The sequence below is a fragment of the Ambystoma mexicanum genome, chromosome 12, assembly GCF_040938575.1.
Source record: "Ambystoma mexicanum isolate Mex_15411 chromosome 12, UKY_AmexF1_1, whole genome shotgun sequence".
Lineage (NCBI taxonomy): Eukaryota > Metazoa > Chordata > Amphibia > Caudata > Ambystomatidae > Ambystoma > Ambystoma mexicanum.
Genome location: NC_090936.1, coordinates 582,835,348 through 583,352,637, shown reverse-complemented (window position 1 = coordinate 583,352,637; position 517,290 = coordinate 582,835,348). Strand labels below are relative to the sequence as shown.

The window sequence follows — 517,290 nt, the reverse complement described above, 5'->3', positions numbered from 1 at the left end:
GCATTTAGTGGCTCAAGTGGAGATGGAGGCGGGAGAAAGAGAAGTGAGAAAGAGCCCCAGAAGGGGGAGGGACCGATAAAACCCCAGAGGGGGAGGAAGAAGGTCAACTGTCCAAAGTGAGGAAATATGGAGTACACCCCAGAGGAGGGGTAATAGTAAGGGTACGAGAAAGAGAAGAGCCCCAGAGTGGTGAGAGACTGGAAAAACCTCAGATTGGGGAAGGCAAAGGAACAGAAACACAGAATGGGGGAATAATTGAGAAAGCCCCAGTGTGGGGAGTGATGAGGAGAAGAGCCCCAGAGTAGGGGGGGGGCTGAGAAAACACCAGAGTGGAGAGGTAGAAGGGAAAGAAACCCAGAGTGGTATGAGATGGCGAAAGTCCCAGGGTGGGAAGTGTGAGTGGAGAAAAGAGCCTAGAGTGGTGAAAGGCAAAGAGCACCCCAGAGGGTCGTGGTGTAAGAAGGAGAACCCCAGACAGTTGAGTGAGAAGCACCTGAGGAGCAGAGGAGTGGAAGATGGAAAGAATCCCAGAGTGGGAAGAGACAGAGGGAGGCCTGAACTAAAGCCCCCGGCTAGTCTTCCAGCATATCAAGAACTTTCTGTGTTGAACTTTAACTATGGAAAGGGACAGGGTTGGGGGTCAGCGGCCAACGGCCATTCCTTCCCATTATTAGAGCCACAAAACTCGGCGGATAGGGCAAGTGATTAGGTTAAAGTAGGATTTCGGACCGAGAACTTTATTACTTTCAGACATCCTGACAGGCACACTTATGACTTTGTTATGGAATAGGGACTGGGCTTCTAGAATTAGGAGAAGTATTTTGGATTTGACAAAAATAAAACCCCTGCCTAGTCATTCGAGTCCTGATTCTGACTTTCCCCAGTTCTCACAGTTGGGGTATTCGCAACCCTGCTCTGGAGTGGAGTCTTGGTCAGAAGACAGCATTGGTTGAACATCTTGTAAGAGTTTTGAGGTGCACTTGGTGGATGAAGAGCTAATAAATAGAGATGCACCTTTGAATGAAAAGTCTTACAGCCAGGTCGTACAAGGTATGCTGGGAAGAAAGGTTTAAAGCTTCTAGTGTACATAGCTTATCCAAGATTTCCAATTGTATTTACTGATTTGTTCTGCGGGTGGGCAAGCCAAATAAATGGCTGGTCCTCCATATTGGATTTTACTTTTCACATAGCTGTTCATGTCTGATAGTGTTCTTGTGTTTATGATATGGAGTGCTTCTGAGTAAGGTTAAGAGAAGTAGTTTTGAATCTGATGCGCTTGCAGAGCGAGTGCCACTGTAGAAGCTAATCTATGTTGGGTGTCTGTGTGCACTCTCTCGGCAAGCCGTGCAGTAGATTACAGAATCCCTCTGTTGTCTCTGTGGTCATGCTCAGCGACTCAGAGTAAAGCTCAAAATGGACCTGATGTCTGAGTTGGCTGTTATTATAATGGGAGAAAATGATATGCTGCCTGATCTGATTAATGTTCGAACTTTGCACACTTTGTCACATGTTATGCATACTCCTGTGTTGAACTCTTTATAAACCAAGGCAAGACATTAATCCTGAGTCTATATACTTTATTTGCGTTGAACACATTTTTAGTTGCAGCGCACACACAAATATAAGAATTCTTTTGCTTTTGGGTTTCATGCACATTCATTTTACAATGCACTTAATAAGACTACCAGTGCTGCTTTTTGCTTTGAAAAGCCGTGGTCATATTTCATAAGAAAATCTTGCCTGTCCAGCACCTTTGAACAAGCCAAATACCATCTACAGCTCTGCCCCCAAACACTCAGTGTGTCTTTATTTACTTTGTTTTAAAAATGCTGAATCAAAGTTAAGCCTGTTCAAATGTGCAGCAACAGGATATACAGGACATGCCTTTAACATACAGGAAAATGTGATGCATTTTGTGCGGTGCTATCACGGAGGACTTCAGGAACATACCAACTGTGGAAGACCATTCAAGCGTTGTATTGAAACAATTGAGAAGGGGCTCACGGAGAGCCATCCCTCTCTCATCTCTCCTTGGTGGTTCCCTCCCTAGCTCAGGCATCCCTAAACCGCAGGATGGTCACTAGAGATCAGTAATCCCTACTGTCTAATAAGTCATTGGCTGGCCGTGATCTGGTAACAATCGCAGTGACCTCTAACCAAGGCCCCACACTAATAGTACAAGACAAGTTTTCTTACAAACTTTTCAGGGTCACTTGGTCCTTTTCAGGCATGCTCTTTCTAATCCTCACCTTGTTCTATCCTTTTTCTATCTTCCCCCTCTCTCGTTCGACTCTCCCTCTCTCGTTAGCCTGCTGTCTTCTTTGACTCTCGCCACTACTACTTTGCTGCACTCCACCCACACCTTCTCCTGCAGTCACCCTCCTTTCACTCTGTGCCCTTCCCATTCACTCTTTCACCTCCTACTCTCCCTCGGATAGTCTCATTCAGTCACCTGGCACACACACACACACACACACACACACACACACTCATACCCAAGTACCCCTTTCTCCAACCAACCAAGCCCTCACCCTGTACACACTTTCAGAAATCCTCCTCTACACAGTTCTTCCTCCATTTGGTCTTTTGCTCCTCCTTCTCCCATCACCACTTCTGAAAAACTCTCCTTAACCCATACCTTTGTTTCCCGTGCCCCTATTTATCCTCCTCCCCCAACCCTTTTACGTGGTTCACTTCCCTCGGCTGATTCCATGGGCCAAACACTGGATTCATTCTCCACAGGGGCCTAGTTATAGGTATACAAGCACATATAACAGGCTTTAAACCACACACCCTTTTCCTGTGCGGATCTGCTGCCATTTGGAAATGATGCCCTCCTTATTGTATAGTCCATTTTAAGGTTCATGTCCGGCTTAGACTGATCGTCCAGATTGTACTTTCAGCCGGACCGCAGAACGGTCTTCGTCTCTGACCAACAATCAGCTTTGTAGCTCATGTCATGTACAGTGTTTGAATTGCCGGTTGGGTGTGCGGATCACTCTGCGGTCCTGCAGCTCCTTGCCAGCTCTCAAGGTTGGGGTGCTCACTCTCCTCCAGTGTAGTCCTATGGGACAAACAGAAAGAAATGGCCAGTATAGTGCACAACTGGCATGGTGTAAGAATAGGTGGTTCTTGATTCACGTAGCCAGGCACATGTAGACAGTACAATGACTGGGGCCCTCCTAACTCCCACACCCTGCCCTTTTGGCAGGACTGGCTCTGGTAAAGACCTTGGGCAGCCTCTCGCCCCCGGTTAAGAGGTGTCCCCATCCCCACTTGAGAGAGTCAGGATGAAAGAGAATAATCCAAACAGGTGGATTTTAAAATGTTTTAACTGTATTTTTTAATCCATGGCTTTAGGTTGTTTTTGGGTAACCCCCTTGAAAACCATGGGCTTTTGGCAGTTTTTTTAGCCCTTTCCATTTAGTGGGTTTCCACGGATTGGTGTAACCTCACCTGTCTACTGGCTCACCTATCCTTGTAGCACTACTGCAAGTATCATTTTCAGCTTTACTGTGCCACATTTTGAATGGCTATATGATTGTTGATTGGTTGTAGGTTGCTTTATATTTATAGGAGTGGATACGAGAAGAGTAGGATGCTAAGACTATATTGAACTATATTCCTGCTAATATTGGGGGCTGCATAGTGTTTAACCATACTATTTTTAATGCTCTTTTAGTCTCCATACATGGAAATATATATATATATATATATATATATTAAACTAAAAGCAATAGTGTTCTTTGGTGTGTTTGTATTTGAGTATAGATAGGCACTAGATTGCAAGTCTAAATGCTTGTTGTTTTAGTGAAAAAAACTGTGTTGGGAAGATTATTGATAACCTCTCATGTTAAACATTTACACAAGTCTAATAAGAATTGGTTTCTAGATGTACTTTGGGTAGATCTTCAACAATATTGCTGTCCAGTACTTTGCATTTTTTTTTATATGTATTTATTTGAGGAACATGGATGACACATTTACAGATGACGAAAGCATTCACACAAAGGATGCCTTTACAATAGCATAAAGATGACAACAAGTAGTCATCCAGTTTAGGGTGTAAAAATGAGGACATTTACCAGTGACAAAACAAACAAAATGCATATAAGAAAACGGGTGAATTACAAAGGTAACATTGACCTCAAGGGGTAAGTGCTTCCAACTAAAAACAAGTACTGGTTAAATATACAAACCAACATTATTAGACGTGACTGGGGACAGTGGTGGCTGGCTTTGACTGTTCTGGGCAGTGGGCTTCAGTGGAGCAGGGAAAATCTGGAGGCACATGGATGGTATGGGACAGTGAGGTTGAGTTGAGTGCAGATGAGGATTGGAGAGCACAAGATGGTGAGTAAAGTGAGCTACAATCAGACTGGTACTGAGGAGCAAGACAATTGATAGCTGTGTAGACTAGGAGAAGGAACTTGAAAAGTGAGTGGTTGCACATGGGGAACTAACCAGCATGTCAGTAGGTAGAGATGGGTGAGGATCTTGGTAGGATGTATAATGCGGGTAGCAAAGTTGAGGACTTTGTCTAGTGGGAGGAAGAAAGAGAATGGAAGGGCAAGGTGTAGGCTTAAACAGTCGTCCAGCTTGCTGAGCACAAGAGTGGATATTGGAGTTTGTGTAGAGTGGTAAGAAAAGGACATATTTTCTGAATGTTAAGTCATGTTAAGGAGGTTAATATGAGAAGCGGAGGCAGTGGTAGTGATGCAGTTGTAGGTCACTAAAAGAGGACCTAAAAATTGTGAACCTTGAGTGAGGAAGTGAGAAGTTCATGCAGGAGAGGGGAGGGATGGCATTGGAAGCTGTTGTTTTGGAAGAGTTCTGCATGAGGCAGTGTAGAGCCATCCAGTGACAATCTGCAGTGAGACCATTCATAATCTGTTCTGATATGGCTGGAATGAAGGAGGCAATAGAGAAATATATTTGAATGGCATCAGCAAAAAGGTGATAGTCAAAGGATGAGAAGTCTTCCTAGGGCAGAGGTATAGCTATAGGTATAGATGGTGAAGAACAGCGGGCCAAGGACTGATCGTTGGAACACTAACAGGGAGGGTGTAGGGTCAGAGTTTTGAGTTCAAAGAGATTTGAAAGGATGGACCTTCCATGAAGAGGGCAATCGAGGCAAGAGCTAATTTGCAAAACCCAAAGTCCCGGAGAATGAGAAGGAGAGAGGTGTAATTGACAGTGTAAAAAGCGGAATTGCCTTGTTTTACTGACAGGTGTTTTTTCAAAGTAATTTTCATCGAAAAAATTACTTCAAAAAAATGAATTGAAACCTATAGGAGATAAGGGGCTAAAAGGGGAGGGGTTGGGGTAATAGTATAGGGAAGAGAGGGAACCCCCAAATTAAATAATCATGAGTTTTTTCTAAGTAATTTCTTCGAAAAATATTTGAAAAAACTTGTCGCCAAAGGAACATGGAAAAGGTCCAAAAGGAGGAATATTTGAGAGAATTTGGAGTGGTGAGCATTAGAAAGAAAGTTGGAGACGTGCATGACTGCAGTCTTGGTGGAGTCTTTACTACGGAAGCCAGATTGAAGTGCATTTCCAAGGCTGTTATCCACAAGATACTTAGTAGTCCAGTTGAAGACCACATGCTGAAGGGCTTTTGAATAATGGTGAAGGAGAGAAACTGATAGATACTTTGTGGGACATTTGGGTCAGCAAAGGTTTTCTTCAATAGTGGTAAAACAGTTGCAGATTTGAAGGAGGCAGGGGAGAGCCCAGCGGGGAAGAGAGGTTAAAGAGCTCAGAGAGATAAGAGAAAGTGATTAATTCTAAGTCTTTGACCATTTAGGAAACTAACAGGTTTATATGAGCACACAATGGGTTGGCACTGCGAAGGATGGGTGCTGTGAGAGGTTGGAGGAAGTGGTGTACAATAGAAGAGGAAGGGGAGAGTTGTTGGACAGAAGGAGGGTTGGGGAGGGAGGGCTGGGAGGCCTATTAGTGTCCCATTGTAGAGAAGAATTAGTGAGCAGACGAATGGAGGTGAGGGATATTGGCTTGCTAGGTGTGGGCAAAGATTGGAGGGTAGATGAACGTTTTTGTGGGTATTGTGAATGGAGGAGATTAGGTTTGTGAAGTAGGAGGATTTGGCAGAATCCAGTACAGAAGTTAGGGCAACTAGGGAATATTTGTAGGCTAGGACTAGGGAAGGTGTCTGGAATGTGCACCAGCATTCAAGGTGACAGCACATTTTGTTTTGAGGTTCTGAATTTCAGAGGTGATCCAATACTGAGGACAGGGATGAGCAGGTGTAAATGTATGAAAAGGATAGTGTTGGTCAAATGGAGTCATAAGTGCATATTGAATGCCAGAGCAAACCCAGCCAATGGAAGAGGTATGAATAGGGGAAAGAAACCAGAGACAGGTTATCATATCATCAAGGTAAGGGAAAAGAGAGTCCTACCTGAATTACCTTTGTCATTGAAGAGGGAATAAGGTCAACAGAGTTCCCACCAGATTAGGTAGGCTAGTCGAGGAGGGAGTGGTCTCATATTTGGATTTAAGTTCCAGGCACGTGGCTACAAAGGACTTGCGCCCTAGCATGGCAATGGGGATGCTGGTAGAAAGTGACTCAAGGAGAAGGGTCAGATCAGCTAAGGGGGTTGATAGAGAGCCATAACAGTGAGTATGTTGGGGTCCTTATTGATAGGGATCCTGACACTGCGGCTCTTCCCAGTAGGCCTGGGAGAGTGGGAATGGGTAGCCAAGTCTGTGTGGAGAACTGCTAGTGTAGCAGAGTTGAGCGTTGGAGCCCTTTGGGTACCACGCATGCAATGGATGGATTGCAGAACAACTCTTAGACCAAATAATGAAACCAACTCAGGAAGAGGGCAAAATGTTTTCTGTTTTAATATCAGTTGCCTAAAACGGGGAGTTACAACTAATGTCTCACAAGCTCTCTCAAACCATTTCATAAAAAATCTCACTTGTGTAGTAGGGATTTGTCATATGTGACGTCACACTACGTGGCAAATAAGAAAAACCTAAGCGGGATTGTGATAAGCTCAAGGGGAACAGCTAAGTGTACTTTCTATAAGGGTTTGGGTTGTGATTGGATATGTACTGTCAGATGGACAACTTATGCCCACCTCTAGTGCAAGTCATCTTTATCATTATTAAGTACACAGTATATAATTGGCTCTCAAACTATAAGGCCCTTCGTTATATGACCTTCTACAATTGATTGGTAAGCTCATGCCAGTCTTGAAAATTCGGCTCACGTAAGCTTATACCACAGGTGCCAGGAGGTGGACTTGACTGTACCTCCCCACCCAATTAGCCCAACATCTCTCATCACCCATTTCTTCTGCTATGAAGATAGTCTTTGAACTTGGCCTTGCAAAGTATCCTTGTCTCTGGGAACATAAGGGAGTGCGAGCACCCACTATCATGGTTCTGGGACTGCATGCCCAAATCTATTTTCATCCTTGGCTCACATGACGGGACACCACACTTTGGATCTTTTCGCAGCATTTAATTGTCTCAAATGAATACAAATTGGCACTAATGGTGTTCTTTCTTTGCACCTTAATAAGGGATGATTCAGCATCTCACGTTCACTGCCTTCAAGAATAAATAACCAGTCTTGGCTTCTTCAGCCTTGACACCAGGCCAGACAGCCTTTCCAGCCTCTTCCATGATCTTGGCTAATTCTTTGCTGCAACACATCTTTCGGCTCTTCTCTCCGTGGGTTTGAACTTACTAAAATTGTGACACTGATGTCCAGCTTCTATATAATGGCGGCTCTGTCTGCAGTCTATTCACTACGTATAGCCAGCTTCTATAATCACTTAATCTACTTGCATTTCTGCATCTGTACAGTTATTGAACAGCTTTCATTCTCTGTAGTGCTCTTCACACGTGCTATCTTTTTTCGTATATTATCATTCACTCTATTCTTTATTTCATCATCAGTTTCTATAAAGTCCATGCATCTTCTTAAGCCTATCTTCTCAGTGTGACACGCTCATTTCCTGGGATGTCACCAGCTCCTCTTCTTGCTCTTTGGGGATTTCCTCCATGAGATTGTCATCTCTTCAGGGATACATCAGGTATGGTTTTCTTAGTGGATACCTTTTCTCGAATATTTGCTGGGGAATGGTCACAACTGCTGGTGTCAAACCTGGCACAATTTCAGCTTTCCAGCATACAGTTAGCAGGGGGGCAGGACTTCCTGCAGGAGCATGTGACTGCTCCTCTACAGAGTCAGGAGGGGGGATCCAGGTTTCTGTGATCGTAAGAGTGAAAAGTGAGGTTGATAAGAGCCAAAGTGGTCAGTGATGTAGGTAGGCTTGTTGCAGAGGGATTGTGCATTCCAGAGGCCAAGTGAAAGAGTGATGGGAGGTGGGGGAGAGGGAGGAGCAGGTGTTGTGTGGTAGGCAAGGGGGGAGCGATGAGGTTGGAGATCATGGGAGCATCTTATTTGAGGGATGTGGGTTCACTGGGGAGGAGGGAAGGTGAGGTGGCTGGAGACTGATACAGATGTTTCACAAAGGTGAGGTTGAAGGCTTTGAGAGAAGGGGAGGAGAAGAGTGAGTAGAAGGAGGAATGGAGCAAAATCAAGTTGCATTATGGAGTGTAAATTAACAAGTGAAGACAATGAAGAAAGTGTGCAGCTCCAGAGAGAGAGAGAGGGGGCGGGGTAGGTGCGTGAATGTAAAGGGAAGGGGTGGATTGCTGCCTAAGAAGAAGCAGGTGTAAGTTCTGAGTTGGGTTGGAATGAGGCTATATGTAAACTAATGACAGTTATATTACCCAAATTAGCAATGTACCTTGGTCCTGTGAGGTAACAGAAGCTCCACAGTAAATGGATAGTTAATGGGTGGAAAGATCCCTATGCGTGGAAGCAGTAGTTAGGAAAAGGGTGAGGTTGGTCAAGTCCTGGCTTGAGTAAGGGCTCTGGCCCTAGGACCTTACTGGCCCCAACAGGGAGCTTCCCTATGCTGCATTTGGCTGCAGACACCCAGGTTAGATGGCCAAGGGAGCTGGTGTGTCCTCTGGGAGCTGGTAACTATGTCCCAGCTGGATTCCACACTTGCAGGCAGATTCCTGGGTGTAATAGACCCATGGAGCTTCTTTTTGTAGGCAGGACCCTCAAATGATGCAGAGGGTCCTTTGGCAAAGCACAATGTGGCCAAGAGTTTAAAAAAAAAAAAAAACATGTTATTGAAAAATGAACCTCCGACTGGCCACCATGGGGCGCAGAGACAAACATGCTCTCTGTGTGAGCTCCGTCGTTGCTGCCCCGAAAAGTGGACTGAGTGCCCACTTGCGTACCCCCCCGCGAATGGAAATCGAGACGCTGCTAAATGGAGATTCCTTCCCCCCCACGTCCCCCCCCCCCCTCTGTGGGAAAGATTCCAGTGAAAATCGGACCAGGAACCCACCCGAAAAACAGCATCTGAAACTGCAGTCTTCCAAGCCCCGAAAAAAAGAAACTGAAACCATGCGTGTACGCGTGCTTTGAATGAGAGCGCCGGCCCCTCAAGAACTAGCACATAGGGGCGGCTGCTGGCTGTGAGACGATAGAAGAAAAAGCCCAGCGACACAGCTGACCCGAGAAGAGGGTGTCTCTCGCCGCGGAACATCTGGCCCTCTTCTCTCGCCGCCTGCACTGCGCACGGAGGGCCTATTCTGAGGCTGATCTTGGCTGTTCGCAGCCCCGTTGAGCCCCGCTCCATGGAGTGCGAGGTGGGACTGCACAGCGGAGGTGGCCGGAGGCCCCCATCCAGAGAAGACGGAGGGAAGCAACTTGCAAAGAGGCCCCTGAGCACATGTGCACCCTCCCATTCCCGCTGCAGCCTCCAAAGAAGGGAGTACAACTGCTGGAAAAAACGTGTGGCATCCAGACCAGCTGCAACTCGGGTCTACACAAGGCGGTGATTTCAACAGCCCCTCGGAACTTGTTCAATACTCACCTCAAACACTCACTGATCAATACCCGACGTATAACACGAACGGACAAAACCTCTCACCGCACTTCGGCTGCACAAGGAACTTTAATTACATATTCCAGTCTGAAAGTGCAAGGGACAGGGAGAGGGGAGAGTGAAAGGACAGTGGCCAAATAGATTCGGATGAGGGTCGGACCCCTCAAGAAACACGTAAACCAAGACCAAACCAAGAGATGCTTCACCACCGCCACCCCCAACCCAATTGCAAGATGGGAGAGGAAACAGTGGCACCCAGTGGACGCCCTGCACTGGTGCCCAGGCGAGATGCAGCCAGACCTAACACTAGGTGAATAGCCTGCTGAACACCCTCTCAGTACGAGGGAAGTGAGGATACCACACATCGACCTCCATTCAATGCAACCCACCGAGCAGACAGAGTGGGCCCTCCCAAAGCTGTACTGCCCCCTGTCCTTCCCAGAAATGACAGAGAACTGCTGGCGTTCGTACCTGGCTAGGAAAACAAACGCTGCACGGCCATACAAGACCCCGGTTCTGCCGTAGCCGAACAAGTTAGTATAAATCTCACCTACCTACGTGGCACTGCCTGGGTGGACACAGAGTGGAGCAGGGGCGAGTAAGTAACATACGAACTGAGTTCCTAGAGTGAGGACCGGCTCCACGGGGAACACATAGAGGCTACGATATTGTAGCACATAACAGCTACTCCCACCCCAACGGCACAAGAAGGGGGTACACCAGTGGGGAAAAGACCAGCAGGCCCGGAGAACGCAATATCTTGAGCCCCCAAGAGACAAAGAACAAACCAAGGACATCTAAACCTAAGTAGATACCCAATAGGAGTGGCTCCGGCAGACGCCCAACATAACAAGCTGCCCCCGGAATCATTCTGAAGACATGCTCCTGCACGCTCGAAGCAATGTGACAGTGCAAATCGTCTCTTCTTTGAATAAGAGGTAAAGGAACCAACCCAATGCACCAAACGTAAGGACAAAGGGGGAATGGGCAGTGTGGGACAGCTGGACACTAAACCACACGCTACAGAGACACTAGAGAACCAACCCTGGTGCTGAACATCTGCATATAAAACGGAACGCCCATCAAAACAACACCAACGTGTCTCGGAAAGGGAAGAAGCTAAGTGCAAAATCCACCACTGCACGAGGGGGCACAGTGCCATCAAACCAAAAACCCCCATCAAATGTATAGTACCACTGGCCTTTACAGTGACCACTACGCACCCCCAACGCAACCCCCAAAGGATATATGAGCGTGAGGCACAAACTAGCACCATTTGCCTACGCCTCCACCCTGACTCGGGCCGGCGACCCGAACATGGCAACCACTGATACTGCTGAAAACGAATCGGCGGCCACGAAAGGGGACATCGCAGACTCTGCTAGTAGAAATGAAGAACATGGGGACCAACATAGGAGGCAAAACACGACGACTAGATAACATGGAAGAAAGGCTTGACGGAGTGGAGAGCAACCAAGCATCCATAGACACTCTTGAAGCGCAGCTCGACCAAAGGATAACAGAACTGGAACAACGAGAAGAGGACTTTAAGCTCAAGATGGACGACTTGGAAAACCGCGAGAGATGGAATAATATACGCATTTTTGGGATTCCGGAACGAGAAGGAGAAACCGAAAGCGATCTCAGGAAAACACTGCACGACATCATAAAGCTTCTGGTCGCGGACGACCCAATAGACGAACCCAAAACAGAATGAATTCACAGAGCTGGGGGGCCCCCGGGCGGACCAAGATCGGTTCTTGCCCGATTTCACCACTTTCAAGACAAGACCAGAGTCCTCGAAAAAGCGAGAAGCAGTCAGGCAATCATGCTAGGAGGTGCCCAAATAACTATATACTAAGACCTTTCCTCCATGACACTGGCCCTCAGGCGGATGTGCGGTCCTCTCACAAAACGGCTGAAGGAAAAGAACATCAGGCATAGGTGGGGCCCTCTCCTTTGAATATGAGGGAACAAAGAAAAGATTGAGATCCAAGAAATAAATCAAGACATGCACCTCTGAGCTAATCGGACCGCAGGAAGAAGAAGGCAATCGAGAAGAACCGAGAAGGGAAGACAGAGAATGGCGCATTCAAGGCCCCAGGAGAAAGCGGGTGAAAGGCTTGAGAAAGTACAGGAGAGGTAATGTCTCCCTGGCGGGGGACAACTGAACAATTGGAACTCGGTAAGACGGATCCGAACCCATTGTATAGAATGTGACCTGACTAGGCAACTACATTTCGAAATTACAGTAAGGTCACGACATGATCATTGAGGGGGGGACACAAGAGGTGCTCAACTAAGATTGAGGTGTCGCATTAGGTCAAGGGGCGTGAAGTAACGACCCCAACAGGTGGTTCGATGCAGGACCGGTGCTACCAACCGGGCTCAATCGAATGTCATCAACTGGGAAAGAATAGGGAGGGGGCAGAGGGGTGGGGCAGACAAAGGGAAGAGGTCAAAGCAACATCTATACTGGTTCAAAGTGCGCAATACAGGGCAAAACTCAATGGGCAAACAAATAACACTGAGAGCAAGCTATCTCCCCATAGAAACATTCAATGGAACAACTGCTGAAGTAAGGGGGAGGGAATCCCTAAGGGTGGGGACACTCAATGTAAAAGGACTCAAATCACCAACCAAGAGATCACTGTTAGATAGAGAATTCCATAGGGCCAAAAAGGTTATCCTACTATTACAAGAGACAAAATTTGCTAAAGGGGAAGAGCGGCAAATCCTTGGGAAATGGGTGGGGATGGAATTCTGGGGTGCTGGACCATTACGGAAAGGAGGTGTAGGAATCCTTATTAGATGTGGTATAGAATTCGTGATGACCAAAACATGGTTTGATGTAGAAGGGCACGCCCTAATGGTAATGGAAACATTGGAAAAGTGAATGTCACGATTGCCACAATCTACTCCCCCCCCCCCCCCAACACAGGACAGGCTGAATTCCTTGCCAAAACGATCCCCAAAATAATGTTAGAGGCCTCCGGTCACATCATCCATGGGGGGGGAGCTTCAATCAGTGGGCAGACCCAACCAAAGATTGGAAACCTGGTAACCCCGGTACGAGAGATCAGACTAGGGGTGAATGTACAGAATTGCCAGAGATGATCGACACATATAGAATGAGAGACGTGTGGAGAGACATGCATCCAAATGAGAGAGGTTACACTTTCTACTCTAACCCACACAACACGTTTACCCAAATTGACTACATATATCTGTCCGAAGATCTCGCCAACACCACAACACATTCAGAGATAGTCCCAATCATTTGGTCAGATCATGACTCGGTGTTGGCGGATATCCGGTGGGAGGATTTACCAGTTGTGGGAAATGGAGATGTAACGAGAGCGCAGTCTTCAAGACCGAAATGGAGACTGAGATTAACGAATACCTCAAAATGAACAATACTGGCGAGGTATCTAAGCAGGCAGTTTGGCAAGCAGGGAAAGCCACTTGGAGAGGTATTCTTATACAGGAGGCGTCCCGCAAGAAGAGAGAGCGAACGATTATTGAAAATAGACTCGGGACTGAAATCTGCCGGTTAGAGTGTGATATTAGGAAAGCTGTAGAGAGTGATCCTGACAAAATTAACGAAGCAAAAAGGAAAAGGGTAGAACTAAAACTGTTAGAACATGAACAGATGTTGCGCAAGCTTCAGCTCTTAAAACAGAAATATTATGAAAAGGGGGACAAAGCTGACGCACTTCTGGCCGCAAGACTCAGAGAACAGAGAGCTGAACGAAAAGTATTGGGAATAACAGAGAACAACCCCGATCCAACCGAAACGCCCCCCACCATCCCGGAACACTTTGCTACCTTCTACGAGACCCTATATACCTCAGAAACGAAGCCAGACCAAACAGATACAGAAACTTACCTATCCTCCATTACTATGTCCAGGATGTCAGGCCTAGACTCAGAGCTACTAGAATCCCCCATATCCAAACAAGAAGTCCTAGATGCGATAAAGAGGTTGACATTGGGCAAATCCCTGGGGGAAGACGGCTACTCGGCTGGTTTTCATAAATCCTTCAGTGCACAACTAATACCATTCCTTGCAGAAGTTTTTAATGCAATACTTGAGACAGGCATAGCCCCAGACTCCTCCTCCTCGTGCATTGATCACGGCAATCCCCAAAGATGGAAGAGACCCTAAAGAATGTAGTTCATACCGCCCCATCTCCCTACTTAACTTGGATGTGAAAATGTACACGAGAGTCCTGGCCGCCAGATTGGAGAAATTAATGCCCTAACTTATATACACCGACCAGGTCGGATTCATACTAGGGAGACAGGGGGCGGACACAATGTGCAAAACCCTCCACCTTATTCATACATCCCAGTATACACCCAACGAACCGGCCCTCCTCTCAATTGACGCAGAGAAAGCCTTCGACAGGGTAGAGTGGGGATTTCTGAGTGCAGTGCTACAAAAGGTGGGGATAGGCCCAAGGTTCAGACACGGAATACGGGCAGTGTATACGTCCCCCAAAGACTCTATATTTGTGAACGGAGAGTACTCCAGATGGTTTGAATTAGAACGCGGAACCCGACAGGGATGTCCACTCTCTGCAATTCTTTTTGCACTCTCCCTAGAGCCCCTGGCACAAACAATGAGGGCCGACCCAGGGGTGGAAGGTATTCGCTTAGGAGAAACAGAATACAAGGTGGCTCTCTACGCCGATGACATACTCCTACATATAACCAACCCATGACATCCATTCCCCGAGCCCTCCAATTACTAGAAGACTATGGTCAACTCTCCGGGTTCAAGGTGAACAAAACTAAATCTACTCTTATTTTCTCTACAGGGGTAGATAGAGGGAAATGAAATTAGGTTTTCCTCATTGGGCCTCAAGATCGAACATCACAATCTGAAATACTTGGGGATACAGATCACCAAATTCCTGGCTGGCCTATATAAAGCGAACTTCCCCCCTCCTTCAACGGTTCCGTGCTGACCTAAATAGATGGAACAAGCTGACGATCTCCTGGTTAGGACGACTCAATGCTATTAAAATGGTTTGCCTCCCCCGATTCCTGTACCCTTTCCAAATGCTGCCTATCGAGATACCGAAAAGTTTCTTTTTTGAGGCCAAGAAAGCCATTGTGAATTTCCTATAGCAAGGGAAGAAGGCGAGAATTTCATATGACACTCTAACACTCCCTAAAGACAAAGGAGGAGTAGGGCTACTTAATTTAAGAAAATACTATGAAGCGGCCCAACTCCGCATCTTAATCTCTCACCTACGCAACCAAAAAGACCCCCAATGGATCCTCATGGACAACCACTATCTCTCACCAGCCACGGTTTCCGAATGGCTATGGGCCCCTAAGAAAAAACTCCAAAATAGATTAAAAGGCCACCCTATACTGAACACCATATGGGAAATATGGAGAAAGAGCAAAGAAATGCATAAGATCACCACATGGCTGTCTCTACTGAGCCTCCTCTGGTCCCCGGGAATCAACGACCACATCCCCAACGTAGAAAGATTCCAAACTTGGTAGGAGGCCGGTTTAGAAAGAGTGGGACAACTACTGAAAAAGGACCACTTTGTCCCGCTCCCGGAACTGACCGAAGCCCTGGGAATAGGCCCACTGTCCACCTTCCACTATATACAGATAAACGGGGTTTTAACAAAACCAGCATGGAAGTCCAAATTGATAAGACCTTTCCCTCTTTGAAAAAGTATTAGACTCTAGGACAGAAATGAAGGGCCTAATATCAATAATGTATAAAAAAAGGATAGAAGCAGGAGGCGCAACTACGGAATTGTTGAGAAGTAGATGGGAGAGAGATTTGGGCGAACAGATGAGCCCTGAAATGTGGAGAAGAATGTGTAAAGCGGCATCACAGACATCCATATCAAGTCAATATAAATTACACGCTATTAAACTGTTACACAGATGGCAGTATGACCCCCTTAGACTCTCTAAAATGTTCCAAACAACCAATCCGACATGCTGGCGGGAATGTGAAGAGGTCGCCCATTACTGGCATATGTGGTGGGGTTGCTCCCGAATAAAAGTATTTTGGGACGAGGTCCTGGGATGGATTAACGACATAGACGGTATCCATAGGGAAGCCGACCCCCACCTTGTACTATTTGGACTTGAGAAGGATGAAGATGAATGGAGCAAGATTGGAGGCCAGGCCCCCCAATTGTTGCTAGCTGCTCGTGCCACACTTGTGATAAAATGGAAATCCAGAGTAGTTCCGAGTAAGGATGAATGGATCAATGTAGCTTCCAATATATGTACAATGGAAATAACAGCATCACTACACGGAAGATCCGCACAATGTGAGGCTCTATGGATGGACTATACAAATAAGCATCTTTCATGAGAAACAGAGAACCAATCTGACTGCTAATCAGGGTCGGAATGTAACTGGCACGACCTGAGGAGTTGCGTGTCAAGACATTTAAAACTCACCCAAGGGGAAACCCCCTCATCAATATACGTGTGACTAATCTTTGATACACACTGAAATAACCCTTACAATGTTTTGCTCGATGGGGGGGAGGAGGGGGAGGGAAAGTCGTGTTTAACTGTTACAGCCCAAGGTCGAACAGATGGATAAGATGTATGAAAAGGTGAACGTGTACGAAGTTCTGACCTTGTTATGTAACCTTGAGGTCGTATTTTCTTTGAATGTAATGTGACTTGCAGAGAACGAAATTCAATAAAACCAAATTTAAAAAAAAAAGAAAAAAAAAGAAAAACGAACCTCCAGACAGTTGCATGTCCCTTTGGGAGTCAGTCGGAGTGTTCCATGTGGCTTCTACACTTGCAGAGTCCTGGGTGTTGTAGGCCCATTAGTAGCCCAGTGCTGTAGAAAACCCGTCAGGTGCTCAGGAGTAGTGGTTTCTCTTGCACTAAGTGCATAGATACAAATCTCTCCAGAGCTTTGTTTTAACTATTGCACTATTCTCTGATGCAAAACTGGTCACAGCATCCAGGTGGACATTCTACTGCCTATGGGGTGGAGGTTAAGCTCTGGCAAGCAAGGTATGATCGAACTTAAGACACCTTAATGAGACAATGTTACCCATCTTGTTAGGTTCCTGAATAGCGAGAGGGTTGCACTTGGGGGACCGGGACACCTGACATAAATGCACTTTTAACAACCCTCTTACAGCGTTGGTGTTTCTTAAAGTGACAGTTTGTTACTGTATGGCTTTCCTGCATACCTGTCATGAATACCTGAATGGCTACTGTTTGTGGGTGACCACTGCTACTTAAAGTAACATGCACCTGTGCAGGAGCTAAGCATGCTAAAGGGACATTGATATCCTGCCTCTCCATTTCACATACCCCTGCCCTGTGCTGGGGACTAAATGGGGGCGATTAGGGCATAGTCCCTGTACCACACACAGGCCCATCACCTGCTAGTATGGAGAGGCACCTGACCCCCCAAGATCCCCCCTGGATATTTCCAGACCTAGGCAGGACACTTCGCCACTGCCTCAATATGTAAATAAGTGCTCAGGTAATATTTAAATACAGTTCTACATAGCCTGAAGCTTCCATTTGTGAGCCAATGCACGCGTGTTCTCTAAAGCACCTTATGTTCAAGGTCACTTTGTTACTGATCATACATTCCATAAGAAGGGTAAACTAACTACATTCCCCTTCAGTGGAGGAACTCTTCCTAGCAATAGACACGGATAAAATGCTCTTTAGGACACATCCAAGATTCTCTCCACAATGTATCTAAAATGTCATGTCAATTGAACAATTCAATTTCCAGTGTACTTTGAGAACCACTATCTAATGTGAGAAGGAGTTGTAAGGAAGTCTCCGGTCTTATTCTGGGGACTTCTAGTGGGTTGGTCAAGGGGACTTGGGAACTCCCAAAGCTAGTGGCGAATGAAACCACTGGTGATCTCCTGATCACCCCCACTGAGACAGTGCGCAGGGTACAGTCGTATGTCATGCAAAACAGTTACTGGTCCTTGCCGGGAGACCCACAATCCCACGCAGGGCCATGCACCCTCACCCCAAACCGAAATCCCCACAATCTTTGTATTTGTATTTCTTTATTTGTATAGCGCGCATGGCCCAGAGGCATCTGGGTGCTCAGTTTATGGATACAATAGCACATATTACAAATTACAGTAAAGGCAATACTGGTCCTGCCCTCACCTGCAATCATGCTGACAGCACCTGCCACATGTACTGCTGCAGATGCAGCTCGCATGCGGTCCACAGACATGCCAAATACTTGACCTTGTCTGTGGAGGAAAGACTATTCCAGAGCAACAAATCACACCACAGCACTCATAAGGATGCACATGTGTAAGCTCCAACACCAAACTGGCCTCAGGATGCAGTATGTGAAAAACAGGTGGTGGCAGCTGGAGGAAGAGCTCAGGAGGTAGTAGGATGGACATGTCATGAGGAGGTTGGATTGAGGCACAAAAGGATAGCAAGAGCAAAAGGGCACGTTTGGCACAAGATGGTGTCTGAAGGACATGCAGGAAGGATCAGATGTGGTTGTATCGGGATTGGGGTTGGAAGCCTGTGGCTGAAATGTTTTCTGAAAATAACTTTCGGTCTTCTCTCCCCTGAACATTTCAGCCTTTGCCCTTGCCCTTGCCCCACCCCTATTTACCTTGCGATGGCACACTTCGCTGTGTGCCGCCGACTTGCTGTGTTCCTGCGACGACTGTTCGCTTTCACTTCTGTGATCGGGAACTGGCGCTGCAGGATCCTCTATTTTATTTTAATGTTCTTACTTTTTACAGGACCGGTTGCGGGGGACACCCCGGCAACCCACAGTCACAGTATACTGAACAAGAGTGTGGGGGAAACCAAGCAGCCCTTGTCCCTGAATGGGGGATTTAGTTGAACTTTTCGGCCGTTCAGAATTTTCGAACGGCCGAAATTCGGCCAAATCTCCCATTCGGGATTTTAAACAGTCCTTTAGGACGTTTTCGTTGTAGCTGCCATATAACTGAGACAAGCCAGTCGGCTTTCAGAGATTGAACGAAAGAGACTGTGCGACTGGGAGGTACCCCAGAATCTTGTGCACTTTGGAAGGAGAGCCTTCAACTGGTGGAACCATTGACCACGATTATCCCGGCATTTTATGGCTGACTTTTTGACTCCAAAGTAGAATGTTATGTGTTAAATAAAACATGTTTTTTTAACCCAAGGTAATGTTCAGACTCTTTGTGGACCGTACTGCGATATATGCCAGTCTACACATATTGGACATATGCAGAGCTGTCATGGTTTACATGGAGAGAACAAAGCATTGTAGCAAGAGAAGACCATTTTTTTTTGCACTTTTTTGGAATTGTACAAAAGCAATATCTTATCAGTGAGTCGGGAATGGCAAGTTGAATTGTACAGTGTTTCTAAGAATGCTACACACTCGTAAACAAGCCAATGCTGGACGCAGCAGTGTGTCCATCCACCACGGCAATGGGAGCTACGCCTGCTTTCCCAGCAAAGTTACCACTCGATACCAAATGCAAGGCTCCATTATGGAGTTAATTGCATTCTTTTAAGAAGCACTGCTGCACTGACCGATTTGGCACGTGGAACAAGCGGTATGTGTAGAAATGTGTTTGAATAACAGCAAAGGGAGGATGATGACGAAGAGTGAATAATGTCATTCACTCCATTATATGACTGTTTTATTCTGAAGAGAAAACATTGAATTTATTACAATGGCGCCAAAGGTCTTTGCTTGACCCAGCAGCCGGATACTGCTTGTAAATATGGTACTAATCGAGCAGAAGTCCCACTCGTTGATATGCAGGTACTGTGATGCCCCGTGCCCTCCTTGTCAAGCCCGCCTGCTGCAACTCCACAAACTGGCCTTCAGGGAAGTGTGGAGATTCCCCGGTGGACCTCTATGCCATGGGCCTCTTGTGAAGGCACTCTGGTGTTTTTACATTGCTGCATGCAGCACACACAATTTAGGTGCTATATGCACTTTCAGGGTGCGATATAATGATAATGATGTGTTATTTATATAGCGCCTTAATCCAAAGCGCTTTACAGAGCACATATTTACATACAATATCACCCAACCGAAATTGGTACTCATTTATCGACCTCAGAAGGATGAAAGGCTGAGTTGGCCTTGCCCGGATTCGAACCTTCGGCCTGCAGATCATGCTCAGATCGCAGCAGCGAGCGCTCAACGCGCTGAGCTATCTTGCTGGTCCACATTTAAACATTTTTTTTTTTTTAAATCGGGGCCCCTTTTGGTTCCCAGCCCCTATGTGCACCTGCAGTCTCCGGGTGACACACTCTCTGTCTCACTGCAATGCTCTCTCTGTCCCACAATGGGAGATGCCATCTTGTTCACAATGAGCAAGGGACCAGCTTATTCTGATGCTGTGGGAAGGTGTCCTCAAATTATTATCAAAAGTAAGGTGAAATAAACATTTCTTAGCAGCCTGCATGAGCTGCATTAAACCTTACTGCCACATTTCTGATACGTCCCTGGGGGCAAGACCATTCCTTTCATTTAATGCTGCAATTGAATATAGAAGACCATTTTCAGAACACAGAAAGCAGGTGTTCCATTTACTTCAAGGGCACACTAGTGACACTATATATAGTTCAACATGTCTGACAATGGCATCAGCTCATCCACTACCGGAAATATGCCTGCCTTCTCAAAACCCAAGGAAGCCATGTCTGGTGCCCTGCACCTCCAGGTGCCTCCTCGTTTCGACTCCAGTAATTTAGACCCCAGATGGCTTGCTGGGTAAAAGGCTTCAATGTCTTCATGGATGCAATGAGTCAGCGAATCGTCAGGCATGGTAGAGGAATCCTTTATACAGTCTGTGGGATCAGGGGTGCTGGGCATTATATAGAAAATCCCTGAAGATGCCACAGGCACCTGCGGCAGCCTGAACACGTACCTCGCTCCACATGAGAACATTGTGTACAAGAGACATCTTCTACATCACAGTACAAGGGGAGACTGTGGACATGTTTGTCATGCGTGTGAGAACAAGGTTAAAATATTGATAAATATTCGATTGAAGAAGTGTTCTGCTCACAAGTGATTGCAGAGTGTGAATGCACAGCATTCAGGAAGAAGCCATTGTAAAAAATACATATCCAAGCAGATGCCATGGACACAATGAGCATTACTCCATCTACGGCTGCACCCATATACTAAGTGAGCCCGACCAAACGAGCAGCCCCACCGTTTAAACATACATGCTGCAGATCGGATTTTCCACATGAGGGTCACTGCTTGGCCATGGGTAATGCATGCGACGCTTAGTTGTGAGAACCACTTCAAATCTGCGTATAGATCATTTCAGACGGCAACTCCGTTTCATAGCAGTTGTTGTGCCCTGGGGAAGCCCTGTGGTGGTGCGCGGGCCTCCCAGGGTCGGGACACCAGCGCGCGTAGGCAGCGCGCAAGAACACACGCCGGAGACGTCTGCTCGTTCCGGTGCTCCGGCGCGAACTGCCCGGGCACCGCCTTTATTAACTAGCGCGCATGCGCAGGCCCGCTGGGCCGCGCATCCGCGCTATGGGGAACACAACAGCAGTGATCAACGACCATCCAAACCCAACACATCTCCTCAAAGAAAAGCACAGTGACGCTCTCCTGAACGTCAATCCATCTCCTGGACAAAACCAACACGTTTCTGGACGCAAGAGTTCCTTGCTGAGTCGGTCTCTCAGATAGCCCGAGTGGATTTGTAAAACCATAGTCGCACCATGAGTCTGAGTGTTCTTTGAGTGATGAAAGGAAACGGGGATATGTCTTTGCCTTAGAAAATCCCACAGCTATGAATCACATTCCAGTATTAACACAATTAAATGGAAAGCCCTGATACTTTCTCATTGACGCAGTAGCTACAGTGTGGGTTATTTGTGAAACTGAATATACATAATTGTCACATGTTCCAAAACGCTCACCAGATACACAGACATATATCCCTATTTTTCTACCTCAGCACTTGCATGCAAAGGTGTCTTCTCAGCAGCCTGCTTCTACAAAGATAAAATGACACAATTGGACATCAGTGCCATCCCAAGTGCAGTTCCAGGTGATTGCATTGGTAGCTTCAAATTAGCTATACAAATGGGACTTATTCATTCTTTTATTGTCTCATGTCTGCATAAATGTCCAGTGCGAAAGACATGTGGTCGTAAAAATATTTCCGCCCTGTGTCTAAGAAAACTTAACGATCAAACTGCATATTGAGAACGTGGTGAACCTAGGAGCCCAACACTCCAGGGATATTCCTTTAAATCTACAAATGCAAGTGGAGAACAACAACAAAAACGCTATTAGACCAGGACATCATCAAGCCAGTCAAAGAACCCACCCCTTGGGTACCTACAGTAGAACTTGTAGCAAAGATAGATGCAGGAGAACATATTTATTTATGCGTAGACATACGAACGTTTAACTGAGCTATGCAGAAGGAGAGGCATCTAACACCAAGGATAACTGACATGATGCATCGCCTACACTGTGCAGCTATATTCTCTAAATTAGATCTGAATAAGGGATATCCCCAGTTGGAACGCCATCTGTCATCCAGATAGATCACCACATTTGTCGCATACTTTGGGCTATTCAGATATAAACACTTCAGTTCTGGAGTCTCATCGGACGCTGAAATCTTCCAAGACAAAATACATGAGTGTATCCAACTTCATCGCCTCTACTAAATACTCCAACCTATCCTCTATCCTAATTCCCTATGATCTGTCTTCCGTCTTTGAAACCGTTGATCACTCTGATCTCCTTAATGCTCTTGTTTCTTGGGATTCACGATTGAGCCATTGCCTAGATTGAATCCTACCATGCACCTTGCTAGTTTTCTGTTTCCTGGAGCAACAACATCTCTCCACTCACTCCTTTAACATTTGGCATTCCACAAGACTCTGTCTTGGGTCTATTCCTCTTTACACTCTACACCTCTGTTTTTGGGGCACTAATATCCTCATTTGGGCTCTTGTACCAACTCTTTGTGGATGGCCCCAAATATTCTTCTCTTTTCCTGAACTTTCCTCTGATCTCTCTTATCAAAGTTTCCAACTGTCTCTGCCGTTAAATATTGGATGGCTTTGCACTCTCTGATGTTAAACTCTACCCAAACAGAGCTGCTTTTCTTCCTCTGCCTACTCAGTTCCCATCTGACACTCTCCCCTACTCTTCTTCAGCTAGAAATCTTGGTGTCATCTATTACCCTTCTCACACCTTCTCTACTTTCAAATCCACCTCCTTCTTTTCAACACCGCCAAGCATCTCTTAACCACCAGATTGAAATGTCTTCTTCTGGTTCACAAAACTATCCATGGTAAGGCACCACTGTATCTATCCTTCTCTATTCAACTCTACAAGCCTTCTCGTAATCTCCACTCTGCCTACCCGACTACCCTTGTGGCCCCTCACCCTCTCTGTGTGTCTTCTTGCTTCTGCTCCTTCCTCTTCTGCTCCTTCTCTCTTCTTGCTCCACTTGCATGTGTAGAGTGGGAGCCAAGTACCCCCACCTAAAGCTCTGCCCCCATGCTGCCTAATGTTGGGAGCCAGAGTGTGAGACATGTGCAGTACCAGTGAAAATGCCTACTCCGCAAAGAATCATGGAAGTAAGGTACCCATTGAGGAAACCATATATGCACTCATTATATATGATGGCCATTTGAACAAAATCCCAGACGAAGTGTGAAAATGAGCAAAAAAGAAGACCGGTGATGACATACAAAGCAGAGTTGACGATACCAGAAAAGAGGCAAGAGGCTGAAGAATACAGACACTCTATAGGATCTAAGAAGAAGGTGTTAAAGATGAGCAACATTTCAGGCTCGAGATGAAGATGCTCATGTTACAGACACGATGAAGAAAAAGCAAATCATTTTACAATTGTACAGACAGAGTAACTCAAGCAGACGAAGTATTCTTGAGGCTGGCTACGTAGTGAATAGATTTCGGCAATGCGCCAATGTATATACATAGAAATGTATGGAATATGGATGTTCCACAACGCACTTTAGCAGAGCTGGACCCCGTGAACAGAAAGGCTTTTTCAATGTGGCGCAGTTGGAAAACAGCTAATGACGGAGGGAGAATCCAGGAAAGGCTTGGCTAGCCCAGCACCAAGAAGTCCAGGCCGCCGTGATCCTGGATGTTCATACAGTAGCTACAAAACACGTGAAAAGAACAAGCCTCTGTCTGAGGTGAGGTGGAAGAACACTGAAGACGTCAGAGGTTGATCATTTAATAGTATTTAATACAGCAAAATGCTCTGAAATGTGGTCTCCAATCACATGGTCGGATGAAAATGGATACTGGGTCGAGCTACACTGAAACCAAGAGACAGAGTATGCCTATACTCCCTTTTATTCTCAGGCATGAAGAACATTTACAAGGCCATGTTCAAAGGCTAATTGACTGGCAGACGGCAAGAGTGATGATGGATGAAAGGCTAATTGGATGGGAAGCTATGGTCAATGCCAGCCCACCAGCACCTGGGTTGCCAGCCTGCGTGCTGCTAGCGTGTTGAATATTAAGAGGGGTACGAGGGTGCCAACCAGTTATAGAGGGCCACATACCAAAGAGCCCTATAGATTGAGAGCCAATTGATCATCTGTAATTTGTAACAATATAGATGACCTGCACTACTGGAGGGCTTAGTTGCCTACCTGATGTTATGGACCCAATCACTATCTCTGTCAAGTATGGAACGTATACTTAGATGTTCCATGTAAGCCTATCACTTTTCCAAGTATTTTTTTGTAAATTGCCACGTAAATTGACATCGATGATGATGAGTTTTTACAATATAAGCTGTGTTTTTTATAAAACTCGCTGATAGTTATGCTGTGAGACGTCCGTCGATGTCCATTGTACTTCCTGTTTTAGGCAATTGCAAATAAAAAACAATTACCTTTGCCACCTTCCTGAGCTGGTCTGATTATTGATGTTTGAGTAAATTCTGCATCCTCATCCATCTCAAAGTATTGCTACCTAGTCTTAAAGGGCCTGTGTTTTGTACACAGGTTCACATGGAATTTTCTTCCCCTCGACTTCTGAGAAACAGTCCATACAGATTTGTTCAAAACCAAACTAAAAGCCAACCCCCTCACCGCTGAGGTACCCTCTTAATCTAATTCTCCTCTGATCGCTAGCTAAAAATGTTCCCGCTCCTCTAACCTGCCTCTGTCCCCCACTTGCTCGGCCTCCACTCTAGCACTTCACCCATCAAGGTCACATCCCAAGCACAGCTGACCATGCCACCCGCCTGCACTTAAAAATGCCTAATGTTAGTCTAATCTAGGTATGTCCACTTATGTATAGTCCCCGGTGACTGTTTCATTTACTCCCCTTCACAACCTGGTCAGAATGTACCTCAAACTCACCCTATTGTCCCGTGAAATCCGATTTCTTATCTACTGTATGTTCTTTTGTGATCAAAAGAGCATTGTTCCTCCTGTATATAAATAAATAAACATATAGTAATTAGACACATTCCTCAATGTCTCAATTATAGTGACAATGTCCTAGTATTTGGAATTAATGAAGAAGCACATGATACCACATTACGCAGGGTATGTATGGCTTTAGAAGACGCACAACTAACATTAAATGCTGATAAATGTAAAAGCAACAAGTCCACTCTTGAATATTCTGGTCAAACATTCTCCAGTTAGGCCCTTCACCCTTTTCCTCATATGGTAAATGCAGGCACTCGTATCCATGCTCAATCCTGCAAATGTGTCTGCAGTATGAGAATTCTTGTGAACGACAAGTTATTGCACTTCATATTTAGCAAGTACTGTCTCAATAAGCACTCCCCTCCGACTTCTCACAATGACAGGCTCTGAGTTCCAATTGGTTGCCAATGTGCATTGGAGCATGTCAAGGAACGCATTTCATCTGCCACGTGTATGCCATACTATGAGTCAGAATTATCCATGAAACTCACTGTACTTGCTAGCCCAGTAGGACTGGGTGCATTCACACTCAACACAGGTCAGGATCATCTCCTTGATGCATCATATCATATCATATGCCACTAATAGTTTGAGCTCAATGGAGAAAGTGTACTCCCAGGCTGAAACCAAGGGCCTAGGAACTGTACCATCTGTTCCTTTATGGAACACACGTTTACAGTAATCACAGATCATCGAGCAGTAGCAACCATATTATGAAACACGCCAAAATGCCTCCAAGAATATCAATTTCACATTGACCACAAGCAAGAAAAAGAAGGCATGCCAGCTGACTTTCTTTCTCATACCCTCTACCTAAAACACCGAATGCATTGATCTTGAAAGCTGAACAATATATTGGTTATGTAATTCGTCATGCGAGTCGGCAGGCACGCTCATTAGGCACCATCATCCAAGACACAGCTCTAGACGCCTCCTCATCATTGGTGATGGAATGCATTTGATCGAGCAGATGGCATGGCATGCCTTTTTTGCTATGAAAATATTAGGCGTGGATCAACCGTGATAAGAAATATTTGCTCTCATCAATACTGTGATCCCTACATCACTTTAAACGAACAATTGATCTCACTTGTGAGGGTCACTGGGGAATTGCATCCCCCAAACACCAATTACACCAGAAGGTATGGTTTCACAAAATGGACAGGTTGGTGGAAGCGGCACTCCAAAATTAGCTAAATTAGTATGAGCATAGCTCCAGACATGTTCCACAAGCATCTACAAATGATAACACTACTGTCGATTGTGTGGTAAGAAGTGGCAATTGGTCTGTTTCTTCAATTGTAAAAAAAAAAAACACTTACATGCTGGTGGCAATGGATGAAATGGCATGATAACCTGCCATACACATAATTGCATCCACAGCCACATCCATTGACAATCAGGACAATGGGCCTGCTTGTAGTGGTGAAGAATGTTCTCTATTCGCTGAATACCAGAATTTCCACCACCAGATTAAGGACACCTCTATGGACCAAAACCAATAGCATGGTAGAAATGTTCATGGCAAATCTGGGCATTTCTTATTGAAGGTATTACGTTAGGTTTTGCCCTTTCTACCTACACATTTGCATCCTGTTGTTGCATCCTCTCTTGTGATTAGTCGGCTTGACGATTGCAATACGCTCTATCTGGCTCAGCCTGAGGGCCTTATTTATCGCCTTCAGCTGTTACAGAACTTATCAGCTCTGGTGGCCATGCCGTCCCCTTAAGGCTACCACATTAGCTCAGTCCTTGGAGCCCTCCCAGTTGAAAAGGGATTATTTTTAAATTGCTTTGCTTGTTCAATGGGCCTATTATAAGATTGAGGCTGCCTTTCTCCAGGACATGGTTGTGTTTTATGTTCCAGGTAGGTCTCTTTGGTCTCTCAACCATAGCCTGGTTGTGGTCCCCGGGTTTCACCTGAGTAGAGTGGGCGGGCGGGCCTTTTCTGTGGCTTCTAGCAAACTGTGGAATGCCCTCCCAGTTAGCTTACCACACACACTGGCAATCACTTGCTATTTTGCCGTCTTCATAAAACCTTTCTGGTCTAGTTCTGGGTGGCTGATGACTTGCTACTTGTATTCCCCACGCCAAGTTGCCCTGTGGTGAAGGTGCACGTAAAAATGCTGCTAACATAGCATAACACTATGCTAGTTGCCGAATTACCGCAATGCTCCCTGTAGCACTATCGCCAAGTGTCCATCTGAACTGATGTTCAACAGAAACATTCGGGCACGAGTGCCCAATGTGCCACGAGAAAGAGTTGATGACAACACACTCCTGGACAAGCTAGCAAGAGATGCCTGTGGCGAAGAAAAAATGAAAGTGTATGCAGACAAATGACAAGGTTCTAAATCACCTTCATTCAAAGATGGAGATTGTGTACCAGTACAGCAATCTCAAACACATAAGCCCATCCCCGCATTTGATTCCACCCCACTGCCTAACCTGGGAATTCAGGGATCCATGATCTCAGTGGAGCAAGAGGGACACCAAATTATGAGGAATTCATTGTTCTTCAAGAAAGCTCCTCTTAAAAATGACCACTTCAGCGATGACTCGTTATCAGAACATACCAAATATGAGGAGTCTGAAGACAGGCCGCCGTGACGAGGTACAGTACCGTACCTTTCCATCGAGCACCAGGCCTCGCAGATACGAAGCCAAGACGCTGAATCGAAGATCTGGGTTGATGATGGTACTTTGTTTAAGTGGGAGGCATGTCGAAGAAGGGAAGAACACAAGGAAATGATGACGCAGGGAAGGAAGTAGGGGCCCGAAGTGTGAGTAAAGCGGTTCACTCCATCTACTGGCTCTGTGTTTTATTCTGAAATCAATACATTCAGAGGATTACAGTTACCATCACGCACCCATTTGACTCCAATATGGCACCAACCAGCTCCATGCCCTCTCCACTATCCAAGTGTGCAGCTGCAGTCACAGTCTTGGCCAGCTGGGAGGCCAAGCACCACGCATCGTATCTGGCGGTATGTGCCCTAGAGCTGCACTCACTGTAGAAACAAACATGGCAGCGAGACTAGGAGAGGCCATAGACCCGGAAGTGCAGGATTGCTGCAAGTCTGTGTGACACAGCGGGGCCTAGATAGGGAAGTGACGGAAGCGGCACACTTCAGCAGTGCAGGCTGTAGTCCTTCGTCAAGAGCAGGGACGATGGAGGAGGAGAGGTTATTCTGCGACAACAGGAAAGCCAGGTGAGTTAGGACCAGGGAATCTCTTTAAAAAACCGTTTAATCCCCAAGACGCCCCGGAACTTGTAGGAGGAGCAGCCATTGCCTTCGCGAGCTAGTCTATACCCCTGCCGGAAGCTTTTTGTTTATGTAGGAGTAGGGCGGACAGAAGATTAAAAAGATAGGCCTTCAAATCATGTGTTTATTTTGTGGGTCTGTGTGTATAAGTTATTGTGATGGAGATGGTGGTTGAAAGCTAGACGTTTTTGAAGAATAATGTAAATGTATTGACTGTGGAGGTTGTTAAAGGTGTATTTAGAGAGCACATGGCTACTTTCCCCCGTTTTCCTGATTTTTGGTTCGCTTGTCTATAATATTTTTTTAACCGGGAAGCAGGAGAAGAGCAGTGAGGAGGATATCATGGTTGCTGATAGATTGTTGATCCAGGTGCGGAGTATGCACAGAAAATGTGAAGCTCAGAGTTTGGTGTGATAAAATGTGAAAAAATAAATGTCCAGCAGTAAAACGTAGGTTAGTCCTTTATTTCTACGCCCTGACAGCCACCACCCTCTCTTCCTCCTTCCCTCCCTCTGTCAGACTGGCAGCTTCTCGGCTAAATTCATGGGATCCTGCAGAAGAAGTGGCTGGGAAGGTAAAAACCAAAAATTAAAAAAATTAAGGAAGTGGAAGTCAGTGAAGAGAAATCAAACAGCAGCCTGGGATCAGTCATGCAACAGAGTGAAGGATGGTTTTACAGGGAACCAGAGGGGATGCAGAGAGCTACTTCTAGAGGACATTAGCACCGCCAAATCTTGTTGGGACCAGGGGTGGAGTGAAGTCATTTTAATTTGCAAAGTGAATGAAACTAAAAAAGAATAAAATTAAACCAGACAGAAGTTGGGACTTCTGTGTTAACATTGGTGTCAAGGATTAAACCCAAAGATGTAACCAAAGACACCAATGTGCGTGTGATGCCCAGGGTGGATTAATGGAATAGTCAGACCCAGCCAGAGGTTTTGCATAGAGAAGGGGACACCAAAATAACTTTTGTTTCTGTAGGGCTAAGTTTAAATGAGTGATGGGACATCCATTTGTCAACAGGCCAGAGAGGATCCCTCCTATCGCAGCCATCTGCCAGCAATGCCACCCTGAGATAAAGTTGGTTCTTATTAGCATGTCAACTGGGGAGTGAAGCTAGCCCAAACTGATGATCAGAGCAACTTGATGTACATATTTACAAACATGGGACTGGATCGAAACCTCTGACCCCTAATTTGACATAGGGCTGGCACACTCTCTGGTGGGTCCCCATCTGGAAAAACTGCGTGGGTTCACTGATAAAAGTTGAGAACCACTTAAGTAAAGATCCTATCCCTGCCATTTGGTCAGATAGCATGCCAGTCAGTAATCCATGATTAACCATGTCAACAGGTTTGCTAAAGAAAGGGCAAATTGTGTACATGGTGAAGTTTTGACGGTCTAACAGATTTAAGATAACTTTTTTTTAAGAAGGACCGAATCTGTTCCTTTTTTGAAGAGCTTTGAACAATAACAATATTCAGGGGTGGACTGGCCCATAGGGAATTCTGGCCATTTCCCAATGGGCCTCTGCACCCTGTTTTTTTTTGCGTGGTATATTAAAATGTTCCAATAGGAAAAGGGTTTGGCTTGCTGAAAATGTGTAACATGGGGCCACTTTGAGAATTATTTCCAGGGCCTCTTTTGTTTCCCAGTCCACCCGTGACAATATTGAAGAGTTATGTGAGTGTGGGTAGCGTAGGGGTGGGTACTGTGGGTTTGTGATGGGTCTGTTTTCTGTAATTGAGGTTTGGTTGTGCATTAGTTGGTGGAAGAGTAAAGCTTCAGTGTAATCTTAGTGCTTGTGCCATGATCCGAATGCTCCTGTTTCACCCTTTTCCTCTACAAGTCTTTCCCAAAGCCACCCTTCTGACTCAGGACAACAGACTGAGAAAGATAGAATGTCAAATGGACGCGTCGCCGAATGAGGAAACCCCAATGGCATAAAAAAGGGGCAGACTTTGAGTCCATCAAGAGTATGAAAAAGAGGGATCTGGAATGCACTGAAATCACACACAGAGAAGTGACTCGCTTTCAGCCCGTCACTGACCGTTGTCCTCATAAAATGCAGGCTAAGAGCCTCTACAAAGATTAGCCCTACTAGACCAGTTAAGCTCAAGAAGCATTCAGAATATCTGTAATCATGCTGCAGGAGCATCTGAAAAGTTGGCTGACATCTTGACCCGCGAGGAGCTCAAGTTCTCCTTCAACTTCCTAACCTTATGCATGACCACAAATGCCACGCGCAACTGTCTCTCATAAATGGGGCTGTGCCACCCATGCCGTGATGCGGGTGCCAATGAATCTGCGCCAGCTGCTGAGACTCACCCTTATCCCAATGCCCTGCCATGAAACCTTCAACGATATTCCCCCCTCCCTCAATCGTCCCACTCTTCCAAATGAGCAGGCATGTCAAATTTCCCCACAACCTCCTGGAGTCCAGGCATATCAGGAAACTAATGACAAAAATGACAAATCACTTGACGAGACGCAAAATAAAAAAGGCAAGCTTCCAGATCCATCACCAATTGGCTAAACTTTGAAAATGTATTGAATACTATATACGACCCCCAACAATTCAGGGCATGGGCAATTTGAGGGTTTAGCGTTCTTTCATCGATGGGTGAAATTTCTGAGTGCATTTTACCGATAAAACTCATCGAAATATATAGGGGGTTTAGAAAAGTATATATAAGCAGTGGGGGTGGTCAGGAATAGGTAAAAAACAATAGGCATGGGGCACTTTGGAGTGGGGAACCCCCGAAAATAGAATAAAAATACATTTTGATTTTTTTTCTGTAAAAAATACTGTGAAAAAACACCATCGAAATTCCACCCATCGATGAAATGACATAGAACATCTTCAAATTCTTCAAGAACACACAGCTTAACACATGGGGAGCAGGAGCAGAATCATGATTAAAAGTTCCTAATTCAAAGAGCTTAGAGCCCATGGGATATTGAATTGGACCTTCCAGGTGAACGACAATGAAAGCCAAAGAGTAACAGGATCGACAATGTGCTCAAGCTCCTAGGGCCTATAGAACCAGGGACCAACTAAAGCAGCAATACATTCCCAAAAGAAAATTGGGAGAGGAAATAAACCTTTGCACCCAAAGAATATATTGACACTGGATTTCTCGGCATTCCCACCTTTTACATTATTTCCTGGCTGCTTGCTCACGCTCAGCAAAGAGGAGTGTGTTGTAATACTCATATAAAAGAATCAGAAGCAGGAACCTTGTGCTAGAACCACATACAGAACACACCGAGGATATGCACCATAAAAATGGAGAGAGAGAAATGCGTGACAGAGAGCAGTGTTGTCTGGCCAAGATCTACAATCTGTGCAAAGAACAACTTTCCAATTGGTCTTAGGGACATTGACAAAACAGTGCACATATTGTTCTAATATCTGATTTACCCTCTTTGCCCATTAGTTTGAGGAGGGCAACCAGAGAAGATGCCCTATTCCATACCCCAGCACCCAAAACTTTGAAATGTACTAGGAGCCTCTGTCTAAATTCTTATCCTAGGAAAATTATGGAGACTGAACTCCTCATCCAAAACCAGGCAGCTCAATGGCAGATGCAAACTGCTACAAAAGAGTCAAATGTGTGATTTTGACAGCGTTTACACACTAATCTTTAAGTCTGAAAATCCCCTGACCCGTATAGACCTGTAATTTCACAGTAAAATCTGTACCAATCTCATGCCAGGGTTTTTTAGCTATCTTTGAAGGTCTTTTCAAACCCCATTGGTAGTTGATGATACTTGGCACAAGAGTTAACATTTTTGCAGGCATCCGAGGTCCGAAACTGCTACCAAAATGATTTGATTTTCTAACCAGCGTAAAACTCGATTTTATTCCCCGTAGGCTGCAGGAGCAGTATCGGGAAAGAGGCCCAAATCCTCTGCCCAGAGCTCACTGCTGGCCAAAAATGGAACACCACCCAAATGCAAAATCCATCTACTTAATTATACAGTGGGATTTACAGGTGAAAGAAGTCCTTCTTCTGCAGAGCCCCACGCCTCCCCGACCATGAGAGCTTTGAAACCCAATTGCATCTTCCTCTGCAGGCAGACTGTAGCTGGAATGCCTTCACCACTCAACTCCTGGTGCCTCCTAGGTAAGGCATCTGTCTTTGCCTAATTGGAAGCTGGATCATGGGCATAGCAAAATCATACTGGGCAATTAAATGTGCCCAACATTCTTCCCAAATTCCGTATGCCGCAATACGTGTAAACTCTGATTGACTTGAAAAAGATATTGGGCATATAGAGGGAAGTGTTTCATGAAACACAGTCCATTACTCTTGTAATTGTTTTTTTGATATCCTTTGAATGTGCTGTTGGTTGTTTCTTCTCTAATAACATCATTTGTGTGATTAAACCATTAACCAATCAGCGGAAACATGTTTCACACTTGGGGTTTTCAAGCGATCATCAAATCTCTCAAGAAAAGAAATAGTGATTGTAAAGTGAAATTCCAAAGGTGCAAAAGTGCATCTGTAAGAACGTAATGATACATACAGAATACAAAACAAAAATATGGACAAATATGCCCCACTTATACTAAAGGTCTCATTGAGAGTTTCGTGGAAGTACCACCAAATGGAATTGCTGTTTCTGCATGTGAAAATAGTAATATTCGGCCTAATTTAGAGTTGAAGTTATTCCCGATTTTGTAGCCCCATAGAACCCCATGGCGAAATGCCATATTACTGCGTGCAACAGGTCTCAAAGGAGTTGCAGATTTGAAACTCTGAATTTGGAGATGCGTGAGAGTGTTGCCACTTTTATATCGCCCCGCCAAGCTCAGCATTCATAACAGGCCTCTTTATTTGACCATCATTTCACACAAAAACACAATTGTTTTTCTTGCGAAAGGTAATAGTGTGGGATCAAATAAAAAATAGGATGATCTGTCCAATCATCATTCTGTATTTGGATTAAAACAACTCCAATGACTCTTTCAAAAATATCAGACTCTAACATAGTGCTGGGATGATGTGTCGCGGACAGTGCAAGTGGGAAGCACAAAGAGACTGATAGCAGGATGTGGTTCTCAAGAAAACAGGTTATTTACAGAACACAAATTGGAGTTGAACTCAACTGAAAATTTGGAGCAGAGAAAAGAAAAGCTCATAAATTCCTTGGTTTTGGCTTTTCCTGGTCCCACTCCAGTATCCACTTACTGAATTACCCAAGCATATGTCCTCTAGTTGCAGGTTTTTGGGGTTCCTGAGTGCAGCTGTGGACACGGGTGGATCTTTCCTAGCACAGGTTCACTCTTCCTGGGACTTGGGGGTGGGTTTTGGTGGGCGCACTATGCCTTCTGTCCACCTCCCTGTCCTCGAGTTTTTGATTTGGGGTTTACTCCTCTTGAATACCCCTGACATGGTTTCCCTGTCCCTTGGTGAGATTGCACCAATGTGTTCCTCTTCCAGCCTCTGAATTCTGCCTTGGGATGACACTGTCTACCTGAATCTTTCTGACCTGGCTGGATAGTAGGAGGGGCAGTTGTTCTCCCTCCTCTTCAGGTCTTGCACCTTGATCTCCCCCCTAAAGCTTTTCTCTGTCCTCCTCCATTAGTTGGTAATTTTCTCCCTCCAACCTCCAATGCAATTCAGATTTTCAAAACTCTTCCTAGCTCTTCCTCTCAGTAGACTTGTCACTCACAGTCTCCTCCAAATCAATTCCTCCAGTTCCTTCTCAAATACCCTACACTGATAGACTAAACTGGCTGCTTTTTATAGTGACAGCGCTCCTCTCCATAGCTGGTGCTCATGGACAAGGATTGCCGCTGCATATTGTGGGGGTAGTTGCTCAGTGATTAGGCCATGTGCAATGGATGAGGTGAGACAAAAGGTTGTTGGCCTCAGCTACATTAATTTCTGTCACCATCTTGGATTCCAGAACTGCTCTGGACACGTGAGGTCTCCTTCCCTCCCACTTGAACCTCTGCTGCCGTTGTCTGCTTGAGTACCTCTGCTTTCCCAACGTGTCAGTCTAAGGTCTGAAAATCCTCTGGTAAGCCTATGAAGCTGTTTGGCACAGCTGCAATTCCTTCGTTGCTGGAAATGTGCAACTTTGAACCCCCAGGGCTGCTAATCAGAGCCGAAGAATAGTATTTGTTTTCATCCTCTCGTATGCAATGAAAGTTAGTTTTGGACTGTTTGTGTACAACTTTTTATCTACAAGGCTTCGGTGGTCTACAGTATCCCTCATTTTCAGAAATGTTTAGCGTCAGTGTCGAAAATAGAAATGGGCTTCCTGTTCACTGGTGACTTCAAAACCTTAAAGGAGAAGGCTTTAATTACTATGCTGGGCAGTCGTAAGGCCCTTAACCTGCCACACTGAGTCCCCAAGCGAACTCCGCCACACATACCACAGGGCAAACATTTAAGACATTAAGTGCTTTGAGGGAATTTTCAGTTGGCTCATCCCAGTAAACCCCTGTAGCCAAGATAATCTTCCTAAACAGATGAGCCTCTTTATAAACATTTGAAAACCTTAAAACAAGATATATTGGTCACAAATAGTGAGAATTAAGACATTTCACCCCATTGTATTTCCTGAATGTTATGCTGTGGACTTCTTCACAGAATCCATTCCATTATCTAGCTCATCAAAGATTGTGTTCTGAAATAGCAGAAACAGTTAACTTCCTTTTAATAGAAGAATAAGAGACATGGAATTTTTGAAGTGGGTCTGAAATTTCATGAATTGACCAGTGGTTGGGGACTTTCAGATTGGTGTCATATTATTTGCTGACCAAGTGTGAGCGAAGTGGTTACAGCTGCTGCATTCTGGAGTCTTTTTACACTGATTACTGGTGGAGGCTTGCTGGCTGACACAGAGTTGAATGAGGAGAGCCACACAAAGCCTCATCTAAGTATTTACAGTCCATAAAGCCTAGCCGGCAGGGAGGTGGTATCACATTTCAAAAGTATGTTTCTTTTACAGACTTATACAGACTGTTCTTAAGCACCGTGGGGTGTTGTCTTTTCTTCATTTTTCTGCATTTGGCAACTCACTTGACATTCCCTCTGTGGATTTTTGTAAAAGTCAGCAGAGTTCTAACATGGACTTGGTAAACTCTGACCTTTTGAAATAGGGTGGGTAGGGGTGGTGCCATCCAAACACCTGATATCTCTGTGGCTTTGTTAAGCAACTCTATTTTAGAAGTTGCCGACACTGCATGCAAAGTCACAAGATCTGTAAATTCCAAAATGGATGTGGATGGGCAAGTCACTAAAATAACAATTTATTTTCATAACATAATTGCTTGTTTGTCAATCTTTCCAGTGCAATGTTCCCCCACACATGCTCTGCTGTCACTGAGGGTAGGGTGCTGATCTGCTTGCAGACGTCTTTCTCCCGGATGGGTGTGCAGATGGCTCATCCACAGATCTGGTGTGATTGGCCCAGGCTGCAATTCAATCCTGAATCCTTGTGCCTCTGCCTAGTACCATGGTGCCAACCAGTTCTAGAAGTTCCAGATGTTCCACTCTACTCACTTTAGTCTTTACCAAACCAGCAGAAAGAAGAAACGGGCCATCAGGAATTGTGAGTCTCACTGTTGCTCTTCAGGGTGGTTCTTATGTAGTTGCAGGTGAACCAGCCTCTCATGATGGCAGAGATGTACAGCACTCCTTTCCATCCTTTGTCATGCTCCTTGTACACGACAGCCCTCTTCACTCTGTCCATCTTCAAATTCAAAATGAAGTAGAAGAACATCTAGGTGATGGTCTCCACCATACTCTTATGTGTGGGCCAGACCTGAGCCAGATACTGCAGCACTGGTAGTGCATCTTTCCTCGGGTCAGTACCTTCCCCCGATGTTCAGCTTCCGGAGACTCCAGAGTCTCAGTTTCACCTGGGCCTTCACAATTCATTCATCCAACGTCCTCTCGGCTGCTCTATCATGTCTGAACCAGGCTCTCAGGATCTTTATGAGGTCAGGCCTTGAGGCAGCGGCTTCTTTGAGGTGGTCCAGTCACTCAAGAGTTTTTTCATTTGTGCAGTTGATTTTGGCTACTGATGTTTAGCCTAAGTCCTCCCAGGTCTTCAGCAGGGCCCCCACAGAGTTCCTATCTTAACCCGAAAGTCTGGGATGTCATCCATGTAGAGGGAGTACTTCACTTTGCATTTGCCGTCACTTCCTGACCCCTTAATACCTCTGATCTTATCGTTCTGTCTGAATTGTTCCACTCCATGACACAAACAAACAGAAGAGATGAAAGTGGACAGCCTTGTCTGACCCCTGACCACACTAGGACGGAGGTGGTCTTCTAACCGTTAACCATTGCAGAACTACAGTTGTCTCCATACATTATGTTCACCATGTCACAGAAAGTCACCCATACCCAGTGTCAACACACCCCGGTCCATGAATTTGTGAGAAATTCAGTCAAATGCCTTCTCTTAATCCAGGCTGACCAGATCTGCATGGACCCTCTGGTCTTTTATGTACTCTATCATGTCCCTGATCAAGGCCAGGCTGTCTGTGAAATGGTAACCGGGTATCTCGCAGGACTGTTATGGGTGGCCTATCTTTCTGATCACCCTTTACAGATAGTTAGCCATTACTTTTGCAAGGATCTTGTAGTCTACGTTCAGGAGGGAGATGAGGAACCAATTCTTGGGCCCTCCACTCTCACTTTTCTTGTCTTCTCTCAAGAACAGTGGCATGACCTGTATCTGCTATCTCCTCATATAGTGCAAGCAAGTCCAGACAAACCAGGCCCCAGAGTTCGACATACAGTTTGACCGTGAGACTATCACAGCCCAAGGTCTTGTCGCTCTTGGAGGACATGATTGTCTTGTGCAGCTTCACCAGCGTGAAAGGGGGTGAGGGGGTTCAGGTCCGTCCCTCTCGTCCAATTCCAATGTCTTTGAGATCCCAAATAGGAACATGTCTGGCTGTTCTCTCTCGGACACCTTCGGCGAGTAGAGTTGGTATTAGGTAGAAAGAAGTTTTTTTTAAAAGAAAAAAAAAGATTGCTTTAAAAAGACCGCTCTGTGTCCTCACAGAGAGGTCTTTATAAATCAAACTGTCACGCTCCTGCTGCACACGAGTGCGCACAGGGGCTGACCGGCACGGGAGTGTTAGGTAAGTGAATGTGGGGCTGTGTGTGTGTGTCTGTGTGTGTGTGTGAATGTGCGTGTGTGCAGTCAGCGTGTTGTGCTGGGAAGGGGGTAGTGAAAAGGAGGGTTTTGGGGGGTTAAAGCCCCCCCAATTTAGAAAAATAACTAGTGGGACAGGGCGGCGGTATGGAAGGTGGAGGGGGAATATGTCATATTTTGGCATTTTAAAGCAGTCACAAAAACAGCATAAAACATCTGTCTTTTTTGTGTTCAGTCTTTAAAATGTGGAAATATGACATAGAACCATAGAGTGTGCCATACAAGTGACTGCCTTCATGACCTCCTCCTATCACACATTCGAGGTTACCCTCTGGATCCTGGAGTTCCAACAGGGGCATGGTTGCCCTTCTCAAGTAGCTCAACCCTGGAATGGGACTTAACTTGGTTGGATTCTACCTGGACGTGGTCATCTAATCCCTTGCTGGTTTCCTCCAGGTCGTCTTTCATGCCTCAGCTGGAGAGCTAAAGTTTGATCAGACTCTGTAGTTTACCAGCAGCTCTGATTGCATCCTGGGAGAGGTTCTGGACCTGGGTCTTCCCAAGCACTCCCCCTGATTGGAAGCAGTCCCTCATACCCCTACAACCTGTGTATGCCTCTCTGAGGTTTACCTTTTATCCCTTCACCATTCTATAGTGTGTAATTCAGCTTCCAGGGACCTCAGTCCCCTGGAAATATTCCAGAAAGTTCCCTCTTGTAGCTGATTGCCCTGTGGTTAGTGAAGTGGACGGTAACCATGGAGCTCTGAACAGGTTTTACCATCTGGGAGGTGAAGATGAAGTCAATCCTAGAGCGCAATGAGCCATTAGGGTGACTCCAGGAGCAGTTTCTGGCAATCGCTCCCATTCCTTCGATGACATCTCTCAGGGAAGCCTCCTTGACAATCTCCCTGAGCTGCCTGGACATCACATCCATCCCTGCAGAGCTGGGCCCATGGGTCCATACTCCTCAATGAGGCAGTTGAAGTCAATCCCCATCAGGATGGTCCTGGAGGTTGCAAGCAGTAGCCTGAAAACATCCAGTCTCTCGTCCCTGCCCAGGGGGCATACACCTTGATCAGTTTGCCTGTCCATGAGCCATCTACAGTCAGCACTCTGCCGTTCACTTTCCCTATTATTGATTTAACCATGAGCTGTCTACCCCTGACAAGGATGGTGATACTGGAGGACTTGCAGTTGTTCAACTTGCACAGTTCTCTGATGCCAAAATACTCAATGCGCTAGCCTGCCTGTTCCTATCCATGCCTCTGACGTTCAAGCTGAACAATGATGTGACCATCTTAATAATGTTTAAACTGTGGTGGGTCCCTTGGGGTGAATACTACACTGGGGAGGGCGGGGTGGGATCTTTCCCTCTAGTTGCTCCACCTCTTCTACAATCTTGATCCTGGCAAGGTCTTCCATTGTCTGGAGGAATTTGTCCATGAAACACTCAGTGATAGGTCCTCCTGCCTGGTCTGTACTTTGTATTATTGGTTCTTGGCCAAAGGTGTCCATCTCAGTAGTCTTGTCAGTTCCCCTTGGATTTCTGTGGGGTCTTCGTTGTCTGTGCTGTGAATCATCAACACCAGGTCTTTCGCATGTGGCCTTTTTACTGCTGTAGTAGTTTTTCTTGGAGTTTGGGGGTCTTTTCTCTGTCAAACATGTGGTGGTTCTCAGTTGATCAGTTATGTTTTCTTCCTTGGCAAGTGTGGCTTGGGTTTGGGGGGAGGTCTTTTTGTGTCCTGCCTCTACTTGTTTTCCTCCACTCCTCCTTTTTCTTCTTCTTAGTTCCCTTCTTTGTCTTGGACTTATTCTTTTTCTTTCCTTTTCCTCGGTTTTCTGTATCCATGTCCTCATTGGTCTAGTAGTCTTGGCTGGTTGGGGGACGGTGCTCTTCTGCTCTTCATTTGTCTTGGTTCCCAGCAGGTCCTTACTTCTCTCTGTGATGGGAGCATTGAGGTCCTCTGTGGGCTTCATCTTTGCAGAGACCACTGGCTTTCTGGTTTCTTTTTCTACTGGGCATTGGTGTGCCTGATTCAACATTTGCCTCTTGCTCCTGTCTGCAAAACTTCCACTCTCCTCATGAGGATCTGCATCTTCCTGTGGGCTTCTGTGCTGAGGGCTACTGCTCCAACATAGGATCTCACCGAGTCTAGGTAGTCTTGGTAGTAGGTGTAACCTTCTGCCCTACAGAAATTGCGTATCTTCTTGCTGCTGCATTCGTGGGACTCATGTCCTGATCCCCTGCTACCCCTGTAGAACCTCTGGGGGCAGGCCTTACCACTGTGTCCTTCGCTGTTGCACTTCCTGCAGGTGAACGGCTGTCCGGGTGTACTTGATCCTTCTATCAACTGCCCCCAAGTATGTGTACGGCAGGTGTCGTCCGGCCGTCCCTTGTGTGCTTGGATCCAACAACAGAGTCACTCTTCGGGATGTGTTCCACACTCCTTTCCTATCTAGCCTTCATCAGTCCTGCTGTTATTGTGCCATACTTTCTCAGGAGGGTTCCAATGTCTGTGTCAAATATGTGCGGGTTGGTCATCTCCACTGTGATCCTCTTTTCCCTCCTCTTCATCATGGTCTCCATCTCGAAGGTGCTGTATGTGGCCTCTTCCTTCTTGGCATGAAAGACGCTGCAGTACTTTTTTCAGATTGCTTGTGTGATGGAGGTTACTGGGAAGACGCCAAAGGACAGGTTGTCTAGAGGCTGAGAATCTCACTGGGATGGGTCCTGGCCGCTGTGTCCACCTTATTACAGAGCATATCCCTGTTCACAATGGCATGCTTCCCTTCCACTTCCTTCACCTGCATCCAATTGGGCAGGCAAATTTGGTGGTTCATATGGCAGAGTTTTGTAGAGGTGGAGTCAAGTACCCCCACCAAAGGCTCCGCCCCAATGTTGCCTATATGTTGGGTGCTGGAAATTATAACACGTGCAGTACCAGTGAGGATGGCTATACCGCAGAATATCATGGAAACAAGGTATCCATCGAGAAAGCCATATATGCTTTCACGAAGAAGTAATGGCCTTTTGGACAAAGTTCTGGAAGACGTGTGAAAATGAGTGAAAAAGAAGACTGGTGAGGTCATGTGGAGCAGAGTTGACGCACCTAGAAAAGATGCATGAGGCAAAAGAACATGGACGTTCTATACGTTCTGAAGAGGAGGTGGTAAAGAGGAGCAACATTTCGGGCTCGAGATAAAGATGCTCATGCTGCAGAAACGCTGAAGAAAATACAAATCAGTTTACACTTATACAGACGCAGTAACGCAAGTAGACAAAGTGATCTTAAGGCTCGATACGTAGTGAAAAGTTGCGGCGATGCGCCAATGTATAATACATAGGAATGTATATAACCTGGATATTCCACAATTCACTTTAAGCAAGGCTTGAAACCCTGTGATTGGAAAGGGTTTTTCAGTGTGGCGCAGTTAGAAAATAACTGATGGCGATAAAGAAAAACAAGAAAGGCTTGGCTGGCCCAGCACCAAGAAGACGAGGCCACCGTGAGCCTGGGTGTCCATCTGGTAGTTACATGAACATGAGAAAGAAACAAACTTCTGTTTGAAGTGGAATGGAAAAACACTGAAGGCATCAAGAGTTCATCATTTAATAGAATTAAATACAGAGAAGAGCTCAGTAACGCAGTCTCCAGTCACATGGTCAGATCAAAATAGACATTGGTTCGAGCTACACCGAAACCAAGAAGATACTCCCTTTATTTATCAGGCACAGAGAGCCTCTCCAAGGCCAAGTTCAATGCCTTAATTGACTGACAGACTGCAAGAGGGATGATAGCTGTTGGGCTAATTGGTGGGAAGGCATGATCATGCCGACCCTTCCTGCACCTGGTATGGTAGGTAGCCTGCGTGCTGCTAGCGTGTGGAATATTCCCGAAGGGTACAAAGGTGGCAGACCAATGGTAAAGGGCCATGTATCAAAGAGCCCTATAGTTTATGTAACCAATAGAGTGTGGCGTATTAGTGTGACACGAAAAATGACATGCACTTGGGATGGGCTTAGTTGCCCACCTGACACTAGAAACACAATCACAACCCCCGTTAGTATGGAACGTATACTTAGATGTTCCCTCTAATCCTATCACATCCCCAAGTAGGTTTTTGTAGTTTGCCACGTAGTGTGATGTCACTTATGATGAGTTTTAACTATAAAAGTTGTGTTTTTTATGATATGCGCTGAGATAAATCGAGCAAACGTTTGTTGATGCCCATTGTAACTCCCTGTTTTAGACAATTGAAAATAAAGCAGATCAAGTTTTGCCAAGTTCCTGAGTTGGTTTGATTATTGATGTTTGAGTAAATTCTGCATGCCCATCTATCTCCAAGTATTGCTACCTCGTCTTAAAGGGCCTTAGGTCTATGGGTTCATGTGGTAGCAGAGAGATGATGGTTCGAGATCCGTTGACCCATTAGGCTTTTAAGGGTCTCGGAAATATTGGATGTCCTCTACCATTTAGCTGGAGGACCGCGAGGCTCTCTGTGGATAGCAGCCAGTAGTAAAAACGTGCAAGTCACTAAAAGATAGGTGGGACGGGTCCCTCTTTCACAGAATTCCCCGGTTTCTACAGGCAGCTGAGTGGACCGAAGGCTAAGGTGGCTGTTAGAGGAGGAGACGATCCCGAGGGTCAGGAGCTGAAAAGCGAATGGTGAGTAGATTGAGAGAGCTGGCAAAAATAATGTGTACTAAATGGGGATAGTGATAATGGGGAGTAAGTAACGGGGGGCTGGAGGGGTATTTGAGGTAATGATGAAGAGCGTCAAGTAAAAGTATTTCGTTGTGGATGAGGAGCGATCCATATAGATAAGCCCAGAATCCTACATCAATGACGTCTAGAAGGAGTTGCTTTAAAATCCAAACAGATACATAGGAGACAAACAGATCTGTTAAAGCGAACAACTCACACTCCGATTGGAGTCATTATTAGGGGCAAGAGTAGCCACGAGGAGCGTTGGCAGGAGTTAATGTGGGCCGGCCAGTTTGTTTGTTTGTATATTGTATGTGTTGTATGTGTTAAGGATATGATGAAAATGTCGAAGAGTGACAACTAATAGATTGTGGTGAAAGGCTAAAGAATAGATTATTTATTTGGTTGTTAAAGGTATTGATTGAATAGGTAGACTGAAGTAAAGTGAGACATATAGAGGATTGTAGCCGCGACGATTGGTGCACACTCATATTGTGTTATTTTTCTGAAAAGTATTTTTCTGTGTAAAATGACAGTAAGTATTTACAGTTGATTGTGACTTGTCACGATGGAAGATGTTACTCTGCTCGTGCACCTGTGCAAACGGTTGCCAAAACATGCACCCAAGCTTAAACAATATAGTGCAGAATGGGTTAATGGCACGGCAGATAAGATGTTCATGCTATGGCCACCGGGGGGATCACTGGCAAGAGCAGTTTTGCAACACATGACCAAATACCTGCACGCAGCATGTACGGTAAAGAAGTTAGAAAACAGGTTAGCTAGCTTAGAGCTTTGGAAGATGTACCAGAAGTAACGGACAGACCCACCCCCTGAAGACTGGATGCTTAACTAGTGTAAATAGGGGGTGTGGAGCCTTCTGATCCCACCACCACGCCTGATGAAAATGACGATAGTACGAAAGATGGAGTATATCCATTAAGGGAGCTTAACGCAGCGGCAGGATACAGTAATCCGACGCATGAGCCACCTGCGTATAGTAGTGACGAGAGTGCAGCAAAAACTCCAGAAAGGGATGTGATCACTAAAATCCCATGGGACAAAGAGAGAAGTGAACGATCAAATATGACTCTAGATATAGAACAAGAAATTAAGAGATGGAAAAGAGAAAAAGATAAAGCTGATGAGATAGCGCTCATACAGAACGAATGGATGGGCGGTTAGATATTGCTCAAACTTGATGGAAAGAGCATTGAGGAAGTACGGCCAGGAGAAGATCAAGACGAGCAAGATGAAAAAGACAGGGAACGAGAGAAACAATTGAAAGATGAGGCTAAAAAGAAGAGTAGACTAAGACGAGAGCAACTGTATCAAGAAGAACAGTTAAGAAAAGGGGAAAGAGCAGAAGAACAAAGAAAATGTGATAACAGGAAGAGAGCAATCGAAGAACGAGACAGGCTAGAAAAGAAAAAAGAGTAAGAACAGATATTGATGTCATAGGTTTCCCCCCTTCTCACCTGTATGTGTTGTTTATTGGAGTTCTTTGAAGGAGTGTTCTTGCGCACAGTTCGGGTCTTGTATAAGCCTGTGCAAACGTCCTCTATTTCCAGCGTGCGTTCAGCGTTCCGACTCCTGGAACGTTCAGAATGTCCGGGAAGTCCTGGAAACGATGAAGAGTGTACTCAGAGACGGGTACACGGAGATCCGGGATGAAAGAGGTAATAAAGAGGGAGGGAATGAATTTGGAGGGAAAAATAGGGGCCAGGAACCAGGAATCAAAAGAAGGTAACGAGAGCGAACTACGGCAGCACACATCTAGCCACTGCAAGCGGTAGCGTTGAGACGCGTGGGGCCGCAGGGGCGTGTATTCTTTATAGAACGTGCTACGTCCGATGCAGAAGCTGGTAAACAACGTTCCGTGTTTGACAGCCATGTTGGGAGTACTGCTGAGTGTAAGCCCCTACGTGTCAGGGACCAGGAAGTCCAAAAGGGACGCGTCCAATGGTTCATGACAGCATGCCTCCTCCGAAGGCCTGTCCCTCCGGGTTTACCCGGGTGTATAAAATGATACCTTCTGAGTAATCTGGGGGCATTTAGGTTTGAGATTGGTTCCCAGGTGCGTTCACTAGGAGGGTACCCTTTCCACTCAATCAGGTACTGTAGCTGACCACGTCTGTACCTGGACTCGCATATTCTGGACACTTTGTATTCCAGCTGTCATCGACAATTACAGGGGTAGACCTTGGGGCAGTCCGGAAGGACTGCACGTATGGTTTCATTAGAGACGTGTGAAACACTGGATGGATCCCCTTCCAGGAGTCTGGTAGTTTGAGTCGGAAGGTCACTGGGTTTATGATTTCCTTTATGGAAAAGGGGCCATAGTACCAGGGAGCCAACTTATTCGGTCGTAAATGTCGAGGCAGTAGTTTCAAGGATAGCCAGACCTTATCACCCACTGCATAGGAAGGTCCTGGTCTTCTTTTGGAGTCTGCATAATGCTTGGTGTTAGTTCGGGCCCTTTCTAAGTGTTCTTTGGCTTCCTTGTGTACGTTGATGAGAGTTTCAATCCAGGAGTCGACTGTAGGTACTGGTGTAGGATGTGGGAGAATGGAAGGTATAACCGAAGGGTGGAATCCTTGTCTGCAAAAAAAGGGCTGGTCTTGGCAGCCAAGTGATCCGAATTGTTGTAGGCGAATTCCGCCACAGGTATTAAGAGTGACCAATCGTCCTGTACCTTGGTGGTGAAACAACGAAGATATTGCTCTAGGGTTTGGTGCACACGTTCTGTAGCTCCGTTAGTCTGTGGATGATAACCTGAGGAGAGGGCGCGTTGGATTCCTAGTATACGGCGTAAGTGTTTCCAAAATTGAGAGATGTATTGAGATCCTCTGTCTGATATGATCTTGGAAGGAAGTCCATGAAGTCCAAATATGTGTTCCTGGAAGAAACCAGCGAGTTGTGAGGAAGATGGTAGTTTATACAATGGTGTAAAATGAGCCATATGAGTGAATAAATCAATGGTGACCATGATAGTCGTGTATCCCCTGGAAGGTGGCAATTCCACAATAAAGTCTGTAGCGATTAATTCTCAGGGCCTTGTTGGTAGCGTAGGTTGAAGTAGGAGCCCGCCCTTCTCTTGTTATCATGTTTGTTTTGATTGCAGACTGCACAGGCTTGGATGTACATTTGAATGTCAATTTTCATTTTTGGCCACCAAAATTTTTTGTATTAGACGGAGGGTGTTGGAGATGCCACAATGTCCTAAGTGAAGGGTATCGTGACAGAGGTTTATAATCCTTTGTTGTAGTCTCTGTGTGGGAATGACCAGGCCATTATCCTTCAACAGATACCCATCCTTTGTTCTAAGATTCAATTGATTCTTCCCTGTAAATTCCTTCCAGATCTCAGAGGACTGGGTTTGCATCCGAATGTCTTCCAGGAGGCTGATTGCTTGGGCTACAAAAATTGTGTGGGGAAACATCTTTTGGAAGGACCGATCTTCAAGAGTTTCATAGTTGGGACGTCGGGATAAGGCGTCAGCAATTATGTTCTGTGTTCCAGGGACATGATGGACCTGGAACTGGTACAGGGCAAAGAAGAAGGCCCAACGGGCTTGATGACTATTCCTACATTCCAGAGATTGCAAAACTTGAAGATTCCGATGGTCCGTACGGACCTGAACAGGATGTTTTGCTCCCAGAAGTAGATGACGCCACTCTGTGAAGGCTTGACAGATGGCTAACAGTTCCTTTTCCAATATGGAATAATGAGTCTCGCTGGGAGTTAGAGTTTGTGAAAGATAAGCAATGGGATGTTCTAAGTTATCCTCGAATTCCTGCTTTAGAACTGCTCCTATGGCATAGTTAGAGGCATCCGTCTCCACTAGGAAAGGTCGATTGATGTCAGGTTGAGCCAGGATAGGGGCTTGTGTAAACTCTGCCTTTAATCGTTGGAATGCTTCATCTTGGGCTGCTGTCCAGAGAAAGGGAGTATCTTTTCTCAACAATTAAATGATCGGTTGAACTATCTCAGAAAAGGATGGTATGAATTTCCGGTAAAAGTTGGCAAGTCTCAGGAAGGATTGAATCTGTTTCACGGTAGTTGGAACAGGCCAGGATAGTATGGCTTTTACTTTTGAGTGGTCCATTCTAATTCCTTCTGGACTAAGGACAAATCCTAGATAGTGAACAGTAGAGACATGGAAAAGGCATTTCTCAGGTTTAGCCAGGAGCTTGTGTTCACGTAGCCACTTTAAGACTGCCTTAACATGCTCTTCATGCTTAAGATGGTCCTTGGAGTATATCAGAATATCGTCCAGGTAAACTATGACGAAGAGTAACAGCATATCGGAAAACACCCGGTCCATGAAACGTTGGAAGACCGCTGGGGCATTGGCGAGTACGAAGGGCATGACCAGGTATTCAAAGTGACCAAAGGGTGTTCTAAAGGCTGTTTTCCATTCATCACCCTCCCTAATACAGATCAAATGGTAGGCACCTCTGAGATCCAATTCCGTGAAGACTACAGCTCCTCTCACCGCTTCCAGGATATCTGAGATTAAGGGCAATGGGTAGTGGTCGTTGAGGGTGCATTGATTTAAACCACGATAATCAAGACAAGGCCTAAGCTCTTTAGTATCTTTCTTGGGAACAAAATACAATGAAGCTCCCGCTGGAGATTTGGAAGGTCGTATGGTGCCATTTTCAAGGTTGGTATCCAAGTATTCTCGGAGGGCCCTTTTCTCTGGTTCAGATAAAATGAACATCCTTCCAAAAGGAATCACTGCTGAGGGTTCAGTATCAATAGTGCAGTCTTCAGGTTTGTGAGGGGGTAGGGCCTGAACTATGGCAGTTGAAAACACATCAGTGTAATCTTGATAGGCCCTAGGAACCTGGATGATATTTGAGACCATGAATGGGCCTTGCTGGTCTGTCAGCGTACCTTCAGAAGATGTCGACGAGGATTCCAGCGATAGACAGTGAGACATACAATGCTCGGAACCAAGAAACAGGGATCCTGCTGCCCAGTTGATGTATGGGTTGTGCTTCTGTAACCAGGGCATACCATGTACCATTGGGTAATGAGCAGACTTTATGATGTCAAATTTGATCACCTCTCGATGATGGTTTATCGAGAGCTAGATCTCTTTGGTTTGTAGGGTTATAGGTCCTGAAGAGAGAGGTCTTCCATCAATGGCCTCTACAGGTTGCATGATTTCTCGAGTTTCATATGGAATGTGGTGGGTAGTGACCCAATTTTGATCTATAAATATCCCCATGGCTCCACAATCCACCAATGCCAAAATGGGGTAGGTTTCGTTCTTGGATGGCGATAGAAAGGCCTGCAAGATCACAAGATTGTTTTGTCCAGGAGAGTTCAAGGATGGAATAGATGTGGAGCAAACATCTCTCTCCCGAAGCTGTGCTCCATCTAGGATCGGGAGCTGGCATTTCCCGAATGCCGTGGAAGAGCTAAGGGACATTCTTTCACAAGATGTTTGTCTGAGGCACAATACATACACAGCCCAGTGTGAATCCGTCGCATTCTTTCTCGCGGGGATATGGGTCCACGGAAGGCCCCCAGTTGCATGGGCTCTGGATCTGGAGTGGGGGCAGGAGTGGGCTCAGCTTTAGAGGAAGGTTCTATAGAGGTATTTTGATAAGGCATTCTAGTCTTCTTCTTTTTTGCCTTCCTTTCCTGTATACGGAAGTCTATCTGTAAAGGGAGGTCCACAAGAGCCTGGAAGGAACCTGGACGAGCCACTCTGGCTAGCTCATCTTTTATTTCTTCATTCAGTCCTCTTCGAAAAAGGGTAAAGCAGGCTTCTGAAGACCAATCTGCTTCTTTGGCCAGTTGCTTAAAGCGTGTCACATATGTAAGCATATCCTGGGAACCTTGTTGGAAATCCAGTAGGCGTTCCTGGGCACTGTAGACCTGTTCTGGGCGGTCAAACATGGTCTTTCGAGCCTGTACGAATCCCTCATAGTCATCCAGGAGGGCATCTCCAGAATTAACTAAAGGCGTAGCCCAAGTTAATGTATTCTCTGAAAGATGCAAAATCATAAAGCCCACCTTTGCCCTGGGGGTAGAGAAGTAGTAGGGCTTAAAGGTAATGTGGACTAAACACGAATCAAGGAATCCCGAAGGTTTTTTGAAGAACTGTCGTGGTTATCTACTACTCCGCCCAGCAATACGCTTTCCTTGGTCGGGACAGGACAAATTGTTTTAATGCAGCATTCTCGGCTTTAAGATTCTGCACTTCTGTTGTTAACTCCTGCATGCTGCGCATGAAGTCTTGAACTGCCACCTCCATGTCTGTATCACTTTCAGTTTGTTGGTGTCTCAATCTGTCACAGGTTTCCCCCCTTCTCACCTGTCTGTGTTGTTTATTGGAGTTCTTTGAAGGAGTCTTCTTGCACACAGTTCGGGTCTTGTATAACCCTGTGCAAACGTTCTCGGTTTCCATCGTGCGTTCAGCGTTCCGACTCCTGAAACTTTCAGAATGTCCGGGAAGTCCTGGAAACGATGAAGAGTGTACTCGGAGACGGGTACACGGAGATCCAGGATGCAAGAAGTAATAAAGAGGAAGGGAATGAATGAGGAGGGAAAAATAGGGGCCAGGAACCAGGAATCAAAAAAAGGTAACGAGAGCGAACTACAGCAGCACACGTCTAGCCACTACAAGCGGTAGCGTTGAGACGCGCGGGGGCGTTTCTTCTTTATAGAACGTGCTATGTCCGACACGGAAGCTGGTAAACAACGTTCCGTGTTTGACGGCCATGTTGGGAGTACTGCTGAGTGCAAGCCCCTACGTGTCAGGGACCAGGAAGTCCAAAAGGGATGCGTCCGATGGTTCATGACAATTGAGAGAAAAGAATGCAACGACGTAAAGACGAAGAGGTGCATAGGGCAAATGAGAGGAGAGAAACGAAGAGACAGGAGGAAGAGAGAGTTAGAGATGAAGCAAAGAAGCAAAAGGCATTTGATGATGAGATGGAAAGAAAGAGAAGACAGAGAGCATGCAACATTGATCACATTGGAAAAGAGTTAATGGAGCCAAATCCAGTAGTAGCATGGGAGAACATAGAGGAGTTCTTCCCATCACAAGAACTGGTGCCAGGGCCATCGAGGGTAAACCTAGAGAAGGACTTTGAGATAGGAGATATAGGAGATAAAATTGACAAAGTTTATCGAGAGATGAGGACAAAAAGTGAATTGAAAAACGAAGGGAAAGATGATCGATTGAGATTTTCCAGTCAAGAGGTAAGGAGGGTAGCTCGTTTAGTTTCCAGCACAGAGCTTTGTCTTTGGATGGGCTGACTCTAAACAGAGACGAGAAGGAGGATAGCCATACGAGTTGGGGACAAGACATGTCAGACGAAGACAGGGAAACCATCCATGGGGAGGAGGGAGCTGGTGCATGCAGTTCCGAGGGATGTTTTCAGGCAGACAAAGAGGTTAGATATTCGGATCTGGACCGACCAAAATAAATAACGCCAGAGCCTATGGCATGCACAAAATGATCAAAAGGGCGATCCCATAGTGTAAGAGGGGATTCACCACCATATGTGAGCAGATTAAGGTCATTGCCAGGAAGACGGCAATCGGGAACCGTTGTCCCTACTATGGATACGCAGACGATGGAAGCCGATTGCGATTTTGGGATTTAACAGTTTCCCTTGTTAGAAAAAGGAGGGGCCAGACCGCAGTATATCCCATGACCCCAGATGGACAAGGATAATTTAAGGTGTAAACTCCCGAGCTTGACCTTGGGTGCCGGAAAAAGGATTTCTGAATTAGAAAAAATGACAGAAGGAAACACATTAGCTATAGGCGACATTAAGGGTCTTCTTGCTAGGCCCTGAAGACCCTCGCGTATGGAAACAAGGGACAATCACCATACACAAACTGATACGACAGACACGAGGTTCAATTCCCAATAACTAGGGTTTATTGCAAAGCAAATATTCTCAGTCGGCCGACCGAGTCTCACGTCTTGCAACGTGTGTCACCCAGACCTCGTGAGATGCAAGAGAGAAAGCATTCTACAGCAGTATCATATATACAAAAAGACAATCGTACAATCTGTTTGTGACACATCGAAACCGCCCATAATGTATCTTCTTGAGCTAGGGTTCCGTGATTGACAATTATGACAAATTTGACACAGTATTTCTTAATCTATATTACTTGGTTTAGCAACAGTTGCAATTTGCAGTGAGCAGACATGTTTCTTTGTTATGGAGAACATAAAGCACTTGTTTAGTGAGCAAACTGTGTTCGTAGGAGAGACACATTCCAAAGCATGCTATTGTCTAGTTTCTATTCGTGAAATAGGGGTCAGCTTGATCTAAGAAGGCCCCAAAAGGGGGGCCACTAGGAAAGTATACTTCATGCCTTTAACGGCCTGTTTCTGCATTTTCAGCGAGACCAGCTGGCACCTGGCTTGGTGATTAAATGCCTCTCTGCTCGCCTTCAAGACTTGTGAGGGAGGAAAACAATGTATTTCTGTACTGTCAATCACCCGATTGAGTACATGGAAATTTACAGACTGGTATCCAAAGGCCCAGCGAAGCTCCAATACAAGAAACACACATTTGATGAACAAATTGCTGAAAGAAAAAGAGATCCAAGGAAAAACTGCCATAAAATTAGAAATCGAAATAAGGCAGACCAGTTGCTAGAAATAAGAGCACTGAAGAACAAATATAGGAATTGGGTGAAAATCCATAGAGCAACGTTGGAGCAAAAAGATGCTGAAACGATGTTGAAGATCCTTGTGCCAAGAAACTCCAGAGGTTTCTGGTCGCTGATGAATGAAGCGGATAACCCACAAAAAGCGGTGATTAAAAATATGGTAACAGAAAGCCAGTGGGAAATCCACTACAGCTGCCTGTTTGAAAAAAAAATGTCGACTGAATCTCCGGAGTTCCCTAAAATACAACCCTGGGACCTAAAATTCGAACATGATGACTTAAAGGAGTGCATCCAAAAATGTAGTGCCTCACGAGCAGCTGGCCCAGACGGCCTATCAAATCAGATGTTAAAAGAACACATCGAAGAATGGACAGAGTTCTGCGACACGCTATTCAAAAATATCACACAAGAAGCTCGAATACCACTCTCTCTTGGAAAGAGGGCATAATTGTACCAATCTTTAAAAAAGGATGTAGAATGGAGCCAAAGAACTATTGGCCGATATCCCTGCTAGATGTGGTGGGGAGCATCTTTGCTACTCTACTATTACAGAAGCTGTCTGTTTGGCTGAAAGCAAGTAAAGTGACGGATATTAGACAAACAGGATTTGTAAAGGGAGTGGGGTGCAGCTTGAATCTCCTTTTGCTCAATCTATTAAAAATGGAGGCGATCCGCTCAGGCCAGGAAGTATATTTAGCACTAATTGATCTGGCACATGCTTTTGATGGAGTGGACCGCGAAATCCTCTGGCTGAACTTGAAAAAACGAGGATGTCCCACTAGTTTCATATTGCAATAAGAGAGTTGTACTCACAAACAATGGTGAAGATCCGGCTAGACAATCAAGGCCATTACTCCAAAGCAATACCTACTGCCCGAGGAATAAAACAAGGGTGCCCCTTGGGTGCAACACTGTTTAATTTTTACATTTCTGAAGTGGGAAAAGCGTTTGACGAAGTAAGAAGTACACCACCCACATTGAACGGGACTCAAATCAGTTGGCTCCTGTATGTAGACGATATTATGTTATTAGATCTTACACCGATAGGGCTGCAACGGAAACTTACAGCACTGAAAACCTACACTGAGAAGATGGGCCTAGAAGTGAATACAGCTAAATCGGAGATCCTGATCCTTGAAAATCTAAAAGGAGCATCCCTGAGAAAACAAATATTTTGCTGGACGCTGGGAAGGGAACAACTCAAAAAAGTGAAGAGCTGCAGATACTTAGGTGTTTATATCAATTCAAGTCTATGCGACGAACCAATGGTATTCAAAACACTAAGCAAATGTAAGCAACTAACAGTACAAGCGCTGATGGTACATAGTAAATACGGGAAATTTTCATACAGGCCCGTGATTAACTTTTACCAAAGCAAAGTAGTCCCAGCACTAATATTCGGAGCAGAAAGCATGTTTGGTTGCTCTCATGAAATATGGTCGCGTTGTGAGGGCATGTTCTGGAAAAACATTCTGTGAATACCAGTAAGCTATCCAACGGCCTGCTCCCTCTACGAAGTAGGTGTGGTGACCTTAAATGCCAGAATCACATGGAACATGCTATCACTATATGGCAAGACAATTGAAACGGCAGTACCCCATTTCGAGTTACTGGCAGAGCAAGAGTCATTAGCGAGCCAGCCGATACTTGAACAATGTAGAACAAATTGCAGAGAGATCCTGCAAGCATTAGGGGCAGATGTCAAGAAGCTGACAACCAATCCAAACGCGATAAAAAAGAAACTCTTGGAACAAGATTGGATCAGGACAGTAGAGAAAAGAAGCTCCCATAAAAGCATGATAGACAGCCCAGTAGAATCAAGGGGTGTTAATCAGACATTCCAATACATGGAAATGTTTCCATGCAAAATTCTAAGAAGATATTACCTGAGATTCAGATTGAATTTGTACAAAACGAGAGAGGTTAATAGCCATAGAAGGGTACTGATGGATCAAGAAGTGAAATGTTGTTTTTGTCAAGATGACAAAGAAACACTGAAGCACCTGGTATTGTTTTGTACAGGGCTCAAAGACCTACGATCTAAATATTTGTTCCAAGAACGAAACCTGTTGTCAACATACAGTGTAGAAGACTAGTGGGTACGCTTGCACTGCAGCTCACACAAAAAGCTGTCACCGGCACTTGCCCTGTTTTTGCAACAGCTAGAAAGTCTGATGATCAAAAAAGATCAAGAAACTCAGGAGCAGTCGGCAGGAGACACAAGAGAATGATATGACTCTATCGAAATCATAATGAATGACTTGCTCCCTAAGCGGGAGTAAACTTTGGAGACATGAAAGACAACCAAGGATCTGTGAGAAGTTTTGAAGCTAATGATTAGAGGACCAGGGATCTGGGAGAAGTTGTAGTAGCTAATGATTATGTATGCAGTAAAGTATAATGTTTTAAAAATATTTTTCAAAAGTTTGTAAAAACTAAATGAAAATAATAAAAAAAAATAATAATAATTCTGTACTGTATGGCATCTCTGTCTGGGCTGGTCTCTCAACATGTAACTTGTGGCCATGCTTCGTGTTAGAGCAGAACAAAATAAAATACATTTTGCAAAGCGTTTGAACAGAAAGGCAAAGAAAGCAAATGGCGGATCTAGAGACAAAATGGACGTTCTATGGTTATGCTGACGATTCTGTATTGGCGATGTAGGGCATATGATGCAATTGGTTTACGGCAACATAATATACCATTTATGCTTTGGTAGGGTAATTTCTAGACTCACAAACCCTCCTTTTGGCCGTAAACCACGAGCATCAACCATACATCGCATCTTCCTCTGACCATGGGTCTAGCTCTCAGCTATCCCTACTACTGTAATCATCATCATCAATATTAATCGACATGAACTCATAGTTTCTGTTTTGTGGTTTGCATTCGTATTCACTGTGGGAGTTCTTTTCTCTATTATCATGTGTACGCATTCTTCAGTTATTTCAGAGCAAATAATTGGCAGGCAGTGTATGCAACAACATGTCATGAAAATTCTGAGTATTGTTACTAAAATTGCAATTAGTCTCCATCCCCAGGAGCGCAGTAACTCCCAAAACCAGGAACTTATATTCAGTTCCCAACCATCTGTTGGGGCACGAAGGTCAGAACTCAGAATGTGTAATTTCTTTATTGCCTCAAAATCGTAGGGGAGGAGTTACTTACAAATACGCAGCACGCTGGCCCCACAATTTTGTAAACACCTCCACGGTCGGCCAAAATTATGTCAAAAGCCATTCTATTTTGAAGTGTCATTAATCTAACTGCCTTCTCTTCTAGGGTCATATTATACAATATGTCGGTCCTTCCATTTATCGTTTTCTCTAAAATTCTAGACAATCTCTGTATATTCCAGGAGTTTATTGCTTGGTCCCAAAATTGTATAAATGATTTTGCTATCTCTTCTGCAATTAATCCAGTTTCATCCCGCCGGGGCCTAGATCTAGATAATCTCAATACGTCTGACGTTCTGGAAAGGAATATTCCTGGGAAAAGATCCCTAAGTAACACGTCCCTCCCCAATTTCTAGGCAACAGGGATAAGCTTTTTCTCCACATATAAAATAAACGGGATAACCTACATATATTGGTTCTTCTTCTCTTTCAAGTACTGCAATATTCATGCATCTATTGAATGTCCCTACTGAATACAAGCCTTTCTTTTGAAGGCAAAATGGGACAGTGTGAGGATTGTAATTTATTGTATACGAGGGGGGCACTATGTCCTTGTTCTCTACTGGGTTCATGTGAAACGTGATTACAGATGACTTATAAGGCACATACAGTCTGTCTACTGGCCTTACCACCACTAGTTCTATCACTCTTGCTCTGTTAAATATGGAACAACCTACAGGTTCCATTACCACTTTCTCAAATTCATCTATGTTTGTTCTGTCTAATTGATCCGTGTCACTCTTATCCCACTTTCCATAAAATAGTGCACTTAGTGATGCATAGCAAGCTGAATTAAGGGGTAATGGCTGTACATACCAACCCATTCCTTTCCAGCCATGCTGGGGTAAACGGGAGCAGACCCAGCAGTTTGTTCTGTTCAGGATATAGTGAGTCATATTCATTATCATAATCAACGTGTTATTACCATAAGCTTCCCTGTGTCTTTCTTCTAATGGAGGGAGAGTATAAGAGAATACATAGACTGGAAAGTCTGTGACAGGTGCTTTGGTGGCAGGCAAAAGAGAATTCAATGGATGCACGCTTTCCAAATACCATAACACTGGATCAGTGTACTCAGAATGCAAAGTAGTATTATAGTCATTAGCATGAATTTTCTACAGCAAATTCTTCTAGATATTTTTATAGTCTCTATATCTACTACGTCATCAGCATTGGTGCAGGAGGGAACAGAAGTGAGTATGGGCATCGTGTGCAATTCTTCTTATCCAACAATGTTCGTCGTGAATAATTCTTCCAGCAGCACCCGTAAAAACAGTAAAAGTGTTCAAAGAGGTCAGCAAAGCGTCTAGGCCAGTTCTCGGCAGCCTGAATTGCTAAACATATGGCAAGATTATTGTGCTTCTGTACAGTGCTCCAAAAACTCCAGAGCAGGCATCAATTGTGTTTGTATCATATGTGCCCCACTCGTCCCCATGGGGTGATCAACATATGTCTTTCACTTTTTTCAAAGATAGCATCGGGAAGCCATGTTCGAGAGCTCCCAAATTGCTGCAGATTGGTACAGCCCCCACGCTCCACTTCCCTAGGCCTCTGATTCCCAATTGATCCGTGATGGGAATAGAGGCGACAACAAAACACGTAGATCAGATCACTTCCGATCTTGAGAACATAGGTTGTACCTTATCGCTCCAGGTATTTTGTGATCGATAAACAGTGCAGATGCACTTCCAGATGCAGGCTCAGTGTCAGCCTGTGATGCAAAAAGTGATGAAGCAGGCTTTATGTCAGCCTGTGATGATGCAGGCTCAGCTCGGCAAAGTTGGGGCACAGTTAGCCCTTTCACCTTCGTAGCAATCTTTTCAGGCTTTTTCGCAGGCTCAGGCAGTATTTGTGGCAGAGAACTGGCATCTTTTGAGTCAAGGGCAGCTGTTTCTTTCTTGTCGTCTGAATTAGGCAGCTCTTTCAACAAAAATGGAATTCTTTTCGTGTGGGTGGCATGGATCCATGCCTTACGACCATCCACACGGACTGCAGTCTGTGTTGCCAGGAGAACTTGATACGGGCCCCTCCACCTGGGTGCGAGCGAATACTTCCTCTTAAAGTTTTTGATTAACACCCAGTCTCCTGGCTGCAGACAATGCCCTGGGCCTGTGTAACTGACAGGAAGAGCCTCCTGCACCTGCTGATGAATCAAACAGAGTTTTTGCATTAACACGTCACAATAAGTGCTGAGCAAAGGGTATTCAACTTCACTCAGGCGCCTAGGCTGTGGTGCGCACCAAACATTCTCAGGTCTCCTCATTGCAATCTCATATTGGGAGAGTCCAGTCCTTGCTTGCACAGACGTACGCATGCACAACAAAACTAAGGGCATCGCATCAGGCCACCTCAATTGGCTTCCTGAACACATTTTACTTATTTTATTTTTTAAGATGCCGTTCTGGCGCTCAACAAGACCGGCACTCATCGGGTGTCTGGCAGAATGGAATCTTTTATCAATCTGAAGGCCTGCATAAATCTGTAATATCACGGCGGCAACAAAATGCGGGCCGTTGTCTGACCATATGACCTGTGGCAGGCCAAATCTAGAGAAATATTCCTTTAGCATCACTTTTTCTGTGCTCATTGCTGTGCAGTCTTTAAGCGGGTATGTTTCCACCCATTTACTGAATGCACAGACTACCACCAGGATGTATTTTAGGTTCTGCATCTTTCCATTTCTATGAAATCAAAATGGATGACTTCAAAGGGCATGGGGGGGGCAAAACTACCTGTTGGAGTAGTTGTTCCTTTTCCAATATTATGTTGCAAACAAGTCATACAATTCATGACTAGCCTTTCAGCTGTTTTTCTAATGTGTGGATTCTGTCATACTGTGGCCAGATGCTGAATCATTTTTTTTAGCACATGTGTGTGTGGCTGTGTGCCATGATGATCATTGCAGTTACATAGGAGTTGGGTAGCATCCACTTTCTACTCTCTTTATCTATCCAGCAACCCTCTACATCTAATTCTGCTGAACCCTCAGCCCACCTTTTTATTTTGTCTTAAGTGGCTTCCGCCTGCATCTCTTTGACTGTGGCAATCCCACTTTCTATCATGCAGCGCACTTCTGATTGTGCTACAAACATTTTTGTATGTGGATCAGTGGCAGTTTGTTTTGCAATTTTGTCTGCAAATGCGTTTCCTTTTCCAACGTTACATGTTACTTTCTTATGCGCTTCTCATTTCATTATTGCTAGTCGCTTTGGACACGTCATTGCAGAGAACAATCTTGCTATTAAAGTGCCATGTTGAATCTTGGTTCCATGTGATGTTAGGAAACCCCTCTCAGCCCAGAGTCGACCAAAATTGTGTACCACCCCAAATGCGTACTGACTGTCAGTATATATGTTTACATTGAAATTTTCAGAAATTTCACATGCTCTTGTCAATACTATTTTCTCCGGAGCCTGTGCTGAATTGTATGGAGTTCTTTTGCTCTCTACAATACTCTTCAGTGTCGTGATGGCATATGCAGCAGTTGAGGTGCAATTGGGCAATTTAAAACAGGAACCATCACAGAACAGTTCTCCATCTGGCTCGTTCTGTGGGGTGTCTGTTAGGTCAATTCTCCCGTTTGTTTCTTGTTCAGTAACCATTATACAATCATGGGCTGGTGATTTCTTCTCATGCGTTTCTTCATTGGGAGGGGGCATTATTTCTGCAGGATTCAAAGCGCAACATCTCTGAATTTGAATATGTGGTGCGAAGAGGACAATTTCGTATCTAGTCAGTCTAGCTGATGTAAGATGTTACATGTGCGTTCTATTTAAAAGAACGTCTACTGTGTGGGGCACCGTCAAAGTTAAGGCGTGACCCAAAACCATTCCCTCGGTTTGTTTTATTGACGTGGCAGCCGCAGCAACAGCTCACAAGCAGTGCAGCAAAGTGCATGCAACAGGATCCAGCACAGAAGAAAAATAACCACGTGGTCTATTTCTTCCTCCTGGTTCCTGAGTCAAAACAGCCAGCGCACAGCCATCATTTTCATGCACAAATAACTTAAAATCCTTTTCATAATTTAGTGTGCCCAAAACTGGAGTTGAGCACAATGCAACTTTGAGCAGATCAAATGCATTCTGACATTCCTCATTCCATGGTAAAGGCAAAGCAACATCCTTCTTTGTCAATGCCACCATTGGTTTCACAAGCATAGCAACATTGGCAATCCACTGCCTGCAATATGAACCCATGCCTATTATGGCTCTGACTTCCTTCTGTGTCTTTGGAATAGGCATACCAGAGATGCTTACTATCCTTTCTGTTGTCAGTCTCCTTTCCTCTTTCGAAAGGAGGTAGCCCAAATAGGCTACTTCCTTTTGACAATACTGGAATTTTTTTAATGATGCTTTATGTCCATGTGCTGCCAAATGTGTCAACAATTTAACAGTACTATCTTTGCAAATGTCTTCTGTGTCGGCAGCAATCAATAAGTCATCGATGTACTGCAATAATACACAACCCGTGGGTAACTCTAGCATGTCTAGTTGTTCTTTTAGTGCCCTGCTATAAATACTCGGGCTCTCAGTGTAACCTTGTGGAATTTGTGTGAATGTGAAAGAACATCCTCCTAATGTGAAAGCAAATAAATATCTGCTATCTGGATGCACCAGGATGCTAATAAATGCATTCCTAAGGTCTGCAACACTAAAATGTGAAGCAGAGGCTGGAATCATTGTCGAAATGGTAGTAACATCTGGGACTAATGGAAATTGGAGATCAACTACTTTATTAAATGTGCGCAAATCAATTATAAAACAATATAGTATCTCATTTGCTCCTTTTTTTATAAACGGGGAGAATCAGACTATTGCAAGTGCTACCAGTAATTTCTTCAATCACGTTTTGTTTAACCAAATCAGAAACAATGCATTTTAATGCTTTCTCACCTTCCACCAAGATTTTATACTGTGGGATACGTGGCAATGTGACTCTTACTGGCTCTATTTTCAAACAACGAACATCGTTGTCATTCATCTCCCATATGCAAGTCAGTAAATTACTTAATTCAGTTGGTAATGGTTTAGACATAAATTGTGATACTGGCATCTTTTTTTTTTATTTTTTTTTTTTTATTTATTTTTATTTTTTTTTTGAAACGTCAGCCATGGTATCACAACTAAGAGAAAAGTTGGACAACCATACTGGCATCTTTTGTGGTGAAATGTCAAAAACACTCCATCAGGAGAACAATGAATAACCGCACTTAATTTTTTCAACAAACTTAAACCCAATAAATTCTCGCCGCAATTTTGTGTAAGAAGGAACGGGCAACACTCAGTGAATGGACCTAGTGTTATGGGTACTGACTGTGACACTTGACTAATTACTGGGGTGCCTGCGAACCCTACTGAAACTTTCTTTTGCCCTGACAGTTGTATCTCTGGAACCAAGTGATGGTCTATCGAGCACCTCTGTGCACCTGTGTCCACTAGAAAAGTGTGCTCCTTATTCCCGACTTTAATGTCTACGTAGGGTCCATTCTGATCAATGGGAATAGACACTGGTTCCAACCCCTGTCTTGGGCTGTCCTAGTTGAAATATACCTCATCCTATGTAAAGTCACCAGAATAGTATGTATTGGACTGAGTATCAAAAACATTTCCTTCCCCTGCACCATTCTGCTGATGTTGGTTTTGGTACTGATTCGGGTTGCTATTTCCTTGGTTATTCTGATTTTGTGGCATTCTAGTGTTTCTTTTTTGCCCTTGTGTTCCCAGGCGACCTCTATTCTGTCTTCTCGGGGCATTTCCATTTCTATTCTGTAAATGTGGGCACTGTGCTTGCCAATGGCCTTCTTCCCTACAATATGCACATTGATTCAGTCCAATTGGACCTCCGTGCATGTTTGAGAAATTCCCTCTCGTTTGTGCATTTCCTCCGCCCCTATTATTATTCGCCACCTGTTGCAGTAACACTCTCATTTTTAGATTCACACTATCCTTCACCTCTTTCTCTTTTTCTGTATTTACTCTATTCTCATAGTATTGTGCTATGTGTAATACTTCACTTTGTGATTTTACTTGCCATGCACTTTCTGACGTCATTATCAAATTTTGAATTTTCAGTAGCAACCCTCTCACATATTTGTCAACAAATAATCTCTTCCCCGGTTCAGTGCTTAAATCTTGGCCACTAAAGTCTGCAAATACTTCTTCAAATCTGTTAAAATAATCAGTAGCTAATTCCTCTTTCCCTTGCACGCATGCCGTTAATTTGTCCCAAATAATTCTTCGCTCAGGTACCAAAATCTTGAATTTCTGTACTATTCGTGCTGGCGATGCACAGGGATGGCGATGGCTTTTCGCCAGCTTTTCTGTCTGTATCCTCTTTTATCAAATGTTCCCACGTATCACCCAAAATTTCAGTGTCATCTACATTCCTAATTTTCTTCCATACATCTACTGGGAGAATCACTGGAAATAATAGGTCAATATCAATCATTGTGAAAATCGACGATTTCAAATAGGACTCAATCTCTTTATAGAATCCTGCCGGATTCTTTCTCAAATCTGGGATTGTTTGTTTTATATTATTTACCTCTTGTCTAGAAAAAGGGACATGCACATACTGTGCTGTATAATGCGCTTCTGTTACCTGCGCTGGGGCCCCATTAACACCAGGAATTTCTACTTTTGGCACAAAAGTGGGAGGGACTTCTCTCATGGGAAATATCGAACTGCCAGTTTCCTCTTTTGTTCTCTTATTAAGCACTATAGCTAGATGGAGGGATAGGGCAGTCTTTCCATTATCAGGTGAAAACGCTCTCTTGTATATTGTCATTAATTCAGAGGGACAACAATCATTTCTCTCAACACATTTATCTTGCAAATACTCAACCATCACCTGCAATACCTTCCTTTGCATTTCCATTGTATACTGTTCAAAAGTATCATACACCTCCATTGTGGAAATGAAAAAAAAAAAAAAAAGAAATGCTAGCATCGTAATGCATCTAAGCGCCTCTTGTGTACATATTTTTATTTCTCCACTAACAGGTTTTGACGGCGGAAAACATCACTGCATCACTGCACGACATATGGTGCCACCTCTTGTCTCCCTCTTTTTATCTCTTGCTGCCGAAACCCAGGAACAGAAAACATCTCTCCATGCAATTCATCAAGTAAATCTTTAAACTCAAATAGCCTGTCTATGTGCTCTTTTATTTCTGCCTCACTTTTCCTCATACGTGAAAAAGCATTAAAATCCTGCAACTTCTGCGGCACTACCATACTAAGTAATTACCTCCATCTATCCGTAAAATACTCTCCCATGCATTCTAACAGTACCTGTTTTTCACCAAGCTTCTTATGGTCATACATTGCACTCAGCGTGGATCCCTCCTCATTCCCTTCGATATACGTTTCTGCCCATTCTTTAAGCTCCTCTCTCTCCTCTTCCTGCTAACCGTACTACGGGTTACTCTGGTGCTTCCTCTCTGTGCAGGCCCCGCATCTGCAGAGCTGCCTTCTCCGATAGCTGCTAATTCATGCTCTGTCGGTGGAGGGGGAAATGGGATCATGTGCGCAGGGGGAGATGGTGCAGTTAGAACAACAGGAATGGGGAGTGGCAACTGAAGTGGAGCAATGGGTACCAGTGCAGTTATGACAATCTTGCTTTGAGGGCGTTCTTGTCTTTTTTCATTCAAAATCTTATTTATTAGTTCATCTGATGCATGCAACTCTTGTTGTGGATATATTTTTTGTATGCCTAATTGGATGCTCCTATCCTCTCTTCTAATATCCTCATCCCATTTTTGCTCTTCTAGTTCCATTGCTTTCTCTATGTTTGATTTGTGCCTTCGCGCATGTTTCTCTCTACTTTTTAAACGCAGGTTAGCTTCCTTCCTCCAGTCTATAATGACGTCAAATGTCGCGGGGTGTGCTTTCTTGCGCAGCAGAACTGTTTCCAAATGCTCTATTCGGGGTATCTCAAAAGTACCATCTTTCGGCCATTGCAAATCTTCTACATGTCTGGTCTGCTTATGCCAAATTTCATTAAACATTATTGTTCCTATTCCATATTTCACATACATCTCAAACGCTGGTGACCCTACGGGTGGCGCAGCCTGGCCAGTTTCCAAAGATTGTCTACCGCAGTGGAAAAATCCCACTAGACATGAAGACAATTTCCCAGGCATGTTTGATCTTATTCGTACCTTACCCTGGGTGTTTGATCTTGCAAGAGCAACTCTCAACCAATATCAGGGCTGTTAAGAATTGCGGCATGACTCACCTGATCAATCAGCTCATCTCTCACGACGCAATTCGTCCGTATCTGGCTCAATCTGCTTAGTTTCGGGACCCTCTGCTTCTTGCTCGCTGGCCGCTGCGCGTCGATCAGGGACCTGCTGTGTACAGATCTGCAAAGGAGTCTCTCATTACTTTCACAGGGGCGCCCCAAACACCTTCTGATCGCGGCTCGACGGCCTCGTCCTCTATTAGTTTTAGAAACATACACGATGGAGCAAATGGGGGAGGGTCGCAATTCGGGTGCCATTTTTTGCTAGGCCCTGAAGACCCTCAAGCATGGAAACAAGGCATAATCACCATACACGAACTGATACGACAGGCACAAGGTTCAATTCCCAATAACTAGGGTTTATTGCAAAGTAAATATTCTCATTCGGCCGACCGGGTCTCACGTCTCGCAACGTGTGTCACCCAGACCTTGTGAGACGCAAGAGAGAGAGCATTCTACAACAGTATCATATATACAAAAAGACAATCGTACAATCTGTTAGTGACACATCGAAACCACCCATAATGTATCTTCTTGAGCTAGGGTTCGGTGATTGACAATTATGACACAGTATTTCTTAATCTATATTACTTGGTTTAGCAACAGTTGCAATTTGCAGTGAGCAGACATGTTACTTTGTTATGGAGAACATAAAGCACTTGTTTAGCGAGCAAACTGTGTTCGTAGGAGAGACCCATTCCAAAGCATGCTATTGTCTAGTTTCTATTCGTGAACTAGGGGTCAGCTTGATCTAAGAAGGCCCCAAAAGGGGGGCCGCTAGGAAAGTATAATTCAAGCCTTTAACGGCCTGTTTCTGCAGTTTCAGTGAGACCGACTGGCACCTGGCTTAGTGATTAAATGCCTCTCTGCTCTCCTTCAAGGACTTGTGAGGGAGGAAAACAATGTATTTCTGTACTGTTTGGCATCTCTGTCTGGGCCGATCTCTCAACATGTAACTTGTGGTCTTGCTTTGTGTTAGAGCACAACGAAATAAAATACATTTTGCAAAACGTTTGAACAGAAAGGCAAGTTAAGCAAATGGCGGATCTAGAGACAAAATGGACGTTCTATGGTTATGCTGACGATTCTGTATTGGCGATGTAGAGCATATGATGCGATTGGTTTACGGCCAACATAATATACCATTTATGCTTTGGTAGGGTAATTTCTAGACTCACATACTAGCAGCTTTCCTTGGGGAGAGGGCTGATGACATTGGGACGAGAGCAGGGTACGCATGTGTCACAGCACAGAACACAGCGCACAATGGCGCGTTGTTTAATAATTGTAGAGCGGCAGTCTGGAAAGCGCTTAGAGTACAATATCCTGATACGTCGGATATGGGAGCTATAATGGCACGTAAGATGCAGGAAGGACAAGATCTGCTTGCTTACATTCAAAATCTTCGGGAGCAGTGGTCTTTGGAAACTCGAGAGCCGTGGGGAAAATCCATACCTCTATTCTATCATATTCTATGCTACGGGTTGCCAGATCAGGTACAGAGACAGCTAAAGAATCTGGTTGGCATGGAGGCAAAACCATGGGCAGAAATACAGCTGACCATCACGCCCAATTTCCGATTGTTACAGGAGAAAAATCAAAAGAGAGAGGATGCTAGGAAGCTCGAAGAAGCTAAGTTAGTGCAGAAAAAAACTGTCAAAGTATGCTATAGAAGGGGCGATGCTGACTAGTGGGGAAGTAACAGGTACGCCACAGGTGAATAACCAACAACAGTCGGATCAAGGAGGGAATGGATTTAGGCTTCCGCAGGAGTGGAGACTTTCAGACTAACCAGGGAACTTTTCAGAATAGCCAAGGCAGGTTTCAGAATATGCAAGGTGGTAATCAAAGCATGCAGGATGGGCAAGTTAGAAGATTCCCTCCTGTATGTTGGACTTGTGGAATGACAGGGGCACATCGCGCTAACATGTGGGAGCCAAGGGTATGTGCAGAATGAGCAATTCTCAAGAGGGGGGTGACCGCTTATCCTCCAGCATAAAGCCCTCAAAGCAGGGACGGGTTTGCACAAGATCTGACAGTGTATCAAACACAGGTACCGCCAGCACAGCAGGCTTTGCAACTACAGCAAGCACCATTGAATTGGCTGCAAGGGGAGTCACAGCACGCACCCATGCAGATACAGCAGAGCACGACCACAGGACAGGTATTGACTTGTAGGGTAGGCGGTGTCACTGTCGTGGGAGGGAATCCTTTCACAGGTACGAGAATAAGTATATACCCACAATAGGACAGCTCACAGGGTGACTTGATGTGTTCATTACTATCGATGACGCCCAATCCTCAAGAGGAACTGAGGGTTGACATTACCATAGGAGGCAAATCCTCACTGCCTCTCATTTTATCACAGGAACAGGTCCAGCCTTCCGGACCCACGGAAAGACAGCAGTTGGGGGAGATAAGTGACCCGAGGGAGCCAATTCCAGGGAGGGCTCCAACCGTGCCCCAACACCCCCGCAGAGACCAGGTGAGCGTAACAGATACGGTAAAGGGGCCGACTTCTTTGTGGACTATGGGTCCCTATGACATAGGCCTGTTGAAAGGGGTGGGAGAAGTCAAGATTAAGATGAAGCCAGGAACAATTTTACCTCGAGCAAGACAGTACCCTAAGTCTCGAGAGGCAGATGAGGGCATTTTTAAGACTATATCAGCCATGATGGATCTAGGCATCTTAGTGACTTCGGAGTCACCATGCAATACCGCAGTGTACCCTATCCAAAAAATCAAAAGGGGGGTTGTGGCGTTTATTCAGGACATGAGGCCGATTACCCAGATTGTAGAGGCAGAATTTCCTCTAGTTCCAAATTCGGCGATGATCCTATGTAGTATTCCGGTTGAGGCGTGATAGTTCACAGTGATTGACTTGAAAAATGTGTTTTTCTCAATCCCGTTCTATAAAAACTCCCAAGATCTTACGCCAGTTATGTTTCATCAGACTAAGCTGAAAAGTACACGTTTGCCCCAGGGGTATTGTGAGTCTCCATCGATTATCAATAGGGTCCTGCAAATGGACCTAAGCAATATTGATTTGCCAAGTGTTGTGCTGCAACACGTAGATGATATTTTAGTATGCAGCACATCAGAAGAGGATTGCAGGCGAGATTCGATTCAGTTAATGATTATTCTAGCAGAGAAAGGATATAAAGTGTATTGCCAAGAAGAGGTGTTGTACATAGGTCAGTTAATCCCACATGAAGGAAAGAAATGTATGCCTGAAAGAGCTGAGGCAATTTTGAAAACAGCAAAACTGCACACGATTAAGCAAATGCAACCGTTTTTAGAACTGGGTAATTATGTCAGAGCATGGGTATTTGATTATAGTTCATATACAAGGACCTTGTTGCAGGCCCTGAAAAAGGCACAGGTAAATCAGGAAAAAATTGAATGGACTGAGGAAATGGAAGAGGGGTTTGATGAATTGAAAAAGGCAATATGCACAGCTCCAGTTTTAGGAATTTCCAATTATTCTCGCACACAAATGGAGCAGTCATGACAGGGGTACTCACACAGAGAACGACATTGGGGGTACAAACCCCTAGCATATAACAGTGGGATTTTGGACTCAGTAATGAGGGGTCACTTCCCTTGCGAACAGCCGCCGCATTCGCTATTGAGACGTCTGCAATCATAATAATTGGGTGTTCCATGACGTTATTTGTCGAGCATGCTTTGTTCGCTGTTTTGGAAAAACCTAAGGGTACACTGATGTCTCAAAGAGCTTCTGCTTATGAGGTGGTCATATCAAACCCAGCGATCAAAAAAGTCAGGTGTAAAATGGTGAACCCTGCCATGTTTGTAGCTGAACCACTAGTAGAGGATGAACAAGTGCATGATTGCTCAAATTATGAGGCGTTCTATGACAAGATCCCAAGAGTGAAGGAAAATGCTCTGGTAGCTGGGAAGGTTCTCTTTATTGACGATTCTTCAAGGATCGATCAAACTGATGGAGAAAGGCACTCGGGTGCCACTGTAGTGAAGCACAAGGCTAATGGGGAAATTGAAGTAATAATGAGTACAAGACTACTGTCTCATTTTTCAGCACAGGCTGTAGAATTAGTGGCACTGCTTGTAGTGCTCGAGAAACACGCAGACCAGGAAGTAACAGTGTACAGTGACTCCACTTACATGATGCCGACCATGCACGCAGGGCTAGCATGTTGAAAAAGGAGGGGCTACCTCTGAGCAGACGGCACTCCTGGACAGGCTTATTAAGGCACTACAACTCCCGGGAGCCATTGCAATAGAGAACAGACTTTATCTCACGCGGAAAGCAAGCCGTAGACGAAGAAGCAAAAAGGGTTGCATATTCACCTGACATAATGAGTTTTGATACGCCTGATGTGAAAGACAAAATTGTTGTGATGATGATTGTGAATGAGAGCTTTAACCACTTATCGAAAACACAATTGATGGAAGTTCAGGGTGAAGCCCCACAGGAAGAGAAAGACGTGTCGACATGGAGGGGGTGTTCTTTATCCCCTTCCGAGGCACTGTGGCAACAGGACAGCAATGGTAAACCGGTGATGCCTGTAACCTTATTAAGGGTGGTGTTAGAACAGCTACACTTCCCTGCGCACGTCACTAGGTAGAGCCTCGCAGCAACCATTGTGGAGGACTGGTTCATAGTGAACCTGCTAGAACACGTTGCTTTTTATGTAGTAAATTGCATCATGTGTCAAATGTTTACTGCTGGGTACACGCTACAAACAGTCAGAGGAGTAATTTATCGACCAAATAGTCCTTTTCAGCATTTACATATTGACTATGTTGATATACTGCAGGTCTGTATAGATACAGGTATATGATAGTGGTGGTGGGCACCTTCTCTAGGTTAATTGAGGCCAGTCCATGCACACACCCTGACGCCACTTGCACTGCAAAGTTTTTAGTCTGGGAAGTATTTCCTAGATGGGGAATATGTGAGATGTTGAGATCAGATCATGGTCCCCATTTTGTGAATGAGGTGTTGGAGCAAATTAGCTTATTGCTTGGTATAAAACACAAGTTTTCTTCTGCTTATCACCTGCAAGTGAATGGGATATGTGAGAGACTCAATGGTCTGCTCAAAGAGAGAATAGCCAAGTTGAAATTGACACTGAAAAAGGGGCGGCTGCACTCACTGCCCCTTGCATTATATGCATTGAGAAATCAGCCTGGTTCTGACCACCACCTCACACCCCACAAGTTAGTTACAGGGAGGCGAATGAGAACGCCTCTAATGCCTCCATCGAAAACTAGAAGGGATGCCCAGACAACTGCAGAATTGTTAGGTGATGAATTACGTGCGTACTTAACATGTATGACGGCTAGTATCTCTGTCATTTCAGATCATGTCAAACGGACGGGGTGTCGGTCTCAGAACAGAGATGAAGACCATACAGCAACCAAAATTCAAGAATTATGTGCACCTAAAATCTTTACTGGGGATCAAGTATTGATCAGAATCTTTACACGAAAGTTGCACGAGCCCCGTTTCAGCAGCCCTTTCATAGTGGAGGACATTACTCAGCAGTTAAAGTCTTAGGAAGACGAGCCTGGATTCACCAAGGTGATGTGAAAGTCTATGCTGGAGAGGCCGCACCACCCCCAACCCATTTGGAAGCAAGTCAAGAAGAAGAAGTTCTGCACGTGCAGACTCGATCGATGACAAGGAAGAAGGACGCAGAGACTGTCCAGTAGAAGGATAAACAGATACATTTGGACTTTGGCTCCACTGAGACACTCTTTGTAGCTGCTAAGCAAGGAGTGAAAAAGCTATAATATGATATGATATGGCATTTATAACGCGCCTATACACACGTGTTTCAAGGCGCGACGAGGCAGGGGGGGACAAGGGGAGACAGACAACGATCCTACTAGGCCAGGTGTCATTCAGATCACGCAAGTGCAAGGGTAGAGGGGAGGGAAAAAGTGCAAGGGGGAAAGGGAGAGGGGAAGTGCAGTATATGGTTAGTAGAATCGCAAAAAATAAATAATAAGGGCCAGCTGGTGGCAAGTGCAAGGTAAGTGCAGACAAATGCTGGGAAGGGGGGCTGTAGGGATATAGAGACAGTCCCACAGTGCAGGGGTTGCCAGGGAGGCAGTGCAGGTGAGAGTGGCTGGGCCAAGGACCGAGTTCGGTGGGTGGCCCAGTAGCAGATTCAGTGCAGTTTCAGTCATTTTAGCAGGGGAGAGAAAGCAGAGGCAAAGAGGAAGGTTTTGAGGTGCTTCCGGAACCGGAGATGGTTCTCCTCAAGTTTCGGGGAGGCAGGAAGGCTGTTCCAGAGGGAGGCCCCTGCTGCGGAGAGAGATCTACCCCCAACTCGTTGCTTGGAGAAGCGGCTGACCCTGAGGGAGTTGGAGGCAGATGAGCGGAGAGCTCGAGAAGGAAGATACTTTTTAAGAGAGAGTTGAAGGTATTTTGGCCCAAGACCCCAGAAGGCCTTGTGGACAATGCAGAGGGTTTTGAACTTAATCCTTGCAGCCACTGGGAGCCAGTGTAGCGATTTCAGTCCTGGAGAGATACGGTCCCTGGGCTTGAGGCCAAGGACAAGTCTCGCAGTCCTGTTCTGGATGAGTTGTAAAGGGCGGAGAGTAGAGGCAGGCAGATTTAGATAGAGGCTGTTACAGTAGTCCAGCTTCTAGAGAAAGAACCAGGGCTCTAGAGACAGTGAGCTTCTGGGGGAAGGAGAGGAAAGGAAGGATACCTCTGAGGAGGTGTACCTGGTAGTGTGACTTCTTAGAGACATCAGATATGTGAGGAGAGAAGGAGAGTGTGGAGTCGAAGATGACCCCGAGGTTTTTTGCCTTACAGGTAGGAGCAGGAAGAGGGCCAAGAGAGGCCAGCCAGAGAGCTGCAGGGAAGGAGTGAGTGGGTGTGCCGATGAGTAGAATCTCAGTCTTACTAGCATTAAGGCAGAGGTCATTGGCGGTACACCATTCCTGGATAGCAGAAAAACAGTCAGAGATGAGGGAAGGAGAAGAGGAGGCCGAGGGTAGCCTGAAAATGAGCTGGGTGTCATCCGCATAGCACTGAAAATTGGGGCAGAGAGCGGCGATGCGGTGGGCAAGAAGTGCCAGGTACTGGTTAAACAGCCAGGGAGAGATGTTAGATCCCTGGGGGACACCACAAGTAGAGAAAAAGATGTCGGAGAGGAAGGACCCCAGTTGGACCTGGGAGGGTCTATTGGAGAGGAAAGAGGTCAGCCACGCCAGAGCCTGACCAGTGATACCCTCGTTATCACGGAGACGGTTAAGCAGGATGGTATGATTGGCAGTATCAAAGGCAGAAGAGAGATCAAGTAAAATGAGAACACATGGAGTATTAGAGTTAAGGTTCGAGAGCAGGTCCTCACGGATGTTCAGGAGAGCAGTTTCTGTGCTTCTGGCAGCTCTGAAGCAAGACTGATGGTCGTGAAGACTACCACCAGATTCAGCATGGAGATTAAGCTGGGAGATGGCCAGCTTCTCCAGGAGCTTGCCCAGGAAGGGAGTGATAGAGATTGGGCGATAGTTAGCCAGGCAAGAGGGGTTGGAAGAGAGTTTCTTAAGAAGGGGGTGCACAAGGGAGTGCTTGAGCGGGGTTGGGAAGACTCCAGAGGTGAAGGAGTGATTGCAGAAGTCAGCCAGGGCAGGAGCCAAGGAGTCAATGTGGTCCTTGATAGTTTTGGAGGAGCATGGGTGGACCTGTTTTGACGAGACTTTCATAGATCGGACTTGTCTCGAAACCTCGTCAGCAGAAAAAAGGGGAAAGGCAGAGAAGGGGGGAGGAGGGGTGGCTGCAGAAGGGCCAGAGGAAGAACAGGGAATAGAGGGGGGAGGTGATAGGAGGAGAGTGAGGACAGGATGTCCTGAGTTTTTTAAATGAAGTGAGAGGACAGTGCCATGCAGAGGGCCTGGGAGGGGACAGGAGCGGTAGAGACTGCAGCAGGGTTGGCCAGCTCCTTGCAGATTTTAAAGAGTTCGGTTGAATTGTTAGATGGCGCAGAGATGCGGGTTTGGATAAGGGCTCTCTTCTTGGTGAGAACGGAGAGCCGGTATTGCCTTCGGAGCAGGCCAGTTTATCAGAGGATGCACATGAGGCACGCCATTTCCTGTCTGCCACCCTGCACTTGCATTTAAGGGTGACGAGATCCGAGTCATACCAGGAGTTACATTTGGCTTTGGGCTTCAGACGGATTCTCATGACAGGGGCAAGGATATCAAGAGTATCAGATATAGCAGAGTGAAGAGTGGAGAGGGCTGTGTCAGGGTGGGAGTCAGCCAAACGGAGGGGGGGGCGAGAAGGTGGCAGCGAATGCCTCAACTGACACGCGCTTCATGGGTCGGATGACCGAGAAGGAGGGTGGCAGTGATGAGGATGGCATTGCCTGTGGGGTAGGGAAGGTGAGGTGGGAGGATAATAGAAAGTGATCGCTCCAGGAGAGAGGAGTGGAGAGAGGGACAGAGAGGGGAAGGTCAGAAGAGATCAGAGCATCAAGAGTGTGCCCTGCAGAATGAGTCGGCCCAGACGGGAGAATAGAGAGTGAGAGAGAGTCGCAGAGGTCGCGAAACAGTCCAGAGGGGGGACAGGAGGCATCCAGGTGGATGTTGAAATCTCCAAGAAAGAGGAGTTGAGTGGTTGAGGACAGGAGTGAGGAGGAGAGGTCCGCCCACTCGGAGAGGAAGGAGGAATTTGACCAGGTGGCAGATAGATAGTAGCCACGGTAAGGGAATGGCTAGGAGAGAGAGAGAGTCGGCCGACAAGGCATTCAAAAGAGGAGTAAGTCTGCGTAGGAGTGACAGTGGCAGGAATCCACTCAGGGAAGATAAGAGCCACACCCCCCCCAGCACAGTTGGGCCTGGGCACGGAGAGAGGATCTTGTAGCCGTCAGGTAGGAGTGTGTCAAAGCTGGTGACAGAGCTGTCCGTGAACCATGTCTCAGTGAGACCGAGGACGTCAAGGTCCAGTTCCTCCAGAAGGCGACAGATGTCGGAGGAATGTTTGACGGCAGAGCGAGAGTTAAGAGTGGCAATGTGGAGAAGTTTGCCAACCTTGAAGGACTTCCAGGGAGGGGTACAGATCAGAGGTATGCCCTGCGGAGGTGAAGGAGCACAAGAGGGGGCAGGGAGGGAGGATGGAGGCAAGGTAGCCGAGGACAGAGGAGGGGGGACAGCAGGAGAGGAAAGGAAGTTGATGAGGCGCAGGAAGCGTCTATCAAAGAGGTGAAGGTTGGCCTGAGGGCCTTGGACCAAAACGGTCCCATTTGCATAGACATTAATAATGGCCTTAGAGGAGTGGAAGGAGGCCAAGAGGACATCCCAACGGGTGCCACCATTAATGGGAGAAGATGAGAAAGGAGAGAGCACAGAGACCATATGAAGGGTCCATAGGTCAGGAGAAGGCACGAAGAAGAGGATGTCAGTGAGAGTTTCCATGGAGGAGGCACTGGTGTAGGTGTCAGCGATAGGGAGGCCTGGGTTAGAGACCAGGATGTCCTTTTTAAACTTTTTCCTACGAGATTTAGTGAGGAGAGCAGGATAGTCAATGGAGAAGCAGTTAGAGAAGATAGGCGAGATAGAGAGCACCATAGAATAGGAGGGGGGGCAAAACAGACGAGTGCAAGCGGACAGGGAGTGAGCGGCAAGCCCTAGTTTACCACATTTCAGAACAACAGTAAACACAGTAATGAGTATCAGGTAACCAGTGGAGAGGCCACCTAAGTTTGAGAATCTTGTGAGGGGAGAAAAAGCCCTAGTTTACCACAAGTTGCAGAACACAGTAAACACAGTAATGAGTATTAGGTAACCAGTGGAGAGGCCACCTAAGTTTGAGAATCCTGCGAGGGGAGAAAAAAGCCCTAGTTTACCACAAGTTGCAGAACACGATATGCGGGTGGAACCGATTACAATTAATTTAGTGCTGCCTAAATTTGAGAATCCTAGAGAGGGAGAAAAAGGCCTAGGTTTCACAGGGCGGTAATAAGGCAGGCGGAATTTGCAGGTAGAACAGCAGAGGATTACAGCTAGTGAGCGGAGGGAAGAAAGAGGGAGAAAAGGCCTAGGTTTCACAATGCAATTTTTAGAAGTGCAGATATAAGCAATTTAAAACAGTGCAATGCAATTTTAAGTGGTGCAGCTTCAAACAAATTAAAAACAGTGGAAAAAAACACCTAAGTTTGAGATTCCTAAAGAGGGAGAAGAGGCCTAGGTTTCACAATGCGGAACTAGAGGCAGGCAGTTTATGCAAGTAGAACTGCAAGGGTGTAGTCGCTAGTGAGTGGCGGGATGGGTGCGCAGGAGGTCAGAAGGGAGGTGTCTGGCGTACCCAGTGGACACCTGCAGACACCAACAGTAGGAGCCAAACAGTAGGAGCCAAACAGTGGGAGCCAAACAATGGGAGCCAAACAATGGGAGTCAAACAGTGGGAGCCGCCCTTGGCCTGTGGCCCTTAGCCGTGGGGCTGCCGGGCAGAGGCTGCCCAAGGGAGGGACAGTGAAGAAGGAGGGGAGGCCAATCAGGGGGGTGGGCGGGTTGGGAGGCGGGCGGGAAGCAGGAAACTGGAGCGGGAGGAGGGAGGCAGGGAAAGGGGGACACACGGAGGCATATCAACAATTTTAAAACAAACAAAAATTGTTCTTGAGCCAAAGGAGCTTTGCTGGCATTGGACTGTGGAGTGCAAAAGTAAAATAGAACATGCAGATATGGACTTTATGTTTGACGATTAGAAGAGGGAGCAGTTCCCGGATTGATTTCTCACTGAATTTCTTTTTGGAGGTGCCTATGGTTCTGTCCGATGCTGATGTACACAGACTACTTCTTGCTGTCTTCATAGTTATACTCAGAGCTTACCCTGCTTTTGTTGGGAGGTGCACTAACATATGTACTTTTCCCCAGGATCCTAAGGATGGCCCGGTTATTAGACGCCCATTGGCAGTAATAATGGAGCTGATCAGACTATTACCTGAGCGTCTTACTGGAGGTACAGATGGTCATGTTAATGACGATGCCCACAAGTTACTTGCTATGATCTTTTATTATTTGCTTCAAGTTCATCCCTACCTTGTTTGGTGGGACACCAACACTTTTGTGTTCATGCAAGCTCCTATAAACCGTCCAGCAATCAGCCAGTTACTTGTGGAAATCATTGAGCAGATTCAACAATTACCATAGCATTTGATGCGTTTGCCTGAATAAAACGAGTTGTTCCTTCCTTAAAAAATAATCACAGGCAAACCTGTTTTCCATAAAACATATTGCATGTCCATAAAGTGAGCAAGGTCAATGATGAATGGAGAGGTGTCGATGGTGGAGCCTCATGTATTGGTGTATAATATATGCCTGTTCTACGTTTATCATTGTTTTTCGGATTCTAATTCATACTGTGTATTTCATTGGTCGCAAGAAAGCAATGTTCCCTTTGATTCTTCCTACTCCAGTTACCTTGGCAGAATTAGATATTGTGAGGCAGCCAAGGCCTCATCTGATAGTCCCCACTCCAGTAGTTTATTTTGAGACACCTGGTCGTGTAACAATAGTCCCTAGAAATCCTTATGCAGGAAGGACTCTAATAGATATTCTTACTGAACGACCAGATACAGATTCTGAGAGAGACACAAAGGAAGAGGCGTAAGAGGAGTACAAGGGAGGCTGATTGTGAATTTAACAATTATTTGGACAGTACAGCACATTTGGGGAAAAACATGTGGTACCAGCGCATGAAAGAGGTGGGAAAGAGAACCTCTAAGGAGGATTGCTCTGTATGTGCACTCCTGCCTTATGCTATGGGAAATTCTAAGATATTCAGAGCCATTGAAATAGATGTTCAAACAGCTCATTGCCTTACTCACCTTGCACTCTGCCTCACAAAAGGTCAATTTCAGAGTCGAACAGTGTCTTTGGTATGGGTGCAGAATGGTCAGTGCCAGACGAAGATGATTATATTCAAGATTTGAAGATAAGAGTGAGACCACACACCAAGAATCATGTGATAAGATACGAACAGCCTGGTTTGAAGGGAGGAGGAATCATATGGAAGATCAACAGAAGACTAAATTGTAAAGGGAAAAATGGATGAAGACATTCGAAGCTGCAAGGAAAGAGGCCAGGTGCATCTGGGGAACAGTGCTTTCTCCAGACGGATGGGAAGAAGGTGTAGTCATATGCAGAGCTATAGCAGTAACTGGTCATCACAAACCAGTTATCGAACAAGTGGAAAATGGATACAAACCTATCTGGCCGAGGCTTGCAAAATTGCTGACATGGCTCGAAGACAAAGGAGGTCCATTGCAGATAGTACCTTTGACTAGCGGAGAACTATGCTTCAGAAACAATGGCACGAGAAAGGTTGGAGCGAATGCGGACAAATCTTTGATGTGCCAGGAATGAAGGACAGAACAGCAGTGATAACGGATCACTACTGGTCCTGTGGATCCAGAGCTTATATGAAACTGCCCAGAGATTGGGGAGGACTATATTCTGTAGTGTTTATCAATGTTCCAGCATTGGTAATTCCAAAGAGCGACCTGAACATTGGTGAATTTCCAAAAGCAGATGCTCACTTGAGGAAGAAGAGATCGAGACTGAACTCCTGAATCGAATGAAGAGGGAAAATTATTTCTCAGCCAAGTCAATAGAAGCTTTTGATTCTATCCCATATGAACACAGATTGTTCAGTCAGACTTCATCAATATTCACGACAATCTTTATACCTAGAATCCAGACGGCAGCAAATACTAAATGGTTACAGATAACCAGATGGGAGCTTTTTTGCAGACAATCAACACCACCATGAAGGGATTCAATGCTATCAAGGAGGAGCTGAGAGCCATAAGACTAATGACTTTTCAGAATAGATATGGGTGCGTGTCCCTTAAAGGGGACATCGCCACACTCCTCCTTTTCCATGAGGACAAACAACAATACTTTATTAATCTATGCAACTACCAACACATGTGAAACACGACTGTTTCATTTAACGAACACATCAAACCCCCACACACCCCTTTATTAACAGCCCCCCTGGATCCCCATAACTAAGCATGTGAGCCTGCCGATCCAGCACTTAATCGCTGAGGTAAGTGGGTTTCCCTTGGCCAGACCTTTGGGGGAACCTCCCGTCTACCTCCGGCACGGGTAGTCCATCTAGTGGCCCTCCGCTAGCAGAGGACGCTGGCATGGGTGGTTGGCCTCCCCTGTCGTCAGGTGCTTCCAACCGGTCCAGTTCAAGGGGGGGGCTCAGTTCTGGGATCCCCAAATTCTTAAAGAAGCTTACATTCCGGGTGACAGCCGACCACCCATCCGAGGCCTTCACCATGGACCCCTTGACGGCCACCACATCAAGTGGCTCAGGTGTGTAGGTAAGAGAGAGATTTCCATGGGGGTGACGGTTCCTGATGAGCACCTCATCTCCCGGCTCCAGTCGCTGTGGGCGAAGTCCTCTCCTGGGTTTCTCCTGTTCGGTCCTCAGCCGGCGATCCATTTCCACCTGCTGATCATCAATGACCCTGGGTTCCTTCACCCCCACCTCTGGCAACAAACCTGAGGGGCACCGTTTGAATAGGGCTTCCACCGGTGCCACTGCTGTGGACACATGGGGGTGCTGCGATACACACGCAGGAATTGGTAGAAGGCTCGCTGCAAACACTGCCCCTGGCCCTGGGCTATTCTGAATGTCTTGTTTAGTGTCCTCATCAGTCGATCTGCCTCGTCATTTGCCCGCGGCCACAGGGGGGTGATTTTCCTGTGGTGAACTCCATACCCCGGCACACAAAGAGACGGTTCTTTGGGAAATTATTGGTCTGCTTGCAAGTGAAGGCAAGGAGAAGAATAATTATGCTGGTCATGGGGTAGTCCTAGGTATGGGACACAAGATGGTGAGCTGGGCTGACCCTCTGGGGAGGTACCCAAAACCGTCCGGGAAGGGGGGCCAATCCTGTAGACAGCAAAAGATGTCATGCCTGTCTGGGAGGGAGGGGGGAAGGGAGCAAGAGCGGAGACTGGCTACTAGGTCACTGCATGCGGCTTGGCTGTGTTCCACGTACAGTTCTATCCCAAACACTCTGAAAACGTGTGGGTGGGGCAACCAACAATATTGTGGGTGAGTGCGAGATGGAAATTAGATCTCATAGTCATGAACCAAAAACAGTTTGATTAACATGTGTAGGCTAGAGGCATCGGGAATTTCTGGGTTTATTCACCCTGATGGCTCAATGCTCCTTCCAATGAGCTCAGAGAGTGTCCACGGCCCGAAAACTAAGATGGCCGCCTGCCACGTGGTAAATGCACGGCCTACGGTGTGAAATGAACATCATCTGCGATCCTCGTTTCATGGTGAAAAAGAGAAAACTCAATCACCGCCGGGTCCGGGCATTCCGCCGACCTTCGTCGCAACTATTCGGAGTGAGTCAGAACCCCAGGTGATGCCGGTAAGCCCCCAAGTACGACAGACTCACTCGGACACGTCTGATCATCTCGGGCTTCCCGGTCGCACTGCCATGCCCGGGAACGCCCCCTTTATTTAAAATGCACGCGGTGGCGTGCAACGTCACACCGCTGCGTGCGCATCCCTTAAAGGGGACATCGTCACAGGGGCGATCCCCATGCACTCTGTGAACGTAGCTTGGCAAAAGGTAGGGGAAAGAAGCCGAGTGGCTGCCAGCATTCATCCACCACACTTGGGCCCCATGCGCAGTGAATTCAAGGTGCTCCGTGATCGGAGCGAGAAAGGAAAGAGAGGGAGGCACTGCAACAGCGAGCCCCTGTTGGAGCCGCCCGGGACATGAAGGCGGTTCATTTTTAAATGGAATAGGGGGAGTCGCGCGACCTTGTGCACAGCGTCGTCGCGCCCACTCTGCCTGGAGAATTCCCCGGTTGCCAGCGGTTTAAGCAATAAAGTGCTCAAGTCGGCGTGAAAGGAAAATGCAGCAGCCCTCAGAGTGCTCCTGGGCCACCCGGCAGTGAATGCTAATGTGATCCGCATCGGAGCAAAATGAAAAGCAAAGGGGCCCATCCCGGGCCGCTGGCAGTGAAATGAAGAAGCGCTCCATGACGGTGCTGTGAATGTACAATGAATAGGTCCCCTGCAGAGCCCGGGCCGCTTCAGTGAACAGTGTGCTCCGGGTCGCCGCAGAGAAAGGGAGATCCCGGCCCGATTGGTGGTGAATTTTGACATGCTCTACACCGGAACATGAGGAAAGATGCAGCATGCCACGTCGAAGCAAAATGGATAAAGTGATCGAGAGCTCTGCAATGCGGGTAAAATATTAATAGCCCTCTGAAGATCCCGGTCCCACTGGTGGTGATGTTTTTTTCATACTCCAAGGTCGGAGCTGTCCAAGTTTAAAATTAAAGGGTTGCTAGCTGCGCGCTCCAGGCCAGACGAATGTAAAGCACATGAAAGAAAATGCGTAACCGCCTGCGCTCACCATTTGGGAGCGGGCCCACACCAGTGACTATGCATGCCTCAACCTACCACTATAGTGAAACCCCTGCTCCCGGGCCGTGTGCGCTGTGTGTGTTTATTCTGCTGCACCAGAATACAAAAGTAAAAGAAAAGAGGAAGAATGTTCACTCCGTGGAGCGTTTGAAATAGGAAAAGTGTGAGCTCTGCCACCAGTGCCCTGCTGCAAGAGCGTTTGGGAAAAGGGACAAAAAGAACTGGTCCGGCACATGGGGGTTGCAGCTTAATGTGAGTGCTCGTGCACCCTCTGCTTCTGGCAGTGTCCTGCCAACAACCCCTGCCTGGGATTGGGGAATGAGTGGTTGGTGCCACTCCAGGAAGATGAAAGGCCTCCTGCATGGAGGAGGGAAGTTAGTGGCGCAGCTAAGACGCTCTGCCACCAGTGTCCTGCTACCTGCCCCTGGCGGCCCCAGGTGCAGTGTTGTCATCCCTTGAACTGTGAGTTTGACTGTCCGGAACTGGTGCTTGTGCAACTATCAACTGCTCTCCTGCAGCTCTGATAATGCTTAAAGTGGACTCAGTAACATGCATTTTGATGCTATGCGCCTGCTTGTCATGTATGTGCTCAAAGGGGGCCTTGTTAAAATGTTTATGTGAAGCTGTGTTCCTGCATTTGGTTGGCCTGCTCTATATAGTGCCAGTAGCTGACAATGGTGTCTTTCAGTGACTGAAGTTCCACTCATCCCAGATTAATAACGGGTCTCTTAATAGGTGGTAGAGTTACAAACGTGTGTAATAACAAACAGGGTATGTTGTTGGGATAAACAACCAAGGGAGAGCACGGACAAGCCGTTGGATTTCTTTTAACCGTTAAATATAGATCAAGGATGGTAGCACAAAAACAACGGTTTTGTAGGAAATAATATTATTTTTAATACTTGAAAAAAATCTTGAGGCAAAAGAATGGAGGTGGGTCACCTCTAGTTCACAAGTGCAAGGTAGTTCAGGAGGGTAGCAAATCCAAAAGGGGGTAAGTGCTTCACTGTTCAGAACTGGGGATTAGATTCTGGAACTGTGAGATGATAGTCCGATCTAGATCAGGTTAGCTGTTCATTTTCTGTGTTCTGTGTCAATTTCTTTAATGGTTCCCGTGGGTAACAAAGGTTCAGAGGTATTGACTGTTTGAAGATGCACAAAAGTTAAAACACAGGGGAAACTTCTTTGGCCAAGGGGCCAAGAAATGGGAGAGAGCTCTTCTAAAATTGCACACTCATAGCATCTGGGGGTGTGCTGGAGAGGTTGTTCACGCAATATCTTATTCCTTCCAATTGAGATATTTGCTGTAGGTCATGAGAGCCCTCATGACCTGTAGGGTCGACCGGTTTCAATGGCTAATGATAATGGAGCCATCTTCTTCAGGACCGTTGTTCAAAACAAGGAGTCAATCCCAAGGTTTCAGAAGTCTGAAACAAGGACAATTGCTTTATGCAGACTAGGCTGGTGCTGTCTGATCAGTCACTCTGGCACTGCTGCAGCTCGGAATGAGCTCATTCCGAGCTGCAGCAGTGCCACGAGCAGACGCCTACACGCAGACGTATACCAGAGTGACTGATCAGACAGCACCAGCCTAGTCTGCATAAAGCAATTGTCCTTGTTTCAGACTTCTGAAACCTTGGGATTGACTCCTTGTTTTGAACAACGGTCCTGAAGAAGATGGCTCCATTATCATTAGCCATTGAAACCGGTCGACCCTACAGGTCATGAGGGCTCTCATGACCTACAGCAAATATCTCAATTGGAAGGAATAAGATATTGCGTGAACAACCTCTCCAGCACACCCCCAGATGCTATGAGTGTGCAATTTTAGAAGAGCTCTCTCCCATTTCTTGGCCCCTTGGCCAAAGAAGTTTCCCCTGTGTTTTAACTTTTGTGCATCTCCAAACAGTCAATACCTCTGAACCTTTGTTACCCACGGGAACCATTAAAGAAATTGACACAGAACACAGAAAATGAACAGCTAACCCGATCTAGATCGGACTATCATCTCACAGTTCCAGAATCTAATCCCCAGTTCTGAACAGTGAAGCACTTACCCCCCTTTTGGATTTGCTACCCTCCTGAACTACCTTGCACTTGTGAACTAGAGGTGACCCACCTCCATTCTTTTGCCTCAAGATTTTTTTCAAGTATTAAAAATAATATTATTTCCTACAAAACCAGAGTTACAAACGTGCCACCAGCTGTCCACCAACCCCTACTGTCACACTCCACATGTACAGAGTGCTCAGTGTATGTTTCATGGTTGTAACTGCCTCAGTCTAAGTGTCTGATTCTTTGTTCCAACCAATGACTCCAAAATGGAGCCAGCATTACTGTTCGTGACTTTTGGTTTATTGTGGTGTCCGTTGTTGTTGGTTTTGTTTTGTTATGAAAAAGGAGTGTGGTGTGGCCCCCACCTTTTGGGATAATGGTCCTTCCCAGGGCTTGTGTTAATGTCACATGCTGTGAGCATGTGACTGACTCAATAAAAGGGATGAGCAGTTTCCGGCTCATGGGTCGATGCCAACTGACTCCTGCCTGCTATGCCTTTCTTCCTGCAACGCGATGCTGGCGCTGCAAAGCAGGCAGAGGAGCCTACTCCTGTTGGGCCCTCTAACAGGAGAGTGCCCCTGCTGGGCAACGCTGCCCCCCATTGTATTTAGCAGAGCCCCTGCTGGGTAACTCTGTGTCTGTGCCCCAGAGCCCCTGCTGGGCAACTCTGGTTGTGTGCGCAATGGCATGGGTGCTCCGGGCCAGGATGCGACCGTGTGCACCTGGTCCCGCAGGTTGATCCCTGCATCCATGTGTGTCGCCTGGGTGCCCCCAGCAAAGAAGTGCCTGGGTCGACAACACCAAGCACTCCTCGCCTAGAGGGGTCATGTTCTAAGTCACTGGAGCGTAAAGGCAAGGCATAAGAAGTGCACCCCTTGCTTTGATGGTCTGGCTGCTTTTCCCTCTACTTGAAGGTGGTGTGGGAGCACAGAATGACCTGTGCATCACTGCAGTCCATTCCCTCTCTGCCTTTAAATACTGCTTGGTGTTTTATTGCAGCATGCATTTCCGGGATCTCGTAAAACGAATGGATTCCTGCGGAATCTGCCTCTATTTTATAAAATACGATTTTCAAATTAATATAATTGCATGGAGGGGACTCAGCAGCGTGTGCTATCTGGAGTTATTCTACACGCATGTGTAGAATGAGCCGTTTGACGGTTTTTGCCTGCGCTGTGGTCTACTCTGACTCACCCCAACCCTTGTGGTCTTTCAAAAGTCTCAGCCTGTTTGGGCTTGTTATGTGACTGCCTTCGTTTTCCAGCCTTTCAAATGCACCTCCCTGTCGGGAAGTCTCCCAATATCACTTACAGGCTCTTCTGCACTGAACTTCATCCCCCAGAACGCTTTTCTGTATGGGAACAGAGGAGTTATGTCTCCCGATTTTGAATTCTAGGTTTCGCTTCTTCATTTTGATGATCCCCACTTCCTCGCTGGGCCCTCAGCCAACGATTTGCGAGCGAGCCTTCGCCTAAGGACGGATGGGAGGGCGAATCCACGCCAGCGAGGTATGTGTTCGTTCTTCTTTACTCCTCTTTTGAGCAATTTGCTCGTTGTCCTTGCTTGTGCTCTGTTATTGTGATTGTTGTACACAGTCTTGCCCACTGGCTGCTCCTCGTGTTTTCCCTCTCGGAATCATGCCGTTTGCCACAATATGCTGCTTTCTAAATGTATTTAACCGCTGTGATAAATATACTGATTGTATGGTACAAGAGCACTACTTGGTTGGAGTGGAAAGGGGCTTGGTGGGGAGAGGGGGAGAGCGCACGCGAGAGCTCTCTGTATGTTTGAACGAGTGCTGTGCTGCATTTCTACAAATTGAACATGACGCCCTAATGTTCTCCTCAAAGCGGCTATCTTCTGTCTATAAAGACACTAAAAGATGTATTTTTCCAAGGCCCCCCTCGTGTGCATATGAGGTCTCTAGCTTTCCCGTGACTGCCCGCCTGCCACTTCACGTAACCACCCTGATGCGAAACCCCAATCACTTCGCATGATTAGCGACGCAATGATTCCGTTTTTTCACGTGCCTGCTGAGATCCTTGCGTTTCTGCAATTCTAGGACTCTGGCAGTCCGGGGGTGGTTCCTGTACAAACAACAGCAAGTTGGTTCGCCCTGACATTGGCACAGTGGCAGCTTAGATCGAGCCAGCAACATAGTGTGTGCCAGAAAACTGCCCTGGCTTATGGGAGTGGGTCAGAACTGGTCAATGGAGGCGGTTGGGCAGCCCCCTAGCCTGCCCTGGCCAAAGCCCCCCTGCACCTTTGGCGACAGGTGAATTGTTGCTCAATGGTCGACCATAAATATTTACTTTATAATTGGTTTTGAACCGAGATTTTTTTTTTTTAATAATGGGTTGAAATTAAACATTTTATTGAACAATTGGAAAAACTGGGTAAAAAAAAAAGTCTAATTCGGCCCTGAGAGAACACTTGACAAACTGTAAAATGTCAGGTCACCAAGGGAGCGTTTTGCAACACATTTGATTGCTGTTATGTCCAAACACCAAAACTGCCACACCGTGTGCTCTGGACCTGCCAGTGCTCGCCAGGCCCGGTGGCCCGCCTCCTTTCACCAAACGGTCTGGGAGAAGAACCTGGGGATTTCCCTCAGACCCAGACACGCACCGAGCATCTCCAATGCACGGGCTTCGAACTCCACCAAAACCCTACAGGTTATTTCCGACGGGCACAAGGGCTAATCTAATCGCATGGCATCACACCGAGCAACGCCGCCTCTGGAATACCCCTCGACCAGCGGCTCGTTCCTTGAACCCCCTCCCCCCGCTCCACCACACCTTTCAATAAAGATTGTTCAGGCCCACTGGAATCTAGTTCTCAATTCCCTCTCTAGATGCTGCCGAGCAGCTCGGGGCAGGGGCGGACTGGGAACAAAAAGAGGCCCTGGAAATAATTTTTAAAGCGGCCCCATATTGCACATTTTCAGCAAGCCCAACCTTTTTCCTATGAGAACATTTGGAAATAAACTAGGTTACCACACAAAGAGTCCAAGGGTACAAAGGCCTACTGGGAAATTTCCAGAGTTCCCTATGGGCCAGTCTGCCCCCGGCTGGGGGAAGTGGCCACTGTATCTAAGGACTACAAACAGTAACCAGCAACGCAATGAAGTGGTATTGAGGGGTGTGCTGTTGGTCGGCCCCTCTGGAGTTAACCTCACAATTTTGGATGATTTTTTTTAAAATCTTTTTTTTAAAATTAAGTTTTCAATGATACAATACAACCGTCAACTTTTCCCCAAATCCCCCCCGCCTCCTTTCATGCGGTATACAGGAATGAGAGCCTAAGCAGAAGGACAAGTAATTTGTCTTTACCCATTTCTTTGCATTATTCTGCGCCTCCCCCCGCTTTTCCTCCTTTCATCCTTCAGACGCTTTTGTTCCTTTTATGCCTAAGTGTCGCTCCTATCCTTGGCGAAGCCTTAAAGCCTTCTGGCCACCCAAACATAAAACACCGCCCAGACCCAAAGCCGTCAGCCTAGTAGGACGTGTATCGTCTCCATTACTTATCCTCAAGTCTTCCAAAAAATGGCCGCCAGCTTGTATAATAGGCGGCCATCTTATCGTTGAATGAGTATGTTATTTTCTCATTCATTAAGATGGAGCACAACTCTTGGTACCACTCCAAGAGTTTAGGAATATCCAGACTTCCCCAGCCTTGTGCAATGAGAAGTCTGGCTGCGAGTAACCCCTTTGTAATGAAATTGCTGGATGTGCGCTGCAAAGGGTATGCCCGGCTCACCGCCTTGGGCAATAATCAAATTTCTGGGTCTCTCGTAATGTGAACTTAACTGATTTCCTCCATCTCAGATGGAAGAGTTTTTCAACACAGGTTCAATTTTGGGCATTTTCAGCATATATATTAATGAAGGAGCCTGCCCCACCCCATCCTCTCCAACACAACCTAGATTCTCCTGTGTGTAGGGTCTTATTTGGTCTGGAGTCCTATGTCATCTGTATATCTTTTTACATAGCTGCTCTATATGTTACATACAATCAAAGGCTATACTCGCTTGTCATTCAATCTGACCCCATTCCTTATCCGACCAGTCTCTCCCCAAATCTACATGCCATTCCTTCACATGTGTTCCCTCCACTCTCTCTCCTGGATCCCCCAAGATGCTATATGTTCTGGAGATTAAATTCCCCATAGACTATGGACAACCAACCATTCCAAACTCTGTGAAAGGTCTTGTTATCTTTGATTTCTCTTCTCTATGTAGCAGCCAATGTCTTCGGGAAAATATCGCTGTCCCTCCTTCTCCAAACTCTTCCGTGACCTTAGTAAAGGATTTCATAGTCCTGTCCCAAAGCAGATGTGCTGCGAATTCACTGTCTCCTTTGAGGCACCCATCAAAGTCAGAACTTTAATATGCCGGCCGCAATTGTGAGTTCTCCTGCATTGTAGTGGCTGGGGAGCCAGTTGAGGCTGAGGCTATGTTTGAACCTATAAGCTGCGCCCTCTGTTAAAGTAAACGGGATTTGCTCTGAGGGGCGTGGCCCATGTACACCCCTGGCCCACCATGCTGCTGTTTGCTTGAACATGACGTGCCCTTGGAATGTAGTTGGTCTGGCGGTGGTGTTATGTGGTTAATGTTTGCATGCTGTTCTCGGCATTCAGCTCTATTCTCTTTAGCATCCACCCTGGCGCCATGAATAAATGTTGGGCACATTTTTCTTTTGGCGGCTTCCCCCATTGACTTTAATGGAATCCACAGTATATTTGCTCTTGATTAGGATCCGGAAGGACTTTTTGGTATGCACGAGGTCTTCTTTTATCCTCACTCACCTACTCAACTCACTTCGTTTGTGGTGGACCTGGGAAGCCTCTATGGCAGCCAGTGCAGGGAGAGCGTCTCCCGCCTTTCTCTGCGCATGGCAACACAAGTAACCTTCAGCAGACCATCCAGGATAAGTGGCATTGAGTTACACATTTTGCGACTAGAAAAAGGAAATATTGTGGCACAAATGTGGACATTTTGTGACGTTTATGCTTTATCAAAATAGTTGTAGGTACTCTCTATAGGTACATGCATCTATTCCTAATGACCTCACTGTGCCTCCGGGATGAAAACAATCTCTCACAAATTAAGTTATTTCATATGAATAATGTTTGGGGCTTGTGGTTACTGGTGCTGTGGCCATTAATTATTATTTTTCATATGGATTTTTTAATCAGACTTTTGATAAGAGGCCGATTTGTAGAAAAAAACAACTATATTTTGCGCCTTTTTAGTGGAACATCAGACATTTTATGGCAATTATAAAAATACATTTTGTGCTTTTTTGTTAAACGCGCAAAATTGATGTACGCTGGATGGACTGCTTTGTTAGATATTTTGAATCTACACAAGCAAACCAAAGGTAAAAACAATGAATATTGTTCTCCTCTGTTACCCAAATGGTCAACCTTTCACCACAAACCAGTTAGAAATAATTGCTTAAAATACTGATATACTAAGATCACTCGTGGTCACCCTTTATTTGTATATGCAGGAAGAAAAGTACATATTGGGCAAATCTGGCTTCCAATTCTGAAAATATTGCTAAAATATAACCACCGATAGCAACACAATGCAACATCATTGTAAGTAACCTAGTTAAAACCTTTGTATATAATTTTAAGCAACTCTGCAATAAGCAAGTAAAATAATATACACCTGGTTTTGTCTCAGTCTCTGGGTTAATACCTAACTCTTCAAGAATCTTAAATTTGAACCTCCTGATGAACCTCCAGACGGAATGGCGGGGAAACACGTGTTGGGGGGCAAACAAATAGAATGAATGCACTTAAGGAGTATTTATTAAAATGTGTGATTTGAAGACAAAAACAAGAGAATCTATCAGGTCAAGGAGAACTGATATACAGCAATGCTGAATGAAGTTAATTCAATAAATGTGTGACTTGATGAAAAACGAGAGAATCTGTTAGGCCAAGGAGAACTGATAAAAACAAAAAAAGGTTAATTCAATAGTCAAGTAGACAGGAAAAACAAACCTTGTAATCATATGAATTGAATGAAGAAAATTCAATCGTTACAAGTTATTTACGACTGTGCAACTTAAATTAAATTTAGAGGAACAAATGTTAATTGTCATCATTTTGCACAATCTAACATAACGAGAGGCATAAGTGATATCGCAACATAATTGGATTCTCAAGCAACTTTTGACACTCTGCATGCTCTCCTGAATAGTTCCAGAGCCTGACTACACCCCATAAAATCCAACCAATAAATTTGCGACCCGCAAAAGTGCCCGGGAACAAAATCTCCATGTTGGATATGGGCCAAGGTATTATGAAATGGGAAGGTCTTGAGTCCCCTTACAAACCATAATGCATTATCTGTCACCAGCAAGGCAATTGTTCTAAAGCCTACAGCTAACATAGAATTAGCCATGGCTTACCACCAACCACTGATGGTTAAAGTGAGGTATACATTTATGTCTTAAGATACTAGATCAGAGTTTCTGGGTTTGCAGGCATCCCAATAACGTATTCCTTCTGTATTTTTAACCTTTCTTCCATCAGTTGGCCTGCTTGATTCTGCATAACTTGTAATTCATCAATTAGCTTAACAGGAAACCTTTCCCCTGCCAGCACATGATTCCCAAAGCATGATCTAAATTGGACAGGGTGGTGGGACGAAGTAATTGCAATCCGTGGTCTAGAAATGAAAATGAAAATGTCTTGCACTAACTACAAATCTGTTGCGCCCCCCTGTCCCTGGAATTGCAACATGTCTTCCAGCTTTCTTCCTCATCTCTCCCACTCCTCGTGATTCTCCACTTCACCTCTCCACTTTGATAACCCCTCTCTTTAAACATCTCCTCACTATGCACCACCTTCTCTTTTGTCACCTTCTCCTTGGGCACCTTTGCAGGATTGGCCTCTTTGCCTCTTCCTCAATGGTTCCTCTCAGCACCCCAGCCTTATTTTGTCTCCTCTCCTTAACTTCTCCCCCCACCTCCTTCTTAAACACATCTGTAACCAGAGCTAACTTCCCAATCTCACCTTCCTGGGCCCTTCTCTCTCAAGACTCGCAGGTTTCCCGATCTCCAGGCTACTATGTGTCCGTCTCCCAAGCTTCATGGGTCTTTCTCTCTCTCTCTCTCTCTCTCTCTCTCTCTCTCTCTCTCTCTCTCTCTCTCTCTCTCTCTTTCTCTCTCTCTCTCTCTCTCTCTCTCTCCAACTTCCTAGGTTTCTCTCCCTCCTGCCACCTGGACCTCTCCCCCCAACCTTATAGTTCTCTCTCCCCAACCTCCTGGTTTGCTTTCCCCTGCATCCTGTTTTTTTCACTCCCCAACGTCATGGTTCTTTCTCTTCCCACAACCTCCTGGTTCTCCCTTTCTCCCCAGCCTCCAGGGTCTTTTCCTCTCCAGCCTCCAGGGTCTTTTCCTCCCCAGACACAGGGCCTTTTTCCTCCTTAGCCTCCAGGGTCTTTTTCCTCCCCAGCCGCCAGGGTCTTTTTCCTCCCCAGCCCCCAGGGTGTTATTACTAACCAGCTGCCAGGGTCTTTGCCTCCCTGGCCTCCTCTGTCTTTTTCATCTCAGCCTCCTGGGTCTTTTTCTTCCCCAGTCTCCAGGGTCTTTATCCTCTCCAGTCTCCAGGGTCTTTTTACTCTCCAGACATCAGGGCCTTTTTCCTCCCCAGCCGCCAGGGTCTTTTTCCTCCCCAGCCGCCAGGGTCTTTTTCCTCCCCAGCCCCCAGGGTGTTATTACTAACCAGCTGCCAGGGTCTTTGCCTCCCTGGCCTCCTCTGTCTTTTTCATCTCAGCCTCCTGGGTCTTTTTCTTCCCCAGTCTCCAGGGTCTTTATCCTCTCCAGTCTCCAGGGTCTTTTCCTCCCTGGCCTCCTCTGTCTTTTTCATCTCAGCCTCCTGGGTCTTTTTCCTCCCCAGCCTCCTCTGTCTTTTTCATCTCAGCCTCCTGGGTCTTTTTCCTCCCCAGCCTCCAGGGTCTTTTTCCTCTCCCGCCTCCAGATTCTTTTTCCTCCCCAGCTTCCAGGGTCTTTTTCATCTCAGCCTCCTGGGTCTTTTTCCTCCCCAGCCTCCAGGGTCTTTTTCCTCTCCCGCCTCCAGGGGCTTTTTCCTCTCTAGCCTCCAGGGGCTTTTCCTCTCCAGCCTCCAGGTTCTTTTTCCTCCCAAGCCTCCAGGGTCTTTTTTCTCCCCAGCCTCCAGGGGCTTTTTCCTCTCTAGCCTCCAGGGGCTTTTCCTCTCCAGCCTCCAGGTTCTTTTTCCTCCCAAGCCTCCAGGGTCTTTTTTCTCCCCAGCCTCCTGGGTCTTTTTCCTCCCCAGCCTCCAGGGTCTTTTTCCTCTCCCGCCTCCAGATTCTTTTTCCTCCCCAGCCTCCAGGGTCTTTTTCCTCCCCAGCATCCAGGGTCTTTTCCTCCCTGGCCTCCTCTGTCTTTTTCATCTCGGCCTCCTGGGTCTTTCCCTGTCCACCTGGGCCTTTGCCCCATAGCCCCACCATCTCCCTCTAATCTGCACATGGCAGTATGATTGCCCAATTGGTGTCGGTTTTTGAAGTGTAGCATCTAACTCTGTGGGAGATTGCCTGGTTGTTTGTTTCTCTTGCTCTGGATGTCACTTTGCCGATGGAACACAGAGTAGAATCACGAAGAGCCGGTCAATCTGTGACTAACATGCCTCCTGTACTGTGACATGAACTGGTTTCTCTGGTTTATGATTATGTCTTCAGGAAGAACTTGGCGACCGCATATATGCCGAAATGCAGACTAAAAGTAGCAGCCAGTGAAGTTGCGATTGGGCGGGCACAAAGTGAGAAGTTTTCGTATCGGAATCTACCACTATCCATATCAGGGCATTACCCTTAGAGGGTGGCAAATCTGTGATGAAGTCATGGGATGGGCAAAGGCTGGAGGAGAGGCATTTCAAATGCCATGGTGGTCTTGGAGCGAATGTAGGCCTCACAACTTCCTGTGCATTCTGGGGTGCCCTCTTGAATCACATATACGTCTGGTGCCCAGTGTATCCTGCATGTCCAGAGGAATGTATGTCGACTGTTCTGTGTAGGCAGCAGGACATTGGTAACATGTAGCAATAGTCTGTGTTTCTCCTGGTTTGAGGGGTTGTAATTGAGACACGTTTTATATACACAACCGATTCTCTTCAATTCTTCCTTACAGGCCCACAGGGGTGAAGTGGTTAACATGATGAATGGATCCTTGGACAGGGTTCTCAAATGCTGCTTATGTGGTGGCATCACATAGTAACTAAGGGCGTCAGCGGTAACATCAAATGGGAATACTCTGTGATCAAGTGTCTGTGAAAGAAAGCCTGGGGACCTTTGGAACTCCTCCAGGGTCTTGTGAGAGGGCCATACTAGAACCGCTTGGATCTTTCTTGGGTCCGTTTTAGCAACTATAGGGGCGAACACATGAACAAAAAAGCAGCGCATGACTAACGAAAGGCACATTTAGTGGTCATAGAGTACACTTTATGGATTCATATGCAGTGACGCACTTCTCTTCCTTAAGTGATGTCATGGAAAACTCCAAGATGTCATGGAGATAGTTCACTATATCGATGTCACCTTGAAGATGCCATTGAGGAAGTGCTGGCACTGTAGTCTGAGGGCATTGTGCACTTGGCCTGTTGAGACTGCAAAGCAAAGGAGGTGACGTACTTGTTGAGGGAGACGGAATGTCTAAGGATTGCCTAAGCAGCAGTGGTCATTTTGGATTGGGCTGCTGGGGCACAGTGTAGGAAGATAATATGGTTTCCAATGGAGTGCCAACCTGCTTGGAATGTGATGGTCCTTTTTGACATGCACTGACCGCTATAGGCTGAGTCTACAGTTCATTAATTAAGTAACACTTGTGTTCGCGCCTTGAAACACTTGTGTATAGGCGCGTTATAAATGCCATATCATATAATAACATATCTAAGTAACAATGTGTTGGTGCAGAAAGAACTATGCATTGACTGCACCATATCAATATTGCAGGATTAAGGGTTTGCCTGCAAATAGAAACATTAAAGAAATCAGATCATGTTTCCACCATGTTGGTGCTAATTTATGCTAGTGGACGGAAGTGGTATGCATGTCAAAGCGAGTTTGCCAAAATGTTCACTCATTTGTTACTTGAGTCACTCCAGCATTATATTGGCCCTCATTACGACCCTGGTGGGAAGTGAAAAACGATGCCGGTAAAGGATTACCGGCATCGCTTACCGCTCCGGCCGATTATGACCTGATAAAGCGCTATCAGCGGCACCATAATTAACAGTGCCGCTAAAAGCGCCAAGAGCGCAGACACGCGACCATCCATGCCGCAAATACCGGCATGGTGCAAAGTGGGGAACATTACGAGTCTCTTGGACATGCAATTAATGCCCTAGTGAAGGCCGTAATGTACCTTACCGCCATGGTGCAAATACCGCCATTGCGGACCACCCGTAAACGGCCATGTGCAGTGTTCCCAACTGCCACAGGTGCACACAATCAGCACAGGTGGAGGCAATACAGACTGGGCAAGCATAAAAGGAGCACACCCCACCCCTTCCCACACACAGTCACACTCCACAATGATTCCAATACTACTAGCAATGCTGGGGCTGGAGGACCTGATTGCAGTGGAAGTGCTACAACAACAACAAAAACAACAGGCAGCACAGAGGAGACGCAGGAGAAGGAGGGCAAGGCAGGGCCAACATGCCCCACCAGCACAGCCAGTGGCACCACGCAGGCAGCCCCCAATCCCACGCATCAGAGCCAGTCCATTCAACCTAACCGCTGAGCAGATCCACACCCTGTACCGTCTGGACCGGGACACCATCACCACCATTGTGGACATGATACATGACGACATTGTAAGCCTCATTGAAACAAGCACCGCCATCCCACCCCTACTGAAGGTAGTGTCTGTGCTCCACTTCCTGGCCACAAGCACCTACCAGCACAGAGTGGGGCAGTTGCATGGCATTTCACAACCATTATTCTCACGTACGCTGAACCAAGTGCTTGATGCCCTCCTCAAGCACACAGGCGACCACATTTCCTTACCACGGTCTGCCCAGGAGATCTCAAACACCAAAGTAGGTTTCCATTCACTGGCTGGCATACCTGGTTGCATTGGAGTAATCGACTGCACCCATGTGGAATTGGTGGTCCCACATGCCATGGAGGCAGCGTACCGCAACCGTAAACTATACCACTCAATCAACGTGAAAATGGTATGTGACTCCAATAGGATCATCACACATTATTGTGCCCGATTCCCCGGCTCAACCCATGATTCAATGGTCCTGCGGAACTCCACGATACCATGCTACATGGAGCGACATGCAGGGCAGAGATCCTGGCTTCTCGGTGAGTCGCATGTTACGCCCATGGAAATGTGATGTGGGTAGGTGATTGAGGTATAGATGCATACTTCACCTGGCTGAGATGGGGGGGGGGAGAGATGCATACGTCACCAGGCTTAGATGGGGGGGGATGCATACTTCACCTGGCTGAGATGGGGGGGAGGGAGAGATGCATACTTCACCAGGCTGAGATGGGGGGGGAGATGTATACTTCACCTGGCTGAGATGGGGGGGGGAGATGTATACTTCACCTGGCTGAGATGGGGGGGGGAGATGTATACTTCACCTGGCTGAGATGGGGGGGGGAGATGTATACTTCACCTGGCTGAGATGGGGGGGAGATGCATACTTCACCTGGCTGAGATGGGGGGAGGGAGAGATGCATACTTCACCAGGCTGAGATGGCGGGGGGGAGAGATGTATACTTCACCAGGCTGAGATGGCGGGGGGGGAGAGATGTATACTTCACCTGGCTGAGATGGGGGGGGGGATGCATACTTCACCTGGCTGAGATGGGGGGAGGGAGAGATGCATACTTCACCAGGCTGCGAGTGCCAAAGGGAATGGAGCATGCTCATACCTCAAAGCAGCCCAGACTGGAGCTGACACCTGACCACACAATGCAAGATGTAAGCAGCCCTACTATGTAAATGAAGCAGTGTCACAACCATTCCACAGCCATCTGCATGTGCACTGTACCAAATCAGACCGCATCCCCCTCAACAAAATGCAACTACAAGCAATGACTATAGCCAATACACAGCACCAAACACCATCAACTGAAAGGACAGTCCCCATTACTGCGTACAAAGGAGTCACATGAGGGTCAAATACATCAATACACCACTACACCACTACACTGACGCAGAGGCCCAACCGAATTGCATAACACCATTTGTTGTGTGTAGTGAGATCATCATGAGGCTGACATCAACGGTGCCAGGATGAAAGCATACAAATTACTGGACATCTGCCAGATCACAGAAACAACCGCCGTGGACTAACACAGTGCATGAGCACTCACAAGAAACTGGACCCCCCTGTGCCTACTAGTTGATGGCATTCAAACCAGTCCAAAAGAGGAATACACACATAGCAGCCACATCGTGTGGCTCCATTCATGCTTGGAAATGGGGTTGAATTTAAAAAATAAATGCATGCCATGGTGTCACTTAATGAGGTCAAATATGATGTGATAACTTACACATACATTGTTGCCCACATGCAGGTGATGCATGCTATCCCTTGAAGAGGTGGCTCCTTACCCCAGTCCGGAACCCACAGAACAGGCATGAGGAGGACTATAATCGTGCCCATACACAAACCCGTGTGGTGATTGAGCAAACATTTGGCCTCTTGAAGGCACGGTTTCGCTGCCTCAGCATGTCTGGTGGAGCACTCCTCTACCGCCATGAGAAGGTAGCAAAGATCGTCATGGCATGTGTCATGCTACACAATATGTGCATCAGACGGAATGTGCCTCTGCCCCCTGACGCTGAACTGCAACCACCTGACGAAGAGGATGAGAAGGGTGGGGATGGGGCAGCACCTCAGGGAGGCAGCGATGCACAGGACGGACGTGACATGCGTCAGACTCTGATCAACCAATGTTTCTAGCACACATGGACGGGGGGGTGTTAAATGGAGATGGCACTCGGGGCACTGGGTGTGTCAGGGACATGGACACTGTAGACTGTTAACCAATAAAGCACACGTACGCAATAAGCAATGTCCACACATGTGAATTATGAGTAACCAAAATGTGTATTGAAGCAGCATAACTAAGTGAACAAGCCCTCCACCTCACACACCCACTCCCACCTCCCCCCTCAACTCCCCAACACACCCTCTCTCCTCCTTACCCCTCAACTCCCCAACACACCCTCTCCCCCCTGCCCCCTCAACTCCCCCACACACCCACACCCCCCTCAACTCCCCAACACACCCTCTCCCCCTCCCCCCTCAACTCCCCCACACACCCACTCCCCCCTCAACTCCCCAACACACCCACTCCCCCTCTCCCCTCAACTCCCCAACACATGGTGTGCAGTACAGTCCACCAGTGGACCACATGGCACCAGTATGCCAGGCTGTGCCTACTGGCATCCCCCTCTTCCAGCACCAGGTGCCCCCCTGTCTGACTGGCGCAGGTTCCTGCCAGACCTGCGCACGGGGCTGGTCCTGGTGGAACTAGCAGCTGAAGATGTACTAGGTTGCACGGATGACTGTGGTGGACACATGTCCCGCATTGCTGCCACCATCTGAGACAGTACGTGCCGCACTATGGCCAGTTCTGCACATATGTCCTTTGAGGATGGTTCTATTGCTGACTTCAGGGAAGCAGCACATTCACGGATGTCGTCCCGTACACTACCACATTCAGTAATGTGCTGTGTCAAGAGGCCAGTGAGCTGTTGCTGGCACCTTACAATGTCCTGGATCCCCTCTTGGGTGTTTGGGGCTGGGGTGGATGTTTGAGGGGTTCCCGAAATACTGTGTTCCTTGGGCACAGTTGGGGTGGGGCTGGGAGTTGCTGGCCATGAGTTAGCCGAAGACAGCCCGTGCATGCTGGTGTCGGGCAGGCTGCATGGGAACGGGAGTGGGGAATGCAGGGGCCCAGTAGGGGGAGTTGCAAAATGCAGCACATCCCCTTCCTCGTCATCAGAGATTGCTGCTGTGGCAGCTGTTTTGCCAACTGTGCTGCTTGCTGCTGATGCAGTCCGTTCTGCCGCCGACACTTGGGTGATGGTGGCTGTTGTGGGCGCCATAGTGGGGGACGTAGAGCACATTGGTGCTGAGGCCTGTGGAGTGGTTTTGGCCTTCTGATGTCGTGCCGGTTGGCCTATGCCCCTTGAAGTGGAGGGGCGGTGTTGTCCCTCCTCTGCCCTGGACTTCTTCCGTGGTGTGGCACCGGTGTCCTCATCAGTGCTGTCAGATTGTGTGCCTGTGGGGAACCAAAGGAGGGAGAGGGTTAGTGATGGGTCTACGGGCATTGAGCATGCATTGGGGTGGTTGCATTGATATGGATTGGTAGATGAGTCACATTGGGGGGAGTGACATACAGGTTGCCTCACTCTTGGGTGGGTGATGCATGGAGGCATTTGGGTTGCAACACAAATGGGGTGCATCATGCATGTGGACAAGGTGATGCTCTGCACTGCCTGTAGGCAGTCTTGTGCTTATGTGTGTGGTGGACCCTGATATACATCATTGCAATGTCAGTTCATGTGGACATCATCGTGGTGGTATTGGCATTGTTTGATTAGAGACACCTACCTGCATCGGCTGATGACGGGGCTCTTCTCTCCATGTCCCCGACTCGCTCTATTGACTCGCTGCCTATGGTGGAAGCACATATCTCCTCCCATGATTGGAGTTTTATGGGTGACTCTGCGCCTCCACCTGTCGCCATCCCAAGGTTTCGGTTGGCCGACAGTATGCTTCGCACACGTAGACGTAGCTCATCCCATCGCTTGCGGTATTGTTTTGGTGTGCGGGGTGTGGTGGCGACAGCACTGACCCTCTGGGCGACCAATGCCCAAATCTGCTTTTTACGCAGCAGTGCTGGTCGGGACATGTCAGTTGCAAACACCACGTCTGCATGCTCCTGAAGTGTCCCAGCCAACATGGTGAGCTCCTGTCTGGAGAAGCGCTCCTGGCGCAGTGATCTCCAGTTTTTTTGACAGCTTTTGGCATCCTAAATTCAGACAGGTGGTGGTTGAGGTGTGTGGGAGTTCTGGGGGTCAGATGGCTCCTGGTTGTGGTGGGTGGCAATGGATTGTGTTTTTAAAGATGGTCGCCGTGCTCTTTCCCGTTCCTGTGCGATGACGCTACTTCCGGTTCCGCTTATTTACGGTCACCACTAATAGCGGTTTCCGCTATTTGAGGTGACTGCTATTAGTGGTGACCACTAATGCTGATCGCGACGATGCCGGAAAGAGGGATTTTTCAGGCTTTTGCAGCTTGGTGGTGAGTTCATTACCGGCATGGCGCAAAGCTCGTGCCCGCGAACTCGTAATGGGCCGCTTTTAGTGGTCTATTGCCAGCACGGACACGGTAATTGCGCCATGCCAGTAATGACCGGTACTTACCGCCAGGGTCGTAATGAGGGCCATTGTCTTACTTGATGTGTTGCCACAATCACAAATAGGTTTTCGCAAGTATATGGGATGTCCGCTAAATGCTACCATTGTGGCCCATGTGTATGCACAAATCAAATCTTCACGTACTGGTGCTACTTATTTGGCTGCACTGGATCTTACTTCTGCTTTCGACACGGTCATACGCTCAGTCCTGTGGGAGAAGATGTTAGCTTTGGGCTTCCTGAGCTACTTAGTAGCCGTCATTGCTCTTCTCCATAAAAACACAAACTATAGGATCAGGTTGACAAAGGAGGGGGCTATGACCGACTCGATACCAACTGAAGTAAGCCTTAAGCAGGGATGTAACCTGGCCGCTGTTCTTTTTCTATCTTTATTTAGCGGACATAGAATCAGTCTGGTGCGATGCAGTCATATTCCCAGTTAAGATGGGCCGGTTAGCAATAAACTGGTTGGGTTTTGCAGACGATTTACTTTTTATGGATTGCACACCTTTTGGCCTACAGGCGAAATTAACATAATTCCAGCACTATGCCCTTAAAATCAATCTACAGGTCAATCCAGTGAAGTCCTTCATTATCGTATTTGCGGATAGTAAGAAGGCTACAGCCAAATTCACGTGTTCACTCAATGGGGACATCATACCCAAGGTGCCTTCAGTAAGATACCTAGGATACCAGCTTGCATCCAATTATTCGGTAGCCATGTGGAAAGAGGTTATTAATTCAAAAGTGAAGCAATTGACCTCACAAAAGAAGATCATTTATCATCGTTACAGCAAATTCTCTCCGTTGCCATGTATACAGTTCTACCTATTAAAGGTGGAACCGATTATCTTGTATGCCTTAGACATCTGCACATACGACTTGGAGGAATTCCTGGATTGTGTACAGGGAATATTGTGGAAAAAGGTTCTTGGAGTAGCGATGTCCATCCCAAATATCGTGATCTGCAATGAATTAGGCATCTTGCCTTTGTCGGTTAAATGGTCCATGCGTTTCATGAATGGCTACTTTAAAATGTTGATGCCACCTAATTGCCCTCAATCATGAGATTTAAACATAAAATGGAAAAAATCTTGGATGATGCCATGATTGCTAAAGATGAACTTGTGCTTGGTACACCTGCCTGTAAAAGGAAATTCCAAACCTTCTACTGGTGTCTCTTGCTGGATAAAATAGGCAAGAGTAAGGCATTCTACGAATATGCAAAGTTTCCATGAAAACTGGGTGAACGTGCACAGTACTTAGAGATCTTTCCGTGCAGTGTTGCTAGAAAGGTCTATTTACGATTTAAACTGAATCAACTAATGACCAACGAAAGACTCCAATATTGGGATTACAACAAAGTTGATTCCTTATCTGGTAGATGCCGTTTCTGTACCCAATCCTGTGAGCTGGAAACTTTTAAACATCTGACTATGTTCTGCCCTTTTTTTACTTCCCAGCGGGCAGTCATATTTGGCTCATTTTTGCACACAGACTCCTTTGCATGGAAACAGTCCTTGTGGGAGAGATGTATGTGGGGGACTAGTCAACGGCTTCTGTTAAGGTTACTCAACTTTTGGTCATTATCGATAAAGCCTTGCTAATTAAAACAAAAGGAGCCGCAGACAAAAATAAATCGCCCTAATAATGGGGAGTGGATTTGCTACCTCGGGGCTGGTTTGTGGAAGTATGGCTTAATAATGCAGAAGTGAAACCTGATGTGGATGCATCTTTTTATTCGATACATTGTATTTAATTCTTTGAATATATTCGAATTTAAATCCTGTTAAGGAGTAACTTGAATTGAATATAGAAGTTTATGTTTTAAAGTTCTGATGAAGGAACATGGCTGGTTCTAACGGTAATCCCTTGTGCCTAGTGTATGAATTCTAGCGGCGTATGAGTCTATATATGTAGATGAATAGTAATGTACCTTCTTTTCAATTGATGAATTGTTTTATATTGTGATTTTTAATATGATATGAATCAAAATTGAACGAATTAAGTCATGTTTTGTATGATTGTTTTATAAAAGAAATCATTTTTGTAAAGGTTTTGTAAAACCATAAACAATAAAAATAAAAAAGGGAGTTTCTGCAGAGACAAAGATAAAATAAACATGTCCATCAATGAGAATGGATTGTTGCTCATTGTCTGCATTTTGTCACTTGCTCCCATTTGATTTGATATTTGCTAGATTCATACGTTTCAGGGCCCAATTGGGAGCACTGGATTAGTTAAGTTGAGGACTTTTTTGAGTCCCACCAGGAGTATCATACTGATAAACATGCGAGATGTTTAATTAGTTGGCTATGAAGTGGAAGATCGTATTCCTGTAGTTCCCCGACATTAAACAAAATTGTACAACGCCCTCAAAGAATGCCTGGGAGACTGCTTCGGCCCTGAATCACATCGACCACGAAGAAGACACTTCATCCAACTTGTGAAAAGCCAGGTGAATTGGCGGGCATGTTTGCGAAGAGGATACAATTTCAAAAACCATGAAGACCTACCTCGCCGCATCTTTGGCGGACATCCTTCATCATCTCAGAGAAAACAGTGGTTTAAGGAATTCGGTCACGTTAACATCTTCATTGTAGCAAGGACAAAAGCAGGGCAGCGACGTGGCCAAGATGGAGCCAGGAAGGACGAAGAGGCCAGAACAAGTTTTCCATGTTGTGAGCAAATCACGATCCAGGGATAAAAGAAAAATCCAGGATGCCAAAGCAGGGGTAGTAACATGTGCCACAGATGTGGACAACATTTTCGGCTTGAATTTGTTTGTCTGGCACTGGGATAGAAAAGCAGCACTTGTGTGAACGACAACCTGTTAGGGCACAATTCAATTTTTGAGGATTCTGCATGGGACGCCTTCTCTTTTTTGCTTTTACTACCTGTGGTGTTTAGGTTCTCTAGTTTATTCTTCTGCTGAAGTCCTCTTTCTACTACTCTCCTTTTTTGTTATATAGTCCTATGGTAACAGTGGTCGAAGTGTACGAAAAGAAGCAGTGGAACTACGTCCCTTGCTGACCAGTACCCCATCACCACGCCCCCTCCCATGCGCAATCCAAACCCCCAAACATGCCTGCTGTTTAAGGGAATGTTCAGTGCAGCGCACTGAAGTGCAAGCTTCAACTTCTTACTACACTTTTATTTTAAAACTAAACCAATGGTTTCTTGTTAAAATAAAAGTATAGGAACAGTAAAACATTTTTACAAAAAAGTAGAGGGGCTCCGCTCCTGCCCTTTTCGGCCAATGTATGTTAGCCCATATGCTCCCTGGACATGGGGTGCTTTTTAAGTCCCCTATTTTGGCCGTAGGGTGACTTTAACACTCTTTATTGGTTGGCATCTGTAATTTAGTTTTGGCTTCACCAGGGCTGTCTGGTATGTATCTTTTTGATGGCCATTGGGATGCTAATGTAGATTTCTGAGACCTGCTCCCAGCCATTTTGTTTTAGGGCTTTTTTGTTTAGGGAAACCATGAGACAGGCTTAATTTGGCTGCTTTGCACACACTGACACACTTTGAGCCCAGCCCTGCACCCTCTATAGTGGGTCGGACAGGTTTAGTCTAGCCCCATGTCCTTGGTTGCCAGTTACTTATCCTGTGAGTGTGCACCTGTGCCTTAGGCAGCTTTTGGGCCAAACTGATTTACTGGCCACCAAAACCTTTGTTTAGGCGGATGCCCTGGTGTTTGACTGAGTGCTTGTGTATTTCTAGGGGAACCCCTAACTCTGCCTCGATCATGCTGTTTTCTTACTGGGATGCAGCAGGTTTTCTTACCCATTCGAGGATTTTGGTACAAAGCTGCATTTTATGTCCATATCTGTCGATACGAACTGTGTGTCCTGTGACCTTCCCTGTGCTCCGGTTTTGATTTCTGGCTGCTGGGCGACCTTCCTAATCTGTCCTAATCCTCCCCTGGACCTTTGCGTGGGATGAGCTGGAAACTCCATGCTGGAACATACTCTGAGGTGTTTTACTGCTGCTTCTCCATTTTACTGTCTTGGTCGCGGTCCTTGGAGTAGGAAGCTGCTACCGTCCAGAAAGATTGTGAGACACCACTAGACAACACTACCCCAATTCTGTTGTTCATATGGGACGTCCTGTGTCCCCTCTACCCTGTATACATGGGACTGAATTCTGCTGGCTGGCTGCCCTGTCTTGTCCACAGAGACACTGTAATCTTCTTGGTCAGGTTCCTACGCTTTTCTCAAGCCATCTTCACAGCTGTTTTCACTATTAGATAGCGGGCCCCCCATGAGAATGCTGATAGTTCTTCTTTTGGATCTCTGGGCCTGTCACTGGTCCAGGGATCCAGTCCCTGCGAGACCATGTCCTATACCTCTGCCTGGAAAGGAAGACTTGTTACTCATGGGTTGCTGGGCTTCCTGGAACCATTTGTTTGGGAACTGTCACTGTGGGTACCTATCTCTGGGCCCTATGTTGGTGATTTATTTTCGATACTTACCCCTAGGCTTTCCATGGTCTGTAGTCATGGGGTTCTGCAGGCTCCTTTTAACCGCATTTGGCCATTGACAAACAAGGGTCCGAATCCTGATTCACTTACGTCCTTATGGGTCTGCCTAGAGACCATGCCCCTTGTTTCCTGTGGGGAACTTTCACCAAACCTAAGAGCAAATGCCATTCTAAGGTACCTATCTGAACAGGGACATTTTTCCTGGATCCCTCTAAAGTCCCTGAAGTTTTCCACCAGTGCTGAGATTTTTAGCAACGACCCCTGATATGTTATACATTCGTAATCTGTTATTTACACTCCAGCCTCTTCAATTACAGAGTGTCATTCCTTGCAATGCGCATTTTCCTTTCTTGGGGTGTAATATGATCTTAGTTATCTGGGAGGCCCTCCTGACTTTGTAGGGCATTATCTACCCGGTTTCCTCTCTTCCAGGAGCTATACATCTGTGCAGTGTACACGTGTTTTGTGCTAGCGTGTAGGAGGAAACGTGATTGATTTCTGTGTGGTATCTTGGGTCCAAGCTATGATGGCATGTTTCTATCTTCTGTATAGAGTTCCCTTCTCTTCCTATCTCCAAAAGCCTACACGTGTATAGTGCCTTCCACTGGGTATGGGGCTTGCATTTTAGGTTCACAAGTAGGTTTGGCCTTAACTGACCATTTACTGTTTTTATAACACGGTGTTTTATGCGTAACCTGGGTACTTGTTTCCATCTCATAGATATTGTATGTGTCAACTTGTAATAATAGTGTATATTTTACAGTATACCAGTGTGGTTTAGTCTTTGAGGGTGACTATTAGGAATAACTGTACTTCTCTGTCACCCTTCCTCCCTCTATTGATTACTCATCACTACTCTGTTACAACTAACAATGGAGAATCTGATCTTTCCTTTTGGGTGAAAAATTGTTCCACCTGTAGGTTAGATGGTTACCCTCACCGTAGGGTGGTGAAAACAAATCTCCCTAGTACTTTGCGTAAGTATGCAGTTCTGCCCTTAAGAAGCAAGTGGCAAAACTTCTGAAGGATCTCAAATGTTGCACCAAGGACATGCACATCAAGGGCCGAATATCCTCCATGTCAAGAACAGAAAGTAACTCGAAAGAGTCCATCTACATGAAGATCATTGTGCAGCAAGGTCAGAAGAAAATCATAGAGCTCTTAGTAGTTGGCCATGCGGCCAGATGTGTGATCGATACAGAGGCTATGTTCAATATCATGTGCATAACGGAACATAACGGAAAGTGGAAGAAACAAGTCCTTTCCTCTTCCGATCTTCATGTTCTTGGGAGAAAAAAAGGTCCATTACAAAATCATGGCAAGTTTCCTACAGTGCAGAAATATAAAGATTAATCAGCGACCGGCGAGGTGCATATTCTGCAAGGAGAAGAAGCAGCCAATAATCTGCTGGGTCAAATCACAGCCTGTGCAATGGACAGTTTTGCCATGAACATGTCAATATCACATGATCACTCCATCATTGGAAAGTGTCTTATGCTATTTGAAGAACGAGGTAAGCTGCAAGAGGCTCGGGTACAGATTGCTCTTAGAGAAATCCATTAGACCAGCGGATCAGCATTTTTGCCTAGTACCAGTACGCCTGCAGCCACAGGTGTGGAAGGAAATTACATTTCTCCTCGAAGATGACCCCTCTGAACCAGCAAAAGATCCTATGCCATGGATTTCCTAAGAGTGAAATTTGTATCTGTGTTGACCTGAGACAAAACAGTGGGGCGATAGAAGGCGAACGTCACTCTGCCATGCCTTTTAAGCATGATCAGCTACCTTACTAGAGTACACGTGTTTCTCCAAGCTGGACTTAGTTAAAGGCTATTTCCTGGTAGAGTTTGACCAACAAATATAAAACATTACTAAGTTTTCATTGTACCTGGGGTTATATCGATACAAGCGACTCAGCATTGGGGTTTCGTCTGCTGCAGAAATCTTCCAGGAAATAATAGGGAAAGTCATCTGACATGCAAACAATTGCTTCACTTTCAGTGATGGAACAACATGACTCAGCACATGAAAAGGTCTGCGAGGCACTTAGATGCAGGACGAACACGGAATAAAGACACGTGCGATTTCAATAAAACAGAGCTCAAATTCTTTGATCATAATTTGTTTCCATTCGAGTGGTACAATCAGACACAGATAAATTAGCAGCCATTGTGAGGCACATGCCCCTTTCATGTTTGTGTATTACGCTCTTTTTTAAGAAAGGCTAGTTAGTGCAGTCATTGTTTTTGTACACACCACAGTCTTCAGAATATCAGCGGAGAAGAAATATGGGGCCGGAGGCCCTTGGGGGAGGCGGAAGAGAAAACATCAGAACCTAGAGGGAATGCCACACCACCTGGAGATAGGGGCGGCAGGGAAGATGAAACCAAGACGCAGGCCCAATGGCACTCCAACTTAAGGTAATGACGTGGAATGTGAGGGGCATGGGCACGTATCTGAGAAGGAACCGGATCCACTCCTACTTGCGTAGGAAAAAGGTGTCAATAGCGATGCTTCAAGAAACCCACCCCACGGAAGAAACCACGGCTAAATTATCTGATAGATGGGGAGGTATGGGGAAAGGGGCCCCATACTCCAAATTCGCCAGAGGAGTGTTTACGTGGGTGAGTCCGACTGTGCCCTTCCACCTATTGGGCTACGAAGCTGATAAAGAGGGCAGATACCTAATATTATGGGGTACCATTGAATCCACGCCAATCTGCCTGGTGAACTCATACTTTCCGCAACATGGAATACCCTCACACCTTTCAATGCTCAGTGCCACAATGATTCCTCGGAGAGAGGGCGCTTTCATATGGGGTGGCGACTTCAATTCTATCAGAAGCGGCGCTGTGGACAGATCAGACCCCCCCGTCTCTCAAACAGCCCTGCATCCAACGCGCTAAACACTGCAATAGAACAGCTCGACCTGGTGGACATTTGGAGGGAACAACATCGCACCGAGAGGTGCTACTCCTATTACTCTGCCCTGCACAAAGTCCACACGAGGATAGACTATCTGTTCATAGATCGTGAGCTGGCTCAACAAGTGGACGACACACTCTACCTAGGCAGAACCATATCCGATCACTCACCGCTGATCATGCAATGGGCCCCGAGAGGTCCCAGACCGCCTATCCCCCTATGGAGAATGCCACCCGCAGCCTCACAGACCACGCATTTAGGGAGGAACTTGGCACCAAACTTGAGGAATACCTAGACATTAACACAGGCTCAGTGTCAAGCTGGAACACACTATGGGAGGCCATGAAGGTTGTAACAAGGGGTGAAGTAATATCAGGTGCCGGTGGTATCCGTAAGCTCCTGAGACTGGAACTGGAGGAACTGGAGAACAAGATCACCCACCTGGAATCCGGAATCAATATCACGCCGGACGCCGAAATAGAATTGAAGAGCACCCGGGAGGAGTGCCTTTTGGCCTGGAACAGACTGTCCAAATTTGACTACGCGACCTACACGGCCAGAGCTCACAAAGAAGCGGATAAGCCTGGTAGAATGTTGGCCTGGCTATGTAGGCGCGAGTTCCCAAGACATCTCCCAATGGAAATAACCGATGAAAGGGGGATAACTCACCGGACGCAGCTAGACATCAACTCAGCTTTTGCGGCCTTCTACTCCAGATTGTACGCCCACGACACCAAAATACCAGTGGACGACATAAAGGCCACACTGGCCGAGATTGAGCTCCCAAGACTGACGGAAGCCCAAAGAGAGTTACTGGATGCGGAAATCACTATAGAGGACGTGACAGACGCGATTAAATCGCTGACCACCTGCAAAACCCCAGGGAGCGATGGGCTCCCGCCTGAATTTTACAAAGCGTACGAAGCGACCCTTGCCCCGACCCTCCACAAGGTGTATATGGAGGCATACGAAAACGGAAACTTACCCAACACCATGAAAGAGACGATTATCATCCCTATACTCAAACCCAACAAACCCGCCAATAACTGTGAATCATACCGCCCGATTGCCATGCTAAACTACGACTGCAAGATCCTGACGACAATCCTGGCTAAGAGGCTGGCGAGGGTGATTGGAACCTTGATTCATGAGGACCAGAACGGCTTTGTGCCAGGACGCAACACCACCGCGAACCTGAGGAGGCTCCAACACATCATGGCAGAGACCTATGATAGGGACGAGGACCTAGCGGTGCTCTCCTTGGATGCCATAAAAGCCTTCGATTCAATCTACTGGGAGTGGCTGATCGAAGTGCTAAAAGAATTCGGCTTTGGCGAGAGCTTTGTAAAGTGGGTCGAGGTACTGTATAACACACCGACAGCGAGAGTGAAGACTGGCAAGATATTGTCCGAAGCCTGGCCGATACAGCGGGGCACGCGCCAAGGATGCCCGCTATCCCCAATGTTATACATACTGGGCCTGGAGCCAGTGGCTGCTTATTTCAGGACACAACACTTCGACGCGGGCATTGGACTGGGCAGTGATTACGCCATAATATCCATGTATGCGGATGACGTCCTCCTATATCTGAACAATCCCCAGCTCAATGCACAAGTCGCATTGGACATCCTCGACAACTATGCTCGATACTCTGGAATAACATTCAGCAAACTAAAGTCGTGTGCGTTTCCACTGGCCAGACTCAGGGGTCTAGATGCGCCCGACCTCCCAGATGTTGGGATACAATGGCAACCAGAGCAGTTCAAATACCTGGGAATCGAGGTGTGCCATACCCCAGCGCTCACGCACGATCACAACACCGAAAAAGCAGTAAGAGCCCTCTGTAAATCTATGAACTTCTGGTCGAAGTTACCACTGGCAGTTATGGGTAGAGCGGCAATAGTCAAGATGATAGTTCTCCCCCGTCTCTTATACCACTTCACGAACGTATGCTTCTACATCAGACCTCCTTTCTTCAAAAAACTAGACTCTTTGATCAAGGACTTTACATGGGGGTTGTCTAGACACAAGATTTCCCTACCCACACTCACGCTCCCGTACAAAGAAGGTGGGATACAACTACCCGATCTGCAAAGGTACTACCTAGCCGCGCAGCTCAGCCACACAACGAAATGGCTCTCTGACGACCTCTCAGCAGAAGTAGGGCTCCTGCGACATCCGACTCCCAAACTGTTCCCTAAAGAAATGCTTTGGAATCCGACGAAACAAACTTCTGGAGTCCCCATGGTTGTCAACCTGGGCAGGCAGGTATGGGCCAGAATTGGCTTCCTTCGACAACTGCAACACCCCTATAATCCCAATACTCCCATCCTGGTGGATGTGTGCAAAACCCAGGCGGACTTGGCGACAGCCAGGAGGTGGGCGAGAGCCGGAATCTATACATGGGGAGATCTGTTTGAAGACGGCACCTTCAGAGAGCTCGAATCGCTACAAGCCAACGAAGGCATCTCGAACACCCAGTTCCTGTGGTACCACCGCCTCAAGCGGACAGCAAAGGCACAGTGGCCTGATTGGCCAGAAGAACCCCCACCGGACCCCCTCCTCCAGGAGATGTACGATATAGCAGACGGTTGGAAACCGGTCTCCCGCTTGTACACCAAACTAAACGATAGACCCAACCCGAAAAGCGCGTCCCTGAGAAAGAAATGGGAATCCGAACTAGGGATCGCGCTAACCGACAGTGAATGGGAGCGAATACTACTATACCCCAAGGAGGTGTCGAGGAACATTAGATTCAAACAGGTTCAATTGAACGTGCTATACAGGACATACATGACCCCACTAAGAGTTGCTACCTTCAACAAACATGCACCGCCGAACTGCCCCTGGTGCGGAAATGACAAAGCGGACATGGTCCATATGTTTTGGACTTGCACCAAAACAGCAAATTTCTGGTCCATGGTGGAACGTACCTGCACCACAGCGGGACTCACAAGATATGAGTGGAACCCAAAGGAATGCCTATTGGGACCTCATCCCAGGCCTAGCAAAAACAAACACCTGGTCAAACTGATGGACCTAGCCTGCATCCTTGCAAAACGTTCCATTGCAATGGCATGGAAATCCCCAAGGGGCCCAAGGCACGGTCGTTGGCTTATGGACCTGGAAAAGTGGACGGAGGCAGAGACCAGGGCCTGGCAGGATGGAACCCGCTCAAACGATGATGACTCCAACGACACCCTAGACTCATGGAAGGCCCTGGTGCGTGACATCCAATTTGCCTCCGACCACAAACCCCCCTGAGTTTTCACCCTCACTAGAGATTTGCTTGTGACTTGCCCCAAGAATGGTCAACCTGATAACCAAGCCCCGGTGAACTTTGGTGTGCCGCACACCAGCCCCTCGCCCGCCTCCACAATTACGAACAATATATTGACCTATGAAGACTGTGGTAGTTAATTAGTTAATTTGTTTTAGTTTGTTTGTTGTGTTACCGTTTGATGGTTGTGTTGTATTTATATAAATGCCAATAAAATATTTTTTTTAAAAAAATTACATCAAGAGCCTCACAACAACCAACACTCCACCAATAGATATGACTTTACAAGGTGTACCATTTGTGTTGCCGAAAGAATGTACATTGGCACTCGTGCAAGTAAAAGGGGACTTGTGTCTTTATTTGTAGGTATTCCCACAGAGGCCAAGCGTGTAGCTGCACTAGCCGGGCCCCGTGGGGCCACAGGCTACATTAACTTACCTAAGTTGGATCAGTAATTTGGAAGAATTGATTATTACAATTAGGCTGTGCATCTGTATAGCTGGAGATGAGCAAGATGTCAATAAGTGAGGCCGGTGCTCACAGCGCTAGATTTCCTCTCCACTAACCTGTGCAATTTTAGCTTTCGGTTGCCAAAGAACAGAACCTTTGTCTTAGATGTTTTCACTTCAGGTGGTTTTGGTTCATCCACTGGCTGACGTCCTCTATGCAGTTCCTAAAGAGATTTCCAGTGACCCTCAGATCATCCCCTAAATAGGGAACGATCTGGGTGTCGCTACCATGAGATCAAGTGAGGGCGGCCAACATTTTCATATATATATTAAATAATAAGGGACTCAAAGATGAGCCATGTTATTTGTCACAGGTAACTGCACTCAGAGCTGATCTGAAATGGGAAAGACTACCATCTGCACAAGCCCTCTGAGAGAAGATTTATGACAAGGTAAGTCTCTGTCACTAATGCCAAGGTAGAGAAGATGGTCCAGGAGAGTTGGGCGTTCGACAGAGTCGTAGGCCATTGAAAGATAGAAAAGGGCCAGACACTGCCACTGATTAGAAGAAGCCATTGGTAGAATATTATAATGCAAAGCTTATACCCGAAACCATCTATGGTCTTTGAAGCATCCACCTCGCCCCAATCAAACTAGAGTACTGTTTCGAGGCTCTTTTGTGGAGAGATGTCCTACGAGTGCCTAAGTGCATGCCGAGAGGAGTGATTAGACTTGCGTGGGGCTTGATCATGATGAAAGCGAGATTAATATGAAGTGTCCTACTTCTTTATAGAAAAATGTTATCTCCCCCTAAGGACTCTCTGTTTGTAGATCTAAGCATACTCCACCAATGTAAAAAGGATGAGCTTTTTAATCGCTGGTGTATGAAGTGTAATGATACATTAAGAGCCCTAGAGTGCAACTATGATGTATTAGTTCAGTTTCCTAATAAAGCCAAATTAAAATTTTGGGCGGCTGATTGGATTTCCACGCTTGATAAAAGTGAGAAACATAGGCTGTAGCAGGAGTTATTATTAGACAATAGAAATTGTTGATCCATCCTTGCCCCTGTACTTAAAAAGATTCCCAACTATGAACTGTCGTCAGGAATTTAACCTGAACTTGTGAAATTCTAAATATAAGGTACAAAGAAGTTCATTCCATTGTGGAATGTAGATTCTGCTAACGGCCAGAATAAGTGGAAACTCTCCGACACATCCTATGCCGTTGGACTATGGTTGGGGCGGGGTGGCGACCGCTGTTTTCTTTTATTTTTAAAGAACCCTGCGAGAGCTGAGAGTGTATGATGAGGAAGTACATTGGTGTAGGATCTTTTGGGGCTTTTCAACTTCAATGATTTGGCCACACTGAGATTTTTTAGACATCTTATTTTGATATAATTGTAAGGTCAGGATGCATCAGTGTAGATATCCTGGGTCCCGGGAATTCGTCTATTTATGCAACAAGGTAGGATTATAGGCAAGGGGGAGTTGTAGGTATTGGAGGGAATCTTGCCTTATGAACGGACTACGTATTATGAAATTTTAATGGCAGTATTATATGAAATGTTCTACACAGTTCGTTAAATTATTCTTAGTTATTTTAATTATTGGTTGTAAATAATGTATGTAATGTCCTATGAAAGGATTAAGTACCATTGAAGTATGTATATACTGATCTTCTTATGGAATATTTTGTATGAGATGGCATTCAATTTTTGGTACTTGTATTTTAATTAATCAAGGGTTATTTTTGTAACCATATCACAATAATAACAAAAAAATAGAAGAAGCTATTCAGATGTGGAAGAGGAGAAAAGAGGCGAGGCATAGAGGAGCTGTTGTGAGGAGGAAGGCTGAGGGGTATCACTGGACCCCCTGGATGACTGATTGCAGGGAAGTAGGGTGTTGGGGTTGTGGATTTCTGTTTCTCTTTGCCAACCCAGGGCAGATGTGACAAAAGAGTGGAGTGTGTCCCAAAGCATGGCAAGAAGCACATCGACTCTGGCACCCACACTTTCCTTGGCAATCGTCAGTGGCTGGCACATGTCACTATGTGAGAGTAGGCGTAAGAGGACCAGCAGTTTTGGTGCATAACAGTAACAGGAACCAACAGAGCTTGGTGTGTGGCAGTAAGGTTTGTACATGACCACAGAAGGCGAAATGGATAGAGTGGAGAGCCAATTAGTAAAGGCTTACCTTATGGTCTCTCACTCCATCCATCTATTAATTCTTTCCTCAAGCCATTCCCTACTTCCAGGGACTCCAAGGGAGCAGAGCTGGTGCACTGCATAGCAAAGTTAGCCCTCCCAAAGCAGTGGGCCCCTTCCTGCAACTGCGTAGCACCTTTCTGCATACTCTAGGTGACGGGTCGGACTGGGCCATACAATTGTCTCGGGCACCAATGAAAAAGTGGCCCGGCCTTGCAAATGGCACCTCATTCCTTTTGTGACACTGTTTGAATCGTACCCAAGGGGGAGTTTTTTGATAAAATGTGATGCAAATTGTGCATTTTAAAGAATATTTATCCAGCAACACTGGTCAAAACTACTAGCCGCATGGTGAAGTATCTCATCAAACTGTCTCACACCAACATTTTGTGTTTTTGCTTCGGCCATGGGCCTGTTGCCCTATGGGCCAGTCCGAGCCTGTCTAGGTGTGATTTCCAGAAGACGTTGGCTTCTTCTTGTAAAATACGCCACTAGTTCTGCTCTCGGGACCCCATCCACTTAAAAGAAGCTGTTTCTGCTTTAGTGTTCCAAGAAGACGTCACCAAGCTGTGAGATGGCAGGCCTATATGCTCTGCATTTGTCTATACATCTGAGTTGGTAGACCTACCAAGAAGCACACTAGTATATGTTACTCTCCCCCTCTATGATTTGCTCCAATTTCCATATAGAAGGGAGCATTTCAATCACGGCATTTAGCTTTTTAGATAGAGGAGCAGTGGAATGAGCCCTCAGTCCTGTCTGGTGCATCCTGGCACCCATTTAGCAATGAAATCAGCACTTTGGATTTCTGTAGAGAGTTGCTGTGAGTAGTCAATCTGACAATGGCTTTCATTCAGGAAGCCTGACAGGGCCCCACTGTGCTCTCCAACTAGATCAAAAGAGTGCACAGGCCAGGTTACATATACCTGGTAGAGGCTAGAATAGCTATATGTATATATACCCGTATCTTTAACAGATCGAGAAATGCACAAAATCACTGCTGCGTGAAAAAAGAAAAATCTGGAAATATCCCATTCTACTTGCATCATTTGTAAACACCCAGTGTTAGGAGAATTCTCAGAAATATGCTAATTCCTCTCTACCTTTGAGAACCCCAGCTCTTTTTGCTGGACTCTAGGACTTTTTCATTTTTACCTGGGGAGAGTGAGACCCTTTTCCCCACTCTCTCATGTATTTTAATGTGATTTTAACTCTGTATTTCTTTTGGTTTTTGGAGTCTGACAAACTTCATAGGCATATTTTTACATTGTAGCACACAGCACCTTCAGTGTAGTGCTAAGGGGAAGTATTTCAGATTTCCCCAAAGGTTTAACTACCTTTCTCTTGGATAACTACTGTTTCAAAGAGCAGTGAAGTGAAATTGACTTTACTTACATTAATACATTTCTAGACCCAGCACACACTATCTTACAATAGGGTGCTGGAGGGGTTACATAGTATCCCCTTTGTCTAGCTTCTCATGTAACATTTTTATGTTACCCTTTCCTCGATGAATGGGTGGTGGCAGTGGTTTACTTTTTACTACCGTGGTGGGTCATTACCGCGGGCTGCGTTCGCAGCTACAGTAAAGCACCCTTGGGTGCCATTTCTGTCAAAATGGCCCTGTCTTCTTTTTTTGCCATTTCTTTGTGGAAAGGTCCTTCTTGAGATTTACTCTGCGCACCAAATCAGGTTTGGTCCCTTTGTTCATTTTGTCTTTGGCGGTATTCACGAGTGAGGGCAGGAAGTGAGGGAGGTGCCTGAAACTTACTGTGCTTAGTCTCCTAGGAGACAGGAATGCACTCCCACATGATTGGCCAGCTAACTGTCCGGCAATGACAGCCACCCTGCTGGTTGATTGACAGCCAGGCTGGAATGAATGGGAGAAACCTGCATAAAAGGCAAGGTTTTTTGGCTTGGAAGGCAGAGTCGACCACTGGACAAAGGAATCCAAAGTAGAACTTGAAGAGGACGCCTGCTGCAACTCCTGGACCGTTGGTTTGCCCGGTGAAATCCTGCTGCTGTGCTGAAACTCCAAATTCGTATCGACAGAGAAGCCCCTGCAAGGACAACTTCGCCCTTTTGAGTTGGTGGGACCAATCAACTCCAAAGTAAGCCACCTGGACAACCTTCTCGGAGCTGGTTGAATTTCCACAGAGTTGCTTCTGGAATGCGAAACACCACGGAGAGGAACACCAGATTGTGTGCCTTTAAGTTGGCCAAGAGCTTAAGGAAGTTCCTCCGGACTCCCAGGAGTCAGGACTGACCGATCATGAGCACCCTCAACAGAGTGCTGGACCCCAGATGCAAGGAAACCCCATCTCGACAGCCAAGAACCGTGGTGGTGCTGTTTGCAGTACACGCGAGGAGCTGAAACACTGAAGTGCCACTTGTTTGAAGATTGCTGGTTACTGTCGGTAACCGTCCCATTGCCGGAGTCCCCAGACGTCTTCCTCTTGTCCCCACGACTAAGGCCCAGGAACACCAGGATCTGCAGAGTTGTACAGGACCAGAAGTCATTTGCTGCATTTTCTTTTAACTAAAGGTACTGTAAAGTCTAAGAGAACTTACCTCTTGTTGTAGATTTGCTTCTACTCTTCACACCTAACAGCTTGTGGTCCTACATTGATTCTTCTTCTTCACTAAAGACTTCTAAAACATTGTGCACATTTTTTCCTACTTACCTGCAAGAAGTGCTTCAGCTACATAGACTTTTGCCTATTGACTTTGGCCTAGCCTGTTTCACTGAAAGACTCTTCTCTGCTCTGACTTTGGGGAGGGTTGAAAAGTATTTGCCTGCTTAAGAATATTTGTGATCTGTTATTTGTTCTAGTAACCTTTTCTTTGACACATCTCAGTGCTATTCTAAATGCTAACAGTAACATATCAATGTCCACAGGGTCCTAACTATCGATGTCACCTGAAGGTGTAGGAAGTGTCTGTGTGGCATCCCAAATGGGTGCTTGCTGATTTAGATACTAAGTGTGTGTATTTTTAAGGTATTTGTGTGCTGCTATTATATTGCTCCCTTATAAAGAAGGCTTATACAAATTAACGGTAAATAAATAAGTAATGGTTTTAGCAAGAAACCTTGAGTTTAAGTGTTTGTTTGAATACTTGTCACTGTGAATCCTTGTGTAACCACTCTACAGCTCACATTGACCCCTCTTGAGATAAGCCTGGCTGCTCTGCCACACTACCAACCTGTGTAGTTCAGACTTATACCAAAGTACTATTGCGATTATAGCCTGCAGCATGACTTTCTCGTTTCTTTCCATGTTCAGAGAGATGTGCAAGATGGAAGTATCCTATTGTTTGCTAACTTCAGCCCCCTGCAGTCTCGAGTGACCACATTCTTGGGACACAGTAGGCTGTGCTCACATCTTTGGCAACCTGAATAACTTCCACAACTTTTTCAACTTTCTGTGGTTGCTCACTTTCAGACCTACGTCACAACGTGGCTTTCCTAGTTCCCCTTGTTATCTGGCACGACATTGTTGGCCAACACCTGTTCAGGGTCACACAGGGGCTGAGTCCACCAATCATGACCCATATACCATTTAAACTTGGGTGGTGCTTGTCCAATGGGGCCAGCCTCTCAGTCTGAATCCAGGGCAAGCAGAAGCAAAGAAAGACCCAGGAAGGATCCCGAGGGCCGCCAAACACTGTGCCCTTGCCCCACCACAGACTTCACTGCTGCAGGGCTGGTGCTTTGAATCTAGTGGGGCGTGGCCAAAATCCAGGGCAAGCAGAAGCGAAGAAAGACCCAGGGAGGGTCCCAAGGGCCGCAAAACACTGCGCCCATGCCCCGCATAAAACATGTATACACTTTATTACCCATTCACTAACTATGTGTACCATTGTTTACACACTCAAAGACGCATACGTAGGCTGAGGAGAGAGACACTGCCAAATGAATGTATTGTAAACAGAACTCCACTGCATACAGAGGTCCCCTCCGCATCCTGCTGTCTTTATCAACATGGCGGTGAAACATCAGTGTTTTCTCAGGCTCACTTTTTTTTTATGGGAATACTAATAAAACCATCAGCTGCTCAGGGTCCTTGTGTGACCTGTTGCCGTGCAAGGGGACCACCAACGTTAGCACTAAGATGCTGTTGGGTTTCCCAAAGAACATTTTTCACATTTAACAGAGTGGAAAATGAAAGAGTAAAAATAGTCAATCGTTTTTCCTATGACATTTTTTTTTAACAAAACTGAGTAAAATAAAAATGCTGCCTGCATTTACAATGGATTCCTGTGGAATCTGCCTGCTTTCAGTAGGTGTTAAATGTGGTGGTATTACACAGGAATACATTAGTTTAACACCAGCAGGAAAATACGTTCTGGCATTCAGAAGGAAAACATAAACTGAAATGTTAATTCAGTTTTGTGTTCCTGTTCTGTCTCCAAATGTCTGTGGCATGCCCTGGAGCGTAAAAGCGAGATGTAAGTGGCCAACACCTTGCTTTTACACCTTACTTTTGCACACTCAGACTTAGAAAAGGAGCACCATAGTGCCTCCCTTTTATCTTGCATTGGATGTTAGCCAACACATACTGGATAACTGACCCTGGCAGTTGGTCAAGCTATACTCTGTATATTTCTTTGATATTTCAGACATGGGGCCTCATTCCGAGTATGGAGGTAGTCATGGCGCTATTTGCGCCATGACTACCTCCCATACCGGGTCCGGGTCTGACCTGGTTCAATGGGGACTTACCGGTCCATTCCGACCCTGGAGGGACCGGTGAGTCCCCATTGAAATATCCATTCCCCATTCCCATTTGAACCCCCATAGGGCTCAATGGGAATGGGGAAGTAGCTAATAAGGGTACCGCAATTTTGGCTTCTGGCTTCCGCTAGGGACCCGCTAAGGGACCGGAATAGGGCGCAAAGGGATTACCGGCACCGATGTCCTTAACGGTGGCCGGTATCCCTTTGCGCCCACCTCGGAATGAGGCCCATGATGTATTGTTGGCCAATGCAGAGCAGGATGTCTGTGTATGTTTTGCCTCCTCGACTTGTTAGCAGAAGGAAGCTCATCTGTAGGGAAATTGGTGGCCATTCTGGGGCATTTATTGGTAAATAATCCTCCCACTTTATTTACAGGCCACTCTGGAGTAGTGAATTGTGGCATTTTACGGCAGTGATTGGAGTCTTATGGAACCAGGTGAAGAGCGGTCTCACTTGTTTCTGCCTGATCAACAAATGGAATGTAGCTCAGGGCTTCCTCTGTACATCTTGAAAAGATATCCTCCGTAATAGTTAACTCTTCTCTTTTCAAACCTCCACATGATGTTATGTTATATTAATTTTAAGTAAATTGTAGTATTAAATATTTGATATATGATACGTTCTGATAGTCCCCCTCTGTATATCTTACCCCATTTTAGGGATTGAAAAAGAGAATTGAGACACCCCACAGTTCAACTAAGAAGCCCTCCCCTAACAAGAGAGATGGAGTGCGAGACAACAAATTAGAAGATTGTCTTTTTAACTATCTACTGTGACTACATCTGCCACAGCCCAAGTCCTGAAGAAAGCGGAGAACTGGATCCATTCCGCTGAAACCGGTTGACTAGTAGAGGGTCGGGCTGATTATCCGACTCTCTTGACTCAGTAAAATTGAAATTGCGCTTGGCTGAATCACATTCAGATTTTAATGAGTAACGAAAAGTGAACACCAATAGACATATGGGGCATTTTAACTAATCCATAAATTCTACCTTCTGTGTGTTTCATGTTTTTTTTAAATAATGTGATAAGTCACACATTTGGAAGCAATACGAATACAAATAGAAGGATTTGACTTCCAAAAGTGTGCCCCTAGTTTTAGTGGACAAGGAAAGTAGTGAGAGAGGTTAGGGCAAGTTTTTCTTTCATCCCTTAACCTTGATAGGCGATACATCAGCGCACTACCAGGGTTAGTTACACACACCTACGGACAGAAAGTGTTTTTTGTAGGGATATTTAGTAATCTATAGGGAACAAAGTTTGAGGAATAATATGGTAAACAAATTATTCTGTCTGTGATGTGTTAAAAATATGAATATGTTTGACACTGCGTCAGATCACCACTGTAGTCATTTCAGAGTGCCTAGGCTTGTCTGTGGAGTGGCCTATTTGGCCTTTGCCAGGGGTATTCAGACCTTAGGCTGCTGGAGGAAAGAAAATGAGCAAGGGTTAGTTGAGATGATGGGAAAACAGGAAATTGATGCCATAAACACTGCAAGGGGAGAATGTCTTGTGATAGTGTGGGTGAATCCATGTCTTTGCATCAATAGCCTTCTCGCGCCTTGAAACACTTGTGTATAGGCGCGTTATAAATGCCATATCATATCATATCAATAGTATTTACTGCCGCTTGCCGTCTGCAGAGCGCGGCGACGGAAGCCCGGAGCACAAAAGGTTATGCACAAAAGTGTGGCGTGTCCCGGGCTTCCGGCGCAGTGCTCTGTGTTTAAGGACACGAGCACTGTATTTGGCACAGTGATGGTCAGGGTTCTATGCCTTCCACAGTGCCATAGTGTCAGTGTGAACCTGGGCATGTTGAAACCACGCCAAGGAAAACAGGAGAGCAGCGCCCTTCTACTTACTGCTCTACACCAGGAATAGCCACAAATAGCCATGCGCTATAGAGAGGACTGCAGGAAGGAACCTTGGGCTCTTTTAATGGAGGGTCTCGAAGCAAAGCCATGGAACGGGCTTCTTGGAAGATGTATAGGCCTGCTAGGAACTTTATGGGAAGCGTTATAGTGGTGTGCGAGGCAACAATCCTCTGGCTGAGGGTGGGATCTTCTGGGGATTAATCTGTATAATCCAACCTTGTATATGCTTCTAGGCCTGGGCTGCAATGACCTTGTCCTGTTCTTAGTGGGCCTGCAAATCTTTGCTCAAGACAGGGGTATATAAAATGCATGCCAGATTACATGTGCAGGTCTTGTTCAGTGTTATATCCCTTTCTGTGAACAAAGTGCCGCTCCAGTGATTTATTTGTGTGTTTTGGGAGCACTATCTGACACCTTATGGCTACGTCAAAGCATTAGAACATTAGTCACGTTATTGCAAAATGACATAACAAAACATTCAGAGTATAACCTGACATAGCTTGACCTAACTAGCTAGAATAAAAGAAACTGCCATCATGTCCCAAAAAAAGGGGTGATCCGATACATGCCCACACATTCCAATACATCAAATGGCATCCTTCATACTACAGTCAGAATCCTGCTTTTTCCCAGGAGGAAATGGCTTACTTTATCAACAGATTACATTTAAAGTTCGATTAGGCCAACTGTCATTATTAAGCAATCTGCAAAGTAATTTGAGATGAGGCCAAAATGTCATGAATGCATCAGGCTGATTGATATTTGCACTGCAAAAATGTGAGTTGACCCCAAGGTTTAGCACGCTCTTAACTCACTCTCTCACCTTCTGTCTACCATCCAGGGTTCTGATTCTTCTGATACTTAAGAGGGTTTCATAGGCGACTGATGTAAGTTGGTTTGTCTCGCAGCGCCTCATCCTAAGGAAAAGAGCCATGGAAGATAAGGTACAAACATTGTTTCTCACCTCCTCATTTTGTGGGGTCAAAGGGTAATGCTGAGAAGAGAATGTGTGGTGTTATGATGAATATGGGGGCTATAGAGTCCCAACATGGCACCAGAATACATGCTAGGAACTCTGACCGAAAGGATTGGGTAAAAAGGATGGCCACTGAAGGCTGCAGCGATATGGCAGAGGGGTGATGGTGGCTACAGCAGCGATATGGCAGAGGGGTGATGCTGGCTACATGAGACATGCAATGGCCACTGAAGGCTGCAGCGATATGGCAGAGGGGGATGCTGGCTACATGAGTCATGCAATGGCCACTGAAGGCTGCAGCAATATGGCAGAGGGGGATGCTGGCTACATGAGACATGCAATGGCCACTGAGGGCTGCAGCGATATGGCAGAGGGGTGATGCTGGCTACACGAGACATGCAGGAGATGAGATTTGAGATGTTTGCTGGGTTAAAGGATAGATTGGCATGGTGTGGTTTTGCGAGAAGGCGAGAAGGAAGTGCTAGAAACGATTCTCTGCGGGTCGCCTTCCCACTATTGGTTTTCAGTCCTGGCTGAAGAGACCATTAGTTGTTTGATGGCAAGGGTCTGCAACCTTTGGTCCTTCAGATATGTTAGACTTTGACTCCCATGATCCCTCCCCAAGTCCAAAAACTCTGGCGAGCCAACTGTTGCAGACTTCTATTTCATAGCAATGACCTGTTTTAGTTTTGACAATGATGTGGTGCTTTCACCTACAAGCCAGAAATATTGTGTTGGAGTACCAATAGGAGAGAGATGACATGTGAGGAGGGATACACTGCTTGTGGGCGTTTTTTGCTTATTTACGCATCCACTGACCATGGCCCTTTCCACCCACTACCTTCCTCTTCTTCGCCCAAAACACAGTTTATTTTCATCCAGCGTGCTGTCTATCTTTCTCATGCAAAGAGTGCACTGTTACACATGTTTGAAAGATAAACTAGTAACTGGAGCACATGCAGCAGGTGCAGGGTTGGGCAGTCTGTGTGTAGAATGGCCCCTTTACAATAGGCATGAAACATTTGCGCAGAGCACTTTGTCTGGAAATTCTTAAAGAAAGTGGTTGCTTATATTGCAATGGAGAGATAGTGTGTTGAGCCAATCCTACATGCAGCATCATTAGAGCCACATTTAAAGGCAAAGTTCACTCAGGAATTTGATTGGCCCAATGGATAAGGCATGCGTTATTTTAGCTCCAACAGGTCACTGCACCATGGTTGCAGCCCCTGTCATGCCAGATGTATGAGTGGTGAAGACCTGCCTCCTCTGGGATACGGAACTACCTAATTTGCCTGCAACGACCTTAAATTCAATATCCAATTCTCATTTGGCGGTCAAAAGAAACTCCCGAATGAGAATCCGTGGTGCATGGTGCAGTGACCTGTTGGAGCTGAGCCTCTTTCTGTTTTTTGTGTCAGCATCTTTAGGGGTGCTGAGGCCATGAAGAAAGTGGTAGAGCTAGATAAACCACTGAAACCGGTAGGCTAACACAGTCCTCCTATGCAAACAGGACTTTCTTTTAAGGTACGGAGGTGATACAAGTGGAAATAAAGCCCACTTGTCCTTTTTATAAGTATCACCCCAGTATTACCGCATGTGGAATTCTGAGGATGGATTACAAATCTTGATAAGCATTCTGATGTTTTAAAATTTGTTTTAAATGCCAATCCAGGGAAAGAAAATAAAGTAATACATTGTCACCTGGAAGGCCCATAGTACTTTGCTTGTGTTTAGAGTTGCATAGGGACACTCTGAGTGGAGTCCTTTGTTGTTAAATAAATATTGACTGCCTGAAAGTAGTTAGATTTCTAGGTTTCTATCCCCTAACCCTAGATAAGGGGCTCACCAGCGCTGTCTAGGGCCAGGCACCACATGAGGGATCCAGAGAGTATGATTAGAGGGCAAGTAGTTTAGAATTGTTCTAAAGGAAAAGAAATCTTAAATCATTAACCTGTCATACTATGTGTGATAATAGTTGGGTATATCGCCAGGTAAGAAACCCGTTTTCTGTCCCCTTATGTGTTTTGTGATGCATGTTTATAGCCTAAATTGATTGATTACATTTCTTTTCAAGTACATCTTATCTTCGATTTTCTGGCATTTGGACATGAAAACCTGGCCAGAAACCGCTGTCTTGTGATAATTTTATCCGTTGATCAATCACACGAAGTTCAAGTGCTTTGGTGGCAGTAAATCATAACACGCACCCCTCATTCCCATGCCGTACTGATATGCTATGCCCCTTGTCATGCCGTTGATGCACAGCATCGCCAAACGTCCACTGTCAGCAACTACGTGTAAGGTATTTCTCCCTAATTAATGTTTCTGTAAGAAGGGGTGAGCAGCAACCTGTAGGAGTCCTGAGCATGGGATACTTACACCTTACTGCACACCCGTGCAAATGACAAGCCCAGGGGGGAGAATAATGGACCTTATGAGGGGGGGCCTATGGAAGGCCTCAGAGTGGGCAGTATGCTCTGTGGGAGGGTTGGCCCACTACTATTGACATGTCAGCCCTGGTGGCTATCAATGATTAGTGTGCATCATGGTTAAATAAACAGTCCCAGGCTTGTTTCATTTGACCAGCTTGGCAGCCTTCTTTATATGACACAAATTGTAACACTAGATCCTTGGCATTAAATAATTACATAACATCAGTTAATCACTTGTGAGCAAGTTAATTCAACTTTGGTAAATAAATAATTAAATATCACTTGGGACAGCTGGGAGCATGTCACTTCACATCTGGTAAATAAATAATTAATATGATCACATGGGTCACCTGGGAGCAAGTCTCTTCACATTTGTATCTGCCCCCCAAACTGAGCTTAGATAATAAGGACACCTTTGCACCCCTACCCACCAGAATGAGCAAAGCATCCTTCAGAGACTGTAGAGTTCCAGTAGCCATTAAAACCTAGCAATCTCCATGCAATAACAAATAATATTTTTCTGTTGAAAATTCTTGACAAGGCTGCAACCCTCCAGCTCCAAGCTTTTGTGTAGGCTAACAACCTTCTTCACAAACAGCAATCAGGTTTTAGAAGGTCACATAACATGGAAACTGCACTGTTCGACCTTCAAACTCACGTTAGACATCATGGATAAAGGCAAGACAGGCATGCTGGTCCTTTTGGACCTATCAACCGCCTTTGACTTGCTGGATCACCAACAACTCCAATGGGCCTTAGAACATTCAGGAGGTTGTTCTCAGCAAGCAACTGGCTGGGTGATGTCCTTCCTAGTAGAACAAACCCCTAAAATACACTGCGCCGATCAATCCTCCTGCCCCATATCCATCAATTGTGGTGTACCTCAGGGGGCTAGTCTGTCCCCCTGTTGTTTAACCTATACTTGCAGTGTCTCTGTACTCTTCTTAACAACATAGGAGTTTATTTTACCTACTATGCAGACGGCACCCAGTTGGTGGTTGAGCTGAGTGGCTGCCTTAACACGGACAACTGTAAGGTGGCTAAAAATGAAAACATGATTGAGGCCTGGATGACGGCAAACCGGTTATCTTTAAATGGGAGCAAGACCAAACTGATGATTTTTGGCTCTCATCAAGCAAGGTCGAAGCTAAGCTCTGAATACTCATTCTTTAAGATCAGAGACTCCCTTATCCCGATCTCAGCAAAAGTAAAAACCCTGGGCATATAACTGGAAGCATCCTTGGGGTCTGGAGCACATGTTGCTTACTTAAACAAAAACTGTCAATACTAATTGAGGTTGCTTAAATTCATCAGACCTTACTTAAGTGAAAAGAACTGCGCTGCCATTGCCAGGGCCACTGTCCTCTCCAGACTGGATTATGGCAACACCCTTCTTCGAAGATCTAGCAAGCGGTGTATAGTACGTTGCCAAATCATACAAAACAACGCAGTGAGAATCATCAGACAGTAAGCTAGAAGTGAGCACAACACGGCTGACAAAAAGTCCCTCCACTGGCTAGCCATAAAGGATCGAATCATTTTTAAATTCATCACCACAGTGCATCATTGCATCTTTGGACTAGCCCCAGCCTATTTGAAAGGCCAAATAGCCCTTTACACCCCAGGCCGTTCTCTGAGATCGGAGGCCACATTGTACGCACAAGAGTCAAAAGAGCAAACAGTCGGGGACGTTCTTTCCCTGCAAGAACGGCCCAGACATGGAACGGCTTACCGAGTTCATTATGTCCCAAGGCTATCCAATTCTGGAAACCAGTGCTGGATCACATCAAGAAAATCACAGATCTCTCCATCCCATGGGACCCGGGCATCGCTCTATTGGGATCAAGCGGGGAGGGCCAATTCCCCCTCTCCGGGCACAGAGCAGAGTTATGCTCCCACCTGTTGACGGCCGCAAAAATCTCCATAGCTAGGCTGTGGAAAAATCCAGAGGGCCCAGCAGTACAAATGTGGTGGACGAAATGCTGGGACATAATCGCAGCAGAAAAGATAACTGCCCTCCGGTTCGGAAACAGAGACAAATTCTCCCAAACATGGGCTCCCTTTTTGGACTACACCCAGAAATTCCCAGGGTTGGCACGACAACCCCCTCCCTACGATGGATGGACAAAACTGAATAAATACAGAGGGGACAACGCAGTAGCAGAGGTACAGATTGGCCCAAGATCCCACCGGCTATTAAACCCAGGAATAACGCATCAAGGCCCGGACAATCTGTCGCTCACCGCCACCCACGCATGACCCAGCGCCTATAGAACATACAAGGATCCCTTCTCGCCCACTTGTAACCTATCACCGCCCACTAGGGCTAAACTAACCGCTTGCCCTTCCCCTTGAACTGTCCCCTGACCTGTTATAACTGTTGTTTTGTTATGAAGGACATTGTCCTTGTTGTTTTCCTACTTGTATCTCGAAGCTCAACGCCGCTGCTCGCAGCGCTCTTTATGTTCTCGCTACCACTCGATGCAATGTATGTACAAAAACCAATAAATATATATTTTGAAAAAAAAAGATTGGAGGCAAACTACACAACCTTTAGAAAGAAACTAAAAAGAAGCTCATTCAAGTAAATAAATATAGCCTGCCTCACTAAACAACCTGGTTGTCCTATTTATTTTTTGTTGTCCTTGTCTTCATGTACCCGTCCGATGCCTGCGGGCTCCGGCGCAATATAAATAAATAAAAATAAATACATTTGGTAAATAAATAATTAAATGTTATCAATTGGATCACCTGGGAGCATGTCACTTCACATTTGGTAAATATATAAATAAATATGATCACATTGGCAGTTTGCTTATTCTGGTACCACATAAACTGTGATGTCAACACTGCTGCTTCAGAAACCTTGGGCTCCCCTCCTAATGGTAACTGCAGACTACCACAATTCTCTCCACACATTCGCAACCACAACGGCCTGAAAAATTGGGGTAACTTAATCCGATCACTAACCGACGCTCCTCCCCATGAAATGGGAAGAGTATGAGAGGAAGATTCCCCTTAATTGATACACCGACCCCGGGCTGGCTGGGCCTCAGAAAAGCAACATGGGTAGGGCCAACAGCATTGTACAGGGCTGCCTGTTCTATCTCTATACCCTCTGGTTCGTATCCCCTGGGGCCCTGCCTGAAGCAAGTACCGACCGGGGCCCCATATGATTGTCTGATGTACTCTTCCCCCAACGACCATTCACACGAATGGCACATGCAGAATCAGGCTGCTCCACTCTCCACTCCGATGGGGGAAAGAAGTGAGGGAGAGATGAACCCACCCCCTGAAGGAAACACAAACTCAGGTCTACCATGGATCTCTGGAGGAGCTTCCGACACGTGTCTGAGGGAGAAATCACTGCAGCGATACCTCAGTGACACTACCAGAAAGTAGGGGCTCTCAGTATCCCCGATGACAGGCACTGTATCATGTCATTCAGGCCTGTCGGCAAACAAAACCAATGCACACTTATAATTCAGCACCCAATGTATAATGGGCCCGCTTCCCCACACTTTCCCACTCCTACCTTACAGCTACACACGGCAACGGATAGAGCGGCGCTGCTCTGTCCCTCACAGAGCGGTGCCGGTACTTAGTCACAGCACTAGTCAACTTTATACTACGGCGCTCGGCACCAGCACACCCTCTCAATCCTAGATAGGGAGAGAGGAATGCTGGTCAGGACAGGGAACGGCCTCGGGGGACGTCCCGCCACAGCTGAGGGCCTGGATGCCCTCGCCAATGTTCTGGAGCTCCCTCTCCCTCTGGTCTCGCTCACTGCACTCTCCCCAGACTTCCCTCCAAGAGTCCCCTCTGGGCTTTATCCTCCCCAGGACCTTCCACCTCATTTAGCTGGCAGGGGAGTTCCTGTCGCAGCTGAGGTGAATTCACCTTGCAGGCTGGCCCAATCCCCCTGCTGTTGGATCATACCATTGTCGGCTGGAAACAAACTCTTTGCGCAAGGAGCGCGAGGCAGGGTGAAAGGAGAGAATGAGAAATTGAAAAATGTGCCTGCCACAATGGGACACCATGCCTGTACACACAGAGACCTACAAGAAATGCGGGATTACATTCACAATCACGTTACCTAATGCAAAATGCAGAAGATACACATACACACACAGTTAATGTCTACTTGCTTTTCACAAAAAGAAGATACATTACACTTTTCAATAATTACTCATAGTCATAAATTTACAAATTGTTTATATTTCTTATTGCAATGACAACAGTTGAATACATCCAAGGGAGCCATTACAACTTTTGTCGCAACTAATCAATGGAAGAACAGATTGTTTACTCCAAGCCATAGTAATCATGTTTAGGTTGACGGCCACATTCCATGCAATCTTTCAGATTTCATTCTTTGATGTTTTGATCCCAGTACTTGAATTGTACCAGTGAAAGTTCTGTGAAGTCAAATAAAAATCAATGCAGTTCGATCATCCATTTTCTCTCAAAGAACATGGCTTTCCGTTTGAGAGAAAAATGATTTGTTACACATCCACAGTAAAACGATGTTCTTCGCATGTGTTCATTCATTAAATATGTTCGTCCTGTTGACGGGCACCACAAATGGGCAAACAGAAGCAGCACAATTGTCCCAGAAGATCGAGATGATAGTTCTGCTCGTGCTGACGATCCAGTTTTGGTTGAAGACCCCATCCACGGGCAAATGGTGACCTTGACATACACACATTTCTAGGATGTATCTAGTTAGATGTAATTAAGAAAAAAAAAATCGGTATCCATTGTCAAAAGAAGTAACACTATTACCTACATTTAAATAAAACATAGCTTTTTATGTATTCCGCATATACGAATGATTTATGTAAGTGCATCAGATATTGATGCTATTTTCAGTAAATATTTACAGGCCGATTCATGGAATAAATGTGCGCTGAAAATTTCTGCGCAAGCGTGCGAATCGCAGCGCAAGTGCGAAAATCGCAGCGAAACCCGCGCACAGCGATTCATGGAAGTCCGTGCGCGTGTAAATCCATGGATGTGCGCTAAAATCTTCAAACAGCGTGCGCTACGCGCACAGCGAAAGCGCACCTAGCGCAGCGCACACAACAAAAGTAGGTGTAACACAGGGCGTAACATGCGAAATGGGGAACAACGCGTGAAAATGTGGGCGTCACGGGTGAAGTACAGGAGGCAAATGCGCAGAACGCCCACACGCGTGCCTACAACACGTATTCATGGAATCAAAAGGGGCTAACGCGTGTGACAAAAGAGACGTGCTAATCCGGAAACACGTACGCCAGCAGGAAGCAGGCGTACGTGGACCCGCACAGCATAAAAGTGCGCGCAAACAACAAACAAGCTCAGACACTAACATGAATATACCGTTCCTCGCAGCAGTGGTCGTGGGATACCGCAGGAGGAGGAGGAGGATAGTCAGGGCCAGAATTACACCCAGTACCAGCCTTTTTGGGATGCCTGATGACCAGGTGTATGGGAGGTACAGGTTTCCACCTCACATAATACTCGACCTGGTGAGTGGGAGGATGACCTCACATCACCCACCCTGTGCTCCCAAGCACTGAGCCCCTTGGAAAAGGTGCTCAATGTACTGCACTTCTTAGCCACTGGTTCATTTCAGCGGACAAGTGCTATAGTGGGGGGGGGTGTCACAGGCCACGCAGTCATGCTGCCTGCACCAGGTGTTGGCCATCATGACTGCATGCCCATCAGTCCGCAGGAACATATACCTGCCCAGAACACCTGCAGAAAGGCAGGCTGTCGTCCAGGATTTTTACGGAGTGGCACACTTCCCCAAAGTGCTAGGTGCCATTGACTGCACCCATGTGGCTCTACGTTCTCCCAGGGCAACTGAGCACATCTACAGAAACCACAAGCACTGGCATTCCATCAACGTGCAGGTAGTATGTGATGGCAAAGGAATCATCACCTCAGTATATGCCAACTACCCAGGGTCCACCCATGATAGTTTTATTTACAGAGTGTCAACCCTAAACCGGGACCTCGAAGCTGGGCGGCATGGCGATACATTGCTGCTTGGTGAGTATAAATGCCCCTGCACATGCATGCATGTCAGATACTGAGTAATGTCACAACACCACTAATGATACCCATCATCACCTCCCCAGGGGACAGTGCTTACCCTCTGAGCACCCACATGATGACGCCAATTCAGAACCCCACCACACCACCCGAGGTAAGATACAACACAGCCCATATTGCAACCCGGGGCATAGTGGAGCGCACATTCGGAGTGCTCAAGTCACGCTTTCGCTCCCTTGACCGCTCTGGTGGGCAGCTGCTATACGCGCCCCCAGTAGTGTGCAGGATCATAGTGGCAGCATGTGTCCTGCACAACGTTGCAACACGCCGGGGCCTTCCGGTGGACATGGTGGTGCCCCCACATCCCCAACCAGAAGCACGGCCGCTGCGCATGGGAGGGGAAAGGGCACGTGGTGAGGCAGCCCGTACGCAGCTGGTGGCTAATTACTTCACCTAAAATCACACCCCTTTGGAGTGCACACAGCCCTGGCACATACCAGCTGACAATCAATGATGATGACATAAGGGACAGTCAACTGTCACAACCATACCAGCCTGAGATTGGTCACCTGGAAGTGTTACATTGTGTGTATTCCTACCTACCGAAAGACAACCGATGCTGTGTCACAAAAAGACACACATTTATGCTGCATGAATGACTACCCCCTTGCAAAATACAACATGAAAATAGCGCCATGTCACACAACCCCTCCCCATCTCCGCCACCCAACACACCATGGCATGTCCTGCAATGTGAAAGCAAACAAAGGAATGCACAACACATGACACAAGTGTCACAAAGTGCACTGTCCCAAATGGAAACAGGCCACACACAATATGCTCCCAGTAATCAATAACAAACAGCACACATGACCATATACTTACCAGCAACACAATACAGCAAGACAGCATGAAAAATTGCCAAAATATGACAGTACAAACTCAAAGTAATGTAAGTCATACAACCTCAATAAGCCAGCACATCGACCCTTTCCAACTCCAGAGTGTTGCTGTCAGGCAAGTGTGTCAATGTACTGCATACAACATGAACTGCATCTGCAAAGGAGACGGTCTTGTGAAGACATGAAGAAGGTACCTGCTGATAAGGAGGAAGACATGGATGCACAAGCACATATCAATACACCATGCAGTGTTCAATTCAAAAACAAACCCCACTAGGGATGTCCACACAGTTATGACTACAGACTGCCCACACAGCTCATGGGAGCCCAATGTCACTGTGTAAGTCACTGTCACTTGGTCACATCCTTTGCAAGCCCATGGAAACGGGAAGCAGGAGGGGTGTGTGGGTCAGGAAACCAAGCATCTAACCCAAACACAGGACAAGCCTGCATGTACCCAGCCAGAATACACAGTGGATGCCCACGGGAGCCACACAAGGCAACACTCTGTAAAAAAAAATAAAAACAAAAAAATCAAAAAGGGCCATGTGGGGGTCAGGGGGGAGGGAGGCCACCCAGGAGGTCCGAGGACAGGGTGCACACCAACACCCACCTGTGTGGATGTTGCGAGAAAAAAAATACCTCCATGGGCTCATGGAATGCACGGCTACGCTACTGTGGGAGAAGTGCTGCTGTCGCTATCATCACCCTCTGCTGCTGCATCAGGAGGTGGTGGTGCTATGGGAGGCAGCCCACGCAAAGCCCTGGTATGGTCCTCCATGGCAGCAAGCATGCGGGTGTGGAAGGTCTCGTTCTGGAGGATGATAGTACAGAGATCCCCATGCAGCACCTGACGGGTTGCCTGCATTTCTGCACGCATGGCCTCCCGTGATGCCCGGATCTCCTCCCGAGTTGCCTGCAGCTCAGCTGAGAGTGAACGTGTGAGCCGCTCCAGCTGCTGTTCTGTCCTCAAATGTGTGGAAGCTTCAAGTTCAACAAGAGTCTCCCTGAGGTTATGGAGTGTGCCCTGTGACTCTATAGAAATGTCTTCCCGCAGAGTCTCCAGTGCCGCCCGTCGGTCCCTGTTGGACGCCAACATGTCTTCCCTGTGTGATCGGCAAATGGAGTCTGTTGCCTGCTGTTGTTGCTCCATCTGCCTTTCAGGGGGGATAATGGAAGTGGCCACCCTCTCCATTGCCTGAGCCATCATTTCAACTGATTCTGCCTGTTGGGTTGTCATACCGTACATGGAGTTTTCCCATACAGTATTGCCTGGTGGCGTATGGCCACCACGTCGGCGGGCACCACACCTGTTCGGGGCAAGACGATCTGCACCTTGCTGTGCTGGCACTGCCTGAGGCTGCAGGACTGCATTCCCCCTCTGATCTGGTGGCCCAGGAACAGGATCAGATGTTTTGGAGTGTGACCCTGTATCCGTAACCGCCAAATGCGGACTTACCAACACTGACATCCCCATAGAGGGTTCTACCCCTGGTGCAGGTGGGTTGGACAGAACAGAATCCCTGCTAGGAACACTCAGCTGCGACGCCACATAAGTCTCATCATCCGATTCAGCACCTGAATAGAGGACTGGGGAGGTGCACCCAGAGACACCCCTGGACAGTATGGTCTGCATTATGAAAGGGTTTTCACCCACCACCACACAACGTCCCCCACTGGTGCCCGGTCGTGCCTGAGATTCCTCCTGGGTCTGCACCATCTCCTCAACCTCAACAGCACCAAGTGCGTCATCACCTGCAAAAACATGAAATACCAAAAATGGGAACAGGCATTAGCACCGTAGCTCACACATAGGCCTGACAAGCCAGAGATCCAGTACATGATTTACACATGCCCCACATGACTATAACCCTGGCATGCATGCACTGTCAATGAGTTGGAAGGGGAGGCAAAAAGCAAACACTGATGACACCAATATGGAAAAGCAGCACATTTGCTGCATGCTGGGTAGCACTGGCATCACACATTAGCCTGTGAGTGGCATGTCCAATACACATATATGACACATGCCAAAACACAGATGGCATGTAGCATAGCCATGGTACATTTGACAAGTACAGCCATATGTCAGTGAATGAGTACTGTCAGCCATCCATGTGAGATGGACATGATGAGATGAACAATGCTACATAGTGTGACAAAATACGCACGTGCCACTCACTGCAACACATCCAGTGTACAAGAATAGAGTGATTGCAGGCAGATGTACACATTAATGGTTGGTCACTGAAACATCACAGGAAACAACTATCAAGTACCACATACAAACAGGCACCAAAAACCAATATGAGCAGGCCAATACTCAATCAGCCTGAATGGTCTAATCATTCACATAACAAGTTAACAAATGTGGGCCAATGTGGGGTGTAATCAATGACAGAAGCATGTCACATATGTGACAATGGGGCTGAAAAATGTGTTGCAAAAGTGGGAGAATCGAAACAATCAGCCTGAATGAACACTGAAAGAATCTGAACAATGTTGTTGCAAGATGACAGTTCAAGGGCAACTGCAGTAATGTGGCGCTAAATGGCTACTGTGGGCAGAAGGGATACTGTCATACCCAAATCCAAGGCCAGTGAATGTTTTGGAGGAAGCACATGGGTGACCCATACCACTCAGGTGCACACACCCTCACCTGGCACTCAATCAGAACCCGTCATCCACACAACATACACATGGATTACACACACATGCATTGGCACTCACCGGACAATGCGTTTCAGGTCATTACAGCGCTTCTAGCAATCATCAGCTGAGTGCCTCACAAATCCAAGGGCACTAATGATGTCCGCGATGGTCTGCCAGTGTGCCTTACGTTGATCAGGTGTGGTCTTGCATCCTGCAGTCACCACCATTTGGCGGCTATGTGCCGACACATAGGCCACTAGTGCATCAAGTTCGGCGTCATTAAAGCTAGGCTTCCTTTACGTTCCGGAGTGTGTAGCCGTGTCTGGGGTCTCAGCCTGTAGTGCCAGAGCACCCTTCTTCCTCTTTTTGAAAGGTGTTGCGGATCCTGAGTGGCTTACGCCGCTCTGGTCAGTAGGGGCAGAAGTGCCGGTGGACTGGGTACTAGGACTGTGCGAATGCACAATGACCATAGGTCTTGGTGCAGTCATTGGCTGCAGGGTGAAGTTGGCAGGGGCAACATCGGTTTGATGGACCGGGACCGACACTGTCCCGCATGGGAGACTCAGAGCTGGGGTGGATTGAGCTGCAGCTGCCTCTGCAGCCTCCCCACCCTGCCTACTTGGGGCAGAAGATTACATAGCTGCCCCAGATCCACGTGGCCTGGTGACACCAACTTGCACCACCACACGTGGCTTAGACTTGCTGACCTGGAAGTCAGCCTGGGAGTCATCCTGTGCCGGTTTAGGTGCCACAATGGGCTGGTCCAACAAGGGCTGAGCTGGGATGGTGTCAGCTATGTTTCCCACAACCATGGGGGGGGGTGGTCGTCCCTGATTGCTCCTCCACACATGGGGGTCTAGGGGCACCCTGCAAATCATGGCCACGCCCCCTACCGCGCCCACCACGCCCACCTTTTGGAGGTCGGCCACCTTTGCCTCCCTTACCGCTTGGTCTCCTCCCAACCATGGCACTAATGAAAAATAAACCTGCACTATGCTGTGGCACCCAGAAACACAAAAATAAGCGTATGCGTGTTAGACGCAGCCTACAATGACCTCTGAAGGGGTACGCGACACATGGGGCAAGCACAGTTGGTAAATACGTACGCGACTCACCGTCTGCCTGGAAAAAGAACGTGAAAAAGACGCAGGTGTGCGCTTTGGCAACACCCCCGCCAAAAGAAGAATTGTACGCTGTCTGAGGAGACAGGACAAAAGAAGACGTGAACGCTGTTTGAGGAAACAGGCCCAACAAAAAAAATGAACGCTGTCAGAGATAACAGGGAGTACGAACTTGAAACGCTGTGAAGTAATTGCGTGTGAACCGACAAGAAGTATGGAATTCACCCACTTGCTCTCCACGAAAAGCAGGTACAAGGAAATGGGGTCCTACACGTACCTTTTAAAGCAGCCCACACATACAACGTCACTTACGCGTGTACGCGCTAAGGCCCTTTCCTTCAATTACACAAGCTGACACTCGGACATGCAGTTTTTGGACGTGTACGATGAACATGCACCCGTGTTGAGGGAAACACCCTCGCACGTCGCGTCACATACACGTAGGCCCTTTCCTCGGATTACACACATTCACACGCAGACGTGCAGTTTTTTCACACGCCATGAGCTACTATGCCCACGTCACGAGGGAAACTCCCGTGCGCGTAACGTCACAGATGCGCTTACGCGCTAAGGGCCTTTCCTCGAATTACATTCAGACGTGCAAGATTTTCACGTGCCAAATCACTCCGGATCAAGCTGGCCACACAACACACGGAAGACCACGCTCCTGCCCAGAAGACCGAATTACTGCCCCCCAGATCCCCGAGCACGCTCCCACCTGCCATCTGCTGCTGTCTGTCTGCCTACTGCCCACATGCCCTGCTCTTTGCTGCCTGCACATCATCCATCTGCAGGGGTGCAGTTGTTGTGACCACCCCTGCTGGAACTGAAGACTCCCGACTGGGATACCATCGCTCCACAGCCCAGCCCCAGGACCCAGTTGCCCATCCACACCTGCCTCTGGGGTTGCCATGTCAGGCACACCACCATCTGGCACCGCTGGCAACCCCCAACCAGAGAGGCAGAGGGCCACCAGCTTCAGTGCCAGGGAAGTTGGTGTCCTGGTGGAGCAAGTCCTGGGGCAGTATGATGCCCTCTTTGGAAGTTCTCGCGCCGACTATAAAGGACTGACCAGGATCTGGATGGACATCGTGACTGCCATCAACGAGGAGGGGGTGGCAGTCCGCGACATCAAACATGTCAAGAAGCGCTGGGAGGACTTCAGGTCCAGGACCCTCGACAAGGCCCAGCGCCTCTTGAAGACAGCGGATGCCAAGGGGCGCCGGGGCCACCTGTCCGACCACCAAATGAGGGTCCTGGAACGCATATGCCCAGCGCTCCACGTCCAGGTTCTTGAGAGGCAGACCCGTCTGGAGCCGAGCGGTAAGTGTACATGCATACTGATTGGATGCTGTGCGTGTCGTGGTGTGCCAGTAGTGTGCAGGTTGCACATGTGTTTTGTAGGGCCATGTATGGATGTGTATGTACAGGGGCGTGAGGCTGACACATGCGAGTCCTCTCATGTGTGAGACACATGGATGGTGTATGTGTGGGTAAGCATGCAGGCCAAATGCAGATCTGGGAGCACACATGTTTGAATTACTGTGTATGTATGTTGCCATGGTTGTGGTGTCACACATGGATGTTGGTTCCAGCTGTATGTATCTGCACTGTGTACATGTGCCTGTGTGTGTATTTGACAAGTGTGCAACTGTGATGCAACATGGATGCATGTGGCACTGACATTTAGAAGGCTGAATGCCAGATGTGACATGGATGGTGATCTCATCACTCTGACAGTTGGTGGACATGCACACATGCATGTAAGTGTGTTGGTGTGTGTGCATGTGTTGTGTACTCCCGTGCTTAATGTGACATCAGGCTCACCTTCGGATGCTGATGCTGTTGTATGTGTATGGATGGTGCTGCCTGGTGCAATATTGCTGTGGAATTGCTCATGTCTGTGAGTAGAAATGACATGTGTGTTAGGGAGTGTGATGCCATGTCTGAAGTTTGACATTGCCACTCATGTGCAAATGTCATGTGTGTATCAGTCCATTGTACAGTGCCCTGATGCCTGTGTTCTATCTCTCCCTGTCTGCAGCGTCAACTGATGAAGAGGGCGGAGAGGGTGCTGTGGAGCAAAGCGGCAGGGATCGCACCACCAGCCGGAGACGCAAGGCCCGGCTCCCCTCCCAGATTGTCATCTCTTCGGGGAGTGAGGAGTCTGGTGCCACATCCCAGGCCGCAGCTGCCAAGGGTAGGTCCAAATGGCGGAGGTTGGAGATGGACTCTTCGGCAGCAGAAGGGGCAGCTGAGACCCCACAGGGTCCGATGGAGGAAGATGGCATGGAGTCATCCAGGTTGGTGGGGGGTTTGGAGGAGGAGGAGGCCGTGGAAGGGACACACACAGGGTCTGGAGGTGGGGATTCCACTGGTGCCAGTGGTGCAGTGCAGGGGCAGGGACAGAAGGCAGCACAGGCCGTCGCGGAGGTTCCTGTGTGTAATCCTGTCCCTGATCCTGTGACTGCATCATCCGGCACCAGCAGGGATGCCTACGTCCAGACCCGTTTTCAGGGAGGGAATGGGCGCACAACACCTGGCCTTCCTCTCCCTGCGGACGTGGCTATCCGGGACCGTGTTGAGCCTGTCCTGGCTGGGATAGCGTTGCGTCAACGGGGCATGCGAGTTGACCTGCAGTGTTTTCGTGAAGACACTGCACGTTATCTCGGATGCCTCTTTGAACGCGTTGACCTACTGGGACGGGTCACCAGTGCTGGATTCCTCCGTGTGCTGGACCTTCTTGCGACCCCCTCCTCACCTGAACCCCCTATGCGCCAGTCATCCTCCATGCCATCTTCCCACCCAGGTACCACCTGGGTACCCTGTGGAGCTGTCTTTGACCCAGCGGCCAGGCTGGTGGAGGACACAACCCTGCCACAGTCGGGAGTCGGACATCCGGCAGGGGTGGCCACCACGACAACTGCACCCCAGCCTGAGCAGGACGTGCATGCAGCAAGAGCCAGGGCGCAGGCGCAGCAGCAGCAGCAACATGGTGGGAGCAATGATGGCTCGGGGCCTTCAACATCGGAGGGGTAGGCGTCGGCCAGAGGGCAGGAGGACCCAGGATTGCAAGTGTCTTCCGTGTGGCAGCGGTTGGGCCACGCCATAGATGCGGAGCGGCAGCGGGCGGAAGAGGCACGGCTCACAATGGTCAGGGTGGAGAACTCCATGCGGAGGGCACTGAGGCGGGCCAAGTGCCTCGAGGCAATTCACAGGGAGTTGGAGGCCAACATGTCATCGTCCCTGCGAACCTTCGGGCCATGGAAGAGGACCGCCTCCAGGACATTGAGCGGGAGTTCGATGATGCCCTGGCCCGGGACATCCAAAAGTGAGCCGTCGGACTAGCCCGCTGCCATTGTAAATAGTTAGTTAGTTAGTTAGTGTTAGGTTTCATTTTGGTTTTCATTTTCTTTTTGGGGCGCTTGGACAATACCCCACATTTTTGTATATAGATCTTCATTAGTTAGTGTATTTTTGTAGGTCTCATTTGGACAATTGGGCTCATGGACCCAGGATTTCATCCTTGTAAATAGTTGGAGTGTGGATTTGTCGGCATTTTCTTTTTTGATTTTTTCCATGGAGCAATGGATTTTACTTTTTCATTTCTGTTTGGATTTGCTTTGTTGGAAGGAGACTTTGGAGACATTTTTGATTTCATATATTTTGGATTCTGATTTCCTTTTTTTATCATTATGTGACATTCTGCATTGTTTTCCTTATGTCCATTGTTTGGTATTTGATTTTCTTTCACCACATTTTTTGTTCAATACATTTGTTCCCGTACTTCAATGTGTGGTATTCTCTCATTGGTTTCATGCATGTCACGATGTGGGTTTTCACATTCACTGGCACCCATTGTGTGTGTGTGACGGACATGTGTTGATGTACATACATGCCATTTGGGTTTTTTCATGTAATGTGCATTTCAATGTGGGGTGTATGTTATGGTTGGTTGTTTATTTGGGCAGGGGTGGCGTGCCGTGGGATTTTGGTGGCCATGAGGGCCATGATTGTTGGTCATGTTGACATGTTGGGGGGACATGAGTGAGGGCCTGCTGGCAGGTGGCCATCACTGCTGGGGGTTGGGGGTGCAGGGGGACATGAGTGGGGGCCTGCTGGTAGGTGGCCCTCACTGCTGGGGGACATGAGTGGGGGCCTGCTGGCAAGTGGCCCTCACTGCTGGGGGTGGGGGTGCAGGGGGACATGAGTGGGGGCCTGCTGGCAGGTGGCCCTCACTGCTGGGGGTGGGGGTGCAGGGGGACATGAGTGGGGGCCTGCTGGTAGGTGGCCCTCACTGCTGGGGGACATGAGTGGGGGCCTGCTGGCAAGTGGCCCTCACTGCCGGGGGGTGGGGGTACAGGGGGACATGAGTGGGGGCCTGCTGGCAGGTGGCCCTCACTGCTGGGGGTGGGGGTGCAGGGGGACATGAGTGGGACATGAGTGGGGGCCTGCTGGCAGGTGGCCCTCTCTGCTGGGGGTGGGGGTGCAGGGGGACATGAGTGGGACATGAGTGGGGGCCTGCTGGCTGGTGCCTCTCACTGCTGGTGGTGGGGGTGCAGGGGGACATGAGTGGGGGCCTGCTGGCAGGTGCCCCTCACTGCTGGAGGGAGGGGGTGCAGGGGGACATGAGTGGGACATGAGTGGGGGCCTGCTGGCAGGTGCCCCTCACTGCTGGGGGGTGGGGCGCAGGGGGACATGAGTGGGGGGCCTGCTGGCAGGTGCCCCTCACTGCTGGGGGGTGGGGGTCCAGGGGGACATGAGTGGGACATGAGTAGGGGCCTGCTGGCATGTGCCCCTCACTGCTGGGGGGTGGGGGCTCAGGGGGACATGAGTGGGGGCCTGCTGGCAGGTTCCCCTCACTACTGGGGGGTGGGGGCGCAGGGGGACATGAGTGGGGGCCTGCTGGCAGGTGGCCCTCACTGCTGGGGGGTGGGGGTGCAGGGGGACATGAGTGGGACATGAGTGGGGGCCTGCTGGCAGGTGCCCCTCACTGCTGGGGGGTGGGGGCGCAGGGGGACATGAGTGGGGGCCTGCTGGCAGGTGCCCCTCACGGCTGGGGGATGGGGCACAGGGGGACATGAGTGGGGGCCTGCTGGCAGGTGCCCCTCACTGCTGGAGGGTGGGGGCGCAGGGGGACATGAGTGGGACATGAGTGGGGGCCTGCTGGCAGGTGCCCCTCACTGCTGGGGGGTGGGGCGCAGGGGGACATGAGTGGGGGACCTGCTGGCAGGTGCCCCTCACTGCTGGGGGGTGGGGGTCCAGGGGGACATGAGTGGGACATGAGTAGGGGCCTGCTGGCATGTGCCCCTCACTGCTGGGGGGTGGGGGCGCAGGGGGACATGAGTGGGGGCCTGCTGGCAGGTGCCCCTCACTGCTGGGGGGTGGGGGCGCAGGGGGACATGAGTGGGGGCCTACTGGCAGGTGGCCCTCACTGCTGGGGGGTGGGGGTGCAGGGGGACATGAGTGGGACATGAGTGGGGGCCTGCTGGCAGGTGCCCCTCACTGCTGGGGGGTGGGGGTGCAGGGGGACATGAGTAGGACATGAGTGGGGGACTGCTGACAGGTGGCCTCACTGCTGGGGGGTGGGGGCGCAGGGGGACATGAGTGGGACATGAGTGGGGGCCTGCTGGCAGGTGGCCCTCACTGCTGGGGGGTGGGGGCGTGGGGGACATGAGTTGAGGCCTACTGGCAGGTGCCCCTCCCTGCTGGGGGGTGGGGGCGCAGGGGGAAATGAGTGAGGGCCTGCTGGCAGGTGCCCCTCGCTGCTGGGGGGTGGAGGCGCAGGGGGACATGAGTGGGGGCCTGCTGGCAGGTGGCTCTCTCTGCTGGGAGGTGGGGGTGCAGGGAGACATGACTGGGACATGAGTGGGGGCCTGCTGGCAGGTGCCCCTCACTCCTGGGGGGTGGGGGTGCAGGGGGACATGAGTTGGTTATCAAATTGCAAGGTGACATGTGGCTTGGCTAGGGGGCATGCCCATGGTGGATGGGCTGCCTGCGGGACATGACCAGGGGTGCAGGGTAGTCCCCTGTGGTGTGGGCTGCCTGCAGGGGCCGTGGAGGGGGTAGAGGGGACACCTGGGAGGACCCACACTGCCAATTCACGTGTAGGACTCACCGCGCACCACACTGGATACACGTACCCCGCTCTGACAGCAAAATTGCGTGTGAACCTTCACGCGCACCCCCGAAATACACATACCCCACTCGCGCAGGGCCAATCGCGTGTGACACTTCCCGCGAACCCCAGTAATACATGTACCCCGACAGGGCCAATTGCGTGTGAAACTTCCCGCGAAACCAGTAATACACGTACCCCGCTCGCACAGGGCCAATCGGGTGTGACACTTCCCGCGAACCCCAGTAATACACGTACCCCACTCGCACAGGGCCAATCGCGTGTGACACTTCCCGTGAACCCCAGTAATACACATACCCCAGTCGCACAGGGCCAATCGCGTGTGACACTTCCCGCGAACCCCAGTAATGCACGTACCCCGCTCGTACAGGGCCAATCGCGTGTGAAACTTCCCGCGAACCCCAGTAATACACGTACCCCCCTCACACAGGTCCAATCGCGTGTGACACTTCCCGCGAACCCCAGTAATACACGTACCCCGCTCGCACAGGGTCAATCGTGTGTGAAACTTCCCGCAAACCCCAGTAATACACGTACCCCGCTCGCACAGGGCCAATCGCGTGTGACACTTCCCGCGAACCACAGTAATACATATACCCCACTCGCACAGGGCCAATCGTGTGTGACACTTCCCGCGAACCCCAGTAATACATGTACCCCGCTCGCACAGGGACAATCGCGTGTGAGACTTCCCGCGAACCCCAGTAATACACGTACCCTGCTTGCACAGGGACAATCGCGTGTGAGACTACCCGCGCAGCGGGGTACGTGTATTCAGAGGGGTGCGCGGGAGTTTTACAGGCGTTTTTGACGTTGTGAGCCTGTGCGCCATGTACGGGATTTGTGCGCTGTACATGGCGCACGGGCAGGGTTTGGGGGCGTAACTGGCGCTGCTGCAGGGTCGATGCGCCACTCTGCGCCACGGCTGGTTTTGGATGTTAAAATCCATGAATACGCTGTGCGCGGAAATGGATTTTGGCGCACGCAGCTGGCGCAGAAAGTCGCACGTGCACACTGTGCGCCAGTCGCGTGCGCCACTTGTGTACTGAATTCTATGAATTACCCTGATAAGGTTTAAAGGAAAGTATGACAAGCCATTATTTTCAGAATTTGTAACGTTTATTGCATATCTCAGAACTTTCCATGTTACATGGGGGGTGTTTTCGAGCAAGTCCTGTGTTGCAATGTGCAATTATAATTTGATAACTAAACTATAAGTTCCATCATTCAATTCGGAGTCAAAACCACGATGTGCAATTCGACAGTAACGTGTAAGTTCTAACATATTGAAGATATCATTTGCCCTTGCGTTGCAGTTTATTCCCTATTTAGAAATTCGTTCTACACGTTAGATTCTAATGAAAAATAAATTGCTGTCTTTGTGTCAAGTAGAAGGTAAACATCAGTTCACGTTAAGCGCACAGTTACGTAAATATTATAATAATTATGAAAAAACAAAACTTACATGAATTGTTGGCTTTCCATTCTTGCAATGTAAAATGCAGGTCACTTTCTTTCCAGAGCTGTTCAGAATAGAAACTTGTATTGCGTCCGATGTGTTGCTTTGAAATTCATGTTACCTATTTTCTTTCTGCTTAGTTACTAAATGTTATCCTTGGAATTTTAACTCTGTCCATTTCAGGGCCAACTTACAAATGAGCCTCTTTCAGCGTTCAAAATTCCAAGGTTCCCTTGGCTGTAGGGTTTGCCTTTACTGCAGAAATTAAAAATATTATGTTTCTATTTAGACTTCGAGATAAAAAATAAGACTGTATTTTTTCTCCTCACGATAATATAATATTTAGTTCAAACGTTACTATCAATATATATATTCTTAATCGAAACATGTTACATTTTTATTAAATAAACATATAAGACTACATGCACATGTGGTGGAGTCTTACTGTGTTATTTCTGTTTTGCCACTTTTACAGAGCAAAGAGATTAGTACTGTTATTCTCAGTCACATTTTTGGAGTAAAATGAATAATGAGTAGCTTGTTTTTAATCCAAGAAAAACAGTTTCCTTTAATAACAGTGATAATTGTATACAATTATCACTGGTATTAGAATAAAAAAGTAATGTTTCACAAAATAGAAGCATCTTGGTCCACAATTGCAAAAACCAAGACAATGAGGGGATAAGTGGAGTCAGCTGGGGAGTAGCGGAGGGGAGGCAGGAGGAATGGAAAGTTACTAAATGGGCAACAATATGTCTTCATAAGCCTGCCCTGATTGATACTGAGCACAAAGGCTAGAGTCATATATGAACGGTTGTGCTTTGAAGTCTGTCTGTACAACTGTTCTTTTGAGAAAACAGGGGGAGGAGGGTAAAGAGTCACAGAGATTGATACACTCAGACAAAACACTTCCGACAGACAAGGAGACAGACAGACATACAGACCGACGGTGGGGGCGGCAGGTCTATCGAGTAACTCTGATTAAAAAAAAAAAGTGCATAGATCCGTAGCGAGATGGATAGAGGAATAGTCATATGCATAAAGAGATATGATAAAGATGTAGACAGAGAGATATGCATAGATGGAGATCCACCCAGAGAGATTAATAAATGTAGATGATAGAGAGCGATGAATGGATAGATTGATTAGATTGATATATAGGAAAAGATATGCATACAGTTACATCTGCAGGGAGAGATCACTAGAGAACCATAGAGAAATGTATACTTTGAGATGTGTAAAGGTATATAGACAGACCGAGATGGATATTTAGATTGATATAGATAAAGAGATGCATATTGTAATTCGTATAAAGAGATCTGGATCAATAGAGATAAATAAACGCATAGATGGGGATGTATACAGATATACAGAGATGGATAGGTAGATATAGAGAGATTGATAGGTAGCTAGGAGAGATGCATAGAGGATACTGGACATAGACGGATAGAGACACGTATAAACAGAGAGATGGATAGATATATTGAGGAGCTAAAAGATGGATGTATATAAATATGCATGTGGACATACAGAGATGAATGTAGATATATTGATAGAGGAAGAGGTATGGCTTACATAGAGATGCAGAGCCAGAGATGGGTAGAGGTAGATGGAGAGATTCATATACATATGGACAGATTGCTAGAGATGGAGACAGAGTTCAGCATGGAGTGAGATAGAGACATGGATACAGTGAGATATAGAGATGCACAGATAGAGATGGATTCTATTGTATATAACTTTTGTAAAGCGCTAGCTCACCCGTAGGCCTCAGAGCGCTGACAAACAACATAGAATATACATGACAATCATCACAGTATATTAAGATGGGTCAGGATCAACAGATATAGATGGATATAGAGAGATAGATAGTGTGAGAAACCTGAAGGTTTTCTCTAATGTAATTCCCGGGGATCCTTAATCCAGGTGGCCAGGGAAGGGCTATCGCTGTTGGATCCAAACCCTGGGGGCGGACAAGCCAGGGAGGATCACATGGATAAAGGATTCTTGTGGATTGGTAGGGGGAAGACTTCAGGTGAGAACGTTATTTTCTAAAAGTGTAAGAAACAAATAATATAACAGAAGCCTTTATGGGATATTCTAAAGCCCCATTTTGGAAATCTGAAAAAACATCAAAACCCTATACTGAAACAAAAGGAGAACAATTACATTAAAATCTAAGGAAACTATTCCTTCTAACACTTATATCAATCCATCCTCATTTTCCTCCAACTTTGAGAGTTGTGGTGAAACCCAACCCTTTCATGCATTATCATTCTTGCCGAAAGAGAGTGAGACAAAGAATAAAAGATAAATGCTATTTTCCCATTACTTTAAAAGTTTTCATAAACATAAAAACATACCACAAAACTATCATCCCCCCTTTTCTAACAATCAAAGATCCGACACCTCTAATATCCTTAGAGGATACTACAACTCCCATCTTCCCTATGACGGTCCCAATACTGAGACGAGGAAGAAGGTTGAAGCTGTGAAGATTACCTATTGCAATGTTTCCATGGCTCTGTCCCTCTAACAAGGTCAGGAAGGGTCAGGCACTTAGCTATGATCACTAACACCTGAATCCAATTGAGAACTGAACTAAGTATAAAAGGTGGAACCCAAATTCACAAAGGAAGCACGGAAAGCCAGGTAGGCAAGGGCAAGTTCGAGAAGGAGAGCAGGCGAGACAGCGAGCAGCTGAGCAGAGGCTATTGAGAATCAGGCTTGAGAGAACTGGATGCTGAAATGCTACAAGGCTGAAGCAGGAAAAAGCATGGCGAGGGAGCCGTTTCACCACAAAGCTGATAGGGTTCGTCAAAGGAAGCTGGTTAATCCCTCCAAACTGTGTGTCAAGAGAGTGCTTGTTTCTCTGGGACAGCGAGGCTGCCCAGGAAGGTCTGAGGGGCAGGAGGGGAGAGACCCTGACCTTTAATAAAATAATGTTAAAGGATGCATTGTTGAAGTCCAACCAGTGAGTTGAAAGTGATCAGAGAGCCTGGTCTGTAAAGACATGAATGATTACTAACCTGCAATCAAGGTTACACGTAAGAAGCGAGACGCATTGAAAGAAAGCTTTGTTTTTATGTGAAGTGTGATGAAACTCGGTAACCGAGTGGTACTGTGGAATACTGCATTGTCGAAAGTCTGAGTGAAATGTGAAAGTTAAGCAAAGTATTGCTAAGGTGCAAAGCGAGCTGAATAAAGTTAATGGAAGTGAAAGCCAACGGGAAAGGCTACGGAAGAGAATATTGAGTAAAACGAGATCCCCAGGAGGATCGGATGATACAGAACTGAATGATTAAATGAATTGACAGGAAAGTAAAACTTGTTGGAGTGCTAGGAGCACGTTTGAGATGGAGACAAGAAAGTGGAACTTGGTGTGGTGCTAGAAGGCACGCATAAGGAAAGACTAACCATATAAAGAATATGATAACAAGAATGCAAAAGTGTCAGAAAGTCAGGCATAGGGTTGAGTACAGCTATGCCGTTTCGAAAGTCTTTGACATAAACCACATGATGAAAGGAAGATTGGGGTGGGAACCCCTGTGTATAAAGAGGATGAAATGTTGTAGTGTAAAATACTAAAGAGTTGAAAGTAACAAGTAAAGAGGGTCTAATCTGCAGCGAGGAAAGCTTGAAATATCCACCAAGGAACATTGTTAAAGCAGAACTGTGTTGTGTTACAAAGCATTGAATCAGGCGAGGGCAGCCTGAGAAAGAGAACATTGTTAAAGCAGAACTGTGTTATACTAGAGAGCATTGAATCAGGCAAGGGAAGCCTGAGAGAAATACACGAACTCTGCAGAATAAAAAAAACAATTGAACCTGAATGACTTAAGCTTGGGGAAGGGAGTTGAGAAGAAACACCTTGATCATCCTGATATTAATTTGAGACACTTATATTATTTATCCAATACCATACATATTGGTAAGTTAGAGAGTGAGGGCAAGCATAGGTTTGACACAGACAGATTCTTTAATTTTGACAGGCAGACTTTTGGCCTATTCTTTCTTCTTTATTTTAATGGTTGAGACTACTCCCATTTAGAAATAGGGCATTCTTCAAATCCCATTTCTATAAATAAAGATTTTCGAAACTTGTATCCTTGTGTCTGTGTCTACCTCTGAGACCCATGCCTTTGTCACATATGGTGTCAGGGTGGGATACAGTACAACTGATGCTAGTTGAGGTTCCATGTTATTAGTAGTATTAGCTGCACAAAGAGAGAAATTAATTGTAGAAGTTGAACCCAAGAGTAGGGTGTTTAATCTAAAACAGGCCTTCTTTGGCAAAACCCATATACCAACCCGAGAGCAAGAATTAAACCCAGCTTTTATTAGTTACCCTACCCCTTTCACATTATCAGTTGCAACAGTGGGACCATATCACTTTGAAATCCTGATCTCCCCAAACATTTATTAGACCTAGTGCATTGGGAGTTTCACTAATAGGCAAAGGTCTTACTGCCATTGACCTCCTTTCAACCTCGTTTAGAACCCCAATCCCGCCAGATATCCAACCCCTTTCCATATCCACAAAATTATTTTCTGACAGAGAAACTGAGTCTTTCTTCTCTCTAATAGGATCTGAAGAAGGGTCAGAGTTCACCTTAAACCCCGGCAGTGAAACGGCACACATAGAAGAGGCCCTCGCCACGCTGGCAAGCTATCAGATCCAGGCTGAAACCCAATTACTGACTGCGTTAGAACAGTTAATCTTCCGGGGACAGTCACCTTCACAGAAATTAAAGAAGGGCTTTTACAACAAGTAGAACAAACTAGCAATATTTACAGACAGAAACTTCGAGAGATCAAGTTGAACCCTGGGGAAACACCTAGGGAGTTAGGGGAGCGGATACAGAACTCCAAATACCTACGGGTAGCCAAAAAACCTTTACCTGAAGTAATCTAAATGTTAAACATCAACCAGTTTAATTCTTTACCACCATTCTTGCAAAACGCTGTGTTGGAAATCAATAAACCTACCCTAGCAATAGCAATTGAAACAGCTCAGAATTACTCTGATGCCCATCGGCATTTCCGTGCTTTACACCACCATGAAGAAAGGAAAGAACACAAAACCCCTTCTTGCCTAAACAACCTTACGACCGACAAAGGGGGGACCCGCAGTCAAACTAGAGAATGGATAAATAAGGAGAGGGAAAAACCAGAGAGAAGATCAGACTCTAATATTAAAGTGGAAGGAAGGAGAGAGGAAGTCAAAATAGTTGGACCCAAATCATTACGTGCTACTCTTGTAAAGAGCCGGGTCATCTTGCAAGAAATTGCCCACAGAATCAGAAAGGGGAACCTATGGACGTTGGTTATTTAATGGGCAATGAAGAGGGAGAATTGGAAGAAGAAATTGAAACTTTAAGCGTTTGTTTCTGCAACTCCCCTACAGAGTTTACGCATGAAATCTCCATAGTACACAGGAGATTGGTGAAGGCCTTGATAGATTTGCGGAGCAAACAAATGGCTATTCGAGCTGAACTTATTCCCCTTGAAGAGAGATTCCTGTATCTATTAACATGAAGGGCACTCGTACCATAATACGCTCTGCTATCAGACTAGGATTCTCTGAGGAAGTTATCATTGGTAGAGAGTTTTCTAATTTCTCTACTTTAATTCAAAATAGTTCACCTCAGCCTCATAATTGTTCCCCATTAAACACCTGGCAGAGGGAACCCTTCATTTCTAAATCACAAGTATGGGATTGGTCTAACTCCCTGAAGCCAGACATTTTAACAACAAATGACCCTTCAGCGGGTGGCCATTTTCATAGGGGAAGGGTATGCAAGAAATCTGAAGGTTTTCTCTCATGCACTCCCTGGGGATCCTTGATCGAGGTGGTCAGGGAAGGGCCATTGCTCTTGGATCCCAACCCTGGGTGCGGACAAGTGAGGGAGGATCACCTGGATGAAGGATTTGTGGGAGTGTTAAGAGTGAAGACCTCAAGTGAGATATGGTATTTTCCAAAAGTGGAAGACAAACATAATAAAACAGAAGCCTTTATGGGATATTCTAAAGCCCAATCTTGAAATCTGAGAAAATGTCAACATCCTACACTGAAAGGAAAGTACCAACAAAACCAGAAAAATGTCATTAAAATCTAAGGAAACTATTCTTTCTAACACTTATATCAATCCATCCTCCTTTTCCTGCTCCTTTCAGAGTTGTTGTGAAACCCAAACCTTTCATTCATTATCATTCTTGCTGAAAGAGAGCGAGACAAAGAATAAAAGATAAATGCCATTTTCCTGTTACCCGTTGCACCTGCTGAGTAATGAACTGTAGATCTGTGACCTAGACACTTGGTTGACCCCTGTGTGTGTGTGTAAAGGCAGGGTAGCTTGTGTCGACCTTTTTTGATTGCACTCTTTAGTCTCCCTCGACCCACAAGCCCCCCAGTAACAAAAAATGTGTGTCTTTTTGCTCATTGTATATTACAGCTGAAACACTCGTGTACGACCGCGATATAAATAAAATCTAATTTCATTTCATCCTTTCATTTCATTTCATATCATTTACATGATTAAATGAATGGACAAGAAAGTGGAACTTGTCTGAGTGCTAAGGAGCACATTTGAGACCGAGACAAGAAAGTGGAACCTGTCGTGGTGCTAGAAGGCACAAGTGAAGAAAGACTAACAGAGTATATGGAATACGATAACCAGAATGCAACAGTGTCTGAGTGGTCAGGCATAGGGATGAGTAATGCTATGCCATTTTGAAAGTCTTCCACATAAACCACATGATGAAAGCAGGAAGATTGGAGAAGGGAACCCCATGTACCAAGAGGATGAAATGTTGTAATGTAAAATAGTAAGGGCCTCACCACAAGTCCGGCAGTATCCCGGCAGAAATACCACTGCGATACCGCCAGCACAAATAGGGCACCGCTACTTGGTCTGGCGCTATTAGTGCCGGATCATGGTTATCGGTTGGGCAGTTATTGCCCAATTAGCACCGGGCTAATTCCGGCCAAAACAGGCAGAAAGCAGGATTATTACCTCCAGCAAAAAGCCAGAGGTGAAAGTCCACACTTTCTGTCCAAACCATAATAGGGTCAGCCCTTAAAGCATTACCACTGCATTTAAGGGCTACCGCCCAACTCATGATGAGGCCCTCAAGAGTTGAAAGTAACAGGAAAAGAGGGTCTTAGTCCTTGCCCGCATAGTCAATGGTGAGGGATCATGGGAATTGTTGTCCAAACCATCTGGAGAGCTGCAGGTTGCAGACCCCAGAACTATTGCCTGATCATTATGTCAAGACATGCAGAAAAATGCACAGGCAATGTTGGAACTGTGCACATGTAAAAAGGGGGTGCTTCCTACACGCAAATTAATTTAGCAGGCATCGGGAAAGTCGATTCAGACCTTAAAAAATAAAATGAACAATTCCAAGATTACACCATAGTGCCATAGTTCTAATATTGTTGTCAGAAGATGTACTTGTGGATCATAACTAAGGCTTCCGGTTTTATGGTATTTATTTTTCTGCCATTTCCGTTTGTATTTATCCTTGATCACGTGTGCTTCTGCCACCTCTTCCATCCTTGGCTACGCTCGCGCCTGTGCGTCCTCAGCCTGGGTGGTACCCAGCAACCCTTGATCGAGTGTGCTTCCACGCCTCTCCCACCCTTGGCTACACTCGCGCCTGCGCGTCCTCAGCCTGCGTGGTTCCTCTTAATTCTTGATCGCTTGTGCTCCATGGCCATCCACCCTTGGCTACACCCGTGCCTCTGCGTGGTCCCTCGCAATCCTGATTCGTGTGGCTACGCGGCCCTTCCAACCGTGGCTACGCCTGCACCTTCGCAGCCATCGCCCGCAAGGTTTCCTCGCAATCCTTGATAGCTTCATGCCCCTTCTATCCTCAGCTTGCTAGCACACCCGCACCCTCTGTGCATCTTTGCTCCCCTGCGGGCCCTCTCACTCCCCCCTGCCCTTTCTCCTCGCAGACCCTGTTGCTACGCTGTGTTGCTCTGTGTTTCTTCTTCTGGGCCCTTTTGGTTATTTCACTGTTCCTGTATTTGCTTTCTTTGACTACTGTTATTTGTACTGCCTACCTCCATTTGTTTTTTCATTCTTCTCTGTAGGTTCCCTTTGATCATTGCTCATTTATCTAGTCCTCGCTCTGCCTGGTTTTTCCATGTTGTTTCCTTTTCTTTCAGGTTCCCTCGTTCTTGTTGTATACTTGTACTGCCTACTTCTGTATGTTTTTTCATGCTTCTCCTTAGGTTCCCTTGATCTTTGTTATGTTCTAGTCCCTGCTCTGCCTGGTTCTTCCCTTGCCTTGTAATTTTTTCTTTCAGGTTCCTTCGTTCTTACTCAGTTAACTGGTTTTGTTTTCACTTCTACTTGACTGCTCTTCTTCTTTGTCCCTTCGAGTCCATCGTTTATTTTATTTTACTAACTTGTTCTTGTCTTGTTCTGTCTCATCTGCTTACACCTCTCCTCTTGTGCCTTCCCATAGTGCCTCCCCCCTTACCTTGTTCTCCCACTCCTCACCTCCCCCTCCATCTCTCTTCTCCCCACCTCTGCATCCTCTATGATGCTCTCTGTTTTTCCTATATTCTTTAACTGCTTCTAGTTCAAAAAGGATATCCTGGTCTCTGACCTAGCCTCTGTATTGCTGATACCTACACCAGCGCTTCCTCCAGACAGACCCTCACTGACATCCTCTTTGTTGTTCCTTCGCCAGACCTTTTTCTCCCTCTCCCATTAATGGTGGCACCCGGTGGGAGGCCCTCCTTCTCCCCTTCCAGTACTCTAAGGTCATCATTAATGTTTACCTAAATGGCACCGTCTTGGTCCAAAGCCCTCAGGCCTACGTACTCCTCTTTGTTAGATGCTTCCCGTGCCTTATCAACTTCCTTTACTCTCCTGCTGTCCCTTGTCTCACTTCTGAAGCTTTCTTGCCTCCTTCTCCTGTCACCTCTCTAGCGCCCTCATCCACCTCCTTGGCTACCTTGCCCTCTCCTCCTTCCTCTTCTGCCCTCCCTCTGGCTCCTTCTACACTTCTGAAGGGAGTACCTCTGACTTGTACCCCTCCCCAGAAATCTTTCAAGTCTGGCAATCTTCTCCACATTGCCACTCTCAACTCTCACTCAGCTGTCAAGCAATCCTTTGACATCTGCCATCTCCTGGAAGAACTCGACCTTGATGTTCTCAGTCTCACTGAGTCATGGTTCGTGACCAGTTCTGTCACAAGTTTTGACACGCTCCTCCCTGATGGTTACAAGATCCTCTCTGTGCCCAGATTCAACCGTTCTGGTCGGGGTGTAGCCTTTATCTTCCCAGAGGGGATTCCTGCCTCATCATTCCTAAGCAGGCCTACTATTCCTTTGAATGCCACGTCTGCAGGCTCCCTCTCCCTCCTGGCCACTCTCTCACTGCGGCTACTATCTACCGGCCACCTGGTTAGGTAACCTCCTTCCTCTCTGAGTGGGCGGACCTCTCTCTGCCCTCCTGGCCTCGACCACTCAACTCCTCCTCCTTGGAGACCTCAACATCCACCCGGATGCTTTCTGTCCCTCCTCTGGACTCTTTTGTGAGCTCTGCAAATCTCTTTCTCTCTATTCTTCCCTCTGGCCCCAATTCACTCCGCAGGGCACACTCTGGATGTTCTGATCCTCTCAGACCTCCCCCTCTCTAACCCTCTCACCACTCCTCTCTCTTGGAGTGACCACTTTCTCCTCTCATCTCTCTCTCTCTAACCCTCAGGCCGAGACAACCCCTACATTGCCACCCACCTTTTTGGTCACATGACCCATGAAGCGTGTCTCAGTTGAGGCTTTTGCTGCCACTTTCTCTCCCCCCTGCACCTCTTGCTGACACACATCCTGACACAGCCCTTTCCAACCTCCACTCTTTTATCTCTGACACTCTTGGTGTAGTTGCCCTTTTTTTGAGGATCTGCTTGAAGCCCAAAGCCAAGTGCAACCCTTGGTACAACTCAGACCTTGTCACCCTTAAACGCAAGTGAAGGGTGGCTGAGATGAAATGCTGGCATCTTGTGCATCTTCTGACAAACTGGCCTACCACCTGCTCCAAAGGCAATACGAACTCTCTGTCCTCACTAAGAAGAAAGCTCACATCCAAGCCCGTGTCTCTGCGGCATCTAACAACTCGACTGAACTCTTTAAAATCTGCAAGGAGCTGGCCAATCCTGCTGCAGTCTCTACCTCTCCTGTCCCCTCCCAGGCCCTCTGCACGGCCTTGGCTTCACATTTAATCTCTAAAACCTCAGACAACCTGGTAACCCTCTCGTCCTCTCCTCTTTCTCCCTATATTTTCTCCTCTACCTCTGGCCTCCCTGCGGCCACCTCTCCTCCTCCCTTCTCTGCATTTCCTCTGTTCACCCCGGTGAGGTTTCTAGGGAAGTCTGATCAATGAAAGTCTCATCAAAACAGGGTCTTCCCTGTTTATCCAAAACCATCAAGGACCACATTGACACCCTCGCTCCAACATTGGCTGACTTTTGCAATCACTCTTTCACCACTGGAACCTTTCCTTCCCCCCTGAAGCACTCTCTTGTGCACCATCTTCTTAAAAAACCCTCAGCAGACCCATCCTGTCTGGCTAAATATCGCCCGATCTCCATTACTCCTTTCCTGGGCAAACTCTTGGAAAAGCTGCCCATCTCCCAGATTAATCTTCACATTGAATCTGTTGGTTGTCTCCTTGACCATCAGTCTGGCTTCAGAGCAGCCAGAAGCACAGAAACTGCTCTCCTGAACATCTGTGAAGTCTTGCTCTCTAACCTTCATACTAATCACCCCTCTGTCCTCATCTTACTCAATCTCTCTTCTGCTTTTGACATGGTCAACCATGCCATCCTGCTCAACCGGCTCCGTGATAACCTGGGTTTCACTGATCAGGCCCTGGCCCAGTTGACCTCTTCCTCTCTGACTGACACTCCCAGGTCCAACTTGGGTCCTTCCTCTCCTGTCCTCTATCTCACTCTCTACCTGTGGTGTTCCCCAAGGGTCTACCCTTTCTCCCTGGCTGTTCAACCAATACCTGGCACCTCTCACCCACCCCATTGCTGCTCTCTACTCCAACTTTCAGTGCTATGTGGATGCTCGCTTTCAGGCTCCCCCCAGCCGTCTTTTCTCCCTCTCTCATCCCCGATTGTATGGCTGCAATCCAGGAGTGGTGTGCTGCCAATGAATGAAAGTAAGACAGAGATACTCCTTATCGGCACACCTACACCTTCTGTTCCTGTCACTCTCTGGCTGTCCACTCTGGGCCCTCTTCCTGCTCCCACCTGTGAGGCTAAGAACCTCTAGGCCATCTTTGACTCCACACTCTCCTTCTCTCCTCACATCTCTGACATCTCTAAGAAGTCAAACTACCTGCTGCACCTCCTCAGAGGTATTCTTGCTTTCCTCACCTTCCACCAGAAGCTTCCTGTCTCCAGATCTCTGGTTCTCTCTAGGCTGGACTACTGCAACAGCCTCTTTCTAAATCTGCATGCCTCTACTCTCCGTCCTCTACAACTCATCCAGAACAGGACTGCAAGACTTGTGCTTGGCCTCAAGCCGAGGGATCGTAACTCTACAGCCCTGAAATCTCTCCATTGGCTCCCAGTGGCAGCAAGGATCAAGTTCAAGACCCTCTACATTGTCCTCAAGGCCTTCTGGGGCCTGGGACCGCAATACCTCCAACTCTCTCTTTGAAAATATCTTCCTACCCGAGCTCTTTGCTCCTCCACCTCCAACTCCTTTAGGGTCAGTCGCTTCTCCAAGCAATTAGTTGGGGGCAGATCTCTTTCTTCAGCTGATTCCTCCCTCTGAAACAGCCTCCCTGCCTCTCTGAAACTTGAGCAGAACCATCTACGGTTCCGGAAGCACCTCAAGACCTTCCTCTTTGCTTAAGTCTTCTCTCTTCCTCTCCCCTGCTGATCGCCTGGCATCCCCTGCACTTGTGGTTGGATATGCAAACCTATAGTCCCCTTACATGCATTCATTAGACACCTGTTGTATGCACTTTTAAAACTCGCACTTGCCACCTGTTGGCTGCACTACTTGTTTTAATCCCATGGCCGGCTCTTGTCCATCCTCCACCACCCCTGGCACTTCTCCCCTCCCCCCTGCACTGGCGGGATCTCACTGTCACTAGGCTTAGTAAGATTGTTGTTTTGTCATCCCTGTTTCCCCTCCCTTGCCTCGTCGCGCCTTGAGACACTTGTGCATAGGTGCGTTCTAAATGCCATATAATATCATATTTATTTAGTGACCTTTTTTTCTGTTTTCATCCATATTTCTTTTTTGCCATATAAAAATATAATTCACAACCAGTATTTTTTGCATTTATTCTAATTAAAAATGCATTAATTGAAGCACACGTGTAGCCATAATGGATAGAAATGCTAGCTCTATTTTTTCCATAACAAACGGTTGCTCCTGTGACCACTGCTGCATTGAGATATATACTGTCAGCAATTTAAATAACTTGAATGCTATTTTTTACATCTGTTACACTCTCCATGCTGCCAATCTGTAATGTGTTTGGCTGCGATGAGTGACATCATCGAGATCCAGACGGAAACACTTGTTTTTCAGTTTTTTTCCATTTTTATAAATAAATACAGACAGAAAGTAGATTGATTTCCGTCTGTATTTATGTGTAAAAATCATAGAAACTTTAAAACTGGAAGCCTTAATCATAACCAAACATAATTCAAAGTTACGTTGTATTTTGCCATACAGTTCACTTCACTTTGTATAACACTGTATTTTTAATTAACTTGAAATGGGACATGTAAAAAGTATTGAATTTGTTCACACTTTTGTAAGATGGAACAGTGTGTATTTGATTTCTCTACTCAATGGTACATGTAGGTGGGTGTTGACTTGAGTTGACCTGCCATTCACTTCACTTATACAACCCCAGCCACATCACAAGATATGAGGCCACAGTTAGGCCCTGATAAATTATGCTCAAACTAGTTCCAAGCCCAGGCCTTTTAAAGCACTGCCGTATGCTGCTGGCTAACGGGTAAAGTACAAAGGAACCTGTTACATATAAATACAGGCCCCTCATAAAATCAATTTAGCTAAAGTCATGGGATCTCTGTGAAGAAGAAAAAGAAACTATCCAGAACATGAATTCCGTCATGAAGCAGAATGCGCATGGATTGATCAACATTAAAGTTACATGTGCTGTATTTAACTCTAAAATGTATTCATTATAAAAATGATATCTATATAGCGAAAGCTCCTATCAACTTGAAACAAATTGCAGGTCATAGCTAAAAATGATATTGTCCAACCTATATAAAATTAGCCTCTGGCATAATGAGAATAAAATGTAAAAAGTAGGACAAATTATTATCTTTGCAAGTACATATCGTACAGGGACATTGCACATTTTTAATTGTTCCTTCTGGTCTACAAATTAGAATGAGTTTTATCTAATGAAACTTGCATGCCCACATCCAGAGTTACATTAATATATGCAAAAAATATATTAATAAGTTTAAGAGTGAGGTTCCCCCCTCCCTTTTGTGTCACGAGATTGGTGGAAGACACACCTATGTCACAAGATGAGGGGAGCAGTTGAAGATTATAAAATAGCTTGCAAACAGAATTGTGGGATTAATATTGGTAAATTAATATTGAAGAATATTTCTGAATACAACTGGAAGGAGATGGCAGATCAGCACAGCTGAAACCATCAGGATGATTGGCTCCCAGACAGTCAAGAGAAATGAGCTTTTTGAGGAACTGAGGAGTAAGCCACGTTGGAAAATGGGTTCCAGACAGCTAGCTGAAGGGCTCTTGCTTAGGCAGTAACTCCCGATTCAGGGTCCAAGCTGATGCCTTAGAAATGAGAAGCCACATTTAAAATGTAAGTAGAGCCATGTGATGACTCCAAATTGTCCCTATGGAATATGCATGGTAAAATCCTGGGAATCAAATGGCTGGGAGCCAAGGGGGTTGGGGGGGTAGAGGGACTAATGTGACAAACAGGTACAGTGTTAAATATGATGTCCTGTATCTCCCATTTTAATTGAGTACTAAGTGAGATGTAATTTACTTCAAACACAATGCATTTTGGATTTAAAAGTAACAATTTAAAATGGACATCATTCTGCACAAATTTAATGCAGATTATTTTTGCAGAATTTTACCAAATTAAAATATAATCTTTGGCTCATGCCGGCATAGAATCATGCCGGCCATAGTGTCATCATAGAATATGATTACCTAACATGATAGCATGCAAATTTGCAGCCAGAGGGAAGCCTAGTCATAAATTAGTTATTTGTGCAACAGAAATGAACACAGAAAATCATGCAAAGTGTTAAGCCCCTGAAGTCCCTTATCTTAAAATGCACAGGTAGACTTACGTGTAATATGAAAGGGCAAGGGGTCTTTAACCAGTTACCTTTCCTGAAGAAGAGTACATCACAGTTAGGGCTATGATTGTTGTGCATGGAAATTTGCAAATAGAACCTTTTTGCATAACATGCAGAAATAACAGCATGCAACAAACCTGATCAGATGCAGAACTGTGGATAATGACAGTTCCCCTAAAAGCCCTGCACTTCCTCCTCCTAAAAGTGATTGAAGTGGGAGGGACAGTGGCCTCAGGGAAACCCTGTGTGGAAGAAGACCCTGGGATCTGGTACTGCAATGCTTCAAGGGCAGATCAACCTCTTGTAATGCCCCTGGACCTGGATCTGTGTTGAAAGGCTGTAGAAGGCGTCTTTCTGTCTGGCATTCTTACAAGATATGCAGCTTGTCTGTTCCGGTGCAGGAGAGTAGAGGTATCACGCTGGGAGAGAATAACAACATTAAAGGTGAGAGACAGAAGGTGCTGGGAAGCAGACAATGGTAACGAGTTTAGACAAGAAGCGTACCGTAGAGCCTGAAAGTGTAGTATCATGCGTGAGAGGGGCCGGCAGCTTCTGAATACTCTGATCGATTTCTGATGACGGACAGGGAAAGGAATAACAATGAATACAGGGTCAGACGGAGTGTTAGTATACACGCAGAGTCAAGGAATAAAGGGAGGACAAACCTACGGAGTGTCTTGGAAAAGAGTAGCGATGCACCGGGTAGCTGGAGGATGCTGCATGAGACTTGTTCTGATACTGGAAAGAGGAGAAACCAGGAAGGAAGTTGCAAAGGAAACTAGACCTGCATATGGCACAACAGACGCCATCTTGGGAGGGTATACAGTTCTTTTGCCGCAGGATTTTTCGTCGCGGGACTTTTCATCGCCGTTTTATTATCCAAAAAAAAATCATGTTTTCATTTTTTTTTTTGGGCGGGGTTTAAAAATTAATATTTGTGGATGAAAGGGAATAATTAAAAATAAAAAAAAAAAAGGCGGTATGGCGGAGTAACCCCCCCCCAAAAAAAACGATGAGTTTTTTTCGATAAAAAAACAGCGATGAAAAGTCCCGCGACGAAAAATCCCATGGCAAAATAACGTAGGTCCCTTGGGAGATGGAAGGCAAATGGCATGTGTCCTCTTCCATGTATACCAAATAGAGTGGTGCCGAAATCAGGATGTCATACACTAGCCTGAACTTGTAGAGCTGAAGGCATATGACTAGGAATAGATTAAAAACAACACACACACATATAGATTGAAAGCTGCACACACATCCATTGGAAGCTACACCCACATGTTCATTGAAAGCTACACACATCTATTCAGAGACAATTGCATACACATGTAAGAATCCCATGTGCCACATTTAATGTAGAGAAAGCATTTAGATTTCTAAATGGTCCGTGTCATTGGGGGAAATGAAGGATGTATTTTGATTCCATTAAATAGCAATATTATGCCTCATATTGCGATGTTTTTTTGAAGTTAAGGATGACGGGCAACAGAGGTTTTTAGAATATCTAGTAGCTTCTAGAGTATAATGTATACCTAGAACTGATTATAGAAATGTATGCTTCTGTGAATTGATATTAGTGAAATTCCTGTAGGCAGGTTACATCTTGTGTTAATCACCAATTATTTGAGTCTATAACATTGTAATGATTTCCTTGGTATAAAGCTGGAGACCATCTTTGTTTGAAGTGAACTTTAATTCTTTAAATACATTTCTAGTTTTGAGAAATCCCTGTCGCAATTAACCGTTCATGGCTAGTCATGCCTGAGCACTCGCTGAGTCCCTCGCTTTGATCGGGCCTTCAGAGGCTCGTGCTGGCAGGCCATTATCGGCCTTGTGCGTCCCCCGGCATGGGGATGATAGCTATTTTCAGCCTGGGGTTCGTCTGGGTGGGAATAGATATTATTATTTTATTTTTTTCACAGGGGATGGACTCTGCACGTTTTGTGCAAGCACAATCTTGTGTAAAATAATAACAAAAACAAGATGGCCACCAAAATAGAAAAGGGACACGTTCCTTTTCTATTTCTATTACAGCAGCCAGAAGGGAAGCTGCAATACTGGGAGACCCAGCTGGTCAGTGGGGTGGTAGTGGGTGGGTGGGGGATGACATGGGGGCCACAGAGAGGGACGGGCAGGGTCTGGGGCAGGGGTTACCACAAATATTGCAGCACCGGAGTAGAGACTCATGTGGCTGGAATTGCAGGCGTTACACCAGCAGTTCTTGTCCGTGTTTACAAGAACCCGATTGCCTTGGTGCTCTTCCCCTGGTGCAAATGTATGTTTTTCTTAAGCAAAATTATGGGCTCAAACTGTACATCATGGACATGAAATTAGTCATGTCACCCTAACGTGAACCTATAATTTGAACGTCAAATAAAATAGCTTTCATGGTAAGTTTGTAGTAGTAGGGATGTGTGTTTCTTAACTGATTAGTTATAGATCAGTATGAGAGAAGGTTTCAGGAGTGTATAGCTCATTTTAAAGCAAGGCTTTAATATGATGACATGCTTTTAAGACTAGTGCATCACACATCCAAGGTAAGTAAGAACTTTTGTAACTGTTCACGTTAGTTGCCAACCAACTATTTACAAGTAAGTAACTTTTAAATACTTATTTTCTTTTCTAGGCAAAATGCTCAATCCCTTCAAAAGTCTTCCCTGGTTCTTGGAGCATGAGTGTTCTCAGTGGCAGAAGGGAGGTCACTAGGGACTAGTAACCAACAGACAGTGTCAGAATAGGTTCTTTATTAGCAAAAGCCTGAGTCTCTTAGGACTGGGTGCACTGGATGAGAGGCCTCCCCGTAACATAAAACACCCCAAAGCTACACAGAAATCCCAACAGACTTAAGGTAAATCCATACCCAAGCCAACACAGTACCTCAGCATTGAAGAAGATTTTGAAGCAGGAGGAATTCGGAAGACTGTGCACCGCACAATGGCCTGAGGTCCCAGCGTATATGGGTATTGCAGCAACACAAGGCCGCAGCAATGCGTGGGATGGCTCAAAATGTAGGAGGTCTTGAGTTTAGCAGGTCTTACCAGGCTCTGGGTTAGGGTCATCGTTTCCGGAGTCCCCAGGTCGATTGGAAGGAAGGGCTGCAGCAGGCTCAGGTTACACAGCAGGCTCTGTGGTCGCTGGAAATTGTCGCCGCCGCTTTTCCTTCATCATCCTCTTCGGTTTTGGTTCCAGTGGTAGACTTCCCTTCAGCTTCCAGGTTCGCAGTATTTATGAGGAACTACAGCACAACCTCACCTCTGCCTTCTCTCCCTGCATTTTACAACAAGGGGCGGTCTGGTTGTCCAATCAGGACAGCCAGCCCCACCACTGGGATTTGTCCCTATTCAGGCAAGGAGGAAGACAAAGGGCTATGGAGTTTTGGACTCCTCCCTTGCTTCCTGCCCTCACAGACAGACTGGAGCCTGGGCGGGGAGTCCAGGGGACTCCCGCCGAAGATACAAATCACACAAAGGAATTTCCCACCCTAGATGTCAGGGAAGGAACAAGAAAGGACAAGAAACACTAAAACGGTGAAAAAAGAAGACGGGCCATTTTGGTAAAATGAGCACCCTTAGGTGCCTTTACTGCAGCTGTGAACACAGCCTTTGGTAAAGGTGCACCAAAGTAATACAAGGTAGCACTGCCACCAGCCATTGAATGTAAGCTTGTCCCTGTAACAGAATTGTTACAGTTTTAATGTGAAAGGGGATACATTGTATCTCCCCAGAACTCCACATAAGGTGGGGTGTGCTGGTTTCACTTAACAAAACATAAAAGGGATCCAAAGATCCTTTCTAGCCTTGGGGACTGTAGTTCTGTCAAAGTTAACAAAAGAAAGTTAAGAGGAGTCCCTAGGGCAACTCCGCAACAACAGGCACGTATTGCCAATAAGATGTTAAAGAGGATAACTTTAAAAAGACACTATGCAGTGTCAAATAAAATGACACCCATAAAAATAGTTAAAGATTCTGTGAGTGTGGAAGAAGGTTCCCACTCACTGAGGTATTAAGGAAAAATATCCCATTAGTGAAGCAAAACCGTTCTGGGGTTAACCCAGGTCAGGAAGATTTACCAGTTCTGTGAAAATCTTACCTAACACATTCCAGCCTAGCTGTCAATTACACAGCAGGGTGGCTGTCCTTGCCGGATAGCCAGCCTGCCAATGACCTTTGGGTGCATTCCTGTAACCAAGGGGATTAAGCACAGGGAGTTTCGGCCAACTCCCTCACTTCCTGCCCCTGCCAGACATACTGGAGCCAGAGGCGGGCATCACTTTTGAATCCCGCCAAAGACAAAATGAACAAAGGGACCAAACCTGGTTTGGCGCGCAGAGTAAATCTCAAGAAGGACCTTCCCAGCAATAAATGGCGAAAAAAGAAGACAGGGCAATTTTGACAAAATGGGCACCCATGGGTGCCTTACTGCAGCTGCGAACGCAGCTCGCTGTAAAAACACACAATGGTAGTTAAAAGTAAACCACTGCCACCAGCCATTAATTGTAGAAAGGGTAATATAAAAATGTTACATGAGAAACTAGACAAAGGGGATACTAAGTAACCCCTCCAGCACCCTATTGTAAGATAGTGGGCCTCATTATGAGTCAACCGGTCCGGAAACAATGGTGGCGATAAATCTGTCGCCACCGTTGTTTCCGGACCGGCTGATTCCGAGTTCTGCAGGCAGGAGGTGTCACTCCTGCAGACGGAAATGGATACACCGGCTACTTCATAGACGGAACCAGTGGTTTCCATTGTACCCATCCCCATGGAGTCCTATTGGACTCCATGGGAATGGGGAATTACAGAATTCCGCCTCCGGAATTACCGGGTCACTAGGGTTGTAATGCCCCGGTGATTCCAGCAATCACAGAGGCGGAATGGTATTTCGGGTCCGGCGGCAGCCTGCCGGTTTTTCCGGCGCGGCTACGGCCGGACCCGTAATGAGGCCCAGTGTGTGATGGTTCTAGAAAGTTACAATTGTAAGTAAAGTCAATTTCACTTCACTGCTCTTGGAAACAGTAGTTATCCAAGAGAAAGGTATTTAAACCTTTGGGAAATCTAATCGACTTCCCTGTACCACTGCACTGAAGGTGCTGGGTGCCACAATGTAAAAAGATGCCTATGGAGTTTGTCAGCCTCCAAAGTCAAAAGAAACAGAGTTCAAATTAGACAAAAATGCATGAGAAAAAGGTCTCGCTCTCTCCAGGTTAGAAATTAAAATGTCCTAAGGCTAGGGCGGGGGTAGAGCAATCACTCTACCCTGGAAGCCCTACCACTTTGCAAACTACCCAAGCACTGTAAATGTTAGCCTGGGTTATACCCTAAAGAACTGTTCAGACTGACTTATATCAAATTCCGCTCTCTTTGCATTGACTCATACTTAGAAAGCGCCTACTATGATAGTACTGTTTGTTATTTGCCTGTGCTGTTGACCTAGAAACCATTCTTGCAACACTGTTTCACTTCTGGAAAATACACAATGATATTACTGAGAGTTACTGTAAGTGATTTACCTGCTTAGGCTACTCACCTAGAATTAGTTCACGCTACATTGATTCTCATGTAGAAGTGCCCACTGTGATAGTATGAAAATCTGCCCCTGTCACACACTTGGACTTTGTCCTGTTTGATTGAATCACTCCTTGAAAGATACACTGATTCACATCTAAATAGTGCCCACTGAGAAAATTACTCTGAATTACTTGCTTGTGGCCCTCAATTAGAATCGCTCCTGTTAGCTTAACCCGCAACTAGAAAGTCCCCCCTGAGATATTTCTGTGTTTACTCTGTTTATCCACACACTTAGAAACTGTACCTATTGGCCTGATTCTAATCTAGAAGTGCCCGAAAAAATTACTGTTTTATTTGTACAACATCTGTAGAAATGTGCTCTTGCAGAATTGATTCGGAACTAGAAACTGCCCTCTATGACTTAGAAATTGTACCTGTGAGCTTGATTTGCATCTAGAAAGTACCCACAGAAATATTACTGTGTTCTATTCTCCCTGAATTATTACTGTGCTTTATTCAGCCTGTCCCACACTCCTTGAAATTGTTCCTGTTAACCTGAGTCGCATGTAGAAAGTGCCCCTTGAGTTTTAATGTGTCTCACTCTGCCTGAGTTGTTACTGTGTTTTATTCAGCCTGCCCCACACTCCTTGAAATTGTTCCTGCTAGCCTGATTCACATCCAGAAGTGCCCTCCGAGACATTACTGTGATTGATTTGTTCCACACACAAAATTGCTCTTGCTGCACTGTCTCATCCAGAATGCACCCTCTGTGACTTAGAACTGATCCTGTTAGCCTGATTCAAAACTAGAAAGTGCCCCCTGGGTTATTACAGTGTTTATTCTGCTTATCCCACACTCTTAGAAACTGTTCCTGTTACCGCAAGAACATTTTCCTGTTAACCTGATTCGCATCTAGAAAGTGCCCCTTGCGTTTTAGTGTGTCTCACTCTCCCCGTCCACACACCTAAAATCGTCCCTGTTAGCCTCACTGACATCTAAAAGTGCCCTATGAGGTATTACCGTGAATTATCTGTTCCACATACTTAGAAATTGCTCTTGCTGCACTGATCCTCACCTAGAAGTACCCTCTGTGATGTAGAAAGTTCTCCCTGGTAGCTTGATTCACATCTAGAGGGTGCACCCATAAATAATACTGTGATCTAGTTGCCTGCGCTGCCCTCTTAGAATTGCTCTTGTGATCTTAATCCGCACCTAGAAAGTACCCACTGTGATTGATGCACTTCTAGAAAGTGTGCTCTGTGATATTTCTGTGATTTAGCTGCCTCTGCCGCTCACTTGGAATGCCCTACCGCTACCCTCTCCGGCCCTCTCCCACTGCCCCGGTAACCAGAATCTTGACGCAGATTGTACATCTTGGGACTATACATCTACTGTTACTAGTCCATCAACCTCTAGGTCCTGCACTGACCTCCCCCAGGATGGAGACTCCAACTCTTGTTATATCCCCTCTCCAACCCTCGTGGCGCATGTCCCGCGCTCTAGCAGCAACTTCTCAATCCCCCCCTCTATTCCTCCCCTGATCACAAACCACATCCACTCCCCGCGTACATCCATACACCCAAACGCCACCTGCCCACTCTCCTACCATCATCCCGCGTCCAACTCTAAGATCAGAGGAGCATTCTGGCACGTCAAATATTCGCCCTTTCCCCATCCCACCCTAACACATCGAATTCCACTCTTCCTCTGGCATCTATTGATAACACCCTATTACCCCTGGCCCATACACCATGCCCTCTATCGAATTCCCAAGCGAGGGGTGCCCTCTGGCGCTCCAAACAGCACATACACACCTCCACTCCATCCCTGTGCCCCCTGAGGGACACTCTGCCCCCCCTCTCTTCCAACCTCCCACACCAATTAAACCCCCTCACCCTTAGCGCACAGGGGATCACACCACCCCCTCGACCAACCTCCCATTCACCACCCTGCCAACCCCCCCGACCCACCCCTCGTCTCTCACATTCCTACCTCTGCACGCCTACTCTTCCCACCCCCATCAGAGTAACCCTCTCAGCAGATTCTCTTGCACCACAAGCACCCAGCCCCTCCCGTACCCGTCCTCAACCTCTCTCAACTGCCCTGAATGTTCCAACCACACCCACAACCCCACTGGGCAGCCATGACCCGCAAGCTCCCTCTCCGATGAGCAGCACAAAATCCACATCCTCTCACAAAGTCACTTGCATCCTCTTTAACGCCCGCTCGGTAGCAAGAAACAGACACATCATTTTTGACCTCCTATCCTCTGACAAGCCTGACCTAATCATTTTTATGACCGAAACCTGGTTCTCCGACGACTTAGCCCCTGTAGCACATGCAGCCTTCCCCCAGGCTACTCGATCACTGTCCACAATAGACCCTCCAGAGGTGGCAGAGTGGCAGTCCTCTTCAATCGTCATTTCTCTGTCTCATTCGTCATATCCCAGACATGCTCTGCCTCCTGTGAATCCCTTCTAGTAAAACTCTTGCTACCACCAACCTTCACCCTCAGCTTCCTCCTCATCTACAGACCCCCTGGATACGACAGACATTTTGCCAACAACCTCTGTGATTCAATAGTTACCATTCAAGTAAATCACCCATCTCTTACACTCCTAGGCGACTTCAATATCTGTTTCGATATTCCCAACAACCCCATGATTCATCCGCTGGTTGACAGTCTTGATGTGCTCAACCTCTCCCATCATACGACTGGTCCAACCCACTCAGGTGGGCACACCCTTGATGCAATTTTCAGCTCCCATGACCTGGTTTATTTATCCCATCCCAAATCACTCATCTGGACCGACCACTATGCCATCTCTTTCTCTACCCACACCCATACCCCTCCTCCTACAGCTCCCCCGGCCTCCTCCCAGGATCTCAAATGCTGGAACAAAGTCAAGATCCTTCCTGACCTAGCCGAAGCCCTGCTTCTTCACCCCCTTGCTATGCTCCCCCTGACAGAGCCTTAACCATTGACTCCTTCGACTCCTGGCTGAATGACTTCCTAATTCCTCTCACCCCCTCACGCCCCACTTCCTCACACAATGGATCATCCCCCAAATGGTTCACGGCCCTCACGAGGAATGCCAAAGAAACAAAATAACTCTCTCGAACGCAAATGGCGAGCATCTAAAACCGATCCCAGCAGATCCATCCTCGCCCTGCACCACCGTAACTACAAAGCTGAAATCTGAAAGGCCAAAAAGCCTATTACAATAAACAAATTCTCAACTGTGGCAACCGCAGCAAAGAACTCCACATGATCATTTCAGAATTTGTCAAATACACTTGCTCCTCTATCCAATCCCGCCGCACACAATCACTCTGCGACCCCCTCTCCCTTCGCTTCCACAATACTGCTCTTGACAGGACGACATCCCTTAACACCAAACTGTCCTTCCTCCCCCCCATCACCAACCCCTCCTGTTCCCATTGCCCCAACCCCCAATTTCCCTACCTTCGACTTCTTCAAACCCATCTCCAGAGAGTAGTTCCTTGAACTACTATCAACCAGCAAATCCTCCAGGTCGTCCCTTGACTCTTGCCCAGCCTCTGGCATCTTCCCCGATGCCTTCAAAATAGCGCATGTCAAGCCACTTCTAAAAAAGGCATCCCTTGACCCGCTGGACCCCAAGAATTACAGACCTATCTCCAACACCAGATTTCTCAAGAAACTCATTGACCGAACTGCATAGTCCCAGCTGAACTTGTTCGTAGAATCCAACTGCCTCCTCAACCCTGCACAATCAGGGTTCAGACCACGACATGGAACTGAAACCACTCTGATATCGATCTGGGATGATCTCAAGTTCACTGCAGACTCTAAAGGCTGCGCAGCATTGATTCTCCTAGATCTATCCTCAGCCTTTGACACGGTTAACCACTCAATCGTCCTTGACTGCCTTCACCCCCTAGCAATCCGTGGCACTGCTCTCAAATGGATCACCTCCTTCCTCAGCAACAGGAAACAAATAACCCTCCTCTCCCCTTATGTCTCAACTGTGTGCTCTGCGAACACTGGAGTACCCCAAGGCACATGCCTGCTCCGCTCTCCTGTCCAAACCTCTATATGACCACTCTCCCAGGAATCATCCGCATGCACAACATATCCTGTTACAACTACGCTGACGATACCCAAATTATCCTAAGAATTCCCAAGTCAAGCACAAACCCCCTTCCCAACCTCGAAGCCTGTCTCTGCGATACTGATCGATGGATGACAATAAACCACCTCCTTTTGAACCCTGCTAAAACTGAAATCATGGTGTGCGGCAATACTGCCCTTCTACCACATCAGCACCTATGGCCCCCGTCCCTCTCCGCCCCTCCGATACAATGAGAAACCTAGGCTGCACAATGAACTCAGGCCTTTTCCTCTCCTGTCAGATCAACAACGTGTCAAAATGCTGTCACTACCACTTCAAACTTCTCAGATGCATTTTTCCCTATCTTTCCTACCCGAACAGACTTGCGGCAGTGTCTATTGTGATGTCGAGACTGGACTATGCCACTCCATATACCTAGGAGCCCCGGTTTACCAACTCAACAAACTCCAAAGAGCCCAAAACGCTGCTGCAAAACTGCTCCTTGCCCTAGGCCAAAGGGACCACATCTCACCAGGTCTCTGAACCCTTCACTGGCTCCCAGTCTGACGAAGGGACACCTTCTAGACCCTATGCATCACTCACCGAGCAGTGCACAAGACCGGCCCATTTAACCGACAAGAAAAGATAAAACCATACCTCCCATCCCACACCCTCAGATCAAGCACTGCCCTCCGTCTAGTGATTCCAACATCTAACTCTGTCAGGATTGGAGAATCCGCCTTCTCAACCTTGGCCCCAACTATGTGGAACTCGCTCCCCCCATATTCGACATACCCAAGACTATATGATGTTCCGCAAAACTCTAAAAACGTGGCTCTTTCCGTAATAACCATCCACGACCACCATCTGAAGTGATGGAACCCTAGTAACCCGATGACTAATGATCAATGAGATTCCGAACAATGTCATTGCTGAATATCCTTATTAATTCGCTATAAGCAACCGCATGCCTGAAATGCAGAATACTGATCTCCCTAGATCGCAACTCCACGCAAACACTCTCCGCCCATATCACTATGCCTACTCTGTTCTCTACACAACCACTCACATAGAGTGCAGCTATACCCCTCGATCAATTTGGCCTAGCTGCTCAGATAGGAATATTACCCCATGAACACCTCATCACTCTAATAAAACGCAGCTATACACCATGACAAACCGGCCTAGCTGCACTCATAAGCGTCCTACAGGCCTAACACAGCCAGAACCCAGTCTTGGTGTCCACCCACCAGACTGCACACATTCAACTGATACCAATACCACCATACCTAATGGTAGGATGCAGCTACCATCAGCCAATTAAATCAGCTGCACATTTAACTGGTGCACCCAAGCACCCTACAACACCCTACTCTCTCAACTGACCTGGACTGCGGTCCCCCAGGGCGTTCAATTTACCAGCGCTTTCAGGTCATACCAATGATATATAGAGCGCTATATAACTGCCAAATAACATAACATAACAATACCTAGACCTAATGATGCATGGTGCTAAATGTATATGGTGTGTGGTTTCACGATGCTCTTGAGATGAGCTCAAATGGGCCCTTGTAGTAAATCCAAAAATGATGCATACAATACATAGCATAGCTCAATATAACTATGGTTTAAGGGTAATTAGTTTGCTGATGATGGTAAATCCTAGTTCTAGGTGCTCTAATAGATTGGGCGTACCTTTGGGGAGCACCTTGGTGAGAACAATATTTTCTGTTGTTGTCATGCAAGAAAGTCTACTATGGCTCACAGTTCTGCACCATAAACTGCTGCACCAACTGTCAAATGGCAATTTCCAGGATAGGGTTGACCACATTGTTACCAAACATCTCAGTTCAAAACTGCTGAAAATATATATGGCAATGCTAGATTGAATTTCTCTATATGTTTTGCCTCATTTGCCATTGTTGGACAATCTGAAGCCCAGATAATCGAACGAGGTACCTTCATCTATCGCACTGCCTCTTATGTGGATAGTTGTATTAGTGTGTTTCTTCATCTTCTCTGTCAACTTCTCCAGTCCTGGCTGAGGACAGGTGCTCTGTGGCAGAGGACAGGTGCTCCGTGGCAGAGTAAATTGTGCAAGTTGTGCAGCGCTGCCTGCCTCTTGTATTTCACGGTCCTCCCCTGTTGTATGCATGTGATGCATATATCCTTAAATCCTTTATCTTGCTGTCCCCCCCACCCAGTCAGCCCTCTCCTGCGACCTCCCCCTGCATCAACAATCCCTCCCTGCCCTTTGTGGGAGTTTGTATTGACACCTTATGGTGACACCATCACTGCCTTGTTGCTGATGCTTTGATTTGACCTTTGGACTCATGTGAATCATGTTGGTTCACCCATCTCGAATCTCGTCGTTCTCATGCTGGACTTCCTTAAGCATCACGTAATCATGGTGATCATGAGTCATGTTGTGCCCATCTACGACTTGAATCCTGCCTTGCACTTGCTGATCTCTTGCAACGTTATGTGTTCAGTACTGACCTCTGCAACTTGATGTGCTCTCTCCACTTGCTTATGCGCTCTATAACACTGTATTTCGCCAGCTTTGCTTCTTCCTCTCTTTCACCACACTCACTGCTTCTCAATCTTCTATTCCTCTCCCTGTCTTTTCCCTCTCTCCCTCCTCCCCTCACTATATTCTATGCACTTATCCTATCAGAAATGTTAGACATAGTATGATAATCGCTTGTTTGTTCCTCTCTCCCCATCTACTTTTCTAAATCTCAAGCACTAGCAGAAATGTCATCAAGCCTGGTATGATAGTCACTCGTTATGTTCCTCTCCCCCCCCTCTCCTTCATCTTTCGTCATTCCCCTGCACTACCAGAAATGTCGTCAGGCCTAGTATGATAGTTGTTGTCTGTCTCATCTCCTACCTCCCTATCGATCCCCCTCTTTCCCCCTCCTTCCCCCTCCTTCCCCCTCCTTATCATTGTCAAAGCTCTTGCACTATCTGAAATGTCGTCAGGCCTAGTATGATAGTTAATTATCACATTCTTAATGTCTCAAGGCCTTGTAAGAATGTCATCGTATTTTCCCTTGCTCCCTCCCTTGCCTTGAAGCTCTTTGAAACATATGTGTGTGGTGGCGCTATACAAATAAACTATGAATAGCAATAGTTTAGAAATTATGAACATGTTTTGACTTTAGGGATCTCTCGTTCACCATTTTGTCTTCTTCATGGTCTCTAATAAGACGTGAGGGGCCTGGTATGTGTTCTTGTTATACCCAGCCAGGCCATGAAGTTGTAACGTTTGTGTGTCTTCAAAAAGCTCTTATGCTGTCTGCATTACTTTACATTTGCATCACACATTTGGTGAGCACCTCATCCTTTTCTTTTGGATGTCCTCCGTGTGAAATTATAGGTGTCCTGTGACTTGGTGTTAAGAGCATCTTCATCAATTCAATACAAGGTACTTCATTGGGATGCCAAGTTAGAAAAAGTGTGCGAAATAAATATTTATTTATCAATATGCATTACGAACAATGCTCTTTTGATCACAAAAAGCATAGATAGGAAATCCGATTTGATGGGAAGCAGTGAGCTTCTTACAATGGTGTGAGTTTGAGGGGCATTTTGACAGTTTGAGGGGCATTCTGACCAGGTTGCGAAGGGAAGTAAACGGAACAGTCACAGGGGACAATACATAGGTAGACATACATAGATTAAGGACAATGGGCCTCATTACACGGACGGCGGTAAGGGTTAACGGTCACCGTTAATGGCAACGGTGACCGTTAACCCTTACCGCCGTACTACGAGGTCCCTTTGCGGGTTGGAGGATTTAACGCCTGCTACTTGCAGGCGTTAAAATCCAACCCGCTAAGGGACCTCGGAGCTAATTACGGCACCGCAAAATTGCGGTGCCGTAATTAGCGCCTTCCCCATTTCCATAGAGCCCTATGGGGCAGAAATGGGAATGGGGAAGGGCAATGGCGGAAAGGGGATTTACCGCCCCTCCAACCTTGGAATGGGGCGGTAAATCCCCTTTCCGCCAAGGCGGTGCCGGTATTTTACCGGCATGAGCCATGGCGCTAATAGCGCCATGGCTCACCGCCTACCGTGTAATGAGGCCCAATGACATTGGACATTTGTAAGTGCAGGTAGCCGGTACGGCCAGTTGTACTCAGGAAGTGACCATGATGGGTGAAGTGCTAGAGTGGAGGCCGATGAAGTAAGGGACAGAGGCAGGTTAGAGGCGAGGGAAAAATGTTAGCTAGTAGGCAGATGAAAGATAGGTTAAGTGGGTAACTCTGATGCAAGGGGGTAGACTTATAGTTTGGTTTTGAACAAATCTGTGTGGACTGTTTCTCGGATGTCCAGGTGAAGAGAATTCCATGCACGTGGAGCAAGAAGAGAGAAGGAGCTTACACAAAGGCTTGTAGAGTTAGTATAGATACAGTGGTGCCTTACTGTGGATAGATTTGTGAACCAGGAGAAGACATTAAATCTGACCCTGTTTTGCATCGTCAGACATCCAGCCTGGTGACGGTAAGAAGAATCAGGTATGAGGTTAATGATCTTGTTGAGAGGGCAGAAAGCATAGTTGGGGAGGCCAAAGGGGATGCTGGCACAGTAGTCCAGTTTAGAGAAGACAAGAGTGGTTAAGCAATGATTGGCTGTGTTGAAACGAAGGAAGTGCCTGATTTTCCTAATATTTAGAACATTGCAGCAACCTGCTGTTCCAGTTTTGGGGATGAAACTAGAGGAGGAGGGTCATAGATGACACAGAGGTTTCTAGTTGAAGAAGAGTAGTGGAGAGTGTCAGGTGGAAACTGGATAGGCAGAGGAAGAGTTGGAGAGAGAGCTTTTGGCATGGTTTAACATCAGAGAGTGTGAAGCCATCTAATATTTAATGGCAGAGAGACAGTTTGAAATTTTGATAGAGGGATCAGAGGAGAGTTCAGGAAAAGACTAGAAGATTTGGGTGTTGTTCGTGAAGAGTTGGTACGAGAACCCATAGGGGGAGATTAGTGCCCCAAGAGCAGAGGTGTAGAGTATAAAGGGGAGCAATCCCAAAAAAGAGCCTTCTGGGACACCAAAAGCTAGAGGAGTGAGTTGAGAGGGGTTGTTGTGCCAGGAGACAGAGAATTGGCAAGGTGCAAAGTTGGATTCTATCCAGAAGGGGCTTGATCGTGATTCCCATGAGTTAAATAGAGTATTAAGGAGATCACGGTGATCAACAATGTCAAAGGATGCAGACGGGTTAGGGAGAATTAGGATAGAGGATAAGTTGGAGTGCTTAGCAGAGGCAATGAAGTTGGACACATTCATGAGAGCAGTTTCTGTGGAGTGACAGGAGTGGAAATCTACTTGTTGGGGGTCTCGAAGGCTGTGGATATCTAAGAAGATGGTTCAGCACAACCCTTTTAAGTGCTTAAGTGTAGAACGGATGGAGAGACAAAGGGTGAAATTTAGCCGGTACGTTCAGGTCAGTCCCTTGCTTTTTTAGGAGAGGGATGACCATGGCTGTTTTGAAAACAGAGGGAAAGCAAGCCTAGTCAAAGGACAGGTACAAGAGTTCAGCTAGGTGTGAGGCCCCTCAAGGGGCAATTTGCTTTACTAGCTGAGGAGCAAGGGGGTTTGATGGTGCACAAGAGGTCACCTGCAGACTGGGTCATCAGTTGAGATAGTACTTTGTCAGTATTAGTACGACGAAAGTGGGGGATAGTGGCAGAGGATGATAGTAGAGTAGGCAGAGTGTAAAATGTAGGAGCGAGTATGGGGAAGGTCAGGAGAGAGTCTCTAATTTTGGAAATGATTGCAGCAAAGTATTCAGCTAGGTCATTAGCTGTGAGAGTTCGGTTGATAGTCATAGTCTTAGGAGGAGTGGCGAGTGAGTCTAGGGTGTTCTGTAGCCAGCGAGGATGGTTGGAGTGAAAGTTAATGATGTTGGGTAGAATTCCCTTTTCTCTCTATCAAGAGTGGACATGAGAGAGTTCAGGGCACAGAGGTAGAATTGCAGGTCCACATGCGGGTGGGTACGCCTACATTTGTACAGCAACTGACGCATGTCTGTGTGGAGAGAGCGTATGAATGGGGTGACCCATGGCTGAGGATGCAGAGACTTAGGGGTGAAAGTAACCTGTGGGATGTGAGAGGAGAACGAGTCATATAGTAAGGATTGGAAGCTGGAAAAGGCAGTGTTGTGGGAAAGAGGCATTGGGTGTGAAGGAGGAGAGTGGGAACTGTAGGTTGGAGAGAAAGAGGGGAGTGGCAGAAGAATTACATTTCCTTTTAGTAATAGATGAAGCATGTGGTGAGGAAAGGTCAGAGGGTGGAAAGGAGATGGTGGTGGAAATAATTGAGTGATCAGATATGGATGGTGTGACAGTAGTATTAGTGGCTGAGAGAGAGGTGGAGATGAATAAGAGATCCAAAGAGATACCCCCTGTGTGGTAGGTAGGTTATGGATGTGGCGAACGTGGTCACTAAGAACAGACTGAAGGTCAGATTTCTGAGAAGTGGTTAAAGTCACCTAAGCGAATGAGCTAATGTTTAGTGGAAAGAGAATCAAGGAGTGGCCCAAGATCATCAGAGAATGGTCTGGTGAGACCAGGAGGGCCATAGATGCAGATGATATGATAAGGCATCTGTAATGCGCCTATACACAAGTGTTTCAAGGCACGATGAGGCAAGGAAGGGGGAACTGTGAACCGAGTGAGGCAGAGCAATAGTAGAGATGGTGAATTCAACAGAGGTCGGAGAGGACGTGGCATTGGAGATTTGTGAGGCATTGTGGTGGGAAGAGAGCAGGTGTCCAACGCCTCCAACTCTGCCAGTCGAGGAGAGTTACTGAAGGCTAGTTTGGAGTCATGTAGGGCCACCAGAGTGTCAGTGTCAGATGGAGAAATACAGGTTAAAGTGATAACAAGTCTAGGGGAGGAGAGTCGGAGTGAAAGTAGTCAGTGATGAATGGGGTTTTGTTGCATACAGACTGAGCATTCCAGAGTGCAATATTCAGTAGATGAGGTAAGGAAGAGTATAGAAGTTGAGTCTCGGAGGAAGAGAGGTGAGGTGGATAGGTGTTAGAGGAGGTATGGTTAACTTGCCGCTTTGGGCCTGATTCAGGGAAGTGTTTTATAATGGCGCAAACTCATAGGAAAACGGTCCATGAATCAGGTCCTTTGTTTGTTGGAAGGAGGTGGAAGAGTGATGGAGTAGTGGGAGTTGAGTTGTGAGTTTTATAATAGGGATAGGAAAGGAGTATGTTGCAGCGTGTTTGGAGAAAGCATAGGGAGAGGTGAGTAGGAGGGGTAGCAGGAGGATCAGGAGTGAATGCATTATGGGTGAGTAACAGTGTGGAGAGAAAGTACAGTAATTAGGAAAGTAGAGGTACTCACAGGTGCAAGTGTATGCAAATAGTTGTTTTAGTGAAGTACTGGAGTGAGATTTGAATGTGTGCTGTATGCAAGGCATTTTGTTGTTCTCGCTGCTAATTCTGCAGTTTTATCAGATAGTGAGGCAGAGCTGGTCTTTTCCTGTCTTACTTGAAAAGACTTCCTAATTAGTATTGCAAATGTCTGTGTATGAAGGACAGTGCAGGGAAAAGTGTCTCTCAGTCTAGATTTCTCCTAAATCACACTGTTCACAGTTGTTGTGCTCCCTGGGTGCATTCTTTGAGTTGTGTCTGCTGGTCTCTATTTCAGGCTTGTGGTCACTCAGTCTGTATTTGGTAAGTGCTTGCCTGTTCATCAGGGTTTTACCAAAGTTAAGTGCTCATGAAGGTCAACGTTTAACCCCAGTGATCTGTGGCATTCTAGCTTCTTGTGGTGTTCTAGTTCATCTTTCCAGTACATTCAGTATTGCTTTTTTCGAGCCTGTTCTAAGTCCGTAGCCAATTTCTCCTCCCGTATTTCCTTTCCTGAACTGGGAAACTGTGGGGCGCTGCCGCAGTAAGACTGCCATTCCACAATACATTGTTCAAGGGATTGGCTAGAGTTGTTTTACTGTTTGGCCTTGCAGTGCTTGGTAGTGGAAGGAGTTGAGGGTTATTGCTCTTGATAAGACACCAGAATGTAAACATGTGCTTTTGGATGTTGGTCAGCAGAGAGATAACCCTTAGCTGTGTTCTGCATCCAGGATTGTGGCACTTTATACACACACAAGGCATCTGTTTGCAGAACTGGAGGGGCACAATTTCAAGGTGAGATTTGTCGAATGCCACGATCTCTTTTAATTTTTTTTTTGTTTAAGTGTTAGTAGCAACAGCTCACTTCCATTCAACAGGGTAGATGAGATTGCACTGTAAAAATGTTACTAGTGGATTTAGGATTTGGTCTTTAAACTTTTATCAATCACAGCCAGAGACATTTTTTTTTAAGAGGAGCAAATACATCAGTATGCATACCATCATACAAGATCATTCAATTTTTGGGCAACACACCGGTCCAGAATGTTTTTATTGCAGCACAGGCCCACATCACATGATAAAAGGATGCCCTGTCCTCATGGCACCTAGGGCATGCCCCGGGTGCTGAAGGGTCATCCTTTATTCAGCTCCTCTGGGAATTGTATATTTGATGTAATACTTTAAATTGTAATGCCTTATGATTTGAATTCATCAAAACCTTGCAAGTGCAACTGCATATTTTCACCCAGTCCCCATCTTCAATCAAGTCCCCAGTGTCTCTTTGCCACCTCGCCTTAGTGTTTGGGCCTAATGCAGGAAAGTGTTCTTGAGTTAATCTATATAGTGTGTAGACTAAGTGCTTGCACCCAAGGGACACAATGATGTAGTGTAAGATGGGTGCGGGTGGGACTCGTGCAGGAAATTAGGGTCCCATCCAGGGGTGTTGCTAGGTCTGGAAAAGACCCGGGGCTACGCTAATGTCGGAACTGTCGAGACTGGTGGCTAGCTAGCCTTTTGGTTGTAGATCCTGAAATTCTATCCAGGGCTACAACCAAAAGACCAGCGGCTATAGCCCCCTTAGCCCCCCCAGCAATGCCTCTGGTCCCATCCTTGGAAAAGCATCCGGAGATATTGAAATAAGGATGCAAAGTCTGCTCCCATCTTGGCCACAAACTGCTCCTTTGAAACAAATTCGCCATTCGGGTACATATCACCTAGGAGATGAATCCCCAGTCATATCCAACCCTTTCTAATCCACACCTCACAGGTCGGCTGCAATTCCCTGTTATTCCCTAGAGCTACAGCAGGGGAGTAAGGTCTGTCCATACCTCGTCTGCAGTCTAGTCTCCTCCAGGCATCCACCATGCACCTGGCCGTATCCAACTTGCAGTCGTCCACCCGATGCGATAGGAGGAGAGATTGCATGGAGTAAGGATGGGCGGACATTAATTCAGTGCTACCATGTAGGTACGGGGTAGTTGCTTATTGATAGCACAGAATACAAAGAGGGATTTCTCTTGAAGTGCGTTTATTGAGAGTGAAACACCTCCCAGATGCACTTATGTTGAAATCTAGGTATGTATAGTTGCACGATTTCTGTGCCATTTAGGGAGAGTTATCAACTATTGCTGTTGTTCTTTGACTTATTCTGGAATTCCATTGGTTTTTTTTTTTAGGTTCACATCTAAAGCCAAGGTCTTGCAATAATGTTTTTGAGGATCTTAAGTTTGTGTTGAAGTCCTTCTTTGGTGGGTGCCAGCATGAGCAGATAATCTGCATATAGCAGGTATTTTATTTATGAGCCATTCAATCTCAGACCTAGGTGTGGTTTTTCTATAGCAACATAGGGAGGCCATTGAGGTAGAGATAGGACAGGGTTTGGCTGATATTGCTCACTTGTCTCACCCCTCGTTCCTTTTTTAAGGCCCCAGTTTGCATGTTGTTACTTTTCACCTTGCAGCTGATTGCGTTATACATAGATTCTATGGGCCTCATTACGACCCAGGCGGTAAGTTACCGCCTGGGCCGTGACTTTACCACCATGGCGTAAACTACGTTTACGCCATGGTGGTTGGCGGACTTACCGCCCCATTCCGACCTTGGCGGGGCGGTAAGTCCCCAATCCCCATTTACCCTTCCCCATTCCCATTTTTGCCCCATAGGGCATAATGGGAGTGGGGAAGGCGTTAATTACGCCACCGTAAATTACGGTGGCGTAATTAACTCCATGGTCCCTTAGCGCCATGGATTTTAACACCTGCTAAAAGCAGGTGTTAAAAGCACCATGGCGCTAGGGGACCTCGTAATCAGGCGGTAAGGGTCGGCGCTGTTAACGCTGCCGTAAACCCCTTACCGCCTGAGTTGTAATGAGGCCCTATGTCATTTTTTGTTCCCCTATATTCCAGCCTGCCTTAATTTAAGGTTGAATGCTGGGTGCCAGGTTGAATTCAATGTTTTTCACCGAGCTTGCACAGAAAGGCTTTGACGCCGTGCTAGTCCAGTTTTAAAATTAAACAAAATCCAAGTTTTGATAGCTTTTATTGGACTAACTGAACATACTATGCTGAGATGGTAGATGCATAAGCTTTTAAAGTCCCTAAAACTTCATCAGATGGTGGTTGTGGGACCGCCGTCTGATGAAGAAGTCTCTGGGAGTTTGAAAGCTTATGCATCTACCATCGCAGCACGATATATTCAGTTAGTCAAATAAGATGTATCAAAACCTGGATTTTCTTTGATCATCAAGCTTGCACAATTAAAGATGTGTACCCTTTTCAGTTACCTATTGGTATGGTATGCTATTGTTTATTGATATAGCGCCTATAGACAGGCAAGTGTTTCAAAGCGCTCAAGGATGGTGGGAACATGGGGGGAAAAACAAACAGTCACTCAGAGCCCTTGAAATTCTGAGCCGATAATAGTCTGCAGTTTGCACAGGTAGAGTAAGGAGTAAAAATACATTTAACAGTTTGGGAGACAGCAAATAGGGCTGGCGGTGATTCTGCAGTTTAACAGTGCAATTAAGGGATGAAGACAAGGGAGAACAGAAATACGATCTTCAGGCGTGGTGCGTAACGATCGAGCAAGTGCAATGAGGGTCACAGGGAGGGGGGGAGGATCAAGTGCACCCGGTTGGTTGAGACTGGAGTAAGTGCAGAGAGAGCCACTCTCTAGGGTTCATTTCACAAGTGCATTGAGTGTGGGTGGGGGGTAGGGCCCTGTGTCAAGTGCGAAAGAGGACTGGTGGGGGTGCCGGGGACCAGTGAGACTCTGAGGTACACTCGACGGCCAGTCAGCGTGCTGTAAGGAAGAGGAGGGATAGAGGGAAAAATAGAGAACTGTGTTAGCAGGGTAGAGAGAAGGAAGAGGCATAGAGGAAAGTCTTGAGGAGTTTCTGGAATTTAAGGAGATCCGGCTCAAGACGGAAGGAGGCAGGGAGGCTATTCCAGAGGGAGGCACCTGCTGAGCATAAGGATCTCCCACCAAATCTCTGCTTGGAGACCCGGCTCCCTCGCAGAAGGTTGGAGGTAGATGAGTGGAGGGCTCGTGAGGGACAGTATTTAGGTAGGCAGCGTTGCAGGCAGGTAGGTCCCAGGCCCCAGAAAGCCTTGTGAACAATGCAAAGGGTCTTGCATTTGATTCTTGCCACCACGGGGAGCCATTGGAGGGATTTCAGTGCCGAGAGATGCAGTCCCTGGACTTCCCACTTCTATACAAACTCATTTTCCATAGGGACACCAACAGTATAGAACATGTGCTAGAGCATCTGCAGGGCATGCATTGTCACAAATTCAACACAAATAAAAAATTAAATTAGCGCACTATCTATGGTTGACTGATTGATCGGTAGATTACTAGAGTGAACGTTCTAACCAGAGAGTAGAACACATGCAAAGAAGCTGCCTGAGATACCACAGAGGGGTTTCTGGATCATCAGTAAGTACTAACTTAGCAAGCATTTAGCCAGTAGTAGATATTATATGATCTTCCTTTTTGATTGGTGTTTATTTTGTGGCATTTCATTTGTCTAGCAGGCGTGAGGAAGGGGGTCTGTGTCACAAAATGTTGTGTCATGCAGGATTAACGAATCTAACAGGAAATTGTTATGTGTATACAAAGCATGACTTGCAAATTAGGCAAGGAATACGTACAATTGAATTGCAAGCATTTCTGTTGGAAAGATAATTGCTTTAATAAATAGAATCACTCTCATTCAAGTAGCTATATGTGTTCAAGTACACAGATTGTAACGTGGGGCAGGACCCTACAACAGGCATTATGAGTTCCCCTCACGGTCACCACCAGGAATCACTTAGGAACATAAGACCGCCTAGGAAATGGGTACTTCTGGCCTGACTTATCAACCCTAACCAGCCTCTCCTTCTCCTTCCACTAGCTTTACCCTCCCCCTTTTCTTCTAGAGCCATGCACCATGAATCCATTAAGAGTGCAGGAGCTTCACTAAATAAGACCGCTTTGCATAAAGTGTACAAATTAAAGTGGTGGAACTCAGTTGCCATTAGTTTCCGCTCACTTCAACCCTTGTATAAAACGTGCTAAAAAGTCCCATCTAAAGAAAAACATATATATACATATCTCTTTGGGGCACTGATATACGTCAGGAAAAATGAGTAGCACTCTCCACAGCCATTGGAATGAGAAAATGTCCGGATGCCAAATAGTTAATTAGTAAAAAAGTTTTACTGTCTTTATTGAAGCCTTACAACTGGGCAGAAAAGTTAAAAGCCATCAAAGTATGGCACTCCCAAAATGCAAATAAAGGTGCGCGTTGGGGACGTTAACACGTTTTGCGGCACAACTCGCCGCTTGTTCACAACCACGAGCCCCCTCCAACCAGTGAGTTTATAACATGGGTGTAGATCGCCAAAGAATAGCCAGTGAGTATTTGCACAGCAATGAAAAAAGGAGGACTAGTCTGGTTACCCCACTCTGCACGTAGCAAAAAGCATGGTGGCCATCTTTAAATGATTAGAGCTCAGGTGTTGTTGAGACTAAATGCTGCTGTCATGCATAAATTACATGAACAGTCCCCTTCTATAATCAGCATTGTGAATTCATTTGTTACCCAATGTTCACGTGGCTCGATGTGTTTACATAACACAGATTAGACGCTTTTGCTTCTGCTACTACCGAGTGGGTAACACCAAAGCCTTTCAATGCATAATGCATACTTAGCACATGATGTAAAGACGTTTTACAATTCACATTGCAGCGTTCCCTTTGCTTATAACAAATAGATGCCCAGGTTGCAGCATCAGTAGGTAATCCTGCGGTACATAGTACATAGTGTATACATGATGGTCTAACCTCCCCAGTTGTAATTTAGAATTCCATAAAGTGCTTAGTGCGACTATTTTGAAAATACAGTTGACTGTAGGGTACATAGGTGTTAGTCAGCAGCATGGTGCTCTGACTGCCATTTCATTTATATTGCTTTCCCCGGAATGGTAGATTGCATAAAGTGCATCGCATAAAGTGCATCGTGCATACCAACAATAATGGTCAGCATCATCTCTGATGTTCTAAATTGTAAAAATTGCATAGTGCATTGGTAGCAATAATGATCGGCATCATCATCATATGTGATAACTGAAACTCTTAAATAGCAGCATGGTTGTTTGATGCAATAGAATCGTAAGATATATAGGTCACTATAAAGTGCATAGTGCAATAGCAGCAATACTGAAACAGTCACCTGCCTGTTTCCTACAAGCATATATTATCAGATGCATAATGCATTTAGCCTGACCAACAGCATACTGTTTGGTACAAAATGCAATCAAGTCATAAAGTGCATAAGTCACAATAAAGTGCATAGTGCAATAGCAGTAGTTCCAACACAATCACATGCTTGTTACATACAAGCATATATTGTCAAATGCATAATGCGTTTATCCTGAACAGAACCCCGTTTATGCAGTTCTGTACCACAATACACCTTTACTTATTTCATGCGCTACATGGCTTTCGGATCCTTGCATTACAGTGGCTCCCAAAATTCTCTACACCACATGTTAAAAAAGTCAAATATCACACGTGTATATAAAACCAGAAAAACAATCACCTAATAGTTAAAAATCAGAAAAAAGAGGGAGATTAAAATAATGTCCGCCTCAAACTCGTCACAAGTAAGCGAACATATTCTAGTGTTTGCGAATTGGAAATATACAGGCAGGAAGTGGAACATTTTGTCTTGTTGCATGTAGTAACTCAAACCTACGGGGAAGAAAAGAAAAGAAGAGAGAGGAAAAGAAGAGAAAAGAATATGTGCAAATCATTGTCCTAAAAATGTATAGAGTTCTTCGTCGATATTGTGTGCATTTGGAAATTTGCTTTCAAAGTCCAAAATGCAACGAGTCTCTTTTTGTCGCAGAATTTTTTCTTTGTCTCCTCCTCTTTCTCAATTTAAAGAATCCCAAAGAACCCAAAACTCCCCATATTTTTCTCATGGCAGTCTGCAAAATGCTTGGCCATCGGGTAATTGACATCACTGTTGATTATGGCTTGTACGTGCTGCTGAATGCGCATCTTTAATTTGCAGTTGGTGCTCCCTATGTACCACTTGTCACAAGCACAAGTGAGCACATAGACAACATTTTCGGTTTCACAGGTGATTTTACCAGATATGAAAACTATTTGCCCAGTGATAGGATGTTTAAAAGAACTACGTGCAGATGCTACAACGGGTACATTTGAAAAAACCCTCCTTTTTGTTCGATAACCAGCTTGTCTTGTTGCTATCTTCCTCTTGGGTCATGTAGCTTTGGACCAAAATGCCCCTTATAGAGCGATTTCTTCTGAAGGTTATCTGAGGGCTAGTCTGCATCTAGGGCTAGATCTTCTTCCACCATGAGGATTTTCCAATGATTATTTAAAATGCGCCTAATTGATGGTGCCTGTGTAATCAAAAGTTAAAAATAGCCGAGTACTGTCATTTTCAGTTTTCTTGATGTCCTTATGCTTGGTTCCTGCTATGAGACTTAGTTGTTCTTTGGATCTGGCTTTGAGGAACGCTCTCTCAATGACTCTCTTTGGATATTTTTGTCTCGCAAAGCCATGAGCCATGATTCTGCTTTCTATATCGTAGGATTCCAGTGTACTGTTATTTCTCTTCAACCGTATAAATTCTCCATATGGAACGCTCCAGATTAAGTTTTCCAGATGTCCGCTATGTGCATGTAGTGGTGTATTAGACCCTGTGGCTTTCCTATGTAGCTCACAGGTTATCTTGTTGTTCACAATTCTCACGTTGACATCAAGAAAAGTAATCATTGTGCGGCTATGCGTTTCCGTAAATTGGAGATTATTTTCATTGAGATTCAATCAGTTGACAAACTCCACCCAACCCTACTCAGTTCCTTTCCAGATGATGAAGAGATCATCAATGTATTTTAGCCATAAGATAACGTTGTCTGTGTATTTGCTATTCGTATCTGTCCAAACATCCAGTTCTTCCCATGCGCCCATTGTTAGATTTGCATAGGACGGCAGAAAGTTCCCTGCAGCTGTTTAAAATATTCATTATTGAAGAGGAAAATGTTATTTGTAAGGCACAGGTCAATCATTGAGAGTACCATTTTTGTATGTTCCAGATAGTTAAGAGATCTGGTATGTAGGTAATGTTGACACGCCTGTTTGCCATACTCGTGGCCAATAGACGCGTAGAGCAAGACCACATGCATACTGGCCAAAAGATATTCTTTTTCCCATGGTATGTCTTCAGATCTTGATAGGAAATCCGTTGTGTCTCTCGGGTAAAATGGAAGTACCGAGACGAAGGGAAATAAACTTTGTTGATGTATTTGGACATGTTTTCCAACGCTGAACCTATCAAGCAGACAATGGGCCTTCCTGGTGGTTTTCTCATGTTCTTGTGTACCTTGGGGAGGAAATAGATGGTAGGAGTGATTGAATTAGTAGTCGATAAGAACTTGCAACTCTCTTCGGTCAATAGGCTCTTTCATTCCCATTCTGCAAGCAACATACTGATCTTTGTTTCCAGTTCTTTAATGGGATTGGTTGTAATCCTCATATAGCGTTTGCTGTCATTTAGCTGTTTATATGCTTCTCTTATATAGTCTGTTCTGTTCTGTATGACTATATTCCGCCCTTTGTCAGACGGTTTGATGATACCGTTTTTTAACTCATGCAGCTCTTGTAATGCGTGCCTGTCTTGGGCTGATAAATTGTCCTTAGAGATTCTCTTATGTTTTTTCCTTCTCAGTTTTTTCAGATCTTCGACTACTAAGCTCTGAAATGCCTCCATATTGTTCCCAAGGTTGGCCATGGGATTAAACCTTGATTTCGATTTCAGTTGGCTCTTAGCTGTGCAATCTGTTCTGATGTCTAATTCATTGAAATCTATGGGTTTGCCTTGATCTCCTGCGGCTGTTCCCTTTTCCAAATCAACCAAATCTATTAGTGTATTCAGCTCCTTGATTTTCACCTCAGTTTGGCCAGTTTCTTTTTCTTTCGGGCATTTTTTATATGCGTTTGTGGCAAAACATTTCTTTAGACGTATCTTGCGTATATATTGGTCAAAGTCTATTCTTGTTTGTACATAGTCGTTCTTGGTTTTGGGGCAGAAGTTTAAACCTAGACTGAGTACCTTTGTCTGGTTTGCAGTGAGGACATGTTCCGATAGGTTTATTATCCTGAGCTTGATGTCTTCTTCATCATGCTGCTCACCTACTTTCCAGAGCGCAGTGATCTGGCCGGGATACTGCTCGTTGCACTGCCTGCTCCTCTGCCCCATCCTTGTGGTTTTCGGCCACCTCTGCCTCCACCCCGACTTTGACTTCCACCACTTTGTGGCTTGTTTTTTCTGCCATCTTGGCGTAATAAACGCATTTCGTTTAAAAAATTCATTCGGATGTTAGGCTCGTTAGTTTCGCTGCTTGTTAGGTCTGATTCCGAAGCTGATGAATTTTCACTGATCTGTCCTTCATTATCTTCACTAGATTTGGCTGGCCTGGATAGACACGCTTGTCTCATCTGATCAAACCTTTTGACGAAAGTGTAGACTCTTCCTCTCTCATGGTCCTCTTTGTCTCTCAGAAATGTCCTCTGTTTCCTCTGTTTGATTTCCTCTTCGTACTCAACCAAGTTCTTTTCTATACTTCTCATTAGTCTCTTTCCCTCTTCAGTTTCAGGTGTCTTTTTTAATTGTTTTTCCACTTAATTTATTTTTTCCAGTGACTTAATTCGATAAGCACCAGCATATTTTACCAGCAGCTGTAAAAAGGTTTTAGAACATCCATTGGTTGCAACTCTCCATTCTTGTAACATTATTGGATCCAATTCTTCGAAGGAGGGAATGGTGAGGATCCTTAACCCTCGTGGGATTCTGCCCACCTCAATGTAGTTTTGGAGTGAATGTTCCTCCCACCATTTGCTCACTTCTTTACGTAGCAATTTTTCCAGTTCTTTTAATAAACCAATTTCACTGTCACTCTTGGGTGCCATTGCCGTGGGTATAATAGTGTTGCTGATTTGTAAAGTCTCATATATATATATATATATATATATATATATATATATATATATATATCATCAGGTCTGGTGGATTGCAAATGAAATAACTACTGTAGTAATGGGCGTAATGTTAGGGGGGTCAGGGGTGTTTGTCCCCCCAACTTTCATGGCAGACCATTTTATCCCCATTCATTTGGCTGGGGCAAATGTTCTTCAGATGTCATGTCCCCCCAACATTTTCAGAAAAGTTACTCCACTGACTGTAGTTGAGTTATGTGGATGTTCATGTATCGTAAAGTATAGATTCCACTGATTTATGATATACAGTGAAACATTCTCTATAATGACATGTTGCTGTTTAAATAACATTTACCTCGCAAATAAGCTATTAAAAAATAAAAGCTATGCATGCAGGTTTTCATGTTTACTGGCAGTTCTCTGCAATGCTGCTTGTACCACTGATTTTGTTGGTGGACTGCACTGCCCCACTGGGTGTATGCATTAGCAGTCAAAATAGAATCCAAACAAAGGTTCTATTTATCACCATTGAGATTGCGTCCACGGATCAAGCTGCAGTGCCTCGGTCCCCTAAAGAGCCTTAACACTGCAGAACAGCACGAAAAGGGCAAGGAAGCGTCGCAGCAGCAGTAACATCTGAGGCAGAGCAAAACAGAGCCAAACATCTTCAGAGACAACTAGTTGGGCTACAATGAAGCCCACTCTTGCAGATTTCAGAAGGAAGGAGCACTTTTAATTAACTTTGCTATGGTACGCGGAAATTTCAAAGTGCACCCTTCACCATTTCCATAGCTTCTTTGATCTGCAACGATGCTGCATTTTGGCATAGTTCACCACAATTGCTCACCCACATACTCACTCATGAATAGATGTGGTGAGTGGATGATTTATTGGGTAAGGTAGGTGTGTTGACTTAAGTGAATGAGTACTGACACACTCACTAGTGAGTGGATGAATGACGTAGATTATTGGGGCGAGTGTGTGTGATTGTAGGAGTGTGCATAGTGAATGTGCATGGATAGTGCTTTGCTCTTTCGCCTGGAAGGGGAGTGGGAAGTAGGGAAAGCACTTTCGCCCACTAGTGATGGGATTTCTGGCGTTTGGGGAGTGGGGTGGCAAATTCCCCTTCCTGGTTATGGGGCTTTTCAGAGGGGCGACCCAGAAGATTACCTTGTCGCCCTACCTTTAGCTCCTGTAACATGGCAGGAGACATGCCCACGATCAATCGTACAACGGTAGAGGCTCCTGCCCCTTTAAGGAAACAAGGCGTGGTGGTCCTGTGGAGGTCTTATTCCTTCATGCGGGTCTAGGAAGCCCATATGGATTTCTAGAGCGGGACCTAAGCTACGCCTAGAAATGTGAGAGTTGGTCAGCAAGTCCTCACACCAGGACCCTTCTTTTATACAGCTAAGCACAAATAGACTAAGGGAATCCATTACTGGTGGCAGGGTCAGTGTGTGTGACAACCATAGAGAGGACAGCACAAGGAGAGAGATGAGCCAGCCCCAAGAGCTGCATCAGGGAAGTAAGCCATCACCAGGGGCTGGCACTTCACCCAATCCTTATGCTAACAAACTGAGAAGAAATAAGGATCTTGAAGATGATGGACAGAGTTCCTAAAGCTGTGGCCCAGCAGATCCTAGAGACCGATTCAGGCCCAGAGAACTACGACTCCCAAGTTTGCCTTACCAAACCTGCACTCTTGAGTTCCTTTATACCAAAAAGGGGCGGGTATGTGAGCCAAAGAGCTATAAATGGCAGGGCCTGCCCCCAGAAGGCTGGTGGAGTTAAGGGGGAAGAGTTAATTTGGAGCTTTTGGAGCTAGCTGGAGAGGTGAACAGAAGACACTGGAGGAGGAGCTGAAAGTACATCAGAGGGGAGGCTGCAGAGGCTTAGCCGAGAAGGAACCAGAAGGCTGGGGTAAGGAGGACCGTGGGCCGGAGAAGGAACCCAGTGTACTGAGGGAGAGTATGCCCAGGAGCCTGGGGGTAAGTAGACCCAGGAGATTGGGGAAGGAAAGAGCCAGATGTTTGGAAGGAGAAACCGAGTGAAAGAGAGAAGCAGGAGATTTCGAGAAGGTAGAGGGGGAGAAAGAAGTGGTTGTGGAGGAGATTGATGACCCCAAGGAGATTCTTGTTGGAGAACATTAGCAGGAATATGTTGACAGTAAGGGTGTAGGAAACAGTGGAAGAATATTGGTGACCGCGTGGAAGAGAGTGAGAAAACAGCCGAAAACATTTGATAGTAATAGAGAGGAGTTCAATGGTATTTCAGAGGAGGTTAGAAGACACCTTGAGAAGATTGGGGATAGAGAGGTTGACGTAAGAGAAGAGGTAGCTGTTGATAATAAGCAGACAGTTGGTAGAAAAGATCACGAAGAGCGTGGTGGAAGGAACAGCAAGAGGGTTGTGGAAAAGAAGAACCTGATGCAGAGGATAGTAGTTCGGAGGAATTAGGTGAAGAGAGCAAGAAGGGTTTTGAAGGGCATCAAAAGAAGGTTGGCGGACAGAATCAGAAAGAGGTGGGTGTTAGAATGGATTTCTGAACCCTGCTCTGGTGAAGAGATGTTTAGGAGGCCACCCTTGTTTAGTGAAACACAGAACACTTCTGTGAAGTTAGCCAGGACAATTCAAGGTAGATTGGAAGGCAGTCAAGGATAAGTCTCAGGAGCAGTGGGGGTGATCTGAGGTCTTCGATGAGCACACACACTAGGACACAAGAAGTACCTTTAGACAATAATCTATTAAAAATATACAATTTATTAGGCCTTTAATAAACACAGGTGAATAATGATGAACACGGTAATACTAGTACTTAACACAAACTATATAAAACATATGTACAATCACTTTTTTCGGTCAATGCGGTAAAGTGGAGATTCCCACCAAACCATGTAATGAGGGAAGGCACGCAAACTTTAACACAATGACCATCTCCAGAAATGGGTATGTCTAACTTAAGTCCAGCCCTACGAAGGTTGGAGCCTGGTGCTCAATGTTATGTTTGTGCGTAAAAGCTCCCGTCGATGTGTACAGCTCACAAGGGACAAACCTCAATTGGAAGGAAAAGTTAGAAGAGGACACTGGAGTGTGGAAAATTTGGTTCCGAGAGTCAGAGGCGGGTCTGCTATGAAGAACAAAGCTGTCCCCAACTTTCGGAATAACTGTAGGGAGCAAGAGCCAGCCAAGTCAAGACAAGGACCACAAGGAATCCTTTATGTGTAAAAAGGTATTGGATGAACTAGGCCACCGGTAACTGGTATGACTACTCACCGCCCTTAGCTCACTCTGGGTTCAATCTTAGCAGGTTTAAAGAAGGTCACCTGGCCTACGAAATCCCCTCCTTTGTTGCGCTTCAAAGTGCTCAGACTCTGTGGGTGCAGATGGGGATCTGATTTACATCAGAAGCTGTACCTCTCGTCTTGAATGCAGGAAAAAGATAACACTGATGCAGCTGGTCTCAGGACACTTGAAGAAAGGCAGAAAAGTCACCAACAGCGACCTCCACTGTAGCACAGTGATCCAGCAGCACCGAAGTCTCACAGATTGATGCACCCTCTTGTGGCCCAAAGCAGTAGGGACGTTGAAATTTGGCAAGAAGGTGACTTACAGTGCGAACTGGGGTTCTCCCAAAGCTCGCGCCGAAGCTCGATGTAGCAACGCTCCATCACTGGCGCCAAGGGACAAGCTGGTCAGTCCACTGGAGGGCTCAGAAACACTTCAGAGATGGCTTATTTGCAGGACACCAAGGAGACGTTCAGAGTGATTGATCCCACCACTCAAAAGGGTTGAAGCACTTTTGTAGGTCTTCGGAGATCAAGAGCAAAGAGGGCTCTACCAGGCCAACAGCAGGCTCAGGGTGCCAAACCTTCTCTGCGTGGGTCCAAACAGTCCTTGGATCTGCTGCACTGCTCTGGATACTTGGCTCCTCGTAGAGGTCGTTTCGGACCTTGGGGTGATCTGCGGGTCAACATTCAGAGCCCCTCCTCATATCCTAAAGTCCAGTGAGTGCTTGCACCCTAGCTGGCCAATGAGATCAGCCCCACTCATGCACGCTAGCCATGGTCCAGTCAGGGACCACTGCAGCTCTCATGCTGTCAAGCACACCAGACATCCTGGCACCAGGAGTGTGGATTGGGACCAGACAGTCCCAGTCTACTTTCTGGGTACCTACACATGTGACATGCATTAGCCCGAGAAAAGCGCCGGCTTTCGTGGGAGAATGCAAACCCAAATAAGGACTCCCCGGGTAACAAAGAGCAAGGGGAAGGCCAAAGGAAAAAATGGCCAAAGGAGAAAGCAAAGGATCTCGTGGCACGGCCATGACGGACACTAGCCACAGTCATGAGCCAAACGCAGTAAGTGCAGTATGGCTTGGTAAAAGTTAATAAAAATACACAAAAAGCTACTCCTAGGCACATTGGGCCTCATTGCGACCCAGGTGGTAAGGGTTTAATGGTGCCGTAAAAGATGGCGGTGCCGTTAACCCCTTACCGCCTAATTACGAGGTCCCTTTGCGGGTTCCCACCTTAACGGCTGGTTTTACCAGCCGTTAAGGATTGGACCCGCAAAGGGACCTTGGAGGTAATTACGGTACCACAATTTGTGGTACCGTAACTACCGCCTTCCCTAATTCCATTGAGCCCTATGGGGGCAAAAATGGGAATGGGGAAGGGCCAATGGTGAATGGGGAATTACCGCCCCGCCAACCTTGGAATGGGGCGGTAATTCCACCATTCACCATGGTGGAATCGGTAAAATACCGGTGGCAACCATGGCGCTATTTGGCCATGGTTACCGCACGGGTCGTAATGAGGCCCCTTGTCCAGTTACCAGAAAATCCTTAAGGGATGTCTAGGGCCCGGTAACGCAAGAACCTCAGTGCACGGTACAGTAATGTGCTTTGCGTACTGAATTACAGTTGCCAAAAGTGGCAACAAATTCATAATACTAAGGGAAACACTGTTTCCCAGTACTGACTGTCAGAAGGACAAGTTCGTTTCCGCAGAAGGATGAGAGAAAGCCCAGTAGAACGCAGCTGCAGGCTGTGCTTCACTGGCAGAAAGTCAGGTCAGGAGGCTGAAACAAATGCAAAATGTTGGGGGGGTCTACAAATATAGAGGTAAAACAACAATAAGTGAAATTTTAGCTTGCAGTGGGACGATATCAGAAGGAAAGAGCAGGCAAATATCAGGAGGTAATAGGAAGCAGGCAGAACTGTTTGCAAACATTGGCAAAGAGAGTTTGGACAGGATTTTGGAGATGAGAAGGGGACAGAGATGATTGAAGAATTTAAGGAGGTCTTTGGAAACCATACAGGCGAGGTGACAGGAGATCTGAGACAATCAGGAGGGGGTTAGGAAGGAACATGGAGGATGAGAGAAGGAGGTGGCGGGTCTAAGAAAACAGACGAGAGTTAAAACAAGAGGCTTCCGGTGGGCTTGGTTAGCTGTTGGCAGATATTGGGGATGGGAGAAGGAATGAGCAGTGAACAGAGAGAATGCATGAGGCGAAGGGGGGTAGAGGGGTGGGGGAAGAAGGGAGTGCCAGGTCTAGGAAACAGAGTCTCTAGAAATCCAGGCAGTCCCCCCCTACTTAGCTCTCCCAAACACACATTAACCAGCTATAGGCTGAAAGCTGACATAACTAAAGTGTAGATAGAAAATCGCCTGCAGCAGAACATTGAACTATAACTCTGTCTCCTCAGGAAGGCGTAAGAAAGACCTAGGGGGTCACATTAAGAAGAAAGGTGAGGCCACACGAATCCTGGAACTATGACAGAGAACTCCTGGAAACCTGCAGCAAAGGACTTGGAGGAACTCAATGCCTGGAGTCTCAGGAGCCTTTTGGTTTGAACATGTCATTTTACCAGAGGGAGATTTTTCTTTTGGCCAGGTTTTCCCGAAGGAAACACTGCTTTTTTGGAGTTCCTGCGGCATTACTCAATCTCTGGAGAGAGTATAGAACCTGACTCTTTTGTTTGATGAAGACATGTTTTGCCATCGTTTTGTGCAGTTCCTTTAATAAATATAACGGAACTAACAACGTTTGGTCTGGCTAGTCTGTTGATCCAATCACCCCACATGACCCAAGTTACAAAGGATGGCATTTGATCAGCACAATCTGGCAGTACTAGTTACCTGCTGTAGGCTTCGGAGGTGACAGTTGCAGTACCTCACAATTGATGTAACTAGCTGGCAAATGTGAGTACCTACACAAAGCCTGCCAATAACTACCAAATTATTTGAGTAATCGGGCATGTGTTGCCAGTGACTGGCGATTGGCATGAATGCATCAATATATAACCCCAAAAGGGCCGGGCCGATTGGAACCTCTATGCTTCAGCTACACAAACAGGCCTGGGTCATTGCTCCGCCAAGACCCTTAACTTTCAATATCCCTTCAAAGTACTTCAGTGGCCGGCTCCTGCTCCTTTCTTTTTCATACATTCCACAGGGTCCCACTCTTTCAGATGTTGCCTGATAAGGTGTCAGATCTGCACTCCCATTCCTTCCAGACTCGGTGCAGTAACAGGACATAGCTACGACTTCCCTCGTGTCTTATCTTTTGGTTCCAGGGAGTACAGAAAGCTGCATCTTGACTTGAATTAAACCTTAAAAGAAATATCTGTATCGCTCCTGTATTATCTTACGCCCTACTGGCGACCAGTCACCAAATATGATCTATTCAAATCCTTTATTTATAGCATGCCCTTTCAAGTGAAGACCAAATGTATTCGTCTCAACATTTTAACCATGCTCGCCCACTGGGATCCTTCAGTCTTCATCTGGCAGCCTGTCTACCCTCTGCATCCACCAATCACACCCCCAGGGGCTTGCTTTCGTCATCCTTGCATCCAAACTCAGGAAGTGTCTGCAGCCAATGAGGCAAGGAATCCTCCCAAGAACAGCTAACGTCATAGCTCTTCCAACACTTTCATTAGCACGCCCTTCTAGTATAATATAATCATACTCTTATCCTAGACAACAGAACATGAGACCAACCTCTGCCAATGGAAGATCTGCCAAACTAGTGCACATACCACAGCAGCCAACAGAAAGTACAAGCTGCAAAGGAACCAAGATCACGCAACACAGGCTGGATTGACCTGTACTTTGCTCAATTGTGGTGTGTCCGATTTCATGCACAAAATGTGTAGTTTTCATGTTTGACATCAGCACAATGGGACAAGCTTTCAGCCAAAGAATAAACATGCAGTGTTGCCACAATTATCACAAACACAAAGATCCACATTGCCATTGTCCAGGACATAACAGTAAGAGGACATGAGCCTGACAGCCCTGAATGGGAGCTTCCAACCGCAGAAAGTTCAGAAAACATGTGCATTAACAAAAGAATGCATCCATGTGCCCACAAATGAACCTCTCTATCTCTCTCGCATCCCTCAATGAAGACTGATGCGGGCATGGCATAGCTCCTGCCTGTTACGTGGGGTGGGCAGGGCCTGGCTTGTGCCCAGTGCTGAGCTTTGGGACACCCACAGAGTGGCATGTGACTGTGCTCTCTACTTGCTTGATCTTCAGATCCTTCAATCATATGCCAAGCGACACACACCATTTACCAGGTGTTATGAGGCATCCCCTGTACAGGTGTCTACATTCTAGTGTTCTCTTCCTACAGCTAGGAAACAGGCTATCCTAAAGCACCTAGTGGCAACTGTGTTTGAGCAAATAAGGATCGCGATTAGGAAGGCATAGGGTAATTGTGAATACAGAGTAAGACAGTTTCACTATCAATGAAGAGACTATCCATGCAAATGCAAATGAGAAATATGCCTTTATGTGTTGTGAAAGGTGGGTGAGAATGCTGGTGCAGTGTACATGGCAGTGATTTGGGATAAGAAAGCCTCAATTATTAGAGAGTGATGTTCTTAGGTCTTTCGCCTGATGGTGCATAGGCTCAAACCCAGGGTTCAACCTCCAAGCAATACCTTAGGATAACAGTTTTTTTTCGTAGGGTTCCCCAGGGGTACCGTAGAACATGTATTCAAAGAACTTACAAAGAAGCACCCGTGTATGCCTCCCTCTCCCTACCACACAGAATCACCAGGTGAGCTTGCATCTGGAGGGACCATGGGAAGCACTCACCTCCGTGAAAGAGGCGTGAGAGGGGGTAGGTAATTCAGGGAGGTGGAGGGAGCTGTGAGGGTGTGGGTGTGTATGTGTGTGCAAACGTGTGCGCACGTGTGTGTATACACCCTGCGTCTGGCCATCTTCAACTGCGGTAGGGCCAGACTCCGAGGTCCAATCCTACCAGACTGGCTGAGTGGCATACTGGTCCTGCTGCTGCACTGCCCTCCAACCCCCCCTAATGTTAAGTATGTGCCCAATGTTCTAGATAGGACCGATATTAAAGATAGGTTCTTGCTTCGGGACCACTTGGCTCCTTTCCGAAGATCATCTGAGTGGTGGGACTCTCGTGCTCAGGCACCTTTTGCTATTTCCGACCCCTAGCAGCGCTGGGTCCGGTGAAGATAGAAGTGGCCAACGTTGGTGATTACTGTGTTGAAGTGGTCCATTGGCGGTTCCAATGAAGCACAATTCTTTGGCAAGCATGCCAGCTGATGTGCCTCTGAGCATGCCTGTTTGCAGAGGAATAACGGCTTACGCTGAGGTGCAAAGCAGCGCTCCAGTTTGTTTGAGGCACGGTTCTGCTAGCCGAAGGTGCAGACGCTGTCCAGCAATGGCATCACAGATTGGTGACATATTCCATATAGTACCTATGTCCCCTTTCAAGGTTGCCATTTAATGCTGTTGCCAGTGTTCGGTTCTTGTCCCTCTTCCTGTCGGGTCAAGGAAAGAGGGCACTAAGAACTTGTCTCTCTATGGTACTGCGAATTTCAGTCCATTCAGTGACATGGTAGAGTTTTGCTGTCAGGAGGGCCTTTGCAGGTTTAGACTGGATCTCCACATGATCACCTTTGGGTTGGCTGCTTCCTCTGTGCTTTGGTACTCAGTCGCAAGAACTACAATTAAAGGGAGCAGTCCCTACTTAAATGGTATAAGCAGGTTTGTCCAGCTCCGGCCCTCAAGGGCTTTCAGAAGGTCCCTCACTAATAATCATTCGGAAACAGTGTATACATTTGGAATCTTTGTATGAAAATTTACCTCATGAATATTAATGAGAGGTATCCTGGAAACCTGGCATGGATCCGTCCCTCGAAGCCTGCAGTTGGACAACCCTAGTATAGGCGCTATTGAGGCAACTCTCCCCACGATCACAGAGTTGGACCCAATAAAACATTCTAGCAGGAACCCATTTAGCGGGGGCCACCACAGTCACCTTTCACAGGCCCTTTCCCAGGTGTTAATTTAGGATTGAATCCAGGCACTATTCACAAACTGGTTATAACTACTCTAGAATCTGCGACCTTCAGTCTCTCTGGTAGGCAATAGCCATTACCATATATAGCCACACGCTTAAGTCATTCACTCACTGATAGGAGCAATGTTTGAGCAATGGACCTAGTACTGGGTTTAACTTACATGCTCCATGGAAGGACACGCCAATAGTCAACTGCGACCCATACTTCTCACAAAAAGGCTGCCACCGATCAGTGGAGCACACACAGCCAGTCGTGTAAAGAGACTTGCACAGGAAATAGGGTACTTGGTGTACCCGTGCCCAGAGGAGCTTAGAACTTCTAAATAAGTTTGGCATTAATTTCACAGTAAATCTCCAGAATGACCACCAACCTCGGTTACTGTTACTCCCACTCTGCCCTGTGAATGTACCACAGAGTTAGGAGTGGTGGTAAAGTGGTGTAAACCCCCTTTTTTGGAGTCCACAGGACACCATAGTGATTTTCAATGATTTGAAGCGGTAATTTTGCCACAGTAATTCACCCGATTGTTGGTATTAAAAGTTGAGGATTTACCTCCACAAAAATAGGGAGGTACAATTCCTATTTCAAGGCCAAAGCTAGAATTTGGTGGTGCCTTTCAAACGTGGAGGTAATTCCATTGCTGCCACTTTTTTACCACACTGCTAAACTTATAATTGGGTCCTTAGACTCTCAGGGACACATGTGCCTATGATGAGTCTGCAGCTGAGCGGGCATTAGAGAACGTTTGGGCCAACCTGGGAGGAGCCATTACCTTCATACCGCACCTAATGCCAGAGTGGTCGGATAGGACTTGTGATTGTGCAGCATGCATTGGCATCTAATGCCCGGGTACACACCCAAACATGCATACATTTCCAGATTTTGCTAACACATGCACTGATATTCACACCATATGCCATGTTTTGTGTTCATTTGCCCATATACTGGCATCATTTGCCTGCCCGTTATTAGCATCATATATACACACACACACACACCATTAGCCAGGTGCTGGCATAATTGACCACAATACGAACACCATTTGGCAGACATTAGCATCAATTGCCCGGGTTCCTACACCAGTTGGTAGGTAATATTTTTCTATGCCCATTTACTAACAGCCTTTGCAAGGCATATAGAACTTCTTCTTCTATAAGCGTGGACCCGGTGATCGAACCTGTGCTGCTCCGTGTTGTCTTGCTTCCAAGAGCTATCCTCCAGAGTGAAATGGAACAGGGTTTTACAGCGAGTTACTGTTTAGACAGGCAGCAAAGGGACAGGCGGCCTGGCACAGAGGTCCCCGGCAAGTACCCGGCTCCTTCATGCCCCACAAGTGTCTGTGGATAAGCCCCGCGAGATCCCCGTCTCCAGATCGTCAGAATGGGACAACAAAGGGGGAGATGAGGTGACAGTGAGGCGAGAAGACGCGTGGGAGGAGATATCGGAGGTACACCCCACACTGGGCATTGTGTTTTGGATTGGAAAGAAGGCAGAGGCAATATCTGGTTTCTGCTTTGCGTGCCATTGACTGAGACACAGGAGAGGGTGGTGAGGTGGGCAGCTCTGATCAGTACTGACAGTAAATGCGGCAGGGCACTGCTGGATGCAGGTTAAGGATCTGGCAATCACTTGTGTGAGGACTCTTGGACTTGGAGCCTCTTCTCTTAGCCTCACATCTGCACTGAGAAGAGGTTGACGGTTCTTAGCAGTCGGGAGACCACCCCTCGGGGAAGAAATCATTGCACCCTATCTTTTTTTGCATTTCTAGAGGTTATTTCAAGATAGGAAGGTCTTTCTGTGGATATGGATCACTACGATCCATTGGTTTTAGCCACGCCCTTGAAATGTCCCCCTCAAACCATTAGTCTATTGGTGCCAAGTAAACTTTCAAGGGGGTCGTAAATACTCCCCTGGAATTGGAGTGGACATGTAGGTACTTCCACCCCCTCTGCCCTAAAGAGGGGTTGGGTGGATGGGTGCTTCCCCCAACTGCATTTATAAAACAATGTGCTGAAAATGTGCACTTCACAGCATCATTGTCATAGGGATTAAAATGCAGGTCTAAAGGGCAACACAGGGGAAATTGCACATTTTCAGATGCCAGGTCTGCCACAGTACACAGGAGTATTTCAACTTAGCAAATAATGTATATGGCCTTCCGAAAAGTGTGCACCCACTAGACACACGGGCTGCACAGTACAGATGTGTGTCACATTACTGAAGCAGCGACTCATACAAGATGTTACTGAGGCAAAGCATTCAACTTAAAAGAAAAATGATATGTCACTAGTACTGTACATGTTACAGACATTTTGATAGTATAAATAATAACTTGTTTATTTAATAATGTGAAACAGTTTAAATATAAACTTTACACATATACATAATAATAAACGAATGATGAATTTAACAGATAATAGAAAGAAGATAGAAGATAAGAGAAATAAGATTAAAGTAGAAATAAAATATTATTATTAAAAAAACAGAAGAGAAAGAAAACAGAATCAAGGAAACTCAGGCAGAATTGGGAAGTCAAAGACCTCATTTAAAAAGAAAGACAACTAATAATTCTTATCACAAAATTTCATAGATGAAGAATCAATCTATATGACAATAACATAATAATGCTACTATAGCTAAAAAAAATAAAATAAGTACGGTTAATAGTTCTGTATAGTGCATCATAGGAAATATGCTTCATTACATTTACAGGGATCAGAGTCTTCCCTTCCCCCAGTCAGTGTAGCTGTAGATACTTTAGATTAGTTTCAAAAGGATCGGACATTGTGCAGCAATAATCCTCAATGATGATAACGATCTGTATAGGTTGTATGATAGAGGACATAACCTGCTGGTTCGGTAAAGTATGATGAAATTCAGTTGTTCAATAGACTAGATGGTAATTGCCAGAGATTTCTCAATATTCAGCCGTATGCTATACATGGCTATGTGAGTTTTTATAGAGGAAGAGTTTAGGTTGTGATACCAGAACCATGGATCTTCTATGTGCTCCAATTTATGGACCATTTTTCCATAGCATAGTTCATAGGTTTTAGACATGGTCGGGCAGGCTGTTAGTAGATGTATAGTTGTTTCATTAGTGGAGGTGTCCTTACACATTCGACAATGTCTTTCATGCGAGAGTAGATGGTTATCAATCCACTTATTGGCTAGTACTGGTAGACAATCAAGACGCAGCAAAGGAAGGAAACGTCTAAGTTTGCTGGAGGGACTCAAGTCAAAGTATAGCTGTGGTTTCAGATAAGTATATAGCCTATATATTGTACAAATTTATACTTTATAAGTTTGCTCAGATGATCCTAGTTCTCGAGCCCGTCCCATAGATCTATTTGTTTAGAAAGAGCCTTCTTTGATGCGTCACATGCATCCTTCAGAGCTGGAATCCAACCAATCTCCTTGTACAGTTTTCCATATGAGCTTTTAGATGGTAAAGAGTCGTCTCTCTAGAGATTTCTTGGTTCAATGATCTTAATAAAGAATTCAGTGGTTGGTTGGTCATCTTAGAGTAGATCTCAGCTCTTCTTTTAAGTACGGTAGCTTTAAGGGAGTTTAGCCCCAATTCCAATCTGAGTATCGCCATTGGGATACATTGGGGAAGGCCCAATATCTGCCTCCAAAATTTGCCCTCTATGACTTGGAGCCAGCTTAAATTGATGTGCAGTAAAGCCTCCAGTCCATAGGTGACCATGGGAACCAGTATCTGCAGATATAGTTGGCGCACGCCTCATATAGTATAGCCACAGTTTTTTATTGCAAAGCTATGTATAAATGCTGTTAATTGTGCAGCTCTGGTAATACGGGTTTGTATGCATGTAGTATATTCTCCTTTAACGTCAACCTCCACCCCCAGATATTTGTATGTTGGGGTATATTTTATCTCAGTCCCCTGCATGACTAACTTTGGTCTGGCAAATTTTTTGCCGAGAAAACCATTAATTGGGTTTTTTCGGTATTGATAACCAGGTCGTTTTTGAGGGCGTAATCCCAGAGCGCATTGGCCGATCTAGACAGGCCGCTGAATGTGTAGTCCATTATGATCAGGTCATCAGCATAAGCGAGAACTGAACAGTGCTCGGATCCGATCCGCAGAGGGCAATTGTGTACTGCCGATACTGCTATGGGAAGATTGTATGTGAATACATTATATAGGAAAGGAGCTGTGACACAACCTTGTTTTACTCCGCGATTCTGTAGAACTGCAGCGGTCATATGGCCTTGTGAGTCCAGCTTGAGTTTAGCAGTAGTGTTTCGATGTAAGGCTCTCAGGTAATAGAGAAATTCTTCAGGGCAACCCAATAGTTTCAACTTTGACCAGAGTTTATCACGGGGGACAGTGTCAAAGGCCGCTCGGAAATCTATAAAGAGGGCGTATAAGGGGGGTTTGCTACTGGTTTTAGCTCCAGTCCTGAGTAGATCGATAATCATCAGGTTCATGGTGGTGGTATAGCCTTTCCTGAATCCACTTTGGAATTGATTGAATATTCCGATTCTGTCTGCCCACGCCTCCAGTTTATCTAGAAGCATAGATGCAAATAGCTTCCCTGTGCAGTCCAACATCGACAGCAATCTGTAGTTTCCTGGTTCAAGTCTTTTTCCTCTTTTGAAGACAGGGATCAGTATGGAAGTTTGCCATGAAGTCGGGATGTTACCTGTTTCCAATATGTTGTCAAATTGGATTTTAATCAGGCTGGCCCAGAAATCAGGATTGCTTTTCAATACTGCATTGGCTAGGCCGTTGGGTCCTGGCGCTCCAGATGATTTTAGAGATTTGATTTTGGCGATGAGATGTTCGTTGGTCACAATAAAGGGTTTCTCAAGGGGGACCAATTCACAGCTGCCGTGCTTGTCTGATGTTATTGTAGCATTGCGTGTAGACGAGAATTCAGACCATTGCTGGGCACCTATTGGATTGACCGTGGTGTGTTGGATAGGCCCCCTCACTTCATTTAATACACCCTAGATGTTTCTTGTGTTTTTGGAGCATACAACTTGTACCATTTGTTGCCAGCGACTTAACTTATCTGTTCTTCTTTTCGACTTAATCCATGCGCGATATTTATTCTTAAGGGTTCTACGCTGAGCTACAAAGGATTCGAATGTGACTGTAGCGGTTCTTGCTTTTCGAATAGAGGCTCTTAGAACTCGTCTAGCGTCTCAGATGGTTTTATCAAAAGGTATAGTCTTCCTTCCATCTTGAATCATCATGTTAATAGATGTAGTAGCATGTGATGATGAAAAAGCCGCAATCGATAGTTCAATATCGTTAGCAGTAAATTTGGTGAAGGCTTGGATATCATAGAGCAGGACAGCATGAGCCGACCGAGCCGCATTTTCAATGTTTTTGGAGTGCCAACGAATAAAGGTGCCAGCTTGATTAGTCGTCAAGTTGCCCATAGGACAGGGACTCGGATGTAACCAATCAGCTGCAAAAGTCAAAGTAAGTAGGCTATGATCGCTCCAGTTGTTGGGGGTGATCTTCATGTCTTTGATTCTGCTAGCTATATTTGGACTAACAAATATGTAGTCCAGGGTACTATTTGCAGTGTTGTTACGCCAAGTATGTTTACCTGGATAATCGCTTTGCGTTCTCCCATTTATGAGCTCCAAGTCCCAGTCAGAAAAGAAATGTAGCCAATTTAAGACTTCCGACTCTTCAATGCTGTGAAGCATAGGCCCCTTAGGATGTAATAAAGGATTAAGAGTTGTACCTTTTGAACCCTTTACGTGGCAGTTGAAGTCACCTGTAAATATAACTGAATTATTGCCCAGTGTCGTAGTCCATTCACTAAATAGCTCTAAATAATAACACAAGTTGTGAAAACGGTCAGGTGTCAAAATGCATGTCTCCCTACATGCAAGTGTCCTGACACCACATGCAGAAAACACAATTACCATAGTCATTCCAGTTTCGGCATGGGCCCCCAGAAAACTATTGTGACAGTTTTACACTACTGTCAGAAAATCACCATACTAATTTCAACTACATGGGACCACAGAAAACTATTGTGGCTGTCACTACTATCAGAACATCACCATACAAATATCAACTACATAGGACCCAGAAATCCTTAAACTACTGTCAGAAAATCACCATGCAAATTTCAACTACATGGGACCCCAGAAAACTATTGTGGCTGTTTGACAGAACATTACTATTCCAGTTTCTCAATGCTCTGAGAAATTTAGCATTTCAAATTCACATTGCAAAATATTATTTATATGCCAGTTTATAGGCCATTTTCAAATTACCATGAGAAATTGTCTCCTGCCAGTTTCACATCGCTCCCAGAGGCCAGGTCTTCTTTCTCAGTACCTAAGAACTCAGCCTTGCCCGGGTGAAGTCCATGAGTACTGAGTGACTCTCTGCACCCTGGTCTTAAAATACTTGGGCCTTGCGCTGGGGGCTTGAACCCACGCCCTTGGCACAGTCAACTCCACCTTTGACTGGCAGGGATAGGGCACCTTTACCGGCTCATGAGCGATATTAGAAACCCAGGGGAGGGAAATGGGCAACAGACAAAACTGCCTGGCACCCTATGTTGTGTTGCACATGTGTAGAGGATGCAGCTTTGCCATAGCATGCCAATGCCCTGTTCACAAGTGTAGCCCTGCCCTGCAATGCACGTAGCTTCCTTTAGAATGCCAATGCTGGAAGCTCACTACAATTTAAGTTGCACGAGGAGTGAGTGTCAGACAGAGTGTCTGTGAGTTTATCTCCAGTGCATTTTAGATTGTGTTATGTTATGTTATTGGTTCTTGTAAAGCGCACGGTCGGCCGAAGGCATCATGGCACTGATTGTGGTGTGACAAGTGCTGGGATGGAGGTCTTCTGTCCATCCATGCATGAGCCACCACCGTGCTTCTGAGTTGGTGGATTGGGTTCAGAGCGTCACTGAAGAGACTACGATGCAGAGCCAGGGAAAGGCCAGTTGCTGAGACGTGAGATAAGGGAAGCCAAACTCTGAACCTGTGATTTCTATCATAGAGGGCATTCCTATCAGATAACGGACCGTTCTTGTGATGCTGCATGCCTGGACCAATGCCAAGAGGAGACGGCAATCAAGCCCCCAATTCTGCTGCTACTGACTGGCCATTGGTCCAACTTTCTGTTGACCAACAAGTAGTCACTGCAAAGAAGCACTCAGCCTCCTTGGGTATTTATCTGTAGGACAATCTTCCCATAAGCAGAGCCTGGGGTATATGGGGTGTGACCTGCAGTGAGATCCGTGTCCTTGATCTGATCTGGATCTATGTGATCACTGCGCTGCCGAAAGTCTCGACTTAAAAATCAGTTGCCTATTCCCTTATCCCCATACATGCTTACCCTTTTCTTCTCCATTTCCCTTTCGGCAGCACACTTCTATGTCTGCCGCCGACTGCCCTCTATCCCTGCGACGTCGGTTCTCTCGGAGCTGTCGACGCAGGATATATATTTTTTTTACTTTCTTGTCCCCCGCTTACCATGTAATGGGTGCAGGTGACAACCCTGCAACCCATGACTCCCATTACACCGAACAAGAGGAGCGGGGGGACACCCCGCAACCCCATACCCCTTATTCAGTGTAATGGGAGTCAGGATTTATTTTGCCGCTGAATGTGGCCTAATTGCGCATTCTCCATTTTCTACTCGGTATTTTGGGCCGATACTCTTCATCTCCTACCGAGAGTCCACCCGAGGACAAGAGGTTCGATTATTACTCTGGTGAAACTCTAGGCTCTTGCAAGTTGGGGGTCAGGCCCATGCAACGTACTTTGAAGGCCAATCACTGAAGTCATCTGTGCTCATGAAAACACGTAGGCAACCCCTTAATGCATTCAAAATGAACAGGCAAAACCCCATCAAGGTTTTGCCGATGTGGTATCGTTCCTTTTGTGGTGGGAACGACAAGGGAAGCACTTGGGCCTCCGCCTGTCCTGATGAGAGGGATGTGAAAGGAAGCCCTTTCGGATCAAGTCTGACAGTTGGTCAGCACCCTGGCCTTAGAACTCTGTTGGGTACATGAGGGATGATGCTCTTGGATAGGGTCCATGCCAAGGCCATGCAGGGCACCCAAATGGACTAGCATTCTTGTACATTGCTCACAAGCGGTCAAGGTTGTAACGAGGGTCCTCCTTAAATTAATTGTTAGCCCCAGTGGAATTTGCCATTCAAATGCATTTGACTGGATGAATATTTTGGAGGGTTACAGCAGGAAACTGAGCCTCATTTTTAAGTTGTCGGTGCCTTAGACTTTGCAACACAGACACTGCCACTCAGCAGATTTCATTATCAGTTATTTGAGAAGGCAGGAAGATCTTGCATGGACACAGCTGATGTCCAGCCTTCCTGTCGTATCCCCTGGGAACCAAAGATAAGCACTTTCCATGGCACCGTTCCCCTGAAACAGTACTTTTCAAACTTAGAATGAATGCTTGAACACTGATCTTTGGCTGATTGTGCCATAGCAGGGTCAGGGTCTGCAACCTTTGGCTTTCCAGATGTTTTGAACTGCAACTCCCATCAGCCATAGTCAGAACAGGCACAGGTGTAGTTTAATGGGAGTCATGGCTCAAAACACCTGGAGAGATGCAGGCGGCAGACCCCGGTGCGATCATTGGTTGCCTGCTGCCTCCTGGCAGATTGCATGATAGTGTTGAATCATTGGTTTCCCATTATAAGCTATCAAATTAAGGCTGTGTTTGAATGGGGTGAGGGGGTGTACATTAGTGATGGCCCAGTGGGGACTGCAGACATTTGCAAAGGAGTTACTACTTGCAGTGAATGACAGCAAGACCTTCCTAACTACTTCCTTCTCAGTGTGTGTTACCCAGGTAGGAAGTCCCTAGTCTAGGCCCCTAGTCTTGCCTCTAGCCTGGGAGTAGCTGAGGTCTGGATGACACATCCTGGCTAAGCTGAAGCCCCAGGTGCTGAGGCATAGCCAAGAGAGGATGATGGGAGCATTAGGTGCTCAAGCCCTCTGGTTCGGAGCCAGCGGGCTGATTCCTGTTCCTGCTCGCTGGACCAAGGCCTTGGGAGCAGGAGTTTGCCTTTCCCTTAAACAAATTACTTTTTCTTTCTCAGTAGAGAGGTTCACCATTGGTTAATGCTACCAGCCACACGCATAATCATGAACGTGGCTCACATTGGCCCAAGAAAGTAACACCCACACTGATCTGTCAAGCCGGACCACCTGGCATTGCCATATGTGACGATCCAACCCTGACTGGCACAGCGGGGAACAAAGAGCAGCTGCCTTGCAACAGCTGTCGTCAGTGAGGGGGCTCTTGTGTGAGCTGTATTCATACCGTGTGCCCCACGTTGATTTTCTATCAACCGAGCATACGAATACCCCTTTGGAAGGTACCGGAGTAATTAAACAACAGTTCCAATGCTACAAGTAAAAGCAAAGAGTACTATGCTCATCGGCCAGAACAGGGACGGCTCCTGGGACTCAATGGGGCTCCAGGTAAATATCCAAGCTCTGGATACAGAGCCATAAAGCTTCCAGTTTCTCTTGTTTACTTAACAACTGGTTTTATATAAGAAGACGACTGACGGTACTCACAGCACAATCCTGGTTGAATTTTGGCAGGAGTGGAGAGGCCTAGGGTGGCTTTCTGTGTAAATATCCATTCCCTACTCTCATTACTGTTATGAGAGCTCACTAAGCTGTGCGTCTGGTGAAGGGGTTTGGATGACACTTGGCAGTTGAAATTTTAAACTATTTGAAAGGGGATTCGGCCTATTGCTTAAGCGCCATGACACTGGTCTGCTGCGTGTGTCTGTGAGGTATTGCTCTTCCCGCTGTGTTTTGGGAGCACTCAGTGATGTTTGTGCGCTAACCCACACCATTATTCTGTTTCCAGGGGGGTGGTCAGACGAGGTGGTATCTTCAGGACACAGACGACGTAGAGGATGAAGATGGAGACCATTCTCTGGAGATGGGTAGGTACTGGACCGCTGGTATGTAGATCACTGTGCACATATCCTGCACGGAAGGCACTTATTTTTATTATTTTTAAACACATTTTTATTGGCATTTTGAGCAAAACATAACATAAATCAATCAAAACAAATGCAACACACTGGCTGACATATTACGGAGTGAAAAGGAATCGACTAAGGGCAAAACGGGGTAAAGTGCGTATGTAGCCCACACCCACCGTTTACATAGTGCAAATAATTTCTCACATCACACCGTCAATCTCCTCCCACTTACGCCATATTTGTCAGCAATGTGTTTGGGCTCCCTCGTGCATTGTATATTCTCCTTTCATAGGACATACACACATCCATATCAGATATCCAATTTCCACGTGTGGGCACCTCCCGGCCACCCCCCCCCCCAAACCATGGCTATAGTTCTTTTTGCCAAAATGGCTGTGTTTGATATAAGTAGCTTGTCTCAACGGTTGTAGGTGTGGGTACTCCAAATGCCCAGCAACAGCAGCTTGGGATCTGCGGGTATCGGCTCACCAATCGCCCGGCGAGTTTACACAGAAACGATGGAATTGGTGGGCATTCCCATATAATATGGAAAAAGGTACCATCTGCCCAGTCACATTTCGGGCCCCGCCTGTGAGTGGCCCGGCCCCATCTGAGAATCGGTGTACGAGGATAATAAACTCTGATCAGAATTTTAAATCGCACGAGGCGAAACTGAGAGAAAATTGCAAATCCCTTGGGGACATCAGGGCCTCAACCCAGTCCTCACGGTCTATGGCCCCCACTTCCGCCTCCCATTTGTGCCTTAGACCAACCAATCCCGATGTGGAGAAAGAAGTCAAACATTGATACATAACATAGGTAACTTTCTCAGGAATATGCTTTGTGACAGCATTGGCCTCCAACTGGGAGCAGGGCGGGATATCCTGTGTGTCTGTAAACTGGGCACGTAACGCATGGGTGGTAGCTTTCTGTCATTGGAAGCCCATAGGAACCACATCTCCATTGGTCAAAACCTGACCCAAAGTCAAAATGCTGCAAGAGGCCCATCTCTGAAGCACCCCAACCTTGTTAATCTCGGGCAGGAACAAGTTGCGCCACAGGGGTTGTGCCAGAGTCAGCCTCCCATCCTATCCGATACCGCTGAGCGCTGTCCCCCCAGACTCCTATCATGTGTCTGATTGTCGCTGGTAAGGACTGGCCCCCTTCCCCTCCATATAGAGCCTGGGCCAATGTGTAACCTCCCTGATCCATTCTCGTTCAGTCTTAATGTGAGGTGTGTCGTGGTCCCCATGCAACCAGTCGTTAATCACTGGCATGTGTGACACCCAGTAGTAACATAGAAGATTAGGCACCCCTATACCTCCCTTCTAAACTGAGCACTGCAATGTGGACATAACGAGCCTGGATTGCTTCCGGTTCCCTAGCAACTCTCTGAGAATTGAGTCTAATCTGTCGAACTCGGGCCATTGTATCGGGACGGGTGTGTTCTGAAGGACATAGAGAAACCTGGGTAACATAAGCATTTTGAACAATCAATGCCGCCCTTTCCGGAAGTGATACAGGAAGAGCACACCAGTGTCTCACATCCTGTCGAAATTGCTCCACAATCAGATAAAGGTTATGTGTTAAAAAAACAGGGGAGGTCCAAACCCACGTAAATTCCCAAATACCGAAAGCCCACCAACAAGACCTCTTCTTTCGTGATCTGTGAATGTAGGTTAATCGATTGGTCCCAAGAAAGTCAGGGGAGCATGTCCAGAGGGCTGGGGGCATTGCAGGGCTGCCGTTCTGGAGCACGGTATATTGTCTCATAGTATTGCGCGAGGCATTCAGCGATCTCAGAGTCTTCTGTGTGACCCACCCCATTTTCATCCACTATTTTCCTGACATGCCTATTATCTTCATCTCCGTGCTCCAACCACACAACCATCTTCCCAGCCTTATCCCCAGTATCATATATTCTGCTCAGTCTGTCCCCATGCGCCTGACTAGCATTATCCATCTGAACGTTACACAGCATCTCCCGGGCCGCCAGACGAAACCTGCATGTGGCAGGAGAGTCTGATAGGAAATCTTCTTCCAGCTCTTGAGCTGTGGCTTCAGCCTCCTTCACCCAGTGTAAGTGGTTCTTGCACTTGGCAGAGATCAGGGATACCAATTCCCCCCTCAGCACTGCCTTGTAGCCCTCCCATAGTGTCACCGGACTGTCAACCGATCCAGTGTTAAGTGCGAAGTATTCTTCAGTTTTGGTCCTGATCCCTTCCAGGATGCCAGAGAAACCAAGATAATAACTGCTAAGTCGCCACCCCGACTGGGGCCGTGGTCCGCCACTCTCTAGTGCATCAGGGAGTGGGGAATGGTCAGAGATGCCCCTTGGCAAAAACCTGGCTGATGAGACCCGGTGTGCTTGCGTTCACGGGATGAAAAAGTCATCCAATCTGGACATGGAGGCGTGTACCCCAGAGCAGAATGCAAAACCCCTATGCCACACTCCACACATCACATAGATCAACCGCTGACATGAAGGTATGCAGTTTCTTGGGTACTGTGGGATCTCTGCCCCTCAAGTGGGTACGGTCCACAGACGGATCCATCACACCATTAAAATCACCTCCTAAAATCCACAGGTCAGGTTGGTGAGATAACAAGAGGTTCTGAATGATGTCCAGAATGATGTCCAAAAGATCAAAGGACAGCAGGTGGGGGGGACATCGACAGCCAGTATACCAATAGTGGTTCTTCACAGTTCTCCCACAATCAGGACAAACCTGTGTCTCCCGGAAGTAAAGATCCACCCATCCCAGCTGCTGGTCACACTCCCATGTACCACCCCCTCAACGATATTAGCATAAGAAAACATTGCAAACTCAATATCCCATTAGCCTCTGCTCCCTGCCCCCTCCTGTCAGATAACTCAACACCCCACCCCCAAAGGAACTAAAGAGAGTAAGCCATTGCCAAGGGTCATCATTGGGCATGGTGATGAAGGGAAATAGATCTTTCTGATTCAGTGATCCAAGCCTCCCTCGGATCGAGCCCCGGTCTTCATATCATTTCACCAACATCTGTGTTGCATAACAAACATCAACAACCCCATGACCCCCACCAGCCCATACTTCACCCCAACAAGAAGTATCCATCGCCCAAACATGTGACTCGGTAGTCACCTCTACATCCAAACAACAACCTCCCTGGTTCAGTCCGGGAAGGAGAGAATAGGTAGAGAATAGGTGGAGAAACAGAAAAAAAACGAAGATAAGAGGAGTGAAAGATTAAGAGATTAAATGAGGGCCATCTTCTCCACCAAGGCATGCATGGCCAGAGTGTTGCACGCCAGCAAATCATGTTCCAGACTTATCGAATCGGCCAAACAACGGGTCACATGTGAGTCTGAGAGGTTCAAGCAGTATTCCGTGATGATTGTGAGGCATCTATAGTAGGTAGAGGGAATGTAGGCGATGGGGCCCAGGCGTCTCCAGATGGTTGTGAGCGAACGGGCTGCTCATCTGAAGTCCTGCCACGCCTGCGTCCCCCCATGTTCATGCCATCTGAGGATTCACAAATGTCTGGACCGTCCCTTTGTGTCGCACCTTAAGGAGGGCAGGAAAGAAAAGGGCAAATTTGCCCCACCACCCCACCGAGGCACTACTTGATTGCATCAAAGGACTCCTGGGCCCTCTGGACCTCTTTGGGTGTAGTCCGGAAGTAAGGAGATTTTAGCTCTGTTGTATGTCGTTGGTCCCTTTGCCCGGGTCATTTGCAGTAAAGCATCCCTATCCCGATAGTTAAGGAGCCTGGCAATCACTGTGCAGGGTGGAGCCCCAGGGATCGAAGGGCCTGTCGGCACCCGGTGTGCCCGCTCAATGGAGAAGGAGGGTGTGGGGGCACTAGTCTCGGAGCTATAAATGTGGCAGGCACAGAGTGCATGGGACTCAGGGTAGACAATAAGGGTGTGACCCGCCACCAGAAACAAGCACAACAGTGGTACAACCCACACCTTAAACCCAAGAGGGTGAGAAATGTTTATTGGCCAGCGTTCTGAGGTTGTCCTCACCGTTCTCCGCCCCCCCACCACCTCAAGGTCCACAAAGAGAGGGCCATTCAACTTTCAGAGATACTGGATCTGTTCAGCCTAGATAAACAGGCTGTAATTCAAATGCAAAAGACAGCGAGGTCAGGATCAGGCACAGAACAATTAGCAGTGCGGGACCAGGGGAACCAAAGGCGAGCCACGAGGGTGCATACCACCAACAGGACAGATGGTCCAGACAGTCCCTTCAGTGGCCCTTCCCCATGTTGATTGTCTCTGCCGGCCTCCAGACACCGACAAAGGGTCACTCCTCGGCAGTTCGATTTATAAGACTCTGTCAGGGGCACATCGAGTCAAGTGTCGTCTGGAGGGACTACTGTTGGGCAGACAGACAACACATCCCCTGGGGGTTCGCTATCCAACCGCTGGTGAAGGGTTTTGGGAGCCCGCACTGGAAAGTGGGGGGGGGGGCAGAACTCCAACGAGCCACAAGATCAGTCCTTGTTGCGGGTGTCAAGGACTTACCCGCTATCTGCCTCCAAGCTCCCCGCCATAGCACAAATTTGCGGTGTGGCCCACAGCTCCCAATCTCTGCGGGCCAATCCAACAATGCGGCCTCTATCCCCAGCGGGACATCCCACGTCACGCGGGGCCCTCCTCTAGCACACAGTTGTTGCCCCAAGTAATATCTGTCCCAACTGGGACGCCAACTGCCAACCCAGACCCCTCAGTGTGGGATGCCCCCGCCAGCACCGGGTCTGCTCTGGGTTCCACAATGGTCACCAGGGCACCACAGCCCCCGGTCTCCAGGGCCGCGGGAGCGAACAGCAAGAAGTCTGGAGATTCGTGGATAATTCAAAGCAAATGCACAGCAGCAGGCTCCAGGATCCTTCGCCAACACAATCCGCTGGACAGGATGGCAGGACTTAGTGGCCCAGATAACAAAATATTGCAGGATTTTTTAGGTCTTGGCAGAGCTCTTCGACACACGTCTACATCATGTGCTGGCTCAACAGCACCTGAGAGGCAGGCACTCTTTGAGGGCAGGTGAAACCACCTTGTCTGTCACTGAAGAGGATAATCAGTTTCTCTGAGATACCTAGGCTCTGCCTGTGAAAGCATTAAGTTGCAGCACGAAGGTTCTGGAATCAAGGTTTTCCTCTGCTAATGTGTGGTTCCAGTTTGCTGGCAGTGAAATGGACAATCTTAGTTCCCATTGTGTGGCAGTGAGGGGGTTCACTCTGTGGCTCATGTCTGTAGCTGGTAAGATAGCTCAGCGGGTTGAGCACTCACTGTTGCAATCTGTTTGTGATCTGCAGGTCACAGGTTTGAATCTCGGCAAGGACAATTCAGCCTTTCATCCTTCCGAGGTCGATAAATGGGTGCCAATTTTGTTTGGGGTGACGATATTGTATGTAAATAAGTTCTATATACAGCATTTAGGCATAAGCGCTATGAAAATAAATTATAAGTTCCTCACCGTAGTGACTAACATACTCTTAGTCCATAGGCCCCTTTCCTCCATGCTGTATGGGCGTCCCTTCCAAGGGACAGGAGACAGAACCTTTTTCACCAGAAAAAACGTTCTTCCCCTTTAAATGTAGAGGCGTGTGGGTGTGCGGCCCATGGAGCATGCGCTGCCCTGACTTCGCCCTCCGGCGTCACACCTCAGTCCCCATTGATGCGTCGACAATAGATTTAACATTGCCTAATGACACCAGTATTATTAGGGGGGAGGTTGGTGGGACGTATGGAGGAAAGGGGACTATGGACTAAGAGAACATTAGTCACTGCGGTGAGTAACTTATAATTACTCTTACATCCCGTCCCCTTTCCTCCATATTGTATGGGCAATTACAACTGATTGTAGCCCCATGGTGGAGAGGAGACCCTCCTTAAGCAAATAGGTTCCTGAGAACCGCCTGTCTGAAAGCCACATCAGATCTAGAGCCGGCATCCAAACAGTAATGCTTGCAGAAAACTGAGGGAGAGGCCCAAGTGGCCGCCCTGCTTACGACTTTCCAAGGGACATGGCGCTGGAATGCGATGGGCATGCATGTTGGCCTGAAGCGGCTTGTGCTGGCCCTCGTACGCTTCTTTGATGGCAGAGACCATCCAGCGGGATATGGAGGCCTTAGAGGCCTGATAGCCTGGCCTCGAGCCTCCGAAAGTGACAAACAGGGCGTACAACTTGCGGAAGCCCTTGGTCCTGTCCAAGTAGAATTTTAGGGCACGCCTGACATCCAGGCAGTGCAGCACTCTCTGTGCTTCGTCCTTGGGATCGGGAAAGAATGTAGGAATCACTATTTCCTCGTTCAAGTGAAATGCAGATGGAACATTGCGCAGAAATGCCGGGTGCGTCCACATGATGACCTTGTTCTTGTGAAAGGTGGTATATGGTTCAGAGGCGACCAGTGCCTGGATCTTGCTGACTCTGCGAGCCAATTTAAGACTGACTAGTAAGGCCGTCTTAACGGTGACCAGCCTGATGTCCACGTACGCCATTGGCTCGAATGGTTTCTGTGCCAGGGCTCCCAAGACTATGTTAAGGTCCCACACCGGGTGAGGTCTCTTGACGGGCCGGTAGAGCCTAGCGAGACCAGTCAGATGGTTCTTGACGATAGGGTTGGAGGAGGAAAAAATGCCTTCCTCTGAGTTCCTGTAAGTCCCAATGGCTGCAAGGTATGTGCGGCAGGTGTCCACCTTTATGCCCGAATGAGCGAGGTGTGCCGAAAAGTAGAGCATGTCGTCCAAATTGCAGGCGAAGGGGTCAATTCCCTTGGAGTGTCCCCAGTGGCAGAATCTGGTCCATTTGCTTTTGTACTGGGCCCTGGTGGCTTTGCTCCTGGCGCCCTGTATGATCTCCAGACTGACCTGTGAGAGGCTAAGGTGCCGAAGCGTTACCTGCTCAGGTACCACACTGTAAGGGCTATTTTCCTTGCACAGGGTGGATGAATCTACCCTCCTGCTGCACCAGAAGATGTGCTGGGCCCGTTGGAAGGTGTATACGGGGCACCTCTGAGAGTCTGAGGAGCTCCGAAAACCATGACCTGGCCGGCCATCATGGAGCTATCAGAATGATGAGGAGTCGGTGGGACTCCTTGAGTCTGCAAATTACCCTGTGGATCAGAGGAGTGGGCGGGAAGGCGTAGGCTTTCGTGCCGGTCCACTGGAGGTGAAATGCGTCGCCCAGAGAACCGGGGCCCTGACCCTGCCAGGATGCAAACTGGGGACACTTCTTGGTGGGCCAGGTGGCAAAGAGATCCAATTGGGGGTGACCCCACCTGTTGAAGATCTCCTGAATAACAAGGTTGTTTAGCTGCCACTCGTAATTGTCTGCTCCCAGCCTACTGAACCTGTCCGCCTCCAGGTTGGATTGCCCCAGGAGGTGGACTGCAGAAAGGTAAATCGTTTCCAGGGCCCATTCCCACATGCTGATCGCCAGTCTGCACAGAGGAGGGGATTTGGTTCCTGCCAGCTTGTTGACGTAGTACATGCTCTGTACGGACAGGGTAGCAGGGGGCTGCTGGAGCCACTGCATACCCTGTCCATGTGGATGCAAAAGAAATCTTCCCTGCGCAAATGAAGGGTAGACTGTAGGCCAAGTACCTGGTTGAGGCCAGTCCCACCTTGACACTCGTTCTTGACCGAATTCCTGGAATGGTGTCGGACGGGTGCCTCTTTCTGGCACGGTGGCCATTTTGTCGAGCTGCCTGCCATGTGCCTGCGATGTGGTGCTTGGCCTACTGGGCCCAGCCTCGTCCAAGACTCTTGTATGTGGATTACGAGGCCTACCCTGCTCCTCGGGCCTCGGCCCGGTAGGTGTGACATCCTCGACCCGAGGGTCTGTAGAGCTGCGTTTAGGCGCCCGCTCGGACGTATGTCTGTGTAGATGAGGACAACCTTGCCCTTGAGAAGTGGTAGGAATGCTCTGAGCGCTAGCCAGATGGCGTTCAGCTCCAACCAATTGATTTGGTATTCCTGCTCCTGTCGAGTCCAGGTGGCGTAGACCGATAGATCGTCCAGGATGGCACCTCAGCCCTCGAGCGAGGAGTCTGTGGTGATAATAATAATAATAATAATAATAATTTAGCATTTATATAGCGCTACGAACCCTCAGGCATCTGAGCGGTGCTTTTTATTACCCACGGTGTGTGGTGCTCATTTATCGACCTTGGTAGGATGAAATGAAAGGCTGAGTTTGGCCCCGCCGGGATTCGAACCTTCATCAGAAGGCTCTGCACAGATGTCAAAGCGATCCACAGGTTATGGTGGCCTGTGGAGAGGGCGGCCAAAAGGCCTTGCCCTTCCGTAGGTTGCAGTCCATGGACCACCAGGTTAGATCCGGTGGAGAGATGGAGGAACGTTGATGATCTCAGATTGCGAGCCCTGCTCCTGATTCCACGAGGCAGTGAAGTGCAGCTGAATCCTTCTCATCCTTAGTCTTGTGTGCGGCATGACTAACAGGACCGCCACCAGTAGACCCAGGAGATGTTGTTACCACCATGCCTAGGTCACTTCTCTGCTGAGAAAGTGGGTGGTGGCCCTCTTGATGGCTGAGATTTTGTCCTCCGACAGGAAGACCCTCTCAGAGCACGTGTCCCAAATGAGTCCCAGGAATGTCAGAGTCTGCGTAGGCTGCAGCTGTGACTTCTTGAGGTTGAGCGAGAAGCTCAGATCGTGCAGTGTGTTCATAAGGGCATAGGCAGAGTGACGTACTGCTTCCGGCGATGTAGCCCTGACGAGCCAGTCATCGAGGTATGAGTATATGTGTAGGCCCTGCACTCTGTGGAGGGCCGCCATTGCATTCATGAGTCTGGTAAAGAACCGGGGGCCCAGTTGAGGCCAAATAGAAGGGCTTTGTATTGGAAATGGTAGCCCATGACTCTGAACCGTAGGAAAGAACGATGGGGCTGCCAAATACGGACGTGTAGGTATGCGTCCTTCAGGTCCAGGGAGCACATCCAGTGTCCTTTGTCCAATATCTCCGCTATAAAAGCTGGCGTAACCATCTTGAATTTTTGCAGGTGTAAGGCGAGGTTGAGGGTGGAACGGTCCAGCACAACTCTCAGGCCTGCCTGGTTCTTCTTCTGAATGGCGAAAATCCTGGAGTAAAAGCCAAAACCTCGCTGAGAGGCTGGGACTTCCTCCACTGCTTGGCTCTCTAGAAGAGACCGGATTTCCGCCAAAAGAGTTGCTGTCCCAACCTGTGGGAGTGGAGGAGGGAGGAGAGGCTGGGATAGGAAGGCGTTACCCTGTGGATACTATGGAGAGGATCCAGGGGTCCGCAAAATTCTGGTGCCAGAAATGTGCATGGAGAGCAAGCCTGCCCCCCACTGGAGACACGTGGACCCGAAGGGGCGTGTCATGCCTTCTTTCCCTCGGAGGCTGACGCTGAGGAGGGGGACTGGAAAAAGCCCTTACTCCCCCCCACTTTTTTGTTGTTTGCACGGTTCTGAGACGGCGAGCAGTCCGGCTACCTGGATCTGCGTTCCTGGAAGTTTCGGAACCCTCCATATGTACGACCCTTTTCTGAGCGCTGCTGAGATTGGGCGTACAATGTGGGCGTGGGCTTTGTAAGAATGGACAGAGACTTTGCCCTTTGTGAGCTGTTCTTCTTTTTGTCCAGCTCTTCGTCCGTAGAGGAGTGGAAGAGGTCCACCCCCTCAAACGGTAGATCTAGGATGCGCTCCTGGACATCCGCCTTGAATTTCGTTGCCCAGAGCCAGGCTGTTCTCCTCATGTCCGTGGCAATGCAGATGGCACGGCTTGAGGTATCGATATGAGCCACTGTGGATTCCATGAGGTCATGCGCCACAAGCTTGGCTTCATCTAGCCCCACCTTAACGCGTGACTGGCACTGGGTGGGGAGTTCCGGGAGGAAGTTCGCAAATTCCCCGCCATAACCTCTGGTTGGCGGCAGCCAGCATGGCATCAGGGTTGGCCTGACAGAGGTGCAAGGACGCGTTGGAATAGATTTTCTTGCTGTATACCTCCAAGGTCTTCTCCTCCTTGTCTAGCAGCGCCGCAGAGGAGGAGGCTGAGGGCGAGAGAGGCTTGGAGTATAGTGATGCCCCAGCTATCACCTAGGAGTCTGGCTGAGGATGGGTCGAGAGCAAGAGTGCATCCCCCTCCATCTGTCTGTACTTGGCGTCCAGGCATCGATTGACCGGCTGGACTGAGTTAGGCTTGAGCCAACCCTTCTTGGCCATGGTAACATCGGTTTGCAGTGGAATCCCTGTGTTGGCAGAGGGGCATCGCATGATGACTTCTGACAGAACCCCCTCTACCGGCTGTTCGACCTCGGGTTGGGGAGGGCAGGTACTCTGCCAGGCCAGCAAGACGTTGGTGGAAGGCCCTGGCTGAGGATGGCATATCCGGGTCCTCCTCCTCGTCCGTATCCATCTGATCTGGAGGATCTTGTGGAGGAGGAGGAGTAGATGGCGCTAGAGGCTGGGGTACAGGGACCGCAGCCAGAGGCTGAGGAGGTGGCGGAGGTCGAGGAATTGGATGTGGAGCCCAAGGAGGCGGCTGCACCGTGGCCTAGGGGCCTGATGGAGGCGTCTGTGGTGCCGCAAGCATGGCAGGGAGGCCTTCCCTGATGGCGTCTTTGATGATAACCCTCATCTGAGGAGACCTCATGAGGCCGAGGAACTTCTTGAAGAGCACCTCCTCACTGGCCAAAGAGGGGGCAGGGGGTACCGACAGGGTAGCAGGGGGCTGCTGGAGCCGCTGCATACCCTGTCCATGTGGATGCAAAGGAAATCTTCCCTGCGCAAATGAAGGGTAGACTGTAGGCCATGTACCTGGTTGAGGCCAGTCCCACCTTGACACTCGTTCTTGGCCAAATTCCTGAAATGGTGTCGGACGTGTGCCGCTTTCTGGCACGGTGGCCATTTTGTCGAGCTGCCTGCGACGTGCCTGCGATGTGGTGCCTGGCCCGCTGGGCCCAGCCTCGTCCAAGACTCTTGCGTGTGGATCACAAGGCCTACCCTGCTCCTCGGGCCTCGGCCCGGTAAGTGTGACACCCTCGACCCGAGGGTCTGTAGAGCTGCGTTTAGGCGCCCCCTCGGACGTATTGCCTGTATTAGGGTGTAGCCCCGCTGACGTATTGCTGGTGTTAGGGCGTAGCCCTTCGGCCAAGGTGCGGGTAAAAGGGCAGAGCCCCTCGGGTGTAGGCTCGGTACAAGAACCTTCCGGTCCCTCGACACTGTGTCCGAGAGGATCCCTCGACCCGAAGGCCGGTAGCTGCAGCAGCCTCAGTGCACGTGCTGGTAGAAGGACCTGGCCGGTCCCTCCCACGCGGGAGTGTCCCTAGGAAGGAGTCTCCCGTGCGGGGTGCGCTGGAAAATATCGGCCCTACCTTGGGCCTGGTCTGATGCTTCACAAAGTTCTTGAGATCCTCTGGAGGCAACCTCTGGAAGATCTCCCTCCACCTGGCTAGTCTGCTCTTCAGCGCCTTTGATGACAGCGAGTCACACGCCGAACATGATTGCCAACAGTGGTCTGGGCCAAGGCAAAGTAGGCAGAGGGCATGGGGGTCTGAGGTTGGGAAGGGCCCGTTGCAGGATGGACACCTGCTGAACCCTGTAGAAGCCGACATGCGCCGGGGAGGAGCTTGATGCCTGAGGACTGAGTACCTGAATGATAGATAAGACAAAAAAGACAAAGAGAAGGAGTATCCGCACGTGGAATTACATGGCCGAAGCCAAACCCAGGAGCGCTGGTGAATTCGTCCCGTTCCCGTCGACGCGGAAAAGGGGACTCGGGTGTGGCGCCGGAGGGCGGAGTCAGGGCAGCGCATGCTCCCTGGGCTGCACTCCTGCGCGCCTCTAAATTTAAAGGGGAAGAAGGTTTTTTCTGGTGAAAAAAGTTCTGTCTCCCGTCCCCTGGAAGGGACTCCCATACAGTATGGAGGAAAGGGGACTGGATGTAAGAGTGCACATCATTATCAATGTGTCTGTAGCTCCTGTATCTGGCAGCAGTTACTATGTTCCTCTGTAGCCCCTAGTGTCTGCCAGCAAAGCAGTTTTAATTGTCTAACTACCTCTCACTGGCAGTGAAAGGTTCATATTTCTCTGGGGTTCCTGGTAGTCAAGATGCTAATTGAATTTTTGCTTTGGCTCTTACAACAGCCCTTTACTGCCACATAAAATGACTTTATCTGTATTTCCTAGGCTTCCCGTCTGTTGTAGTGAGGGGCTCGACTGTACCTTTGTACCACACCCTGCTTCCTGACACAAGGGGTTAATCTTTTTCTGATGCTTATAGGGTCCGCCAGGGGGATAGGATGAAAATATCGAACCTGAAAATGGAGGGTTTATTGTCAAATGTTTGCACAAATATAGATGGTAAATCAGGTAGGGGTATTAATTGGAAATGGGGTATCTGGGAGGACCCCCAAACCCTGCATTTATTTGTGCAAAAATCCAAGGGAAAAAGTTAGGATTTTCGGGATTCGGAGTAAAGGAATCAGTATTTTCATTTAGATCCTCAGCCAGTGAAGGGGGTAGCTTGTTTCACTCTGACTCCTATTATCTGGCAGCAAAGAGGTTAATACTTTTCTCCCTTTCCACCCTAGATATCATGGAAGCACTCCAGCAAACCGCCGTGGGCATGAAGAAGTTCCAGAAGCTCCTGGAAGACCGTACCCCCTCTTTCGAGGCTACCATCACCACACTACGTCGCATTGCTAAAGGCCTGGACCACTTCCACCATAGCGCCACCATTGCCAGCATCACCGGTGGTGCGGTCAGTGCCGCTGGTGGCATTACCACCGTTGTGGGCATGATCCTTGCACCCTTCACCTTTGGAGCCTCCTTGATTGTCACTGGGGTAGGTTTGGGTGTGGCAGCAGCAGGTGGCGTCACTAGTGCCTCGGCCACCATTTCCGACACAGTGAACGAACGACTGGAGCGAGCAAAGGTGGAGGATCTCATTCGCAAGTACCAGGCAGACATGAAGGTGGTTGAATTGTGCCTGACAAGTGTCCATTGCCAGCTGGAGAGACTCAGCCAACATCCAGATTTCTCTCTTATCAGCGCCCACCAGTTTGAGTCCATGGCCTTTATGGCAATACCCCGCGCAGGTCGAGGGATCGCCAACGTGGTGGAGATTGTGCGGCTAGCACAATTGGGCAAAGCAGCGGGTGGTTTGGCCAGAGGAATCCGGATTGCAGGAGTGGCTAGCGGTGTCCTGACAGGCCTCTTCCTCATCATGGATGCCATCTACATTGCCAAGGATGCCAAGGAGTTGCAGGATGGCACAAAGACTGAAGCCGCTGAGAAGATTCGTCAGACAGCCAACGAGCTCGAGAAAGGACTGCAGGAACTGCGCGAGCTTGGGAAGACATTTGAAAGAGCACAAATGTAAATATGATATATGCTAATAGAAGCTATTTTTTTTGTTTTGAACATGTTCTAATCCACACAGAATGGGGTAGAGCCCCTTTTCTAGCTATCCACAGCCCTGTGGATAGCCCTTGAGGTATATTTGTCTTTTGCTATTCACCTCCCGTCTCTCACCCTGACCATGTTTGCATCTCACCGCCATTTGTCATGAATCTTCTGGTATGGCCACAGATTTCTCAAGTCTGTGATTTCATTTATGACCAAAAGGACATTCTCTTCCACGCCAGTCCTAGCACTGTGTGATCCAATTTGTGCTGCCTGTCCTTCCTTATCCATACTTAAGCATTTTACATGACCCCCGCCACATGCATGCTCCACCTCAGGGACCGATTTTCTAGCTCACCCATCTGTGATCCCACATCGGCCACCAGATTGAGAACTACATGTGTCCTAGTGGCGTGCATGCTTTCAAGGGCTGCTTCTTGAATGCTATCCTGCCTCTCTATCCTTTTGCACGTGTGCGTCACCCTCCCACACGCTGTGTCTTACACAGACACCAAATATCTACCTCTCTTGTTTCGGACTCCATTACTTTGCAACACACCAGTCCTTGTGGTACCGGATCTCGTAAGACATTCTCATTGAACCGTACAATTTCTTAGTGTTTAATCCTGCCATACACGTATTACTCAGACGGTACACATTTCTATCACTGCACCCAGGCCGGTTATATATGGGCCTCCAGTAGGTCCTAACGAAATCACGTCCATCCCACTTAACATTTAACCTCACGCTACCACACACAGTCAATTTTGGATACTGATTTTCCAGCTGACCCGTTATTCCGCGGATACCACCACGGTGCTACTGCATTACATCAGTCCGTGGGGTTTGTGGACTTATACGACATGACTACTGAATTATGTGGCGAATAAAGCACACCAATGATTATTGCCATGCGCGGTCCAATTAGCCCTCCACCTCACTTGCCACATGCCCCTTTTTTAAGCGTTAGATACCCCAAACGTGAGTTTAGATTGTCAGTTCTGTTTTGCCAACTTTTGTCAACTCACTTTTGTGAGTAGCTTAAATAAGCGGGGCTAATTTCATGGAAGCTGGACATAGCCAATGAGGTGCAGGGTGGTACAGAGAAGGGTGAATAATAAAATAGCAACACCAAAAAGAAAAGAAGCATGGCCGAGCCATGTTCCACTGGTTTGCAATCAAATGTACCAAACACATTTTCATCGGACCAGTCAAGCCCCAGCCCAGAAAGCTTTGGAAGCCATGGCACTCCTCGCTGAACGAGCAGCAAACATAGTGGTATCCACCCTTACCTGCGGCATAAACCAGCACACCCATGTAGACAAAGTGGAAGAGGAAACGGGGAGACAATGGTGATGAAAGGAAAGGAAATTAAAAGCTGAGAAGAAGACCAACGCTTCAGTTCCTTGGTATGGGTTTCATACCACGTCCTGTATTCATCTCTTTAGCTCCTTCACCATCATGGATCCATTCCTCGCCCTCCTTTCTGTGTTTCGTATGGCCTTCTGAACCTCCATGTTGGGAATCTCATGGTATCCCTGTTATTTATTCTTCTCATCGCATGTAGTGCCAATTGCTCTCAGTATCCTCGAAATATACGTGCGCCCTGTATGGAGTGAAACTCTTTCGCTGCGTGGCCAGTGCTTCCAGTAACACCGGTTGAGCATGGCTTAATGTCCACATGCACGTCTTCCATAAAATCTTGTGGAACTTCACCCAGCGCCCTGAGCATGTTCTCAGAGCTTTGGTTCTGCATTGTTTGGAGTTCCCCCCTTAGTGATTTTGGGAACCCCACTGCGCTTTGCTGCTATAGGCAGTGACCCTTACGCGTCCTTTATACAGCATGTATAGACTTTGTCCGCCTCCAATTGGTGCAAGCCAAAGCTCTCATCAGATTTAGTCTGGCTTTGCATTCGTCTTCTATCGACTCTAATTGTTCCCTGGATTACATTTTAATCTTATTACTAGGTACTTGCACGATAGTACTTCTTTAGCTGTATCATTTGGATGTTCTTACTTCCATACTGTACAAGGCGATCATTTGCAAAGAATCCCATCTCCCAGGGGCTTTTTTCGATGTCATTTGCTAAACCGTTAATCATTTCACTAGACAACAGTGGACTTAAGCTATTGCCTTGTGGTGTTCTATTTTCTATGTGTATTCCAGCGACAGCATATTTTCCATTTTTTTGTTTTTAAGAAAATCCCTCATCCAGCTGAATATTTCCCTCCTCACTTTCATGCCGTGAAGCTTGAACAAGAGCCAGTCCCAGCAAACCATGTGATCTGCTTTTTCAATATGTATAAATAGTGGCCCTATTAGTTCTTTATTCCTTTGGCTTTCCCTGATATCTGTGGTGACCCTAATTATTTGATCCATAGATAGTTGACCTACATTGCCTGAATCCACGTTGCACTTTATTTACATCCCCGCCAGGCTCTACATGATGTGTCAGCCCATAGATCTCTGCCAGGCTCTACATGATGTCAGCCCATGGATCTCCAGCAGGCTCTACATGATGTGTCAGCCCATAGATCTCCACCAGGCTCTACATGATGTCCCAGTCCATAGATCTCCAGCAGGCTCTACATGATGTGTCAGCCCATAGATCTCTGCCAGGCTCTACATGATGTCAGCCCATGGATCTCCAGCAGGCTCTACATGATGTGTCAGCCCATAGATCTCCAGCAGGCTCTACATGATGTCAGCCCATGGATCTCCAGCAGGCTCTACATGATGTGTCAGCCCATGGATCTCCAGCAGGGTCTACATGATGTGTCAGTCCATAGATCTCCACCAGGCTCTACATGATGTGTCAGTCCATAGATCTCCACCAGGCTCTACATGATGTGTCAGTCCATAGATCTCCACCAGGCTCTACATGATGTGCCAGTCCATAGATCTCCACCAGGCTCTACATGATGTGTCAGCCCATAGATCTCTGCCAGGCTCTACATGATGTCAGCCCATGGATCTCCAGCAGGCTCTACATGATGTGTCAGCCCATAGATCTCCACCAGGCTCTACATGATGTCCCAGTCCATAGATCTCCAGCAGGCTCTACATGATGTGTCAGCCCATAGATCTCTGCCAGGCTCTACATGATGTCAGCCCATGGATCTCCAACAGGCTCTACATGATGTGTCAGTCCATAGATCTCCACCAGGCTCTACATGATGTGTCAGTCCATAGATCTCCACCAGGCTCTACATGATGTCAGCCCATGGATCTCCAGCAGGCTCTACATGATGTGTCAGTCCATAGATCTCCACCAGGCTCTACATGATGTGCCAGTCCATAGATCTCCAGCAGGCTCTACATGATGTCAGCCCATGGATCTCCAGCAGGCTCTACATGATGTGTCAGTCCATAGATCTCCACCAGGCTCTACATGATGTCAGCCCATGGATCTCCAACAGGCTCTACATGATGTGTCAGTCCATAGATCTCCACCAGGCTCTACATGATGTGTCAGCCCATGGATCTCCAGCAGGCTCGACATGATGTGTCAGTCCATAGATCTCCACCAGGCTCTACATGATGTCAGCCCATGGATCTCCAGCAGGCTCTACATGATGTGTCAGTCCATAGATCTCCACCAGGCTCTACATGATGTGTCAGCCCATAGATCTCTGCCAGGCTCTACATGATGTCAGCCCATGGATCTCCAGCAGGCTCTACATGATGTGTCAGCCCATAGATCTCTGCCAGGCTCTACATGATGTCAGCCCATGGATCTCCAGCAGGCTCTACATGATGTGTCAGTCCATAGATCTCCACCAGGCTCTACATGATGTGCCAGTCCATAGATCTCCACCAGGCTCTAAATGATGTGTCAATCCATAGATCTCCAGCAGGCTCTACATGATGTCAGCCCATGGATCTCCAGCAGGCTCTACATGATGTGTCAGCCCATGGATCTCCAGCAGGGTCTACATGATGTGTCAGTCCATAGATCTCCACCAGGCTCTACATGATGTGTCAGTCCATAGATCTCCACCAGGCTCTACATGATGTGTCAGTCCATAGATCTCCACCAGGCTCTACATGATGTGCCAGTCCATAGATCTCCACCAGGCTCTACATGATGTGTCAGCCCATAGATCTCTGCCAGGCTCTACATGATGTCAGCCCATGGATCTCCAGCAGGCTCTACATGATGTGTCAGTCCATAGATCTCCACCAGGCTCTACATGATGCGCCAGTCCATAGATCTCCACCAGGCTCTAAATGATGTGTCAATCCATAGATCTCCACCAGGCTCTAAATGATATGCCAGTCCATTGGACTATATGATGGGCACCCCCACCCCTCTTTTCCCTAGTTTAAATGTAGCGATTATTATTGCTGTTTTTCATTCCAGGGGAAAGGATCCCGCTTCCCAAGTCTGAATGTATAATTTAGTAAAACGTCTTTACTTGCTTCAGGTAACATGGCCCTAATCCATCTTCCCCAGGACTCGTATTTCTTTTGTTATAGAATCCTCCATCTCTTGCATTGTGAATAGTACATGAAGGAATCTTACTTCCATGCATTACATTGGTCCTCTAGGGTTTCTTCCTGTCTAACTGATAAGTCTGCCTTCTCTTTCATTTCCAAATGGTAAGCAAATGGCCTCTCCAGCATTCTCCTCCATGTCCCGCTAATCTGTCTGAACCGATCACACACTTCTTTTGTAAGGGTGTCTCCATTCATTTGTTCTCGATATTTCCTCCAATATAGTCGTTTGTTATGAACTCTTATTTCTATTTGCGCTTTTGCTCTTGCTTGTTAATGAAATCCTCTCCCTTCATTGTGTGTTTCGCCTTTTGCAGCTTCCCGTTCCTGTCCCGGACTGCCATTGTACACTCATTTTCGACCACGGTGCTAACATCTTAATTTTCTTGTTTTTTTCTTACCACTTCTTTTATGGCTAAACCTGCATTACTATGGCATGCATGTTCTCGTATTCTAGTGTTTCTGTCATGTTCTTTTGGCATTCGCTGTGAGATGCCTCCCAGAGTGTTCTGTACTTCTAGGCACTGGTTCTGCCACAGAGTCTTCGTTCAGCTTTATTACTATAGGGAAATGATCAGTGCCCATGTTGTGGTCCTCCAGCACCTTCCATGAGCCTTTACTCATCAGTGATACTAAAGTGAGGCTTGGATCTATCTCTGCACATCCCTGTTCCATCACTCATGATACTCATGTTATAGTCCTCTATCGCTGTTCTGCTTTTTGTCAAATGTTCTGCTTCTCCCCAGCAGATTATGATTATTAATGTCCCTACACAACACTATCTTACTGAAGTTTTTAATTCCATTGTTCAACACATTTTTCCTAATACTTTTGTATAGGGCATATTCATTATTTATGTTAAGGCATCCCTCTATTGTTTTGAGCAGAATCCCCATGCTTTCTAGGTCCATTTATACTTTTCGTTCTTGATATAGCACCTTATTTCCTTTGGCTACTGCACGCATCACCCCTCCCTTTCCTTCTTCTGTGTCTTTCCTTAAGGTACTGAAGCCAGGACGTGCTGATCTCAATTAGTTTGCTTATCCGCCCTTCCTGCAGACATAGGTAATACATGTCTTTTCTTCCTATTTCCACTGTGGGTAATTTCTGGATGCCCACTGTAGTACACTTCTGGACCCCGACTGTAGTGGACTTCTGGACACCCACTGTAGTAGACTTCTGGACGCCCACTGTAGAAGACTTCTGGGTGCCTACTGTAGTAGACTTCTGGACTCCCATTCTAGTAGACTTCTGGATGCCCACTGTAGTAGACTTCTGGATGCCCACTGTAGTAGACTTCTGAACACCCACTGTTGTAGACTTCTGAATGCCCAACGTAGTAGACTTCTGGACGCCCACTGTAGAAGACTTCTGGACGCGCACTGCAGTATTTTAACCAGATTTACTTTCCTCCTCCTCTTTGTCCGCGATTGATTTCATGGTCTATGGTGATCATCCTTCAGATTTTAAATACTTTTCTACTGCTTTCATTAGGCCTTTGGTCTCTTCTGCAGTTTGTTTGTACTCTACAATTTATGACTGATTATGCAGAAGAGAACATTTTTATTTTCCAATATAGGTCATTTTTTTTCAAAGTTTTCTACTTTTGTTTTTTTTAATTTCTCACTGCTGCCTTTCGGTCTATTCTTCCTTTAGTTTATTCATCCCCAGAGTCTTTCCTTAGTTTCTTTTGATATATTTGATAAGTGTCTCTGTGTATTATATTTTCTGCTCTGCCCTCCACTTCAATACTGGTCTTGCTTTTATTTGTTCACTGCACCCTTCAAAGGCTGTGCTGTATCAACCCCCAGAGTTGCATTATTTAGGTGTCACATTCGCTTTGTGATCTCCCCACAGTTTCTTTTCCCATGGCAATTTTCCACCACTTTGCCGAACCATTGACATTTGTAACATCAAATTGTTAATGGTATCTATGCATATGCCCTCAATTTCTGAAACCACATGGCAACCCTTTCAAATATCCACTGCTTTACAGATAAGTAGTGCCATGCTATGTGTTTATGTTTAAAATGTATATAGCGCGCCAGGTACTCAAGGCTTAAGGGCGCTGAACACAAACTCAAGACAGACAGACAAAAAACAGGAAGGTGAAACGAAGAGAAAGTGGTATCATAAAAGGGCCAAGTCCAGTAGATGAAATACAGAAATCTATGAGAAGAGAAGCTTTTCAGCCCTTTCTTAAAGACCTCGGTGGATGCAGTGACTCTGGGCACAGGGGAGAGAGAGTTCCAGTTCTGGGGCACTGCGGAAGCAAAGGCAGCATCCCTAGACTGGTCTTGAGACGAGGAACATTAAGCATGTTCGACTCATCAGATCTGAGGGTTCTGGTATTTTTCTTAAGAGATAATTTCTTTAAGATAGGCAGGCATAGTTCCATGGACACACTAATGTGTAATAAGGAGTAGCCTGAAGGAGACCCTGGCCTGCACAGGAAGCCAATGCAAGCTTCTGTGTGCTTCTGATACATAGTCTCTTCTTGCAAGACATTTGATGACTCTGACAGCTCCGTTTTGTAAAACCTGTAGTCGGTGAAAATCTGATAAGAGTAAGCCTACCAGGAGGCTACAGCAATAATCAATTTTGGATCCAATAATGGCCCTTGCTAGAGTTTAAGAGTTTTTTCAGATACGAAAGGTCTAAGACAGCGAAACAGCTTAATAAAGTAGGATGCCGAGGAGACTAGGCTGTTAACCGGAGACTTCATGTTCAGGGTTTTATCTAAGTAGATGCCCAAAGTTTTAACTTTACTCATGCCATTAATTTTACAATTATCTATAGTAAAAGTCTTATAATTGGGTCACAACTTCTCAAGTTTATTCTCTGACCCAATTAATAAAAGCTCAATTTTAGAGCTATTGATGGCTAAACCATTGGCCTCCATCCAATAGTGGATTTTTTAATATATTTTATTGATTCATTTTTCCTCCTCCACATGGGATCCTGAAATAGGGTTAAGGCACTGCGTGTCGTCTGCATAATTTGCAAATATGATCCCTTCCCTTTCCAGCATCTGGAAGAAAGGGATCATAAAGATGTTATAAAAGCAAGGCGACACACATGCTCCCTGCAGAACGCCATACATAAGTGTGGTGGGTTTTGCCTCAGCGCTGTCACTAGCAACTCTGACTTGCCTCCCCTCCAGAAAGGAGGTGATACAATCTACCGCAGCTTGAGAGAAATTAGCATTAGTCTTTAACCTGGTGGCCAAGATGGAATGGTCCACCAGGTCAAATGCTGCTGACAGATCTAGAATCACGAGGAGCGATATATGGCCCCATCCATTTTATGAAGAAGATGGGACTTAAGAGCCAGCAAAGCAGTCTTGGTTCCATGGTTCATCCGGAAACCTGACTGATAATCATGGTAGATATGATTCTGCTCCAAAAAGATGGAAATCTGATTATAAGCTACCCTATCTAAAATCTTCAGTAGAAAGGTTGTGTTTGTAATCAGTCTATAATTAGATGCATTCAGAGGACAGATATTGGGCTTTATGAGTAATGGAGTGATCCACGCATTTTTGGTGTTATCTGGAACCTTATTAAGTGCAAACGAAGAATTGACAAATTTCGTCCGTGCCGGGATAAGAATGTGAGAATATTCTTTTATGATAATAGACGAACAGGGATCACCTTGGCAACTAGTACTTTTTAGCTGAGAGATGACTTTAGCCAATTCTTGTTCTGAAATTGGCTGAAAGCTAAAGGAGGCTTGGTCGACATCCTTGTTGACAAAGGTATGTAAATTATCCTCAAAAACTTGTTTTGGCATATCAAGTTTTTTTTCCTCAATCACCTCTCAAATTTTTTAAGCTTATTAGACAAGGCAAATTGAATTTCAGTACACCATGACTCGTCTTTATTAATAGTGGCCTGCGTAGGACCAGGTGTGTGGGATTGCTCCTTTAAGATTTTAAAAAGTTCTCTGCTGTCAGACTTAGCATTTATTATTCTAGCATTGTAAGACTCCTTTTTGGCAGAATAGATGGCCAATTTGTATTCTGCTGAAGCTTTCTTGTAAGCTTCAGGGCTAACAGAATCTCTGCAATGGCGCCAGGCATAAAACCCTTTTTTTTTTTTTAAAGATTTAAATTCCTTCAAATCTTCATTAAACCAAGGATTACAAACTACCAAGGGTTGTATAGACATGCTAGACATGGTTCGCCCGGTGCCTGCCTTTCTTTGCCTCATCTTTACTTAGCATAGCCATTATTTCCTCTGTGATTGTTCCTTGGATAGCCCAAGCACCACTCCTTCCTTGGGGCCTGTTTTCTGGTCTATGACATTTCGACTATCTCCTAAAATGGTTACATTTGCCCCCTTCTTTTGCTTGCACATTCAGCATCTAACCTCCCCCACTTAAATCTTGGTTTACTTGCACCACATGTTGATGTCGCCATTCATCTACTCTGAGTGGAATGAGGCGTCCTGGTCTATGAAGGATTATCCCCACTTCTTCTTTCTTTTCTAGTTCTGCTCCTGGTGATCCTTTTGCCCCAGCTTTGACCTCTTCTCTTTTTGCAGTCCTCAGATAGGCCTATTTTGTCTTCTCAACCTCTTTCAGGGTTGCTACAATTGTAAATAGGAATTGACATAATATGTGTGCTCTAATCCTGGTCTCCACTTTTCTGTACTTTGTTTAGCCTTTTCGGTTAGGATGGGCATCTGCAACCTTTGGCTATCCAGATGTTTTGGACTGCAGCCTCAGTCAGGCCTAGCCATCATAGTCAATGGTGAGGGAGCATGAGGCCTAGTCCAAAAAATCTGGGGAGACAAAGACTGTTCCCTGGCAGCAGCCTTCTCTCTTTTCCATATCACACTGGGCCCGGCTACCACTCTCCACCCCACCGTGCATGACCTCTACCTACCAGCCCTGAGCTGGTAGTCTTCCCACACTGTTCTGTCCCAGCCAGGCTCGCATTACTGCTGCAAGACCTGGTACATAGTCAATCCCTGCACCCCCCTCAATGCTCCAGTTCTGTGTCCCCAGTCAAGCACACTGAGAGCAGCTGCCCAGTTTACAAGTCACCCGGCACCGCACTATTTCCCTTTGACTTAGAAACCCTGGGCAGTTTGTTTCCCACCCATAATTGCATTGCAGAGAATTCTGTCCCACTGGATCTTTGCAGTCAGCATGCTTCTTCTCGTTCTATGCAGGGAGTAATGTAGCCGCTTACTATTCAGTTTCGAGTACTTTGGTATCTGTGTGGAAGTCGCTGTTGACTTGTGATGGTGATTTCTCAAGAGTTGACCAGTCTTTATCAGGGAAGATGGAAGTGGAGCTAGCCAGTACATGTGATGAGTGCACCATAGTATTGTGGAGCGTGTCATTTTTTTTTTTGTTCTGTTGCTCATTTTTTTGCTGCTGTTATAAAATAAAAGATTAGAGATGGCATAACCAGAGATCTCCCTGCCTACCATAAAATCACGATCCCAGCAATTTGTGAAGGTCATGGCTGCTTTGGCCTGTAGTTCATCCAACATCATAATTGTTATTAAATTGCATGCACAATCACTCTATTCAGTGTACAACATAAAGTCAACAATGCAAACAACATGGAAGTTGGTAAACAGGCTGGTTAGCTTTCAGGCTCAAGTGAGCAGTTGAGGAGTAGATCAAAGACCACACAGAGCTGTAGACATTGGCAAGGCTTTCCATCAGCTTGTTGATAGTGAAATCGATTGCTTTTGCTTACCACCTTAATCCCAATTGAAGTCAGGGCTCCCAGCCCTGGAAGGTGAGACCTTCAACAAACAGTATCCCAAAAGGCAAAGGCCTGATTACTAGCCACGTGACATGGAGCCTCGCCTGGCACTGCTCCATGTAACTCCTGTGTTGTAGAGTGCACTCCTCTTTCTGTGATCTGTGGACTTTTATGCAGGCAATAGACTGTCAGTGGAAAACAGGCGTGTGTGGTAATTCCGCTTACAGTCATATGTGATTTTAACATTGACATTACATCTAAAAACATATACAATGAAACATTAACAACTTTATAAAAAAAATAATGGCATACCTTTTACATCGCCCATATTATCGGCATGCAGTCTGTTTTTAAAGTCTGTGACTGCCATCAAGTGGACCTCTTAATCATTAAAATGCTGCTTTTTAAATAACTTCACTTTACCATATTATTTTCTACCTACTCTTGCCTTGCTCAGACCCTTTACGGGGGGATGACTCCCGTGCCCACTTATACCTCTCTTTCTTATCCTCCCCTTTATACTATTTTTAACAGAAGTCTATTTGGACTTTTTCCCCACTTAAACCCAAACCTGCAATACTATACGATTGCCTATAGTTTATTATTGTTTCATCCTGGCACTGTTTTTTTACCCTCTTTATTTTTGTAATTCGTTATTTTTACTCCTTCATTTATCGTCTCTCTACTTTCCCCTGCAATTAAATGACTGGTTACCCCCGCTTACCACTATCAAGACGGGGTATAGATGGTGAGAGGAGAAAAAGGGGACGAGAATTGTTCAAAGAAAAGAAAAGCTTTTTTACCAGCACATTTCTACACAGACCCAATAGTAGTACTTTTGAGACAGCAGCATCTCCCTTCATGTCAAGGACTACCATCTAACTACTAAAACAGCCTTTTCTACTCAATATTGCAAATGGCCTCCCTCTCGTTTGTACACGGGCACCAATAGGAACGTTATTTGAGCTCTAATGCCTTTTCAATATCTGAAATATAATTCAATATAGGAAAGTGGGACCGGTTTACTTTTTGTGTTTTCTGTCCAAATAAAGCCTCCATTCTTCCTTGAGGGAGTGTGCAGTTACAGCATTGGCAATAATCCCACTCTGCCCAACTCCCTCGTTTAACTTTGAGTTCCCAGAATTACTTTATATGTACCGTCAAGATAATCCAGAATATTAATTTAATTACACTGAAACTTGCATTAAAAAAATCATCACACATGCAGTTTAAATGCTTATGCAATTCCAAATATGGAAAAAGGTTACAATTCTAGTTAAAAAACAGCATATTAGGCCCCGGCAACTTGTTAGGTAATGCTCATCTCCTCAGTGGAGGAACACGCCTCCAAGAGCTGACCTCCCTTAATTTAAGCATCAAAAATAGACTCCACTTATTGGGTGTGGGAGGCGGCACGCAGCCTGTTGCGTGATGTCTGGGCCTTAAAATGCTGGATTTAGGTCTTTACCAATCTAAACTCCTAGCTTGATCTGAAAAGAAGGATGAGGGGTCCACATTAGTGGTTTAGTCTTTTTTCCTAAAGTCAGACGTTTTGCTCTGGCTGTTTTCTCGATCAATCTAATAAAGTCATTGAAAAGTGACCATGGACCAAATACTGTTTTACAATTGGATTTCCAACCACTCTTGGAAAAATGTATGACACAAAAACCGGGTTTAAAACTGGGTCACAAACCTCCAAAACACAGTTACGGCACAGCTCTTGTGGAGGAGAAAAGAAGAGCTCTCTGACAGATCACAAGAATTGCATCAAAAAGGAACTCGTCACGTCTGAGAGAACAAGCGAGAGTTGCCAAACAAGCCTATAAAAACTGCATAAGATGTCATAGAAGGCTCTTGCTGCAAAACGACGCAGAACAGATGCTAAAGGCTTTAACAAATAAGAATTCAAGAGACTATTGGCAACTCATTTAACAGAGTGAGGACACTCAGCTCGACATCCAACAAAATCCAGTCTCAGAAGAAACATGGAAACAACATTTTCTGACTCTGTTCGGAGGCCTAGATAACACCACACCGTATGTTTCAATGACACCCGAAGCAACTTGGGATTTAGAACAATCCCTAGAAGACATCGAGCTCAAAATCAAAAGGCTAAACCCCTCGAGGGCCCCAGGGCCTGATGGGCTAACTAACACAATGCTAAAGGAACACCCCAGGAATGGGCTTACTTCATCAAAGAAGTTTTGGACACGATCCGCAAAACTCCACAACTTCCACAATCTTGGCAGACAGCAACCATTGTGCCAATTTACAAACGGGGCCAATGAGATGACCCTAAAAACTACCGACCTATTGCACTACTAGATGTCATCGGGAAAATCTTCTGTACTTTCCTACTGACAAAATTCAACAAATGGACAGCTACGCATGGTTGGTATGATCCGTTTCAAACAGGGTTCATCAAGAATATTGGCACATCGGCAAACATCGCATTGCTGAACATCCTCAAGGCCCAAAGTCATCAGTCAGGGACAAGGATCTACATTGCCTTTGTTGACCTTGTTCAGGCATTTGATAGAGTAGACCGCAACCGCCTGTGGAAAAAGTTAAGAGATCAAGACTGCCCGGATGGAATACTAGAACCACTGATTCAATTACATTCCAACACTCCAGTAACTGTTCGTCTAAACAGAGAGGGTTTACGGAGTCACCCAATCCCTATTTCGAGATGAGTTAAACAGGGCTGTCCTTTGGCCCCTGCAATCTACAATTTCTTTATTGCTGACATCAAGGATCACAAACCTCTACTGCGAACATTCCAACCAACAATCAGGATTTCAAAGATCAACAGATTACTTTACGCAGATGACCTGACCATGATTGACCAGACGCATATTGGCCTACAAAGGCAACTGGACAGTTTACAACGTTATCTACACCAAAATGCTCTAGAACTGAACAAAGACGAAACCAAAATCATTTGTCTACAGAGAGCCAAAAAGAAGTTGAACTGCCCAAATTGGTATGTGAATGGGGAATACAATGGAAGAAGTGGATTCCATCAAATACCTGGGTGTCCAGTTCAACAACAGCACAGTAGAATCCCATGCTCAAGAGATATTGACATCTAAAGCCAAGATCCTAGCAGCTCAAGGACGTCTGATGGATTCCAAGTTCGGTCGGTTCTCTAGGATTGTCATAGTGAACTTCTACAGAAACAAGGTCATCCCCATCCTAACCTACGGTGCAGAAGGCACGTTTCTCATGCTGACCAAACTATGGCCTACCCTAGAAGGATCATTTTGGAGAAAAATACTAAACCTTCCAAAGGCTGCAAGGATCAGAAATGAGCTTGGCTTATCGTACCTTGCCTCAATCGTGGAATGGAACGCCTTGAGTCTTTACAGGAAAACAATCCCACCATTCAGTGCACCAATTTTCAAGATCCTCTATGATTAAAGTCAAACCAGCAAAAATGAGGTATTGAATACCTGGGTGTCAAACAGAAAAGCAACTCTGACAGAAATCGGCAGCTCAGAGGAAGAACTAGTAGTAAACCCCTTGAGAGTAAAAAGAAAACTACTAGAGCTGGATTGGATCCGAAAATCAGAAGAGGCCTCCAAAAGTACCCTGGCAAAAGATCTACCTCCAATTGAAATAAAACTGAACCATCGTAGAGGGTACCTGAAGAGATTTCCGGACAGATCCTTTCGAGACACCTTCCTTCGAATGAGATTGAACTTGCTCAAAACAAATGAAGTAAATTGCATTCGAGGAACATCAAACTCAGGAGTCTGTCGATTCTGCCCACAGACTGAAGAAACTGAGTCTATTAAACACCTTCTACTAACGTGCCCAAAATGGAACACTGAAAGAACTAAATATTTGGCACCTTTAGCAATGAACTTTCCATCTATGAGCAGAGAATCCTTCTGGAAGACCCTTATCTGCAGAGAAAAGACAAAAACTGATCACAGTAGTTTCAATGATGAACTTAGTCATTCCAGCGCTGGAGCAGGAACCTGGATTGACCTAGACAGAAACTTGAAAATAAATCGATCAGAATGGAGGACTAATTCCATAATCTCATAACTTCCTAATACTATTATGATTTAGCATCATCAAAATGGAATGGCAAAAAGGAATCTCAAAGTCAATGATGCTTTCTTTTGGAAAAATTGATTCAATTAAATCAAATAAAAAAATAACAAAAATAAAGTCATTGTTTTTTTAAAGATTGGATTTCTCAGCACTTTAGCATATCAGGAACTGACGGGCAGGGAAGAGCAAGTAAGGGTGCTTTCACCGCCAGATTCACTTAAAAACTGCAAAACATCACTAAATCATTTCCAGAGTTCCTGTCACACTCTTTGGAAGTTTTTTGATGTGTGGTCAAACTAATATGATGCTTGAAATATCAGTGCTGGCCCAGACTGCTGCGGATTAAGGCGCCATGCACTGTGAGACTAGTTTAGCTTTCAACAGATTAGACTAATCCCGTGGAGAGTCTTGCTCTGCCACCTGGCTTCCATGATGTCCCTACTCGGAAACAAACGCTCCAAGAACATGGATTTTAATGTCATATTTGCCCCGACCGCTCCATTTATTTTAGAAAGTGCATCCGGTTTTTCTTAAAACATCGCATAGATTTGTTTTCCAAACTATGGGCCGTCCTCCTGCCAGCAAACCTCATTCCACACGGCTTAAAGGGTGTCCCGTGAGGCCTTTCTTCACAAGTACCTTTTTGAGGTCAAACAATAGCTCTCGTTTCTAAATGCATTGCTCTATACTTTTGCCATCAGCACTGTTGTACAAACTCTCCATGTGCCGTCGATATGGCAAGATCTGCTTTCTGTGCACCACTCTCTGTATGCACCAGTCACCCTTATCCATCAAGAATAAAATGATAATGGCAACACATATTTCTACTACCTAAAAACAATACAATCAATGGGCAGACTGCTCCTTGTTCTGTGGGCGACGGAACGTTTTCTTTAAGGCTCACAGCCATGCCCTTAATATGAAGTCCATACACTAGTGGCCACAAGTCGTACATGAAATCTCTTTTTAAACCATTCACATAACCTGGTTGAGTTCAAAGTGCCCGGCCACCGTACAGGCAACACGTTTTCTTTTGGGTTACCAGATATTAAACATGGCTATGAATTCCCTTTCCATTACCAATTCCACCCTCAAATATACACCTGCTTAGACGCTAAAGTCACAAACAAATTCTGAAAAACGTTTCGTTTTATGTGTGCACCTTGGGAAATACTTAAGGAAGATTTGCAAAAGCATAGCCGGCTGAAGTGTCAGAGGCAGATATAAAATTCTAAATGTTGTCTGGGTGCACTGTTGTTGTCTCAGGCAGTAGCTATTTTAGGGTCAGGCATAGCCTAGTTAGTATTGACCTGAACTTTTTAGGATCAGGCAGCATGTCACGATTGCAGGGCTTGAAATTAAGATTGGATAAGCAAGAGCTAAAAGCATCCCCTGGCTATCCAGCATGAACCTGTGACCAGGAGCCATCACTGGGGAACATAGCGTTCCATAAATCTTACTCCCACATAAGGTGAAAACATATCATTTAGTCCATTATTTATGACCCCTAATGCTTTAAATGCCATATACACGTGTCCTAATGTTTATCAATTGTCCCAAACGCACATTCACATAGGTGTGTTTGCCACCAGTTGGCCTAGGTTGTCAAACGTAGCTGTTGGTATCAAGCTAACCAGGCTCTTATAGGCTAAATGCATGAGCTAAATAGATCCCAGCTCCCCTCAATTTCGAACCATCATAGGCAGTGTCTTTCGGCAGTGGCAATTTTCCTGTACTTGTCCTCTTTCCCATTGCTTTCCGAACTTCTACTCCTTACCTACCTCCTATTGCAACACCCCTCCCCCCTCCACTCAGATGGCCCAACCTCAACCCACCCACCTAAAACCAACCCCTCACCTCAACCCAACATCCCAGCTACCCACATTACCCCTTCACTCCATTGAGCACATCAACCTAGCACCCCACCTACTAACTTCATCTAAGCACCTCACCACACAAACTCTCCATAACCTTCACCCACACATCATCTTCAACTCAGCACCTGACCCCAGCATCCATCCACCCTAAACTAGCACCTTGCTCCAAAATCCCAAGCACCTCACCCTAACTTTCACCATCCTTCACCATCTTACCCAAGCACCTCACCAGCATCATCACACCCACCCACTCCCAGCACCACGCTGCACCCCACCCAGCACCTGGCCGTATCACACAATCCATCCTCACCCCACCTAGCACCCCAGAGCCTCTCGCTACTCCACATTGTACCCACTAAACCTCATTGCAGAACAGCACCACACAATTCTGTCCAGCTCATCCCACCCCAGAAACCAACCCAATCTGACCCCAACACCCCACAAACTCATAACATACCCACTAACCCTCACAACACCCTACTCACCCAAACTCTTCCAATCACCATGCCCACCCAATCTCACCCTAGCAAACCCCCTACCTAACCTCAACCCAGCACCCTACCCCAGTGATTCACCATCCCAGCACCTTACTGCACCACAACACAGCACCCCACCCTCCTTAGCCAATCCCACCCCAGAATCACACCAACACAACCTTACTTCTGCTCCGAACTCACTTATCAACCCAGCATCCCACTCACCTTACTCCTAGACCTCACCCAAGCACTTCACCCAGGCAACTCTACCTACTCATCCTCAATACTGCACCCCATCCACCCCCCTTCAGCATCCACCCAGCACAACACCTAACCAACTGTTTTATGTGATTTTACAGAAGTAAAATTCAGAGTGCAAAGTTTTTTTTAAATTTGGAGGTGGGGGGGGGGGCAAACCCCCTATTTTCCTACCCTTTTAACCCCTTACCCCACTACTATATATATGACATGCATTACTTACTGTAATAGCATTTCTGATGATTTTATCTGCTTAGATTCACATGCTGTGCATATGGTCCGACATCCAGTGGTAACAGCAGTGTATTGCATCTTGTCTTTCAGGGACCAAAAGGGGACGTCGGCATAGGCGTGTCTGTAACACTATGCCTATCTTGATGTGTAGTGTACCCAAAATCCCTCACGTGCCGAGGTCGCTCCAATTGTATTTTTTTCTGCCACAAGGGAGCCCAAGGCTATTGTGAGTGAGCACATGAAGAGAGAAAGTAGTAAGACATCTATGTTCCTTCCACCCTGAGCGGGGAGGGAGGGCGCATGTGAATATAAGCAGATACTATAATAGCATTTCCGATGACTGTAAGTAATGCATGTCTTCTGATGCTTGTTAATCTGCTTAGAATCACATGCTGTGCATAGACTAGCGAGCAGTACCCGGAGTTGGAGGTGGGTTGTGAGAAGGAACAGTAGAGAAAATGTCTTAGTACTGGTTGTCCCACCTGAGAATCAGATCTAGAATGAGCGTCTAGGCAATTGTGTTTTGTAAAGGTGTGTACAGAACCCCAGGTTGCCGCTTTGCAAATGGAGTCTAGGGGAAAATTTGCAATAAATGCTATGTACGCCCCAGTGCCCTGTGTAGAATGTGCTCTAGGCTTGAAGGGCAGTTCTCTCTTAGCAAGAGTGTAACATAGTGTGATGCATTTGACAATCCACCTAGAGATAGCTGATTTAGAGACAGGATCCCCCTTCTCTACCAGCTGCCACTGAAACGAAAAATTGGTTTGTTTTCCTCAGTGGTTTCGTTCTTTCCAGGTAGAACATGACTGCCCTGCGCACATCTGGTGTGTGTAGGCTTCTTTCAGCCATGCTAGTGGGATTCTGAAAAAAGGTAGGTAGTTCAATCGATTGGTTCGCATGGAACTTCGAGATACATTTAGGCGGAATCTGGGATGAGTGCGCTGAACTACCTTATCCCTGTGGACTGTAACAAAGGGTTCTAGCACAGAAAGGGCCTGTAGTTCGGTAACCCTTCTGATATAAGACGGCCTTCCTAGTGGCTATCACTTCTAAGTCAGGTCTTTTAGACTTGCTTTATGCATTGGTTCAAAGGGAGATCCCACGAGCCTGGTTAAAACTACATTTAGATCCCATCCAGGGGCTGGGTGAGAAATGCGAGGATAAATCCTCTTAACCCCTTCCATAAAGGCCTTAATCACCGGCATCTGCCACCACGACACCTTTTGTTGTGATGTGATGTAGGCTGAAAGAGCAGCCAGATGAACCTTTATGGAATTGAAGACCAACCCACAGTGTCCAACAAATGGGTTAGGTACAGCACAATGTGTGTGTGCAATCGATGGGATTCACGCCCTTGGTATTACACCAGATGACAAACTGTTTCCATTTGCTGGCATAGCAATAACGGGTGTTAGGTTTGCTAGCTTCACTGAGTATGTCCATGCACCTCTGAGGGAGCTGTAGGTGTCCAAACTCTATGACCCCAGGAGCCAAGCTGCTAAATTCAGAGTTTGTGGGCATGGTTGTAGGGTCTCCCCCCCCCCCCCTGTCCTGAGACAACATGTTGTACGGGCAGGGTAGTTTTACTGGTGGGGAGAGGGACATTTCCATTAGATGAGCGAACTAGGGTTGGCGGGGCCACCAGTATCATGGTAATTGGTTCCTGGTGCATCTTGTGCACTATCTTGTTGAGGAGAGTCAGGGGGTGGTGGGGGGGGGGGAAGCGTAGACAAATTTCCCTGACCATGTTATCCAGAGACTGTTCCCCTTGGAGCAGTTCTGTGGGTACCTGGAGGCATAGTCTTGGCATTGGGCGTTCTCCTGAGTCGCAAACAGGTCAATCTCTGGGAAGCCCGATTCTGCGAAGACGTTGGACATGTCTTCGTGCAGACGCCATTCTTATTCTATGGGCAGAGGGAAATCTCTGCTGAGCACGTCTGCCAGAAGATTGAGTTCCCCTGGAACATGTTGGGACAACAGAAACATCTTGTGTTTGAGAGCCCACATCCAAATGTTTTGGGACAGCTTGGATAGCCCTGGAGAGTGAGTAACCCCCGTTTGTTCAGGTAATACATGGCTGTAGTGCTGCCTGTTAGAATCAGCACAGTCTTCCCTTGTAGTTGCATCTGAAAGGCCTTTAATGCCTTGAACACCGCTAATAGCTCCATTAAATTTATATGGTTGGATGCTACTTGTGGGGACCACACTCCATGCGTTGTCTGCTGAAGCAGGTGAGCCCTCCCACCCCGTGAGAGATGCGTTTGTCGTGAGAGTGGCTTCCGCTGCAGGGTAGGTGAAGGTGTTCCCCTTCTAGAGGTTTTCCCTTGACCACCACTGCAGATAGAGAATGAGGGCGGGCAAAACAACTATCAGATCTTCCCATTGTCCGCTGGCCCGACACCACTGGCTGTTGTGCCACTCTTGCATGGGACGCATGCACAGCCACGCGTGGCGAACCAAGTATATGCATGACGCCATCATTCCTAGCAAACGCATGGCTTTGCGCACCGCCACCTCCCGACTGGCTACATATTGAGGGATCTGAAAAAACATGTTCTGAACCATCTCGTTGGAGGGGAAGACGAGGCTGTCTTTCATTCGGATTAGAGCTCCCAGAAATTGTTTTATTTGACTGGGGACTAGACTGGATTTTTTCTCGTTGATAGAGAAACCCAGACTGAACACCCAGACTGAACACCCAGACTGAACAGAAGGTCTACTGTCTTTTGGGTGTTTAAAAAAACATGTGTCGTACGAGTCCCCTGTTATGAGCCAGTCGTCGAGGTAAGGGTAAACCGGGACGGATAGTCTGCACAGGTGTGCTGCTGCTACTGCCAGGACCTTGGTAAACACCCTTGGCGCCGAGGCGATGCTGAAGGGGAGCACCTTAAATAGGTAATGCCTGTCCTCTATCATGAACCTTAGATATTTCCTGTGCGCTGGCAACATTGAAATATGAAAGTATGATTCTTTCATGTCCATCTTACCATGCAGTCCCCCCTTTTCAACAGTGGGATCACTTCCTGTAGCGTCACCATGCAAAACCTTTGAGGTTTTATGAACTTGTTCGCTGGGCGCAGATCTAGAACAGGGCGCATGGTGAGGTCCTTTTTGGGTACAAGGAGGTCTACTTAATAAATACCCTAATTTACCTGACTAATAGGGATGGCTTCTATGGCGTCCTTTCCCAGCAGCGCTTCTACCTCTTGATTCAGGATCTCCAGATGGTCCGGTGAGAGGCACGGAGGTCTGAATTGTGGAGGTCGGGCAAATTCCACGCAGTACCCGTGGGCGACCGTCTTTATGACCCACTGGTCTGAAGTTATCCCATCCCATGCCACGAGGAAAGATGTTAAGCACCCCCGCCCGGGGTGACATGGGAGGGACCTTGATCTGATGGTCATTTCTGACCAGAGGCTGCTCTAGGATTGGGGCCTCTACCTCTGGCTTTGCCGCGTCGCTGACCCCTTGTTGGGTAGTATGCAGGGCTTTGTGATGGTTTTCCAGCATTAAAGTTTCCCGTGCTATAATTGTTCTGACTTGCACGGGAGTGCCCTCGAAAGGACCGACGAGAATTACCTCCCCTTTGGGGGGGAAGGTTTTTGAGTAATATGTTGCAGGGACTTAAGAGTCTCATGCTCTTTTTTGGCCGTTTCCAGGGCCTCATCGAATGCCTTTCCGAAGAGGTTAGTTTCTTCAATGTGTTTGTTGATAAGAGCGGTCTGTGTCTCAGGCTTGAAACCTGAGTTACGTAGCCAAGCGTGCCGCTTAAGTAAGGTGCCCTGGGCCAGAGATCTGCCTGGGCCTTTAGGGACCGTCAGAGCGTCAAAATTCCACGCTTCGACATGTAAACCTGATTTAGGGGTATCACCCTTGTTTGTTTTGGAATGCCCAGTCGCAAAACGCTGATGCGGATGCGGGGAAGGCTGCTGATCTTAACAATCAGAGGAATCCACCAAAAGTTTCGACGGCCCTGCTGGCGCTTTCACCTTTTTCGACATACCCGTCGAAATAGGTTGAGGGGTTGCGTGTTTAGTGTAATGCGTTCTTTGTACGCCCCTGTCACCGGCCGGGTGTTGTCCCTGAAGCAAGACTAGTGTTAGGCCTTGAAGGGTCGGGGACGGGCGTGGCGGACCTAGAAGTGTCCGCATCGAGGTCTATCACATCCGCAACGGATGTTTGGTCATCAGAGGTGCCCCCGTCACTTTCGGCGAGTGTGGCGGTGGGGGAAGAGGATTCCGCCCGCGACACACCGTACGCGGCCCATGGCTTTACACGGAGCTCCTTAAGGGTCTTAGGCCGAAGGAGATTACAAGCCGCACACCGCTTCTCGTCGCGATCTAAGGGGAGACAGGCGTTGCACGTCCTGTGCTCGTCCTCCCACAGGTATCTGACCCTACACTTAGGGCAGAACCTAAATGGAGTTCTTTCCATAGCGAAAGATGTAAACAAAGATGACCACACCTAGAGGGGGAAGAGGGGGGGAAAGAGGAAAGACCAACAAAGATATAGCCACCCTGACCCCACTCTCCCTACTGTGAAGGCCGGGCAGAGGGCCCAGGCACGTGGATGCTTCAGCCGCGGGATCTTAGGCGCTGAAATCCTCCACCGTAGGCAAATCCCCCGCAGTCTTCGTCAAAGTTGTTCCTGCCGTCAAAGTGACTTAAAGGGGGAATAACCGAAAAGTCGGTTTAAGATAAACAATGTCTCTCTTATGTAAGAGCTCCGCTATAGGGCGACCAGTTATCTGGGCGGAAAAAAACAATCCGAGGGACCTCGGCGCGTGAGGGATTTTGGGTACACTACACGTCACGATAGGGATAGTGTTATAGACACGCCTATGTCGACGTCCCCTTTCGGTTCCTGAAAGACAAGATGCTATACTCTGCGGTTATCACTGGATGTCGGACCATATGCACAGCATGTGATTCTAAACAGAACAACAAGCATCAGAAATATATTTATTTAAAATGTTCAGTATTTTTTTGAATATTTTTTACTTGGGTAAAACTTATCATTCTGATTTCTTTTCGGTAAAATGACTGGATACCTCATCCAAACACCCCACCCACCTCATACCTGGACCCCTCCTCTATCGCCCTCAACCCAGCACCTCACCCATACTCATCCCACTCCCCAACATGACCCCAGCACTTCACCGACCCATCACCACAGTATCCCCCACTTAACCTCATTTGACATACCTAACCTCACCCCAGTACCTCACTCACGCAAGCACCCCGAACCTCCATCCATTTCATCCCAGCACCCCACATTAACTCTCTGCAGAGCCCCAACTAAACCCAGCACCTAACCCTACCAAACGAATCTCAGCACCTCACCACCCCCAACTCATACAAGCTCATTGCTGCACCTCAGAACACCTTATCAGAAACCCACCTGGCTATCACTCAACCTTACCTCAAACCATTCAGCTTACCTCAGCACTCCAACCCAACATCTCACTGCAGCCCAACTCCAGCACCAAACTCACTCTTACACCACCCACTTTAACTCACTGCAGCACACCCCAACTCACTCCAGCATCTCATTTACCCAAGCGCCCTCACCACCCAATCTCACATCAGAACATCACCCACCAACATCACCCCAATACACCATCCACTTAACCTCTCTCCAGCACATTGTTCACCCAAGCACACAGCCAATCGCATCATTCCACCTCCCCACTCAAGCTCCACTTTGCACCCCACTTACCTCAGTTTCTTACCTCCCCACCACAACCACCCAACCCGACTCCTTCACCACATCCACCCCTAGCTTCTCACTCCCTGGAGTCACCCTCACCAGTTCACTTAATCATAGGGCTCCATCTCACCCCTTCCAGTTCACGTCAGCACCTGAACCAGCTAACCTCACCAAAAGCACTTTATTTACACACAAGCACCTATGTAACCTCAGTCAGTTCATCCCAGCCTCACACTCACTTCACAGCACCATACCAGCACCGCTTCCACCCTTGCCCAAGCAGCTTACCCTGCCCCACTAACTCCAGCCACCTCACTTGGCGCGCACACACCAACCTCACCTCATCCACCAGCCTAACTCCAGCAACTCACTACTCTTCACCAGCTCACTGTACCACTCCACCCATGCCCAGACTCACTCCATCACCACACTCTCATCTCAACCCTGCACTATCACCCCACCCCCACCTCACCCCAAAGCCACTAGGACATGTGAAGATGGTAGAGGCCTGTCTTTACTACCTGTGCTATTTGGGCTCCAGTGGCGAGCCCACTGGCATCACTCCTAAATTGTGACTATCGTCAGGCACGGAGGGCTGGAAGCCAAAACTATTTTATCTGTGTGTGTGACCAAATGACAACTGCTCTGTAGGAGTACAGGGGCGAGTAGTGAACGAAACTCAGCCGTGCAATACTGCTAAAACATCAGTGATCTCAATCAGCGGTGAAACAGGCAAAACATGATGATGCAACTCCTTCACCTCTTTAAAGGTAGCATGGGCTCAGTGCAGGCTATACTCCTCGATAGCGATGTGAGCCAACATGGAAACATCCAAAACATCCCTAGTACATTACTACCAAAATAAAAGCAATACCCAGTCAAGATTCTATAAAAAATACAAAACGTTAATCAAATAAAAATGCACACAAACTACTAAAACCACTAGTAACCCACACCTTTGAAGGAGTCACTCTGCAACGGAAGACAGGCAATAGTCTTTGTTGAAATGTTCAGTCCAAAATATAGGTATTTTAGAAAGGTAACGAGCAGGGGCTTCAGTGTCAATAGGGCCCTTAATACCAGGCCAAGAGGACAAATCCACTAAATACATTTTAGTCTTGTTCTTTGGGCTTGGGTCTGGGAGCTTTCTGAGGCAGCTGGTTGGTGAGTAGGTTGAGTCCAACATGCCATGTGATTCAACAAGGGACAATGAAACAAAGACTCTTGGGGCAAGCGTGCAATGTTCGGGTGGTCATGGCTCACAAGTGGTGCGAGTTGGGAAACAGCGACAGAACCGTTCCTCTGTCCCTGGGTTGCTGCAAGACCCAGTCCAGGTTCTTAGGATAAGGTGCGTCCTTCTACCTTTGCACGCCAGGAAGGTTGCCACAGTGCATTTATAGGGCTGCCTCTGCCAGTGGGCAGAGTCCTTTACCAGTGGTCTCTGCAGCAGGCCGACCTAGTACAACAATAGTCCCTTGGTGTGCTGCAAGACCCTGCTGATGGTCTCAGAGGATAAGTGGAGTCCTTCCTCTGTCCTTCTCAGACAAGAATGTTTGAAGAGAGCACTTGCAGGGCTGCCACTTCCAGTGGGCATATTCCAGTGTCTCAGCAGGCAGTCCTTGGTCCAAACAGCAGGTCACTCCAAATGGTTCCTTGGAGGGGATGGGTAGTGCTAGCCCCTTACCTTTGGCCAAATGGAAGGAGTCTTTGATGTGACTGATAACTAATAAAGTTCAAATGAAATACTTCTTCTGAAGTATAAAGATGATTTCACTAAGGGAGTTGACTCACTACCATAAATAGGCAGTCTGCCACATCTTGTTTCCCTTCTAGCCTTATGTAAGTGCCCTAATCATGGATGCTGTGTGCAGTTTTCTGCCCGATTATGTCATACGCCGAGTTCCTGGTCTGCAGGAAGCAAGGAGGCCTGAGGAATAATAAGATGATGGAACCCTTCCCTTGCTGGACATTTCCATCCGGAGCCACAGACCCCACCCACGCGTTGTCAGCTCTACTTCAAATAGACTCCAGTTATAAACACCCTGGTGGAAGCTGTCCATTGTACTGCAAGGGCTTGCCTTGGGAGCACTGCTCATCAGCTAACCCCCTGGGGAGATTTCCTGTCCTCTAGAGAGGTGCCAAGCCTCCACAGGAAGATAAAAAGGGGAGTTTCCTGGGCTGGGCCTAACGGTTTGTTTTGGGTAAACACCAGCCAAGATAGGCAAATCCACTAACTCAGACTTTTGAATCGCTCCAGCATGCAGGCTGCCCATAGAGCGAACATCAAATGGTTTTGTCCAGCATGACTGTAACTTTCCATAGGCCACCATATCTAAAACCCTATGACTCTATATTTATTTTATAGCAATTAAAAAACTGCCCAGCAAAGTTAGTTATGTAATTTTAAAATTCCTTGTTTACGTCCAAAGCAATTTAGTAGTTGATTTGATTACAACTACAATTATAATTTGTTTTAGTTGGATTTGGTTTGAGGAAATATTTAAACATCCAGTCATCTCAGACAAAAAAGGTGCAGTTACTGAAGGATTCCCTGACCTTCAGATTGAAGCAGAAGAGGGCATTTCCAGTGTAAGAGTATCATTTACGAAATTGAAGAATCCAAACCCATGATATTGGATCAGGTCCGAGAGAGGGAGTGAGTAAACACCAACTACTAATAGCGCTGCCGCAGAGTCCTGTGTGATGTTACAGTTCTGATGAGAGGGGGCATGGAATTCTTTGCTGTCAGTGAGAGAGACATGGTTCCATCCAAGTTATGGCCACTCTCCTGACACCCGTCTTCCTCACTCTGGAGTGCAGCATGGATGGTGCCCAATGTCAAAGGCTGTGAAGAAGCACAGGAATCCTCCCAACACATCATATATGTCGGACTAAAGTAAACCACAGTCAAAACAGAGTCTCCGACTCTACCTGAATGAAAGCCAGCTTACAAAGAGTCCAATATTGTGCTCTTTTATGTATGACTGCAGCTGCATCAGCACTACTCGCTCCAGGAGCTTCACAGCCAAGATCAGAACTCCAGCTGTAGCTTCTCGATCATTTGGGTCCAGAGAGGGCATTTCCAGAAGTGCGTTCGCACCCACATTGGCACAAAGATGCATGCAGTCTCCCTTTACACATCTAGATGCATTTCTCATGTTATTCACACATTCTAAGATAACACTGTGTGCATACAGTTGGCGTAAAGAGACTGCCAGGAAGCACTACAAAAGTAGCTTTATTGCAGTTCCAGATAACCAGAAATCATGTACTTCCATGCACCACCAAACGCTGGGTCGCCTCATAGCAACCTGTTATTGTGCCGCCCCTCTTGGGTATCCACTGCTCTGTCACCAACTGTCAGAGCACACCAAAGTGTCATGCATATACAGTTCCGCAGCATCACACCAACACTCACTCGGATTAAAAGGCAGTACAGTACAGAAAGTATGAGACATGCAGCTGCGAGGCTTGAGACAAAACTGGCACACAAAGAGAAAACCAAGAAATGGGGATTCTCTTACTATGCCCCCTAACTACTGGAACACGGTCCTAGATGCAATCGGGATCACTCCTGCAATTCAAAAAGGAATAGAAGACCCTGCACTTCTGGGAATACCTAGTGGTCACTTTGGACCCGCTACTCCTAGGTATACCCCAGCCCTGTAGTATGGGACAGCTAAGCTACTACAATGTGTCATCTTCCGTTCCACCGACATCTTAATCTCAAATAACCTGTACAGTGATCCGTTGCCTCATAGCTAGGTTCCTGGTACAGAAAACCCAAACTACAGTTTGGACTGGATTTCCCCCAGGCCTATTTTGCATATGGTTTTGTCACTTCTGTGATGTGCAACGGGTCAGAAATCAGAGCCGGACACAAGGATGTCATGTTTTCACAAAAAGATATTTATTAAAAGAAAAAGGGTTGTGAAAATGCCTCTCTATCCCCAAGCTAAAGAGGGGGTTTCCGTGCCCATAAACCAAAACTAAGGATCTGTCCGAATCAACAACTGAAAAACTGTCCTTGTGTGTCCAAAACGCCCTATCCCGACCCTCCCACTATAAACAAATGACAATGTGTGAGGGAAAATATCTTCAGCTGATAAGTGTTCACAACCAAAATAAGTATAATTCCAACAAAAATGTTCTCCAGGCCGAAGCCTTTGGTTCCAGAGGGCGAATCCCTTCCCATGGATTCTCAGTTATATGGAAAATAGTCACTTGTGTAAACAGTTCCTCGAGATCTTGTTTAGTTCATAAGATTCCAGTTCAGGCAACCATGTCTTTAACAGTCTTTCTTTAATGCAATTTCCTCTGTGGTCTGAATAGCAATATATTTAACATCATACTTTGCAGGATTCAACAAGCACACACCAATCTTTCCTTTACTGGAACGTTCTGTGTGGTCTGGGTAGCAATGTTTTTTTTTGTCATTTCTTGGTGCTTGCAGATTACCTGGTTTACTCCCCTGCCAGGTTTCCTCATGCAATGCCACGTGCCTGGTGTGCTCTTCTGCCTGGTCTCTCTCATGCAACTCCACTTGCCTTGTATACTCTGCCTGGTCTTTATATCTATATGAACTGCATGCTATATTTCTTGTCAGGATTTCTCATATACATTTAATTCGCCTGGTGTCAATATTGTAGCTATTGCCCTCGGGTTGATATATATATGGGATACATTACTCACCGTAATCGTATTTCTGATGCTTGTATCTGCTTAGGATTCACATGCTGTGCATAGGCCGACATCTAGTGGAAGCTGCGGAGTATTACAGTTTGTTTTTCGAAACTCGAAAATGGGCGTCGACACAGGGCGTGCCAGTAATACTATCCCTAGTGTGACGTCCACTGTACCCAAGATCCCTCACGCGTCTATGATCCTCAGATTGTATTTTTTCCGACATGAGGTAGCATGAGGAGTAGCGTGAGTACAGATAATCCAAGCAGATAGACAGAAACGTAAGACTACAAGCAATCATGCGCCTTCTCTCGGAGGGGAGGAAGGGTGGGTCGCATGTGAATCTAAGCAGATACAAGCATCAGAAATACGATTACGGTGAGTAATGTATCCCTTCTGAGGCTTGTGGAATCTGCTTAGATCACATGCTGTGCATAGATTAGCGAGCAGTACCAGAAGAAGGAGGTGGGATGTGAGAAGGGTCATGAGCAAATAAGTGTCTTAGAACCGCTTGTCCCACTTGTGTATCTGCCTTGGAATGGGTGTCAATGCAGTAATGCTGAGTAAAAGTGTGAATAGAGCTCCAAGTAGCTGCTTTGCAAATGGTGTCAAGGGGTACATTTGCAATGAAAGCCAGAGTGGCCCCAATGCCTCTAGTAGAGTGGGCCCTTGGCGTAAAAGGCAGAGTCTTTTCAGAGAGTGAGTAACACAGCTGGATACAGTTAGTTAATAATCCACTTCGAGATGGCACCTTTAGAGACGCGATCCCCCTCTCTGCCTGTAGCTACGGAGACAAACAGTTGATCTGTTTTCCTTAGCGGTCTTGTTTTATTTACATAGTAGAGGACCGCCCTACGCACATCTAGGGTGTGTAGTTTCACCTCAGCCGAACTTTGCGGGTTCTGGAAGAAAGCCGGAACCTCGATGGACTGGTTTACATGGAATTTTGATATAAATTTAGGTGAGAACCTAGAGTGTGTGCGTAAAACCAGTTTGTCTTTATGGATAGTAAAGAAGGGATCCTGCACTGACAGAGCCTGAATTTCACTGACCCTTCTTATAGAAGTAATAGCTACTAAGAAGGCCGTTTTATAAGTCAGGTGTTTGAGACAGCTTTTATGTATGGGTTCGAAAGGGGGGCCCATGAGCTTGGCTAGCACCACATTAAGGTCCCACCCTGGTGGTGGGTTTGAAATAGGAGGGTGAAGTCTCTTTACTCCTTCCATGAAGGCTTTAACTACTGGTACTTTCCACCACGACACCTTGCAATGGGAAGTGGTGTAAGCAGAGAGGGCTGCCAGGTGTACTTTCAGTGAGTTAAAAACCAATCCTGCATCTAGCAGGTGGAGCATGTATGTAACAATAGTGGAAGGAGTGCAATCAACTGGGTTGATTTGTCTACTCTGGCACCAGATAACGAACCTCTTCCACTTGTCAAAGTAACAGTGCCTTGTGTTTGGTTTCCTAGATTCCTTTAGGATGTCCATACACCTCTGTGGCAAATTGAGGTGTCCAAACTCTATGACCCCAGGAGCCATGCTGCCAGGTTCATTGGGTTGGGTTGCTGGTGCACTGTTTGACCTTGGTGCTGGGACAGTAGGTTGTACCAGGCTGGAAGTTTGATGGGCTCGCACACCGCCATCCTGCGTAGGTGTGGGAACCACGGTTGTCTTGCCCACATGGGAGCAACTAGGACGAGCGTCATCGATTCCCTGTTCATCTTGTTCACCACTTTCCTGATGAGAGGAGTTGGTGGAAAAGCGTACGCAAACATCCCTGACCAGTTCATCCACAGGGCGTTCCCCTGGGAGTCTGGTTGGGGGAACCTGGATGCAAATCCTGGGCATTGTCTGTTTTCGCTTGTGGCGAATAAGTCTATAGTGGGGAAACCCCACTGAGAGAAGAGATCTTCTACAACCTCTCTGTGAAGAACCCATTCGTGTTCCTCTGGGAGGGAGTCTCTGCTCAGAGCATCCGCTAGGGAATTGAGCTCCCCTGGAACATGTTGTGATGACAGGAAGATGTTCCGTCTGAGTGCCCATATCCAGATTTTCTGGGCAAGCTTGGACAGATTTGGCGAGCGAGTCCCTCCTTGCTTGTTCAGGTAGAACATGGCTGTAGTGCTGTCCGTCCGGATTTGCACTGACAGGTTTAGTAGATGGGGCTCGAATGCCTGAAGCGCTCTGAATACTGCCAGAAGCTCTAGCAGGTTGATGTGGTTCTTGGCCACTGAGTGAGACCAGAGACCCTGAGCTGTGTGGTGGAGATGGTGAGCTCCCCATCCCGTCAGACATGCATCTGTAGTGACTACTGCCTGTACTTCGGGATCGTAAAAGGGTTTCCCCTGTGCGAGATTCTTTCTTGTCCACCAGTGAAGGCTTTGTACCAGTGTTGGCGAAATGACCACTAGATCGTCCCACTGACCACTTGCCTGAGACCACTGTTTCGCCAACCATTCCTGCATGGGACGCATGCGCAGGCGCGCGTGGGGAACCAGGTAAATGCATGACGCCATCATGCCCAGTAAACGCATTGCTTTGCGTACCGTTATTTGTTGACCAGACTGATAATGCGGAATTTGCAGTAGTATATTCCGAATTCTTTCTTCTGAAGGAAAGGTCAACCCCTCCTGGGTATCCAGGATTGCTCCTAGGAATTGTTTTGAGGTGCTTGGCACCAGGCTTGACTTCTTCTCGTTGATTGAGAAGCCTAACTCGTGTAGGAGGTCGATAGTCCTTTGAATGTTTGTCCTGCAAATTCCTGGGGTTTCCCCCGTTATGAGCCAGTCGTCCAGATAAGGGTACACTGGGATTGCCTCCCTGCGTAGGTGTGCAGCCACCACCGCCAGTACCTTGGTGAATACCCTTGGTGCTGAAGCTATCCCGAAGGGCAGTACCTTGAATTGGTAGTGGCGACTGTCCACATTGAAGTGCAAGTACTTTCTGTGCGCTGGGAACATGAAAATATGAAAATAAGCATCTTTCATATCCAAGGTTGCCATGTAATCCCCCTTTTCTAGGAGGGGGATTACTTCTTGTAGCGTGGTCATACGAAATTTTTGGGGCTTGACATACTTGTTGGCAGGCCGTAAATCCAATGCTGGGCGCATTGTCAAGTCTTTCTTTGGCACAAGGAAGTAAGTTGAATAAATACCCTTGTTTACCTGGTGTCCCGGGACGAGTTCTATCGCGTCCTTTTGTAGAAGAATGGCGATCTCCTAGAGGAGAATCTTCTGATGTTCTAAGGAGTGTACTCTTTGTCGTGGAGGATGGTTCCGGGACGCTGCAGTAGCTCTATACAATATCCTGTGGATACTGTTGGCAGCACCCATCTGTCTGATGTGATCCCTTCCCAAGCCTGGGTGAAGTTTGAAATGCGTCCCCCTACTGGGGCTGCGTGAGAAGGGACCCTGAACTGAGCGTCACTGCTTTGGTGAAGGCGTGCCGCCTCCCTTGCTGGGGCTGCCTCTGCCTTTACCACAACCTCTCCTATTACCTCTGCCGTAACCCTGGGTAGACTGTTGGTTGTTGTTCCACTGTGTACCCTGCTCTGGGAATAGTTAGATCCTCTCTGGGAATTTTGGCCGCATGGGCGACGAAAATTACTATTCCCTCTCTGGTTAGGGGGTTTATTGGTTAACTGGCCAAGGGACTTGAGTGTCTCGTATTCGTCCCTTGCATTTTTCAGTGCGTCTTCGACCGCCTTTCCAAACAACAGATCGGCTTCCACCGGTTTGTCCAACAATGATGCCTGTGTTTCTGCCTTAAAACCAGACTGCCGTAACCACGCATGTCTCTTGATAACAGTACCTTCTGCTATCAATCTGCCTGCGTTGTCCGTGGCGTCGAAGGTTGCTTTCAAAATGCAACCAGACACGGCTCTACCCTCTGCGGAAATCCGAGCTAATTGTCCCTTTAACGGTTCAGGAGCAGAGGCTATGAGAGCCGCGACTTCTTCCCACTGATGGCAGTTGTAGCTGGCCAACAGGGTGGTGGAGTTAGCAATCCTTGCTTGATAGGCGGACGTTGAGGCTACCTTCCTGCCGAAACCGTATAGTTTTTTGCTCTCCTTGTCGGGAGGAGCTTCTGACGAAGACAAGGGTGTCCCAGCCCTCTTACGAGTGTTGGTGACAACTAGGGAGTCTGGCTTCAGATGTCCTCTTATATAGAGAGGGTCAGACTATGCCGCCCTGAAAAGTTTTTCAACCCTGGGATTGACTGCTCTGGTGAGGTTTGGGTTCACCAGGGACGGATCTATTCTCCGCTGAATGGATTTAAGGATAGGGATGGTCTGGGCAACAGGCCTCCTTTCTCCCACTAACTCTTCTGCGAAGTCCCTTTCCTCCTGTACACCGTGGGTGTCAATGTGGAAATGTTCTGCTGCGCGAGCGAGAACCTCATTTAGGAGGGGTTGGTTATCGACCGGGGAGTCGGTAACCGGGGCTTCGTTCTCTACCGGGGAATCTACTCTGTATGTTTCCGGGTCATCCTCTTCTTCTTCCTGGTCCTCATCATCCCCATAGTAGCCCGTAACGGTTTGCTCTTCTATCATACCAAATTCTTGGTCTCCACAAAAGGAAGCCTCTCCTTGATACCGTGAGTATGGTGTTGCGTAAGTTTGTACCTCGAAGGGTTCAGACCTCATCGGGGTTTCAAACCGGGCCTTCTTACTCGGGGGATAGGATCAGTAGAGCCTGAGGGTGTGGCCCCTTGTGGATCATACGAGAGGAAATGTTCTGGATTTTTATCATAAAAATCAGCCAAAGAAGACATTCTTGACATGACCCTATGTCTTCACTGGACCATTTTTTGGAACTGGGAATGACTATCTCAGCAAGTCTATGGGATTTATCTTGAGTTGCTTTGCTGGTTGTGGACCCATCAGCAGACCTGGGCTTGTCTGTCTGTTTAGGGGGGGTGGAGTGTTTCACAGGTGTGGAAGAAAGTACAGGTAGTTTCTTGTGCTGTTTTCCCCCCTCCCCGTGCGTAGAAAAATGTTTTCCCTGTCCCTTAGTGGCTCTGGAGTTTTTCGACGCCTGGCGTCGAGGATCAGGAGAGGTGTCCCTGTCCTTCGAGCGTGGGGCCTCGCTGGCTTTAATTGCGGGCTCCGACTCCTGGAGCGCGGCCTGGGGGTGGAAGTCGTCTTCGTCTTCCGACAATCGAACTTCTGTTAGCCTAGGGAGCGAGGCACTCTTGGCAAGAGTGGATGATTGCCTGGAGTCATGCGGCGATCTTGATCGAGAGCGCCCAGAGGACACCGAATCGGACCGTTCTATCTGTGCCTCTTTCCGAGAGCTCGACGTCGTCGAGTCTCGGTTGGACTTAGTGTGTTTAGTGTGTGTAGTATGTGAAGCGCTTGTGTCACCGGGGGTCTTCCCCATAGCCGCCCTGCCGGACGACCTTCCGAGGTCCGGGACCTGCGCTTGGCTGTCTTCCGACGCCGTAATGCCCTCGCCGTCCGAAAGTACGGCGTCGCTGCCATCGCTAAAGGCGCCCTCCGCTGCCATGGCCGCCTGCCTGGCGTGGTGGGCCCAACGCTTCGTCGAACGGTCCTTAAGTGTCTTAGGTTTAAACCTACTACACGCTCTGCAGTTGGCTTCGGGGTGGTCCCTCGGCAAGCAGAGATTGCACGTGGCGTGCCTGTCGACCCAAGGGTATTTGCGATTGCACTTGGGGCAGAATTGAAAAGGGGTACCCTCCATACGCACCTTGAGGCAGCGGGCTGTTAAGTGTAGGAAATGTATAAGGTGTACCTATATAGAGTGTAGAGTATGTACCACCCCCCACTCTCCCTACTTGCAGGGCCAGGGCCAGCGGCCTACCAGGCCCGGGCCGAGGCCAGCGGCCTTCCGAGGCCCAAATCCGTCGTGCAGCAGCCGACGGTCGATTTCTTCTCCAGCCGGCGTCGAGTGTCGAAGATCGACGTTGGGGTGGGGAAGGATGTCAATAGATTATTATTTTAAATTTTAGCAAAAGTATGGCTAAGGCCAAGGGACTCCGCAAAATGCTTCCGACCAGTATGGCGGAAAAAAACAATCTGAGGATCATAGACGCGTGAGGGATCTTGGGTACAGTGGACGTCACACTAGGGATAGTATTACTGGCACGCCCTGTGTCGACGCCCATTTTCGAGTTTCGAAAAACAAACTGTAATACTCCGCAGCTTCCACTAGATGTCGGCCTATGCACAGCATGTGATCTAAGCAGATTCCACAAGCCTCAGAAATATGACAATGCATTACTTACCGTAAAAGCATTTCTGATGATTGTATCTGCTTAGATTCACATGCTGTGCATAGGTCCGACATCCAGTGGTCACCGCGGAGTATTGCATTTTGTTTTTCGTAGTCGAAAAGGGACATCGACAAGGCGTGTCTGAAATACTATCCCTATAGTGACGTGTGTTGTACCCACAATCCCTCACGCGTCGAGGTCCCTCTGTTTGTATTTTTCTGCCCTGAGGGAGCCTTCTAGACGTGAGTGAGTACAGAAAAAAGAGAGATAGACTTCCTTTTATATGTTCCTTCCATCCGAGCGGGGAGGAAGGGTGGGCGCATGTGAATCTAAGCAGATACAATCATCAGAAATGCTTTTACGGTAAGTAATGCATTGTCTTCTGATGTTTGTTAATCTGCTTAGAATCACATGCTGTGCATAGACTAGCGAGAAGTACCAGGAGTTGGCGGTGGGTTATGAGAAGGAACAGTAGAGAAAAGATGTCTTAATACTGCCTGACCCACCTGGGAGTCAGATCTCGAGTGTGCATCTAGACAGTAGTGTTTTGTAAAGGTGTGCACAGAACTCCAGGTAGCCGCTTTGCAGATGGACTCAAGGGGAACATTTGCAATGAATGCTATGGATGCCCCCGTGCCTCGAGTAGAGTGTGCTCTTGGCTTAAAGGGCAGTTCTCTCTTAGCAAGAGTATAGCAGAGAGTGATGCATTGAACAATCCATCTAGAAATAGTGGACTTTGAAACTGCATCCCCTTCTCTTCCTGCTGCCACCGAGACGAAGAACTGATTAGTCTTCCTCAGTGGTCTGGTTCTTTCCATGTAGAACATGACCGCTCTGCGCACATCTAGTGTGTGCAGAGTTTTTTCTCCCAAGTTGTAAGGATTTTGAAAGAACGTTGGCAGTTCTGTAGATTGGTTTACGTGGAATTCCGATATGAACTTCGGAGCAAACCTTGGGTGTGTGCGTAGAACCACCTTATCTCTGTGAACTGTAACGAAGGGGTCTAGAACAGAAAGAGCCTGTAGTTCACTTACCCTCCTGATGGAGGTGATAGCTATTAAAAAAGCAGTCTTAAGAGTGAGGTCTTTAAGAGATGCTTTGTGCATGGGTTCGAAAGGTGAGCCCATGAGTCTGGTAAGTACCAGGTTAAGGTCCCATCCGGGAGCTGGGTCAGCTATCGGGGGGTGTATTCTCTTTATTCCCTCCATGAAGGCCTTTATAACAGGGATCTTCCACCACGACACTTTTAGTTGGGAAGTGGTGTATGCAGAAAGTGCCGCTAGATGGACTTTAATGGAATTGAACACTAGACCTGAATCCAATAAGTGGGTCAGGTATAGAACAATATGTGTGGGAGAGCAGTCAATTGGGTTGATGCCTTTCCCTCTGCACCAGATGACAAATCTCCTCCACTTGCTAGAGTAGCAGTGGCGAGTGTTAGGTTTTCTGGCTTCCCTGAGAATGTCCATACATCTCTGCGGGAGCAGTAGATGTCCGAGTTCTATGATCTCAGGAGCCAAGCTGCTAAGTTCATGTTCTGGGGGCATGGATGCAGAGTCCTGCCCTTGTCTTGTGACAGCATGTTGTACGGGCAGGGGAGTTTCACTGGGGGAGATAGAGACATCTCCATCAAGTGAGCGAACCATGGCTGTCAGGCCCACATTGGGGCCACCAGTATCATGGTTACTTGTTCCTGGTGCATCTTGTGCACCACCTTGTTGAGAAGGGGAGTCGGGGGGAAAAGCGTAAACAAATTTCCCTGACCATTGCATCGACAGACCGTTCCCCTTGGATTGGTTCTGAGGGTACCTGGAGGCGTAACGTAGGCATTGTGAGTTCTCCAGGGTTGCGAATAGGTCTATTTCTGGGAATCCCCATTGTGTGAAGACGATGTCTTCGTGCAGTCGCCATTCGTACTCTTCGGGCAGGGGGAAATCTCTGCTGAGTTTGTCTGCCAGCAGATTGAGTTCCTCTGGTACATGTTCTGACAGTAGGAACATGTTTTTTTTGAGAGCCCACTTCCATATATTCTGGGCCAGTTTGGACAGCCCTGGAGAGTGGGTGCCCCCCTGCTTGTTGATGTAGTACATGGCTGTGGTGCTGTCTGTAAGGACCAACACAGTTTTGCCTTGTAGGTGTTCCTGGAAGGCTTTTAGCGCCTTGAACACAGCTAGTAGCTCCAGTAGATTTATGTCTTTGGATGCTACGTTCGGAGTCCACACTCCGTGAGCAGTCTGATGGGATAGGTGAGCCCCCCATCCTGTTAGGAATGCGGGTGTGGCAAAGGGTTTCCCTTTTTCCAGGTTTTCCTTCGTCCACCATCGTAGCGAGAGAACCAAGGCCTGCGAGACCACCACTGGATCGTCCCATAATCCGCTGGCCTGACACCACTGGCTGTTGAGCCACTCTTGCATAGGGCGCATGCGCAGGCGCGCGAGAGGTACCAAATAAATAAACGACGCCATCATGCCTAGCAAGCGCATTGCTTTGCGTACCGCCACCTCTCGACCGGTCACATATTGAGGGATCTGAAACAGCATGTTTTGGACCCTCTCGTTGGAGGGGAAGACGAGGCCGTCCTTTGTTTGAATTAGAGCCCCTAGGAATTGTTTGACTTGGCTGGGGTCTAAGCTGGACTTCTTTTCGTTGATGGAGAAGCCCAACTGGAATAAAAGGTCTACCGTCTTTTGGGTATTGGAGAAGCATGTTTCGTAAGAATCCCCTGTTATGAGCCAGTCGTCGAGGTAAGGGTAAACCGGGATGGACAACCTGCGCAGGTGGGCCGCTGCCACTGCCCTTACTTTCGTGAATACCCTTGGTGCTGATGCTATGCCGAAGGGTAGCACTCTGAACTGGTAGTGTTTGCCCTCTATCATGAACCTGAGGTATCTTCTGTGCGCTGGCAACATTAAAATATGAAAGTATGCATCTTTCATGTCCAATGTTGTCATGTAATCTCCCTGATTTAGCAGTGGGATCACTTCCTGTAAGGTCACCATACGAAACTTCTGGGGTTTGATAAACTTGTTCGCTGGGCGCAGATCTAATACAGGGCGCATGGTTAGATCCTTTTTGGGTACAAGGAAGTACACTGAATAAATACCTTCCGTTACCTGAGATAGAGGCACGACCTCTATGGCTCCTTTTTCCAGCAGCTGTTGTACTTCTTGGAGAAGGATAGCAAGGTGTTCCGGTGTCATGCGTCGTCCCCTCGGGGGTCTGTATGTTGGGGAACTGTTGAATTCGATGCAGTATCCGTGAGCTATGGTGGAAAGTACCCAGCGGTCTGACGTTATTCCCTCCCATGCTGGAAGAAAGGATGTTATCCGGCCCCCGACCGGTGTTGCATGGGAGGGGACGCGAATCTTCGCGTCACTTGGTGTTGTTGGGGGCTTGGGAGCCTCTGGGGGTGGACCCCCCGACCTCTCCCTTTGCCCCTGCGCTGGCCACTTTGGCTGTACTGCCCACTATTGGCCTGGTAACTGGTGGCAGGGTACTGTTGCTGCTGACTCTGCTGTTGGCGTTGGCCACGAAAAAAGCGTTTGTTTTCATAGCCGCGTCTGGTAGTGGGCTTAGAGATCTGGTCAAGAGTTTTGATAGTATCAAACTCTTTTTTAGCCATTTCCAGAGCCTCATCCACCGCTTTCCCGAAGAGGTTTGAGTCTTCAACAGGTTTATTTATTAAAGACGCCTGTGTCTCCGGTTTGAACCCCGAGTTGCGCAGCCATACATGGCGTTTTAGGAGTATTCCCTGAACCAGGGAACGTCCCGCTGTCTCAGCAGCATCCAGAGAGTTCTTTACAATACTCTGGTTGACCTGGGTTCCTCCGCCAATAGTAGATAGCAGGCGTGTACGTAGTGGTTCCGGCGCTTCTTCGGCGTCCTTGCGCAGTTTGGCCCACTGCGCGTCCGCGTAGCTAGCTAGCAAAGAATTGTTGTTCGCAATTCTTGCCGAAAAGGCAGCCGAGGATGTGACTCTTTTAGCAAGGGCATATAACCTCTTGCCCTCCTTGTCAGGTGGTGCCTCACTGGTGGACAGCGGCACCCCTGCCCTCTTCCTTGTATTCGTTACTACAAGGGAATCCGGAATGGAATGTCCCCTGATGTACAGCGGGTCTGAGGGTGAAGGAGTGAAAAGTTTTTCAATCCTTGGATTAACTCCTCTGATTAGTGCGGGTGTGGATAGCGAAGGGATGATTCTTCTCTTCACTGAAGCGAGGAGGGGAATGGTCTGGCTGACTGGGGGTTTCTCCTTAATTACTCTTTCCACAAAGTCTATTTCCGGAGAGATCTCCCCAGTGTCCAGTTCGAAATGTGCTGCTGCTCTGCGCAACAGGGCATTGAATGTGGGCTGATCGTCAATGGGAGACGTGTTTCTAACAGGTGAATTGTCAGGAGGATTTAGGTTCAGGACATCAGTGTCCGAATATACTGATGGGGATTGCCAGGGATGAGAAGGTCCTTCTTCTGGATTTTCTCCGAAGCCTTCTCCTACCATGTCTGGGCTGTCTTCCAGACCTTCCTCTTGGTTCTGTCCCTCTTCATTGTCCACAAAATCATCCTCCTCTTCTAAGTATTCCTCACCCGTGAGGTCATACACATTATGGAAGTCTAAGGCTGTGTCCTGCCTCGGGTATTTGGCCCTGGGGTCCTCCTGAGGTCCTTCTCTTGTTCTCTTGGGAGTGGGAGGGTTCTGGGTGTTCATAAACCTCTCCATTCTCTCCATGCAGAGATGGAGCCTTTCCATGGTTTCATGGGGTACCCCTGAGCGGTCTAGCGGGGGAAAATTAGTGTCATCTAGCTGAAAACGGCTCGACCTCTCCCATAACGTCGAGGAAAGTGTCCCGTCGCCCTCCGAAAAACCTTCCGGAGTGCTGGGGGTCCCCCCGACTGAAGGGGGTAGTCCCTGTCTGTCTTTGGGCTTTTTCGTGTCTTTCGACCTCTGCGTAGCGCTCGACGTGTCCTTCGGCGTACGCTTCTGGGCGTCGGCTGCCACGATCCTCGACAAGCTCTCTGCGACCCGTTTGTCAGCGGAGGGCTGGGGTTTCGACGTTATGGGTGTCGATCGTTCTACGGCGGCGTGCGCTCTCTGCTGGTGCGCGCCGGCCGATGGTTTGGGGGCGGCGCCCTTATTTGCTGAAAGCCCAGTCGCTGGTCGCAGCTGCGGTTGCGAGAGGGGCTTCGAACCTGAACGGTCCGAGGAGGCCGCCGGTGTAACCTGCGTCTCCTTGGGCGCTGATGCTTTCTTCGTCTTCGACGAAGAAGAGCTATGGGTTGTGTGTTTATGCGTTGTCTCGTGTGCGTCAGTGTCGCCGGGGTGTTCATCCCCCATAAGCAGGGCGTGAGCCGAGCCCGTCGGGGCCGGGGACAGATGACGAAGGGTGTATGACTTCCGTAGCGGAGGTCGTGTTATCACGTTCCTCGTCACTGTCGGTGGTCGCAACGGCGGGTGAAGACCCGGCCTTCGACATAGCGTAGGCCGCCCACCTCTTGACCATACGGTCTTTTAGAGTCTTTGGCTTAAGAAGCCAACAAGCCGAGCAACCCTCCTCTTTGTGATCGAGGGGCAAGCAGCGGTTACACCGTGAATGCTTGTCCTTCCAAGTAAACTTGCCCTTACAAAGTGGGCAAAACCTAAAGGGTGTCCTCTCCATAGCCGAGGCAATAAACCGTGATAACTACCCCAAGGGAAAGGAAGGGGAAAAGGAAAGGCATTCTCAGAAAAAGAATCAGAGATGTCCCACGACCCCACTCTCCCTACTGTATTTGGCCTGCGAGGCCAGGCCACGTATTCGGCAACGCCGAAGGATCTCCTCTGCTCGTCCCCTCCGTCGAAGATCTTGCTCGGCGGAGACAGCTTCACAACTGCGTCGAGGGAGGGATCTATATATTAAATCTTTAAACAGGAAAAAACGACCAAAGGTCGAGGAGATGGAATCTGCAATGTCTCTCGAGGAGCTCCCGTAAAGGCGACCAGTAGCTGGGCGGAAAAAAACAATCTGAGGGACCTCGACGCGTGAGGGATTGTGGGTACAACACACGTCACTATAGGGATAGTATTTCAGACACGCCTTGTCGACGTCCCTTTTCGACTACGAAAAACAAAATGCAATACTCCGCAGTGACCACTGGATGTCGGACCTATGCACAGCATGTGATTCTAAGCAGATTAACAAGCATTAGAAATATATATATATATATATATATATATATATATATATAGATGTGGCAATGTTTCTTTCAGTTTGGCCCCACATTTACATTTCAGTTAATTGGGGTTCGTCTTTCTGCGTTCTGGTATTCAAATAAGACTTTCCCTGTATTCTCAAAGTTACAATGTTCAAATCGTTTTTGGCATGGTCCCCAGAATGCCCAGGGGTCCCCATTAGCTTCTGGTAGACTCACCAGCTTCTTACAGCGTCTCCAGTCAGCTTTGTGGTTCTGTGGCGTGCTACTTTCCTCTGCTTTCCTGGTAGACTCACCAGCTTCTTACAGCGTCTCCGGTCAGCTTCGCGCTTCTGTGGCATGCTACGTTCCCCTGCTTTCCTGGTAGACTCACCAGCTTCTTACAGCGTCTCCGGTCATCTTCGCGCTTCTGTGGCATGCAACGTTCCCCTGCTTTCGTGGTAGACTCACCAGCTTCTTACAGCGTCTCTGGTCAGCTTCGTGCTTCTGTGGCATGCTACTTTCCCCTGCTTTCCTGGTAGACTCACCAGCTTCTTACAGCGTCTGCGGTCAGCTTTGTGCTTCTGTGGCGTGCTACTTTCACCTGCTTTCCAATCTGGAGGCTGTAGGCATTCTTCCGGCTTGCCGGCGTCTGTCCCATGGCAAACTCCTCTGCTCTGCCACACCGATACGTACTGTTTGTGAGCCCTCAAACAGGAGCCAATCTCTTCTCCTTCCCTGCCTCCCTGAACAGTGCGCTTGTTTAGTTCAAATGCCCTCCGCACAGCTGTCTTAGCAAAACAAACTAGACTGCTCATTGTGGTTTAAGTTCTAGGTACATGGTTCCAACTTCTGCATCTTCCTTGTCCCAGTATTTGAAGAAGAGTTGAAGTTCATTGATATTGTTAAAACACATGGGATTGGAATAGTTCTGGTTACTGGTTTTACAATAAAGAACCATAGAAGAAAAATGTGTAATGTTGGAGCAGTGCGAGTTAGTGTCATGGTTGTGTGTTTGGCCATAAAAATAAGGAGAAGGTGGTTCACTTCTCACACCAGTGGGAACACGTATCAGACAGTATGCCATGAATGTTTGGGGCATTAGAGGGCCTTCCTCACAGAAATGGTTCCTGTGTATATGGGAAAGGGGGAGACCAGGGTCAGGATCAGGTGGCGGCTGCCTTCCCCAGGGCCACATGGGAGGAGGTCACCGCCAGGGAATCCGTGATGGCTCCACTGGATTCTTCGCAGATGGCACAGCAGGCTAACTAACGACTGATGGATGGACGTTTTAAATCAATCATAACCACTAACATTACTCTGGGCAAACATCCAAACAGTCTCAGTTTTTAGACAAGACATGTCTCCATCCAACACCAAAATAGACAGGACAACGCAAACGTTGCAACTAGTTCATTCATTTTCAAGACTCAATAGATCACATTCTCCAGTAAAATGCGTTAGCAAAGCATATAGTGACAACTCTCTGTGGCAGGCCCACACATACCTCTGTATGCACAAGTCCCTGCTGCACGTATACATGCTATACTGTAAACCCACAGTGAATGTGACCGATTGTCTCTCTTCTTCCTGGGTATCACAGAGTAATGGGTTCGTAGGCTTTTATCCACTGCTTTCACCAATTCCTTTCGGGGTCGCCCTAGACGCATTGTGATATGTGCAATCATTATGGCCCTAATTTCAATAGAACGTGGATGGAAGGAAGAAGGGTTCAGTAGGACGGGGGGTGGGGGAGATTCAGGTGTATACATTGGTCACTCAACCCATTGATCTATCTTGCCCACACAAACGTTAGGTATCCATTGGGTAACCTTCAATTCTAGTCAGCAAACGCCAAATATCAAAACATGTGAAAAGCTGTTTACCCCTAAATGTTTATCAATGTATGAACTATCCACCTACCTTTTAATGTCATTTCCAGAGAATCCATGCAGTGTATTGGTTTCCTGTTCATCTTTAGTTGCAAGACTCTCTGAAAATGCTCCACTGCAAGAGCTCGGCTTGCACACACTTTTTCTGGCACTATCTCCATACAGAGGCGTTGCTAGGAGGGGGGCGGGGGTGCTATGTTGGTTGGCCTTTTGGTTGCAGCCCCGGATAGAAGCTCAGGGACTTCAACCAAAAGGCTACAGCTAGCCCCGAATCCCGCCAGTCCCGACATTAGCTTAGCCCCTGATATTTTCCAGACTTAGCTACACCCCTGTCTCCATTTTATTTGGTTGACTGAATCTAGCATCAAGGGAAAGCACAAGGCTTGGTGGAAAGTTCATCACTGTTTGGTCAGATGTCCCTGCCACGAGTGTAAAACCAACCAGATGTGGTAAATGCAAATGATGAAATACGTCATGGGAACCTGTAAGACTGAGTGGTTGACTAAGTTTGGAAGTTCCAGAAGGAAGCGTGCACTGGGTTATGGGGAGGAGGAAGTTACATTTCAGAGAATGTAATGCTAATGCCCGGATTCTCTTCTTCCCTCTAGAAATCGTCAACGTAAAGGACGATCTGCTGGAAGAAGTGAGGCACCCCCAGAAGTTCCTGTCAGTTCACCACGTATACGAAGGCACCATCGTCGTTTGATTCTGCGGCGCCAGTGGCATGGCCTCCTTTCACCGCGACGTCAGTATCGCCAGAACCGGAGAGCTCCTCGGCACCAGCATTGCCTGGATGGTGTACCCATCCCTAGCTCTGTCTGAGCTTACACCACTCGAGTGTGGGCTCTAGAGGGGCCAGACCCCAGAAGAGGGTCGGCCTGTACCCCCATCCAGGTTGCTCATAACAGAAGAGTCGGGTAGACTAGTTAAGGGGACAATGAATGCTTAAGTTTAGTCAGAATTTGCATGAGATCAAATATCTAAACTAATACAATAAACATGTGTAGTACATAATAAAAGTGGGCAGGCCCTGTTAAGGCAGCCCTCGAAGAACTTTGGTGTTTAGAAGAGTTTTGGTATCACCTATCCCACCTTCCTGAGTATATCACCCTGGTACCACCCTGCTGCTCCTTTACCAATCCGGACAGCAGGGCTGACTCTACCGGCAAGTCGCCACTAGTACTGCATCCCTTCACAAACACACTTGCCTTGAAACGGATGCAGAGGGGAGCGCGGAAATTTCAGGAGCACGGAGGGCCCTCCTGTCATCTCTTCACACGCACATTTCCCGTGCACGCTTGTGGTACCTTAGCGTTCCATGAATACTTTGCACTCACAGCCTTCCGCAAAGAGCTGTGCACTCCTTTCAGAATACTTGGTCTTGTCAAGCGCAGGAAGCATTCTGCTCTGCATTGGTGGTAGTTCCAGCTGCTTAGGAAGCAGGTCCCAAGAAGACGGATATTCCCGCGTGCTCTACTCCCACTGGTCACTGTGTACTTCTAGTCTGTGCAGGTTGCAATGGAGTTCCAACCCCTCTGTGGTGCTCACCACTCATTTCTGTGCTGGGAAGAGTAGCGGTATCCTAAAATATAACCCACTCTTGGGAACACATGCCATGTACGAGCAGCATTCCATCCCGCTCCCACCAAGGCCGCTGCCCTCCCCAGCGCTGGCCCCTCATTCGGGCACCAATCCCACTCCACAGAACGGTCCCTATGATCAGCAACAATCCCTCACTGTAAAAAGGATTGCTCTCACAGATCCCGCCCCCCCTCCACCCGCCACCAATCCTTCTCCCTGGTACAAGTTCCAATGCCTTCAACTAGCAACACACCACTACACCGGCACGCCAGGTTCACCATCCCACACAGATTCCTCTCACAAGCATCCACCCACTTCCTGCCATTCTTGATCATCAGCATCAATACTTACCCCAGATCCCTTTGTTGCGAGCGTCCCATCAGTCCATCTCATGAGCTTTGATTGCCATTAGCATCATCATCACGGTCAATGAATTGATCTCTTAGCGCAACTCATCTCTGTCAGCGGCATGAAGCACCAATCCCCCTCGCTGGCACAGATCCCACCCACTACGCAGTTTCTGCTCACCAGCATTAGACCCTCTTGCTTTTACGTACCCTTTGGTGATGCCATTTCCAAAAAATTCCTGCTGGGCCACGATCCTACATATATTAGGCCCATAGCCTTGTCCCTAATGCGTGAAAACTGCTCAAGTTTGCTGCCATTTCTCAGCTGTGCAACTTTCTGGAATCCACTAGGTCCTGTATCCTTTTGGGACTGCACACATACCTACCGCTGTGAGGACCAAGTCTGTTCTAGGTTTAGTCCTGGATAACCTCCATGCGACAGCTGGCATGCTCCAATTCGTACTTGACAGTGTCAACCAGGACATCCCTTTGTCATCACAATTTCACGCTCTTTGTTGCGCATCCCCTCTTGGGTATCCACTGCTCTTTCTGCTCTTGGTATACATCTAACCACGTGCTCACCTTATCCGATTCCTTTGGAGACCGCTTTTCCACCTAGATCGAGGATATGCAGTCAATCCTAAACCAGGAGCAGACGGCTGCTATCCTCATCAGTTAAGGGGTGCACAGTGGCCAATGCAAGCCAGATGAGCAGCAACTGTCTCGAGCTGAACCCTGAACAGTGAAAGTTTAGTTGTGGGCGTCAGTGCAGACCTCTGAACCCCCTCCTAGGTGCCAAGCAAAGGCCCCTCACCATTGTCTTCTGCCACTGTAGACTCCTCCCGTGACCGCGCTCTTTGGGTCAATGTAAAGTCAAGTTCTTGTCATAATCTGTTGAAGACTGCAACCATTTCTTTGCTCCACCCTCAAGGCTTCTGATATTCCTGCTCTGGTATCCTTCACCCACAATTCAGTGGCGTATCCAGACTCTTGACTGGGGTGGCCAAAGTGGGGCACCGACTTCTGCAGGGGTGGCATGACGTATGAGCGCGCACACACACGGATCATAGTTTAGGATAATGGGGTGGCCAATCAGATTCCATGGGTAGCACGTACCACCCCCAGGCCACTCCCTGGACACGCCTCTGACTCGATTACCACAATGCCCTATAACAAGGTCTTTCATATTGCCTTGCGGTGCATTACAACCATGGCAGGTGAGGGGTCAAGAGGTACGAACATCAAGTCTGCTCCACTGGCTTCCAGCAAAGAAGAGATTGAGGTCCTACTTCTCAACCACAAAGCACACCTCCAGACTGTTGTTGCCATGACGATGTTCTAGCAGCTCCTGGAAGACTGCTTCCCCTCATTGCACGGGTAGTGTAGCTCAGTGGAAAAGCGCTCCCAAGACCACGCAAAGGAACACAGATTCGAATCCCGGGTCCGCGCTTAGAAACCTCTTTGGTATTAAGCGCGTTATAAATAACCAATAATTATTTGGCGGTTGGCATCACAACATTACTGAGGGCATGGACCGCTTCCACCATTTGAGGGAGTGCCGCAGGTGGCATCACCATGGTTGTGGGCATGCTTTAAAGAACAGCACCTACTTTTATTCAAGAATAGCTTTTGCTTTCTTCCCTTCCTCATTCCTTCTGCTCTTGCTATATGGCTCTTTGCAGAGTTTCTAGGTTTGGACTGTGTGCACGCTTGCCGAGTGCTCGTGTGACCTTTGCTAAAAAGGTAGTAGTACCGGGACGAGGCAAAATCTCAAAATGCTTGAATGTGTCCCTCAGTGAGCACCTGCTTAGCCTGCTACCAAAATACTGCAAGGAGGCCTAACCCATAGCCCTATGGGTAGTCCAAGCTTGCAGCCGCAGTGAGCTCTACAAGACTTCACCAGTACCACCCTCACACATATACCTATCATTCTCACAACCACAAATCACACAACTTCCCCCCGACCCCCATACCAATCCTTCCCCTCCTCCAATCACCAGTTCTTTGCTGTAGCTGCCGGTTACTCTCAACCTGGACAGCTCCTTCGACAGTTGGACTCGCCATGCTCTCGCCATAAGTCCAGATTGCGATCCAGCCAGACCGGTATGACCAGAGTAGAGAGAAGACAGGAGGCAGCAGGCAAAACAAAAGCATCTTTATTGAGAAATTCCCAGAGTAAAAAAAGAATGAATTTTTAAAAAAAGAACACAGTTGTTCATTTGGCAAAAGGGGATGGAATAGGATTCTCTGGCCAGCAAAGGGTTAGGGCATGCGGAGAGAAGTGGCAGCAGGGAATCCAGTATACTGGCCCATGGAGGTTCAAGGAACAGGTGTACTGGCTCGCACAGCATCAGGGCGCAGAGAGTGGGGGCAGCAGCGTATTCAAGCCCATTGAGGGGCAGAACTCGGGGAGCAGAGAATGGGGTGCATTGCCGGCGCAGTCGGGGCTGGGAGCCCCAGTAGAAGTAGAACAATAGGCACACTGGCCAGGGCATAGCCAGGCCACATAGAGCCCAGTGGAAGCAAAGAATGAAAAGTTCTGTCCAGTGCAGATGCAGAACCCATAGCGAGTCGAGGATTGAGTGCCTAGCCAGGCCACAGAAGCCAGTGGGAGCAGACCAAATGGGTGTACTGGCAAGTGCAGGTTCAAGGTTCAGAGACACAGGATTTTCAGCCAGTGTAGGGTCAATGCCCAGAAGGAGCAAATCATGAGGGGACTTGTGCGGTCACAAGGTCTGCACCTGCAGGTCCCAATGGGAGCAAAGAACAGGAGGTTTAAATTCTGGAAACCCCAATCTGCCTATGGTTCCCTGCCATCAAGAGAGTCACTTGGCACAATGCAGCTTGTGTCTATTTGGAAGTTAACACATCTTACGTCAACGGGGTGGTGGCCCAGTTGACATCTTCATCTGCTCCAAGATCATGGTTGGCCACAATCAGGTGGGGCGTGAGAAGCGAGCCAAGGAGGATGGTGTATTGGTGTGCTCAGGATGGCAGTGGGCAGGGGGAGATGAATTTGTCATGCTGGACAGAGAACTGTCTGCTTGGCATGAAACACTCCGTGGAGAACCTTAACTGGCGTATGTGATCTTTAGAACTCACCAATGTTAGCAGGCATGCACATGCATCCGCCAGAGGGACCCTCCAACTGGCGGCCATGTTAAGGGAAAGGTGAACCAGATGCGAGCAGTGGCAGGGCATTTCCACATTATACCATAAAATGGCTGGAAGTCACGAATAATTTGGCCCCAAACATCCCTTAGAATCCTTCCAAGGAGGAGAGTAATTGTACACCTGGAGGCCGTAGCAGCCCAGCAGAGCCTGCAGCGAGTCCAGACACAGATGAGAGGCGGGTATAGAAGGCACTGCGGTCCTGTGGGATTAAAGCACTAGAGGGAAGGGAGAGCTCAGTCCAACCCCTCCACTCAGAGCGGCGAGTCGTCAAAGGAGAAGGGGACAAACTTGTAGCCGGCTCCGGAATAGAATTTATTCTGGAACTCCACCCTGCAAGGAGAAGAAAACAAAATCATGTTCATTAGCAAAAGCACTGGGCCGAAAGGGAGTGGACAGTATTCAGCAAAATAGGAGGGGATTAGGAAGGAGGGACAAGAAGAAGGAAGCCAAAGTGAAGGGGTCCTAAGAGATGGAGTGGGAAGATGGAAAGGGAACGTAAAACAAAGTTAGCAGAAAGGATGACTGACAGTAGGCCAGCGTGCGCTGGGGGTTAGGCGCACGCTTGATGCTCTGATGAATGTTATGGCTCCTGTTGGATGAGGTCCTGGCAGTGTATGAGAGACCCTGCAAGAGCAAAGGGCCAGCAAGGGAAAGCAATGTCTCGGGTACAGGACTGGTGTTCGGGGGCGGATATCCTGTCGGAGGGTAAAGTCCGGAGCTGCAGCTCCGTTTTATTGCTCGTGCTTTTTTGGTACTACTTCTTAATTTTTTTTATTTAAAGTGTCTTTAGTCAAATATTGACTCTTTAGCACTACAAAATAAAATCAAACATCAAAATATCATAAAACATTTGCAAATTAAAATGATTACACAGTAAAAATCACAATCTAAGTTATAACTCACTTAACATTTATAACAGTACTGCCCTATCAATTCACTATTCCTCTCATTTTTAAATTGATTATTATATAGTTAATATGACACATACAGAGGGTAAGTTTTCAGGTACTCATTTCATTCAGGTAATTTCCCAGTGGTCAATAATCTACTGGCTGCGATTTTCCATAAATGCAAAGCTGCCACAGATACCATCAATGAATCTGCTGCAAACGTATTACTCCACGCTTCGTCTGATGCAGTCCGTGTAAACTTTGCAAAGGCCCTCGCATATACCGTATCTAATGTTTAACGTTGTGTTAGAATATGTTGGACTGTTTCAATATGTTTCCGGCTCAATCTACAGATCTTATCTTTGTATTCCTTTCCCACCCAGGCCCCCGTCGTCTCTATACCGGAAGGGTCTGTAACCTTACTGAGAGAATAAATCTAATCAGGGCTGGTGCCCTACATTTGACCAGATATGACTTGGCACCCCCAACGTGAACCATTGATGGGAGTATATCTCAAATTTCCAGAGGGACCCTAAATGTGTTAATGCCTGGTCCGTGTCATATGTTCGTGCTTTCTCTGGGATCATAGCCAGATTATAGTCACCCAGATACCCTATAACATTTAGCACTAGCTTCCCAAACCAGCTAATCTTTGAGAATCTATGCGCGTGTTGGACCGTATGGCCAAGTAATGGGTCCGTTGCTAAGGCTGCTAGGGAAGGCAACCCAAGCTCAAACCTTATCTCCTCCACTGGGGTGCCAGGCGGGAGGTTCAAAAGTGAACAGAGAATCTTCCCCTTTAACTTACTAAGAGGGGGTACCAGTCTCCACGGGAACACCCCTAACGCATCATGCGTTGGCAGAATTGATATCTTCTACGCCACTATTTTAGCTTCAATACACCGACCCCCCAACACCCTGGTTATCGCTCTTTTTCATGGCAAGCCACTTGTGCCAAACTTTAAGGGTAATGTCTTCCACCAGCTGGGTACTTGATATATGAGGCCCAATTAGAATACCAAGTTAGGAACAAGTTACTTACCTGTAACTGTTGTTCTCCAGCATGGGTCTGGCATGGATTCACATGCTCATGAATATTCCCCGTCGTCAGGCTAGGAATACTCGGTAAAGAAACAATCAGTTTCAGTTTAGTTTCTGAAATGTCTTTCTCCTAATAACCAATCACTGGTCTCTGGGTCATACTGCCCCCAGCCAATGACTGCCCACTGCCTAAGCCCCTCCTCTGGCAGCCAGCTTCAGATTTGGTAGCACGTAAAGTGGCAGTAGGACCAAGAGAAGAGTCACAGAGGGGGAGGAGGGAGGGTTTGCATGTGAATCCATGCCAGACCCATGCTGGAGAACAACAGTTACAGGTAAGTAACTTGTTCCTTCTCCAGCATGGGGTCTGGCATGGATTCACATGCTCATGAATACAAGAATACATATCAGTACACACATGCACAACCACGGGAGGTGGCAAGACTCAACATTAAGCATTTCATCAACTCAACATTAAGCATCTCTTACCTCCTCACCAGGCCCACCTTCAGGCGAACAGGTTGCGCAGCACTGCCTGGCCGACTCTTGACTCCTCCAAGGAATCCCGTTCGATGCAGTAGACTCTCGTGAAGGTATGCGTCGACCTCCACGTAGCAGCCCTGCAGATGTCCAGCAGGGGTACACCAGACAGGAATGCCGTGGTAGCAGCGATTGCTCTGGTCAAATGGGCTCTCGGACGGCCGGGCAAGGGTCGGTTTGCCAACGGGTGACAGTGCATAATGCAGCCGTAGAGCCATCTGGAAATGGAAGCCTCAAGAGGACCCTCCCTTGATTCACAGGTCCAAAGTTCACAAACAGCTGTGATGTCTTCCGCAGGCTCTTCGTGCGGTCCACATAAAACTTCAGCGCTCTAGCCACATCTAGCGAGTGCAAAGTCCTCTCGGCCGGCGACAAAGGCGACGGGAAGAAAACGGGTAACACCAAGGGCTCGTTGAGATGGAAGTCCGACGGCACCTTGGGCATGAAGGAGGGGTGCGTCCTGAGCACCACCCTCGTCCCGTGGAATGTCAGGTATGGGGGGTTTACAGGAACGGGCCTGGATCTCTCCCACTCGCCGTGCAGAGGTGATGGCTACAAGAAACTATGTCTTCCACGACTGGAACTTCAACGGTGCCGAATGCAGCGGCTCGAATGGCAGCCCCATGAGCCTGGTCAGCACCACGTTGAGCTCCCACGCCGGGGCCATGGCCTTCACCGGCAGGAACGACCAGAACAGTCCTTCACCAGGCAATGGTACCACAGAGATGATCGCCCCGGAGTTCTGGTGTAGCGGGAGATAGCCGCCAGATGGATCTTGATGGAGGCATGAGCCAGCCCCGCCTTGGCCAGCGATAGCAAGTACGGCAGCACTTGAGGGGCTGTGATCCACAGAGGGTTAATCTTCTGTGCGCGGCACCAGACAGAGAACCTCTTCCATTTGTGTCCATAGCACTTGAGAGTCGAGGACACCCTAGCCTTTGCAAGCACCTCCTTGCAGTCTGCCGGGATATCGTACCCTACAAACTCTAGTGCTGCAGGAGCCAGGCCTGCAGGTTCAGCGACCCAGGGTCGTGGTGGAGGATGGCAGCACCTTCCCTGGCCAGAAGATCCGCATCCATCGGCAGTTTGACTGGGGGGGGGGACGCTGACATGTCCAGAAGGTCTGGAAACCAAATCTGCCTCAGCCACGCCGGTGCGACAAGGATCATCCTGCACCGGGACCATCTGAGTTGACTGATGAGTCGCAGTAGCAACGGTGGGAACGCATACAGGAACAGGCCATCCCAGGGGAATGAAAAGTTGTTACCCATGCTCCCCGGCTGGGGAAACCTGCTGGCGAACCTCCGGCACTTGGTGTTCGTCGCCGTCGTGAATAGATCGATCTGGGGATTGCCCCATCGTCGGAACAGGAGATCCACTTGATCCTGTCAGAGCTCCCACTCGTGGCACGAGCGCAGCCCCCTGCCGAGTGAGTCGGCAATGGTGTTCTTTATTCCTGCCAGATGGAAGGGTACCAGAAAGATCCCTTGGGCGACGGCCCAGTGCCACAGATCCTGCGCTTCCTTGGATAGGGCTGGGCCATCTGGTGCCCCCCCCCCCCTGTTTGCGAATGTAGAACATCGTGGTGGTGTTGTCGGTGAAGACCCTTACCACCTTGCCTTTGAGCTTTGAGGGACGGGAGTAACGACCTGAGGGCCCAAAACACTGCTCGGAGCTCCAGGACATTGATGTGCAGAGACCTCTCCTCTGGGAGCCAAAGGCCTCTTGCGTGGAGATCTCCGGTGTGCGCTCCCCATGCCTCCAGGGAGGCATCCGTCGTCACCGTTTCCTGGTGTGCCGGGGTCTGAAAATCCATGCCCACCGCTAGATCCGGTGGTGGGGCACCTGTACGCATCGCCTGGCGGAAAGTCTCGTTGAGTGAGATCCTGTCTTCGAAACTGCCCGCCGCTTGCATCCAACGGGCGTCGAGGAACTCTGCAGTGGACACATCTGCATCCTGCAAAGGCACACGAGGTAGATGCACGAGGACATCATGCCGAGTAGGGACTTGATGGACCTCACCCTGGCTACGTCCATGGTCAACAGCCATTGTACCTTGCCCAGGATGGCCTTCATCCTTTCCTCTGACGGTGAAGCCAATCGTGCCACTGTGTCGAGTCTGGCTCCCAGGAACAGGGCGACTTGCGACGGTACCAAGAGGTATTTCGCGAAGTTGATCGAGAATCCCAGATCTGTGAGCAGTTGGATGGTCTACGCTGTGTGATCGACGGCGAGTTCTCTTGACTTTGCTCGGATGAGCCAATCGTCCAGGTAGGGGTAGACGTGGATCCCCTGCAGGCGCAGCCGTGCCACCACTGGTGCCAGGCACTTGGTGAATACCCTGGGCGCTGACTTCAATCCGAAGGAAAGGGCCTTGAACTGATAGTGCCGCCCCTGGACCACGAATCGCAGGAATTTGCAATGTCCCTTTAGGATGGGGATATGGAAGTAGGCATCCTCCAAGTCCAGCGACGATAGAAAGTCGCCTTCCTCCAGCTGTCCCAGCACGTGCTGGAGGGTGACCATCTGGAATTTCTGAGACTTGATGTACCTGTTTAGACGATGAAGGTCCAGGATGGGTCGCCAATTGCCGGTCTTCTTCCGGACGGGGAAGTACCGCGTGTACATTCCGGAGCCCCGGAGCTTTTTTGGGACGACTTCTATGGCTCCCTTTCTTAGCATCGCTTGTACCTCCAGAAGTAGTTGTGGGACGTGGTTTTCCTTCCTGGCCACGGGCGGTATGCGGGGCACCTTCTCTGAAAATCCAGAGTGTGCCCGTGGGCCAGGGCATATAGCACCCAACGGTCAGTGGAGATGGACTCCCACACGAGTGCCGAAAGGACGGCCGTCGTCGTTGAAGGACACCCAAGGCCCGAGCCATCTCGGTGTCCGCCTTGAGGGCTTGCAGCGACTCGTCCACTGTCTTGCCGAACAGGTTGTTCCCGTTGAAGGGCATGTCCTGAAGGGCATGTCCAGGACCCTGGTCTGCACGTCCTGGCGGAAGTCGGTGGCCCTGAGCCAACCGTGCCGGCGAAGGCAAACGCTGTTGCCCATCTGGCGAAAGCTGGTGTCAGCGATGTCCGTGGCCACCGTAATGGCGTGGTACAAAGCCATCTCGCCTTCCTGTAAGATTTCCAGGGCCTCAGCCCTCTTGTCATCCGGGAGGAAGTCCAGCAGGGGAGCGATATTGAACCACAGCTCCCTGTCGTAGCGTGCCACGATCGCAAGGGCGTTGGCCGCTTTAATTGTCGTCGCCGCCGACGAGATGACCCGTCGTCCCATGGCGTCCAGCTTCTTCCCCTCGCTGTCCGGCGGGGACGTTGAAGTGGAAGCCGTCACCCCCGCCGGTTTCTTCTTGGCCGCCGCAGAGACCACTGAATCCAGGGATGGCTGTGTCCTGAGGCACACGGGGGCAGTGTCCGGGACCCGGTACGTCTTCTTGTACCGGTCTCTCTTAGCAGGAGCCGTAGACTGGTTCTTCAGGAGCTCCAGCCCCTCGTCCCAGATGTCGTCCAGTAACGGGACTGAGAGGACAGTCTTCCTCTTGGCCTCCCGCCGTTGGTAGAGGAAACCCTACTGTTCCTCGGGCAGAGCTGGAAGAGCTCAGATGCCCTGGCGATCATGGCGTGGAAGGAGCCAATTTCGTCGGGGGGGGGGGTGGGGAGGCCCGAGCGGGTGGTGATGGGAGGTCCATTCCGTCGTCACCACCGTCGTCATCATCATCCGTCCCCATTGTCGCCGTCTCCCCTCTCGTTGGAGGGGAAGGAGGTGAAGGCTGTGAAGGGTGAAAGGGAGGAGGGGGATGGATTCACCTTCGCTTGCTCGGTGGGCTTCCCGACAGTCCAGGCTCCGCTGGATCGTCCACTGGGGGTAAGGGCAACCTTGTCCTTATCTCCGTACACAAAGTCTGGATAGCCATCAAGATCGCTCCCGAGTGCTCTTGTGGCACCGGCACCAGTTGCGGAGTAGGCTCCTCCGTCTCCTCTACGGTCTGCGGCTCCTCGTTGGCGCCACCGTTGCCATCTTCCGTAGGGCCGGACCTCCTCGAACCTCTTGTCCAGGATCTTTGCGACGCCAGCCAGCTCATCTTCAGAGGTGGCATCTGTGTCTGTAAGGGCTACCGTGCCCCCCCCTTTCTCTGCCCGGGGTTTCACGGGGGTCTTATTGATGGGCTGAAAAGAGGATTCCCTCCGTGGTGGAAGGGAAACTCTAGGCCCGGAGGTCGTCTCCACTGGGATAGCCTCCGCAGGCTTCGCCAGGGCTGCTGCGACTCCCTCAATCGAGGCCTTAGCCGAGTGAATCAGGGCCTTTGCGACTTTCGGCGCGCCTGAGGCCTTCACCTTGGGGGGGGGGGGGGGTTGCCGCCTCGCTCCCCCTCGGCTGCCGCCGTCGGGATCGACCGGGACTTCTCCCGAAGCTTACATGGGTTCTCCGACTTACTTTTCCCCGAGCCAGAGCGTTGGCTCGTGGTTGATGACGTCGGTGACATTGTGCCCTGCCTGGCAGCCAAAGAGCCTGAACCATCGGCGCTCCCGGTGCATTCTGTTGGGACCCTGTCGCCAGAGCGCCCTCAAAGGTCTTAGAAAACCGCTCTGACTTCTTCTCACCTGCTCTGGGCTCTTCCCCCTCCAGCCAGTTGGTGAGTCGAATAAGACGATCCTTCATTGTCCGTTCGGACATATTCTTGAAAAACGCACAGTCCTTCTCCATGTACGTTTTGTCGTCGTGAAGGCAGTAGAGGCACCGAGAGTGCTCATCCTCCTTAAAGACATTTTGTAATCCGCATCCAGGGCAGCTCCTGAAAAGCCTGGATCCGGACGTCATGTTTCCTCTGTCCTGGGCCATGGCCACGCGGTGTAGGCCTCAAAGATCTTCCGGAATCCTCCAAGAAGCGAAACTCGATGAAAGTTCCCCCTTGAGGGGCGTAGAAAATTCCAAAACGGGTCCCCGTTGATCGGAAGTAGAATCGGTGGAGCTTGAGGCTCGATTGACCGAAAAAATGAGAATAAACTCTTTGAAAAATCGCAAAAGTAAAAGCTTGAGAGCTATAGCACGGGGACTCCAAACACTTGAACGTGCAGTAAAAATCTGAAGATGGCTGCCAGAGGAGGGGCTTAGGTAGAGGGCAGTCATTGGCTGGGGGCAATATGACCCAGAGACCAGTGATTGGTTATTAGGAGAAAGACAGTTCAGAAACGAAACTGAAGCGTATTTTTTCTTTACCGAGGATTCCCATGCCAGACCCCATGCTGGAGAATCTATACGCTGTCACTCTTTCCAACATCACCCCCCCCCCCCAAACATCAGTTTTAGTGCCCTTTGAGTGCGACCCCTTTCTGCATACCATAATCTTAGTCTTGTTTGTGTTTGGACTGAGACTATGATTGATCGCAAAACTATGTAGCGCATGTAATGATCTCTGTAGGCCTATCTTGGTGCAGTCTAAAACGACATCATCCAAATAGGACATGCACGGCAGGTGCTCTTTCCCATATTGTGGGGGAAATTAAGCACCTCCTTCAGCCTGTGAACTAACTGTGAGATGTACACATTTAACAAGAAGGGGGGGGCAAGGAGGAGCACCAGCCCAGTTATCCTCAGTCACCCCTACCAATTCCAATGGTTTCTCAGGGTTTCTTTCTAGCCCACGCAGCCAATGCCAAAATCTCCTTGTGTCATTTATTCTGATTAACCTATTAACTTATCTCCAACCCATGTCATTTTCCGGGAACCTGTGTCAATTCTTATAAAGGTGCCCTCAGTTTGCCTAGCTCTTTCTCATCTTCCTCCAACCCTAGATGATTTCTTGGTTATTTTTCGGGGAGCAGAGTTTAGCTCTCACTTTTTTTTTTGCTTTGGTGCCATCATGTGGACACATCTTACTCCGAGGGCCATTCAATTCAACCACGCAGCTGTGCTCCAATGGGCCAAACAGAGAGTGCGTTACTTAGATCTTTATTACAGAGTGTAAGCATATCCACTTCAACCACAGCGAGTGGTTGATCTGCTCAATCCTGCCCGCTGACCATCGGAGTCCATTTCCCCCGGGGTTCACCTCTGGATTACCGCTCAATCTTTCTCTGGTATTCCAAAGTTTACACTTCATAAATTAGCATCACATGATCACTTGTCCCTGTGTCTCTCCTTACCAGTATTGGTTTATACTCTGCTAGATGGTGATTTGTGAATATAAAAATAAATCCTACTGCTATATAGCCCAGTTGTCCAAGTCATCTTGTTTTTCTCTTCCTCTTGGGCTAGTGGGTATAATTCAAATTCCGCCAGTGCCTCCAACCATTCCCTAGCCCTCCCCTTCCGCCCCCTTTTTCCTAAGGGGGCCACCAGCAAAGCCACATTCATACCCACAGCCCACTTTGTAATCTCCAGTTAGAATTATAATTCCATCTGGAAAGAGCAATACTCAGGGCCCTGAGCATCTGCACAGTGGTATCAATTATTTACACCGTACTTATACCGCCGCAGGGATGGGGGGCAGTGTCATACACTGTTGCCAGTAGGGCTGGTGTGCTACCCACTCCTATACTCCATATTTGGGCAGCTAGAAAGTTGGAATGGGGCAGGCCATGGCAGAGCTCGGAAAGGTTAGTGGCTGTTTTCCCACCAATACATAGACCCCCTCTGGGTCTTCCTTTCCCTGGTACCTCGGCCAGGCGGAACATTAATGAATAGTCATCTAGGTCGAACGTATCACATAGCCATGTCTCTTGTAAAGAGAAACATCCAACGCTCATTAGTATCTCCATGGTTAGTGTATTGGCTAAGAAAGAGCTGTTGCCCCTAGAGTTCCAGGAAAGAATTTGAATGGCACTGGTTGTTACCGCTACACCCCGTAATTGTAAGGCTTGTGGGATCTCAGCCCAATTCCTGGCAATCTTAGCTGCTTTGAGGCAGAGCTTCTCCCTCCGGGTCCACTCGGGGGTTCCCTCGATTGAGACTTGCCCCTGCCCGGGCCACCTGCAACACTTGGGAGAAACACCAACATTTCAAAGCCCACCTGGCTTAGAGCCTTCACATTTTTACAAATACGTCCACCACCAGGGATGACACAAAAGTTGCCACTACCCAATTATCAATACTGTCAAATTTGGGTAGTTACAATTTAATATTGTTTGACCAAATCAATCCTAAATCCAGGATCATATGGAGCAATTCAAGTAGCCACAATCTATTTAGGAATGGTCTCTCCGATGTAGTATTTTCTTCCATAAATATAATATATGTACTATGTCAGCACACCAGACAGGGTCAATTTCCTCCGGTCCCCGGGCCTCAACTCTGGGCCTTAGTTTTACCCTGTCATCCCTGGTTAGTTCTTTAGCTGGGATCGCCAGTTGGAAGCGTTGTTGGATGGGCTTGTCATTCGTTTCTCCGATAGGACCCGAGGCTAGATATGGCTGTAGCGGTTTTCCTGCGGGTTCATTCCGCCTTTTTGGTTGGGCCCTTTGACTTGCCGCCACTTTAGTACTCACCCCGGTAATGGCTGTCCCAGTTAGTCACTGGGAATGCGATTTGTTATTTTTTGGGCTTAGTCGGTTGCTATTCTCCAGAACCCTCCCTGAGTGAACGGGTGGTCCCTTGGTGCTTTTTCCCACCTTCCCAGCCATGTATCTATTGGGCCACAGAGCAGCGCCTGCCTTGACTCTCCGTCCTCCGTTTCTTTTTTTTTTTTTTTTTTTTTCACTCTGACCCTTCCTTTGCTTGGCCGTTTTTTCTTGATTTGGTTCGCCCCAGATTGGTTTGGCTCAGATTTCCCCACGGCGCAGTCCCCCCTCCTATTTATCTTCCTCTTTAGTCTTCTACCACACACACCTTTCCTGTAAGTTTGCCTCAGGTCTTTGGGAGGACGTGGCGCTTATGGACCTGGTAGCTATTTGGGGGCCAATTTTGCAATTTTTCCTTTACGGACTTTAGTGTTGTTCTTATGCCCACCAGTTCCTCTTTTAATAATCGTTGCTCCCCAGCCATCTTGGAGCACAATAGAAACAATGCATCAATTTTTGCCTACAGTGTTCCCAGGGTGTTCTTTACAAATGGGGTCTCAGACTTTTGAGGTTCTACGAGCTAAACACCAATCTCCATCAAACTCTCCTTGTCGTCACTTTCTCCTAGGCCCGTTTCAGAGGTAGTCATCAAATTGTCCAGGTTTGGTGTTCTGGGAAGGTCTTAGCACAGGATGTTGTCTTGTACAAAATCCGCTGGGGCCATCAAATTTCTCCTTAACACATGGCATAACTTCAATAGTGAGCCATTGTTGTCTACTGAGTTCATATGTAGAAAAAAAGAGGGAGGGTGAGGCGCGCACTCTAGTTCCCAGCTTTCAATACCTGCTGCATTTCAGTTGTTCTCCTCCAAGTGCTTTCATGTCTCTAACAATCTTCAGGGAGGCAGTCTTTTCAGGTGTTACAGATTAGTCTCAATTGGTCGCTAGGAATTCTGGTAGCTGTAGTCTATTATGGTAACCAGGAACCAACTCCCCCTCCAGTAGCACACATTTTTCCCATGGTGGGGTGTGGGGGGGGGGAAAAGACCCACGATGTGGCTCTCCTGGGTAGGGCATGGTGACCCCAGTGCTGCTGCCTCTGACCGCTGCCTCTAAAGCCCGGGACTTTTTGAACCAATATGTAGAAAAAAAGGAGGGAGGGTGAGGCGCGCACTCTAGTTCCCATCTTTGGATACCTGCTGCATTTCAGTTGCTCTTCTCCTCCAAGCGCTTTCATGTCTCTAACAATCTCCAGGGAGGCAGTCTTTCCAGGTGTTCCAGATTAGTCTCAATACCACATGGCATAACTTCAACAAGTGAACCATTGTTGTCTATTGAGTTCACAGAGTCCAGATCTGTCCCTTCCATAGACTTGTTATCTATTGCATTTGGGGTCACTGGAATCACTACCTTAGCAGGTGCAAAAAAGATTGTTTTTCTTTTGGGCTGGTTGGCGGGGGTGTTCATACAGCCTGACAGATCTTTATATTTCTTTTTGGATAGCTCCATTTTTCCTGCAGCTTTCTTTGCCCCAGGGCTACTTGCCCGCATACCCAGAGTCTTCATCTTTCTTTGGTTTACCCTGAGTCCACAGTAATCCTCCCACTCAGTCTTTACATGTGGCAGGTAATGCAAAGCTAAAAGCACCTTACTCTGGCCTAGATCAATCAGCAGCCAGGCAGAGGCCCTTCTTCCTCTGCCCCTCAGTCCCACGGGCCACAGACCACTTGCACCCACTTAAGTGTGCGCTCCGCACCAGAAAGTTGCTTTTGTAGTCTGGGTGCCTCCTTCCTCGACAAGTCAGAAGCCCAGTCTCATTTAGTTAAGGGCCAGTAACCTGGATATGCGGCCGTTGAAACTAGCAAGCACAAAGTCCAAAAAAGCTGTTTTTCCAATGGGCACAGACACTCACAGGTACCACTCGCACCCACTTTGGTACCACTGTAAATGCTGATTCAGCAGCATCGTTACCCTAGTGTACAATGTGCACTCCCATTCACTACGTGTTAGCCTCCACATAGGCCACTGGACATGTATTGCGTCTCATATCTATGGAGGCTAACCTTCGCAGATTATACATACCATTAAGTTAATTGGTAACTATTTAAATGTCAAATACTTTTGCAAGAATGCATGTGCGGTAAAAGGGCGGCGCACATGTCTCGTGCAACGTGCTTGAAAGTGAAAGTAAGAATCAACCGAGGGTCTGCAAGACGAGGAGTGCATTGGGAGGCATGGTGGACTGGCCGGGCCTGTAGGAAACTGAAGATTTTGCAATGGTCCCCTGCACCCTGGGCCTCTTTTGTGTGGTGACCTATTTTAGTTTCAAATTGCTCATAGGAAAAGGGTTGGGCTTGCTGCAAATGTGCAATATGGGGACGCTTTGAACATTATTTCCAGGGCTGCTTTTGGTTCCCAGTCCACCCCTGCATGGGAGGGATGCTGGACCCATTCAGAGGAGAGTCACCTTTAACGTTGCGAGGTTCCATCCACAGCACAGCTCTAAACTGTCCCCTAAATATAAAGCGTTCGCAGACAGTGGGCTTCATCCTGCATGCACTGCTCCCGGGGTCTCACAGGAAGCCCTCATTACAAGGAACATTGGGAAGATGGGCCCTGGCTCACCTTTTCACATCCTGCTCGGTCTTCCCCCATGTTGGAAGGCAATGTGGAGTTTGAATACAAGACAAATCTCCTTCTGAAACTTTGCATAAACGGAAGACATGCTCACCCAGCCTTAAAAAATATCCCTGCTTCAGGATCAGTACTCTAAATGCCAGAAGGGTACCAGCTGCCTCCCACAAGCTCATCAGAAGTGTTTTTTGTGTGAACTTCTTTACTTCGTGCTAATTTACTCCACCGAAATTACATTGTGGTGGTAACATTTTTAAGTATATGTTGATGGGGGAAGATGGGCCAGGGTGGGTAGGGAGGATACAGGGCCTGGAACCCTGCTTAGAGGCGTAGCCAGGATTGCTGAACAAATGGGGGCTGACGCTAATGTAGCTGGGCCCACCGCAGTGACATTAACACCTGCAAATGCCCACACAGCGCTGCTGAGTGGGCATTTACAGATTTTTGGTGGGCCTTTCCTGCTCAGGCCCTACCCTGTCTACACCCATGACCCTGCGGGACCAGCCCTCTGCTGGAGAGCATTAGGTAGAGTGCCCTCAAGCAGCTGAGCTCCGATACATTATTCTGAGTGACGCCCCAAGCATCTTGAGGCGACTGTTGTGGGGAGGCATTTGTGTTCCTCTTAAGCCCTATGAAAGGCTGGGCGCTGGGTCTGTAGATGTCCCTCAGCACCCTAGGCTTTCACGCTCCTCCTGCTATAGAGGGGCACCGGGCACTGCAGAAGAAAAGCAGGCGTCTCACTTTTACCTATTTGGGGTTCAGAATCCACAAAGAACCTAGAATAAGCACTAGCTCCAGAACGCCCCCTGTTGAGAGAAGGAACTTCCAGCTGACTTTGTAAGCAGATGAATAGAAGACCATTGAGCTGCCTTGTTTCCCCATCAGCTTGCTTGGTTCCTAAGCATGTGAGCTTTTGGGGTATTAGGTCTTCATAGTGATTTAGCCCCAGTTGTCAGCTGTTTGGCCAGGTTTTATAGTGTGGGTTATTTAGTCCCAGTTTTCAGCCTATTGCGCCACCCCCCGCCCCCCTCCATCCTTACTGTGCGGTATTGTTAAGGGTAATACATTTGTTTTTTTAAGTAAATAGACTGACTAATAGGGATGTCAATTTCACTCCTCAGAAATGACTTCTAATATACGTGCAGATGGCGGCGGACCTCCCCAGAAAGGTGCCTGTACAACAGCACAAAGGCAAGAACCAGTGGTGACCCCAGTGCTGGAAATGGAAAACATTTACCCACGGAACCGGGGTCGGAAAGGGAGAGCAGGTCCGAGGAGTGTGGGCCCCGGGCAGGGGCAACACAGAATCTCTTCATAGAGCCCAAGCCTGGTGATTTGCATACATGAAAAGAGTATTTTGGGAACATAAGAATGCCCATAATGTTATATATGAAACATGTGCGATAGTGATTCACCAAGAAACCCTTTTGAGCGAGTAAAGGAAGTTGGACTCTGCTCTTTTCATTGGTCACAATACACACACTAACAAAAAATGGCTGTAATTTGCAAGATATTTATCCCAATTTGAAATGGGGAAATGTGTAACTGAAGGATGTAATTGACAATGGTGGGTGCAACACATCACATTAATGATGGCAGTCTCCAAGGAAAATCCTATTTAAGAAGAAGAAAACAGCTTCTGAAGAGTATGCAAGGCTTTGGCTGTTTCTGCATGTCGAGTCTTCTTGTTTGTTTTTGTTTATTTATTTGTTAATGCGCGCCAAACCCATGGGTAGCCGGGCGCAACAGTTTACATGAAGACTTAAGTTTGTTACAGTATTTGGCATGAGTATATACAGCACAATGGCAAAAACGAGCAAATATATGTGAGACTATATACAAGCATATGCATATAAAACACAACGGCAAAAAGCAAATATATACAAACTTATACCCAGAAGCAGGACATGTCTTTGGGTGTCCAGGCAAATGGTAGGTCGTTGCTAGGTAGGAAGCTAGGTGTAAGTTATGTGTCATTGGTGCGCAGCCAATTGATTATCTTGTGCCTGAATTTCGGGTACGGTTGTTCCGTTCTGAGGTCAAGTGGTAATTTGTTCCAGCAGTGAGCAGCTTTGACAGGAAAGCTAGTCCCTCCCGCGGTGGAACGTTTGAACCTTGGAATCTCTAGTTTGGAGGTGTTAGCAGATCTTGTGGGTCGTATGGAGATTTTCCTGTTGATTTTCTCCATAAGATACGGGGGGCTAGGTTGTTTAGACATTTAGATGTGAGGGATGATGTTTTAAGTAGGATTCTGTCTGTTATTTTTAACCAGTTAACCTCTTTCCTGAAATTAGTGATGTGCTCTCTGTAGGGGATATTTAGTGCTGCTCTTAGGGCATTGTTCTGTAGCCTTTGAAGTTTAACAGTGGCATATTTATTGGTTCCAGGATACAGGGCATTGCAGTAATCTAACCTAGACATAAGGGCTTTAGCTAATGTAATGCAGCTGGCACTGGAGAGGTAAGGTCTAGCTGCACGGATGAGTTTGCAGGTGTAGGTGGTGGAGGAGGCGAGGGAGGTAGTGGAGGAGGCGAGGGAGTTGACCTGCTTCTTGAGAGTAAGGGAGGAGTCCAGATAGAATCCAAGGGTTTTAATCACAGACATCACCTTGATGGGGTTGTTATCAATGCTAAAGGATGTGTAGTTTGGGCATAGTTTTTGGATGTTGGCTTCAGAGCCTAAGATTAGTAGTTCTGTTTTATCGTCATTCAGGCAGAGGCCGTGTGCGGCCATGCATGCCTGAATGAGAGTGTATCTTGTTCACCAAGGCCGAGCCTGTCTCGTAGTCGCCTGAAAGGGGTATGAGGATCTGGGTGTCATCTGCGTAGTTCATGTAGATGTCACCCAATCTGTCCAACTTGTCAAACAAAGGCTTGGTGAAGATATTGTACATGGTGGGGGAGACACATGATCCTTGTGCGACACCGCAGGTTATTTTGATAGGGTCAGCTGAGTTGGTGGTGGAGAAGACTCGCATGGTGCGATTTGCTAAGAAGGATTGGACCCAGGCTATAGCATCTCCGGTGAAGTTGGCGGCAGATTCGAGGTGGTTGCATAAGACTGCATGGTCCACCAGGTCAAACGCAGCCGACAAGTCCAGTACGAGGAGCAAGGCTGTTTTCCCATTATCCTTAAGTTCCTCAATTTGTGTCTTGAGGTCTAGCAGAGCGGTTTCCATGCCATGGAGTGGGCGGAAGCCAGATTGCCGTGAGCCAAGTAGGTGGTTAGCCTTCAGGTAATCCTGGATTTGAATGTAGGCAGCTCTGTCTAGGATTTTTAGTAGAAAAGGCACTGTGGTGATTGGTCTGTAGTTGGTGGGGATAGTGGGATCCAGAGTTAGTTTTTTCAATAATGGGAGGACCCAAGATTCTTTGGAGGTTGGTGGGTACCGTGTTGGATTTAAAGGAAGAGTTTATGAGCTTGGAAATTAAGGGAGCTAGATCCCTAGCTGCGTCCTTTATCAATTGTGCTGGGACGGAGTCACCCTTACAGTTTGAGGGTTTGAGGGAGAGTATTATTTTTTCTGTGTCAATTATGGATATAGATTTGAATCTAAATGGATCAGTGGTCTTATTCTCCTGGGATTGGGGTATTTGTTGGTCCAGAGGTGGAAGTGTGGCCTTTTTTTGTCAATTTTACTTTGAAGTAAGGACATTTTGTTAGCAAGGGCGTTTTGTATATTTGTGCACCAAGCTTTATTTTTAGGGGCATTGTCTATTGGTTGAATAGGGGATTCCAGTTCGCGGAGGATGGTGAAGAGCTCTTTAGTATTAGAGTTGGCTTTTGCGATCCTGTCATTAAAGGTGTTCTTCTTGGTTTTGATAATTTCTTTTTTGTAGGATTTGGCAAATTCGGTTAGGTTGTTTTTGTTGTATTCAGTGGGAGAGTGGCGCCAGATGGAATGGAGCTTTCTTTTTTGTAGTCTTAGCGATTTGAGGTGGGGCGTAAACCAGGCATTTAAATGGGCTTCCTGTTTAGCTTTGCGTAGTTTGGCTGGGGCAACTGCGTCTAATGTTTTGGTCATAGCATCATTGAAAGTATTTACCAGGGTGTTCGGGTTGTTACTTTCCAATCCAGATATGGCTGGAAGGAGGAGAGGGATAATGTTTTCAACAGTCATGTCCTTCTTACTTCTGGTCAGGAGAGGGGGAACCATGTTTTTGATTTTGGGGCTAAGGAGATCCAGAGTGGCGGAGAAGGTTATTAGATAGTGATCCGTCCATGTTTGTGGAACAATATCGGTGATACTGATGTTACAGTTCAGTTCTGATACCCAATCGAGGGTCCTTCCTTTGATGTGGGTGGGGGAGAGGACTTTTTGATCAAAGCCGTGGTCCTTGAGCAGGGCTGCAACTGACTCTGCATGTTTATTGTCAGTTTCATTAAAGCCGAGGTTAAAGTCTCCCAGTAGTAGAGTTTGGGAGTGGTCTTTAGTGTTATTGGCTATAAGACTAGTTAAGTCATCTTCAAAGGTGCCTAAAGGCCCTGGGGGTCTATATATTAAATGGATTGAGAGTGTGTGGTTGTTAGAGAGGGGCATTTTGGCTGTAAGTACTTCACAGGATGAGTAGGAGACTGATGTGGCAAGTCTGATGGGATGGGTAGATTTGCAGATGATGGCTAGTCCACCGCCTCTGGCATTAGGCCTGTCGGCTCTGAGAATTTGGTATTTATCGGGCACTGCTGGCATTAGTGTTGGTCCTGCAGCCTCGTGAAGCCAGGTCTCAGTTATGGCCAACAGGTCCAAGTTGTCCTTGTTTAGGATGTCCACAATTTCTGTGGCATGGGCCACCACTGATCTCGCATTAATGAGAGATCCTAGTATTGTTAGAGAACTATTAGGTTTGCTGGTTTGACAGGTTTTAAGTGGTGGGGTGTCCAAAGTTGTGTAAGTTATAGTAGGAGTTTGGTCACCGGTGTGATTGGATTGTTTTGGTGAGCGGTGCAGGTTTTTTGGTTGGGTAGTAGTACGTCTGTTGGCGTTATTCTGGTGGTTTCCTACCGGTTAATATATGCTAGGTAGTCTGGACCTGAGTCTCACGTTTCTATCCTTGGGAGGGCTGGTTTTGAGAGTGAAGGCCATTATACTGGATAAAGCGGTGAATAGTATTAGGGTCAAGGTGACTTTTGTGAGGCAAGTGGGGAACATTTTCTTAACTATGCCAGAAGCATACTATGAACTGGTGTCTAGATATTAAGTTTGGCCATAGATACTTCAGTGATATGCCTGAGTCCTTAATGTCTGGGAGGTACAGTGGACTAACATTTAGTACCTTTTGCCTTGTAGAGATACAGTAAGGTTATTCAAGCAAACTGACATCTAGATTCAACTTTAGCACAAAAACCTAAAACACTAGTGACTGGAAAGCAGCAAATAGTACATTTTGGTGCATTTAAGTTGTGGAGATGCAATGAGGTTATGCATTGTGCGGGTAGCTCAGCTTGAGAACAGATTTGGGAGTTATCTGGGTTAGCCCCTGGGACTCTGGCTGGAGCAGAGCGTCCTACCCTGAGAGAGCCCGTTTATGAGGGTATGAACAAAATGAAACATAGACCATGGACAAAAAAAAAAAAAAGAAAGAAAACGGGTGACTTCCAAACATACTGGGATGACAAACTGTGGATGATGATGATGGGCGCTGGGGGGGGGGGGGCTTCACTGGCCCATGCATGTAGCGATTGCATAAAGAAATGGTTTCATGGTCAGATTTAGAAAAAGTCCTCTTTATACATTAAAACTTGTTGTTTATTATTGCTTATGCAACTCCATACGATAAAAAATGAAAGAACATAGTGATGTATAACATCAGTCATAACCCATTGGTAAGTGAAAACAGCTGACGCGCGTTTCAACCCAAGTCTTTTTCAGGGCAAGATCGGTAGTAGGATGAGCTCTGAGTAGGGCTAGAGGCTGGTCCTCCCGAGTCCGGGCGCCAGTTGGGCTGGGTAGCCTGATCTGAAGCCGTATCCAGCTAGGAAGTGCGTGTGTCCCGACGGCTGTTTTCACTTACCAATGGGTTATGACTGATGTTATACATCACTATGTTCTTTCATTTTTTATCGTAGGAATTGCATAAGCAATAATAAAACAACAAGTTTTAATGTACAAAGAAGACTTTTTCTAAATCTGACCATGAAACCATTTCTTTAGCAATCGCTACATGCATGGGCCAGTGAAGCCCCCCAGCGCCCATCATCATCCACAGTTTGTCATCCCAGTATCCTTTCCACCTATTGGGGATCTGGAGTTGGTCCCCAGACGAACAAGGAGTGAGGCTGCAGGTTGACCTAAATTGTGTTTCAAAGAAAGGCGCGCGGCAGGTAGGGAGTCCCGAACCAGAGAACTCCAACCAATTGCGACTTCCAAACATAACATTAACCTAGGAGGGCAAGTGCTGCAAACTGAAGAGTTCTATGTAAATATTTAAATCTACATTATTATAAAAGCACTGGGGGGAGTGGTGGGGTGCTCCATCTTTGGCTAGTAGATGAAGTTTAAGTCAAGCTTTGAAGAGATCCACAGTGGGCCTGGCTTTGATTGTGGGCAGTGTAATCCAATGTAGTGGGGCGAGAAGACTGAAAGAGTGGAAGCGAGAAGAGGCATGGGGGACATACAACAGTGATGTCGAGTTCAGAAGAGGCACACAAAGAACAATATGGTGAGTAAACCGTGAGGCCACGCGATCAACCAGAGCACCAGCCACCAAAGTCTGGAGATGTCTTCTGCGTTGGCTGTAAGTAGCCATCGATGAAGGGGACGAATAATAAAGACGGCCAAAGTTTGTGAAAAAGATAATATAATAGCCATTTTTCAAGCTCTGCATAAGGCAACCAGCTAGCTGGACAGAAAGAAAACAATCTGAGGGACCTCGACGCGTGAAGGAAGAATCTTGGGCGCACTACACGTCACGTTAGGGATTGTGTTACAAGCATGCCCATGTCGACGTCCCCTTTCAATCATCGAAAGACAAGATACAATACTCTGCAATTACCACTAGATGTCGGACTATATGCACAGCATGTGACTAAGCAGATTTATAAGCATAAGAATTACATTTTCTGAAAGCTGAGAAGGTTAATACGAGCAGCAGACGGGGTGGCAGTGATGAATTGTTCCAGTTGAAGGTCAATCGCAAAAAGAATCCCAATGTTGCAAGCCTTGGGTGAAGGAGCGAAAAGGTCAAACGGGAATGAAATGGTAGAGCAGGGATGACAGTGGATTGGAAGGTCAGTGAAAGAAGCCTTCCCATTTTTGGATTGCCAGCAATAGGCAGGAGAGTGTCATTCAGTGATAAATTGCAGTGAGACAGTTGGTAAGCTGTTCCAAGATTGTTGGGGTGAAGGGGGAAAACAAGAAAAAGATTTGAGTGTCATCAGCAAAGAAGTAATAGACTTTCCATCCTTCGGCTTTCATTATCTAGGTTAATTGTATAGAGGCCAAAGAGCAGAGGTTCAAGGATTATGCCTTGGAGGATGCTGACAGAGGGATAGGTCAGAGGTTTGCGAGGATATTTTAATGGACCGACCTTCCAGGTAGGAAACAATCCAGGCTAGAGCACATTTATTAAACCAATGTTCTCGGAGAGTGAGGAAGAGAGAGAAGTGGTCAATTGCATTGAATGCAAAAGAGTCCAAAAGGATGAGTAATGAAGAGAGTTTGAGTGGCGCGCACAGGAGAGAAAATTGGAGATATGCAGGAGTACAATCTCAGTGGAGTGTGCACTATGGAAATCAGATTGAAAGTGATCTGAAAGGCCATTTTCCCTCATGGGATGTAGTGATAAATTGAAGACCACCCATTTAAATTTAATGGGGTAGGAAAGATAATTTGCCAGATTGGTTGGATCAGCAGCGGATTTCTTCTAAAAGGGTAGGACAGATGTAGATATGAAGGAGGTAGGGAATAGAAAGGTTAAAGGTCTCGGAGAGAAGGGCAGGTGATTGTGATTAAGTGTTTGAACCTTTGCGGAGCAAACAGGTCAATTTGAGCACCAGGTGGGTTGGTGCAGGGAAGGATAGGTGCAGGGAAGGATAGATGCTAATGTGGTAGGAGAGGTAGGTGAGAATTCATCAAGAGTAGAATGGAGCAGACAGGAATGGGTGAGAGTAAGAAAGAGGAGGGCTGCGAGTGTCACACAGATTTTTGAGGAACAGTAGTGAGCAAAGCCATTAGCAGCGAGGAAGGAGGCAATGGATATTTGCTCGTTAGGTATGAGAAAAGCTTGCAGTGTAGATTAAGGTTTTTGGGGTGTTATTGCAATGGGGGGAGATTAGGTTTGTGAATTAGAAGGATTTGGCAGAGTCCAGTGCAGAAAGGTAATTTTTGTAGGCTAGGAGTAGGGTTGTGGTCTGAGATATTCGAAAGCACTATAGGTCATGCGCCTATGTTTTGTTTATGGGCCAGGATCTCAGATTTATTTAGGGCCGCGGATAGAGCTGGGAAGGTGTGAACATGCATGAAGGATTGTGTGGGTCACACATTTATTTCTGAATTTGTAAAGCGTGGCTATGACCAGAGGGTATCTTCATAGTGAAAGAAAGAAAAAGTATGGTCAATGGAAGAGGCATGAATATGGGAGAGAGCCTTGAGAGAGGACTTCGCATCATCAAGGAAAGCAACAAGAGTCCTGCTTGAATTTCCTTTTGGTCACAAAGTGGGGAGAGGAGGGGTTAAGGGAATGGTGCGGTCAAAAAATATTATTGGCCAAAAAGCTGGGCAATAATAAAACAAATACCTAAAATATATATTTCTTTAAGTCCCTATGCAAAGTTTCGAGCAAATGAAGCTCAAACTTTAAAATTGCAAGCATTTTGTGAACTGGATGCCGCCTGTACTTGCGTTTGCGGCACTAATGAAGCAAAAGCCAGCCAGCTGTAGTAAACAAAAGCTACAACTGGGTGGCTTTTGCTTCATTGGTGCCGGACTCGGAGGACGGGGACCAGAGACTACAGGCAGGAAAGCTGCAGCTGCATCTCAGTAAGTGCTATTTCTTTTTAAAATAAGCACTAGCTGCGTTTTATTCTCCAAGTTTTCCAGGCTGGAGGAGCCCGGAAAACTTAGAAATAAAACCTCAGATTTTATAATGTTGTATTTATGTTTGCAATAGCTTCAGCTTGGAGCCCTGTGAGCTCCAAGCTGAAGCTACCGCAAACATAAATACAACGTTGTTGTGTTTCAAAAACGCTGCAGTTTTTCTTTCCAAGTTTCTCGCGCTCCTCCAAGCCAGAGGAGCCTGAGAAACTTAGAAAGAAAAACCGCAGCGTTTTTGAAACACAACCGCGTTGTGTTTCTGCCTGCCTTGGCTTTCACTTTGGGCGGGAGCACCGTAGACCCAAAGTGAAAGCCAAGGCAGGCAAAAACACAACACGGTTGCGTTTCCATGCCGCAGTGTTTCTGCCTTCAGCAGCTTTCACTTTGGAGCTCTCGGACTCCGCATGGGGAGCCCGAGAGCTCCAAAGTGAAAGCTGCTGTAGGCAGAAACACAACACGGGTGTTTAGAAATGCTGCAGTGTTTCTGCCTACAACAGCTTTCACTTTGGGGCTCTCGGGCTACTTTCCGACAAACTCTCCAAGGGCATCAAGCTCCATCCGGCTCCAACAGCAGCCCTATAAAAGCCACGTAGGCAGATCAATGGGAGCGTTCGGCTCAGGTGCTCTTAAACCTAACCAGATAGCAGAATATAATATCTTCTGTTTCATAAAACTTTGGAAAACATAACTTGTTATTTTCAGCTCAGACTTATAAGCGACGTAATGATGAATGCTGATAAAGTCTTTTACTGAATAGATTTATTCTGGTGGTTGGCCCAATGCCCTCATGGAAGCTCTCTCATGTATTTCTATTTTCAGTAGGTAACTATGCAGCCTCATTAATATACAGATATACAGCAGTGAGTTTGTGTGCAATTCAGTGTGTCAAAATGGACGGTAACCCCTTAAATTAATCTCCTTTTTTAATGCTTTCCCAAAGACATTTCTTTCAGATATTTAAGTAACTTTAGAGATGTAAAAATGCTCAAATGCAAGGCTAAAATGAGATGAAGAATGTCCCAAAACAAAAGTGGGAAGTGGCACCAACACGTAGCAGTAGATAACTTATTTTATTCACTCTGGGTACTATACTGCACCCATTTAAAATAGAGGGAGATCCGTCCTCTCTTTCAGATTCGATAAAATGTATAGAGATGAATAAAACAAGCAGCTCATAGTTATGATTTCAGATCTCTCAGGATGAGACCAATATTCTGTTCACTGATAAACTTGAAAAGAGAAGCAGCCGCTACAACATCATCATATTTGTCCCTGGGCAACTATGTTCAATGGTATCAGCCGGCAAAGTTTAGGGTCGAGGTGCCTGCTAGTCGGTGTACGAAATAGCGAATTTTTGGTCTGCAATTATCGACAGATCCTCTTACAGAGAATGGAGACGGAGACACAAATATGTAAACATTATCTTCTCCAAATACAGCCATTGCTCTCAATAATTATTGATGCCTTCCGTTTAGAGAATCTGGCCTTCATGGTTAGGGATCGAAATCTAGGTCACACTGAGTTGCTCGTCCAACTAGTTAGATCACCTGACAAGTTTCTTGTCCATAGGAACCCAGGCATGTCTGGGGTTACAGTCCCTCCAAAAGAGTGTAAATGGATGGACCTTTTTTTAACAATACATGCATCAACTAAATGGTCCAAAGCTTTGTTTGTTTATGCACTTCATATTTTTCACAAAGCAATTTCTTTTATGGAACTTTGAGCAATGTATGCTGCTATGGCAAAAACAAGTCCGGGGCTAGCTGTGGCAATTTTTTTATTTGTCATTGTCGAAATTGATGTTTTGTAAAAATAAAGACTCCATATTAAGGATGACATTTATATCATATCTCAATGTCCAGAACTCCTTTAAGGCACAAAGACTTTCAGTACTAGCAAAAAGTCAGACATGATAACACTCAAATTGTTGAAAATCAATGATCCTGAAGGTTGCTGTTCCGAGTCGCTTAACACTTGATGTGCTTTGCACTCTGAAGTGAACTGCGCTGAGAATAGACGTGTGTGTAGCTGTCTCACGTACCTTGGAGGGGAGGCGAGTGTTAGCATGCTGTAGCATACTGGGACCTTCTGTGCACTCTCCCCAACTGTTGTGATGCAGTGTGGTCCACATATCTCGGAAACAGTACATCCTAGTGCCTAAACTGAGCTTGTCTGGTCCTTCTATGACCACACTGATGCCTCACCGATTCCAGGCAACTGTCTCATGTGTGAAGGTGCTGCAATCTGGTGAAAGGGGTGGGGTGTCCAAATGTCATGTAGCCAGTAGTCCAGTCTGGAGACACCACTGGACATAGAAGAACTATAAGTAAAGTCTGACAGGTGTAAAGTGAAGTCATGGAGAGAAGACACGAGGGCACTGAAACGATATATGAATACTCAAAGAGTGAAGATGTGACTGCAGTAACAAAGTAAATGAACATGTGGATACAAAGAAATCATATATACTGAGAAGATAAGTAAGAAGAGATACAGTAGATGTGTATACGCAGAAACGCAAGGTAGAGAAGAAATATAGCAGCTAGCTACAGTAGAAAATATAACCCGGGTAAAGCAGTCATGTTGAGAACTAGTAAGCTAAAAGCCCCAATGAGAGAGACCAAGGCTGCAGAGCTGACAGGCACTGAAATACAAATTTGTGCAAGAACAAAGAATATTTGTTTGCCTAAAGATCAAGGATGGCTAAAGATCAAGGATGCCACAGTGAGAAGCAGCTGCAAGGTACAACGGGAGTCGAAGAGGATAAGCCATTTATGTAGGACATACTGCTCTTAGATTAAGTAAAGAAGTGAACACTTCCGAGTGCCAAGTATTGTACAATTAAAAATGAAAAAAACATATGCAAGACAGAGCAACCAAGAAGTCTCCAGAGCTCAAGAAGAGTAATAGCACTTTGTATAATTGAATCAAATAGCCCTAAATAAGAGGACAGAATGGACAAATCATAGTATCCTCACACGTGGTGCAATGCCTATTCATAATGCTCCAGACGAAGATAGCATGTACCTTCACTCCCTTTAAGGTTCCGGAGAAGAGGATAGTCAACAAGGTCCACTACAAAGAAGAGGCCTTGGCTTGGGGCCCAACAGATGAGAGATGGTGGGCTAACTCGCCAAGTGGGCAGTTGTCTGACATTTGTCCCCACAACTGGGTTTCGTTTTGCTTACGGGCTGCTAACGAGCCGAATGTCCATGGTTGGAAGAGGGTGCCAACCAATCAGGATGGCCTATGTGATGGACTATACATGGTTGTATAAGCCAATCCGCTGCTGTTTTTCTACTGGTATCTGTATTATACGTAGTTAGAGGTTGTTCTAGGCATGCCTACTTGACAAAATCTCACTATTACAACAAAAAATAGAACAAAAATGAATCCCAAATCAAGCCTATTTTAACCCCCTCGAACACACATACCCCTTTCAGGATGTATGCTAACAATCTTCCTTCCCATCCAAACCTCGATGGCCCTTAATGAACAAGCTTATCATCATTGGAAACAAAAAGAAACTTAGCAATCTCTCCCATCTCTACAAATCTTTCATCATGGATGGCAAAACCATACCGGTGGCCAACAAAATAAAAACCATTGGTGTCTACATCGACTCCTCCCTCACAATAAACAGACAGGTCACTGCTGTTGTCTCATCAGCAGCCTACACGGCCAAGTTGATAGGAACCAGCCGCCCCTTCCTCTCCACAGAAAACACTATCACCTTGGCTAGGGCATTTATTATCGTCTAGAATTGACTATTGCAATTCCCTTTTTGCCGTATCTAGCATTAGAAACATCAAAAAATTGCAGACGGTACAAAATAATGCTATAAGAGCCACACTAAACAACCCAAAACACAACCATATCTCGACCACAAGAAGAAATATCCACTGGCTCTTGGTCCACAACAGGATCACATTCAAAATTCTGACAATTACACACAAATGCGTAGCAAAAAAAAGGCACCTAAATACCTTTAGTGACCTCATCTGTAAAGTCAACTCCAATAGATCCGTTCCGTTCTGCCTACACAAACATGCTCATCACCCCTAGGGTCAGAAGACAAAAAGCGGGGGGCTCAAGTTTCCCAGCATTAGCTCCCAAACTGTGGAATGCCCTTCCACTCCAATTGAGAAACAATACCTCTTTCTGGTCATTCAGAAAAAAAAAATCTAACCTTACTCTTCAGATCTGACCTACAGCACTAGATACCCTGCCTTCTAGACTAGTGTACGAACGACTGAGGAAACGCAACATGTAAATTTGTGTTTGGGTGTAAATTTGTTTTTTTAAAAATCAATGTTTGAACTTAAAATAATCTGATGTAATTACACTGTTTATGACGCAACATGTAACGTAATGCCTAGGACATCCAAGATCTACAAATCTGTAACCATATCCTTAAATTTGCTATAGCGCCTAGCTGCCTCTGGGCTTTGTGCGCTTTACAAATGAATAAATAAAGGACAGCCAATGATGTTACCAACACCTAAATAAGCTATAGTTATACATGTTCCCTTAACCAATCCCTCCACCCGATAGGTTTTTACTATTTGCCACGCAGGACGACGTCATAGCGGACTTATTTATTTTCTTATTGGACATTTGTATGGCGCCTATACACAGGTGTATCAGGTGCTGTATATTGAGGTATAAAGCCTTTGTGTAACTGAAATGTATTCGAGTGTGTGTGAGCTGCGATTTGTTTTGCCTGCCAAATTTCCCTAATTATTGAACTGATTCTTTGAGCCCCTCTGGTTATTTGGGCCTGAAATCAGTTATTGTGGTAATCCCGCCCAGCACTTGATACGCTCCAGGTGCTACTGCACACAAGGCATGTCTGTGCTGTGGAAACCTTCCATTTGCCCCTGTGGAACGCTCACATGGAGGGACTCTGACTGATAGAAAAGAAATCCCGTGACCAGGCTTGTGGGGAGGGGGCACACAGATGGGCTGGGCTGACAGTCTGCAGTGTTCGAGAGAGAAGGTGTTTGGGTAGGAACATCCCATTGAATAATACAGGAGTAAGGGTGCACCCACTCCTCAAACTGTCTCATACTCACCAGTGAAGACGCAGTGCATGCAGGAAGGCAGAGAGCCCCTCCATCACTAGCAGGATGGCGATGGTCAGGATGGCGAAGAAGCCGAAGATGGGCACCAGGATAACACCCCAGTAATACTCCAGGTGCCCAAAGCCAATGCGCATCACCATGTTCCACAGCACCTCGGAGAGCTCTGGGGAGAGAACAGAGGGATGAGACATGAGGAGTGGCATCGGAGGGGAGGGGGGGGGATGAGAGACCAGAGAATAGAGTACAGAAGAGGGCGAGAGGTTAAAACACCAGAGGAAGGAGGCGGGTCAGGAGAGTAAACAGTTGAGGGGGCAGTGAAGGTGTGAGACCAGGCAAAATGTGTGGGGGGGTTGAGACAAAAGCACAATGCACAGAACAGACATCTAAGCCAGGCACAGATGTGGTTAAACGGGGAGCCAAGAGAGGAGACAGACCCGACAGCAACCCACACAGGGTGACACCTGAGCTGAAACAGACAAGTGCGACATAAGAGCAGGGAGTGCAGGAGGACAGTCATTACACATCAGAGTATAGGTGAGAAGGGGTTAGTGCCACAGTTAAGGCAACATATGTATACATTGGGTGGTCCTGTCCTCCCAAAATTTAGTGCTGCTTTAAGTGATTTAGAGCAGTAAATGATTTAACCTTGCTGGGTGCCCCATGTAAAGGTACAAAGATCCATATCATGAGGTGAGAAAACAACCATTAACAATGTTTGGTTTTTATGGTAGCCCTTTTTATTTCTTATGTGGCTTTTTCTTATTGCTTTTGTTAAAAGAAGCATTCAATTAGAATCAAATGTTTAGGTGAAAAGAAAAACATAAGAGAACACAGTGCAGCACCATGATCTTTAACCATACATAATTGAGTCAAAAACTGGTCTAGAACTGTGTATATAAACACAAGAAGAGGTTAACAGTGTTCAGATTCAACTTTTCACATATCTGCATAAACAATGTGCAGAAACTCCTTTTGTTTGTAAAGGATGAACTAGAGGTGTGTGTACAATATTACTTCATACCAAACAAAACCTCTTAGTTACATTGCAGTAGAATATTTGTATTTGAAATCTGATTCTTTTCATACAGTCATGTGGACAAATGTTTGTCACTTCTGTGTTGAAGTCGTTGAAATAATAATGGCCAGCGGAGGCTGGTCCAAGACCGGGAGAGACTGGTTAAGGCAACAGACAGAGCAGAAGTTCATCAGAGCAGCAAATGCAGGGGAAGTCATCAGTGCAGGGGTCACATGGTTTCATCAACAGAGCCAGTCTCTGTAGAGTACGCGTGCAGGGAAGAGCCATTAGGGAAGTTGGGAGGGTGGAGCAAGGGATTGACATAAGTGCAAGAAGGGCCACTGAGCAGTGGCCACAGGTGTAGCAGGGGTTTATCATCAGTGAAGCAGCAGCCAAAGTTTGTCATTAGATCAGGGTCCTTCGGATCAGACAGAGCAGGGGTCATCAGGGCAGTGTCCAAACGGGCAGCCATCAGGGCAGGAGACAGCCACCACCACAATGCTGGAGGGTGCAGAGGCTGCAGGGATGTTGATCGGCGAAGGGTTGCAGGAGTAGTCATGACAGCAACGGTCCAGCATTGCAGCAGAATATACAGTAGTCAAGAGGTTTACAGCAGCACTTCTTTGCTTGGGATTAGACTGAGTAATGGTGCAGATGCAAGAGGTATATAAAGAGACCATTACATGGATTGCCAGTGCCATAAGACTACCAAGAACCTCTTACATTTTCATCAGTGTCCAGATGGATTTTCAGAACTAGCTCTGTGAGAGGCTACCAAGAGACCACCCTGGTTAGTTAACAGGGTCATTGACGGTTAGGTCTAGCCAACCTTTTATCAATGTAACGTAGGCTAAGCAGTAAGACAGTCTTCAGGTACTATGGGGGTTGGTGTACAATTAACCACACACAAAGCAGTCAAATTAAAAAGGTGCAACATGGGAATATACAAGTATACTAATTTATTTGGCCTTTAACCCTAACCAGGAAAAGTAGAAGTAAAAACGTTATCACCAAAACATGCCTATATGAACACAAGTGGTGATCTCAAAGTGAGATCTTTCACACTTTTCAATTAAAAACAGTCAAAGCAGTTCAACAAGAAAGACTCTTATGTAGTCAAGTGAGAAACAATGCATTTAAACTAGTAGCCATGTTTCCCTGTCTTATAATTCTAAGGCCCATGTAGCTTCAGCTGTCCTTCCAGGCCAGGTACGTAGGTCGAGGGTCTCAGAGGCAAAGTTCCAGGTAAGTGCCTGAGTAGGAAGTACTAAGTATTTGATGTGCCCCCAGAACAAGCTTTGGCACAGCCAAAAGGTTGGATACAATTGCGCAATAAAGTGCCTTTGTAGTTTAGATGGTATGTAAATGTGCTCTCCCAATCCAACCGCACTAGGGGCTACCCTGGTGGGGTGGGGTTCTTACCCAGAACTCTGTCGGTCATGACCAGGCAAGGGAAAATTAGGGAGTGGACTTGTTCCCATACAACCCCTTTGGCGGAAGGGGGTTAGGGTGTATGAAAACAGGTATGCAGGCTCACGCCTCTTGCGTGACTACCCCTAGGGTACTCCATCTCTAGAGCCACTTACTTCTGCCGTTGGTTCAGCTGATGGATGTCCACGGGTTGCAGAAGCAGTGGTTGATGTCGTATTTGATTAAGAATAGCTCTGCACTCCAGTAGGACGGTTCTGAAAATCTTCTAGCAGGACAGCACAGGCCCTTCAGGACAGTCGCCACTGCCGCTCCTATGAGAAGAGTAGACCTCAGGAAACGCCAGAGGGGAGCACCTCCAAAGTTCACCTTGAGCAGGTGAGAGTCGTGGTGGCAAGGAAGACTATGCTCCAGGAAGGCCCCCCCCTCTCTTTGCAGGTCGATTTGAGGCCCAAGCTCATCTCTTCTGCTGCTCTCGAGAGTAGAATCCTGTGCTCCAGCTCAGGGTGGTGACTTGGGCAACGGACAGGCCTTTGCACAGCCCACAGGAAGTTCCCGGGGCATATCCAACTGCAGGCTCCTTGTGCAGGGGATTGGGCTAGTTGGTCCCGCAAGCATACATGCCAACATTCCAATGCACTTGGGAGTGAGATTTAGTCAGAGAAATCGGGAAACGTAAATTGTCCCATAGGAATGCATTGGGGCTAAAATTATTTTCGGTGGGAGAGCATGAAAAGTAGCAGTACATCTGGAGGGTTGGCATATATGCATCAGTCCAAGGGTCGAAGTACCAATGAGGGTCTTCTAAGATTGCAGCAAGAGAGGCAGGGCTTCAGCGTGGGCTCCTCTCCTTCTGGTCTTGGCTCCAGCAGTTGATCCAATTAACAGCTCAGTATGCCTCTGCTTAAATGTGCGCTGGTGGCTGCCCCAGCCCTCCATTGTCAAGTGCCTGCACATTTGAAACAGGCAAGTGCTGTGCAATTAGGGACAGTTACAAATCCCACATCTGCCCAGCAACAGTTCCCTTTGTGGACTGCAGGTTGGGACTAGGCAGTCGCAACCCCCATTTCATGAGAGGTCCCACACACCACACCTTTCCCAGGAATCCTAGATGGATCCTGCTGGTGTCTCTGAACTTTGAGAGGGCAGGAAGAAGTCCAAAGAACAAGACGTCCAAAGGACACGGCTTGAGCCGCATGGTACGGCCATTTTGAGTAGAAGGTAATCGCAATGGCATTATATTGGGAAAAAAGAAATAACAGACCGAAAAAACAAGAAAAGAAAGAATAGATTTCTGTTCTCTGCCAGCAGCCTTTCCCAAGTACTTCTAAAGAGGCAACAAGAATGTTAATAGAGAAAAATGAAAAATTGATATATAGACCTCCTGCAGCACGTCACTGTAAGGAGATGTGTGCTGCACTAAAATATACAGGAAATGTATGACTGGGACAGAGCTCCCCTGAGCTGGTAACCTTAGGGGTTGACCAGTGCGCTGTGAAGAAGTGAGTCAAACAAGTGAAGTTAAGCAAAAAAGGTTTTGCTATATTTTCAACCCTGTCCTTATTTTTGGAGGCAAGTAAATAACTGGGGGCTCCATTGATGGCAATGGAAAGAAAGTTGTGAATAGAAAAATCTTTCATAACAACCGAAATCTTACAATGCTTTAACACTGGCAAGTTGGATGTATGCCTCATTATGGGGCATCCAACAGAGCAGTTCGAGTATTGCATGAAGTGTAATGACCCCGAGCAACCATGCTACTCTATGGGCTACAGAGGTCCACTGTGACCAGCCATAGTGCTCCATGAGCTGCAGTGGTCCACAGAGACCAGCCGTAGTGCTCCATGAGCTGCAGTGGTCCACAGCAACCAGCCGTAGTGCTCCATGAGCTGCAGTGCTCCACAGCGACCAGCCGTAGAGCTCCATGAGCTGCAGTGCTCCACAGCGACCAGATGTAGAGCTCCATGAGCTGCAGTGCTCCACAGCGACCAGATGTAGAGCTCCATGAGCTGCAGTGCCCCACAGCGACCAGATGTAGAGCTCCATGAGCTGCAGTGCCCCACAGCGACCAGATGTAGAGCTCCATGAGCTGCAGTGCTCCACTGTGACCACCCGTAGTGCTCCATGAGCTGCAGTGCTCCACTGTGACCAGATGTAGAGCTCCATGAGCTGCAGTGGTCCAGCAACCAGATGTAGAGCTCCATGAGCTGCAGTGGTCCAGCAACCAGATGTAGAGCTCCATGAGCTGCAGTGGTCCAGCAACCAGATGTAGAGCTTCATGAGCTGCAGTGGTCCACAGCAACCAGATGTAGAGCTCCATGAGCTGCAGTGGTCCACAGCAACCAGATGTAGAGCTCCATGAGCTGCAGTGGTCCACAGCAACCAGATGTAGAGCTCCATGAGCTGCAGTGGTCCACAGCAACCAGATGTAGAGCTCCATGAGCTGCAGTGGTCCACAGAGACCAGCCATAGTGCGACATGAGCTGCAGTGGCACAGCGGCCAGCCACAGTGTTCCATAGTGACCAGTCATCAAGCTCCATCAGCTGCAGTGGTCCACAGTGATCGGCCATAGAGCGACATGAGCTGCAGTGGTCCACAGTGACTAGCCATAGAGCTCCATAAGTTGCAGTAGTCCATTAAGTGAGAATCCAAAATAATGTGTGTGAAGCAGTGACCCTTGGTGGTCAGCAAAGGAATTTCAAGCGCCACAGTGGCCAGCTAGGACATACTTGTGCTGCAGTGATGACCAGTCAGCAGACAGTGAGGTGCACTGTCCCCGGGTGACCTAGCCAGACTATTGTGAGAAGTATCGACACTGCTAGCAAGAGCAAGGCCAACTCAGACATGACACCTGAAGGCCAGAGAATGGTTTCTAAACAGTGACATTTATTTATTGTTCACTTGTTAGGCGCTTACACAGGAATCAAATACTGTTTCAAAGCGCCCACAGGGCAACAGGGAGGGGACAGGGGATGATGAAAAATGTAATTATAACAATAATAAATAATTAAATTAATTAAACAAACCAGAGAAGATAAGGGGGGAGGGGAAGACGAACTTACTATGCCTGCGAGTGTTCAGAACGTGCAAGTACAGAGGGGATAGGGGTATGGGATAGGTGCTATGGTGCTCATGCTGAGCAGCAGGTGAAGTGCCATGAAGTAGGTAAGTGCAACCTCGAAGGGGAGGGTGAGCCGAAGCAAGTGCAGAGGATGGACCGCAGCAGAGATGATAAGAAGTGGGAGGTCAGAACCATGAGGATGCATAAGGGCCCTGCACTTCAGTCAAGCTACTGTGCGATTAGCAGGGGAGTGAAGAGGTAAAGAAGAAGGGCTTGAGGCTTTTCTGAAATTTAAGGAGGTCCTGCTCATGACTAAGAGGGAGGGGGAGGCTATTCCAAAGAAGGTAGCCCAGCTCACATGCAAGGAGTTGGTGCCAGAGGAACGCAAGTGTCTGTTGGTGGGAGTATTTGGTCTGAAAGAGTTGCAGATAGAGTGGCCCCCTGCCACAGACAGCCTTGTGGATGATGCAGAGGGATTTTAATTTAATCCACGCTGTGATCGGGAGACAGTGGAGACTTTGTAGGGCAGGAGAGAGGCGGTCCCTGGGCTTCAGGCCAAGGAGAAGTCTTGCTGCCCTGTTCTGGATTAGCTGGAGGGGTCGCAGAGTGGACAAAGGTAGATTAAGGAGGTGGCTGTTCTAATAGTTAAGCCTAGAGAGAACCAGAGCCCGGTGAGTCTCTGGGGAAGGTGAGGAAAAGTAGAATTCCTTTCAGAATAAGATCTGAAAGTGGGACTTCTTGACAATGTCCTGAGTATGAGGGAGGAAGGAGAGAGGAGTCGAAGATGACTCGGATTCCTGGCTTCCAAGGAGGGGGCAGGGGAAGATGACCAGTCCATGTATGGCTTGTTTAAAAAGGGAGGTGGGGTGGGAGTGGACAAAAAGAGAATTAGATGGAATGTTGTAGAAAGTAACAGACTGAAGAAAGTGAGGCATGGGGGGGAAGCAGCATATGGAGGCAAGATGGGCAGAAGCTAGAGGTGGGGAAAACAGGAGTAAAAAGGTAAGATGTCGAACAGAAGGGGAGAGTGGAAGCAAAAATTGGGGAAGACAAACGGGCATAGGGTGGTTAAAAGTTGCATTGAATATTTTATTGCATTCAGTATGGAAAGGTACACAATATACTACTCAAGGAATATCCTTGCCTTAAGGAATGCTGAATTACTAGCAAGTAACTCTCTAAAACTGATCGTTCCAATCTTTACCCTGCCAAGTAAGACTCACTGGGAAAGTTCAGTGTCAACCACGGCAGCTAGGCACCAAGTTAGTGACAAAAAAGTCCCAAAGTCAGGTTTCCAAAGGGAATAAACTTCTCCCATAGTGCTTGAGGAAAATCAACTACAAGCCAACAAAAGATTTGCAAAAAGTTTGAAAAGGCAAAGTGCACTGGCAGCAGAGAGTCTGCAGTATGATGAGAACTATAGTGCTCCAAAAGAGGGCTTCTAGGCAGGTACGTCAGCAGAGGTGAGGCCCGACTGATAGCAAATGCGACCATGATGTTTTGGTATGGTGCAGCCATCTGGTAGCCCATGACGTAGCACCAGTAGCCAGGCAGTGCAGACAGTGGCCTGGAGGAGCCGGCCAGCTAAGTCTGGGGGTTCTGTGAGTCTCAGGAGCTTAGATGAATGGTTCCTTGGTTGTAGGTAGTCTTATTTAAACAGTAGGCCGCTGGCCCTAACGGGTAACAGCCCTCTAACTCCAGGAGCACCAGTGTCTTTACGTATGGCCACACAGGACAAGCAGAAAGAATTGGGCAAGAGTGCAAAGAGGTGTGATGAAGCAAGGGTTGGGAAAAGGAGGTGACGGGAAGGAAATGAGAGCTGGGGAAAGGGTGGGAAGGCAGAGAGGATGACATGAGATAGAGAGGAGCAGCGAAAGCCGGAAATGGGAAAAGGTGGAGGGGAAGCAATAGATCGGAAGGACGAGTGAAGCATTGGCATAGGCAGAAGCGGCAGAGGGGGCTCAAAAGAGGCAATCACAGAGTCTGCTATAATATACTCACGAGCATGCGCCAAGCTTAGGGCCCAGAGTCGCAGGTACGACGCGGTGTTGGAGATGCAGCCCAGGCAGTATTCTATGGTGTGGATTGCTTGATGCATGAAGGCCTCGGAGAAATCAAACTGGGGGAAATACAATCAGAGAAACAAGAAATGAAAGCCAACCAGGACCAGATGGCAGATGCCACGCCAGTACAGCTCCAAAGAAAAAAGCGAAACCACAATAAAACAGCAAGTCAAGTCCAAAGGCCAATCAGAAGGAGCCCTGAGGAGGAGTCTGTGTCGCCAGACCACCAGCATGTATATCGGACAATTTTACTCTCGAAAGCAGGCAAATACTCTGAACAGGGAGTACAAATGCTCTCAACAAAATATGGGAAACCCTGTCCTACGAGGAACCCATCCCTTGCTCCACACACAAAGCTCCATGGATCTGTCCATCTCAGGACTACCAGCAGAGCAGCGTCACAGGAAGAAGCCCCAATACTGTCACTAGCTGATCTAAAGGAACAATGAATATTAATTTGCATTAATTAGCATGTGCAAAGAAATGTGAGCTACAAACTAAAAACAACTTTTAGAGAAAAAAAACGGAGAATATTACTTTCCTTCTGTTAGGGAGAATTCTCAGAAAGAAATGTGCTAATTCCCCTTCTACCTTAGAGACCCCCAGCTCTTTTTGCTGGACTCTAGGACTTTACATTTTTATCCTGGAGAGTGAGACACCTTTTTCAAACTCTCTCATGCATCTATGTTTATTAACTCCATAGGCATCATGTTCTTACATTGTGACACACAGCACCTTCAGTGCAGTGCCACATAGAATGCCCTTGGATTTCTGCTAAGGTTTAAATACCATCTCTTGGTGAAACTACCATTTTCAAAAGCACTGAAGTGAAATTGACTTTACTTACATTTTATAACTTTCTAGACCCAGCCCACACTGCCTTACAATAGGATGCTGGAGGAGTTACTTAGTATCCCCTTGGTCTACTTTCTCATGACACACTTTTATGTTACCTTTTATACAATTAATGTCTGGTGGCAGTGGTTTACTTTTTCCTACCATTGTGTATTTCTATCGCGGGCTGCAATTCCAGTTGCAGTAAAGCACCCATGGGTGCCCATTTTTGTCAAAACGGCCGGTCTTTTTTCACCATTTCTTGTTGGAAAGGTCCTTCCTGGGATTTACTCTGAGTGCCAAACCAGTTTGGTCCCTTTCTTCATTTTGTCTTAGGGGGGATTCACTGGTGAATTCCCCTCTCGCTCCAGCGTGTCTGGCAGAGCAGGAAGCGAGGGAGGTGCCGAAACTCCCTGTGCTTAGTCTCCTTGGTTACAGGTATGCACCCAAAGTTGATTGGCTGGCTGGCTGGCTGTCCTCGGAGGACAGCCACCCTGCTGTGTGATTGACAGCTATGCTGCAAATGAATGGGAGAGACCTGTATAACAGGCAAGGCTTTTTGCTTTGAAGGCAGAGTTGACCACTGGACGAGGGAATCCGAAGAAGAACTTGGAAGAGACGCCTGCTGCAACTCCTGGACCCTTGGTTTGCCCGGTGAAGCCCTGCTGCCGTGCTGAAGCTCTGAATTTGCCTCGACTAGAGAAGCCCTGCGAAGGATGACTTCTCCCCTTGGGTTGGTGGGACCAATCAACCTCAAGACAAACTCATCTGGAAATCCTCTTGCAGCTGGCTGTACTTCCATTGCTGCTGCAGGAGCAGATTGCCAGGTAGAGTGACACCAGAATAGTGTGTGCCGTCTTTAAGTCGGACCCTAGCTCCCTGAAGATCCTCCGGACGCCCTTGAAGCAGGACTGACCAAGCCTGAGCCACCTCAGAGTTCTGGGCCCCAGATGCGAGGAAAGTCCATAAGGTATCCGAGAACCACAGTGGTGCTATTCGCGAGAAGCTGAAACCGCGAAGTGCTGCTGATCTGAGGTTTGCCCATTGTTGCCACTGACCTTCAATTCGTAGTGCAGGAGTCCCCAGACGTCCTCCCTCTTGTCCCCACGCCCGAGGCCTAGGAACAACAGGATCTGCAGACCTACACAGGAACAGAAGCCATCTGGAACACATTTTTTCAGACCTAAGGTACTGTCAAACTAAGGGGTACTTACCTCTTCTTGTGTAGCCTCGGTAGCTCTCAGTTGAGACTTGTCTTCATTGCTTTTGCAGAGTTGCTTGCAGCTTTGCCCCTCACAAGCCTCCCAGCTTGCGGCCCTACAGCGATTTCATTTTCTACAAAGACTTCTAAAACATTGTGCAATACTTTTTACTTACCTTCACGAAGTGCTTCGGCTCCCCTAGACTTTGCTTAATTGACATTGGCTGTGCTGGCTCCCTGAAAGACTATCCTCTGACTCTGTGCTTCAACTATCCCTCAACAAAAGTCAGGAAGTGTCTGTGTGCCATCCCAAGTGTGTATTTTGAAGTATATTTTTGTGTTACCTATATTTGCTCCCTTCCAAAGAAGGCTTATTCAATTGACTGTTAAATTAATAGGTAATTTTTTAATCAAGAAACCTTGAGTGTAAGTGTTTATTTGGATACTTGTCAATGTGAATCTGTATGTTACAACCCAACAGCTCGCATTGACCCCTCTTGAGATAAACTTGGCTGCTCACCCACTCTACCAACTTGTGTAGTGCATGCTTATACCAAAGGTTGGGTTAACTATTGCCAAGCGGTCAAGGCTGGTGCAGTCTCCCACAGGGTACTGCATACAATCTTGCCTAACACCGTCAAATCCCAAATACAAAAAAAAAAAGGAAATAAGATACTCTTTCAAAATCTCATCTGCAGCTTAGACTCGAGCTCTCAAAAAAGGGGAATGTTCTTGGAGTAGGAATACCAAGAATGAGAGCTCTTGTAGTAGGAGTTATTTGCGAGCCAATGGAAAACTTATTTGCCTATGATTTTCCCAGTGGACCATTGGTTGCTCACCCTCAAGGTACCCAGTCTTTGGCTGCTTAAAGACATACATTGCATTTCTTCTCCCTGAAAAGTCAATCTTGTCTGGCGGTTTGCTCTCACATTGGATTGGGGGAGAGCCTATTACTTCCTTCCATTTTAATTTGACACATTGCAAAGTAACGCGGGGCTCTATAGTGTCCTGCAACCCCATTTAAAACAGAAAAACAGCCTCAAACATTATCTAGTGCCATGGTTTTCTCTTGGTAGTTATATGAAAAAAGGACATTGTACAATTATTGCTTTACTTAAGCAAGCTGCTTTAAGGTGAGCTTGGCGAGACCTTTTGCCAGACATTTCCCATAATACCAAATACCAGATCGACATACCCGAGATCTCTTCTTAAGGTTCCGATTGAACATCTTACCAACCCAAGACTATCTGAGTATCACCCAACAGACAGAAATCAAATCCTCAGACTGTCGCTTCTGCCAGAGCAACGCAACCAAAGAGACATTGTTCCATATCATCATGATTTGTCCTGCCCTACAAGAAAAAAGAAATCTATTCAAGGACTTCTTTAGAATATCAAAAAAACAGACGACTACAAAAGAACGCTGGAACCATCTGCTAAAAGGCAACGACAAACATCTAATTCTAACGGCCATTCAATTTTGGATTGAGACCGAAAAGATCACGAAAAAAAATAAGTAAATCGTTTTTTAGTAATTATCCTAACGATTCTTCGAAAGACAAATATAATGAAAAGTTTGGATTACCAAACATACCATTTAAAAAAAAATAAAAAATAAAATAATACCAAATCATTTAATGCGCCAAGGCTGGTTTGAAAACCATCCCATAAGCATGCTTTAAACTAGCATTGCCATTATGGGGCATTTATTTATAGGGATAGCCCCCATTGTAATGGCTTTTTGCTACTACTGGGCCTGAGTGGATAAGTGTTTGCAGTTAGAAAAACCAAACAGTTCCACATGGATTTGCAGCATTTCACAAAGGTTCCAGAGGTCCATAGGAGAGTAGGTCAGTTTGCCCCTTGACGCGAAGGTCGAGGTGGCAGGTAGTTTATCTCCGCATCTGTGGCAATGCAAAAATAAATTTATTTTTTTCTTTTTTTTAAAAAGGAGGACCACAGTTGCATTGGAGACGGGCAGGACCTAGCTTGACCTTAGGAGAATCTCCCAGTTCTGTATTCGGGTGCCAGCATTACCAGATTACCTCTAGGGAAACAGGCTATACCTAACCTAAGAAAAACATTTTACTTGCCTGTAACTGTATTTTCTTGCCTAGTAAAAAGTTGCTACTTACCTGCTACAGTGTTTGACCTACCGGTTAGTGCAGTCATGTTTCATCTCGTGCCTTTTCTATACAATGAAGATTTGTTTTATAGAAAAATATGGTGTATGAACACTCTTTCATTTCAGTGTTCAAGAAAAGTCTGCACTGTACCTGATAATCACCCCTCTCATCGGCTGAGAGTTAGGCCTGGGTTGCTCTGTCCCTAAACTGCAGCGAGGGAATCGCAGTGAGACCTACCTAAAGACACCTACCCGAAGGGCTTGAGGAAAATCTCTCAAACACCTACCAATTCCCCATGCTTGCACAGCCGGACCAGGCAAGCCTAATGATGACCCCCTCGCAAGGCGGGGAAACAGTGCACCTGCCCAATCCAGAACACAGAGGCAAGAAGGGGGTTCAGCAACCACCAAAAGCCATTGATCATCCAAGAAAGCGACACAGGCAATTCAAAGAATAAGGGCTGCGTCCAATTCTGAGGACCAGAGCACCACCATCATGAACTAAGTGCTGAGGACACTAAAGCGCCCCCAGACTGAGTGACTGGCTGCCTGTGTCCTGAGGGAGTTCCTGCAGAAACCCAGTCTTCTAGAATAGGCTTGTTGGACTCAGGATGCCAGGTCCTTCTAGAGTAGGGAATACATTGTTTTTGCTTCATCGATCTGGACATCTTTTTGCTGTTAACTGTACAGAAACCACCCCACGCCAGTGAGGGAAATTTGAAGTTGAGTCTCAAGGTTTTCAGTTATGTCGTCTTTGTGCCATGTGCCAGGACATTCTTTGGATGAAGCAAGGCGAGATTTGGATTGGTTCCTCCCTTCCTGGTTGACGCCTGTGCTGGTCTTAAGTTTTCATTCTTTTTTTCAGACATTCCTCTTCTCCTAGCATAGAGAGACTCTTGTGACAGTCACTTTCCTGCCTGCAGACCATTGTGTTATGCTGCACTCCTCTTGCCACGCACCCGCCTGGTTCTGTGGTGTGGTGTGCTCCTTGGTGCATCACAAAGACAGCAGCAAGGTTATCTGTGATGGGTGAACCGAGGTACGATGATCCGGTACACCCTACTTTAGCTTTCTAACCCACCCTGATTGATATCCTTAGTTAGTTTCTTTATGAATGCTACGCCTCATCCCCTAATACAATAGGATTGTCCCAAAATCTTTCAAGTCCCATCAGAAGCCTACAGAATCTTTGCAATAGTTACAGTTTGCATTCATCTTTTCAAAGTGCATAATCAGTTGGTCTTTTATAAGCCAATTGCTGGGACGATTTGTCCACTCCATAGTTCAACAAGTGGTATCAAGGGCCTACTGGCCAAGGGATAGATTAAATACAGTAGAACACATACACCTTCCAATAAGGCAATGTCCACACCAAGAGGTTATAATAGCACTTTATCTTCGGTAATAGAAAATTGTTTTACAGGATACAGGGGTGTAGAGATTATGACCTACAAGTTAAGGTTACTGGCAATGTCAAATAACTCAAGACCGGTGTCCCCTCAACATTTTGGATAGGCTGAGTGGGATACTGGTCTGGAAGCTGCGGTTCTCCCAATCTTAAAAGAAGGCCTAATGTTAAAGAAAGGACTCCATCCAATCGCATACTTCACAGTCAGCCCTAAATCTCTTGCAGCACCCAAATGCTAGCTGCCAAAACTTTGAAAGCGGAAAAACAAGTAAAGATTTACTAGTGGTGGGGCTACACACAGGTTCTTCAGCAAGAAGCTGCAGGCAAAGCAGCATGACGGAAAACCCACTGAAGAAGGTACTGGGATGGAATTTGAGATAAACTGATGTTTGCAGACAGTGCAGCTGTAAAGTTGCAGTCAGTGCCCTGCACTAGTACAGGTAAAATGTGGACTCCTCGGAGTGCAAACAATACTTAATTCCTGTGACACTTTGGTTCTGTAACGGTAGGCCACAGACTCGGACAGTTAGCTGTTCTCAGAGTTTTGGGTGCTCTCGCCTCCCAAAATGTTAGCTGTGCATTGTACACCTGTTGGGAAGGGGAGTGGATCCTTGAGGCAATCCAGTTGTGCAAAGTTCTGTTTGGTGGTTTCTCTCTTCCAGGACAGACTGGCAGAGTGTACTAATTTCGGTAGTTTTCCCCCTACCCACAACTGCTCACATACCCCATGCCTTCTCCTTATACACTGGAGGAGGTACTGGGCCAATCACTGCCTTTCTCCACTTTGGAGTTTGTACTGGGTCCACAACCATAAACCACTCCTGGATTGGTAATGGGGCCCTACCCCAAAGCCCTTTGTTCCACTCCTTGGCTGGCAGATACCAGGGTTCCCACCCACTTGGTTCCTCCTGGGCTGTTGAAGTGTTCCCCTCCTGGTACCAGATTGCACAGCACTTGTATAACTCACTCTATGCTCCATACTCACTGCCCCATTGGTTAATGTTCCCGCCTGCTCCAGTCATTTTCTTCAAATTGTAAAGGACACAGAAATGGGTTTTATTGTGTGATGCTTTGTTCCATGTGAAGTGTTTTTTGCCCAAACGCCTTCCGCTTTTCTCAAGAAAGCACAAAATGAAACCCAAAATGGATGCGAATGAGACATGTTTATTGGGGGAAAGAGAAGGCGATTAAGAGTCTGCCAGTGGAAGGGGGTGCCTAACAATATACTAAATTGCAAGATCACCACAGAAGATAAAGATAGGGGGTAGTTAGGATGTTGAAGGTGGAATTTAGGAAAGTGTTTTGCAGTGCAATGTTTAATGGGAAAGGGTACATCGGAATGGAAGAAATGCCAAGTTATCCTCCTGTTACTCTGTGCAGCATGTCCATGGAGCTCAGTCCTTTCCCTACTCACTCATATTGGTCGTTTACGGGTTCTCTGGGCAGGGTTGTTGTAACCTGGAACATTTCTTTCTAGGCTTTGTGCAATTGTTATTTTAGGAATCTGTTTCTGGAATGAGTGGTGGATCTGATTCCTGTAGGTGGGGGGTTGCAAAGAAGGTATGTCTTTGTGAGGTTATGATGACTCCCGTTTACTCAAGCTTGCTATCAGAGTACTCTACACGTAGCCAGTACATATGGATATGAACTGTGATGAAGGGAGACCAACAGAACATTCAAGACACATAATACAGTCAACCATCTTCATGGTAGTTTAAAGGTTCAAGGTCAGGGGATAGAAGAACACCTACTGATCAGAGAAGATTTATCCAACATAACAAGATGGCCTATTACTACTATAAATGGGTAGGGATGGGAATAAATAAACAGTAAAAGGGCTCCGAATATGGGATATTCCTGGTTCATCCAACTTTAACTTGGTCATGTATGCCTTCTTTCCGTCCCTAACCTACTCGGGATACACATGGGATGCAGTTCAGGACAAATGCTTAAAGACCTAAAGGATGCAACTACAGAAGAACAAAAAAATTGAAAGTATCCAGGAGGGAAAACTAATCAATGCAAAGTCTTATTCTAAAGCAAATAGTTTCCTCATTTTAATTTGTCCGTGCTGTCCCTATGAATCAGAGATATAGCACCCAGGATGCTCTTTGGTACTCTTAAAATATTGGATACATGGAGCCCTTCCTGCTTCTTTGACATAATTACAATCACAGGGATACTGTGGACAACATGCGCTTTTGTTCAACTGTAGATTAGGTTGGTCCAGAAATGATACTCTCTAGGCCACAGATCGCCTAGCTACGCTCTGAGGGATCAACACCACCTACCAGTACTAATTTTCAATAGGAAGCACCCCCCAAGGGCCTGGGTATTACGATTACTTTTAGCAGCATGAATTTCTACCCCCTTGAGAGGGCAGCTGTCAGACTGAAACTATCACCCAAAAGACAAGGGTATCCACTATGGATTAGAGCCTCAGCAGGCTCTGGCACTGAGAGAATACTCCTACGCAGGGTGGTTGCAGAAATCTCCTCTATGCTTTCTGTCCCTCATGAAGCCTGTGGTGTAACCTCCAGCAGGCTATCATGGCAATCGCACCCGCATTGGAGGGTGGACATGGCCAGTAATGGCCCGCAAACCCGACCCTACGTAGGTCAGTCGGTCGCAAGGGCCTCAGTGAGGGCCTTGGGCCATTACCACCCCCGAAAAGGGGACAATGGCCATTCACACCCCAGGGTTCACCCGGGGTGCAAACAGTTTACTTTTTTTCGGGAGATGGGCTCCGCACGTATTGCCTGAGCCAATTATCCTGAAAAAAAAGATGACCACCACAGGAAAGGGGACTTAGTCCCTTTTCTATTTTGATAGTAGTGCCACAGGAAGGAAGCGCGCTGGGACTGGAGAACAAAGTCCTGGTACAGCTGGTAAGTGGTGGGGGCCGGGGGAGAGGGTATTTTATGTTTTTGGGGTAGGGAGGGGACGCGGTGAGTCAACAGGGAAAGGCTCCATGTTGCCTCCCCACAATGAACATGGTGCCACTCGGGAAAGGGCCTCGGGTGGCTGATAACAGGCGGTACACTGTGTATCCTCACCCGCTGTTCCAGCCATCTGATTGGCTGAGTGCCCTTCCCAGGGTGCAAATTCTCTTTCTCAGTCCCCCATTTATTGGCTCTCCAAAGCAGCGGAGCAGTAGCCCTCAGCAGGCTCTGGAGCCTTCTTTCTCTTCTTGGCTCTCAAGTGTAGTTCTATCTCCTTGAACTACTTTCACTAGTGTGTCACGTGCATTACCTAAATTTCCCAATACGGTATGGGGTTGGTCGAGCAATTTCCTGGTCTGCTGTGGGTAGCGGGATTCGTTAGAGGCCTTTTACTCAATTTCCTCATGCGTTTTGTGGCCCACTGTTACTACTGTCATGTGTGAAGTTTGTTCCTCCTTCTCGTTTTCATTAATAGTCCGTTTGCCCAGGATAACATTGAATGAAGGCTTAAAGCATCAGCCTCCATTTTAAGGTCAGGCAGATGCACCTGCATCATTGAGCAGCTCCACGTTCGCCTTCTATCCTTAGTTATGGCCCCTAGGCTGCCGATAAGCAATTTCGTTAGGAGGGAGTCGATGTAAAAACCCTACCAGGTCTCTGGATCTCTTTGTTGTTGTGGTAAGGGTGCATGGGAACCATCCCTGCAATAGCAACACCTTTGATACTGTAATACCCACCTGCATGCTCGTTCCAATTCAGCAATGCCACAGCTAGCGGAACATTCCCAGGCATTATGTGGGCGTGCGGAAAGAATTAATTGGTACAAATTGGCCAATAGAATTTGTTCGCTTCCAGCACCGTTCTCTAACAAAGGAGGCTGCGAAGAGGAAAGAGACTCGGAGTTCCTCCTATCACCTATGGGCAGCTCCTCCCAGCATAGGCGTGAGCATCCCCGACCCCCAAAATCCCACTTCCTCCCCAGATGGCCTCTCAAAATGTCACAATATTAAAGCACAACATTAAAGACATAAGGGCAACTAAATAAAAAAATATAAAATCATTGGCATCATGGTACATCCGTTCACAAAGTTACTTATTATTCTAAAAGAAGATATAATCTCACTTTTAAAATAAAACCATAAACAAATATCTCTTTCTAGGACTGCCATGCATTGCAAGTGCCATGCCAGTAGGTGCATGAAAAAGACCTACAGGTCAATATGTCTAGAATAAACCGATGGTTCCTTTCTACATATACATTCTTTATCTGGCTGCAGAGTTGAATAGACGGGGAAGGAGGAGAGGACAAAAGCATGGGATGAGGAGCAGAGGTCTGGGGGAATATGGGTGGAGCAGAAGTTCCATACACCCCTCCGGCTCTTCCATACATTTACATGGGGCTGCTGTAATGCCAAATGCTCTGCCTCAGGGTTGTCTTCAATGCTGCAGATAGACTTTGTATACAAAAAAACAACTGGCTCCATGTCAATGTTCAAGTCCCCTCCATGTAAATACACTCCACTCCACTCCACTCCACTGGGCACTCACTGGCCTCCATCTACGCTGCAACTCAAAAGATGCCCTCTTGTGCCACCACTTACACAGCCAAGGAGGGCAGGAAAGATTTAGTTTGTGGTTCTGTGGCCCTACTTGATAACCTATTTGCTGTGTTTGTGAGCAGAGCCCAAGAATGAAAGTGCTACATCTGCAACCTGCAGTACAGCTCTCACCTCCTCTTTTTCTTCTGCATTACCAAGCTCCATATCTTCTTCCACAGCATTCACAGACCCAAGGGTCTCTCTCGATGTCTGAGACCGCAGAGGCGGTCTCTCCAGAGTGGACTTTGAAGAGTCCAGCAGTGGTTCTGTCTCGTCAAGGGTTGCAGCGTCTTTGATCCGAGAGTGTTGCTGTAAAGAAGCAAACAAGCAGACATCAGTGAGGTGGTGGCATGGACTTGAAAAGTTAAGATGCACACCACAGGAACTGCAAGAGGCTCAGAGGAGGACTATGAACCCCTAAAGCAGGAAATGAACATGGAAGCAAACTCAATTGTGAAGGGAGAAGCTGGGGCACTTTTGGAATAGAGAAGGCCTGACTCCAAGGTGTAGAGAGGGGTAGGTAGCATAGAGAAGTATTCCAGTGGGTGGGTGGATGGGATTAAGGGGGAAGGAGGGGTGGGCAGGCAGAGCTGGCACACAAGACTGAACCAACAGGAACAGCCAAAAATGCAGAGAAGAGGTAAAGGCCTTGCAGGGAAGGGAGGGAGGGATTTTAAGAGGGAAGATGTAAAAAGGTAGCATTTTATTTCTTCCCCAAGGAATGCAGGAGGCACTTACAGGATCCCTGTCCTTCTTGTCCAATGGACTCAGGAGGCAGCTGACAGATTTGCATTCTCCTACCCCCCATAAGCTCAGACAAGCCTTCTTCCCGCTCCATGGGCTCCAGGGGATAATACTATCACTTATTAGATCCGGGTTTTCCCTGCCAAGGGACCTCTGCAGACACTTACTAGATCCCTCTTCATCCTTCTGCATCAACACTGCAGGGCACTTACCAGGCTTCTACATTTTCTCCTAAAGGTGATGAGGGATTGGGTGAAAGATACTTACCCTGCTGATAGCCCCAAATCTTGTTCTCGTGCGAATGCCATGCTTCATGTAGAGATAAATGGGATCGCCCAGGAGGAGAACTGGAACCGAGAGCAGGGCCAAGACCACAAGGGTCACCTGCACCTTCACCTGAGAGTGACCAAAAAATAAGGCAAACATCAGAACAGGACCCCACTCTGAGACATTGCTACAACAGAACCCGGAACACTCAGAGAAGGCTCAAAGCAACCAGCATAAAGGCAGTAGGCTGACGAGGAGAGTGAGACAAAGCGTTACAGAGAAAGTGTTGAAAGAGAAAGCGGGGGGGGAGTGAGAGCAAGCAAGAGAGGACAATAGAGACAAAGAGAAAACAAACAGTGAGCGGGAGTAACCCCCTTTCCCCAATAGCTGCCTCTCATACAGTGGGGCGTAAAAGGGTGCTAGAAGTACTTTAGGAACACTCTAGTCCTTTATATTTGGGGTCCCAACCCACCTTCTTTGTACTTCTCCATAGTGTAGGTGCTTTTGGGAAAATGTTGTTCCTCCTCAATGCCTGGTCTTCGTACAACAGGAGGTTGTAGGGGTTCCCCTCACATCCTTTCCTGGTCTCCCTCCCGGCCCCCATTCAGCAGGAGGATGTGGCCCTGAAGGGTGGTTGGAATATTCGACCCCCCCCCTGTCCTTTTCCATACCTGGTTGTTGTAGAGCACGGCATTGCCTGAATCCTTGGTGACAAACAGGAACATGTTGATGAAGTGGATAAGGATGCTGGGGGCGCTGTGAGCCTCTTTCACCGTAAACGCAAACCACTTAAAGAAGATCATAAAGACCAGGTACCCGAAGAGAGCCAAAATGAAGATGATCTCTGGCACGAAAATCAGCAGGATCTTATAGCGGGTCTTAAAGTGCCTGCAAGAGAGAACACACATACAGACACAAGGGTGACAGTAAATTAGCATGGCTTACTTATGAAGGTCAACATATAATAAAAGGACATCCTGCTACTCCAAATCACCTTTTGAAGTTGAGAGCCCCCACAAGCACCAGATAAGGTAAATTTACCCTTTCTTTTGGTACTCCAGTTCAGTAATTTAGAACTTTTCAAAGTATTTAAGCTATTCACCAGCTGATCCTTTGTTTTTATATGTTTTAACTTTACAGGTGCTATGAGACTGACCCAGATCAAGTCTGTGACTCTATAGGAACTAGGTTTTTCGTTGCAACTACCCTCTCCTGATGAAGGTTCGCTAATAGTGTTTATGAACAGAACCATGTCGAGACAGCTCTCTGGATTAAAAACAGAGACATGAAAACATGATATACTAATCCTAATGGAGTTTGGTACACAGCAAGTTGTCTTAGATGTACCCTATTTTTTCTTGAATTTGTTTTAGCTAGCATTTTTTGCCAATTACGTTTTCCTATGTTTGATATTTGTTGTTAAGTTTTGTATTGTGGACCTGTAAATTTAATCATGTTTTTTAACAAGTGATGATTTATTATTAAAATTATGCTAATTTTTTAGAAGTGTCTGGTCCGCCCCCATTTTTTTAGAGCTTTAGACTGTAGCCCCCGTTTCACTAGCTCTGTCTTCTATTATATGTTGATTTTGATCCACCCGGATTTAGACAGAGTAGACACTGCCAACTAGTTTGAACAGTGGTCTACCGGGTTTCCTCTTTTGATAATAAGTATTACTTATGAAGGTACCTCCACCAGTGCAAAAGACTTACCTCTAGATACCAGTCTATATACAATTGTATAATTGGCCATTTAATGTGCTTAATACCCAGAGGTTTCTAAGCGCAGATCCGGGGATCAAACCTGTGTTGCTCCACGTCGTCTTGTTTCCAAGGCGAGCACGTTGCCCCTGAGCTATCCTCCCTATCACTGGGATACCCCATCCTTTAGGGACAGGACTGGAATGCGTGCCTCAGCACAAAGGGGGGAAAAAGGAAAGACAAGCTTATGCGTCGTCTCACCTAGCAAGACAGTTTGGCAATTTAAGCACTCAGCGCAGACCTCTGTTTTCAGCTGCAGGCCATAGGTTGCAATCCTGGTAGGATAGACTCAACCCTTGATCTTTCCAAGATGAATAAACTGACCGCCATTATATTGGGCCTTCACACCCATTACAGCGCTTGGAACATTTCGCCACATGCCATACTTTGCATTGTGTACTCCATCCTTTGCACGTGTAGAATATACTAGATGGCACAATCTTCCAGAAAGCATACAACAAGATGGAATGAGCACACGTCTAACAGTCCCACTAACAATCCCCACTCCTCCGTGGCTAGGCACTTTAATGAGACGCGCCATCAAATAACAGTTATGCTTCCAAATTTTGGAAGTGGGTGTTGCTAGAGCCCCCAATGTCAACGCACACAAAAGGTTAGCAAAGAGGGAGGCATTTTGGGCAGACATACTAGACAGTTGTTAGTGGGGTATGAACAAAGAATGTACCCTATACTGTTTTCTGTGATGTTTCCACAATTTAGATGTGACAATTTCGTTGACGTGTTGTTTGTACTGTACATTGTATTATTAAAGTCACAATCATGTTAATACATCCTTTGAACAATGTACATATTGTCCTGGACTAAACTATACTAATTATGCAGACAACATTTTTGTTCCATCTCTATATGTATACCACATAATTGACTGTACAATGATCTTTTGCAGCATATTACAAAAGTTAGATGAACTTAATGGATTTGTTACTAGCCTCACAAGTTATAAGCGAGTGGTTTTTGTGAATGAATGAATATCCACAACTAAACCCAATGCCGTGGTTGGCAGATATGTACAATTCGCTGCACTGCATTACTTTTGCTAGGTATTGTGGTAGATCTTGAGGTCTTGGATTGGTTTATGAGATCTGTCTGAACTGTAAATAAAACATTTGTTTTTTAGCCAATATATTTTTTTAAAGCACTACAGGATTTTCCCGTTATATGAAGTAGTGAAGAATGGCCGCGGTGAAGCAGGGGGAAAATTCCCTTCCTAGTAGACTGCTCACAAAGTGGCTTACCTGTCAAGTTAGATTTCCACATTGAAAATACACACGCACAAGAATAACCAATTCTGCTATTTGAGAATAGTAATTAGAGGGAACATTGACTAGTGCTGGTATCTTGGTCTTCAGAATCAGTTCAGGTGGCGACACTGAAGTGCTGTGGGCAAACAGGTGGACCTTTGGCCCACTGGGGAGGCGAAGTACTAGAGCAAAGGTAAACTGATGTATTTATCTCGAGTAAGGTGCAGCTTCTGTTCTCAGCTGGTATGATTGCGGGAATCCTGATCCAATGCCAGGGGAACATCATGGGGTTTAAAGGAACAACATTATCCCGACCTCAATCTTATCTGAGGGAGCGAAGTCTGGGTGTGAAGCTGGGCAATTAAATCACACCCAGCCACTTGATCACTTAAAGAGCTCCACTGGGGTCTTCTATCAATCCTTTATCGGCAAAGGGATGAGCAGCAAGACTTTTCGGGGAGCTGGGTTCCCTTGGTGAATTCAACTGAGAACCAGTCTACCGGGTTCCCCCTGATCTTGAGGAATCTGGTATCCACAGACAACAGCAGAGAAACATTTCACTGGTGTTGGCAAATGGTAGCCACAATGTTCCATCACAATCTTCCTTGTTTTGGCGTCTTCATGTTTCCCCACACCCCAATGTTATGCAAAGTAATGAAGCAGCCTCCCGGGTTAAGAAGTAATCTTGGCTTTGGAATGTCACACTGCTTCCAATAAGGAGAGTGCATCCATTCAAACATTTTCGCTGTGGCCCCATTCGCTTTTGTTAGCCACATTCAAACTTTTGTGAGCTGCTTCTTGACTAAACACACAAGATGCAAATTCTGCTCAGGAATCCCGCACATCAGTCAAACATCCAGCCAGATCTGGTATTGGCTTCTCCTGTCCTTGCCCTTCATAGGCATTCAGAAGCCATGGCCATATACGGCTTCAATGGTTTCCTTTCGTACAAAGGGAACCATTTTTAGCTTTGAAACACTACAATTGTAACATAGAGGCATCTTTATGGTAATATCTGTCATCAACCAAATAAGTCACTGCTAAATGTGCAGAGAGTCTTGCAAAATCAATTGGCTTTGGTCTAACCGCGAGAGATCAAGTGTCTCTCAGGGGTACATCAAAGTGTCGTGTCCGTGATGAGGAATCAGATTCAATCTCATCAAGAATTTATTTTTTAAATCAGCAAGGCAAATGCAAAATGGCTTCTCGATAGAGGTATAGCATAAGACGTTCACCCACAATCATGCCTGTAGAGTACATGTCACATGGCCTGGCCAAAAAGACAACCACTTCTTGGGCTAAAACCATACAGGCATGGATTCTTCGAGGGGTTTAGGGGATGCTGAAAATAACAGCACTAGATTGAAGATGCAATCCAAGAGGAGAGAGACACTTTCAAAACCTTTTTCCCCAGGTGTAGGGTCGCCACTGGTGAAAAGAAATGTTGAGGTAGGACCACTTTCAAAGCCAAATAAAATGTACACACTTTCTTCTTCTGAAGATTATCAAGGCGAGTTAGAAAAAGTTTTCCAATTTATATGATTATTGGAGGACATCTTGGGAAATAAACAAATGGTGGCTTTGAATGACAAAATTATCATGGCTAGGTTATGCAAGCTTTTGTACCCTGCCAATCAACAAGGTAGTTGTCTTACAGCACCAGGGCTTGTCTGTAAAGGCAAAGTGGCGTATTGTGCCCCTTCCAGGTGTAACCAAACAGTAGCCTGCTGCTCACTGAAGGGCAGCTGACGAGAAGGAGCTCAGAGGAGCGTCAGCGAGAGCGAGAGGGGCAGCTTCTAGATTGGGCCAGGAGCTGGAGAGCGCAACAAGAGTGGTGGCTGGCTAGCAACGTCTTGGCGAGAAGAGAGCCTGCCTGACTCCCAGGAAGACGGAGGCGGCCGCTAGCCGTCACATGAGGGAAGCAGATGCGGAGCACTGAAGATGATATTCTCTTATTTATCGCAAATCCACGAGTTAACCTACCAGACTTGCTGGAAGTGATAGACGCATTTGCTAAGCTATCGGATATTTCCATTAATAAAGACAAATCTTCCTTGTACCCCCTAGTAGAACGTAGATGGGTTCCAACAGACCAATTGTCGCACTTGAGCCTCACATGGGCACCACACACCTATTTGGGAATAGATATACACCATGACCCCACGGACACACACACGGCCAACACACAAGTCACCCTAGTGAAAACGATGAAGGCCACGGAGATCTGGAAGACACTACCACTAGGGATGATCAGGAGGGCAGCCCTGCTGAAAATGATGGTACTACCCTGCCTATTATACTATTTCACAAACATATAACATACCTGTGACATTCTTTAGACAATCACACAATAGTACAGGGATTCCTATGGGGTGGAGGGAGAAACAGGTTAGCCCTAACACTAACAAAGAGACTGAGTTGGGGGAATCAAATTGCCAGACTTTGAACGCTACTACCCGGCAGGGCAGATGCAATTTGTGGTTCGGTGGCTGGGGGAATGACACATCCATAGACTCATTGTTCCAGCCAGCATGGCACTGTTTTCTACTAGAAATAATATGGAAGGAGAAGTCCTGGACCAAAACCCTCCCCCACCCTGGTCAGACTAGGGCTGACCTTCTGGAAGAAGGCGTGGAAAATCCAGGGAACCCCAGACCTCTGCTCCTTGCAGATCCCCTTGCAGGATTGGCTAGTACCAGACCTGAAGCCCTTGCAACATATCAAAAACATTGGGAAACCAAAGGTGTAGCTCAGGATGGAGATTTGTGGAAAGAGGGACAATGGGTGGAATTCCGAACCCTGATAGAAGATTAGGACGTACACAATGGCCTGTTCATGCTGCACAACAGCATGGTCCAAAGCATAAAAGAGATGGCCATGCCTATCCGAGAAGGCTGAAACGCAGGGGAACGAGATGCATGGTACAATGTGTCAGAAGGAGGACACACAGTGTCCAGGCTTTTTGAACAGCTCCTGAAAAGCAATAACTCAAGGGTACTGCAAGCATGAGAAAAGCAGAAGGCAGAACTCCAGAAGACCTTTACTGACCAGGAATGGACAAAGGCCTTAATATATACAAAAGTTCTCTAGAAATTCAAGATTCAGACAGACACAGTTTTACATCATGCAAAGGGCATACCTTGACCCCCAGAAGAATATCGAGCATGGGGAGTAAAGAAACTCAAAGCTGCCCAGTAATATCAAAGTTATGGGACAACATTACGGAAAGAGCGGCAGGGGGTGGAATCCACATGCAGGAGTGGTTGCTGGAATCTTATCTGCTGGGGCTCTTTATAAGAGGTGGTAAGCAGAGAACACACATAGCCAAAATGAAAGACTTGATGAGCACCCTGGCAAAGCGTTGGATTGCAATGGCGAGGAAATCTAACACAGGCCCAAACATAGAGGCATGGTGGGCCGACCTAAAAAGATGGATGCTAGCTGAGACAAAAGTATGGACCGAAGCATTGCAAAGGGGGATGAGTGAGAGCAGTGACAAGATACTGGCATGGAACGCATTGATACAGGAACTGTTGGAAACCAGGGATGTAAACGACATAGATGACCCCAGAGGGACAAGAAGCGCAGATGGGAAGGTAAAATGTACACCCTTACTAAGGCACCAGACTAGCCGAGAAGGAACTAACCGGGTACCTGTTGAACCGGAGGCACACTATGCAGCTGTGCAGAACTAATCAACGATCCATGTACAGACGGCCAGGACAATGTGCCATAACAATAATAATGGCAGAACCTCCTGGCACGAAAGTGCTAGACTGTATGTTGTTTTATTTGTTGTCTGTCATTGAATGTTCTAAAAAAACAAAGTTTAAAAAAAAAAAAAAGTTTCCTCCTCCAATACGGGCTGTCACCATCATCCTGCAAGCCAGTGCAGTAGCTACCAAAATGTTACCTTTAATGTTCAAAAAGCATATAAACAATGCACCAGTTCAAGCTCTTTTTTGGAGGTTGTTGGTTCAGCAATATCAACAAGCCCTCCCAAAAGAGAAATAGGCCCCAGGAAGTCAAAGACAGATTTAAATATGCATAAAAATGAGCTGCCGTTGCAGAGACTCTGATGTCTCTGTAACAGGCTGATGGCATGTCTTAGTTTCCTTGAACGTCTCCTAGCACGCCTCCACCGACATCTTGTGGCCTACGTTGTCCGTGTTCATCTTCTCAGACTTGGAAAGGAGTAGGCAGGAGAATTCCACTTGTCTTCTTACAGCACGTGTTAGGTAAGAATTGATGCAGTCACACTTAGTCAGACTACAAAACACTTATCTGCTTGCTATTAGGTAACCACCTTTTGGTATAGGTCTTTACTACACAAGTTGGTAGTGTGACTGAGCAGTCAGGCCTATCTCAAGAGGGATAAATGTGAGCTGCAGAGCTGTAGCAATGAAATTTGTAAATACAGGTAACACACTCAAGGTTTGTTATAAATAGTTATTTATTATCAATTTTTAAATTAGCATTCTCTAACAAGGCAATTTGTGTAACAATGGAAATATACTTTAAAAATACATTTCCGAATAAAACACTTTAGTGGATACTCTTTGGATATGCTTCTTGAATAATTTCTGCACCCTGAGGTGACTTCATTGACAAGGACAGTAATGGAATTTAAATATCCCACCAGCTATACTTTGCAGATTCTGAGGTTACAGAAAGGAAAGGTTTAAGGAAGGAAAAGGGCTTAACAGGTTCTCAGTATATGTGATGACACTTAAAATCTTCCAATGAATTCTAGACAAGCCTTTTGCAGCAATAACAGTCTAAAACAAGTTACCACCTATGAGGGACAGCACTATTAAAGTCATTGGGTCAGAAAAGTCTACTGGGAGCCAGGACAGCCAAAGTCAATTTGAAACAGTCTATGGAGCTGAAGAACTTCTTAGAATCAAAGTCTTGCACAACATTTGAGAGATTGTTAGAAAATCACTTGTAGGGTCACAAGCTGTTAGCCCTGTGGAAGGAGAGTTGGGATCAACTCTAAAAAGGTAAGCCAATGCAATTCCCAACTGAGAAAAGCACAGCTAAAAGACAATGATGTAAGTACCCCAAGTCTAAACAGTACCTCTGGTTTGAAGAAGAGTTGTCCAGCTGGATTCTGTCCTGTTACAGCGGTGCAGACCCCGTGTTCCTGAGCCTCAGTCATGGGGACAAGAGGGAGGATGTCTGGAGGGCTCCTAAAGCGGAAATTGGGAGGTCGTCGGCAGCTATGGGCTCTTTTTGGTTCAGCAACACTTTGCGGTTTCAGCGCTTAGCAAACAGCACCGTCACGGATTTCAGATACCGGATGGGCTTCCTTCATTCCTTGGGTCCCGCTCTCTGGTGAGGGAAGTCAAGCTCTGGTCGTCCTGCTTATGGAGGGTCCTTAGGTGAGTCCTGGAGCTTCTAGCCTGATTTCAGACGTTGCACTCTACTACGGATTTCTCGACCGCTGGCACTCGGTTCTTGCAGCAGCAAGTACAGCCAGTCGGGGGAAGATGGTCCAGTCGAGTTCGTCTTGGGGTTAGTTGGTCCCACTAACCCAAGGGAAGAAATCGTCCCTTCTGGAGCTTCTCTGTCGAATCGAAAAAGGAGTTTCAGCAAAGCAGCAGGGCTTCACTGGGCAGTTCAAAAGGTCCAGGAGGATGCAGCAAGCTTGGTTCACAGTTTGTTCATCAGGGTATTTCTCCCAGTTGTCGACTCTGCCTCTAGTCCCAAAACCCTCGCTTTTCAAGCTGGTTTCTCACATTGAAAGGACAGCCAGCCAGCCAGCCAATCAAATGGTTGCATTCAGACATTGCTAGAGACAAATGACAGGGGAGTTTCCAGAACCTCCCTCACATCATGTCCTTCCAGACACACTGGAGCCAGAGGTGGGTTTCAGGGCTGAAGCCTGCCAAAGGCAAAACAAACAAAGGGCTCAAACCTGGCTCAATTCACAGAGTAAAACCCAAGAAAGACCTCACAAACAGAAAATGGCGAAAAAAGAAGACCGGGGCATTTTGACAAAACGGTCACCCATGGATGCTGTACTGCAGTCGAGGGTTCAGCCTGCGGTAGAAAAGCATGATAGGAAAAATTAAACCACTGCCACCAGCCATTAAAGTAGTTGGGGTATCATAAAAATGTCACATGAGAATGTAGGATAAGGGGCTACAAGGCCACCCCAAGCACTCCACATAAAATGGGGTGTGCTGGACCTACAAAGGGAAAAGGGAAGTAAAGTCAATTTCCCTTTGCTATTTTTGGGAACAGTAGTTCACACAAGAAAGGGTATTTAAACCTTATGAGAAATCTAAAGGATTTCCCTGTGACACTGCACTGAAAGTCCTATGTATCACCATACAAAAAGTAGATGCCTATGGAGTTTGTCAGACTCCAAAAACAGAGGAAACACATAATCCAAATCAGGTCAAAATACATGAGTGAGAAAAAGGTCTTGCTCCCTCCTGGGTAAAAATGTAAAAGTCCTAAAGTCCAGCGAAAGAGCTGGGGGTCCCTAAGGTGGAAGGAATTTAGCACAAACATTAGAATTCTCCGTAACAGCGCTTTATTGGTCCACAGCAAGGTTAGTACTTTAGAAATCCAAGACATACATACATCTTACCCCATTACTGACTTCCATATTTATTTTGGAAACCATGTGCTCCCAAAAGGTTAAGTATGTATATTTCGACTTCCAGAAAATTCAAATGACTGTCAAATCTCGATCCTTGGAATTGCGGGATATACGATAAACATACGTAAACCAACAGAAGGAATACCTATGCCCAATTATTAGCCGAACCAGTTCAAAGAATATTCAAAACTGAAAGCGGGCAAGATTCCCTAACCAGCTGAAAATGTAAGAAAACATTTCCGAAGGCACCGATGGCCTAACTGCAGGTCATAGAAGCCTGGACAAACAAAACAACAAAGAAATATATCGATATGGCAAGTTAGACGATTAAAACACGTGTATATCAACCAGTAATATAAAACAGAACCATATACTCCTCTACGGTTGCCTAATTGATGCTTTTTTATACAAGGAGGAGATGCCGAGCTGCAAAGTCCAAGTGTTTGTAGCTTAAGGAACAAATCACTCATTGAATGAGGCACATCTGTGGCACCCAGTCTACCTGCTGAGAAAGCAGTTTGGCTCAGTAAACAAAGGGACTTCTTCCCTTTTATCAAAGTCTGCAGAGCTCAGACTTTAGAACTCGGGTGGGGGGCACCCCACTCATTTTGCAATGCCAACTATTTAGAAGTGTGGACTTCCCAGAATCATAAAAAAAGACACGTCGTGATGGATGACCATTGAAGGAAGAAGGTCTTCCCCTGAGAGGCCAACCCACTGACCAGTCCAATGAGCCGCCAGTGGCTGGCTCATACCTTCTGAGGATCAAGGCCCCCATATCCTTGATAAGAGTGCACTTCTGAAAGACAATGTGTGATCTGATAAGTCTATCTGCGCAAAAGACATTTTTTTAATTAAAGAGTTTTAGTTGAAATATAACCTTTTAAAACAATTTGTGAAATAAAACGTAATAAAAATACAAATACATAACACTTATTCCATATTACATAACTCCTAAGCATGAATCTAGTTAAACATGCCTAAGTTAATATAATCACTTAAGTGATCTAAATGTAATAAAGTATCAAAACATTCAGGAAATATCCTCATACTAATATTACACTTATTCATTCAACAATTTAAAATCTCTTGCCAGATGCAATACATGGTAACATTTAAAACCAAGTTGTTTCCAGAAAATAAATAGGCCCAAGAATGCTGTATGTAAAAATTGTCCAACCTATGATAGATATTATGGTAGCCTTTCATGCATAATTCCCTGCGTTTAATGCAACCGGTCAAAAAGTGCCTAGGTGTTTCAACCTCTGACTTTCAGAAAAGGCATAATCGCTCGAATACGGTGCATTGTTCCAAGCACGTGTTAGGCAGAATCCTGTGCAGTTCCCTTGGGGAACACTGCAAAAAGATTAAGACTACAGGAGCAGCAGTAAACCCAAATGGTAGCAGTCTGCACCACCCAGATTTACCGGGTAGCTGTGGCTGAGCAGTCAGACTTCTCTCAAGAAGAGTAGGGCAGTATGCAGAGTATACATAATCGGGTCAAAACACAGTAGAGCAAACAAACACTGACCAGATCTTTCTATAAAAAGTATATAGTTATTTATTTAAAACACACTTTAGGTAATACACTAGCACTCTCAATGAAAAGTAATCTAAAACACAGTCAGGTAAGTATCTACACCTCCCTTGATAACTATCATACAAGTCAGGGTTAAAGCACAACTATTTGTAAAGACAGAAGTGAGAGCTTAACCTAGATGGCACTCCAATAGTTTAGGTTAAAAAGGGAGAGAAAAGGCAGAGCATAAAATAAAACAGTTCCCAACACTTTTAAGAGTTCAGAGCAAGGGGAGAAAGGCAGGTTATACTGTAGAGCCAAAGTTCATAGGCCAGGCCCACTTTAAATGGAGCAAAGCGAAATGTGCCCAGGAACACACGGTTTAAAATGCACTGAAAGTCTTTGCAGAGTGTTCAAAAGAGGTTGGGGTGATTCAAAAGATATAGTTAGAGGTGTGGAGCCAACCCAGTATAGAAGCCAAGGATTTAAGGGTCACCTTTAGCAATCTGTAGAAAGGGAGGCCAGGCATGACACAGTACCTTAAAGAGAAAGGAAGCTCCAGCAGGGGAAGTTGTTCCTGGCAGTGATTGCAGTTCGTTGTTCCGACCAGGGGAAGAGAGGATCTCGTCGAGGATGAAACTTGGAGTCGTTGCACTTCACAGGGATGAAACCAGCCGCAGAGTTCCCGATTAAAAGGTGCAGTCCTTTTATTCGCGGTCAAAAGTGGTGAGCTTGGCTATCCGGCCACCGGGGTGCTTGGCACGGGTGATTCGACCAAGGGCCGTCTTTGGAAGGTGAAAAAGGGTGAACTGGTTGGCCCCACCAGCTCAGAGGAAGAAGACTCGTCCAGCTGAAGACCTTCTCTTGTCATCGGGAAAGTGGTGAGGTAGCTGCAGCAGGGCTTCACCGGTGGTGTCATCATTGCAGATGGCTCAATTTTTCCCTCTTCGGATTCTTAGGTCCTGTGGCGACTTCTGAAGTTCCAGTCCCAAACGCCCTGCTTTTATGCAGAAAAACCCCCATTCATCAGCCTAGCTGTCAATCACACATGCTAAGTGGTGAGCCGGGTGGCTCACCACTGGGCCAATCAGAGTAGAGTGCAACTTTGGTTGCTAAGGCAACACAGTCCAGGGTGCCAAATCCCCCCTCCACCCTTCCTGTGGAACCCAGACAGAGTGGCACCACTTGGAGGGCTTCTGTGGAGAAGCCCGCCAAAATAGTGGAACAAAGGGCTCAACCTTGGTCAGAGTTACAGAGACGGACACAAACGCCATTTTAGAATCGAGTTCTGGCAAAAAGACCCAACCGGTGATTTAATATTAAATAAATGAACCGGCGGTATCTTTAACATTGCACCAAAAAGTGGTGCCTTTGGGAAAATCCCATAGAGAATATTCCGGTGGAATATTTCGCGTGGTAACCACTGCCACCAGCCAGAAACTCGACAAGGGGGGGGACGGGAAACTGCCCCCTCGAAAACAGACCCAGGGGCAATCGAATTACCCCTTACCAGTACTTCCACAATATGATGGTTTGTACTAGTTCTGTTCACAATTTTGGACTAGTAAAGCCAATGGTGACTTTACATGCCCTGGGAGACAGTAGTCAGTCCTAGGGTATGGAGTCTATGTTTGGGGGTCACTATGACACCCCTGTGGTACTGCACTGAGGGTGCTGTGTACCACAAATACAGAAAAACAGATGATACCCTATGGAGTAAAAGAATCCCCATAGCCCATAAGCACATAACAAGTCAAAGACATACCTCAAATCAGGCCTAAGAGTGGGAGTAAAAGAGTCTCTCTCTTAGCGGGAGAAAAAAACAAACCCCAAAAATCCAGCAAAGCTGCTGGGGGACGGACTAGGTTTGGGAACTTAGCCTTATAAGAGAATTCTCCCTAACAGCACGCAATCTAGATAGTGAAGGAAACAAGCCAAGGCGGAGTTGCAAAATAAAATCTTCTTGCCCTCCCATTATGGAGTTCCCCAAAGTAACTAAAAGGCACGTTTACAGGGAATACCTGACATTCATTCAACGTGCAATTACATTTTCTAGATACATATGACATGTTGTTGTTCCTATCCCAAGTGCCAGCCTTATCCTTAAATTCCTGGCTTAACACAGCAACGTTGACAGGAAAAACCAATTCATATCTAATATCGTTATAAAAGTTTTGGATATCCTTCAACAGCACCTTCAAAATTCCTGAAGGATGGTCAAGTTCCATTGAATCGGCAAAGTTCGATAACAGAATCCGGGTTCCCTTTCCTTTAAAATGTTCGGATAAAATACTCCACTAATGATTTTTTTGAGTGCATAATGAAATCCCCCAGTTCGTTAATTATCGCTTCAACAGGGGTTGACTTGTCGAGGCCATTTGCCACATTTTCCCCTTCAGAAACTTAAGCCAGGCAGTTTGTTTGTTGGTAAACATTTGTAATCCATAAAGCCTGCTAGGGACAACGCTAGCTTTATAGTTCTTCAACAAGCCTTGAAGATCACTTTGCACGTGTTCATTTGCACATCGTTGAACTTTTAAATCCACACCAACAGGGCTTGGTGCCGGAGCGCGAGGTATGGCTCCTCACTAGCTCCCGACTCAGACCCGATGACTGATGGATTTGATGGAGCAGAGAGCGTACGGTTTTCCCGGAAAATAGCCATTATACTGAGGGAAGGTGCTGCGCTCAGCGTACCGGAGCGAATAAGCTCATGCACAATTCAGCACTGAGAATTCAGCCCTGAAAGTAAGTCGCAGCGCGGCCCGATGAAATTCCAAGAGGGCGACCGGGGCTCGGATAATAAGAGCCCCGGGCAACTAAGACCCCTGGGGGGCAGGCAAAACCTTTGGCACCACTACACCGTGATCACAAGCAGCGTCCCCACCGGACTGGCCCTGCATATGCTGCAGTAGCTCCTTGCTCCATGCGATGAGACATGCCCACCTCCTTGAGCCATGGAACCGTTGCAACGGAGCTCCTCAGAGGCAGACCACATGAGTAATATGCTTTGTAAAGAGAGAATTAATTATGGGGAGGAAAATTATCTAAGCGACAAGTGAAGAGCCGCTGGCCCCAGAGCAGAGAGCAGCCCACCGGAAGAAGCACCACCTTCCCTGCAGCACCTCCTCAGTGCAATGGACCAGCAGGTGAGGGAAGAGCACCGGCGATCAGCACAAGAGCACAGGTGGAGACTGGGCCTTAGACCCAGCATTACGCCAAGGTAAATCCTCCCACCACCTTTACTTCAGGGTACCGGCCACCCCTCCCTCCACAATTACTGCACAGGAGTGGAGCCACAGTAGGAACTCCCTCCTCCCCCCCACATAGAGCGGGGGACTGGCACACCAACCAATACCCACATGAGCCGCCCTGAAGGGATTGTAACCGCATAAGGTAACCACTGCCCCAGCAAACTCTCATTGAAGTGCCTGATACTATTCAGGAATATGCAAGGAAAACAATCAAAAGAAGCATAAAGCTACTGCTGACCCCATATGTCCTACCGCATCACAAAGTATGCAAGACCTGGTGGGCAAACTGCACTTAACGGCAAGAAACCACGCACACAAAGGACAGGAGCCAAGGGGAGAAATGGCAAAGCCCCCCAAATCCACAAAACAAATTGACATCTCCACACTGCTCGCTGCACCGGCCGGAGACGACAAAAAGAAAAGGGAGCGAGCTGAAGCAATGTTACAGGATAGAGACTGTGAGGCACCCCCACCATCGACTCAATGGGTCACCAAAACAGGCTTGCAAGACCTCCCAACAACCATGACTAAGGAATACAAAAGAGGGACGAAGAGCTCATGAAAAGAATATCGAGGCCTGGACAAGCGCATGGACGAAGTGGAAAACAGAACATCAGAAATAGAGTCTACGTTATGTGAACAATCTTACGGAATCGGGGAGGGAGCAGACAGAATGACTGCATTGCAAGCCAGATGTAAAGCCCTGGAAATAAAGCAGGAAGACGCTGAAAACCGCTCCCGCCCTAACAACATCCGACTACAAGGCATTCCAACTTCTGAAATGGATGTAGAGATCAGCAATTTCCCTCGGGACCTCTTCCGATTCATACTCGCGCTCCCCGACAGCGCCGCACTAGAGCTGGATAGGGTGCACAAAACAAGGGCTCGACAAGAGCCAACCGCACCAACCACCCACCCAGATGTAATGGCAAGAGTCCACTTCTACAAGGTTAAAGAGCAGATCATGCAGGAAGCCAGGAACACCTCCCGCATACAATTTAGAGACGCCCCAATCTCCCTGTACCAAGACCTCGCAGCTGCCACATTGCTGACAAGGAAAGCCTTAAAACCATTAACAGAATGGCTGCGAGACAGGAAAGTGCTCTACTGCGGTGGCTTCCCCGCCGCTCTTCAATTCAACCTGGAAGGTAAACAATGGCAAAAGCACACACTGAAGAAGGCTGACAAACAATTATGCCCAGCAGGAGAAAATGACAAAGAGGATTCGGCACCCAAAGGGGACCATGGAGCCCTGGACATGACTAGACAGAAGAAAGTACCTCAAAGGCCCAGCACAAAGAGGCAAGAAAGGCGTTCAGCCCTGAATGGGAACATCCCATGGACAAAGAACGGCCCAATATGATCCTCCGCAAGCATCCCTAATTCCCCTGACTGAACTATGGCAACACGCATCCCGGAAACAGGCAACTGTCCCTATGAAAGGAAGAAGAAAAAAAAAATGAAAAAAAAAAAAAGAAGATCACAGATCCAGAGAACCCAGGGAGGAGACAGCACCAACAGGGGTCGCTAAATGAAAGGAGGCTCGAAACCAGAGGCTGTTACTGCAAACAGCACAACTGAAGCCACTGCTACGCTTCCAGATGGTATCCAATGGACACTGGATGCCCACAAAAGGTAAGTTAGGCTCTGAGCCGATTGCCCCGAGAGTTGTGGGCTGGCCTCAGAGACTCAACACTTGTTTTGAGGGGTGAAGGGGAAAGGGTTTGCAGGGATTTCGTACTAAGGGGGAAAACGAGTAGGAAAATTGGTCAAACCAGAGACCCGGCCAAGGTACGACTCAGGAGCAAGCATAGCAAGGGAGCCCAGGGCTCCCATACATGGGACAAAGGTCAGAAGTTAGAACCCGGGAGCGAACACCATGAACATGGTGGCAGATGCAACTAGGTAACTTTGCATGGGCTCCTGGAATGTACATGGCCTCAATTTGTCAGGAAAACGTAAATTGTCAGGGCTCTGCTTGCAGGAAATTCACCTGCTAGCTGACGAAGAAACACGCATCCACGTCAGGCAAATGCTTTAGCAAATGCTTCTTTGTTACAGCGGGGGGGAAGGAAGGGAGTGGCAATACTCCTTAGCAGGAAAGTACCCCTGTCACAGGTGATGGTGAAACGAGACCCAATGGGGAGATACTTATTGGTCCAGAGTTACCTACTAGAGCAAGTCCTAACAATTCCCTCAATCTATTGCCCGAATAGTGCTCAGGACCGGTTTCTTCACTCCATCCTGCCTAACCTAGTCACGTTCTCGGAAGGCCATCTTGTAATAGGAGGAGACTTTAACCTGGTCCCCAACAGCAACAAGACCCTGCCACCATCGAGAGAGGACTTTACGTGAGCAATTGGGTTCACAGAATTCCTGACGGGAACGGTAGATGTCTGACGACTCTCCAATGAGGGGCACCCGACTATACATTCTACTCCCATGTCCATAAAGGCCACTCCAGAATAGACTTGATCCCAACATCTAGTGAACTATTTCCCTGCCTAGAGGAAATTCAGATTCACCGGAGGGTAATCCCGGATCAGGCACACCAGTTCAAGCCCAGATCAGGGTATCCGGGGCTCCCAAGTCCCCCTCAACGGCATTGGAATAGGCAGGAATCCTCTTGCAAGATGCTGTGTTTAAAGAGGAAATATCCAAGGCCCTCACTGACTACTTTGAGGAAAACTCATCAGCTCGGAAGCGGTGGTCTGGGACACCATGAAGCCATTGATCAGGGGAGTTATAATAGGGTGTGCGGCTGCACAAAAAAGGATGGGTCAGCTGCAGCAGCATAGCCTGGAGGAGAAGGTAGCGGCCATGGAAGGGGCACACAAAAAGGACCAATCAGGGAAGTTAAGCAGAGAGCTAAAAAAAAGCCAAAATCTGCACCTGGCAGATCGTTCTGCCAGAGCACTGGCATACACCAAGCAATTCTATTACATAAACCGCACTAAAGCAAATAGGCTGTTCGTATATTAACTCAAAAAGGTGCACTCCTGAAATAACATCTCCACACTGAGAAGTAAAAAGGGGTCCCTACTATCCTCAGAGAACGACAAAAGGGAAGCACACACATTTTGGCTACTGCAGATATTTCCATTGATCTGCTGCTAACTAATCCAGATAAAGCAAAATTTAAGATTCATCAGCTGGACTGGATTAACACTTGTCAACAATGTACCAATTTTCGTGATGGTGATTCCCTGCGTTTTCCGCCTAAAAGATCAGGCATTTTACCACCATATCTGATACGTTGTCCTACTCCTATGTACCGAGCAGATATCATACGATTACGCATGAATCTATGGAAGACCAATGATATAAATTCAAGAAGGGGTCTTATAAGTGCAACACAGAATGTATGCAGATTTTGCAGAATTCAAACCATCCCAGAAACATTATGTCATGTATTTACAGAATGCACCATGCTAATGGCAAAACGGAATATTTTTTTTTACAAGACATTGTACCCATCTGGGGAGCCTATCGGAAAAACAATGTTGGGCAGTGATTTTGGCCTGCAATAATCTAGCTATTCAAATTGCAGCAGTTAATTTTCTGCATAGTTTAAACCTAGTAAACGAGGTTCCTTTAACAATAACTTTGGGATGCGACTGAAGAAGCAAATTTGAATCACATTTAGTTCTGTCTGTAAAATGTTTGTGTACTTGTTTAGCCAGTGAATACTCAAAACATGTTTGTTGCCTGATGCTGATTTTGATGTTGATGTCTGTTTATGAATCTTGTTTTACATGTATTTGTTTTCTTAACTTTTCTTTTGAAAGGTTGATTTATTTCAGCCAAAACAAATTAAAAAAAAAAAAAAAAAAAAGGGAAGCAATAATGTCCCGCCACAAGATAATGACAGGAAGCCTGATAGGCGAGCAACTGCAAATTAACTACCTGGCCAACTCCAGAGGGAGGTCCGAGACAACACAATTAGAAACTATTGAACACCCCATAACCCCATTGGAAGTGAAAGAAGCCATTAAAACCCTGTAAAATGCAGCCCCATGCCCCGATGGATACACCGCAAAGTTTTACAGAGTGTACTCTCACATCCTAGCCCCTCAACTCACCACACTAACTCTTTCCGGACAACAGAGAGCATCACACCATCTATGGAAGAATCCCTCACTATACTCATCCCCAAACTGAACAAAGACCCAGACGACTGTGCATCCCACCGACCCATCACACTGATGAATAACGATGCAAAGGTCTTTTCTAAGATCCTGGCAACCAGACTCGCAAGGGCCCTCCCAGACCCAATTCACCCAGACCAGACAGGTTTTATACCAAGTCGCACCACCCATGACAATATTAGGCGTACCCTAAACCTGATTGAAAGCGCCACTAGAATGAAAGTAGAAATGGCTATAATCTCTCTCGAGGCCCACAAGGCATTTGATCTACTAGACTGAGGTTACATCCAGAAGAAACTAGCCCATTTCGGGCTATACCGAATATTTAGCAAATGGGTCATGGCCAATTACCAACATCCCTCCACCTCATTAAGAATCAATGGGACTCGATCCTCTAAGCTCCAAATCTCTCGAGGCACTCAATAGGGCTGCCCCCTTTCTCCTCTAATATTCGCTCGCTCAATGGAGCCATTTGCAACCAGAACACGAAATAACGCATACATACAGGGGCAACAGCTGGGGGGAAGCCAATACAATGTCTCAATGTATGCCGATGATGTCCTCCTCTCCCCGACACAGATCGAGCACTCTGGAAGCACTATGGCACGAGATCTCAGTATTTGGGGGGCCTTGGGTTTCAGGGTCAATTACAAGAAATCAAACTTTACTCGGGAGCGTAGAAAAACACTGGCAATCGTTAGCCCCATCCCTTGGGACAAATCACGGATAGTTTACCTAGAGGTCAACATACCAAACAGAACCGAGAGGTTATACCGAGCCAACATCCCCCTGCTATTCCAAACACTATTAACAGGACACGGAATACTGGCACAAACAGGTGGTTTCATGGTTGGGAAGAATCGCAGCACTAAAGATGAACATGATCGCAAGGCTTCTATATCAATGCCTGGCGCTACCAGTTATTATAAACCCACAAGAACTCCAAAAGCTACAAAAAGGGATTTTGAACTATGTGTGCGGCAAGAAAAAACCAAGAATCGCAAAAAGTTATGCTCAGAGGTGCAGCGAGGTGTGGGGGTTCCAGATGTTCTTAGATTATAGCCTGGCGGCCCAACTATCACACACATTCGCATATCAAGAAGATACCAATATACCCTGATGGAAAAAATTGAAGAACAATGGTGCTCATATCCCCTATCCACCCTATGACACTTTCACAACGCCACGCAGGGCTCAGAACACTGACACGCTAACTGCCTCTAGAAATACGGTGCAATGCTGGAAAAAGGCAGCAAGCCAATGGGGACACAGGGGATCATTTGGGCCCCTCCCTCCAGTCTGGAATAACCTAGAATTCACCCCGGACTCGAACAAGAGTGAGGGGGGTTTAAAGCAAATCAAGTACTTCCACAACAATGGAGCTCCACTCTCCTTTGAAGAAAGCAAAACTAAATTTCAAGTACCAGAAACCGAAAGATTCCGCTATACACAACTCTGCCACTGGATGTCACAACACAACATTAGAACTCAGGGGAGTAGAGAACTGAACTTGCTGGAACTCAAACTAATAACCCAAAGAGAGAAAACATCAACCCTATATAAGCGCTTAGAAAAGGGGGACCCCAATAAGAAGGAGAACTATATGCTCATATGGGAGAAGGATCTAGGAAGTGAATTAGATATGGAGGAATGGGGGCGTATCTGGACCCACATGCACAAAACCTCAACATGCATTACGAACAAGTAGGTAGCGATTAAAGTATGCAATAGGTGGTATGTCCCGGGAGGATAGCTCAGCGGCAACATGCTCACCTTGAAAGCAAGACGACACGAAGCAACACAGGTTCGATCCCCGGGTCCGTGCTTAGAAACCTCTGGATATTAAGTGTGTTATAAATCACCTATCATATCGTATGTAACCCAAGAAATATTGAACAAATGCAACCCAAAGTACTCTCTGCTTTGCTGGAGGGGGATACACAGAAACAGGCTCATTATTCCACCTGCTATGGTCATGCCCAAAATCTTGGAAAAAGGTCTCGAATCAGACTAAATCCATCACTGGCCTGACAATTCCATGGGATCCAGGGATAGTATTACTGGGCACCATGGGTGGGGGGACGTTCCCCCCACCCGTTACATGTCGGACTTGATCACCCATCTCCTCAACGCAGCTAAAATCACTATTGCCCAGCTATAGAAGCACCCTGAAGGCCCGGCAATCAACGTGTGAGGGGCAAAATGCTGGGATACCGCAGTGGCAGAGAAAATAAGACACTGAACTGGGAAACATAGGCAAATTTAACAGCACCTGGGCCCGCTTCATGGACTACGCAGAACAATTCCCAGGGATTGTGCGCCAACCACCAGCCTCCCGATGGTGTATGAAACAGTGAAAACCTAACCTCCCTATCATCTGGCCCATCTCAAGGAATCTCCCTAACTTAATATTCAGCGAACGCTTTGCCCCATGTTATTAGGATTGTCTCATAGAACTAATATGTTAATGTTAAAGGATATTTGTACCACGCACTATCACCACCGGAGTGGTCCCCTGGCACTCTGGCGGCTCTGAAAGTGGGAGGGCAGGCGAGTTAGTTGGAGTGAGCTGGAAAAGTACAAGATACAAGTGATGTGCTGTTGGCAGTGGGTCCGTTGGCTGGGCTTGGGGTGTTTTACGGTCGGTAGTCGTCGTGTGCTGTTGTGCAGGTCTACGTGCGGTTTGTTTTGTTGTTGAAGTGTAGTGAAGTTTTATGGATTGCTGTGTTTTAGGCTTGTGGGTGTGTGTTTGGTTAGAGTTTGAGAGGTGTATGCAGAGGGATGAAATTGTTAGTTGATTGGTTAGTTGACATCGCTGTCCTTGCAATTGTGTTTAGGTGTGATGCTTGCTACCATTCACTATTCCATCGGGGTGTGGCGCTTGCTAATTTTCAATATTCTGTCTAGATGTGAGGCAGGCTAGTGATCACGATTCTGTTCAGCTGTTCCACTAGTCATCATTCACAGTTTCATTTAAGTGTTCTAACATTCACATTTCTATTTAGATGCGACACAAGCCAAGGTTAAGAATTACACCTAAGTGTGGCACATGCTAACATTCACATTTCCGTCTAGATGCAATGCAAGCTAAAGTTAAGAATTCCATCTAAGTGTGGCAAATGTTAACATTATTACACCTTAAAGGTGACGCAGGCTAATCTTGACTGTTCACTATAGGTGTGGCACTAATTAACATTGGCTAGTATGTTAGTGCGTAATGCAGTGCAACATTTACAGTCCGGCCAAGAATGGATTTAGGCTGGTTGTCACAAGTCTGTAAGTATGCATGTTGTAATTATATTGCAGTCTACGTTATAGAGAGGTATGGTAGAGTGACAAGGGCTTTCTGGAGTAGAGTAATTGCTGTATACCTCACCCATGCCACACTTACAGTTTTGTTGGTGTCTGTTGGCTGCTGGCTTCTTGGCTTCCCCTGCGGACACCTGCCGACACATTTTGGAGCCGCCAATGTAGGAGCCGCCCTTAGCCGCAGGGGACTGCTCTGGGGAGGTCAGTTATGACTGGTTATATAGCCAATCACGGTTGGAGCGTGGGCAGGGAGACGGGAGGGGGGGAGTGGACCACGGGAAGCAACACGAGGGAAAGGGAAATGGAAACGCTGCACGCTGGGGCCTGGGGGCAGCGGGGCAGCTCAATCAGTGGTGGTCTGGGCCCCAAGGACTCCACAGGCCACATTCTCTCACCTGGGGCGCAGGAAAAGTGTGAGGCACACACGGCAGGGCCGGTCTCCAGGTCAGGCACAAGAGCCTGTAGATTAGCCAATCATGGTTGGAGGGTGGCCGGGGAGGTGAGAGGGTGGAGTGGACCACGGGAAGCAAGTCAATCATGGTTTCTCTCCTTCAATCAACATACTGCCAAGGGTCTCCACCAAACCCATTAAAGTAGATTGCACAAAGGGCCTGGGTATTCCTGACCTGCACCCAGCAACACAACAGTTTCCGAATCTGCATCCCCAAAACTGATTTACTTACAGATCAACATGCAGCACAGCCAAACATGGCAGAAGAGTGCTATAGAAGGCCAGTGATTTCGGGAATAAACCACTATGTGCTAAATTGCTGGAAGTATATAGGTGGGAAGTTGAAAAGGAACCGAAAATTAAGGACACCTCCCCGACACCATTTTTAGTACATTCAAAGTCTTTTTTGAAAATCTGTAGTGTTTTTTTAATGCTATAGAAGACTACTTTACACAACAGTTCACAACAATACAGAGCAGTGAAGAACATAGCTTCATGTCACACCGCTCACCACTAGAGGGTAGATTATGACAATGTTGTGATAATGTGTACGCTGCAGATTCACAAATGAACTCACGTGAAGTTGAAAATGCTGAGGATGACCCCAAAGGTCATATGAGTTATTCCAAAAATCACAGACATCTTCATCTTGAAGGAGTTCAGGAAGGTAAGTTTGTTTGTGGAGAGACTCCATATCTGCACAAGAGGAAACAGAGAAGGGGTTAATGTGATGCACTGGAGGTTAACTCCCAGCTCCCCCAGCAGGAGGAGCTGTAAGGTACAGGGCACCCAGATTCTGATATGAGGCAAGGATAAGTATCTTCAGCACTATTTAGACTACTCCAATTCCTCCCTGCCATTTTCCTCATACTTCAATGGCACTGCAAACCTTTCTGAATTCTTTGATTGATTTTGCCTCCCACCAATACCCTTGGAATGTGGTCCATGCATGCACAGCTCTTCCTTTGAAGAAGCTGCTTCTGCGACCCCTGGACCTCCTGTGAACATGCCTTGAGACAAACTCTCTTATTCTAAAGCTGCTCTGAATTTGGAAGTTGCTCAACCCATCAGATGTTCAGCCATGTCCTTCCTTTGCTTCTATTTAAGTGATATTTCAGAAATCCAATCCGTGTGCATTCTACCTTGATTGGTAAGATGTTTGAAGCAGACCTTTTTGGTACATAAATCTCCCCTGGAGAAGTGGCTTCCACAATCCTGCAAAATACTAAATGGATTTGTAAAGGAGTAACAAAAGATCCTGTTCCTGCCAAACACTTGCTTTGATCGGCTGTATCAAGGCGTATACTCTGCGGGTTGACAAGGCTTTGCACATGTAGGATGATGGCAGCGCTGGATGTTCGTTCTTTCACCAACCTCTTGGGACCACTTGAGTGTGAAGGTGTTCAGTTTCACAAAGGCATTACTCTCAATCCACTATTCGACTGAGAGTCAGGATGAGGCACATGGCTAGTTGCCAAGCCTTACGTGGGTAACCCCAGGAATCACTGCTCTCCCAATGAAATATGGCAGTTCCTACCCAGGAACTGGGGGAAAGCAACCCAGAGTAGAACAATATCAAACTAAGTCTCTAACAATCTCCTCTGTGTCACCCTCTCTACTTCTCTCCAGTCATTACAAAAGAAGTTGAAAACATCATCACTGGACTAAAACCTTCAAAATGCCAGGGAGATACATGCTCAGCTTCACTTATTAAGGAAGGAGCAAAAGTTCTAGCTTCATTCATCACTGCCTTGATTAACTCATGCTCAGTCCCTAACAATCTTAAAGAGGCATGGGTTGTGCCTCTCCTCAAAAAACCTAATCTAGACCCAAACATACCTACCAATTACAGACCTATAACAGTCCCATTCCTCTTAAAAATACTAGATAGAGCGGCCTATCTACAAATACTAAAACATCTGGAGGACAACAACCTTCTGGGCCTGCATCAATCCGGCTTCAGACTCAGGCACAGCACTGAAACGGACCCTCCTGGATCTAAAAATCCAAATGGATGAAGCCAAAGAGAAAGGCTCTGGCCAACCTCTTATTGTTGGACCTCTCAGCAGCGTTGGATCTCGTTGACCATCAGATCCTTACCAAACATTTAACCACAGCCGCATCGTTCTCTCCGAACGCCGCTAGTTATATCCAATCCTTTCTTTCAAACAGAACATCAAGGGTATTTGCACCTACAGCATCTGCTGATCTAGTACCCATCTATTGTGGAGTCCCACAGGGTTCTTGCGTTTCACCCACACTCTACAACATTTTCAAAAAGCACCTCTTTGATCGTTTTGATAGCCTGGGTGTCACCTACACTAATTATGTGGATGACACCAATGTCCTCATTACGCTCTCTGGCTGCTATGACAAAGAATTTAAAAGTTAAAGGAAATTTACTTCGAAATTCAGGCGTGGATGGCCGCCCACAGCCTGTGTCTAAGCGACGACAAGACGGAGATTCTGATCATTGGATCTCAAGTTCGTCTAAACAAACTTGATACACGATACAAGACTTTCAACATTGATGAAACCATCATTAAAGTTGCCAATTAGGTCAAAACTCTAGGCGTCTACTTAGACTCTACTCTCTCCCTCAAAAAACAAGTCAATACCACAGCTTCAACTACAGCATATACCAACAAACTGATCAATGCCTGCAAACCTTACTTCTCTACTAACAGTTGCCTTACGCTCGCCTGGGCATTGATTTTATGCAAGTTGGACTACTCCAATACTTATTCTTGGTCTCTACCGAACGCAACCTGAATAAATTATAAGTCCTTCAGAACAATGCACTCAGGTCTGCGTTAAATATCCCACGTTGTAATCACATCTCTGCCATTAGAAGTGACATACACTGGCTCCCAGTGCGTGGCAGAATCTCTCTGTGTACGCCAGTCATCACGCATAAATGCGTGTCAAATACAGCCGCTAAATATCTGGCGGACAAATTCACTAGGAACCTACCATCCAGACCTACAAGATCCTTCTACGCACACTGTCAACATCCCCAAGTACAAACTGAAAACTGCAGGTGGGTCCGGCATCCCTGTGCTAGCTGCAAAGCGCTGGCACTCCCTCCCTATGGCTATCAGGGCTGAACCTTCTTTTTGAACTTTTAGATCTAAAGTGAAAGCATGGCTCCTTGCCCAGCAACACTAAACTTAACTCTTACTATGTCCACCCCTTGTACTCGCCACCTACTTCTCTGTTGTGCCGACCCTACCACTTTTATTTATATGGCCTGTATTAGGCCAGTGCTTGGGGCCTCAAGTCTGGCTCTTGGTCCCAATACTGTGGATTCACCCCCTATGCAGTTTTACTGACCATGTTGTAACCTTTGTTGACCATCATGTAGCTGGCTCCTACGGCTAACTGTCAATTGCTCTTCAGCTGCTGCTGCCTTTTGTATTTATTCCGTTGTTGGCACGTTGACCTTTGTAATCCATGTCAACAAGCCTTCGGTCAACTATCTCTTTGTGTATGTTCCTGTACCAATCAACTATGTTCAAGCGCCCAGATATCTTGGGGATAGGTGCGCTCTACCAATAATAAACTAAGTGTTCAATCTTCACAAAATATAGTTGCAGAACTGTACACTGGTGTCTGGGAGCCAGAAAGTGGTAGGAGATAGAACAACAAACTATTAATTCCAGTGAAGACAGGCATCCTTTATTTGTTTCACAAGCATTAAAACATCCCTGCACAGACTTAGTTATAAGTACTGCTGCAGAGCTGGAAGGCTTGTTGCAAGTGAAATCTCTAGGTCTCATCATTGACCCTACACAGGCCTGAACTGACCTATGAAAACGATGACCAGAGCAGCCAAATAAGAGATGTGCAAAAAGCAGCACACTTTTAGAGCCAGTGTTTTCACCCCATTAAGGCTAAGAAACCATTTCATCATTACGCCAAGAGCCCATTTGTTTTCTTCATCTTGGGGGCAGCGGCTGGGGGAGCTCACAGCACCTGCAGGCCCTGGCTGCCCCTTCAGCAGGATAACGCAGTAAGCAAATGATTGACAGTGTAGAACGTGGGCAACTCACCGGATCAATACCGAAGGGGTACGGTCCTATGAAGACACCAGCGATGTTAGGATCCAAGGGTGGCGGTGGGTTTGCAGCCAAGTCTGCTAAACTGAGTAATAAAGGACAGAAGTTATAGTCTGCATGTCAGCGACAAATGGCATCAGCTGCAAAGCAGCCACAATGAATGTCACCAGCTACAGGTCAGTCACAATATTATCTGTCACCTGTCTATCAACATAGAACACCACTTGCTGCAAAGCAAAATAATAAGCATGACAGCCGTTATAAACGTCGCTAACAACCGATCAGCCGCAAGGAACACCACCGGCTGCAAAGCATAACCACAGCTAAAATGAATATCACCAGCTGCATATAAGCACAATGCTATAATCTGCATATCAACCGCAAGCAACACTACCAGCAGAAAAGCAGAATAATGATGATAGCTATAACTAATTTTGTATTTGTATTTTATTTTATTTTATTTATATACAACATGATACAAAAAACAATAACAGTGGAAGCAACTTACAATAATGAATCAGTCCAACAAAACAGTGAGAAGAGCAATTAAACTGGAGGGAAGAGGGGAAGCAAAGCAGTAGAACTGAGAGGGAGAGGGAGGAGGAGAAGAGGGAGTGAAGGGAAGGGGAAAAGGATGGGAGTGGGGAGGAGGGAGAGAGGAAGGAAGGAGGGGGGCTGGAGGGGGAAGGGGTTTCATGGTGGAGAAGGAGAGATTTAAGGGATGTGCGGAATGAGGAGAAGGAAGGATGCCACTAGCGCCACTAGCGGCTCATTTCTGGTTTCAACTTTGTAAAACAATTACTGGAAACTTGGGGCGTGCACCAAAAAACGCATTCCTACTAATGTGCATTAATTGTAAATCATGCCAATCCTGTAAGATCATCAAAGCGTGCACAATGGCACTTTCTGTGCACCCGTGAGCCAAAGTCTGGGTGCTGCCACTTCTTACTAGCTATGTCAATTAGTGCCCAGATCTGGGAATCTTCCCATTTTGGAAACATTGGAGGAGGCAGTGCTTTTGCAATATTCAATTAATGTGCGGGCAAGTGGCATGTTAAGACCCCAAGGGAAAAGCTGTGTACGGAGGCATAATGTACACATGGGGTGCTTAAGAATGTCCAGTTTAGATAGGTTAGGAGCACATGCATCTTTAACTAGGGAATATATGAAATTTACAAACCAGCTAAGAGAGGAGGAAGAGACAGGTTAGGAGAGAAGGTCACAAAGAGGGGCAAAGTCACAGCAAACATGCACACAAGGTTTATGAAAGAAGTCCTGACCAAAGGCAGAATGAAAGACAACATCAAAGAGATGAGTCCGGTGAGGAACAGAAGGAAGATAAGGAAGGAAAGTAACAGACAAGAACCACATCAGGGGGTTGGGGGAAACGGGAAGGATGACACTAAAGAGAAAATATAGAAGTAGACACAGAAACAGGAAAAAGGGAGTGTGCAGCGAGAAAAGACACTAGACATAGGAGAAAGAACAATACAATGAGACAGACACACAAGGATAGTGTCAGAAGGAGGGATCAAAAAATAAGGGGCAAATTAGTAAAGCGAGTCAGACAGAACGAAAGAGTCAGAGCAATAGCTTCACAATGATATAGACAGAAACTGAGTGGTGACTCACGTCCAGTTCTTGGCTTCAGCCATCGCGGACACATTCCAGCCCGAAGGAAAGATGGTGGTGGCTTTGCTGAAGCACTCATTGTAAATGAAGCCGGTGTAGATGGAGAAAAGGCCCATCATCAGGATCAGGTACCGCCCCCCGAACATCGTATTCCAGATCTGTGGAAAACAAGGAGTGGGGGTTCAATATTAGAAGAAGTGTCTGTCCGAGGCATCTAGGCTACATGCACTATCCGAACCAAAGGAGAATCTGTCTGAGGCATTCAGCCAATCCGTTCATCAAACCTGAGGAGTAACCATTGAGGGCCTCCAGTCATCCCGCATTATGCACAAAGAGCAGGCATGCTGCCTTAACCCAATATCCAACTGGAGGGTGAGATTTTTCAAGGCAAAAAGCCATACCCCAACCATAAGACCCAGGGACGATATTTTCAAGGCACGCAGACATCCAATCATGGGTCTAATTATACGATCCAGTCAACAACAAACTGGAGCGTTATCTGTCAAATCCAAGCCAATCCCCAAAATCCAATTCCAGGAATGGTCTGTCCAAAGCATCCAGCCAACCCACAACATCTAACCAAGGGTATACCCAAAGCATGTAGCCAACATACAAACTGAGGAAGACGCAATCTAAAACATCCTGCAATATCCATACAATATCCAACTGAGTGCGAGCAATTTTGCACATGGTCACTGTATGAATCAGAGTTAAAAATAAACAAATAAAATCAAGCGTCTAGCCAAGAAGCCTAACCTGATCACGCCTCCGGTGGTCGATCTGCCTAAAGAATTCAACCAATTGGCAATTACCAAACAATTGCCAGACAGGCTTCTAAATATCCAGCAACATGGGGGGAGGGACTGTCCAACGCATTGAGTCAATCCCCAGCAACACACAACCGAGGGACTCTTCAAGGAATCCATCAAACCTAAACATCTAATTAAGGCAAGGGTTTTTTCAAAACACATAGCAGTCTAGGCCTCAAAATGTGCACTAGCTGCAAGCCTCGGGCAAGTGACGATCGTTTGGTGAGTAGAAATTGTGCGCTGTGTGCATGTGGAGAAATGAGGGAACAATTATTCATGCCTAGCAAGTAGCTTTCAATTTACATTTTTACCACAGGTAGCCCCCAAAATGTGTCTGTCAAGGCTAAATGCTGAACCCGATCTCACAAGATGTGAAGTACCTGCCCAAAACCCAATGCCAACCACAAAATATCAATCCAGGGATATACCAAGGAACATAGCCAGCTCCAACATTGGACCAGAGACAGTCTGTCCAAAGCATCCAGCCAGCCCATAACAGCCAAAGAAAGATCTGTGTAGGCATTCAGCCAACGCCCCCAAACAACCTGAGAAGGGGATTATTCAAAGAATAACGAGCACCAAGTAGTGAACCTTTAGGAGGGGCCTGTACAAACCATTTACCAGAACCCCAAACCCCCATAATCATTGCATTTGTAGCAAGAGTAGTCAGTTGTCTGCCATTTCTCCAATACCCACCTCCACATGGTCCAGACAAGCTGCAGATAGCAAATGTGGGAACAGGCTGTTAAAACCTTTCAGTAAATATAAATGTTTATTTCCTAGGGTTACCCGCAATAAGAGATAATGCTCAGGCCCACTGAGAGCCCTTAGTGATGGTAATGATAGCATAGGTGGCATAGTATCTCCACAGGTGGGGGGGGGGGCAGGTTTGCAAGAGCTCGGAAATCTTACCTCGTTCTCAGATTTCTTCATCTTTTTGCTGTTCTCCTCAACAATCATCCAAATGGCAAAGAGAGTCATCAGCAGGCCGTGCCCAACGTCTCCAAACATCACAGCGAAGAGGAATGGGAATGTGATAATGGTATAGGGAGCTGGAAGGTTAGAGAAGAAAAGTGACCAGACAAAGTTGAACTGAGGTTAAATTGAGGTACCGCTCATGTAAGAAGAGCACAGGCAATGAGTACGAGGCAATTCTTTAGGGTTTTATGCATGAGAGTTTCGACAATGCATCAGCTTTAAATTTGGGGCCAGAACGCTGTCACGACAGTAAGCCTGAGCATTTCTTTTTGGGAGTATGAGCCGCACAAGGCAGATAACATTTTAGTTGTGAGGACGCACCATTGTGTTAACAGACATATAACAGAAGGCGAGAGTATCGGTTTCATCACACTGTAAAGATTATTATTCTTTCTAGTTGTTTTGGTTTGGAGTATTAAATTACCGGTATGGGAAAACATCGCTGGGCAAAGTAGTACTTCGTATAAATGGCAGTGTCCAATTAACATGCTGTATGGTGTTGTGGAGTAATTTCTATGATGAGGAAAGGATCATGATAATGGACTTCAGATATTAGTTGCATAGGAGTGTGGGGTTCTGTTGTAGTTCAGTGTCAAACAGGATGTGAAGTGAGATTTTTTCATATTTTTTTGTTTTTTTATTTTTTACAGTTTTATTCATCGTTTATTTTTTATAACTAGCTGACAATGGTCTGCTAAGACTGAAATATGCACATGTCGTGGCTGTAAACGTTGTATTGGTTGCCTAAAATGAAAAAGTCAGTAGGTTTAGAAATTGAAAAACAAAGAATAAAATCTATATAAAACAATTTAGAAAATGTGCAAAAGCGTCTTTCAACTTATGGGTGTGGTACCCAGTGGGTTATATTGTTTCATCGGATGGCAAGTCATTTGTTTGTCATTGTATTTATGCTTAACTTTATCCCTGACCACAAGAAACCACCGAGACGAAAAACGGAAGTTGTTTAAGGTGTGCATGGGCTCAAATAAATATATTATAGGTAGATGATCTAGAGTCAGAGGTAAAGGGAATCTCATACATGCGTTGAAGAGGCATATGATAGAAATGGAAAATAAAGCAGTGAACAGGGGAGGATGGAGGAGAGACGAGGAAATAATGGGATCAACAGAATGAGGGAGGGGAACAGTGGAGGTGGAAAATGTGAACACTAAGAGGCAGTATTCGGGTGGAGTTGTAGTGGTTGCCCTGGAGGGACTGCTGAAGGTGAAATGTGCACAGCGGGACCGGAGAAGAAAGTCCTGTAGAGCGCCAATGGTTCCATCTGCGGAATGAACGAAAATACGATGCAGGTACCGGAGACTCTGCCAAAAGGGGGGAAGCCTTCCCAACAAAAACTGTTTGCTGCAGCTGCACGCTACACCGGTGAGTCAACCAAAAGGAGTAGGGGGTCCCCGGGACGTGCCAACACGATAGTGAACACTTGGTAAGCGTTTTTGAATACCGACCAAGTAGAACTGAAAAGCAAGGGCGAAAATGGTACAATTCTCCTATTATGAGATGTCAGTTGGGGGAAACAAGCATTGCCATAAGCCAAAAGACATTACAGAAGAAACAAAAAGGGCATAGGTTGTATGATTCTAATATGACATGTCAATTTGGGGACACATGGAACAAGCATTGCCAAGAGATATTGAAAGAAAGGTTGACAGACTGAGCTTGAACAAACCCTTGTATATGGGAAACCACTATGGGGGAAGTTGGAGCAAGTAATACCTGAAGTCAACAAAGTTGTATTATTAAAGAAGTGCAACTGTGTTCTATCTAAGAAGAATGTGAATGTTACAGAGAGACGTGATAAGAGCATCAGATAGTGAACCTTTTTAAGAATAGATACCTGGCAGGAACGTACACCACGGTATCTGCAAGAGCCAAAAAGGGAGACATTCCTGGCAGGGGAGTAAAAAAGGATATCAAAAGATTCAGTTAAGACGATTCCTGGGAGGAGAGTATGCCAGGAAACCCATTTATAAGTGGCGTGTTAAAGAGAAACGTTGGGCCTCATTACAAGATTGCTGGTATTCTGGCAGTAAATCTGGCGAAATACCAGCAAACAGAATTGCCGGAAACACCACTTGGTCTGTCAGAATTACCAGCAGATTACAAGTGCTGGCAAGGGCGCTAAATCCCCATTCCATGGAGTCATACAGGACTCCATGTGGGGGATTTTGCCTCCATGTAATAAAGGCAGTTTTCTGTTGGTAGGAGTCAGATTTACTTTCAACACTTAACTGGATGTAAATCCTTATTCCCTACCGGCAAAGTTGCAATTGGCCGGTCCAGTTAAAAGTGTCAGTAAACGTTATTACCAGCCCTTGAACCACCTCCCGGAAACTCAGAATGGAGGCCCGTTAATTCTGTTTTGCCATCCTCAAAAAACTAGGAGAGACTTTTCTTTGTTATATTCAAACTAGGGTTGTGGAAGAGAAACATGTTTTGCCATCCTGAGGAAAGTATTAGGTGAAAGAGAAATTTCCATTGCATTTAATATACAATTATTGAAAAAGAACATTTTGAAAAATGTTCCTCAAATAGCCAGGGGAATGAAGCCAACCCCTGAATGTTAGGCAAGAATTGATGTAGTAACCCTGTGCGAGACTACCCAACACTTGTCCTCTTGGTATTAAGTAACCCACCTTTTGGTATAGGCCTCTACTACACAAGTTGGTAGTGTGACTGAGCAGACAGGCTTATCTCAAGAGGGGTAAATGCGAGCTGTAGCGCTGTAGCAATGAAATGCACTTACAGTCAAGGTTTGTAGTTATACATAATTATTTAAGAGTAGTTTTTGAATAAGCATTCTTTAAAAAGGGCAATGTATGTAACAATCAAATATACTTTAAAATACTTTTCCAGAATCAACACAAAGCTGGTAGATACTCTTTAGCTATGTTTTTTTACACACTTCATACACCCCGCGTTGACTTCACTAACTAGGGCAGTAAAGGCATTTATATATCACTAGTACACTTTGTAGATTCTGAGATTGGTAGAAAGGAAAGGTTAAGGGAAGGGAAAGGGTTAAACAGGTTCTCAGAGTATGTGAGCACTTAAATCTTCCAATGAAGTCTAGACAAAATCCTTTAGCAGCAATAATAGTTAAAAACCAATATATCACCTCTGAGGGACAGTAAATATCAAAGTCAAATGGACTAATAGAGTCAGCAGCGAGCCAAGAAACCCCAAGTCAATTGGAGCAGCCTATGGAGCAGAGGCACTTCTTAGATAGCAAAGACTTGCACAAAGTTATTGCGTTTGTTGAAGAAAAATCACTGTAGGGTCACAAGCTGTACACTTGTAAAGGGTAGAGCTGAAATCAACTTTAGCAAAGCAGCTACTTCAAGTCTCAACTGAGAAGAGCAAGGCTAAAAGCCACTGTGGTAAGTACCCCAAGTCAGAGCAATACCTTTGGTTAGAAGAGATGTCCAGCTGGCTTCTGTCTGGCTGCAGTGATGCAGGATCCTGTGTTCCTGGGCCTCAGTCGTGGGGTCAAGAGGGAGGACGCCCGAGGACTCCTGCGGCAGCAATTCGGGGGTCAGTGGCATCTACAGGCTCTTTTCAGATCACCGGCACTTTGCGATTTCAGTGCTCGGTAAACAGCACCACTGCGGATTTTGGACACTGGTTGGGCTTCCTTCACTCCTTGAGTCCTGCACTCTGACGAGGGCACTCGAGTTCTGGTCGCCCTGCTTTAGGGAGGGTCCTTGGGAGACTGCTGGAGCTTCTGGCCCGATTGCAGACGTTGCACTCGACTACGGATTTCTCGACCCATAGCACTCGGTTCCTGTGGCAGCAAAGAAGTACAGCCAGTCGGGGAAGGTGGTCCAGTGGAGTTCCTCTCAGGGTTAGTTGGTCCCACTAACCCAAGGGAAGAGGCGTCTCTTCCGGAGCTTCTCTCGTCGATCAGAAAAATGAGTTTCAGCACAGCAGCAGGGTTCACCAGGCAATTCAAAGGTCCAAAAGGATGCAGCAAGCTTTTTTCATGGTTTTGTCGGGTTGTTCTTCCCAGTGGTCCTCTGTCTTCAGTCCCAAAACCCTCACCTTTTAAGCAAGTTTCTCCCATTCATGCACAGCCTAGCTGTCACTCAAACAGCAAGGTGGCTGTCCTGGAAGGACAGCCAGCCAGCCAATCAGGACTAGGTGCATTCAGTCATTCCTAAAGACAAAGGTCAGGGGAGTTTCAGGCCCCCCCTTACTTCCTGCCCTTCAGACACACTGGGCCAGAGGCAGGTTTCAATACTGAAGCCTTCCAAAGGCAATACAAACAAAGGGCTCAAACCTGGCTTGGCGCGCAGAGTGAAACCCAAGGAAGACTGCAAAACCAGATAATTGGAGAAAAAAAGACCGGGCCATTTTCACAAAATGGTCACACGTGGGTGCTATACTGCAGCCGAGGATTCAGCCTGTGGTAGGAAAGCACAATGGTAGGAAATTAAACCACTGCCACCAGCCATTTAAAGTCGAGAGGGTAACATAACCAATGTTAAATGAGTAGATAGGAAAATGGGCTAAGTAAACCCCCAGAACTCCACACAAGATGGTGTATGCTGGACCTACAAAGAGAAAAGGTAAGTAAAGCCAATTTCACTTTACTATTCTTGGGAACAGTAGTTCACACAAGAAAATGTATTTAAACCTTATGAGAAATCTATAGGATTTCTCTGTGGCACTGCACTGAAGGTGCTTTGTCAGCATACAAAAAGGTAGATATGGAGTTTGTCAGACTCCAAAAACAAAGGAAACAACTAATCCAAATCAGGTCAAAACACATTAGCGTGAGAAAAAAGGCTCACTAACTCCAGGGTTAAAATTAAACAGTCCTGAAGTCCAGCAAAAGAGCTGGGGGTCTTTAAGGTTGAAAAGAATTAGCACAGAACTGATAATTCTCCCTAACACTGGACACAAGGAATATTTTGTTGGAGTTAGAGGTTTACGTTATTGCACATTTTCGTTGAATTGAAATTAGAAACATTTACCTTGCACCATTTGATTGTGTATGCTTGTATGAGGGTCAGATTTAGTTTGGACACACGGATAGCCTGCTTTAGTTTTAGTTTCATAGAAAGGGACATTTGCTTTAGGACTGGGAAAGTTAGGCCTTTATCCAAACCCCTTTCTGTTTATAAAATGGCTGATGTTGATAATATTACCACTTTGTGTCGGCCTCTCATTTCTGACCCCTCAGTGTGCACAACACATCCACGTGTTTGGGGCATGAGGCTGCATCATGGAAGTTATTGATGGTGAGGATGCTGGTTTATAGTGTTTGTGCAACATCATCCAATTTGTTTAATTGAGAATCTTGGAATAGATTGTGGATGCAGCTTCATCAATGTGATTTATAGTAACTATACAAGCCTAAACGGTGTTCGCAGCTTCATAAAAGTTATCTACGACGACCATAATGGTACAGAATGTGGTGTGACGGGGTCAGAAATGCGAGACAGACACAAAAGTAAGTTTCTTTCAAAGTTTGCCATGTATTCAAATTATAAAGCTGTCTTGGTAAATGCCTAACTTTCCCTAACCTAACAGAGGTACCTACCTAGCAAGCTAAAATGAAAGAAATTACCTAGTGGCCACAATACCTCTGCCCCTCACACTTATATATATATATAATATGGCTGACTTTTGGTTCAACAGTTTTGTAATTCAAACTCAAATATTCTTGGAAAAATTCCTTACGACCAGGGTTGTATTCCCTTCCCCTGGATCAATTCAGTAATATTCAGATTATAGTTCTGTTTCAACAAAGTTCAGTTCAAAGAATTAGAAGAGTCTTTTTCATGCACAGAGACTTTCTTAGAGAAACAAACAATACGCTTTTCACCGCAGCTGGTGGACAATTCATCAAACTCAATGTCTTTCAAAATAACTCTTGCAAGCAAGATTAACTTTCTCCCCCAAAATACAGGTTTCCAAAACTAAATGCAATTGTTATGTTATCATATAAAACTTTCCTAAAAAGAAAACCTATTGTCAAGACGGCACGATACTCTTCCTCAATACTTCATGAAATAGAGCACTTTTGCCAGGATGGCGCAAAAAGCAGCTTGTCTAGTTAATGTTACTGCTTGCTAATAATTGATGAAGTACAGAAATTCTCTTAATTCAACAAATGTTCTTTCCACATATATTTCTACCACCATTATAGCAAACCATCTTCTTTCCTGGTCCATTCGCCTGCAAGATTTACTACTATTAGCTATTTCCTGGTATACCAGCCTACCAGGAAGAAGATGCCTACAACTAACTTCAAACTGTAGGGTAGTATCAGTTCCAATTATAATTGTCTCCAGAGTCTTGGTTCTCTCTAGGCTGGACGACTGCAACATCCTCTTTCTCAATCTGCCTTCCTCTACTCTCCGCCCTCTGCAACTAATCCAGAACAGGACTGCAAGACTTGTCCTTGGCCTCAAGCCCAAGGACTGTATCTCTACAGCACTGAAATCTCTCTACTGGCTCCCAATTGCTGCAAGGATCAAGTTCAAGAACATCTGCATTGTCCACAAGGCTTTCTGGAGTCGGGGGCCACACTACATCCACTCTCATCCAAAATACCTTCCTTCTCGAGCCTTTTGCTCAAGATGCTTCTCCAGACAGAGAGGGGGGGAAGTGGGGGGTATATCCCTCTCCTCTGCAGATGCCCATCTCTGGAATGGACTCCTGGCCCCTCTCAGACATGAACCGGACCACCTGAAATTGCAGCGGAAGCAGCTGAAGACCTTCTTTTTCTTCTCTGCTTTCTCTCACTGTCTCGCACTCTCCTCTGCTGGCCTACCCGTCTGCTGCGCCGACTGGTTGCTTGACTACCCTCAGAGTCTCACTGGGTACCTCTGGGTCCTCCATGACCAGTCTCCTCTGCACGGCCTCTGGGTGTCACAGGTTTCCCCCCATCTCACCTGTCTGTGTTCTTTCTTCGATGGAGTCTTCCTGCGCACAGTGCGGGTCTTGTATAACCCTGTGCGAATGTCCTCGGGTTCCAGCGTGCGTTCAGCTTCCCGAGTCCTGGATCGTTCAGGATGTCCGGGAAAGTCCTGGAAAACAGTGAAGCGTGTACTCGGAAGCGAGTACACAGAGATCCGGGATGCAAGAGAGGGCAAAAGGGAAGGAATGAATGTGGAGGTAACAATAGGGGACCAAGAGCTAGGAATCAAGAAGTTAACAAGAGCGAACTACGGCAGCACACGTCTGGCCACTGTAAGCGGTAGCGTTGAGACCTGCAGAGCCGCGGGGGTGTGTCTGTTTTATAGAACGTGATGCGTACGACGCGGAAACTGGTAAACAGCGTTCCGCATTCGGTGGCCATGTTGGGAGTACTGCTGAGTGTAAGCCTCTATGGGTCAGGGACCAGGAAGTCCAGAATGGACGAGTCTGATGGTTCATGACAGCATGCCTCCTCCCAAGGCCTGTTCCTCCGGGTTTGCCGGGGTGTATAAGGTGGTACCTTTTGAGTAATCTGGGGCATTAAGGTTTGAGAATGGCTCCAATGGCGTAGTTGGAGGCATCCGTCTCCACTATGGAAGGTCGATCAATGTCAGGTTGAGCCAAGATGGGGGCTTGTGTAAACTCCGATTTCAATTGTTGGAAGGCTTCATCTTGGGCTGCTGACCAAAGAAAGGGAGTATCCTTCAACAGTGTAATGATCGGTTGAACTATCTCCGAGAAGGAAGGTATGAATTTCCGGTAAAAGTTGGAAAGCCCCAGGAAGGATTGAATCTGTTTCACGGTGGTTGGGACTGGCCAGGATAGTATGGCTTTTACCTTTTGAGTGATCCATTCTGATTCCTTCTGGACTAAGGACAAATCCTAGATAGTGAACAGTAGAGACATGGAATAGGCATTTCCCGGGTTTAGCCAGGAGCTTATGTTCACGTAACCGCGGTAGGACTGCCTTAACATGCTTTTCATGGTTAAAATGGTCCTTGGAGTATATCAGAATATCATCCAGGTAAACTATGACGAAGAGGAACAGCATATCGGAGAACACCCGGTCCATGAAACGTTGGAAGACCGCCGGGGCATTGGCGAGTCTGAAGGGTACACCAGGTATTCAAAATGTCCAAAGGGTGTTCTAAAGGCGGTTTTCCATTCGTCACCCTCCTTTATACGGATTAGATGGTAGGCACCTCTGAGATCCAATTTCGTGAAGACTACAGCTCCTCTCACTGCTTTCAGGATATCCGAGATTAAGGGTAACGGGTAGCGGTCTTTGAGGGTACATTGGTTTAAACCACGATAATCAAGACAAGGCCTAAGCTCCTTGGTATCTTTCTTGGGGACAAAAAACAACAAAGCTCCCGTGGATGGTCGTATGGTGCCATTTTCTAGGTTGGTATCCAAGTATTCTCGAAGGGCCTTTTTCTCTGGCTCAGATAGAATGAACATCCTTCCAAAAGCAATCACTGCTGAAGGTTCAGTATCAATAGCACAGTTTTCCGGTCTGTGAGGGGGTAGAGACTGAACAATGGCAGTTGAAAACACATCAGTGTAATCCTGATAGGCCCGAGGGACCTGGATAATATTTGAGACTGTGAAGGGGCCTTGCTGTTTTGGCGGCGTACCTTCTGGGGATGTTGATGAGGAATCCAGGGATAGACAATGAGACATACAATGTTCGGAACCAAGAAACAAGGATCCTGCTGCCCAGTTGATGTATGGGTTGTGCTTCTGCAACCAAGGCATACCCAGTACCATTGGATAATGGGCAGACTTTATGATGTCAAATTTGATCGCCTCTCGATGATGGTTTATGGAGAGCTGGATCTCTTTGGTTTGTAGGGTTATGGGTCCTGAAGAGTGGGGTCTTCCATCGATAGCCTCTACAGGCTGCATGATGCCTCGAGTTTCATATGGAATGTGATGGGTAGTGACCCAGTCTTGATCTATAAATATCCCTATGGCCCCACAATCCACCAATGCCAAAATGGGGTAAGTATCTTTCTTGGATGGCGATAGAAAGGCCTGCAAGATCACAAGATTGCTTTGTCCAGGAGAGTTCAATGATGGAATAGATGTGGAGCAAACATCTCTCTCCCGAAGCTGTGCTCCAGGAGGAGCTAAGGGACATTCTCTTACAAGATGTTTATCTGAGGCACAATACATACACAGCCTAGTGTGAATCCGTCGCATTCTTTCTTGCGGGGATATGGGTCCACGGAAGGCCCCCAGTTGCATAGGTTCTGGGTCTGTAGTGGGGGCAGGACTGGGCTCAGGTTTAGAGGAAGGTTCTATGGAGGCCTTTTGGCAAGGCACTTTAGTCTTCTTCTTTTCCGACTTCCTTTCCTGGATATGGAAGTCTATTTGTAAAAAGAGGTCCATAAGAGCCTGGAAGGAACCTGGGCAAGCTACCCTAGCTAGCTCATCTTTTATTTCCTCATTCAATCCTCTTCGAAAAAGGGTAAAGCAGGCCTCCGAGGACCAATCTGCTTCCTTGACCAGTTGCTTAAAGCGTGTCACATAGGTCAGCATATCCTGGGAACCTTGTTGGAAATCCAGTAGTCATTCCTGGGCACTGTAGATCTGTTCTGGGCGGTCAAACATGGTCTTTAGAGCCTGTACAAACCCATCATAGTCATCCAGGAGGGCATCTCCAGAATTAACCAAGGGCGTAGCCCAAGTTAACGCATTCCCGGAAAGATGCGAAATCATAAAGCCCACCTTTGCCCTGGGGGTAGAGAAGTAATAGGGCTTAAGGGTAAAGTGGACTAAAAACGAATCAAGGAATCCGCGAAGGTTTTTTGATGAACCATCATATTTATCCATTACTCCGCCCAGCAATACACTTTCCTTGGTCGTGGAATCACGTGACAGGACTAATTGTTTTAATGCGGCATTCTTGGCTTTGTGATTCTGAACTTCTGTTGTTAACTCCTGCATCCTGCGCATGAGGTCTTGGACTGCCGCCTCCATGTCCGTATCAGTTTCAGTTTCAGTTTGTTGGCGTCTCAATCTGTCACAGGTTTCCCCCCTTCTCACCCGTCTGTGTTCTTGCTTCGATGGAGTCTTCCTGCGCACAGTGCGGGTCTTGTATAACCCTGTGCGAATGTCCTCGGGTTCCAGCATGCGTTCAGCGTCCCGAGTCCTGGATCGTTCAGAATGTCTGGGAAGTCCTGGAAAAGAGCGAAGTGTGTTCTCGGAAGCGAGTACACGGAGATCCTGGATGCAAGAAAGGGCAATAGGGGAGGAATGAATGTGGAGGTAACACTAGGGGACCAGGAACTAGGAATCAAGAAGTTAACAAGAGCAAACTACGGCAGCACACGTCTAGCCACTGTAAGCGGTAGCGTTGAGACGCGCAGAGCTGCGGGGCATGTCTGTTTTATAGAATGTGATGCGTACGACACGGAAACTAGTAAACCGCGTTCCGTGGCCATGTTGGGAGTACTGCTGAGTGTAAGCCTCTATGGGTCAGGGACCAAGAAGTCCAGAAGGGACGAGTCCGATGGTTCATGACACTGGGCCTATCGCACACTTTGGGGCTGTAACTGTAACCCTTCAGTCCCCTGCCTCCTTGCACTTACCCAGAGCCGTGCTGTCCTGGCTGCACTTCCCCCTTCCCTCTACCTGGCACTACCCCCCCTTCCCGTCCCCCTGCACTTTGCATTGTCACACTTGCAGGATCTGTATGACCCAAGGCCTAGTAAGATCGTTTGTCTTGTCCTCCCTCCGTCTTCTCTCCCTTGTCTCATCGCACCTAGAAACACTGGTGTACAGACGCGTTATAAATGACATAGCATAGCAAACCACTAACATGCATCAAACAATATGTAGTTCCACATGATGTTAGGCTTGTCACAAAGCTCCAGCCCGTAAGTTAGACGTGGTTGTAGATCCAATAAATATTAAGTTCAATAGGAATAATTTCTTGATAAATCACATTTTATCTTTAATTGTCTTGATGCCAATTAACAAATGCCCAATATGCCAACAGGTGCTTCGCCCATACCCCGGTCCTTCTCAAGGCTGGCATGTTTATAAACAATTGTTGTAGAACTTATAATTGTCAACATACAAGTAATATGTATCAAACAATATGCAGTTATGCATGATATTATGATTGTCACATAATGCAATAAGACTGAATCAGCAATAATTGACAAAAATAAACAATGAGAAAATAAAGAAAAAAGGGTGAAATAAGGGATTGGCACGGGGAAGGGTATTAAGGTTAGGTAGAGAAAACAGAAAGATACATGGTTTCCAAAAAATATCATTTTAAAATATTGGCTTACTGACAATTAAGAAATTGTGTATTTTACAGTGACTTGCAATTTCTTTCAAAATTCACCTGAGTGAACCCAAACGCCAAATAAAAAATACCCTTGTGTTTTTATCACATAATAAGTGCACACCATTGCCGTGTACATAGGGGCCTCAGATTACATTATTGTTATCTGAGAGAGCTCCATATACGTGAAGACGACAATGACAAAGAGATAGTTATTCTCATGCGTGTCATAGTTGCTGCCCATTTATTCTCGGCTACACTGAACCTTGAGTTTATTAAATCACCATTGCGACTATCGTAATGCTACCACTATTGGTCAACTTATCAGTGCCCTTAATGATTGCGAACATATTTCGCTGCTTTGCTGCCCACCTTATTTTAGAATCATCCTTCTATGGGAGTAATTCCCCAGAATGTATTTGTTCAAGTGGTGATCCCTGTGCTTGCAAGGTAAAGGATATGAAAAGTCCTTTTCATATCACAGTAGAACTGTATTAGCAACCTTGCTGTGACAAATATCAACTTACTGCGTTATTCTACATACTGCTATTAATAGTGTATCCTTATTTTACAAGCTGCATCGGATTAACATTATATACTTTATCAATATGATAGCACACTGATTTAGTGCTTCAAACGCCATTATTCACAATGTTTGCAAAGATTTTTGCTAACCTTATTTATGCATACCTATTTACAGAGTGCTGATGCACAAAGAACTCCAGAGTCAGTTCCCTGTGTTACTGAAGGGCTTGTTACCCTATTAGCGTCCCGTGTGCTGTTAACTACGGGTACCATTTTGAATTTGTTTATTTATACTAGTAAATGCTGCGATGTCACTCAGAGCATCTGGCATCATACGTTCTGCCGTTAGCGTTACGGGTTGAAAGCCGGATAAAATCTGCATAAAAGCGATCTTTAAAGCCATACTTTTTGCAAAAGTTATAAATGTTATTCCAAGTTAACCAAATCTCTGTGTTTGGTGGCATTATCTATCCTGAAATATATTGTTAAAGGTCCTGCAATTTAAATGAAAAAATGTGGTTGGACAATCACACAACCCCTTTCTTATTCTTGCAATTATTTAATGGTCTGCAATGGATTTTGTTGAGAATGATTGCATCGCTCCTCTATTCAATGAGCATCACCCAGAGTATGGGATTAGTAATTCATCCGATCCTTGCATTTACAAAATGGTAAATTTACCACCCTGCGCTTAATGATCTTGGTAATATCGGAACTTGACTTGATCTTATGTCTCGTTTCTACCATAGTATATGGTTGGTAGATTCCATACTTTCTCCTCCTCGCGGCTGTCTGGCGAGAAACATTCACAGACAAAAAACGCACTCATCAATATATCAACATGCTATTTAAACAAGGAACAATAAAATAAATAATGATATCGAGTGTGGAACCTTGTTAAATGGTACTTACAAAAGTACTTTGAACCTTATTACATGTACCAGGTCAAATTGATAAGAGAAAGATATTAGCATGATCAATAAATTCGAGAATACATAACATTACAAATGCAGTTTCCAAAAAAAACCATCTCATGGTCACTATTGATGTACGCATTTTACATACAAGCTTTGCTTCAATTTGCCTAAATCTGCACTCCCTGTCTCCTCCTCTCTTGCCCAAGGTAACATTTTGTAAACCTATGAACTTCAGAGCCCGCTTTTCATCCATTTGGTGTGAGTTTTGCCAATGCACTACCACTGAGAATTTGGGATCTTGGCCCCCGATAGTGGCTATTTGCTCACAAATCCAAATTCTATGTTCTCTTGTTGTACTGCCTATATAAATCTTTGTGCATATACATATAATGGCATTTACCACAAATTTAGATTTGCAACTGATCATGTAATTGTAGTGGTCCACGTGGGCGGGAGCGGTGCTCCTATACTTCTTTTAAATTAGGTTTTACTGTTCCTATACTTTTATTTTAAAAAGAAACCGTTCTGTAATGGTTTCATTTTAAAATAAAAGTGGGGGAAGAAGTTGAAACATGCACTTACAGTGCACTGAACGTTGCCCTAAACAGCAAGAGCATGCGTTTTGGCATTTGTATTGTGCATTGGAGGGGGGGTGGCGATGAGGTTTGTGGGGAGCAGTGCAGGTCAGTAGGGAACATAGTCCCACTACTTCTTGTCGTACATTTCCATCACTGTGTAATTGATGCCCACTTTAATTAAGGAAATCCTTGTGATGTGAGGGGTCAGAAATCTGAGGCGGACCATGTTGTGAAGTTTACTCAACAAATTCCATTTTACTGCATGAAAAGTTTGGATGAGGGTATCCCTACCCTGATGAGGATTTTCCTGCCTAAAATATACTAAAGGAAACGTTCAAACCAAGGCCATCTGCCCCCCACACCTATACATACAACAAATAAATAAGGAAATGCATGGCGGTTTAAAACAATACTGATTGAATTCACAATGTAACCACACTTCATGCAAACTCCTCTTCCCCAGGTTTAAATGTGATTCTGCTTTACAGTTCAAACATAAAACACAACGAAATCCTGGTGTGCAACAAAGTTCCAATACAGTTCAATGCAATTTCAACTCAACAGAAAGTTCCAACATAGACGATATTAGGCTCCTCTTCAAATGATCAGTTCCTCAATAGCAACAATGATTGTCTTGGTCAGGATGATTTGCCACTCTGTTAACGCAAAGAAATACAACTTCTTCACAGCAGCCTTGCACGGCTCTTCCTTTAACACCACAACAACATAAAGTGTCTTCATCAGGACCACCTTGTAGCACTTCTTCAACTTCCGCCCGGCCTGCTTCCCAACTGTCCTACCATTGGCTGCCTTTCCTTGGCCCCAGGAGAGGAAACCCATTGCGGTTTCCTGGGGATAATCTCACAGGATCCATCACAGTGGCCACAAAAACAGAATGCTTTGGACTAGGAATGCTGGCATTTATTATGGACTCTGGCATCGTGAACATATTGGCAAATGCTCCCGTTTACTGTTGGTGACATGGCATCCACTACATTTTTCATGCATTGCCCCAGATAACCAATTGTACGTTTTTTGACTTTTTTTACCTATTGTTCTCGAAAACAAAAGCTGTAAAATGCACCATTTGAACATATTTAAAAAAGCTTTCTCGAAAGAAACACCAGATTTCCATGCTGTCTTGCTACTCTTGCTCAGTTTGCAATTTGGTTGGAAGAGATTAATGCTCATGCACTAATCATAGTCACCTGCTGCTACTGACCGTTAATCATTTACAATTCCAGTGACCCCTCAGAATCCACCGACCACCTGCCACCAAAGATTACCTCTCCTACTGCCATGTGCATATTATTATTACTGGCGGCACATAAAGGTGGCTGGAACATTCTGGAACCCACCCCTGGTTTCTGGATTAGGTGGAACATTTGTTTCAAGCCCTTACATCTTGTAAGTAGTGCAGTCCGTATCAGGCTTCTTCGGCAGCATCATCATCATTAGGAATGAGTTTTGGCCCAGGCTGGCCTGAGATTCTGTGGTGCAAAATACACTTCAAGGAGCTTTGGTCGGGGAGCCTTCAGCAGGGATCGCAGAGTGTCCCCCTCATTTTGTGTTACGCCGCTGGTTTGGTACGAGGCGATGCCTTTTCACAACCTTTCTCAATCTCAGGTGCTGCTCACCTTCGCCAACGGGCCTACATCCTGAGTGATATATATATATACATATATATATATATATAGCCATGTTTGTATTGAACTGATGTGGGACACTTAGTATACGTTTGCATTGTTGCTTGTGAGGATCAGATAATGAAGGAACGGTACGGCCGTATTTGGGTTGACACTGGTCAGGCCTCAAAATGTGCACTTGTCAATAGCCACAAAAGAAGTCCCACTGACAACCAAGAGAGGTCAGAGATCCAAGAAAAAGCAAAAAGGTTAGGGGTCCTTAAAAAGGGACACCAGAGCCCCCAAAAATTGAATTCTGTAACAACACTCGAGCAAGGAACATTTCCCACTAGCCCCAAAGCCAGACAAATAATCCTCCTCTGACAAAATGAACACTATACCCAGATGACCTTAGCAACTATCACCCCATCCCATACCTAAAATGTCTTTGGCAAGACCACTGAAAGAGTTGTAGCCACTCAACTTCAAGCACACAGACATCCACAACCTTCAACAGACCGACGAGTCTGGCTTCAGACACGAAAGCAGCATGGAGAATGCCACCATCCAAGTGGCAAACAATGCTCTCCGTATTCTCAATGATTGCCACCCCTGACTCCTGGAACTCCTTGGTCTCTGCAACCTTTGACACAGCGGATCATCAAACCCTACATAACATGGATGGCCATCAGTGAGACTGTCCTCTAGTGGTTCACCCCGTACCAAGAACAGTACCATCAGTTCTTCCAGATCACACCACCAACCCCAGCTTTCATCTGTGGATTCCCACCGGGATTCATCCACTCGCATGTGGACTACAACATGGAGCCCCTGGGATCCCTCATTATCAACCACAAGGATATAAATCCACCAATATGCAGATGCTATGTCTCTACCTCAAAATCTATTCCATATAAGACATACACCAGCCAAAGAACTGCTCCACCCTTAAATAAACCTGGATGTCCAGTATGTAATTTAAACTCAACCCCACAAAAAACTTAAAACGTGTTCCTTGTCCTCTCCAATACCATTGAACACACTCGAAACTTGGCTGTCCACCAAGAACCTAGCGGGTTTCAACTTACTGCAGACATCATGCGCCAAGTTCCCAATATTCCACAATGACTGCCATCCCTTCTTCAAAATTAACATAGAAAAAACAGACAGCTCGGTACCAACACTTTTGAAGCCCTTCCTTCAGACAGTACATTCTGATGCATAGTACAGGCCCTCGTGCTTCCTCAGCTGGCTGGTGAAAATGTCTTACCCACCAGCCTACTCACTTCCATCCTGGCACCAATGAGAAGCATGCTCCACACCACATCGAACCTCAAAAAGTCTCTGCACATTTGACCACATTACACCCACGCTCCTCAAACTACCATTGATTGCCCCTACAAGCATGCATCTCCTTCAAGACCAGTTGCAAAGCGACACTTTGATTACTGCTGCCTACTTAGTCGACAGCGTCATCACCTGTGGCTGTTGGTGCTCCACAAGAAGCTACGGCATAGCTAGAGCTGCAAAAATGCAACCCCCCCCCCCCAAAAAAAAAAAAAAAAAAAAAAAAAAAAAAAAATCAGGAAACGGTCATTCTTGGTCTACGCACCCCACACTGTGGCACTGTATATCCATCAACATTAGACCCACACTCATGCAACTCAGAAAGGCGCTCAACACCCTGCTCTTCAAGGAACACCTTCTTCATGCACATCTTCATGCACCGTAGATACCCCCTAATCCGGCCCACCGATCAAATCCACCTCACCCTTAATTACAGCTTCCATTGCTTAATAGTAATGTATAACTGCCCTGTTGTAACCTGCCTGTATTCATCTCAATGAATTGTAAAGCGCTGCCTTCTCAAATCCAAGTCTGCGTTCAACAAATAATCAAAATAAAATAAATGAAGTAAGTTGCAGCTGTGTTCAGCTTGCGCCCAATGTTTCCCTACAGGCCAATGTTATTCTATAAAACACACACAAGCAGGAAGCGGTTGGGTGGAGCGGAAGAGGCAGTGAAAGTCTAGGTCCAGGAGAGGAGATGCAGGTAAACAGGCAGCGCCCCTGCCCAAGGAGAACGACTCCAGTACCATGGATGATAAGTGCTGGCGTGAAGAAACGGGAACCCGATGATGGGGTACGGCGCACCTTCTTGGTTAGCCCAGATTGCAGTCTCAGTGGCCCAGAGTTCCAACAATAGTTGAGCTGCTGTCTTGGCCAGTTTGGAGTCACAGATCCTGCCTACTGAAAGTCCTTTGAAGGGGTTTGGGGGATTTCAGACACAAGGAGGGACAAACAAGCGCAGTTCAGTGTAACCAAGCATCCTGGAGGTGAGGGACGCGTCTGTGGCTGCTGAAGCAAGGGAAGGCATTGCGGCCTCTGGACGTACAGAGAGAGGTCTGAAGTATGTAGAACACAATTAGAAAACTTCGGCATTGGATTGCAAATTCAGAGCAGGTGAAGAGCTTTCTTTTTTTGGGGTGGGGATGATTTACTGCTTCAGAATGTGAACAAGTGATTGAGATAAGGTTTGGTGCAAACACCCTTATTTCAATAGAGCCCTTGAGATGCAGGGTGCACATCGACCATCCCACTAGGCACACTGCCCCATTCAAAACATTTGGCAGCCATCTAAACATACAAGGTGACCACGTTCAAACATGCACAGCCTTCTTCCAGAGCAACAACCCAGGATGTGAATTCAGCAGTAAATCCCAGATACCCATTAATACATCGAGCCAGACGAGGTCATGGCTATCCTGAACTCCCAACCTGGAAAGGCGCGCCCCCGTTTCCATGGACAAAACAGCCTCATTTGGGAGTTTCCCTAGACTTCAGAAACCCATGTTGTCATTTCAATGGCGACCCACAGGGAACACACCACCTCCCCAGAATACAAAATGGCTGCAGCAGTGTGCAGTCTTCTAAAACAACACAAATAGCTGCCGCCACCGAGTTGCACAAGGAGCCGAGGAGGGCTTCCTGGAGGTGCTTTGGACTCACACGGATACAACACATGAATTTCATCGTCACTGAAGACCTGGATGGTGTCTCACTGGGGAAAGAGGTCAGTGTACCAGTAGGGAAAATTAAAGGTTTGAGGGATTCACAGATTAAGACTTCTATCCCATGTCCCAACAGGTACCCTGTGTCCGCTTGTTGACATGAGTCTATTCTAGAGGTCTGTAATATGTGGCTCTCCAGATGTTTAAGACTAGAACTCTGATCAGCTCTGCCCAGCATAGTCAATGGTGTGAGAGCATGGGAGTCATAATCCAAAACATCTGGTGATTCACTCGATGCAGGGATTAAATGGAATATATTTTTTTATCAGCGCCATGCGCCTATTTAGAACCGCTGCCATGTCTCTTTGGGGCCAGAGCTATAAGGCCGAGTGTTTTGACTTGGTTGTGTTTATTTTCAGGGCGTGCGTTAGGTAAGACATTATTTTTAGAGTTTGTTTGCGAGCACGAGGCGTCCCCAAAACCTCTTGGTGGCTTTCTGGTTTGCTAGACTTTCGTTTTTGGTGCCAGGGCGTCATCTTCTAAAGCCCCCTTGAAGCTGCATGTGATTTCCGATGGCAAAAATACTAAACCGAATTTGATTTTAAAAATCCAAACCGGTGGGCATTTTGTGTTGAGGTCTTTGATTGGAGCATGAGGCTTGGCCAACATGGCTGTTCTGCCTTTGTAGGCCCTTTGCAGAGAGGGTGGGAGTGGTACAGGGGCAAAGGGGGTTACAGAGAGGGGACAAAGGGATACAAAGGAGGTGATGATGATACTATGGACGACGGGAGGATACAGTGTCTGGTGGGGGGGATACAGTAGATGACAGGGGGGATACAGTCGACGATGGGGGGCAGTGGATGATGGGGGAATACGGCAGATGATGGGGGATTTGGGGGAGGGAATGCAGTGGCGACAGAAAGCGACAGGGTTACATAGTGATGAAATGATGCAGTGAGGAAAAACATGTACAGATGAGGTCAGAGGAACACAGGGTGGGTAGGATGCACCTACCTGGGTTAACTTCCTGGTAAGTGCCCACGCCATAGGCATCCACGATGGCCTGGAAGCCACTGGTAAAGCGGTTGGTGCGGGTAACAGTTGGGGGCTTTTCACTGCAAGGGATGCGGTTCACAAAGGCGTCAACGTCGTCTCCGCTCTGAAGAAAACCAAGACAGGATATTTCTTTTAGGCATAGGCCCCAACTATGCACTCCTCAAGCGCAAGGCCTTGCTCTGTTCAAAGAACAGGAATAAGAGAGATCTACAAGAACTGCCCAAAGGCGCAACATCAGATCCCTCTGTACAAAAACTGTGCATTGTGGTTGGGCTAACACAAACGTTGAAATATGATGGAAAGGTCATTACAATTATTTGCGATTTGCTGTATAGTTGTGTGTATTATTGTTACAGAGGTTGGGCTGTTAGTGACTTTTGCAAATGTATGGGTGTCTTTAGAACCATCATATATCATTTTTTACAAATTGAATAAATGGGTTTGAGCTCAACAAAGATATCATTATAGTCACGGATTACAAAGTGAACAATGATCAATTCAGGCTGTAATGTATACGGTATTAAGGGTAGACTGATCCAAAACAGATAAACTGTTTCCAATTGTTAATAGCTTCCCTGTCTGCTATGGAGTTATTTGGACTCAGACTTTTTTTTAAAATCTTTTTTTTTTTTTGAGGGGAGGTAAGTAAATGGTGTCCCCATCCATGCAAGAGATCGAGTACCTCTCCCCATCCAAAATCTTACCGAGCCATTGATGAGCGCCTGCCGCACCCGGGGCAGGTCTGCTGTCGGGCACCAGACCTCTGCGATCAAGCACTTGTCAGTCACGTCTACACTGCACTGGTTAAGCACCAGGTAGATGGCCTTCATCTTGCGCACTTGCACCTGCCAGGTGTGCAGCCGCTCCACCACCTTCTGCAGGACCTGCTGGAGGAAGTGATCCGACTGTGCCAAGACCTGTGGGTGAAAGGTACATGCAGTTTAGCGCTCCTCTTCCCTCTAGGATTCTACCGCCCCACACCGTCACTCGTTACAGCTAGCTGCAACTTTTTTCTCTCAATTGCAGTCTCAATCTCGCCTTTCTCAACAAAGGTCACGGGTGCCTCAGCATCTCCTCACCCCCTTTTTGCAATGGCCAGTCTTTCTTCTGCCTCCACCCCTCAAAGCTCAGTAGTACGTTGCTCTCTCACAATGCTCGCTGTTAAGAAATCTCTCTGCCTTCCAAGTCTCCCCGCCCCCCCATTTAGGTTTAATCCATGGCTTAAAAGGTTAATTGGGCGTCACAGATTAGAATGCGCGAGTACTATATTCTCCTGCCGCTGAATGAAGTGGCTGGCCGCATGGATGGATTTAAGTGTGCCGAGAGCGACCCCAGGAAAGAACACCGTAATCTAAGCGTGATAAACGAGTATGAGCGAAGGCAGATTGCGTTCTGCAACTGCTGATGGAAGCCTAGGGAGAGCAGGCCATGTAGGCACGTCGGGGTGAGTAAGAAAGTGGCTGGCTGATTGGCCGCAATGTTGAGAATGACTTCGATTCAGGACAGTGTTCTGCTGATAGTGGTCTCAAGAGACTACAGGCCTTTTAGGGACTCCCGGTTTGGAGCCCTGCCCCATTTAGATATGGAGTGCTGAACCCTCCACACCCATTCTGACCAGCAATCCTGACGTTTGCAATTTATATTTCTAGAGGATGCCACCTGAGAAGGTGTAAAAAAAATACTACATGGTCAATGAGCCTCTGTATACACTTTTGGCACCCAAAAGAAATTCCTAAATCACCTGCGTTGACAAACAAAAGGAAGCAACATTCGGGTAGTCAGTTTCCTCGAGGATCTTTGAGTGACTGGGTGGGTCAGGATCACATGTAGACTATGTCCCAAGAATAAATACTGCAGTGAAAAAAAGGCTCTCACCTGGAAGAGAATGCCTTGTTGACAGCCAAGGTTTAGAGTCTTAGACTCAAAGTGAAGAACTATTAAAAAGTAGGTTTTGTGTATTAAAGTAGACCCTCTCTGCCTAAATGAGTTTTCTATAGCTACTAGAAGTTCCAGATTTTGATAGGACTATCACCCAAACAAATAAACATATTTTTGGAAATATGTGGCAATTGGTTGTTGGGGAGTCATAGACGGGAATTAGGCACTGGTTATTTAAATTTGCGCTTCAATTGGACACGCTTCAAATAACAAAATCAAGCAAATGCACACTCAGATTGAAAATGTTATATAACTTCACAACCACTGGGGGAAAAAAATCAATTGTAGCAAGTCATTATAAAGATAAACGAGAATGTGCTCAATGCAACCAGCAGGCCGCCATTGGGATGCTAACACGCGTCTCAAAAGTTGCAAAATTGGCTTTTGAGAATTGAAGAAATCCAAAGTGGTGGCCCAGTGTTAAAGACATGCACTTATCCATGAGGAATGTTTTATGGGCATCAGTAAAAGAACTGTAGGTTGCCACTTTGTGGCCGAGCCGTGCAACTGCAGGCAGGCACCCTAGGCACATGGGCCTTTCCTCTTGTCCTCCCCTTTCACCTGGACCAGGTTTCTGAGCTTTATTCTGCGTCTCCTGACTCTTTCACAATGCACTGTCTTTCTCCTCGATCATTTGTTCATACTGCAACTATGCTCACCATCCCACAATGCTCTATTTTTGCCACTTGGCATCTGAATCCTTGTCCACCGCCCCAAAGTCTTCTTTTCTTTCTAACTCAGCCTCATTTCCACCCTTTTGAATGCCGCTTCCCTTTTGGGTGAGTGACTGTCCCCCCCAAAGTGTCATCCCGCTGTTCTGGCTGCATAGTCTGGGTCTCTCTTGCCATCCCCCTGTTCCCAGAATCCATATTGTCCTCTCCCAGCTCCCTTAGCTTTATGGAGTCCCATCTTCCTTTTCCTGGCCGCACCCGGTCCTCTCCCAGTTCCTCTGTGTACTTACCGAGCGCATGTCCTCTATCTGGGTCAGCAGGCCCTGCAGGGTCTCCAGGCGGTCTACCTCTCGGTCGGCATAGGGGTAGGTATGGCAGTGGAAACTGGAATGGAATAAAAACAAAAAACATGAATCTGTGTTTGACGGGCCAGGGAGAGAGACTTTGGGATGAGAGGCAGGTGAAGAAAGGAAAAATGGTACTACCCTTAAACACTGGTTTCGTCGTTTGATAGCCGTTTGCATATCATTGCCCTTTGGTGCTTCAAAGTGTTTGGAACCAAAACCTTAGGAATTCAACATGAATCCTAGAATCCTGTTTGAGTCAACGCCATCGTTTGGTTGCTGCATTAAGAAAATCTCTTTAAATTGACAGGGACACATGAAGCTACAACAGGTGCAAAGCGGGGACACCGATGGAACGGGCAACCAGCTGGTTTGGCAGCATGGATCTGGTACCTAGAATAGGGAACAGTACAACACAAAGAAGGCGAGTCTGAAGGCAAGGCATGCGAGCCCAAGACGGTTCTGGAAGGCTTCCAGGTGGAGGACGCACTTCTGGTGCTCCACTGAACCCAAGCCATAGGCTCGTTCCAGGGTATCCTTCTGGTGCTCCACTGAACCCAAGCCATAGGCTCGTTCCAGGGTATGCATAGAGCCCCAGGTTAGAATTCTATTGGTTCCCTTTCGGCGCATATGAACCTTTTGCAGCAAAGTCGTAGATATAACAAGCCCACAAAGAAATAGCAATTTGGTGAAAAAACCATTCATAATAAGGGGTAACATTTCCAATGCAAAATACATCGATGAAAAAGAAAATACAAATATTAATTAAAACTAGCAATAAAAAATTAAAGAAATAGCCACATATATATGGGATACATTACTCACCGTAATCGTATTTCTGATGCTTGTATCTGCTTAGATTCACATGCTGTGCATAGGCCGACATCTAGTGGAAGCTGCGGAGTATTACAGTTTGTTTTTCGAAAGTCGAAAATGGGCGTCGACACAGGCGTGCCAGTAATACTATCCCTAGTGTGACGTCCATTGTACCCAAGATCCCTCACGCGTCTAGGATCCTCAGATTGTATTTTTTCTGACATGAGGAAGCATGAGGAGTAGCGTGAGTACAGATAATCCAAGCAGATAGACAGAAAGGTAAGACTACAAGCAATCATGCGCCTTCTCTCGGAGGGGAGGAAGGGTGGGTCGCATGTGAATCTAAGCAGATACAAGCATCAGAAATACGATTACGGTGAGTAATGTATCCCTTCTGAGGCTTGTGGAATCTGCTTAGATCACATGCTGTGCATAGATTAGCGAGCAGTACCAGAAGAAGGAGGTGGGATGTGAGAAGGGTCATGAGCAAACAGGTGTCTTAGAACCGCTTGTCCCACTTGAGTATCTGTCTTGGAATGAGTGTCAATGCAGTAATGCTGAGTAAAAGTGTGAATAGAGCTCCAAGTAGCTGCTTTGCAAATGGTGTCGAGGGGAACATTTGCAATGAAAGCCAGAGTGGCACCAATGCCTCTAGTAGAGTGGGCCCTTGGCGTAAAAGGCAGAGTCTTTTCAGAAAGAGAGTAACACAGCTGTATACAGTTGATAATCCACTTCGAGATAGCGCCCTTAGAGACGCGATCCCCCTCTCTGCCTGTAGCTACGGAGACAAACAGTTGATCTGTTTTCCTTAGCGGTCTGGTTTTATTTACATAGTATAGGACCGCCCTACGCACATCTAGGGTGTGTAGTTTCACCTCAGCCGAGCTTTGCGGGTTTTGGAAGAAAGCCGGAAGCTCGATGGACTGGTTTACATGGAACTTGGATATGAATTTAGGTGAGAACCTAGGGTGTGTGCGTAAAACCAGTTTGTCCTTGTGGATAGTAAAGAAAGGATCCTGCACTGACAGAGCCTGAATTTCACTGACCCTTCTTATGGAGGTAATGGCTACTAAGAAGGCCGTTTTATAAGTCAGGTGTTTGAGACTACTTTTATGCATGGGTTCGAATGGGGGTCCCATGAGCTTAGCTAGCACCACGTTGAGGTCCCATCCTGGCGGTGGGTTCGAAATAGGAGGGTGAAGTCTCTTTACTCCTTCCATGAAGGCTTTAACCACTGGTACTTTCCACCACGAGACCTTGTTATGGGATGTGGTGTAAGCCGAGAGGGCTGCCAGGTGTACTTTCAGCGAGTTAAAAACCAACCCTGCATCCAGCAGGTGGAGCATGTATGTCACAACGTTGGAAGGAGTGCAATCAACCGGGTTGATTTGTTTATTCTGGCACCAGATAACGAATCTTTTCCACTTATCAAAGTAACAGTGCCTTGTATTTGGTTTCCTGGACTCCTTTAGAATGTCCATACACCTCTGTGGTAATTTGAGATGTCCAAACTCTATGGCTTCAGGAGCCATGCTGCTAGGTTCATAGAGTTGGGTTCCTGATGCACTGTTTGACCCTGTTGCTGGGACAGTAGGTTGTACCAGGCTGGGAGTCTGATGGGCTCGCACACCGCCATCCTGCGTAGGTGTGGAAACCATGGTTGTCTCGCCCACATGGGAGCAACTAGGATGAGCGTCATCGATTCCTTGTTCATTTTGTACACCACCTTCCTGATGAGAGGAGTTGGTGGAAAAGCGTACGCAAACATCCCTGACCAGTTCATCCACAGGGCATTCCCTTGGGAGTCCGGCTGGGGGAACCTGGATGCAAATCCTGGGCATTGTTTGTTTTCGCTTGTGGCGAATAGGTCTATAGTGGGGAAACCCCACTGAGAGAAGAGATCTTCTACTACGTTTCTGTGAAGGACCCATTCGTGTTCTTCTGGGAGGGAGTCTCTGCTTAGAGCATCCGCTAGGGAATTGAGCTCCCCTGGAACATGTTGTGATGACAGGAAGATGTTCCGTCTGAGTGCCCATATCCATATTTTCTGGGCAAGCTTGGACAGATTTGGCGAACGAGTCCCCCCTTGCTTGTTCAGATAGAACATGGCTGTCGTGCTGTCCGTCCTGATCTGCACCGACAAGTTCAGTAGATGGGGCTCGAACGCCTTTAGCGCTCGGAATACTGCCAGAAGCTCTAGCAGATTGATGTGGTTCTTGGCTACTGAGTGAGACCAGAGACCCTGAGCTGTGTGGTGGAGATGGTGAGCTCCCCACCCAGTCAGGCATGCATCTGTAGTCACCACGGCTTGTACTTCGGGATCGTAAAAGGGTTTCCCCTTTGCGAGATTCTCTCTTGTCCACCAGTGTAGGCTCTGTACGAGTGTTGGCGAAACGACCACTAGATCGTCCCACTGACCACTTGCCTGAGACCACTGTTTCGCCAACCATTCCTGCATGGGACGCATGCGCAGACGCGCGTGGGGGACCAGGTAAATGCATGACGCCATCATGCCCAGTAACCGCATAGCTTTGCGTACTGTTATCTGTTGACCTGACTGATAATGCGGAATTTGCCGAAGTATATTCCGAATTCTCTCTTCCGAAGGGAAGGTCAATCCTTTCTGAGTATCTAGGATAGCTCCTAGAAACTGTTTTGAGGTGCTTGGCACCAGACTTGACTTTTTCTCGTTGATAGAGAAGCCTAATTCGTGGAGGAGGTCGATAGTCCTCTGAATGTTTGACCTGCAAATTCCTGGGGTTTCTCCCGTTATGAGCCAGTCGTCCAGATAAGGGTACACCGGGATTGCCTCCCTGCGTAGGTGTGCAGCTGCCACCGCCAGTACCTTGGTGAATACCCTTGGTGCTGAAGCTATCCCGAAGGGCAGTACCTATATAATTGGTAGTGGCGACTGTCCACCTTGAAGCGCAAGTATTTTCTGTGCGCTGGGAGCATGGAAATATGAAAATAAGCATCTTTCATATCTAAGGTTGCCATGTAATCCCCCTTTTTTAGGAGGGGGATTACCTCTTGTAGCGTGGTCATACGGAATTTTTGGGGCTTGACATACTTGTTGGCAGGCCGTAAGTCCAATACTGGGCGCATTGTCAAATCTTTCTTTGGCACAAGGAAGTAAGTTGAATAGATACCCTTGTTTACCTGGTGTCCTGGGACGAGTTCTATCGCGTCCTTTTCTAGCAGAATGGCGATCTCCTCGAGAAGGATCCTTTGATGCTCTAGGGAGTGCACTCTTTGTCGTGGAGGATGGTTCCGGGGACGCTGCAGTAGTTCTATACAATATCCTGCGGATACTGTTGACAGCACCCATCTGTCTGAGGTGATCCCTTCCCAAGCTTGGGTGAAGGTGGAAATGCGTCCCCCTACTGGGGTTGCGTGACAAGGGACCCTGAACTGAGCGTCACTGTTTTGGTGGAGGCGTGCCACCTCCCTTGTTGGGGCTGCCTCTGCCTCTTCCACGACCTCTCTTGTTACCCCTGCCGTAACTCTGGGTAGACTGCTGGTTGTTATTCCATTGTGTACCCTGTCCCTGGGCATAGTTGCCTTTTTGTGAATTTTGGCCGCGTGGGCGACGAAAATTACTGTTCCCCCTCTGGTTAGGGGGTTTGTTGGTAAGCTGGCCAAGGGATTTGAGAGTCTCATATTCATCTTTGGCATTTTTAAGTGCGTCTTCGACCGCTTTCCCAAACAATAGGTCGGGTTCCACTGGCTTGTCTATTAAAGAAGCCTGGGTTTCTGTCTTGAATCCCGACTGCCGTAACCACGCATGTCTCTTGATAACAGTACCTTCTGCTATCAATCTCCCTGCGTTGTCAGCGGCGTCGAAAGTTGCTTTTAAAATGCAACCAGACACGGCTCTCCCCTCTGCCGAGATCCGAGCCAGCTGGCCCTTTAACGGTTCTGGAGCAGAGGCAATGAGCGCCGCGACTTCTTCCCATTGATGGCAATTGTAACTAGCCAACAGGGTGGTGGAATTCGCAATCCTTGCTTGGTAGGCGGACGTTGAGGCTACCTTCCTGCCAAACCCGTAAAGTTTTTTGCTCTCCTTGTCGGGAGGAGCTTCTGATGAAGATAAGGGCGTGCCAGCCCTTTTTCTAGTGTTGGTAACCACTAGGGAATCTGGTTTAAGATGTCCCCTTATATACAGAGGGTCAGACTGGGCTGCCCGGAAAATCTTTTCAATTCTGGGGTTGACAGCTCTGGTGAGGTTAGGATTCACCAGGGAAGGATCTATTCTTCGTAGGATGGATTTGAGGATAGGGATGGTCTGAGCGACCGGTCTCCTTTCTCCTACAAACTCCTCCGCGAAGTCCCTTTCCTCCTGTACACCGTGGGTGTCGATGTGGAAATGTTCCGCTGCTCGAGCGAGAACCTCGTTAAGGAGGGGCTGGTTATCAACTGGAGAGTCGGTAACTGGGGCTTCGCTTTGTACTGGGGAATCTACTCTGTAAATTTCCTGCTCATTTTCTCCCTCCTCCAGGTCCTCATCCTCTGCATAGTAATCTGTCCCGGTTTGTTCTTCCATAATTTCAAACTCCTGGTCCTCTTCAGGGAAAACTTGTCCCTGGTAACTGGGGAGTGGAGTAGAATATGGAGTGGAGTAAGGCTGAACCTCGAAGGGTTCAGGTCTTTCGAACCGGGGCTTTTTACTTAGCGGGATAGGATCGGAGGAGCCTGAGGGTGTGGCCCCTTGAGGGTTATATGAAAGAAAATGTTCTGGGTTCTTATCATAAAAATCAGCCAAGGAAGACATCCTAGACATAACCCGGTCTATGTCTTCACTGGACCATTCCCTGGAACAGGGTATTACTTTAGTAGGTGATGATTTATGGGACTTTTCAAGGGTAGACTTGTGTTTGCTTGTCTGCCTAGGGTGAGAGGATGGCTTTACAGGAGTGGAAGGCTGTGCTTTCCGCTGTTTCCCCCCCTCCCCGTGCGTGGAAAAATGTTTTCCCTGTCCCTTGGAGGCCCCAGAGACTTTCGACGCCTGGCGCCGAGGGTCTGGAGAGGTATCTGTGTGCTTTCGTGGGGCCTCACTGGTGTTAACCGCGGTCTCGGTATCTTGGAGCGCGGCCTGGGGGTGGAAGTCGTCTTCGTCTCCCGACGATCGAACTTCCGTTAATGTGTGTAGCGAGGCACTCTTGGCAAGAGTGGATGATTGCCTTGCGTCGTGAGGTGATCTCGATCGAGAGCGCCCAGAGGACACCGAGTCGGACCGTTCTTTTTGTGCCTCTTTCCGGGAAGTCGACGTCGTCGAGGTCCGGTTGGTCTTAGTGTGTTTAGTGTGTGTTAGGTGTGTAGCGCTTGCGTCGCCGGGGGTCTTCCCCATAGCCGCCCTGCCGGACGACCTTCCGAGGTCGGGGACCTGCGCTCGCCGGCTGTCTTTAGACGCCGTAATGCCCTCGCCGTCCGAAAGTACGGCGTCGCTGCCATCGCTGAAGGCGCCCTCCGCTGCCATGGCCTCCTGCCTGGCGTGGTGGGCCCAACGCTTTGTCGAACGGTCCTTAAGTGTCTTAGGTTTAAACCTACTACACGCTCTGCAGTTCGCTTCGGGGTGATCCCTCGGCAAGCAGAGATTGCACGTGGCGTGCCTGTCGACCCAAGGGTATTTGCGATTGCACTTGGGGCAGAATTGAAAAGGGGTACCCTCCATACGCACCTTAAGGCAGCGGGCTGCTAAGTGTAGGAATATATAAAATGTAACTATATATCAAGAGTGAAGAGTATGTACCACCCCCCACTCTCCCTACTTGTAAGGGCCGAGGCCAGCGGCCTACTAGGCCCGGGCCGAGGCCAGCGGCCTTCCGAGGCCCAGATCCGTCGTGCAGCAGTCGACGGTCGATGACTTCTCCAGCCGTCGTCGAGGTCGAGGGTCGACGTTGGGGTGGGGAAGGGAATGAATAAGAATTATAATTATAATAACAGCAAAAGTATGGCTAAGGCCAGGGAACTCCGCAAGATGCTTCCGACCAGTATGGCGGAAAAAAACAATCTGAGGATCATAGACGCGTGAGGGATCTTGGGTACAATGGACGTCACACTAGGGATAGTATTACTGGCACGCCTGTGTCGACGCCCATTTTCGACTTTTGAAAAACAAACTGTAATACTCCGCAGCTTCCACTAGATGTCGGCCTATGCACAGCATGTGATCTAAGCAGATTCCACAAGCCTCAGAAATATATATATAGAACCCTTTATCAGCTCATTACGATTACAGAGTAGAGTCAAATGCAATGGAGAGCTGTCACTCTCAGCCCCAAGAAATCAAAGGACCCAAAAGACCATAAGAGCACCAGGTTACTGCTTTGCAAATAGCAGCCAATGGTGTTTGGTGAAGGTCAATTGTTGATGGCCACTGTGTTTGCGGCAGGACAAGCTGTCACTCATTGTGGATCCATTGGTGCTGTCCGCTATGCATCTCAGACATGCTGGTAAGTGTAGGACTGACCGCTGATGCTGGCTCTGTTAGGGCTTCCAGTAGAAGCATGGGTGCCGCAATTGCCCACACTGGAGGGGCCAGGGACGCAGTCAAGCGTCCTGGTGAAACTTCTGCGGCCTGAGGAATGGTCTCTTCGGCTACATTTCTGGGCATTAAAGCCATCTAGCCATAATATCACCTGGTTGGGGTGGCTTAGTGTTGGCCTTTCCTCCTCTCCCTCCCTTCAGCCCCTCAGAACTTCAGGCAAAGAACATAGCAAGGGCCTCTTTGGTCTTTGCAGTTCTCGGTCCTTCTTGCCCACTACTGCTTTTCCGTTAGACGCGTCATTCGTGAAAGAAAGAAACGGCAAGATCACATGTGAAATATAAATGCAAATACATCTACATATTTAGTGCAAATTGGTAACTGGCCTTTCCATGCGTTCAACACATTGATGGTGCAGAGAATGGGAACAAATGCAGAACAAGGTCCTCAACTCCTTCACGATTAAGGAGCGAGTCTTTCCTCTTGTTCCACAGTGACGAACAATAAAGCAAACGCACAGGAGGCCGTTCTTCTCTGAAATATGCAGCGATAGCTTGATGCACATTCCAGAACGCTGCATGGAGGAATCGTGCAACATCGATGGACAGCTTGCACTTTGACTTGGACCATGACACCCTTAAGGTCAAGGCGGTGTGTGCCCATCTGCCAGTGTTAGTTGAGGACTTGCTGTTGATCTAAATCCCACTTACCAATGTGGATAGGACTTGTAGGGTTCAAGGCACCCAAATTGTAAATCGGGATCTTCATGGCTGGCGAAGATTTCGCCTTTTGTAAGTAAGCATTGCCCCCCGTTTTCTGAACTTTGGGCAGGGCGTTGAAGGTGACTTTAGTACAAAGGCCAAGACATGGCATTGAACCCTCATTGCCCTTGCACCTGAGCCATCGGAGTTGGAGGTCCATGCCCCTTCCATATAGCTGGTAGGATAGCTCAAAGATGTACTCAACTCGGACATTGGGCCATCCAGCCGTTCCAATCAGGGAAACACCTACTCTGTCCCGCGACCTTCTGATGCGGAGAAATTGAGCAACCCCTCCTAATTCCGCGCTTAGAAGTGGGAGGAACCTGGCATGAAATGCCATATAGAAGCACGATGTGATAAATAGTCTTGCCGTCATACACAATTCTGCCCTGGTGTTCAGGCCTCAGCCAAGCCTTGCGTTTGGCAGACTTGTGGTTGAATGGCAAATACTGGGCAAACTGCCCTGTGCACGAGGATGCCAAAGAACGCTTCAATGGCGTTTACTCCATGCCACGTACCCTACAGACCACAATGAGGGATCATCAAAAACAAAAACACTTGTAGCCAACCCGGGCAACAATAATGTTGCCACCAAAGAGAGCAACTTTTTCACAACTTTAGAGATTGAACAAAAATTGCATCCGAGCTTGGACTAAACATGATTGCAGATGAGGATGATGAAGTAGACGGGTACACAGAAAAGCCTCCTGGATTCAACTGCATCAAATTCTGGGTCGGCCACTGCGCCCCGGTCCATGCACACAAGTAGGTTTCTCAAACATTTAACACTGATCCAGAGTGAGCATTATTTTTAATGTATACCTATGATCTTTATAAAAGACTTAATACGCATTCCAACCATGCATTTCTAATTCCACTCATATATAAAAATACATCAATTATAATAAAGATGAGAGATTTCCCAAAAACACTTCCAAGTTTCAAGATGTACATTAACACCCCACACTTAATTCCTCAAATGTAATATCAACACATTTCACAATATCAAACATCAGATTAAATAAATGTATTTCATTTGTTTTTTATATTGTGCCTAATACTATACCCGAGTTTGGTTTCTAAGCGCGGATCTGGGATTCGAACCTCTGTTGCTCTGCGTGGTCTTGCTTCCAAGACCAGCGCGTTGCCTCTGTGCTTCACTACCATCAACTTTTCCCACAATATCTCTAGATTAAAATGTCCCATTTTATTGCTATATTGCATGAAATACCGTCTCCTTATTCTGAGGAGACTATGACAAACGACCGCCAAGAGCCTTAGGGTTTCAACTACCATTTCTCCACATAGACGGATCCGGATGGAGCCCTCTACACCTTGTATTGCATGAACCCTTTACACGGGGCAACAAACTGACATGACCCCCGGCATGTAAAGACAAGGTCCTACTTCTCCCACTTCATTGGCCTCAGAAAGATATGTCGACTGAGGGAACCGGGATGTGGAAGTTATGCATCGATCGCCGCAGGTGGTGCATGAACTGACTGTACTCTTGTTGGTTGCACCCAAAAGAAAAAAAAACAAAAAAAACAAATTAAAATTAAAAAAAAAAAAAAAATCAAACCATAAATTTGAGGTGAAGGTTCACTATTATCTACTGCCTTGATTTCAACAAAAAAATAATACAAAAGAATAGCCTGTCATCTGTCTAGCACATGCAAACTGTAGTTTTGCCATTTGTGTAGGGCTGTAAATAGTATGTGTTGCAATCTATGAATTCAATGGCACTCATGACTTTGAATGACGAAAGGCGGAGTCAAATGAACGTTAGACTTGCCTCTGACAGGCGCGCACTTTAACGACTTGGCTTTCTACCCATCTAACGATTTCACCAGATGGTGAAGTCCAATGTGAAACTCCTGCACCCCGGCACACTGCCAACCTAATCACAGTGGGACTCTTGTCTGGACTCTACCATACATGCAATAGTGTAAGCCATGACGAGAACGCAACCCTATCGCTGGAGAGGCTTGGTGAAGTACCCAGAGCCGTCAACTGGCAGGAACATGGAGAACGCCCTCAAGACCCGACGAGGGTGCAAAATGGGTTATATTCTCTGGTTCCCATGCTCCAAAAACCGCAACAAGTTTAGACTTCCTCCTAAAATGAATGACGTCAAATGCCGCCAATGAGGATAGAGCATACTGCACAGCAGCAAAAGGATGCTCCCACTTGGATGTATAGGAATATTTACATGGGTGGGAAGCTGTGGCAAGATGAAGAAACTGGTAACACTAACCATAGGCCAGGAAGTAACAAAAAGGAACGTTACAGTGGCCCACTTAAGCGGTGGCCCACTTTAAGCGATGTCATCAAGTATTGCTCTTTACATCTTCTGCCCAACTTTTCTCCAACAAGGAATTCTGGACTACAAGTTCCACAATGCAAAAGGTCAAATCTGGACTGGATAAACTACTCACACCTGGCATGGGACAACTCGACAGCTCACAAATAACTTTGGCAACTGTCATTCAGCAAAGAAAAGTCAGAAAACCTTCAAAGATCCAAAGATGGCGCCTAAAAACCCCACACATTGCAGGACCTCAGAGAGGATGCAAATAGAACATAAGTCCCTGAGCGCATTCACTAGTCCGACTTCAGGAAGAAGTCAGATCATTTCTTTCTAGTCTAGTCAGACTACTAGCGAATGCACCCAGGACTGGAGCTTAAGGCAGAGCACAGTACTGTCTGGTGTCCGTGTCCCGCACCAGGCTGCAATGGTGTGGGGTAGGGTGGGGCATGTACACCAGTTTGCCATGTTCTTCTGATCAGATGGCAGCATCCGCATTGTTAGATTGGCCAAATTTATAAAAGGATTTCGCAGGGCACATTGGTTGCAGGACACATTGGACGTCGTAGCGCATCACTGTCTGCAAGAGCCTGCGATGGCATCGTTACAATAGACCCCCTTGTGGCCACTCGGGGAACTCCATCAAGTGAACATCGGTTTCTACCCCATGGGCAATTTACACAAGTAAATCCAGGGATTAACAGCTCTGCAAATGTGCATGCCCCGCGTTTCCCTTTATTAGAGAAATGGCATATGAGAAGGGACACAAAGCGTGCAGGTTTTGCTTGGTTATTTACGCACCCATTGACTGCCATGACCCTGCTAATCCCTGTGGCCGTTCCTACCCACTTCCTGCCCCACTCCACCAAACACACCTCATGGGGACATTTTGAGTCCACTGTATTCAAGCTTTACCATCAAACTGTGTGCTCAAAGTGCCGGCCAGTGTTTTTTCTAAGCAGTCTGGCAGTTAATGACTTAAATTGGAGCGAGGAGTGTGCTACTTGTGTAATACAAAAGTCTGAACCAGACCTGCCTTCAGCCACTAGATTCAGAAGCACGATATGCATCTTTCCCTGAAATACTGTTAAAGACAAGCATTGGCAAAGCCAACAGTTTGAGCTTCTCTAAGTATTGGGCATTTGCCAGGGGCGGCCATTATATGTCCATCAATGGTCAGTATCACACCGGCAGTGCTTGGAAAAGACTCTTCCCATGCCTACACAAAAGCCAAAAAGGTTAGCATTGCCCTTGCTGGTTTGATTTGTCCTGTGATGACAGTTTGGACATTCACCGGTCACGAAAACATGCATTTCCCTTCAAAAAGATGCATCTATGCCTCAGGTTCTCATTTGCTAGCAGTCTGCTGGCTGTGGTTATTTTGTGCTGAAAGAGGAAGCTCCACTGTGCTGTGGTTTGTGACCTTGAAATGTCTGGTGAGAGCCTATGGCCACACCACACACTCAGGTGAGGGATAGGAACTAAGGAAGGCCAATGCAGTCAGCTGTCCGAGAGGGCTGAGAGCAAATGCTTGCTGAATCCGGGGACTGTGGTCCCGAGGCAGGAACCTTGCGCGACAGCCGCAACCACACAATTCTGTTGCTATAACATGCAATCATAACGATAGCATAACGCATAGCTATTCCATCAAGCACTGCGACTTCAGGATGCAATATCAGCCCTGCCATTTAGCAGCGGGGGATTGGAGGCGTAGTGGTGGGCCAGGAAGGGAGGAACACCGGAGAGGGGGAGGCAGTGTGGGGGTGCCGGTGCACCCCAGCACAGTGACATCACTTGCAGGCACCACCGCTTGAACCGGAAGTATAGACCCAAGGGGTCCCTGGCGGATATAAAGAGGTGGGCAGTGTCGGAGGTCATGATGCAGCGCTTCCCAGGTTTGGCCAGGTGAAAGTGGCAGAGTGTTTAAAAACCCAGGGATTCAGGTCCAGTGACCTGGGTTCTCATCCCCTCTGGGAGGATGCTACCGTGAGGTTTGACAATGAGTGAGCGGGGAAGGCAGTGATGTATGCGTGTGGCTTTGGGAGCAGGGTCAGATGTATTTCTGTCCGAGTTTGCAGGATGCATTTCTGGCTGCATTCGCAGACACAGTCTACCGTCGTTGGTTAAGATGTACGAGGTGAGTGTTTCAGTGCATGGTAGCGTTTAAATAGAATGTTTCTGGCTTAAAATGTTTTCCTTTATTTTCTTTCCTGCAGACAAGGCGGGGTTTTTCTGTGTGCTGGGAAGAATCCGATGGATCCCTCACTGAAACCCTGCCTAAAGTCTCCTCCCAGGTGGCCAGGGGAAGGTAGACTATTCCTGGTCCTTACCTTGGGCGTTGTGTACTGCGGGAGGATCACCTGGGAGGAGACCGGGCCCAGGGTGGTGAGGAGATCCTGTGGAATGAGACATGTGTACTCTGAAAGAAAGTGCATTGCCAGAACAGGTAATGGCATATTGTCATTATAATGACCCGGACCCACACAGAAGATCTGTGACTCAAGGTACAAGTTATGTTAACTGAGCAAGCCTTATTAATAGAGAGATCTTCCAAAGTATCTCAAGACAAACACCATCTTTACTCCCAAAGGTATAATGTAAAAGGATCTAGAGAACATGCCTTAAAACGAATGCCTTCCTCTATAACAACACATTCTAACAGTCCGTCCTTTAAAGATGTTAAGGGAAATTAATCTACCCTTAAAATCAACTCAGTTAACATAAATAACTTTGTTGAAGGGGACAACAAGTCCCATAATCCCATGGGTACTGGGACAAGGAAGAGGCATGCTATTGCAGCAGTCAGGCAACTAAGCCTAACAGCCCACACCTGAAGGAACCTGGGAGGTATAAAGGGCCCCCTCAGGTATAAGCAATTGGAAGGAGATGAAGGAGTGGAAGGAGCTGGAACTGTGACTGGATGCGGGCTGTAGAAGTAGTAGTATCAGAAGGAAGAAGGTACAAGGCTGGCAAACCAAGCAGAAGTGGGAGAACAAGAGGGACGCCAGAACGTGGAGACAACAGATTTCACCTGCTTATTCTAAGAGGGTCTCATTCCCTCAAACTCTGAAGTGCAGAGTCTTCTCAGCAGAAGACATGGAGGAGAGCCATCTTTCTCCATGTGGTCTTGATTGCCGTGGTTGACAAGCTGCAGATGTGCAGGAGACTGAGGCAAGAACAGTTGTCAAGCCGTGGATATCAGGAGCTGAGGGGCTCCCCAAACGTGTGGCCAGTCTGGAGACACCCTTTTAGGAGAAGGGTGTGGGTCCCCAACGAGCCAGAAGCAACAGAATTTGTGGCATAAATCAGGAAAGCAGTGCGACCGACAGAGCAAGTGTCTAAAAAGCCAGTGAGTGAAGCACAGAGTTCTAACACATTGCCGGAAACAGTATCCATCTCCCTGTTGACTTGCGTAAAACTTTAAGCGAGTAGAAGTTGTTAGTTGCCTCTAAAATACCATGAACAATGGAAATGTAGCACTTGCATAAAACGTGAAAAGGTATTTTACTTGCGTGAGAAGCCAACGTTACTAAAACCCATTGTTCCATTATTACAAGACTGTTACTGCTTGAAGGAGAGGTTGCGTGTCCCTAATTAAAGAGAGGGAACGCTGCTAAGCCCATCACTGAATATTTTACCTTAACAATACAAGAGTTACAATCTTTAACTTGTGAAAACACCACCAAAGAATGGTCGTGTGTGCCTAACTGCGATTCCCGAAGTAGGCCTGAACTCTTATCCTTTACTTTCACACGGGAATACAATTATATACCAATCTAACAAGAAATGGTTCGGTGTGCCTTATTTTTTATTTCAAAGAACGATGGAATCATATTCTTTATCTTAACATGGCATGCCTTTCATTTATAAGAAGTTAAAGTATGTAACAGTTGAAGAAGAAAACAAGCACTCCCCAAGCCAAGAGTCTCCCCACATTCACACTGAAACCAACCTTTCCCAGAGTAAAGAAGCAATCTAACTGTATTGTGAAGTTAATAACAGTGTATTGGCCCAAGATACAAGTATTACCTTAAGCTAAGAGAGCGGACCAAGGCTTCAGAGTAATTAATTGGGCTGATAACTGGCAGAAAGGTGCACGCTAAGTGGGGGAAGGGAAACTGGCTGCTTGTAAAGACTATTTTTAAGTTGGCACAACCAGTAGTGCCAGAGACTGTGGAAGACAGAGAAGTGAGTCTTAAGGGCAAAGCCAGGTTGTTATTAAGGCAGACAGACAAGAGAGGCAAAGAGGCTGCCCCTATTAAAGAGAGTTGGTCAGAGGAAGTGTGCCTTGCCTACTGGAAGTTATAGTACATTGAAGTGTATCTTGTCGAAGCCCGTCTAGAAGTACAAAACACTGAAGCTGTGGTAGTAGTCCAAAATACTGAAGCTGTGGTGGCATATCTGGTTGTCAGTGGATGCAGCATTGTAGTAGTCCAAACCAAGTGGAATTCTGTGAGACAAAGGTGAATGTTCTCATAGGGAATCAAGTAGAAGCAACGTTGTTGCAGTGGAAGCAGCAGCACTAAGAAGGTCATCCTCACAAAATATACCATTGTGAATTCTAAAATTGCAACAAAGAGAATACTAAATGTTAACCAAGAACTATGCATCAGTAATAGTTGTGAACATTGCATTTCTTTTGAACTGTGCCAAGTCTTGAGGAAGTGACAAATCATTGTGGTTGGGCTTACCATTGGTGCTATTTGGTGGAATTTGAAAGTGGCTATTTCAACAAGGATAAGAGACTTACCATCATTGGAACATAACAACCCTTACTTTAACTATGAAACATCAAGAACTGATTTAATACATTACTTTCTATGGTTCAGAACAGAGGTGACCTTGAATCCTGGGGAAGGGAATTACCCAGGACACTAAAAGATCATCAAGAAACTGTGAACCGTGTTCATGTCATTTTGTATTTCATTCTCTTCACGTATTTGTTGCTTAGTGTGAGGGCCAGTTAGAGTGTGTTCCCTTAGCTTTGGTTAGGCAGGGAATTCCTCAGCAGAGTAGGGATAGTGAGGCTTTTTTGATTACATTTTCTTCAATAAAATGGCATATGTTGATACATCCTCAAACAGTTGTACCCTCACAGTGCATAATATTCATATGACTAATGTGGTTTTCCCATGCGGCTCTTCTCGCGTTTAAGTGCGCCTTGCCTGTGCCCCCCATTTTTGGACAGTAACCTTATTCCTGCTCCTTTTTATATTGGATGTGAATAGTTCTGTTATGGGAGCAACTATATGTAGAGGGGGTGTATTCGCTTCCCTGAAAGTGCGCTCTGTGATTCGAGCGTTGGACTTCGTTTGAGGCCGACTTTGGCCCCAGCAGCACTGGAAGCAGAGCTCTTGCTGCCTGCCTGCCTGCCTGCCTCACTTCCTGAAAGAGGCGGGGCCCTCCACGCTCACGTGACGGATCACATGACCGCAGCCCAGCGCAAGTTCCCGGCCCAACCACCCTTGCGGCATTAAGCCCTGGAGGCACTAAAGGCTGAGCAGCTGTTTTGCTGTTTGGTTGTGACTTGTCCTCGTCCTGCGGCCGTGTGAGTACATCTGACTAAGGTCGTACGCTCCGCCATCAACTCAACTTCAAATTGTAACTAGGGTAAGGGGGGGGGGGGGAAAGAGTCGGACTCTGGCCGCTCCTTGAGCTGTCGGGCGTTCCTTACCCTATTACTGGGAGCTTTTTAGGATCATCGCTGCTGGTCTGTCCTTTTTAAAAAGATTCTTCAGTACATTTACTTGCTCCCTTATCCAGCCCTGACTTTTAACTCTATTTTTTTAAAGAGACCCATATCTACTGCATTCTAGTATAGTGTTACAAACTGTCCTTGTTGTGTTATTGTATGTATTTTTGCTAATCTTTGGGTTTAGTGCATTTTATACATTGCATGGCATCTTACTATAAGAGTGTACTTTGTCCAAGTTCCAAAGACGTCTAAACCTATTAAACGCTTTTATTGCATGGTAATTCTTGTAACGCTTTTTTAATCAGCGTTTAAAAGTGCATTTCTCTTCTCATTACTTTCACTTACGCAGTCTATATTGGTACTAGCTGTCTGTTATACACTCCAAGAAGTAGCCAAGAAATCTATCACTCTTACTCCTGTAGTTAAAACACCCTCCCTAAATCAAGACATTAGGCATTTCTATGACAAAATAAATGATCCTGTAGTAGTGATTCATGCTCAAGGCCCGTTGGAAAGTGTGCTGCCGGCAACGAACAAACAGCCACGCGATATTAAAAACATCCCATCTACAGGCCTAATTGAATCAATTCCTACTGTGGTCATTTCTGATCAAACCCTACTCACCTTACCTCAATCTCCTATTAAAATGTTTCAGGTTAATCAAATGGTAACTGTAGTTGAGGAAGACAACCTGGTCAACTCGGTCGCACTTGTTAGTGCAACATTTCAAACACAGTCTATTATCGAGCCTGGAACAACTTTGCAGCCCCAAACCTCCCATCCATCAGTAGGTGATACAGCTTGTGTGGATGCGTTTGTGATTATTGACGTGAATGCTAAAGAATCTGCAATGATCAATACACCCTCACGCCAGTGTAATATTGACCTAGAAAGTTCGAGACTGTCCGTCATCACGGACTATAATCTTCCTGGCTCTATGGACTCTACAAGGCATGCAATTGAAGAGTCCTTCATACAACCAACCGCGAGACGCTGCTTGTCAGCAAAAACCCCTAGTGACTCATCTGTAAATCCGGCCCTCTTACAGATTACCTTAGGGGCCGTGAACACAATATTAAGTCTCTTCAAACTCTTTGAAGAGTTGGATCGAAAAATAGCGCTCCAAACAACTAAAATTGATCAAATTGGGGAGTGGATGCAACGATGCTCGCAAAATTCATCCTCGCCCTCAACCTTAAACCTTATTATGCACAGACTTACTACCTTAGAAAATTTGAGCACTTCGAGTCTGTTGGCTACAGCCCCTCTCAAGTCCACCATTTTGCAGAGTTCGTCTGGTCCGGAATTGAACAATAATTCGAATTCACGGTGCGCTAGAACCGTGTTAACAGTGGTTCCAACATTTGAAAAAATAATTTGCCCTGTGGAGTCCATAGATGCCATAACTAACCAAAAAAATGATTCATGGATTAGCGTTGATTCCCCTCAGTCTTTTCCACGCACTAATGTCACTAAAATCAGTAATACTAATGAAGGTCCGCCTCTTTCTCAGAAAAACAAGAGAAAAACCACAATCTCAAAACGGTCTAAACTGACAACCAAAGCAACAACAATGCATAAGTAAAGCAACAACAATGCATAAGTCTGCTAAGGAACCTAATCAAAATCCGCAGGTCATATTTCCACCAACTAGTTTGGTGATTGGGGCCTCAGCACCTATAGCGCCTCCCCCTCAAGGCTCGGGAGGTGTTATAGATCTTGTTACCCCCTTAGCGGTAACGGTTGCTTCGGAGGCCGCATCCAGTTCTGTCTTGCAAGTCCCCCAGGGTGACTATGCCCCTTTGAATGAACTGGTGGACCTTTTTGAACGCGAGGTTGCTTCAACCTTGCCCCCTAAGCCTTTTATTCAAGGCAGCACGACTCACTCCATCCCGACCGGTACTGCTAGGGGCTGCTCTGGTCCTCAGATACTTCCTATACCATCTGCTGGCTTTGAAGATCGTCTATCTGCCCTGAAAACAGAGGTAGATGCCTATCTTGGCAAAAGACTGTCTGAGGCACTCCCAGAGCTAAATCGAGCAGCTGAAATTCTAACCGTTCCTGGCTTATCCAATTCTGTCAAAGCTCAAGAGGAATGTCACAGTCATGATCCGTCCTTGGCCCGTCCAAGTAACGCCCAAGGATCAAGGGCCCAATTTAATCCTTCCTTCTCTTGCTCAAGCATGAGAGATCCGAATGAGAATTCTGGTATGAAGTCCAAAATTCAAGCTCATAACCAAAAAGACATCAAAACACAGCGTTTTAATTCCTTCCACACCTTAAATCTTAAAATGCCGCGAGGGCCCTTTTCCGAAATACGATTTGTGTCGCTCTAGTGTTTTGAACATCTTTGGAGACATTCAGTCCCTGGAGGACTTGTCCTCGAGTGATTTTGACCAGATTGAATTTATTTGCGAAAATAATCTATCAATTGTAAGATTATGGATTAAATCGGGACTGGTCCGGAATGCTCTATGGAAATCAAAAATGGATTTATTCAATCTGGGCTTTCTGCTTGTGTTAGACCCTGCCCGTCCACCTACACAAGAAAATTCAGTTAAAAATGAAATACCAGTACAGATTCCGACCACAGAATGCTCTTGCACCTTTTGCACGGAGGTTAACTGCCCACAGACCAGATTGACATAAAAAAATATGTTATAACCATCAATAGTTGAGAAGAGAGAAATTATCTCTCTGGCTAGCTGGAATACTAGAGGGCACTCACATCTACAGTGGTCTGTGAATGCTCAATTAAACAGTTACGATATTATAGCCTTGCAAGAGAGACGTGGCTGGTATGTGCCCCCACTTGGGATGATCATAATATTTGTTCTCTCCCGGCAGTGTCTTCAAATAAAGGTAGACCAACTGCGGTTTTATTGGTGGCTGTTAAATCTAGCAAACATTTCCAAATTGAGGAATGGCTGTCGCCGAATAGATTCATCCAGGTGGTCAAAATCATTCATGGACCGCAAATATTTGCTCTCATAAACCTTTATCGTAATCCTGCGGGCATTACTGATGATGCTTTTTATGATGCCTTATCATCAGTTTTTGAAACTATTGCCCTACAATCGATTTCTGGCATAATGGTGGTGGGAGACCTAAACTTTGTATGTCTGCCTGCCCCTAATAAGGGGTTATGCAATGCAAGTATGAGATGGAGCACCTTTATCAAAGATCTTAATCTGAAAGTGATGAATGGTTCCATTATGGGCGATATCCCGCCGCAAAACACGTGGGAAAGGGGAAACTCTATTTCCATCATAGACTACATCTAAGCATATATGCTTTCACTTGCAAACGCCATTAAGTTCGAAATCATAAAACAAACATAGTGATCATCACATATTGTCTCTTCAATGGTTGACTCCTTGTCAGACAGTTTCACTACTAAACATTGGTTTAAACAATCGCTGATACCTAACAATGGTAAGAACCGTTTTCATTGGTCACCAGTTCTACTGCAATCATTAAACACAGCTATTTTACGACACCAAAGCACAAATTCACAATCATCTTATGTTGAGGTACTTGACACATTCAGAAATGGTCAATTTTTACATATTAGATCTTCTCGCTCTCATACTCACGGCTTTGATTTAGCTTTACACCAACGCAAAGCTCAATTAAGAAAAGAGATACGTTATTCCCGCATCTTGCCGCTAAAAGAACAGCGCCAAGCAATCAAAACAGCGAAATGTTCATATCGCAATTGGACGTGTGCCAGAAAAGCGCGTTTATTTCAAGTTGACAGTGAGAACTTCCTGTCTGCTTGCTTTTCGAAAAATTCAGCACAAGTGTGGCAATTATTGAACAAGTGCAATACCTCTTCCCAACTGGAATCCCAAATAAATGGTGTTGCAGAAACACAATGGGTAGAACATTTTACCCACCTATACGCTGATCATAACATGTCTAAATAGGAATATATACAGAGATCTTCTGTTATTTGGTCCCTGGAATGCTCGATGGAATCTGTGAGGGATTTCATTAATAAGTCATCCTCCTCACGAGCGGCTGGGCCGGATGGTCTTACGAATCATGTGCTTAAACAGAACCCAGAAGAATGGGCTACTATCTTGTTTAACTCCTTTCATCACATCTTATCCACCAAAATAATTCCAAAATCTTGGAGCACTTCTCTTATAGTTCCCATCTACAAGAAAGGTGACCGTAAAGACCCAAAATGCTATCTCCCCATTGCCCTCCTAGACGCGCCGGGAATTTTTTTTTTGCGGTTGGTGTTGAAGGAATTTAACCAATGGACCGCCCAAACAAAACAGCGTGATCTGGCGCAGACAGGCTTCGTGGCAGGTCTGGGTACCTCGGTAAATTTAACAACTCTTCGTGCCATTAAACATCAGGCACAGTCCGTTAAACAGGCCATGTATTATGCATTTGTTGACCTACACTCGGCCTTTGATTCCGTTTCTAGACCACGACTGATGGATAAATTGTTAGAGGCTGGGTGTCCGTCAACTTTAAGTGACATCATTTTCGCATTACACTCGAATACCTCCATCCGGGTACGATTGAACTTTGAGGGGCTTCTATCATCGGATGTCCTTACCTATCGGGGGCTGAAGCAGGGGTGCATTCTCGCCTCGGCGTTGTTCAATTTTTTCATTAATGATGTTAGAAGTGCACTTGAGGAAGTACATGTAGATGCACCAAAATTGAATAACATCGAGGTGAAAGCGTTATGGTACGCAGATGATTTAGTACTAATATCGAAAACTCCCATTGGCCTGCAAAATCTTTTAACAGCATTATGTCAATATTTTCGAGTTAATGAGCTGGTAGTGAATGATAAGAAAACCCAAATCGTAGTCTACAAAATTATACATATTTGGGTATCCTATTTGACGGATCGTCGAACGCTCTTTCTCATTTAATGATAATTGAAGTTAAAATTCTCGCAGCAGTCTGCCAGACTTGTCTCATTATGCATAAATTTGGGAAATTCTCCATTAAACCTGCTCTGATCTTCTGGATTCAGAATGTCATCCCTACCATCTTATATGGTCTAGAGACATACAGTGCAATTGATCCAATATTCCTACATGCTTTGGAAGCAAAATTTTGGCGTGCTATTCTAAATCTGCCACAATGCATTCCAGGCCCGATCATTCGATATGAAGTAGGTTTGACCTCACTTTTGGGAATGTATAACTGGCGCTTATGCAGCTGGTTTAGAAAATGTCTATTATCTGTTCTTGATAAATCAACTTTAGGTACAGTTGCCAGTTACCTGATGTCTTCCTCTCATCGGTTTCCGAAAACATGGTCTAAAAACATCCTTACCATGCTACTAAATGCAGACATTTCTATTGAAACCCTTGTCACCGATCCTGATAGAGCTAAGAAAAAACTCTACATGATGGATTGGATTGACACTAGAGATCTGTGTTTGAAGTATAAAGATTTTGATCCATCTGTTTTTTCAGCAAAGCATTATAGAGACATGGCCTTCTACTTATGCAAATCTCCTTCTCCTGCTGTTAGGAATGCTTTGTGCGCATGAGTTTTAATTTATGTCCTACCCGTGAAATTCAAGCCCGTAGGAAAGAAATCCCGCGGGAATCTTCAGGATGCCGTTTTTGCAATAATGCAACAACTATTGAAACTTGTTATTGTGGGCTGTCCTGAATTTATGAACTTAAGACAAAGTCACTTTAGTAAACATTTGCCTTACTTTAGCCAGATGAGACATGAGCATAGATGGCTTGCTATTTCCACTACCAACTGTATGAGCATAAGACTGGCCACAATTAACTTTCTGCGAGCCTTAAATCTACTAAAATAGTTTGATTCCTAACGACATCTGCTATTTGGAACAGTGATTGTCATACTTGTTCATTGCCTTATCAATCGTTTAATAATGAAAAACCCAAATGTAACTATTAGCATTAGAAGTGATGGTGTGACATTTGGGGTGATCTGTAGGGTTTTATGATTGCATGTTTTATAATTTACTGTGTTTTATATGTAAACCTTTTGATAAATTGTTGTCTTAAATTGAAAAAAGTTGATTAAATTCAACTAAATTCATTAAATTAAAAAAAAAAAAAGAGGGGGTTTGATTGGGAGAGGCAGGGGCACACCCACCTTCACGTGAATCATCACTTCTCTGCGTCCTGGGGTGCATAAATGCTCTACATCTCTGATGAATTGAAACCTATTGTCAGGAAATGGGTGGGTGGGGTTATCCCAGACAAAGCATAAAATGCTACTAAGGGTATATTTCATTTATTTGCAATGGAAACACACTGAATCACCATGTGGTATGAATCAGTTTTTATCTGGTTATTCAAGTCAGCTCTCCTTATCCGGCGATCTATATATAGCCTGCTTGTTCTTATCGGGTTATCATATGGTGCAGTTTACAGAAGGAAATTCGGGAGGTTACCTATTAAAGCCCATTCAAAGCCCAACACCGGAGAAGCAGGAGCCCCTCTCTTCACTGCTGGAGCAGTGCCAGATCCACAGACGGAGACGACATGAAGCAGGCCAAGAGCTTGCCACATAGTAGGTAAAGCCATAGGGCTTCACCTTCCCCATTTTCACCATCTTTGTCTCAGCATTTGCAAAGATAGAGGATTGTGCCTAAATTGCTGCATCGACTGCCCGTTTTGTCTGGATTCCGCCCGTTACTTGGGTGGTGTCATCTACCCCTGTTTTCAGCCGTGCAGGCTTTGCCACCATTATACTGCACGCGGCATCCTCCATTCAAAGATGGCCGCCCCTCCTTTGTGAGCTGCCTCCCAGCTCTCGGATCATCCACACGAACAAGCAGCCGTTTGATTGGCTGTTCTGCACCTTTATTGGGACCTATGAGGAACCGTGAGGCGCAAGCCGTCCCACGTTCAAAGGACCGCGTTATAAGGACGATACCTGTCCTGCGCCGGTCCTAAGCCACCTACGCCGCTAGCCAGAACCCCTCGCCAGATGCATCCGGACACCGCTATACCCATTTAAGGTAACCATAGACAGATCTGTGCTTAACCGCTCCACCCTGCCCTAATGGCAATCTGAACTGTTATTAATATCATCAATGTGACTTTGCACCCGATGCCGGTAGCTCCCCGCACATGAGCCTATCTCAGTGCCACACGCACTACTAATACGTGTCCCGTTTCCCACCGGGCTGATTTAACTTATGAATCCGTTCGACTATATGCAACGCCTACATTGTATAGACGCTGTGCCAAATGTTTTATTAGTCATTTCACAAAAATATACAAAACCAGGAACCATGCTTGTTTCTCTATCTCATGATCGACCTGCACCTGTTCTACGTGCTCATTATGCACGCTTGCAAGATTTTGAGCTTATGATTGCCCACAATTTACCATGGATTATTTACCAGGTATTTCTACATTTTTGGTTTAGATGGGGTGAATACCAGGTCTAAGGGAATCTCTCTTGAGATCCATCAGGTATTGGGACTAAGCCAGAGTGCCTCCATTTATGTTTTTGGTAAAAGAACTATGTGGCATTGCAATTGATTGTTAAGGAACATATGCCTTCTAACATCTCAGCCCCTGAGGAATGCCCAGTATTTGGTGACAACAGTGGGAGAGAAACATGTTGGGCAGTTTCTGAACAATTTTTGAACACGGATTATTGAATTAGTACTAGAGTTGTGATCTTGGTCCAAAAATATTTGAATGTCAATCTTCTTTCTTGATCCATGTATGATCATTGTGTTCCTGTCATTTTTTATATGCATAGATTTTGAGTTGTTGTGTGTCTGATTTTAAGTTTGTAATTGTACACAAAGTTACTTTGTGTAATTTTTGAACAAGTCAATTTATTCAGGATAGTTTGCTAAGAGCCATTTACTAATAGAGGTACCCTGCTAGACCAGTGACTTGGGGGACGCATCTTTCCTTTATTATATTGTCCTCTGATGTATGTTTGATGATAGACGGGCATGAACAATTGTGCAAAAAGACATTTAAAAGACAGGCTTTCTGCCATGGTTCCACATAAGTTCCACATCCAATAAAAGCGGAAAAAGGGAAATCTCTAGCTTACCGCCCCGGTTCTTTTTTTGAAGCGGCTAGGCTCGTTATCTGTTTTTATCTCCATGCTGGAAGGTGCAGCGAGAGAGTAAATATTCCACGGGCACATGTGACAACTGCAAAATATCAAACTTTATATAGCGCCCTTTAGCCAGACCCACAAAAAGTCAGGGAAGGATGGCTTGGATAATTACGGAGGTTGATACTCTGGGTAACCATCTTTTCAGGTAGGCTGTTGGTGTAGGGGTGCCACCGTCATGGAGTACAATTCAGAATATTTTCAGGCTCCCTCAGGGAGACGAAGGGGCGTGGTGTCAGGGATGGGGACATGTTACACTCTTGTCAAGAGAGACCTGCCCTTCAAGCGTAGAGCACACTCTACTCGGGGCACAGGGGCTACCATAGCATTCATTGCAAATGTTTCCCTCAAGTCCATTTGTAAAGCAGCAATCTGGAGTTCTGTACACACCTTTACACAACACCATTGCCTAGATACACACTCTAGTTCTGATTCTCAGGTGGGACAAGCGGTGCTAAGACATCTTTTTGGTACTGTTCCTTATCACATCCCACTACCATGGCAATTTTTTTTTCGTTAGGTGGGATTTGGGGATACTGCGATTGAGGTCAGGCGGTGTCAAGCACCGATTATATGCTGTCAAAGATAGGGGGCGTGACATCATGGGTGTTGGTAATATAATGGATTTCCTCATTGCCGGGAACATGCCAGAGCATGCCTCTGGGCTCAGGGTGTGAATATGAGGGCGGAGCACAGGGTACGCTCTCTGTATGGGTAAAACATGCACGCATACGGTTAATGAATATTGCTTTGCATGCCAGTGAGGTCTTATTGGCACGAGCTTGTGCAAATAGGCTAATAGTATTGCCTTTACCCGCACAGGGTTCCCCTTCCAATCGCAGACAGGGTGTTTGGTGTTCAGGTTCTCTCTGCATGTAAAGGTGGTGTGTGGAGCTGGGGAAGCGGCTACGCCGGGCCTCCGGGGTCACCCTCAACGGCCTATTTATTGACTTCAGGAGTTAGCTGGCGAGGTTCGTCACAGAAAAAAGGCCACTGTTTACCTTTGCTGAAATGCACTCTGGTATTGGTTGTCCTATATTCAAAAGGTGGGGAGCAGTTGCAATAGGTTGTTTACTTGCACAGATGAGGTATTTCAGCATATGTTTTTTTCACCGAGAGGGCCTTGCTGGTATGGACATGGCTGTGGTCAAGCCTTCAGGTTTCGTTCCCTAGAGGTGTGGGAGTGGGCTGGCAATCCGGCCATGCAAGGCATTACCCCATGCCAAGAGATGGGATTTCACTTTCAGTGTCCAAGTGGCATGGGATGCTTGCCCTCTCGCGGCAGCCCCGGTTTCCGGAGCCAGTAGTGTCTGATGTCCCAGTGTGAGATGGGTAGGGGGCTATGTGCAGGCAGGGCAAGGGGGGGCCAGGAGATCAGGATCTAGGTGGCACTGGATGCAGGCCGAGGGTGTGTGTGCTCCCTGGGTATCGTTCGCAAGGGGTGTGGTGGGTGAGGCGCCACAAAGAAGGTTAAGGGTTGCCCCTTAACTGACCATATGCTCACGTCTGGCCCTATAACCAAGTTTCACAATTGTTATTCTTCCAAGTCATCCAGAACCATAAATCATAAATCCTTTTACAATGACCCAATGTTTTTATTTCTTCATAAAAGGCAGCGTGTATCCAACAGGTATCATAAAAAGCCAATGCATTGCGGACCCAAGTCTGTCTTCAGGGCTAAACACTGCCTAAAGTTATGCACATCCGGGTCAGTCAAATCATGTTGGCCGGATGGGAGGACATGTTATAACTCTGGGTTCTACGTAGATCTTGAATCTCAAGACCAGAAACCAGCGTGTAGAGCCTTCAGAGTATGGCAGCCGTGTGTCAAAATCCATTTGCCCATTATAAGGGGCAGGTTTTTTCAGTTGCGGTTTCCTAGGGGCTTGTGAGATGGATGCTTGCCCCCTCGCGGCAGTCTTGGTGTCCGGAGCCATCTGTGTGGGGGTCCCACTTCGAGTGGAGCGGGGGGGGGGGCTTCGGATAGGTAGGGTGTGCAGGGGCCAGGGGAATGACGATCCAGGGGGGCAGTGGATGCAGGCTGTGGGTCTGGGTGCCCCCGGGTATTGTTTATCAAAGGACGATGTGGGCGTGAGGCCACACCCTTATGCTGGGGTGTTCAGTTAATGCATGGGAGCGCGTGGGACATACCTACTGTGTCCCATAGTGGTTTGTTCTCTCAGGCGCTGGGTGGGGTAAGCCTCTGGGTGTGGGTGTGGGTGTGTTAGCGGTGTGCAGGCAGCACGGACTTACTAGGCAGGGCTCCATGCTAGGAGACTGACTCTTCGGTTTTGGTTGCCTTGGTTCATGCAAGCTGCACGCTTGCCCCCTGTTGGCTGTACAGGTGCCTCGTGCCAGTCGGGTGCAAGGTCTCGGCGGAGGCTAGGGCAAGGGACCACGGGCTGGTCAGGTCTGGGGGAGGCGGGGGCCACTCCCTGGCACCAGGAGTCGAGTGGGCGACTGGTGGAGGCTGAATTGCTTTGCTCACAGACTGGTGGTTTCTCGTGTAGGTTTCTTCCAAAGGGTGGGTCCCAGTAGGACCGTAGCATAAGCAAGGGTTTGGGCACGTCAGTGGTGCGGCCCAGTCTCATAGCCGGTTAGGTCAATATTTGTGGGTATTGTTGGGTAGGTCTAACATCGGATATGAAGTAACCGGTCTTGTTTTTGTGTCTCTAGACAACGCCACATGAACGGGGGAATGACCCAGGCATCCCGGCCGGCGGATATGCTATCGGTGCAAGCAAGAGTACCATGTTTAAGGGGGCCTTCAGGTGGCAGTAATATTGGTGGGCCGCTTCTGGGTGCACAATAGATATATATATCTCTTCAGGGGAACCCCAGCATGTCGGGAAGGTGACGATGGTGCATGGGTGTGAAATGGGTCTGAATTCATGGCGTCTGGATGGCCCTGTGGCGGTAGGTTGAGGGCACATTGCATTGACCTGAGTAATGGGCTCAACCATTTGGGTCACTGGAAGGGAGATTGATTGCCGATTTATATTACGGTTCGGCACAGAACGGCTTAGTGTCATGCCAGGGGCTCATTGAGCGGTCCTCACCGGCCAATGCAACAGGGGAGTGGGTCTGGTCGGTTCAGAGGGTCACATATTTCCCTCAGGCCCAGTGTGGGGTGTTGGGTGCATGGCCACAGCCACGCCCCCACGCTCAAGCAGGTAATGACCCATTTGTAATAATTACATAATTGATGAGGCGACAGTTTTTGGTGATGTTACTGGTGTATGGCTTTGTCGGTTTTTATGGTGATGTAAGAAATGTTAATAAATGTGGCCTAATGCCCTCCAAAGAATAATTGTGTCTGGTATCACTCACTGGCCCTGCCGCCTGCACCACCCACCCAAGGCAACACTGTACACTGCAAACATCCATCAATTGGCAGCATTATGCAATAATAGTTATTTCTGCATGGAGAGAGGAGGATAGGTGTGAGCAAGAGAACAGATAAGCAAAACATAGGAGACTGGAAATCCAGAGGTATAGAAAGGAAAAGCAGACCAGAATCAGGGGGAATAGGGGATAGATCTAAAGAAACGCAGGACACTCCTTACCAGTCCGCTATCTTCTTGATTTTCTGACCAATCTGCTCGCCCCAGTACGGGATCAGGAAGATGACCCAGTTGACATCCTCCCCCTGAAAAAGACAAAGACATGGCAACTGAAGGGGGTGGGACAGGTCTAGAGGAACCACCGGGGCATTATACCCCACCGCCACCCTAGATGGTACAGTCCTAGCCAATGCTCCTTACACAGGTTATCTACTTTTATATGAAGTTCTCTTTTGTAATATCTGTTTTGCGTTTCCAACTTTCGAAAGCTCCGTTATCGGAACGTTATGTTCTACCGCAGAGGTACAGTCGCCCCCCCCCCCAGTTTGGTAATACTTCCACATCCCACGCCGTCCTTGTGCACTCTGCTTTGCTAAACCGGGGCAACGTTTTTTTTGGGATTGAGGACGCCTTGGTGTCTTGAGAACCCCTTGCTTGGAAGGCAACTGGCCAACATGGCAAATCAACCGAGCAGTGGTGGAGACGGCCCCAGGTTGGGAGGGCTTAACCCTCAACACTGAGGTGGTGGCAGGCAGAAAGCAGCACTGTGCCGGGATGTTGCGGTGCTCCGATGAGGAGACTGTTTACATTTAAACAATCGTTAAGACGGCAGCAGAAACAAACAGAGTGGTAGAAGACAAAGCCCGCCCCAGCAGATATCAATAGGCCCCCCTATGATTAACTCAAATGCTTACCTTCTGGGCTCCACTACTAGAGATGGCCACGTCCCCAAAGATGAGCACCTCTGTGAAACTCGACTCGGAATTGGGGCTTAAGATGTGTCTAATAGGCCAAAGGAATCCATAATAGCTATTCAGCCTCCTGGGCTCAGAGGAGGGGGCAGTGGGTTGAGGGGGGCGGGGGGGGGACATACCAATGAGTTCATGGCCACACATGACAAGCTTTCAAATCTGTCTTCCAGCCGCCTCCTCCGTCCCCGTAAATGTTGAGGCTGGCTCTGCCCCTTCAACCCACACCTCGTTGCTTAGGTACTCAAGATAGCAAATACGCCGATTAGTCACAATTCCATTCCAATAAGACTTCAGCAATGGTATCATTAACTGTTATTTGATAGATAAAACAATTGGACAGCCAAGATAACCAGAGCCCTCGTGACCACTCTTACAAGATAAAACCCCGATTGTACATTGCGTTTATAGACAATAATCCAGAAATGAGTCTGTTACCTTTCATTCTAATTAGAGGCCCAGAACAAAAGGAGAGGCACAGCCCTGTGTAAGGCGAGGGAATGCATCTCCTCTTAGGCAGCGGGGATTATACGTGTAGCTCAACACAGGAGACGGCCACTGTACCAGGGTCGGACTGGGGTAGACAATTGTCTCAGGCACCAACGAAAAAGTGGCCCACAGTTACAAATGGCAATTCATTCCTTTTGTGACCGACTGTTTGAGTAGTACCCAAGGGGGAGGTTTTCGTTAAAATGTAAGCAAATTGTGATATTTAAAACATATTTATTCAGTATCAATGGTCAAAACTACTAGCCACATGGTGAAGTAACTTATCAAACTGGCCTACATGGGGCAAAAAAGTGGCCCATTTGGACTTAATAAAACGGGCCCACACTAGCATTTTGTGTTTTTGGATTGGGCATTGCCCTATAGGCCAGTGCAAGCTTGGCTGCAGGGGAAGATGAGGTGGGCGGGGAAAAGGCTGAAGTGCACAGACCACCAACTCCCAGAAGAGCACTCAGGCAGAAAGGAACCCAGCCTCTAACACCTTTATAGACTTGACGAGGTTCTAGGCGTCCAGTCCAGGGCTCTGGTCTCAGAGGCACCACAGAGCAAGGCTTGCAGTCCCATTCTGCCCCTGGTGTGCAATCCCCCTGGATTTTTAACTGTTTCCCAACCGTTTTACCCGATAAGTCCTCCTTAAAAAGGTCATGTCTTCTCGTCCTCCCAGTTCCACTTCAATGAGTTAAGCTGGACTGCTCTGGGACCCCAATGGGCAGCCCATGGGAGCTCTGCCGTGACTCACAACTCCACCAGGGGGCGGGCTTGATGGTGTGGCCTGCCTCAGACTTCACGCTTCAATGTTTCACTAATCTGGAGCCACTTTACAGTCAGTGAAGAAAATCATCTCTGTAGGTCACAGTGGGTCCCCCACCAGAAAAGATCACCCAGAGAGATCAGAGACAGAAAGAGTCTTCAAGATTCTCTCACCGGAACCGCTTCCCTTTTCATTGAATCCCTAGACTCCCGCGAGGGGCATCACCTGTTAAGAGAGGGGGCCTTTGCTCTCCACAGTCACACCTTGTTGTCCCTATGGTAGCGGTGTGCAACCTGTGGATCTCCTGATGTTTTGCACTACGACTCCCAGGATCCCTCACCATTGCCTATGTTGGCTATGTCTGATGGGAATTGTAGTCTGACCAACGTAAGGCTGCAGACCCCACCATGGGCTGGATATAAACCCCTGCATGCACAGTCCAAGAATGGGGGCCCCCACGTGCAGCGTGGCAGGGCCCTAGTCGCCCCAACAGCACACGAGTAAGGATTGCCTCATTTGCGAGGGTGAGCGCTCCTTTCCGAGCAGGAACAATGGGGAAATAAAGGCTCTCTTCCTCTTTCAGTCCTCGTCAACTTCCTCGTGTGTGGCCATCAGTCATCAAAAAGGCTCTCTGCAACAGGCAGGGGTAATACCACGTGGCTGGAAAGGAAGAAGTGAAACACCGGGGCCTGCAACAGTTCTGCGACTGACGCACCAACATTGTGGCGACCTCCGATAAGGGAAAGGGGGTGAGGGAGGGGCGGTGGGTTGCCATACATCACTTTTATGAAGCACTTGACCAACCAGTAAAGGGATGGGGGGCGTAAGTCACAGTCCCACCTGAGGCATCGATGAAATCGAACACTGCCTTTACTTGTGCGAAAGTCAAATAAGGGAAGGCCCTGGGAACATTTGTAAAGGCCAGCAACACACCTTTTGTAATTGGAGGAGTGGGGACAGAGGGTGGGGGGCAACTGCCCAGGTTTTCCAAGGTTATGGACCCCCAGAATGTTCGGGCCTGGCACGGCGTTCATCTGCCCCACTGCGATAGGCGTGTTTGGCGGTGCTGCGTTGCCACAGACCCTCAGTAAGTGTGTGCAGGGAGATCACACCTCTATGGGCAAAGCAACGACCAGATCGCTATTTTAGCGTCGCTGCTTATTTGTCGATGGCAACACCACCCGCTTCCCCTTTTTGTAAACGCAATTATGTGGCAATATTATTACGACAGTGGCAATTCAAAATAGTTCCCATGAGAGGTACTTCGTGCTCAAACAGTGGAATTATTGGTGGACAAAACGGTACTGCTTTTATCAATGTCAGAGGGAGGACCGGTTTATCCTGAAGCATTTCACCTGCAGATCGCTGCAGCAAGTGCTCAACCCAATGAGCTACCATGGGTCTCGCATCCACTGTGCTATAGGAGAAAACAAGGTGGCAACAATCTTGCGAGACTTTTCTTTCCAAGATAATCGCTAAATCGTATCCCAGGCAGTAGAAAATTATTGTAATAACGTTGCCATATATTGTGTGGACTACCCTAAAAACAGCAGACCCGCCATATCGATGCTTAGTCCTTGGAGGCATGGGTGCCGAATTTAGATTTTCAGTAAGGGGCGAGATTTTTTTAAATTTTGCACTTACCGAATCCTTAACCCTAATGCTGCAAAGGATAGCACGATTTGCACCAATAAGTTGTCAAAACCTCAACATTGTTGGTTAAAACTTGGAATTCTGTTGCAAGGTGTCTAAAGGAGCACAGAAAAATGCGTTTCCTGACTTTCAGGAGACAAATAAAGCATTCTAAACGTAGAACACCGTTTATTGAAATTACAACTATTGCAGGCAATGTTTCAATGCACACATGTTTTCATGTACAGTTTATATGTGATACACTTATTCATAATGGTGTCCATGTCCAAAATGTGCAGCATATCAAATGACAATTTCAAAAACCCAAATCTGCCCAAAAGAGAGCAGGGAGGTAGGCCATAATGCATGCCCATTCAAGTCACATCCTCACAGCAGAGAAAGCAAACAGCGAGGTTGTGGTTTGTACCACTGTTCTGTGATTTGATATAAAGCACAGGACCACCTGCTCAGAATGGAGTCACACATGGAACGTTCCCGAGTTTCACCTGCATAAATCTGCGTTAAACCAGCAACTGTGGGGTTTAAGGGCTGGAGGGTTAGGAGAAGTGAATACAAAGCAGTAGAAAAGTGCAGGGCTGCCTGCAAATATGTGCGCTGGTGGGTGCCCATTTCATAATTATGTTTTGGGACCCCCTTGCCTAAGGCTGGGAAAAACAGTTCAAAGCACCCGTGGGATGCTTAAATTATAATGGAGTCAAAAGAATGTATCCTTATCTGGGAAAGGCAGCCAACGGGGAGCTGAAACACTAAATGTCCACTGAAAAGCTATTAATCACTCTTTGACAACAAGGTGTTAATTTAGAGGAAACTGGGGTAAAATTGAAACAAGGTGATAAGAAGATTGCTGGGTACTGCAAGGGTCCTGAGGAAGGCGATAGCCTGAAGGCACCAGGCAGCCTGTAATGTTTACACTGCAAAGCACACATTTCATTTCATGAACTAAAGGAGTATGCTGTTGCACCATGGGGGAGCGTCTCAGGGGGCCCCCTGAGGCTCAGGGCCCATTTCATCTGAGAGACTGGGAGACTGACAAGAATCTCTGGCCGTCACTCGGGAGCTGGAGTGAACAATAAAAGCACTGGCTGGCATTTTCGCAGCCTCGTTACACGGAGGGCCTCAGCCAGGCCTCGTCTTTCAAAGGGCACGTGTTTCTGCTGCACAGGTTGGAGGGTTAATCCTTTCCTGGACCCTTGCAGCCTTTGCAGATTCATAGCTTTTGTTTCGCGTGCAAATGTTTAGCGGCATACTACCTGCACCATGAAGGCCACTTAGCGTATCTACACAATTATTTAGCCCTTTCCCTTCTCACTCCTCTTTCCAATATCCCTCCATCCCCCCCCCCCCCCACGGCCTAGCCTGTACCAACTCTCCCTCTAGCTTTTCCCATTTGTCCCTCCCGCTCTCTGTCCCTCAAATGGATAATTGTTTTCTTCTGCAACTTCCAACTCCCCAATTCACACTCCCTCAGTCTCCATCGTTACTCACTGAGGCAACCATACCCACCCTCCCCCAGAGGAATCGCGATGAGCTGAACTTGTAAGCAATTGAGGATATGAATATGTTGTAACAAAGATACAAATGGCATCACCACTGAAACAGACACAAGTGGACGCAAAGCAAATACGCATTCACCATGAAACTACATGAACAATAGGTCAAATTACACGTAGAAATGGAGAATATGTCTGCATCCAATAGGGTAGAAAACAGAGCCCCGTGTATAACGCTGAAACGCAAGACTCGAAAGAATACCGATAAAGTTGCCTAACGCAGAAACACAGCAAGAATGAGTGCCCATTTTAAACAAGGTGGAAAGTGCAGCCACTGGGAGACATCCAGAAACCTCGCAACTGCAGGGGGACCAGACTATGAACCAGCAGAAAGGTCAGACCTGAACAACCCAGACACTAATTGCACACCCCCTGCCAAGGTTATCCCAAACAGGGAAAGGTTTGGACTGGCACCCAACAGACAAGAACAGTTCCCAGGCGTGATGCACATTTCTCTTAGATCAAGCAATGAAACAAATAATGCTGGAAGGTCAGATTCCCACTGACTAAGGCCTAACAGAGGGAAGAAGTGCTGTCCTATAACCAACTGTTGCACCGGGCAATCATATTGTATTATGAAGACATGTATTCACCTGGATCAATGTAGTAGGTGGTCTCAGGCGGAGCCATCAGATACGGGTGTAAACAAAAGAAACACTAACCCGTATGAACCCTTTACATTCCCTTAACCAATCCCTCCACACCTTAGGTTCACCATAGGTTTTATTTAATCATAAACACCAAGCGTCAGCTGTGATGTAATTCTTGTTAAGCTGCTGTCAAGCCTAAAAAGATTGCGACCTCGGAGATTGTCTTGATGCCCACAGCTGTCCCCGTTTTATATGGATTGCGACTCTTACGGTATTGGGCATGGGATTTCCCTGGCCTGTCCTTTATGCTTTACCCAGGGGATTCCACCCCTCCTCAACAGGGCTAAATTACCATTTAAGAGAGAGGACGGGAGATAGACGGACGGTTGACAGGTGAGATAGCTTAACCCCTCAAGTGCTAAGGACGAGCCATCTCATCCTCAGCACTTCGTTTGCAGTGCAGAGGACGAGATAGCTCGTTCTTTTTAGCACTTCTGTTTGTGTGATCACTACACTTGGTCGATGGTTGAGCAGGAACGATTAGATCCAGTGCAAGGCAGACCCATATATATTTATCCACTTTTCCATAACTTCGGGTAGGATGTCACAGATTGTGTGCAGGATGCCTGAAGGTCCAGGAGGATCAGCGCTGTACAATGGATATCATCCTAGCAACAGGTCTACCAAATCAGTTTCCATTCCTCTAGTCTAGGGGTCTGAAATCTGTAGCTCACCAGATGTTTTCAACTACATCTCCCATGATCCCTTACCATTTACTATGCCAGCTAGGGTTGATGGTAGTTCAAAACATCTGGAGAGCCAACGGTTGCAGACCACTGCTGCAGACCCATTGATGGTGCAACAGCAGCTTATTATGCTCAATTAAGCGCTACAATTGTCCTGTTTTGTATATGCACACATTTCGTTTAAAGGAGTGGATGGTGGGAGATAGCGGCCAAAAATAAGCAAGCACCTTGGGACATGCCTTTATTTCAGGAGAAATCAGATTGAGTTTTAAGGGACCCACAATTTAGACCAAGTAAGGCCATTCACTCGCTAGGTTAGTGATGACAGCATCAAACGATGGGAAGACATCTTCAATACAGAAGGCTGAACAGGGGTCGAATGGTACATTACATGATTTTATCGTGTCTCCTGAGCAATTGGCATGGTCGTCCTGCCTAGGATTGAAGGTGGTACCTAGGGATGAGTGGAAGGAGGATCAGGGCATGGTTCAGGGTTGCTTAAGTAAGGTGGCTCAATTTTGGTTATTTACTGTCAAATTGTGTCAATATAAATCTCTGTAGATCACCTGTCTCAGTTACCTTCTTTCCCATGACACACAGTCACGCACGTGTATCCCTGACCCACTTTTGTGGCCACCACCACTAGGCCAGGGAGGGACAATCACTCCAACCCTCTCCCTCCCACAGCCCAGCTGCAAAAGAAGGAACTTTGGACAGCCCGATTGCATAGATGTTACACAATGAAACATGACATGGGCTACAGGCATGAGATCTTACTTCAATAATGCATACCATGCAAGAGGGAGTTTTTAAATCCCTGGGGGCAATTATATATATATATTAAAAAAAAAAACACATTAACATGTCGAACACTCACTTTCCTACTTTAAGCCCACCCTCCGACTACTCCATGCTCTGGGTCCCCCTTTGTTATGGCGTTAATGGATAACCCCCTTGGTTAAACCCCTCAGCCTGGTAGGCCTTGTGCAGGCCTTAAGTCTCTTCCAGCAACGTATTCCCTTCCACTTAAATATACAAATTTAATTTACAGATTGGACTATGAATATCTCTGATAATATTCAAGTATTAAAGAAGTCACTTACCAAGTATGTTTGGGATAGTTGGTCACTAGTTTGAATTCTATCTAAAAATAAATATTTAAATCAGTACGCAACACAGTATTTTTTGTATTTTAAACTGTCCAATTATTTGGATATTTTGAGTGATCAGAGATTAAGGTATTTCATAATGAAATTAAGATTTGAAATATTGCCATTAGGATGGTAGTTGGAGTCAGAGGAAAAGATACCTGTGGCTAGGCGAATTTGTAGAGTATGTAATACAGAGGTAGAAAATACTAGTCACCTCCTTACCTAATGTGATGTCTTAGTAGCCATGTATTGAAAACCGTATGGCAGATTTGTTTCGGCTATTGAAAATATTTATGAAGATCAATTTTGGTCAGATACTGATCATGCCACATCTAAAGCTCTTTCTTAGGTTGTCTATTGGGTTTGAAAATGTGTTGAAAATGATTATCTAAATAGAGATCCAACGAGAAAATGTGATTTAACATCCTATTCTATTTTATATCACCTCTGAAGAATTGCATTGGTGTGATAACATGAAATCTAACTGGGTAAATAAGTCTTATTTTTATGAAGAAATATGTATATGATGTTCTTATTAACTTGATTTTAGGGCATTTTTATTTGTAGATTATTTAATCTGAAATCACTGATGTGTATTGCATTTTCATTAAATATTTGTATGATCGTAATTATAGAAGTGAAAAGGTTCAAGATGAACAAAACACTTTAATAAAAACAAATTTAAAAAAATGAATATACAACATATTTTCTTTGATTCTTTAGCACTTTGTCCAAACTTCGATGGGTCCAGTGTTCTAAAAAAGGGACTCTTATTGTTCAATTGCCCCTCGATGTCTATATACATTTCACGTTCTCGTAGCACAGAACCTAATGTCCGTTTGGTGTTCCCTCTTGGCTTTAGTTCATGTGTGGCCTTAAACCCTATTCTGCCGTGGGTGGCAGCCACAGGTTTCCCTCCTGCCCTTCTGTGGGAAAGAGCTTTACTAATGTCTGGCTAGTGGCCGCTCACTTCCCCTGTGTTGGTGTGAATCTAAGAATTTCCTCCATGGCAGTATACATCTAAGATCTGCACTGGTTTATTCAACTGAGCAGGCCCCCGGCAAGAATGTCTCTTGTGGGTGCTGTTAGGGAGAATTTTCAGTTTCTGTGTTAATGCCCTTTAACCTTAGAGACCCTCAGCTATTTTGCTAGAATCTGGGATCTTTTTGATTTGTAACCTCCTGAGTGAGTGGTACCTTTTGCCACTCCCTCGTGTTTTTCTCTGACTTGGATTTGTAACTGTTTAGGCATCTGTTTCTTGCATAGTGACACACAGCACCCTATCTTACTTGCCTTTTCCTTTCGTGGGTCCAGCACACACCACCCTATGTGGAGTGCTCGGGGGTCCTTATCCCACTTCTCATGTAACCTTTTGTTACACTAACTTGAATGGCTGATGGCAGTGGTTACATTTTACAATATTTTGTGCAGTTTACTTGCAGGCTGATGTCTCAGCAGCAGTACAGCATCCATGGGTGACATTTTTTCAAAATGGCCCCAGTCTTCTTTTTTTTGTCATTTCTTGTTTGTTAGTTCCTTGTGGGCTTTTACTCTGTTATTTAAACTAGGTTTGAGTCCTTTGTGCATTTTGCCATTGGTGGGCTTCAGTCCTGAAACCCGCCCAGGCTCCAGTGTGTCTGGGAAGGCAGTAAGTGAGGGATGAGCCTGAAACTTCACTGGCCTTGGTTTGTAGCTATGCCTGGCCGAAACCAGTTCCAACTGGGTGGGTGGCTGTCCTAGAGGATGACCCCTCCCAACCCCCACAGTGCGATTGGCAGCCGTGAATGAATGGTATTTTGCATAAAAGGCTAGGATTTTGGGACTACAGCCAGAGGCGACCACTGGAATATCATATCTAACGAAGGGGACAAGCAGAGATGCCAGCAGCACCTTCCAGGACTGCGGAAGCATCAACGAAGCCTTTCAGCTGTGCTGACACCGTTTTCGTTTCGACAGGGAAGATCCGTGCAGGACGACTTCCTCCCTTGGGCTGGTGGGGCCAACTAGCCTCGAAGCCTGCTTCATTTTGGCTCATCACCCCCGACTTGCTGCGACTTTCCTAGGCTGCGGTATCCCAATGCCCAGGGACCCCTGAACATTATCGAGTGCATCGTCTTGCAGAGATTGAATCTGGTCAAAACTTGGTAGGCACCCTCAAGGACCTCAAGAAGCAGGAATTCTTCGTCCACAGTCTCCTCACCAGAGTCCAGGACTGAGGGACCGAGGAAACGCCAGCCAGAGCTTTTTGTTCATCTTTGGCGCTGAGAAAAAGGCGCCAAAACCACAAAGAGTCGCTGAATCATGTGGAATCCATTGCTGCAGAGTCCCTCGCCAAAGTGCTGCTGCAGAAGTCCACCAGACGTCCTCCCTTTCATCACCACGACCAAGGACCAAGAACAATGGTCTGCATAATTGCATCAGGAAGGGAAGGGGACTTGGGGTAAAACTACCCTTTGCCATTTGTAGTGCTCCCTGGCTTGTGAAGTACTTTTTTTAAACCCCATTAGAGGTGACCTGTGCAGGCATTGCAGCTTGTGCTCCATCAAGTGGGCTCTCCTTGAGCTCTGATTTTTCAACAAACTCCTGTCTGTTTGATAACATTTTTCGAAGAAAAGCTGCATCTGAACCCTACTGGCGTTGGCAGTGCTTTTTGCCTAACAGGTTTTAATTGTTGACAATATTATTGCTGGGATTAAAGACTGCCTACATCTACAGCCAACTATTGAACCAGTTGAAAGTGTGTTCCACTTTAACTCTAACCAACCCAATTTTGTAATGGTGAACATAAATAAATACTGACCTTGATTGATGTCACTCAGTGCACTGGAACTTATTTAGCATAGAAAATAATTACTCACCTGCATTATTGGTTCTTGTTTAAATTAATTCTATCTTCCAATGAATGTTATTAGTTGCTGCTTTTTAAAGAATGCTTACTTTGCCTTGTGTATATATAAATAAATAAAACATAAAATGTGTTGGTGCCTTGCATTTACTGATTTCATTGTGCTACTCTACAGCTCACATTACCCCTCCTATGATGATCCTGGCTGCTCAGTCACTTTACTAACTTGTGTAGTACAGGCCTATATTAAGAGTTGGGTCTGCCTAATACCAAGAGATAAGTGTAAAGTCCCCCACCAGTTGGACGTTACAAAATCTTACCCAACAGCGGCTTACCCAGGCTCTGCCTTCCTCGGTGGGGGCATCGAGATGTGCACTGCACCCCCACCCCTGATGCTGCCCAGCCAGCTGGGTTCTCCACATGCCAGCTGATGTGGCTCCAAATGGCCCAAGGGTGGCCGGGCAGGCAGAAACCTGACAAGCCACCTGGCTTGTGTGCTGCCCTTGACACGCAGCCCGGGCTGGTGGGGTTCTCATGTATTCACAGGCCAGTTGCCTCCGCCGGGTAGCACAATCTTGTGCCTGGGCCATACTACACAAGGGCCCATGGCTTAAGGATACTCTGCAAGGCCCGCCCCGGGGCAGACTGATACAAATCACTGTAGCCATTTTCAGCCTAGGCCGAACCACTTACGTGGCCTAGGAGGCTGCATTCTCATTGGGGCCCCATTGCCCATGGGCTCCGGGTGGCAGATTTTCTGGGCCCACCTGGACTGGCCCTGGGATGGGACACCATTCTCCACAGGCCTTGCTCTGGGCTGCTCCTGATGCAGACTGGATACTGCTCTCTCCCTCTCCCCAGGTTCCCGATAGGTCACCTAGTGTTGGCATGTGGCCATCGCAGACCTGGACACCCCCCCTTCCCCAACAGATGAATCATACACACACATTCACCTTTCGGCCTCCGGCACGCACTGGCGTGTTCATGCGCGGTGCCCCTTTTATTACTGCGTGGTGGAGTTGCATCACGCCGTCGCGCACTATCACGTGACACTACATTCCTCCTTTTTCATAACAGCCAACAACAAAATGATCACAACAGGTAATCACAAACATTACACCACCGGGTATCCTTCACCGACTGCAAAAAGTCTGTGGGCTCCTGTGGCACCACCAGAGTTCACCCACTGAATCATCAAACCGAGAGGGCTTCCTCGTTCCATCTCGTTGAAGGCATCTTTTTGTCCCTCCCTCTCGTGATCGCGCAACACTTACTGGTACTGGCTCAATCGGGTCTTGGGGATACCATTGATGATCTTCTTCATTGGTTTCACGATCAGCGCCCAGGCAGCGCAATCTCCCCCACCTTCCGGAAGAAGCTGGAGTTTCTGGTCACTGTCCCTCTGTCATCTGCAGCCATGACCATGGACCCTTTAACCCTGATCACGTCCATGGGGTGAGGTTCATAGGTTACAGATAGTTTTCCCTCCAGGTGCCCGTTTCTTACGAGCACTTCCATCACCCGGAGCTATGTCATGTGGCTGGAGGTTTCTCCTCAAATTTACTCCTTCATTCCTGAGTCTTCTCTCCTTGAACACCCTCGTATTGGCAATTTAACCCAGGGTTCTCACACCCCTGTCAGGAATGAGGCCTCTGGGACATCTTCTGATTAGCGCCTCTGCTGGTTCTACCCCAGTCGAGCAGTGCAGGGTTGATCGGTATTCCCTTAGGAATTGATAGAGTGCTTGCTTTAGACACTGGCCTTGGCTATGGGCAATCCTATTGTTGAGTGTTCACATGAAGCGTTCCGCTTCCCCATTCGCTCTCGGCGATCCACATCTTCCATACATTCGCCCCTTGGCAGGGCATTCCCCTGGGTGTGGGGTGTCATACCCACATGTTGGGAATGGCGTAGGCGGTTCCTGCCCTTTTTCTTTCTTTGGGGTCCATCGCTTTTTGCCATTTCATTCCTTGTTGGCATCCCACCGCACACACCTCATCAATTTTCAGTGTCAGACAACTCATATGAGCATCCCATTTCGAGAACATGGGTTCGAGTTAGTCTGGGCTTGCTTAATACTTGTCGCCTCATTTTTCCGGACGTGCATCCCTGGATCAATTATTGGCAGACCATGCTCTCTTCGTTGTCCCAGGCGCATGTAGCTGCTAGGTGCCTGAGGCGCCCATAGAAATTGTCCAGCGTTTAATCCTTTTGTTTCGCTGCACACATTACAAAACGCTCATAGTCCAGGTTTGCTAACAGCATGAAATTTCAACCTTAGATATGTTTTTGCTGCTTGTTAAAAATCACCAATAGGCCTCAGGGTCTTGAAGATTTTGTCTACTGCTGGGCCGGCTGTGTAGATTAGGGTCAACATGATTACATCATCGTTCACTTCCCGGTGGCCTTGAAGTACATTTCTAGCCGCTCAATCCATAGGTTTCATCTTGATCCCAAGCTGGATTGTGGTCCTGATGTACGAAATTCTGGCATTGGTGCCATGGATCCATGTTGTCTGGGCCCTTGTCCGCCTCCCATGGCTCCCGCTGCTGCTGGCACATTTCCTGGCACCGCCTTGGACCACGTCCATGGTATCACCCTCGAGTCAAAGCATATGTTGTCTTTACCTGAGCATATAGGCAGCCCCACGTTGTTGGAGGCTGCAACCCAGATGTGTATGTTGTCCCCACTTGAGCGCACCAGTACCCCCACGTTGTTGAAGGCCGCAACCCAGCTATGTGATGGTTTTCGAGTAGGGATGCATCTACTCTTCCTTAAATCTCCCACACAGGCATGTGTGAGATTCCCCCCCAGAGTCTTTCCTCTAGCTGAATGTCAAACAAATGGGTTAGGGACCACCCCTTATTTGATGTGAAAATCATGTAATGGCAGCCCCAAGATGGGCCATCGATGTCCACCAATTTTTCCTCTCTTTTTATTTGTGCACAGAGTCAGCGCTGACAAAAATATTGGCCCTGGAACGGAGGCGCACGGGCACTCTGTGTAAGAGCCGCAACCTCCGGGATGGTATGAAGTCCAAAGTGTGCCTTACCAAGAGGCTGGTGATCGACAGGCATGTGAAGGAGTGTCCAGACACGTCATCCGTCACGGGTTGTGCTGGGAAACCTTCTCTTGCCCGAGCACCTGGGTCCCTTCAGGCTGACGATCTCGTTGGCATGTGGTTGGCACCGGCCTATGTCTCGGAACACCCCCCTCCAACCCCCCCCACAGAGGACACATACACACAGTGTTCACCTTTCAGGCGCGCACTGATGTGTACGCGCAGGAACGCCCCACTTATTACTGTGCATCACATGACACACACCTAGCACATGCAATCCGGCTTCCTAATGCCTTTCCTGGCCCTTGGGAGGGGGCACTGAAGGCTGTGCCAACCTCTCCCCCCACAGAGTGACTTATCCATCCTCCTGCTCACCCAAAGTGGCATATCCTGGTACTGGCAGGCCAAGTAAAAGCATATACACTCTTAATAAACTTTAATAACACCCTAGACTAAGTCCGTCTTTATTTCTATACCTCCCTTCAATCCTTCTCTATCAGTGCTAGGATATTTCTAAGTGCTCCACACCTAACTGGGCCCCACATGCACATATGCTCACAAGATAAATAACGCACTGCTTCGAAAACACACTCACCGTCACCGGATCCTGCATGACTTCGGACATTTCCACAAAGTTGGCAATCAGATACCCACGGCAAGCTCGCCACAGGAGCCGCTCAAAGGAATTCACCTTCCATGGATGGATCACTCCCGCCACAAAACTGGATGAAGACATAAAATCAACCACAAAAATATAGTCAATCATGCAATACTGCTTAAACCACAGGTTTAAGAAGGACATCACTGAGAGGAGAGAGGGAGCTCCTCTCATCCAGGGAGTGAGCGGGGGAGGTCCCATGTGGTGGTCAGCAGATGGGTCCTCTGCCAGCTCAGGGCAGGAACAGGCAGCAACTAGGATATTCTACCTTCCAGGAGCCAGTGACCAGTAAGCTACTACTTACAGAAGCACAGCAACTCCTCGCCACTTATAGGTCTTGTCCAGCACAAGAAGCAATCAACAAATTAAACTTTATCCCAGCAGCACAAACAAGAGCCCGAAAGTGTGCAAAGGGTGGTCAAAGGGGTGTTAAAAAAGAGCCAAAAGAGTAGTTTACCAGAAGTCCAACGGTGCATTAAACAGGAGTGGAACGGAGCATTGAACAATAGCACAATGTTACTCTGCCAGATTTAGGAGCAGACTGTGTAGTTTCGCCTAAGCCCCTCAGTGAAATGTATTGGTCTCCACGATGACACAAGAAGCCACTGCTGGTGGCTGAATGCTTTACTCACTCGCCATCACAATGCATCCTGCCTCTCAAATGGGTGCAATTTAGGTTTTTCCAGGTGCAACTTAAAGCCCAGTAATAAAAACAGTTCAATAAAGCAACATTCAATTTACGCTAGGCCAAGAATGGACAGACCTCAAGCGGAAGCCAAACAAACTAATACAAGAAAGCACTTCACAGCACCCTAGGAACCAAGCAACGCAGGAAAGGGCAGCTTTAGCTTCAGTGTCACTGCAGGTGCGACGAGTATCCCATTAAATGCCCCAGGAACATGCCGGTGGCGACCCCTTACTCTGTGCACGTCCACCTTCCGCATTTCTGCTATATTTGACGCTAGACCCAAACGGAACTAAACTGCTCGTGTGGGGAGCACATGACTGGAGCCAATTGCTTGAGACAACTCCAGGTCAACAGCGCCCGTTTGATTGCAACAGGTATTTAAGTGGCAGCCAGGTGAGATCCTCCCTCCACACCGAGGGTTGGCGTTGGTGGTGAGGCTGGATGGCAGATCCTGGAGCTCATACCCAAAGAAAGGCCCAGTCATATAAAGCGCATCCCAGGACCGACACGGTTAAGAAACCCAGAATGGTAGTTCATTGCAACAAAGTGGTAAAAAAAAAAGAGTACAGATCCATAAGATAGTCTACAGCACAAAAACCAAGATGCACCAGGGAAAAAAAAAATCTCAATTCTGACGCACAAGAGTTGGAGTCACCAGCTGTGGTCGGCTTTAGCACACTGTGAGCTGGATCCAAGTACCACCTGCCTCCACTCCACTCCACTCCACTCCACTCCACTCACGCAAACCTCAGAGAGTAAGTCTTATTGCAGCAACTACCAGCAAGAACTATCAGCCACATCTGGCTACATTGAATCATGAACCCCATTAGATTCTGCAGCAGAGTGCCGTATCCTCTGGAATTTGGAAGGTCCAGTGAATGCACTCAACTCAGCTTGCAACTTAAAGCACTAGTTTTGGGGGCTTGATTCTAGAGCTCAATCCGCCAAGATTCTTTGAAGAAACAGACATTTCCCTTTAACCTATTTAGGTGCGTCCATTCAAAGGGTCCACTCAATTTTTAATGCCAACACCCCACATTGAAAATGTACTGCCAGTAGCCATTAGTTTTAGCTTTTGAACCCCTTCATGATTATCTCGACATGCCATCTCCTGCTAGAAAGCCACTGCTCACCTTTGTGGTGAGTAGGACTGGTTTGTGGCCCATCTATGGCTCTTCCCAGTCTTCTTTTAATGCAGAACAGAAACGAATTCTCACACAGATACAACTCTACCCACCCATGCCACTCTTACTCACTTAAGTTTCAGGTCCACGCGGCGAGCCACAGACGGATCTTGAAGCGGGTCTGTTTCAGTAGCATCTGGGTAAGGGGAGTCTATATTCACTTGCTGGAGGAACACAAGAGGTTATCAGCTCAACGTCACAACCAATCCCACAGATCTCTAGATAGAGGCTTTGGATGTCAGCAATTGAGAAGCACCCTCCTGTACAGACCCCTAGATTACAATCTCAGCCTGGCCAGTCTCCCACAGCCCAACCCTCACCATCTGCATTGCTTGCTCCCAACCTCACCGGATATGCTGTGAAGCGCTGGCTCTCCCGCAAAATGTTGGCATACTCGCGCAGCTCCCGCAACCGACTATGCAGCGAATCCCTATTGCGGCTGATCTCACGGAGCTCCTGGGCAAGCTGCTCGGACTCTTCCTTTAGCTTAATCACATCTTTAGGGGATGGAGCCGGAGGGTTCTCGTCCATTACACAGGGCGGGGTCTGTGCCTTTCGCAGCTCTTGATCCAGAAAGTCTACGAAACACAAGTTAAATTGGCATGTTCACACTCCGTTCCCGACTGGTCCTGCCAAAACACACTGTGGAGCTGCGAGGGGCTTCTTCAAACATGTGCCCTGCACCTGCAATGCAACCATTGCTGGAAGCCACCCACCCCCCAAAACAAACACACACACACCTTTACACACAATGTTGTACACCAGTCGTGCTTCCCATTACCCAAATCAATGGTACTCATTGACCATGAAAGGATAAAGGGCTGGGTTCCCCTTCTGAGATCCAACTTGTGCCTGCAGGTTGCAGACGGATCCCGGAACCTAGCATTCAACTTGCATAGCCATCTCCCATTTATCAATATCACCCTTCCCCCAACAATGGGGTCCTGCCACTCAGTAATGTATGGTTGGCCAACATGTGCATCTTGGTGCTGGCAGCAGTAAATAACACCTGGCAAGGATGAAGTTCATCATCAGGAAAATAAAATCGATGTGAAGTAGAAACTAATCAGGTTAAAAACAAGGCTTTAACACACAGGGCCCTCACTCACACCTGCATTTCTTGACCCATGGGCCTCAACTTACTGAAGGTTTTCTCCATTTCCTCACACCGCCGAATGTCAGCCACATATCTCCGCTGGAATGAATTCACGTTCTGGTTCAACTGTACCGGAAAGAAGGAGAAAGCGGTTGCCCAATGTCAGGAGGGGATTCAGAGTGCAGCAAGTAGAGGCGCACAGGGCCTCCAACAAGTTACATCAAGCTCTCAGTTCTGAACATGGCTGAGCACATAGAGTTCACTCTGAGGGGAGGGGAGACTTGTGCAGCTGGTCTTTTTACTTACACAGACACACACACACTCACCAACCCCCCTTTTTCTAAACACACACGCACCGCATAGAAAATTATTATCTACAAAAAGGTAAGTAAAACACACCAAGTATAGATGAAAAGAGCCAAGGAACCCAAAAACACACTAACTTGGAGAAATACTGTAGCAACGGTCAACACAGAACTATGCACAGTTGCCTTTGAACGTGGGAAGAAAATGTTGGTTAAACACAAGGACACGGCTTTGAACATGTAAAGCAAAGGTTTCAAAATAAAACCGTCGTCTTAGAATGTACAAGTCCGGCCCCTTGCAAAAGCTCACACAGTGTTGAAGTAAAGATTGGAAGTTATTTTGTGGGATTTGAAGAAACAACGGGACAAAGACAATAGGTACGTCACAGTTATTGTGCCCTAAAGTGTGTACTTGCAGGACTTCACAACAAGATGAGGGACTGTGGAGGGCCTCACAGAAGATTCTTAGGGCCAGTTTCCACCACCAAAGGCAAGAAGAAAGGAGGCTGCAAACCAAGGTGGTCAGCCAAAGGTGAAAACATCAGGGGGGAGGGGAGATGGGGGCAACACAAGGGGAATGGAAACAAGCTCACAGGCCCAACTGGTGCAGGTCAGCACCTCAAGGTTAATGCAAGGGCCCGTTTGAAGCAGACTCACACCGATGGCTGCTGCAGAGAAGGCCCCTGGGTTGCGGCGCAGAGGGAGATTCTGGTGTCACAAATGGGTCCAGCTGGCATTGGTTCTGGTCTCCGGTGATGAACTCATGGTGACAGGAAAGAACATGCCAGAGCAGGACTACCAATGCATGACCACCTATTTCCAGCAACCCACAACGAAGAAGGGCAAAGAAGACGCAGAATAGAGTAACATTCCAAACAGGTAAGAGGCAATGCAAGGCAAGCCACCACGACCCGGGCACAACCAACTATGTCCAATGACAGCGTATCAGCTGGACAGAGGACAGCAGTGTCCCATGACGAGACTGTCAAAAAAAGAGCAGCAGTGAAGGCCAGTTCTATGTTCAGCTTGCAGGAGGGGCTCTATCTCTCTCTCTCAACACGAGCAGCCCTCAGTGTTCACTGCACCCTGGAATGCAGAGAAAGGCGGCGACGGTTCCTGCGGGCTCAAGGGAAGGAAGGCCCCATATAGTTTCCCCTTGGTCGAGACAGGAGGCATAGCTTCACCTTATGATATCTGGATGTGTCAACAAAGGTTTCAGTCGGAGTCTCCTGTGCCCATCTTGGTGCTCTCATTTTTTAGGAATTCAGGATTTAGTGGCAGACTGTCAGTTGCCTCAGCTCCTCTTCTGACACACAAGCAGTAGCGAATCAGGGTTACACCAGCTCTCTGATCACCAGGCGAGCAATCGTGAAAGTTTTGATGGCCATCCAATCATAGATGTCTAGCCAAATGCCATTTATGACAGGACTCCAAAGAGGATGTGGATAACGTTGTCTGGTAGACCTATGACCCACCTCAAACTGGCTCCAATTCAGCCAGGTACCTTTTTCTAGCTGTGTGCAGAGCCTGCGACAGGAGATGGCCATATTTGATGATTTCCACCTCAGAACGAGAGAAACTACCAACAATGCCAGGTGTTAGGGAGAATTCTCAGAAATGTGCCAATTCCCTTCTACCATAGAGACCCAGCTCATTTGCTGGACATTAGGGCTTTTAAATTTATAACTTGGAGAGAGTGACCTTTTCCCACTCGCTCGTGTATTTTTCTGTGATTTGGACCCGGTTTCTTTTGACTTTGGAGTCTGACAAACTCCACAGGCATCATCTTTGCATTGTGACACACAGCACCTTCAGTGCAGTGGCACAGGGAAGTCTGATTTCCCAAAGGTTTAAATACCTGCTCTTGGTAAAACTACTGTTTCCAAGAGCAGTGAAGTGAAATGGACTTTACTTACATTTTATAACTTTCTAGAGCCAGCACACACCATCTTACCATAGGGTGCTGGAGGGGATAATTAGTATCCCCTTTGTCTAATTTCTCATGTAACATTTTTATGTTACCGATGCTACAATTAATGGCTGGTGGCAGTGGTTTACTTTTTACTAACATTGTGCGTTTTTACTGCGGGCTGCGTTCACAGCTGCAGTAAGACACCTATAGGTGGCCATTTTGTCAAAATGGGTCAGTCTTTTTTTTGCCATTTCTTGTCAGAAAGGTCCTTCTGGAGATTAACCAGGTTTGGTCCCTTTGTCATTTTGCCTTTGGCGGGATTCACAAGTGAAGCCTGCCTCTAGCTCCAGTATGTCTGGCAGGGGCAGGAAGTGAGGGAGGTGCCCGAAACTCCCTGTGCTTAATCCCCTTGGTTACAGAAATGCACCCAAAGCTAATGGCCGGCTGGCTGTCCAGCAAGAACAGACACCCTGCTGTGTGATTGACAGCTAGGCTGGAATGAAGGAGAAACCTGCAGAAAAGGTGAGGCTTTTTTGTCTTGGAAGGCAGAGTCGACCACTGGACAAAGGAATCTGAAGAAGAACTTGGAAGAGACTATTGGGGAGAATTCTCAAAAATGAATTCCCTCCCCCTTAGAGACCCCCAGCAACTTTTCTGGATTTTGAAAACTTGATTTTTTTAACCTGGAGAGAGTGAGACCCTTTTTCCCCACTCTCTCATGTATTTTAATGTGATTTTATACACTGTGTTCCTTTTTGGTTATGGAGTCTAACCAACTCAATAGGTATCATCTTTTACAATTGTGTCACAAAGCACCTTCAGTCTTCCAGATTTCCCAAGGTTTAAATACCTTCTCTGGGATCAACTACTGTTTCCCAGAACAGTGGAGTGAAATTGACTTCACTTAGTCCTGTAAAATTCTAGACCCAGCACACCCTATTTTACAATAGAGTGCTGAAGGGGTTACTTAGTATCCCCTGTGTCTAGTTACTCATGTAGCATTTATGTGTTAGCCTCTCCTCTCAGAATGGCTGGTGGCAGTGGTTTTGCAATGAACTACCATGATTTACCCCGACCACGAACTGTTCGCAGCTCCGGTAACGTTAAATCGCAGGAGCCATGTTTTACAAAATGGCTCTGAGCCTCCTTTGTTAAAATGGTCCCCGGTCTTCTTTTTTTGCCATTTCTTTGTGGAAAGGTCCTTTGAGTTTTTTTCTGCGCGCCAAACCAGGTTTGGTCTCTTTGTTACTTTCGCCTTTGGCAGGCTTTCTGAGAGAAACGCACCTCTGGCTTCAGAGTGTCTGGGGTAGGCAGGTGTCCGAAAATCCCTGTGCTTATTCTCCTAGGAGACTCAAATGCACTCTGTTTTGATTGGCTGGCTGACTGTCCGGCAAGGAGGAGTACTGATCAGAATAGCAAGATCAAAATAATATGCTTTCAAGCTCTTGCGAAACTGCACATGTTCTGAAATGCCACAAAGCTGCATCGGCAGGAGTTCCACAAAGTGGGAGCCAGCACTGAACGAGCCCTGCAAAACCTACGAGCAGAGAGCAAAATCTGCAATGAGGAACAGAGAGTTCCAGTGGGTGTATAGAGGGTCAGCTTTGCACCATGAAACTCAGCCTGAGATTTGAAAAGGGCACAGTGCACTAGACACAGGATCTTGAACTTAATCCGGCTCCTGATAGGGAGCCAATGCAGCTGACAAAGCAGATCTTTAGAGAGGGGGAAGTCTAGGGGCCCCAAGGGCCAGCCAGGCAGCCGGGTTCTGGAGAATTTGCAATCGGTGTAGCATAGCCGCTGATTGGGCAAGAGAGGTGGTGACCACCTTATCTTTGGACTCTGATGGGAAGTTAAGGAAGGTGCAGGACTTAGCAGGTGGGTGGGATGGAAGTCACATGACCCAAATCCACTTGCACCAGCTGACCAACTGCAAACGAAAAGCAACTGGAAGGCAGCTTTAGTATGGGAAGAGGCAGGGCTAAGAAAAAGAGTAAAAGAAAAGGCACCAAAAGATCAGCAGTCACATGACCTAGATCCACTTGTGAGGTAGTTCACCTCATTATATGACTGGTCAAATCGATACCGGGTCCTCTTGATCCCCAGATCTTGTCCCCCCTCTTTTTCCCACCCAGTCCACGCTTGGTTTCCTCTGGACTTAGTTTTAGTCCCCCCTCTAGCATTTTCTTGTGCTTTCTCTTCCTTCAGTCCACCCCGCTCCCAAGCGGAGTAAGATGGCGTTAGAACGGTGTAGAAGTTACAATGACGAGTATGTCACCGAACTCCTTAATAAATCCTCGCTATTGGGAGGTACAGCAGATTTAACAGTAAATATTACAAAATGGGATGAACTTTCCCAGATTAAGAAAAGACTGATCCGTACGGAGCTCCATGGGTCTATTATGCTTGAATATCTTAGAAAGGGCATCTTGCCACAGGGCTTGGTCGTGAGAAACGAACCACGACTCTTCCTAGACAATAAAAACTTCATATTACAATGGAGTTATGTTGCCACGAAATGTGGAAGGGATTGGATGATTTTGATCATCGACACGGCTAATGAGATGTCAGAAAAAATCTTGATAGAGCTCTCGGCATTGGAAGAAGAGATCAAAAAAGTAATCCCCCTTGACCTGTATAAAAAACAAGCTGAGTCACTCTTAGCAGAAATGAACGCCTTTAAAGAAGATACCCTCAAAGATAGAGTAAGGAGATTGAATAAAGATATTCAGAATTTCACACACGAGAAAGCATTCTATTATACCGCTGATGATTACAAACTAGATGACATCCCTAACCCATTAGTAATGGGTAACAAAAAACGGGTTAATTTTCGTGATACCTCATTCAGCTCTAGTGATGGAAGTAACTATGGCGATCCCAGAACAACTCGAGGGGGGTCTAAACGAGGACAGGGTAATAGGCGAAATAATTACCGTGGGAGAAACAATGGTAATCGTGGAACTCGCGGCAACAGGGGCAGTAACTTCGCACCAGCCCCTGGCGCTGCTCCCTCCTCTGCATCTTCTTCTTTTTTAGATCTGGGCCAAATGGGCTGGGAACCAGAGGCACGAGTGACAAGGAGTATGCAGGCCTTGTGGTGAACCTCTCGTCCCATCAACTCACAGACGATGAAACATCAGTGTTAGAGAAGGGCATGGGGTTCGTATTTACGAACTTGCACAATGAGTTCCTCTTTCGACAAGAATTCTTTGGCTTCATGCGGAAAGTCCATTTAAAACAGTACTTCCAAGATAAACAATTTGAAAGTGATAATGGAATTACAGGACTTCATAATAAATCTCATTTCAATGTACCCACTAGTGAGAGGACAGCTGAGGCAGTGGTCTTTGAAAGAAGAGTAATGCGTGACTTAAAGAATTTGGAGTCACAAGCAAAGAAGAGGTCTATTTTCTATAACATCAATAATCGTGAAAAGGCAGCTACGAGGGCTCTTTTTGAGAATAAAGCGATCATTATCCGTAAAGCAGATAAGGGAGGTGCAATAGTACTCCAGAATCGTGAATCTTATCTAAAAGAATGCTATAGACAACTTCTCGATCTACAGTGTTATACACCTTTACCAGGTGATCCTACGCTAGAATTACAACAACGGATCAGTGTAAAAGTTGCGAAGGCTAAAGAACGCGGTTGGATTACAACGAAAGAGGCCGACTTCTTGTGCGCCGTGAAACCACAGATTCCGCAATTTTATACGCTGCCTAAGATCCATAAAAACATATTACCCCCACCAGGAAGACCGATTGTCTCCGGGGTGAACTCAGTCCTAGAACCTTTATCCAGGTTCACCGACTTTTTCCTCCAACCCCTTGTACGTAAAATGCAATCTTACGTACAGGATACGATTCAAATGATTAATGAGGTTGAAAATCTAGCTTTTGATGCAAGCTGTGAATTGTTGGTGGGCTTGGATGTAGTGGCTCTCTATACGAGTATCCCCCAACAAGCCACGTTAGAAATGTTGGAAGAACGATTACTGTCTGAATACCCGGACTCTACAGTACCCATGTCTTTTGTGCTATGGTGCGCTGAAATGGCTCTCACTGAGAGCTATTTCCATTTCAACGGCGAGTACTTCAGACAAATTCAGGGGACGGCAATGGGGGCCACCCTAGCTCCAAGCGTGGCCAATCTCTATATGGAGCAGTTTGAAACGTATATAATCTTATCGTCAGCTAATACCTTTAGACATAAGATTAGAACATGGAAAAGATATATAGATGATATCTTTGTCATATGGCATGGGACTGTAGAGGAATTAGATGAGTTTTTCAAATGGCTCAATGTACAAGATCAGTTCTTGAAGTTCACGATGAATCATAACAATGTTGAACTGAACTTCTTAGACATTACAATAATGTCGAATGTTAACACACTAGTGCTTAATGTCAAACCGTTCCATAAGAAAACTGACAAGAACTCCCTTCTGCAATATGAGAGTTTTCATCCGAAGCATGTCAAAGATAATTTGCCGTTGGGTCAGTTTTTACGTTTGAAAAGAAATAGTTCCTCTATATCCAACTTCAAAAAAGAAGCAGAGGGCCTCAGTAAAAGACTATTGGCAAGAGGCTATCCAACCAAACTCATTCACCTTGCCAAAAAGCGAGCCTTTAACAACAATAGGCAAGCACTATTAGAATACAAAACGAATACTAAAACCAAGGATGAAGAGAAATTGGTATTTGTTAATACCTTCAGTCATTGTTCTAATCAGATTAAAAAGATCATGCTGAAAAATTGGAACGTTCTTGAGTTTGGGGAAAAACCACTTGCTAGACCTATAGTAGCGTTTAAAAGGAGCCATAACCTAAAGGAACTAATCACACGTAACGACGTGAGTTTGAAAAATGTAAAACAGAGCACACTCCCCGAGAACTGGGGCTTTTCGAAACTAACTGGCCATTCAGCTTGTGGCCACTGTACCTGCTGTGGCTCCACTTCCAGAAGCACAGAAGTGAATTTGGGTCTGAAAACTCCGTGGCGACAAACACATTTTAGTAACTGTAATTCTACGATGCTTATCTATGCAATCTGGTGCCCTTGCAATCGACTGTACATCGGCAAAACGGAGCGGAAAATCAAAATAAGAATAGGTGAACATAAGAGCTGCATTAGAAATAGGATCCATAATGCCCCTTTGGTAGACCATTGGGTAGAGTTTATCCACAAAATAGAAGATCTACGGTGGAGTGTCCTTTGGAAAATCAACCCCTCTGGCGACTCTAACCGTGATAAAGCTAGACTATCGCTGAAGGAACAACACATGATTTTCCTTACTAGTAGTTCAGTTACAGGTCTTAATGAGAGACTTGACTGGTTAAACTAGGTTGGCACTGAACATAAGATTCCAACACAACGATCCACTGTATAATTTGTAGCTGCATGTTCGGAATAGCTTGCGGCTAATGACCCTTGTTATGAACAGTGGGCCAACCATGTTTACCCTACATTCCGATGGGACCTCCCATAAGAGTTGGTCTGTACCTACGTTAGATGACTTTCCTTATCCTTGCTTCTCCCAGATTGTGTGTTGTTTTAAGCTCTAATGTTTGATTGCTAACAATAACCGCGCAGTACCTGTTTTTCTATTGACTTCATTTTGGAGTCCAGTTTCCGTCACACGTTTACATATCTGCGGACCCCCCTGGTGGTTTAAATATCGTTATTAGGTGGGCCCCTTTAAATCAAGGCAGTGAATCGTGTAAAAATAATTATGTGAAAACTGACAGTAATAGAGCGATGCAGATTTAGGTCGATACTCTGGCTAATTATCCATTCAAATCAAGCTAAAACAAATTGTATCCCCGCAACTAAACGAGGTTGTTTGCTTCCAGACGCTTAGAACCGATTGTACAACTACGTGTTAAATCGTTTAACTGAATACGTTCAACGCGAGTCGGGAACTACAAGTCCCTCCAGCCTCTGAGCTCTAGATATTCTTGGGCATGCCAGTAATTACAGCTGCCCCCAATTTAGTCAAACACACAGGTGAAGTGGTGCACGCCTATTTAAAAGAAAGGGCCAAGCATGGTTTTCTTGCTGGCCCCCCACTGCTGAACACAATGCGATATTGAACGGGGCTTTAGTCTCCTTGAAGACCTGCCAGTTTACGAGCCGTATTCAAAACTGCTGACCTAATAACGGTAAGCATCGCGCCTTATGCTGTTTGTACTGATTTGGAAAGGAACCAATACAAGGGAGGGTAACATAGCGGTTGTTCTCTTTTATTTAGAAATGACAGGCGCGCATTAATTGTTAACCTTTGTGTAAAACGGTAGACGTTTTTGTACGTTTTTTGTACGTGTTTTCCTAGACGAGTATACCCTTAACAGTGTATTAGAATCTTTTTAGCTTGTCCTTGGACATAATTTAGAGCTTGCTATGGACAGTGCTTCTTAATCTGGGAACGTTTTTGTTAGCTGCCCACAATTGAAGTAAGACGAACTTTACTCAACTGGATATATATTTTTTTGTTTCCCACCCGTGTAGACAGACCCGACTGGGAGGGACAATACGGAAAAACCCTTTTTTCTTTTTTTCCCCCTCTTCCTTTTTCCATATGCGCAGCAATACTCTGGAGATATGCACGACGCTTTCAACCGAAGGTAAAACAGAGAGACTGCTAGAATATATGATACTTTCAGGACAGTATTATTTTGGAACTAGAGTCCACTGTGTTTCTAAACGTCTCCTCCCCCTTTGTTCCACTTTCAATCCATAGCCTTTTTGACACTGTTAAGTGTCATTATAGACGAATCTGCGCAGGAAACAGATAGCGGACACGGGTTATGATCCAGTCATCTATCGTATACCTCTTTGTGGCTAATTATCGCGCAAGCCACAGTTAGGTAAGTTATGTGTAGAGGAAATACCTTTGTAAACATTCTTTAACGATACGCATGTATATGAGTAATTGAGCTTTATAGAGAGGGTCTTGCCCCATAGTTCTGGACACCAAGTTGAGACTAATTTTGATATAAAGAGCCCGAGTTTCGCCTGACCAGACATATAGTGTAGACAAGGTTGGAGCAATTATTAGCTCCTTTGACTCTGTAATATAAACAGCTACATGTAAGAGAGACTATAACCTTTGGTCTTTCTTCCCTTGTTTTGTCCATAGGTATCACGTGTCCGCTTCCTCGCTGGCGAGCAGCCTGAATTTATTCTAACTTCAAAGAAATGAACCGCTGCCGCATCAGTGACGTCAATTGTTCATCTTTGAATTAATTGCAAAGTGGATGGGCCTAGGTGCCCATATTTAAACCAGTACTTTTGTCATTTTTCAATGCGATAGCATGAGAAATAGGTGTGGACTATTAATAAATTCTACCGAAATATCGAGGCTGTGAGGCGGGAATTGTGGCCCGGCCTTGAAAAACGACAAATAGAGACACATCGTGTTTTTAGCATACACCCCTGATGAATTTCCCCTGACTGTGTGTGTACGATATGAGTGAGGAATGAAACATGTTGGGTTGAATGGGAGTGAAGTAGTGTGGTAGTTTTTAGTTTTTTTAGCTGTATTAATGTTTTCCTTAACCCCATTGTAGTGGTTAAGGTCATTAGGAATCAATTGTTTCACCTTTTTTGCGTTGTTTGTAATCCATAACTTTGTGGCCCTTTAGGTCAATTTTCGCACTTCTATCTTCTGGTATACTAAAATTTCCATTGGTGTGTTGTTTGTTTTTCTGTTTATTGATTTTTTTCTCAATTTTTTGTTTTAATGTATAAAACATCTTTTTAAGGATCATGCCAGCTCGTTATTAAACACTGTATTATGCGATGTGGGCCTTTTTAAGCTTTATATTTGCCATTGAAGGTTTAATAAAATTAACATTGTTTAACTGGTTTCTTCCTTCTGTGTGAAGTTTAGCATGTATGCCCAGACATATACCTAACTGGGCATCTTGTTTTTTGCCCTCCTTATGGTGAGGTTGGACACGTGATACCGTGAGACCATACTGAGGACCATTTTTTTGTTTTTGCTTCTTTAGGTGTTCCTAAAAATTAGGGGGTGTTTTGGTCCTTAGTTTAATCCCCCCACCTCCCCTGTGTATTTTACCTACCTAGATCCACTTGTACCAGCGAAACAACTATTCACAACAAAGTGTTTCTAACCATTACTACTGCCAGGTGGTAATGGTGGGGTTTATGTGGGGTTTACTCTCTTTGTGTTTCTGTGTGTGCGTGCGTCACTCTTTCACCCCAGACGTACTCCCTGTCTCACCTATTCATCGTTCTGCTTCTTTCCAGGCACTCAGTCTCCTCCCATTCTGTTCCATTTGAGTATCACTCACCCTTCCCAGCATCATCCAGGATACATTTGTGTGCTGGTGTCATAATACCACTCACTTTCCTCACTGCAATAATCAATCACTCACTCTCTTTCTAGCCTCTTGTGATTCTCACTTGCTCCCATGCCAGCTTCTTCATGCCAGTGCCACTCACTCTCCTTGGGCACTCTTGGGAGGGCCTGTCAGTCTCTACTCACCCCTGTGATGCTAACACTCGTCACAGCATCCTACCCACGAGTGTCACTCATCGGCAACTCATCTCCTGCCAGTCACTCAGTTTACTCTTTGTGATCCGTCAGTCTCATCCCACCATACCCCTGTGAAAGCCAATCACATTTTTGGATCATCCTTCCCCCTATTGACGTCACTCCCCCTGGCCTTTTATTTATATGGGGCTGCTCCGGCCACCAGCTAGTGGAGCAGGTGACAGCAGTGAGGTGGCTGCCCAGCTGTGCTCTGGATACTCACGTCTCTGAACTCCACCAGCCCCAACTCGCCGAGGGCGCTCACGCAATCATAGGCCGAGCCGGACTGCATGAAAAGCTGTGCGAGGCAGACCTCCTCGCTGCGGAACAGGGAGCCCATGGCGACCTAGGAAAGAAAGAAAGACAACAAGTCAGGCTGCGCGGTTTGAGATGCGTGGATAGGGTTGGGTTGAGTCGTCAGCCCTAGAATAGAAAAAGGTGCTGGGGGTCCAGCGTAAAAGTCACTTGATACAGCTGAGCACTGGACTCTTTGCAAAACCACAAAATGCATTTATTTTTCATTTTTCTGAAAATTAAAAAGACATTCTAGACTGTTTATGATCAATTAGGCAGGCCTGGTGTTACTGAAAGGCTGAGGGTGAAGAACACCTTGGGAGGCACATGGAAGGGCTTTGATCCGTGAGATGACAGACTACATTCACCAATTGGCCAGCGTCTAAATGTCCACCTGCACTCGGTGTTCACCCTCTCTGCATTCTTCTTTGTGTCATACTGGATGGCGGAGACAAGGCCAGCCCCATTTAATTAACCCTTAACATCCTTCCCTAGTTCGCCCTCTCTCCCACCATGTTTTATGATAGCTGCCTTCCTGAGCTCCCTTAATGCCCACTCACACCACCAATAGGACACAGAGGCCTACGGTCTCCGCCCCCACCTACGGTCTCCACCCCCACCCACACTCATGGCTGCAGACATCTGTACCATTCCACATTAGATGTTGCTCTTCCATTTCACTGCAGTCCCACTCTGGAGGCAAGACATGTTCTGCACACGGTCCTCCATAATCATGTAGTGCATGACCATATGTGAAGGGCTGGATGGTGGAAACATGGCAGAGCCTCTACGTGGACATCCTGCTGCTTTATCACCAACCCCCCACTCCCCCACCCCTCTGCCTCGTTCTGTAAAGACCTAGACTCACTTCTTTCTGTTCTTTCACCCCTTGAGCCTCCTCTTATCCTCCTCGGGGACTTGAACCTCCACCCCTCTTGGATTCATTATTCTGTCCCACTTATCCTTAACTCCTACCACTTACTCTGTCCCCTCTCCTTCCCACATCACTGGCCGGAACAGGACGTTTAGGTGCGACCATTTCTGCGCCAGATGTTTTGGCGCAGCTGTAGGTTCCGTTTCGGCGCGCCCTGTTGGATGCGGCCAACAGGGCCCAGGGACCTTTAGGCGCGAGGATGTTTCGGCGCGGTAAGGGCCGGGCCAAAAAACAGGTTATACAGCCTTGTATGGTTGTGACAAATTTAGGAAGAGGATGTACAACTCACACGTGTAATACTCCCATTTCATCACCAATCAAACATCACGCGTGGAGGGATGGCGCTAAATTAGGGAGGGGTCTGTAGACATCAAGCTTGCACTGGTACAAAGTATTTCGTTTCAAATTGCTTCTGTATAGCGCTTCACATGGAGGACCGCTTCTTCAAGGTGCTTTAAAGGGTGGCTATCAGGTGTTCGCCAGATTGTTTTTTTTCCTGGAGCCAGGCTTCACTTGTCATGTCACTGTCTGGAAATCGGGAGGGTTACACAACCTGTGGTGGACAGTCACGTAGAAGCACGCCCTGTGGTGGGTGCATGAATATGGGGGGGGGGGGGCGAGGAGGGGGATTGGTGGCGAGTGCTTAGATGCTGCGCAGATGGTGCATATTTGGTGAATGAGTAACAGTGCATAACAGCGGCGGGGACCGTGTATGGCGCATGGATGGTGGGGGCATGCATGGATAATGCACGGTCCCCGCGCCTATGGGTGTGCATATCTGATTTCGGCAAAGATTGTTCGTGGTGGGTCATAAATGGTGCATTGGTGATGCAAACATCGTGCATGGCGGTGCACTTGCAATGCCGCTTTTCTAACACGCTTACAGCCTTCTTAAGAAAATATTTGCGAATCCGAGTTCATGCGCCCTCGCCCCTTCCCTTGCACAGACATGGTTAAAGCACACCCTACTTCTGCCTCTCTCGATCAAGTCCCGTCCACTCTAATTCTCAAAATCTATCCCCTTCTATCCCGCCAACTCGCTGTTCTGTTTAACGCCTCTCTCTCCACGTCTGTTTTCCTTCTCCATTCAAACATGTCAATATCCTTAAAAAACCCATCACGAATCCCTCTCTTCCCTTTAATTTCCACCCAATCTCCCTTGTGTCCTGTTCCAAGTTCCTTGAACGGGCTGTGCATTCTCAAATCTCCTCTTTCATTTCCACTAACTCTCTGCTTCCGTAATTTAATCTGTCGTTCACCTTCACCTCCCCACTGGGACTGCTCTCGTCTCTTCTAATTCTCCTCGATCCATCAGCAGCCTTTGATACTATTGATCACTCTCTTCTCGTTCCTCTCTGGGTTACTTGTCTGGTGTAAATCCTATCGGGCTAATCGCACCTACTCGGTTTCCAGAGCTGGTAATGTTTCTCCTTCTTTCCTCCCTCTCTCTCACAGGGTCCCCAAAGGCTTCGTCCTTGGTCCCCTCCTTTTCTCACTTTACATTTGTCCTTTTAGCCTCTCGCAGCACTTCTACGAGGATGACTCCACTCTTTCTATCCTTCTCTTCACTCTCATCTCAGATTCACACTACCGGTTCTTCCAGTCTTTCGGCCGTTCGAGCTTGGATGGTTGCTCACTACCCGGTTTTAAATTCCTCCAAAACCAAGGTTCTTTTCTTTCCCGATTCCTCTAACCCCTCCTCTGCTCTCCTTTCCTCCCTCTTACCTGCCAATCTCCCCTGTCGCTCGTAATCTTGGCGTTTAATTGGATTGGACCCCTGCCTTAACTTTCTCCATCCCTTCCCGCTCATTCCTGCAGAGCACACCTTTTTCATATTCATAAAGTGAGACCCTTCCTTTCCTGCCAGTGAACTCCTCATTTCCTCCCTCATTCTTTCTCGACTTTTCTATTGTTGCTCCTTGTTCTATGGTCTTCCTGTTTCCCGCTTATATCGACTCAAATCTAGCTACACATTTTTGATCCATCTATTATTTTTGACAGACTGTGACCATCACCCCTGCACTTTCCTCTGCGCTGGATTTCTTTTCGCTCTTGACTCAAGTGCAATTTCCTGTGCCTCGTCTTTAAATCCCTCAGTCTTTCCACTGCCCATCTCCCCTCACTTGATCGTTCTACTCTCCTACTCGTCCACTTCTCTCTAAATCTCTTTCTTCTCACTGTTACTCGTCTCCCTTGTGTACAGTCTCACTTCCGATCCTTTACTCTTCTAGACCCCTCCACTGGAATGCGCTCAAATTGACTCCTCCCCCTCTGCCCTTCCATCCTCTGTTCCAAATATCAACTCAAAGAACATCCATCTTCCTAGGTTTCTTTTGGTTTTTCTTTCATGCTGACTTGTTGTACTTTTTAAATATTGTACAGCGCTTTGGCGCAAAGTGCTATACAAATACAATACAAAAAAACAATGCCTGACACTAAAAGGATGTGGGTTGGAACCTTCTAGACACGTCTGCAACTCCACAAAGCATAGACGTGTGGTGCATCCTGTCGTTACAACTACGGAATTATGTTCTAGACCTTTTCCAGCTTTTCCCACTCAAACTAAAATAAGCATCGTGCATTTTGTGTAACTACCTTTTGTTTGCTGTTTTTTTTCCTTCAATACGCCCTCGCCCGCTTCCTATGCGCAAAAAGCGAAACTAACCCAACGGACATAAAACTAGGACACGTCATGACCAGTGCTCGCCCACGCGCGCACATCCCCCCACAACTTCATGAAGCAAACGTCGTAGCATATACCTTACAAAAACGCCGGTTTTTGGATAACTGCGTTGCTGCATTAACAAGACATATCAAGTTATAGCCCACACATGTTTACAGGAAACTAATAGTCAAAAATATACTTTTTCATTTTTCGTTCACATAGCATTAATTATTCCCATTACATTTTAAAACAGGTCTTTTATTATAGCTGTACCAAAGTGTGGCAATGACGGTATTCTGGAGTTCAATTCATTGTTAAACTGGATTCACAATGGGAGGGATAAGTCTGCTCCTATTACTGCTGAACTAAAAAAATAACACACAAAACGCGTCCCATCTAGAATGTAATAAGGCAAAGCGAGAGGTGATTTTTGGATGAAGAATGAGACGGTCTAACGTGTGGATGTTTAAAGGACTTTGAAGAAGCACAATAGTTTTTAAATATGCTACTACAGATGAAAAACCTTTCTTGCGGGACCAAGGGTATGCCACAAGGGACATAGTTACTGAAGCAACTAACAGGTGGGAGTTGCCCTAGTGCTTACTTGCCAACATTCTGTGACTAAAAAGATGTAGGATTTTTCAAGTTTGAAAAATAATAATTCCCATAACAATGACGTCACAGGAAAATACAAAACATACAAACAGCACAACATGGAAGGATGTTGAGATGTTAAAAATGTATAATTCTGAATGCGAACACCAAACTGTCGGCAGATGCTGTGTGATGGTGTATACTCTGCTGCTTGCTTTCACTGCTGGTTCACCTAAGGTTTGTACCGGCAAGAGTGCAGGACAGAGTCACGCAGCTGTCAGGTCAGTGGATTGGTCTGAGCCCAATCAAAGTAATCACCTACCAGCCCACTGTACAGCCAGACTAATTCATATGTTGCATGCTCTGTCCTGCAGCCTGCCTTAGAGTCACACAAATTACTTGCCACTGTAAAAAGCAGTAGGATCCGTCACTGAAATCTGTAGGCGGCAGGGCTGCTTCAAAAGCAGTAGCCTACTGCTTGAATCTGAAGGGTTGGCAGGTATGCTAGTGGGAAGGTGGCCTCACTTAGTTCTAGGCTCACATCGTGAAACGGTGGAAGGTTTCAGCCAGCTGAGTGGGTTTGCGCTATTGCGGCTAGACACCTGACAGGAGTAGGGCTTACGCAAGTCCATGAGCAGAGTTGGACTGCCAGCTCCATGCCCTCTTCTGGCTGAGAAGGTGGAAGCACGGCCAAGGAAAGGGGAGGCAGCAGGGACTTCCTGGCTTCCACCAGCACAAGGCAAAGACCTTGATCACAGAACATAAGTGCATTAGTAATGACGCCCCCTCTTACCTGAACAATTGTTTAACCCAAAAAAGATTGACTAGGTCTCTATGATCGGATCCAGCACGTATTTGAATTTCCCCGAGATTCAAGAGTGAAAGGGCGGGGGGGGGGGGGGGGGAAGAGGGGGCTCCAGCTTTCCAGTAGCTGCTCCAAAGGTTTGAAACACCCTTCCAATTCACATTAGAAATGAACCTTCACACCAGCATTTCAAGAGGCTGATCAAAACCTGGTCATTTGATAAATTCAGCTAGGCTACTTTTAGTACGTTCTTGACATTACTTCTAAGTCAACGCCTCCCATATTGTGCATGAAATATAAGATTATAACTGTTTTATCTATGCTGTACCATAATCTGTAACTAGCTAAGCTTTCAAGTAACCTATGCCGTGATACCTCTGGTTTTGTGCGTATAACAAATGCAATAAATAAATAAATAAAAGACCAGAGCCCAATTCCCTTGCCTTGAAATGTAGTGTTGTCAAGTTCTGTGGAAAGTGCAGGCAGAGTTTTGGGAAGAAAGCTGGCTCCTTTAGTTTTACCTCCCCGGCAGTTTGAATTCAGGAGGATGTAACAGGCTCAATACAGGGTGTAAAAGGTCTCCGCCCTCAGCAAACTAACTCGGAATAGTCAAAAATAGGCAAACCGTAATGGCAGATCAATGCCTTTGTGGCAGAAAAGGACAGAAAATCACGGTTTTATTTTCCCAAACGTTTTGGCCCCAAACAATGTATTGATATTTCCCAAAGTATCCGCCCATACCAGAGCTTGATAAAAATCAATTAAAGTAGACATCAACACACAGTCTACAACATGCTGCGGGGTAGAAAGAAAACACTGCAGCAATGCAAAGAAATGTCATCACTTATCAAACACCAAGACCACATATGTTAGTACCCCAGGTTTATGACTCCCCTCAATCGCAGCAGTCCTCCTCAGAGCAAACCCCCATCCTTTACATATCCCCCAAAAAGGCAACACACTACTCACTAGAATCAACAAGTAATCTGATAAATATAAGCCACCCAAAGATTTACCTATTAAAAGGAAAATGGCTAGACTTCACATTTCATTAATGCCCCCTTAAAAGTCAGGAAAAAAATACACTGTTGGAGCAGCAAAGAACCAGATGCTTCCCACAGCCAGTCTCTCAATCTAGCCTTAATGAAAACTCGATCTCTGCCAGCTCACGCCCTAGACATCCACAACTTCCTAATAGCCAAAAACCTAGATGATCTCGCAATCACGGAAACCAGGTTGCACACATCCAGAATAGCATTTAACAAACCTTGGTGGATGAAACTTGGATATTAGAGCACATACATGTGTAAAATGGTAATTGAGATCGGTTGGATAATTTTTAATGGATAATTGTTCGGTTACCCGGCTTTATGATTTAGTGGGTTAAACGTAATTACTCTCTCCAAAGATGCAATGTATGCCCAGATATTTGAGTTTTTCTTGATTTTTAAATCTTTGACCTACATGATTTAACCACTAATGATTTTACAAATTACTATGAATGAGATAAGCAAATGCCCTGATCATTACTGTTATTTTTTGAACATTTTATCCATAGAAAGGATAGCCCCTGAAGAAGAGATGTTAAATCTCGAAACGCGTTGATAGTATATGAATATTGAAGATAACGAGAAGGGAGCTTAACTGGATACACATCGGGATATATATATGGATCACAACCTAGAGGAAAAGGACTTATGAGATTGAGAATGCACACTCCGTAGGAGTCAGAGTAAAACCATCCAGAAAGGATAGCCCCTGAAGAAGAGATGTTAAAAGAAACAAGCTAATTGAAAGTGTTTTATTGGAAACTATAAGAATTTGTACATTGAATATTCTTTCATGCATAATATGGGCACAATAGAAATTGAAGAATAATCTGAGACAAACAAAAGAGACAATAATACTTTAAATAGTATGACTCATCTTATTGAGCCAATCAGAGTGTGCAGGGGACGCGAGTTCCCCAACTAGGGAACTTTCTTTTTTCTCAATGCACACTGATGCAGGGCAAGCTCTTACCCTCGCCACCCCACCAGGATACACTATCTTTAGGAGTGACAGACTGAATATCAGGGGAGGCAGAGTCGGCCTCATCAGCAAAGATCACCTACGTATTAGACAATTTAATACCTCACTAAACGATAATTGCGACATCCTATCCCTCAAACTTTCCACATCCCCAACCACAAAGATCACGGCCCATCTGGTTTTCTGCCAACGGGACCCATCCTCACATTTGAGGAAGAACTTCTTCAGAACTTAGAAGAGAACATTAAGCCCTCCTCGCAAGTGCTCCTCATGGGTGACCTGAACTTCAGCCTCAACGTCCCCAACGACCTACCACCAATCTCACTTGCCAACTCACTGTCAGCGATTGGCTTAGTCATCGTATCCACAACTCCTTGCACGTTCAAGGGCACTCCTTAGACTGAATAGCCTATTTCAACTGCCACATCTCCATCACATCCAATATCTCATGCTCTTGGTCCGACCACCATGTCATTAGGTTCACCATCCCCCTCTGCCTAAATAATAAACGTCCATCAACTCGCTGCCCCCCTCCTTAGCCCGCAACACCGCAAGATAACCAAAGAAAATATCCTGCCGTTCCTGGACGCCCTCTGACACAAAGAATCTTGTGGATCTCTACACCAAAACCCTGGCAGATGAAATCAAATCTATTGCCCTGCTAGCACCCAAAAAGGCCAAATCACGAGAGCATGTGAACTCTTGGTACACCCAAGACCTTCCAGAACTCAGTGCTGGAAAAAGACTAACCGAACACTCTTGGCAAAACCAGCCTTCCGATGCACTCAAGAGTTCTTAAACCTTTCAAATCAGTATAAAAATGCAATCATCCGAGCAAAAGCCAATACATTTAACTCCAGAATTGACAATGCCACCTCCAACATTAGAGAATTATTCCCCATCCTTAGGGAATTGGAAGCCCCGGTTTCCACACTGGCCAAAGACAGCACTTGTTGCAACAGCATTCAGAATGCCATGCTGCATAAAATCAGCATGTTCCAAAAGAAGATGCTCGCAAAAAAGACCAAACTGAAACACACCAAACAAGCCACCCTGAATCACACTGATACTGACCCTAAACCAGCCCCTTCCCCTTCTGAATACCCCAACTCCCCATTATTCAGATTCATTTCAATCTCCTCCCAAGAAACCCTATACATCTTGAAAAGACTAAAGCCGTCAAAATGCAAAGGAGATATATGCTCAGCCCCTCTGATCAAAGACTGCGCAGAGGCACTGGCGACTTATCACAGCGGTCATTCGTTCATCGTTCACAAAAAGCGTGGTACCCGCCAGCCTTAAAGAAGCGTGGATACCACTAAAAAAAAAAGAAAAAACACATCTGTGACCTGACGTCACCTAATAACTATCATCCCATCATGACTGTCCCCTTTCTGCTAAAAATACTCGACAGAGCAGCTTATGTCCAAATTCAGCGGCATCTAGAAGCAAACCATATACTTGGAATTCGGCAATCTGGGTTCCGCCCTGGGCATGGAACCAATTCAGCTGTCCTTGATTGAAAAAAATCAGATGGATGACATTAGGGATGAAGGGAAACTCGCCCCATTGCTACTACTAGATCTGTCCGCGGTATTTGATCTGGTGGACCACAACATACTCTTTTGCCACCTCTCCCACACAGCCTCCTTCTCACCAGACACAGCCTTGTGGGTCGCCTCCTTCTTAGAAGGCAAAATAATTAAAGTCTTCTCAGAGAGTGGAAATGCTACACCCTCACCCATCAACTGCGGTGTCCCACAAGGGTCCTTTGTCTCCCTGACTCTCTACAACATCTTCACAAAGCCCCCCTTCAACCTCCTTGACTCCCATGGCATTACATACATAAACTATGCTAATGACACCCACATTCTCCTCCCGCTCTCTGGCACATATTCTGAAGACGCTGCCATGCTAAGTTCCACATTCGCCATCATTCAAGCATGGATGGCTACCCATTGTCTCTGTCTGAATGATGACAAAACAGAACTTATCGTCGGACACACTGCTGCACTAAGCAAATTGAACCCTGAATACTCTGCCTTCATCATCGACGGCATATCAATCCTAGTCTCACCAGCTGTCAAAACCCTTGAGTCTATCTGGATGCCCCACTATAACTTTCCAGGCAAGTTAACACAATTGCCTCTTCAGCAGCCTACTCCACCAAACTCCTAAACGTCTCAAGACCCTTCCTGTCGACAGACAGCTGGTTGACGATTGCCCGCGCGGTGGTGGGCGTCAGGCAAGATTACTGCAATGTACTACTTGCCGGCACCTCAGCCCACAATCGACAAAAACACCAAACCATCCAAAATAACGCACTACGGGTTGGCCCTAAACATCGCAAGATTAGAACATATATATCGGCTGCCCGTAAGGCAGCACACTGGCTCCCCATCCGGCCTGAGAATCCTATTGAAGACCGCACACTGGCTCCCCATCCGGCCTGAGAATCCTATTGAAGACCTTAACCATCACTCACAGATGCATTTCAAAATCGACGCCACCCTACCTTGCCCAAAGAATTGCTAAATCTCACCCAACCAGGCCCATCAGGCCCATCAGGCCCATCAGAAAAGCATTTACACAAAGACTAGTTCAACCAACATTCAAATGTTCTACAGCAAGCAGATCTAGCTTCCCAGTTTTAGCAGCGAAGCAATGGAATTCCCTCCCACTCAACTTAAGATCGGAGGAATCCTACTGGGCCTTCCGCAAAGCCCTCAAAACTTGGCGTTTCAAATAACCGGCCCTGCTGTGCTGCCCGACTCATGTATCCCTGACTGCATCAAGCTTGATTTCTTACTCATACACTTCTGACTGCAACTATGTATAACTTCTACCTGTGCCTACGGGCGTCATGTAACTGGTTCTCCCCTAGCGCCCTGATGCCTAAGGGGTTGTGCGTGCAAAACAAACAAACAAATAAATAAATAAAAACTGGAAAACCTGGCTGTTTTCTATCCCACACCACACTGATGTGCACTACCTCACCCTACCTTCTGTTTTTTGCCTATGCTCTTTTGTCCCATTCATGGAATATCTGCCCGTTTCAAAGTGAATTTGCACTGCTGAAAAGTGACTTTGCACTGCCGACACAAACCCCCGATTCATGGAACCGTGCAAAGTGTATTTTTAAAAAATACACTTTGCACGGTTCCATGAATCAGAATGTGTGTCGGAAGTGCAAAGTCACTTTTCAGCAGTGCAAATTCACTTTGAACTGTGAAAATATTCCATGAATCGGGCCTTTGTATGCATCACCTACAATTGAACTGGTTCAATGCAACAGCGCCTCCATGCCTACGGGTTGCTGCGCGCTTTACAAATGAAATACATAAATGAATAAGAATCATCAAACGAAGAAGCAGAGATTTCAGCAGGAAGTGAGAAGCTAGAACTCGATTGGCTGTTAAGAGAAGTGAAGAAAACTACTCAAAGAAGGACATCCCTTGGAAGATGCAGTTGTGTGTCCTTTTTTGGGATACAAGATAATATTACTACAATAATGCAAAAATAAGAGTTAATGTTTGCAAGGTACATAATGTGTCCATAGCAAGTGATGACAGATGTCCATCTGTTATGGGAAACCACCTGGGTTTTTCAGAACACCAGGAGCTCAAATGAATGGACTCTGCATAAATGTCTGGTCTGCTAATCAGCCTCACGTTCATATAATGATCTGTGCCTTAGAAATTGGTGTTAGCGGTATCTAAACAGATGGGTGTTCTGGCTCATAAGGTGTGTAGTTAAATCACCACCCTTTATATAGACCTGCACATGTATACTTTTGTTAGGAGGAATTCTCATAAATGTGCCAATTCCTCCCACCTTAGAGCCCTCCAGCTCTTTTGCTAAACTTTGGGACTGAACTTTTAAATCTGTGTGGTTTACTCTTGTGTTTTCTTTGGTTATGGAGGTTTAGACAACTCCATAGGCATCATCTTCTCATGTGTTTCACACAGCACCCTCAGTGTAGTGACACCGGGAAGCCTTTTAGGCTGTCCCAAGGTTTAAATACTTTTCCTGGGATAAACTACTGTTTCCCAGAGAATGTAAAGTTAAATTGACTTTACTAGTCTTTTTCAATTCCCAGATCCAGCACACACTATCTTCCTATAGATGGCTGGGGTGGGGCGGTGGGGAGTGGAGTAGTTACCTAGTATCTCCCAGCGTCTAGAAACTCCTGTAGCAGTCAAATGCTACCCCTTTCTATCGAAATGGCTAGTGGTAGTGGTTTTACAATGAACTACCATGATTTTTCCCGGGAGCCATGTTTTTCAAGATGGCCCCTTAAACCCCTTTGTTTAAACGGGTCCCGGTCTTCTTTTTTCTACATTTCTTTTTGGAAAGGTCCTTCTAGAAGTTGTCTCTGCGTGCCAAACTAGGGTTGGTCCCTTTGTTTCTATGCCTTTGGTAGGCTTCAGGACTGAAGACCGCCTCTGGCGTCTGAGTGTCTGGGGTGGGCAGGAAGTGAGGGAGGTGCCCGAAACTCCCTGTGCTTAGTGTCCTAGGAGACCCAAATGCACTCTGGCGTGGTTGGCTGGCTGACTGTCCAGCAAGGACAGCCACCCTACTGGATGAGGGTCAGCTAGGCTGGAATGAAAGGGAGAAAACTGTTTAAAAGGCAAGTCTCTTGGACTGAAAAGCAGAGTCGACCACTGGAACGTAAGAACCAAAGACGAGCTGGAAGAGGACGGCTGCTGCAACTCCTGGACCGTTGGTTTGCCCAGTGTAGCCCTACTGCAGGTCCGAATTGCCAAGTACATGTGGAACCAATCAACTCATAAGCCACCTGGATACCATTCTCGGAGCTGGTTAGGATTAACCAGGGGGAAGGACATCAGTTTGTGTGCTTGACGACAGCTACTCAAACCGAAGATCTTCCGACAGCTTGTTTGACCAGTCCTTGTGCAGTGCAGAAGTCCCTCCAAAGTCTTGCCTCTTGTCCCCACGACTGAGGCTCAGGAACAGCAAGATCTGCAGGAACCAACGTCTTCAGCTGCATCTTTTCTTCATATTAAGGTACTGTGCCAACCCGATTGAGAAAATTTACCTCTCGTGGTGAAAGTTTGTGGAACTTTCCCAACTGGCAGGCCTAATCAGCTTGTGACCCAACATATGATTCTTTTTCGTACAAACTACTTCTGAGAACTTTTGCAAAGACTTTAACGTTTACTACAAGAACTGCTCTTTCCTATCCAAGACACTAGTCCATTGACATTGGGCCAGGCCTATTGAACTAAAGAGAGTCCTCGAGTGAACTATAACTATTTGCACTGCCTAAGAAAGTATGTGTTATCTATTCTGCTAACTTGTGCCTTTTTACTCCATTAAAAGTAACTGAAATGCCATTTTGCTCCTATTTCAGGGGAACCTAATTTGTTCAGAAACATATTGATTTGATATTGAAGTGGGTTTGTGTATAATATTAAGTTGCCTCCTTCTAGTGAATGTTTTCTAAATGATTGTGTAATAAATTAATAAGTGTTTTACCAAGAAACCCTTAGTGTAAGTGTCTACTTGAACCACTGTGATTCTAAATCCTCTGTGTAACCTCTTGTACTGCTCACATTCCCTCTTGAGATACGCCTGGCTGCTCAGCTCGCTACCACAAAACTGCGTAGTACAGACTTATACCAAAGGTTGGTTTTGCTTACACCTGTAGTCCTAATTGTATGTGGTGGTCCCAGAGGGTACTGCATGCAATTCTGCCTAACAGCTTTCGTTTGTGCACTCTCTCTAGACATACCAGTAACTCCTAGGCAACAAGCCCAACTTCCAAGAAAAGTTACAGCAGAGAAATGTGCCTTTGACCTGCTGAAACAGCTTCCGTGTCTTTTTGGTGACATCTACCGGCATTCGGAAAGCAAAGTGCTGAACATGCAGCTGTCACTTCAGATGCTAGCAGCCCCAATGCTATTAACTAGAGAAAGTATTGTATTACTTTTCAATCACTAATAATCCCACGACCATGCTAAAAAGAAGTGCAGCCCCATAGTCAAAACGACATTGGCTGTTCCTTTTTCTGACATATCAAGCAACCCCTGCCTTCATAAAGCAGCTTTCTTCCAAAAGATTCAAATGTGGCAATTATACAAACAAAGCTATGGGAAATGTTACTTGTACCTTTTTAATGTGAACAAAAAAATATGAATTAATTTTAAATGTCAACTCCATTTAAGAGCACACTTGGCAGCACGGAGACAGGTGAACATCACACAGATGTCTATTGCGCATCTAACTCTAGCAAAGCGCAAAGATGGAGTTGAAGGGTTGATTTTAATTTATAAAGTCTACTAAGGGTTAAATTAGCCTGACAGCAAAAGAGTTTGACCTACAGTTTCTAAATCCCAATGTTAACTTCCATAACTGGTAGAACCTGCCCTGCAGGGGGTGAATGCACTTGCAAGTGACAGCAGTTCCAAACCTGGGAAGAAGGATCTGGCTGAAGCTTAGACAACCAAAGTGAGAGATGGCAAAAGCTTGGTTCAATCATCTGCACTGTGAGCTCTGGAAACTACGGTAAAAGTGGTTGAACACTTCCGTAGGAGTTTTAGAATTGGACTCTAGAATGTGGGCTTGAGACTGCGCCAAGTGCCTGCCTGAATGTTGCTACAATGTCGTAGTATCCTCCTACTCCAATGACTCCTGTTGAAGCTCCTGACAGCTCAAAGTCTCCTTGCATGAGGTTAAGGTATTTATCAGAGAAGGAAAGGAGTCTCATTAATGCATCAGGCGCTAAGGAACAGAGAGTCTGCAGCTTGGTGAACTCTAAAGCCTGACTCTTTTTAATAAACCACCTTTGACCAGGAGAGCAAAGAAACCTTCAGGTAACATCCCTAGCTTGGGAATGGCAGAAGAAGCCCTCTCTTATTAAAGGGTTACTGTACTGGACCATCAGCACCTTTCTAAGTCCAATGCCATTACCCCTGACCATGCTGTAGTACATAATTTCATGTATATAAATCGATAAAGTTTTGAGCCTTGAGCCTGATGAGCCGTCACCAAACGGACTACTCCACGATGCCGATGATTCATGCAGCTGCCTGCCTTCTGCACACAAACTCTGTCTTCATCAAGCTGCCTGGTCACACCGACCGGCAGTTGAGATGTCTGGTTCAAAGATATCCTCCACTTATTGAGTCTCTTTGAAGCAACTCCTCAAATCAGGAAACATGGACTGAATATTTCACTTCTGCAGGAGAGAGAAGTGCATAGAAGCCTTCTTGGCATTGTTGAGCCTGCTAAAGAGACGAAACTAGTGAACTCATGGGAAAGGTGACTCCTATCAGGCTCCCTAGTAAAATGGCACCCTGGCCTTACTTTGGGCACTAACGGCTGGTTAGCTCCCCGTTCCTTTCCCTACCCAAGCAACACTAAGGGATAATTTTTGTGTTGCGTTTCCATTATTCATTAGTTTACTTGCCTATATTTGGTCCCTCTCCTTTAGTACAATTCCCTGTTTGCCCGTCTTCCTATAGTATATATTTAGCTTGTATCACAGTATGCTTTTTCCCTTACAAGCGTGGGTGCTTGGTGTGTTTACAGAATTAGTGTTTTGAGTAAATGCTTATTTATAGAACCCTGCTTGGACGTTCTTATTTTAATATTTACAGCAGTGTTGTTGTTGGGAAGCTTCAGTTGCTTAACCACATCTCTGAAGGGTATAGACAGTCCTTGGCCCATGATATCAGTATAGAGGCAAAGGTGCTATTCTTTTCACTGTCAATCGATTTAAACTGTAGGATAAAAAAAAAACACTGAGCTAAATTGTGGTACAAGTTCAGGCATAACCCATAGAACCCTCATTCTCCCCCTTGTACATCTGCCCAATTTGGGATTCCCTGACATGCGTACATGCACCAGGCAGTTAGCACTTGGCCAATCGGAATGCTCAGATTGTAGGCATTACTTACTCGTACAATCCTGAATTCTGAGCAGTTGATTGGCTGCTCTGGATATCCAGCTCTCTGAACCCCATCAGTTCACCTTGCATTCCCACACCAGCCTACCCTGCCTGCTCACCCATAGATAAGCACATCTGTTAGTATGCTCTATCTGCTAGCCTTCCTCCTGCAGACTTCCTGAATGCTACACAAAAGTGCAACGGTCTCCCTGTAGCACCAGTCTGCCATTTTTTTCTCAACCATGTTGGTTCATAAACAAAAAATGCCTTTACCACTCCAGACGTTTTGGAGTGTGTTGGGCAAACATGGTCGTAATGGCCCGCTGCGCTAATTAAAGGCCCTTCACTTGTGGCTTTTAACTTGGGCAGGGCATATCACCACCCAATATGGCCTCTCAACCAATGGAACTACTAGTATTCCAATTATCGAATTAAGCCATAATTAGATTATTGGAATACTGGTAGTTCCATTGACGATGATGCCATGGCAGAGTGCTATAATGGCTAATGGGTATTGAGTAGTGCATTGCCCCCACACCCCCACTCTCACCCACACCCCACGGACCTCCCGAAAGACAAGAAAAGGCAGAGACCTCAGTCATCTCAGGCCCCCACTTAGCAATACCTGTGCTCCAATCCAGATCCCAATCCTTGCCCATAGCGCCTATGCCCTCCAAATGTATCTTTGAACTCATCTCAGATAAAAACCCAGACATTCTTTTCATCACAGAGACTTGGTTTGCTGACCACTACGAACCCATTGCAAACAAGTCCTTCCCACCCGGGTACTACTGGATTGTTCGGAACAGATCAAGAAGAGGTGGGAGGGGCTAGCAATCCTACACAAACACAAATTCCCTCTGCTTATCAAGGACACCTCAGACTATGAATCCCTTTTTGTAAAACTCCAGCTCTTACTCTCCACCTCACACAGCTTCCTACTCATTTACAGACCCCCCTGGGTACAACAAAACCTTTGCAGACACACTCAGCGACACTCTGACAACTACCTTCAACATCCTGCACTCACCATACTAGGTAATTTCAACATCTGGTTTGACTCCCCTTCAAACCAAATGACCCGCTCTCTCACAGTCTGAGACTAGAAGCCTTCAACCGGACACAAACGCATCTCTACGCCCACCCACATTGGAGGCCATACCCCTGAAGCAGTTTTCATCGCCACAAACATCATATTCACACTGTCTCCACGCCCCTTAACATGGACAGATCACTCAGCAATCCTCCTCTCCATACCACTCACAACCGTGGCTTAAAGTCCTCACCCGGCCACCACCAACCTCCACACATCTCACCCCATTCTGGAACAAAGTCATTATCACCCCGGATCTAGCCAGCTCCCTCCTCAACTCACTCCCAACACTCTCCCTCCAGGAAGGCCCATCCCCACCAAAGTCTTCGACCATTGGCTCTCCAAAGCCCTAACACCCCTCACTGTAACAAAAAAGCCCCCTCAGAGATAAGGCCCTACACCCAGATGGTATACCACCAAACTCAAATCATTAAAAACCCTCACGCACCATCTGGAACAGACCTGGAGAATCAACACAACCACCCAAAACAAAACCACTCTAGCAAGACTAACAAAAGGCCTATGGATCGGAAATCATAAACACCAAGAAAGCATTCGATCGGAAATCATAAACACCAAGAAAGCATTCTATGGGAACAGAATCTTGAACTCTTGCAACCAAAGCAAGGAACTGCATAGAATAATTTCTCAATTCAATTCTCCAGGTTGCTCTACCCCCCCTCCACCCATTTCCCAATCCCTATGCAATGCCTTTTCACAACATCGCAATAAACAGACACACTGCCATCATCTCTAAATTAGAAATAATACCCCCGACCATTGGCTGTACAAACCCCATCCCGATGTAAACCTTTGCCTCTTTCTCTCCGATATCAAACCAGGAGTCCCTCGCTCTCCTAGCAAAAAGCCGCCATCAGGTTCCCCTGCGGCCCGTCAGGTTCCCCTGAAGACTCTTGCCCGCCCGCCCACCCTCCTCAAAAATATACTAGCCTCAACTTGTGCAGTCAGTATTTCGCGCTCAATCCTTAACCACTCCCTAATATTGTAAACCTTCCCAGAAGCCTTAAAAACCTCCTTCCGCAAATCATTCATCAAAAAACCTATGTTCAACCCACTCCTCCTCCAGAACTACCGGCCCATTTCCAACACCAGCTTCATGGCCAAACTCATGGACTGCATAGCACTCATCCATTTCACTGAAGCAAACAACCTGCCTGACCCTGCTCAATCTGACTTCAGACAACTCATAGGAACAGAGTCCTCCCTAGTGTCCGTTTGGGACGAGCTAAAAAGAACAGCAGCTGCGGATGGATGCGCTGCACATTCTCCTTGACCTGTCTACCACCTCCGAAACCATTGACCACACCATTCCCTTAGACAGGCTACACTCTTAAGGAATCAAAGAAACTGCCGTCACTTGGATCTCCCCCTTCATCTCTAATCGCTCGCAAATCATGCTGCTACACCCTTTCAACTATATATCCTGATCAGTACCAAAAGGGGTTGCACAGGAAGCATCCCCATCTCCACTGCCCGTACTCATCTGCTCCCACAATCTCACCTGCTACAACCACGCATACAATACCCAGATCATCCTGAAAAACCCCAAATCACCACGCTCCAACCACCCAGATCTGTCATCATGCCTCTCGGATATTGACTACTGCAAGACGACCAACCACCTCATCCTCAATCCTGGGAAAACAGAAATCCTAGTCTGCGGCAAAACGACACTCCTTCCCCGATCTATTCTCTGGCCCCACTCCTTAGACCCCCCCCATTCCCAGGAACCTCCAGCTCAGTAAAGAAAAACATGGATGCACTCTGGACACGGATTTATCTCTCTCCCAACAATTCAACTCTGTATCCAGCACCTTTCTCTTCCACCTAGACATCCCCAGACGCATCTTCCCATACCTCACTGTTTCTCTGCCATCTCCATCATCCTTTCCCACTTAGACTATGTAAACGGTCTTTAACTAGGCACACTGGCGTTCCAGCTAAGGAAACTGCAAAGAATCCAAAACAATGCGGCCAGCCTGCTCATTAGCCTCCCTCCCAGAGAACACATGAGCCCTACTGTTTGGAAAGATTTCATATTGTATGTAATTTTCCCTCCATGTGGCAACCCCCAAACTTTTTGCTGCTGTTTTACACCCTGATCTAGACTTTGCCAGAGAAGCGCAGCCTTCTGTCGCACTCCTCTGGGCTTTTGCTCAATTCTTATGGGGAAACTGACATGCCCTTAAGACAGTCAGTACTGGGAGACTTCGTTTCCCTTAGTCCTTTCCTCATGTTGCAGCTTTTGTGCAACATGAAACAAGAGTGCACTGTAACTTACTTTACCGCGCTCTTGGGTCTCTAGTCATTCCAAAGGCCCTAGAAACTCTCGCTGGACTTATTATGAACTGTGCAAGTGTGTCACGGACAGGACTGGTGGCAGCTATCGTTTCTCTTGTGTTTTGAACCCTTTTTCGTCATGTTATCTGCGCTTACCGCGTTTGGCACAAATGAGTGGCCTGGCTCCAAAATGGCCATGCCACAAGGTTCTTTGTCCTGTCCTCTGACTGTCTTGCCCCTTCACCTTCCCCAGGTCGAGCCGACCCTGGTCCGTCCCGATTTGGTCATGCACTTTCCCGCGAAACCCAACGCTTTTGCGGGCTTCTGCATGCCTTGTGTGTGCCTCCAGGATGTGGGCTGGGATGTCTGATCCCAATACACATCCTGGGTGCCAGAGAGTCTGGAGTGTCCTGAATGCCTGGGGCCACCGTGGTCCATGATAGGTCCACGTATGTGTGAGTGTTTGTGAGCAGATCTCCCATTGGGTCCTCTCTGTTTTGGCGCGAAGGGAACTTTGGATAAGAGGAGGCTGGAAACACCACTACCATGTCAATCTCCTGAGTTCACACCGAACAAGGGATAAGGAGCCAAGTATCCTGCAACAAGAAGCTGAGTCGAGGAACCGCTGGTGACCCGCTGAAGATTTGGCAACCTGAGCCACTGTCGTCCTGCAAGACCCCTCTGCATCTGATCGTCCTAGAAGGTCTGCGAAGGCGCTTCGACCCATTGGAATAGTGGGATCAACTATTCCCGGCACCTTCATCAAACCCTGCAAGTAAGCCTCTTCGGAAGTGTCCCTGGGCCAACCAGTGGGCTGATCAGTTTACGCAGGATGTTTTGTTCTGTCACCGCTTGCTCTGCGTCCACGGCACCCTCACACCGAATTTCATACACTCGGCATTCCCAGGTCTGAAGTGAGACGAGTGCACCCGGACCAGAGTAAACGCGGTTGCCGTGTTGCCCTGCTGTGGTAACAACCTGTGCACGTTCGCTGCATTTGGGACACCCTCGACCCTGCATCCTGCTACACAGAATCTACACGGTGTCGAGACGTCCCGATTATCACATCTGAACCTGCCAGCAACGTGAACTGAACTGGAGAAGTCTGGGTCTGCCTGCGTCGGGGACCGGTGAGTAGTCCATGCCCCAACTGGTGGCCCCTCGCGCAGGAGTCCGTTTCTTTTCTACCGCTGTTGCGAAATAGCGACTCTATCCCACACTCTCACCCTGCCTCTGCCCACAAATGGAGGCCTTGCTTGAGTAGTGGGGACTTCATCGCTTCATTCACCTTCCTGAACTGCCCGAGACCCTTGAAGAGACCCTACTTTAGCCATTGGCACCAGCGCGTGCAGGTACTTTTGAGCATAAGGCTCCTCTCTTCGTAGGGCTCGGACTTCCTCCTAGTTAGGTGTATTTCTGATGTCGAACTGGGTCTAATAATTACTTGCACTGCCTGTTTTCCTCCCCATCTAGGTGGTCTACATATTATGTGCGCATAACTCCTTAGACCCCTCGATCTTGTATATATATTGAATTGATTGTGATGTGCTGGTTTACTTTAGAATTATTGTGATTCTTTGCTATGGTCGATGTTACAAAGGCCTTGTAATAAATGTGTCTATATTTTTAATATAACACCTGTCTGGAGTAATTTGTAAGTGTCCTTGCTTTGTGTGCTCATTGAGGTCTTTCAGTCACCCTCACCCCTCTTGAGACTTAGTCTTGACCGCCGCCATCGCTACCCTGATTGGTCTGGCTTGTCCAGAGGTTACCCTGTTCCAAGAAACTAGGCTGGCCTTCTGAACCTCTGCCCCTCCAGGTCCAAGTTCAGAAATCCATCTTAACACCTACACGAAGATTCCTCCATTGGTCGACGTACTACCTTTAAAGCCATGTGCATCACTCATCATCATGCCATCCACAACACAGGCCCGGATTTCCTCCAAGACAAACTCACTCGCACGCACGCACGCCTCGAGGACACTCAGATCCAGCACAGCATCTTTTCTAGTTGTCCCACATTACAACTGCACCAGACTGGGCGGATCATCCATCTCCGTCCAAGCTCCAATCACCTGGAACTCTCTGCCCCTCAACATTTCTGCCCCTCCACATTCGCACATTGACAATCACTTGGCATTGAGACAGGCCCTCAAAACCTGACTTTTTATTTTTTATTATTGTGGCACAGTCAATTATCTGACTACATTAAAATCAAAATACAATTCATTATACCACCTATCCACCAAAACCTTCATGGATGCCGGCCACTCTCACAGCGACACACCATGATAAACTCAACCGAAGACGATCGCATCACTCTCCCTGACCCCTACGCCCCCAGCCAATCATACATCACTATGAACTCCATCCGAGTTTTAAGTATGTATACCTGCCACCATGTCTGTGGACACATGCCGAAGGCACGGTCATACATCCATGCACTACAAAATGCATCTATGGCTATGCAAATCCAGTCGAGCAGCTCGCATAGCCATCCACACTGAAACCCCTGACGTACCTCAACACCTCTGCCATCAGTATACAGCGACAACCTCCAAATAATTTCGGTCTAGCTGGGCACACATCGAGTCTCCGCCAACAGCACTCTATCCCAAACCACCACCATTACCCACCAAACACCACCATTACCCACCAACATGACCGACCGTGTGCTGCTTACTGGAGCTTAGCCAGCCCACCTAAGTCGTAACCTGGAAAAATGCACACACGCATCTTATAATAAACTCTTAGAATCTCCCACACATGGGCTTCGGTCCCCGCGGGCGTTCCAACCACCAAGCGCATCAAGACCATACACATGGGGAAAGGGCTGTACATAAATGACAAATACAATAACAAAGCTGCACAAGTACAACACAGGAAGAAATTCAGCAATTTCCAGGCGAGTAGTCCTGAGACAATGGCACCTGTCTATGCAGTACGACCAAAACCCCCGGAACTCGGTCCATCCCCAAGGCTGGTACATAGATGAGCTTTATGATGCTTTTAACTGTACTGCACCACAACACACTAAGCCACTTATGTACCTCGTTTAATGTAAAGAGGGGGCCAGGGGTCATGAAGCCAGGGCTCCGCTAGGCAGGAATGCTATTTCATTGCAAGTGGTTATAATGCGAGATAATCTGTTTGGAGAGACCATCTAGTCAAGCTTTGCTGGTACATAATATACTATAAGAAAGGTTAGTTTTCATCATTATTTTGATGATAAAGAAAACATGTTTCTTTTGCCACTTCTGTTATTCACAAATTATTAGACTATTTTTTTGAGCCATTTTGTCCACTGGCTGGTCGCGTGGTTTGGCTCTTCGGTCCAAGCCAGACTTCCGGCTTGGCTCTCCTATAACTTTCTTGGTTTGCTCTTCTCCGATTCCCCACAAGGGGGGCAGATCACGTGATAATGAAGATGGGAAGGACCGCGCCACGATAACAAGACAAACTAAACTTGATTGATAAACCCTAACGTATTGTGCGGTTGTAGAAATATATTAAAATATACTGTTAATTTTTTTTTTAAACTGTGGAAAAGACAACTCGAAAATATGGAGATCCTCACGTCCCAAAAAGCCGTGGGGTGTGTTCCACAGCCTTCACCCATCTCGCCCTAGTTCCCCGCCTGCTGAGAAGTTGGATTTATTGCATTCTTGGCAACATGACCCAGTCCAATGTGCAGGTGCTCATCCAGCCCTAGTTTATTTTCTTTGCATTCTGTGATTTGTAGTTCCACTCGGCCTACAAGTCCCAGAATGCAAAGAAAAAAAAACACCTACAGATTGGAATCGGTCATGTTGGCAAATTTGTTGATGTGTATAATTGGAAGAAGTTTGCATGCAAAAGCTGGCAGGTTGCATTGTTGAATAACACCTGAAAACATCTGGCTCTGTACAAGTAGAGTGCTAGCTGGCGGTGCTGTGCACTTATTTCCTCTCTCGTGGAGCATATTACGGGTGGGTAGCAACACCACTGCTGCCTTCTCCCTAGTCCCCTCAGCCATTTCTCGATTGTGGCGGTGGGCAGTGAGTGCTATCTCGGCTGTCTGCCAGCAAGTCACCAGTGCTAGTGGACAGGTTACCTGGCTGTTTCTGCTGCCTCCATGGTTAGTGCTGTTACTGCGCACTGGGCCTGGGGGCGATCTCTGCACGGCATGTCCATAATGTGCCCAGCACTGCTTCCCTCCATACCCAGCCATCGGTCTTTGTAGCGTTGGGCTCTCTTTCTCTATCTCATGTCTTGCTGTGCACACGGAGGGTTGGCTCTGCTGTTTGCCCATTGCTCGCCTTACCTGGCTGCAGAGGTGCAGTTCAGTGCTCTCTGGTGCTGTGCATAAGGGGAGCGATAGCTCTGCCTTGCCTTACCCCCCCCCCCCCTTACTAGTTAACAGCGCCGTTTCTTTTCGCCCTGGTGTACCAGGAGCAACACTGTAGCTCTGCGCTACTTTCCCGAGACGGCTCTCGCCTGTCAGGCATTGACCGGCATCACTTCAATGCTCTTTGGTGCTGTGCACTGAACGGGGAGTGAGTAATAATTCTGCCAACCGCTTACTAGTTCACTGCGCACAGAGAGTAACACTGACGCTCTTCGCTAGTTATCGCCGGTGCGGGTTCTCGCCTTACCTGGTGAACGCAGCAGTCGAGGGTCTTTGCCTCCTGGGTGGGGTAAGGCTGTGTCGTGCCCCGGAGCAATCCTTTGCTCTTAGTTCTTATTTTGTTTCTTCCACTTCCTGTGTTCGGGATTTCCTAACTTGCTCCAGAGCATCACGTGTCAGTGACTCAGTGAAGAGGGCGGGGCGAGGGGGAATGCACAGGGGAATGTGAGGAAGGACAGGGCATGTACAGGGAAGGGGGGAGGTGGAGGGGCAGGAGGGGGGCGGAGTTCAAGCTGACAAAGATATATTTTGCTAATGACTTGAATGAGAGAGATTTCAAGACAGAGAAAAGGTTACTGAGGTCAGCCTTTCTATTATTGCAAATAGTGGGCTAATTTGTTATTGTTATCCTGAGCATGAAAAGTTAAGAGGTTTTAAAAAATGCAACACTACAAGTAGTAGAAATAAACAATACAAAATGAAAAAACACATTGTTTTGCGCACAATAGAACATCTGACCTCAGGAAATCATTAAAGTCTGGCTCTTTAACTCATAAGTAGGGTGAAGGGTGAAGACGGTTATGTCCTTGCATGTCGGTTGGGTGCAGCCAGGCCGGATGCACCAGGGCTGGGGGCACCCAGCCGACATGCTGGGGGCACCCAGCAGACCATGTGCTGGGGTCACACAGGAGGATTTCAGGCAGGGATCACCCTGCATATGTCGGGGGCACCCGACACAACATCCAGGCTGGGGACACCCAGCAGACAGCTCGGGGCTGGGGGCACCTAGTCAGCCCGTGGGTACACAGGCTCATGCATGACCTGGGGGCTCCCAGGCCTCTTCAAGTGGATAACGCCGGCGTTGCCCAGCAGGGGCACCAGCTTCCAGGGATGGAGTTGCCCAGCAGGGGCTCCATGGATGTGGCGGACAGCCATGTGTGACAGCGTTGCCCGGCAGGGGCACTGTCACGTTGGAGGGCCTGGCAGGGCAGGCGCCTCAGCCGACTACGCAGCACCAGCATGGTGCTGCTGAATAACAACACGGCACACCATGGTTTCAGTTACTCTCTCTAGTCTGAAGAGCCGGAATCCGCTCATTACGTTTTATTGAGACTTGTCACATGGCTACTGCCACAAGCTCCTGGTAGATACCATGCTCCCAGGAGGGGTGACCCATTACAAAGACGAGCCCTTGACCAGCCTCTATGCCTCTTGGCCTATGAGCCTTTGCGTTTTCCTTTCTCTCTGTTGCACCTGTAAGTACCTGAAGCTTCCTAACTACTGTGCTGTATCTCCAACCTGTGCCACTCACCTATAATGCATTCATTCCTGCTCCTCTTACTCACCTCTCCCTACACTTTCTCCAATCACGCAGCAACTTCCTCCTTTCCTAAGCCTATTATAAAACAAGCAACTCGAAACTCCCACTACTCTATTTCTCGTCCACTTCCTTCCAACAAACAAAGCCAACGAGCTAACCATGCCTCCTCTAACACCTATCCACCTCGCCTCTCTTCCTCTGGGACCCAACTTCTCTTCTCTCCTTAACTCATCAACCGAACATTGCAATCTGGAATGCTCAGTCTGAAAGTAACAAAACTTTCTTATTCATTGACTACTTTCACTCCAGCTCTCCTCCACTAGACCTTCTTGCTATCACTGAAACCTGGATTTCTCCATCTGCCCCAGCCACTCTGGCAGCTCTACACTATTCTAAATTATAATTTGTTCACTCTCCTCGACTGACTGGAAGAGGTGGAGGCATTGGACACCTACTCTCTTCCCGCCTCAATTCTTCACAAATCTACATTGCCACATCCTCTCCTACCTCTTTAGAATTCACCATCTCTACTATTGCTCTGCCTCAATCTGTTCACATCATCTCCATCTATCGCCCTCCTGGTCCCACTGGACCATTATTTGATGACGATTGAGCTACTCCTTGATTCTCTTTCCAGTAAACATCACCTCATTCTCTTAGCCAACTTTAACCTTCCCTCTCCAACCAATTCTCAGAAATCTGAAATTCATCTGTTCTTAGTAACCAAACTCTCCACTCTATCTGTAACCTACCTACCCACACAGGGGGTAACTCTTTGGATCTCTTATTCATCTCCACCTCTCTCTTTACTGTCACACCATCCATATCTGATCACTCAATTGGTTCCACCATCATCTCCTTGCCACCCTCTGATCGTTCCTCACCACTTGCTTCACTTATTACTAAAAGGAAATGTAAACCTTCTGCCATTCCCCAATTCTCTCCGACCTACAGTTCTAACTCTCCTCCTTCACACCCGATACCTCTTCCACCAACACTGCCTTTTCCAGCTTCCAATCCCTACTATATGACTCATTCTCCTCTCAGTTCCCACAGGTTACTTTCACCCCTAAGTCTCAGCATCCTCAACCATGGGTCACCCGCTCTCTCCACACAGACATGCGTCGGCTGCTGCGCAAATGGAGGTGCACACACCCGCATGAGGACCTGCAACTCTACCTCTCTGCCCTGAACTCTCTCACGTCCCTTCTCGATAGAGCTAAACTAAAATTCTATCTAACTCTCATTGACTCTCACTCCAGCGATCCTCCCTGGCTACAAGGCACACTAAACTCACTCATCACTCCTCCTAAGTCTATGACTATCAACTCCACTCTCACAGCTAATGACCTAGCTGAACACTTTGCTGCAAAAATTACCCAAATTAGTAACTTTCTCCTGACCTTCCTCACACTCCCTCCTCTTACATTGTACACACTGCCTACTCTACCATCATCCACTGCCTTAATCTCCCACTTTAGTCACACTAATAATGACAAAGTGCTATCTCTATGGATGAAGGCTAACCCCTCTTGTGCCCCATCAGATTCTCTTCCTTCTCAGCTAGTCAAGCCTATTGCCCCTATAGTGGCCTCTCACCTCGCTGAACTCTTCAACCTGTCCTTCGACTCTGCTTGCTTTCCCTCGGTTTTCATAACAGCCATGGTCATCCCTCTCCTAAAAAAGCAAGGGGCTGACCCGAACCTACGGGCTAACCTTCGCCCTGTGTCTCTCCTTCCGCACTACTTCAAAGTGCTCAAAAGAGTTTACTTGGGAAGAACACTTAAGGAATCTCTATGAGGTTACTAGAGCTCTGCGGAAAGCTGGTGTTACGCTCACCTGGTATCCACGGGGACGCCACTCAGCCCTGGTTGCCGGATTCGCCCTGGACACCTTCCTGATCCCAGATGGTGCCTTCGATGGAGGTCGGGCCTGAAAGCACAGGAGAACTGGATTTAGGATCAGATTCAGACTCCTCCCACCTGCCCTGGGTTTGACCCGATGGCCCTCTCCTCACCTTGTTGTAATGTCTGACGTGCTCTCCGTCCTGCCCTCTTTGCAGGGGTGCATAGTTTTCTGTGTGCTTGAGCGACCAAGTTAACTTCACTGGTGCAAGCCCATTCAAGTGTCTTTTAAGGAAGGTAAGTCTGATTGCAGCAGTCTTTATATGTCCTCAGAGACGTCTTCATGGGAGGGCAAAAGGGGCACTTGCCCCGGGCCCCCACCTTGCAGGGGCCCCCATGAAGGAGAAGTATTTAAAAAATAGTCAGTTTCCCTAAGTCAACAAAATTAAGTATCACACATCAGGATTTTCTATGGTGTGCTGCTAAGGCTAAACCTATATTCTGTCTGTTGTTGACAAGCACCTTTTGCTCTTATCTTTTCTTCCTGTAATGCTATGTTCAATGTAGTATACATAGTTTGCGTGGCACAACACCTGTAGCCTTCTCACCTTTCCGTGGGGATTATATTGATCATATGCAATAGCCAAAGTTGGAAAACATATTAATAAATGTGAGTGCCCCGATGGTTCAGAGGATAGCTCAGTGTGTTAAGCACTCATTGCAGAGATATGCGTTCATATACAAGATTACAATACCAAATTCCAACAAGGCCGACTCAGCATTTCGAATGTATGAAGTTGTTAAGCCTTCATACATATGTACTTTGTTTTATAGCACTCCAGGTGTTATCATCACCAATGTACCTACACCAGATAGCGGTTGCTATAGAAACTAACATAGCGTAAGTATGGTGAAGATCTAGAAATTGGTTTGTTTAGATGGGTGGTTGTAAAACCTAGACAGGCACCTCCAATGATGACAATAATGTGTTAGTGGTGTTTTGGTATCAAAATTCCAGACTGTGGAACCAAAGCGTTCATGCTTGGATCCTGGCTTTGCCAGCAGATGATACAGTGATCCTGGATAAATCTTATATCACTGACAGTACCGTACTGCCTTCTAAGAAAAGGTTTGCTTCTCACATACTGGTGGCATTGTTTGGCCAATTACCTGATCTTTCCTATCATGTAGGCCATTTGAGTGGAAGGAGTTCTAGACAGAAGAATGCAGACCAAATATTGCAGGCTTCTTACAATCATATTTTAAGGCCAACTTATGTGACAACAAAACGGTTTGCTTTTTTGTACAATTGAAAGGTTTTTCAGCACGTTTATAAACACCATTGCGCAAGACTGTGTTTGGGGTGTATTTAAAGCTTTAAAATACAAAAGAGAAACCTATCTGAAATCTTTTAAGATCACATCCATTAGTATGCTGATATTTATATACTTTCCTTGATGATGGAGACAATGAATCAAAAATCATTCCCATTTTGCATAATATGTTTCTATAACATTTTGCTTTTTTAATTGTTCATATATTGTTCATATTTTCCAAGTCAGTTCTGTCAAATGGGATTATTTTAGTTCAGGGTAAAAACTAGAAAAGAAATGGATAAATAGCAGAAATTGCAGAGTCGGTACGAATCCCAGCTTCACCTCTTAATCAATGTGTGATCCTGGGTATCTCATATAATCTTGTATTTCCTCACCTGTCAGAATTGCAAGTCCCAAAACCTTTCAAAATTGTCAGCCCTTCAGAGTGATTTCGTTCTCAGGGGCTGATCTTTAAAAAAGACTTGCTCATGGTTTCACTTGCTATATATAGTGTTGCTTCCTTTATAATGATAGTGAGCATTGATATAGTACACACCACAGCCACATGTTTCTTTACTCTCAAATGGCAACACTGCTTAAAAACCATGTCTCACTTTTAATCTCAGTCTGTCTGGATACAGACCCCTTCCCTGTATCTTCAGATCGTCATACACTCTCTATGCTTTGGTATGTGTGGTTTTTTGTTCTTGCTTCCCATTGGTCGCCTGTATCCATGCTTGAGCACTTTTGCTGTCTCTGAGGCAGCTAATCTGAGTCGTTTGACTATTTTGGATTATGGGTATGTTTGTTATAAAATCTGTGTCCTGCAGTTATACTATGTCCAGTATACCTTCCACGTGGCGGCTATTGATGAAATGTGTGCTGTGCCTATGCTTGACTCAAGTACCCTTGATGAAGAATCGTAATTTTGCCCTTCAAATGCTACTGGTTTATCACTCTGATTACAACAAGAATGAAGAGGGTAAGGTATCTGAAAGGAGGTTTGCCATGCTTATTTTGATCTCTGCGAGGCAGCATATCAATCTATGGGTTGTTATCGTGACACGGGGTGCGGCGCACTAGATATTCTATATCCTTTAATTCCTTTGGTCTGTTGGAGGGGGCCCCAGAGGTGTCCGTGCCACTGGCCCCCAAAGTGGTTAAAATGGCCCTGTATGTCCTTGCCTTTCTTTCTTGTGATTAATGTCTTTTCTTATTCCCCCTTAGGTGAGCGGAGGTTCGGGAGTGCGCAGCTGGGATCGGGCTCTTGCCGGAATGGAGGACGCAAGAGCGTATCACAATTTTGGTACGTAATATGCGAAGTGCAGCGCTGTTTTGTCTTTTATTTGCTAACCTGTACTCTTTCTTCCTTTTCAGGTCGCGATGGTCTTTTCTGGCGTGCGAGGTGTTCCGGATTGATGCTGGCCGAGAAATGCCCAACCAGGTGAGGTTCTCGTGATGACTGCGGCTAGCGCTGTACTTGACTTGTTTTAACGTTGCTGCTGATGACTGGATGGATAACCGCGAGCAGCAGAAGGATGGACGAATGACAAACAGAGGCGGGATGGAATTTGCTGGTAAGTAGAGACTAATAATGATATTCTTTGTCTCCTCTGCAGGTCCGTTGTTCAAGGATAACCAGTATCAGGTCACTGGACATGATGAGCATTATGCTGCTGGCTGCAGAATAACGCAAAGCACGTTCTGTAACTTGGGTGTAGTTTATATAGCCCTCTGTAAAGTAGTCCAGGTAAAGTAGTCTGGGCTACCACACCCGAAAACACTGCATCGCACAGTCTGGTTCTTAGGAACTAGACTGTGTGGGTGCCTCCACGTTGGCTACAAGCACCCAAAGAAAAAGTCATCCCTTCAAGGAGGTTTTCTATTCTGAACATGAGCCTGGCGCCAAAGGCGCCAGGACTGACTCCAGGAGAGTCCAGGAAGATAGTGCAAAGCCCCTGAGGCCCCCAATTGAACCCTGAGCCCTGGCCCTACCTGGCATGTTGGCATGGCAGTGGGGTTTTGGCTCAAGGGTCGTGACAGCTGGTCTTACTGCCAAACCAAATAAATGCCATTTGGCCTAATTTGTGGTTACTTTTTTGTTTTTCTTTGTCAGAAATGGACTTCTACAACCCCAAACTGAGAACGTTAGAGCAGTACATGAGACGCTCATACCCAAAACCAAATGCGATCTAAGAGCCTTTCTCGGTTTGTCGGGTATTACAGACGGTTCATTTTTTTTTGTAACACATTTTATTGACATTTTCTTATTTGCATACAAGTGTTTGTTAAACTTGAGTTAGTTTGTATATGTGTTAATAATGCCTTTTTCTTTCGTGTAACAAATAACAGTTAAAGGATAGTTCCGGGACTTTTTTTTTATTGTCCCTACGGGTCGGCCATGTGTTTGTAAGCATAAATCGGTAGATCGTAGGAAACTTTCCTATGGACCTTACCCGACTTTTCGCCCATTATCGCACTCGAAATCAGCCTCCATTTTGTGATAATCCTATCATTCCGCCCCATCGACCTGGCTCACCTGCCTTTGCGGCACTAAATCAAATCCCCCGCCCCTGAGCCTGACATCAGCAGACGCGTACTGCCCATTTCAAGCACGTCTCGTGTCAACAATCGCTGCGCCTCAGCTATTGACGTGTTGCCATGGAAATGGCAGGACGCCTCTTTCCCCAATAAGTATAAACAGACCGTTTCACAACACACAGCAGCAGATTTTCGATTCCATTCCTCTCTCTGTGTTACTTTGAGTATTCTGTGACTCGTTTCAGTGCTCTGGTCAGCTACCTTCGCCGCTTGTAGCCCGTGTGAACACCTGTACCATCTCTGTAAATTATTTTACTATCTTTACCGCACAATGGCCACAATAATGCCGTATATGTACGAGCCCGAGTACACCGAGGAAGAACTACTGGAAAGTCAAGCACGCGAAAACGATGGGGATTCGGACGGCAGTTGGGAGGACCAGTCAACGGATGAAGAGCCTGGACCATGTCGCATGGACGGCGTCTCCACCTGGTGCACGTGCAATCGGTGCGAGCTAATGCCAACTGAGGAGGAGAACTGCTGCTGCCGTGAAAATTCCGGGTGCTTGGCCTACATTTCGGAAAGCGAGCAAAGTCTGCAGGAAGGCGAGCAAAGTCCGCAATGCATCACCGAGCTGCCAGAGTTCAGGGAAGCCTGCCTCTCACGGACCGTGTTGAGGATGATGATGGTGCTTATGCACGAACTTCGCGGCACTGTTCGTCCGCGTAATCCGAGTAACGAGTAAGTATACTCTGTTTGTGATGTCAGTGATGCCACCACTATTTCATGGTCGTCTCCCACATATAAAATTACATTTACATATCATTCGAACGCATGTAAATTTGTTCCATATAGTGCATTTTCTAGATATAATTTTTTTCTAAGAAAAATGACATGTGTTACCTGAATCGACATTGATAAGAAAGTTTGGTCAGTTTAATACAGTTTGCATCTTTTTTTTTCACAGGTGGTACAGGCTGGTGGCCTATCGTTGCTTCACTTGGTGGCTTCACGGGAGGCTCGGACACCGCGTTCGGAGAGTAATACCTGCCTGTGCGGTACTTGCCATTAGACAACATTTCCCCAGTGACAGTGGACAATACCGCGGATTTTCCCTCGATGTGCTGCAACCTCAACTTTACAATGTGTAATGTTTATTATTTATGTTTAATTAAAATCTAAAATAAAGCCCAACATATATTTTAACAATGGTTGTTTTGATTTTTTAAATGAATCTAGTGTATATTCTCCTGGGAGGGTGAGGTATTTATAAACTCACCCCCCTGCATTCCATGTAGTAGATCCTGCAGCCATCCTCTTACATTCAGTTAGATGGCCTCTCCTTGGTGAGGCCCTGCGGCAAACGGGTCTTGTCTGCACGACCACCGCCCCGATCCACCCCCCGCCCTATCAAAGGCAGTTCGCACCGGGGTACTTGTGCTGGCAAGTGGAGCTGTCAGGGAGCGATAAAGGCCAAGAGGTGCCAAAGACCATGTACACTTCAAAGTGGTCTATAGAGCATGGGTTGTTGTTCCCATGTCTACCTCCAGACCCCGTGTCTCCTGCCAAGCATCCCCCCTCACGCTGGACGGCCCCCTGCAATCCACATAAGTGTGTCTCCATTCACGAGTCTTCCTGTGTCTTGTCTGCACGACCACCGCCCCGATCCACCCCCCGCCCTATCAAAGGCAGTTCGCACCGGGGTACTTGTGCTGGCAAGTGGAGCTGTCAGGGAGCGATAAAGGCCAAGAGGTGCCAAAGACCATGTACACTTCAAAGTGGTCTATAGAGCATGGGTTGTTGTTCCCATGTCTACCTCCAGACCCCGTGTCTCCTGCCAAGCATCCCCCCTCACGCTGGACGGCCCCCTGCAATCCACATAAGTGTGTCTCCATTCACGAGTCTTCCTGTGTCTTGTCTGCACGACCACCGCCCCGATCCACCCCCCGCCCTATCAAAGGCAGTTCGCACCGGGGTACTTGTGCTGGCAAGTGGAGCTGTCAGGGAGCGATAAAGGCCAAGAGGTGCCAAAGACCATGTACACTTCAAAGTGGTCTATAGAGCATGGGTTGTCGTTCCCATGTCTACCTCCAGACCCCGTGTCTCCTGCCAAACATCCCCCCTCACGCTGGACGGCCCCCTGCAATCCACATAAGTGTGTCTCCATTCACGAGTCTTCCTGTGTCTTGTCTGCACGACCACCGCCCCGATCCACCCCCCCGCCCTATCAAAGGCAGTTCGCACCGGGGTACTTGTGCTGGCAAGTGGAGCTGTCAGGGAGCGATAAAGGCCAAGAGGTGCCAAAGACCATGTACACTTCAAAGTGGTCTATAGATCATGGGTTGTTGTTCCCATGTCTACCTCCAGACCCCGTGTCTCCTGCCAAGCATCCCCCCTCACGCTGGACGGCCCCCTGCAGACCGCATAATGCCACGACATATACACGTCATTCATTCACAAACACACCCCTGTTTCGAATTCTTTATAACCCACTTCATATTTCTAATGAGAACTTCTTTGCGCTTTGCTAGTCAACCCGTGAAGGTGCTGGTTATCTGCTCTTCGTCTCTGTGAACTTCCGTGACCACTTTGAGCAAACTCGTCAGTTTGCAACCTGTGAACTGCTCCCTGTTCTACGACAAGAAACTACTCTGATCCCTGCATCTAACTGTTTGTTCGTCAAGGTAAGTCCATGTACCATAATCATTTTGCGTCCAATTTTTTAATTTATATCTATTTGCTAGTAGTCATCAAATTGCATCCATGTTTTCTTTTCGTTCACGACAGTACATGCAAGGAACTAGTCACATGTTCTGAGTTTAGTCAAATTACTTTTTCTATTTTTTGAAAGTTATTGAAATACTTATCCGCATGTGAATAACATGTATAGTTCCAAGAACCAAAACGGACCTTGCATTGAACCTTTTATGTGTCATTTAATGTTTTAACACATTGGTATTCATAGAGAATTGTTGATCTTTACTTTTCAGAACTTTCCATAATGCCTGCCTGTTCCATTGGCGGTTGCCCTTCGAAGACCCATAACAAATCTGAAGGTACTATAATGCATGTTTTCCCTAAGACAATAGATCAGATAAGAGAATGGGTCCGATATTGCGGATATCCAGCCTCTGAGATAGAAAGTAGAGTCCTAGAAGTCTTTGCGGACAAGAGGGGTGATCGATACCGCATCTGCAGCAGGCACTTTAGCCCAGACATGTACTCCACATCATTGCTAATAAGGACGAAAACACCGCGAGCGAGGCGAAAATTGCTCTCAACCGCTATTCCCACTCTATTCGTCCACATCCCTCCACTGGTGAGTCAAGTTTACGTATTTATCTCTCGGCATTGCGGTAGTGTGTAGCATTAGCTAACAATAATTTCCCCATTTATGTATCCACTCAATATGAAGGCTGAAGATTCTCCATCCGTGTCGTTATTGCAGTCATCAGCCACTTCAAGCGCCTATCGGGTAATCTTACTTAGCTATTCTGACACTGACTTGTTTTAGGCATGTAAATCAATAGTTTTAATTGATCGTGTAATTATTTTACCTAATGGTACACCACAGTACTCGTCCTCTAGTCTTTGTTTTCAGTTATAATTATTGTTATCCAAAATAATGCAAGTACTGTCTTTCAGGGAGATGCTGAGGAGTCCAACGCATTGACGACAACCGTAGATGTCACTCAGATGCTCGAGGTACGTTTCCGGACAGTTCCATCGATGGAGATCATCAGATCTTGCATTCTTGTAGCGTGATTGTTACACACAATGTTTCTTTCGTTTTTAGCCATTGGTATGTCCTTCTGTCGTCGCCCTCCTATGTGTCTTCTTTTTTCAATATTGTGTTCATTACTAATGAAAGTCCTATGTTTCAGGGAGTCGATGGAGCATTAGTCCAAGAGGAAGGGGGAGCATGCAGTTACGGGTCGGCGCAACAGCTTGCAGAAGTGTGCACCGCAGTTACAGCGTCCCTTGATGTTCTTATGCATTTCGAGGTATGGATACTGACAGATCAATCATGCGAGATCAAATGACGTGATTACATCCGCTATACTTCCTTCTTTATTAACGCAAGTACTATGTTTCAGGGAGCTGACGGAGCTTCTTCAACAAGAACATCACCCCTAGTAGTTGATGCAGATCTCTGGGTGGTGACACTTCCAACGATGGAGCAAATCGAATCATATTTAGATATCCATTATTTATTTTAGACAACTGATCATTTGTGCAGGTCTATTTAGATGAGCCGTTGACGCCTGCAGAAAGTTTATGTTCTTTTAAACAAAATAGAAAACCATACTAATGCAATTACTGTGTTTCAGGGAGTTGCTGAAGCGTCATCTTCAATAATATCATCAATGGAAGTCTATGCGGAGCCCGAGGTATGGATCTTGACAGTTCAATCTAACTAGATCAACAATGCGTGAACTATTGTCGTTTGAATGTTCTACACAATGCGTTCATTCGTGTTTTGCTATTGAGATGTACGTATGGGTATTGGTCCCCAAGTACATTTTGTGTTTTCAATATTATTATACATACTAATGAAAGTTCTATGTTTCAGCGAGTCGATGGAGCCTCAGTGAGTGATGGATGTGCTTATCATGAAAGTATAGTCGTTGCAGCGCGAGAGGAAGTGGAGACATGCACACACGAGTCGGAGCAACAGCGTCCAGATGTTGAAGTTCGAGGAAAGAAAGTTTCAAAGAAAAGAAAGCAAAAGAAGGTTAGTGTCCTGTTCACTATATTATGTTGTCTTTCACTGTCAATAGTTCAATACTGTAAGTTGTGTTTAAACTGAACATCCCTTTTCTAATCTGTCCTCTAGTTGCGAGTGGGTGTAAGAACTAGATCTACACAGACAGTGAAGCGAACGAGAGATGTTGCTTGTCAAACCTTTTGGCAGGGACTTGAGACTGGAGATGCATCGTGCCAATGGGAAGAATATGAAGTGATTGACAACGGAGCTATACCACCACCAGCCATTGATAGTGAATGTCCTCCTGGTAGTTTGGATGCAGTCGTAGATCAATTCACAGAATCCACACCCGCAAAAAATAAGAGCACGCGAAAGTTGAAGACATTGTTTTTTTCTCCCATCTCCGGACAAGGAACAGATGTTGCAATGGAAGAGAATGAAGTGGACGACAATGAAACACCATCAATATCACTCAGCATAGCGGAAGACGATATCAGAGATTGTACCTTTCATGCGAGTGACATGTCCTCAACGTTACAGGCCGAACCAGCTGGGATGCAGAGTGACAGTATAAGGAAAGAGGCCAAATTCATTGTATTCGATAGCTGTTTGATGGATATTATTATGATGATGAAATGTGGGCATTGGGTTGGTGGGGAAGTATGTGGGGAGCCATTGATTAATGTGACTCGTGCAATTCGAGGCACTAACCTTAAAATACATGCCACCTGTACACAATATCATCCGTTCGCATGGTCTGCACAACCCATGCTGGGGCAACTGCCAGCAGGCAATCTACTTTGTGCAGCGGCCGCACTTTTTAGTGGTTCAAGTTTTAAAAAGTTACAGTATTTCTTTCAGTTTGTGGGAATCCATTTCATTGCGAAAAGTCAGTTCTACAAATACCAAACCGATTATCTATTTCCAGCCATCAGCGAAGCTTGGAGAATGGAAAAAATGTCAATGGAAAGTACATTCGCGGGCAAACGCTTCAGGCTAGCCGGTGATGGACAATGCGACAGTCCAGGATTTTCAGCCAAGTACTGCACCTACCACTTTCAGGACATGGAAAGTAAGAAAATTGTGAGTTCGGTGGTCGTGCAGGTGTCACAAAGTACATCCTCAGTGGCCATGGAGAAAGTTGGCTTTGTAGCATCATTGCAAGAACTACAATCGCGGGGAATGGTGATCGACCTGATAGCCACGGACAGACACGTTTCAATTGCCAAGACAATGAGAGAACAGTACAAAAATATAAATCACCAATTTGACGTATGGCATCTTGCAAAAACAATCAATAAAAAATTGTCGGCTGCAGGAAAAAAAAAAGATATGCAAGGTATTTCACAGTGGTCCAAGTCAATCAGCAACCATCTTTGGTGGAGCTCAAAAACATGTGAAGGGTCGTTGGAAATTCTACTGGAAAAATGGCGGTCAGTAATGTTGCACTGTAGCAACGTACATCAATGGTCGACAAATGAGCATTTCCACAAATGTGAACATGGCCATTTGTCCACAGAGGAGGCACGGAAGAAGAAGTGGTTGATTCCTTCATCACCCACTCACAAGGCCATTGAAAAGATTGTATTTGATAAAACTATAACAAGAGATTTGAGGGGACTCACGGAATTCTGCCACACAGGAGATTTGGAGGTGTTCCACAATATGTGCCTAAAGTACAGGCCCAAAAGATTGCATTTTGGCATGGAAGGCATGATAAATCGGACTCTTCTAGCGGTCTTGGCACATAACCATAATGTTGGCCGTCAACAAAGTAGGACGACCGGAACTTTAGGGACGCTTCGCTACAATAAGGCCTTCACTAAAAGAAGTAAACAATGGGTGATCAAACCAGTGTTTGAGGATATGCAATATGAGTTTATTGAGAGACTTATCGTAGATGTCCTCGATAGGCACATACATGGAGTGGTGAACGAACCTATGCAGGGGACAACTGCATTGCCACCCAACATTGCCTCTGTTCCATGTCCACCTAAAGCAGAGCTCATTGAGAAATACACATCACGGTTTAAATGATTGTAATTCGATTGTCTGTTCTCTCGAGTCTCCTCATGTTGCAGGCCCATTGCAATTAAACCAAACAGTAATATAAATCATTTTTACAAAAATTATAGAATGTTTCCGTATTACAAACACATGGCCGACCCATAGGGACAATAAAAAAAAAGGCACGCAGACAAGATGCCCTTACACTAACTGGAGCTAACTAGAAATGTGTGCTCGCTCAAAGTGAAGGTCAGCTGCTTTGATGTTTTGCTCGGGTGGCGGAAAGGCCCACGACCCAATATAAGGTTCTATTGTGATTTGACCTTGACAGGCCGGGACCATCCTGAAAGACTAAGAAAAGATAATGAATAAAATTTCAGAAACGAAACGATGAGCCACGTTCATTAGAAGAAGTAACGTCGGCAAAGAAGGAGTGGTGTTTCGGGTCTGCCCTACACAGAGACACAATGGAAAATGCAAATATAATGTAAGTAACTTTTGATGAGTTTATACCGCAATTTCATTACTATACAGTGGCTTTAAAGACGGGTTCAGTTGTACTTGTTCGTTCTATGTGGCATAGTGTTTTCTACCGCGCACTATCTGGAGGAGAACCATCTTCTTTTACTGAAGCACCTCAAAACCTTCCTCTTTGCTTCTGCTTTCTCTCTCCCTCTCCCCTGCTACAACTGGTCCACTGTCTGCGACCTCGGTCCTGGGCCCTTCCACTCTCCACCTGCACTGCCTCCCTGTCAACCCCTGCACTGGGGGACTGTCTCAGTATCCTACAGCCCCCCCTTCCCAGCACTTGTTCTGCACTTACCTTGCACTTGCCACCAGCTGGCCCTATTTATTTATTATTTTATGCTACTTACCTTGTACTCCACTCCCCCCCCTCCATGCCTCGCCACGCCTTTAAACACTTGTGTACACCCAGTAGCGCTGTCCTCGCTATGAAATGAATAATTTTAATAAGGATCTGATGGTGAGACTAATTTCATTTTTTATGTTTTTAGGTACATCATTCACTACTGTCTGTGTCACGAGTACCAGACACCGGCGGACGGCTTCTACAGCCGCCAGTTGCTTCTCCGCGTGAACAACGTTACCACCCTGACCATTTTATGGGACGATCGCCAAGTACAAGTATGCCCTTACGCGGTACTAACGGTTAGATGCAACATACCTACCGTTGTGGTGGCCTAGTGCCTCGTTGTTGGAACAGCCATGCGATTATCAGTGCGACAGAAGAGCTTATTTTTATCGTAAACCAACACCCTGTGTACTGCACACGAACATCGCTTCCCTCAAGACGAACTAATTTGGATCGAGAGCAAAGAAAAATGCAAATCGCTGAATATTCTCTAAACATTTGATGTCCAATAAACGTACTTTGCCAAATGTACAATCTTGCCGTTTGCTTTTAAACCACGGTTTCACATTCCGAATTGTGGTGCTGTATTGTGAGATGCTCTAAGACCCTGTGTACAGCAAAGGACCATCGCGTTCCTCAATACGAACTTTTTGGAACATGAGCAAATAAAAATGCAAATCGCTGAATATTCTCTAAACATTTGATGTCCAATAAACGTACTTTGCCAAATGTACAATCTTGCCGTTTGCTTTTAAACCACGGTTTCACATTCCGAATTGTGGTGCTGTATTGTGAGATGCTCTAAGACCCTGTGTACAGCAAAGGACCATCGCGTTCCTCAATACGAACTTTTTGGAACATGAGCAAATAAAAATGCAAATCGCTGAATATTCTCTAAACATTTGATGTCAAATAAATGTACTTTACCACATTTACAATCTTGCGGTTTGATTTCAAAGTACAGTTTCATATTCCGAATTGTGGTGCGCTGTATTGTGAGCTGATCTGTGTTGATTTCCGGGGTCTGTGTGGAGTCGCGTAGAAGACGCCTGGGCGCGTTTGCCTACGCAGCACAGTCACGTCACGGATAGAGGCGGGGAATATGAATGTTTTGATAAAGTCTGTTTCAGGGGCGGGGGATTTGATTTAGTGCCGCAAAGGCAGGTGAGCCAGGTCGATGCGGCGGAATGATAGGATTATCACAAAATGGAGGCTGATTTCGAGTGCGATAATGGGCGAAAAGTCGGGTAAGGTCCATAGGAAAGTTTCCTACGATCTACCGATTTATGCTTACAAACACATGGCCGACCCGTAGGGACAATAAAAAAAAAGTCCCGGAACTATCCTTTAACAAATAATAACATGATAAACAGGTAACCGAAACAGTCTTCTGCTTGCGCCGTGGTGACCTCAAACATTCAATCTGGGTTGGCGGTATAAGAGACTGGCAGTTCATGAGTTAGTGGGGACTTACTTCAGGTGTCTTCGGTTATGTGAGCTTCCCTTTTCTGGACCTTACTGGGGAGAGTGATCAAGTCATGGTGGCTTATGGTCAGCGGTGAAGCGAATGTCCCGCAGGAGGGCCTTCCATGATTCGAGAGTGTCATTCGTGCTTTCCTCCCCTGTGTTGGACCCATCTTTCCAGGCCTTGGTTTCGGCATCTGTCCATCTTTCCAGTTCTTTGCTCCAGCGTTCATATCTCGGGCCCCCCGGGGACTTCCATGCCATCGCTATGGTTCTCTTTGCCAGGATGCAGGAGATGTCCATCAACTTAACAATATGTTTGGACTTGCTCATTCTGGGGTGGGCGCCTAGTAAGCATTCTTTGGGTGCCCATTCGTACCTGGTTATTCCCGCTTCTATGCAGGTCCGTCTCACCCTAGACCAAAATGTCATCGTTCTGCTGCAAGTCCAGAACATGTGGATCAGATCTGCTTCGTCGCTGCCACACCAGGGACACGTTGGTGATGCCTGTTTGCTGAAACTGGCCACTCTCTGAGGGGTCATGTAAGTCCTGTATAGGACATTCAATTACTACAGACGGTTCATACCGAATTATTCTTCCATCACTGCTTGTCTTACTGATAAGTTAAGGAACGCAGAACCCCAAAAACAAAAATGGGTGTTAGGCAAAGTTTGAATGCAGTACCCTCTGGGAACATTACAAGCAACTATGAGTACAACTGTAAGCAAAACCAACCTTTGGTATAAGTCTGTACTACACAGTTTTGGTAGCAGTGCTGAGCAGCCAGGCTTATCTCAAGAGGGAATGTGAGCTGTAATGGTGTTACACATGGGGCTACAATCACACATGTTCAAATACTCTTACACTCAAGGTTTCTTGTTAAAAAAACGTATTACTTTATTCAACAGTCAGTTATAAAACATTCAGTAGAAGGAGGCAGTTAAATATCATACACAAATATAATTCAGTACTATACACTTTAAGGTTCTGAGGCATTCGGACTACTTTTGAAGGAGGCGCACAATGGCATTCAGAATACTTTGAAGTAAGAGCAAAAAGGCATAGGTTATTTAGAACATGAAAGGTTACAAGTTATTCTTAGAGACCCAAGCTACTCCTCACTGATGAGCCCCAACAAGGGCGAAACATGTTTGGGGATGCTTGTGGTCTCGTGCAGAAGGGATGTGACCTAGCAGTTCGGGCTGGACTGCCCCTTTTGGGGTGGGGCCAAGCCTGATTTGCATATGGTCTTTCTCCTTCTGTAATGGCTTGGCAGGCAAAGAACGATGGTCTGGAGGGTTGCCCCGAGCAATGCCAGTGGTTAAGATTCAGTCTAAACCTTCCAGCCATCACCTCTTTGTTTTTGCTTTGTCACCCCGAGTGGGACGGGTATGCCCAGACGTGGGTCCCGTGCCTGCTGGGCCTAGAGACCCAAGCTACTCCTCACCGATGAGCCCCAACAAGGGCGAAACATGTTTGGGGATGCTTGTGGTCTCGTGCAGAAGGGATGTGACCTAGCAGTTCAGGCTGGACTGCCCCTTTGGGGTGGGGCCATGCCTGATTTGCATATGGTCTTTCCCCTTCTGTAATGGCTTGGCAGGTGAAGAACGATGGTCTGGAGGGTTGCCCCGAACAATGCCAGTGGTTAAGATTTAGTCTAAACCTTCCAGCCATCACCTCTTTGTTTTTGCTTACAAGTTATTCTTAGACAGTGCAAATATTTAGAGTTCACCAGATCAGTCAATTCAATTCAATAGGCTAGGCCAAAGTCAATGGGCTAAAGTATTAGATAGGATAAAGCAGTTCTGGTGTTTAAACGGAAAAGTCTCAGCACAAGTTGTTAGGAGTAGTTTGTAGTAAGAAGAATTATATGCTGGATGACAAGCTGATTAGGCATGTGAGTTGGGAACGTTTCAAGCACTTTCACCGTGAGAGGTAAGTACTCTCAGTCTGGTTTTACAGCACCTTTACAAATGAAGAAAAAGATGCACCTGACGACTTCTGCACCTGGTAGTTGCTGCAGATCTCGCTGTTCCTGGGTCTCAGTCGTGGGGACAAGAGGGAGGACGTCGGGGGACTCCTGCACTGCACTTGAACAGTCATAAAGATTGGCAAATCTTCAATTCTGGTAGCTGTAAGTCAAGCACACAAGCTGGTGCCTCCCTCCCTGGTTCTATGGTTTGCTGCAGCACGCTGAGGAAAAGTCAACCTGCTCCGAGGTGACTATCCAGGTGGCTTACGGTTCGTGTTGATTGGTCCAACCAACTCAAAGGGAGAAGTCGTCCTTGTGGGGGCTTCTCTGTCGAGGTGAACTTGGTGATTCGGATCTGCAGCAGGGCTTCACCGGACAAACCAATGGTCCAGGAGTTGCAGCAGCCGTTGTCTTCAAGCTCGACTTCGGTTCTTTCGTTCCAGTGGTCGACTTTGCTTTCCAAGCCAAGAGACTGGTCTTTTTTCCAGTTTCCTCCCATTCATTCCAGCCTAGCTGCCACTTACCCAGCAGGGTGGCTGTCCTTGCCGGACAGTTAGCCAGCCAATCACGCCAGAGTGCATTTGGGTCTTGTTGACGAGGAGAGGAAATTACTGACGGGCCTATTGGTCAGCACTCACCCTCGAAAACTAGTAATACAAGATAGCTGCACCATGCGAGGAGAGAGTGCAGGATTCACATACTCCGGCAAGAATCAATAATCAGGTCTCAGTAAATTGGCAAAGGGAAGTCCGTTTAATGATACATACATCAGCTTATGGAAATCAGCAGCATCACGAACACCTGCCTCACCCCGACTTCCCCGGACTTCAGTACAACAGCCTCTTTTATGGGCAAACTTTGTCATCATTGACGTCTACTTCCATAGAAAATCATCATGCAGCATAATTGGTTAGGAAAGGTAATTTAAGTATAGGTGTTATATCTGTATATGGAAATAAAGCAATTGGATTGGATAACTCTTAACGGGTGGGCGACTATGCCTATCCCTCTACAACACACGTGATTGACGTCACTACAAGTACGACGTCTCATTGGTTACAGTGTCTATAGGACCCTAGATTACATGGTCTATCATGATCGGGCAAGTTAAACCCCTAAACATAAATCTTCACTTTAATTAGCAGCATGCAGAATTGACACCCAGGTGCCTAGTGTTCCAAGATTCACCCTTCCTCCTTTCCATCAATCAGTGTTTTAGGGCTATGTCTCAATTAGTTGGCTGGGTATGGCCTCAGATCTGTAGTCTCTTATCAGGAAAAGTTATGCATCCTCGGGTTCTGGATGACATCAGGCGGTGGTACATCTTCGCGCCTTGCTGGTCACATGCTAGTTTACCGTGAATCTGCTTTCGTTTTCCATCTTTTCGTGTATTTCATTCTGTGTTCGCTTGGCCACCTGCATGGGCCTCTCTTATCTTGACCTTCACGGGCGGGCTGGCATGCTCTGAAGCTGGAGTTTCGTGAGCTCATGCTCACCTCCCTTTTCTGGTTGACCTTGATTTCCCCGGCATGAGCCTCTCTTTGCTAAGTTTCGATCTTGCTTCTTCCCTGGCCTCTGTTAGGTTTCGAAACTCGGCCTGTTAGGCCTCTGGCCACCTGGGCACACTTCTGCTTTCACAAAATGGAGTTGCACGTGTACATTGTGCTGTATTGAGGTAGATATATGGTTGGCGCTTGCCGCTCTATTCTTCCACTAAGCATTGCAGGCAGTATCGATTTCTGAGCATCTTGCGTTTCAGGCTTATTTACACACATTCGATAGGGCGGTTGCTTCCATCTTGTCTCATGGCAACGTTTCCTTACGTTTTAACTATATCTCTCCTCTCTATCCATTACATTTATTCTAGCAGTCACTAGTACGGGCATGTTAGCTTTCAGTAGCCACTTCTGGTTGTTCTCGGGGCTGCCTAGGTCCTTAGTCTATTTCTATTGGCCTTCCATTAAGGCCTTCGTGGTTTCCTCGTGGGCAGTCTGTAAATACTTGTTGTTTCGTACCAATGGCAGGTACGGTTGTCTGACTTGGTACCATGCAGCCCAGGGCTGTCTGGTTATGGGCACTTGCACAGGTACTGATCTTCTAACGTACACAGGGCAGAGTCCCAGTGTAGCTCTCTGTTGGTTCAGCTGCTCCTCGTACGTCACATATCTTTGCGAGTACTTTGCTGGCATCTCGAAATGTGGAGCAGGGGTGCAGGCCATGTCTGGGACCTCCTCTACAGTCTCCTAGGATACTGAACACAGGGAGTTTCGGGCACCTCCCTCACTTCCTGCCCACGCCAGACACTCGGGCGCCAGAGGTGGTCTTCAGTCCTGAATGCCGCCAAAGGCGATGGAACAAAGGGACCAAACCTGGTTTGGCGCACAGAGACAAACTCTAGAAAGATCTTTCCAAAAAGAAATGGCAAAAAAAGAAGACCGGCACCTGTTTAAACAAAGGGGGCTCAGACGCCATCTTGAAAAACATGGCTGCCACGATTTAACGCTACCGGAGCTACGAATAGTTTGTGGTCTGAAAAATCATGGTAGTTCGTTGTAAAACCACTGCCACCAGTCATTCTGAGCGGAAAGGGTAGCATTTCACTGCTAGATGAGTATTTCGACATAGGGGATACTAAGTAACCCCTCCAGCACTCTATTGTAAGATAGAGTGTGCTGGGTCTAGGAATTTAAGAAGACTAATAAAGTCAATTTCACTTTACTTTCTCTGGGAAACAGTAGTTTATCCCAGAGAAGGTATTTAAACCTTGGGAAAGCCTGAAAGGCTTCCCTGTGCCACTGCCTCGAGGGTGCTGTGTGACACAAATGAAAAGGTGATGCCTATGGAGTTGTCTAAAACCCACATAATCAAAAGAAACAAACACAGAAAACAAATAGAAATTAAAAGTTCAAAGTCCCAAAGTTTAGCAAAAGAGCTGGAGGGCTCTAAGGTGGGAGGAATTGGCACATTTATGAAAATTCTCCCTAACAGTGGGATAAGACCGACCAGGCTTGTTTTAAAACATTCAAATCTCTCCTTTGTAGTGCCCTGGTATTGAAAGTATCTAACTTTACAAAAGAATGAATTCTTCAAACAGATGCCTCAAAGCCAACTTGCTAGTCTAAAAAGAGAGACGGGAAAGTTAGAACTAAGATGGGTTAAACAGCCAACCACTGTAAATAAGAATAAGTGGAAGGAAGCAGAATCAAGGTATAAACAAAACATCGTAGAGTCTAAGAAAAACGTTCATAACGAGCAAATAAACTGGGTGTCGAACTCCACGAGTAAGGTCTTTGAAATGTTGAGATCCTTAGAAAAGACTACAGCACTTCCTCCTCTGGCCCAAACTTCTCAGGGCGATTGTTTAAAAGTACAGGAGGCTTTTGATGCCAAGATCTCGAAGGCAAGAGAAACAATTAGTACTACCCGCATTTCGTTGCCTCACGGGAAAATCTCCTGACAGACCATCAGGAGCTGGGCGAGGCAGAGAGATTTGATTTCTCAACTGTTACAACAAAGGACATGAGGTCTCTTTTATCCATTATGAGACCCATGTCCTGTGTAGAGAACATCCTTCCCCTTAAGATTATCTTAGAAAACCAAAACATCTTTATGCCTTTCTTTACATGTCTGTTAAATGCATCGTTTCGTGATAGTTGTGTACCAGAATCTATCAAAACAGTTACAGTAACCCTGTTAGTAAAAAAAAACTGGTTTGGACCACAGGGATCCTAGAAACATACGACCAATCACTAGCTGAAACCTCTTATTGAAGATCCTAGATAAAGCGGCCACGTTGCAGTTGCACACCTTCGTTGAAGCAAATAGCATCTTGCATAGGCAACAATCAGGCTTAAGTCTGGCTCATAGTAGTGAAACAGCCATGATCAATCTTCAGATCCATATGCTGCGCATTATGGACAAGGGCAAGTCAGGTTTGCTGGTTCTACTAGACCTGTCTGTAGTCTTTGATTTGTTAGACCATGAACACCTTCTTTGGTCTCTGGAGCACATGGGCAGTTGCTCACCAAAGGCAATTAAATGGGTATTTTCCTTTCTTGCCAATCGAAGATAGAAAATTCATTGGGGTGGTGCTTTTTCTCTCCTGGCGCCCATTCATTGTGGAGTCCACCAAGGGGCCAGTCTGTTGCCCCTGCTTTTTAATCTTTACCTTAGATTGCTTTGCGCTGTTCTTGAGGACATCGGAGTGTTCTTCACGAATTACGCTGATGATACTCAGCTGGTGATAGAACTGACTCAGCTGGTGATAGAACTGACCAGTAATTACAAGCTAGATGCCTGCAATCTCGAGACAGTCTATAACTCCATAGAAGCCTGTATGAAATCCAATTGGACATATGTGAACAGAAATAAAACGGAGATATTGATTTTTGGCTCACGGCAGGCACATGCCAAATTTGGCCACGAATATGAGAGCTTCCAGATCAAGAACTCCACGATCCAGGTCCAAGAAAAGGTAAAGACTCTGGGTATCATCTTGGAAGCCTCACTAAATGCAGAGTCGCACGTCAACAAAAGCTGCCATTACTATCTACATCTGCTCAGTCACATCAGACCATTTGTGAATGAAAAGAATAGTGCTACCATTGCCAAAGCTATTATTCTATCTAGGCTGAATTACGGCCTGCACTGATGTTAGGAGCAAACAAGGGTTGCATCGCAAGATGTCAGATCATTCAGAACAGTGCAATAGGAATTGTCAAGCGGAAAACCAGAAGGGAGCATATAACCTCAGACAGAAGAGCCCTGCTTTGGTTGACAGTTTCAAGACGATGACCATATTCCACCAATGTCTCCATGGGCAGGCTCCTGCCTACCTGAAAAATCTAATTTCCCCTTATATACCTGGCCGATCGTTGAGATCTGAATCTAGGGGTCAGATCGCATGCACAGCGTTTAAACGCTCAAATGGGCCAGGAATATCCTTTCTGATAAAAGCAGCCCAATCATGGAATGGAGTGCCAACTGTAGCCAGACTAGAGAGCAATTACCTGGCTTTTCGGAAGGCCCTGAAGACCGCCATCTTTAAATAGACATAGCAGATTCCTCTAGGTTTGACTAAGTGGCACCCATCTGTCTCGTTACTTTGTGTGTTGTTCCTCGTCTAAAGGTATGCGCCCTGATGCCTGCAGGCTTCAGCGCATAATAAATGAATATAAAAATAAATAAAACAAGGTTGACTTAGGACCTGTTTTCTTCCAGAAGTAGGGGGAAATAGAATATCCAATACTGCACATAAACCAGAAACTCTTCCCTAGAGAGAAAAACTATGCAACAATCAAACTGGAGGCTCTAGCCATTAAGTCGATGGTGGGCTGTTTGAAATTTATTGGTAGGAGGTTCAGGCTAATAACTGACCACTCACACCTCACTTGGATAAGTCTCCATAAAGATGCGAACCCCAGGATTATGTGCTGGTTTCTTGATCTCCAAAGTATTTCTTCCGGGTGGAACACAGATAATGTAGATTCTTCGTCACGTTTTCCGATTGGAGATGGACAAAAGTGTGACATAAGGGGAAAAGTATGTGATGAATTTGAGGATGTTGTCACTTCTCCCTTGTGGGGAGACCTTTCCCATGGGGCCAGGGCGGTGTGTCCACAGTACAATATTCCCCCTTGGGTGGTGCACCAAGGGAGGATCACATGGGGAAGGAATTCCCCTATTGGGTTACGGATAATCATCATCAGAGAATGCAGTATCAATGCACTCTACGATGTCCAAACCCTTTGACAAATTCTCCTGTACTCTCCCTAGATGAAGCTAATATATATTGTTTCCAAGTCAGCCAAACTCCTTTACCATGTTGTTACCAAGCTGGGCATCCTAACTTGGATAACAACATTGAAACTACTCAGAAAATACTGAGAATTGCACATGTAGCTTGAAAGCCGATACTGTGACAAAGAAGATGCCCAATATATATTGTTGCCAAACCACAGTTACATAACAACAGTGAGAATCCAGATGATAAAAAGTATGATGCCTATAACTTTAAGACTGGTACTGTGACAAAGAAGATGATCAGGAGGAGAAGGATCACTCGCGAGGAATCGACTGAGCAGTCTAGTTTCCAGCGGCCAGCGATTGGCTTAAAGGAAGACAACAATCCAATGTGGGAGATCCATGGCAGTTAAAGCTCAAGCTCAGACACCAAGCAGATGTGAGAGAGCATGAACCATCCCCTGAAGAGGACAAGCGGGAGCCATAACCAGACATGAAGCGAACCGCAGGAGAGACACAGTATACAGCCGAAGCGATGCCTCAATCTGCAGAGAGGCTTCAGACCCCACTCGATGCCCAGATGCTGTCAGAGCCTCCATTAAGATCACAGCTGCCCGGGAACCACCGGTACCACCAAGGAGAAGGATAGGTACACTGGTGGCCCAGGAGTTGTGAGAGGTTCGGGATAGCACCGGGGAGAACCCAAGAAGTCAAGAACAAGAGATTATTGGACCCTACTGTTTGAAAGTCGGAAGGAAACCAATGAGAAACCGAGCAGATACAGCATAATCGTGTGAGCCTGGGACCCGTACCCAAAAGCCAGAGAGTCTGGTGCCCTGAACTACATCTGAGACAGTTGTACACTTGGCAGGAGAGTGAACCAAGCAGATACAACTCAGCAGTGCGAGTCTGGGACCCGCACCCAAAACCAAGAGGACCATGGTCCCAAACCAAAGAGTGGGTCTGTTATCCTTATGTGAATAATAGACAGTTACATACTTAACAGGAAAGTGAACCAATGGGAAACAAGATCACAGTGTGGGTCTGGGACCTGCACACCCATAAGAGACTGAGAATAAGATAAAATCCTGTGATAGAAGAGGGGGAGTTCTTTACTTGGTAGCGGGTGTGCCAAGGTGACAGGACATCAGAACTGTGAAGCTAACAATCCCTCTCAAACTAAATTGTGATTTAAGATAAGAGGAACTCTAGTGGAAAGGAGCACAACCCTAGCATTTGGAAACTTGCATTTTTGAAACATTATGTTGTATCACTTTTTACTACCAGTGAAACTGCAAACTTTTCTGTTGTCTGAAAAAACAGTGAACACCTATTACTTTAAGAAAAGACCTTCCTGGAACCATTATCTTAGATTATTAGTGTTAAGGACAGAAGTAGGTTTTGGGGACACGACAGTGACAGACCTTTTAGTTTTGGACTTCCTGACAATTTCACCAGTTTCCTTTGAGATAGAGAAACCCCTCTTAGTTTTAGGGACAGAGAGGCATTTTTCTAACCCTCTTTTATTTAATAAAGGTCTATATCCAGAAATATGCCACCATTGTGTCAGAGCCTTACTTATGCACCCTTACAGACACAAATGCAGCTACTAGTGTAAATTGCATTAAGCCGTACAACTCTACATTTGTTCTTTAAGGACATATTCAGTGTTCACCATTTGATGCAAAGAGAGTCACAGGGCTGGAGACTTAACTGGGAATTTACAAATAAGGTATATAAACAACCGAATACCACTCTCGCTTCAGGTTTAAAAATGTGTACATATCATTCAGCACAGGACTGGGGTGCTGTACTCCAGTTAGACCGGTCAATCTCCCTCTTCCCCAAACTCCACCACAGAGAGTCTTCTTTCTTACACACTCACTTTAAACTTAGGCGCATAGATTGCTGTGAGAAACCAGAGGGTATTCTCCCCTGTAGAGCCCAGGAATCCCTTATTACACGGCCATCGTTGTTGGATCCAGTTCCTGGGGTGGACTAGTGGGGGAGGATCACCTGTTTAGGGGAGCCCGGGGTTATGCTCTGGGAAATATCCAAGGTGAGATTTTGCATTATGCCGAATAAAGGGACAAGGAAGATGAGCTTCCTCAAGCTTTTATAGGTTGTGCCTCCTCAACCTCCCTTTCACTGGAAAGATCTGCCTTATCCCAATCCCACAAACCTTAATTATCTGATAGATACCATAGGAGCCCAAACCCTGTTACACTTAACACCCACAACTCCCAGAATCCTTGTTCTATTGCTTTCCACTCAAGTACTCCCCATCCTTCATCGTCACGTCCTTCTGGTTATTCTTTTCTGAACACCCAGCCTACTAGGACTAAACACTACCATTCCCACAATCCCCATTGTTTATTTCAAGATAGGAAACCCGGTCACTCCTGTCTGTCTCACAAATCCTATCAGTGTCACCCTTCTAAGTTTATCAAACCCCCTGGTACAAACACTATAATTTTTATATAACACATTTTCCCCTGTCTGTCCCATGAGATACTTGAACACTCTAATCCCTGCTTTTTTTTACATGAACCACAACCGACAACGGGCTGGTAATAAAGCTGTTTACCTGACATGTCCCCGACATAAGGGTCAGGCAAATTCAGGCACACACACCTGAGGGCTCTTCCTTTTCCCCACAGGGATAAAATGTGGAGCAAGAGAGCACAGTACAAGCAAGGCAGACCGCAAAACGAGACAGCTATCTAGACCCGGCAGTTCAAGAGGAGGAGAAAGGCAGCGAAGATCGAGAGGCTAACAAGGAGAGACACACCTTGCCCTTTCCGACGCAGACCCGTGAAACCTCCGCAGAGGGAATCGTAAGACCGAGGACAATAGCACAAGTGTGCTGCAACAGATGTCAACGGTACACAGAGCGTGTCGACGCTGATAAGCGGGAGTGAGGGAAACTCCTGCTACCATGGTACTGGCCGTACCTCCAGCGAAGAAGAAAGCCAAGCGGTTCATCACTGAAAGTCACAAAGTGGCAAAGTGAGAAAGTTCAAACAACTGTAGAAGTGTAAAGGGGAGACCATCTGCGGAGAGAGACCAGCACCACGTGGGTGCTGCTCCAAGAAACTCTGGTCGATCCCCATCTCAGTAAAACTACAGAAACCAGAAGATTGTACCGCCAAGTTAGGTCAAAGTGGTCAAACAGGAGGTCAAGCAAAATCCCTGTACAGTTGAAAGCCTTTGATCTACGAACTTGTGAAATCAAAGGAAGTGAATCCCGCAAACGAATGTGAATGTGAAGTTGGCAAGTGTAAACCCAGAAGAGGGATGCTGACGAGAAGGGGGCAAATTCTAAAGTCCCAAGAAACAGTGTGTTGACAAACTTGAACCTGGCGGCGGGATGTCCAATATGAACTGTTTGAAACAACATTAAGAAGACATGGAGAAGGGCACTGTCCCGCTTGTCATTTGGGGTCCGAGCCCGACCAAGGGAGAAACCAAGAGACAAGAGGAAGACAAGAGGAAGGTTGCCACCCATAGTTCATTGAGAAAATAACTGTTATACAATTTGTGAAGGGTCAGCGCGCAGAAGAGGGGGACCCAGGGGTGAATCTATCACCCGAGGAATACGTAGACCAGAACTTTGTGTTTGTTGTTTTTCTTGATAATCCTATCAAAACCACAGGATCAAGAATCCACAACCCCAAAGGCCTCGATATCGATAAGAACTGTTATAGGATCTAAAACCGTAAGAGGGAGATCCAAGGGGTGAAACCTGATCACCCAAGACACCAAGGAACAATGGTCAGCCCCAGAAGAGGGGTACCCAGGGGTGAAGAATCCTCACCCAAAGCAAAAGCAGTAAACAAACTTCATTTTTTTGAAGAAACGTTTGTTTTGTTATTTGAACACATTACGCCCTCGAAGGCAAGCGACTTTCAAGGAAACAAGACTTAGCCATCGACTGTCCTGATAGCTGTGAGTGGAACTGTCGACTCGTGCTGGGAAAGCTCGAGTGTGTGCTGTGCTCCAAGATCCCACCTTACCCCGTGATCAAAATCTGGGGAAGGAAGACCCAGGCTACCACATCCTGACATATTATTTATAAACACTTCTTTCTTTTCTTAAGTTCTATCTCACACCCTTTTTGTATTAGTTGTAAGATATGGCAATAGGTTTCTTAATATAGGCCCTTTTTATTTGACACAATGCCACAAGGACTGCCTCATTTTCATTTGATGGTTGACGCTTGCTCCCATCTTAGATTTAGGTTTAGATTAGGTGTTTTTCCAACCTTTAATTAACACCCTTGAACTGTGTTCACTTGTGTCTGTCTTTACTGTTTCCACCATGAGTTCCTTAAATTGCATATGCCAGGGTAAACCCAGGGTCTATTCCATGTGCAAGGATTTTGAAAGCTGAAGCAATCATTTGTGTTTTGGAATGACTACTGCTCACGAGGAGTAGAGGTATGGGTAGTGAATAGAACTCCTACTCAGCCCTGCACTACTTCTAAATGAGCAGTGCTCCCAATCATGAAGGTGAAGCAGGCAAAGTGTGATGGGTGTACCTCCTTCGCCTCTTAAAGTAGCACAGTCCAAGAGCAGGCTATACGCTTCAGGAGGGGTGTGAGCCGGTACAGAAGCAAACCAAACAGCTGTAATACTGAGCTACTAAAAAAGAAGGAACATCCAACCACCCCTGTAAGGGGAGACCAACAGAATTCACATTTTGGAATAAAGCGACATCCTGGGTTTGAAATCAGGGATGCACAGGCAGTGATTTCAGCAGCAATGCCAAAGTTATGAAGATATCTTTGAAAAAGGTAGAGGGTGGGGATTACCAGCCACTAGGGCCATTTATTGTGGCTGGGGGAGAGGGCCACTTCAAATACCTTTAAATGCTTGTTATTGTGTCCAACAGTGCCGAGTCAGGCTTCCAGGTGCTTTAAACGGGATTGAGTCAGCATCGAGACATTTCGAGTCTGTGATTCCCACTGTATCATGAGCATCGAGAAGGGCTAAGTCGGCTTGAGTTGGTCCAACAATGTGGTGCAGTCCTGTAATGATGATCTGCTTAAATTAGATGAAGAAACCAGGTGGCGATGAGTGGAGTTGGTGTCTTGAATCAGTCAAGTAGGTTTGAAAGGGCCCCACAATGCAATGCGGTTATTCATCAGCAACTGGCTCGAAAATGCTGGAGTGCAGGCAGGATGGGTCGAGTCAATGGCTCGATAGTGGACCAAAAAAAAGAGTGTGCGCAAAGGCAGCTCTGGGTGCTTGCAGTGGCTCGAAAAGAATCTTGAAGCAGTCACGCCTGCTCGAAAACGAGCTGAAGCTGGAAAATAGGATCCAGGGCATGTTTCTTGACTTCTGGTTGCTGGGGGAATCCGTGGCTCACATGACTTACTTGTATGTATAATCCTCCACGGGTGGTGTCACGAAATGACAAACCCACAGTGAAAACCGGAGCTCTCGTAAATGAAGTCTCTTTGGTGGCCAAAAGAGCATGGCCATCAATAAAGCAAATATTGGCTATTTATCTAGCCTGTATTTTCAGGATCATACCTGTGGGATATATTTCTCAAAGGCACTCTCTGTTGGTGCCCAGAAGTTAGGCAATGTTAACGGTGGTAACCATTACAATCATAATAATGAGAAATGTTGATCTCAGGGGGTAACCATTGTAATTGACCAGGATGCATCATGACTGCAAGTGTATTTCAGTGAGGTGATGCACTGAGATATGTTCCTGCAATTCATCCTACATATATCAATAGTGAGGTTTTGGAACAGGACTATTTCATTTAGCTGTGCCTCCAATGTTCATAAGATCATATAGAAATCTAATTGTTGTCTTAAACTTCATTGTGTACCCCTGAGGAACATTCAGCCTTTATAGAAAGAAGGGCAGAAACATGTAGGGTAGCATCCACAATACACAGATATTGTTGTTGTGTCTCAGTATATGTCAAACAATATGTTATAACGAGTTTTAGAATTACAAGTTTTGAAGACACAGGTTCATTCTGTCATACTTCGTTGATTCGTGAATTTTGTAAATTTCTGTTTGTCTGTCTGTGTCTTATGAATTTGTTAGTTTTATATGTTTTCTAATTGGTGGTTTATTACTTTCTGTTTATCATCAAGATGTTATGTGATGTACACATTGTATCTAAATATCACGTTTGTATGTTATGATGAAGTCTACTGTAAATACATAATTTATATTGTTTGTGTGAGTACAAGCATTCCACAATTTTAACAATCAACCTTATAATATAGTCTTTCTCCTTTAATGTTACTATATGCAAGTTCTTGGGTACCGGTGGTCTCAGCTGCAGTAAGGCCAAATATTAATTTGCAATAGTTAAGGTAAAGATCTGCCTCTTGGTTGGAAATCTTGGTGGTCTTCAACCCTATGGCTTTACTGGGGAGCACACTGTACTCCTAACCTGGTTCCAGATGAACGCTTCTTCTTCAAGTGTCCAAAAATAACCAATTAAGGAGAGGATATCTCCCCTTATATAGGCAAACATCAACAGTGGATTGGCTTACTTCTAGCCCTCTGAAAGGGGTCCAAGCCAGGCTGCTGTTTCAGAATCTTCTGCCTGGTGATGTCATACATAGGGCACTTTGTTGGCAGGAAGTCAGGAGGAGGTGACAGGAAGTTTGGGAGCCCTGAGAGAATCCAAGATGGTGGGACCCTCCTGCGAACGGATGCCTCTCTCCAGGGTACTTTAACTCTGCCCTTCCTCTGTCTATCTACATGAAAGAGTCACCCTGATGTGAGCTCTTTTGGCCTGGCAGGGGCTGGCTTTTGAAGACCCGGCTCTCTCCTTGCTCCATGGGGGCAGTTCATGTCTTCCAGGAATGTGAGACCCCTTTCCCAGGGAAGAAAACATTTGTTTTGCTGGGGCCAAACCCAAATATCAATTGTTGCCAAAGTGAATGCTGACAAACCAGGGTTCTGGGAAAGCCCCATAAGGAATGCTGAGAAAACCCAAGTCATGGAGGACATACCTGAATCAAAGAAAGTTGGGAGTCTGAATTCGAGGCCTATGCAATATTTGAAATTCTGAAGTATCAAATGTTGGGAAAGGAACCCAAGAAGAACAGCAAGAATCGCTATCTAAAGACCAGGTGCCCAGCTAGAAGCTGAGGTGCAGTCTGACAGCCTGGCAGAAACCTGAAATATATAAAGCCTGGCAAAGGACTTGAGAGGAAGCACGAAAGTAGGAAGACCAAAGAGGGTCCTGACTATGAGTTATCTTGGAAGACCCCAGGAGAACCTTTTTTTATTGTGTTAGACTAGGGCCGGACATTGAAAAGTAGAATTTATGAATTTTTATTGTTTTGGTCATTTCTTGAATTTGTGGAACATGTTGTGTAATAGTTTAGGGTAGCCGGGAAGTTAAGGACTCATTAGGTATAGGGTTTTTTACTTTCTATTGGCCACATCCTTTTAATTCTGTGTTGTAGCCCGGCGAGTCCCAGGAGAGACACAGACTTATTAGATCAGGTTAAACCTTGGGACTTATGCCACAGAAGGTGGGGAATACTGGAAAATCCCTGCACATTACATTGGTCCTTTCCTGGCACTGCTTTATATAGATATTCCAGTTTAGTTGTAGAGGTTTCCATTGTCCCTATAGGAGATTGGTCCAACCACAACCCCGAAAAGCCTATCAATAAAACCCACTTGTTTGACCCACCTACTAGTTGTTATCACATGTATCATTGATCATTATTTTCCACAAGAGGCTTTGAAGACATTTGTCCTTCTCAAAGATGACCTCTCGATGACCTATTCTGGAGTATTACACAAGGTGTACAGGCTTGTTATCCCAGCTTCATTGCATCATGAAATTGCATCACAAAATTATACCGAAGGGCGTCATGGCACAGTATTCTTCAAATGAGTGCCACGAAAGAATGTGTGGTTCCAAACAATGGGCTCACCGGGTGAAAGCATTTTGTAGACGCGCCACATTGCCTAAGTTTAGCTCTTTGTACATTTTCTGATCTTTTACAAATGGCTGCTTTACCAGCTGGAAAGAAGTGTTGGTTGATTTCTGTGGGACAATTCACACTGTTCTTTATATAATGGTCACATTGGATGAGCTCTGTAGGTATCCAGATTTGCACTTTATCCCAATTTCCGCTGTTACAGCAATCATTCCGTCATTGGATAAGATATTTGCCACCTATACAACCTCCAAAATTGTTAAGACTGACGATGGACTACAGTTCATGCGACAGGACTTCAGTTCTTTGTGGAGGACTTAGGTTTTCATCACTCTAGAGTGACTCCACTATGGCCCCAAACAAATGGGACGGTAAGCAATTCAGCAACTCGTGGGTAACCTTAAAAGTACTCTCCAGATCTCATCCACCACAAAAGAGTTATTAGTACAAGCCCTGTGTCAACTACTGAGAGATTGTTGCAATGCCCCATACAGCACGACTCGATATGTCCATCAGAACTCATGTTTGGGAGGACTATACGGATATGTATGCCACAAGCTTCTGGTGGAAGAGCTAAGTCTAACAACTTTTCCTGTCTCAGAGAAAGAGATGAAGTTGCAATGCCACCATAAAGATATTTGCAAATAGGCAATCAGAGATTCACACTTCAAGAAAGATTACAAAGTGCTGGTGAAACAGATGCAAACACACAAGCCTATGCATCCTTTCAACCTCGGTTTATAGTCAAAGTGTTTATGCATCAAAAGCCTTGCATCGAATAGGGTTTCGTTATATAAACACTTTAACATTTTTGCATGGAAATTCGATGAAACATAACATTACAGGGAGCTGTCCAGTGCTGAAATTAATATTTTTGACTGTAACTTAGGGTATTTATTCTTTATTGGGGGTCTCCCCCCAAATCCCCCTCAACCCCCAGAGGTCCTCGCCCCAAATCCTCCACCAACCCCCTTTTACAAAATATAACTCTTGTCCAGTGCTGAAATCTTTAATGTATTTCAGCACTGGACAGCTCCCTGTAAATTGTGGTATTTATTGTTTATTGGGGGTCTCCCTCCAAACCCCCTCATCCCCCAGAGGACCTCCTCCCCTAACACCCCCCCCCCGCCCACCAACCCCAATTTACAAAATCTAACCTGTGTCCAGTGCTAAAATCTTTAATGTATTTCAGCACTGCACTGCTCCCTGTAATCTGGCTAGTTATTGTTTATTGGGGGGGTCTCCCCCCAAACCCTTCTTAACCATCAGGGCTCCTGCACCCCAACCCCCCAAACCCTCATTTTCAAAAATTAACCCTTTCCTCAACCCATTGAATTTCCAACCCAAACATTCATCTATGTTTGATTTGGAAATCCATCGAAATTCATTCAATGGAAGTGCATTTCGAAGGAAATGCATTTCAATTAATACATTTAGTTGGATTTTAATTTGATTGAATATTTTCGAGGGAAAGATGGGATACCTTCAACCTCCGCTGTTAACGATCACTGAAATAAATGGTTCCATGATAACTGCAGAAAGAAGTGACACTTCTACCACATGAAGTTCCTCTTTTTTCCAAAATCCCAATAACCTGCCCGACATCATAAGAGACATCCCGGCTGAAGAGACAGCTAGTTCAATAGATGGAGAACTATCAAAATACGATTGTCTTTCTGAAGGTGCTGCAACTGCTGTGGTTAATGGGGCTCACATTTGCATGGGTTGCGCAGAGAGAGTGGTCAGAAGACCCATGAGTTGGATAGAAGAAATGGATTGACATGGGTGTTTTGCATTTAAAACCGGGGCAGTGGTCCGTCCTTTGGCGACCCCACCTAATGGGAAGCAAAGGCACATAACAGGAAGAAGAGGGCTTTTTGAGAAAGGGAAATGTGTTGTATGGAAGCAGAATTGCGAATAATAAAGAAGTTGTAACCCAACCGGTGCGTTGTGCTTTTATTACAATAACCCACGCACCCCACAACATCTTCCTCTCTTCATTTATTTCCCAGAGGCAGGGCCCACAAGGCACAGCTACCCCTTCCTTGCTCCCCACACCAGTGAAGGTCACTAGATGTACAGTAGGAACTTGAGTTTTTAACAAAATGCTGGTGCGTGAAGAATTAAAATGACAGGGCACCATCCAGCAGCAATGATATAGCCCATTGGCAGTGCTGCAAAATCGAGGTAGCAATGTCTGTTTTTTTTATGCTCCTTCCCCGCAGACAAGGGGATCACTCTCGACCCCTACAGGAGTCTCCCTCTCTCCCTCTTTCTCTGTGGTGCTCTACCATGTGTATGGGTGTAGAAGAAGAAGCGGGACACAAAGGTGGCAAGCTTGGTGGCATAAACATTTATTTAACTGAAAAAATAAGGAAACATCCTATCTGTTCCTATAACTAAGAGGGATTTCCCTGCCTCAAACAAAACTAAGGATGATGTCAGAACATCCATCAAAATCAAGAAGTCCACTGTCATGTGTCCCAAACCTATTTCGGTCCCTTGCACTTCAAAAGAAAACTATAGAATAGGCTACATTGGGATTCCAGAAGGGTGGCTCCCTCTTTCTGCATAGGTTTAGGCAGTTTGTGAATGGTGGGGGAATATCCTTCTCCCCCTGGCCCTCACTAGGCGTTTCTGTATAGTTCCACACAGATGAGGGGCAGTCTCCCCCCCTCAGACCTTCTCAGGCGACTCTTTACAGTTCAACAAAGGTGGCGAAAATGCCTCCCTATCCCAGGCCTTTCTTAGGCTCTCCTTCCGTAATCCCAATGATGGCTGGATTTTTATCAGAGGATATATCATAGGATATATCTTTCCTCCTCTCGTCTTCTCTTGACTTTTGCCAAAGGATATTTCTCTCTTTCCCAGGTCTTCTCTTGACCTTTACTAAAGGATATTTCTCTTTTCCTTCAGCCTTTTCCTGACATTTGCCAAAGGATATCTCTCTCTGCGATTGGTCTTCTCTTCTCTTTATGTGGGTTTCAGACCCCATTCTCAGGTTTATAATGTCTCTTAATCAGGCCCGGTTCACTACCCTGCCAGGCATTGTTTTGTGTGTACAATTCTCCAATTCTCTCAACATACAGGTCCCAGACCCTTATCTCTCTTCTGATTTCTTTGGGGTGCTCTCTCACCCAGTATGTCTCTGTTTTGTTTCTTTGCTCAGTCCCACTGGGATTTGGAAGATGGTTCTGCACTTCCTCCCAACCACAGCCTCTAGGGGTTTGCAGCACCTTTCCGGTCACCCTCCTCATACCTTCTAACTTGATCTGCGAGGGTTCCGGTCCTCAGCAACACTGGCAAGCTACTCTGGCCTCCACTTGACTCTCTCATTCTACTCTCGGCTTTCGCTGGCTCCGCCATGCTGGTTTCTCCCTGCACATCGGGTCTCGCCTGGACCACTCAGTTGGCTTCCTTCTTGCCACCGGACATTGGGTTTCCCAGCCTTCAGGTGAGTTTAGGCTCCTGCTGCCTTTTTCGGACGCCGACTTCCTTCTCTGGGCATGGGGTCTGCAGCGCATTCCCTGTCTGCGTGGCTTCGCTTCTCAGCTCGGTGCTCCTCTGGGGCAAGACTGACACTGAGGAAAGTCCTTTGTCAGTTTTTGTGGTGAGTCAGCTCTTGAATCTCAGCTAGCTAGTATGTTTGTCTTGGTTGCGCATAGGGCTCTTCATTGCCCTGCTCTTCTTCATGTCAGTACATATGAAGCCATCTACTCCCATACTTTCCTCACTCTTCCTCGTGACAGTATTGCCTATCTGATAGACAAGGCTACTATGCATGAAGTAACAGATGGAAGAAAGAGGAGACATAGAGGGGGGGCGTGCTTTGGCCCTATCCATGTTGTGTGGTGAATAATGTAGGGCAGAATGGTGGTTGACATACTGCGTTCTTCTTTGATAGTCTTCCCTTTTCCCGCACAGGGGGTACCCTCCCATGGGATCCTCCCGCTTAGTACCACCCCAAGTGGACTACTGGGTAATGGCCTCACCTCCCTGGCTCCATTGGAAGGGTCCTCCTCTGAGAGATAAGTGATGACTTCAAGGGATTCGTCACACATGACACTGGAGTAGTGCAGGCACCCAGCCAGTGGAATTAGCTCTCCTTGAGTGGTGGAATGGCAGAAGAGCAGCAGAGCTCCCACAGGGATTGGGACACCTGGTAAGATGCTCCCTCAGCCCATGGGAGTGATGTAGGGTCTGGACAGAACCTTCTCTTCTATTTACTTTTTTTTCTTCTTTCCATGTAAAGGTTTCTAAACAAGCTACGGGAGCACCGTTGATTCAGGCGTGATCATATCCTTTGGTTGTATTTGTTTTCCCCTAGGAACACATGGAACATGCAGCCCCATACTCAGGGGGCTGTCATGGTCCTATTGCCACCCCAGCACTCCTCTTTCTTGCTTACCAGGTTTATGACAGAATGCCAACTGGGGCAGGTGGAATAGCCTAAACTATTGGTATACAACAATTGTATGTCTAAGCAGATCAACACATTCTCTGTCGGATCAAATTCCAGACCCTCTATTTTATTGATCACATCTTTGGTGTCCTGGACAAAACTCTTCATCTCAGAGATGAAAGGTCTAAGATAGAAATCAACATATTTAGATAGTGGTTCTAGCACAGAGTTGATACCTGAAACAATAATAATAATAATAATAAAACAAACAAACAATAGCTCTCCCTGGTAGTTTCTCTTGACTTCCTCCCATTGATGGGACACGAGGATAGCTCTGTGGCAACGCATGGATTTTGGAAACAAGACCACGCTGAGCAAACACAGTTTTGAATCTCGGACCCGCATTGAAAAAAATAAAATACATAAAAACCAAAAATAAACTGGCACGTTATAAATAACCTACCTTTCCACAATGAAACTAGCGCCTAGATGCCTACGGGTTATAAGTATTCACCTCTTGTAGAGGGTCTGGAGTTCAATCCAACAGAGAATTTGTTGATCTGCTTGGACATAAAATCGGTATATACCAAGATTTCCCAACAAGTGACCCTGGAAGTGGTCGAGGAACCCTTATTAAAAAGATATGATGACCATCCAGTAAGCAATTTATTTATTCAATGGTGCACAGAGTTGGCATTGACGAACAACATTTTCGCATCATGTGGCAGTTTTACATGCAAATTGAAGAGACCGCCATAGGAGAAGCCATGGCCCCCCAATCATGCAAACTTGTATGTAAACATGTTTGAGGAAGCAGTGGTTTACTCAGATATTAACCCATTCAAAGAGAAACTTACTAGATAGCTGAGCTACATAGATGATGTTTTTCTATTATGGACAGGCAGCCAGGAAGAGGCTTATAATTTTGTACAGTGGTTGAATGTCCAAAATAGATACCTTAAATTGACTGCCACCATGAATAACCGGGACGTGAATTACTTAGATATTATCATTTATCACGAACAAGGCCAACTACTAGTTTAACCATTCACCAATAAAAAGGCCTTGTTGCATTATGGGAGCCATCATGCACAACATGTCAGAGACAACTTCCCATTTGGACAATGTTTGCATTTAAAACGCAATACTAGTACCAGGGAGTCATATGAAATGGGATCCAATCTATTTATCGATAAACTTGTTAATCAAGGCTAACTGTATACAATAACAACAGAGAGGCTCTGCTTGAGCAGAAGTCCAGTGAGTAAAAAGACAAGAAAGAGAGTCCATTGGTATGTGTGAGCACCTTCCGTAATCTTTCTTACAAGATTAAAGGCAACATTAATACAAAATTGGAAGAAAGTGATGACCAATACTCTCACTATACCCATGATCGCCTTTAAAAAGAGCCCACATATTTGGAATAATAATATGAAAAATGGCATTGGTAAGGGCAACAATATTGAGCCCCAACAAGGGACATTGTGGGGGTTCCACGGGTGATAGGACATCATCCCTGTGGCAATTGTGGTATATGCCCACTGACTAGGCAAACACTAGCTGTAGACCTTGGGCAAATACGAGAGTGGGTGATTAAAGAATATACTAATTGAAAAAGGCCATACCTATATGGATTTCCAGTGGATCACTCTTAAAAAAAGTCAAAGGAATTTCTCAAGATGAGGTCAACAAACAATTGCTTAATTTGGAGCTAAAACACATTTTCTTGACAAAAGGTCATATTGTGGGCTTGAATGAGAATATTGAGTGGCGCAATGTAGCCTAAATATTCTCCTATGGTGATCATTCTTTGTGGCAAAGAACATGGAGCAATTTGTGTTGAGATATCAGTATGGAGTGTGTCATTTGCCAATAAGGGCTGTTGAGGCATGGCTCTCAGTTGTAAGAATGTTCATTGTGTGATTCCATATGTGACTTGTGACACTAAAGCTCTGCATTCCCAGACATAGTGCCAGGAGGCGAATGTTTGTACACAAATTATGATTCATCAGATGTGCGATAAGAAGGATAAAAATATGTGCCTTTTATTTGCATTTATATTCTATGTTAGCCTGATCAATGATCATGTCAAAGGTTCTTTTTTTTAAAGTGTGTGACAGTGTTGCATTGTTTTCACTGTGTGTAATAAGAAAAAATAAATAATGTGTGCGTTGTATTTAAACCTAATGAAAGCCTTGTCAACAATTATGTGAAATATACTTGTGGTATTATTGAATTGGTTTGTTATAGTTGCTACATTATCTCTAAATATGGAAACGATGTAGTATTAATATCAATCTATAAATGCACAATTTAGGTGTGTTCACATAGCGATGTACAATTTGTGCTATGATTGAATTAGTCTGTAACAATGGCACTGAAATGGTATCAACCAGAGTCAACAAGTTCCTAATTGAGGTCCAATTTGAGGACAACATTTATGGACCTAGGGTTAATTTCGGTGTGTAATATATGTGGTAGTGACACTTATATTTTTTATTTTATTTATTTTATTGTTAATTTATACCACGCTTAATACCAGCGAGTGGTTTCAAAGTGCGGGAACGGGATTCGAAACCTGTGTTGTGCCGCATTTTCTTGCTTCCAAGGCAAACGTTTTGCCCCCGAGTTATAATTTTTTGGAATCTACCTATAATGGTGTCGAGGTAATGATGGTATGACACACACACGTGCTCCCGGTGGCCATTTTGAATGGCCATTTATTCAGTAGGAAGTATGGAGGATTGGGATTCATTCTTTAATTTATGGGGGGTTGTTATTGAAGAGCTACCACGAGTGTGTTGCGTTTTAATTATGCAAGATGTAGTCCTTGCATATAGGCTATAATCCTGTTAGTTCTGGTAATATTTTCTAGTAAACCTAACATCACGAACATAAGTACAAATTGAGGGATTGATATGATGAGAAGTATACAGTATTTAGAGAGTCCGCATTTACTCTGTACACAGGAACATAAGGTATAGATACTGATTTGTGGGCGAATGAACGCTCCCCGCTTGAAATTTGCAGTGATGACACTTAGACGCTATGTTGCGTGATGATATCATCAGGGGTATATTTATACATGGTGGCCATTTTGTGAATGCTGTGTTACTCCAGACGAAGACTGCAGGAGATTGAATAACATAGAAGTATTGGTAGGTGGTTTTTACCCATGCAATACTATATTTTTGTTATGGGAAAGGAGCAGTTAATCTAATACGGAATTGGTTGGGCTTTTCCAGATAATTCCCCTCTCTACTGGGCACCATTCAGCCTCCTAGGAGGGCCTGTAAGGAGCAGGAAATTCCCACGCCCTGAAGTATGGCAAGTCATAAACTGGAGATGGAAATCCATCTGCCCCGATTGATGTCCATACTGACTAAGACATAAAGTTATTAGATTTGAAAACAGAGGTGCAGAAGATTAAAAAGCCACCTCTGCCTACAGGAACCTGGTGCTCCAGAGGCTGTCAGAATGCTCATGTGACTTTTGAATCTGCCCTGTGCCACCTAGGAGATCCTCTTCTAGTTTGATTTATCTTTGAACTCGTACAAGGACAAGGAGGATTCACTGGACCTCTGTTGGGAGTACAGTCTGCTCCAAAGTCCTCTGCCATAGAGGTGAAGACAGAAGGCATACAAGGAAGAAAAGCACAGAGTCCCAGAACTATACTCAGGAAACAGTGGGTGTGACACTGCTGTTGGACCAAAGCCTCTCCCTTGGCTGTGCACTGTAACTAGGAGCCTTCTTACTGGAGGTGAAGGGCCTCTGTGGGTACCAGACAACTTCCTGGAGTGGAAGTGTAGAAGTAAGGACTCACCTTGTCCATGGAGACCCTGGATTGGGTCACAGCAACCCAGAAACCAAGGAATAGCTCAGGTCCCCAATTCCTGCATTGAACCGCTTGTGAGCTACACCGACCTGGACATTGCCTGCTTCTCCCAAGCATCTTCATTGCATGTAACGTTGCTGATTTGATCACCTTTGGGTTTGACTCAGCTGACCAACTCACCAACCGGATGCTGAATCACTGCCCCAGGAAGCACCTAGTAGCCTGGCTGAACATTGTTGAGCCCCCAAAGACAAGAAACCAACGGCAGAGTGAAGAGGCCCTGCCCCCTATTTTACTTTCAGGAACCCTCATGACTTTTAAGCTCATTTTACAAGAATGTATCATTGCACTATTGACATTGTTGCCAAGTTGCTTGCCTGAACATCCCTGCTTATCAACCCAGAGGGCTTTTCTACACAAGGGTCTGCATTCGCTATGTTTCTTTTACAGGATAGGGTTTTCAGTGTTTTTAGTTTGTTTGGTTCATTAATTGTCTTTTATTAAAGTTCCTATATTTGTATAGAACCTTGACTGGAATGGAAATGTTTTTATTTTAGAACCATTGTACTAAAGCTGTTTGGGTTGCTACTGTTATCAGCTCCCACCTGTCCTGAAGATGTAGCCTGCTCTCGGCCCATATTATGAAAAGAGGCGAAGGAGTTGTACCTTTCTGGCTGTGCCTGATTCACCTTTATGATTGGGATCACTGCTGGTTTAGTAGTAGTGTGGGGCTGAGCAGGCGGGTTAGCCACTACTCATCCCTCTACTCCAGCAGTGCAGTAGTCATTTTGCCACCGGGGTGCCACGGGGATGGGTCCAAAAGCCGGTTTCTGTTTTTTTGGGGGAAGTGCTTGCTCCCTACAGTGATAAGGACTTGGCCATTGCTTGCAACTGGTGTGTGTTTCTTTTCTTTCTCCTTGGGCTAAAATGCTTTCTTCGCCCCTGGAGTGAGGATAATACAGGCCCTGATAGAGCGTTGGCAGGTCTCAGAGTCCATGAGACCTGAGGGTGCCCCCCTGAAACCAGCCCTCCAGAAGGCTCAATGTCCCCTGGGTGTTGTCTCTTCATCCAGTCTACTTTTATTTCTTTGTAATCTTGTAACTGCACTTTAGGTATTTGCTATTACAAAGAAAGATATTTAATTCGAGTAGCAAATTGCACAACAAAAATTTGGATTGGGTGAACTACTTATGCCTGACATGGGACATCTTGTCTTTTGCTTTTTTTTGCAATAAATGCGGGACTATAAATACTGGAACCAGGGTTGAAATTTCACCAAAGTGCTGCCAGAGGTAGCGGAAGTGACATGACACGACCCTTGACCTCTGATGACATCACAGGAAGGGATGTCATTTTACCCCATCCCAAAGTGACATCACAGAAAGCGATGGAACACGACCTTTCACACCTTGAAAAAACAGGAAGTGGCATCATACAACATTTTACCTAAGTACACTACGAAAAATATGGTTACGCTATCACTGTAATGTGATATACATTTCATACAAGAATGGATCACCATATGTATCATTGATATCAGTGTGTATAGGCCCATATTACCAAATTACTGTGAATGCAAGCAGACGTCCAAGGCCAAATGATAATGATCTGTTATTATATAGCACTTACACTTAAGCGCTTTATATAGAACAAATGTACATACAATATCACCCAACCTGTGTTGGTACTCATTTATTGAGCTCAGAAGGATGAAAGGCTTTGTTGGCCTTGCTGGGATTCAAACCTGCAAATCACACACACATCAAAGCAGCGAGCGCTCAATCCACTGAGCTATCTTACCGGCTAGAGCTATCTTACCCGCTATAATAAAATGAGCAATTACCTGTCTGAATATTCTCAAAGTCAGAAAGCAAATTACACTCTGTAGTGGATACCATTGAACTGGTAACAGAGATTTAACAGCAGGCCAGTTCATCTGCGGGTCTGGTGCAAAGTTGGCCACATGTCAAGCCTGTGTGGATCTAGTTTTCAGGCTTCAGAGGTTGGCAAACTACATACCATTGGGAGGGTTCATAACTGTGTATTAAAGACTTTAGAGTAGTGGCTGGAAAACAGCGCACTCACACGGCATCCCGTACTCTGGGCCCTCGTTACCTCATACATGCAAACAAACATCCTGAATAGCATGCCAGGGAGATAGGAAAGATAGACACATTATAACAAAGCATAAATTGTGGCACAATGAAATCAAGGGCCACTTTACCAAGTGACCGAGGACACCAGGATGGAATGTCTTGTGATGATCGTAACAGAGACAACGGCAGAAGAAAACATGTTATAACTGCAACTTGCAAAAAGCAAAAATCATAGTCCGAAATAGATGCTTATTCTACTCTAAATGCTTTTTGGAAGTTTTTGTCTGCATTGTGAATTTGAAGTGTTTAAGAACCGACTAAATCAATAACTGACCCCCTGAAGTGTTCCTGAAATAAACTTTTAATGAGTCTAGCAATTATTGTACAGAATTCCAGCACTGACCACAGCCAGTTAAAAAAAAGGAAAAAAAAGAAAAGTTTTTATTTTGTTGATTCTTTTAGGGGTAGCAAGGGAGACCACATGGGTCACAGCTGCGACCCCGGGCAGCCCCCAAATGACGTCCCTGACTGTAATGCAATTAAACAAATAGGATTCAAAACTCGCATAGGACATAACAAAAATCGAGATCTCTGTAAACACATACCCGGGTTGTAATTTAACCATTTAAAGACACAGGGCCTCATTAGGACCCAGGCGGTAAGGGGTTTACGGTGGCAAAAACAGCGCCGACCCTTACTGCCTGATTCCGAGGTCCCTTAGCGCCATGGAGGATTTAACACCTGCTTTTAGCAGGTGTTAAAATCCATGGCGCTAAGGGACCTTGTTGTTAATTACGCCACCGTAATTTACGGTGGCGTAATTAACGCCTTCCCCACTCCCATTATGCCCTATGGGGCAAAAATGGGAATGGGGAAGGGTAAATGGGTTAATGGGGACTTACCGCCCCGCCAACCTCGGAATGGGGCGGTAAGTCCGCCAACCACCATGGTGTAAACATAGTTTACGCCATGGTGGTAAAGGTACGACCCAGGCGGTAACTTACCGCCTTGGTCGTAATGAGGCCCACAGTCCAAAAGCTCGTGTTTATAACGCAATCTGGTTTTATCATTGTTTTAGATGCTTGTAGCATATTTTGTACACACATGCTGTGTCTAAGAATCTGTAGTCACACTAAAAATAAAACTTTTGAGTTGTTTGTCATTTGCGCAGATATCACAAGAGTTGTGTATTTTGTGATTTAACGCAGAGGCCATCATTAACAGATTAGAAAGCGTGCCGTGGCTTGTATGCCTGGCCCTCTCCTCTCCTTTCCTCCTCACAACCCCTGCAAACACAACAGGCAATTAACTGTCAACTCGACCTCTCATTTCTGTGTGCACAGCAGTCTTTGGGCAATAAAACTATTCCAAACTACAAAAGCATGACTTTGCCTCACAGCATCACGTGCCCAGGTACTGCTATCACATGACAGGAGTGTCACACAGTGCAGTGTGCCTGTGTTTTCCACTTTTTCCCTGACTTGTTGACAGATTTTTCCTCAGGTTCTCATCCAAGAGGTGACTATTGCATGTAGCCTGACCTTAAGTCCCTCAGTGTCGGGCCCAACACATACCCTGTTTTGGCTGCGGTAGTAACTTTCCAATGTTGGCTGTGTGGACAGGTTAGTGGGAGTCTTTTCTCAATGGCATGGGATATAAGTCTTCTTAATCCTGCCTGCATTGGAGTTCCAAAAGAGCAGCAACCACGACTAGTTAAGACCAGAATGTGAGCGGTGTTCGACCCACACCTGCAGAGGTTGCCTGGTGAGAAGCTTGCAAAGCTTGAATGCATCAGCCCTCAGTAATTGAGTGCCAGCTGAAATGTTTCAATTAATGCAACCCTGTGATTTGCGGGTGCAATTCCAACCGACTGAGCTCCACATAAAGGTGCAGGGTCTTTTCCAGTTACTTATAGATCTCTAGGGAAGCATCTCTGAACACTGACAGCGGGAACCAGCGTCCATCACAGAGCCCTCTCAACAGCAGACCTCTTGGTGACTGGGTGCCAGACTTTTCTCTTAGACCCCTCTGGATGACAAAGCTGTGCCTGGTGGCAGGGGTGCCAGACTTTACTCATAGATCCCTGTTGAATACAAAGATGTGCCTGGTGGCTGGGTTGCCAGACTTTTCTCATAGATCCCTGTTGATGACAAAGCTGTGCCTGGTGGCTGGGGTGATAGACTTTTCTCATGGATCCCTGTTGATGACAAAGCTGTGCCTGGTGGCTTGGGTGCCAGACTTTTCTCATAGATCCCTGTTGATGACAAAGCTGTGCCTGGTGGCTTGGGTTCCAGACTTTTCTCATAGATCCCTGTTGATGGCAAAGCTGTGCCTGGTGGCCTGGGTGACAGACATTTCTCACGGATCCCTGTTGATGACAAAGCTGTGCCTGGTGGCTTTGGTGCCAGACTTTTCTCATAGATCCCTGTTGATGACAAAGCTGTGCCTGGTGTCTGGGGTGCCAGACTTTTCTCATAGATCCCTGTTGATGACAAAGCTGTGCCTGGTGGATGGTGTGACAGACTTTTCTCATGGATCCCTGTTGATGACAAAGCTGTGCCTGGTAGCTTGGGTGCCAGACTTTTCTCATAGATCCCTATTGATGACAAAGCTGTGCCTGGTGACTGGGGTGTCAGACTTTTGTCTTACAGCCCTCTCGACAGCAAGGCAGTGCCTGGTACTTTTCTCTTGGAGCCCCTTGAATGGCAAAGCTGTGCCTGGTGACCGGGATGCCAGATATTTCTCTTAGAGCCCTCTGGATGGGAAAGCTGTACCCGGTGACCGGGGTGGCAGATATTTCTCTTAGAGCCCTCTGGATGGCAAAGCTGTGCCTGGTGACGGGGCTGCCAGACTTTCCTCTTCTTTGCTAAAGGATGGTGCTTACTCCTTTCTGTGGGACTTACCTGGTCTCAACCCCCACATACCTGTGCCCTCTGACTTGCTGGACTCAATCAACATACAGATCCTGACCACAAAGAGATGAGCGCACCGGCATCAAAACACAAAGGGCATCATTAAGAGTTTAGCAGTAAAGCTGATGATTTACCACCCACATCAGTTACTGTTACCATCACTCAGTCCTGTTGGATTACGAGTGGTGGTATGGAGGTTGTGATTAATACAGTGGTGTCATCACTAATTCCCCAGCGGTGGCCTCCTCCCAGGTGGCCAGGGAACAGCAGCAGCTACCTAATGCTGACCCTGGGGGTGGCTATATGAGAGAGGATTGAAGGGGAGGAGACGACTACCGGCGGGAGGTGGTGGCACCATTGGATGAGACACTGTATTCCCCCTTTCTTTGGAGGAAGACTCTATAATACCCAAGATCCTAATGGCTTACTGTCACCTAACAGTAACAGTTCCAGAAAGTCAGAAAACATTTCCTATAAATCACACTAGTCAAGCCCCCATTTATGACTACAACACTCACAACTCATATATAACATCCTATGGTTTTGATGTATCTTTATGTGAAGCTTTTGAACAACCACATCTAAGAAATCAATTAATATCTATGGACTTGAACTCCCATAAATCATCAAGTACTGAGACGAGGAAAAGGAGGAAGGCATTTATGCAGATCAAAAGAAGCCTAAAGTCTAGTGTGCAGACTAGTTGTTTTGTTGGACCCAAAGTAAGCGGGACATTTGAAAATGGCGGAGGCAGTGCAAAACAGAGCTGTGTACGAGAGAACGAGGAATCCCATGCTGTGGCTCCTGACTGTGAGGTATCCCCTGGCAGGGGAGTATACCAGGCACCTGAAGTTGTGTAAAGAGTTTGACATTGGGGGAAGACACCTGGCAGGGGAGTATACGAGGGAATATGAAAACCCCATAGAAGGATTCCTGGCAGGAGAGTATACCAGGCAATCCGTAATAGTGACAAGAAGAGTTAAAGACTGTTATATGAATTATTGTTTGAACAAGAACTTTGTGAATCCAATACCAAAGACACGGAGAAACTGTTGGATAAAGAGGCACTTTTTGCCATCCTACCTAAAAATCCAGGGGAAGGGAACCACCCTCTGGATTCAAGGTTCTCGCATTGGAAACACATTTTTGTTATAACTATTCCCATAAGTTTGGTTGTGAGCACATTTTACTAATATTAAATCAAAGACATTTCATGCACTTTTTGTTGTTTTGTTTCTAGTCTGAGGGTCGGTTTAGAATGTTCTGGACACAAGTATGGCTTTTTAAGGTACTTACTACTTGACACAGACAATCCTTAGTTTTAGTTTTCAGGTAGGGAGACTCCTCTTTAGAATAGGGCTAGAAAGGTGTTTTTCCAACCCATTTTTGTTTAATAAAATGTTTGACTTACAGAATAACATGTCTTTGTATCCACCTCTCATTTAGGACTCCTCACACAGTGTATTTCACCTTTTGGAGGGCATAGGACTTGATGGCAATTTTTGGTGGATTTACTGCAAGTAGTAATTCTGTGTGGTAAATCCACTGATATTTGCTCTAAATACTCCACTTTAAATTCAAAATTGGTGATAAAAGTGGCAGTAATTCAGTAACTGCCATAAAAAGTGACGGTTACAGAATTTCCCACACTTTTTTACCACGCAGTCGAGCGTGTAATGAGGCCCAAAATACAAACTACAAACTGAACAGTTACCCAAGTTTCTTCACTCAGAGGAGTTTCCCACTTACCTGAAAGGGCATCAATAAGTGCATGTGCAACAATTGTGCAACAATGCACAACAATTCACAAGCTAATCTGTGTCTCCTTCAGTCTGGTGTAGTTTGTCCTCTAATTCCAATACTTCATTTTAGGGTTATCAGCCACAACTTCTGCTAGAAGATCCTTTTACAGCTTCTCCCTGACTTCACTGGAAAATAATGACCTTATGGACATCGCACTTGGAGCCTCTGATCTCAATAGGAGCTGAATATCTTACAGCTCCTGTAGAATGACATGGGATTTCACCCATTGTGCCCTGCCAGGTAGGAGCAGCAACTGAGATACCATTTCATGTCAGAATTCCCCTCGTAATAGTACACCATCATTAGCTTGAAAAGGCTAAGTAGAATGTAGCGCCTTGAAGAATGGCCAGCCTAAACTGGATAGCATGATAGTGCTACAAATCAGCACAAGTAAACTCAAAGCGCTTTATGCTCCTGGAGACATGTATTAGACTTATACTGCAGACGTAGCTACATAGCAAGATGTGGGTTTTTATATGTTACCTTTCATTCAATGATTCATATAATCATTTATAATAGCAACGCTCTTAGCAGCAGCTTCAACAGCGTATTCATTCATAGATGCATGCATGCCCACATGCTTAGATAGGATGTTTTGCACAAACACCAGGCCACTGCAGGGTCCCCATATGAATACGATATTAGATTGAATCAATTTTTACTCCCCATATTGAGGGAATAAAGTGCAGTCTGCCTAAGAGCCAGGGTGTGATGCTGGAAATGCCTTATGGGTGGACAGGGCCTCCTGTCCTTGTCCTACCACTTCCCTGTGTGTGTTTTCTCTATGTTATCGGCCACTGAGGTCCCCCCTGGACCTCTGGCAGTGCAGCTCTTTATTTTATCTTTTGGTGAACAACACCCATGGGATACCATTATGGCACCCAGGAGTGGGGGTGCACCCTTGTACCACTTGTGTGTGTTTTGGGCACCTATGTATTGCCCAGAGAGTTGGTTATGGGCTGGTGGCAGCTACATGCTGACTTGGCAAGGGCTATGAGTGTCCTCCATTTTTTGGATATCCAGACCCTGCCATAAGAATCAATGGATTCCTACACAAAGGCAAGATGGCCACTGTGGCTCCTTGGTTTCTAATGCCTTATACCTTGGTTCCCAAAGTCCTGGAAAGCCCTGACTCTGCCCCTTCATCCCAAATGGCTGTTGGGTGGAAACACCATATATGTCTCTGCTGTTCCCTTTCTCCCTGACTGGCTGTTGGGTGGAAATATCATCCATGGCTCTGGGGCTGCCTCCTGTCAGACTGACTGGAGCCTTCCCAGGTTTTGTGCATTGTGGGTACACTCTAGTGGTGGGACCTGTGTGAGTGGAGTCTGAAGTGAGTTCACATTCTGTGTTGTGGGTGTCTGGTTTCTGTGTGTGTGAGACACAATGAATGAGACAGCCCTGACTGAAACTGGCATGAATGCAGTGTAGTGTGTTGAAAGGCTGGGTACTTGGCCCAATCCACATCTTTTGTTATGGTTGTCTGGGTGGAGTGAACGGCCTGAATGCATGTGAGCCTGATTGGCTCCCTGCCTGCATGAATGCTTTCCTGTGTGATTGGTCGACTGAGCCTGGCTCAGCCAGAGTAAATGAGGGATGGATGTGTACATCTGGGGACCACTCACTTACCAATTTGTTCAGAAGCTGAAGTCGAAGCTGAAGCAAGAAGAACCTGTTCCTTAAAGCCCAGCTCGAGGAGAGGTCTGCTGCTGCAATTTCTTCAAGTAATCCAAAAGCTGTTGTTCCTCCCAAGGACTGATCCAGAGAGGACCTGCAAAGGAGACCTCTCACGAGCTATGAGGGACCATCGTGCAAAGCTGCTGCTCTTCATCGAAGTATACTGTAAGCCAGTCCTGTGTGTCTGCCATCCGGAGAAGCGGTCTCGAAGTTCAGACGAGGAGTGCCGGACATCTCGAGCCAAAGAAATCCATTGATGTCGCCCAGGGTCCAGAGGTGCATTTTGTGACCATTGGAAGCCTTTGCAGTCTACTGCCCAGAAGAGTGGACACCCTGGCATAGTTCTGCTGGACACCCGGAGCCGCAAAAGTTCCAAACTGCCTGAGAACATTTCAAGGGCCATCCTCACCATCATCATTAACCATTTTTACCCACCGCAGAGAGTTCAAAGTCACTGAGAACCGGGGAAGGTCCGTCAGTGGGCTTCCCACCACCCGAAGCTAACAAATATGTCCTGAGGGTGCAGACCTGGTGAAGGTCTGAGGTCCACACCAGTAGTCAAGTCCAGGTTGCAAGAAGCCACTCAAAGGTCTGTGCTGCGACTGCAGCACCGAAGAACCGAAAGAAAGAAAACTGCACTATTCCGAAACTCGACACGAAAAGTGGCCTATGTACTCTTCACTGCTAGAAGTCATCGAAGGGTACCAGGGGTCTTACTTTCAACTGCCAAGCCTTTAAGGATCCACAGGAAGTTTCACCTTCACAGGACTTCTACAGTCTGAGAAATTGTCGACCTAAGGAGAGCACCGCGAAGAGCTAAACTGCTGCACTTCAGAAAGATTTGGTTCCTTTTAATTCTTGGACTCAGCATCCCAGTGGCTCCTTCTTCCAAAGGGGTCCATCCTCGGAGGGAATTGTAGAGTAAAGCCGGGAAACGTTGCCACTTTGCCTGCCAAGGCACCAAAGGTACTGTGACGAGGAAGAGCATCTTCTAGCATCAGGAGTCGTCCAGGGGTCCTAGATTCGTTTTGGATCCTATTCTCCTGTGGCCTCTCAGGTACTTTGGGGTGGTAGAACCTTTTAAAAGAAAGCACAAAGTTATTGAAAATATTGGACTTGGCTGTAAAAGACAACATACGTTACTCCCAAACTTTTCTATTACAGGTTGCCCAGCTGGGGGGATCTGCACTCAGAATTACTTGTCTAGTCTAAAAAAAGCATTCTGCCACTGTTCTTAACTAAGCTGCCTTTCTTTCCTATTCTATGCTGGTTACACCTTATTTAAGAATCCACCTGCCATTTAAAACTGTATGCAGTTAGAGCAGTTCTTACAGAATTTAAGAAGTGTGTGGTACCACATAGAGTGTATATGTTTGCCATTCTTTGAATAAGTATTCCATTTACAAAGTGTTATTATTTATATGTATATTTGGTAGAGGAGGCAACCTTATTTTATACAAGGAAGCTGTGTTATCACGTAACATAGTGTGTAGACATTCCTTTGTGGGGGCTTTGAGGAAACACTGCACTTAAGAACCTGCCTGCATCACCTCCTGAAAGCTTAAGCCTGGCTGCTCACCACATTATATCAAATTGGAAGCCTTGCTGCAGTGTTCAGTGCCTTTACCCTACCATATAGAGGGCAGAAGTATAGATCGCCCCTCCAGTGTTTACACAGGGCACAAACACGTATGATGTAGAATCCTTGGCTGGTTCTACATTGCTATTTCAGCAAGATGCTTCAGAGCAACTTGCTAAGAAATGATAAAACGGCAAGATGCTTCAGAGTGACCTGCTGAGAACGAATTAAACAGCAAGATGCTTTAGAGCGACTTGCTAAGAAATGATAAAACGCCAAGATGCTTCAGGACGACTTGCTAAGAAATTATCAAATGGCGAGATGCATCAGAGTGACTTGTTGCGAACAAATAAAACGGCAAGATGATTCAGAGCAACTTGCTAAGAAATTATAAAACGGCAAGATGCTTCAGAGCGACTTGCTAAGAAATGGTAAAACAGCAAGATGCTTCAGAGCGACTTGCTAAGAAATGATAAAACAGCAAGATGCTTCAGAGCGACTTGCTAAGAAATGATAAAACTGCTAGATGCTTCAGAGCGAATTGCTAAGAAATTATAAAACGGCAAGATGCTTCAGAGTTACTTGCTGAGAACGAACAAAACAGCAAGATGCTTTAGAGCGACTTCGTAAACAAAACAGCAAGATGCTTTAGAGCGACTTCGTAAGAAATGATAAAATGGCAAGATGCTTCAGAGCGACTTGCTAAGAAATGATAAAATGGCAAGATGCTTCCGAGTGACTTGCTAAAAAATGATAAAACAGCAAGTTGCTTCAGAGTGACTTGCTGAAAACGAACAAAACGGCAAGATGCTTCAGAGCGACTTCGTAAGAAATGATAAAATGGCAAGATGCTTCAGAGCGACTTGCTAAGGAATGATAAAACAGCAAGATGCTTCTGAGTGACTTGCAGAGAATGAATAAAACGGCAAGATGCTTCAGAGTGACTTGCTAAGAAAAGATAAAGCGGCAAGATGCTTCTGAGTGACTTGCAGAGAATGAATAAAACGGCAAGATGCTTCGGAGTGACTTGCAGAGAATGAATAAAACGGCAAGATGCTTCGGAGTGACTTGCTAAGAAAAGATAAAGCGGCAAGATGCTTCAGAGCAACTTGCTAAGGCATGATAAAACAGCAAGATGCTTCTGAGTGACTTGCTGAGAATGAATAAAACGGCAAGATGCTTCTGAGTGACTTGCAGAGAATGAATAAAACGGCAAGATGCTTCGGAGTGACTTGCTAAGAAAAGATAAAGCGGCAAGATGCTTCAGAGCAACTTGCGGAGGACTGATATTTTAGCAACTGACTAAAGAGGAGGTACCATTCGTATTGTTTACATATATCACACAAATGAAGGAAGGTACTTCTCAACAATATACATGTTAGAATTAGAAACTGAGGTCTGGCCACCGAATGACAGCATTTTTATGGTAAGGGGATTTCCAGGTTAGTGACACTATGAAAACCATGACAGCGCCTACACAGGGGCTGGCTGGCTTACTGTGACAGTGTTATGCTGAGATCCTGTCAGAGGGTCAGGGGGTATCTGACACAGGCTGCACCTTTGAGTCATGATTGGCATGATAGTATTGCAATGGAGTCTGCTTGACTGAAAAATGTGCACCAGTTCTGGGTTTTTTCTTTTTGATGCAGTGACTTGTGCTTTGCATTGTATATTGAGATGCCATATATTGCATTGCATTGCTTGCCTTATTGATTAAAGCAGTGGTTTAGTTTGATAACAATAGAGTAGGTTTGAATGCCTTTATATAGTGCAGCTCTAAGTGAATGGAGCAGGGAATTTTGACTTTGGTTTTCCTTAGCAGAAAGAATAATGTTGGACAGAGCTTTGTGTCTTTGTCAATACGAAATGTGACTTATGCCCCACTTGGGGTTGGAAAGGGCTTTTTATGTGATCGAGGACCATGATTGCAAATTGATTTAGATTGATTTGATTACAGAGAAGAGACGTGTTATTTACTAACCAGATATGTTTCAATTCTATGTCAAAAAAGAGGAACAATTGGAAGGTCTTTTATGACATGTCAGAATATTGTGTTATTATAGTGAGAATGAAACAAGGGATTTTCATGTGTAAATAAAAACGTTTTTTTACAACTCTACTCGTTCTTGACTCTGAGACGTTGGTGCCGTGGAATGCTAATTGGCAACACTCTGTTATGCAATGCATTAGGCCTCTCTCCATGAAGACTTTCTGTTTTGTCATCTTTCTATCAAGGTCGGGCGAGGCCATAAAATTGTCTCGGGCACCAATGAAAAAGTGGCCCACTGTTGTAAATGGCTATTCATTCCTTTTGTGACACTTTGAATAGTACCCAAGGGGGAGTTTTTGATCAAATTAGATGCAAATTGTGCATTTTAAAGAATATTTACTCAGCAATACTGGTCAAAACTATTAGCCGCATGGTGAAGTCACTCAAACTGGCCCACAGTGCCTGAAAAGGTGACCCTATTTGACCAAAATAGCTGGTCCACACCAGCATTTTGCGGTTTTGGTTCATCCATGGGCCTATTGCCCTAGAGGTCAGTCCGAGCCTGCTTTCTATCCCTATAAATATGTGCAGTAGGAGCAACAAGGACCTATCATGGACATGCTGCAGAACCAAGTGATTAAGGTATCTGGTGTAAGGGTTGTACATTGATAGAGCTGTGTAAGTGAGTTGGGAAGAGGAAATGCACTTTGAGCCCCCCGACGAACTGAATTATAAATCATTGTAGCAAGAACAGAATCGGCACTGAGTATAAGACGAGGGGAGACGTCCTTTGGGTTCTGTTTTCAGTGGCTGGTAGATTCCCTGTCGCATAGCAGAGTGCCAGAACTTACTCTGATCTAAGGTAAGAGCCGGGGGGAGCCCCACTTTAAGCTCAGAGCTCTGGCTGGCCGGGGTGATCCCAAGGGACACGCAACTAGGAAATATTTAAATATCACCAACCACGAGGTACCCTCGCATTTGACAGTACTTGCAGAGAAGTCTGAAGAACCTTCCTGAGTGCTGGGTATCTGAATGCTTAGCAGTCTTTCTGGAGGCACCCGTGTGGTTCTGAACACAAGTTATATGCTCCCCAGTCCAACCACTCAGCATCAGGATGATATACAACTCAACCATGTAGAATTCTGCCCATCTCCATATCTCGCATCTCTCTACGGAGACCTGTTATGTGGCTGGACAGGGATTGTTTTTAGTAGAACCCCTCCACCCCCTCTGGGCACCATGTCTGAACGGTGAATCTACCGTGCCCAGGCCAGTGCACCCGATGCACACCGTGGCCCCATAGTTAACGCTAACCTTGAGCGTTAGGAGCTAACATAGGCTTCCATGTAAGAATGTGGGACTTCCTACTTTTTCCCTTACCCTTTAGGGTACATAAAGATGTATCTACCTGTAATGCAGAATTAAGTATACATCTATGTTTGGAAGCTCTTTGCTTCAAATATCTAACATCTTCCACTGCATTCTTTTCCGGCTTGTGCTCTTCATAATGCTTGGTCTTAATTGACTGACCACCTTTACCAATAGTTGTCCCAAGAAAGTCCCAGCAAATATCTGTCCTCCCTTTAGTCTACTTGGACCCTAAACCTGGGCTTTGTGGAAGACTCCTGAAAAGCTTCATCCTTAAACACCCAGCTGCAGCCATTATGTGACCAATGTAGCCTGCAATGTCCAGCTACTTCCATCATATGCCAGAGACCACCTCACATGCCCATGTACTACTATTCCATAATAAGTTCAGCCCAAGCTACCCGGGTAGTTCCGTTGTGTGCCAGGGGCATCAATTGATCAGACACCACCACAATATTCCTAGGTCTAGGGATATTGTTATTACCAGGGCAGGCAACATTACACTTTGGCTACCCCTTCTGGGGCAGTGGGGCTAATTGCTTACTTTGAAGGACAATTTGGCAAATTGAACCCCTTAACTTTGGTAACACAGGTAGTCGCCTCATTTTGTCAACTTTTAGAACAGGCTATGGCTATATACAGGCTTATATGGGCGCTCAGTGCAGATAACTAAAGAAGACTGCAGGCCCTGAATGCACTGTTGCCCACCCAATACAAATGCTTTAACATGTCCAGAAGCCTTAACATGACCTATTTACATATGATGCACCCAGCCTCACTCAGTACAGCCTCCAGAAGCAAACACAGGCTACATGCCAGAGGGTTCACTCTGCCTCACTCAATAACGTCCCTCCTACCTCACAGCTGCCACAGGACTAAATGTCAAAGAATACACATTGTCTCAGTCATTAAAGAAGCAGCCATAAGACTACATGTCGAAGAAGGTGAACCGCTTCACATAGTGCCATGCCCTCCTCCTTTAAAGAGACAAGTCGCAAATCTGGGCAGGTACACAAAGGAAACCTATGATTTTGTAATCTTACATTTTTGAGGATTTGCAGAGGCTCATCTGGATCTGCAGACAGGAGGTTTGAACATTCGAAACGAAAGGGAGGGTACCCTTATGCAAGGAATGTGGGACTTTTTCACGTTTCCAGAGGCTCATCTGGACCTGTAAATAGGAGGTTTGAAAGTTTGAAACTAAACGAAGGGGCCTTATGCAAAGAATGTGGGACTGTTTCAGGTTTCCATGGGATCATCTGAAACTGCAAATAGTAGGTAACATTTGAAACTAAGGACACGATGTGTTTGTTTTCAAATCGAAGGCTGTAAACAAAGAGAATTGACAGAATGAGCTCAGAGAACTACAAAACCCAGCCTGCCTGGCATTGCATTTAAAGTTACAGCAGATATCTTCCACACCCAGCTAGTGCACATTTTGGCAAAGCCAGAAGCGTTTCACTGTTATATGCCAAGTGCAGCTTCAAATGGCACAATACATTTCATTGTGTGACTGAAGGCCAACAATAAAGTAAACATCATTAGAGCTGATAAAAATCATTAGTTAACACAAAACAAGCGCACACTTGCAACATAAAGGTTGAGTAAAATATACATTCTCCATTAAAGTCATGGAACAGCTCTGGGGACTGTTTTCCAGTGTTGATCAGCTTTTGATCCGACCCGACAGCTTTGGAGTCACTTTTCATGCCTCTGCAAGCCCCTAACCTGTCTTTGCCACTTACTTATTTTCGATCTCATTCGAGCCATCGAGCTGCCAACATGATATATATATTTTTTTTTATTGTGCGTTTTAGTACATAAACTGAACTTTTCACACATTTGAAAACAGCAATTTCCATTTTTACAAATTAGTACAACAGATTATTGTTAAAAATGTTAAACCACAACCAAAAATTCTAAAAACCTTAATAATAAAGAAATGTCATTCATATTTAAAATCCTAATCCATAGATCCTCCTCAGAGGAACTGACCAACAGTCTTGTTTTTTCCCTCCAAAAGGAACTTAAAACAGCGCCATTTGTACAAAGGTGTTTAAGGGTCTCATCCTCTAAGTACAATGACAACAGTCTCATTCCCCTTTGCACCTTCCTCCTAAGCCCCAACACCTCCAGGCTAGCGAAAGTTTTTATTGTCCAGACAAAGTGATCATTAAAACATTGATATTCCAATACATTGGCCCTAAACTGTATCCATACATATCTGTACAGCTTTTGCTTCACTTTATTTGGGTTCACGACAAATTACAATGCTGAGGATTCTATTTTCAAGAGGAACTGCGTGCACCACCTCACCCAGCTCACAAGAAACCTGCAGTTGCCTTTTTCCCAGATTGAATTGAGAATGACAAAAAAAGATGCAGTTGGGGGAGAGATTATATTAGCATAAATCTGCAATTTTCCCCAATCAATAAACGTCTGGATTGGGAGCTGGCACAGCTCATGCAAAATCCCAGTCAAGGGAATGGACATTGGAAGGCACAAGACCCTTCTCCACAGTCTTGCTTCCAACGTATCCCAAGGAGTCCTATCTACAGCAGTCTGTGCCCCATTAATCAACTTTGGGACAATTTTCTGTCTGTATAACTTCATCACAGGCATAACTGAGAATCTTCCAAATTTAAAATCAAATTGTATCAATTGACTTGTTGCTGCCAAAAATGTTGACTTTAAGTCTCCATCAGGACCACTCCTTCCCTTCGCATAAAAGATAACAGAACCCAGGTATGTGTATTTATGTACGACTTCCAGGACTTGACCATTCAAATGCCATACACATTTATTCCCTTTGACTTTCCCTATTACTTCCATCCCCTGCCCTGGTTTTTGGATTGACCCACTCTGGCTCCCTTGGGGACCTTTTGCCTTCCTATTCTTAAAGAAGTCCTTATTTCGATCTTGTTCCGCTTTTGTATGGGCCACACCTTTATCAACCTCCTTCCTTAGTTGGGATAGGAATTTCCGAGATCCCTTGTTGTTCTGTTTAGGAGGGAGCTTACCATTTTTAAACTTCTTTTAGGCTGTGTTTTTCCCTTGGGGCACTGAGCTTTTAGTCAAGGGATGCTGCTCAATAAGACTACTACATAAATGTGCCTCTTCCCTATCCATGCCCAAGGCAGATACTGACGGCAGTGGGGCATTATTCAACATCAGGACCTGGGCTTTCACCACAAACTGCCCGGGAGGGACTACCCTTTCAACATGTACAGTGGGCAACAACCCGGCTCCCTCACAATTCGCCTGCTGAGTCTGGGATCTAGATGAGGCAATGATAAAACCCTCCAGGAAACTGACTTTCCCAGACAGTTCCTTAAGGGTCTGTCTGACCTTCCGGAGCTCAAAATTGAGGGAGTTGTACCCCTTATCCATGGCGTCTAAGAATCGCAACAAGATCGGGAAGGACAATTCATCTACCACTACATTGGTTTCCCCCCTGCTCTTAGATAGGCCCTCGTCCTGAATGGATAAGGAGCCAAATGGGATCTGGGCAGCGTATATCTCTTACAATTCTACCCCTCCCAGGTTCCCCAGACCCCCCACACATACATCTCAACAGGATAGGCGAACAAGAAGCATCCAGTTTACAAGGGTTCATAGAGTCCGGCTGGAAAAGCATGAATTCAGTCAAGCCACAGGCCTGGGCTGGGGACTCGGGAGGTACCCACTGGTTTGTTGTAAAATCCAAGGAGAGTCTAACACGCTTCCCCAGCTCATGGCAGATAGCAGGTGCTAATATGGATACAGCAGATACCAAGTCTCTCCCTAATCCCAAATCCCCAGACACAATCACATTCATGTTTTCCTCTATTTGAGATAGAGATTGGTTAAGGTTTCCACTTGCTTTCATGAGCAAAGATCCAATGTAATGGACGGAGGCGTCCTCGTGGGCAGCCTCTGAAGCCACAAGACCCGACACTACCAACAAGTCTACCATCCCTCCATTAATAGGGGCTTGTAGAGTCACTGCAGGACCCAAGCTTGAATTAGTGTTCAATGACATTAGTTGAGTGACTGAGGACCATTCCTCTGGTCTCAGCGTGTTAATTTCCAAATTAGGCACCACTTTATGAGTCTCGAACCCCAAGCCCTATACTTCTCAGAGTGGCCACCATTGTTTATGTCACCCGTTTTCCCACACTAAATGTACTGGAGTCCTCACTGCCAATCAATATTGGGCCGAAGTTCGGCTAATTTGATTGCAGGGAGTCAAGATAAATTGACCAAAGCTACACTCCTCTGAACATCACTTACCCTTGATTGCTGGAGCCTGCCGAGACAATATGCCACTAACTAGCCCCTTAATGGGACTAAGTAGAACCACTCCAAACTGAAGCCAGCTCGATGGAAGGCAGCAGTATCAGACACTTGGCAGGGGAAGGTTCTTCAGATCACCAACCCTTGGCCGGTAGGCAAGGGGTTCCAAGGCAATAGCCTGCAGTCACCCCTTGACAACACACTGTGTGTTAGATAGTGCCGCCGAAGGTTGTGCAAAGATCCGTTTAAGCGGAACCCAAGTTACAGATTCTTCAACTCTCTGTCATAGATGGAGTCAAGCACTGAACCTCTCACAGGACTCAGTTGCAGGTAGCTCCAGGCAGTGACTCCTCCTCACACAATGGAAGTAAAGAGCAGACTCTCCCACGGGAACCACTTCCGTCCACTTCTCGTCCGCTGCCAACTTGACCATCACCTGCCTGCTGTCCAGATATTTGTGAGCTAACTGAAGTACCACATCGCATCGTCGGACCTTGTTGGACTGACTCAACCGTTGTATGCTCCAGCACTGCCAGCAAATGGGGAGAAATTGGCATGGAGTAGTATCTGAGGCGTAAAACAATGTGTAAATGTTTAATACACTGTTTTATGCCTCAGATACCACTCCGGGGACCTAGAAAATGAGGCACATAAGCTTCACCTTTCAGCAAATCACAATGCCAGAAACATATGAAAGGACAGAATACTCACCTTTACAGAGCGAGGCACATAAATGATAGGGTGTGTCCTATGTTGAGCTCCGTAATAAATTAAGTAAAGTGCATCATGGAAAGTGGAAGTCTGTGGAGGGATTCTCTGTATTGATGCTGAGTTCATTCTGCTGTATGAGAATCTGATGGGGCATATGCCCTCAGGTACAGTGGCTTCTTGGGGATGGAGCTTAGCGGAGACCTCTGCACTGAGCAAAACAGTGCTCCTTTGTGGACAGGTAATCTTGTAGTGGCATCTGCACAAACTAAGGCAGAGTGCATGCTTGGTCTTGTCGTCCTGCAGTGGCAGCTATACATTTGTCTAGGCCCAGGTCCTAAAGGAGCAGCCAGGCCTCTGAATCCCAACCATCTTCAGCTCTTACTGCGGTGATCCTGAAGGGGCAGGGGGAAGGGGGATTACCACCACCCATTCTGTGATGCAGGCCCTAGAAGAGGTGCATGGAGGATCCCCTGTACATCACCAGCCTCAGAGCAAAGTCTAACGTCAGGACCCTTAGCAGGAAGTCTGCAAACCTCTGCACTCCTCAAATGTGCCAGCGCCCTGAGACGTCTGCCTCCTAGAAGACATGGGAGGGGATAAAGAAGCTCCCCCAATTTGGTTAGCACTTGGGGAGACACAAGGGGAGACCTATAGCTTACCAGAAGCCTGGGCTAATTGGAGTCTTGTGGCCCAGGTCTTGAGCAGTCTTGTAGCTACAAATCCCTGTGCACCGTCAGTGAGGAACCCTAGTATGGATCAGCAGGTTGCTACCATCCATACTGAAGGATATATGTAATGCAAGACCTGTCCCTGTTAAAATACAAGCTGTCATGTTACCACAGGGGACCGGCTTTGCAAGGGGGAAAAGCTTTTGAACAACAGGTCGGCTTCCTTCCTACATCTGGCAATGGGACCGCAGATGTGGGTCCCTCTGAGCCAGACTATGTACATGCCAGGACTTGGTTTGAGCGGAGGCAATCTGCCTTCATCGTGCCTCCCCACGCAGCAGTTTGCAAACCTGAAATTAAGCAACCAGTGTCAGCTGGATTATAAAAAGCCCATGAGTTTTGGAAAGGTGTAGGTGTCAGGAGTTGGAGGCACGGAGAGCAGGAGAGCATGTGACAGTGCTGCGAGAAATCTAGAGGCAAACGAGGAACTGGTGGCTGAGAAGGAGAAGGATGTTAGGACTAAGAGGAATGGAGATGAGGTGAAGGAGGGTAAAAGGTGCTATGAGCAAGTGAAGGAGAAGAGAGAACAACTAAAGGGAAAGAGGCAGTGAAGAATAACAGGAGTGGAGAAGGCGAGGAGAGTAACAGCAGGTATAGGGAACAAAGGCGTAGACAGGGTAGGGCCTGAGAGGATAAGACCCACCCAAAATATGTAAATGGCCACTCAGCAGTGCAGTGTGGGCATTTGCAGATGTTAATGTCACTGTGGTGGGCCCATCTACTTCAGCTTGAGGCCCCACTTGTTAGACAATCCTGGTTAGGTGGCGAGGAGAGTTGGGAAAAGGTGAAGAAGAGTAATGCCAAGATGGAAGGAGGAGAGGAGCAAAATGTGGCACGGCATCGAGGGGCACAAGAGGAAAAAGATATGTGAGGAGGGAAAGGAGGAGACTTGAGACAAGAAAGAAGAGATAGCTCAACTCAAAAGGCAGGAAGGTGAAGGAGGGGTTGAAAACCAAGCGCTGGGAGGGATTGTGGTGGGCTCTGCAAACAGTGCCAAAGGGGGAGGGCTGACAGCCCTAGAGCCCACCATGATTTTGGCTAACATCCAAAGGAGTCTGACGCCAGTCCCACCTCCAGATGACCCAAAGTACTTGGGGTGCTGGCGCTGTTTCCACACCCAGAGAAGAATGACACAGAACCATTGACTAATGAAGGCTTTTGGGGGGGCAGGTTTGAGGCATTTCGTTTCGGTGGAGCGAAGACGTGCTGCCAGTCCTTAATCAGCTGCAGGCTGAGGGTAGCACAAAGTACACTGAATTGCCATCTAATTTGAAAAAGCATCTCCTTGTCACTACTTTTGAGGAATGAGTTCATCATTTTGCCCAGCAACATTTGCTGATTTGTCCTCGTAGGTGTTGCTTCTGGGGCTAAAACTCTGGAGAGTGGTAGACAGCAACGGCAAATATGAATGAGTGCACATCCGCGTCAGTGTATCACTTACCATGATTCGCTTGCCACAGAGGCAACGTCATAAACCAGCGCCAATGAAGATTACCCGTGCTAACTGCACAGGGAGTATTAATTCTATTAAAGACTAGGAGCGAGCATTATGCTTCTTTAATTTACTACTCCTCAGCAGTTTCAACAAACCAATAAACCAATAACAAAACTGAAAACAAGTCGCAATAGGCTTTTCTTCTTTTGAAACTACAATCCCCATAGTCTCTGTAGTACATCTCCTTCCATGCTCAGTTATGACCACTTCCTGTCCCTGAGCTCCTCCTCTCTTTTACTCGCTCTAAACTGTCACTTTTAAAATCCACACTATGTCCTGAACGAACACTTAAATCACTCCAAACCGAATGTCGATCCTCCTTGACTCCAGGTGACTATAGCAGTTAGTCTCCTATCTCAATTGTTCTTCAGTTCTTCCCCTATGAATAATATGAAACAGAAAATTCAGGGTGGCATCCATCTATTGTTACTATCATACACAGTATTATCAATTACAATATACAAATGCGATATACACAATAGATAACTTGGGCAGGAATTTAATGCTCGCCTCCTAGTCTTTAATAGAGTTAATACTCCCTGCGCAGATAGCAGGGGTAATCTTCATTCTATGGCAAGACTGGAGGCGAGCATTATGCTTGTTCAAAGCTTCCCAACACAGCGACCGCTAGGCTCTCTGTCGGCTTAAAATAAAACTCTTTAAACGTGCAATCATTCATCCAGTCTGCTGCTAACATAATATCTCTCAGACACTCCTGACGTAAAGGCTTAAGATGCCATAGCACCTCGTACTGAGTGTGCCCCGTACTTTCCCACGTCAATGCTTGCTGCTTGCATGATCTCCTTAACCCATCTAGCAATGGTAGCTGTGGATACGCCTTGAAAAGGCTTCCTACGCGCTATGAGCAATTGCGTGGTACTGGCTGCTCTGTGTTCTGCTGTCCTCCTTTCATATTCCTTGACGCAACTCGCTACACACCATTTAGGTCTGTTCGGAAAATATGGATAGTGTACTGAAGAAGTACCTGTTTTAGTCCTCTTCACTACTGCGAAGGTTACTCCCTCTGGACCGAAGGACCTTCTATCTACTTCTAGCGCTCTCACGTTCGATACGCGCTTGCAAGAAACTAGACTCAAAAGCATTGCTAGTTTACCTGACCATTGTTTAAGGGATAAGTATCTGTCTCCAGGTCAACTTTTTAACAGTTTAAGGACAACTGATACGTTCCAGACTGTCTTATATCGAGGTTCTGTGGGCATCTTAAATCTGGCCCCTCGAATGAGCCTAACCACTGCTGGGTGTTCTCCCGCTGGTACTCCCTCGATTGGCAGATGTCCTGCGGATATCGCGGACCTGTACACTCCTATTGTGCGGAACGCTTGTCCGTCCTGTAACAACTGTGCTAAAAGTTTAGTATCATCACTACAGGTGCAGAAATGGGATGAACACCTCTCTCCTTGCACCAGATAGTCCATTTGGCCCAAGCCGCGTTGTAGCTCCTTCTAGTGGACGGAGCCCAGGATTCTGCGATGAGCTGAGCAGCCTACGCCGAAATGCCTGGCAGTGCCCAGTGTCTTCTGATATCCTGCACGCGATGAGCGGGAGTGTCCCTCTCACTCTCAGAGGATGATACAACCCAACTGGGTCCGTGAGCAGGTGTTCTCCTTCTGGGAGTACTCTCGGATGATCCACTGCTAACCGCATAAGAGTTGGAAACCACACTTGTAACTTCCACAGTGGTGCTATTAACAGCAGCTCTGCTTTCTCCCTCCGACACTTCGCTAGAACTCTGCTCAGCATCATGAATGGGGGAAAAGCGTAGTGTGGACCGTCGCTCCATTCTTGCAGCATCTGTCCCCCGAGCACCCGGGTCCAGCCTCCAGCTGAAGTACACGGCTATTCGAGCGTTCAACCAGGATGCGAAGAGGTCTATGTGTAGCGGTCCCCATTTCCGGTTCATCTTCTGAAACACTGCTGGATCCAGCTTCCAATCGCTGGAGTCCGTGAGGTAGCACGAGTTCCAATCCACTACTACGTTCAGTGTCCCGGGGAGATACTCTGCCGTTACCGATGTCTCTGATTGAAGGCAAAAATGCCAAAAATCTTTTGCTAGCTCTGCTAGCATCTTGGATCTGGTGCCGCCTAGATGGTTTATATATCGAATTGCCGATATGTTGTCCATCTTCAGTAAGACGCACAATCTCATTTTCCCTTTCGTGAAGGCTCTGATCACAAAGGATCCTGCCAGAAGCTCCAGACAGTTTATGTGGAGCCGGAGTTCCTCTTCGCTCCATTTCCCCCCTGTCTGTAGGTCTCTGCACCTTGCGCCCAAACGGCTGGTGTCAGATTCTATGATCAGGTCTGGTCGATCTCCGAAAATGGCCCACCCATTCCAGGCGTCCATATTCTTCAACCACCATTCCAGTTCTGTTACGGATTCTCGATCCAAAGGTACCGACTGATGATACCTCAAGCCTTGCTGCAGGTGTCTTATGTTTAGTCTCTGCAGCGCACGATAGTGTAAGGGTCTGGGAAATATGGCTTGAATGGAAGCTGCTAGAAGCCCCACTATTCTCGCCAACGTACTGAGCGAGACTACTTGTTTCTGTAGACACCCTCTTGTTTCCCTTTTGATGTTGCGTATTTTCCCGGGCCGTGAGTTCCAGCGTGGCTTTCCTGGTGTCCAGGACGAAACCTAGGAAGTCTCGCCTCTGTGCTGGCTCGGTGTCCGACTTCTCTACATTGATGAGGAATCCTAGGGACGACAGCAGGTCTTGGACCCATCTTGTCTGATATATGAGTGCTTCTCGGTCCTCCGCAAACAACAGGAGGTCGTCTAAATAAATGATCAACCTTATACCTTTCTCCCTTATCGCTGTTGCTACTCGCTTCATTAGCTTGGTAAAGGCCCAAGGAGCCGACGCAAGCCCGAAGGGCATGGTCTTGAATCGTCAAAACCGCCCCTTCCAGCAAAAAGCCAGGAAGGTCCTGAAATTCTCTGCCACTGGGACTGTTAGATAGGCATCCTTCAGGTCCAGTCTCGTCAACCAATCCCCCTCTCTGAGTGAGTCTTGGAGCTGATGGATGCACTCCATTTTGAAATGACGGTAGACTACCCAACCGTTCAGTTCTTTCAAGTTTATAACTGGACGCACTTTCTCCTTCCTATGCACCAGGAACATATTGCTTATGAATCTGGGGTCTCTCGGACACTTCTCTATGGCGTTCTTTTTCGCTAGCTGATATAGCTCGTGATCTAGCAGTCTCTGTTCTGCGTGCTCTAATGACTGTGGTGTGTCTTGCGCTCTTGTACGGGTGGCTCCATGAATTCTAGGTGCATACCTAGAACTGTTTGTGACACCCAGGCATCGCTGGAAAGCGTGTGCCAGTTTCTCCAGAACATACCAGTTCTCCCCCCTACTGGAGGGTAATGAGCTGCTCTCACCTTGTGTGAATCCTTGTCCTCGACCGGATCCTCTTTCTCTGCGTCCTCTCGGGAAGCACCCTCTGGTTGGGAAGAAGGAATCCTGCTGCCTGTTCTCCCAGTATTGGGCTCTGGGATTCGGGGGTCTCCTACCTCCCTGGTTTCGACCAGCCGTGCGACCCCTGTGGCGACTGGTCCCGGCAAAAACCCAGTTAGGAAAGATCTTGCGGATCGAGGCCTGCACCTTCTCCAGGGAAGTGTAGGTACTGACGAAGCGGCCCATTTCTTTTCCGAAAGTCTCTCCGAAGAGGAGTCCTTGTGCTGCCTCTACTGCCTTGTATGGTGTGAGGTCACTGAGCTTGGCATCAATCTTCAGTAATAGCCCCCTTCTTTGTTCCGAGGCGATGGCGCAGTTAGCATTGCCTAGAAGGCATACTGCTCTCTGTGCCCAGCCTGCTAGGGGGTCGGGGTCTACTTCTTCCCCCTCTCCGCCAGGTTCATGATTTTTTCGAGTGGACCGGCTAGGTCAAGCACCTTCTCTTGGCAACTCCTCCAAGATCTATCGATACCCTTACGGGGATCCTTGCTTGTTTTAGATACAAATGTAAGCATCTTGGGGTCTAGTTCCGGTGTTACGGCTACTTTACCCGGAAGGTCTGGTCTCGGGCACTCCGCTCAAAGACGCTGTCGGACCTCTTTGTCGAGCGCTTTCCTTAGTCTCATTGTCATGTACTGTGCCACTCTTGGTGATGGTTGCCAGTCGATGACTTCGGGTTCCGGATACTGTCCGGATCAAACATATCCTGTTCCACCTCCTCGAGGTGCTTCTCTTTGCGGGTTTTACTTCCTCCTCCTCCCCTATCTCATCCTCGTCTTGGGAGGGAAGGTCTCCTTCCACTGGCTCCTCTTCCGAGCCAGGGTTCTCCTCTCCATCATTTTCTTCCCCTGGAGTGGGGGTCGTGAGGTTTGGCATGGTCTGACACTGCAAATACGCTTCTCTGAGCTTTGCGAAGGCGTCGACTACCTCTGGGGCCTTTTCTTTCGCCCCATCCGAAGGGCGCTGGGGGTCGCAAGAGGCTTTCCTCTTTCGGGCCTTAGTACTCCCCTTAGACCCTGCTTCAGAGGGTTCAGTGGGCGTGCGCTCTGTCCTTATGGTGCTATCTATGGGCTGGTGTAGTATTGCCTCCAAGGTCTCCAGCCTGTCTTGTAGGGATTTCACCCCTTGTGCCACAGCATCTATTAGTGAGTTTCCCAGCACCTCCTTGAAGCTGGCAGCTAAGTCTAATGACTGCTCCTCTTCACTGCACTCAAATTCAGACATTCTGGGAGGTTGCTGTGTGCCTGGTATACCTGTCACAGGTGTCTGAGCACGCCCCTTCACTATTTATGTGCTTCTGGTGAGAATCGTTTGCTCACTCCCAGTTCTTTTCTGTACTGGTGTCTTAATATCAATCAATATTTCTTTTTTTTATCAGGTTGTGGCTGGACGGTACTGTTTTCTATCAATCGCCTAGTATGGGCTTCTTTTTCTCAATATGCCCTCTGATAGAGAGGGGCTTTGTGTCTTTGTTTTAGGCTGCAAGTCGTGTATTGGGGAGCTTCAGTACTCTGCTGTTACGTGCCCGCGGGCAGTCTCAAGCCCTTCAGGTGGGCGTGTCGTGCGGAGCTTCTCCGCTCCAGTAGTATGCATGTTCTGTGTCTTTATCAAAGCTACGGAGTAGCTACCTAGTATGATCACCACCGGGCCCGGCTTCGTAGGTGTACTTCGCTCCGCGTCGCAGGAATTATGCGACGTGGGAGCTAAACACTGCACTCTGGCTCCACCTCTGCAAAATAGGGGGCCGGAGGGCCTTGGCGTTTGCACGCCGGAGGCAGGCTTCGCCTCCAAAAAGGAGGGGGCTGGAGGGCCTTGGCGCTCGCTTGCTGCTCTGAAGGCGCCTTTAGGCTCCCACACGGCGCCAGGCAACAACCCCTGGAGTGCCGGTCATACGGCACGGGGTGATTACACCGTGGGAGTGGGACCCGCACGAAACAGGCTAAATATCTATAAGTAGCTCTACACGAGCGCATTTCGGCCACGTGCGCTGCGATGACACCGCGCATGCCTGTAGCGAAAAAACAATTAAAATCGACTGATATATGCTTCCAGGAGGATTTCGCTGCTCGTTCTCCCACGCTGCACTGTCACATACTGCTCAACTCTGCTAAACAACTCTAGCATTCCACATCATACAGGGAGATGATCAGAAATAGTACTTATCTGCTTGAAGAGCAGTAAAAGAAGAGGAGGAGCTCAGGGAAGGAAGTGGTCATAGCTGAGCATGGAAGGAGATGGACTACAGAGACTATGGGGATTGTAGTTTCAAAAGAGGAGAAGCCTATTGAGACTTGTTTTCAGTTTTGTTATTGGTTTATTGGTTTGTTGAAACTGCTGAGGAGTAGTAAATTAAAGAAGTTGAAGCATAATGCTCGCCTCCAGTCTTGCCATAGAATGGTTCCCACTCATATCAATGTCACTAAGCCCTCCAACTCACACACTCATTGATACGGTCAGGATTGGGAAGGCCCCAGTGTCGGACTGGGGCGTAACATTGCCTCGGGTATTACTGAAAAAGTGACCCAAAGATAATCTGTCCGCTGTCTGACAAACTGTTTAAAGGATAGTTCCGGGACTTTTTTTTTATTGTCCCTACGGGTCGGCCATGTGTTTGTAAGCATAAATCGGTAGATCGTAGGAAACTTTCCTATGGACCTTACCCGACTTTTCGCCCATTATCGCACTCGAAATCAGCCTCCATTTTGTGATAATCCTATCATTTCGCCCCATCGACCTGGCTCACCTGCCTTTGCGGCACTAAATCAAATCCCCCGCCCCTGAGCCTGACATCAGCAGACGCGTACTGCCCATTTCAAGCACGTCTCGTGTCAACAATCGCTGCGCCTCAGCTATTGACGTGTTGCCATGGAAATGGCAGGACGCCTCTTTCCCCAATAAGTATAAACAGACCGTTTCACAACACACAGCAGCAGATTTTCGATTCCATTCCTCTCTCTGTGTTACTTTGAGTATTCTGTGACTCGTTTCAGTGCTCTGGTCAGCTACCTTCGCCGCTTGTAGCCCGTGTGAACACCTGTACCATCTCTGTAAATTATTTTACTATCTTTACCGCACAATGGCCACAATAATGCCGTATATGTACGAGCCCGAGTACACCGAGGAGGAACTACTGGAAAGGCAAGCACGCGAAAACGATGGGGATTCGGACGGCAGTTGGGAGGACCAGTCAACGGATGAAGAGCCTGGACCATGTCGCATGGACGGCGTCTCCACCTGGTGCACGTGCAATCGGTGCGAGCTAATGCCAACTGAGGAGGAGAACTGCTGCTGCCGTGAAAATTCCGGGTGCTTGGCCTACATTTCGGAAAGCGAGCAAAGTCTGCAGGAAGGCGAGCAAAGTCCGCAATGCATCACCGAGCTGCCAGAGTTCAGGGAAGCTTGCCTCTCACGGACCGTGCTGAGGATGATGATGGTGCTTATGCACGAACTTCGTGGCACTGTTCGTCCGCGTAATCCGAGTAACGAGTAAGTATACTCTGTTTGTGATGTCAGTGATGCCACTACTATTTCATGGTCGTCTCCCACATATAAAATTACATTTACATATCATTCGAACGCATGTAAATTGGTTCCATATAGTGCATTTTCTAGATATAATTTTTTTCTAAGAAAAATGACATGTGTTACCTGAATCGACATTGATAAGAAAGTTTTGTCAGTTTAATACAGTTTGCATCTTTTTTTTTCACAGGTGGTACAGGCTGGTGGCCTATCGTTGCTTCACTTGGTGGCTTCACGGGAGGCTCGGACACCGCGTTCGGAGAGTAATACCTGCCGGTGCGGTACTTGCCATTAGACAACATTTCCCCAGTGACAGTGGACAATACCGCGGATTTTCCCTCGATGTGCTGCAACCTCAACTTTACAATGTGTAATGTTTATTATTTATGTTTAGTTAAAATCTAAAATAAAGCCCAACATATATTTTAACAATGGTTGTTTTGATTTTTTAAATGAATCTAGTGTGTCTCCGTTGAATAGCCTTCCAGTGCCTTGTCTTGTCACACCACATGTCTCCGGCCAGCATCCTCCCTCACGCTGGCCGCACACCTTCAATCCACATAACCGTTGAACCCATATATGCAGCAGTCATACATATATTATTTTGTGGGTTGGCATCAAGCGTTGGCAATAAAAAGCTGTTGGATTTTATTGATACAAAACATGGTTATAGGTAAATAATAAATATGGTTGATCATAATAAATCCTCTTTTTGGGCACCGGGTACAGAGATGACCCCCATATATTCTCCTGGGAGGGTGAGGTATTTATAAACTCACCCCCCTGCCTTCCATGTAGTAGATCCTGCAGCCATCCTCTTACATTCAGTTAGATGGCCTCTCCTTGGTGAGGCCCTGCGGCAAACGGGTCTTGTCTGCACGACCACCGCCCCAATCCACCCCCCCGCCCTATCAAAGGCAGTTCGCACCAGGGTACTTGTGCTGGCAAGTGGAGCTGTCAGGGAGCGATAAAGGCCAAGAGGTGCCAAAGACCATGTACACTTCAAAGTGGTCTATAGAGCATGGGTTGTTGTTCCCATGTCTACCTCCAGACCCCGTGTCTCCTGCCAAGCATCCCCCCTCACGCTGGACGCCCCCCTGCAATCCACATAAGTGTGTCTCCATTCACGAGTCTTCCTGTGTCTTGTCTGCACGACCACCGCCCCGATCCACCCCCCGCCCTATCAAAGGCAGTTCGCACCAGGGTACTTGCGCTGCTGGCAAGTGGAGCTGTCAGGGAGCGATAAAGGCCAAGAGGTGCCAAAGACCATGTACACTTCAAAGTGGTCTATAGAGCATGGGTTGTTGTTCCCATGTCTACCTCCAGACCCCGTGTCTCCTGCCAAGCATCCCCCCTCACGCTGGACGCCCCCCTGCAATCCACATAAGTGTGTCTCCATTCACGAGTCTTCCTGTGTCTTGTCTGCACGACCACCGCCCCGATCCACCCCCCGCCCTATCAAAGGCAGTTCGCACCAGGGTACTTGCGCTGCTGGCAAGTGGAGCTGTCAGGGAGCGATAAAGGCCAAGAGGTGCCAAAGACCATGTACACTTCAAAGTGGTCTATAGAGCATGGGTTGTTGTTCCCATGTCTACCTCCAGACCCCGTGTCTCCTGCCAAGCATCCCCCCTCACGCTGGACGCCCCCCTGCAATCCGCATAATGCCACGACATATACACGTCATTCATTCACAAACACACCCCTGTTTCGAATTCTTTATAACCCACTTCATATTTCTAATGAGAACTTCTTTGCGCTTTGCTAGTCAACCCGTGAAGGTGCTGGTTATCTGCTCTTCGTCTCTGTGAACTTCCGTGACCACTTTGAGCAAACTCGTCAGTTTGCAACCTGTGAACTGCTCCCTGTTCTACGACAAGAAACTACTCTGATCCCTGCATCTAACTGTTTGTTCGTCAAGGTAAGTCCATGTACCATAATCATTTTGCGTCCAATTTTTTAATTTATATCTATTTGCTAGTAGTCATCAAATTGCATCCATGTTTTCTTTTCGTTCACGACAGTACATGCAAGGAACTAGTCACATGTTCTGAGTTTAGTCAAATTACTTTTTCTATTTTTTGAAAGTTATTGAAATACTTATCCGCATGTGAATAACGTGTATAGTTCCAAGAACCAAAACGGACCTTGCATTGAACCTTTTATGTGTCATTTAATGTTTTAACACATTGGTATTCATAGAGAATTGTTGATCTTTACTTTTCAGAACTTTCCATAATGCCTGCCTGTTCCATTGGCGGTTGCCCTTCGAAGACCCATAACAAATCTGAAGGTACTATAATGCATGTTTTCCCTAAGACAATAGATCAGATAAGAGAATGGGTCCGATATTGCGGATATCCAGCCTCTGAGCTAGAAAGTAGAGTCCTAGAAGTCTTTGCGGACAAGAGGGGTGATCGATACCGCATCTGCAGCAGGCACTTTAGCCCAGACATGTACTCCACATCATTGCTAATAAAGAAGAAAACACCGCGAGCGAGGCGAAAATTGCTCTCAAACGCTATTCCCACTCTATTCGTCCACATCCCTCCACTGGTGAGTCAAGTTTACGGATTTAGCTCTCGGCCTTGCGGTAGTGTGTAGCATTAGCTAACAATAATTTCCCCATTTATGTATCCACTCAATATGAAGGCGGAAGATTCTCCATCCGTGTCGTTATTGCAGTCATCAGCCACTTCAAGCGCCTATCGGGTAATCTTACTTAGCTATTCTGACACTGACTTGTTTTAGGCATGTAAATCAATAGTTTTAATTGATCGTGTAATTATTTTACCTAATGGTACACCACAGTACTCGTCCTCTAGTCTTTGTTTTCAGTTATAATTATTGTTATCCAAAATAATGCAAGTACTGTCTTTCAGGGAGATGCTGAGGAGTCCAACGCATTGACGACAACCGTAGATGTCACTCAGATGCTCGAGGTACGTTTCCGGACAGTTCCATCGATGGAGATCATCAGATCTTGCATTCTTGTAGCGTGATTGTTACACACAATGTTTCTTTCGTTTTTAGCCATTGGTATGTCCTTCTGTCGTCGCCCTCCTATGTGTCTTCTTTTTTCAATATTGTGTTCATTACTAATGAAAGTCCTATGTTTCAGGGAGTCGATGGAGCATTAGTCCAAGAAGAAGGGGGAGCATGCAGAGATGGGTCAGCGCAACAGCTTGCAGAAGTGTGCACCGCAGTTACAGCGTCCCTTGATGTTCTTATGCATTTCGAGGTATGGATACTGACAGATCAATCATGCGAGATCAAATGACGTGATTACATCCGCTATACTTCCTTCTTTATTAACGCAAGTACTATGTTTCAGGGAGCTGACGGAGCTTCTTCAACAAGAACATCACCCCTAGTAGTTGATGCAGATCTCTGGGTGGTGACACTTCCAACGATGGAGCAAATCGAATCATATTTATTATTTATTTTAGACAACTGATCATTTGTGCAGGTCTATTTAGATGAGCCGTTGACGCCTGCAGAAAGTTTATGTTCTTTTAAACAAAATAGAAAACCATACTAATGCAATTACTGTGTTTCAGGGAGTTGCTGAAGCGTCATCTTCAATAATATCATCAATGGAAGTCTATGCGGAGCCCGAGGTATGGATCTTGACAGTTCAATCTAACTAGATCAACAATGCGTGAACTATTGTCGTTTGAATGTTCTACACAATGCGTTCATTCGTGTTTTGCTATTGAGATGTACGTATGGGTATTGGTCCCCAAGTACATTTTGTGTTTTCAATATTATTATACATACTAATGAAAGTTCTATGTTTCAGGGAGTCGATGGAGCCTCAGTGAGTGATGGATGTGCTTATCATGAAAATATAGTCGTTGCAGCGCGAGAGGAAGTGGAGACATGCACACACGAGTCGGAGCAACAGCGTCCAGATGTGGAAGTTCGAGGCAAGAAAGTTTCAAAGAAAAGAAAGCAAAAGAAGGTTAGTGTCCTGTTCACTATATTATGTTGTCTTTCACTGTCAATAGTTCAATACTGTAAGTTGTGTTTAAACTGAACATCCCTTTTCTAATCTGTCCTCTAGTTGCGAGTGGGTGTAAGAACTAGATCTACACAGACAGTGAAGCGAACGAGAGATGTTGCTTGTCAAACCTTTTGGCAGGGACTTGAGACTGGAGATGCATCGTGCCAATGGGAAGAATATGAAGTGATTGACAACGGAGCTATACCACCACCAGCCATTGATAGTGAATGTCCTCCTGGTAGTTTGGATGCAGTCGGAGATCAATTCACAGAATCCACACCCGCAAAAAATAAGAGCGCGCGAAAGTTGAAGACATTGTTTTTTTCTCCCATCTCCGGACAAGGAACAGTTGTTGCAGTGGAAGAGAATGACATGGACGACAATGAAACACCATCAATATCACTCAGCATAGCGGAAGACGATATCAGAGATTGTACCTTTCATGGGAGTGACATGTCCTCAACGTTACAGGCCGAACCAGCTGGGATGCAGAGTGACAGTATAAGGAAAGAGGCCAAATTCATTGTATTCGATAGCTGTTTGATGGATATTATTATGATGATGAAATGTGGGCATTGGGTTGGTGGGGAAGTATGTGGGGAGCCATTGATTAATGTGACTCGTGCAATTCGAGGCACTAACCTTAAAATACATGCCACCTGTACACAATATCATCCTTTCTCATGGTCTGCACAACCCATGCTGGGGCAACTGCCAGCAGGCAATCTACTTTGTGCAGCGGCCGCACTTTTTAGTGGTTCAAGTTTTAAAAAGTTACAGTATTTCTTTCAGTTTGTGGGAATACATTTCATTGCGAAAACTCAGTTCTACAAATACCAAACCGATTATCTATTTCCAGCCATCAGCGAAGCTTGGAGAATGGAAAATATGTCAATGGAAAGTACATTCGCGGGCAAACGCTTCAGGCTAGCCGGTGATGGACAGTGCGACAGCCCAGGATTTTCAGCCAAGTACTGCACCTACCACTTTCAGGACATGGAAAGTAAGAAAATTGTGAGTTCGGTGGTCGTGCAGGTGTCACAAAGTACATCCTCAGTGGCCATGGAGAAAGTTGGCTTTGTAGCATCATTGCAAGAACTCCAATCGCGGGGAATGGTGATCGACCTGATAGCCACGGACAGACACGTTTCAATTGCCAAGACAATGAGAGAAGAGTACAAAAATATAAATCACCAATTTGACGTATGGCATCTTGCAAAAACAATCAATAAAAAATTGTCGGCTGCAGGAAAAAAAAAAGATATGCAAGGTATTTCACAGTGGTCCAAGTCAATCAGCAACCATCTTTGGTGGAGCTCAAAAACATGTGAAGGGTCGTTGGAAATTCTACTGGAAAAATGGCGGTCAGTAATGTTGCACTGTAGCAACGTACATCGATGGTCGACAAATGAACATTTCCACAAATGTGAACATGGCCATTTGTCCACAGAGGAGGCACGGAAGAAGAAGTGGTTGATTCCTTCATCACCCACTCACAAGGCCATTGAAAAGATTGTATTTGATAAAACTATAACAAGAGATTTGAGGGGACTCACGGAATTCTGCCACACAGGAGATTTGGAGGTGTTCCACAATATGTGCCTAAAGTACAGGCCCAAAAGATTGCATTTTGGCATGGAAGGCATGATAAATCGGACTCTTCTAGCGGTCTTGGCACATAACCATAATGTTGGCCGTCAACAAAGTAGGACGACCGGAACTTTAGGGACGCTTCGCTACAATAAGGCCTTCACTAAAAGAAGTAAACAATGGGTGATCAAACCAGTGTTTGAGGATATGCAATATGAGTTTATTGAGAGACTTATCGTAGATGTCCTCGATAGGCACATACATGGAGTGGTGAACGAACCTATGCAGGGGACAACTGCATTGCCACCCAACATTGCCTCTGTTCCATGTCCACCTAAAGCAGAGCTCATTGAGAAATACACATCACGGTTTAAATGATTGTAATTTGATTGTCTGTTCTCTCGAGTCTCCTCATGTTGCAGGCCCAAACTAGAAATGTGTGCTCGCTCAAAGTGAAGGTCAGCTGCTTTGATGTTTTGCTCGGGTGGCGGAACGGCCCACGACCCAGTATAAGGTTCTATTGTGATTTGACCTTGACAGGCCGGGACCATCCCGAAAGACTAAGAAAAGATAATGAATAAAATTTCAGAAACGAAACGATGAGCCACGTTCATTAGAAGAAGTAACGTCGGCAAAGAAGGAGTGGTGTTTCGGGTCTGCCCTACACAGAGACACAATGGAAAATGCAAATATAATGTAAGTAACTTTTGATGAGTTTATACCGCAATTTCATTACTATACAGTGGCTTTAAAGACGGGTTCAGTTGTACTTGTTCGTTCTATGTGGCATATTGTTTTCTACCGCGCACTATCTTGAGGAGAAACATCTGCTTTTACTGAAGTACCTCAAAACCTTCCTCTTTGCTTCTGCTTTCTCTCTCCCTCTCCCCTGCTACAACTGGTCCACTGTCTGCGACCTCGGTCCTGGGCCCTTCCACTCTCCACCTGCACTGCCTCCCTGTCAACCCCTGCACTGGGGGACTGTCTCAGTATCCTACAGCCCCCCCCTTCCCAGCACTTGTTCTGCACTTACCTTGCACTTGCCACCAGCTGGCCCTATTTATTTATTATTTTATGCTACTTACCTTGTACTCCACTCCCCCCCCCTCCATGCCTCGCCACGCCTTTAAACACTTGTGTACACCCAGTAGCGCTGTCCTCGCTATGAAATTAATAATTTTAATAAGGATCTGATGGTGAGACTAATTTCATTTTTTATGTTTTTAGGTACATCATTCACTACTGTCTGTGTCACGAGTACCAGACACCGGCGGACGGCTTCTACAGCCGCCAGTTGCTTCTCCGCGTGAACAACGTTACCACCCTGACCATTTTATGGGACGATCGCCAAGTACAAGTATGCCCTTACGCGGTACTAACGGTTAGATGCAACATACCTACCGTTGTGGTGGCCTAGTGCCTCGTTGTTGGAACAGCCATGCGATTATCAGTGCGACCGAAGAGCTTATTTTTATCGTAAACCAACACCCTGTGTACTGCACACGAACATCGCTTCCCTCAATACGAACTTTTTGGAACATGAGCAAATAAAAATGCAAATCGCTGAATATTCTCTAAACATTTGATGTCAAATAAATGTACTTTACCACATTTACAATCTTGCGGTTTGATTTCAAAGTACAGTTTCATATTCCGAATTGTGGTGCGCTGTATTGTGAGCTGATCTGTGTTGATTTCCGGGGTCTGTGTGGAGTCGCGTAGAAGACGCCTGGGCGCGTTTGCCTACGCAGCTCAGTCACGTCACGGATAGAGGCGGGGAATATGAATGTTTTGATAAAGTCTGTTTCAGGGGCGGGGGATTTGATTTAGTGCCGCAAAGGCAGGTGAGCCAGGTCGATGGGGCGAAATGATAGGATTATCACAAAATGGAGGCTGATTTCGAGTGCGATAATGGGCGAAAAGTCGGGTAAGGTCCATAGGAAAGTTTCCTACGATCTACCGATTTATGCTTACAAACACATGGCCGACCCGTAGGGACAATAAAAAAAAAGTCCCGGAACTATCCTTTAAGTAGTATCCAAGGAGGAGGCTTTTTTTTGTAGAATGTGTTACAAATTGCGCCTTATAAAGAATAATTGTTCAGTAACATGGTTAACGCCTGCCAAAACTACTAGCTGCACAGTGAAGTAACTCATGTGATTTGAACGAATGATAAAATAACGAATGACATTTTGTTTGTTTGTTTATTCATTTGTAGTGCGCTCCAGACCCGAAGGTATCAGGGCGCAAAGGTTACAAGGAAATTCTCAGCTTGGTTACATCGTAGAAAAAATGAACATTACAGATTATATACACGATATCATTACAAATGTACATTACATATGTTATATACAAAGGAGAGTAGGTATCGTTAAAAAAAATGAACGCTACAGTTATATACAGGGTATCATTACAATTATACTTTACAAATTTAACACACAAAGGAGGGTAGGTATCATTAAAAATTATGTATTACAGATGTTTACATGTCATAGATACAGAAAGTGGGCTAAGTGGAAAGATACAGGTGACAGCAAATGTGGCACAGGAAGGGGACCCCTCTATGGGTACTGTTTTTAAGTAAGAAAAAAAAATGTCCCAAACCCCCCTTTCCCCACGCTTCCAACCCCACACCTTTTAACCCTTTACCCCATCCCCTATATATCACATGGCCACGGTAGTGGCCATGTAGTTATGGTTAAGTTGCTGTTTCCACAGGAAGAGCACTTTTTGGGCGGCTTATAACTTCGCTCTCCCTGGACGAATCCTCACCAAACTTTGCAAAAAAAGTATTTGGGTCACTCTGAATTTTTTTGCAAAGTTTGGTGAGGATTCGTCTAAGGGGGGCAAAGTTATAGGGGGGGGTCCCAAAACTTTTTTTTCCCCATAGACATAATGGGAAAAAACTTTGCTCACGCCTACAGCCCAAACCGCTGGACGGATTTACACCAAATTTGCAGCAGGAGCGGCGGCTTGGTCCCGAAAGCGTGCTTTGCTTTATTTGGTGTAAATCCATCCAGTAGTTTTTTAAAAAATGACAAAAATGTAAGTGAAAAAAATTAGTGATATCTGTGTTCGCTTCGCGGACACACTTCCCTGTTCGCTCCGCGGACAGGACGGTGATTGGGCAAGCAGCTTGCGTGATGTCCGCGGACATCTGACGTGCTCTCTCATTGGATGCGTGAAAGCGTGCAGTGCGTCTGGCTTCAGAGACGCCCGCCATCTTTGTTCCTCGCATGAGAGGCTTTGTATCCCGCCTGCACAGTAAGTCCCCCACCCCCGCTCATGCCCGTGTCTGTCTCCTGTTCCTCCCACCCCCGCTCATGTCCGTGTGTCTTTCTCCCTCCCGCCCACCCCCCGCTCATGTCTGTGTGTCTTTCTCCTTCCCGCCCAGCCCCCGCTCATGTCCGTGTGTCTTTCTCCCTCCCGCCCACCCCCGCTCATGTCTGTGTGTCTTTCTCCCTCCCGCCCACCCCCCGCTCGTGCCCCGCTTGTCTCTCCCACCCGCCCACCCCCCGCTCATGCCCCGTCCCGTGTGTCTCTCCGACCCCCCGTGTGTCTCTCCCACCCCCGCTCATGTCCGTGTTTCTCTCCCCACCCGCCGCCCACCCCCCACTCATGTCTGTGTGTCTCTCCCCACCCGCCGCCCACCCCCCGCTCATCCGCTCATGTCTGTGTGTCTCTCCCCACCCGCCGGCCACCTCCTGCTCATGTCTGTGTGTCTCTCCCCACCCGCCGCCCACCCCCCGCTCATGTCCGTGTGTCTCTCCCCACCTGCCGCCCACCCCCCGCTCATGTCCCGTGTGTCTCTCCCCACCCGCCGCCCACCCCCGCTCATGTCCGTGTGTCTCTCCCCACCCACTGCCCACCCCCTGCTCATGTCCCGTGTGTCTCTCTCCCTCCCCCCACCCCAGCTCATGCCCCGTGTGTCTCTCCCCCTCCCGCCCACCCCCCTCTCATGCCCCATGTGTCTCTCCCCATCCCGCCAATCCCCCGCTCATGCCCCGTGTGTCTCTCTCCCCTTCCGTCCACCCCCCGCTCATGCCCTGTGTGTCTCTCTCCCTCCCCCCCACCCCCGCTCATGCCCCGTGTGTCTCTCCCCCTCCCGCCCACCCCCCGCTCATGCCCCGTGTGTCTCTCCCCTACCCCGCACCCCCTGCTCATGCCCCGTGTGTCTCTCTCCCTACCCCTCACCCCCGCTCTTGCCCCGTGTGTCTGTCTCCCTCCCCCTCACCCCCGCTCTTGCCCCGTGTGTCTTTCCCCCTCCCGCCCACCCCCGCTCTTGCCCAGTGTCTCTTTCCCCCTCCTGCCCACCCCCGCTCTTGCCCCGTGTCTCTTTCCCCCTCCCGCCCACCCCCGCTCTTGCCCCGTGTCTCTTTCCCCCTCCCGCCCACCCCCGCTCTTGCCCCGTGTCTCTTTCCCCCTCCCGCCCACCCACACTCTTGCCCCGTGTTTCTCTCCCCCTCCCGCCCACCCCCACTCTTGCTGAGAGTCTCTTTCCCCCTCCCGCCCACCCCTGCTCTTGCCCCGTGTCTCTTTCCCCCTCCCGCCCACCCCCGCTCTTGCCCCGTGTCTCTTTCCCCCTCCTGCCCACCCCCGCTCTTGCCCTGTGTCTTCCCCCTCCCGCCCACCCCCGCTCTTGCCCCGTGTCTTTGCCCCTCCCACCCACCCCTGCTCATGCCCTGTGTCTTTCCCCCTCCCCCCCACCCCCCGCTCATGCCCCGTGTGTCTCTCCCTCCCCCCACCCCCCACTCATGCCCCATGTGTCTCTCTCCCTCCCCCCCACCCCCTGCTCATGCCCCGTGTGTCTCTCTCCCTCCACCCACCCCCCGCTCATGCCCCGTGTGTCTCTCTCCCCTTCCCCCCACCCCCCGCTCTTGCCCCGTGTCTTTCCGCCTCCCACCCACCCCCGCTCATGCCCCGTGTCTTTCCCCCTCCCACCCACCCCCGCTCATGCCCCGTGTGTCTCTCCCTCCCCCATCCCCGCTCATGCCCTGTGTGTCTCTCTCCCTCCCCCCCAGCCCCCGCTCATGCCCCGTGTGTCTCTCTCCCTCCCCCCACCCCCGCTCATGCCCCGTGTGTCTCTCTCCCTCCCGCCCACCCCCCGCTCATGCCCCGTGTGTCTCTCTCTCCCTCCCGCCCACCCCCCGCTCATGCCCCGTGTGTCTCTCTCCCTCCCGCCCACTCCCCGCTCATGCCCCTTGTGTCTCTCTCCCTCCCGCCCACCCCCCGCTCATGCCCCGTGTGTCGTTCTCCCTCCCGCCCACCCACCCCCCGCTCATGCCCCGTTTGACTCTCTCCCTCCCCCCACCCCCCGCTCATGCCCTGTGTGTCTCTCTCCCTCCCCCCACCCCCCGCTCATGCCCCGTGTGTCTCTCTCCCTCCCACCACCCCCGCTCATGCCCCGTGTCTCTCTCCCCTTCCCCCCACCCCCCGCTCATGCCCCGTGTCTGTCTTCTGTTCCCCCCGCTCATGCCCCGTGTCTGTCTCCTGTTCTCCCCACCCCCCGCTTATGCCCTGTATCTGTCTCCTGTTCCCCTTATGTGCCGTGTCTGTCTCCTATTGCCCCCCACACCCCCGGTCATGCCCCGTGTCTGTCTCTTGTTCTCCCCGCTCATGCCCTGTGTCTGTATCCTGTTCCCCCCGCTCATGCCCCGTGTCTGTCTCCTGTTCCCCCCACCCGCTCATGCCCCGTGTCTGTTTCCTGTTCCCCCACCCGCTCATGCCCCGTGTCTCTCTCTTGTTGCCCCCCAGACCCCGCTCATGCCCCGTGTCTGTCTCCTGTTCTCCCCACCCCCGCTCATGCCCCATGTCTGTCTCCTGTTCCTCCCACCCCCGCTCATGCCCCGTGTCTGTCTCCTGTTGCCCCCCGCTCATGCCCCGTGTCTGTTCTCCCCACCCCCTGCTCATGCCCCGTGTCTGTTGTTCCCCCCACCCCCCGCTCATGCCCCATGTCTGTCTCCTGTTCCCCCCACCCCTCGCTCATGCCCCGTGTCTGTCTCCTGTTCCCTCCACCCCCCGCTCATGCCCCGTGTCTCTCCTGTTGCCCTCCACCCCCCGCGTCTCTCCTTTTGCCCCCCACCCCCTGCTCATGCCCCGTGTCTGTCTCCTGTTGCCCCCCACCCCCCGCTCATGCCCCGTGTCTGTCTCCTGTTCTCCCCACCCCCCGCTCATGCTCCGTGTCTGTCTCCTGTTCCCCCTACCCCCCGCTCATGCCCCGTGTCTCTCCTGTTGCCTCCACCCCCCGCTCATGCCCCGTGTCTCTCCTTTTGCCCCCCACCCCCCGCTCATGCCCCGTGTCTGTCTCCTGTTGCCCCCCACCCCTCGCTCATGCCCTGTGTCTGTCTCCTGTTTTCCCCACCCCCCGCTCATGCTCCGTGTCTGTCTCCTGTTCCCCCCACCCCCCGCTCATGCCCCGTGTCTGTCTCCTGTTGCCCCCCACCCCCTGCTCATGCCCCGTGTCTGTCTCCTGTTGCCCCCCATCCCCTGCTCATGCCCCGTGTCTGTCTCCTGTTGCCCCCACCCCCCGCTCATGCCCCGTGTCTGTCTCTGTTGTTCCCCCCACCCCCCGCTCATGCCCCGTGTCTGTCTCCTGTTCCCCCACCCCCGCTCATGCCCCGTGTCTCTCTCCTGTTGCCCCCCCACCCCCGCTCATGCCCCGTGTCTGTCTCCTGTACCCCCCACCCCCCGCTCATGCCCCGTGTCTGTCCCCTGTACCCCCCCACCCCCGCTCATGCCCCGTGTCTGTCTCCTGTTCCCCCCACCCGCTCATGTCCCGTGTCTCTCTCCTGTTGCCCCCCCACCCCCGCACATGCCACGTGTCTGTCTCCTGTACCCCCCGACCCCCCCGCTCATGCCCTGTGTCTCTCTCCTGTGGCCCCCCGCCCCCCGCTCATGCCCCGTGTCTGTCTCCTGTTGCCCCCCACCCCGCCGCTCATGCCCCGTGTCTGTCTCCTGTTCTCCCCACCCCCGCTCATGCCCCGTATCTGTCTCCTGTTCCCCCATCCCCCGCTCATGCCCTGTGTCTGTCTCCTGTTCTCCCCACCCCCCGCTCATGCCCCGTGTCTGTCTCCTGTTCTTCCCACCCCCCGCTCATGCCCCGTGTCTCTCTCGTGTTCCCCCCACCACCGCTCATGCCCCGTGTTTCCTTCCTTTTCCCCCCACCCCCTGCTCATGCCCAGTTTGTACCCTGTTCCCTCTCACCCCCTGCTCATGCCCATATGTCTCCATTGTTCCCCCCCACCCCCCGCTTATGCCCTGTTGTGTTCTTTATACACCCCACCTTCCCTTTCCATGGTGGCCATCTTGGTAAAAGATGTTCCTTCCTACACCGGGACGCCACAGGCGTCCCGGTGTAGGAAGGAAAATCTTTTTGTTTTTTTTTACCACCTGGCGTTCCCACTTTGAGGACATAAGATGTTAGTGGTCTTCATCTATTGAAAAGGATGTTATGGTGACGTTGCACTAATAAAAACCTTTAAAATTTAGTTAAAAAAAATGTTACAGGGACGTTATGGTTAAGTTGCACTAATAAAAACCTATGAAATTCAATTAAAAAACTTTGTTAAAGGGACGTTATGGTTAAGTTGCGCTACTAAAAACCTATGAAATTCAGTGAAAAAACTTTGTTAAAGGGACGTTATGGTTAAGTTGCGCTACTAAAAACCTTTGAAATTCAGTGAAAAAACTTTGTCAAAGGGACGTTATGGTTGCAAGTAAAACCGAAAAACCCTTGAAATTCGCCAGTTATGGTAAGCTAAGCAACCATAACTCGCGCCACCACCGTGCACTGCTAAGACTAACACCCAGGACATCAAAGATGACATCACAAATGTCATTGATGACATCACTGATGACATCACATGTCTGGCTCACTCTTTTTTCTTTTGCTGACATATCTAGGCCACATGGTTTTCTTCAGTAACAGTCAGAAACTAAAAATGTTATTTTATTTGTAGACGTATGCTTCAAGTAGGTTCTTACAGTAATTCCCTTAGAGTCCAGTCACATCATATGAAACATATACATACGGGAAGACACAAGCTTGAAAGACAGCAATCCTTTTTGTGCATAAAGATAATCAATAGATTTATGAGCACTTTCTGATAGTTCTGTTGTTTTTTTTTTTATGGCTGTACTTTCCCTGTGGGTCCAATCACATCAAGTGATACATATACAAATAGCAGCTTTGAAACAGAGCAATCATTTATTTGCATGAAAATAATCAGTTAAGTTATGAATTGTTTCTGCTACTATTTGTGCTTTTTTGCTAACTTCACTTTCCCTGTATATACCCATATTGGTATGTGTTCTTGTGTCTTTGTGTTTTGTCTATAGTAATGCAATTATGTAATACATGTGTTTTATTAGCTACGTATTACATATTTTACAGTACACAAAAATCTATTAAGAAAACAATTATCATTTCATTATTCAACATATTAACATTACTAATATTATACCTTCATCTTGTACGCTGCACACAATGTTATGTTTCTGTATAAGTAGCTTAGTATACTAGATGGAACCCCATAATAGAATGCTATTTATATCAATGCATCGTTCAATGCACTAATTAGGGTATGATATTTATTGCAATGATCCTTGACACTTGTTTCGCAACATTATAATAAGAATCCCTTGTACACATATTTCATGAAAAGTACATACACATGTGATGTCATCAGTGATGTCATCAATGACATTTGTGATGTCATCTTTGATGTCCTGGGTGTTAGTCTTAGCAGAGCACGGTGGTGGCGCGAGTTATGGTTGCTTAGCTTACCATAACTGGTGAATTTCAAGGGTTTTTCGGTTTTACTTGGAACCATAACGTCCCTTTGACAAAGTTTTTTCACTGAATTTCATAGGTTTTTAGTAGCGCAACTTAACCATAACGTCCCTTTAACAAATCCCTATACCCTCTTCAAAGTGCCCCACTTTGTCCCCCAAAAACGGGCGCAAACTAGAATGTTGGTCCTGCACTTCGGGCATTGCCCTATAGGGCAGTCCAAGCATGGAGTGCGCTCTTGTGAAGAGCAGGAGGCAATGGCCAATCATTGGAGAGACCAATGACGTGCACCGTGCTAATGTCTTCCGAGGCTTACACCTTCATGGAAGCAGATAAGTGACCGGGAACGGTGGGGAGCAGAGTTCCACTACTTTTCTTTTTTACTGTTAACTGTACCAGTACTTTTTTCAACCATTTTCACCATTCTGGAACTGGTCTTTGTGAAGTTAAAGCTAGGGGGACCAGATTTAAAAAGTAAAAAACCTGTACAGGGCAACTAACATAAAAGTAGGACTAACTCTTGAAAGTGGCTGTCAAGGAACTACACTATACTTACTGTTCAAATAAATACACATTATAATTAATTTATAACAACCTCACACTATCTTAAGTTGTAAACTGCAGCATTTCTTCTGTGCGAGATTGTGCATTCCTGTCTGACAGCTATAATGACCTACTACAAAAAACCGGGAACACTGCAGTTTGCAATGGGAACATAATCTTGAGAAAGGGGGACAGAACACCAAATACCAGGACAGTCCCAGCAAAACTGGGAAGTCTGGTCATCCTAGTTAAAGCACATTTCTCCACTTTACCACCCGATAGCCGTTCCAGCTAAAGTGAAATCTGTTTCTACTCAATTGGCTGTCAAGCAGCCTGGCTGCAGCCCTTGAAAAATGTGTTGCACGTTCTTCCCCGCAAGGGTCACAGTTCCACTACTTTTTTTGGCTCACTTCTACCACAGAGCAAATACATTAAGCCATCATGACACCGGAACTTGGCGCCATATATCTGCCCTTTGGCACTGAATATCGCGCGGGTGTGAAGTGTGTTTTTTTTTAACGAGCTTTA

The 517,290-nt window shown here is 46.6% G+C and overlaps 2 protein-coding genes and 2 long non-coding RNA genes across 5 annotated transcripts; 3 read left to right on the top strand and 1 right to left on the bottom strand.

The window, feature by feature from the left end:
* Window positions 1-81,315: 81,315 nt before the first annotated feature.
* On the top strand, window positions 81,316-254,098 carry LOC138513828 (apolipoprotein L2-like). Its single transcript, XM_069628938.1, has 5 exons — window positions 81,316-81,557; window positions 116,281-116,383; window positions 197,726-197,804; window positions 210,419-211,205; window positions 253,653-254,098. The coding sequence occupies exons 2-5, from the start codon at window positions 116,372-116,374 to the stop codon at window positions 253,864-253,866; spliced, it is 1,092 nt and encodes a 363-aa protein (XP_069485039.1). The 5' UTR covers window positions 81,316-81,557; window positions 116,281-116,371; the 3' UTR covers window positions 253,867-254,098.
* A 3,013-nt stretch (window positions 254,099-257,111) lies between these two features.
* TCIRG1 (T cell immune regulator 1, ATPase H+ transporting V0 subunit a3) lies at window positions 257,112-434,450 on the bottom strand. 2 transcript variants are annotated; one of them, XM_069628935.1, is made up of 20 exons: window positions 434,262-434,450; window positions 411,222-411,344; window positions 400,269-400,347; window positions 399,474-399,703; window positions 399,198-399,289; window positions 397,191-397,317; window positions 382,996-383,078; window positions 355,200-355,293; window positions 353,005-353,217; window positions 352,259-352,403; window positions 333,276-333,415; window positions 331,555-331,712; window positions 329,917-330,007; window positions 326,442-326,560; window positions 304,220-304,436; window positions 303,549-303,677; window positions 302,670-302,846; window positions 292,368-292,485; window positions 284,853-285,024; window positions 257,112-258,476 (listed from the first exon to the last, which is right to left on the bottom strand). In XM_069628935.1, exons 2-20 carry the CDS (start codon window positions 411,336-411,338, stop codon window positions 258,398-258,400), a joined length of 2,580 nt encoding a protein of 859 aa, XP_069485036.1. In that variant the 5' UTR covers window positions 411,339-411,344; window positions 434,262-434,450; the 3' UTR covers window positions 257,112-258,397. The 2 variants fall into 2 exon arrangements, with proteins under 2 accessions (XP_069485036.1, XP_069485038.1); XM_069628937.1 differs by lacking the exon at window positions 257,112-258,476 and having other exon boundaries at window positions 284,849-285,024; window positions 434,262-434,398.
* A 7,741-nt stretch (window positions 434,451-442,191) lies between these two features.
* LOC138513023 (uncharacterized) lies at window positions 442,192-444,323 on the top strand. Its single transcript, XR_011281653.1, has 3 exons — window positions 442,192-442,402; window positions 443,787-443,939; window positions 444,246-444,323. It is a non-coding gene; the product is annotated as an uncharacterized lncRNA (long non-coding RNA).
* Window positions 444,324-501,824: 57,501 nt separating this feature from the next.
* LOC138513022 (uncharacterized) lies at window positions 501,825-504,629 on the top strand. The gene is made up of 3 exons (XR_011281652.1): window positions 501,825-502,205; window positions 503,601-503,753; window positions 504,060-504,629. It is a non-coding gene; the product is annotated as an uncharacterized lncRNA (long non-coding RNA).
* Window positions 504,630-517,290: the final 12,661 nt, after the last annotated feature.

Coding starts and splice junctions, on each gene's coding strand:
- TCIRG1 (XM_069628935.1), bottom strand. CDS start 411,338: ATGGGCTCCCTGTTCCGCAGCGAGGAGGTCTGCCTCGCACAGCTTTTC. Junction 302,847..303,548: donor GATTTGGGGCTATCAGCAGG/GTAAGTATCTTT, acceptor GCTTCTTTACAG/CAACACTCTCGGATCAAAGA. Junction 285,025..292,367: donor CCTAAGCTTGGCGCATGCTC/GTGAGTATATTA, acceptor TTCTCTCCCCAG/AGCTCTCCGAGGTGCTGTGG.
- LOC138513828 (XM_069628938.1), top strand. Junction 197,805..210,418: donor AGACCATTCTCTGGAGATGG/GTAGGTACTGGA, acceptor TTTCCACCCTAG/ATATCATGGAAGCACTCCAG. Junction 211,206..253,652: donor ACATTTGAAAGAGCACAAAT/GTAAATATGATA, acceptor TCTTCCCTCTAG/AAATCGTCAACGTAAAGGAC.